The sequence below is a fragment of the Muntiacus reevesi genome, chromosome 7 (genome assembly GCF_963930625.1).
Source record: "Muntiacus reevesi chromosome 7, mMunRee1.1, whole genome shotgun sequence".
Classification (NCBI taxonomy): domain Eukaryota; kingdom Metazoa; phylum Chordata; class Mammalia; order Artiodactyla; family Cervidae; genus Muntiacus; species Muntiacus reevesi.
This window is the reverse complement of record NC_089255.1, coordinates 98334532-98893852: the sequence shown is the minus strand read 5'-3', so window position 1 is coordinate 98893852 and position 559321 is coordinate 98334532. Positions and strand designations below refer to the sequence as shown.

General features: G+C 41.7%; 8 protein-coding genes, 2 long non-coding RNA genes, 1 other non-coding gene and 1 pseudogene across 17 annotated transcripts; 6 read left to right on the top strand and 6 right to left on the bottom strand.

Moving 5' to 3' along the window:
- Positions 1–30731: 30731 nt before the first annotated feature.
- TERB2 (telomere repeat binding bouquet formation protein 2) lies at positions 30732–69030 on the bottom strand. Its single transcript, XM_065940180.1, has 7 exons — positions 68967–69030; positions 68771–68852; positions 67870–68009; positions 65823–65884; positions 63538–63623; positions 40618–40706; positions 30732–30874 (listed from the first exon to the last, which is right to left on the bottom strand). Exons 1-7 carry the CDS (start codon positions 69028–69030, stop codon positions 30732–30734), a joined length of 666 nt encoding a protein of 221 aa, XP_065796252.1.
- Positions 69031–75166: 6136 nt separating this feature from the next.
- On the bottom strand, positions 75167–117907 carry TRIM69 (tripartite motif containing 69). Its single transcript, XM_065942053.1, has 7 exons — positions 117896–117907; positions 89913–90389; positions 88994–89089; positions 86123–86356; positions 85328–85350; positions 85121–85245; positions 75167–75708 (listed from the first exon to the last, which is right to left on the bottom strand). Exons 1-7 carry the CDS (start codon positions 117905–117907, stop codon positions 75167–75169), a joined length of 1509 nt encoding a protein of 502 aa, XP_065798125.1.
- Positions 117908–131878: 13971 nt separating this feature from the next.
- Positions 131879–159959, bottom strand: B2M (beta-2-microglobulin). 3 transcript variants are annotated; one of them, XM_065941578.1, is made up of 4 exons: positions 159804–159959; positions 155712–155987; positions 155159–155186; positions 131879–132386 (listed from the first exon to the last, which is right to left on the bottom strand). In XM_065941578.1, exons 1-3 carry the CDS (start codon positions 159868–159870, stop codon positions 155173–155175), a joined length of 357 nt encoding a protein of 118 aa, XP_065797650.1. In that variant the 5' UTR covers positions 159871–159959; the 3' UTR covers positions 131879–132386; positions 155159–155172. The 3 variants fall into 3 exon arrangements, with proteins under 3 accessions (XP_065797650.1, XP_065797652.1, XP_065797649.1); XM_065941580.1 differs by lacking the exons at positions 155159–155186; positions 155712–155987; positions 159804–159959 and adding exons at positions 133400–133427; positions 133953–134228; positions 138045–138200; XM_065941577.1 differs by lacking the exon at positions 131879–132386 and adding an exon at positions 153662–154178.
- A 28444-nt stretch (positions 159960–188403) lies between these two features.
- Positions 188404–196461, top strand: PATL2 (PAT1 homolog 2). Its single transcript, XM_065941144.1, has 12 exons — positions 188404–188494; positions 189836–189978; positions 190471–190551; positions 190746–190884; positions 192334–192454; positions 192552–192649; positions 192860–192913; positions 193014–193147; positions 193270–193429; positions 193925–194065; positions 194738–194835; positions 195622–196461. The coding sequence occupies exons 4-12, from the start codon at positions 190795–190797 to the stop codon at positions 195797–195799; spliced, it is 1074 nt and encodes a 357-aa protein (XP_065797216.1). The 5' UTR covers positions 188404–188494; positions 189836–189978; positions 190471–190551; positions 190746–190794; the 3' UTR covers positions 195800–196461.
- A 5548-nt stretch (positions 196462–202009) lies between these two features.
- Positions 202010–274708, top strand: SPG11 (SPG11 vesicle trafficking associated, spatacsin). Its single transcript, XM_065940718.1, has 40 exons — positions 202010–202230; positions 204625–204809; positions 205669–205893; positions 207570–207771; positions 211430–211567; positions 211760–212208; positions 213347–213492; positions 220839–220971; positions 222688–222843; positions 223228–223403; positions 225258–225434; positions 226312–226383; positions 226669–226796; positions 227112–227287; positions 228008–228221; positions 229921–230124; positions 231410–231516; positions 232330–232475; positions 233615–233776; positions 236125–236191; positions 239654–239819; positions 240831–241036; positions 241442–241550; positions 242470–242653; positions 243022–243294; positions 243882–244082; positions 244826–244933; positions 256172–256334; positions 258788–259002; positions 259448–260201; positions 264923–265062; positions 265780–265978; positions 266626–266763; positions 269309–269442; positions 270163–270270; positions 271977–272145; positions 272599–272687; positions 272824–272979; positions 273640–273791; positions 274312–274708. Exons 1-40 carry the CDS (start codon positions 202028–202030, stop codon positions 274487–274489), a joined length of 7308 nt encoding a protein of 2435 aa, XP_065796790.1. The 5' UTR covers positions 202010–202027; the 3' UTR covers positions 274490–274708.
- LOC136172751 (U6 spliceosomal RNA) lies at positions 271271–271375 on the top strand. The gene has a single exon (XR_010664097.1). It is a non-coding gene; the product is annotated as a U6 spliceosomal RNA (small nuclear RNA).
- Positions 274709–274857: 149 nt separating the features above from the next.
- On the bottom strand, positions 274858–294415 carry EIF3J (eukaryotic translation initiation factor 3 subunit J). 2 transcript variants are annotated; one of them, XM_065940720.1, is made up of 9 exons: positions 294093–294415; positions 294028–294062; positions 293849–293952; positions 283541–283595; positions 283003–283094; positions 280196–280310; positions 278279–278440; positions 276972–277045; positions 274858–276645 (listed from the first exon to the last, which is right to left on the bottom strand). In XM_065940720.1, coding segments are annotated over exons 1-9 (771 nt in total). In that variant the 5' UTR covers positions 294095–294415; the 3' UTR covers positions 274858–276513. The 2 variants fall into 2 exon arrangements, with proteins under 2 accessions (XP_065796792.1, XP_065796791.1); XM_065940719.1 differs by having other exon boundaries at positions 294028–294415.
- Positions 282179–282258, top strand: LOC136172824 (U4 spliceosomal RNA; annotated as a pseudogene).
- Positions 294416–304565: 10150 nt separating the features above from the next.
- On the bottom strand, positions 304566–378573 carry CTDSPL2 (CTD small phosphatase like 2). 3 transcript variants are annotated; one of them, XM_065941551.1, is made up of 13 exons: positions 378408–378573; positions 353815–354024; positions 335279–335417; positions 333520–333666; positions 329283–329498; positions 326056–326134; positions 325543–325654; positions 323330–323416; positions 313323–313385; positions 313139–313218; positions 310094–310220; positions 308338–308433; positions 304566–307695 (listed from the first exon to the last, which is right to left on the bottom strand). In XM_065941551.1, exons 2-13 carry the CDS (start codon positions 353998–354000, stop codon positions 307630–307632), a joined length of 1398 nt encoding a protein of 465 aa, XP_065797623.1. In that variant the 5' UTR covers positions 354001–354024; positions 378408–378573; the 3' UTR covers positions 304566–307629. The 3 variants fall into 3 exon arrangements, with proteins under 3 accessions (XP_065797623.1, XP_065797622.1, XP_065797621.1); XM_065941550.1 differs by having other exon boundaries at positions 333520–333669; positions 378413–378566; XM_065941549.1 differs by having other exon boundaries at positions 333520–333669; positions 378408–378564.
- Positions 378574–379848: 1275 nt separating this feature from the next.
- On the top strand, positions 379849–388258 carry LOC136172291 (uncharacterized). Its single transcript, XR_010663995.1, has 3 exons — positions 379849–382641; positions 383598–383744; positions 388125–388258. It is a non-coding gene; the product is annotated as an uncharacterized lncRNA (long non-coding RNA).
- Positions 386724–471947, bottom strand: GOLM2 (golgi membrane protein 2). 2 transcript variants are annotated; one of them, XM_065941552.1, is made up of 10 exons: positions 471333–471947; positions 435765–435819; positions 430491–430593; positions 428866–428956; positions 424681–424825; positions 424306–424386; positions 407983–408081; positions 406979–407149; positions 395449–395616; positions 386724–388823 (listed from the first exon to the last, which is right to left on the bottom strand). In XM_065941552.1, exons 1-10 carry the CDS (start codon positions 471657–471659, stop codon positions 388753–388755), a joined length of 1311 nt encoding a protein of 436 aa, XP_065797624.1. In that variant the 5' UTR covers positions 471660–471947; the 3' UTR covers positions 386724–388752. The 2 variants fall into 2 exon arrangements, with proteins under 2 accessions (XP_065797624.1, XP_065797625.1); XM_065941553.1 differs by lacking the exon at positions 395449–395616 and having other exon boundaries at positions 471333–471944.
- A 50900-nt stretch (positions 471948–522847) lies between these two features.
- On the top strand, positions 522848–531303 carry LOC136171732 (uncharacterized). The gene is made up of 4 exons (XR_010663909.1): positions 522848–524242; positions 525096–525362; positions 528752–528963; positions 529730–531303. It is a non-coding gene; the product is annotated as an uncharacterized lncRNA (long non-coding RNA).
- The last annotated feature ends 28018 nt before the right edge of the window (positions 531304–559321 follow it).

The window sequence follows — 559321 nt, the reverse complement described above, 5'->3', positions numbered from 1 at the left end:
CCTAACCCTAACCCTAACCCTAACCCTAACCCTAACCCTAACCCTAACCCTAACCCTAACCCTAACCCTAACCCTAACCCTAACCCTAACCCTAACCCTAACCCTAACCCTAACCCTAACCCTAACCCTAACCCTAACCCTAACCCTAACCCTAACCCTAACCCTAACCCTAACCCTAACCCTAACCCTAACCCTAACCCTAACCCTAACCCTAACCCTAACCCTAACCCTAACCCTAACCCTAACCCTAACCCTAACCCTAACCCTAACCCTAACCCTAACCCCTAACCCTAACCCTAACCCTAACCCTAACCCTAACCCTAACCCTAACCCTAACCCTAACCCTAACCCTAACCCTAACCCTAAACCCTAACCCTAACCCTAACCCTAACCCTAACCCTAACCCTAACCCTAACCCTAACCCTAACCCTAACCCTAACCCTAACCCTAACCCTAACCCTAACCCTAACCCTAACCCCTAACCCTAACCTAACCCTAACCCTAACCCTAACCCTAACCCTAACCCTAACCCTAACCCTAACCCTAACCCTAACCCTAACCCTAACCCTAACCCTAACCCTAACCCTAACCCTAACCCTAACCCTAACCCTAACCCTAACCCCTAACCCTAACCCTAACCCTAACCCTAACCCTAACCCTAACCCTAACCCTAACCCTAACCCTAACCCTAACCCTAACCCTAACCCTAACCCTAACCCTAACCCTAACCCTAACCCTAACCCTAACCCTAACCCTAACCCTAACCCTAACCCTAACCCTAACCCTAACCCTAACCCTAACCCTAACCCTAACCCTAACCCTAACCCTAACCCTAACCCTAACCCTAACCCTAACCCTAACCCTAACCCTAACCCTAACCCTAACCCTAACCCTAACCCTAACCCTAACCCTAACCCTAACCCTAACCCTAACCCTAACCCTAACCCTAACCCTAACCCTAACCCTAACCCTAACCCTAACCCTAACCCTAACCCTAACCCTAACCCTAACCCTAACCCTAACCCTAACCCTAACCCTAACCCCTAACCCCTAACCCTAACCCTAACCCTAACCCTAACCCTAACCCTAACCCTAACCCTAACCCTAACCCTAACCCTAACCCTAACCCTAACCCTAACCCCTAACCCTAACCCTAACCCTAACCCTAACCCTAACCCTAACCCTAACCCTAACCCTAACCCTAACCCCTAACCCTAACCCTAACCCTAACCCTAACCCTAACCCTAACCCTAACCCCTAACCCCTTAACCCTAACCCTAACCCTAACCCTAACCCTAACCCTAACCCTAACCCTAACCCTAACCCTAACCCTAACCCTAACCCTAACACCTAACCCTAACCCTAACCCTAACCCTAACCCTAACCCTAACCCTAACCCTAACCCTAACCCTAACCCTAACCCTAACCCTAACCCTAACCCTAACCCTAACCCTAACCCTAACCCTAACCCTAACCCTAACCCTAACCCTAACCCTAACCCTAACCCTAACCCTAACCCTAACCCTAACCCTAACCCTAACCCTAACCCTAACCCTAACCCTAACCCTAACCCTAACCCTAACCCTAACCCTAACCCTAACCCTAACCCTAACCCTAACCCTAACCCTAACCCTAACCCTAACCCTAACCCTAACCCTAACCCTAACCCTAAACCCTAACCCTAACCCTAACCCTAACCCTAACCCTAACCCTAACCCTAACCCCTAACCCTAACCCTAACCCTAACCCTAACCCTAACCCTAACCCTAACCCTAACCCTAACCCTAACCCCTAACCCTAACCCTAACCCTAACCCGAACCCTAAACCCGAACCCTAACCCGAACCTGAACCCGAACCCGAACCCTAACCCGAACCCGAACCCTAAACCCGATCCTGAACCCGAACCCTCACGCCCTTTCTGGTGAGTTCCCACCACAGATTCCTGTCACAGTGGCCTTGGAGGGACTCTCCAGACGGTGTGGAGCTCCGGTTCAGTGTATTTAAACACTCCTTGAGACTTCCTTTTGGACCCATGGATTATTTAGAAGTGTGTTGTCTAGTTTTCAGTGTTTAGAGTTTTCTTTTTCCTTTATTTCTTTTTGTCATTGATTTTAAGTGTGATTCCACTGTGAACAGAGAACACACAGTATATGATCTAATTACTTTAAATCTGCTGAACCTTTTTATGACCTAGATAATTGTCTCTCTTTATCTATGTTCCATAGGTGCTTGAAAAAAAGGTGCATTCTATTACCGTTGGCTGGAATGTTGTATAAATGTCGATTAGATTTTCATGGTTGGTGGCAGTGTTGAGTTTTCCTATATCCTTGCTGTTTTCTGTTTAATTGTTTCATCAGTAGTTGAGAGAAATGTTGGAGTCTGCAACTGTATTTGTATTGCCAGTATTTTTGTTTGCCACTAACTTAATAGGTGAAATATCAGTTCAGTTCAGTTCAGTTCAGTCGCTCATTCATGTCTGACTCTGCGACCCCATGAATTGCAACACGCCAGGCCTCCCTGTCCATCACCAACTCCCAGAGTTTACTCAAACTCATGTCCATCGAGTCAGTGATGCCATCCAGCCATCTCATCCTCTGTCCGTCCCCTTCTTCTCCTGTCCCCAATACCTCCCAGCATCAGGGTCTTTTCCTCTTCACGTGAGGTGGCCAAAGTATCGGAGTTTCAGCTTTAGCATCAGTCCTTCCAATGAACACCCAGGACTGATCTCCTTCGATGGACTGATTGGATCTCCTTGCAGTCCAAGGGACTCTCAAGAGTCTTCTCCAACACCACAGTTCAAAAGCATCAATTCTTCTGCACTCAGCTTTCCTTATAGTCCAACTCTCACATCCATACATGACCACTGGAAAAACCATAGCCTTGACTAGATGGACCTTTGTTGGCAAAGCAATTTCTCTAAATTTAATATGCTATCTAGGTTGGTCATGTCCGATTCTTTGCGACCCCATGGGCTGTAGCCCACCAGACTCCTCCATCCATGGAATTTTCTAGGCAAGAATACTGGAGTGGGTTTCCATTTCCTTCTCCAGGGAATCTTCCCAACCCAGGGATTGAACCCGGGTCTCCCTCATTGCGGGTAGACACTTTACCGTCTGAGGCACCAGAGAATCCCATTTGAGACTTTCAGAAAGAGTAAAGCTGTTTATCAATTTTTAGCTCCTCTTTTGTGAATTAGCTGTCACATCTTTTACCCATTTATGTGTTGGCATCTTATGTGTTGTTATTTTTTTCTTTCAATTTCTACTTCACGTATTCTAGTTCTGTGTATAACAAATATATTAATTCATTAATTTTCAAGGGGTGAGATTATGAGTTGTTTTTATTTTCTTATTTATTCTGACAATAAGGCAACTGATTTTCTGAAAAATCAATAAAGTAACACACAAAAATTAACTAGGTCTTATTTTCTTGGAAGCAGTCTCGTCACTGGGGAAAACCCATATTTCCTTCTACTTTTTAGTAGGACTTTGTGTCTTTGAGACCTGGGCTTCTTTTTTCCTCCCAGAGAGTGAACAGGTCTTTGTTCATGAAATCTTGGCTTGTGGAAGAGATTAGGCTACGCTGCCAGAGAAGACAGGGTTGGGGATGTGTGACTTAGTGGAGTGAATGAAGATGTGAAGTGGTCCAGTTGTAAAGGAGCCTTCTTAAATACTAAGAAAGGGCTGCAGGTTTCTTGGCAGGGTAGAAATTAGGATTTCATTAAGCGTGTTCTCAGAAGTTGTAAAACCATGTTATGGTTACTTTTCTGTGTTTCTGTTTTTAGCACTGAATAGCAGCAAACAACCAAGCAACCAATAAGGGATTTAGAGACAGTTAAGAAGGTTGAATGCTTGACTGAAAGATGATTGATTATTCCTCTTGCTGAAGGCTTATAAAACCATGAGATGCAGACTCCTGCCTCTAAATTATATCTCCAGCTCCAACCCTATCTTCTTGGACAGTGCAGCCGAATGTCTTTCTCATTGTATTAGCTGGGCTGTGTTTCCAAAAATCAGTCAACCATATATGTGTGGGTCTATTTCCAGGCTCTATTATGTTCCACTGACATGTGTACCTATCCTTACATCATTTCCACACTGTTTCGTCATATAGCAAATTATAGTCTCTAAGTTTAATCCAGTCTATATTTTGTTTCGTACAGCCTATGGGCTAAAAATGGCTTTTATATCTTTAAAGAGTTGTATATGGTACACAAAGCCTTAAATATTTACTCTCTGGCCTTTTACAGAGAAAGTTGCTAATTTTGTGGCAAGTCTTGAAATTAGCTGTATAATGTTGTTCTGTGTCACATTTCCTCTGGATATTCTGGGTATATTGCATTCACATACATTTTAAAATCATATTAATTTCTTAAAAAAAATTGCTGAGATTTTGAATGGAATTACATTGACTTTCTGGTCAGTTTGGGGATAACTGACATTTTAAAAATATTGAATCTTCTTACTTAAAGGGCATTTTTTTGCACTTAAAGAAAGCTGAACCTCTAATACATAAAGTGCGTACCACTAGGGATGGTTAAAAATAAATAAATAAAATTAAAATATTGAATCTTCTAGTCTATAAACATGAATTATCTCTCTATTTACTTAGGAATTCTTTATTTACTCTCAAAAGTGTTTTATAGTTCTCTGTATCCTGGTCTTACACGTATTTTGTTAAATTTATCCCTAAGTATTTGTGTTGTTGATATTATCACATATAGCATTTTAAATTTTATTTATAAATTGTTTGTTATTATTAAATATAATTGCAATTGGGTTTTACTGATTACATTGTTTCCTAAATTTTCTAATTCTGGAAATTTTTTTGAGTATTTGTTATGATTTTCTATGTATGTAATAATATCATCTGATAATAAAAACAGTTTTACTTCTTCCTTTTCAGTCTGTATTTCTTTCATTTCTTTTTATTATCTTATTGTATTTACTAGACTCTTCAATAGATTGTTAAATAGAATTGATGAGATTATCCCAGTCTTGAGAAAAGCACTCAGTCTCATATCACTGAAGGGTTTTGTTTGTTCATTTAGTTGCAGATTACCCTGACATGTTAAAGATGTTTCCTTTCAATTCTAGTGTTCTGAGAGATAGATGTCATATTTTCTCAAATACTTTCTCTAGCTCAAAAAAATACTTGCATTGTTTTTTTTTTTTTTTCTGTCAATACTGTGAATTATATTGCCTGATCTTCTAGTGATAAACCAATCTTACATTCCTGAGATTAACCCTGTTTTTTTTTTAACTATATTTTCCAAAAGTCGATTCATTCAGATTTATTGCTTTTATTTAAAATTTCTATCTCATTGATTTCCACTTTCATTTTTATTATTTTCTTTCTACTCCTTACTTTGGGTTTAATTAGCTCTTTTTTTCCCTCATTGCTCTTAAGGTGAATTTTTAGATAATTGATTTTAGGCCTTTCTCTCTTTAAAAACTATAAGAATATATAGGCATACATTTCTAGGCATTGATTCAGCTGCATCCCACAGTTTTTCTTATGTTTTATTTCATTCCATTAAATTTTTCTAGTTTCTTTTATGATTTATTCTTTGCCTCTTGGAATATTTACATGTTTGTTGCTTAATCTACAAATATTAGGTTTTTCAGATATCTTTTTGTTACTGATTTATACTTTAGTTTCATTACGTCAGAGCATATATCCATGTGATTGCTGTCCTTTTAAATTTATTTAGTCTTGTTATAGCCCAGCATATCATCTAAGAGTGTTTCCATATGCACCTGACAAGAATATATATTCTGCAATTATTGGGTATTGTCTAGGGTCTACTGAAGGTCATCAGTTTTCAGTATGTTCTCTCCGCTCTGGCTCATAGAAACTCAAATGTCTCCCACCTATGTGTGAGCTATGGAAATTGTTCCATTTAGAGCTCTCCAGCAGCTGTTCTCTGCACAGTCCTGTAGAATTTAACTCTGTGCATACACAAATTAGCGTTCATCCAAAGACAGAAAAGGGAACCTTATACAGATTTGGGGAGGATTTTCTCTGCTTAGCACTCTCCTTTCTGTTATTCTTCCCCACAAATTCCAGTGAGCTCTGTCTTCTATTGTTCTTATCCTAGTCTCTTCAACTTAGCAAGATTTTAGTTTTAGTGTGGGCTTTTCCTGCCTCTTCCAAAGTTCCAGAAATTAACCCCAAACAACCAGTGCATTCATAAAGCCCATATAATTTTATTCAAACTCAGCAGAAAGCCAGTGCCTTCCTAAAACTCATCCTTACTATTTCCTACTCTCAGTAACTTTGCTGCTTATTGTCCAATGTCAAAAATAAGTTTGTCTTGCTTTTTAGGTGTTTATGATATAGACATGGGATAGTTCTTATATATGTGCTTTGGACAAAAACTTTAATGAAATGAACAAGCAAGCCATGTAGATACCTATCTACAGGAAAAAGCATTCTTGAAAGAAGCAAGAATGCGTTAAAATCTCTGAGGCTGGCCCGTGTGTGACTTAGGTTCTACTATTCCTGCTTCGTATTTAGGAGCCCAAGAATCAAAGAGGTTAGCCATCTATCCAATCCTTTTTACAGATAGAAAATGGCAATTTCAGCCCACATTTGAAAACAGTATCTGAACTCCTTCTCTTGGGTCTTATTACCTTCCCTGAAGGCTGTCCTGTTAGTGAAGGCGAGATTTATGGACTATGACTAACAGGTGAAACTTGTTATCCCAGTAACTTTTATGAGCTGAAAAATATAAATTGCTTAAAAACGTGCTTAGACGAACTCAAGGTTGGTAGATTTGTAATGGCTTATGGGCACCAAGGGACTTTCCAGTGAACGTTTGTTAGTTCTGGGAATGGCACCCTATCAATACATTTTTCCTCCACAGTGCTTTCAGCTTGCTTGCTGGGTGGAGGCAGAGCACCTCTCCGACTCAGTAGAGATGAACGAGGTCTGCGCATTAACAACAGCTCCAGAACTTCAAAGTCCAGCGTGCTCCAGGTGCTTTACATATATTATCTTGAGTCCGCCAACAACTCTGTGCAGTGGCATTGTTACACCAGTTTGCAGAGCAATAAAGGAGAGCTCTCAGAAATAACATGTCAAGTCCATTCAGTTTGCGAGTGGTAGAATCAAGGCTTAATTTTGCTTACCCTGTTTTTGCTACATTTCGTTCCAGTGTTTACTAAACACTAGACAGAAGGATGTTGGGACAGAAGAACACAGCGGGATTATATTTTGAGTCACTTTATCAGGTATGAGACTCTACTTTTTTTCTCTTATTTTTTCTGTAATTTCTGTGAGAAGGTTAATAATGAGAAAAATAAATGGCAAATTCAAGGAAAGTTGAAGATACGTGTTTCTCCCCTCTTCTAAGGCTGTGGATTTTTGCTGTTGTTGTTGTCTATTTTGTGGGGAGAGATTGCAGGTTTAGGATTATGGATCAGGAAGAGCACAGAGTCCAGGTTATATCATATGCGAGAAGAGTTATTGTAGATGCTCAGATGTGTGAGGTGGTGTAGGTGCCACAATCCCAGAAAAGAGAGAGAGGCCAGATCCCAGCCAGTCGTGTGTTTACCTACTGCAGAGAGCTTGGGAGAACAGAAAGAACCCGCTACTGGATTTCTTCTGCCCCCGGCAGAGAGGAGAAGGACTGTGTGGGTGACTCTCAGCATCCATAGATAATGTGATCACTGGGAACTTTTTCACTGTTTTTTTTGAAGCATAGTATTAGGACTGCTTTCAATGCTTGGGTACAGAGTGAATAAGGAAGAGGACACTGCTTGTTCAAGCTACGAGACATTTCTAGGTGTACCATATGTGCAAGCAATGTGAGAAATCTCTAGAAGTAATAATACTTTTACAGACCAAAGGAAGACATCAAGGTCACTTTTTTTTTTCTTTTCCCACTTATCATTTATGAGAGTAAGGAGCTTTCTCTCATTTATGGCCTTTCCTCCCTCCTTTTCTTCCTCCCTCTCTCCACCCCTCCCTTCCTTCCTACCTTTCTTCCTCCTCCTTCCCTCCTCCCTTCTGTAATATTTATTGAATTACCTGTTATGTACCAGGCCATGTCCAAAACATAACTACCTTTCAAGGTTCATAGATGTATATGGCAATTTTGACTACACTACCGTACCACCACTGAATTCAACATCGCTTTCATCATGATAACAATTCACAGGCTGTGCTAAGTACCTGGGAAGTAACTGAAAAAGGTGAGAAGCAGAAACTCACAAGACCAGTTGAAACAATTCTTCAGCTAGTCTATGGGCTATGAGCAGTGTGCAGATGGATCTGGGATCTTTGACATTATGGCAAAGGAGGGCTGCCATGGTCCTCCATCATTAAGAAATAAGATCAACATCAAAACAGCAAAAACCAGGGGAAAGGTGGGACAAGTTCATTGACAATGGGATACTGGTGCAGGCTTATTGCTCAATGCTTTTTTTTTTTTTCTATTGTAAGAAAATGCAAAAACTGAGAGGAGAGAATACACTGCTATCACCTGGTCAATTGACCAAAGATAATTTAACTCTAAAAAGATACAAAGTAATTTACAGTAAAATCAAATTAAAAATAAGGTAAAATACAGTAACAGGATAAAGAACCTAGTGAAAAGTACCCCAAAAAATATGAAAAAAGTGTCTCTATAAAGTCTGTAGCATTTGCACACAAAACTTAGTTTTGAGCTTCCTGACAACTTTGGAAAAGAAGGAAATGTTAAGGCTGACACAGCTCTGACAGTCTGGTGGAAGGATGGCTGCAAATTATTCAGAAACACAGCCCTGAGCTATGGGAGAATTTTTCACATGACCCCCTATACTGGGGCATCGAATTCTATAATCTTGTGGAAAGATTTATTTGCAAAGATACTCCACGCAACTAATGATCTCAATACTGGTATGCAATGAAAATACTAGTATTTCTGTATTCATTTCATTTAATACCAAGCTATATTTTTATTTTTATTTGAATTAGCTAATTACTTTAATTATTAATATAATGATTGAAATTCAATTGAAGTAAAAATGAATAAATGCAATACATAGACATTTACCATAATTCACATAAAATTTATTCACATTTCAAAGCATAAAGTCAAAACATCTATAAAAATGCTACATCTATTATGGGCTTCCCAGGTGGCACTAGTGATAAAGAACCTGCCTGCCAGTGCAGGAGATCTAAGAGATGTGGGTTTGATCTCTGGATTGGAAAGATCTCCTGGAGAAAGGAATGGCAACCCACTCCAGTATTCTTTCTTGGAGAATCCCATGAACAGAGGAGCCTGGCAGGCTACGGTCCTTAGTCACGAAGAGTCAGACACGACTGAAGCGACTTAGCATGCAGGCATGTAGTGAGTATCAAGCATAGGAGAAGGGATGAAGGAGAGAAGAATTATAGACAAAACAAATGGTGAACAGAATTAAAATATGTGGCCCAGAAATATTGCTTTGTCCATAAAAATGTCATTGTTTAGTAGAGTCAAAAATATTCAAATTTGCATTGCAATCACTAATTGCACCATTTTCTTTAAAGAGAAATAATTTATAATCTTGCTTAGATTAGTACGTGTCCAGATGATGAAATATTCAATGACCATTGGCATATAATGTCAAACAATTTTTTATGACTTGAAAAATGTTCACAATACAACTTTAAGTTAAAAAAAGTCAGAGTCAAAAATTCTATATTCATCATTATCTAACTAAGAGGATCCTGGGAAACGTAAAACAAATGTTACCATGGAAAGCAAAAAGGGGGAAATTGAGCTAAAGAATTTGAGCTAAAAAAAAATTGAGCCAAAAAACATTTAAACCCAAGAATTGCCATCAGGGGCTAGGCTAGGACCTTGCCCAAGACCCAGAACCAAACCTGAGACAAAACATGTTGGCCAAGTTTCTATGGCCTAGAGCAAGAAGCCAAGGCAGCACGAATTTCTGCTTCTCCATCCCTAAGAAGACAAAAAGAGGGCTACATCTCCATCATCTCGGCACCACTCTAATGGGTGTCGAGTACCATTTGTTCATGATCTCAGGGGTAATGCAACTTTTTCACTGTCATTTAAACCATGGATTTTGATTACATCTTCTCAACATTACCACTTATTAAAAAAACAGACATGAAGTAATTTACAGTAAAATCAAATTAAAAACAAGGTAAAATACAATAACAGGCTAAAGAACCTAGTGAAACTTGACTTGGGTGGGTTGAGTCTGAAGGTGAAAAACTTATAATACATTTCTGTCCCTGACTTTCTTTGTTCTAAGAATGCAGCATCCTAGACAAATGAAATCATCTTAACAAAAACATATTAAGTTCTGATCATTTAACATGACTATGTAGGCAGTGTCACATTCTTGACTCCTACTCAGACAAGCATTACATACACCTGGTCCCAAAAACACCCCCAAGATTTGTTTTATCTTTGAAGCTCTGGTCAAGACTTCTTTTTCTGACTTTGGCCACTAGAAAAATTCAATCCTGTGGGACATGGTTGAGGATTTAAAACAAGTTCTTGGCTTTTAGGATCACAAGGTCTACATTGTATTCTTCTCTTTTAGCCTAAGTTCCTCCCATGGTTCTTGGCACCTATCAGATGCTCAGTGGAGTCGGTTATTTCTGTAGTTACCATGAGGGCTCAACAGAGTTCATATGCCATTGCTTGCTCAATTGCTCAACCTAGCTTGTCCAAAACAGAACTCTAGACTTCCACCCCAATGACTTCTTCCTCAAGTTTTCCCTACCTCCACTCAACCAATGGCTCAAACCTGATCCTAAGAGTCACCCCTGACCTTGACTCTTCTCTCCTTCATGTCCAGTCTATCAGCAAATTTTGTTGGCTCTGCTTCCAATAGATCCTAAATCTTACCACTTCTCTTTGCAACACCATCATCATTCAAATAGACCATGAACTACTTGTGTTAGTTTGCTGGGCTGCCATAACAAAATACCAGAAATTGGGTGTCTGTAGCAATAGAAATTTATTTTCTCATAATTACGGAGGCAGGAAGTCCAAGATCAAATTTTCGATAAGGTTCATTTCTTCTGAATCCTCTCTCCTCAGCGTGTAGATAGCTATCTTCTTCAGGGTCTTCACATAATCGTCCCTGTGTGTCTGTGTCCTAATCTCTTTGTACTTAGTATTAGTCACTTAGTCCTGTCCAACTCTTTGTGATCCCGTGGACTGTAGTCCACCACACTCCTCTGTCCATGGAATTATCCAGGCAAGAATACTAGAGTGGGTAGGCTTTCCTTTCTCCATGGGAATCTCCCTGACCCTGGATTGAATCCCGGTCTTCTGCATTGCAAGCAAATTCTTTATCATCCAAGCCACCAGGGAAACCCAATCTTTTCATATATGGACACCAATCTCATGGAAATAGGGGCCATCCTAATGACCCCTTTTAACTTAATTACCTTTGTAAAGATCCAAATACATTCTGAGGTACTAGGGGTTAGGGTTTCAAGATGTAAATTTTGGGAGGACACAATTCTGCCCATTACACAGGTATCCTTACTTTGATTCTTGACTCCTAAAGTCTGGTTCCCATAGTGAATTAGAGTAATCTTTACGTATCTTGGCACTCCGCCATTCTGAAAATTCTCTGGCGGTTTCCTATTGCACCTGTATTTACACCAGAGATTCCCTGGTGGCTCAGATGGTAAGTGTCTGCCTGCAATGTGGGAGACCTGGGTTCGATCCCTGGATCAGGAAGATCCCCTGGAGAAGGAAATGGCAACCCACTCCAGTATTCTTGCCTGGAAAATCCCATGGATGGAGGAACCTGGCAGGCTACAGCCCATGGGCTCACAAAGAGTCGGACACGACTGAAGTGACTTGGCATGAGTGACTTCACTTTCTTCACATTTAAGGTTTCTTCCTCAGCCTGTGAGGCCAGCCGTACCCTCTGCAAGCTCATCTGTTCTGACCCTGGTCTGCTCAGCATGACCTAAATCTCTCCCCCACGCATGCCTAAATCATCCTCACCCCAGCGACTTTGCACCCGCTGTTCCTGTTGGGCAAGGCACGCTTCCTCCAGCTGTCCCTCAAGGCTGGCATCTGCTCACAATCTGGCTCACCCAGAGTTGCTATCACTTTCCTGGGTGCTCCCCTCTCCCTCCTGCCCAGCCAGTGTCAGCTTCAGCATGCAGACCCTACCGAGACCCGCATCCTGTTTGACTTCTTTCATAGAATAATCACTTTCTAAAGTTTTCCAATGTTTAAATTTGTTTCTTTAAATTGTCTACCTCCCCCATATTAATGTAAATTCTAATGTAAATTCATAGTTCAGCAAGTAATATTTATTTAATTATCAAAGGGAATCTTCAAAATGTGGACACAGCACTTTTCTTTTGCCAGTAAACCAGCATTTCTTTACTGATGCTCTTCACAAATGACATCATTCATTAAGTCATTCAACAAGTATTGATCAAATGCAGGATGGTAGAGCAGACAGATCAATGGATTCTGCAGTAAGCAGATGGGTAATTTAAATGCTATTTCTACCACTTTGCCATGTTGCCTTTTGCAAAATGTTTAACCTCTCTAAAACTTTGTGAATCTGTAAAATAAAGACTAAAAATATATTTGTCCTTACTTTAAGAGGCACCAAAAATAAGGTGGATTGATAAATATAGCAGGATGAACAGATGGAGAGTGTGTGATAAAGCAAGCATGCAACCCCATGAATAGTCCATGGAATTCTCCATGCCAGAATACTGGAGTGGGTTGCCATTACCTTCTCCAGGGGATCTTCCCAACCCAGGGATCAAACCCAGGTCTCTTCCATTGCAGGCAGATTCTTTACCAATTGAGCCACAAGGGAAGTCCATAAGTAAGTATGACAAAATGTTCATTGTAGAATCTGGGTGGTGAGTCTATGGGTAATCATGAAAAAATTCTTTCAACTTTTCTGCATGTTTAGAACTTTTCATAATAGTATATCAGGGTGGGGGGGAGCAAATCAAACAACAATCTTGCAGGTTTGTTTTCAGAATTAAAGGATATGGTGTTTATAAGGTACATAGGCGTGGTCAGAGTGCTATCAGTTCAGTTCAGTTCAGTCACTCAGTCGTGTCCGACTCTTTGCAACCACATGAATCGCGGCACGCCAGGCCTCCCTGTCCATCACCAACTCCCGGAGTCTACTCAAACTCGCCCATCGAGTCAGTGATGCCATCCAGCCATCTCATCCTCTGTTGTCCCCTTCTCCTCCTGTCCTCAATCTTTCCCAGCATCAGGGTCGCAGAGAGTCGGACACAACTGAGCGACTGAACTGAACTGAATGTGGCAAGCAATAGGGAGGGGAGTGGGGTGGGTAGATTTACTGTAGCCTTTGCCCTCTAAATAAGGAAGATCTGATCTGATCAAATCAACAGAACTGATCGTGGATGACTGTTTTCCTCCAAGGAACTTGCAAATAAATTGAATATATTCATTTCTTACAACTGATGTTATTTCTTCCTGGAAAACCCAGGCAAAAGAAATGTCTAAATGCAGCATAAAATTCAAGGCGGCCAACTGTCAGCCAGGGAAGACGTGAACAAAATCTTTCCAGGTCACATAGCTGTAGCTACGTTCTAGGCATTCCCTCATTCCCTCAGCAAACTTGCACAACCTTCTGTTCTGAGTCAGGCCTTGTGCCAGAACTTGAGAATGTGAAGGTGACTTTGTGGGGGTTCAGAACAGGCCTCCCCAAGATGTGCCACCTTGACATGTGGCCATTGAGACTCTCTGGACTCAAGAGAAGCTACTTCCCCTCCCTTAACTAACCTAGAAGAATTTAAACTGGAGATTTTTCCCAGGAAATGAGTTCTTTTCCGGGATAAATTTGATCTAAGTTACTGTCTGTAAGGCAGGGCAAACACTTAATTACCAAACATCTGCTCTTCTTCTTGCCGCCCTGTGACTGACCCTCCTGTCCTTGAGAGCCCCAAGTCCCTATCCCATTCCTTAGCTCAGGATGACATCTTTACCTGGTTTTACTTTTCTCTGAACCTCTCACACATGTGGGATTCTCGTACCCGAGAAATTAAATTCAATTTTCTCCTGTTAATCTGTCTCATGTCAATTTAATTCTTAGACCAGCCAGAAGACGCTACAAGGGTGAAAAACAGTTCTTTTCCATCCTAACAACTTGGACATGTGCCAGTTCCCCAGGAGCCCACAGGCTAATGGGGTGGACCAATGCATGTGGACAGATATTAACTATGTGAAGAGGGCCAACATACATACAAAACATACAAAGGGGTGGAACAGAATGAAATTGTGTTGGACATATATAAAAGCTATAAATTCATTCATATGAATCAAAACCAGAATATCTTTGTTCTTTTCCTTAGAAAATCATCAAAAGGAAAGGCTTTGTGCCTGTTTTCAAGCAGACCATGTCAAACATGCCCAAAAGAGCTTTAAGACCTAAGGGACTTGAAAAGAGATTTCACCAAGGTTGTGGTGATAAAAGAAGGGAAGGGAGACCCAATGAATACAGAGCATTCATCCTGGGCCAACTCTTAACAGAAAGCATTTCATATAATTCTCACAACAACAGTAGGACACAAGGAGAAAATGAGGTTCAGGGAGTTGGGTGCTTCTCTCAAGCACATGGACCAGAGCTGGGATGCTAACACTAATCTTCCAGTCCCCAAAGCCCATGCTCCTTCTGCCAGACCCTCACCTCCAATTTTAGAGAGAATTCTTTTTTTTTTTTTTTTTTTTTAAGGGAAAGAAGGGCATTATCATCTTTTCAGGGGCTAATCTATGTCTTGTGAAGTTGCTTCGGAGGTCAGGATAAAGGTCACTGCCCTTGACCATGAGCCACAGTAACCTCTGGAAACTGAGGGGAGGAGGTATAGGGAGAATTGAATGGTTGTATCTTTAGGCAAAGGCCCCTCCAAACTAGGGTTTCCCAGGGAGTGCTAGTGGTAAAGAACCCCCCTGTCAATGCAGGATACATAAGAGACATAGGTTTAATCCCTGGGTCAGGAAGATCCCCTAGTGGAGGGCGTGGCAACCCACTCCAGTATTCCTGCCTGGAGAATTCCATGGACAGAAAAGCCTAGTGGGCTACAGTTCATAGGGTTGTGAAGAGTCGGACATGACTCCGGTAACTTAGCATGCATGCCTCCAAACAAGGCTGGGATTTAGAGCTCTGTTGTATCATTTTAGAGTCTCTTCGGTATTTCTCTTTGGGTTTCCCTTGTGGCTCAGACGGTAAAGAATCTGCCTGCAACGTGGGAGACCTGGGTTCGATTCCTGGGTTGGGAAGATCCCTTGGAGAAGGGAATGGCTACCCACTCCAGTATTCTGGCCTGGAGAATCCCATGGACCACATAGTCTACGGGGTTGCAAAGAGTCAGACCCAACTGAGCGACTTTCACTTCACTTCATTTAGTATTTCTCTGAAGAGGTTCAGGGATGTAGACAACTAAAGAACCCCTGGGTCAACTGGGATGTAGTCATTGTTAATTGGGGTGCTTAGGCATGAAGGGAGGGTAATGTTGATATGGGAAGGTACTATGGACAAGGACCAAGGCAGTAGTGCTCAAATCCCGTTCTGTCAGTCACCCTCCACCCCTGGAAAAGTACCTAAGGCAGCTTTATACTGAGCATTAAGAGAAAAGCTAAAATTAAAACCACCACTTTGTCAATATCTGATTAAGTATGTGAAGAGTTTTCTGGGAAAGGTTTCTCCAAACCAGCTCCTCTTCTTCAGATCTAACTGAGGGACCAGAATGTCCATGTGGGCTTGCTAGGGAAGAGAGAGCTACCCAGACCCATGGGAGGTCCACTTCTCTGAGTTGTAGAGAAGAGACTGACCTTCCCTGAAGAACTAGACCCATTAGGAGATGTGAGAGCATGAAGACGAAACATTTAAGATATAGCTATGGTTTTTCCAGTGGTCATGTATGGATGTGAGAGTTGGACTATAAAGAGAGCTGAGTGCCAAAGAATTGATGCTTTTGAACTGTGGTGTTGGAGATGACTCTTGACAGTCCCCTATCCACGTGGAAGTAGCCAGCTCCACATAAATGTGAACAGAACTTACATATATTATTGTGGGTATAAACTTAAAAAGCAGGTTCAAGCTTCATCATATTTTTTAACGTTGAGTACTGGTGACAGGTCATATTTTTGCAATGAACTGTTGCCTGTCTATATGAGGGATTATTATATAAACATGGAATTTTGAAACCTATATAACTCTAGAAATAGAACACACAACTAATCATTGCAATTTTCCTTGTCCAAGTTTATTGTTTGTTGTTTTGATTACCTGAATAGCACAAACTTATTATAATAAACTGAATAATCTCAAAAAAAGGAAAAAATAGAACAACTTACTCTGTGGTTTCCATAATTAACAATGATGATCATTTTTATATTGATCATTTCTAATATGAGTATATATGTAAGGTTTGAGGTGTACAACACTTGTGCTTTTATAGCAGATACTTACTTTTACAAAAATTTAAATCCTTTCCCTTTCCCCCTAACTTTCCTATCCCCACTATCATCTCTAGGAAAATATATTAAAAAACCATGACTTGTGAATATCCCCATCAGTTTTTTCCAGTCTCATCTTATACATGTAAATATTTTAATGATATCTTTTGTTTTATAAATTCAACAAATCATATTATTATTTACTCTGATATGCACATAAATGATGCCTAATATTTATTAATATCATTGTGCAACATCATTTGTTAAACTACATTCCCAATGAAAGGTGCTTTTTACTCTAAGAAATAATTTCCCTGTAGAATAATTGCTAGGCCAAATTATATGTAATATTTTAATTGAGGTCCATTGCCGACTTAGTTTTAAAAATTTCTGCAACAACTCTATGGAAATGAATAATATACTTTTCAATAAGTGATATAACTGAGTCTGTATTACAACTGGGTCTGTTAGAGCAATTCTTGTCTGAAGTTCTTACTACAAGAGAACATTTCACAGTAAGGTTACAGAATTCCCAAACGAATGATTTGCTATTTGTTAACCTATATACAACTGTATAACTGCAGACAGAAATATCTTTTAGAGTTACAAGCAATTTTTATTTTGGTAATAACTACCACTTTATAGACAGATAAATTAGGTTTAAGATAAATATTTATTGAAAATTTATAACAAATATATAAGAAATCAACTTCTGAAATACAAGTCACTTTTTCAATGAACTAAGGTATTTGACAAAGCGTTTGACTGTATGGATCACAATAAACTGTGGAAAATTCTGAAAGAGATGGGCATACCAGATCACCTGATCTGCCTCTTGAGAAACCTATATGCAGGTCAGGAAGCAACAGCTAGAACTGGACATGGAACAACAGACTGGTTCCAAATAGGAAAAGGAGTACGTCAAGGCTGTATATTGTCACCCTGCTTATTTAACTTATATGCAGAGTACATCATGAGAAACCCTGGGCTGGAAGAAGCACAAGCTGGAATCAAGACTGCTGGGAGAAATATCAAGAATCTCAGATATGCAGATGACACCACCCTTATGGCAGAAAGTGAAGAGGAACTAAAAAGCCTCTTGATGAAAGCGAAGGAGGAGAGTGAAAAAGTTGGCTTAAAGCTCAACATTCAGAAAACTAAGATCATGGCATCTGGTCTCATCACTTCATAGGAAACAGATGGGGAAACAGTGGAAACAGTGTCAGACTTTATTTTGGGGGGGCTCCAAAATCACTGCAGATGATGATTGCAGCCATGAAATTAAAAGACGCTTACTCCTTGGAAGGAAAGTTATGACCAACCTAGATAGCATATTAAAAAGCACAGACATTACTTTGCCAACAAAGGTCCATCTAGTCAAGGCTATGGTTTTTCCAGTGGTCATGTATGGATGTGAGAGTTGGACTGTGAAAAAGGCTGAGTGCTGAAGAATTGATGCTTAGGAACTGTGGTGTTGGAGAAGACTCTTGAGAGTCCCTTGGACTGCAAGGAGATCCAACCTGTCCATCCTAAAGGAGATCAGGCCTCGGTGTTCATTGGAAGGACTGATGCTGAAGCTGAAACTCCAATACTTTGGCCACCTGATGTGAAGAGTTGACTCATTGGAAAAGACCCTGTTGCTGGGAGGGATTGGGGACAGGAGGAGAAAGGGATGACAGATGATGAGATGACTGGATGGCATCACTGACTTGATGGACATGAGTTTGAGTGGACTCCGGGAGGTGGTGATGGACAGGGAGGCCTGGCGTGCTGCGATTCATGGGGTTGCAAAGGGTCAGACACGGCTGAGCGACTGAACTGAACTGATACCATGTTCATATTTTTATACCTTATTTCACTTTAGTCAGATTTAAGATATCCATGTGTTCATGCTAAGTTGCTTCAGTCATGTCTGACTCTGTGCAACCCTATGGACCATGGCCCACCAGGCTCCTCTGTCCATGGGATTCTCCAGGCAAGAATACTGGAGTGGGTTGCCATGCCCTCCTACAGGGAATCTTCCCGACCCAGGGACTGAACCTGTATCTTTTGCATCTCCTGCATTGGCAGGTGGGTTCTTTACCATTCGCACTACCTGGGAAGCCCAAGACATCCATATGTATATATTAACACAAAAAGTAAGTTTAGACAATGTATTGACCTACAAGATATATGCCAGTTTTTCCTACACTCATGGATATTCCAGAAGAGATGCTTCCCCACAGCACCAGCCTTGTGGAGAACAAAAAAACAGGACTTCCTTAGTTTCTTCTGGATCATGATTTTCTGAACTTAGCATGAATTTTATGTAATGGAGGGCTATGGGAAAGTTTTATTTTTTAATATTTATTTTTATTTATCTATTTATTTGGCTGCTCCAGGTCCTAGTTGCAGCACACAGGATCTTTAGTTGTAGCACATGGAATCTAGTTCCCTGACCAGGGATCAAACCTGGGCCCCCTGCATTGGGAGCTCGGAGTCTTAACCACTGAACCACCAGGGAAGCCCCATGGAAAAGTTTTAACATGGATATGTTATTCTCAAATTCATTAAGCTCTAGGATTTTTTTTTTTTTTTTTTTTTTTAGTTTTTTCTTCTACTTTTGGCTGTGCTGGGTCTTCACTGCAGCACATGGTCTTCTCTAGCTGGGGCACACAGGCTCTAGAGTCCACAGGCTCAGTAGTTGCTGCTCTTGGCCTGCTCTGACCCACTGCATGTGAGATACTTAGTTCCCTGACCAGGAATCAAACCTCTCTGTCCCCTGAGTTGGAAGGCAGATTCTTAACCACTGGATCACCAGGGAAACCCCAAATTCTGGGATTTGTCTACCCTGCCTTTGCCACAGCTGATCCTGAGTTCTAATTGCTTCTCATGTCACCCAATCAGAACTGGCTACATCATTTGTAAGGACCAGTGCAAAATGAAAATATGGGGCCCTTTGTTTAAAACTTAAGAATTTTAAGACAGCAATATCAGAGCTTAGAATTAAATGTGGGACCCTTCTAAGCACACTGGCCCCATACAACCGCATAGCCTGTGTGTCTGTGAAATGGACCCTGGGCGTGTGTATCTGAAGTGATCATACCAATTACACATTTTGCAATGGCAAAAATATCATTAAATTGCTTACGTTGGTAAAAGTTTTAGTAGAGGGTACAGGGCACAGTAGACAGACCTCCCCAGTGATCTGTGAAACAAGGAGACTGTACTATTAATCAAGGTTCCATGAACACTTTGGTGAAGGGAGACAATATCCCAGAGGTTCACCTCAGGTCCATCTCTTGTTCATTTCACCACTGGAGGCAGGTCAGGCAATAGTCCCCTGATGATTTACTCTGAGCATCTCTGGAGCTTCCACCTTCCAACTCTACCATCTTGGAGTTCTTTGCTTCTAGTCACAAGGAGGGGAGAAAAAGTAAAGGAAGTCCTTTGCTCATGTTCTCATTGACCAGAATTCAATCCAATATTCCCAGCCTAACCTCATGGAACCTGAGAAACACCATTTTTTTGTATGCTCCCCAAAAAAGCAAAGAATTGTGAACATCTAGCTTGCCTGTGCCACAGAAATGGAAATACGGAAGTAAAATAAATTCATCAACTACATATTTATTAGTGTTGACTAAGTACGGCTTCCCTGGTGGCTGAGAGGTTAAAGCGTCTGCCTGCAATGCAGGAGACCTGGGTTCAATCCCTGGGTCGGGAACAGCCCCTGGAGAAAGAAATGGCAACCCACTCCAGTATTCTTGCCTGGAGAACCCCATGGACAGAGGAGCCTGGTGGGCTACAGTTCACGGAATCGCAGAGAATCAGACACGACTGAGCAACTTAACTGACTAAGTAGATAGGCTTGTGCTGCTCTTTGAGAAGACATTAGAGAAAATATCAGTGTACCTTCTGCCAAAAAGCCTAATGCTTCATTATGGACATAAGACACACAAACACCAAAAGGATTCACATCAAAGGCAACTACTATATTAGTGTAGTCTGAAGAGTTAGGCAACCTCCTTGCAGGAAATTACTTAAGAGCAAGGATAAATGAAGGCCATTCAAATGTGAACAAGCAAAGGCTTTTTTAAATTAATTTTTTATTGAAATATAGTTGATTTACAATGTTGTGCTAATTTCTTCTGTATAGCAAAGTGATTCAGTTATACATATATAAACATTCTTTTATATATATCTTTTGCATTATGGTTTATCACAAGATGTTTAATATATTGATGTTTTCCTGTGCTATTCAGTAGGACCTTGTTGTTCTCCATTCTGTATATACTAGTTTGCATCTGCTAGCACCAAACTCCCACTATATCCCTTGCCCACCCACTTTGGCAACCACAAGTCAGTTCTCTATGTCTGTGAGTCTGTTTGTGTTATATTTTAGATTCCACATATGAAGATATCATATGGTATTCGTCTTCCTCTTTCTGATTTACTTCACTTAGTATGATCATCTCTAGTTCCATTCATGTTGCAACAAGTGGCATTATTTCATTCTTTTTTAGGAATGAATAGTATCACATTATATATATGTACCACATATTCTCTATTCATTCATCTGTTGATGGACATCTTTTTTTATGAATTAAAACATTTTCATTTTTTTTAATTCAAAGCTAACTATAGCAAGAGAGTTAGCCACCATCACTTGCATTTGGCAGGGACTCAAAAGCAAGTGGAGGAGCAGGAAAGTTTCACTGTGGAAAAAAAGGCAGGCTTCATGTATGCCCTGGCTAGGCTGCCAACCTAGGACAGCTGTAGGTGAGAGAGGTGGACAAGGGACACTGGCTGGGTAGGGGTCTATATTTGACTGTCTCCAGTTGGCCCTAAGTTGGAAGTAAGGGGTGGGGATGAGGGAAGTGGTCAGTTATGAATCAAGTCTTGGCCGTTTGGGTCATTGGTCACAGGGGTTTTGGCTTCCTAGACTGGCTGCAGGAGACGGAGGGCTTACTTCCGACAAGTCTGAGTTGTGGATAGTAAGTTAGTTTCCTGGGTTGCTTTCTGCAGATTGTCAGTCGGAGTTCTATTTTCACACATGGTCTGGGTATTATCTGTTTGTGTATTCAGTCTCTCAAGGAAATCTCAACCACAGGACTGAGCTATGTGGATCTTGGAGCCCAGGCCCAGTTTCAGAAAGTTTCAAGTGGGTGTGTATCTGGTTCTAACTTAGCCTCAGCAGGAGGTGGCCATGTGTATCCCAGAAGAAAGTCAGCTTCAAGTTTGCAATCTAATTCTACCCCTGATGAGCTCTGTAACTTTCATAGCTGAGTCTACTGGTCTGGGTCTAGTTCCTTCATCAGTAGAAAGAGAGAAAACACACTTGATAAGGTTTTGAACAACTGAAAAGAAATTACTATTTTAAGTAACTGAGAGGGAGGACTTCCCTGGTGGTCCAGTGGTTAAGACTCTGCGCTCCCAATGCAGGGGGCCTGGGTTCCATCTCTGGTCAGAGAACTAGATCCCACATGCTGCAGTGAAGATTGAGGATCCCGCATACTAAGACTCTTCAGATCCAAACAAATAAATAGATATTTTTTTAAGAAATAATAAAGTAACTGAGAGGGTACTTGCGGAATCTCAAGAACCCTTGGTTCCTCTCCTTTTCCTGCCTCTTTGTTTATGTGCCACCATGAGGTGATTACAGTTCTGAGGACTTTCTAGGCAGGAAAGGTCTTAGCAGATCTAAGCCCATCTCGGGTCCAGCTCTGAGGAGTCTGTGACACAGTGACCTTGGACTATTGAACACAAACTGTTCCTTTCTCCTGGGCTGATCTTCTCTTAAATATGCAACCCTGGATAAAACTTGCCCTCTGCAGGCTAGGTAACATAGTAGATCCTGTGCCCAGTGTTTTAGAAACTTCTTTCCAGTCAGTCAGTTTCACTTGAGGAAAAAAGACTTCATTAAAGGAGGCAGCCAGAGAACAAAGGAGTCACTCACTCCCCCAGTGCAAATACCTTGGCCCAAAGGATTTAAAAGGGCCAAACTCCCAGGGCCCCCGCCAAGGTCCAAAGTCACACCATGCCCTTTTGTACACTCACCCTTGAGTTCTCAGATTCATAATGAGATTATTACACCATCAGCTCCCTGGCATCCACTGTTCTGATTCAGAAATCTAGTTCCCTAACTTCCTTTGGAGCAGGGAGTCATGGTCTCTCACAAGAGCCTCTCAGAGCACACAAACCCCTATGCTCCCGTGTTGCTCCACAGGTTCCTTATTCCCTGTATTTCTGAGGCAGGAGACACAGTGAAATGTTCCTCTTCTCTATAACACACTCCTTTCTCTCTTTCTCACCCACCAAACATGGCTGGCAGCTCTGAGGACCACAATGAGCACTGTGCAAAGAGAACCAAAGTGACTCGCTCCCCCGCAACTCAGCAGCCAACAGTCCCTGAGACCCACTTCAGCATGTGGCTGTGTTTTCTCAGTTGGGACTGGGATAAAGCCTCTTTATACAGTTGTGTGGATTGCACGTTGGCATGAGGCTATACCCACCAAGAAGACAGTAGATGTCTTTGCCTAATCTTCAGAGCTATGGCAATTCTGAATATCAAGTTATATGCATTCTACATTCTAAAGTATTAGAGCCAAAAGAAATCGACCTATTTGAAGGTGTTCCAGGATGGTAAGTTGCCATCTCCACCAGTCATGCCAACACACATCTGCATCAATCTGTATATCACTGCAGAATCCAGTGGCCTCATGTAATGTCAATAGAAGGCAGGACTTGAAGTCAGCTGGACTGGGTTTGGCCCTTAGATCTTTACCTTCATTCATTCATTCAACAACTATTTACTGAGGACCTCTTCCATGCCAAGAGTAGGGCAAAGCATTAGGGACACAACAGTTAATAAAAGACAAAAATCCCAGCCTTCATGGTGTTTACAAACTATCTGAAGTAGACAGACAATAAATAAAATTAACAAGTGAAATATGTTAGAGGGTAGAAATGGCTGTGGATAAAGTAAAAATGGGAAAGGGGATCAAGTGTCCTGGAGCAGAGGGCATTTGTATATATGTGGTAGATAAATGGGGGAAGAGCATTCCGGGCAGAAAGAATAGCAAAAACAAAGGCACTAAAGCAGGAGAACACTGGGCTTGTTTGGGAGACAGCCAGGAGGCCACTGTGGCTGGAGCAGCATGAGGAAGGGTTACCAAAAGTAGAAGATGCAGTTTACCTATGAGACTGTGAACTGTCTTGTAGCCCTTTTAAATCCTTAGTTTCCTCCTCTGTAAAAAGGGACCAGGGATATCATTTCACAGGGACTGATAAAGTACTGGAATACATGTGGGAGAGCTTTGCACACAGTAAGAAACTGTAAGGTATTTGTAAACAGACAGCCACTCTGTCCCCCCTCCCATCCTGCTGCCATTCTTATTCCTCCTTCTCCGTGTCCCTACCCAGCCACAGGTACCACACAGAATGGAAGTGTATCATCCCAAATTCTTCCAGAATGAGGTCTGGAATCACCATCCCCATCATATCCTGACTCTGTGGAACACACAACTCTCTCACACCCAGTGCTTGGCCAGCTTTAGAGAAGGAAGAAAGGAAATACTCACCAGACACACTTGGCCACCCACCAGCTACTACAAGACGTCACTCAGCCCCGCACAGTGCCTGGAACAGGGAAGAGACTCAAAAATGCCCAGTGAACTGGATCCAACTGAAGGAGTTTAAGGTGCAGATGAGAAGACAGAATGATAAGAATATTCACAAAACAGAGGCAAAGAACTAGGGAAGGTCTCTACAGACACTGATAATTAGGATGAAATCTGCAGCTAAAACTATAAAATCTGGGTCTATCACAGAAACCCTTGTTGCCCTGTCCAGCACATCAAGCTACACCTTCATGTCAGATGGCTCCTGTGTGCATCTGCTCCCACACAGGATATATCTCTGCTGAGGCTGAGTAGACTTATAAGGGAGTTGGAAAATCACTGTAATGGAGAAAATCCCAGAACATCAAGGCTTCCACTCACATCCTTCTACAGAGCCAGTCCATGTTTACTGTCTCACCCTACAGAAAGGCTGGTTCCAGCATCTGACCCTCAGAGGGGCCAGTTCCCCACTCATGGTGGGGCAGTGGCTGAACCAGACCAGTTGTCAGCTAAGAGGGCTATGGCAACAGCCAGGGGTGATCCACTCAACAAGAGAAAGGATGAGGCTATATCCACCAAGAAGACATTAGATTTCTTTGCCTAATCTGCAGAGTTATGACTTCTTTGAATGTCAAGTTATATGCATTCTACATTCTAAAGACTCTTCAGACCTCGGGGCGATCTAATTACAAACAGCAGATCCAGATGCAGAATCAGAAAGGGAGTGAGGAGCCAGGACTCACATCTGGCAAAAAGAAGACCAGAGCAAGAGAAGCTGACCCAGGAAAAAAGAAGCCCAAGTTACCTGGAGCATGAAATGAGTGTGGGTCAGTCGCCGTGGCTCAAAGGGCAAGAAGCAGATCCCACACCAATTTAGGAAACAGACATCCTTCTAGTCTTCCTCACTGTGAGTGCAATGATACCCTGTGAGTCCACTCGAGCTCTCTCCTTTCTCCTAGTTACATTTACCCATGCCTATATTTTCATTTTTATCAAATAATAGAGAACAGTATGAAGATTCCTTTAAAAAAAAAAAAAAAGAGAGAGAGAGAGAGAACTAGGAATAAAACTACCATATAACCCAGCAGTCCCACCACTGGGACCCAGCAGTCCCAGGCATATACCCTGAAAGTGAAAGTCTCTCAGTCATGTTCGACTCTTTGCAATCCCATGGACTAGAGAGTCCATGGAATTCTCCAGGCCAGAATACTGGAGTGGGTAGCCTTTCCCTTCTCCAGGGGATCTTCCCAACCCAGGAATCGAACCCAGATCTCCAGCATTGCAGGCAGATTCTTTACCAGCTGAGCCACCAGGGAGGGAAGCCACAAGGGAAGCCCATATAATTCTGGAGGAAACCAGAATTGAAAAAGATTTATTTTAAAATTTAAGATGCATCTATTGCCCTTGAGCACTTTTGCTTCAGAAAAAGAGAAACCAGGCCCTTTTACCTTTCAGAACAGGCACAGCAGGGTGCCCACAGGACACATTTTCGCATCTAGTGGTACACACACAGACCGTAACGGAGACTCAACGGCCAGCATACACTGAGCATGTGTCAACTACCAGACCATGTGCAAAGTATTTCTACCAGAATTTAATCCTCAAAGTGCTACCTATGACATGACGCTACCTTGTAAATTTAATTATCTAATTTTTGGCTGTGCTGGGTCTTCATTGCTGCGAGGGCTCTCCTCTAGGTGCAGCAAGCAGGAGCCGTTCTGCAGTTGCGGTGCTCAGGCTTCTCGCTGTGCTGGCTTCTCTCGTTGCGGAGCACAGGCTGCAGGCTCTAGCACGTGGGCGCAGTGGCTGTGCTTCCCAGGCTGTAGGGCGCAGGCCCCGTGGTCCTGGCACACGAGCTTCGCTGCTGCAAGGTGTGTGGGGCCTTCCTGAGTCAGAGGTGGAGTCTACGTCTTCTGCATTGACAGGTGGATTCTTTACCACTGAGCCACCAAGGAAGCCCTAACATCATGTTATTATCTTCATTTCTGAGATGGGGAAATAGGTACATAGCTTTCCAAGATCACAACACTAGTAACTCACGGGGTTATAGGAAGCTTTTTATCTTGTAAATTCATAATTTTTATAGTTATAGGACTAATGATATTTCCTATTTTTTGCATGTCAGATTTAGTAAAACAGATTTCCTAGGAATTTAGATAGCTCATTTAAATATTTGAACTTATTGGCATAAATGTGGTCAAATTTCTCTCATAATTTTTAAATTCAGCTTCATTTCTGATACTGGTTTTATGTGCTTTTTTCTCTTTTAACTAGTCTTGCTAGAAATGTATCAATTTAATTAGTCTTTTCAAAGAAAACATTTTCTTGATTTGTTGTCCCTTTCTATTATAGATTTGTTTCTTATTTCATTAATTTCCCCTTATCTATATTTTTTCTTCCTTCTATTTTCCTTAGGAGTTGCTGGTGAGTTTTCTTTTCTAGTTTCCTGATATGGATGTTTATTAGATCATTGATTTTTTAGCCCCTGTTCTTATCCAAAGTATGTATTTAAGACTATACAATTTCCTGAAGACACAGTTTTTTGAGGCAGAAGCCCAATGTGTCTCCCTTTGCCTGGCAAAGCAAAATAGCTATCTTTTTCTACTTAAATGTCCATACAATAGAATACTACTTTGTAATAAAAAATAAATAAATAAAGTACTGATACCTCAAGGTGTAACATGAATAAACTCCACATCATGCTAAGTGAAAGACATCTGTCACAGAAGAGCATGTGTTCCATGATTCCACTTACAAAAAATGTCCAGAATGGGCAAATCTATAAAGACGGAAGGTAGACCTAGTGGCTGCCTTCAGTCAGGGGTATGGGTGTGGAAGAGCAGCATGGCTGTTGACCTAATACGCAAGGGGTTTCTTTCTAGGGCGATGAAAAAGCTCTAAATCAGACTGTGGTAACGGTTGCACAGCTCGGTCACTATACTAAAGACCATTAAGTTGTACCCATTAAATGGGTGAATTGTGTGGTATGTGATTGTATCTTAATAAAGATGTTAAAGAGAAAAAATGGCTATTCCATTAAATCAATGAAATATGATTTTAAGGTACATTCTATTACTTAATTATTAAACACGGAGTTTATTTTCAGGTTTTCCACACTGCTGAGTAATAGTGTAACTAAACATTCCATTTGAAAGAACCTTTTTTTTTTTTTTAACTAAAGCTGCTATAAATGTAAAAGACATGCTATGTTACTTAGCTCACCTTTATAACTTCAAGATTAACACTTTACAGATGTAAAGAACTAGTTATCTTCCACACAATTATCTCCCATAAAACAAGGTCAGTAGCCTGTTCTTACGCCTCATTTATGGTTAGTCTGGCAGAAAGAGACACAAAAATAAAGTGCCTTAAACAAAGAAGACATTTTCTCGGTCACATGAAAGCCTAGAGGTAGGCAACCCAGGGCTGGGGTGGCAGATATCTCCACAGTGTCCTCAGGACCCCAGGCTCCTTTTAGTCTAATGCTTTGCCAGCCTGAGTATGCTTTTATGGTTCAAACAGTAGTTATCACATCCCCGTTCCAAGCAACAGGATGAAAGATGCAGGAAAAATGATTGGAAGGAATGGAAACAAAGGGAACATGCCAGGTATCTTAAAGCAAGGTTCCCACATGCCATTTCTACTATGCATCCACTGTTAACCTAGCTATACTTAATTTCAAGTGAAACTGAGAATATGGTCTTTATTGTAGGTAGCATGTGCCTGAATAGAAATTAGGAGTTCTGTCATCATGGAAGAAAGGGAAACAAAGAGACATTCAGAAGTAAATAGCAGATTCTGCCAATGACTCATAACTTATCTAATGACACAAAACCCTACCAAAAGCTAAAAAGAAAAATAATCTGATCATGAACGATGAAATAAAATGAACTAAGAACTATACATTAAATAAATGATGTGAGGAATGACTGTGCCTAATAGTGAAAAGCATCAGAGGAGACATGTTTGCAAAAGGGTCGAGGAATAACCAAAACTTCTAATGTGGGGGAGTGCTTTTAATAAAATGGGAACCAGAGGCAATCTATTAGATACATGAAGGCAAAAAAAAAAAAAAAAACAGTTTGAATGAGCAATAAAAAAATCATTCTGCCTTCACTTCCCATTAAGACAATAGATTTTTTAATTTATTTATTTTAATTGGAGGTTTATTACAATATTGTGGTGGTTTTTGTGATACATCAATGTGAATCAGCCATGGGTGTACATGTGTCCCCCCATCCTGAGTCCCCCATCCCACCTCCCTCCCCACCCCACCCCTCTGGGTTGTCCAGAGCACCGGCTTTGAGCGCCCTGCAGGCTTCATGCATCGAACTTGCGCTGGTCATCGATTTTACATATGGTAACATACATGTTTCAATGCTATTCTTTTAAATCATCCCACCCTCGCCTCCTCCCACATAGTCCAAAAGTGCGTTCTTTACATCTGTGTCTCTTTTGCTGTCTTGCATATAAGGTCGTTGTTACTGTCTTTCTAAATTCCATATATATGCGTTACTATACTGTATTGATGTTTCTCTTTCTGACTTACTTCACTCTATAGAATAGGCTCCAGTTTCAGCCACCTCATTAAAACTGACTCACATGCATTCTATTTTATAACTGAGTAATATATTCCTTTGTGTATATGTACCACAACTTCCTTATCCATTCATCTGCTGATGGACATCTAGGTGGCTTCCATGTCCTGGCTACTGTAAACAGTGCTGCTATGAACACTGGGGCACACGTGTCTCTTTCAATTCTGGTTTCCTCAGTGTTTGTGCCCAGCAGTGGGACTGCTGGGCCACATGGCAGTTCTATTTCCAGCTTTTTAAGGAATCTCCATACTGTTCTCCATAGTGGTCGTACTAGTTTGCAATCCCACCAACAGAAAACAACAGACTTTTAACAAAAGTTTATCTTTGCCTATTTTATTTGTTCACATGCTTCTAATTCCCAAAAGGCTTATATTATTAACTGATTTTATTGCTTCTGGTTCTATTTCAAGGATATATAGTTACATCTGACCTTTTCTATATATACTTAAAGATATGATCACTTTTGTCTAGGAATCACTTTTGTTGTAGTTTTTGATTTACCAGGTAAGTATGTGCATACTACATATATCAGAAAATACTCAAACAATTCCAAGAAGTCCCAATGCACATGACTTGGTGTAAAGTTACTTAACCCTTTTAATAATTAACTCCGTGTGCACAGATAGGCTCAGTGTTTATATAAGAAACACGATTGACTGAATGTGACTGAGTGTTCAGGAGAGATAATATTTAATACATTTCAGAAAAAGGATAATTAATATATTTTAGGTGTTCAGAAGAATTTACCCACAGGAAAGAACTTAACTACACATATGAAGACATAAGGAAAAATTATCATATGGGAAAAATAGAACTTTCTCAGCCAATGCTGAGATTAGTCTAAAAATTTCATATTATTGAGTTTTTCAAAAACTGGTGCCCATATATATACACAAATAACCCAAACACTAAAAAAAAGAAAAAAGTTCACTTTCTTTAGATAATCCTACAACTGGTATGCACTTCCTAGAAGAAAGTACTGGGGTTTTCTTACTGAAAGTAAATTTTTAAAATGTAACCAACCCACCAGATTCCACATAGCATGATCATATAAATAAATATAAGTTGCCTGGGATTTTCATGGTTGTCCAGTGATTAAAATTCAGCACTTACACTCCAGGGGACGCAGGTTTGATGCCTGGTGGGGGAACTAAGATCTTGCAAGCTGTGTAACATGGCCAAAAATTTTTTTAAAAAGGAAAGAAGTTGCCTTCTTAAAATCACTAAAGCACTAGAAACCATTAAATCTCAACACTATTTCAGCTTATTCAGAAGATAAGGCAAGCTTGCTTGACTTGTTTCTGAGTCCCCTTTGCAGATTTGCTATTATATCTGACATAGACTATATCACATACCATGAGGGAGAGCGGGGAAGGACTGGCCTGAAAAATCAAGAGGACCGTGTTCCAGTCCCGGTTTAGCCTCCAGTTAGTCACTCTAAGCAAGACACTTTGTCAAGGCCTTCATTTCCTCATTAAAAACAAACAAGTTGGACCCAATATTGTCTAAGGTCCTTTCTAGCACTGTGATTCTATGGTATCTTGTGGGTTCATTTCAGAAGACGTAACATTTGTTTACATTAAATCACTTCTGATACACTGATTATCAGAAACTGTCCATATAATGAAGTGTGAATTATTTACTTCTTAACATATTTTTTCAAGCCAGAAACAGTAATTCAACTATCACATTCTGAGATTTTAATCAAAATAAGATGACCAGAATCATAAAACTTAGCATTTACAGCATTAAACCTAGAAATATATATATATAGCTAATAGAACATGAAAGTCAAAAGAATATCTGACAGAGAGAGAGAGAGATTGAGAATTCAGGAAGTATGTTTCATTGACAATTACTCCATAACAACTGTGCACTCAGAATTGGTGGACATAACCTTACAAGCTGGGGGAAAAGACCATCCCAAATGTCAAAACAGAGAGCCAAAATGATTCTGAATTTCCTAAAGTACATTTTGAGGAAGAAAGAATTCTTCCCCATTCCCCCAACCTCCTGTCCCAAAGAGGAGAATTGAAAAATATGCACATCTTTGGTAATATTTTACAGAAAATAAATGCTCAGATAGAAGGACAATATTTAACTTAATACTTATTCTTTAGGGTGTTTTTTATAGCAGACATGTTAATTTCATTTTGAACATGGTATGCCAAATAACCTGAACTTCCAGGAATGAAGTCATGTAGCTCCCCAAGAAATTTCTTCATGGCATCAATTGATATATAACCTACAGAATAGAATATATATGTTGGAAATTCTATCATACTATCTCCTTTTCAAGGTCTTTGATTTATTAGAGCTAAGATTTCCAAAGAATGTTTTTAGAAAAGAAGTAAAAAGAAGAAATACCCATGAGAATATTCTCCATAAAACGTGGTAACTATCGGGGAACACCTTCCTCCCCTCTTCACCACTACCCTTAGCCTTATACTCTTTTTAAAACACCAGATACTTCATTAGCCACTTTGACTACACAGAGTGTGATGTACAGGTTAGGGCTGGAACTTAAAAGTACCTAGACCAAAATAACCTGGACGTGTGTCTGGCTTAGAGTGTAACTGCTTAGAATTCTCTATCCAACTAGCTACTAACAACACAAAAAGGTAGCTCATCTTCCCAAGTAGGGCAAGTGACACCTTCCTGCATTGCTAACACTGAGATAACAGTATTTAATAAAAAATTAAGAGGAAAGCTGATATCACAACTTAGTCAACAAAGGTTGCAGGTGTGAGTAATCCTGATGTCATTAATAATCTGAAATAGATATGAGAATCGAAAAGAAAACCTGAATGGAAAGAGCTTACAGACTCAATGATTTTGAGTAATATTACCTTGATAGCAGTTGCTTATCTGAGTGATAATGTTTTATGTGTAATGTAAATGTTTGTGGTTTATACTAATATTGAAACCTAATTTAAAAGTAAATACCATATGAAAAAAAATTCTGCTAGAGCTCAGAGATGACTGAATCTAGACCACCACCATCAATAGTATATCTATAAAGTTTGATTGTTTATAATAATAGATAATAAATTCAGTTAATAAATTAACTATGAGGCCAATAACATAAAATTCATTACAATCTTTAAAGATATTTTAAACATAACCATTTACTTGAGAAAATGTCTTAAAGCACTATTACTATACTGTATATTGTTCATGGTCCTTGCCTAATGGCTAGATTTCTGTGTAAAATAAACTAGTGCATTAAAATATTAACATTTAATTAACTGCACATACATACTATGTGATGTTTCTAAAGATATGTGGGAGGATAGAAATTTTTAAAATAATTACTATATTAATAAAACTATTCCTGCAAGTTAAAGAAGGATAGGACATTTATGATGTAAAACTGGATTATTGTGGCAGTTTTGAAGTAGTTAGGACTTTAGGCTGAAATTGACAGACACTCAATTTAAACTAGCTTAAATGGAAACTAATGAGAACCTACTGCATAGCACAGAAAACTCTACTCAATGTTCTGTGGTGACCAAAATGGAAGGAAACCCAGAGACGTGGGGCTACACGTCTACACGCAGCCGATTCACTCTGCTATATGTTCTGTGGTGACCAAAATGGAAGGAAACCCAGAGACATGGGGCTACACGTCTACACGCAGCCGATTCACTCTGCTGTATGTTCTGTGGTGACCAAAATGGAAGGAAACCCAGAGACGTGGGGCTACACATCTACACGTAGCCGATTTTCTCTGCTCTACAGCAAGAGACTAAAACAACACTGTGAAACGACTATACGCCAATAAAAGTCAATTTCAAAAATTAAAAAAAACAATAAACCAGCTGAAGGTGAGTTTACTGGAAAGACACTGCCGTATCAACCGAACTATGAGGAAGGCATACACGGTGCTAAGCCTCAGAAATAACTAGCTCTCACAGCCATCTCAATGATCTCCAGTTTTTTCCTATACATATTAATTTAATTTTCTTCTCAACACAAGCCGACTTTCTTTACAGGGTAGAAAACATGGCCACCAGTACCTCTCACGTTTTATATCTTAGAGCTATGGTCACTTGAATAAGAATGACATGACTTGCTGCACTCCATGTCTAGAAATCCAAAGAACTGTGATTGGTCCACCTCAAGGCAAGTATTCATTCCCAAAGCAACTGCTGGAGGTAGGAACTAGCTCGTGTTTTAGAAAATGTAACCCAAAATAATTGGGAAGAAGAAAAGAGAGTTCCTAGGAAAGGCATTCTTGTTGGACAATTCTATATGAGTCTGTGGTAGCCAGCCCCTCAGATGGGCCTGAATGATCCCTATCATCTGGTATTCATGAATTTGTGTAGACTCCTCCCACTTTGTCATTGGGTTGTTCTATGTGACTTGACAGCACTTGGCAGAAGTAATGATACGTCCCTTCTGAGAATAGGATATAGAAAAGACACTGGCTTCTGTCTTTGACACACTCTTTCTCACACTTGCATTTCTCATTCTGAGGAAAGCAAGCTACCATGTTGTGAACAGCCCTTATGGAAGCCCACTTGGTGAGATCTAAGCCTTTTGCCAAAATCCAACAAGAACCCAAAGCCTGCCAACAATCATGTGCATAAGCTTTGAAATGGATTTTCCTGTCCCTGAAATGACTGCAAACTGACAAACTGACTGCAACATTACTAGAGATTATTAGACATAAGTATCCAACTAAGGTTCCCCTCATAGTTCAGTCAGTAAAGAATCTGCCTGCAATGCAAGAGACCTGGGTTCTATTCCTGGGTCGGGAAGATACCCTAGAGAAGGAAACAGCAACCTACTCCAGTATGCCTGCCTGGGAAATCCCATGGACAGAGGAGCCTGGCGGGCTACAGTCCATGGGGTTGCAAGAGTTGGACACGACTTAGCAACTAACTACCACCATCCAACTAAGATGCTCCTGGATTCCTGGTCCTCAGAAACTATGAAGTAATAAGTGTTCACTGTCTTAAGCTGCTAAGTTTTGAAGCAATTTGTTACACAGCAATATATAAATGGAGAAAGGAATGGCAAACCACTTCAGTATTCCTGCCTTGAGAACCCCATGAACAGTATGAAAAGGTAAAAAGATTGGACACTGAAAGATGGACTCCCCAGGTTGGTAGGTGCCCAATATGCTACTGGAGATCAGTGGAGAAATAACTCCAGGAAGAATGAAGAGATGGAGCCAAAGCAAAAACAACACCCAGTTGTGGATGTGACTGGTGATGGAAGCAAAGTCCAATGCTGTAAAGAGCAATATTGCATAGGAACCCGGGACGTTAGGTCCATGAATCAAGGCAAATTGAAAGTGATCAAACAGGAGATGGCAACAGTGAATGTCGAACTTTAGGAATCAGTGAAATAAAATGGACTGGAATGGATGAAATTTAACTCAGATGACCATTATATTTACTACTGTGGGCAAGAATCCCTTAGAAGAAATGGAGTAGCCATCATAGTAAACAAGAGTGCAAAATGCAGTACTTGGATGCAATCTCAAAAAGGACAGAATGATCTCTGTTCATTTCCAAGGCAAACCTTGGAATATCACAGTAATCCCAGTCTATGCCCAGAGCAGTAATGCTGAAGAAGCTGAAGTTGAATGGTTCTATGGAGACCTACAAGACCTCGTAGAACAAACACCCAGAAAAGATGTTCTTTTCATCACAGGGTACTGGAATGCAAAAGTAGGAAGTCAAGAAATACTGGAGTAACAGGCAAATTTGGCCTTGAAGTACAGAATGAAGCAGGGGAAAGGCTAACAGAGTTTCACCAAGAGAATGCACTGGTCATTGCAAACACCCTCTTCAAACAACACAAGAGAAGACTCTACACATGGACATCACCAGATGGTCAACACTGAAATCAGACTGATTATATTCTTTGTAGCCAAAGATGGAGAAGCTCTATACAGCCAGCAAAAACAAGACCAGGAGCTGACTGTGGTTCAGATCATGAACTCTTTATTGCCAAATTCAGACTTAAATTGAAGAAAGTACGGAAAACCAATAGACCATTCAGGTATGAACTAAATCAAATCCCTAACAATTATACAGTGGAAGTGAGAAATAGATTGAAGGGACTAGATCTGATAGACAGAGTGCCTGATTAACTATGGATGGAGGTTCGTGACATTGTATAGGAGACAGGGAGCAAGACCATCACCGAGAAAAAGAAATGCAAAAAAGCAAAATGACTTTCTGAGGAGGCCTTACAAATAGCTGTGAAAAGAAGAGAAGTGAAAGGCAAAGGAGAAAAGGAAAGATATACCCATCTGAATGCAGAGTTCCAAAGAATAGCAAGGAGAGATAAGAAAGCCTTCCTCAGTGATCAGTGCAAAGAAATAGAGGAAAACAGTAGAATGGGAAAGACTAGAAATCTCTTCAAGAAAATTAAGAGATACCAAGGGAACATTTCATGAAAAGAAGGACTCAATAAAGGACAGAAATGGTATAGACCTAAGAGAAGCAGAAGATATTAAGAAGAGGTGGCAAGAATACACAGAAGAACTGAACAAAAAAGATTTTCATGACACAGATAATCACGATGGTGTGATCAGTCACCTAGAGCCAGACATCCTGGGATGTGAAGTCAAGTGGGCCATAGGAAGCATCACTATGAACAAAGCTAGTGGAGGTGATGGAATTCCAGTTGAATTATTTCAAATCCTAAAAGATGATGCTGTGAAAGTGCTGCACTCAATATGCCAGCAAATTTGGAAAATTCAGAAGTGGCCACAGGCCTGGAAAAGGTCAGTTTTCATTCCAATCACAAAGAAAGGCAATGCCAAAGAATGTTCAAACTACCTGACAATTGCACTCATCTCAGACGCTAGTGAAGTAATGCTCAAAATTCTCCAAGCCAGGCTTCAACAGTACGTGACCCGTAAACCTCCAGATGTTCAAGCTGGTTTTAGAAAAAGCAAAGGAACCAGAGATCAAATTGCCAACATCCACTGAATCATCGAAAAAGCAAGAGAGTTCCAGAAAAACATCTATTTCTGCTTTATTGACTATTGCCAAAGCCTTTGACTATGCGGACCATAACAAACTGCGGAAAATTCTGAAAGAGATGGGCATACCAGACCACCTGAGCTGCCTCTTGAGAAATCTGTATGCAGGTCAGGAAGCAACACTTAGAATTGGACATGGAACAACAGACTGGTTCCAAATAGGAAAAGGAGTACGTCAAGGCTGTATATTGGCACCGTGCTTATTTAACTTAAATGCAGAGTATATCATGAGAAACGCTGGGCTGGATAAAGCACAAGCTGGAATCAAGATTGCTGGAAGAAATATGAATCACCTCAGATATGCAGATGACACCACCCTTATGGCAGAAAGCAAAGAAGAACTAAAGATCCTCTTGATGAAAGTGAAGGAGGAGAGTGAAAAAAGTTGGCTTAAAGCTCAACATTCAGAAAATAAAGATCATGGCATTTAGTGCCATCACTTCATGGCCAACAGATGGAGAAACTGGAAACAGTGGCAGATTTTATTTCGGGGGGCTCCAAAATCACTTCAGACAGTGACTGCAGCCATGAAATAAAAAGATGATTACTCCTTGGAATAAAATTATGACCAACCTAGACAGCATATTCAAAATTAGACACATTACTTTGCCAACAAAGGTCTGTCTAGTCAAGGCTATGGTTTTTCCAGTAGTCATGTAAGGATGTGAGAGTTGGACTATAAAGAAAGCTGAGCACTGAAGAATTGATGCTTTTGAACTGTGGTGTTGGAGAAGACCCTTGAGAGTCCCTTGGACTGCAAGGAGATCCAACCAGTCCATCCTAAAGGAGATCAAGCCTGGGTGTTCATTGGAAGGACTGATGTTGAAGCTGAAACTCCAATATTCTGGCCACCTGATGAGAAGAGCTGACTCATTTGAAAAGACCCTGATACTGGGAAAGGTTGAAGGCGAGAGGAGAAGGGGATGACAGAGGATGAGGTGGTTGGATGGCATCACTGACTCAATGGACATGAGTTTGAGTAAACTCTGGGAGTTGGTGATAGACAGGCCTGGCATGCTGCAGTCCATGGGGTCACAAAGAGTTGAACACAACTGCACGACTGAACTGAATTGAACTAAATAGATAACTAATAATGTATCTCTTATAAGTTCCCAAACTTTTAATTATCAGAACTTTTTGGTTTGGGGACTTCCCTGGTGGTTCAGGAGTTAAGACTTCACACTTTAATGCAAGGGGGTCTGGGCTTGAAATTTTCTGCCTGCAAGATATTTATCACTATCAGTTATTCTTTTCCTTTTTAACTGTATGTGCTCAGTTGCTTCAGTCACGTCTGATTCTCCGACCCTGTGGGACCATAGCCCTCCAGGCTCCTCTGTCCATAGGCTTCTCCCACCATGAATACTGGAGTGGGTTGCCATGCCCTCCTCCAGGGGATCTTCCTCACCCAGACATTGAACCGGTGTCTCCTGCATCTCCTGCACTGCAGGCAGATTCTTTGCCACTGAGCCACTGGGAAGCTGAGCCACATATGGAGCTGTTAATCAGAATTTTTTATTATGGTGATAACCAGTGACAGCATACAGAGAGAACTTAACTCCAGTCAAAAGCAAAAAATAAAAAACAGACCCAAAAAACTTTGATATTTTATGGGACACTTGTAACACCTGGATATACTTCTGGTTGTCACAACATGGGAGTCATGTGGTGGGGAGGGGCAGGTTTCTGGCTGGGATGCTACTGGCATCTAATGGGCACTGGCCAGGGTTGCTCTCTACAACAGAGAATTATCTGGCCTAAAATGCCAACAAAGGTCCGTCAAAGTCAAAGCTATGGTTTTTCCAATAGTCATGTATGGTTGTGAGAGTTGGGCCATAAAGAAAGCTGAGTGCCAAAGAATTGATGCTTTTGAACTGTGGTGTTGTAGAAGACTCTTGAGAGTCCCTTGGACAGTAAGAAGATCCAACCAGTATATCCTAAAGGAAATCAGTCATGAATATTCACTGGAAGGACTGATGCTGAAGCTGAAACTCTAATACTTTGGCCACCTGATGAAAAGAACTGACTGATTTGAAAAGACCCTGATGCTGGGAAAGATTGAAGGTGGGAGGAGAAGGGGATGACAGAGGATGAGATGGTTGGATGGCATCACCGACTCAATGGACATGAGTTTGAGTAGGCTCCAGGAGTTGGTGATGGACAGCGAAGCCTGGCGTGCTACAGTCCATGGGGTTGCAAAGAGTCAGACACGACTGAGTGACTGAACTGAAATGAAAATGCCATATATGACAGTTCCAGGACTGAGAAACCCTGTTTTAGGGTATAGCTTCAACTTGTATTTTCTAAAACCAAACATCTAATTAGATTTAAGAGATTTAACATTCACTGAGTTGAACTCAACCCATTTTGAGGAAGAGACAGTAAAGTTATAGTCACAAATATTGATACTGCTGCCTAAATTAGAATACTGCTGCCCTACATTTTCAATTAGATTACCACTGCCCTACATTTTCAATTAACCCAAGCTGATTTTCTCAACAGGAAGTTATTTCTTCCTGTACAGGCAAATGGGCATGATAACAAAGGAAAGGCTGTCACTTTATGTCAAAATTAAAGACAATTAAATTATTTTTAAAATAAAGCTTTCTTACAAGAAAGTACTATTTTTAAATTTAATGCAGTATTAGAAAGAAAAAAATAATTATTCAACTTCACAAATTAAAAAATTAGAAGATTTTACTTTAGTTCTACCAGTAAAATCAATACCAGATTACCACAGGTTAAAATTATACTTTAAAGATAACTAATGATTACTTTTACAGTTTTTAATAACTTTATTTGGCTGCACTGGGTCTTAGTGGTGGCATGTGGGATCTAGTTCTCTGCCTGTGTGCTAAACTGCGTCTGACTCTTCGTGACCCTGTGGACTGTAACCCTCCAGGCTCCTCTGTCCACGGGATTCTCTAGGCAAGAGTGCTAGAGTGGGTTGCCATTTCCTCCTCCAGGAGATCTTCCTGACTGAGGGATCAAACCCATGTCTCTTACATCTCCTGCACTGGCAGGTGGGTTCTTTACCACTAGCGCTACCTGGTAAGCCAGGGATCAAACCCAGGCCCCTTGCATTGGAAGCACTGAGTCTTAACCACTGGTCCACCAGGGACATTCCTATAGTTCTTTTTCAGTTTGTTTTATATAACACTGCCATGTCTTTTTAAACAGTAAGATGGCAATGAGATATAGAACAACATTGTTACGTATCCAAATCTAAGCATTTGTCTTTATTGTATGGCTGATTTTAATATTTATTATTGGTCTTTATGTTATCAAACAGTCAGTAAATCCAAATGAGCAAAAGACATTTAGTATGTGGTGATGGAGCTGCCTGAAGCAAAATCAATACCAATACTATACCATAACCATCCATGGTTTAAGGTACCTACATCTTATCTGAATATTTAGATCTAGGGAAAAATCTAGGCAGCAATCAGCTACTCCCAATCATAGTACTTGAGTACAGCTGACCCTCCAAATAATGTGGGGGTTAAGGATGCCAACTCTTTCAGCAATCAAAAATCCACTTATAATGTATAGCTGGCCCTGGAGATTCAATGTTCACCTTTATCTGTGGTTCTTCATCTGCAAACTCAACCAACTACAGATTATGTAGAACTGTAGCATTTATTATTTAAAAAACCCTCATATAAGTGGACCCTGGAAGTTCAAACACTTGCTATCCAAAGGGAAACTGTACTTCTTCTTAGTTCACTGTCCTTTGCAGTCAACAACTGCTCCTAAGAGTTCCAGAACTGACTTTTTCTACTATCATAGTTGGAATTGAAGTTTTCTTTGGTATCTCCAACACTTAGCCCCAAACTACACATTCAATGTTCTTAATTGCTTTTCTGAAGGCCATTTATATTACTCAAATGAATAGAAGGAAAAAACTAATAAATGGATAGATAAACTTAGTTAGAGGAAGAGTAATATGATAGAAGACATTTAGGAATTTGTAAACTAGTTACAAGTGGTAATTATGACACTGCTAAAAAAGATAAAATGATAAATATACAAATGATTTTATAATGAAACATCCAAAAGTCTACACATTTTAATCGTAGTGTTTTAAAAACAAATTTTTTAAATCCTCTATTTTTAAAATTAACAATGACCCTACTAAATACTACCCACATCAAATTATTCAAATAATATTTCCTACTTCGCCTTACTTAGCACTATTCAAATTTCAATGGCCACTTTTCAACTAGTTCCTTTGTTTGCACCCTCTCAATGTCAGCCTCAATTAATTGTCTTCTTTTTATGCTGGGCACTAGAAAACCTAAATATGGAGTCTGTCAACATCTGGGTGACCCATGAAAGGGCTTCTGGGCACATGTGAGTCTCTTTAAATTATATGTAAAGTTTATGTGTTATGTTTGTATGCATGTATGCTTACGGGAAGGGACCTATATATTTCATCAGATTCTCAAAGAAAACTATATAATTAGGGTTGTTCAAGCAACTAATCCAGTTTCCCTGGTGGCTCAGATGGTAAGAATCTGCCTACTATGCAGGAGACCTGGTCCATGTGTCAGGAAGATCTCCTGGAGAAAGGAATGGCTGCCCACTCCAGTATTCTTGACTGGAGAATGCCACAGACAAAGGAAACTGGGGGCCTACAGTCCAGAGGGCTGCAAAGAGTTGAGCATGACTGAGCAACTAACACTAACATTTTACACAATTAATCTTCCAAATCGGGACACTTAAGAGCAAAAGCTGATGCCAGGACAACAGGCACAAGTCGGAACCGTCTTATGTAAACAAGGATGTGTTTCCACCTTGTCAACAGACCAGCATTTTAACACAGGAAATACAGGGCCTATTTTGGGTCAGTTCTGCAGATTAATTTATTTAAAGTGTGAATGAGGTCTCCTATTAGTGTATATGACAGGGGAGTTATACTTTGTACAAGGTATTCCCTTGTTTCTTCCCTACTTGAGTTGACTCTAAATTTTATTTTAAATTACCTGTTACCATGTTGTTCACTGGATAGTGCTGAAGAGGAAAGTACATCTGCTTTTCTACAACTGGAGTCCTTATAAAATGCTTTTCTGTGCTATAAAATGAAACATATAGAAAGTCATATTTATATTTGTTTTTTGGACTTGTTATACAAATTAGCCCATTATACAGAGTGAAGTAAACCAGAAAGATAAAGACCAATACAGTATACTAATGCATATATATGGAATTTAAAAAGATGGTAACGATAGCCTTATATGCAAAACAGAAAAAGAGACACAGATGTACAGAACAGACTTTTGGACTCTGTGGGAGAAGGCGAGGGTGGGATGTTCTGAGAGAATAGCATTGAAACAAGCATACTATGAAGTGTGAAACAGATCACAAGCCCAGGTTGGATGCATGAGACAAGTGCTCAGGGCTGGTGCACTGGGAAGACCCAGAGGGATGGGATGGGGAGAGAGGCAGGAGGGGTGATCGGGATGAGGAACACATGTAAATCCATGGCTGATTCATGTCAATGTATGGCAAAAACCACTACAATATTGTAAATTAATTAGCCTCCAACTAATAAAAATAAATTTAAAAAAGGAAATTATTCCAGGCAATATGTATAGCAATGTATTGCTCTGTGATAAGATTTCAGTCTTATTGGGTGAAAACATTAACCATGAACTTCTTCTGTGCTTCCAAACAGATGGGGAAACAGTGACAGACTTTATTTTGGGGGGCTCCAAAATCACTGCAGATGGTGACTGCAGCAATAAAATTTAAAAATGCTTGCTCCTTAGAAGAAAAGTTATGACCAACCTAGACAGCATATTCCAAAGCAGAGACATTACTTTGCCAACAAAGGTCCAGTTAGTCAAAGCTATGGTTTTTCCAGTAGTCAAGTATGGATATGAGAGTTGGACTGTAAAGAAAGCTGAGCACCAAAGAATTGATGCTTTTGAACTGTGGTGTTGGAGAACATTCTTTCGAGTCCCTTGGACAGCAAGGAGATCCAACCAGTCCATCCTAAAGGAAATCAATCCTGAATGTTCATTGGAAGGACTGATGCTGAAGCTGAAATTTCAAACTTTGGCCACCTGATGTGAAGAACTGACTGATTTGAAAAAACCCTGATGCAAGGAAAGACTGAAGGAGGGAGGAGAAAGGGACGACAGAGGATGAGATAGTTGGATGGCATCACTGACTCAATGGACAAGAGTTTGAGTAAACTCTGGGAGCTGGTGATGGACAGGGAGGCTTGGCATGCTACAGTCCATGGGGTCGCAGAGTCAGACATGACTGAGTGACTGAACTGAACTGAACAGATATTTTTGGTTTTCTTGACTGCTTCACAAAACAAGTATTTATTGAGTAATAGAGACCCGGTCTTTCCCCCAATATTCTTGAAATCAAAATCATTCAATAATACTTTATAATTAGATAAAATACATAAATACACATGTAATTTTAAATACTCTAAAAGAAAAGGCTCCATTTTAAATAACCGTTAACATTTACTGTTATTGTGTTCAAATAACTGGAACTCTATTAATTAGCACTTCCACATTTTAAGCAAAAAATGATGTCTGGGAAAAAACATGAGGTACACTAAGTGACTTCTGAGTTAAAAAGAGAAAAAGTTAAATTATTCTGAGTGTGGTTATATAGTATAATTAATTATATTCTAATTTTTACAGAGCTAAGCAGTTTTCAACTAAAATATCCTATTTTCTAACTGCCAAATAGCAATGTTTATTATATTCAGACTATATATAATCCATAGATAATACAACTATATAAGAATAAAAACTTCAATAATAAAAAATTGAGATCATCCTTAAATTTATTATACTGAGTGATAACAAAGACTTTACTTTCAATTTGTTTAAAAGTCCGTCTAAAAGAAACTATAGCTTGGAGACTTCCCTGGCAGTCCAATGGTTAGGACCCTGTGCTTCCAATGTAGGGGTCATGGGTTTGATTTCTGGTTGGGGAACTAAGATCCTGCATGCCATAAGGCATGGCCCAGAAATAAAAAGAAAAGAAATGAAAACAGAGAAACCATAGCTCATTTACGAAGAGTTCTACAAAAAAGGAAAACAATGTTCCCAGAAAAGTAGGGGACTAAACAAGGATACCCATTATCATTGCTATTATTTACCATGGCTCTAAAATTTCTGGCCAAACAGAAAGAGATGGAGGAGGGAAAAGCAAGAAACAGAAGAGATAGCTAGTAAAATAGAAGAGCTATATAGAGAAAAGGAAGAAAAAATACTTCCATTATTAACAAATGATATAAATGTGTACCCTGAAAAGCCAAGAGAAAAAACTGAAATATTTTTAGAATCTTAAAGTGAGTAAATGTAAGACAAATACTCAAAAATAAATAAATTTTCTATGTATCAGCAATGACTAATGAAAATAAAATGGAAAAAATGATCCAATCCACTATAGCAACAAAGTTCATAAAAATTCTAGGAATAAGATAAGAAGCAGTTTCTGATTCTATTTGTAGAAAAATTAGAAAACCTTACTGAGATATCAAAAAATAAAAACAAAAAAGGCATTGTCTTGGATAGGAATACTGAAAATTATCAATTATTCTCAAATTTAACACAATTCTCAAAGGGATTTTAGTGCTCAAGACGAAGTAATTCTAAAATTCACATGAACAATCATGTTAGAAGATCTAACAGGAGATAAGATTAAGTTTATAATAAAATGAAAAAATACCTAGGAATAGTCTTAAAAGAAATATAAGATTTATACGAAGAAAATATGGGAAAAATTTTTAATATTTATCTACTTATTTGGCTACACCAGATCTTAGTTGCAGCATGTAGGATCTGGTCCCCTGAACAGGAATCTAATTGGGGCCCCCTGCATTGAGGGCATGGATTCTTAGCCAATAGACCACCAGGGAAGTCACCTGAAAAAAAAATTTTTAAGGTCTATAAAAGAAAACTTGAACAAGTGAGGGAAAATATACCATTTCCTCAGATAGGAAGATTCAGCGTCAAAGTCTCCCTAAATTAACCTATAATTTTTGTAATGTCACTAAAAATAACAACAGGAATTTTTAATATGAACAGGCTGGTTCAAATTTCATCAAAATTCAGATGGAAAAATAAAGCAGGAAGAATAGTTAACTAAGAAAATTTGGGAAAGAGTAAGGAGGAGGAACTAGCTCTAGATATTAAATCATATTATAAATAATTAAAACAGTGATACTGTTGTATGACAAATGAATGTAATAGAATATATTAATAATGAAGTCCAGAAATAGACCCAAATACTTAAAGGGATTTAACCTAGGATAAAGGTGGCATTTCAATACAGTGGCAGGGGGGAGATAAATTATTCAACCAACAGACAAAAGTAGGTAATTAACTGAAGAAAAAAAAAGGTGAGATCCAAACCTCACATTTTACACCAAGATATATTCCAAATGTGTCAAAGATTTCAATTTAAGAATTTAAAAAAAATCATTAAGAAAAACCATAGCAAAATAATAACAACAATAATCTCATAGAATGATTTCTTAAAAAATGACACAAAACACAAGGAGCCGTTAAAGAAAGTATCAGTTAAGAATGAATACAGGACTTCGTTCAGTGGTTAGGAATCCACCTGCCAAAGCAGGGGACATGGGTTCAATCCCTGTTCTGAGAAGATTTCACATGTCATGGGGCAACTAAGCCCCTTGTGCTGAAACTACTGAGCCCTCATGCCAAGCCCATGCCCCATAACAAGAGAAGTCACCGCAATGAAAAGCCCACTCACTGCAACTAGAGAAAGCCCATGCACAGCAACAAAGACCCAGCACAGACAAAAATAAATAATTTCTTTTAAAAAAGAATGAATACATATAGTAAAAAATTTCTGCATGCAAAACCCGTTTTTATTTATAAAATTTATTTTTTTATATAAATCACATATTTCTTTGGCAAACAGTCTTCACACTATTTTACTTATAGCACATCTGGAATGCCACACTACAGGATAAGTCTTAACAAGGTCTGTATTTCCAAAGTAGCATGTGTCTACCAGGCACTGTAGAGGAAGATAAAGAAAAGCCAGGATATGCTGAGGTGAAGAAGAGGGAAGGGGTAACATATGTTAGCAAAAGGCTAATGTGAAGGTAGAAATATGTTATCACACTGTGTCTGAGAAAGTATAGAAGAATGGTGACTATCCCAGTTTACCTTGGATTGAGCGATTTCTCAGACATGGGCTTTTCAGTGCTAAAACCAAGACCATCCCAAGCAAATCTGGATGTCTGGTTACCCTAGTCATGTAAATACAAAGTCAATTGGAATGTAAGCTGGTTTAAACTCTTGGAGGGCAATTTGAAAAGGCCTATCAAGGATACCACAGGACTGGAAAAGGTCAGTTTTCATTCCAACCCCAAAGAAAGGCAATCCCAAAGAATGCTCAAACTACCATACAATTGCATTCATCTTACACGCTAGTGAAGCAATGCTCAAAATTCTCCAAGTCGGGCTTCAGCAATACGTGAACCGTGAACTTCCAGATGTTCAAGCTGGTTTTAGAAAAAGCAGAGGAACCAGAGATCAAATTGCCAACATCTGCTGGATCATCGAAAAAGCAAGAGAGGGTTAGGGTAGAAAAACATCTATTTCTGCTTTATTGACTACGCCAAAGCCTTTGACTATGTGGATCACAATAAACTGCAGAAAATTCTGAAAAAGATGGGCATACCAGACCACCTGACCTGCCTCTTGAGAAACCTACATGCAGGTCAGGAAGCAACATTTAGAACTGGACATGGAACAACAGACTGGTTCCAAATAGGAAAAGGAGTATGTCAAGGCTGTATATTGTCACCCTGCTTATTTAACTTATATGCAGAGTATATCATGAGAAACGCTGGGCTGGAAGAAGCGCAAGCTGGAATCAATATTTCTGGGAGAAATATCAAGAATCTCAGATATGCAGATGATACCACCCTTATGGCAGAAAGTGAAGAGGAACTACAGCCTCTTGAAAGTGAAAGAGGAGAGTGAAAAAGTTAGCTTAAAGCTCAACTTTCAGAAAACTAAGATCATGGCATCTGGTCCCATCACTTCGTGGCAAATAGACGGGGAAACAGTGTAAACAGTGTCAGACTTTATTTTTGGGGGGTTCTAAAATCACTGCAGATGGTGACTGCAGCCATGAAATTAAAAGACGCTTACTCCTTGGAAGGAAAGTTATGACCAACCTAGATAGCATACTAGAAAGCACAGACATTACTTTGCCAACAAAGGTCCGTCTGGTCAAGGCTATGGTTTTTCCAGTGATCATGTATGGATGTGAGTGTTGGACTGTGAAGAACTCTGAATGCCAAAAAATTGATGCTTTTGAACTGTGGTGTTGGAGAAGACTCTTGAGAGTCCCTTGGACTGCAAGGAGATTCAACCTGTCCATCCTAAAGGAGATCAGGCCTGGGTGTTCATTGGAAGGACTGATGCTGAAGCTGAAACTCCAGTACTTTGGCCACCTCATGCGAAGAGTTGACTCATTGGAAAAGACCCTGATGCTGGGAGGGATTGGGGGCAGGAGGAGAAGGGGACAGACAAAGGATGAGATGGCTGGATGGCATCACAGACTCAATGGACATGAGTTTGAGTAAACTCCAGAAGTTTGTTATGGACAGGGCCTGGCGTGCTGCTGAACTGAACTGAACTGAACTGATCAAGGATACAAAATGTATACACTCCTGATGCAGCAATCCCCCTTCAAAGAATTACTCCACAGACACTTGCACACATACAAAATGACATTACTTGATTAATCACTGAAGCACTGATTTTAACAGCAATGAAAAATTACCTCAAGTCCAGTAAAATAGGAAAACAGTTAAATAAATTATGGTAAATCCATATAATAAAACACTACATAGCACAAAAATGGAAACGGTCTTTATGTAGCTAACATGGAATGATCTGAAAAGTAAATTATTAAGAGCAAAGAGAAAAGGTGTTGAGCAACGTTTATAGAATATTACTATCTATGAAGAAAAGGAAGAATATTTACTTGAATTTGCCAGTATATGCATATACAAGAACCTGATAATACTGGTTGCCTCTGGGAGGGAAACAGGCTATCTAGAAGCCAGTATATTTCATCAGTTCAGTTCAGTTCAGTCACTCAGTCATGTCCAACTCTTTGTGACCCCATGAACCGCAGCACACCAGGCCTCCCTGTCCATCACCAACTCCCGGAGTCCACCCAAACCTACGTCCATCAAGTTGGTGATGCCATCCAACCATCTCATCCTCTCTCGTCCCCTTCTCCTTCTGCCCTCAATCTTTCCCATCATCAGGATCTTTTCCAATGAGTCATCTCTTCACATCAGGTGGCCAAAGTATTGTAGTTTCAGATTCAACACCATTCCTTCCAATAAACACCCAGGACTGATCTTTAGAATGGACTGGTTGGATCTCCCTGCAGTCCAAGGGACTCTCAAGAGTTTTCTCCAACACCACAGTTCAAAAGCATCAGTTCTTCAGTGCTCAGCTTTCTTTTTTTTTCAGCTTTCTTTATAGTCTAACTCTCACATCCATACATGACCACTGGAAAAACCATAGCCTTGACTAGACGGACCTTTGTTGGCAAAGTAATGTCTCTGCTTTCCAATATGCTATCTAGGTAGGCAGGAGCAGTGGCCAAGAGGAGCTACCCCGCATCAGAAGTAAGAGTATATTTCATAGTTTCCTCTTTTGTGTATCTTGAATTTTGAACCATATGAATATATTATCTATTAAAAATAAAATTTGACAATAGAAAATAATAAGTAGGCATGAAAATATTTTTAAAAGGAGAGCAATGAGTTTGGTATTTACAAGCCTTGTCGGGTATTAAAATACATACAGTTAAATAACTTAAAAGAAGATTGTATTTAAGTTATATAACTTAGAAGAATATCAAAACAAATCCACAGATTTATGGAATAAAACATAGCCTAAAAACAGATCTCCAGACATACTAAAAACAACATATGACAAAGGAAATCATACATCAGCTAGAGATAGATTTATTCTCTAAAAAACTGGCAGAAGTCTAAAAATGGGGAAAGAACAGTGAATTTTACATTTTCTGTGACGGTTATTTGAAGTATGGATAAAAACTGCTGGCACCATTGCTCACCAAGTTTGTGTTCAATAAACAGAGATATTTATGACTTTAAAAAAAAAACTGGTGGAAACTTATTTGTAAGACAAAAATAAATTTTTATCTTCAACTGTTAACATATACCACATACAAAATGAATATCTGCAGAATAAAAAACTTATTTGATATCTAAATGGGAAAGGACCTTCCTGAACATAAAAGCAGTAAAAGAAAAAGAAGTGATTCGTTTAACAACGTAAAAATTCAAAACTTATGTCTCCAAAAAATATAAGCCAGATAAACATCTGAGGAAACAATGTGACAAACTGGATATGTGACAATGTGACAAAAAGGATAATATAGCTATTATATAGAGATATCAGACAAGTTGATAAGAAAAATAGTAAGACTCCCAGTAGAAAATGGGGAAAGGGTAAAACTAAGTCATAGAAAAGGACATGTAAAATGCTAATAAATTTAAAAAGATTCAAACCTACTAGTAATCTAATAAAAATGCAAATTAAACCAAGATCCTATTTTTCATCTATTAAGTTAGCACAAGACTTCTTATTACTATACTGATGAGGATGCAGTGAGACAAACACCTGGTGGGATTTTTAAATTTGTACTTTTACGGGAAGCAACTAACAATAGGCATCATGGCCTTTGAAAACATTCATGTTTCATTAATATCATAAAATCCACATCTGAGAATTTACATTAAGAAAAATTATCTAGGGAATTCCATTGGCTGCCCAGTGGTTAGGACTCTGCACTTTCACGGTCGAGAAACAAAGACCCTGCAAGCAACATGGTGCAGCCAAAAAACGAAAGAAAATTATCTAAAAAGTGGAGAAAGATTTATTTTTAAAAAGATATTTATTAAGGTGCTACAAGAGTAGCAAACTATAAATTTTTTTAATTTAAAGGGAGATGGTTAAAGAGACAATAAGATTAAATGCCAATACAGCCATTACAGACATAATATCAAATAAGGTTTTTCAAAATGGAGAACTGCCCATACAATAATAAACAGGAAATCAAGAGACAGACTCTCTGCTGTCTGACCTCAACTCTATTTAATGTGTACATGGAAGTCACTTCAGTCATGTTCAACTCTTTGCAACCCTTTGGACTTCTGTGTCCATGTGTCCGGTTTCTCAACCACCAGGCTTCTCTGTCCATGGGATTCTCCAGGCAATACTGGAGTCGGTTGCCATGCCCTCCTCCAGGGGATCTTCCCAACCTATGGATGGAACCCACATCTCTTACATCTCCTGCGTTGGCAGATGGATTCTTTACCACTAGTGCCACCTGGGAAGCCCACTTAATGTGTGTATCTGTATAAAACTAGCAAGAAATGTACTAATGTTGATGGTGGTTATCTGAGTGGTGGGTTTGCTTACAATTTAAATTTTTTTATTCTTTTTGTTAGTATTTTCCATTTTGACAAACTAGATGCGTTACATTTACTATAAAATAAGAACAAGAAAAATAAGCAAAAATTCACGCCATTTTCAGAAGATTTGGGAACATACTGAGAAAGAAAAACAGCACAGTGATTAAGAGTTTGGACTCTCAGAATTGGTTTCAAATTACCTTCACTACTTAAACAATACAGGGTGAATTATTTAACTCTCTGAACCTGTTTCTTCAATTGTAAAATGAGGCTAATACTATTTTTCTATCTTACAGAGTTGTGAGAATCAAATGAAATACTGTGAATGGCTTAGCTCATCAATGTCTTTCATTTGGCACGTGTTCAATAACTAGTTCACCATTTAGTGTTCAATATTACATGCTCTGGTGGTTCCACAAAGACAGACATCTACCTTTATTTTTGTTGTTATTTTGTTGTTACTGGAAAATATTAGACATATTTCCCCCAGATTCGTAAGCTCTCTCTGTATATTAAGGAAAATAGCTTTTGTCAAAAGTTTTTTCAAGTATATATTTTTCTTTTAACTTGGTTATATTTCTATTTCCAGGCACATGTTTAAAATAGTTTTGGTAGTCATATTATCAATCTCTTCCTTATGCTTCTGCATTTTGCAGGACAATCATTTCTCGAAGAAAAAAAAAAAAAACACATCTGTTATCTTTTCTAGTCAAGTGAATCACTGGGAGTTACTTTTTAATTTCTATTTCCAGGAGGCGGTCCTAAGATGCAGGAGGAATACGATGGGGAGACCACTTTCTCCCCCACAAATTCATTGAAAGAACATTTGAACGCTGAGTAAATTCCACAAAACATCTTCCAAATGCTGGCAGAGGACATCAGGCACCCAGAAAGGCAGCCCACTGTCTTCGAAAGGAGGTAGGACAAAATATAAAAGATAAAAAGAGAGACAAAAGAGGTAGGGATGGAGATCCGTCCCCTGAAGGGAATCTTAAAAGAGAGAGGTTTCCAAACACCAGGAAACACTCTCTTCAGCGGGTCTGTGGCAAGCCTTGGAATCTCAGAGGGCAAAATAACCGGAAGGAAAAATAAATAAATAATTAAACCCCACAGATTACGTGCCTAACAGCAACTCCCAGTGGAACAGCAGCCCAGACACTTGCATCCCCCACTAGCAAGCAGGAGAGTGACAGGGAGGAGTGGACTGCATTGCTTAGGCTAAGGCCCAGGCCTGAAGGCCCTGAGGGCAATCTGAGAGAACTAGCTTGAGATAGTCAGAGAAGGCAATGGCACCCCACTCCAATACTCTTGCCTGGAAAATCCCATGGACGGAGGAGCCTGGTGGGCTGCAGTCCATGGGGTCGCTAAGAGTCAGACACGACTGAGCGACTTCACTTTCACTTCTCACTTTCATGCATTGGAGAAGGAAATGGCAACCCACTCCAGGGTTCTTACCTGGAGAATCCCAGGGACGGGGGAGCCTGGTGGGCTGCCGGTCTATGGGGTCGCACAGAGTTGGACACGACTGAAGCGACTTAGCAGCAGCTTGAGATAGTAACCCAGACTGTGGGACAGCTATCCCATGAAAAGCCTTAACCTAAGACACTGCTAGGCCCGCTCACAGAACAAAGGACTGAGCAGAGCTAGCCGGCTGCAGACTGGCCCATCACCCACCGGAGACAGACAGGCAAGGGCAGCCAGAGTCAGAAGGGGGCAATCGCGGCCCCAGAGAGGTATCCCATACCAAACTGCAAGCAGACTTCGTTGCTAACCAAGACTTATTGGGAATCTGGATGGTCGACATCCTCTGGGAGGGTCGCAGCCAGAGATCAGCTCCCCAGAAGAGACACACAGCACACCTGAGGAGGCATGCCCATTGTACACCCAGAAAACCGAGCCGGGGGAGGTGATAAGTTGCAGCCTTCAGCTGGGGGCGACTGTGCTCACCAGGCACCTGGTCACCTGAGCTGCTCAGACCTGGGATGGGCACAAAACGCAGGCCCAACCAACTCTGCGCCTTTGTGGAGTACCCGAGAACCTGAACCTGAGCGGCTTAGACCTGGGGAATGCATGCAACCCAGGGCCAGCATCAGACAGTTCCCGGCAGAGCAACCTAGAGCCTGAGCAGTGTAGACTGGGAAAGCACACACGGCGTGAGCGGGGGCAAACCCAGTGTGGCTGAGACACTAGGAGCACTCCCCACACACATCAGTGATATTTGTTTGCAGTGCTCCTCCCTCTCCACAACACGGCTGAACAAGCGAGCCTAAATAAGTGACCACCACCACCCCGCCTTGTGTCAGGGCGGAAATTAGACACTGAAGAGACCAGTAAACAGAAGAAGCTAAAACAAACAGAGGGAACCGCTTTGGAAGTGACAGGTGCAACAGATTGAAACCCTGTAGTTACCACCGACTATGTAGGAAGGGGCCTATAGACCTTGAGAAGTACAAGCCGGACCAAGGAACTACCCGAAAATGAATTGACCCCACACTGTGCACAACAGATCCAGAGAAAGTCCTAGATACTATTATCATTTTTTAAATTAAAAAAAAATTTTTTTACTTTTAAGTCCCCTATTACTCCTTTAATTTTCAATTTTATAACCTATTACCTTGGGGAATAAAAGACCCTATTTTTAAACCAAACGTCACGTATACATTTCAGAATTTTTGTGACTTTGTTTTTTTGTTGTTGTTTTGTTTTGCTTTGTTTTAATATTGTATTTTTGAGAATCTAACCTCAACTCTATATTTGTAATCTTTGCTTTTTAGTATTTGTTATCAACTTTCTACCTTTAAGAACCCAATCTTCAGTACCCATTTTTACATGGGAGCAAGATCACTGGCCTGATTGCTCTCTCCCCCTTTTGACTCTCCTTTTTCTCCACCAGGTCGCCTCTATCTCCCCCCTCCCCCTTCACTTCTCTACCCAACTCAGTGAATCTCTTTGTGTGTTCTGGGCTGTGGAGAACACTCAGGGAACTGATTACTGGCTGGATTTGTCTCTCTCCTGTTGATTCCCCCTTTTATCCTCCTGGCCATCTCTGTCTCCTTCCTCCCTCTTCTCTTCCCTGTGTAACTCTGTGAACATCTCTGAGGGATCCAGACTGTGGAGAAGACATAGGGAAGTGATTACTGTCTAGCTTGCTCTCTCCCCTTTTGATCCCCCCTCTTCCCCTCCTGGTCACCTCTATCTCCCTCCTGCCTCTTCTCTTCTCCATGTAACTCTGTGTACCTATCCAGTGTCCCTCACTGTGGAGAAACTTTTCATCATTAACCTAGATGTCTTATCATCGGTGCTGTATAAATGGAGAAGTCTTGAGGCTACTGTAAGAATAAGACTGGAAACCAGAGGCAAGAGGCTTAAGTCCAAATCCTGAGAACACCAGAGAACTCCTGAATCCAGGGAACATTAATCAATAGGAGCTCATCAAACAGCTCCATACCTACACTGAAACCAAGCACCACCTCAGGGCCAACAAGCTTCAGAGCAAGACATACCACATAAATTCTCCAGCAAAACAGGAACATAACCCTGAGCTTCAATATATACGCTGACCAAAGTCAAACACAAAACCCACCAACATTTCAAAACTCATTATTGGACACCTCATTGCACTCCAGAGAGACGAAATCCAGCTCCACCCACCAGAACACCGACACAAGCTTCCCTAACCAGGAAACCTTGACAAGCCACCCGTCCAACCCCACCCACAGTGAGGAACCTCCACACTAAAGAGGAACCACAGACTGCCAGACTACAGAAAGGCTGCCCCAAGCACAGCAACATAAGCAAGATGAAAAGGCAGAGAAATGCCCAGCAGGGAAAGGAACAGGACAGATGCCAGCAAACCAAAGAAGAGAGAAGGAGATAGGGAGTCTACCTGGTAAAGAGTTCAGAATAATGATGGCGAAAATGATCCAAAATCTTGAAAACAAATTGGAGTTACAGATAAATAGCCTGGAGACAAGGATAGAGAAGACGCAAGAAAGGTTTAACAAGGACCTAGAAGAAATAAAAAAGAGTCAATATATAATGAATAATGCAATAAATGAGATCAAAAACACTCTGGAGGGAACTGACAGTAGAATAACGGAGGCAGAATATAGGATAAGTAAGGTAGAAAACAGAATGGTAGAAATAAATGAAACAGAGAGGAAAAAAGAAAAAAGAATTAAAAGAAATGAGGACAACTTCAGAGATCTTTGGAACAATGTTAAACGCCCCAACGTTTGAATCATAGGAGTCCCAGAAGGAGAAGACAAAAAGAAAGACCATGAGAAAATACTTGAGGAGATAATAGTTGAAAACTTCCCTAAAATGGGGAAGGAAATAATCACGCAAGTCCAAGAAAACCAGACAGTCCCAAACACGATAAACTCAAGGTGAAACACCCCAAGAAACATATTAATCAAATTAACAAAGATCAAACACAAAGAACAAATACTAAAAGCAGCAAGGGAAAAACAACAAATAACACACAAGGGGATTCCCATAAGAATAACAGCTGATCTTTTAATAAAAACGCTTCAAGCCAGAAGGGAATGGCAAGACATACTTAAAGTGATGAAAGAAAATAAGTTACAGCCCAGATTACAGTACCCAGCAAGTATCTCATTCAAATATGAAGGAGAAATCAAAAGCTTTACAGACAAGCAAAAGCTGAGAGAATTCAGCACCACCAAACCAGCTCTCCAACAAATGCTAAAGGATCTCCTCTAGACAGGAAACACAGAAAGGGTGTATAAACTCAAACCCAAAACAATAAAGTAAATGGCAACGGGATCATACTTATCAATAATTACCCTAAATGTAAATGGGTGGAATGCCCCAACCAAAAGACAAAGACTGGCTGAATGGATACAAAAACAAGACCCCTATATATGTTGTCTACAAGAGATCCACCTCAAAACAAGGGACACATACAGATGGAAAGTGAAGGGTTGGAAAAAGATATCCCATGCAAATAGAGACCAAAAGAAAGCAGGAGTAGCAATACTCATATCAGATAAAATAGACTTTAAAACAAAGGCTGTGAAAAGAGACAAAGATGGACACTACATAATGATCAAAGGGTCAATCCAAGAAGAAGATATAACAATCATAAATCTATATGCACCCAACATAGGAGTACTGCAATATATAAGACAAATGCTAACAAGTATGAAAGGGGAAATTAACAATAATAATGGGAGACTTTAATACCCCACTCACACCTATGGATAGATCAACTACACAGAAAATTAACAAGGAAACCAAACTTTAAATGATACAATAGACCAATTAGACCTAATTGATATCTATAGGACATTTCACCCCAAAACAATGAATTTCACCTTTTTCTCAAATGCACACGGAACCTTCTCCAGGATAGATCACATCCTGGGTCATAAATCTAGCCCTGATAAATTCCAAAAAATTGAAATCATTCCAAGCATCTTTTCTGACCACAATGCAGTAAGATTAGATGTCAATTACAGGAGAAAAACTATTAAAAATTCCAACATATGGAGGCTGAACACCACACTGCTGAATAAACGACAAATCACAGAAGAAGTCAAAAAAGAAATCACAAATGAAAATGAAAACACAACAACCCAAAACCTATGGGACATTGTAAAAGAAATGCTAAGGGGAAGGTTCACAGCAATTCAGGCTTACCTCAAGAAACAAGAAAAAAGTCAAATAAATAACCTAACTCCACACATAAAGCAACTTGAAAAGGAAGAAATGAAGAACTCTAGGGTTAGCAGAAGGAAAGAAATCTTTAAAATTAGGGCAGAAATAAATGCAAAAGAAGCAAAAGAGATCATAGCAAAAATCAACAAAGCCAAAGCTGGTTCTTTGAGAAGATAAATAAAATTGACAAATCATTAGCCAGAGTCAACAAGAAACAAAGGGAGAAATATCAAATCAACAAAATTAGAAAGGAAATGGAGAGATCACAACAGACAACACAGAAATACAAGGGATCATAAGAGACTATTATCAGCAACTATATGCCAATAAAATGGAAAACTTGGAAAAAATGGACAAATTCTTAGAAAAGTACAACTTTCCAAAACTGAACCAGGAAGAAATAGAAAATCTTAACAGACCCATCACAAGCACGGAAATTGAAACTGTAATCAGAAATCTTCCAACAAACAAAAGCCCAGGACCAGATGGCTTCACAGCTGAATTCTACCAAAAATTTAGAGAAGAGCTAACATCTATCCTACTCAAACTCTTCCAGAAAATTTCAGAGGTAGGTAAACTTCCAAACTCATTCTATGAGGCCACCATCACCCTAATACCAAAACCTGACAAAGATGCCACAAAAAAAAGAAAACTACAGGCCAATATCACTGATTAACATAAGATGCAAAAATACTTAACAAAATTCTAGAAAACAGAATCCAACAACATTATTAAGAAGATCATACATCATGACCAAGTGGGCTTTATCCCAGGGATTGAAGGATTCTTCAATATCCACAAATCAATCAATGTAATACACCACATTAACAAATCAAAACATAAAAACCATATGATTATCTCAATAGATGCAGAGAAAGCCTTTGACAGAATTCAACATCCATTTATGATTAAAAAAAAAAAAAACCCTCCAGAAAGCAGGAATAGAAGGAACATACCTCAACATAATAAAAGCTATATATGACAAACCCACAGCAAACATCCTCAATGGTGAAAAATTGAAAGCATTTCCCCTAAAGTCAGGAACAAGACAAGGGTGCCCACCCTCACCACTACTATTCAACATAGTTTTGGAAGTTTTGGCCACAGCAATCAGAGCAGAAAAAGAAATAAAAGGAATGCAGATTGGAAAAGAAGCAGTAAAACTCTCACTGTTTGCAGATGACATGATCCTCTGCATAGAAAACACTAAAGACTCCACCAGAAAATTACTAAAGCTAATCAATGAATATAGTAAAGTTGCAGGATGTAAAATCAACACACAGAAACCCCTTGCATTCCTATACACTAACAATGAGAAAACAGAAAGAGAAATTAAGTAAACAATTCCATTCACCATTGCAATGAAAAGAAAAAAATACTTAGGAATATATCTACCTAAAGAAACAAAAGACCTATATATATGAAACTATAAAACACTGGTGAAAGAAATCAAAGAGGACTCAAATAGATGGAGAAATATACCGTGTTCATGGATCAGAAGAATCAATATAGTGAAAATGAGTATACTACCCCAAAGCAATCTATAGATTCAATGCAATCCCTATCAAGCTACCAATGGAATTCTTCAGAGAACTAGAACAAATAATTTCACAATTTCTATGGAAATACAAAAAACCTTGAATAGCCAAAGCAATCTTGAGAAAGAAGAATGGAATTGGAGGAATCAACCTGCCTGACTTCAGTCTCTACTACAAAACCACAGTCATCAAGACAGTATGGTACTGGAACAAAGACAGAAATATAGATCAATGGAACAAAATAGAGAGCCCAGAGATAAATCCATGCACCTATGGACACCGTATCTTCAACAAAGGAGGCAAGAGTATACAATTGGGGAAAAGACAATCTCTTTAACAAGTGGTACTGGGAAAACTGGTCAACCACCTGTAAAAGAATGAAAATAGAACACTTTCTAACACCATACACAAAAATAAACTCAAAATGGATTAAAGATCTAAATGTAAGACCAGAAACTATAAAACTCCTAGAGGAGAAAATAGGCAAAACACTCTCCAACATAAACCACAGCAGGATCCTCTATGACCCATCTCCCAGAGTAATTGAAATAAAAGCAAAAATAAACAAATGGATCCTAATTAAAATTAAAAGCTTCTGAAAAAAATAATTAAAAGCTTCTGCTCAACAAAGGAAACTATAAGCAAGGTGAAAAGACAGCCTTCAGAACAGGAGAAAATAATAGCAAATGAAGCAACAGACAAAGAATTAATCTCCAAAATATACAAGCAACTCCTGCAGCTCAATTCCAGAAAAATAAACGACCCAATCAAAAAGTGGGCCAAAGAACTACACAGACATTTCTCCAAAGAAGACATACAGATGGCTAACAAACACATGAAAAGATGCTCAACATCACTCATTATCAGAGAAATGCAAATCAAAACCACAATGAGGTACCATTTTACACCAGACAGAATGGCTGCTATCCAGGAGTCTACAAGCAATGAATGCTGGAGAGGGTGTGGAGAAAAGGGAACCCTCCTACACGTTGGTGGGAATGCAAACTAGTACAGCCACTATGGAGAACAGTGTGAAGATTCCTTAAAAAACTGGAAACAGAACTGCCATATGACCAAGCAATCCCATTGCTGGGCATATACACCAAGGAAACCAGATCTGAAAGAGACATGTGTACCCCAATGTTCATCACAGCACTGTTTATAATAGCCAGGACATGGAAACAACCTAGATGTCCAGCAGCAGACGAATGGATAAGAAAGCTGTGGTACATATACACAATGGAATATTACTCAACCATTAAAAAGAATACATTTGAATCAGATCTAATGAGGTGGATGAAACTGAATCCTATTATACAGAATGAAGTAAGGCAGAAAGAAAGACACCAATACAGTATACTAACGCATATATCGGAATTTAGAAACATGGTAACGATAACCCTGTATGCAAGACAGCAAAAGAGACACAGATGTATAGAACAGTCTTTTGGATTCTGTGGGAGAGGAGGAGGGCAGGATGATATGGAAGAATGGCACTGAAACACGTAAATTATCATATTTGAAACGAATCACCAGTCCAGGTTCGATGCATGATACAGGGTGCTCGGGGCTGGTGCACTGGGATGAACCAGAGGGATGGGATGGGGAGGAAGGTGGGAGGGGGCTTCAGGATGGGGAACACATGTACACCCATGGCACATTCATGTCAATGTATGGCAAAACCAATACAATATTGTAAAGAAAATAAATAAATAAATAAAACTGAAAAAAAAATAAAGAAAAATTTCTATTTCCCATTCTCTCTTACAAGGTCACTTAGGATAACTAATCTCTCCTTTACTAATTCCTTAATATCTTCATGGTCTCACCTTTTCAGTTTCATTTTTCTTCCTAACCTTACCAGTTTCTTATCTCAAAAAGCATAACAAGTTCAAAGGAGTTCTATGAATAGAGATTCAGTTCAGTTCAGTCACTCAGTTGTGTGCGACTCTTTGCAACCCCATGAACCTCAGCACACCAGGCCTCCCTGTCCATCACCAACTCCTAGAGTCTACCCAAACCCACGTCCATCAAGTCGGTGATGCCATCCAACCATCTCATCCTCTGTCATCCCCTTCTCCTCCTGCCCTCAACCTTTCCCAGCATCAGGGTCTTTTCAAATGAGTCAGCTCTTCGCATCAGGTGGCCAAAGTATTGGAGTTTCAGCTTCAACATCAGTCTCTCCAATGAACACCCAGGACTGATCTCCTTGAGGATGGACTGGTTGGATCTCCTTGCAGTCCAAGGGACTCTCAAGAGTCTTCTCCAACACCACCGTTCAAAAGCATCAATTCTTCGGCGCTCAGTTTTCTTTACTGTCCAACTCTCACATCCATACAGGACTACTAGAAAAACCATAGCCTTGACTAGATAGACCTCTGTTAGCAAAGTAATGTCTCTGCTTTTTAATACAAAGACCTAGAATATGGATATTCAAACTTAAGTGGTGGATTATCTATAAGTCACAGGACCATGAAGCAATAGTTCACTAAAATTAAATACACAACTTTGTGCTAAGGCAGGTAACAATGCATATCAAGTTAAGGAAAACCATATAGGAGGTACAAAAGGAACAAGAAAAAATTATGGGAAAAAAATTTGAAGGTAAATAACTACACTATATAAATTAAACTCATTAATTTTTATATTGAAGAAAGGTCATTTTATTTCAGCAGCTAAATCCCATACTTCCAATAGTTAATGCTCCCTGTGAACATGTGGAAGCCACTGAAGTGGAAAATATAGTATTGGGACTAGACAGTGAATAAGCCTGGAACAAGGGAGCCTCTCACGAATTAGCTCTAACACAACACCAAGTCCATGTATGTTTGTCTTTTAAAATATAACTTTAATTTCTTAAGCCAAAGTAGCCACATTATAAACAATTTGGAAAAGAAAGAGGGGAATCCTCTTTCTAATCCTCCAATCCTAATAAAATTACTAATAGTTTATTTCCTTATTATTATGTATTTTAAAAATAACATCACAGTAATTAAAAAAAAAATCCCATTTCTTCTCTGTAAGGATAGTCTAGCATAATATTGCTAAATGCATGGGTTCTGGAATTAGACTGACCCAGTTAAAATCCTGCTGCTCCCCACTTAATAAAAGTTTGTATGACTTTGGGGAAATTACTTCATCTACCTACCCTTGTGTTCCCTCCCTGTTGTTTGACCTGAGGCCAGTCTACGGTGGAGGTGATGAGGATAACGGCAACCTCCTTCAGAGGGGTTGTGCACACACTGCCGCACTCAGTGCCCCTGACCCTGCTGCAGGCCACCACTAACCCACACCTCCACCGGAGATGCCGTGACACTCACAGGCAAGTCTGGGTCAGTCCCTTGTGGGATCACTGCTCCTTTCTCCTGGGTCCTGGTGTGCTCAAGGTTTTGTTTGTACCCTCTAAGAGTCTGTTTCCCAGTCCTGTGTAAGTTATGGCCACTCTGTGGTGGGGTTAATTGTGACCCCCTCCAAGAGGTGCCCATCAAAACAGGACCCAGTTTCCCCCTCAGTCAGTCTCTCCCATCAGGAAGCTTCCATAAGCCCCTTATCCTTATCCATCAGAGGGCAGACAGAATGAAATCCACAATCACAGAAAACTAATCAAACTGATCACATGGACCAAAGCCCTGTCTAACTCAATGAAACTATGAGTCATGCCGTGTAGGGCCACCATATAGGAATGGGTCACGGTGGAGAGTTCTGACAAAATGTGGTACAATGGAGTAGGGAATGGCAAACCACTTCAGTACTCTTGCCTCATGAAGCCCAGGGACAGTATGAAAAGGCAAAAAGATAGGACACTGAAAGATGAACTCCCCAGGTCGGTAGGTGCCCAATATGCTACTGGAGAACAGTGGAGAAATAACTCCAGAAAGAATGAAGAGACAGAGCCAAAGCAAAAACAACACGCAGTTGTGAAGCAACTAGTGATGGAAGCAAAGTCCGATGCTGTAAAGAACAACATTGCATAGAAACCTGGAATGTTAGGTCCATGAATCAAGGTAAACTGGAAGTGGTCAAATAGGAGATGGCAAGAGTGAAAATTGACGTTTTAGGAATCAGTGAACTAAAATGGACTGGAATGGGTGAATTCAACTCAGATGACCATTATATCTACTACTGTGGACAAGAATCCCTTAGAAGATATGGAGTAGCCATCACAGTCAATAAAAGAGTCCAAAATGCAGTACTTGGATGCAATCTCAAAAACGACAGAATGATCTCTGTTCGTTTCCAAGGCAAACCATTCAATATCACAGTAATCCAAGTCTAAGCCCCAATCACTAATGCTGAAGAAGCTGAAGTTGAACAGTTCTATGAAGACCTACAAGACCTTCTAGAATGAACACCCAAAAAAGATGTCCTTTTCATTACAGGAATGCAGAAGTAGAAAATCAAGAGATACCTAGAGTAACAGGCAAGTTTGGTCTTGGAGTACAAAATGAAGAAGGGCAAAGGCTAAAAGAGTTGTGCCAAGACAACATACTTGTCATAGCAAACACCCTCTTCCAACAACACAAGAGAAGACTCTACACATGGACATCACCAGATGGTCAACAACAAAATCAGACTGATTACATTCTTTGCAGCTGAAGATGGAGAAGCTCTATACAGTCAGCAAAAACAAGACCAGGAGCTGAATGTGACTCAGATCATGAACTCCTTATTGCAAAATTCAAATCTAAATGGAAGAAAGCAGGGAAAATCACTAGACCATTCAAGTATGACCTAAATCTTATACAGTGGGAGTGACAAACAGATTCAAGGGACTAGATCTGATACAGTGCCTGAAGAACGATGAACAGAGGTTTATGACACTGTACAGGAGGCAGCAATTAAGACCATCCCCAAGAAAAAGAAATGCAAAAAGGCAAAATGGTTGTCTGAGGAAGTTAAAGGCAAAGGAGAAAAGGAAAGATATGCCCATTTGAATGCAGAGTTCCAAAGAATAGCAAGGAGAGATAAGAAAGCCTTCCTTAGTGATCAATGATAAGAACTAGAGGAAAACAATAGAATGGGAAAGACAGATTTCTTCAAGAAAATTAGAGATCCCAAGGCAACATTTCATGCAAAGAAGGGCACAATATAGGACAGAAATGGTATGGACCTAACAGAAGCAGAAGATATCAAGAAGAGGTGGTACCAATACACATAAGAAGTATATAAAAAAGATCTTAATGACCCAGATAACCATGATGGTGTGATCACTCACCTAGAGCCAGACATCCTGTAATGCGAAGTCAAGTGAACCTTAGCGAAGCATCACTACAAGCAAAGCTAGTGGAGGTGTTGGAATTCCAGTTGAGCTATTTCAAATCCTAAAAGATGATGCTGTGAAAGTGCTGCACTCAGTGAGTGAGTGAGTGAAAGTCACTCAGTCATGTCTGACTCTTTGAGACTCCATGGACTGTCCCTGGAATTCTCCAGATCAGAATACTGGAGTGGGTAGCCTTTCCCTTCTCCAGGGGATCTTCCCAACCAGGGATCAAACCCAGGTCTCCCACATTGCAGCAGGCAGATTCTTTACCAGCTGAGCTACAAGGGAAGCCCAACCACACTGGAATGGGTAGCCTTTCCCTTCTCAAGAGGACCTTCCAGACCCAGGAATTGAACTGGGGTCTCCTGCATTGCAGGCAGATTCTTTACCAACTGAGCTATCAGTGCTCAATATGCCAGCAAATCTGGAAAAATCAGCAATGGCTATAGGACTGGAAAAGGTCCGTTTTCATTCCAATCACAAAGAAAGGCAATGCCAAAGAATATTCAAACTATCCCACAACTGCTCTCATCTCACATGCTAGCAAAGTAACGCTCAAAATTCTCCAAGTCAGGCTTCAATAGTACATGAACCATGAACTTCCAGATGTTCAAGCTAGATTTAGAAAAGGCAGAGGAACCAGAGATCAAATTGCCAACATCCGCTGGATCATCAAAAAAGCAAGAGAGTTCCAGAAAAACATCTACTTCTGCTTCATTGACTACACCAAAGCCTTTGACTGTGTAGATCACAACGAACTGGAAAATTCTTCAAGAGATGGGAATACCAGACCACCTGACCTGCCTCCTGAAAAATGTTATCTGCAGGTCAAGAAGCAACAGCTAGAACCGGATATGAAACAACAGACTAGTTCATTAAGTACGTTAAGGCTGAATATTTTCACTCTGTTTATTTAACTTATATGCATCATGAGAAATGCCGGACTGGATGAAACACAAGCTGGAATCAAGACTGCTGGGAGAAACATCAATAACCTCAGATATGCAGACGACACCACCCTTATGGCAGAAAAGTAAAGAACTAAAGAGTCTCTTGATGAAAGTGAAAGAGGAGAGTGAAAATGTTGGCTTAAAACTCAACATTCAGAAAACTTAGATCATTACATCTGGTCCCATCACTTCATGGCAAACAGATGGGGAAACAATGGAAACAGTGACAGACTTTATTTTGAGGGGCTCCAAAATCACTGCAGATGGCGACTTCAGCCATGAAATTAAAAGACACTTACTCCTTGGAAGAAAAGCTATGACCAACCCAGGCAGCATATTAAAAAGCAGAGACATTACTTTGCCGACAAAGGTTCGTCTAGTCGAAGCTATCGTTTTCCAGTAGACATGTATGGATGTGAGAGCTGGACTATAAAGAAAGCTGAGCGCCGAAGAATTTATGCTTTTGAACTGTGGTACTGCAGAAGACTCTCAAGAGTCCTTTAGACTGCAGGAAGATCCAACCAGTCAATCCTAAAGGAAATCAGTCCCACATATTCATTGGAAGGACTGATGCTGACGCTGAAACTCCAATACTTTGGCCACCTGATGCGAAGAACTGACTCACTAGAAAAGAACCCTGATTCTTGGAAAGCTTGAAGGCAGGAGGAGAAAGGGACGACAGAGAATGAGATGGTTGGATGGCATCACCAATTCTAAGGACACGAGTTTGAGTAAACTCTGGGAGCTGGTGATAGACAGGGAAGCCTGGCGTGCTGCAGTCCATGGGGTCACAAAGAATTGGACACGACTGAGCGACTGAACTGAACTAACCTGACCTATACTTGATCTCTTTTTCTGTAAAATGGCAATGGTGATAATGATACCAATGTCATAAGAAGACTGAAGATTAAATGAGATTAAGACACAGTGTTCAAAGGTGTCTATATTGAATGAAGTATACAAATCAGTGAAGTATACAAATTCAGTACCTTTTGGATAATTCTTTCTTGTGATCTGCTGCTAGGACACTGCTTTCCCTAAAGGCCTTTAGTTCATTTGATGTTACTTCATCATGCTGTGGACAGCAAAAGAAATCACATTTTAAAAAGTCAGCCATATCAATCATGCAATCAATACATTTTTTTAAAAAGTAAATTGGCAATATATATAGCAACAGTCACAAAAGTATCTACAGACTCAGATCCATTCCGTTTCATAGGAAAAACTCACAAAATTTTGTATATACACACACACACAGAATTATCTATTTTTAAAGATACATACAGAAAGGAGACCTGGGTTTTTAAAATATAAGCTATGCTCGTAATAGATAGTAAAACTGACTGATTTTATTCTCTTATTGATTTTTGAAATTTTCCCTAATGTGGTCATACAATGCTTTGGTTTAAAAAAAAAAAGAAGCAGCAGCCAAGAAAAGTGTTATTGATCTAAACTTTCTTAAAATCCTTGACATGAAAACTCCTAGGCATCCTGCAAGCTACAAATCAAAAATATGAAGTAAGCTGAACAAACTGTTTCCCCTTTAAAATTAAAGTGAAACATTTAGCTACAGAGTTACAAAAGAACTAAACACATATAAAGCTTTTCCAAAAGATTATGTTAAAGTTGACAGGACTCAGATTCTGGTATCTATCACATAATATATTTACATAATATTCCATTAGGAAATTTCTATATATAGGTTGCAAGCCCACTCTAAACAATAATAATGTTTCCCAAATTACTTTCCAGATTTACCCTTGCTGTTGCCATTAAAAGAGGTAACTTCTACTTAAAATTCCATGGTTGTATTATTTCAACTAGTTAATACTCAATATCAATCAATATTTGAAAGAACAAAATCCTTTATCATATAATCATACAATTTCTAGAGTCAACAGTCAATACAGGCATATGCTACTAATACATTAGAAAAAACACTGGATTGGACTGGAGCTGAGAAAATTTGGTTCCACTTTGCTAATATCTGGCTATGTGAACTAAGTCAGAGGTCTTACCTTCTTACCTGTCTTCTCATTTCTAAAACAGAGTAATTAATGATCTTCAAGGGCCTTTTAGTATACTCAATAATTATTATCAAATAATAACCATTCTACCACCATCTATGTCCCTGGAACACTCTAACAAGTCAAGGATTAGTGTATTTGCTCATAATTAGATTCAGAACTTTGAACATGAACACAAGATAATACTGTGTTTTCTTGATGTTGTTTTGGCAGTTCCTGGGATCTTATTTCTCCAATCAAAGATTGAACCTGGGCCCTCAGCAATAAGAGTGCGGTGTCATACTGGACTTCCAGGGAATCCCCTATACTGTGTCCTTTTTATTATATGACATTGAGCTGAACATAACAAGAGGTTGTTTCAAATTGGTGATGCTAAATTTGATCAGCTGGTTAAGCTGGTGTCTGCCAGATCCCTCCATTGTAAACGTACAAGCAATGTTTGCCTTTGTAATTAATAAGTAATCTGTGAGATGATCATTTTAGATAATGATTTTAGCATCCATTTATGACCTTTGCCCAAATCAACTATTTTACTGGGAGTGGTAACATGCAAGTTTTCTACCCTATCATCCTTTCTACATTTATTACCTTTTATTCTGAAAGGAAATTTTCCCTACCCCATCTTTTACTTCCCTCCTTCCCTCTTTCCTTTCTGCCTTTTTTCTTCCTTTTGCTCCTCTGTTCTTTTTTTCTTTATGCTTTTGGAGTATCACTGTGGAATTATGGATTTTTTTTATTTAAAATATTATAATCCATCACCATCATTATTCTTTTTGGATAAATTCTTATCCCAATTTTGCCTTGCATAAAGATTCTGAAGTAAATAAAAAGCATGGCAAATGTGAGGCAGGATGACAAAAGCTAAAAAACTTACAGTATTGCATACATTTATTGAGATATCATTCATAACATTTAACAAATAGTACAACAAGAAATTAATCAAATAGTATCTACACTGGCAGCAAAGAACTGGTAAATACTATGTACGTATTATTCCCTTAATATTACTGAGGAAAATTTTCAAGCTTTTTATTTTATTCATACAAAAATCTCAATTTCACTAATGTTACTAGTGTAAAAACAATGCCAAATGAGATAATGTTCAAAAAAAAAATGCCCTCTGGATTCCTTACTCCGGGTCACTGGAACTAACACATCACTAGTACATATTTTAAAGATTACACGGCTTTCAAATTTTTTTGAAACTGTATATTCTGTATAAATTGTATACTTTAATTTATTCTTACCTTTTCTATCAGAAAATGTTGGTCTTGTTCCCAAATAAAACTACCAATTTTTCTCCTTATTTCTATAGTAAGAAAAATAAATCCAATATTATTTTTCAAAAAGTAACTGTAGAATTCACTGAATTTTGTTTAGGTTTCAAATTTCTAGGTCTGCATTATTGCACTTGTATCACAAGTATCTAAGACACTTGTTTAAAATGAGGACTCCTATTGAACCAGATTGTTGAGGAGAGGCTGGGAACTTGCATTTCTAACAAACTCCAGATGATTCCAATGCATTATGTGAATCATTGTTCTAAACTTTTTCGGCTATGATATTTTCATAAGGTGTCAGTGTGTTTAGGCCAAGCATTAATAAAGGTAATTGTCCAGTCAAAATAAAAGGCATAAAATTCCTGAATTTGTGAGTGCTTAAATAATTCAATAGTTTAGTTTGTTAAACGAAGGTAGGATGAGCAACATGTCTATTGGGCACGATAGTGTAGGAATTCTACAATGCTCAGCATGTCAAAGGACTGACATCATCTTAAATCAATGATCTCAGGTTTCCACAGTAGCCCACCACTCAAGGACAAAAAGTTAACATTCCTCTAGACTTAAACTGTCAAGATTCCTCTAAACCTAAGCTACCTAGATAAATGTGGGTACATATGTGAAATGTTTAGCTAGTCCAACTTGAGATGTGCTGTAAGTTTAAAATAAACACTGGATTTCAAATCCAGTAGCAAAAAATAGAATGCAAAACTTTATCAATAATTTTATACTGGGTATATATTGAAATAATATTCTAGTTATGATAAATAAAACATATTCTTAATATGAATTTCATATTTTTTTATTAACTTGTGGGTATTAGGAAACTTAAAATTAGTATGTTACTTACATTTGCCTTTCATGCTTCTATCCCAGTCTAGGTGAATAATAATGCATACTTTTAATTTTTAAAAAGGAGCATGTTTTCATTTAAAACGGATTTTTTTTAAGTCGAATACATTCTAATATACGTTGTTAAACTCAAAGATGTAATAGGAGTGGTAACTTAGATCAGATAGTCATTCCATAATATAAGCTCCCTGAAGGTTAAGTATTCACTGATTTTAAGTAAATCAGTTCTCCTATCCAGTCATTAATTTATTTGCATAACCACTTAGAACAATTTATTTTTTAAGTTATAACTAGGTTTTGCCAGGACATCAACTATGGAAGAAAGCCAATCCTCAAAGTTCCCAAAGCTTTTCTACAGAAATATTTTTCAAGTTTGTTTTTTTTTTTTTTTAATTTTTTTAAATTTGTACTATTTTCAGTCTGTCTTTCTAGGGATGGACACATACACATCAAGAAACACATCAAGAATTGGGTAATAACAAGATCTACAAAAATGGGATATTTAATGCTAGTTGATAAAATATAGGTAGGATTAGGACAGAACAGGCTAAGAATGTGTGTCCCTACCAGGGAAAACTGAAAGAACCAATCTCAGAAGCAATCTATTCATTTGCTCTTTACTTCATACAGTTGCTGAAGTAATTAATGTGTAAAAGTACTTTAAATAATATAAAAGCAATACAAATACATGGATTTATTATCACGATGAATCTTGAAATATCAGTGGGGGAAAAAAACAGAAAAAATAACGGTGAGAGTCAAAACTAGCTATGAGCATTTATTATAAACTCACAGGTCAGATTACTTAATATATTATCCTCAAAACAACTGGGGAGAAATTGCTGGAGGCCACAAAAATTAGTTAAGTGCTGGATTCTCGCCAGTGAACAATGTGAGGACACTATTTGCATCAGTCTTATTCACCACTGAATCCCCAGCGCCTTCGTTGAAACGTGGCACACAGCAGGAGCTCGGTGAATGTAAGACTGAATGATAAACAAATCAAGAATACACACCCAAAGCAATATGACCCAAAGTACATGCTTTTCTGTTTATATTAAATGACATAAAACAAAAAGTTCTGATGAATAACAAATATCAGTAAAGTTGGATGACAGAGCGGGATTTAGGGGTTTAACAGCGATGAAAGATCTTTGCTAACCTTTTTGCAGGCTTGCAGGAGGAAGAATGAAATGACCTAAAGCCACCGAGTTTTTTATTTCAGCATTGGCTACAGCAGAGAGATAGCAGGCGTGAAAAACTGTAGCATTATCTTCTATGTAATCAAGACTCTGATATATTCTAGGAGAAAGGAAATAATTTAGGTTATGAAATAAACAAAAACGTATTCAACATTTCAAAAGAACGAATAAATGAATGGAAACAGAATTATCTGTAGGTGATCTGGAGACTGGAGGGTGGGGAGTGAAGGGGTGAGAAACGGAGGGAGCCAGAACCGTGATCAGACCTCTGTTCTGTAAACATAATCCCACTGCAATGTTAAGAGGGCTCCCAGGTGGACAGATTGGAGTCGGAGCAACCTCTCAGAAAGTTCCTGTGATATCAGGGCAAGAGACAATTTACGGTGTGTACTGAGCAAGAACAAAGAACATTTACCCGAGCACGGTACATGGTGTTTGACCTTGGATTAATTGGATTAATTAATAGATTAATGTGAGTAGGCGTTATTACTCAAAAAATTACCAACATTTTCAGAACACAACGTTTAAGATAACAGGCAATCAGATTTGGTTTAAATATACTGAATAGGAGAGTTCTACAAGGCATCACACGGATGTGGGAGAGTCTGCTGGAAAAACACAACGTGAAGTCGGGAAAAGACTTGAGAAGCATGTAGGAGGCCAGGCCTTGGCCCAGTAAAAAGGGACCGTGAGCTATTCCCGCGCCTGCCCCTCCCCCTCCCCGCACATCCAGACAGCACTGAAAATTTGCTCTTTTCCAGTCTCTTCCTATTATCAATATTTATTAGTCAACGGCGACTTCCAGCGACAACTCCTGGTTCCTCATGACCCAAAAGGTACCCCCAGGTGACCTTCAGGTACCTCAGCGTGTCTGGGTGTGAGGCATCGCAGCTGAACAAGAAGTCGGCGACCCTCGGGTCACTGATAGTCCCCCCTTCAGCCACTGTGGAGGCAAGAGCACAGGGTGAGCCCAGCAAATGCCCTGGGGCCAAGGTACCAGAGGGAGGAGCGGTGCTCTCCTCACCACCTCGCCCACCCCTTCTGCCCAACCTCCTACCCCAATACTGCCTCAAGTCGTGGCTGACGCTGCCACAGAACCAGCCCCGCTGCCCTTGAAACATGGCGCTGCCTCACGCTCCTCACACGCGTGGACTTGCGGGGCGGGGGGGCGGGGGGCGGGGCGGAAGGTGAGGTCACTGATTGGTCCCGGGTTCGAAGCCAAGCTCCATGATTGGCTGTCAGAGTAATGCCTCGGAAAAGCCTGAGGCACAACGGAGAAGGTTCTGGTCTCTACCTGCTGTGCGGAGCTGCTAGTGGAATTGTAAAGAGTCGTCTAAGCTTTCCCTGACTGGCAGAGGAGGAAGGTATCCTACTTGTGAATTTTAAACCCTGAGTATTAACAAAGGTTTTATGCTGTGTCGTTATTTTGAAACAAAACCCATCTTATCTCTTTTAAATAAATGTTTCAATTGGAGTCTCTAAAAGAGAAGAATTCTTAAACAAACAAAAATATCATTAGCACATTTTAAAAGGGACTTCCCTGGTGGTCCAGAGGTTAGGATTCCACAGCTGCCATTGCAGGCCTAAAAAAAGCAAAAAACGAAAACCCAAAAACCTTTTTTTAAAAAGCTTGTTTAATATACTAATGTATCATCAGTGTTCGTTATGTTTTTCTTCAGAGTTCCCCCACATCAGTTTTGATAAGCTACACTGTTCCTGGATGGGGTCATTTTATTCTAAAATTTAAAAAATATTGGTATAAAGTTGAGCACTGCCTGGGAAATCCAATGAACAAAGGAGCCAGGCAGATTACAGTTCATAGGACCACAGAGAGTCACACACGACTGAGTGACTCAGCATGCAATAAAAACTTATATGATGTTTTGTAATGTCAGGCTCTGTAGCAGTGGTTCCATTTTCATTTGTGATACTAGTCACTTGTGCCTTCCTTTCATTTCTTAGTCTTACCAGAAGTTTGTAGTTCTTATTAACCTTTTCAAAGAACAAACTTGTGACATCTTTGATACTTTCATATGTTCCATTTGTATATTGTTAATTCCTGCCCTTATAATTTCCTTCTACTTTTCTTGGCTTTATTTTTTTTTTCCTTGGCTTTAAATTGCTATTCTTTTTCTAATTTCTTGAAAGAGATGAGTTTTTTTCACACTTTGTTTTGCTAGTATGCATATATAAGATTATCGATTTACTTTAAACTGTGTGCCAGTTTTTCAGATGTCGTTTTTTATTATCATTCAATTAAAAATATTTTCAGATTTTCAATAGGATTTTTTTGATCCATGGGTTATTTAAAATGCTAAAAATTTCCAAGTTCATGTGACTGTTTAGTTATCTTGTTATTGATACCTAGTTTAAATGAATTAAGATCAAAGAATATAACTGGTGTGATTATAATCCTTTTAAATTTGTTGAAACTTTCCTTCTGACTGACATATATGGTCATCGTCCTGTGTGTGTTTACAAAGAATGTCCTGCAGCTGTTGGATGTTCTCAGATGTTGGGTACAGTGTTCTATCTAACCTATGTTCATTGAGTCAAATTTGTTAATCATACTGTCTGATTCTTCTATCAATTACTGAGAGAGTCATGTTAAAACCTCCCAAGTTATTTGCAGATTTATTAATATATTGTTAATTTTTGCTTTATATGTTGAAATTGTGTTGTCAGATGCGTGCACATGTATACTTGTTACTTTCTAGCTGGTTGACTAATTAAGCACTTAAATATAAAAGGCAAAACTTTAAAATATGTAGAATAAAACACAGGAGACTGTCTCTGACCTGTGAGAAGATTTTTTTTTTAATGACACAAAAGTATTAAGCTGTCAGAGAAAGTATTTGCAGTGCAGACAACCAACAGGATTGGTATCCACAACATATAAGAAATCTTATGAATCAATGAGAGACAATCTTATGCAAAAATTGGGCAAACATTTGTATAGGCATTTCACAGAATAAGAAACTTAAATGGATAATAAACTTTTCAAAAGATGCTCAACCACAGTGGTAATTAGGGAAATGCAAGCTAAAACCATAAGATACCATTATGTATCCACCTTACATATGTACCCTCCTACTAATAAAAATGACAAGTGAAAGTGAAAGTTGCTCAGTCATGTCCAACTCTTTTCGACCCAGAGTTCCCCAGGCCAGAATACTGGAGTGGGTAGCCTTTCCCTTCTCCAGGGGATCTTCCCAACCAAGTGATGGAACCCAGGTCTCCCGCATTACAAGTGGATTCTTTACCAGCTGAGCCACAAGGGAAGCCCTAGATTAATGGGGACTCCTACTGATAGTGGCAGTGTAAATTGGCACAGTCAATTTGACCAACTATTGAGCGTTACTTACTTGAAGATGTGCATGCCCTATGTGCCGCTGCTTATTAGGTATGAAGTGAAGTGAAGTGAAGTCGCTCAGTCGTGTCCAACTCTTTGCGACCCCATGGACTGTAGCCTACCAGTCTCCTCCGTTCATGGGATTTTCCAGGCAAGGGTACTGGAGTGGGTTGCCATTTCCTTCTCCAGGGGATCATCCTGACCCAGGAATCAAACCCAGGTCTCCCGGGTTATTAGGTATAAACCTAGACAAATTCTTGCTCCCATTTACTGGTACACATATCCAATAATGTATATGGCAGCATTGTTGCTAATAAGGATAGCAACAGAGATAATTTTAAAAATAAATCAACTAAAAACAACTACTTACTTATTAACAGTAGTTTGGATATTTAAATTGTTTAATTTTCATACACTGGAATACAACAAAAGTTTGAATTTAAAAAAGCTAAGGAAGACATGCAGCATGATTCCATTTATTTAAAGTTCAAAGAACAGACATAATGAAACTATACTTTCTAGGAATACATACATGGGGAAACTAAACATACATGTAGAATGGGAAAACTAAACAATACGTTTGTTGGAAAAATGTATTTATGAATTATTTACAAACAGAAAAAACCAGACACTAAACGTAGAATAGTGATTAATTCAGGGCTGGGAGAGAAACACAGGGGCCTTCAAAGGTTTTCAGTACTGTTGTATTTCCAAAGCTAGATAGTGAATTAATGAGTGGAATTTTTTGTACTATTCTCCAAACTGTACATTGCATTAGATACACTCTTCAGAATGTATTTTACAAGGCATTTTCCTTTTGAGGTTCTCACCTCAGTGAATCCCAACACACTGACTGGAGCCTCTTTATCCTCTACTTCATTTTTTGGATATTATCAGCCTCATCTCCTGTGGCATGAGAGAAAACAGTATATAAGCTAGCCCCAGTCATGCTTCCTAGTGAAAGCTATTCTGAGTCTGGACTTCCCAGGTGGCACCAGTGGTAAAACCCACCTGCCAATGCAGGAGACATAAGATACACTGGTTTGATCCTTGGGTCAGGAAGAGCCCATGGAGGAGGAAATGGCAACCACTCCAGTATTCTTGCCTGGGTAATCCCTTGGACAGAGCAGCCTGGCAGGTTATAGTCCATGGGGGTCACAAAAGAGTTGGACACAACTGAAATGATTTAGCACGCATACATTCAGAGTCTGTTTCTAGCAGGGCAATCCTATATTGGTGTTTTATAACTCATACTCCTTAGAAAATTCCTACTTTTTAATTGTAACCTGAGTTCTCAGTAACTGGGTTCAAATTACTCAATATAGAATAACCAATTATCTGGGAAAACTGTGGGAAAATTTGTGTCATCTGTGTTAAGACAAATACTGTAAAGCTGAAGTAGCATATCTGAAAAAGTATTAAAGGTTGATTCCTACAGATAGTGGAAAATATGTATACACCTGTGGCCTGTTGTAATTCCCCTGGTGATCTGAATAAAACATTCACTGTTTTCTTTCCCTCTTTTAAAAACACTTTACTATGGTATAATATACTTCTCATAAAAATTGCCCATTATGTATACAGCTCACTTATTTATAGTATAGGCTTCCCTGATGGCTCAGCAGGTAAAGAATCTGCCTGCAATGCAGGAAATGTAGGTTTGCTCCCGGGGGTCAGGAAGATTCCCTGGAGAAGGAAATGGCTACCCACTTCAGTATTCTTGCCTGGAGAATTCAGAGGAGCCTGGCAGGGTACAGTCCATGGGGTTGTAAAGAGTCAGACAGGACTGAGCAACTAACACTGTTTATAGTACATTTGTGTGGCTATGCAACCATTACCACAAAACATTCATTTTTAAAAATACATTGTCCAAGTCTAGATTAGAATTTACATTCATTCCTACTTATCTTTCATTTTGTCCATCTTAATCACGTCTTTCTTTTCCTTTGAACTTTCTCCTCCTCTACTGGTGAATATTGACCTCCCCTTTCTCTGAACTCTGTAGCACTTGTCTGTCCCAAAGGACAGACTTTACATGTCAATTATCTAGAACTTTGCCTGTATCTGACTTAACTAGACCCTCATTTTTCCCCCAAATTCTTTGTCATATTACTTGAGAGTTTTTTTTTAACCATAGTGCCTAAAATCCCACCATTAGAAATATTTACTTATTTATATGGACTGTATATTAGCTAGTAAGTAGTATTGTGTTAATGTTAAGTTTTCTGAATTTGATAAATTAGTACTGTGATTATGTAAGAGAATATCTTGGTTCTTAGAAGATACTTGCAGATGTATTTAGGAATAAGAATCTTATTGCCTGCAACTTATTCTAGCAAAAATGACATTAGTAATAATTATAGACACACACAAAATTATATGGGGTGGATGTCAGGAAGAGAGACTAAGAAAATATGGCAAAATGTTAATGATTGGTAATGTAGGTGGAGAGTATATGGGAGTTTATCATACATATATGCAATTTTTCTCTATGTTTAAAGTTTTTTTAAAAGATTTTAAAGAGAGAAATCATGTTCCTTTAGTTCAGTGGTTCTCTGCCCTGGACACATTATTAAGCTTTTAGAAACTACAAATGCCTGGGCCCCAACTGCTAGAGATTCTTATTTAATTGGTCTTAAATGGGGTCCAGGCACCTGAATTTCTTTTAAATCCTCCTAGGTGAACCTTTTTTTTTTTTCTTTTTTATACTTTTATATCCTTCAAGACATCTAGCAAGGTTCCAGGTACAGAATAGATCTTTATTACATTCCAGTTTAAATGAATTCTTTTAAAAAAAAAAAACAAACATTTCTTAAATGTAGCCATAACATGTCATGGCTGTTTGCCCAAATCAGCAGTTACAAATGTATGTATATTGTGTATTCCAACACTACATAAATATTACCTGTAGTGTAGGTATCCTTCCACTATGACAGATAGGATAGGGGGCTTTTACCTTGCCAAAAGAGCTGTGCTGATTGTAATTTTAGAAGGCCATGCTGCAGATCCTAAACACTGCTCCCTTGCCCTCCATCCCTCCCCAGAAAAACTGTCAGATGTAGGGAATGAAGCCCAGTTAGATGGGACTTCTGTGGAAAGGAGACAGAGATGGTTCCTCAAGGGTACTGCTGAGGTTAGTAATGCTTAGAAAGAAGGAACAAGCTAGAGAATTATTATATTGGAGTGTACAAGATGAAATACACTGCTGTTTAAATTATAGGCAGGAAAAAAAAATTATAGGCAGGAATGTTTACAAGGACGTAGTCTAAAGTAAATGGATATACTTAAATATATTTGAATACAGAAAAACAAGTGCTCCACAGATAGGTAAACCAAGAAAAAGAAACTGAGAGTCAGAGATTTGTTGGATTAAAAAAGTATCTTGAGAGAATTCAAGACCAGATTATAAACTAGCCCAGTCCATCTTATTTTTTAAGTCTCAGGAACAGTTTTCCTTTAATTAAAGTAACAGTTTCCAGGAAATAAATGTTTTGTAAAGTTTACATAAGAGCATAATTAAATAGGAAGAAGAGTGCACATCTGAAAATAATCTGTTAAGAGTCATTATGTTGGAGAATAAGGACCTCATGATAGAATTTCTGATCATGTTTGAAAAGGGTTCCTGAACATCACAAATTCAAGTTGCATTTTGCTCTGGTAAAAAAGGATGATGAGCATGCTCATGAAAGTGGCTCCTGTGTCGTAGTAGACCCCAGAGAATTAGAATAATATCGCAAAAAGCTCCAATGAAATCCATTTAGAATACTGAGAATGGAATTCAATTTGTGAATCCTCTTTTCGTTTTCCAGAGTTCCCCATACATTGGGAAGAGAAACCAATGAGACTGGTAAACTATTTCAATACCTCTTTAATAATTCTCTGAATTTACACAATAGTATGACAGATTACTGTGGATGTAAGATATGCAGTGGTTCTTTATTCTCTCCACCATCATTAAGGCAAGGGCAGAAGTAGGGGTAAAGTTTCTCCGTGAACGTGCTACTGAAGGTGTAAATGTGGGTCATAGTTTTAGCATTGTAGAAGGACACTTGTCCTCCCTCATAATCTAGATATATACCCACCTTGTTGAGGTTGTTAGTCAGTTTCAGACTGCAAGAAGGAAAATCCAGAGCCTTTAGATCAGTTTGGTTCCTTAGTCTTAAAAGCCAGAATCCTTGCTCAGGAGTTAGAGGACAGCTGCCCTTCCGAAGGATGGATTCTCTGACAACTCCAACTGTCCATTTTGTCTTCTTTGCTACTTCTACTTCCCAGTACCACTTTCCAGATGTGAAGCCTTTTGAGCCCAGCACAGCCACACTTGAGTCAAACCTCTCTGGATCATCAGGTATTACCTGCTTAATGTCAGCATGCCACACACTGGTTCGGTTTTTGGAGAGCACTAGATTTGGGTGAGCAGTTTTAGGGTCCAGAGTTAATGGAGATAGGCCTAGTAAGAAAATAAGAGAAAGCAGGGCATGGGGAAAAAGGGATGAATGCAGGTTCCCATAGACAGTATTTATGTGCTTTATCTCCCCATGCCGTATATGCCCAGATGGGCAGATAATAACTTAAATACTATATATATATATATATATATATATATATATATATATATAGTTTTGATATCCATGTAGCTACATTCTAGACATTTTTTATATTTGTGGTAAAAAATCAGACTTTACTCTGAAGCAATTTATACTCTAATAAAAGTTACAGATAATATAAATCTGTACTAATACATATAAGAAAATAACAAATGCTGAAAGGATAAAGATTCGGTAAGTGTGCCCAAAAAAGATTTCTAAGGCAATAAGTATTTTAGTTTTATTTAATAAGTATTTAATATTTAATAAGTATTTAGTTATGCAACATGTATGAAATGTATCAGGATGCTTTGGGTAAACAATGGCAAAAACAGAATGAGTTAAAAACAGTAGCTTGCATGATAGAGAAGATAAGGGCTTGCCTGTTAGGAGCAGGTGAGACTGAACTAACTGATACAGAATTTAGAGGACAATGGTAGAAGTTTGCATTTGGTTTAATAGACACTGGAACTTTTGAGGTCTGGAATGGTTAATGCCACTGATGATCCAACTGTGATTCACAGACTGTATAATTGCCAGTCTGGGACAGGATGGTAGAGAAATTAAGAGTAAGCTCTTAGAAACTGTCATAGAAATCTGACAGAGTAATTTTATATCAATCAATTTAGTTAAAAAACTGAGCTTGCACTTTGTAATTTTTTTAACTCCATTTTTTCAAATAACATTTATATTCTACAAACATCAGTTTTTAAAATTGGTCCTTCATCACAGGTAATTTGACAAGTGGTTTAGACAGATCAATGGACAGCAGTATAAAAAAGGAATTTCTAAATGAAGAGAGGTTGGAAGTATATTAGCAAGAAGGTGACACAAATTCTAAGTGTGAGATAATTGAGCCTTGGCACAAAATTTGATAAAGGAAGCCCAAAAACTGCTCAAATCATAGACAAAGATACAAATATGCATTTGTATTTGTAACACATTTGTTGTTAATGGATTTATTTATCCTTGGAAGCAAGAACAATCCAACCTCTCTCTCTCTTCTCAGAAAAGCTTGAGTCTTTTCCATCATCCCAGAGACTTTTTCTTTCTAACAAAGACTTTGAAGAATCCTGAAGATTTTCCACATAGGCCAAATCTTCTCACTGTCACAGATCGATCCTCATTCATGTAGGGTTGTTATTTTTTCAGATGTGAGGACTGTAATTTCTTTGGAGGTACCATAAAGATTTCCTGCTAACCTTTTTAGAACCCCAGTCTGCTCTCATCACCAAGCCTCTGACATCTCCAGCTAGCTCAGCCTGCCCTCGCTTTGAGGATTCCTAGGAGTCAGCTTTGCATCCCAGCTTTTCTTCTTATGCCATATTCAATCCAACAGTAAGTTCTGTCAGCTCCACTTTCAGAATATATTCTGAGCCTACTCAGAATATATAGACATAACTTCCACAGATACCAGTGTCTTGGAACTACTGCAGAAGCTTTTTAACTGTTCTGTTTCCACTCTTGCCTGTCTGCAGCCTATTCTGCCAATAACAAGAATGAGATCATCTAGTTCTCCGACTCAAAATACTCTTATGCTTCCCATCATCCAAGGTAAAATCCAGAGTCATTATTGAAGAGACAAAACCTGCATGATTTACCCACTTCTCTGACCTCATCTCCCACCGCTTATCACCTCCCTCCCCCAATTCAGTTTGGTCCAACCACCCTTGCCTTTTGGCTGTTCTTTGAACATACTAAGTTCATTCCTACTACAGGGACTTTACACTTTTCTATTCCTGTCCCTGGACATTCTTTCCCCACATTGTTTACTCCTTCACATCATTCAGATCTTTATTCATGCAAGTTCAATAGAATGTTATTGATAGAATCTAGCTAGGTTGGAAGTATTTACTGTAAAATTCTTTAAACTTTTCAGTATGTTTAGAAATGTCTACAATAAAACACAGGGAGAACCTGCTCAAAGAGATTTTCTCTGGGCATTCTATCTAAAGTAGCATGTCCATCCATGTATCATGGTTTATATTCTCATCCTTTCTTTTCTCTCATAAATTATTATTTGTTGAGTGTGTTATGCTTTGTTTTCTTCACAATAGTTATCAGTATGTGAAATTACTTAATTGTCTCTTCCACTAGAGTGTAATCTCTGGAAAAGCAGGGACTTTGTTTTGTTTCCTCATCTATCTTCAAAATTTGAAACTGTTCCTAGGTATTCAAGTAACTATTTGTTAAACAATTAAATGAACTGCAATTATAGTTCCATATGAATCTTTGACACCAACTAATTTCACCATGCCTCGTATTCCTGTTATCCTTCACATAAATACCCAGATTGTAGCTCTCTAATGATTTAATGTCTACTGTAGTTTTATCCTCATTATTCTGTTCTTTACTTCCTCTGCCTTCACCCATCCTCCAGCTGTTCCCACCCAACCATTTCCACTCTGCCCTTTGGATCTACCTCCCCGTTTAACTCTCATACATCTTCAGTTTACAGAATTCTCTTATCACCTCCTTAATTTAATGTAATCCAGACTGATTCTTCCAAAAAAGAAAAAAAAAGCTAACTGAAAAACAGTTTCCAGAAGTTCAAGAGACTATTCATTTTCTAAATTCAGATGCTGGAAATCAGATAGCCACCACCATCACTTCCAGATCTGTGCTCTGTTCCTCAATCTCATGTTAAAAAATCATTCTTCATTTGAGGCTCTTGTCATTCCTTTTCACATTTCTCGCCTGTCTCTATTTAATGCTATCATCTACAAACTTTTCTTGGTTATACCCCCTGCATTTTGGGTTGGCCTTACTTTCCTACGTCAAATCTAGCCCATCATTTTGAGGGATTTTACTGTCTTTTGGATATAGCTGCCCTTCTCTTCTTGCATGTCTGTAACTTTATTGCTAATGACTTTTGACTCCTTTACATTTAAGCTGCCCATATCAATGACTATATTCTGGAACTTGTAAGTCATCAGGAACTGTTCGTTCTCTAAAATCTTCAATTCAGGTATGACATACTCTTTATTTTTTGAGCTTTCTCACTCCCATCTCTCCCTACAACCATTACTTGACTTCATAAATGTCTCTAGACTCCCCATATTTCTCTTTATTATCCTAATCTCTTTGCTTCCTGGCTTAAAATTCTTCCCTAAACAGTTTAGCATTGATAGCTTTGTTGCCAATAACCTCAACACTTTTGTCCTCTTATGTTTCTGTTTCTGTAGCATCTGCCATGCAGCTCTCCAACCTTGGATCTATTCAGCTATTCAAATTCACATCCCAGTTCCTCACCATTGCAGGATGAAAATCACAAAATTATGCATACAGATACTGCTACAAATTGATTATTTCTACTCTATGCTTGGCCATCAGCACTGCCCCAAACTCTTATATTTCCTAAATCAAAGTCTCTCCACTTCCTCACAACAGCAATTTGAAACCTTCAACTCCTCCTCAAATTACTGTTCCACCACTTTGCTCCTCAATTGCAGGCAGAAGGCTTCATCTCCTCTTTCACAAAGAAACTACAGTACGTTTTATAAATGAATAGATAAAGAGATGAATCCCTCAATTCTTCCTACTCATACTGCAAACCCTGTCTCACAAAATTGTTTGCTTCTATGGTCTTTATCTCCTCTCCAGTTTTGGAGAAAGCTATGTAAAGTCAGTACCTCTCTCTTCTGTAGCTCTCACTCTTCCCAACGTTCACCAATTATTCCCTTTTTTATACTATTGATTTTTGCCCTTCCACAGGCTGCTTCCAGTCAGTATGTTTTTAGAAGTCCTCTTTTGTCTTTGCTTCCACATATACACCTTCCCTTCTTATTGAAACTTCTCAAATGAGTGATCTATTCACTTAATTACTGCCTCATTCCAAATTGTTCCTGAACCCTATACAATATATAATAACTTATACTCATTCCACTCTTTTGAAATCACCCCTGTCAAAGCCACGAATTGTTAAAAGCATTTCTTTTTCAGTTATTTTCTAAATTGATCTTTGCATTTGGTATGAGTGATCTTTCCCTTCTCTTTGACACTCTCTTTGCTTTAGGTTCCATGGGGACTTTATTTCCTGTTTTTTTTCTTATTTCTCTTGCCAGGTAATTCCTCAGTCCCTTCTGAGGCTTAATTGACCTTTATCTGTTGTTATTCTCTATAACATGCTCTCTCCTTGACTGTATGCTCCCATTTTCCTTAGGTAATCTCATTTATCAATAGCTCAGCTACCCTCACTCAATACTATTTGTTCCAGCTCTGGCCTCTCTCCTAAGCTCTAGTTAGAATAATTATCCATTTGAATATATTCATTTAATTGTTCTATAGGTCAACACAATATGGCCAAAATTGAACTCATCAGCCCCCTCCAAAATCTACATTCGCTGTTTTCATCCTTGACATCACCTTTCTCTATCCCTTACCACTGATTACTGTCCTGTATATTTCAGCTCTCAGAATTCTGTCTCTGCAGTCTATTCTTTATGTTCCATTTCCGTGCCTCTGGCTTACATCTTAGTAATTTTTCGCCAGAAGGTTGCAGACTCTCGCTTGGTCTTCAAGACGCTCCTGGGGAGCGGAAGCTGCGTCTTTCATTTCTGTCTCCCTGGAGCCCAGCTTAGTGCTCAGCGTGCAGTAGGCCCTCTCTGAGTGTGTCACATTAAGGAATGGACTTTGGTGATACTTTATCGATACGCACAAAACTAAAGAAAGTATATTAAAATATTTTAAGGTAGAAGCAATTCCCTGCACTGAAATACGTGAATGGCCATATTGTCCATGGTTGCTTTCTCACTACAGTGGCATAGTTAAATAGTTTTGACAAGACCAAACAACCCCCAAAACCTAAAATATATACTATCTAACTCTTTATAGAAAAAGTATGAGCCCCTGTCTTGAAGCAACAGCCTCATTTACAAGGCCAGAAAGAAGAAAATAAGAATCTGCCGAATAAGAATAAGCAAAGGCCTAGAAATAAGAAGTATAAAGTATATGTTACCAGGGTTTGACCATAGTTACATTATTATTAAAATAGTCATATATTAAATAAGTCCCATTTGATTTTCTTAAATGTAAAATTATACCAAAAGTAAGGGGAAAGTCAGTTTGTGCTTTAAATGATGCTAGATGTGAAGTTTGGGGGCAAAGAGTACAAGAAGAAAAACACTGCGTTCTCAGAGCTAGAACTTTCAGGGCAGAGTAACAGAGGAGGGAGCTGCACAGAGACGTCAAAACGTCCACAGAGGGGTTCCCTCCAGGCTGGGACTGAGCATTGCCCCGTGACTGCAGGGAGACTCATTAAACCTAGAGAGCGAATCTCCAGAAAGCAGAGCTCACACAAGACTGGGAATAGTTCTCAATCCTGCCAGTCGGAATGGAAAAATGTTATAATGCGGAACATCAGGCAGAGTGCTCAGAAGGGTAATATCTTAGAAGATTGGCAGAGTTAGCCCCAGATTAAACGCTTCTCTTGAAACATACTAACAAAGCTTAAAGGCTCAACAAAGCTTTAAGTGTCAAAAGGAGCAAAGTTATTTCAAATAACTTCACTAAATGCCAAAGTTAAATCAATAGAGCGTAAAGGATTACAACAAAATTAGCAAATAGCAATGTAAAACTGATCATGTTTGACAGCCAGAAGAGACAAATTGCATAACTACCCATTCCTTAAGTGTGAGCTGCACATAGTAAGTTGCTTCCTAAGTATACAGTATGGAAAAGAGAGGGGAAATAACCTACACTACCTCAGCCAGGTGATTAAAGCCAGCATCAACAGTCATAGACTGTGCCGACAGAATGCATGCCTGATATGATGAAAATGACTCTTTAACTCCATGGTCTCCCTCGCAGTAACTCACAACCCTACCATTATTGTGAGAAAAACATCAGACAGATTGCACTAATGTGGCATCCTACAACATACAGAACCAGCAGTCCTCAAAACTGTCAAAATCATCAAAAAACAAGAAAAGCCTGAGAAATTGTCACAGCCAAGAAGAGCTTAAAGAAACATGACAACTCAATGTAATGTTGCACCTTCAATGGGATCATGGAATGGAAAAATGACATTAAGTAAAAAACTAAGGAAATTCAAATAAACTATTGATTTTAGCTACTAGTAATGTATTTGTAATGGTTCATTAATTGTAAATAATGTATCACACTAAATATAAGATAATATAAACTAGGGATGAGGTATATGAAAGCTATCTGCTGTATTTTCAATTATTCTGTAAATCTAAAAGTATTCTGAAAAATAAAGTTTATTAAGAAGAAAAAATATATATCAGCCATGCAAAGTGGCAGGAAAATATAATCCACAGTCAGGAGAAAACTCTCACAATAAAAACATGTTAGAAATTACAACAGTGGTGGTATTAGCAGACAAAGACATTAAAACAGATATTATAAATATCTCTCATTAGCCTGAGAATGTAGATGAAGAGTGAATGTGGTAAAGAGAGAAACTGATGATATAAAAAGATGCAACTTTTTGAAGAAATGTAACTGAAATGAAAAACATCCTAAACAGGATTAACAGAAAATTAGACAGTGCAGAGAAAAGATGAGAGACCTTGAATAGCAATAGCAACTATTCAAAATGAAACACAGAAAAAAGGCTTAAAAAATGCTGAGCATCAATGAGAAGTGAGACAATTTTAAGTGATCTAATGTGATTGAAGGCAGAAGGAGAAGAGGGTGACAGAATATGAGATGGTTGGATGGCATCACCGAGGCAGTGGTCTTGGGCAAACTCCAGGAGATGATGAGGGACAGGGAAGCCTGCTGTGCTGCAGCCCATGGGGTTGCGAAGAGTCGGACACAACTTGGTGACTGAACAACAAGAACATATGTAAAATTAGAGTTCGAGAAGTAGAGAAGAAAAGATGGAGAGGTACAAAACTGCTGAAAAAGTAATAGCATTTTTCCAAACTTGATGAAAATTATAAACCCATGGATCCAAGAAAACACACCAAGACCCAGCATAATCAACTTGGTGGAAAAGAAGAGACAAAAAACTAAATCTTACAAGTAACCCATGAGAAAAAAAGATAGTACATACAGACAAATGATATAAAAATGATAATAGACATCTCATCAGAAACTATACAAGTGAGAAAACAATGGAGTGACTTTTTTAAAGTAGTATATCAACCCACAATTCTATATGAGGAAAAATATTTTTTAAAAAGATAAAATAAAACTGTGGTGGTATCCAAACATTGTCACAGTAAAACTCAACTTGTAGTAAAAGATTAAAAAGATGACATAAAAATGGAGACTGATATTAAGAGAAACAAAAAGAGTCTTCTAGACCAGCATGGATAGTACTCCATGTGGATGAACCAGAGGCAGAAAAAAAAAAAAGAAGAAGCTGAAGGCAAAGTGCAAGAAAGGAAAGTGGGAAAGCAAAGCAAAAGCAGTAAAGGCAATGAAGGGTTTAGCCTGGTAGACCCTTAAAAAAACTCGAAAAATGCCACTGGATGGGTCCAACGTATACATTGGTTTCAGCGTCCACCAAATGAAAACTTTATTTCCATGTTTTAGCTTGGCTTTTTTTGATTTAAATCCAGCATAACTTCTCAAATTTGTTTTGGGAGCTTGAACAAAATATTTTCTTCGATGGATTTAAAACAATTGGAAAGATAGACATTATCAAACTTTGGCAAGGATTTGGAGAAACTGGGACTCTCATCCATTGGAGGTGGGAATTAAAATGATGCCACCATTTAAGGAAAAAAAATGTGATAGTTTCTTATAGTTAAGCATATACTTAACATACAACCCAGCAATCCCATCACTATGTATTTACCCTGAAGAAATTAAAGGGCAGACTTCCTCTGGTGGTCCAGTGGCTAAGAATCCACCTGCCAATTCAGGGGACACGGGTTCAATCCCTGGTCCAGGAAGATTCCACCCAACGCTGTGGACCAACTAAGCCTGTGCACCGCAATTGCTGAGCCCAGGTGCTGCAACTGCTGAAGCCCATGTGCCCTAGAGCCCGAGCTCTGCAGCGAGGGAAGCCCGAGCTCTGCAACGAAGAGTAGCCCCTGCTCACCAAAGCTGGAGGACGCCCGGGTGCAGCAACAAAGACCAGCGCAGCCAATAAATCAAATAAATAAAAATAAAAATTTTAATAAGAAATTAAAGCAAAAAGATTTATAAACAAATAGTCAAGTTTCTTCCTACTAGCCATAAACTAGAAACTATCCAAATGTCCATCAATTGGTGAATGAATAAGCAAATTGTGATGTATCCATAAAATACAGTGATTGATACATGCAACAACATAGGTGAATCTCAAAAAACATTTTGCTAAATGAAAAAAGCCAAACAGAAAAGACTACATAACATATGTATGAGATTTTAGAAAAGACAAGTAAAGTGAAATAAAGTAGATCAGTGTTTATTAGCAGCTGAGGATAAAAGAAAAAGATTGACCACAAAGGGTTATGCAGGAACTTTGGGGGATGACAGAAATTTTCTATATCTTGATTTTGGAGATCTTTACATAAGTGTGTACATTTGTCAGACTCATCAAATTGTACATTAAAATTAACGAATTTTTTTCTATGTTAATTATACCTCAGTAAAGCTGATTTTTTTCATTGTCAGCTACCTGGAAAAATTAGCAGGGGTAAATGTGTGATTTTCATTAAATCAGATTACAAACAATACAAACAATTGCAATTACAAACAATAATGAGTCTATAAAAAACTTTATTTAGAGCTCTACTTCTGTAACTATTTTTATTTAGAACTTTATGTTCTTTAAATGTTGTCTGTGTTCTTTTGTTGTGTTCAGTTGTGTTTTTTTTTTTTAGTATCTGCAGGATGACAAAAACTTAGTCACAGCTATTGAAATAATTGGTTTTCTTTTGAAGCACTTAAGATCTCTAAACAATCTCCTACGATGATGTACTCTATGTTATGAACAATAACCACAAGAGGAACTGTACTCATACATGTGATGAATATGTATAGTAACTTCCACCTTCAGGGCAGAGATGCCTCAGAGACTTATATAACTATTTTAGAAAAAGATTGAAATATTGGTTGTTACATTTGATAGAACAGTTAAGCAAAATAATAGGCTGAGAAGTTAGTTCTAACACCAGACTCTGTTCACAAGTATAAAATCCTGAATTCTTAGATAACAGTAAGAGAAGAAATTCTGTCGTACCAACTAGCCTTTTGGCTAAACTTCACTCCTCCCTCCGTCTAGACTCAAACGTACTATTAGGGCCACAAAAGAGGTCCTGAGAATGAAACATAAATTGGGAGCCCCAGGAACCAATGGCTCCTACCCTCTGATACCTGGGGAGAGGGCGGACTGCATGTCCCTCCACATCGTGTACTGGATGGGCCCTTTGAACACGCCTGGGCTCAGCTTTCTGGAGACAAGCTCCTTGGGCGTCAGCACTCTCATTCCTTGCTCCAAGCTGCAGGGGATGTAAATTGTTTATTCTTAGACATCCTCCAGGGACTGAAGGCAGGCTGTTAATACCACAAGGAAACACTTACCTGTCCAAGAGAGGTGTGATGTCCTAGAAGAGGGAAAGAGAAATGGAAAGGTTAAATGCATGTTCATCAGCTCCAGAAATTTGTTTGGTGTTACTGGCCACCACCAGAATTTGATGGCCAAAACTGCAGTCCTGTGCAGATGGCCCCCATCCCATTGCCACCAACTTCTCTCATCCTCCAAATGCCTTTTCTGATCTTCCTCCTTCATCTATCCCAGGATAAACTGGCTTACTTTCCTCTGATTTTCTAGAGTTTCTTTTTACAGGAAACAAGAAAAAAATTAAGGTTAAGCTGTTTTTACCTGTACTGCCACGTAGTCTCAGGAGAACAACACAATGGGTATTCCCACCCCAAGAACACTTTCCTTACTATGGCTAAATTAAGCTTCTGAGTCCTAAGGTGGTAACCAATGCCACTTTAGAGGTGAAGCGTCAGGTAGCAAAGATTGGCAAACAGCTTTTCAGACAGGTCAATTTATTATTGCTGAGTGCCAGTAAAAGATACAGTTTAGGTGGCAACATTCTTATTTTTGAGAAATAAAGCTTCAGAGTTCTTTATGGGGAAATATTAAAGCATATTGCTTTTAATGGCATCTTACTATCTTCTTTACTAGGTGTGTGAAAATGTTCAGTTGAGTATAAGGCAAAAGGAACCTTCTGCTTTTCTCCCAGGGAATCTTAAAATCACTACAGCAGATTTTTCCCCTCCTGGAAGGGCAAATCTGCTTGTACATTCTTTCCAACCCTCTCTTCCCCCCTCTATTTTACCCATAGTCATGTTGGTATGGAGTCTCACTTTGAGAAAGTCGAAGGGGTTCTGCTGCTCCATCCGTGCCTGGATGCTCATCAACATCTCCTTGGCTAGGAGACAGTGTTCTTGAATGTGGCTCAGATTCAACTCCATCTCCTCATTCAAGGCTTTCCCCTCTTCTCGGAGCTCACTTAAAAGGTCCTTTTCTTTGCTGTGCAGGAACTGATGCAGCTTTAGAAACTCCAGGGAGATGTGTTGCTGCAGATGTTGCTTGTTTTCCTGGAAACCTCCATGATCATCACCATGGTAATTACTGAGACTAGGATTTAGGGATGGGGGCCCACACCACCAGCACTCACACAACTTGGGAAATACCATAATAGGAAAATGCATACAAATACTGCATATCAACATTCAACTGTACTAAAAGGAGGCCTTTGGGAAACTTACTCTGTCTTTCCCAGCTAGTTTAATAGTTAGGGTTGAAATAATCAAAAGTCATCTCTAGGTTCCTATTGCAAAACTGAGGTGGTAACTAATGCCATGTTAAATAAGACTGTGGGGTTAATCAAACATTTTAAAATGAACAATAATACCCTTTTATCCAGAAGTACAAACCATTATCTACCAAGTGATGCTGTTAGACTGGGTCCATAGGAGGCTGGAAGAACTGTCCTTTTTTAAGAAATCAGAACTGGAGGAGGTACCATTCCTGCTGCCAGGACAATACAAAAGAAGCCAGAGATGGGCAATGTCTGAAGCACCTGAAATTGATAGCTGCTACACTGGCAGCTCTTTTCCTAGGTGACTTCAGCTTCCTCATGGGTAAGCCATCTGACATCCTGGCTTCTCAGTTCCTCATCATCATTTCTAGTGATTTTTACCTTTATCTACTCATTCTTTTAGTCACATTGAGGGTTTTATCTTCCCCAGTAATTGTACCATCTCCAGAATTACTTTTTATGTTTACCTACCCAGGTTCTACTGTTGCAACAGTTATTGGATTTCATAGAATCCTCCTATTCATTGACCCCTCCATTTCTGTTCAACTTCTCTGTCTTCATGTCCCCTCTTATCCAGCTTATATTCTATGGTCAACCACTGTAATTGTACTCTTTAAAATAGTCTTAACTCTCACTGTCTTCTAGGTCAGACATTTCCATTTTTCCTTTTCCCTATTTCACCACTATTTCTCAGTCTCATTTGTTAGTTGTGTCTCTAACCAAGCTTTGAATATTAGATGACTTGATATTCCGTCCTAGGCTCTTTACCTTTCCCATTCTACACTCTCGTTCTCGGTAAGAGCCTCTGCTCTCACAACTTTGAAGTGTAGTCTGTACACTGACTTCTTTTCAGCCTAGACCAACTTCTGAACTCCAGATTCATATATCCAACTGTCTATTTGATATCAGCACTCGCCTCTCATATCTAATCAGTCACCACATGCAGGGAGTTTTTATTTCCAAAGCATATGCTGAAGCTGTTTGTTTCTTTTGGTCTCTACTGCCTCTTTAGTCCAGACAAATCATCGTTCTCTGGGATCAGCGCAGTAGTCGTCTTCTGACCATTATCCTTGCCATTGCCTTCTCCAGGCCACACTCCCACGGCCACCAGACTGATGCTTTCAAAATGAGATGAGACCATGTCCTGTTTAAACCCTTTAATGACTTCTCAACTATGCACAGAATGAAATTCAAAATTCATAACTTTATCTACAAGGGCCTACATGATTAGGCCTTACCTGCCTTTTCAGTCTCATCTTGCCTACCAAGATCCATCTTAATTGGCCTTCTTTCTGTTTAACAAAGTAACTGGCTTCCTGTCTCAAGAACTTTTCTGTAATGCTCTTTCCTCTTCATAGAACATTCTCCAGGCCATTTCCTTCATATTCCCCTCACCCAGTTCACTTGGCTAAAGATAACACTTACCCTTTACGTTCTCAATTTTTAATAAGAAATTTTTGATTTCAATTTTTAGTGACTTCTTCAGTCTAGATTAGGTTCTCCATTTATATACTCTGATATACTGTATATTTATAGTAATTTATAGTAATTATCACAGTGATGTTTTATTATTGGGGGGATTATTTAATTAACATCTGTCTCCCACCATAGTTGGAATACAATATCTAGAATAATCCTACACCACTCAAATATTTGTTGAATGAATGAGTGTTGACTGTAATAGCTGAACTAAGAACTCTTAGAACAGGAACACGATTCTCTTGAGACATCATTATTTCCATCTATCCTTCTTGTTTCCCTCATTATATTTATTTCTTCTTCCAGATGCCAAATGCCAGAGAAGACTCTCCTCTATAGAATAATTAATGAAGAAACAGAACTCCCAAATTATTCCCCCAACCTAGGAACTGATTTGCCAAGTCCCTAACCATTAATGTTGTCCTAGAGCTCCTGTGAAGTTGAAAATATAAGCAGTAGTTTTATTTAGTTTGGGAAAAGCTAAAAACGATTAGATCAGAGAGAAAGCCAGCAATATAAGAGACCTTGGTTCAGAGATGCCTGGTTTTAAGCTCAAAGAAAAGAAAGGTATTTCTTTGAACATTGCACTCTTTAGTGGATTTTTTTTTTTTAAATAAATTCCTTATTTTGCCATCTGTCTGAAAGATCAGACAGATCACTGCCCCATCGCAATCACCTAGTGACTGCACAACGAAAAGGATCGGCTTATCTAGGGGAAAGGTCAGTCTGCTCTCTCTGTTGATCAGCTATTGAGAACCTAGTCCACTGCCATATTTCTTTCCACTCTTACAATGTCTGTTTTCTACTTGTATAGCCCAGGTGCCATTTAGCATTTTGTTATATATGTAAAGATACCTTTCCACCCACATAGCTGAGGTTACAAGGAGGGTACAATTCCAGTTCAGTCTCATGATCCGTCTACCCTGTTCCTCACCTTGTGAGCAGCAATAGCATCTTTCTGCATATTCTTCAGGGACTGAAGCTCCCTCAGGGTTGCCTCCAGTTGACCCTGATGGATGGTAAGCTCCTCCTAGGGATACCGTAAAGAGTTAACCCATGCTAATTGGGAGATAAAGGGCGATGAGGAACATCTACCCCAAAGCCCCAGGGTGACGGGGGAAAGCAAGCAAGCTCCTGCTACAGAAGTCTCCTTTTCCCTTGCATCATAATTCCTGCCTCTTCCAAAAATTGTGAAGAAAATTACAAACTGCAGAAAAACTAAGCTTTATCTTCTTATTAGCTAACTACAGGGCTTTGAGGAAGAACTCTGTACATTTTCTACTATATTTATACTGTTCTTACTATCTCTACTTTTGCTTACATTGTTCTGAGAGCACTTGTTTCTTCCTTCTGTCAATTCAAATAATTGCCCCCCGTTCAAGCTTTCTTTCACCATGCCTCCCCTGACCATTTCAGTTTTCTCTAATCTCTGAAATTCTAAACATTTGTGAATTACAAATGTGACAAAAATTTAGCTCTCAGCAGTAGACTGTCTTATATTCCTTCTGTTGTTTTGTTTACTTTAAACTTGTCTATATTTCAAGATTTTTATAACAAAAGCAATATTTTACATGTCCATGTTCTGTACAGTGTCTGGCAGAATGCTGTCAAGGCAAGGTTTAGGTAAATGTTTGATTGATTGAGGAAGTAGGCCAGAGCTCCTTTACTGCTTCCCTATAATTGACAACTACAGAGAAAGAACTTTGCAAGATACGTTGTATTTTTTTGAGCACTCTGAGCTTTCTAATAATCACTTGAATGAAAGGGTGGTATTGAAAGAAGTCCAACAAATGATTTTTCCCAGCCTTCCTAAGGAATTGCTCAAGACTGTTCAAGACCCAGGGCTCACCCACCGTGAAGAAACGGACAGCATCAGAGATCTGCAGGAATTCTTTAGACTGCCCCACAGACAATCGAGCATCTTTGCATTGAAAGCATATTAGTCTCCCATCTGGCTTACTGAACAGTTTCAGGTTCTCTCCATGCTCTGGGCACCGTGGATGGCCCTTGAGCAGGGGTAGCTTCTTAATCTTCTCTACTAGCTTCTCCAGTACAAGGTTAAATGTACAGTTGCTGTACTGACATAACATCTTACACTCAGGACAGAATGTTTCATTTGCTTGCTGCTTCCAAAAATTTTGGATACAAGATTGGCAGAAGTTGTGGCCACAGCTTAGCATTAGTGGATCACGAAACCAGTCATTACACAACGGGCAGTGTAATTCCATAGTAATATCTTGTATCTGCACTTTGGAGGATATTTGGGTGATCAAATCATTCACTTCAACGTAGCTGTCTGAGTCAGTGTTGGAGGAGAGGTTGGAAGACACCTTTGAAAAAGAACAGCTAAAATGAGTTTCTCTTTCTTGTTGCCCACTTCAGCATTTCAGGGTACTGGGCTCTGTTCCTAAAGGAGCTGAGAATTGGTGCAGCCAGAGTAAAAAGCACTATCATCTCTTCTTTGAAAGTGATCAGTAAATTCAGTGTTCTCTAACATCAGAGTTTATTCTACTCCCAACATTATTAATCTTTAATAGAGAACCAAGGCAGAAGAAGAAAGAGTACCCAGTCAAAGAAATGTGTTTCATTGTGTATCACTTCTTCCACTCACTTTCTCCTTGTATCAGTTGAAAGTTTTACTTTAAACATCTGGTCTATTAGTTATTACCTTTCATTTTGTTTTCTGGAAGCCATGTGCAAAGAATTGAAGGATCTTTCAGATTCCTCAGTTAATGGCATAATACCATCAACCATAATATCATCCAGGCCCTTCATCCTTCCTTTTTAAAAAAAACATGTTCCAGAAATAACATTTATACAGAAAATGTAGAATCATAAGGGTATACAGATCAATGACTTTTCACAAAATGAATATATCTGTGTGATCATAACCCTGATCAAGAAACCAAACCTTTTCAGGATAATCAGCAAGGTCCTACTGTGTAGCTCAGGGAGCTCTGCTCAGAGCTATGTGGCAGTCTGGGTGGGAGTGGGGAGATGGGGGAGGATGGATGCATGTGTGTGACTGAGAGTCCCTGCAGGGTCCACCTGAAGCTGTCACATTGCTAGTTGGCTATACTTCAATATAAAATAAAAAGTTAATTTGAAAAAAGAATAAAATTGAAAACAGCATTAAAAAAAGAAAACCATTTTCAGCATCCCAGAAGTCCCCCTGTATGCCTGCTTCAAGTCACTATCCCTCATTAAGACTGACCCCCATCCTGATTTCCAACACAATACACTAGTTTTATCTGTTTTTTAATTTTATATAAATCTTTTGTTGCTGACCTCTTTTGTCAACATTATATTTTTGGGATTTATTCATATTCTATATAATTGTGGTCCATTCATCCTCATTGCTGTATAATATCCAGTGTGTAAATATACCATAATTTATTTCTCTGTTCTATTGTTGATAAACTTTTTGAGTAGTTACCAGTGTGGAGCTATTATAAATAGTGTTGCTAGGAACATTCCTACTCATGTTCTTTTATATACAGACATATGTTTGAGATATTGTGAGTTGGGTTCCTGGTGACCACAATAAAATGAATATCAGAGTAAAGTGAATCACATGAAATTTTTGGTTTCCCAGTGCATATGAAAGTTATTACTGTAATCTATTACATGTACAATAGCATGATGACTAAAAAGTACGTATCTTAATTAAAAATACTTTTTTGTTAAAATATGCTAACCATCATTTGAGCCTTCAACAAGTGGAGTCTTTTTGCTAGTGGAGAGTCTTGCCTCTGTGTTGATGGCTGCTGACTGTTCAGGGTGATGGTTGCTGAAGGCTGGGGTGGCTGTGGAGGTTTCTTGGAATAAGTAGTGAAGTTTGTTGCATTGATTGACTCTTCCTTTCATGAATGATTTTTCTTTAGCATGTGGCACTGTTTGATAGCATTTTACCCACACTAGAACTTCTTTCAAAATTGCAGTCAGTCCTCTCAAACCTTGCCTCTGCTTTATCACTAATTTTATTTCATAGTCTAAATCCTTTGTTGTTATTTCAACACTCTTCATGGCATCTTCAACTGGAATAGATTTTACCTCAAGAAACCATGTTTTTCCCTCATCCATAACAAGCAACTTCTCTGTTAAAGTTGTTTTTTTTTTGTTTGTTTGTTTTTTAATGTGGACCATTTTTGAAGTCTTTGTTGAATTTGTTATAATATTGCTTCTGTTTTATGTTTTGGTTTTTTGGCCACCAGGCATGTGGGATCTCAGCTCCCTGACCAGGAATCAAACCCACATCCCCTGCATTGGAAGGTGACCGCCACTAGACCGCCAGTTGTTTTTGTTGTTCAGTGGATCAGTTGTGTCCCACTCTTTGCAACTCCATGGGCTGCAGCACACCAGGCTTCCCTGTCCTTCACTGTCTCCCAGCGTTTGCTCAAACTCTTGTCCATTGAGTCAGTGATGCCATTCAACCATCTCATCCTCTGTCATCCCCTTCTCCTCCTGCCCTCAGTCTTTCCCAGCATCAGGGTCTTTTCAAATGAGTTGACTTTTTGCACCAGGTGGCCAAAGTATTGAAGCTTCAGCTTCAGCATCAATCCTTCCAATGAATATTCAGGGTTGAGTTCCTTTAGGATTGACTGGTTTGATTTCCTTGCTGTCCAAGAGACTCTCAAGAGTCTTCTCCAGCACCACAGTTTGAAAGCATCAATTTTTCAGTGCTCAGCCTTCTTTATGGTCCAACTCTCACATCCATACACGACTACTGGAAAAACCATAGCTTTGACTATAATACAGACCTTTTTCGGCAAAGTAATGTCTCTGCTTTTTAATACGCTGTCTAGGTTTGTCATAGCTTTTCTTCCAAGGAGCAAATGTCTTTTAATTTCATCACTACAGTCACCATCCACAGTGATTTTGGAGCCCAAGAAAAGAAAGTCTGTCACTGTTTCCATTTTTTCCCCATCTATTTGCCATGAAGTGATGGGACTGGATGCATGATCTTAGTTTTCTGAATGTTGAGTTTTAAGCCACCTTTTTCTCTCTCCTCTTTCACCTTGATCAAGAAGCTCTTTAGTTCCATGAAACTGCAGTTAATTGAGTCATATCTTTAGGCTCCACTTCCAGTTCTAATTCTCTTGATATTCCACCACATGTGCAGGTACTTCCTCCACTGAAGTTTTGAACCCCTCAAAGTCTTCCTTGTGGGTTTTAGTCAACTTCTTCCAAATTCCTGTGTATGCTGATAGTTTGACCTCTCCCCACAAATCATCAATGTTCTTAATGGCATCTACAGTGGTGAATCCCTTCCAGAAGGCTATCAATCTACTTTGCCCAGATCTATCAGAGGAATCACTATCTAATGCAGTTATAGCCTTATGAAATGTATTTCTCAAATGGCAAAACTTATAAGTTGAAATTATCCTTGTTCCATGTCCTGTTGGCAGGCATGAAAACAACATGAATCTCATTGTACATCTCAATCAGAGTTCTTGAGTAATCAGACAAATTATCAATGATATTTTGAAAAGAATCTTTTTCTGAGCAGTAGATCTTAAGAGTGGGCTTAAAACATTCAGTAAACCATGTTGTCGGCAGATGTGTTGTCATCTAGGTTTTGCTTATAGAACACCGGCAGAGTGGATTTAATGTAAATCCTAAGGGCCCTAGGATTTTCAGAATGGTAAATGAGCACTGGCTTCAACTTAAAGTTACCAGCTGCATTCGCCCTTAGCAGGAGACACATCCTGGCCTTTGAAACTAGGGAGCCAGCCACTGACTACCCCTCTAGCTGGGACAGTCCTCAGTAGCATCTTCTTGCAATATAAGGCTGCTTCATCTACCCTGAGAATCTGTTGTTTAGTGTGACCACTCTCACTAATGATCTTAGTGAGAGCTTGTGAACAGTTTGCTGTAGCTTCTACCTCAGCACTGGCTGCCTCGCCTGGAACTTTCATGTCTTAGAGATGGTTCCTGGAGCCGTGTGTCCCCCTCGGCTAGGCTCAGACTCTTCTTCTGCAGCTCCCTCACCTCTCTCAGCCTTCCTGAAATCGAAGAGAGTTAGGGCCTTACTTGGATGAGGCTTTGACTTAGGGGTTGTTGTGGCTGGTTTGATCTCTTACCTAGACCCCCAAAGCTTCCTCCATTATCAGCAGTAAGACTGTCTTCGCTTTTTCACTTTTCACAGCTTATTAGACTTGCACTTTTAGTTTCCTTCAAGAAATTTTTCTTTGCATTCCCAAGTTGGCCATGTGGCACAGGAAGCCCAGCTTTCAGCCTGTCTTGGCTTTTGACATGCCTTCCTCACCAAGGCTTAATCTTTTGTAGCTTCTGATTTAAGGTGAGAGACATGTGACTCTTCCTTCCCTTTGAACACTTAGAGGTCATTGTAGGGTTATTAGTCAGCCAAATATCAATATTGCTATGTCTCAGGAAATAGGCAGGCCCAGGGAAAAGGAGAGAGACAAAGGAATGGCCCATCTGTAGCAGTCAGAACACACACAGCATTTATTTATTTTTTTATTTTTGTTAATACCTTTACTGTAACTTTCCCCCCCAGATCATTAATTTTTGTCTCTTATTCACCATTTTCTTTCTTCTGTGTTTTTGGAAGTTTATTCTACTCTTTTTAACTTCATAACTTGGATGCTAAGCTTAGTTTTTTGTTTTTTGGGTTTTTTTTGGGGGGGGGGTTGTCATACATTGATATGAATCAGTCATAGAGTTACACGTATTCCCCATCCCAATCCCCCCTCCCACCTCCTTCTCCACCCAATTCCTCTGGGTCTTCCCAGTGCACCAGGCCCAAGCACTTATCTCATGCATCCCACCTGGGCTGGTGATCTCTTTCACCATAGATAATATACATGCTGTTCTTTCAAAACATCCCACCCTCACCTTCTCCCACAGAGTTCAAAAGTCTGTTCTGTACTTCTGTGTCTCTTTTTCTGTTTTGCATACAGGGTTATCATTACCATCTTTCTAAATTCCATACATATGTGTTAGTATGCTGTAGTGTTCTTTATCTTTCTGGCTTACTTCACTCTGTATAATGGGCTCCAGTTTCATCCATCTCATTAGAACTGATTCAAATGAATTCTTTTTAATGGCTGAGTAATATTCCATAGTATATATGTACCACAGCTTCCTTATCCATTCATCTGCTGATGGGCATCTAGGTTACTTCCATGTCCTGGCTATTATAAACAGTGCTGCGATGAACATTGGGATGCACGTGTCTCTTTCAGATCTGGTTTCCTCAGTGTGTATGCCCAGGAGTGGGATTGCTGGGTCATATGGCAGTTCTATTTCCAGTTTTTTAAGGAGTCGCCACACTGTTTTCCGTAGCGGCTGTACTAGTTTGCATTCCCACCAACAGTGTAAGAGGGTTCCCTTTTCTCCACACCCTCTCCAGCATTCATTGCTTGTAGACTTTTGGATAGCAGCCATCTTAACTGGCGTGTAATGGTACCTCATTGACACACAGCATTTATTAAGTGTCCTTGTCTTATGCGACTGTGATCTGTGGGGCCTCAGAACAGTTACAACAATAACATCAAAGATCACTAATCACAAATAATATAATATCTGTGCTAGAAATTTAATAATACATATATATTATATAATAATATGTAATATCTCAGATATTAGTATACCAAATTAAAAGCTTGAAATATTACAAGAATAATCAAAATGTGGCACAGAGACACAAAGTAAGCAAATACTTTTGGGAAAATGGGACCAATATACTTGTACAGAGCAGGGTCACCTTCAATTTGTAAAAAAATGCACAATGCTATTAATAGCATTCTTACATGTGTTATAGTATGTCTTTTCTGTATTTTTTTGTGGACATGTGTAAACATTATACATGTGGAAATAGCATTGATAGATCATGAGGTATGAACATCTTTACCTTTACCACATAATACCAAACTGTTTGCCAAAACAATGGTAGCAATTTATACTCTACTAGCAGAACATGAACATTTTGGTTGCTCCACATCCTCACCAACATCTATTTTTGTCACATTTTCTGTCTTATAACAAACCAACTGATGTGTAATGGTACCTCAGTATAGCTTTAGTTTGCATTTTTGTGATTACCTAATGCAGTTTAACATTTTTCACATATTTGTGGATCATCTTTTGTTAAGAGAAGTGTCTTAAGTCTTTTGTTCATTTTTCTAACGAGTTGTTTGTCTTATTGATTCAGAGTAGTTCTCTATATATTCCAGGTACTAGTCCTATTTTGGTTGTTTTGTAAATATCTTCTCCCACCTCTGGTATATGGCTTGTCTTTTCATCCCTGTTATAGTGTCTTGCCATGAAAAGAAGTCCTTAATTTTAGTGTAATTCAGTGTAATTTCAGAGAAGGCAATGGCAACACACTCCAGTACTCTTGCCTGGAAAATCCTATGGACGGGGGAGCCTAGTGGGCTGCCGTCTATGGGGTCGCACAGAGTTGGACACGACTGAAGCGATTTAGCAGCAGCAGCAGTGTAATTTAATATAATTTAGTTTATAAACCTCTTCTGTTTTATATTTTGCCTAGATTAAAGGTAAGTCCCTACAGGGAATATCCGTGTTTATTTCTGCTTGGAGATCCAAATTACACCAACCCTCCGCCATTTTATGTTAATATTATTGGTTTCAAATCTGTAGCTCATAGCGTGCATGCTAAATAACTTGCTTCAGTAGTGTCTGACTCTTTGTGACCCTGTGGACTGTAGCCTGCCAGGCTCCTCTGTCCATGGGATTCTCCAGACAAGCATACTGAAGTGGGTTGCCATACCCTCCTCCAGGGGATCCTCCTGACCCAGGGATAGAACCTGCTTCTCTTACATCTCCTACATTGGCAGGAGGGTTCTTTACCACTAGCTAGCTCATAGAGGGGATTGTAAATTTTAAGTCTAACCCTGTAGGAGGGCAAACTTGTGGTTAAAAATTCTCTGCGGACACTCTTGTTTATCACTCAGACCCCAGATCAAGATAGTAATGTCCTTTATTATTTTTCTCTGTCACTCCTTCACTGAGGATGTAACCCTTCAAATGTGTTACCATTGTTTAAGGGTCTGAGGTCCAACTCCCTACTTTATGTGGGTCTAAAGATTGTTAAATCAATTTTCCACAAGTTAAAATAAATAAATAAAAATTTTTTTTAATTGTTAAATCTGGGTTTTCATGAGCTACACAAAAACTCTCAGTGCTGATACAGCTCTCAATGACTCCAGTCCATCTCACTGCTTTCCAGTCTGTATTCTTTGGAATTTCTCTTTACTTTCTTGTACCCTCAGGTATGCATTACAAAGGATGTTTGTTACATTTTAACTGGCATTTCAAGATGTTTTGTAGTGGCAGGTTTTCCAGGATAAATGGTTCACAGTATTGCCAGATGTTTCCCAGAATAAATGATTCACAGTATTATAGCTGCTATTATTAAATAGTAACTAGCAGAAGTGGATTTGATATCAGTACCTAAGAGTCTGATGAAGTAAACATTAAATAATTCCAGCTCTGTTCTAATGCCCAAACTCGTTAATAGAAGTGGGTAAGATAGAGGCTCTGCCCTTGAACTGCTCACATCTGGGTTTTCACTTGCATTTGTAGGTCATGGCAAAGTACTACTCGAAGTCCCTGGCCCATTCTTCTAAACCTCCCAACTCCCTTACCCTACCCCATACTTCATAAGCATGTATGTGGACAACCTAGTCCACACAACAAAGCTCCATACGTGCATACACACACACCCCTATACACAGCTGCCCTGTGGGCACGCAGTTGCCTATGGGAGCTATGGAGGTCCTAACAGTGGACACAGAATCTCTTGAATAGAGAATTTTAAGAGTCCTGGATGCATGGCACGTAATTTAAAATATTTATGGGAGAGAGCGTGTGCTCTGTGTCCAGACATGGACTCTTTATCTTATAAAGAGGAATATAGCTGGAGGAGGGTCAGAGTGGGAGCCTTGCCCGGGTCTAGCAGTGGCACTTCCCTGCCCTCCACTCACCTTTATTCATTCTTCCTCATCTGAGCACTCGCCTTGGGTTGAGCCTGTCTCTGTTCTGGAATCAGCAAGGAGAGGGTGGCCTGAAACCAAGTCTGGAGTTCCATCTCACAGGCCATATCTTTACCAGAACTGAACTTCTGGAGTCTCAGGGCCCTGTGGGATCTGTCTTACTTAGCTGTGTGACAGCCCAGGGCTCTCCTTCTTCCAGAGTTTTCTTCCAGGATTCCTGAAATGACTTTGCCCCTAGCTTAGACTTCCAAATGCCAAGATCTGCTGCTCCCAGCATATACCATTACCAACTCTGTGTATTCTTGCTAAGTTGCTTCAGTCGTGTCCAACTCTGTGTGACCCCATGGACAGCAGTCCACCAGGCTCCCCTGTCCACGGGATTCTCCAGGCAAGAATATTGGAGTGGGCTGTGTATTCTTACCCTTTCCTAAATGCTAAAGCTGAAAGGCTATGATTCAGGAGTATAGAAATGGAGACTGAGATGAAACCTCCTCAAAACAGGAGGATAATTTGTATAGTAGAGCTAAGTATGTTTTAGGAGAGCATGGTAGATGGGTCCTTGATGTATGACTAGGGGTGTGGTCAGTGGGAATATATAGGCTATATAAGACGGGACTCAAAAGATCAGATCTTAGGCAGACAGAAGTGAGGAACATTATTATGGGAGGAAAAAGAAATGTTAAATGTACATATACTATTTTTCAATTTGTGTATTGTGTCCTCCACAGGATGAAAAACTTATATATAAATGGAAAATTTATTCTGAGGCAGAATCCCTGACGATTAGTCCATAGGTTACTCTCATGCTCTTGAAATGAAAACTAGAACTCAGAATTTGCTCTGACTTGAGAGTCAGTCGTAGAATCAAAGGAGTCCAAAGGATTCTGACCCTAAGACCTCAGTTGTCTCTTATTTGCTGTACATCCCCTCAAGAATCTAAGTATCCAGAACTCTTTACTCTTCATTTCTAACCCTCCATTACCAGTCATAACTTTGTGCTTGCCTCTACTTGCAAACTTAATTTCACTCACATTCAGATCTGTTCTAGCCAAGAGAACATGGCTAAAAATGCTTTGCCTCACCATTCATCAGATTCCATACTCATCAATGACTCTTTTGCTCTCTTTCGACACTTATATTTTTACCTCTTTCTATCCAAATGCTTTGGCTTGAGCTCCTAGACCTTTGCTCCCTAGTTGCCCTGTGTGGCCTGTGTTCTTTACCCCTGACACTGGATCTCCTCAATCCTGGGTCTTGCCTGCCTGGACCTAATAGAGCCATCTCTCTTGGAATATTACCCCTCCACCATTCTCTTCAGTCTTTCTGCAACTTCTATCAGACAAATGTAAGAGCCTCTCCCTTTAGCCCACATTTCTCTTAATTTCCTTCTCATATTCTCTACTTCCAAAGTTCTCAGTGCTTTGCTCTGGACATTTTTCCCCACTCTTTTTTTATGGATGCTACTTACTTTTTGTTTTTTTAAACATTAAATGAGCTGAGTTCTTCCTCGGCTGTTTGCAAGAGACTTTCAAGAGGATGGAAGCAGGAGCATATTTAAGGTCATTTGCTGTATGAACCAGTATGTGCATGAGTTCTTACAGCCCTTGCTTTTCCCCATGATTAGCATTTCAGGGTTTCTTACAATGCAGAGTCTACGTCCTTCACTGTTCCTTACAAACAGACTGCTTTTTACAGGCATGACTGTTTGTCCTTGTTCAACTTCACCTTCCCTATACCTCAAATCTTCGTGACAAATGGAAAACTTTTTTTTAAAAAAAAAAGCTCCAACTTCGGTCTGCTTGCCTGTTCTTGTTGTTCAGTACAAGAGCTTTTTGGTCTTGGGTCACTTTCTTTGGAGAGCAGTAGTTCTCTCACAGTGTATAAAATCTGCATCCCTAGGCATCCGTTATCACATTCCTGTTTGACTTTCGCTATACTGGGCTGTAGTCCAGGCTTACAGACTATTTTTATCTGTTTTCATTTGTCTATTTTGTCTGTTTTTCATTCTCTTTATAGTTTTGAGTTGGATGAATTTCTGAAAGAAGAAAAAAAATCACTGTTTTTATTCTAACACTTGAAAACCAACGCTTAAATTGTTTTTGACCATTTATCCAGTCCTTTTATGTATGTAGAGAAGAGCTAGGGAGATGGTAGGGGGAGGATATTTCAATATGTCTTTCATACACTGTCTTAATCAGAGTAAGTAATGAACTTTCAGCAGTCATCAGTGTGGATGCCTCTCTTCAAAGATTACAAGTTAAATTTCCTTCCAGCAACAGGTATAGGGACTCAAAGTCAATATTAAGCAGTATTATAGAAAAGGCTATGCTCTATTCTTCCCACAGCTAGATTTTTAAACTAAGATTCACCCCCAGTACCTACTAGATATATTGATCACAGTTGCTGTCATTCCCATAGTCCATGCTAAAGGTCAAGTCTGCGTATAGCTTGTGACCTCCACTCCTTCTCCCAGGTGATTAAAATACAGGTGGGCTTCTGACCTATTCCATAGGCTGTTCAACAACCCAAGATGTGACTCAATGAAAAAAGATGGTATAGGAAAACAGAACCTCTTGCGAATTTAACTCTGGAAACAAGAGAGAGAATCAGGAAATTGACAACCGAAGCAGAAACTTAAAGGTTTCCATGAGGTAGAGTTTGGGACAAAAAGGTCATGCCATGGAGAATCATAAGAAAACAGAATCTAGAAGATGAATTTTAAACGTAAGGCCAAAAAAAAAAAAAAAATGCAGATATGTAGGGTGGAGAGAATCAGTTAGACGATCGAGACAAGAAGTACTCTATAGAAACAAACAGATGCGGGGAGTGACTGCGTTACATTAACCGCGGCACTGTCCCTTGGCTTTTCCTGGATTCCTGCACCTGACACAGTGCCTTGCCACAGTCGGGGCTCAGCACATGCGTTGGATGGATGGATGTTTATCCTCAGGATGCCTCTTTACTTAAGGTGGCCTTTCTGAATCTCTGCTCTTGAAACAGACCCTTTACCCCAGCACCCTGTAGAAAGTGTTTTCTTAAAGCTTGTTGTATCGTTTACTAAACACCCTTTTAATAATTTTCATTCTCCTTGATGTATTGAGTCTCTCTGACTCTTGTGGTCCAGTGCTGCCCTAGTTCTCCTGCCTCTGACCACTCCCCTGCATTAGCTGGTTTCTCTTCCTTATCTCTGAGTAATAATCACCAGAACTGTCTTCAACTCTTTTCTGGTTCTGTACTCTCATCTTGCCAAGTGAGCTGTTTGTTCCCATAACTTCAGATACAGCTTCTACAAATGTGACTCCCACATCTGAATATCTGAACCCACAACTGTGTCCTTTAAATTCAACATGACTTAAATAGAACTTGTCTCTCTTTCTCAATCAGTTCCTTCTTTTTTAATTTATTTATTTTTGAATTGAAGAATAATTGCTTTACAGAATTTTGTTGTTTTCGGTCAAACATGAATCGCCCATAGGTTTACATATGTCCCCTCCCTTTTGAACCTCCTTCCTTCCCATCTCCCTCCCCATCCCACCCCTCTAGGTTGGTGCAGAACCCCTGTTTGAGTTTCCTGAAACATACAGCAAATTCCCATTGATTATCTGTTTTACACATGGTCATGTACATTTCCATGTTAGTCTCTCCAACTTGACCTCTCTGTTTCTATTTATTGTACTACCAGCATCTCACTTTTGAAATCTGAATTACTTTTGGCTGTTTTCTTCTTCATTCTCCATCATCTAATCAGCTGCAAGATCTAGTTAATAATACTGATAGAAATGATAATTACTAACCCTCCTCTGGCTCAAAAATCTTTTTTTCCTCTCCATAGTCTACCAAAATAATTTTTGTGTTTTCTTAACGGCCCCAGAATTCAAAATTCTCTGCAACATGTTGCAAACTCTTTTTTTTTTTCATTTATTTTTATTAGTTGGAGGCTAATTACTTTACAATATTGTAGTGGTTTTTGCCATACATTGACCTGAATCAGCCATGTTGCAAATTCTTATTTCTAGTCTTATTTCCTACAGTTGTATAGAAAGAATTTTAAATTTATCATTCTTTTACATATTAATGAAAATAGGGGAAAACAATAGAATGGGAAAGACTAGAAATCTCTTCAAGAAAATTAAAGATACCAAGGGAACATTTCATGCAAGGATGAGCACAATAAAGGACAGAAATGGTATGGACCTAACAGGAGCAGAAGATATTAAGAATAGGTGGCAAGAATACACAGAAGAACTATACAAAAAAGGTCTTCACGACCCAGATAATCACGATGGTGTGATCACTCACCTAGAGCCAGACATCCTGAAATGTGAAGTCAAGTGGGCCTTAGGAAGCATCACTATGAACAAAGCTAGTGGAGGTGATGGAATTCCAGTTGAGCTATTTCAAATCCTAAAAGCTGATGCTGTGAAAGTGCTGCACTCAATATGCCAGCAAATTTGGAAAACTCAGCAGTGGCCACGGGACTGGAAAAGGTCAGTTTTCATTCCAATTCCAAAGAAAGGCAATCCCAAAGAATGCTCAAACTACCACACGATTGCACTTGTCTCACATGCTAGTGAAGTAATGCTCAAAATTCTCTAAGCCAGGCTTCAACAATGTGTGAACCGTGAACTTCCAGATATTCAAGCTGGTTTTAGAAAAGGCAGAGGAACCAGAGATCAAATTTCCAACATCCATTGGATCATCAAAAAATCAAAAGAGTTCCAGAAAAACATCTATTTCTGCCTTATTGACTATGCCAAAGCCTTTGACTGTGTGGATCACAACAAACTCTGGAAAGTTCTTAAAGAGATGGGACCACCTGACCTGCCTCTTGAGAAATCTGTATGCAGGTCAGGAAGCAACAGGTAGAACTGGACATGGAACAACCGACTGGTTCCAAATAGGAAAAGGAGTATGCCAAGGCTGTATATTGTCACCCTGCTTATTTAACGTATATGCAGAGTATCTTGAGAAACACTGGGCTAGAGGAAGCACAAGCTGGAAGCAAGATTGCCGGGAAAACTATCAATAACCTCAGATACACAGATGACACCACCCTTATGGCAGAAAGCGAAGACCTAAAGAGCCTCTTGATGAAAGTGAAAGAGGAGCGTGAAAATGTTGGCTTAAAACTCAACATTCAGAAAACTAAGATCATGGCATCTGGTCCTATCATTCATGGCAAATACATGGGGAAACAGTGGAAACAGTGACAGACTTCATTTGGGGGTGCTCCAAAATCACCACAGATGGTGCCTGCCGCCATGAAATTAAAAGATACTTACTCCTTGGAAGAAAAGCTATGACCAACCTAGACAGCATATTAGAAAGCAGAGACATTACTTTGCCAGCAAAAGTCCATCTAATCAAACCTGTGGTTTTTCCAGTACTCATGTATGGATGTGAAAGTCAGACTATAAGGTAAGCTGAGCACCAAAAAATTGATGCTTTTGAACTGTGGTGTTGGAGAAGACTCTTGAGAGTACCTTGGACTGCAAGGAGATCCAACCAGTCCCTCCTAAAAGAAATCAACACTGATTGTTATATCAACACTGACTGATACTGAAGCTGAAACTCCAATACTTTCGCCACCAGATGCGAAGAGCTGAATCATTTGAAAAGACCCTGATGCTGGGAAAGATTGAAGGTGGGAGGAGAAGGGGATCACAGAGGATGAGATGGTTGGATGGCATCACCGACTCAATGGACATGAGTTTGAATACACTGTGGGAGTTGGTGAGGGACAGGGAGGCCTGGAGTGCTGCAGTCCATGGGGTTGCAAAGAGTTGGACACGACTGAGCAACTGAACTAAACTGAACTGATAAATACAAACAATAAATGCTGAAGAGTGTGTGGAGAAAAGGTAAGCCTCCTACATTGTTGATGGGACTGTAACTTGGTATAACCACTATGGAGAACAGTATGGATGTTCCCTAAGAAACTAAAAGTAGATCTACCATGTGATCTAGCGGTCCCACTCCCAGACATACATCAGGAAAAAACCATAACCCAAAAAGATAACATGCACCCCCACTACTTACAATAGCCAAGACACAGCAGCAACCTAAATGTCCATCAACAGAGCAATGGATAAAGAAGATGTATATATATACAGTGGAATATTACCCAGCTATAAAAAGGAGGAAATGATGCCATTTGCAGCAACATGGATGAACCTAGAGATTATCACGCTAAATGAAGTAAGTCAGAGAAAGACAAATATCATAGAATATCACTCCTATGTGGAATCTAATAAATGATACAATGATACAAATGAACATATTTACAAAACAGAAACAAACTTTTGATTACCAAAGGGGAAATGTCAGGGGGAGGGCAAATCCAGAGCTTGGAATGAATATGCACACACTACTATATATATAAGATAGATAACCAACAATTGTATAACAGTAGTTGTATAACACAGGGAACTCTACTCAATATTCTGTGAGAACCTGTAAGAGAAAAGAATCTAAAAAAGAATGAATATATATGTATGTATAACTGAATCACTTCGCCATGCAACCGAAACTAACACCACATTGTAAACGACTGTTCACCAATAACACTGAACTTGAAAGACTGAGTAGACTAGCTGTTGCCGGGGCTGGAGCAGGGGGCTGAGGAGCGGTCGCGACGGCGTGGGGTTTCCTTTGGAGCGATAAATACGTCCTAAAGTTAGATAGTGGTGACGGCTGTACAGCTTTGTGAATATGAAAAAAAGCCACTGAATTGTGCACCATAGAACGGTGAATTTTGTGATATGAAATATATGTATTTCATGTGAATTCATCTTGCCAGTTGAGGTTTTGCCAGTTATCCTGACTTTCAAGAGTATAGCCGCTGCTATAAAACAAGGGATTCTCTTAATCTTATTAGCTAATATTTATTGATCTTTCATTGTGGAAAATAACTGTGTATAAATGAATCCTCATATAACTTTATATAGAGTCTGCAAAGAGTTGGACGTGACTTAGTGACTGCACAACAACAAGTTTATGAGATAGATATTTTTCCATTTTTAAGGAAATTGAAGATTGTATGTTAAGTTACTTCAGTCATATTTGACTCTTTGCAACCCTGTGGACTATATGGCCCACCAGGCTCCCCTGTCCATGGGATTCTCCAGGCAAGAATACTGGAGGTGATTGCCATGCCCTCCTCCAGGGGATCTTCCCAACTCAGGGAATGAACCCATGTCTTTTACGTCTCCTGCATTGGCAGGAGGGTTCTTTACTACTAGCGCCAACCGACATTGAAACTTAGAGAGGTTAAAGAACTCGCCAAGGTTACCTAGTAATTAAGTGGCGAAGCCTGGGTTTGAACTGTTTGTAGGACCAAGAGCCCATTATCCTAGTAATCATTTCATCACCAGAAAGCCAACCAGTGTTTTATGCAGTTGAATTTATCAAATGGGTCAAATTTGTGAGGCAAAAAACCTATAAAAACTTGCTACTGCTCTAGAGGGAGGAATGCAATTGGAAGTCAAAGAAGTTTCTGACATTGCTCTACCTCAAAATCTTAGGAAATCACACCCACTGACAGACCCTTATGGAAAGTCTAACCTTAAGGCAGAGGGATAAAATCCAAGTCAGGGATTGATTTCATCCTTCTAAGCCTGTCTAAGAAAGCCATCCTTCTCCACTCACCAAGCGCATTCCTCTAGAACAGAGAAAAGGCAAGGAGTAATGAAGTCCTTGGAAACTTGCAGAAGAAATACTTAGATTTTCCCTGAGATTTTTTTTTCCTGATTTTTGAATTGTGATTTTTGAAATCATGATTAATAAAATATTTAAGGGAATTTGTTGTTTAGTAAGGACATTTGTTGCATATTTAAGAGCATTTTTTTCTCAGTTTTTATTACTTCAAAGTAATTTTTTAAAACTTTGATGGGCAGATTTCCTGAAGAATTAACCAAAAGCACAGAGAAGTACGACTCATCTGTACAGGACAAACCACACGGCAGAGCTACCATGCTAGCAAGACGTGTGCTTCACAGGTCCTGCCACTGTCACATAAGAAGGGAGAATTATGAGCTTTTGACTTATCAGAGCTCAGAATTGAAAGAGATCTTAAGTCATTTAATTCACTGCTTTCCAGCTTCTGCTTGAAATTTTGAAATAAGGGGAGGTTCACAATTACACAATTTTTTTTATTATTAGAAAAAAGTATCTATTTTTACTGACCTCACTGTAAAGGAATAAGAATGCAGTAGAAATAGGCAATAATGGAAGCTTTTTTTCTCTAGAAATTATAAACAAAACACTTACACCTTTTTTGTTTCAACAGCTAAGGACAGAGAAGGGTTAAGAGCAAATCTAAGGTCCTGGGATAGAAGAAACTAGAACCTGATCTTAATGATTAATATACATATAATTTAAACTATATAAGAAGTGGTAACTAATGGAAATGATAATTCATGTCACAGTTTTCTGTTGATGAATCTGAGGTTTTTTTTTACTTTCCTGTAGTTGTAGTGAATAAACATCTTCTTTTATCTATATGACAATCAAGAAAACACTAACTTCAGAGTATACCTGCATTATTTTAGCTCTGAAGAGATCTTGAAGGAATTCAATTTAATATGTTTAATCAACTCAACTTTAAGTGTAAAATACCAAGTGTGATAGTATAATGAGCAAATTAAATTTTTTCAATATAAAATAATAACATGATTACATTAAGAAGGAAAGTATATTTTTGTTTAGTTAATGTTTCTCAAAAGTTTGTGTTGGATTTCAATACTTACTGCCATAATCTCTTCTCTAAATTCTCAATTATTCCAAGGCCTGGAAAGAAAATACAAGCTATAAACTGCCACAAGTTAACTTTTTCCTTGAATTTTCTTTCATGCTGTAAAATCCATGGCCTCTTCTGTGATCCAGTTTTCCACATTACATTCAGGAAACCAGCTAACTTAAAAAGTTGCTCACCTCCATGAAGCTCTATCATCAGGCCACCAGGGGGCAGAGATAGACACTTGGACCAGAGCTCAACAGGCCTCTAGGATGGTCGCAGATCAGGAGTTTGTGACTTCTTAGTTTGCTAAGAATGGGCCCAGAGATAACAGAAGGAGGGAAAGTTCAGGAACTGGAGATACAGGAAGGCCAGAGCGAGGTCTGGCTGATTCCGTGACAGTTTGTCAGTTGCTTTGGTCATCGTTAGGTTAAGAGAAAGAGAAACCCTGATTGAAAGCGCCTCCCTGCCCACCGTTTTTTGGCAGGGAGAGGAAAACAACTCATTTAGATTCAAGGTGGCAGTCTAATCTTAAGGGTCACATATCCCCATTTCTGGCCTTACATCGCTACCCGAAAGTGGAACGTCATCATCTGCCTGTAAGATTAATGCATGAGGAATAACCACTTCATCCCTGCTCCTGATTTCATCACAGCGTTGAGACCCAGCTGAGTGGTGTGAGTAGAGAGCTATTCCACCTGAGAGCTTACATTCCACTGAAACAACCTATGCACTGAAATGACTCTGTCTCTGAGAAAGTAAAACGCCTGGAGAATCCCAGACCATAAGGACGCGAGATGGTAGAAAGTCTCATTTTAAACACTTTGACACTTTTCGCTGGCAGTGGTTGGCACCCAGCCTGTGCTCCTGGGTGACCTGTGAAGCGCCAGAACAGGACCCATGGTTCTCACTCACGGGCTCCTCCCACTCAGCCTGCTTCCTCCTGTGTCAGCTCCTACCTAGCTGTCCAGCCTTACGCCCGTGACCCTCCCACCAGGGTATGCGATTGCCTACATGCCTGCTTCTGTGGCTGTGTGCATGCTGATTCTTCTTCTGGGGGCCCTCCCTCCCTCGCCCCAATCTTTATCTCTTCAGTAAACTCTCCCATAACCAGTCCCTTGTAGAAAATACTTTGCTGCCTGTATACCACCTCAGCCTCAGCCCTGTTGACATTTTGGGCTGCCTAAGTCTTTGTTGTTGGAGAGCTGACCTATGAATTTGAGGATGTTTAGCTGCATCTCTGGCCTCTGCTCACTAGATGCCAGTATCACCACCCCCTCCCCCAAGTTGTGAGAATCAAAATTATCTCCTGACATTTGTCAAATGTCTGCTGCGGATATGGGAGTGGGACCCATCCACCAGCTGAGAACCATTGCTTCACACATTTGTACCGCGCAATAGACCTTTGTCCATGTTTGTACGTAATTATTTTAACTGTTTGACTGCATGTCTGCCCCCTCCCTAAGTTATGAACAGCTGCTGCGTTATGCAGTGTCATGCTTACCTTGACGGTACACAGCATTCATTGGATCAAGTTCCTTGTCAAATAAATGGCTATGAAATGCCGATGATCACCTAGAAATCATGTCCCCAAGTTAAAAAAAAAAAAAAAAAAGTGTTTCATCTTGAATGTTTTGTTGTTGGTTAAAGTGTTTAACAATGCTTAGTAAAGATGATTGTACTAAACATTGAAGTCAGCACATTCTTGAGTCTTTGGCCCTGGGGCAAGAATAGTGGGTTAGGAGAGACAAGCCTTGTCTCCCTCCAGAACGATGGGTAACCTTGGCTAAGATGTCTAACTTCTCTGGGGTCAGTTCTTCCATCTGTAAAATATGAATTCCTGAGGCTTCCCTTCCACCTCCAAAGTTTGCAATTCCAAAACCTATTTAGCAAGAGGTCCAAAATCTCACAAAAAGGCATTTCAAGATTTTATTTCACTATTCAAAAATAAAGTTTTGGGCAAGGGGGCAGTATACAGTGATGTTTAATAAATTGCATACCAGCTCTGTGATGACCTAGAAGGGTGGGATGGGGGCAGTGGGGTGGGAGGGAGGCCCCAGAGGGAGGGAATATATGATTACATATGGCTGATTCATGTTGTCATACAGCAGGAACTAACACAACATTGTAAAGCAATTATACACTAATAAAAAAATTTTTAAACTACATACCAGGTTTTACCATGTAATTGGTAATCAGGGGGGAGTGGAAAATGAAAATATAGTCATAAGCCAAAGTTGCTTTTCTTTTCCAAGCCTCAATTTTATCATATGTTAAATGGAGATAATAGGGCGTTCCCCGGTGGTCCAGTGGTTAGGACTCTGCCCTTCTGCTGCAGAGGACACAAGTGCCATCCCTGGTTGAGGAACCAAGATCCCACAAGTCACGTGGCAAGGCCAAAAAATTTTTAAATAAATAAAAAAAATAGAGACAGTAATACATACCTCATAGGATTGTTTCGAGGATTAGATGAGATAATTTATGTAAAGTACTGAGCAGTATCTGGCATATAGTAAGCACCCAATAAAAAGTCATAGCTATTGTTATTGTTATTGCACTAACATTGATGCAGAAAATAGTTTATAATGCCCCTTCAAATTAACTTTGTCTTGAACTATAACAAGAGATATAAGTATCTATAAGAGGTATTAATCTTAACAAGAGGTATTAATCTTCAAGAACTCCAATGGAACTTAATATAAATTGAAAGTTCAATTTTCCATCTTCGAGACTCTAAGGAAGCTACTGAGAAGTCAGTTATTTCCTCTTTTACGCCCCAGCAGCACCTAGCAGAAATTTCCGTCATGGAGTTTATTTCACTGCATTATTATTTATTTTTTTAAAGATCTTTTTATTTACTGACTATGCTATGTCTTCATTGCTTCATGGTTTTCTCTAGTTGTAGCGAGCAGGGGCCACTCTTGGTTGTGATGCTCAGGCTTCTCATTATGGGGGCTTCTCTTGTTGCAGAGCAGGGGCTCTAGGCGTGCGGGCTTCAGTCATTGTGGCACATGGGCTCAGTAGTTGCGGTTCTTGGGCTCCAGGGCACAGCTTCAGCATTGTGGAGCACCGGCTTATTTGCCCCTTGGCACGTGGAATCTTCTCAGAGCAGGGATCTAATCAATGTCCCTTGCATTGCAGGACAGATTCTTAACTACTGGACCAGCAGGGCCCTTCACTACATTCTTTCTTTCTTTGTATTATAACTGTTTTCACATCTCTTCCCCCCTAGTTGTGAGCTTCTTACAAGTGAAAGTGAAAGTCACTTAGTCGTGTCCCACTCTTTGCGACCCAGAATTCTCCAGACCAAAATACTGGAGTGGGTTGCCTTTCCCTTTTCCAGGGGATCATCCCAACCCAGGGATCGAATCCAGGTCTCCTGCATTGCAGGTGGATTCTTTACCAGCTGAGCCACCAGAGAAGCCCACAAATACTGGAGTGGATAGCCTACCCCTTTCTCCAGCAGATCTTCTGACCCAGGAATCAAGCTGGGGTCTCCTGCATTGCAGGTGGATTCTTTACCATCTTGGATACGATCTTATTCATCTTTTTAACAACATGGGTCTATCATACTATCAAAAAATTTTTAATTTTATTTTTAATTGGAGGATAATTGCTTTACAATGTTGTGTTGGTTTCTACCACACAAGAACATCAATCAGCCGTAAGTATATATATGTCCCTTCCCTCTTGAACCTCCCTCCTACCCTCCACCCTGCTCCACCCCACTCCTCTAGGTTGTCACAGAGCACTGGGTTGAGCTTCCTGCGTTATACAGCAGCTTCCCACTAGTTAGCTGTTTCACATATGGCAGTGTATCTGTTCCAGTGCTACTCTGTCAGTTAGTTCCACCCTCTCCTTCCCTGGCTGTGTTCATAAGTCTGTTCTCTATGCATCTTTATTCCTGTCCTGCAGATAGGTTCATCAGTACCATTTTTCTAGATTCCATATATGTGCATTAATATACAGAATTTTTTTTTCTCTGACCTACTTCACTCTATAACAGGCTCTAGGTTCATCTACCTCCCTAGAATTGATTCAAATTTGTTCCTTTTTATGGCTGAATAATATTCCATTGTATATATGTACCACATCTGCTTTATCCATTCACCTGTCAATGGACATCCAGGTTGCTTCCATGTCCTAGCTATTGTAAATAGTGCTGCAGTGAACATTGGGGTACATGTGTCTTTTTGAGTTATGGTTTTCCCAGGGTATATGCCCAGTAGTGGGATTGCTGGGTCATATGGTAGTTCTATTCCTAGTTTTTAAAGAAATCTCCATACTATTCTCCATATGGTTGTATCAGTTAACATTCCCACTGACAGTGCAAGAGGGTTCCCTTTTCTCCATATCCTGTCCCCCATTTATTGTTAGTACAGTTTTTGATGGTGGTCATTCTGACTGTATGAGGTGATACCTCATTGTAGTTTTTAATTTGCAAAGAATCTGCCTGCAGTGCAGGAGACCTGGGTTCTCTGGGTTGGGAAGATCCCCTGGAGAAGGGAAAAGTTACCCACTCCAGCATTCTGGCCTGGAGAATTCCATGGACTGTTACAGTCCATGGGGTCACAAAGAATTGGACACAACTGAGCGACTTTCACTTTCACTTTTCATTGTATCTAACAATGAGCGATGTTGAGCATCTTTTCCATGTGTTTATTGGCCATCTGTATGTCTTCTTTGGAGAAATGTCTTTTTAGGTCTTCCACCCATTTTTTGGTTGGGTTGTTTGTTTATCTGATATTGAGCTGCATGAGCTGCTTGTATATTTTGAAGATTAATCCTTTGTCAGTTGCTTCATTTGCAATTATTTTCTCCCATTCTGAGGATTGTCTTTTCTTCTTGTTTATGGTTTCCTTTGCTGTACAAAAGCTTTTAAGTTTAATTTCCCTGGTGGCTCAGACAGTAAAGAACCTGCCTGCAATGGAGGAGACCAAGGTTCAATCTCTGGATCAGGAAGATCCCCTGGAGAAGGAAATGGCAACCCACTCCAGTATTCTTGCCTGGAGAATCCCATGGACAGAGGAGCATGGAAGGCTACGTGGGTCGCAAAGAGTTGGATGTGACTGAGCGACTAACACTTTCACTTTTCAGGGCTCATTTGTTTATTTTTGTTTTTATTCCCATTATTGTAGGAGGCGGGTCATAGAGTATCTTGCTTCAATTTATATCAAAGAGTCTTTGCCTATGTTTTCCTCTAAGAGTTTTATAGTTTCTGGTCTTACATTTAGGTCTTTAATCCATTTTGAGTTTATTTTTGTGTTTGGTGTTAGGAAGTATTCTGATTTCATTCTTTTACACTAGCTCTCCAGTTTTCCCAGCACCAATTATTGAAGAGGCTGTTTTTCCCCATTGTATATTCCTGTCTTCCAGCGGCTACTGGAGCAGGAGATATAACACTATTAGAATTCTTTTTTACCACTGGCAGCTGACACTCAGAAGGCCACCCTGCAGGCCCTCCCCTGCTGCTCAGCACAGGCGGCACTAACATAAAGAGAAGCACAAAATCATTAACCAACGAGAAAGGGTCACTGCTTCATCCAAGATCCATTATGAGGATCTCAAGAAAACACTTTTTTTTTTTTCTTTTCAGAGTAAAAATGGAGAGACTAAAAAGCTCTTTGTATATTTGAGTTTCTAATAGTAAATAAGAAATGAATGAACCAATTAGTCCATGCAGAGGTTCATCTTGACCAGGATTCCCTTTCCAACAGAGGCAGCTAGTGAAGTTTTATCCTAGATTCTGTTCTAGAAAAGAGGGTATGGAGCCCAAGCATTAACCATAGAGATATTTGGTTTGAGTCTAGTCTCTGTGATATTGGGACATGTGACCTAGATAGTTAAAGTTCTCAAAACCTCAGCATGAAAATACTTCTTTAAAGTTATTTTGTAATTTAAAAATAATGCATCATTAATCATCATAAGGCAAATGCAAATCAAAGTCATATTTAGATACCATTTCACACCGATTAGGATGACTATAATTAAAAAGATAGATATGGGGATTCTCCGGTGCTCCAGTGGTTACAACTCACTGCTTTCACTGCCATTGGCCCAGGGTTTGATCCGTAGTCAGGGAACGAATATCCCACAAGCCACATGGCGTGGCCAAAAATTTAAAAAAAAAAAAAATAGATAACAAGTGTCCACCCAACACAGAGCACCTAAATACATAATGCAAATATAAGCAGACATACAGGAAGAAGTCAACATTAACATAATAATAGTAGGGGACTTTAACACCCCATATACATCAGTAGATCATCTAGACAGAAAATAAATAAGGAAACACTGCCTTAAACACTATATTAAAACAGCTGAACAGATATATATAGAACATTCCATGCAAAAGCACTAGAATACACATTCCTTCAAGTGCACGTGGAACATTCTCCAGAATAGATAACGTACTAGGCCACAAAGGAAGTCTCAACAAACTTAAGAAAACTGAAGTCATATCAGGCATCTTTCCAACCACAATGCCATGAGACTAGAAATCAACTACAAGGGGAAAAACACACATGGAGGCTAAACAATATGCTACTAAACAATCAATGGATCACTGAAGAAATCAAAGAAGAAATTAAAAACATACCTGGAGACAAGACTTCTGGCAGTTCAATGGTTAAGACTCTGTGCTTCCAATGCAGAGGATGCAGGTTCAGTCCTTGTTCCGGAAACTAAGATCCCACATGCCTTGCAACATGGCCAAAAATAAATAAATAAAATTATCACATCTTAAAGGAAGTACCTGGAGACAAACAAAAATGAAAACGCAGTGATCCAAAAATCTATGGGACACAGTGAAAGCAGTTCTAAGGGGGAAGTTTATAGTGATACAAGCCTACCCCAGGAATAACAAAAATCTCAAATAAACAACCTAACTTTATAGGAACTAGAAAAAGAAGAATAAACAAAACTCGAAAGTTAGTATAAGGAAAGAAATCATAAAGGTATCAGAGTGGAAATAAATGAAATCGGGACTTGAAAAACAGAAAAGATCAATGAAACTTCAGAATTTTTTTTAAAGATAAACAAAATTGATCAACCATTAACCAGACCCATCAGGAAAAAGAGAGAGCCCAAATAAATGAAAACCAAAATGAAAAAGAGATTACTGGGTACAATTATATGCCAATAAAATGGACAACCTAGAGGAAATGGAAAAAATTCCTAGAAATGTACAGCCTCCCAAGACTGAATCAGGAAGAAAGAGAAAATATGAACTGACCAATTACTAGTATGAAATTAGTTGAATCAATAATTCCAAAGCTCCCAACCAAAAAAAAAGCCCATGACCAGATGACTTACCATTTAGAGAGCAGTTAACACCTATCCTTCTCAAACTGTTCGAAAAAAATTGCAGAAGAAGAAATGCTTCTGAACTCATTTTATAAGACCATTATCATCCTGGTGCCAAAACCAAATAAATATCACAAAAAAAGAAAATTTTAGGCCAAAATCCTTGACAAACATAGATGTAAAAATCCTTACAAAATACAATATTAGAGAATCAAATTCAACAATACCTTAAAAGGATCATATTATCATGATCAGGTAATCCCAGAGATGCACGGATGGGTCAGCATTCATAGGACATCACATTAACTGTATATTGTCACCATGCTTATTTAACTTATATGCAGAGTACATCATGAGAAACACTGGGCTGGATGAAGCACAAGCTGGAATCAAGATAGCCAGGAAAAATATCAGTAACCTCAGATATGCAGATGACACCACCCTTATGGCAGAAAGTGAAGAAGAACTAAAGAGCCTCTTGATGAAAGAGGAGAGTGAAAAAGTTGGCTTAAAGCTCAACATTCAGAAAACTAAGATCATGGCATCCGGTCCCATCACTTCATGGCAAATAGATGCGGAAACAGTGACAGACTTTACTTTTCTGGGCTCCAAAATCACTGCAGATGGTGATTGCAGCCATGAAATTAAAAGATGCTTACTCCTTGGAAGGAAAGTTATGACTAACCTGGACAGCATATTGAAAAGCAGAGACATTACTTTCTCAACAAAGGTCCATCTAGTCAAGGCTATGGTTTTTTCAGTGGTCATGTATGGATGTGAGAGTTGAACTATAAAGAAAGCTGAGCACCAAAGAATTGATGCTTTTGAGCTGTGGTGTTGGAGAAGACTCTTGAGAGTCCCTTGGACTGCAAGGAGACCCAACCAGTCCATCCTAAAGGAGATCAGGCCTGGGTGTTCATTGGTAGGACTGATGTTGAAGCTGAAACTCCAATACTTTGGCCACCTGATGCAAAGAGCTGACTCATCTGAAAAGACCCTGATGCTGGGAAAGATTGAGGGCAGGGGGAGAAGGGAATGACAGAGGATGAGATGGCTGGATGGCATCACCAATTCATGGACATGGGTTTGGGTGAACTCCAGGAGTTGGTGATAGACAGGGAGGCCTGGAATGCTGCGGTTCATGGGGTCTCAAGGAGTCGGACATAACTGAGCAACTGAACTGAACTGAACTGAATGAAAATTATATGATAATTTCAATTGATGCAGAAAAAGATTTTGACAAAATTCAACATTTACTTGTGATTAAAAACTCAATGAAGTGGGTATAGAGGGAATATATACCTCAACATAATAAAGGCCATACATGACAAGCCCACAACTAATGTTATACTCACTAATGAAAAGCTAAAAGATCAGGAATAGGACAAAGATGCCTACTCTCACCACTACTCTCACCACTTTTATTAAGTGTAGTATTGGAAGTCCTAACTATAGCAGTCAGACAAGAAAAAGAAAAAAAAGAAATCCAAGTTGAAAAGGAAGAAGTAAAACTTTCACTATTTGCAGATGACATTATATGTAGAAAATCCTAGATACCACCATAAATCTACTAGAACTCATCAATGAATTTGGTAAAGTAGCAGGATATGAAATTAATACACAGAAATCTGTTGCATTTGTATACATTAACAATGAACTGTCAGAAAAATTATGAAAACAGTCCCAAAGAAACATTAAACCCTGCTGTGATGCTGGAGAAAAAAAAAGAAAGAAAACAGCCCCATTTACAGTCCTATCAAAAAGAATAAAATACCTAAGAATAAATCTAAGGACATAAAAGACCTGTACTCAGAAAACTATAAACAGTGATAAAAGAAATCAAAGATGAAATAAGCAGATGGAAAGATACTCTGTGTCTGTGGATTTGAAGAGTTAATATTGCTAAAGTGACCATACTTCCCAAAGTAATATACAGATTCAGTCCAGTCCCTATCAAAATACCAGTGGCACTCTTCACATAAGTCTAAAATTTGTACAGAAGCATAATAGACCCTGACTAGCCAAAATAATCTTGAGAAAGAAGAACAAAGCTGACAGTCACATGCTCTGATTTCAAACTCTACTACAAAACTACAGTCATCAACACAGTATGCTGCTGTCATAGAAACAGACAAATAGACCAAGGAATAGAACACAGTGGCCAGAAAGGAACCCACATTTTATAGGCAATTAATCTAGGACAGAGGAAGCAAGAATAGTACAGTAGGGGAAAGATAGCCTCTTCAGTAAATGATGTTGGGGAAATTTGACAGCTACATGCAAAAAAAACAACTGGGTTACTTTCTCACAGTATACACAGAAATGAATTCAAAATGAGACTTATATATAAGACCTAAAACCAGAAACCTTCTAGAAGAAAATAAAGGCAGTAAGCTGTCTGACATCACTCTTAGTAATATTTCTTTGGATATGTCTCCTCAGGCAAAGGAAATAAAAGCAAAAATATCCAAATGGGACTTCATCTAAGCTTTTGCATAGCAAAGGAAACTATTAACAAAATGAAAAGGCAACCTACTGAATAGAAGGTATTTGCAAATTTATATCCAATAAGGGGTTAATAGCCATAGTATACAAAGGACTTACATAACAAAAGATAAAAAAGAAACAAACTGATTTTAAAATGATCAGAAAATCTGAATATACATTTTTCCAACAAAGACATACAGATGGCTACAGACTTAAGATGCTCAACATTAGTAATCATCAGGGAAATGCAAATCAAAACTGCAATGAGATATCACCTCACACGTTAGAATGGCCAGTATCAAAAAGATAACAAATAAGCCGTGTTGGCAAGGACGTAGAGAAAGGGGAACCCTTGTGAACTGGGAATGTAAATTGGTACAGCCACTGTGGAAAATAGTATAGAGATTACTCAAAAAATGAAAAATAGAACTAGAACTACCTCATAATCCAGGATTTCCTCTCCTGGGTATTTATCCAAAGAAAACAAACTTATCCAAAGAAAACTAATTAGAAAAGGTATATGTCCCTCTCTGTCATTGCAGCATTATTTACAGCAGCCAAGATAGGAAGCAACCTAAATGCCCATCAATAGATGAGTGGATAAAGAAGTTGTGGCATATATTTTTATATAATGGATATTACTCAGCCATAAATAAAGAATGAAATCTTGCTTTTTGTGACAGCATGGATGGACCTAGAGGGTGTTGTGCTAAATGAAATCAGTCAGAGACAGACAAATACTGTCTGATTTCACTTATATGCGGAATCTAAACTTCAGAACAAATGAACAGACATAACAAAATAGAAACAATTCTAATTACAGAGAAAAACTAGTGGTTGCCAGAAAGGAGGGAGTAAGGGAGGAAAGAAATCAGTGAGGGAGATTAAGAGGTACAAATTCCAGTTGCAAAATAAGTCATGGGTATGAAATGTATAGTATAGCTATGTGATATCTTTGTATGCTGACAGTATAATCACAGTGACTGTCTTGAAGTGAATAGAAACATCAAATCTCTATATTGTGTAACAGGAACTAATATAGCATTGTCAATTATACTTCAATAATAAATTGATAGAAAAAGAGATCATATGTGTGGTTACTCAGAAGCAGGGGGTTGTGGAAGAGAGAATTCAGTGAAGGTAGTCAAAAGGTACAGATTTCCAGTTATATGTATAGGGATTAAATGTACATGATAAATATAATAAACAGTAGGATGTTATATATAAAAGTTAAGAGAGAAAATCCTGAGTTCTCATCACAAGACAAACATTTTTTTCTATTTCTTTAATTTTGTATCTATATGAAATTATGAATGTTCACTAAACTTACTGTCATAATCATATTGCGATATAATACCTTAAACTTATGTGCTGTATGTCAATTATATCACAATAAAATGGGAAGAAAACAAGGTGTTGGCAAGGATGCAGGAAAATTGGAACTCTCATATACTTCTAGTGGGAAGGTAAAATGGTGTGGCACCTTTGGAAAACAGCCTGGCAGTTCCTCAAAATGGTAAAGATATAGTTACTATATGACCCAGCAATTCCACTCCTAGATGGAATTCCACTCCACCCAAGAGAAAACATGCATGTTGATGGGGCTTCCCAGGTGGTGCTAATGGTAAAGAAACTGCCTGCCAGTGCAAGAGACATAAGAGGTGCAGGTTCGATCCCTGGGTCAGGAAGATCCCCTGGGGGAGAGCATGGCAATTTTCCAGTATTCTAGCCTGGAGAATTCCATGGACAGAGAGGAGCCTGGCAGGCTACGGTCCACTGGGTCACACAGAGTCAGACATGACCAAAATGACTTAGCACACATCAGTTCAGTTCACGCATGCATATAAATGTTGATAATAGTATTACTTTTTAATAGCCAAAAAATCAAAACAACCAAAATGCTCATTAACTAATGAATGACTAAGCAATATGTAGTGCAATATACAGTGGAATATTATTCAGCAATAAAAAGAAATAAAGTGCCAATAGTTGCCAGAATGGATGATCTTTGAAAATACTGTATAACAAGTGACAGTAGCCAGTCACAGAAGACCACATACTGTATGATTCCATTTATATGATTTATCAAGAATAGGCAAATCCATGCAGACAGAAAGATTAGTGGTTCCTTAGGCTGGGAGTGGTTGGGGAGAAATGGGTAGTGATGGCTAATCGGTATTGTGTTTCTTTTTGGAGGTGATGAAAATGTTTTAATATTGAGAAGATAGTTTCACAATTCCATGAATATACTGTAACCCCCTGAAGTACATTGTAAATAGGTGAATTTTACAGTTTGTGAATTATTCCTCAATAAAGCTTTAACCAAAAAAAACACCTAAGATGGCACAAAAATGATACACACAACAGTGTGAGATATTTAGATTTAGATACAAGTCCTTGAAGCTAGTGAGGAAGTGTGGTGCCCAGAGGAAAATGGTGGGAGCCCAGGGGAGGGAGCAGTGCTCAGTGCTTAAGGCTCCACTTAAAGCGCTGACCTGCTGACTGGGGTGGTCCTTATCTTGGACCCACAAACGCCTTTCTCTCAACAGACCACTGACCTCGTGACTAGCCTCTCCCTCCTCCGCTCTGCCCAGGAAAAGAGAACCCTTGGGGCGACACCAGGCAGCCGTGCAAACAGCGCCCGGCGTCCTCGACCGCCACCCACGCACCCAGCAGCCTGTCAACGACCGTGATGTGGTCTCCGCTTCCGCCCTGTCCCTTCCGGGGAGCGGTCCTGTGAGAGCAGAAGAGAAAGCCGGCCTCCCCGCGGCTTGATGGTCCGCTCAAGACTGAGCTTGAACAAGCCGAGCCCGGGTGCCTGGCTACACGGGGCGGGGAAAGAGTACCACGGAGCCAGAGGTCGGGGCAGAAAGGGAGAAGCAGAGCGCGGGGCGGGCGGGCGTGGGGGCTCAGGGTGAGCGCGCCAGGCTGGCGGCAGCGCCCAGAGCAGAACAGAGCCAGGGTCACGGAGCCGGGGGCAGGGCCCCCATTCCCACCAACCGGTTGGCAGAAATCACAGGCTTGCTCTCCCTTTAACCCGCTATTTTAGTTTATCAACTGCCCAATCAAAATCCAAGCCCGTGGCAGCTTGTCACAAGTCTCTGGGCGGAAAGCGCTGTTTCAGGTTAGAAAGGGGACTTGGCAGTCAGGAGTCTTTCTCTGAAGTTTCCTTTTCTGAGAAAGGGGAGGGGCCAGGTTGGTTGCCTTGGTGGTTGTTTTTTTTTTTTTCCCCCACTAGTCATTAGATTAGCAACTCTCGTTTTCTGGAAAACTGATTCCTAATGGCAGTAAGTTTCTCTGGGAGAAGTTTTGAAAATTAACAGGGCTGCCTTTGCTTGTTCCGTTGATGGGGTCCCTCTAGACATTTAAGGACTGAGCCAAGGACCCCAGCCTATACACCCACTCTGTTTCTTTCTTCCTCTCTATCTTTGAAAACCCTGCTTGTAATCTGGACTTTACAATCACATGATGAGGTGAGTTTTGTTTTGCAATTATTTTAATTTTTTTCCTTGATTATTTACTGATCATTTACTATGCCAGACCCATATATGCTGAATTTTCCAAGAAGGCAACTACTAGGCAACTCAAAGAAGATATATATTTGAGGTTTTTGTTTGTTTGCTTTTGGTTTTTTACCTAGAGATTTTTCGCCATTTCAAAGAATCATACCACAGCAAGCAATACCATATCTGAACTGGAGCCATGCATATAAAGCAATTCTCAGTCGTCAGTGTCGTGGGTGACGGAGATCCTAGACCAGTTGGAGCATCTGACACTTCTTTACAGTAGCCAGCGCAGCCAGGCTAGAGCATTCACATACTAAGTTGCTTAGCTTTCATAATCAAATTAGTAAAAAGATTACCATTAAACAGTTGTTATAAACAGGAGGTGCTAGATATGACTGGAGTTGAAGCCTCTAATCTACACTGGAGTCCTAGGGACTGTGCCCACCTCTGTCTGCCAACCCTGAACTTGACCACTAACTCCCTCTCCTAGAACTCCTAACAGGTAATCACTGGTTAGTAGCTGAGAACTCTTCATTTTATAGATAAGGAAACCAATGATAAGAAATGTTAAGAGATTTGAAAAAGGATGAACTGTGACAGAGGCAGGTCTAGACACTCTGGAAACAACTCTATAGTTGTTGTTTATTTTTCCCCCACCAGCTCTGTATGAATAAGTTTTTCCTTGTATCTCCTGCTGTGGTTTTAGGCAATTTTATGTGTTCTAGTGAGCTGTGAAAATAAATAACCACTGGAAATAAAGCAGTTGCCTAGAGCTTTACATTTTACGGAGCTCTTCTTACCACTGTCCCCTTCTCAGAATAACCCTGGAACAGAACCTGACTCGGAGTAGACACTCCATATTCACTGAATGAATAATTGACCAAATAAATGAGTAAATGTTTGATGTAAAGATGATTCTCCCATTTATGGATATGGTGACAAAGAATCAAGACAGTAATAATGACTTTACCAATTTATTTTGTGGAGTTAGAATTAAAACTTAAACAAAACATGACTTTTCCCTTTCCATTTGTGAAATTAGGATTTAAACTCAAGTCTGAGTTCAGTGGCATTCACTCACACTTTAATGCTTTGTTTTTGGTGTTCAGTCACCAACTTGTGTCCAACTCTTTTCGACCCCATGGACTGCAGTACACCAGGCTTCCCTGTTCTTCACCATCTCCCGGAGTTTGCTCAAGTTCTTGTCCATTGAATTGGTGATGTCACCCAACCACCTCATCCTCTATCGTCCCCTTCTCCTTCTTCCTTCAATCTTTCCCAGCATCAGGGTCTTTTCCAGTGAGTCGGCTCTTCGCATCAAAGCAATAAAACTTCAGCTTCATCATCAGTCTTTCCAATGAGTATTCAGGGTTCATTTACTTTATGATTGACTGGTTTGATCTCCTTGCAGTCCAAGAGACTCTCAAGAGTCTTCTCCAGCACCACAATTTGGAAGCATCAATTCTTTGGCACTCTGCCTTCTTTATGGTCAGAAACTTATAACTTACAGTGAAAGTTTGTGATTACATGTGCTGTGCACCCAGCAGAGGAAGTTTACAGGAAACCCACAGTAGCAAACTGATGCCCCACCCATGGTCTATGAGTCCGTCCCCAGCTTTTTCACATTTTGCTGCTATCAGTTAGCACATGCGCATTATCCCTAGGGCTGCAAATTACCCTCAGGCACTGGAGTGAGCTGGCAGTACCTTGGCATTCTATGTTTCACCCTTCTTCACACTCCTGACATCGTCCAGGCTGTGTCCAAGCAAAGCCAGGCTGATATGGAATACCAAAGGCCAGCTTCTTTGCTACAAGGCAGGACAATGTCTGACATGCACTCCTGTGTTCTGAGCTCCCATGGGCATAGGTTGAGTGTAGGATTTTTGAAATCACACCCTCATTTGGCTTTTTCTCATTTCCTATCCTTCATCCCCACGCCCTTTTTGGTTTCTCCTGGAAGCCCTAAATCACAGATTAATACATCCAGATCCTTGACTCAGGGCCTGCTTCTGCAAGAACAAGTCATAAGACATTCACTGACTCTTCAGATGAGGAAAATGGTATGCACAGTTGCAGACAGCTTAATATACCTAGAAAACCACTTCAAGTAACAGTATGGCATTGTGTGGCATCAAGAGTCCTCTCTGTTTTCTAAGTGAAAAACAGTAGAAAGAGGAAGTGACCCATGGGGGAGGGGAAGATTGCACATCACTGCAGTCTTCAGCTGGGCCTGTGTGCTATAGAAATATTAACATCTCCTTCAGGTCAGTTCAGTCACTCAGTTGTGTGCGACTCTTTGCGATCCCATGAACCACAGCACACCAGGCCTCCCTGTCCATCACCAACTCCCAGAGTCCACCCAAACCCGTGTCCATTGAGTCGGTGGTGCCATCCAACCATCTCATCCTCTGTCGTCCCATTCTCCTGCCCTCAATCTTTCCCAGCATCAGGGTCTTTTCAAATGAGTCAGCTATTCACATCAGGTGGCCAAAGTATTGGAGTTTCAGCTTCAACACCAGTCCTTCCAATAAACACCCAGGCCTGATCTCCTTTAGGATGGACTGGTTGGATCTCCTTGCAGTCCAAGGGACTCTCAAGAGTCTTCTCCAACACCACAATTCAAAAGCATCAATTCTTCTGCACTCAGCTTTCTTTATGGTCCAACTCTCACATCCATACATGACCACTGAAAAAGCCATAGCCTTGACTAGACAGACCTTTGTAGGAAAAGTAATGTCTCTGCTTTTTAATATGCTGTAGTTTTGTAGAATTTGTGATCATCTGCGTTGTGGGGGACTAAGGAAGATGAATAACTCTGTATCCAACTAATGAGAGGAGATATATGGAATTTAGTGCATAGTAAGTACTTGGGCTGCCCTCATAACTCAGTTGGTAAAGAATCTGCCTGCAGTGTAGGAGACCCGGAATCGATTCCTGAGTTGGGAAGATCCAGTGAAGAAGGGATAGGCTACCCACTCCAGTGTTCTTGGGCTTCCCTTGTGGCTCATCTGGTAAAGAACCCGCCTGCAATGTGGGAGACCTGGGTTGTGAAAATCCCCTGGAGAAGGAAAAGGTTACCCACTCCAGTATTCTGGCCTAAAGAATTCCATGGGCTGTATAGTCCATGGAGTCCCAAAGAGTTGGACACGGCTGAGTGACTTTCACTTATGTAATTGATATGTGATCAAACTGTGATTTGTAATTACATTTACTACTTGGTCTTTTTTTCCTATTAAACCCTTCTTGTGCTCTCTGAAGTATCAATATTTTTTAATGCATAACGTTTCCAATTATGGTACTCACATATAACTTGATTTATTTTAAGATATCTGGGACCCCAATTTTAGTCTTTAGGTTTTTTTATTTTTGTAAAAGCCTAGACTTTAAGGAAAAAGTGAGGCAAAATCTTGATGGCTACATCACAGACAAAATGCTGATTTTATTAAAGCCTTTGAGTTTTACCTCAAGTTTAAAATACAGTAAATCTTAAGTAAAAGTGAAAGCCCAAACATACTGGGACAGTAGTTGTTGACAAAAACTAGATATGAACAGTTGCCTCCTCTGTATTGTTTCCTTTTATGCCATGTTTTCACTGGGGACAGTGAAAAAAAAAGTGAAATATAACAATTATTACAAAAAATTTAAAAATAATAACAATGACCAATTTTAAAAAGATAAAACAAAAGTTAAAATCTCCTGAAAAGCTAACCATACTAGGGACTTTCTGGTGGTCCAGTGGCTAGACTCCACACTCCCAGTGCAGGGGACCAAGGCTCAGTCCCTGGTTGGAGAACTACATCCCGCATGCCACAGTGAAGATCAAAGACCCTGTGTGCCCCAACCAAGACTTGGTGCAGCAAAACAAATAAGTGAAACTATTTTTTAAAACTGATCATACCAAAATGAACATCATCTCTGGATGGTGGAATTCACAAGTTGGTTTTGAGATTTTTTGCCTAAACAGACTTTCTGTTTTTCAAAAATTATGAACATACATTCAAATAATAAAAGAAGTATGTAGAATTATATTTTAAAACTCTATCTTCATGTTCTCCTGACATCTTGGCCCCTGTCCCTATGTAAATATTGTTAAGAGACTGTTGTATACATTTCTGGACCTTTTCTTGTTGGTGTTAATCTGCTTAGAGAGGTTGAGAAAAAAGTTAAAAGGTTAATATGGTTTGTTTTAAGCCTATGTAAAAATGGGATCAGAGGTAGCACCTCAGCGTGGAATACCTGAGATAGTAAATAATCATGCTCTGAAACGAATGAGCAGGATGACTACCACGTTGCCAAGATCTGAGCACCATTCTTGAGGAATATTATCCACAAACTGCTAAGTTACAGTCACAGCCTCATCTCTTGATGTTTCAAGCCCCATCTCTTATGGGTCCTTGGGTCAACAGAGCAGCTCTTGTTAAGATTGTTGAGTTCGGACCTGCATTTCTGTATTTCTTAGACTCTCTCTTCCAGGTGTTGTTTCTCCCTTTACTGTGGTTTACTGCCTTAAGTCCCAGCTCCCACCTTACAGCTCTTTCTCAGTATCACTTGCTTTGGTCAGTGACATTATGGGGTTCTCTCAGGCTGCCCTGCAGTTCTAAAACTTGCATCCAATCCTGTGCTGTCTTTCTCTAGTTTCTTGAATCTTTCTAAATTCTCCTTAGTGGGAAATTACAAGGAAGTGCAAGGAGAATCTATTTAACAAAGAGTTCTGTAACATAAAATGGAGAATGATGGGTTGAGAGAATCCAGTGGGATCCAAAAGGTGGTAATCCTGTTATGAGAGATTGCAAAAGTTTATAATATTTTTTCTCTATTTTCATTGCTTGATGATGTGTGTGTTATGTCTGTTGTCGCTTCAGTTGTGCTCGACTCTTTGCGACCCTGTGGACTATAGCCTGCCAGACTCCTCTGTCCATGGGATTCTCCAGGCAAGAATACTGGAGTGGGTTGCCATGCCCTCCTCCAGGGGATCTTCCTAACCCAGGGATCAAACTCAAGTCTCATGTCTCCTGCCTGCCAATGCAGGCAGGTTCTTTATGACTAGCACCACCTGATAAAGGTGGCAATTTTAGAACAATTATAAAATCAATTTCTTGAAAGAAAAAAATTCATTTATCAATTAGCAAAACAATTCTTCAAATAATCAGTTTGCTCCAAACTGAGCGACAGCTTCCTTGGGCCCTTTCACCAGCATAGCCTGGTGCCTGGAGCCATTGTGGGAGATCCCACCCATGACGAGGTCATGAGGAAAAAACCTGACACGCAAGGCCGTTCAGGATACAAGGGACCCTCCAGGTTGGCCTCGGCCTCTACCCCACGCTGTATCTTCCCCACTTTTTCTGCTGCTGTTCTTGTTTGCCCTGTTCTTGTGTTGCCTGCTGAGAGCTCTCCTGCTCCTCTTTCATTGAATAAAGACCAACTTAAAACCCTAATTAATGAATCTCCTAGACGCTGGTACCCTATGAAGGGGCCAGGGATGAAAGAAATGCTTCAATTCAAACCCTTTTGGCTGGCATTCTGGCTTGTTTGATAAATGTGTGCTCCCATTGCAAGAGATTAGCTGGTGACTTCTTGCAGGTAGTTAACTTTTAGACTAAGAACCTGTTTTGTGCTATATCTGCTGTTTTTGCAGTCCTTCACATTTCTGTTCTGTAGAACTGTAATCCTATCTAGTTCCCATGGAGATGACACCTAATAGAAAGAAAATAGATTAACCACAGAAAAGACAGGGTCGACTACTGAAGTTGCTTAAAGTTACACCAGGTGCAAGCCATAAATTGTCAACAGGCCTGAAAGCCAAAAGATATTATACATAGAGATTAACCTTAAAAAAGACCCTAATAGGCACAGAGCCCTTGGGGGCGGTGAGGAAGCCCTATTAGAGAACACAAAAAGTGTTATTTTAAAAGTGGGTATTGGATCAACGTTTGATTGATGTTAACGTGCTGAGGTTGTACAGTGAAAACTATTGTTAATATAGTTGGAGATCTAGAAAAATAAGAGTTTAGAAATATAATTGTTCATTTTAACCAGGAGTGCTAATAAACAGGGGCTGCCTCACCGGAGCCGCAGAGTCTTTGTGTGCTAAACTTTTTAGATAAATTTAGCTGAGAACTTCTGCAAAAAGACTGACTGTTGTGTTAACAGGATTGTATTTCTACTATGTTACAACCTGCTGTACCAAGAGACTGCCACTTTTCTGTTTTATGCTAAGCTCAAGGCTAGAGGTAATGTATAAAAAATCTATGGGAAAAGACTCTCATAAACAAAAAATATACAGAGAACACCTGGTTTCGTAAAGGACAAGCTGATGTAATGTTAAACTAAGTCTATATGCTTATCTCCCCCTTAGAAATGTACCAACTTAGGGTATAAAGGCTATGGTGAAAAATAGCAACTGCCAGACTCTGCTGCACATCCTGGTCTGGTGTCTCTCTCTCTCTCTCTCTCTCTCTCTCTCTCTCTCTCTCTCTCTCTCACTCGCCCACGCGGTTCATTCTGAGGGTACCCCTGGATCCTGCTGGGGCAAGGACCCCAACAGCCTGGGATGAGACCAGTTCTTTGCCTGGGAGAATGTGGGCAGTATTGATGGGTCCTACCCTCCTTCCATCTGGCCAGGCCATAGTAGGTGGTGACTGGCTCAGCTGCCACATCTCCCAGTGTTGAGAAGAGCAAGGCACAGGCCTCCCTGTTGGCCATGGTGAGCAGCAGGAGGGGAGCACCACTGCTCAGGGCCTGAGCCTCCGGTTTCCCCTTCCAATCCCCAACTCCCATGCCTCCCCCACATCCCTCCCCACTTCCCCTAGTACATATGGTTTCTGGAAAGCACCAACTGACACTAATGAAAATGACTTGCTTTCTCTTTATTTACCCTCATTCATGCCTTGAATAACACTTACCAGACCTGCTTTGGTGTATGATACAGATATAAAATGCATGTACTTATATATAACGGCTTATATATATTTTCTAGAAACTGCTTTTCTGCTTCAGCCATAGAACATGGGTATTCTTACAAGTTAGAATATAAGATCTAATTCTTTATTACTGAAATTGAGACTTTTTAATTTGCTACTGCAGTTATATTTAATAAATTTAATTAAGCTCCAGTATTTCTCCTCTTTGATCAATCTTGTCTTCTGAAATAAGAGACTAAAGCATGCTCCAAATTGTCATTACATTGAAACATCAGCCAGCAAAGCAGCTTTTCACAAAATAGTTGTTGAGTGACATGGAATGAAAAAGTCTTTTATGATGTAACTCAATGAGTCTCAACCTTGGCTGTACCTAAGAACTATGTAAAAATGTAAGTAAATACTGTGAAAACTTAAGTCCACAATAATCTGCACATGCTGTTTATAACAGCCTCATCCATAATTACCCAAATTTGGAACAAACCATAATGTACTTCAGTAGATGAATGGATAGACTGTGGTACATCCAGATAATGTAATATTACTCAAAGCTTAAAGATGAGTTATAAAGTCATTAAAAAAAAAAAAAAGACATGGAGGAACTTTAAATGCGTATGAGTACATGGAAAAAGTCAATATGAAAAAGCTGCATATTGCATGATTCTGGATATAACATTTTGGATAAGGAAAAACTATGGAGACAGTGAAAAAAAGATCAGTGATTTCCAGGGGTGGCAGAAATTAATAGATAGAACACATAGTTTAGGGCAGTATAATGATTGATACATGTTATGATATTGGGTTGGCCAAAAAGTTCATTTGGGTTATACCTATGGAACAAAACACCAAGAACAACCTTAAATTATGAACCTTGTTGATTATGATGTGCTACTGTGGGTTCATCAGTTTTAATAAATGTACCACTCTGGTGGGGGGTGTTGATAGTGGGGGAGGCTATGCATGTGTGGGTGCAAGAGGTATATGGGAAATATCTACACTTTCCCCTCAGTGTTGCTGAGATCCTAAAACTGCTCTAAAAAAAATAAGGCCTTCACTTAAAAAAAAAAAATAGTAATACTGATATGTGGGCTCCATACTTACAGATTGCGATTTAGTTTGGTCTGGATTGGTGCTTGGGAAGGTGGTGGATTTTTTTAATAGGCTTTAATTTTTAGAGCTGGTATTTTTTATTAAGTTCCATAAGTGATTCTTGAAGGAAAGTTACATGGCTTAACAGCCAGGAATTAAAACTCCCCTCTAGGTCCTCCCCACCATTCTATGCAAAACAAAGAACTCTCTCACCCAAAGAAAAAAATGGACATTAAGGCTGATTACACCCAGCTCCCAGCCAGTCCAGCCTCTGGCCGATTTCCAAATTCCTTGCCCCACCCACTCCGAACAACCTGGAGAACAGGCCCCCTTAAGACAGTAGCTTTCCATACAAATTGAGAAATTATTTGTTCTAGTTCTGTGAAAAATACCGTTGGTAGCTTAATAGGGATTGCACTGAATCTATAGATTGCTTTGGGTAGAATAGCCATTTTGACAATATTGATTCTTCCAATCCATGAACACGGTATATTTCTCCATCTGTTTGTGTCCTCTTTGACTTCTTTCATCAGTGTTTTGTAGTTTTCTATGTATAGGTCTTTTGTTTTTTAGGTAGATATACTCCTAAGTATTTTATTCTTTTTGTTGCAGTGGTGAATGGTATTGTTTCATTAATTTCTCTTTCTGTTTTCTCATTGTTAGTGTATAGGAATGCAAGGGATTTCTGTGTGTTAATTTTATATCCTGCAACTTTACTATATTCGTTGATTAGCTCTAGCAATTTTCTGGTAGAGTCTTTAGGGTTTTCTATGTAGAGGATCATGTCATCTGCAAACAGCGAGAGTTTCACTTCTTCTTTTCCTATCTGGATTCCTTTTACTTTTTTGCTCTGATTGCTGTGGCCAAAACTTCCAAAACTATGTTGAATAGTAGTGGTGAGAGTGGGCACCCTTGTCTTGTTCCTGATTTTAGGGGAAATGCTTTCAATTTTTCACCATTGAGGGTAATGCTTGCTGTGGGTTTGTCATATATAGCTTTTATTATGTTGAGGTATGTTCCTACTATTCCTGCTTTCTGGAGAGTTTTAATCAAAACCTCAAATAACCAAAGTAATCTTGACAAAGAAGAATGGAAATGGAGGAATCAACCTGCCTGACTTCAGACTATACTACAAAGCCACAGTCATCAAGACAGTATGGCACTGGCACAAAGACAGAAATATAGATCAATGGAACAGAATAGAAAGCCCAGAGATAAATCCACAATCCTATGGACACCTTATCTTAGACAAAGGAGGCAAGGATATACAATGGAAAAATGACAACCTCTTTAACAAGTGGTGCTGGGAAAACAGGTCAACCACTTGTAAAAGAAACTAACACACTTTCTAACACCATACACAAAAATAAACTCAAAATGGATTAAAGATCTAAATGTAAGACCAGAAACTATAAAACTCCTAGAGGAGAACATAGGCAAAACACTCTCTGACAAAAATCACAGCAGGATCCTCTATGACCCACCACCCAGAATATTGGAAATAAAAGCAAAAATAAACAAATGGGACCTAATGAAACTTAAAAGCTTTTGCACAACAAAAGAAACTAAAAGCAAGGTGAAAAGACAGCCCTCAGATTGGGAGAAAATAATAGCAAACGAAGCAACAGACAAAGGATTAATCTCAAAAATGTACAAGCAACACCTGAACCTCAATTCCAGAAAAATAAATGACCCGATCAAAAAATGGGCCAAAGAACTAAACAGACATTTCTCCAAAGAAGACATACAGATGGCTAACAAACACATGAAAAGATGCTCTACATCACTCATCATCAGAGAAATGCAAATCAAAACCACAATGAGGTACCATTACACGCCAGTCAGGATGGCTGCTATCCAAAAGTCTACAAGCAATGAATGCTGGAGAGGGTGTGGAGAAAAGGGAACCCTCTTACACTGTTGGTGGGAATGCAAACTAGTACAGCCGCTATGGAGAACAGTGTGGAGATTTCTTTAAAAAACTGGAAATAGAACTGCCATATGACCCAGCAATCCCACTTCTGGGCATACACACTGAGGAAACCAGATCTGAAAGAGACACGTGCACCCCAATGTTCATCGCAGCACTGTTTGTAATAGCCAGGACATGGAAGCAACCTAGATGCCCATCAGCAGATGAATGGATAAGGAAGTTGTGGTACATATACACCATGGAATATTACTCAGCCATTAAAAAGAATTCATTTGAATCAGTTCTAATGAGATGGATGAAACTGGAGCCCATTATACAGAGTGAAGTAAGCCAGAAAGATAAAGAACATTACAGCATACTAACACATATATATGGAATTTAGAAAGATGGTAACGATAACCCTATATGCAAAACAGAAAAAGAGACACAGAAGTACAGAACAGACTTTTGGACTCTGTGGGAGAAGGCGAGGGTGGGATGTTTCGAGAGAACAGCATCAAAACATGTATATTATCTAGGGTGAAAGAGATCAGCAGCCCAGGCTGGATGCATGAGAGAAGTGCTCAGGCCTGGTGCACTGGGAAGACCCAGAGGGATTGAGTAGAGAGGGAGGTGGGACGGGGGATAAGGATGGGGAACACATGTAAATCCATGGCTGATTCATGTCAATGTATGACAAAACCCACTACAATATTGTAACGTAATTAGCCTCCAACTAATAAAAATAAATGAAAAAAAAAAAAAAAGAAAAAACCTGGGGAAAAAAAAAGACAGTAGCTTTCCACATATATGCCTATATATACTTACTCTTTTCTTGGGTTAGGGCAGCAGCTTACTAATCTGACTGCTACCCCTTCACGCCTCATTAAAAGTGATCTGTTCCTATAAAGTGCCAGTCTCGTTCTTTTTCCAAACCCCGCCTTCTCTAACTCCCTTACCCTACAATTCTAATGTGCATCCAGGGTGCACATTTCATCTTTGCGCCACTGTTTGGAGTTATCCACACCTGTTATATCTCTATACATCTCACCATTTTACCTCCTTAACTCAGGCCCCATTTAACAACTGGAAGAACCATCTCCCAGTAACACTCAGCACAAGCAAATGGCTTCCCTGAGACTTACCTGAAGTCTGTGTTTTTGCATATTGAAAGTTAGTGAGATAGATAAGTATTAGAGAAAAGGGAACCCTAGTACATAGTTGATGAGAATGTAAGTTAGCAATCACTATGGAAAACAATATGGGAGTTCCTTAAGAAATAAAAGCAGAACTACTGTACGATCTACCTGAAAATTTTTATTCCCTGAACACATTCTCCTGTCACCTAGTTCTTTGGGCATAACTATGCTATACTGCTTATCAGGATGTATTTTAACTGTTTAAGTGCATGTTTCCACCTCCACTAAGGCAATTTGAGAGCAGTGTTGAGTTTTATTCACCTTGTCAGAACCTAGCACTAACTCGAATTCATGGTCAAGATTTTTAAAATGCACAAACCTGATCAAGTATAAACTATGCCTTGAGGTTTTTAAATCTAGTATTTTTCATTGGGATATATCACTTGCTAAAAAATCCTCCAGATACTTTGGCTCTCTCTGAGAGTCTGCACACTCATCATTCCTTAGCCCAGGGAACAGAATTCTGGTTAAAAGACACAAGCAAGATCTCTCAGCAGACCACAGACCCTTTACTTATTTAACTTCTTAGGGAGGCTGTTCCTCATTTGTAAAATGCAAATTGCTGATGCTCCTTCCACTGTGAGCAAAAGCCTACACATCAGGAGTTTACATTCTTCTCCAAATGATATCTGATGACCACTTCCCTGTTTGAACGAAGGAGTTAGGAGTTAAAAATAAGTACTGTACACATCAAGTTTTACCACATTTTAATTAGTAAAACAAAATAAAATGAAAACAGGCATAGCCATGTCTCAACAGAAGAAGTAAATATCATTTTATATGACAAAATGCCACCCACTATGACACATTTCCAATAATTCTGACAATTATCTTTCACATTTTGCAAAATTCTAAGGAAAATTACAAATTGGAGATTTACTCTAAATCTGCATACCTATCTCACTACAATTTGTGTGAAAAACACCCTGAAGGCTTTACTTGACCCAGATGTTGACGCTGAACATCAGAGTTCTTCCCTCCACACTTTTAAGATGCTAGCATAGCAACTCCACTGCAGCTCACTACCAACACAGACCAAATTACAGGGAAACACAGGCACAAAGAGGAATTAAAAGATGTTTGTGGTAACATCAATGCAATTTCTTATTTAGTGCACTAAGCATAAAAGTGTATCAGTACTCAAAAGCAAGAAAACAGAATTTGGAGTTAGTCAAACCCAAATGAGGCATCTTCAAACCTGAGGGGAAAAAAGAAAAACAGGGCTATTACCAAATACATTTATTTTATTTAGATTACAGATAGCACCACCAAACTTATCTAACTTGTGCTGTATATAAATAATTCTTGGTAACAGTAGTACCTGCAGGCCATTCTCCAGATTAATTAAAAGAGTATAACCTACTGGTTTATCCCACTGATTCACTAACAACATTACAGAAAAGAATACTGGTATTAGAGTTCAGATCCTAACCCCAAAACTTAGTAACTGTATGACGCTGGGCAGGTCAGCCAAACTCTCTGATGCTCTCGCATTTTAACTTCCCTGTCCTACAGTGCAACAGGAAATTTGAATAGGTTTTCCATGCCAGGATACACTGAGTAATAAAATTCCCCAGAAAAGCTGGATTATCTGCCTCTGGCCTCCACCTGAAGTGGCAGAGGAGTCCAATCCCTCCCTGTTTCACACTGCTAGAGGTAGGTGCTAGAGCTGCAATACATCTGTTACAGTGTCTTTACATTGAGTTACAACAGTCTTGTTTCCACTTCTCTCGTCTATTGGACTGGGAGCCTAGAGATCCAACTAGAGTGCCCAGACACTTAGGAATGGTGTCTCTCCAGAACCATGTCACTCTTCTCTTCAGGCTATTTAGCAAAGAGCTGCCACGCAAAGGAAGGGACAGTTCACCTTTGAAGGCCCAGAGATGCCCAACGTGCAAATGGCAGAAAAGCAAACACTTGCAGGTGCTGCGGGTAACAGCTGCCTCTGCCTGTAACCCCACACCTGCAGCTCCTCTGTCCTCCCTTTAGAGGGTTAGTGATGCTGGGAAAGTCACACCCAGGGCCACGACCTTCCTCATCTCCCCCTCTCTCAGGGGCAGGGAATGGGACCCCGTGGGATTCTTCTCTGCCTGCTGAATTGTTACCCTGATTAATGTCTTCCAGACTGTGAGGCTTATCACATTAGAGCTGTCTGTAATGGTCCCCAGGATACTGATATTACAATAGGGTTTCTTAAGGTTACAAACCCACCTTGATGGTGCTGCTTATAGGTCTCGATCTATGAAAAAGAAAACAGAGAAAGAAAACAGTTAAGTTTGACTTTTGAAATGCTGCGTACTACAAAACTCTAAAATTGTTATAAACAAAGATGGCAGAAGAGCCAGTGAAGAAAAACCTAGACGTTTCCTACCAGCCTGAGATCCCAAGCAATCCAGAGAACTAGAGGAGGCCAGGGTTGGAGGGCCCTACCGTAGCAGGGCTTGCACACAAAGGCCCCTGCCTTCCGGAGACCCTCCTTGGTCCTAGGTGTGCCCGAGGCGGTCAGGAGAGCCAAGGGGGCCACCAGGAGGAAGCCTTGGGAGCGCCCGTGCACGCGCTGATGCTCCCTGCTCTCCGTGCAGGGAAACCACTGTCTCAGCGACCACGCTGTGCCCAGCTCTCTCAGAGGGTGCTGCTACGCAGAGCTCTAATAACATTCCCTGATAATCCCAGCATGCAGATATTTTTATATCAAAGCAGATTTATGCCACGGCTGTGCTCACATACAACTGTCAGTGGTTAACCAAAGAACTTGAAAACTTACCCCACACAAATGTCTGGGGTCCTGGGTAAGTGATGTGACTCACTCGGCAGCTATACGTATCCTGGCTGTTGGGGGTGAACTCAGCGTGGGACAGCAGGTAGAAAGACCAGTCCTTGCTGAAAGACAGGTCTGACTGCTCTGATTTCATCTTCTCCCCATTCTTCAGCAATTCGATTTCAATCTGGGGTGGATGGAACCCAGACACATAGCAGTTCAGGTAATTTGGCTTTCCATCTTCTGGTGGGTGTCTTGAGTACACTTGAACCTTTGGGACGCCTGAGGAGCGGCAGGGAAAGACAGATGAAACTGCAGAGTATTCCACTTGGGGGGACCGTGGTCTGAAGCTAGATCAGGCACCAAATGTTTACATTGGATCCTCCATTTCTCCCAATTCCACTTTCCCTCGGGCCAAATGACCTTACATTTTTGCAAATGGCCACCTCCATTTATCCCATTTATCCCATTTATCCATGGGATAAACCATGACTTAGTATCTTTCCCACATAATTCCCCTACACATGCCTTTCAAGCTTTTTCTAGCAGGTTTCTAGTAACATCTTTTTCTGTCAGTGGACATTGTGCTGTATCTTTTAACAATTGTGTGTGCAGGCTCTCAAGAAGGCTTCATGGCTCCTCAGCACATAGAATCTATATCACTCAAGAGTCTACATGATTTGGCCCCAGTCTACTGATTGAGTTTCGTTTCTCACTTCACACACCCTCCAGAGTGGCCAAATCAAAACACTCCCTTATTACACCCTCTTTCAGCCCCGTCAGTCATTTCCCTTACATTTACTTCTTTCTTCCTGGTCCCTTGTCTAGATGCACATCCCCCAGACTTCTCAAAAGGTGTCTAGTACAGTGCCCTGCACACTGCAGTTGCTTGGTAAGTAAGTGGCAGGTGTAATTACTGTTACCTCCTTGCTCAGGTTCCTAACAGAATCAACCCAAAGTATATTTCTACAGAACACAACCTCTTCATCACGTCTAGAGTTTATATGACAAATCTCCATCTGATTGTGTACCTGATTTCATGAGCCAGACAACAAAGAAATAAAAGTGAAACACCTACAGGAGCTGGAAAACACCTTAGATGAGTGGGTTGGGCTGGGTGAGAACAACAGGGAAGCGTGAGGACTGTGGCAGATGGGAAAGATTATACTCTCTGTTAGGACCAAGTGGATTAATGCATGTGACAGTGGAATCTGCATTTTTAATGAGCATGGTTAAGTGACTTCCATAATCTGCCAGGTTGAGAATATTATATATTGCTACAGGACAGGTGGATTCCAAAATGAAATGCATGTTGAGACCCTCCATGAGAATGTGGAAGAAAATATTATAAGCTCTATATCTATATTTTTCTAAGTGAACTATTAATGCTACTAAATATACAGACTGATATAAATATATGTATATAAGCCACTTAAACACAAATACACTCAGGGGACATGATTACAAAGGTCAGTTCATCCTCTATGTCCAGGAGGTACAGAGAAGGAGGAGTCCAGGCCACTGTGACTGCATGTATCTTTGTAGAATCATCCGATCATCAAAGAAAAGATCCCTAGTCCCACTAAGCGGTAGGCTGGAAATACTATGAAGCCCTGGTATTTTCCCATCATTCAAAGTGAAGATAAATCAGAAACCTCTTTATTTGAGCTTCTAATAAGTGACAGTTAAGTCACTCAGTCATGTCTGACTCCTTGCAACCCCATGGACTATAGAGTCCATGGAATTCTCCAGGCCAGAATACTGCAGTGGGCAGCCTTTCTCTTCTCCAGGGGATCTTTCCAACCAGAGATCGAACCCAGGCCTCCCGCATTGCAGGCGGATCTAGTAACTAGACCATAATACATACTACAGTACTGAGAGCACAGGCTCATTCCACCTGGAATTCTCCCTTTGAGGGAGCTAGGCAGGTTTGTGCAGGTGCCGGGTTTGCAAGGGTATCACAAAAGTAGTTTCCAGAAGAAGGAGATGTATCCAACAGGCCTGGGTTTGAATCGGGCTTCAGCCACTTACTGCTTCTGCATTACGGGGAGAGTTATTTTAGCTTCTGTAGCTTAATTGAAAACTTAATTTACGCCCAGACTGAAATAAAACCTACACAGGGCAAGAGCAGAAGATAGGAACCCCCCGCCCCAGGAAAGTGAATCACAACTACATGTTTTTTGAATGTCTTCTAGAAATCCTCTGTGTATTTTCCAGGCATGTATTATCTTGGAAGTTTTCTAACTAACATGCTTTTTAATGTCTGCTTGTTACTTTTTGGAAAGAATTCTACAGCCACAACAAAATACCAATAATAGTGATAATTCAGACATCATGTGTTTTTTGGCAAATAAATTTTAAATTCCATTTTCAAACAAAAGACAAATCTGATCTTCAGTGTATTTAGAAGGCATCTAAACACAGTGTCCCTGACAACCTGGGTAAGTGTGTTGATTATTCATCCCTAGTTTTACAACCTTTCCAACTGATAAACCTTCACTTACTCAAAACTGAAAGTAGAGAGACACTTCATCTTGGAAAGAACCAGGCAAGGAGCCAAAGGAGGCAGCCCTTTGTGAAACAAAGGCCACAGAGGCCCATGGCTGCCCAGCCTGCTCCCTAGAATCTCACCCCAGATGATTATGAAAAATGCACAGGTGACGCCTAATGGGCGCACCACCTGGCCAAAGGCTCTGGCCAGGCTCTACTGTCTGCCACTGATCCCCTGCGGGATTAACTTACTTCACCTTGTCAGCCTCCCTTTTCTCATCTGGGACGTCCTGATGATAGGCTGTCTACGCTGGTCATAACTTCCCTTCCTTTATGACCAACGGAGACAGCATATTAAAAAGCAGAGACGTCACTTTGTCCACAAAGGTCCGTCTAGTCAAGGCTATGGTCTTTCCAGTAGTCATGTATGGATGTGAGAGTTGGACCATAAAGAAAGCTGAGTGCTGAAGAATTGATGCTTTTGAATTGTGGTGCTGGAAAAGACCCTTGAGAGTCCCTTGGACTGCAAGGGGATCCAACCAGTCCATCCTAAAGGAGATCAGGCCTGGGTGTTCATTGGAAGGACTGATGCTGAAGCTGAAACTCCAATACTTTGGCCACCTGATGCGAACAGCTGACTCATTTGAAAAGACCCTGATGCTGGGAGGGATTGAGGGCGGTAGAAGGGGTGGACGGAGGGTGAGATGGTTGGATGGCATCACCGACTCAATGGACCTGGGTTTGGGTTGACTGCGGGAGTTGGTGATGGACAGGGAGGCCTGGCCTGCTGCGGTTCATGGGGTCGCAAAGAGTAGGACACGACTGAGTGAACTGAACTGAACTGATGATAGGCACCGTATTTACATCGCTGACCCCTTTCACAATTAAATGACACAGCACACAGCGCAGGACAAACAGCTGTCACCGGGAACCTCTATGATTATTATTAAAGGCGAAGTGTAAGGAGAACAAGAGAATTAACGAGGCGAATCGGTTTACCTCAAGGCATTCCACTAAAGTCACCGGAAAATTCCTCATTCTGGTTTGGTCCCTTGTTTGGGGAAAAGTACAGAGGGGCAGGTGAACCTGCCCGGCGCCTGCAGGAAGCTCCACGCCCTCAGGATGCCAGCTGGCCGACATACCCCGGCGGCGACTCCCCCTAAGCCCACGGGTTGTTCTCCACCAGTTCGCAGACCCCAACCCTGCCCTCTGGCACCTGCCAGCCCACACCCCCCCCTCCCCCGCTCCAGAGATGCGCGGGGGGAGCCAGAGCCCCGCGAACCAGAGGAAGAGAATCCCTCCCCCACCGCGCCCGCCCTGAACCACATCCGCACCCGGGAACTACGTCCCGACCCACGCGGTACCGTCCGGGCGTGCCAGGGGCTCCCTCCCCACATCCCCGGGAAGTTGGCGACCTGGGATCGCACCCCCTTCCCACTCCCCGCGCACCCCGCCGCTTCCACCGCCCGAGAGGAAGCCGGGTGCTCCTCCACCGAGCTGGGAAGGAAAACTTGGGAGCGAGACCCGGGTGGACAGAGTTAGTGCCAAGTGGGTGTCACCGGGACAGGACGGGCTGGCGGAAGAGGAGAGAGAGGAGAGGACACTCACGCGGGACGGCGTCCAGGCCAGACAGCGACAGCAGCCCGAGAAGGACCAAGGCCGCGAGGCCAGCCATCCTTGCAGCAGTTGCGCCGGCGGCTGAGTGAGCGGCCGCGCTCCGCGCTCGCCTTTATAGTCCGCACGCGGGCAGCCAATCGGAAGCCTGCCCGCCGGGCCGTCACAAGTCTCCGAGCGAACTAAGCCGGGGCAGGTTAGAAACAGGCTTCCTGGTTTTCAGTTTCGTTTTCTAATAAGTCTCATGATGCTTAGGAAGGCAGGGTTGGGCTGGGCGCATTCGCTGCCTGTTCATCGACGCCCTCTTATCTGGGGTGCGCGCCCAAGCTTGGAGCGCGAACCGCTCGCCCTAGAACTTCAGTGTGGACGAACCCTCGCTTTTCGGAACAGCACCGAAAAGGCTAAAGGACTTGCTTACCGTGCATGCCACAGCCATTTAGGAGCCTAGCACCTGGTTTTCAGTTGGGACAACTGAAGCATAGAACAGTTAAGGGTAAGGACTGAACGGCACTGGGCAGAATCAGAACTCGGTTCGCAATTCCAGCCCAGAAATACATTGCAAGTCTTCTGGATTCTCTGGGCAAGAAAAGTTTCCAGGAACCGCGAGGCCTCATGGGGAACCGCGAGGCCTCAGAGAACCCTCTGGCATGAAGGAAGACCATGAATATTTTCCAAAAAGGAAAGGCGTTTCGAAACGTCTGTGCCAAGAAATTCTTGTCTGTATCTAGCCGTTGTAATTTAAGTAATTTTCTTTGCTTTGGTGACTTGTGGAGAAATGACCACTGATAGTAAAAAGCAGTAGCTGCTTAGAGCTTTAGAGTATCTGTCGCCTCGAGGGACAGTACCCCCTGCGACTGAGCACACTGGGGTGGTGACTGGCGCGGACTAGGTACTTGGTGAACTGAGTGAAGGAGTGTACAGACGGGTGGCTGGTTACACGCATGAAGGAAGGAACTACTGAACTTGTGAGGGAATACGTGAATAAACCCTAGGATGCAGGAATTACCCCGCTATATTTTTAGGGATAGGAAAACAGAAGGCTGAGGTTATAGACTGGCCTGATTCTAATGTCATTCGCACTTCAGACGCTTGGAAGATAGAGGACTGGACTATTTTGGTGAGAATTTGGGTTGCATCTTCTGTGGGCTCAAACAAAGAAGCTAGACCTATAGATTCTAAGAGGATGTCAGTGTTACAAAGACTCGTTAAGAAAACCCACTCTCCATAGATAACATAAAAAGGAGTTGACATTACCTGGTGGCTGTGTCCGAGGATCGTTTCTGGAGTGGAATGCCCAGAAGAGGAAGTGAACCTGGGGGCAGAGAGTGGCAGAGGTCTTGGAAATCACCCGGGTGTGCAGTTGAAGGGAGTTGGGTGGTGCTTCCCCAGAGAGCCCAAGAAATGTCAGCTGGATTCCTTTCCCCTATTTTTAGACCTTTCAGTAATCCCTGTTGTGGAGCTTGTGTCTACACTAAAGGAAGCAGGTTACTCTCCACAGACCTAATGAAGGGAAATGTGCACAGAGAGAGCACCAAGGAGCACCTAGTAAGTGTTCTGTAATGATTAAGAACTGTGATTATTGGTGCTGTTTACCTACTTCTTCTACCAGCTCTCTCTATAGCTCTCTTGAAATAAAAGAATAATTGTCAAACATAATGTCGTGAGGAAAGACACTCCTTCCCCTCCCTTTTGTTTGTTTGCTGTTAGCTCATTTAAGGCTCTTAAGGCCTGTAAAGTTATGACCATCCTAGACAGCATATTAAAAACCAGACATTACTTTGCCAACAAAGGTTGGCCTAGTCAAAGCTATTGTTTTTCCAATAGTCATGTATGGATGTGAAAGTTGGACTATCAAGAAAGCTCAGTGCCAAAGAACTGGTGCTTTTGAACTGTGGTGTTGAAGAAGACTCTTGAGAGTCCTTTGGACAGCAAGGAGATCCAACCAGTCCATCCTAAAGGAAATCAGTCCTGAATATTCATTGGAAGAACTGATGCTGAAGCTGAAACTCCAATACTTTGGCCACCTGATCCGAAGAGCTGACTCATTTGAAAAGACCCTGATGCTGGAAAAGATTGAAGGTGGGAGGAGAAGGTGACAACAAGAGGATGAGATGGTTGCATGGTATCACCAACTCAGTGGGCATGAGTTTGAGTAAACTCCGGGAGCTGGTGATGGGCAGGGAGGCCTGGTGTGCTGCCGTCCGTGGGGTCACAGAGAGCTGGGCACCGCCTAGCAACTGAGCTGGACTGAAGGCTGTGACGTTCATGTTGGGTTATTTCCTAATGCCCTCCGGGGACAGGAAGAAAGAGAGCTAGTGGAAACTCCTATAGTCCTTGTTTACCACATCACAGACAAATACCGTAATACTTAAAATTCTTACAAGATAGAATCTGATCTATTCACTAACAAAATCTATTTTAAAATCACTTTTTAAAAGAGCAGCGAAGACAGAGGTAAGTACATTTTTCAATTACTTTTTTATATTCTCTTACAAGAGCAAACTTCTGGAAATATAAAAACATGGCCTTTTGATAGTGTTATCTCCCATGAGTAGGATGAATGATAGAAATGGGGGTTTTGGCCCTAATGACTTTCCTAAAAAAATTTTTGCTGTGTTTATTCACAGTCGTAAATATTTTCTAGAATGTGGAAGAAATGGATCTTCATACTCTTCTGTTGGTAATGTAAAATGGTACATCTATTTTGGAAAATAGATTAAGTTTTTTAAACTTAATCATACCCTGGCCATATGACCCAACCACTCCACTCTAGGTGTTTACCGAAGAGAAAATGAAAGTGTATGTTGATACAAGGACTTGTACAAAACTGTTAAAAGCAACTATATTGGTAGCAATCAGAAATTGGAAAAAATTCAAAGTTCCATCAACAGGCAAATGGATAAACAAATTATGACAGCTATCCATACAATGAAACACTATCAGCAATAAACAACACATGAGTTACTGGTACACACAATAACATGGATGAAATAATTAGGCTGAAAGAAAAAAGTGAGACAATAAATGAGGCTTCCCAGGTTTCATTAGTGGTAAAGAACACGCCTGCCTGTGCAGGAGACATAAGAGATGTAGGATTTGATCACTGGGTTGGGAAGATCACCTGGAGGAGGGCATGGTAACCCACTCCAGAATTCTTGCCTGGAGAATCCCATGGACAGAGGAGCCTGGTGGGCTATGATCCATAGGGTTGAAATAATTAGGCTGAAAGAAAAAAGTGAGTAAAAGAAAAAAAGATAGTAAAAGAGTAAATGTGCATGATTCTTTGTTTTTAAAATTCTAGGAAAGGCAGACTAGTCTATGTAACAGAAGCAGATGGTTGGTATCCAGTGATTGGAGGGTGCATCCGGAGCTTAAGGACACTTTGGGCGGATGATGGATATGTCATTATCTTGAGTATGATGATGGTTTCTCAAGGGCATACATACTGTAGAACTTATTAAATCATATACTCTAAGTGCAATTTATCATATGTCAATTATACCTCAATAATCTTTAAAAAATAATCTGAACTTGCCTGGTGGTCCAGCGTTTTAAGAATCCACCTGCCAACACAGGGGACACAGGTTCAATCCCTGGCCAGGGAAGATTGCACAAGCTTCAGGTCACAACTACTGAAGCGGGCATGCCTTAGAGACCATGCTCCACAACAAGAGAAGCCACTGCAATGAGAAGCCCATGCCTCAGAACTGTAGAGTAACACTGCTCACAGCAACTAGAGAGAGCCTGCATGCAGCAGCTAAGACCCAGCAGAGCCAAAAATTAATTAATTAATTAAAAACTATAACCTAAAAGCATAGGTACCAGTAAATTTGTTAGGTCAAAGAAGAATGAAGTTCTTGAACAGAAAAAAAAATAATAATAACAATAAGGATATTGAAGTGGAGAGAATAGAAATAGGTTGAAACTCAGGTGAGTTGGGTTGCACCTTAAGAGATCTCAGTCAGCACTTCTCTCAGGCGGGCTCGTCAAGCAGCCAGAAAACCCAGGCCACCTGGAAGGAGAGGAACAAGCGCAGATAGGACATCCCTGCCCGGGCTCCTGCAGATGTTGTTTCCCTCATCAGAGTGTGAACATAGCTCCACTTCTAGGAGCTCTTAGAAATGCAGACCCTTGGGGCCATCCTAGACCTAAGTCAGAGCCTGCATTTTAACAACCTCCCTGGTGATTCATCAACACATTAAATTTGGGAGGCTGCTGATCCAACTACATGACAATCCAGAAGGTAGGTCATTCTTTCTTTTACAGATGAAGAGACAGTTTCAGAGAGTTAAGGTGCTTGTCCGTGTTCACTCTGAGCTATGAGTGCTAGCCCATGTGATTTGAAAGGCCTCATAATATCCACTTGAAAACCACTTCTGAGAAAGGGTTCACAGGAAATGGTTCACTGGGTGGCTTGGATCAGGGCAAGAATTAAAAGCATACGAGTGATGCAGAGAAGCAGGAACTAAGAACACAATGTGTAGTAGTTTGGGGTATTTTTTTAAATTCACATTTATTTTTTTTTGCCATAGAGAAAAAGTATTATACGCATATGATAGAAAATTGGAACAATCTAAAAACTGTAAAGAAAATTAAAACCATAGTGATCCTGCACGTCAGAGGACTATCGTTAACTGGCTTAATGAGCTTGAAGATGGCTGCCTGCTCAGAAGAATGTCTGTGTGTGTATGACTGAATCCCTTCGCCGTACAGCAGAGGTTGGCACAACATTGTAAATAAACTCTACTTCAATATAAAAAATAACAATCCATCCTCGTTAGATCTGTCTGGGGGCTGGAAATCCTCAGTCTTTTGTATTAAATTATCTTAGGTAGTTAGAATAGGAAACAGGAGTCCAAAATGGTGATGGCTAAAAGACAAGGAAGGGAGAAGCCCGCAAAAATAGAACAAAGGAAGGTCAGAGGAAGGTCCGAGGACCGGAGTGAGGACCTCAGGGAGAACCAACAGCAGTCCTGGCCAGCCCAGTTTACACAGGGCAGGCCCATGGCGGGAGGAAAAGACATATAAAAAGAGGAGCCATAGCGTGCGCTGGCACACTCCCCCACTCTCCTCTCTTCGCGTCTTTGGGTCGGCGTGCCCTCACGCCTCGAGGATGGATTCCCTTGCTATTTTCTAAATAAAATAGAGCTGTAACACTGATTTGTCTAAGAGCTCTAACATGGTCTGTCCAATACCCAAGAGCTGTGATGCGCCAAGGGCTTTAATGTCTGTCACTCCAAGTCTTTGTTGTGACGAGGCAGAACCGAGGAGTATACACTTGCCTGACAGTTCCATTGAACAAGTGAGGGTTGCTGTGTCCAACCCCATGGACTGTAACTCACCAAGGTCCTCTATTCATGGAATTCTCCAGGCAAGAATACTGGAATGCATTGCCATGCCCTCCTGCAGGGGATCTTCCCAACCCAGGGATCGACCTGGGTCTCCCACATTGCAGGTAGAATCTTTACTTGTCTGAGCCATTAAATACAGGCTATGTCAGTTGAGTGCAGGCTTGTGGCAAATGTAAATACTGTAAGGGTAAACCAGAAGAAGACTCTAGACTGCCAACCAGGAGACACCAACCTAGAGTTCAAATCAGCACAATAATTAACTTATTAGCAGCCACCTAAGGTGTTCATTCCGACTGAATTCTCAGGCTTGTGCTGTGACATACCAGGCAACAGATCCACAGGAAGTGGGACACAGAGGGGAGTTGTTTCCTGAGAGTTAGAAGCCATAACAAGGATTGGAAAAACCTGGCAAGATCCTGGGAAGCCTAGTACTGTTATCACTAATTGAGGGAGAGTTACCTGGGCAGACTGAAGTTGAGACAGATGAAGGATCTGGCTGCTGAGGAATCTCTGCCCGCAGGCTTATGTGTAACCACCACACTCTTCCAACTGCCAATGTGATCTCATTGGAAAATCATACCGAGTGGGTATTAAATAAATTAAGCAGTACAGAGCTAAATAGTAGTAACCACAGTGTTGCAAGTACTGAGTACTTCTTATTTTTAATTACAAGTCCAATACATGAGGGGTGTCTGCTGCCAAAATGCAATCACTCAGAGGTCTACTGAGTGAAAGTGAGAGTTGCCCTCCTGTGTCTGCTCCTCTCTCTCCCCTCCCCACAGGAAACAGTTAAGCTTTGGTGCCTATCCCTTCATTTGCATGCATGCTAAGTTGTGTGTGACTCTTTGTAACCCTATGGACTGTGGCCCACCAGGCTGCTCTGTGCATGGGATTCTCCAGGCAAGAATACTGGAGTGGGATGCCATTTCTCCTCCAGGGGATCTTCCTGACCCAGGGATCTAACCCATGTGTCTTACATCTCCTACCTTGGCAGGCAGGTTCTTTACCACTAGTGCCAACTAGGAAGTCCTTCCCTTCATAGATACATTGAAATATTGTATATAGTTTAGAAGGTGAGGAATTTTAAGTTATAACTACAGAGCCTGCTCTTATTAGGTATTCAGAACTCAGTGTCCACTAAAGGCATAGAGTTAGAGTTAGCCTCAGTCCTCAGCTTGGATGGAGAGTGAGGTTAGGTAAATGCTGAAGCCAAGACTCCCTGTCCCTGTGGGGGCACGGGACAACCCCAGGAGCCGAGGCTTAGGCGCCATCCTTGGGGACTACTGCACTGGTGACTGAGCTACTGGCACAGCCCCCTTTCTTGGGTGCTTTCCCTTCATAGGCCCTTGGGTCTGCATCTCAGAACCTACCCCAAACTGCAGAATCCCAACTTGGATTTTTTTTATTCTGCCTGGGATTACATGCAGCATTCTCAAAAATTTAAGACTCTTCTGCAAATGTTCTTTTTCCTTTTTGGCAAATTCCTCTAAGCCCCACCTTCCCACGTCCCAGCTTGCTTGACTGACACCTGCCTCTGACCAATCAGAGTGTGTGGTCCTTTCTGGCCACCCCCGCCTATGTTGAACCTGCATCAGATCCCTTCCTGTCTACTTTCTGGTTTCTTGGACTTTTCTAAACACTTCTCCTCAAACAGGACTGTGAAGAAACCAGAAAGAATTGTTTAGTAACCAATCAGAAACTTAAAACAAACAGGGGAAAAAATGCCAGAGATGTGTACACAAGAGCCATCAAACACACAGTAGGACCAGTGTAGGTACAAAGGAGGGGGCCAGTAATTAGAAGTTTGGTGAGTCTGTAATCATTTTCCTTATTTCATTATCATTGTTATCTATTATGGTTTTAACTGTAGATCAATTTGCCACTAATGGGTTTGCTAAAAGACAACTTTTCATTATCAAATTAGCCAAAAATCTATCTAATGACCAAAGACTAGAAAACTGAGGTGGGACTTCCCCCTCTGCTGTTCAATACCCTGAGAGTTGAGTGGATGAAGTAGCCTCCAACATTACCCCACAAAAGCCAGGATATTACAGGTGGGGGGTGGCTCAGAGAGAATTCATTCAGCATTTATTGGGAACAATGGAGATTCTACAAAATTAGGACATTCTATAAATATTTACTGAACTTGCTGATTTCTAGTTCATAATAGATATTTCCCAGATCTTTATATAGAGAACTGCCTACCTATCATGAACAATAATAGACATTTCTGTGGCTGGGAGAATAATGCCTCCCCCCATACTCCAAAAAAGATGTTTATAGCCTAATTCCTGGAACCTCTCAATACGTTACCTTACATAGCATAAGGGACTTTGCAGGTGTGATTAAGGTTAGGGACCTTGAGATGAGGAGATTATCAAAGATGATTTGGGTAGGCTCAGTATGACCACAGAGGTCGTTAGAGCAGAGAAATTTATTTCCCTGACTGTAGTCAGAGGGAGTTGTGACTACAGAAGCGTAATCAGAGAGCTGCAGCATGCTGGCTTTGCAGGTGAAGAAGGGGCCATGGATCAAGGAATGTGAGCAACTTCTAGAAGTGGGGAAAGGTAAGCACATGGAATATCCTGTACTCTCCACAAGAAAAGCAGCCCTGCTTAATTTTAAGCCCAGAAGGTTTGTGTTGGACTTCTGACAGGACTGTAGGATGATAGATTGTAATGTTTTAGCCATCAGGTTTGTGGTAGTTTGTAACAGCAACAAGGAAAAAAACAAAAACAAAGAAGCATTCATACTGCTCCAGAATCATACAGTTTTGGGCCTTTGTTGCCAGGAGCCTATCTCGGTGTAAACATTTGCCTTTTCCGCGTTGTCTTTACCTGTTAGTTAACCAGATCTAGCCACACGGCGCACTTGGGGTACTTTGCTTGTGAGGGAGGGCTCTCAGCAGCCCAGCAGCTAAGGGGAGGAGCTTTGCTAGGCCCCGGCTTGGTCAGAAGCGTTGGTCCTCCCGTCCTGCCATGGCCCGGCCGGGCTGAGGCAGCCCCGGGGACGTGGGCCCCGCTGGCACTGCCATTCCTGGACTGCCCAATGCCTCCAGCACACACCCACTGAGGCAAGCCCCTCCTGCTCCACCAGTGGTCGCCACGCTGAGCAGGAGGTGAGACTGGGAGCGGGACCCCTCCAGTCTCCCGGACAACGCTGCCCGAAGCTCTGGCTTCTTTCTTCTTGGTCTGGTCCCAGCCTGTCCATCAGGCCTCGGTGTTCATGGCAGTCAGTCAAGTGCTACCGGCCTTTACTGTCGCCTTGCTAGGTGCTAGGCACGGGGCTGGTCTGGGGAATTCTTTCCTCAAAGAGTTCATGCATTCTGGTTCATATACCTGTGATAGATTATGATTCCAGAAAAGCAACCTGTTTCACATAGAGGGTTCAAAGAGCCTGTGAAGGACTTTGGTGCCAACAAAAAGAATGTGAACTTAACCTTTGGACCATGATGCTGGTACCAGCAGAGCTGGGACTTTGTTTTTTCCCTGTGGTTTCTTTACCTCATTTTTTGTTTGGTATTTTAAGTAACTTTTCCACTTAGCTTATTTTTTCAAATTATAAAGTTCATATCCCTTATGAAAAGTTCACACAACATAGGTAAAAATAAAGATAAAAATTTAAATCACCTCTTAAAACTACCATCAAAAAATATCCACTTCTAATGAACTAATGTTTGTTCCCAGACTCTGTCTATTCATATACAGGTTCAATTCAGTTCAGTCACTCAGTCGTGTCCGACTCTTTGCGACCCCATGAACCGCAGCAGGCCAGTCTTCCCTGTCCATCACCAACTCCTGGAGTTTACCCAAACCCCTGTCCATCGAGTCAGTGATGCCATCCAGCCATCTCATCCTCTGTTGTCCCCTTCTCCTCCTGCCCCAATCCTTCCCAGCATTAATGTCTTTTCCAATGAGTCAACTCTTCACATGAAGTGGCCAAAGTATTGGAGTTTCAGCTTCAACATCAGTCCTTCCAATGAACACCCAGGACTGATCTCCTTTAGGATGGACTGGTTGGCTCTTTTTACAGTCCAAGGAACTCTCAAGAGTCTTCTCCAACACCACAGTTCAAAAGTATCGGTTCTTCGGTGCTCAGATTTCTTTATGGTCCAACTCTCACATCCATACATGACTACTGGAAAAACCATAGCTTGACTAGATGAACCTTTGTGGCAAAGTAATGTCTCTGCTTTTAAATATGTTTTCTAGATTGGTCATAACTTGCCTTCTAAGGAGTAAGCGTCTTTTAATTTCATGGCTGCAATCACCATCTGCAGTGATTTTAGAGCCCAGAAAGATAAAGTCAACCACTGTTTCCACTGTTTCCCCATCTATTTCCCATGAAGTGATGGGACCAGATGCCATGATCTTTGTTTTCTAAGATACACAAATACACAGAGTGTTGAGCTTTAAGCCAACTTTTTCACTCTCCTCTTTCACTTTCATCAAGAGTCTTTTTAGTTCCTCTTCACTTTCTGCCATAAGGGTAGTGTTGTCTGCATATCTGAGGTTATTGGTATTTCTCCCGGAAATCTTGATTCCAGCTTGTGCTTCTTCCAGCCCAGCGTTTCTCACGATGTACTCTGCATATAAATTAAATAAGTAGGGTGATGATATACAGCCTTGACATACTCCTTTTCCTATTTGGAACCAGTCTGTTGTTCCACGTCCAGTTCTAACTGTTGCTTCCTGACCTGCATATACAGGTTACAAAGATGAAATCATTCTGCCCATATTTCTTTGCAGTAGCTGTTTTATTTAATGATGTATCAGCTTCTCTGATGACTCAGTGGGTGAAGAATCTGCCTGAAGTACTGGAGACACAGAAGATGAGGGTTTGATCCTTGGGTTGTGAAGGAGGAAATGGCAACCCACTCCAGTGTTCTTGCTGGAAAAATCCCATGGACAGAGAAGCCTGGCAGGCTATAGTCCATGGGGTCACAAGGAGTTGAACATGACTGAGCACATACACATACATGCACAGCATGTCTGTTTCTTTAATAAAAGGTCTATGTAGTTTTTTCATATTTTCATAGCATTTTATTATATGCATATTCCATATTTTTATCAAATCCTGTATTGGAACATTGCCAATTTTCCCCTATTTTAACTCATCGTGCACAGTATGAAGTTGCCCTTTGGAGTCCGGGTTACACCACATTACTAAACTAAGAAAGGGTGTTCATCTCCCCACAGACTTCGACAAGCTGATTATTATCACTGAAAAATTTCATCTCCTTGTTTTAATTTTTATTTTTAAAAGGCAGTCATGTTGAACAGTTTTTCACATGTTTAGTTGTTATTTGCATTTCTTGTTCTGTAAATTTCCTGTTCATAGTCTCTATAGTCACTGGGGACAGATACCACCTAATGTAGCAGAGAAGGAGCTTATTTAAGGAATATTGCTAGGCAAAATGTTATCAACTTCTGGTGAAGGATACACAGAAGTTAATTTTATCATTCTCTCAGCCTTTTATATTGAAATTTTTCAAAATAAAATGTGAAGAGGAAGATGGTAGTGAGGTGGCAGAGGCCCACAAGGGTTCAGAAAGTGACTGTGACCCATCCTGGATCTCTCACTTCTCAGACCATCCTCCCAGCTCTGAGGACATCTGACACCACAATCTGGAAATTCCCAACCAACTTGGATGAGTTCCCCTTGTCCAGCTCAAGAGGATGGGTGAGCCAGGCTCAGCCCTCCTGTAGAGTAATTTTCACCTCAATAGAGGTCAACTACCACATTTCAGGTAAAGCAGGAAAGGATATTGACTTCCATCTTGCCTCACCAGGAAGAAAAACCTGTTTTTGAACAGAGAAAATCAGGTGGAGTACACAGAGTAAACACTAAGGTTGGTTAGGGTACCTATACATTCAGCACCATTTCTGAAAGGTGACTCTCTGGATTAATTTGGGTAATTAACCATAATAATTAACTCCAATGACAAACGTAGACAGTGTGTTGAAAAGCAGAGACATCATTCTGCCGACAATGGTCCATATAGTCAAGGCTATGGTCTTGCAGTGGTCATGGTGCAGTTGTGAGAACTGGACCACAAAGAAGGAGAGCACCAAAGAATTGATGCCTTTGAACTGTGGTGCTGGAGAAGACTCCTGAAAGCCCCTTGGACAGCAGCTCCTTGTCAAACCAGTCAATCTTAAGGGAGATCAGCCCTGAATGTTCACTGAAAGGACTCATGCTGAAGCTGAAGCTCCAGTATTTTGGTCATCTGATGCGAACAGATGACTCATTGGAAAAGTCTCTGATGCTGGGAAAGATCGAGGGCAGAAGGAGAAGAGGACATCAGAGGATGAGACGGCTGGACGGCATCACCAATGCAATGAACATGAACTTGGGCAAACTCTGGGAGATGGTGAAGGACAGGGAAGCCTGGCGTGCTGCAGTCCATGGGGTCGCAAAGAGTGGGACATGACTGGGCGACTGAACAGCAGCAACAACCACCCTAATAACATTGCAGGGAAAGTGCAAGGAGGGGATTTATTGCAAGCACAGATGAGTTGTACATGAAACCAAAAGACATTCTGGAACCATCACCAGCATCAAATTAGGGTTAAGTAAATATAGTCATATCCATATTCTGCTTACAGCATTTAAAGCTCGTGATAGAAATATATTGATGGTTTAGTTGTTAAGTCATATCCAACTCTTTGCAACCCCATGGATTATAGCCACCAGGCTCCTCTGTCCATGGAATTTCTCAGGCAGGAGTTCTGGAGTGGGTTGCCATTTCCTGCTATGCATCCCGTTCTTTTAATAGCTGAGTAGCATCCCATTGTGTGTGTGCTCTGTGCACCTAGTTGCTCAGTCGTGTTCAACTATGTGACCCCCATGGACTGCAGCCCGCCAGGCTCCATTGTCCACGGGGGCTCTCCAGGCAAGAATACTGGAGTGGGTTGCCATGCCCTCCTGCAGGGGATCGTCCCAACCCAGGGATCGAACCCAGGTCTCCCACATTGCAGGCGGATGGATTCTTTATCATCTGAGCCACCAGGGAAGCCCACATATGTACTATCTCTTCTTTATCCATTCATCTGTCGATGGACATTTAGGTTGCTTCTTTGTCTTAGCTATTGTAAATAACACTGCAGCAATTATTTATCTTACTTGCTCCATATAAACATATATACAAATAATGCTATTTACTTTGGGGCACTGCTGAATTTTGTATACAATGGAATCACTGTATATATTTGGGGGGAACTTGCTGGATTCTATTCACTAACACTTTTTTTGTGATTCATCCATGTTCATTTTTATAATGATATTTGGACAATTCTTTCATTTTCAACCTGTATAGCATTCCATTGTCCAAATATATCTTTTTTATCCAGCTTTCGGTTGCTTCCAGTTGTTTGCCGTTAGAAACAGCGTTGCAGTAAACAGTTTTTTACACCTATTGCAGTGTGTGTGCAAGAGTTTCTCCATGTTGGTAGTAGAAATGCTGGGTCATAGGGCATGTGCATATTTAATTTTACTACATAATACTCTAGTTTTCCAAAGCTGTTTTATCAGTTTATGCTTTCACCAGCAATGTAATGAGTTCTCTTTAGGGTATGTTTTTCCCAACACTCGACATATCCAGATTTTTAAAGCTTGTGTCAATCTGATGGTATGATGGGTTTTAATTTGCATTATGTATATACATACTCTATTAATTTATCATATATAATACTGCATTGGTTTATAGTGTGTGATATATTCTAGATACAAATCCTTTGTTTTAGGTATGGCAAATATATTCAAATCTGTGACTTGACTTCTTACTTTTTTATGGAGTCTAATTTTATTGTAGTTCTAAATAATGAGATTAATCAGTCTTTAGCTATATGCATGTAATTTGTGACTTCTATGTTGAGGTCATAAAAATGTTGTTTTTTTTTCCTGTGTTTAAAATTTTTGTTTGGCATTTATCTCTTTTTCTGATGGAACTCACAGTTGTGCATAGTGTGAGGTGGTGGTTGTTGTTGAGTCATTATGTCACGTGTGACTCTTCGACACCATGGACTGTAGCCCACCAGGCTCCTCTGTCCATGGAATTCTCCAGGTATGAATACTGGAGTGGGTTGCCATTTCCTTTTCCAGGGGATCTTCCCAACCCAGGAGTCCAACCCACATCTCCTGCATTGGCAGGCAGACTCTTTACCACTGAGCCATCAGAGAAGCCCATAGTGTGAGGTAGGGACTTATTTTTCCACCACATATTGATAGCCATTTGTCTCAGCACCGTATTTTTTCAAAAGCCCTTCTTTTTACCATTGATCTGAAATGCCTTGTGTATCAAGTTTCCGTGTATTCACAAGTTTGTTTCTGGGCTCTATTCTGTTGTTGGTCTTGATCCATCCCGGGTCATTTCCATTCTGTTTTAATTATAAATCTCTCACCTTATCATTCTTCAGGAGCATCTTTCTCTTTCTCCCTCCATTAACCCTCTTCCATATTTTAGGATCAACTTGTCAAGTGTCATGAAAACCTATTAAAATTTTTTAAAATAATTACAGTAAATCTATATATCAGGTTGGGGAAAAATTATGTCTTTAGGATATTTAATCTTCCTATCTATAACCTTACTCTCTCATTTTTTGTCATTAATTTATTTCAATAAAACATTATAATTTTTCCATTAAGAGATTGACATCTTTTGTTAGCTTTATATTGGCATGTGCATTTAAACACTATTTGAATATATATAGCATATCTACTTTTTATATATTTAAGTGCTATGTCTGTTGCTGTCATAAGTTGCTCTTCTGCCCATGGGCTTCTCCAGACAATACTGGAGGGGACTGCTGCGCCCTTCTCCAGGGGAGCTTCCTGACTCAGGGACAGAACCCACGTCTCTTAAGTCTCTTGCATTGGCAGGTAGGTTCTTTACCACTAGTGCCACCTGGGAAGCCCATTTATATATATATTTAAGTACTATGTCTATTACTATTATAAATTATATATTTTTAATTTACTTTGTAACCACTACAAAGAAATGCATTTTTATGGGGTTTTCTTGTTCAGCAAATTTATCATTAGGATTAATAAGAGAATTTATCTTTTATATCTTATTGACATTTCTATATAATCTATATATAGCATCAAAGTAATACAATTTTGTTTCTTCTCTTCAAATATTTATTCTTTTTACTTTTTTTCATTGTCTTGATTTGCTGCTGGGACCTCTAGTATAACATCACTCAAAAGGGCCAGTGGGCATCTTTTTAAATTTTTTTTAAGTATTTACTTATTTGGCTCCTCTGGTACTTAGTTGCAGCATATGAGACTTTAGCTGAGGCATACAAATTCTCACTTGTGGCATTGAGAGCACAGACTCTTAGCCACTGGACCACCAGGGAAGTTCCATGGTGGAACTTCAGGAAAGATCCCTATTTCTGATTTTACCTGTAAAATACCTATAATATCTTTCAACTAATAAGTGCATGTGTCTGCTTATGTATATTAAGAAAACCTTTCTAAGTAAATTTGCCTTTTTCCCCAGCTATGAGTTTTTTATGATAAATTCACTAAGTATTGAAAATTAATTGAATGCTTACTGTGAATCTTTTGAGATAATATAAATCTCCTTCAGTCTGTAATAAACCACATTAATAAATTTTATTTTTATTGTGAAATATAAGATTTCTTTAAAGTGAGCATAATATATGTGCATTTAACAAAAAATTACAAAGTAAAATCTGCTGTAACTATTATCCATGTCAAAAAATAAAACATTACTACCACTCCATAAGTGCCTATGCCATCTTCTAGTTGAATATTAAATATTCAGTCTATGTTCTTTCTGAGGACAGCCCAAAAATTATATTGTACATATTTAAATTACCAAAAAGTTTGTAACTTTACCCTTCAGGGTAGTCAAATACTTTCACATTGTTTACTCTTTCTACTCTTAGGTTACTGTTGTGTTTTATTTTTCTAACCACTTTAGCAACCATTACTATTTTATATTTAGGTTACAAAATTGATACATTTCCATTATTCTCCCTTTTCACTCACATTTTAGGCCTTTCCTCTGCCCCAAATGTATCACTTAGAATCTTAGTGAGGATCTGACAGGTGCTGCAATCTTAGTCATCTAATAATGTTTATCATGTGGTCATTTTTTTTAAAAGATTTTTATTGAATATAGAATTTTAGGTAGGAAGTTGTTTCATCACATTCATGATGACTTTCTGCTATGCTCTGGATCCCTCTGATATTGAGACGTCAGTTACTGGTCCTTTGAAAAGCTGAACACAATGTTTTACCATTGTTTTAATTAGTGAAATAAAAATATAGTAAAACCAGGCACAACCAAGTTTCTAACAGATATAGGAGATAACATAAATTTTATATGGCAAAATGCCTTATCCACATTTTCCATAATTCTAAAAATTAACAAATTTCCATTATTCTAAAAATTATATTTTCAAAATTTTCCCAAAATTGTAACCAAAGTTACAAAATCAGAGGCTTACTTTAACATGCATAAGTATCTTATTACCCAGTTTTGTATGCAGAAGACACCCAGATGTTGATGTTAAATCTGAAATTCTATCTGCCCCAACCTCTAAGATGCCAGCGCCTCCACTACAGGCACCTGCCTAGGCAGGTCAAACATGGACACGTAGCACCCAAGGTAAAATTATAAAGAAGGTATTTGTGGTAACATGAATATGATTTCTGATTATGTGCATAAAGCATAAAAGCATATTGGTATTAAAGAACAAGGAAACAGAATTTGGAATTAAGACCAAAAGAAGAATCTTCAAATCTGAAAAAAAAAAGAGAAAAGGAATAATAATAAATACATTTATTTTAGATCACAGACAGCATGAGCAAACTTATCTAAATTTCACTGTATAAATCTCTGTTAATAAAAGTGCACGTGATATTGCAAACCTTTCAGTTTATCCCATTGGTTCTCCTACAACCTTAGAGAAGAGAGTGCTGGTATTAGAGTTCAGATCCTGGCTCTAACGTTTAGTAACTGTGTGAGGTTGGGCAGGTCAGCCAAACTCTCTGATGCTCTCGCATTTTAACTTCCCTGTCCTACAGTGCAACAGGAAATTTGAATAGGTTTTCCATGCCAGGATACACTGAGTAATAAAATTCCCCAGAAAAGCTGGATTATCTGCCTCTGGCCTCCACCTGAAGTGGCAGAGGAGTCCAATCCCTCCCTGTTTCACACTGCTAGAGGTAGGTGCTAGAGCTGCAATACATCTGTTACAGTGTCTTTACATTGAGTTACAACAGTCTTGTTTCCACTTCTCTCCTCTATTGGACTGGGAGCCTAGAGACCCAACTAGAGTGCCCAGACACTTAGGAATGGTGTCTCTCCAGAACCATGTCACTCTTCTCTTCAGGCTATTTAGCAAAGAGCTGCCACGCAAAGGAAGGGACAGTTCACCTTTGAAGGCCCAGAGATGCCCAACGTGCAAATGGCAGAAAAGCAAACACTTGCAGGTGCTGCGGGTAACAGCTGCCTCTGCCTGTAACCCCACACCTGCAGCTCCTCTGTCCTCCCTTTAGAGGGTTAGTGATGCTGGGAAAGTCACACCCAGGGCCACGGCCTTCCTCATCTCCCCCTCTCTCAGGGGCAGGGAATGGGACCCCGTGGGATTCTTCTCTGCCTGCTGAATGGTCACCCTGATTAATGTCTTCCAGACTGTGAGGCTTATCACATTAGAGCTGTCTGTAATGGTCCCCAGGATACTGATATTACAATAGGGTTTCTTAAGGTTACAAACCCACCTTGATGGTGCTGCTTACAGGTCTCGATCTATGAAAAAGAAAACAGAGAAAGAAAACAGTTAAGTTTGACTTCTGAAATGCTGCGTACTACAAAACTCTAAAATTGTTATAAACAAAGATGGCAGAAGAGCCAGTGAAGAAAAACCTAGACGTTTCCTACCAGCCTGAGATCCCAAGCAATCCAGAGAACTAGAGGAGGCCAGGGTTGGAGGGCCCTACCGTAGCAGGGCTTGCACACAAAGGCCCCTGCCTTCCGAAGACCCTCCTTGGTCCTGGGTGTGCCCGAGGCGGTCAGGAGAGCCAAGGGGGCCACCAGGAGGAAGCCTTGGGAGCGCCCGTGCACGCGCTGATGCTCCCTGCTCTCCGTGCAGGGAAACCACTGTCTCAGCGACCACGCTGTGCCCAGCTCTCTCAGAGGGTGCTGCTACGCAGAGCTCTAATAACATTCCCTGATAATCCCAGCATGCAGATATTTTTATATCAAAGCAGATTTATGCCACGGCTGTGCTCACATACAACTGTCAGTGGTTAACCAAAGAACTTGAAAACTTACCCCACACAAATGTCTGGGGTCCTGGGTAAGTGATGTGACTCACTCGGCAGCTATACGTATCCTGGCTGTTGGGGGTGAACTCAGCGTGGGACAGCAGGTAGAAAGACCAGTCCTTGCTGAAAGACAGGTCTGACTGCTCTGATTTCATCTTCTCCCCATTCTTCAGCAATTCGATTTCAATCTGGGGTGGATGGAACCCAGACACATAGCAGTTCAGGTAATTTGGCTTTCCATCTTCTGGTGGGTGTCTTGAGTACACTTGAACCTTTGGGACGCCTGAGGAGCGGCAGGGAAAGACAGATGAAACTGCAGAGTATTCCACTTGGGGGGACCGTGGTCTGAAGCTAGATCAGGCACCAAATGTTTACATTGGATCCTCCATTTCTCCCAATTCCACTTTCCCTCGGGCCAAATGACCTTACATTTTTGCAAATGGCCACCTCCATTTATCCCATTTATCCCATTTATCCATGGGATAAACCATGACTTAGTATCTTTCCCACATAATTCCCCTACACATGCCTTTCAAGCTTTTTCTAGCAGGTTTCTAGTAACATCTTTTTCTGTCAGTGGACATTGTGCTGTATCTTTTAACAATTGTGTGTGCAGGCTCTCAAGAAGGCTTCATGGCTCCTCAGCACATAGAATCTATATCACTCAAGAGTCTACATGATTTGGCCCCAGTCTACTGATTGAGTTTCGTTTCTCACTTCACACACCCTCCAGAGTGGCCAAATCAAAACACTCCCTTATTACACCCTCTTTCAGCCCCGTCAGTCATTTCCCTTACATTTACTTCTTTCTTCCTGGTCCCTTGTCTAGATGCACACCCCCCAGACTTCTCAACAGGTGTCTAGTACAGTGCCCTGCACACTGCAGTTGCTTGGTAAGTAAGTGGCAGGTGTAATTACTGTTACCTCCTTGCTCAGGTTCCTAACAGAATCAACCCAAAGTATATTTCTACAGAACACAACCTCTTCATCACGTCTAGAGTTTATACGACAAATCTCCATCTGATTGTGTACCTGATTTCATGAGCCAGACAACAAAGAAATAAAAGTGAAACACCTACAGGAGCTGGAAAACACCTTAGATGAGTGGGTTGGGCTGGGTGAGAACAACAGGGAAGCGTGAGGACTGTGGCAGATGGGAAAGATTATACTCTCTGTTAGGACCAAGTGGATTAATGCATGTGACAGTGGAATCTGCATTTTTAATGAGCATGGTTAAGTGACTTCCATAATCTGCCAGCTTGAGAATATTATATATTGCTACAGGACAGGTGGATTCCAAAATGAAATGCATGTTGAGACCCTCCATGAGAATGTGGAAGAAAATATTATAAGCTCTATATCTATATTTTTCTAAGTGAACTGTTAATGCTACTAAATATACAGACTGATATAAATATATGTATATAAGCCACTTAAACACAAATACACTCAGGGGACATGATTACAAAGGTCAGTTCATCCTCTATGTCCAGGAGGTACAGAGAAGGAGGAGTCCAGGCCACTGTGACTGCATGTATCTTTGTAGAATCATCCGATCATCAAAGAAAAGATCCCTAGTCCCACTAAGCGGTAGGCTGGAAATACTATGAAGCCCTGGTATTTTCCCATCATTCAAAGTGAAGATAAATCAGAAACCTCTTTATTTGAGCTTCTAATAAGTGACAGTTAAGTCACTCAGTCATGTCTGACTCCTTGCAACCTCATGGACTATAGAGTCCATGGAATTCTCCAGGCCAGAATACTGCAGTGGGCAGCCTGTCTCTTCTCCAGGGGATCTTTCCAACCAGAGATCGAACCCAGGTCTCCCGCATTGCAGGCGGATCTAGTAACTAGACCATAATACATACTACAGTACTGAGAGCACAGGCTCATTCCACCTGGAATTCTCCCTTTGAGGGAGCTAGGCAGGTTTGTGCAGGTGCCAGGTTTGCAAGGGTATCACAAAAGTAGTTTCCAGAAGAAGGAGATGTATCCAACAGGCCTGGGTTTGAATCGGGCTTCAGCCACTTACTGCTTCTGCATTACGGGAAGAGTTATTTTAGCTTCTGTAGCTTAATTGAAAACTTAATTTACACCCAGACTGAAATAAAACCTACACAGGGCAAGAGCAGAAGATAGGAACCCCCCGCCCCAGGAAAGTGAATCACAACTACATGTTTTTTGAATGTCTTCTAGAAATCCCCTGTGTATTTTCCAGGCATGTATTATCTTGGAAGTTTTCTAACTAACATGCTTTTTAATGTCTGCTTGTTACTTTTTGGAAAGAATTCTACAGCCACAACAAAATACCAATAATAGTGATAATTCAGACATCATGTGTTTTTTGGCAAATAAATTTTAAATTCCATTTTCAAACAAAAGACAAATCTGATCTTCAGTGTATTTAGAAGGCATCTAAACACAGTGTCCCTGACAACCTGGGTAAGTGTGTTGATTATTCATCCCTAGTTTTACAACCTTTCCAACTGATAAACCTTCACTTACTCAAAACTGAAAGTAGAGAGACACTTCATCTTGGAAAGAACCAGGCAAGGAGCCAAAGGAGGCAGCCCTTTGTGAAACAAAGGCCACAGAGGCCCATGGCTGCCCAGCCTGCTCCCTAGAATCTCACCCCAGATGATTATGAAAAATGCACAGGTGACGCCTAATGGGCGCACCACCTGGCCAAAGGCTCTGGCCAGGCTCTACTGTCTGCCACTGATCCCCTGCGGGATTAACTTACTTCACCTTGTCAGCCTCCCTTTTCTCATCTGGGACGTCCTGATGATAGGCTGTCTACGCTGGTCATAACTTCCCTTCCTTTATGACCAACGGAGACAGCATATTAAAAAGCAGAGACGTCACTTTGTCCACAAAGGTCCGTCTAGTCAAGGCTATGGTCTTTCCAGTAGTCATGTATGGATGTGAGAGTTGGACCATAAAGAAAGCTGAGTGCTGAAGAATTGATGCTTTTGAATTGTGGTGCTGGAAAAGACCCTTGAGAGTCCCTTGGACTGCAAGGGGATCCAACCAGTCCATCCTAAAGGAGATCAGGCCTGGGTGTTCATTGGAAGGACTGATGCTGAAGCTGAAACTCCAATACTTTGGCCACCTGATGCGAACAGCTGACTCATTTGAAAAGACCCTGATGCTGGGAGGGATTGAGGGCGGTAGAAGGGGTGGACGGAGGGTGAGATGGTTGGATGGCATCACCGACTCAATGGACCTGGGTTTGGGTTGACTGCGGGAGTTGGTGATGGACAGGGAGGCCTGGCCTGCTGCGGTTCATGGGGTCGCAAAGAGTAGGACACGACTGAGTGAACTGAACTGAACTGATGATAGGCACCGTATTTACATCGCTGACCCCTTTCACAATTAAATGACACAGCACACAGCGCAGGACAAACAGCTGTCACCGGGAACCTCTATGATTATTATTAAAGGCGAAGTGTAAGGAGAACAAGAGAATTAACGAGGCGAATCGGTTTACCTCAAGGCATTCCACTAAAGTCACCGGAAAATTCCTCATTCTGGTTTGGTCCCTTGTTTGGGGAAAAGTACAGAGGGGCAGGTGAACCTGCCCGGCGCCTGCAGGAAGCTCCACGCCCTCAGGATGCCAGCTGGCCGACATACCCCGGCGGCGACTCCCCCTAAGCCCACGGGTTGTTCTCCACCAGTTCGCAGACCCCAACCCTGCCCTCTGGCACCTGCCAGCCCACACCCCCCCCTCCCCCGCTCCAGAGATGCGCGGGGGGAGCCAGAGCCCCGCGAACCAGAGGAAGAGAATCCCTCCCCCACCGCGCCCGCCCTGAACCACATCCGCACCCGGGAACTACGTCCCGACCCACGCGGTACCGTCCGGGCGTGCCAGGGGCTCCCTCCCCACATCCCCGGGAAGTTGGCGACCTGGGATCGCACCCCCTCCCCACTCCCCGCGCACCCCGCCGCTTCCACCGCCCGAGAGGAAGCCGGGTGCTCCTCCACCGAGCTGGGAAGGAAAACTTGGGAGCGGGACCCGGGTGGACAGAGTTAGTGCCAAGTGGGTGTCACCGGGACAGGACGGGCTGGCGGAAGAGGAGAGAGAGGAGAGGACACTCACGCGGGACGGCGTCCAGGCCAGACAGCGACAGCAGCCCGAGAAGGACCAAGGCCGCGAGGCCAGCCATCCTTGCAGCAGTTGCGCCGGCGGCTGAGTGAGCGGCCGCGCTCCGCGCTCGCCTTTATAGTCCGCACGCGGGCAGCCAATCGGAAGCCTGCCCGCCGGGCCGTCACAAGTCTCCGAGCGAACTAAGCCGGGGCAGGTTAGAAACAGGCTTCCTGGTTTTCAGTTTCGTTTTCTAATAAGTCTCATGATGCTTAGGAAGGCAGGGTTGGGCTGGGCGCATTCGCTGCCTGTTCATCGACGCCCTCTTATCTGGGGTGCGCGCCCAAGCTTGGAGCGCGAACCGCTCGCCCTAGAACTTCAGTGTGGACGAACCCTCGCTTTTCGGAACAGCACCGAAAAGGCTAAAGGACTTGCTTACCGTGCATGCCACAGCCATTTAGGAGCCTAGCACCTGGTTTTCAGTTGGGACAACTGAAGCATAGAACAGTTAAGGGTAAGGACTGAACGGCACATTGCAAGTCTTCTGGATTCTCTGGGCAAGAAAAGTTTCCAGGAACCGCGAGGCCTCATGGGGAACCGCGAGGCCTCAGAGAACCATCTGGCATGAAGGAAGACCATGAATATTTTCCAAAAAGGAAAGGCGTTTCGAAACGTCTGTGCCAAGAAATTCTTGTCTGTATCTAGCCGTTGTAATTTAAGTAATTTTCTTTGCTTTGGTGACTTGTGGAGAAATGACCACTGATAGTAAAAAGCAGTAGCTGCTTAGAGCTTTAGAGTATCTGTCGCCTCGAGGGACAGTACCCCCTGCGACTGAGCACACTGGGGTGGTGACTGGCGCGGACTAGGTACTTGGTGAACTGAGTGAAGGAGTGTACAGACGGGTGGCTGGTTACACGCATGAAGGAAGGAACTACTGAACTTGTGAGGGAATACGTGAATAAACCCTAGGATGCAGGAATTACCCCGCTATATTTTTAGGGATAGGAAAACAGAAGGCTGAGGTTATAGACTGGCCTGATTCTAATGTCATTCGCACTTCAGACGCTTGGAAGATAGAGGACTGGACTATTTTGGTGAGAATTTGGGTTGCATCTTCTGTGGGCTCAAACAAAGAAGCTAGACCTATAGATTCTAAGAGGATGTCAGTGTTACAAAGACTCGTTAAGAAAACCCACTCTCCATAGATAACATAAAAAGGAGTTGACATTACCTGGTGGCTGTGTCCGAGGATCGTTTCTGGAGTGGAATGCCCAGAAGAGGAAGTGAACCTGGGGGCAGAGAGTGGCAGAGGTCTTGGAAATCACCCGGGTGTGCAGTTGAAGGGAGTTGGGTGGTGCTTCCCCAGAGAGCCCAAGAAATGTCAGCTGGATTCCTTTCCCCTATTTTTAGACCTTTCAGTAATCCCTGTTGTGGAGCTTGTGTCTACACTAAAGGAAGCAGGTTACTCTCCACAGACCTAATGAAGGGAAATGTGCACAGAGAGAGCACCAAGGAGCACCTAGTAAGTGTTCTGTAATGATTAAGAACTGTGATTATTGGTGCTGTTTACCTACTTCTTCTACCAGCTCTCTCTATAGCTCTCTTGAAATAAAAGAATAATTGTCAAACATAATGTCGTGAGGAAAGACACTCCTTCCCCTCCCTTTTGTTTGTTTGCTGTTAGCTCATTAAGGCTCTTAATGCTCTATGTAATTTAGTGCTGAACTGTTTCAGTGTCCTGGGAGTATAGAAAGTGAGAGAGCTCGTTGTCACCGCTACAGTACTTGTGTACCATGTCATAGACAAATTGTAGTACTTAACAATTCTTATAAGGTAGAATCTAATCTATTCATTTAGAAAATTAATTTTAAAGGCTCTAAATAAGTGCAATGAAGACATAAAAAAAAATCTTCTTCTATTGTTTGTGTTTGGGGAATATCTGTATTTTTGTTAGATTTCCATCTATGACATGTTAGAATAGTGAGAGTAAAATAATACATAAAAGTGAAGTGAAAGTTGCTCAGTCGTGTCCGACTCTTTGTGACCCCCAAGGACTATCCAGTCCATGGAATTCTGCAGGCCAGAACACTGGAGTGGGTAGCCTTTCCCTTCTCCAGGGGATCGTCTCCCCCAGGGATCAAACCCAGGTCTCCTGCATTACAGGTGGTTTCTTTACCAGTTTCTTTACATATAAGAACTATGTTTTAAAAATGAAATTTCTGTTTGTGAGGTTGACAAACTTCTGGAAATCTACAAGCATAGCCTTTTAGTTATCTTTATCTCATCAGTGGTATGAATGATGGAATTTGTTTTTCACTAATGACTTCCCTAATTTTTTTTTACACTAAATTTTTATGTGTGTGTATGCTCTGTTGCTCAGTTGTGTCTGACTTTTTCTAGCCCCTTAGACTATAGCCTGCCAGGCTCCTCTATCCATAGAATTTTCCAAGCAAGAATACTGGAGCTGACTGCCATTTCCTTCTCCAGGGAATCTTCCCAAACCAGGGATGGAACCTACTTCTCTTCCATATTCTCCATTGGCAGGCTGATTCTTTGCCACCAGCACTATCTGGGAAGCCCATCAGTGTTTAGTCACAACAGTAAATATTTTCCAGAGTGTGGGAGAATAGGAGCTTCATACCCCCCTGTTAGGAATATAAAATGATACAACTACTTTGGAAAAGTTTCACAGTTGTTGTTTTTTTTTTAAGTTAAACATACACTGGCCAAATGACCCAACTATTCCACTCTAGGTATTTACCCAGGAGAAAATGAAAGTATATGTCTATACAAGGACCTGTAGAAACCTGTTCAAAGCAGTTTTATTGATAACAACAAGAAACTAGAAATAATCAAAACCTCCATCAACAGGTGAAAGGATAAACATTGTAGTAGCAATACATTCAATGCAATGCTGTCAACAATAAACAAGGCATGAACTATTGGTACACATAATAACGTGGATGAAATAATTAGGCTGAAAAAAAAGTGAGACAAAAAAGGATACAAGCTGTATGTGTGCTTTTTATTTAAAACTCTAGAAATGGCATATTAATCTATGTAACAGAAGCAGATGGTTGGTTTTCCAGGAGGTAGAAGGGGCATCGGGATCTAAGGACACATTCTAGGGGTATCGGAGATGTCATTATCCTGAGGATGATGACGGTTTCTCAAGTGCATACATACTGTAGAACTTATTAAATTGTTTAAGTGTAATTTATCATGTGTCTTTACCTCAATAAAGCTCCTTTAAAAAAAAAAAAAATAACCTAAAAGGACTGGTACCTGTATCTTTGTTAAGCCAGAGAAGAATGAAGTCCTTGAACAGAAAAAAAAAAAAAAAAAAAGATATTGAAGTGGAGAGAAAATAGGAATAGGTTGAAGCTTAGGTGAGTTGGGTTGCACCTTAAGAGATCTCCGTCAGCACTTCTCTCAGGCGGGCTCGTCAAGCAGCCAGAAAACCCAGGCCACCTGGAAGGAGAGGAACAAGCGCAGATAGGACATCCCTGCCCGGGCTCCTGCAGATGTTGTTTCCCTCATCAGAGTGTGAACATAGCTCCACTTCTAGGAGCTCTTAGAAATGCAGACCCTTGGGGCCATCCTAGACCTAAGTCAGAGCCTGCATTTTAACAACCTCCCTGGTGATTCATCAACACATTAAATTTGGGAGGCTGCTGATCCAACTACATGACAATCCAGAAGGTAGGTCATTCTTTCTTTTACAGATGAAGAGACAGTTTCAGAGAGTTAAGGTGCTTGTCCGTGTTCACTCTGAGTTATGATTCAAGTGCTAGCCCATGTGATTTGAAAGGCCTCGTAATATCCACGTGAAAACCACTTCTGAGAAAGTTCAGATCAGTTCAGTCGCTCAGTCGTGTCTGACTCTGCGACCCCATGAACCACAGCACACTAGGCTTCCCTGTCCATCACCAACTCCTGGAGTTCACCCAAACCCACGTCCATTGAGTCGGTGATGCCATCCAACCATCTCGTCCTCTGCCGTCCCCTTCTCCTCCTGTCCTCAGTCTTTCCCAGCATCAGGGTCTTTTCAAATGAGTCAGCTCTTCTCATCAGGTGGCCAGAATATTGGAGTTTCAGCTTCAACATCAGTCCTTCCAATGAACACCCAGGACTTATCTGCTTTAGGATGGACTGGTTGGATCTCCCTGCAGTCCAAAGGGACTCTCAAGAGTCTTCTCCAACACCACAGTTCAAAAGCATCAAATCTTCAGCGCTCAGCTTTCTTTATAGTCCAACTCTCACATCCATACTTGACTACTGGAAAAAACATAGCCTTGACTAGATGGACCTTTGTTGGCAAAGTAATGTCTCTGCTTTTTAATATGCTGTCTAGGTTGGTCATAACTTTCCTTCCAAGGAGTAAGTATCTTTTAATTTCATGGCTGCAGTCACCGTATGCAGTGATTTTGGAGCCCAAACAAATAAAGTCAGCCACTGTTTCCACTGTTTCCCCATCTGTTTGCCATGAAATGATGGGACCGGATGCCATGATCTTAGTTTTCTAAATATTGAGTTTTAAGCCAACTTTTTCACTCTTCTCTTTCATTTTCATCAAGAGGCTCTTTAGTTCACTTTCTGCCATAGGGCTGGTGTCATCCGCATATCTGAGGTTATTGATATTTCTTCAGGCAATCTTGACCCAGTTTGTGCTTCTTCCAGCCCAGTGTTTTTCATGGTGTACTATAGCCTTGATGGACTCCGTTTCCTGTTTGGAACCAGTCTGTTGTTCCATGTCCAGTTCTAACTGTTGCTTCCTGACCTGCATACAGATTTCTCAAGAGGCAGCTCAGGTGGTCTGGTATTCCCATCTCTTTCAGAATTTTTCACGGTTTGTTGTGATCCACATAGTCAAAGGCTTTCGCATAGTCAATAAAGCAGAAGTAGATGTTTTTCTGGAACTCTCTTGCTTTTTCGATGATCCAGCGAATGTCGGCAATTTGATCTCTGGTCCCTCTGCCTTTTCTAAAACCAGGTTGAACATCTGGAAGTTCACGGTTCACGTATTGCTGAAGCCTGGCCTGGAGAATTGTGAGCATTACTTCACTAGCGTCTGAGATGAGTGCAATTGTGCAGTACTTTGAGCATTCTTTGGCATTTCCTTTCTTTGGAATTGGAATGAAAACTGACCTTTTCCAGTCCTGTGGCCACTGCTGAGTTTTTCAGATTTGCTGGCATATTGAGTGCAGCACTTTCACAGCATCATCTTTTAGGATTTGAAATAGCTCAACTGGAATTCCATCACCTTCACTAACTTTGTTCATAGTGATGCTTTCTAAGGCCCACTTGACTTCACATTCCAGGATGTCTGGCTCTAGGTGAGTGATCACACCATCGTGATTATCTGGGTCATGAAGATTTTTTTTGTACAGTTCTGTGTATTCTTGCCACCTCTTCTTAATATCTTCTGCTTCTGTTAGGTCCAGACCGTTTCTTTCCTTTATTGACCCCTTCTTTGCATGAAATGTTCCCTTGGAATCTCTAATTTTCTTGAAGAGATCTCTAGTCTTTCCTATTCTATTGTTTTCCTCTGTTTCTTTGCATTGATTGCTAAGGAAGGCCTTCTTATCTCTCCTTGCTCTTCTTTGGAACTCTACATTCAGATGGGTATATCTTTCCTTTTCTCCTTTGCTTTTTGCTTCTCTTCTTTTCACAGCTATTTGTAGGGCCTCCTCAGACAGCCATTTTGCCTTTTTGCATTTCTTTTTCTTGGGGATGATCTTGATCCCTGTCTCCTGTACAGTGTCACGGACCTCTGGCCATAGTTCATCAGGCACTCTGTCTATCAGATCTAGTCCCTTTAATCTATTTCTCACTTCCACTGTATAATCATAAGGGATTTGATTTAGGTCATACCTGAATGGTCTAGTGGTTTTCCCCACTTTCTTCAATTTAAGTCTGAATGTGGCAATAAGGAGTTCATGATCTGAGCCACAGTCAGCTCCTGGTCTTGTTTTTGCTAGCTGTATAGAGCTTCTCCATCTTTGGCTACAAAGAATATAATCAATCTGATTTTGGTGTTGACCATCTGGTGATGTCCATGTGTAGAGTCTTCTCTTGTGTTGTTGGAAGAGGGTGTTTGCTATGACCAGTGCATTCTCTTGGCAACGCTCTGTTAGCCTTGGCCCTCCTTCATTCCATACTCCAAAGCCAAATTTGCCTGTTACTCCAGGTGTTTCTTGACTTCCTACTTTTGCATTCCAATCCTCTATAGTGAAAAGGGCTTCTTTTTGGGGTGTTAGTTCTAGAAGGTCTTGTAGGGCTTCATAGAAGTGTTCAACTTCAACTTCTTCAGCATTACTGGTCGGGGCATAGACTTGGATTACTGTGATATTGAATGGTTTGCCTTGGAAACGAACAGAGATCATTCTGTCCTTTTTGAGATTGCATCCAAGTACTGCTTTTCAGACTCTTCTGTTGACTATGATGGTTACTCCATTTCTTCTAAGGGATTCCTGCCCACAGTGGTAGATATAACGGTCATCTGAGTTAAATTCAGCCTTTCCAGTCCTTTTTAGTTCACTGATTCCTAGAATGTCAGCATTCACACTTGCCTGTTTGAACACTTCCAATTTGCCTTGATTAATGGACCTAACATTCCAGGTTCCTATGCAATATTCCTCTTTACAGCATCAGAGCTTGCTTCTATCCCCAGTCACATCCACAACTGGGTATTGTTTTTGCTTCGGCTCCATCCCTTCATTCTTTCTGGAGTTATTTCTCCATTGATCTCCAGTAGCATATTGGGCACCTACCGACCTGTGGAGTTCATCTTTCAGTGTCCTATCTTTTTGCCTTTTCATACTGTTCATGGGGTTCTCAAGGCAAGAATACTGAAGTGGTCTGCCATTCCCTTCTCCAGTGGACCACATTCTGTCAGACGTCTCCACCATGACCCGTCCATCTTGGGTGGGCCCCACATGGCATGGCTTAGTTTCATTGAGTTAGACAAGGTTGTGGCCCTGTGATATGATTGGTTAGTTTTCTGTGATTGTGGTTTCAGTCTATCTGCCCTCTGATGCCCTCTTTCAGTGCCTACCATCTTACTTGGGTTTCTCTTACCTTGGACGTTGGGTATCTATTCATGGCTGTTCCAGCAAAGCGCAGCCGCTTCTCTTTACCTTGGACGTCGGATGTCTCCTCACTGCCGCTGCTCCTGACCTTGGATGTGGGGTAACTCCTCCTGACCGCCGATTCTGCTATAAGTTAATTTATTAGCAGCCACCTAAGGTGTTCATTCTGACTGAATCCTCAGGTCTGTGCTGTGACATACCAGGCAACAGATCCACAGGAAGTGGGACACAGAGGGGAGTGTTGTTTCCTGAGAGTTAGAAGCCAAAACAAGGACTGGAAAAACCTGGCAAGATCCTGGGAAGCCAAGTCCTGTTATCGCTAATTGAGGGAGAGTTACCTGGGCAGACTGAAGTTGAGACAGATGAAGGATCTGGCTGCTGAGGAATCTCTGCCCGCAGGCTTCTGTGTAACCACCACACTCTTCAGCTGCCAATGTGATCTCATTGGAAAATCATACCGAGTGGGTGTTAAATAAATCAAGCAGTGCAGAACTATAAACAGGAGTAACCACAATGTTTCAAGCATTGACTGCTTTTTATTTTTAATTACATTTCCTGTATGTGAATGTGGGTCTGCTACCAAAATGCAGACAGAGGCCCATTGAGTGAAGGTGAGAGCGCCCTCCTCTTCCCGCTCACTCTCCTCCCCTCAGAAAGCAGTTAACCTCTGCTGCCCATACCTTCGTGGATGTATTGGAATATTGTATATAGTTTGGAAGGTGAGAAAATTTTAAATTATAAGTACAGAGCCTGCTCTTATTAGGTGTTCGGAACTCAGTGTCCACTAAAAGCATAAATAGAGTTAGAGCTAGCCTCAGTCCTCAACTTGGATGGAGAACAGGGCTGGGTAAACACTAAAGCCAAGACCCGCTAACAGTGTGGGGGCCCGGGACAACCCCAGGAGCCAAGGCTTAGGAGCCATGCCTGGGGCCCACTGCACCAGTGGCTAAGTTACAGGCACAGCCTCCTTTCTTGGGTCTCTTACCCTCATAGGCTGTTGGGTCTGCATCTCAGAACCTACCCCAAACTGCAGAATCCCAACTTGGATTTTCTATCTTGCCTGGGGTTCCATGCAGCACTCTCAAAAATTAAGACTCTCCTGCAAATGTCCTTTTTCCCTTTTGGCAAATTCCTCTAAACCCCACCTTCCCACGTCCCAGCTTGCTTGACTGACACCTGCCTCTGACCAATCAGAGTGTGTGGTCCTTTCTGGCCATCCCCTCCTATTTTGAACCTGCATCAGATCTCTTCCTGTCTACTTTCTGGTTTCTTGGACTTTTCTAAACACTTCTCCTTAAAAGGGACTGTAAAGAAAGAATTGTTCAGTGAAGAATCAGAAATTTAAAACAAAATGAACAGGACAAAAATGCGAGGGAGCCATCAAACACACAGTAGGAGCAGCCTAGGTGCAAAGGAGGGGGCCTGTAAATGGAAGGTTGGTGAATCTGTGATCATTTTTTATTTCATTATTTATTGTCACCGTTGTTACTATCACTGTTAGATCAATTTGCCACAAATGGGTTTGCTAAAAGACAACTTATCATTTGTCAAATTAGCCAAAAATCTAATGACCAATGACAGTAAAATGGAGGTGAGACCTCCCTGACTGCCACCCAATACCCTGAGAGCTGAGGGGTGAGGTAGGCTCCACCATCTGCCCCCAGAAGCCAGGCTTTGGCAGTGGGGGTGGCTTAGAATTCATTCAGCATCTATTGGGAACAATGGAGATTCTACAAAGTTAGGACATACTATAAATACTTACTGAACATGTTTATTTCTAGTTCACAATATATCATAGATATTTTCCATGTCATTATATACAGAACTGCCTACTTACCATTAACAATCTAGACTTTTCTCTATATCACACCTTGTGGTAGGGAGAATAATGTCTCCTTCATCCCCCCCGAAAAGATGTTTATAAGCTGATTCCTGGAACCTCTCAGTATGTTTCCTTACATAGCATAAGCGACTTTGCAGGTGTGATTAAGGTTAGGAACCCTGAGATGGGGAGATTATCAGAGATGATTGGGGTCAGCCTAGTGTAAAGGTAAAGAGTCTGCCTGCAGTGTGGGAGACCCAGGTTCAAACCATGTCTCGGGAAGATCCCCTGGAGAAGGAATTGGCAACCCACTTCAGTATTCTTGCCTGGAGAATCCCAAGGACAGAGCAGCCTAGCAGGCTACAGTCCATGGGGTCACAAAGAGTCGGACATGACTGAGCGACATCACTTTCACTTTCACTGTCTTTAGTGTAAACAGAGAGGTCATTAAAAGCAGAAAATTTTTCCCTGACTGTGGTCAGAGGGAGATGTGACTACAGAAGCTTAATCAGAGAGCTGCAGCATGTTGGCTTTGCAGGTGAAGAAGGGGCCGTGCATCAAAGAATGCATGGCAACTTCTAGAAGCTGGGAAAGGTAAGCTCATGGAATGTCCCATACTCCCCAGCAAGAAAAGCAACCCTGCTTAATTTTAAGCCCAGGAGATTTGTGTTTAACTTCTGACTTATAGAACTGTAGGATGATAAATTGTGTTGGTTTAAGGTATCAGGTTTGTTGTAATTTATAACAGCAGCAAGGAAAAAAAAGAAAATACGGCTCCAGAATCAGTTTGGGGCCTTTGTTGCCATGTATCTAGGTCAGCGTAAATATTTGCCTTTTCCATGTTGTCTTTTCCTGTTGGTTAACCAAATCTGGTCACACAGCACACTCGAGATACTCTTCTGTGTGAGGGAGAGCTCTCATCAGCTCAACAGATGAGCATGGAGGAGCTTTGCTGTAGCCTGGCTTGGTCAGGAGTCTTGGGCCCTGCCATTTCTGGACTATTTAACTCCTCCACCACGCACCCAGAGGGCCAAACCACTCCTGTTCTACCAGTGGTTGCCAGGTTGAACAGGGAGTGAGAGTAAGAGCAGGAGCACTCTAGATCCCAGGACAACGGTGCCCAAAGCTTTTGCGTCTTTCTTCTTGGCCCGGCCCCAGCCTGCCCAGGCCTCGGTGTTCAGAGCAGTCAGTCAGGTGCTACCCGCCTTAATGTCGCCTTGCTAGGTGTTGGGTGCTGGTCTGGTCTGGAGAGTTCATACTCTCAAGAGGAAATGTTTAACATGTTTCACGTGTTTACATATTATTTGTTTTCCTTCTGTGAATTTTCTGTTTATAGTCTCTTAGCCAATGTCCCTGATCACTGGAGACAGATACCACCTGAAGTTTATTTAAAGAATACTGATAGACAAAATGTTATCAACTACTAAGTGACGGATGCACAGAAGTTAATTTTTCATTCTTTCTACTTTTTGTAAGATTAAAATTTTTCCAAATGAAATGTGAGGAGGCAGAGGCTCACAAGGGTTCGGAAAGTGACCACAGCCTATCCTGGGTCTCTCCTGTCTCAGACCATCTTCCCAGCTCTGAAGATGACTGATACCACTATCTGAAGATTCTCAGCCAACTTGGTTGAGTCCACCTCTTCCAGTTCAATAGTATGGGTGACAAGAGTCAGCCTCAGCCCTAATTTAGAGTGACATTGACCTCAATGGATAGCAATTACCACATTTCAGGTAAAGCAGGAAAGGATATTGACTTTTATCTTGCCTCTCCAGGAAGGAAAACCTCAGTTTTTAAGCAGAGAAGATCAGGTGGGGCACACAGTGTAGACACTAAGTTGGTGACTATACTCTCAGCACCATTTCTGAAAGGTGGCTTTCTCTGAGTTAATCCTGGACGCTCTGGGGATTGACCCTGGTCTCCTGCACTGCAGGTGGGTTCACTGCCACCTGGGCCACCAGGAGGCCCAGTGTAGGGGAAAGTGGACCAAGCACAGGAGGCAGTGCATTCTAGGCACAGAAGCGCTGGATACGAAGCCAAAGGACATCCTGGAACCATCATCACCATCAAGTCAGGGCTAAGCAAATGTAGTCATATCCACATTATACTTAGAACACCTGAAGTTCATGATCAAACTGTACAAAGAAGCAACTTTTAATAGAGCTAAGTTCTGGTCTGTGAGCCATTTAATGGTCATGGTGTTGTGTCAGCCATTCAGTTTTATGTTAATTCATCTATATGAGAGTAAGCAGAAATGTTGAACTTAAAGCTCCAAGCTATTTAACAAAAAAAAAAAAAGAGGCTGAAAAATGCAATAAACTATCACTCTGCCTATCATTAACAGTCTCCTCCAACTTGTTTTCAAGCAGTCTGACAAAGAAAACAAATATAATTTCAGTGTGAAAGCCATCATTTTTGTCTGTTTATGTTATCTAATTTATTCAGTTGTAATTCATTCAATTGTGTATAACAAATATTTTGCAGAGTTTAGGTATAATTCAATGAAGCCCTATTAATAATTGCATTTTCCTAAGGTGAAAAAAATTTCTAAATGTCACAGATTATTTAAATATATGAACACTGAAGTGAAAAAAGTTAAAAAATTTGAAATGAAGTGTTAGTTGCTCAACATTTATTTATTGATGCAATCTCTGAGTTTCTCTTAACTAGGAGTTTTCTTTGTAAATGTGGCAATTACAGATTAATCACAGAAAGTTGAATTACCTGACCATAGATTGAATACAGATTTGGAAAACAAAGTTTCAACTTTTCTTTGTTTACATATGCACCTATCCTACAATGCAAATACAAGCATAGTTTTAGGGAACAGTATCATTTTTGAGATTTTCATAACCAAATATTACAATTTAACATAAAATAATCAGTTAAAAAATAGTAGTTTTTTTTTTTTTTTCCAAAAAAATAGTAGTTTTATACCATTAGCCTATATTGCTCAAAGGTCATGGCGCTGGAATAAATATCTGTGTTCTTCCAAAATTCATGTTGAAATCCTATCCTCCAAGGTGATATTCTTAGGAGGTGGGGGCAGTCCTAAGGTGGCAGAGGAATAGGACAGGGAGACCACTTTCTCCCCCACAAATTCATCGAAATATCATTTGAACGCTGGGCAAATTCCACAAAACAACTTCTGAATGCTGGTAGAGGACACCAGGCACCCAGAAAGGCAGCCCATTCTCTTCAAAAGGAGGTAGGGCAAAATATAAAAGATAAAAAGAGAGCCAAAAGAGTTAGGAAAGAGAGCCACCCCGGGGAGGGAGTCATGACAGAGGAGGAGTTTCCAAACACCAGGAAACCCCCTCACCAGCGGGTCTGGTGGGGAGACAGATTACACACCTAGCCGCGATTCCACTATCCCGGAAAAGCTTGAGTCCGCCAGCAGCGAGCGGGGGCTGAACAGGGAGGGCGTGCATGCACAGGGTGGGGACCGGGCCTGAATGCCCTGAGGACAATCTGAGGGAGCTGATGTGAGACAGTAACCGAAACTGTGGGATAACCAGAGAGAAAAAAGAGAGAGAGAGAAGCTTCCTGGGAAAGCTCTAAGGCACAGCCTGGCCCGCTCACAGAACAAAGGACTGAGCAATCACCAGAGGAGAGCTAGCGGGCTGCGGGCTGGCCCCTCCCCGCTGCCAGAGGCGGAGAGGCGGGCGGAGGACAGCCAGAGACGGAAGGCAAGGGGCAGTCTCGGCCCGGAGACGGCATCCTCCCCCAAACTGTGAGCAGGCTCCCAGTTGCTAACGAAGTCTTCCTAGGACCCTGGACGGTGGACATCTGCCAGGAGGGTCGCAGTCAAGAGATCAGCTCCCCAGAGTAGACACACGGCTCTTCCGCTGCGCACCCAGTTTCCTGGGACCGGGAGGCTGGGACCGGGAGGTGGTAAGACTCACCGCCCAGCTGGGAGAGTGTGCTTGCCAAACAGGATCGCCTGAGCTGCTCGGACCTGGGAAGGGCACAAAACGCAGGCCCGACCGAGTCTGCGCCTTTGTGGAGCACCCGAGAACCTGAACCTGAGCAGCTTAGACCTGGGGAGTGCACACAACCCAGGGCCTGCTTCAGACTTCCCCTGCAGAGCAACCTGGAGCCTGAGCAGTGTAGACCAGGAAAGCCCACACGCCGTGAGCGGGGGCAAACCCAGCGTGGCCCAGACACTGCGAGCACTCCCCACACACGCCAGCGATGGTTTTTGCAGTGCTCCTCCCTCCCCACAGCACGGCTGAACAAGCGAGCCTATATAAGTGGCCACCTTCACCCCCTTGTGTCAGGGCGGAAATTAGACACTGGAGAAACTTGCAAAGGAGGAAGCCAAAATAAACAAAGAACAGGGAACCGCTCTGGAAGTGACAGAGGCAACAGAGTAAACCCCTGGAGTTAGCACTGCCTACACTGGAAGGGGCCTATAGACCTGAGAAGAAGTATAAGCTGGAATAAGGAACTATCTGAAATTGAACTGACCTCACACTGCCCTCAACAGCTTCAGCGAAATTCCTAGATATATTTTACTATTATCATTTTTTAATTTTTAAGTTCTTTATTTGTCCTTTAGTTTTCATTTTTATAACCTACTATTATTACCTTGCAAAAAAAAGACCCTATTTTTAAAGCAAATTTCATATATTTTTTTTATAATTTTTGTGACTTTGTTTTTTTTTCAATATTGTATTTTTGAGAGTCTAACCTCTACTCTAGATTTTTAATCTTTGCTTTTTAGTTTTTGTTATCAATTTTGTACCTTTAAGAACCTTTTTTACTTAGGAGTGTGATTACTGGCTTGATTGCTCTCTCCCCCTTTTGACTCTCCTTTTTCTCCCCCAGGTCGCCTCTATCTCCCCCCTCCCCCTTCACTTCTCTACCCAACTCTGTGAATCTCTTTGTGTGTTCCGGGCTGTGGAGAACACTCAGGGAACTGATTACTAACTAGATCTGTCTCTCTCCTTTTGACTCCCCTTCTTCTCCTGGTCACCTCTATCTCCTTCCTCCCTCTTCTCTTCTCTGTGTAACTCCGTGAACTGCTCTGAGTGTTCAAGACTGTGGAGAGCACATAGGGGACTGATTACTGCCTAGAATGCTCTCTCCCCTTTTGATCCCCCCTCTTCTCCTCCTGGTCACCTCTATCTCCCTCCTGCCTCTTCTCTTCTCCATGTAACTCTGTGAACCTCTCTGGGTGTCCCTCATTGTGGAGAATCTTTTCACCATTCACCTAGATGTTTTATCATCAGTGCTGTATGGATGGAGAAGTCTCAATACTACTGTAAGAATAAGACTGAAAGCCAGAGGCAGGAGGCTTAAATCCAAAACTTAAGAACTCCAAAAAACTCCTGACTCCAGGGAACATCAATTGACAAGAGCTCATCCCAAAACCTCCATACCTACACTGAAACCAAGCTCCACCCAAGGGCCAACAAGCTCCAGAGCAAGACACACCACGCTAGTGCTCCAACAACGCAGGAACATTACCCCAAACACAAAAATACAGGCATCCAAAAGTCACACCAAACCCACAGACACCTCAAAACTCACTGCTGGACACTTAATTGCATTCCAGAGAGAGGAGACCCAGCTCCACCCACCAGAACACAGACGCAAGCTTCCCTAACCAGGAAACCTTGACAAGCCACTCATCCAACCCCACCCACAGGGAGGAACCTCCACAATAAAGAGGAACCACAAACTGCCAGAATACAGGAAGGCCATCCTAAACACAGCAATCTAAACAAAAGGAAAAGTCAGAGAAATATTCAGCAGGTAAAGGAACATGATAAATGCCCACCAAACCAAACTAAAGAGGAGGAAATGGATGGGGAGTCTACCTGAAAAATAATTCAGAATAATGATAGTAAAAATGATCCAAAATCTTGAAAACAAAATGGAGTTCCAGATAAATAGTCTGGAGACAAGGATTGAGAAGATGCAAGAAAAGTTTAACAAGGGCCTAGAAGAAATAAAAAAGAGTCAATCAATAATGAATAATGCAATAACTGAGATCAAAAACACTCTGGAGGGAACCAACAGTAGAACAACTGAGGCAGTTATGACTGAGGCAGAAGATAGGATAAGTGAGGTGGAAGATAGAATGGTGCAAATAAATGAAGCAAAGAGGGAAAAAAGAAATAAATGAGGACAACCTCAGAGACCTCTGGGACAATGTCAAATACCCCAACATTCAAATCATAGGAGTTCCAGAAGAAGACAAAAAAAAAAAAAAAAAAAAGCCATGAGAAAATAGTTGATGAGATAATAGTTGAAAACTTCCCTAAAATGGGGAAGGAAATAGCCACCCAAGTCCAAGAAACCCAGAGAGTCCCAAACAGGATAAACCCAAGGTGAAACACCCCAAGCTACATAGCAATCAAATTAACAAAGATCAAACACAAAGAACAAATACTAAAAGCAGCAAGGGAAAAACAACAAATAATATACAAGGGGATTCCCATAAGGATAACAGCTGATCTTTCAATAGAAACTCTTCAGGCCAGAAGGGAATGGCAGGACATACTTAAAGTGACAAAAGAGAAAAACCTACAACCCAGATTACTGTACCCAGCAAGGATTTCATTCAAATATGAAGGAGAAATCAAAAGTTTTTTAGACAAGCAAAAGCTGAGAGAATTCAGCACCACCAAACCAGCTCTTCAACAAATGCTAAAAGATTTTCTCTAGGCAGGAAACACAGAAAGGGTTTACAAACTTGAACCCAAAAACAACAAAATAAATGGCAATGGAATCATACTTATTAATAATTACCTTAAATGTAAATGGGTTGAATGCCCCAACCAAAAGAATGGCTGAATGGATACAAAAACAAGACCCCTGTATATGCTGTCTACAAGAGACCCACCTCAAAACAAGGGACACATACAGACTGAAAGTGAAGGGTTGGAAAAAGATATTTCACGCAAATGGAGACCAAAAGAAAGCAGGAGTAGCAATATTCATATCAGGTAAAATGAACTTTGAAATAAAGGCCATGAAAAGAGACAAAGAAGGACACTACATAGCGATCAAAGGATCAACCCAAAAAGAAGATATAACTATAAATATATATGCACCCAACATAGGAGCACTACAATATGTAAGGCAAATGCTAACAAGTATGAAAGGGGAAATTAACAGTAATACAATAATAATGGGAGACTTTAATACCCCACTCACACCTATGAATAGATCAACTAAACAGCAAATTAGCAAGGAAACACAAATTTTAAATGATACAGTAGATCAGTTAGACCTAATTGATATCTAAGGGCATTTCACCCCAAAACAAAGAAATTCACCTTTTTCTCAAGTGCACACGGAATCTTCTCCAGGATAGATCACATCCCGGGCCATAAATCTAGCCTTGGTAGATTCAAAAAAATTGAAATCATTCCAAGCATCTTTTCTGATCACAATGCAATAAGATTAGATGTCAACTACAGGAAAAAAAAAACAAAACTATTAAAAATACAAACATATGGAGGCTAAACAACACTCTTGAATAACCAACAGATCACAGAAGAAATCAAAAAAGAAACCAAAATTTGCATAGAAACGAATGAAAATGAAAACACAACAACCCAAAATGTATGGGATTCAGTAAAAGCAGTGCTAAGGGGAAGGTTCATAGCAATACAAGCTTACCTCAAGAAACAAGAGAAAAATCAAATAAATAACCTAACTCTACACCTAAAGCAACTAGAAAAAGAAGAAATGAAGAACCCCAGGGTTAGTAGAAGGAAAAAAATCATAAAAATTAGGGCATAAATAAATGAAAAAGAAACAAAGGAGACCATAGCAAAATTCAACAAAGCTAAAAGCTGGTTCTTTGAGAAGATAAATAAAATAGACAAACCATTAGCCAGACTCATCAAGAAAAAAGGGAGAAGAATCAAATCAACAAAATCAGAAATGAAAATGGAGAAATTACAACAGAAAACACAGAAATACAAAGGATCATAAGAGACTACTATCAGCAACTATATGCCAATAAAATGGACAACTTGGAAGAAATGGACAAATTCTTACAAAAGTATAACTTTCCAAAACTGAACCAGGAAGAAATAGAAAATCTTAACAGACCCATCACAAGCACAGAAATCAAAACTGTAATCAGAAATCTTCCAACAAACAAAAGTCCAGGACCAGATGGCTTCACAGCTGAATTCTACCAAAAATTTAGAGACGAGCTAACAACTATCCTACTCAAACTCTTCCAGAAAATTTCAGAGGTAGGTAAACTTCCAAACTCATTCTATGAGACCACCATCACCCTAATACCAAAACCAAACAAAGATGCCACAAAATAAAGAAAACTACAGGCCAATATCACTGATGAACATAAGATGCAAAAATACTTAACAAAATTCTAGAAAACAGATCAAACAACATATTAAAAAGATCATACATCACGACCAGGTGGGCTTTATCCCAGGGATGCAAGGATTCTTCAACATTCACAAATCAATCAATGTGATACACCACATTAACAAATTGAAAGATAAAAACCATATGATTATCTCAATAGATGCAGAGAAAGCCTTTGACAAAATTCAGCACCCATTTATGATAATAATAAAAAAAAAACCTCCAGAAAGCAGGCATAGAAGGAACATACCTCAACATAATAAAACCATATATGATAAACCCACAGCAAACATTATCCTCAATGGTGAAAAATTGAAAGCTTTTCCCCTAAAGTCAGGAACAAGACAAGGGTGCCCACTCTCACTACTACTATTCAACATAGTTTTGGAAGTTTTAGCCACAACAATCAGAGAAGAAAAAGAAACAAAGGGAATCCAAATTGGAAAAGAAGAAGTAGCTCTCACTGTTTGCAGATGACATGATCCTCTATATAGAAAACCCTAAAGACTAGACCAGGAAGTTACTAGAGCTAATCAATGAATACGGTAAAGTTGAAGGATACAAAATCAACACACAGAAATCCAAATTAAGGAAACAATTCCATTCACCGTTGCAATGAAAAGAATAAAATACTTAGGAATAAATCTACCTAAGGAAACAAAGGACCTATATATAGAAAACTATAAAACACTGATGAAAGAAATCAAAGAGAACACAAATAGATGGAGAAATATACCACCTTCATAGATCGGAAGAATCAATATAGTGAAAATGAGTATACTACCCAAAGCAATCTATAGATTCAATGCAATCCCTATCAAGCTACCAACAGTATTTTTCAGAGAACTAGAACAAATAATTTCACAATCTGTATGGAAACACAAAAAAACCTCGAATAGTCAAAGCAATCTTGAGAAAGAAGAATGGAATTGGAGGAATCCTCCAATTTCTCCAGTCCTCCAATTGGAGGAATCAATCTGTACTACAAAGCTACAGTCATCAAGACAGTATGGTACTGGCACAAAGACAGAAAAATAGATTAACAGAACAAAATAGAAAGCCCAGAGATTAATCCACATACCTATGGACATCTTATCTTTGACAAAGAAGGCAAGAATATACAATTGGGGAAAAGACAATCTCTTTAACAAATGGTGCTGGGGAAATTGATCAACCATTTGTAAAAGAATGAAACTAGAACGCTTTCTAACACCATACACAAAAATAAACTCAAAATGGATTAAAGATCTAAATGTAAGACCAGAAACTATAAAACTCCTAGAGGAAAACATAGGCAAAACACTCTCTGACATAAATCACAGCAAGATCCTCTATGACACACCTCCCAGAGTAATGGAAATAAAAGCAAAAATAAACAAATGGAACCTAATTAAACTTAAAGGCTTTTGCACAACAAAGGAAACTATAAGAAAGGTGAAAAGACAGCCTTCAGAACAGGAGAAAATAATAGCAAATGAAGCAACTGACAAAGAATTAATCTCAAAAATATACAAGCAGCTCCTGCAGCTCAATTCCAGAAAAATAAATGACCCAATCAGAAAATGGGCCAAAGAACTAAACAGATATTTCTCCAAAGACGACATACAGATGACTAACAAACACATGAAAAGATGCTCAACATCACTCATTATCAGAGAAATGCAAATCAAAAGCACAATGAGATACCATCTCACACTGGTCAGAATGGCTGCAATCAAAAAGTCTACAAACAATAAATGCTGGAGAGGGTGTAGAGAAAAGGGAACCCTCTTACACTATTGGTGGGAATGCAAGCTAGTATAGCCACTAGGGAGAACAGTGTGGAGATTCCTTAAAAAACTGAAAATAGAACTGCCATACGACCCAGCAATCCCACTGCTGGGCATACACATCAAGGAAACCAGAATTGAAAGAGACACGTGTATCCCAATGTTCATTGCAGCATTTTTTTGTTTACAATAGCCAGGACATAGAAGCAAACTAGATGTCCATCAGCAGACGAATGGATAAGAAAGCTGTGGTACATATACACCATGGAATATTACTCAGCTATTAAAAAGAATGCATTTGAATCAGTTCTAATGAGGTGGATGAAACTGGAACCTATTATACAGAGTGAAGTAAGTCAGAAAGAAAAACACCAATACAGTATATTAACACATATATATGGAATATAGAAAGATGGTAACGATGACCCTATATGCAAGATAGCAAAAGAGACACAGATGTAAAGAACAGACTTTTGGACTCTGTGGGAGAAGGCGAGGGTGGGATGGTTTGAGAGAATAGCATTGAAATATGTATACGCCAGTCCAGGTTTGATGCATGGGACAGGGTGCTCAGGGCTGGTGCACTGGGATGACCCTGAGGGATGGGATGGGAAGGGAGGTGGAAGAGGGGTTCATGATGGGGAACACGTGTACACCCATGGCACATTCATGTCAATGTATGGCAAAACCAATACAATATTGTAAAGCAATTAGCCTCCAATTAAAATAAATACATTTAAAATAAAATAATTAAAAAAAAATTTTTAACAGGAGGGGCCTCTGGGAGATAGCTATGTCCTGAGGGTAGAGCCCTCCTGAATTGGATTAGTACCTTTATGAAAGAAACCCCCGAGAGTTCCCTTATCCATCCCTTTTCATCTATGAACCAGAAAGTGGGCTCTCTCTAGACACCAAATGTGCTGGCACTTTGATCTTGACTTCTAGCCTCCCAGACTGTGAGAAATAAGTTTCTGTTGTTTATAAGCTACTCAGCCTCTGGTATTTGTTTACAGCAGCTCAAATGGACACACACATTAATTAAGAATATAAAGTCATACTTTTCTTATTTATATTGGATGAATTTTTCTTTTGAAGAAATAAAAAACATGATAAAGATTTTTCACTCTCCATAATAATGCAAGGGCTTGCCAGGTGGCACTAGGGATAAAGAACCTGTCTCCAATGCAGAAGACATAAGAGACTCAAATTCAATCCCCAGGACGGGAAGATCTTCTAGAGGAGGGCATGGCAACCCACTCTAGTGCTCTTGCCTGGAGAATCCCTATGGATAGAGGAGCCTGGCAGGCTACAGTACATAGGGTCACAAAGAGTTAGATATGACTGAAGTGACTTAGCATGCATGCAAGCAAGAATGCAAATGTTCTGTTTCAAGATAATATTCAAAACTTAATTAAGGATAGGATTTTAAAAGTAAATGTGAAAAAAATAGCAACCTTATTTTTATATTATCCATCAACAGTGTTATGTTAATTTTGATATGGGTGCTGATAGGGTAATACTGATTACTAGTAGTTGCGAAGGAAATATGAACGAAAGGACCTGGATTTCACATAAATATATCTTTTTCTGAGTCCCCAAAATTGAGAAACTTTACAGAGAGTCTTCACCTAAAAGTTCTTTTAAATATTTTTAAATGTAAATTTAAGATTATCACATCAAAATGAAGGTCTTTTGACTTTGTTTATGGCTTTATTTTTTGCCACTCAGAAGCTGGACATTTTTATGTAGGCAAATTTTATCAACCTTCATAGCTTATGGTTTGGGGTCTTGTTTAGAAGGGCCTTCTCTACTCAGTCAACATTTTTTAAATGTTTTACACTTACTTTCTTTGAATATTTTAAGGGTTTTTTTTTTTTAATATTTAAAACTTGGCCCCATAAGAATTTACTTTGGCATAAATATATCTTCAGTATGGAAGGTTTACAGTCAAGGCTGTATTTTGTTTATTTGTTTGTGTTTGTTTTTGTTTTGGTCATGCAGCATGTGGGATCTTAGTTCCCAAGCAGGGATCAAAACTGCACCCTCTATAGTGGAAGCAGGGAATCTCAACCACTGGTCCACCAGGGAAGTCCCCTGGGTGTATGGCTTTTCTTCTATGTTTTCTGGCTTAGGTGTCATGAGGTTTTGTTGTTGTAGAATGGCATTTCTTGGGAACAATGTGGATAGTGGACTGGAATAGGACACACCCAGGGGACAGGCAAGAAACCCCACTGAAGAAGTCTTGGCAGGGAAGGAACATGGCATGTGAAATCACTTTCCAATTAAAATAGCTCTTCCTTCACAAATTCTTTTTTTTTTTTTAATTATTTACTTTTGGCTGCTCTGGGTCTTCACTGATGCATGGGCTTTTGTCTAGTTGCGGTGAGCAGGAGCTCCTCTCTAGCTGTGGTGCACGGGTTTCTCATTGCAGTGGCTTCCGTTGTTGAGGAGCATAGACTGTAGTGTCCATGGGCTTCAGTAGTTACAGCATGTGGGCTCAGTAAATGTGGCTTCAATAGTTAACGGTGCACGGGTTTAGTTGTTCTGTGGCTTGTGTGATCTTCCTGGCCCAGGGGTCAAACCCAAGTCTCCTGCATTGGCAGGCGGATTCTTTTTCCACTGAGCCACCAGAGAAGCCCCACAAATTCATTTTGCTTATGTGACATGGTGAACAACATATTATCTACTAAGATATATAGGTAGCTGCTTTAATAGCAATTGAATATAACTCCCACACCAAGGGTGAGGGCTTCCCAGAATAGGGAAAAACATCCCTGGTGCAGAGTGATAATGAGAGAGTTCCATCAGACTCCTACTTTCCCCACATAGCTAAAAGCAGTTCACTATTTCTGAAACACAAACTAGAAATCAGAAAACTTGAGAACAGGAAGCTGGAGAAGCAGTCAGGGTATGACTTTAGAGAGATTTATGCTTTTAGTAGAGGACAGGAGAGAAAAATCACTGAAGTGCTCTTAGTTGAGAGTTGTCAGATCTGTCAAAAGGATTTGGAAATCATCAGTGGTGTGGGTGGAAACATGGGGAAACATGAGTGTTGTGGTTGCCCAGGGTTACCAAGTTGCAGAGGACTTGATGTTTAGAGGAATTCTTGATCTCTGTGAGAATGTGATGAAAGCTCTGGACTGTCTCTCCAGAAAAACGCACATGTTAAAAATCACACAAACTTCTATACAGTTTCAGGGAACCCTCTGATTAAGAGTATTTGACAGAGGAGAAAGGGAAGAGGCTTGAGGAAGAGGATATTTGAAACAAATGGAAAGACAACGAGCAGAGCAGGAAAGAGGCCAGAGAAAGACAGGCCAAGAAGTCAAGAAGAGCCAGGAGACTGAGGCTGCAGGAAGTTGTGGGAGAGCAGAGATGTAAAGAGGACCAAGTCACATGCTGTTGGGACTTCTGCTGAGGTAAGTCCAGAAGCACGTCTTTTGCACTTAGCTAAGAAATCACTGGTAGGAGATTTCCCTGGTGGTCCAGAAGCTGAGACTGTGTGCTCCCAGTGCAGGAGGCCCAGGTTCCATCCCTGGTCAGGGAACTAGGTCCCACATGCCACAACCAAAGACCCAGCATGCCACAGCTAAGACCTGGCACAGCCAAATAAGTAAATAAATAGATTTTTAAAAAGAAATCAGTGGTGATTCAGAACAGTTTCTGAGGAGTGATGGGTAATGATAGTTCCAGGTTGTTGTTGTTGTTTTTAATCCAAGAAGTGTTTAGGGGTGGCATATGGGTAGAAGAGAGGGTAGGGGATTTGTCTTGATGGTGTGTTTGCAGAGTACCAACATAAGGTTGAAAAAGGGTTGAGGGGCTTGTGGGATTAAGTCCATTCATCCCCTACGCACTCCATATGATGGAATCAGAAGCCAAAGAGCAATGGTTGAAGGATTGATGCGTGTTGAGGAGATTAAGAAGCTTGGTTTATTGGGTAGGAGGGAGATAAGGGGCAGTTAACATTAGGAAGGAAAACAAGAAAGTAACTTTGTTTCTAAGAATGGACATGCCCTGATATTTCTCTGCTTTCCTATAAGAAGAAAGAGGGGGAAATGGAGAGGATAAAGACATAAAGGAGAGAAGCAGGCCTGAAGTGCCAGAGGGCACAGGATCCCAGAAGAGAGGCTGGGCTTGGAAAGGAGGAGGGCCAGCACCCCCTGCCCCCCCACCAGGCAGAACAAGGTGAGGAGGTCTGTGGTATGTATACATTTACTCCAAGTATAACCGTAAGTGAAAGTCGCTCAGTTGTGTCCGACTCTTTGCAACCCCGTGGACTATACACTCCAAAGAATTCTCCAGGCCAGAATACTGGAGTGGGTAGCCTTTCCCTTCTCCAGAGGATCTTCCCAACCCATAGATGGAACCCAGGTCTTCCGCATTGCAGGCAGATTCTTTACCAGCTGAGCCACCAGGGAAGCCCATGTATGTAAGCAGATCAGCCCAAATGGCCCCTATGTGAGTGCTAAGTCACTTCAGTCGTGTCAGACTCTCTGCAACCTGTGGGCTGTAGCTGCCACGCTCCTCTGTCCATGGGATTCTCCAGGTAAGAATACTGAAGTGGGTTGCCATGCCCTTCTCCAGGGGACCTTCCCAATCCAGGGATCAAACCTGCATCTCTTGCATCTCCTGCATGGGCAGGCAGGTTCTCGACCACTAGCGCCACCTGAGAAGCTCAAAATGGCCTCTATTTTCTCATTAATGTAAGGGGTAAAGTTGACAGCTGAGAGTCAAGAGATGAGACTGTTCGGGGGCCCTGACCAATGGTTATGTTTTAGAGTCCTTGATGACTGACAGATGGGAGAGGAAGCTGAATGAGAAGAAGAATGATTCAGCAGGCTGGTGAGAGACAGGTCCTGACAGAAAGTAAACAGCACGTTCCAGTGGGGTAACTGAGGAGAGTTTGCGGAAAGGAGTATTTACCAAGCCGTGAACAGGGTTGGGGGGAGGCATAAAAAGTAGTGAACTCCACAGGGCCTCGCAAGAGAGGGAGCCTTGTGAGGTGAGAGGAGAGAGTGTTGCAGCAAAAACAGAAGTGAATGAATGATCTTGGGCACATATCAGACAAACAGGCCTACAAGAGTTGAGCAATCTTGGTTACTCTTTGCCTGTTACTACTAACAGTTGTCGCTAACCTTGTCCTTCATAGAGTTGTTGCTGTTGCTGTTGTTGTTGTTGTTTAGCCACTAAGTTGTGTCCGACTCTTTGCAAGTCCATGGACCTTAGCTTGCCAGGCTCCTCTGTCCATGGGATTTCCCAGGTAAGAATACTGGAGTGAGTTGCCGCTTCCTTCTCCAGGGGATCTTCCCGACCCAGGGATCAAACCCAAGGATCCTGTGATGGCAAGCAGATTCTTTACCGCTGAGCCACCAGGGAAGCCCTTCACAAAGCTAAACAAAGCCAATCCTTCTCTGACTTCATGTGAATGTGCATCTGGCACCCTTCTCCTCTGCATTCTCTTGTAACATTCTGCGTTTCAAAAAAGCTATCAATCCTGTAACTTCAGGGACTACAGACTCAGTTGCTGAGTTGCCTGATGCCAGCTGTGGCTTTTTTGAAAATTTTCCAAAGAAAAAATATATATAAGCAAGACCTTCAGGAGGATATAGAACCCCTCTCCCTGTTCCCAAGAGAGGGGGGACACAGTTCTTGAGGCACTGGTCTACTGGGTTCTCCTTTTGCCTGGTAAAAAGAATACAGCTATTCTTTTCTGTTTCCTCCAAACTTTGTCACCATATTTCTATCTGGCATCAGAGGACCGGGAGTCAAGATTTTAGCAACAAGAGCAGGTCCCAGATCTCAGAGAGAAGGGATGTTTGTTAGGAGAGGGCCATCCCAATGGAGCCCACTGGACACAGATGTTAAGGTACCTGCCAGACAGACAGCCTTCCTGTCTCTAGGTTCTGGTAACCTCTCTGTCCTCCTGCCTAAAGTAGTTACAACCAGCTGTACTAGTCCCAGGGGACTACACTATTCCTTATGATCATACTATATTCATTCTGCACATGTTTTAAAATTCTATCTTAATAATTTTATTATAATTATCCAATTTGAATGTACTATTTCCTGAAGAAACTCTCACCTATATATGGTGTTTTGAAAAGACAAACTCTGGAAAGAAGAAAAGATGCAGGGTGTAATATATAAATAATATTAGAAATTTAAAGGAGGACAAAGTATATATACTTTAAGTATATATACATATAAGAATACTGAAGCGGGTTGCCATGCCCTTCTCCAGGGGACCTTCCCAATCCAGGGATCAAACCTGCATCTCTTGCATCTCCTGCATTGGCAGGCAGGTTCTCGACCACTAGCGCCACCTGGGAAGCTCAAAATGGCCTCTATTTTCTCATTAATGTAAGGGGTAAGGTTGACAGCTGGGAGTCAAGAGATGAGACTGTACTATACTATGAAGAATTTTCCTATACTATGAAGAATTTTATGCCAATAAACCTGAAAACTTAAAAGAAATGGACAAATTCCTAGAAGATATATAATTGAACCAAAAATCTTCAACAAGAAATTGAAAACCAGTATAGACCAACAACCATTAAAGAAACTGAAATAATGGATTAAAAATCTCCCCATAAAAGTGGAACAGTCCTTAGGTGTTTTATTTAGCAAATGTAAACATTTCTAATGTATCTTTTTAAAAAGTTGAATTAACTGATTTACAATACTATGTTACTTTCTTTTGAATAGCAAAGTGATTGTTACCCATATATGTAAAAATACATATTCTTTTTTATATTACTCCATTGTGTTTTATCAGGAGACACTGAATACTGTGCTGGACAGTTATAGTGTATCTTTTATCTTATCCAACTTTTCAAAATTTATTTTATTTGGCTGCGCTGAGTCTTAGTTGCGGCACTCAGGGTATTTAGTTGCAGCTTGTGAACTCTTAGTTACAGCATGTGGGATCTAGTTCCCTGACCAGGGATCAAACCTAAGCCCCCTGTATTGGGAACTCAGAGTCTTAGCCACTGAATCACCAGGGAAGTCCCCTGTCTGTATTTCTTATTCTATTTTGGGAAGCTCTGAGAAGCTCTAAGAAATTGTTTTGTTCACTATTTATTCACATAATGCCACCATTGGTAGCATTGTTTCATTCACTGTTTAACCCAGGCTTGCCTTAAACTTAGCATAAACTATGGCAGAAGCTAGAAAAATCTAAAGGATCCGTAGACATGTAAGACTTCAGGCAAAGGGAGGAGACTTTCACAGAGCCTCTAGGTCCCAAGTGAAACTTCAAACAGCCAAGACAGGGATGTGATCCTGCAGACTGAGCCCAATTCCCCCTGTTCTGGTACTAGTGACATAAGAAGTCCCTTCAGAATGAAGATCTGCATGCAGCACGTGACTCTGCCCAACACCTGGTCACTATACCAGCCTAATCAGTCACTTCTGGAACAGTGAAAGTCACCATTTGGCCCTTTTGATGATAACACCAGGGTTAATTATTAGGAAGTTATTGGGAGAAACAGCTGAATAACATTACCAAAAAGGCCTGAACCCAACTAGATATTCAAAAAGAATTTCAGTAACTTTCAAGCTACTTAAATTTGTCCCCTCACTCATATGGTTCTAACCTACAGAGAAACTTTTGAAAAGAATATTTTTCTTTGGAGGCACCAGAATCATGGCTCTATAACAATGACAATAGGCCTCTCACTTGCATCTTTAATGAAGAGAATTATCTTCATTTTTTTAGTTTTATTCAGAGGTTGTGTAAAGCCTGTGTACTTCAGCTGAACACAGGATGTGGGCACAGACACCAGAATCGCTGAGGGGCTGGATGAGGCCCAGATAGGTCACACCGTTTGCTATCAGCACTCCTGAGGTGTTGATTTTTATTGTTATTTCCTTTTCTTTTTACTTCTGAGCATCAAAACCAGGTTTCCATTTACAGCAGCCAAGAAGATAGGGGATTATCTGTGTCAGTCATGCAGAAGTGTTTTCATCTGGAAGATCTGACTGTGCATTCACCAGGAGTGGGCAACAGACTCACGCTCAAGCAGACACAAGCTCACCGGGAGGGGCAGGTGTCTCCAGGCGGCCCTCCAGGGTCCACAAGCATCCTGCCCTAAAGCACTGAGAACCTGGCTACTCTGTAATAGCCTCACGATCCACCAGGGATTTCCCATCCAACTTAATGGAGCAAGTTCAGGGAATGAGGAGAACATAACCTGACAAAGTTCCTACTAGGAGTGTGGAAAACAGGGATCCTCTTCCTAAACACCTGCTTCCAAATAACCCATCCCAATAAACTGTACTCACAACCACAGACGGTTCAAGATGCACTCTAATTCTCTTTCCCTTTCAAGGGTTTTCTTTCTCATGAGTTTGTGTCCTGACATTTCTACTAAGATGCAGTGGTTGGAGACGCTGGCCCTTTAACGGGGGAGCAGGGCAGGGGCTGGGAATCTTAAAGCCCGGGCAGCGAGCCTGCCTGGCCCTAGCCGCCATGGCCACGCTGAGCAGAAAGGACAGCTACGGTGCTGGGGTGGGTGCTGTGAACCCCTCCCTGTGCACAGACTGGGGCTGGTGGTGACTGTGTGGGAGTGCTTCCCCTCCAACTCCTAGCACTGCCTCTCCTTTCTGTCCCTAGAGCTGAGGTCAGAGGGTGGGGGGTTTAGGGCCATCTGAGAGCCCGGGATTCTGCTCCTTGGAGATGTGGATCAAATTTTTTCTGACAGCTTTGCTGGGGGGAGACCTTGGCTGTTTCGATGCCAGACCATCCTTTACTAAGGACAGGGGTCTCTGGATCTCTTCCCTATCCCAGGTTTACCTTCCAGAGGCTAATAATGCTCTCTCGCCAGAGGAAACAGCCATGGAGCAAGTCTGCCAGCTGGAAAAGATAAAATGCCTCCAAGGTAATATCACCAAGTGGTCTGTGGTAGCTGATAAAAGTCCCAGGAGTGCAGCGGCTTGGGGATGTGGTTCAGTGGATAGGCATGGGTTTGAGTCAGAACTGCTGTGATTCCCAAGTTCTTTTACCTACTGCTACATCAAGAGGGTGACTGAAATCACATTTTAGGGGGTATTTTCCTCACCTTCACAGAAAAATGATCAACACCAGCCTTGTATTTTTGTTGTAACCAATACATGAACAATACACACGTCAAGTCTCCGGCACATGGGGGTTAAATTGCCATGCATCGCGGCAGCTGGAACTTGGTTGATTAAAGAGGCACAGGAAGGGCTGTCTGGGGATGAGCAGGTGCAGAAGCCTGTGGTGGGACTAATGAGCCCATGCAAGGGGGGCTGAGAAGGTGAAGGCGATTGGCACCTGCCGGGTTCTGTTTGCTCAAGTCGGGGGTGCCTAGGGGTGCCCTGGGGTAGTGAGGCTGAGTTGAATTCATTCAGCAATGTTTGAAGATGGTGCTGGAGACGGCTTGTGAACAGAAGTGCTAAGAGAAGCATCCTCTCTGAGCCAGGCCCTTCACAGCTGAGCCTGTTTCTACTTCCTCCGTAGGCTCCCACTTAAACCAAGGCTCAGGCAAGTCCCATGTCCCCTTGGCTCTTAAGGAAGAGCTGGTGTCTGCCTCTCAATTGGAAGCAGAGGAACTGGATCCAGATTTAGCACCAGACGTGGAGGAGGAGGAGGAAGAGAATGATCTGGGGGACCCAGCTGTCCTCAACGCTGTCCATAACAGCCAGGTGCTGTGGCAGGAGGGTGTGGGGTTGTCCCAAACAGTCTGCATCTCATAGGCTGTTGCTCCACCTCTCTCTTATCTTCACCCCTCTCTAGGTGGGTGAACACTTTCTATTTCAGGCTTGAACCCCAGGAGAGACCCTCACCTTCCTTCCCTCCTTCCGTCTGTCTTCTGCTTAGTTTCTGATTCTGCCCTCACCTTGAATGCAGGTCCAGCAGGGCTGCGTCACCCACCCAGGGATGCTGGCTCTGCTCCTGAAATGAGTCATTTTCATTTCAGCTGATGAACTGTCTCATCTTTGACCTTGGACCCCTGTGTCTTTACAGTCCTTTGGATTCCGTCAGCACAAGGGGAGGCACAAGGGGTTCCCATGCAGAAATGAAGTTACTCAGATCCTGCTTCAACTTAACTCCTCAGATGCCAGGCTGGCTTCCCTTTCATGGAAGGAGAGGGGGTCCTGATCCTACTGACTTTGAAATTGAGGGAGGGCCAAGCTGCCTGTATCCTGGGTGTTGGAAATGGTTGGTTCTGCTGCTCACCTCCCCATTAACACCGGTGAACGTAGATGCTATCACAGGGCTCATTCCTGCCTCATCCCTCCCTCGCATTCCAGAAGGGGCTTCTCAGCTCCCTTGGAATCACGGCCCCTGGTGTTCTAGGGACGTCCCCTGCCTCCTTGCACTTTCTGTGGCAGGTGAGTGTCTCCAGTCTTGCTGTGAGAAAGAAACGGGGTGTTGAGAAGCAGTGTTTGGAGGGTCCCCTTCTTAACATGACACTCTTCTGGGGATGTGGCAAAGCGAGGTTAGGGTATGGACGGGGGGACGCCTGTCATTCAGAGAAGCTTGGTTAAGGACAGAGCCAGTCCTGGGACAGCTGGTCTTCCTAGAAAAGGGACAAACAATTCCAGCTTACAGAACATAAATAGCACTGAGCCTTGTGCTAGAAAGAGCACATGACGTGGAGTGGAGGGGCTGCCAGAAATCCAGCAGGGAGAGGAGAAGGGGACTGTAGGCTGAGGAGGGCTTCGAGGAGTCTGAGAAGGGCTGAAGACAAGGTCTGACGACACTCAGAGGAGGAAAAGAAGGGGAGCTGACCCACACAGAAAGGAAAAAGCACAGGCTTCCACACTGTCAGGGGCCAAGCCCTACTCCCTAGGGGGTGACAAGCCTGCCGGAAACAAGAAGGGGGCCCACAGTCTGGGGCCCTCACGACAGGTGTGAGGGGCCCCAATGTGGCAGATGTTCGGTGAGGTTCTTCAAGGCAAAGGCAGAAAGGCAATCAGCAGCAAAGGCAGGATCTGTTGGGGGAGACGTGCTTCTCTCAGACCCTGAAATGCTTCTCGCAGACCCTGGACCACCTGGTTCCCCTTCCCTTCCGGCCCGCCCTTCTCAGCACCCGCTCTGCAGCCTGCCACTTTGGACCTCGACTGCCCGCACCAGACCCATCACTCCTCTGCAGTCCGCCCACCTCATGGCCTGTGAGGCTCAGGTGCTGGATTGGGGTGCCCCTCCCCTGGGATCCAGACAGGCTGGGTTATCTCCAGAAGATGGGAGGTAGTAGCTGAGGAGGCATGACTGCCCTTCTACCAGCTGCCACAGAAAAAATACTTAGAGAAACTCACTAAGGGAAGTGTGAGATGACGTGCAGCCCCTTCCCTCACAGGTGAGGAGATGGAAGCCCACCTCAGATATGAGGTCAGCTGGCCCAGGAGAACTGAGCTTAGGACCCAGAAGTCCTGATAGCCAGGCCAAATGTTCTTCTGTCGTGTTTGGATTCCCTGCAGCCCCATTTCAGGGATATGCATCCTGGAGGGAATGTGAACCCTGCTGAGCTAGGATAGTGATGCTTCTCGTGACTGATGTTGGGTAGGGTCCTGAGCAGGTCAGGTCCCATAGCTGTCCGGCTGAGGTGCCCAGAGACTAAAATAAGTGGGGAGGGTGCTAAGAGCTTGCTCCCACCCAGCCCATGTTTCTTTCTAAGTCTCCCCAGTCATCTGACCCAGCTCCACCCTCAGCACCAGCGGATCTTGAAGCAGCAGCAACAAGAAGGTCGACCACAAAGGTAAAGCCTAGAGGAGGAGCAGGGTTGAGCAGCACCCCCTGCATGCTGGGTTTTCCCTTGCGGCAAGGCACCTCCCCCAAGCCCCTCCCCCTTTCCCCTGATATCCAGCTCCAGGCTCTCTACTCCTTTGGGAGTTCTCGGGGCGGGGGGAGGAGGGAGGAGGGGGTCTAAAGAGCCCTCCTGCTGGCTTGAAGTCTCCCAGCCAAGAAGTGGCCTCAGCAGCCGGATTCCTATGCTAACCTCATGACGCAGAAAGAGAAGGACTGGGTGGTAAAAGTGCAGATGGTTCAGCTGCAGAGTGAGAACCCCCGCCTTGATGACTATTACTACCAGGTGAGCCCCAGGGCCTCTGACCTTGGGGTCAAATGGCCTGACTCCATAGCCCTGAGAGCCTTCCTTCAGCTCACAGTCTCCATGTCCCTCCTCGTGGGAGGGATGACTCTGAAAGGATGGGGTCGTGTTTCTATACTTGACATCCAAACTCCTTCCCTTCCTCCTAAACTTCAGCTGCAGGGGATTATTTGTGATTCCCTAAACACTCTGAGATTTTTGTCTCCATCCTTTGACAAGAATTTCTCCTACTCAGTCTGAAAATGAGGACATTCTCATCTTTTGTACACATTGATTTCTCTTAGAAATGACTTGTTATAAACATTCGTCTACTTACGTTTTACTTTCTTTTAAGATCTAAAACACAAGGAACTTTTATAGGTAATGGAATTCAATTTCTCGAACAAATGTGGCAGGTTTTTTGACTCCTTTCTGTCTTCTTCCTATCTGCCCTTTGTCCGTGAGTTCTGGGTTGTCTGGGCTTCCTTGTGGCTCAGACAGTAAAGAATCTGCCTGCAGTGCAGGACAGCCGGGTTTGATACCTGGGAGGGGAAGATCCCGTGGAGAAGTAAATGGCTACTCACTCCAGTATTCTTGCCTGGAGAATTTCATGGACAGAGGAGCCTGGTGGGTTATAGTCCATGGGGTCACAAAAAGTCGGACATGACTGAACAATTAGCACTTTCACTTTCTGGATTGTCTAAGTTTTATTTCACTTTCTCTTCAACCTACCTGAGCCGGCTAGCAAGGTTCCCAACTTTAACTGCTTCCTATTGACATTAGATTCTTTCTTCCCACCACACTTCAAAACACCTCTGCCTTCTGCCAGGATCACTTGAATGTGATCATCTTACACTCCTGAGTTTTAGACACTGCTTCTCAATGAAGAAGCTTTTTCAAGCCTTTGTTTCACTCAGTCAGTGGCTTTATTTTAGTTCTGGATTTCAGTCTTGAGATAGCAGAGCTGCTGTGCCAGCCCACATGCGAGTAGAACTGGCCGTGAGGCCAGTTGCCAGTAGCGTCCTCTCTGTCCTTCAGTGGACAGAGGTGGTCTGTCACGCCAGCAGAGAACGCTGATTTGGGACAGAACAGGTAGGACCATCAGATTAAAATGGGGAGAGGGGAGGATGCGGTGACCGCGTATAACTTAGAATAAGGAGTGAAGGAAGCCTGCAGACCCTGGGGCACATTTACTTCTGGGCTCTCTGCTTTGCTTCTCTGCCTCTCCATCCTAGCTCTTCACGTCCTTAGGATGGGGGCGGGGGCAGATCAGGTGGCATGGGGCTTAGGGTGCTGAAGATGTTTTATAGTGGCTCTAGAAGGGTCTTGCATCCCAGGAGCATTTCTGGAATGAATGCTGTAGACAAGGGTATACTAAGAGGTTGCACTGGAGAACCCTAACTCTTAAGTTCAGCCAACGAGTACATATATGACTAATCCGTGAACTCTCAGGAATATTATCAGAAACTAGAGAAGAAGCAGGCAGATGAAGAGCTGCTTGGGCGAAGAAGCAGGTTTGAGTCTCTCAAGCTGGTCACACCTTACGTTCAGAAGGCGGGGGTTTATGAATCAGGTAGGACTGGGACTGACCTGCTGGGTTGGGGCAGACATCTGGCTGGACCCAGGTGGAAAGCAGAGGGGCACATGCCTGTCTGACTCCTTCCACACAGTGGTTCGAATTGAGGGTTCCCTGGGCCAGGTAGCTGTGTCGACGTGTTTTACCCCTCGCCGAGCTATTGATGCTGTGCCCCACGGAACTCAAGAGCAGGTAGGAGTTTATCTTCCTACAGCCTTTTTCTCTCCCTGTGTTTTGGAGAAAGGTCTGGAGTGCTGTCATGCTTGAGCTCAGTTTGTGAGCTAAGAGAAAGAGGAGTGATCAGGCTTTGCGATTCAGTCTTTCCAGCTCACGTCCTGGCCTGCCTAGGCGTGGGCTGCTGCTGTTGGGGTTGTGGCTGACAGCCAGGGACTCTCTCTCTAGGAGACAGCAGCTGCAAGCAGTCAGAGGCTTTGGGTGCTGTACCGGATTGAGAAGGTGAGACCTCAGCCTTAGCAGTGAGTTCCTTGCCTCCCTTGAGAACAGGATATGCTCACGTTGACCCCTTCTTCCTCTCTCCCCACCCTCACGTTCCCAGATGTTCCTTCAGTTACTGGAGATAGAGGACGGCCAGCAGGATGGACCTGCACAGCCCCGTGACTCTGAACAGCAGAGCAGCCGGGTTGAGAAGCTCTTCCAGGCCTTAAAGGCCCAGGGGCAGAATAATCTGGAGTGAGTGTGGGACGGTCACACCCCATCCCAGGAGGAGACAGTGGCTTAGCTTCGGCCCATCCCTTCTGGCAGCAACCCTCTGCTCTAGCTGAGCCCTGCGATGTTCACCTGTGTCCCTGCAGGGCGGCGGATGACGGCTTCCTGCAGGCGCTGTCTGTGGGGAAGGGGAAAGCCCTGGTGGCCCGGCTCCTCCCCTTCCTGCGCCGGGAACAAGCTGTCAGTTTGCTGCTGGCCATCACCCGCCACCTGCCCTTCCTGGTCAAGAGGGACGTGGCCGATCAGGTAGTGTGGCACGGAGTGGAGGAGAGGATGGTTTTGTGGACGGGTTAGCAATGCTTATCCCTTCTCCTCCTTCCCCTCCCCACCCTCAGAGAAGCCAGAGAAGGTTTTGGGTAGTGAGGGGGACTGACCCTGCCACCCTCAGGGGAGGAGGTTATAGAAGACTGCCACAGGAACAGCTGATGATCTTTGATCTTCAGGCACAGTGAAGAAAGGAAAACCCGCAGGCATATGGTTACACAGGTGTGCATGTGCTCTGGCAGTTAGAGAAGATGAGGACCCCCTGATAAGCGCCGAGCTCCAGAGCTCCTTTGCTTAGGGAAGGCGTGCAGGACGAGTGGGTGCTGAAGGGCCACTGTTAGGGATGAAGACACCCGAGTGGTGATAGGCCTGGCAGGTCTTGAGCTGACCAGAAGAGGCTAGAAGCAGACTGTCAAGAAAGAGACTGGAGGTGAAGTTGTCAAGGAGTCAGAGAGGCCCTGACTGATCTTCCTGCAGGCCCTGCAAATGTTATTTCAACCTCTGAGCAAATGTATCAGGCACTTGACCTTCCATGAGCTCCTCCAAGGACTTCAGGGACTCATGCGGCTACCACCTGGCTCCTCTGAGCGGCCAATCACCGTGGTGCTTCAGAATCAGGTAACACATGTGGAAGTCTTTGGTCTCTCCACAGGAGCCTCCAGGTGCTACCGGGAGTGGACCCAGGGTGGGGTTGCTTTTTTAACAAGCTCCAGATGATAATGGTGCATCTAGATCAGAAGTAACCAAACATTTTTGATAGTGAATCCTTTTACTACAAAAAAAATATTCTGAACTATATCACCTGTGTGTTTATAAATCGTAAACATAGAACACTATACTTCTATTAGGTGCATAATAAATACAAGTGAGATCTATATGTGAAAGATCTCATATCTTCTAATATTCTAGTGGATATCCTGTGAACCCCTTCTGAAGACCTTTACCTCACGCAGTGCCTCTTAGAATGGGCTCCACATCCCACCCGCATCAGACTCCTGGTCCACTCCCCACCTACACTCTCTGACTCCTCAGGGTAGAGACTACAAGTGTGCATTTCATCACCAGCCCCCCAGAGGAATCTTTTGGACAATTCAGAGCAGTGATTTCCTTGGAAAGAGCTCAGAGTTGCTTGGCCAGCCAGGGTAAAACTTGATGGATTTATGGGTGTTGGACTCTGTCTGTACCTATGAACTTGCCCTTTTAGTTGGGAAACAACAGAGGCAAGGAAGCACTGGATGCCTATGGTAAACTCGTTTTACCCTGGACACTCTGACACTTTATCACTTGCAGTTTGGCATATCTTTGCTCTATGCCCTGCTAAGTCATGGGGAGCAGCTGGTATCACTGAATTCTTCCATCAAGGAGCCCAGCAGTGACCATTCGGCTTGGTAAGATCATAAAAACCTTGTAAATACTATTTCAGTACCACGGGGATGTGTGCTAAGCTGCTTCAGGCGTGTCCAACTCTTTGTGACCCTATGGACTGTATCCTGCCAGACTCCTCTATCCATGAGATTCTCTAGGCAAGACTGCTGGAGTGGGTTGCCGTGCCCTCCTCCAGGAGATCTTCCCAACCCAGGGATCGAACCTGCATCTCCTGCATTGGCAGGCAGGTTCTTTATTGCTAGTGCCACCTGGGCACTAGAATCCCCCTGGGATGTGCAGGCTAAGCCAGATTAGCTCTTTCCTGAGTGGTTTAATCAAGCACCGGGGAGGAGGCTGGACAGAGAAGAGGCGACTAGCAGAGTTGTAGCTGTTTCACCTTTTTTTTTTTTTCCTGTAGTGCTGTCCCCCATAGGAGGAAATATAAGGTAGTCATTAAAGAGACAAGCCTTAGAGTATAACAGACCTAGGTGTGAATTCTGCTCTGTCACTTACCAGCAGCATAACACTGGGGCATATTATTTCACTTTCTTTAGCCCGTTCCTCCTCTATAAACTAGGGATGTAAGGATGATGGTACCAACCAGTGAGAGACCTGAAGATTAAGCAAGATGGAAGATGTATAAAGCACTAAGCGTTGCCTGGCACATACCAAACAGGCAAATGTTCTATCTTAATTACTGTAGGTGCAGAGGGTGGTAGTGGTGGTAGAAGATAGCAAGAAACCTGGGGCCTTAGTCTATTTCCCGCATAAACACTAAGATGCCGATGTGTTTCTTCTCTGCCCTCCAGGACAGACGTGGTGATTCTCACTGCCTGGGAGATTGCTCAGATGCCTACAGCCTCTCTGGCAGAACCCCTGGCCTTCCCCAGCAACCTTCTTCCCCTGTTCTGTCACCACGTGGACAAAGAATTGGTACAGAAGCTGGAGGCTAGGATGGAGTATGTGACCATGGAAATAAGATCATAGCCCCAGGTTGAAGCCCAGACTAGGTTCTATCACTTCTCTATTATGTTTAAACCAAGAGTATGGAGGATAACTTGCTTTTTGAAGTATTTCTAGACATGGATACTTACTGAGTAACCAATGTGCTCAAAGTTAGAGTTGTATGACCTGTTTCTTCAGCCAAACTTTTCCATTTTCTTCCCTAGGAACTTTGATTATTTATCACATTAAGATATTTGAGAGTAAGAGTTAGTTTGAGAAGATGAACTGTTCATTCAAAAACTATTTGAGGGACAACTCAAATGTAAAGAAGATGTAAACGCACAAAGAACATGTAGGTCATCTTTCCTCAGAACTTTCAATCTGCTGGACAGAGATACTAATCACATGGCACAATACTTTAAAGGGAAGTTATTTGGAGTTGATCCCTCTTTTTGTAGGTTTGTTTTGATCTACTGATCAGCTTGTTCCAGAATGCCTATATACAGGGCAAGTTTAGTGATCAGACACTAGCTGTGTATAGGTTTTGCCTACAGGGATCCAGAGAGTCTGAAGACAGTGTATATATACACCTTGATATATCGGCAAACCTTGCCCAAAACCTTTTCTCATGCCTCAAAAAACTGAACTATGTGCCTAAAAAGGCAGAGCAAAATGAGGTATAATTAAAAAGATAACAGAATGAAGTGCTGCAGCTTGTTTGTAAATGAAGAGGTATAATCAAAGCCACTTTCTTTTGTGTGAAGCTTCACAAGTGTCCTTAATGTAAGGGACAAGTCCTTGTTGTGTTGAACAATAGACTGACTTTGAAAACTGTTCTGGTCTTGCCATTTTTTATAAGTAGCTCTAGCTGAGCTAAGAGGGTTGGATATAAATATCTTCCTTGAGATATGAGATGTTTGGTTTACTTTGACAAACAGGGTCATTCACTCCTCAACAAATACTAGAGCCTCCCCCCCTTTTTTTTTTAACCAGGTGCCATTTTAGGTGGTTGAGAAACAGTGATGAAAGAAAAGCCCTTTGTCTTCTGAAGCTTACATTTTGGTTGGACAGGGACTGACAGAAGATACCAAGTAGTAATAAATACTATGGAGGAAACACAATTGGAGGATGAGTGACTGGAGTGAAATGGAAGGCCTGTCAACTAGAGGTTAAAGTTAGACTGGAATCAAAAATGAGTATTCCATGCAGAGGTACTAGAGAGCACAAAGCCCCTAAAGTGAGAATGAACTTGGTGTGTTTGAAGAAAAGAAAGAAGAAAAATGTGGCTGAAATATACAGATAAGGGATGGGGGTGATGAGCTCTGAGAGCAGTAGGCAAGGTACACATCTGTAACCTTTTTTAAAAAATCTGGGTTTTCCACTGTGCTAGGAAGTCAGAATTTTGAACAGGGAAGTGACTTTGATTTTGTCACTTTTGTTTTGAGACAATCATTCTGGACTGCTAATTGCTAGGGGAACAGGATAGAAAGCAGAGGGAAAAAATGTTCAAAAGTTTTGTGTTTTTTTTTCCCCCTCAAAGTTGGAGCAAGAATTGAAGAGCTGTGGGGACAGAAAGAGAAGAGGTTTGAAAGAGGTTTTGGAAATAAAGAGTTGACAGACATTGCTGATGGGCTGGATAAGGGTGGTGGTGAAGAATCCAGGATGCCTCTCTGGCAGAGTGAATGGTGGGTGCTCTAGACTAATGTGGGGAAAACAGAAAAATGCATTTGGGGAGTAATCATCAATATTTTAGACATTTAATATGAGTCCTGTTAGAAATCCAAGTAGATATATCAAGTAGGCAAAGAGCAGTCTGGAGTTGAAGGAAAAGGTCAGGGATAAAGACACCGAAGTGGTAGCTATCATCACACAGAGGTATTACAAGTTAGGAGAGAGGGAACGATGATACAGGAAGAAAAGTCGCCCTAGGGGACTGAGGAGGCGTCATGTGTGGGAAAGGATGGGGAGAAAACTAGGGGTTACCAAAGTTGGGGGGGGAAACTATTCAAGGGGCGGGCAGTGTGGAATGGAGAGAGAGAAGTAATGGTTGGTTTTGGCATTTCTGCTCACTGACCTTAAGGGACAGCTGAGTTGGAGATGGTGGCCTGAGCAGAAAGGTTGAGGGAAGGAGAGAGGGGTTGACTACAGAAAGAGGCAATTTGGAATCTTCTGAAAAGGAAGCAGAGAAATTTTGACAGTAGGTAGTACTCAGTGTAGGTTTAAAGACTATTTTAAAAGTGATATATATACTATGTGTATATATATATACATATATATAATCATGAAAGCACATATATATTATCATGAAAGCACTCCTATAAAGGCATGGGGCAAGGGTAGGCACGGTGGAGAGAAAAAGTTTACAAATTCCTACAACAGGAGGAGGATGGGAAACAAAGCACAAACAGGAGTTGGCCTTTGATAGTTGTGTGACCCCATAGACTGTGGAAGAGAAGGTGTTATGAAAGGCACTGCTATCCTTAAGGAGACTTTCCCAAAATGCCTACTACCCACCTCTTCTTGCCCCCTCTGCTGTGATCTTGGGTCATATAGTTCTTAAAGGAAAGAGAAGTAGGAAACAGGAACTCTACCATTTCCACCCTTTCCCCAGCCTGTTATTAATATAATGGTATTATTTGACATCAGCATCAAGTCAGCTCTACCATGATGAATTGGTCTAGTCCCAAGGACACTGCACCACCCAGGGTCTGTAAGCAGAAACAGCAGCCCAATAAGCAGTGGAGAAGGGAATGGCAAACCACTTCAGTATTCCTGACTTGAGAACCCCCACGAACAGTAATGAAAAGGCAAAAAGATAGGACACTTAAAGATGAACTCCCCAGGTAGGTAGGTGCCCAATATGCTACTGGAGATCAGTGGGGGAAATAACTCCAGAAAGAAAGAAGAGACGGAGCCAAAGCAAAAACAACACCCAATTGTGGATGTGACTGGTGATGGAAGTAAAGTCCGCTGTTGTAAAGAGCAATATTGCATAGGAACATGGAATGTTAGGTCCATTAATCAAGGCAAATTGGAAGTGGTCAAACAGGAGATGGCAAGAGTGAACATCGACATTTTAGGAACCAGTGAACTAAAATGGACTGGAATGGTTGGATCTAAATCAGATGACCATTATATCTACTACTGTAGGCAAGAATCCCTCAGAAGAAATGGAGTAGCTATGATAGTCAACAAGAGAGTCCAAAATGCAGTATTTGGATGCAATCTCAAAAATTACAGAATGTTTGTTTCAGAGGCAAACCATTCACTATCACAGTAATCCAAGTCTATGCCCTGACCAATAATGCTGAAGAAGCTGAAGCTGAATGGTTCTATGAAGACCTACAAGACCTTCTAGAACTAACACCCAAAAAAGACGTCCTTTTCATTATAGGGGACTGGAATGCAAAAGTAGGAAGTCAAGAAATACCTGGAGTAACAGGTAAATTTGGCCTTGGAGTATAGAATGAGGCAGGGCAAAGGCTAATAGAGTGTTGCCAAGAGAATGCACTGGTCATAGCAAACACCCTCTTCCAACAACACAAGAGAAGACTCTACACATGGACATCACCAGATGGTCAATACCGAAATCAGACTGATTATATTCTTTGCAGCTAAAGATGGAGAGGTTCTATGCAGTCAGCAAAAATAAGACTGGAAGCTGGCTGTGGCACAGACTATGAACTCTTTATTGCCAAATTCAGACTTAAATTGAAGAAAGTAGGGAAAACCACTAGACCATTCAGGTATGCCCTAAATCAAATCCCTTATGATTATACAGTGGAAGTGACAAACAGATTCAAGGGATTAGATCTGGTAGAGTGCCTGATGAACTACGGAGGGAGGTTCGTGACATTGTACAGGAGGCAGTGACCAAGACCATCCGCAAAGAAAAGAAATGCAAAAAGGCAAAATGGTTTTCTGAGGAGACCTTACAAATAGCTGTGAACAGAAGAGAAGTGAAAAGCAAAGGAGAAAAGGAAAGATATACCCATTTGAATGCGGAGTTCCAAAGAAGAGCAAGGAGAGATAAGAGAGCCTTCCTCAGACAGCAACGCAAAGAAAAAGAGGGAAAACAATAGAATGGAAAACTCTAGAGATCTCTTCAAGAAAATCAGAAATACCAAGGGAACATTTCATGCAAGGATGGGCACAATAAAGGACAGAAATGGCATGGACCTAACAGAAGCAGAAGATATTAAGAAGAGGTGGCAAGAATACACAGAAGAACTATACAAAAAAAGATCTTCACGACCCAGATAATCACGATGGTGTGATCACCAACCTAAAGCCAGACATCCTGGAATTCGAAAGCAAGTGAGCCTTAGGAAGCATCATTACAAACAAAGCTAGTAGAGGCGATGGAATTCCAGTTGAGCTATTTTAAATCCTAAAAGATAATGCTGTGAAAGCGCTGCAATCAATATGCCAGCAAACTTGGAAAACTCAGCAGTGGCCACAGGACTGGAAAAGTTCAGTTTTCATTCCAATCCCAAAGAAGGGAAATGCCAAAGAATGCTCAAACTACCACACAATTGTACCCATTTCACATGCTAGTAAAGTAATACTCAAAATTCTCCAAGCCAGGCTTCAGCAATACATGACCCGTGAACTTCCAGATGTTCAAGCTGGTTTTAGACCAGGCAGAGGAACCAGAGATCAAATTGCCAACATCCGTTGAATCATAGAAAAAGCAAGAAGAGTTCCAGGAAAACATCTGCTTTATTGACTACACCAAAGCCTCTGACTGTGCGGATCATAACGAGCTGTGGAAAATTCTGAAAGAGATGGGAATACCAGACCACCTGACCTGCCTCTTGAGAAACCTGTATGCAGGTCAGGAAGCAACAGTTAGAACTTGACAAGGGAACAACAGAGTGGTTCCAAATAGGAAAAGGAGTATCTCAAGGCTGTACACTGTCACCCTGCTTATTTAACTTATATGCAGAGTACACCATGAGAAAAGCTAGGCTGAATGAAGCACAAGCTGGAATCAAGATTGCTGGGACAAATCTCAATAACCTCAGATGTACAGATGTCACCACCCTTATGGTAGAAAGTGAAGAACTAAAGAGCCTCTTGATGAAAGTGAAAGAGGAAAGAGAAAATGTTGACTTAAAACTCAACATAAAGAAAACTAAGATGGTACCTGGCCCCCATCACTTCATGGCAAACAGATGGGGAAACAGTGGAAACAGTGACAAGACTTTATTTTGGGGGGCTCCAAAATCACTGCAGATGGTGACTGCAGCCATGAAATTAAAAGACACTTGCTCCTTGGAAGAAAAGTTATGACCAACCTAGACAGCATATTAAAAAGCAGAGACATTACCTTGCTGACAAAGGTCCAACTAGTCAAAGCTATGGTTTTTCCAGTGGTCATGTGTGGATGTGAATGTTGAACCATAAAGACAGCTGAACGCGGAAGAACTGATGCTTTTGAACTGTGGTGTTGGAAAAGACTCTTCAGAGTGCCTTGAACTGCAAGGAGATCCAACCAGTCCAGCCTAAAGGAGATCAGTCCTGGGTGTTCACTGGAAGGACTGATGTTGAAGCTGAAACTCCAATACTTTGGCAACCTGATGGGAAGAACTGACTCATTGGAAAAGACCCTGATGCTGGGAAAGACTGAGGGCGGGAGGAGAAAGGGATGGCAGAGGATGAGACGGTTGGATGGCATCACTGGCTCGACCGACATGAGTTTGAGTAAATTCCGGGAGTTGGTGATGGACAGCGAGGCCTGCTGTGCCGGAGTCCATGGGGTCGCAAAGAGTCGGACACAACTGAGCGACTGAGCTGAACTGAAGAAGTGGATAGACAGGCAGGGGCTGGCCTCCGTAGATGGGCGGCAGCAAGGGTGAGAGGGCAGAGGATGACCTAACATTGGAAATAGTTGCCACGTCCCTCTTCGGCCCCTAACGAAGACCCCCGCCACCTTTCTCGCCGTGAAACAAAGGAAGACACGCTTTCGCTGGGGTGGGCGGCGGGGGGCGTCCCGAGGCGGGGACCAGGTCGGCGCACCGCGCAGGCGTGGGACGCGATGGGGGTTGGGGGGTCACGTGGTGGAGAGTGGGTCGGACGCACGGCGCAGGCGCACGACGCGGCGGGGGTGGGGGGTGGGGTCACGTGGTGGAGCGGGTCGGACGCACGGCGCAGGCGCATGACGCGGCGGGGGGGGGGTCACGTGCTGGAGAGGTGGGGGGGGGGGAGTCGGATGCACCGCGCAGGCGCACGACGAGCTGTGCTGGCCGGAAGGGGCCGCGGGCAAGGATGGCTGCGGAGGAGCGGGTGCTGCCTGTTTTGTTGGTGCCGGTCCCCGCCGAGGCCGTAGGGCGCCTGGGGTTCCGGGCGCAGCTGCACAGAGACCAGGCGGTCCTGGGGAGTCTGACGGCCGCAGGCAGCCTTCACGTGCTCCCCTTGGCGCCGGGCGGCCGAGGTGGGGGCGACTGCCGCTTGGAAGGCTGTTTTCGGCAGTAAGAGCTGCGGCCGGGCCGGGCGGTGAGGGAGCGCGCTTCTGCTGGCCTGAGGGCGGCGGGAGCGGAGTGACGGCGGGGCGCCCGCCCAAGGCGGGCCCGGCCCCCTCGTAGCCGCAAGACGGTCGTGTTCGCCTCTCCTGTTCCCGGTGGGCGGAGACCGCACCCAGACCCTCCGCACGCGGGGAGCTGTATGAGTCCCTGTTTGGGCGCTGAGCTTTTTATTCGTTCGACATAGTTCGATTTCTCGTCACCGTGCTGTACCCCACTTCCAATTTCTTCAGTTAAATCTGTTGAAGATGCCAGCTGGGGGGCATCATCTCATTTGCATTGTCCTGTTATTATTCTAATGCGCGATACATAGAGCTGTTTCCTTCACGCTTGGGTTTCCTCCCCCCGCTCCCCTTTGAAGAATAGATAGAGCCTGCTTTTTCTACTCATTAACGTATTTTCCTGACTAGTGCTTATTATGCGCGCTGCTCGTTACCTAGGAGTAGTGCCTGAAAGATGTAATGAGACAGTTCTTAATACACTTGAGGCTGTATGGTCGGTAAGACAAAGAAACAATTTCAGTCATTTGTAACTCTTATATTTTTTATCGTTAAGTTTAAGAGTGCCTTCCGAGGCTTTGGAGTCTTTAATAAAACGTTTTAGAAATGTTCTCTTTACGACTTTAGTAGCCAAAGAAGAGTCTTGGAATTTCCAGGTCTTGTAACAGTGCCTCACAGTAGAGATTCGTTTGCTAAATCCCTGAATGCTTCAGTGGGTTTCATGTTTTCTTTATTCCTGGTCTCTAGCTGCTAGGAAAAGGATTCTCCCTCATCCGTAAGTTAGTTGATTCAACGTTGTTAAGTACCGATAAACACAGTCCTGTAAAGAGAGGAATGAGTCAGAGATCCTAACAGAAAATAAGCAGAACTGACATGAAATAATCGGGGGCATATGTAAGCTATTGCATGAAATTAGTGGGAGGAAGAGCATGGAGGACAACGTTTTAGCTTTTTTTTTTAATTAAATTTTAATTCTAATAATTCATAGGGTAAAAATAAGGACAAATTTATAGGGTACAGAATTTGCTTCCTACTTTTCTACCAGTGGGGCTTCCCTGATACAAGAAGCCGCCTGCAATGCAAGAGAGTCGGACACGACTGAGCGACTTTTACTTTTCTGCCGATATCGCATGTCGGTAGACTATACCGATATACACGGTCTTTTGTATATTGTTGAATCACTGTGCATTCTGTAATCTGCTCACTGAAAAATCTGTCTTTCCACGTGTCAATATGGTCCCATGTGCTAATGATGTTACTCGTTTCACAGTATTTTGCTTTTAAACATATTTTAATTTGTTTAGCCATTTCCATATTTGACATTTTCAGATTTCAGTGTAAATAGTCAGGTACTGGCTGTTTATGAAACAACGTCATTCTAGGTATAAAGGCAAAAATACAAAATGTCAGTATTTTTTCCTCTGACATAGCACTGAGTTCACTGTTTTTAGATATAAAATTTATTACTTTTGTGGAAAAAAGCTTTTTTAAAAAAAAGATGAAATTTTATCAGCATGGTAACTTCACCTGCATAGTTTTCAGAATCTGGGCTCTTTTGTTTTTAAATGTAACGATTTTATTTAATTTGAAGCTGTAGCATTAATAGCCTCTTTTCCTCCTTGTTAGCCATGTTGGTGTGTTGACTTTGTACTGCGTTTTAGATTTTATAACTGCACTGCCCCGTATGGTAGCCATTAGCCACATATGACTTAAAATTGAAAATTTAGTTCCTCGGTTGCACTCGCTGAGCATGTTTCAAGTGCTCAGTAGCCCCATGTGGCAGTTGGCTGCTGTATTGGACTTTGCAGATTCGTAGAACACTTCCATCTCATGAAAAGTTCTGTTGGACAGAGCTAGTCTATGATATGCCTCTTTAAAGTCTTCTAAGTCTATAAATACAAATAATCACTTTTGAAAGCATTTATGCTAGCAGAACATATTTTTTGTTAATTGTGAAGACCATCTTTTATAAATAATAGACATTTGGTTATTGAAACTTATCCTTGAGCATGACAGTTTCTTTAAGCATATCATCAGTTCGGATTTAGGATGAAATGGAATAAGAGCAGCCACCATTTCTTGCTCTTTGCCCCCTCTTCACCACCCACTCCTGTATTCTTGTGTTGCCCTGAAGGATGTTGAGGGGAAAGAAGTGAGAAAGGGGAAGGAGAAAGGGAAAAGGGGCCGAAATCTAGAGCAGATTACATTCCGTTAAGTTGTATATAGAATGAAAGCTTAGGTGAACCAAAAAGTTCTCTACTCTTTCTTTCATTTTACCCTCACCATTGTGGGTAAGTATTATTGTGGATGTCGAATATAATAATAGTCTAAACTTTTTCCTTAGGTTTGTATGGGAGGATTCTCGTCACAGTGGGACACCAAACGGCAAGCCCAGACTGCTTGCTCTTAGTGAAAATTATGAACTTCTCATCTATGAATTTAATTTGGAAGATGGAAGATGTGATGCAACCGTTTTGTATAGCTATAGTGAGGAGACATTGCAGAAGCTTGTTGAAGATCAAAATATCAGTAAGTTTTTGCAGGTAGTCTTTCAGCATGTGTGAATCTGCATTACTATGTAATTTTATATATTTCAGGAACAGTTCTTATAGAGGTAAAATCAGGGAGGGATATTTGCCCTGTCTAGTATAGTAGGCTTTAGCTACATGAGGCTGTTAAGCTGTTAATGTAGTTAATGTGAATTAATATGTCTTTTAAATGTCAAGTACATTCCAGATTTGAAAACTTGGTACTAAAAAAGTAAAATATTCCATTAATAGTTTTTGTATTAGTTACATGTTGATGTTTTGAAGATGAGTTAAATAATATAATAAAATTCGTTTTACCTGTTTCTTTTCTCAGTGCAGTTACTGCAAAATTTAAAATTATACATGTGGCTCACTTTCGTGGCTGACCTTTATATTTCTCTTGGTTAATCTGCTGATCTAAGCTGGTCACAGAGCTGTTTGCTACATTCTATCCTGAGGGCTTCAGGGAGCAGAAATCAAAGCACTCTGGCATCTATTTTTAAGGCGGCAGCATTCTTACCACCATGCTTACGTTCTTCTTCTCTTAAAAAAAAAAAAGAGTCTGATCATTCTTATGGGGGTCTCGTGGGTAAGGAACCTTTTTTAATCATCTTGTGGGTTTTTTCATCACACTCTGGCCTTAAACAGAAGGCACAGAGAGATCGTAGGTCATCTTTATTCATTCTGTTACCAGTGACCACTTGCTTAACTGAGTTTGATCAGTAATTGTCTAGAGTTGGACTAAGATAAATCCTGATTCTTTTTTGTCTCATCTGTTTGTGTTATGTTAACAGCACCAAATTTACCAGTTGTAAAATTGTGACCCGTGAGTTTGATGTAATATTCCTTTTGTTTTATAGGTATTTTCTTATTATCTTTGAGAATTCTGTCATTTCACGACAACACATCATTATTGTTCATCAACAAATGTGTTGTCCTGCATGTTATGTTTCCTGAAAGAGATACTGCGATTAGGGTACTCAGCTGTTTCACATTACCCTTACCTGCGCAGGCAGTGGACAGGATTATTGACACGCAGCTCTGCAGAGGAATTCTCTTTGTTTTGAGTAGTTTAGGCTGGATCTGTATCCTGTTTGGTAAAGATGTTGATGTCGGGGGGAGGAGAATACCTAGGAAAATGAGCCTTTTTAAGGCTTTTAAGTTTAGGGTCTGGGCTATAGGTGGGGTGATTAATTTTTCAGTAAAACTTTCAGAGAAAAAGCTGTTCATGAGTTTCAGATACTCAACTGCATTGCTTTATATTCCATTCAGGTATTTTTCAGTTTATAAATATATGTTTTTTCATAGTCATAATCATCCAGTTTATGTTTTTAAATTGGGTATATTCTGCATTACCCATTTATTTAAAATATTATTTATTAAATATCCATTTTGTGCTTGTTCCAGGAGGGATTTAGATGACTGCTTATGATGTAATACACACATTTTTGTGTATGAGTATAATGTTTATCTCCTACTGCCTCTAATGCTTCTGTTATATTAGGAAATTGTATGGTTTGCATAACCATTTTAAGTTTGTTTTTGGAAACTGTCACAGAATTTTTTGTCCTTAGCAGATTCATAGGTCACCAGCAGGATTATATTAAAAATTATTTGAAGATTGTTTGAAGAATGACCCCTTATAGTAGTGTTTTTAGAACTTTTATTTCATTTTTTCCCTATTTTACATATATCATTTGTATGCATGCGTGCTCAGTTGTGTCCAACTTTTTGGGATGTAGCCTGTATGTTCCTCTGTCCATGGGATTCTCCAGTCAAGGATACTGGAGTGGGTTGCCATTTCCTCCTCCAGGGGATCTTCCCAACTCAGGGATCACACACGTGTCTCCTGCGTTGTAGGCAGATTCTTTACCACTGATCTACCATGGTAGTGACCAGGTAGTAGCATTTTATATATGTCATAGTCTGTATTAAAATCTCTTTTGTAAAAATACAGGCTGTTACAAAAAGTGTTACAGAATATTGGGTTAACCTCATTTTTATTGCCAGATTACAGAACTGCGCTATCCGACATTGTAGGCAGTAGGCATAGGTGACTATTGAACACTTGAAACTGGCTAGTGTGACTGAGAAACTGAATTCTTAGTTGTATTTAATTACTTTAATGTCTGATACTTGATTCAGTTATTGGAGAACCTTAGAGTATGTTTGGAACGATTTGACTGTTCCAAGTTCTTAAGTATAAATTTTTGCAGTCTAAATACTGCAAAAATACTGTATTGGAACGAAAATTGTCCCAATTGAGATGTGCTATAAGTATAAAATAACTCAATTTGAAGTTTTGAAAAAATATGTAAAATGTATCAATGTTAATATTAGTTACATGTGGAGATAGTATTTTGGATATACTGGGTTAAATAATGTATTAAAATTAGGTTCCCTGATTTCTTCTTACTTTTTTAATAAGGCTGCTAGAAAACTTACAATGACAAATGTGCCTCACACTGTTTGTTTTGAAGAGCACTGTTGTAGAACACTAGTGGAAACCGTTAGTGATGTCTCGGGGGCTGGCACCGAGTGGAGATTCAGCGAGCATTGTTGAATAAACTCTCTGTCAAGTTGTTCATTGGGTCACTAAAGTCATGGTCACCTGGTTAATGTGATGGGTTCTTTAATGTCCATTCTCCTGTTGTTATACCTACAAGGTTGGAACGATGAAGTCTACAGCTCTGTCCTGTTCTGTGTTTTAAGTGTTTGGGCATACTTAAGACTGACATTTTCCTTAACTCTTAACTCAAAGACATTTTTGACATTGTGGATGGTAGACAAATAGCTCATGTGGATTTAGCACTTCCTCAAGAAGATATGTGTAATGAGCAGCAACAGGAGCCAGCCAAGAGTTCTTCCTTTACTTCACTGAAAGTGTCTCAGGACCTGGATGTTGCAGTGGTTGTGGGCGTCTCCAACACTGCAGTTGCTCTTAACTTGAATTTGTACTTCAGGTATGTGGATTACTTCCTTCTCTAATTTGAGGTAAATAATTAGAGCCATAAGAGGTTAAAAAATGTACTTGTTAGCCTTTTTTTTCTTTCTTTTAACCAGTTTTCTTCCTCTGTCTAGTTGATAACATTCTAGGTACTACGTAGTGAGCTTGTTACTATATAAAAATATGTACAGATGACCACTGGCTACTTTTTGTTTCTGGATGCATAGCCAAGTTTTTATTTTGATTTATATTTATATTATAGATAGCTTATGTCATCATATGTAAAAAGTAACCAAGCACAATTTTAAAAACTCTTAGCTATTATACATAATCTTCTCACTTCTTTCCAACACCAGAGTCGAAGAGAAATGGGATTTACCCTGTTAGAATTGTATCTTATGTGGCTTATGGTCCTGGCCACCTATGGGATCCACCTTTTTCCATCTTAGGATTTTCTCAGGTGTCTCCCGTGGAGGGCCCGCACCTGCAACTTTCTGAACATATTGGTGAAAATTGAGTACTTCTGTGTGTAGCTTTTTGATTTAGAAATTCTAGTTGCTTCTCCTCTTATGTTGGAAAGGAACATGTTTGTATCTGATTGTGCATATCCATGTACACAGCACCTATTTATTGCAACTTGCAAGTAGGCTAATCAACATTTATGACTTTCAGAATTAAGGGACGTTTCAAGCCATTAGGATTTTTGGTCCTAGCTTAGTATGAATGAAATAAACATATCCTTGAGTAATTGAGAATGCATTTCAATGAGTTAATTTCATCGTCACATATCAGCCAGAACTTCTTAGTACTGTGATTTTTCACTTGTTTTCAATGGCTTTTTAACATTTTTGTTTTTTTTAGAATTTTTAAGCCGGGATGATTATCACATTTTCAGATTGTATGCTTGTGTTTCAGCAGGCCATTTTCACTGACTGAAATACATGTTGTATATGTAGAGTAGGAGGTACCTCCTAATCAGTTTCCTTGGAAAACAGGTGAAGAGGAAGGAAAACCCACTTACCTCCCCTGATCCTTGAGTGCAGGGTTCTGTTCCTCTGGATGTTTTGGCAGTACCCCAGGAGAACCCTGAAGGGGGCACCAGGCACATTCCTTGGGACAAATTCCTCTGAACTCAGCCACGGTAACATCAGCCAGTGAAGAACTTCTGCTCCCTTCCCTGTAGTCAATTTGGGGATCTTTGCTGTCCATCTAAATGAACAATCTAGCTCTATTTGTTATTTATCTACGTGAGTGCTCTTTAATTAGTATAACTTCTCGAGGAACTTGACTCTGTATATTTTCTAAGTATACTTTGAAATCTAAAAGTATTTTTTCCATTCCTGCCTCGAACCCTAGTTCTTCCTTCCCGCCATATGGAATATCAGCCACCCCTTTTCGTTTTATCAAGTCCTATTCCCACTCTGAGATCCACCTCTTCTATGAAGTCATTCCTTACTAAAATCCCTTCCACTTGTGAATTTCTGCTCATTTTTTAATTTTTCTTCTCTTTCAACTTCTTTGGCACTTTTTGCTTTGAACTACAGTTTGGCACTTAATTGTGTAGTCTTTCATTACTTCTCCAATTTTTTGTGTTTCCTATAGAGTTTGTAAGCTCATGTAAGCTCCACATGATTTGTTCATTCAATTTGCTGTCAGTAACTTTTTCTTACAGTTTACCTTAGCTGTCCATTCTCATAGTCATAACCTGGGCTTTGTCAGTATACGAAACTATTCCTCCCCTAAATCACTCTTCCACACATGCCGCTCTGACCGCAACTTCCTGAACTACATTTTGCTCACTCAGGTACCCCCACTTGTCTTGTCTGACTTCACTGGAATTCCCATACACTGACATCGCAGGTGACGACTGCATCTCCCTCTGTCTTCACTTCCCTCTTTTTATAGCATAGATTCTGTGACCTGTCATTGTATTCACTTTTTTGAATGCGCCCTAAACTCTTGCTCCTGCTGTGTGATGGCACTTGGTCCAACACATTTTTTAATTATGTCTTACTCCCTGCATCCACACAACTGAGCTCTTGTGAGAACACCACAGATAAAAGTTGGTGCCACTGAAAGTTCACACTAATGCTTTATGTGGTCTCTCTGGCTGCCTGGAAACTTGACAGGGATTTTTTTCATGAGTCCATTTTTTTTTTTTTTACAGCAATGTTTTAAACATTCGTTTTTCTCAAACCTTTATTCATCTCTTTACCCCCAACTGTTCTTGGATGACCTTACCTCCTACTTTATAAAGGAAGTAGACCCCATCCACAGGAGCTCCTTCAGTTTCTCACATTAAATTTCTCACTTTCCTGCACTCATTTTCTCCTTCTTCTGTCCTGTTACAGGGAAGGGATTCCCTGCTCCCATGCAGGCCCATCCCTCTGTGTGTGCTCTGAATCCCATTCCTTCCCTCCTTCTCAGGGACCATTTTCTGTTTCCTGTCTTTTCTAGATCTCCAGCCTCTTAAGTATTAGATCCATGTCCATCTAATCACCAGGTCCTAGTCATTCTAGCTCCTCAGGGCGTCTTGAATCTTTTCCACTTTTCTTAACTTTTTTGTCATCACTTTGATCCATGCTGCTGTCATCACTTATCTGAACTAGCTTACCAACCTCGTAATTGGTCTCACTGTATCTGTTCTTCCCCCCTCAAATCCACCCTCTATGGAGTAGCCAGAGTGATGTTGTTAAAGTGCACATCTTTTCAGAGTGTAGGCAGGTATGAACATGTGGGGACAGAGTATATCTCTTTTATTGGCGGGGGGACTGCTTTCTCCACAGATCATATTTCTTCATTTTCACCCTGCCTTCTCTAACGTCATCTCCTTGACAAATGCAAGTCACGCTGTTACCTTCAAATTGTTGAAACGGTTAATAATTTAACTCAGTGCTCGGGGGTTACGTACATCCCGGTCTCCCACAGCCACTCCCCTGTATCTGATCATACGGCTTCTCTGCTTAAAGCCGTCCTCTAGCTTCTTTTCCTCCTTCCCCAACATGAAAGCTAACAATCCTTAGTAGCCCATAAAGCCTGACCCCATTTGTCTTTTGCAGAGCTCTCCAGCCTCATCTTACATACACTGTGCGTCCACACCTGCACTCAAACCTTGCTTCCCTAGTTGTTACATGTTTCCCTGGTCTCAGCCTAAATCTCACTCTGTGGTGGTGGGCGATTAAACGCCTGGGCTTACGTCACATTTACTTGGTTCAGACCCAGCTGCACTGTTTCTTTGAGCCTAAGTTTCTGTAGCTACAAAACTGGCTTATATTTACCTTAGAGGGTTGTTGAAAAATTCAAATACATTAGTTCAGGTAAAAGTTTTTACCTTCACATCTACATTGTAGTAGATAATACATGCTCTTGTCTCTTCATAAAACAAACTTCCCCTAAGGGTAAAAATTTTTTTAATTGATGTAATTGCCATATAATGTTATATTATTAGCTTCATATACACAACATAGCTTTATCAGTGTGTCTGAAGCAATGGAGTTAAGGCGTCTAGGTCAGGGAAACTTACTGTCTGTACTGTTTCTGCTCTGTAACACCTCCACACCGTTTCCCCTTCCATTTTTAAGGGGCAATAACAGAGGCAACAACAGCAGAGGCAATAACAGGGATTTGGGTTTGACCATCATTTTTTTACCATGGCTATTGTTTTTAAAACATAGGCAATACCCAGGACACCTGTTATGTGAAAAAGCTCTACAAGACATCCCTATTGAAGGTCCTCAGGGGATAGATGAAGATGATCCTGTTAATTCTGACTACAACATGAAACTGACCAAGTTTTCCTTCCGAATTGATAGGTACAGAAAGCTCCTTTTTAGGTTTACTTTATTATTTTCATTTGTGTGTGTGTGTGAGGCTGACACCAAACCTTTTCACTTAAGCCTTTACAGAGTAGATACTTTTATTTCCCTGAGTGCATTTTTGCTTGGTTTAGTGCCTCACTTTCTGCCTTTCACTGTCACAGATGTGAGTTCTGTCCTGTCTCCCAGGTCTTGGAAAGCCCAGCTGTCATCACTGAATGAAACAACAAAGAGCTCTAAGCTGGAAGGTTCCTGCTGTGCTCCGTGGTACCAGGATGTTTCACATCCGGAGTCCCCCGAATCTGGTAACTGCGATACCAGTGTGTCAGAGTGGGCCTTCATTCCACAGGATGTGACGTGCAGCCCGTGTGATTTTCCACAGAAAGGCCCTGCCAGGACCAGTGATCCAGGAAGAGTGTGGAAAAGGATGCACATCAGGGGACAGGAGGAGTCCCTTGAGCTTGCCTGTGTGTCTGTGACAGGCTTCACTGCACTGTTCACTTGGGCAGGCGAAAGGACAGGCTGGACCATTGTCCTGTGGGACTTGGAGACCCAGAGCACGCAGTGTTTTTTGCTGGGCAAAAAATGTGTTCCTGTAGACAGTGGTGGAGACCGGCAGCTGTGCCTCGTCTTGACAGGTGAGGACATCTTTTAACAGGTTGAAATCCACGCTGAGGGCTGCCCTAATGCCAGTTTTACTTCTGCTGCCTGAGTGGTGCTGGTGCCTGCTCGCACCTCTGAGCCTAAGCTTTGATGGAGAAATATTCAGTGTTACTCTTAGTACTGTTGTCCATGTGTTTGATTTTTAGTTAAGATTAATTCTGCTCAGCTAAATGCTTAGGATACTAAGTCAGAGTTTAAGAAAGGTTGGTTTTTAGCCTAGCAAGTCTTTTACGGGACTTCAGTCTGTGTAGGCAGAGGTTGCAAGCATGCATGGACCATGTATGAACTCAGATTTATTTTGTTTGGTCTGCACTACCTAGACTTTTTAAAAAGATTTTATTATGAGCATGTAAAGTTAAGAGGATTTCACACAATCTGGCATTTCAGTCATTACTGAAAGATTAAGAGATTTGTCCCACTGGCCCTCATCCCTCCTCCAATTTATGCATTGAAGCCAAATTTCAGTGGTCTTAGATGGGCCAGTTCCTTTCAGGTTGTTTATTTTGTTTTGTTTTTGTTTTTTATTTTTTGGTTGTGTTTCCTTGTACTTCTCTCCCCGCCTGCTTGGCTCCCATAGGTATTTGGGTTTGGTGTGTCAGATACATGTTGATTCAGCATTTATGCCATAATTTCCTGTAAAGCTGCTGAGTGTTCTGATTGAACTATGTGTTTCTTCTTCAGTATCTCAATTTTGGTAATCATGTATTTCTGTGTATCAGAGCATGCTATTAATTGCTTTATTTTGGTAAAGTTTCCAGGTATTGATTGTGCAAGATACAATTTTGTACATTATACAAAATACAATTATACAAGATTATACAAGAGACAATTAAGGCAGTATTGATTATGCAAGACTCTACAAAGTAGAGAGGTTTAGTGCTATTTCATAGGATGCATTGTTATGAGAATTTGTCTTGTGTTTACTGTTTTGAAAAATGAAATTATTCTTTGAAAAATTATTATGAATTTATTAATTGAGGTCATTAGTTACCAGTACCCAATAAACATTAGTAATTACAATGCTGAAGTATTGACTAGTTAGAAATTAATTCCTGTCATAACACTAAAACCTAAGTCCTAATAATTTATTAAAGCTGACTTTTTGTCTTGTAGAAAGTGGACTGTCTCTGATTTTATTTGGTTTGACTCAAGAGGAATTTTTAAATAGGCTGATGATCCACGGAAGTGCCAGCACTGTGGACTCTCTCTGTCATCTTAATGGTTGGGGGCGGTGTTCCATCCCCATACATGCGCTAGAGGTAACAGAATTAAGTGTCTGTAGTATGATGATGTTGGATTATTTTCTGTTGTTTACTCTTATGTGGCTAAAGATTTGGGAGATACATGCAACCTAGCAACAAAAGATATGTAGCCTTTACCCATCCTTTTGCTTAGTTTTGGCTATTTCATTACCCTAATTCTGCTTAGTAACTTACCCTTTTTGGCTTTGAAGATAATATATTATAATGAACACTGTTTAAGAAAGAAATCTGACTGTGGCTCAGATCGTGAACTGCTTATTGCCAAATTCAGACTTAAATAGAATAAAGTAGGGAAAACCATTAGACCCTTCTAGGTATGACCTAAATCAAACCCCTTACAATTATATAATGGAAGTGACAGATAGATTCAAGGGAATAGATCTGATAGACAGAGTGCCTGATGAACTGTGGACGGAGGTTCATGACTTTGTACAGGAGTCAGGGATCAAGACCATCCCCAAGAAAAAGAAGTGCAAAAAAGCAAAATGGCTGTCTGGGGAGGCCTTACAAATAGCTGTGAAAAGAAGAGAAGTGAAAAACAAAGGAGAAAAGGAAAGATATACCCGTCTGAATGCAGAGTTCCAAAGAAGAGCAAGGAGAGATAAGAAAGCCTTACTTAGCGATCAGTGCAAAGAAAAAGAGGAAAACAACAGAATGGGAAGACTAGAAATCTCTTCAAGAAAATTAGAGATACCAAGGGAACATTTCATACAAAGATGGGCACGATAAAGAACAGAAACGGTATGGACCTGACAGAAGCAGAGGATATTAAGAAGAGGTGGCAAGCATACACAGAAGAACTGTACAAAAAAGCTCTTCATGACCTAGATGATCACGACGGTATGATCACTCACCTAGAGCCAGACATCCTGGAATGTGAAGTCAAGTGGGCGCTAGGAAGCGTCACTACAAACAAAGCTAGCAGAGGTGATGGAATTCCAGTTGAGCTATTTCAAATCCTAAAAGATGATGCTGTGAAAGTGCTGCACTCAATATGCCAGCAAACTTGGAAAACTCAGCAGTGGCCACAGGACTGGAAAAGGTCAGTTTTCATTCCAATCCCAAAGAAAGGCAATGCCAAAGAATGAATGATCAAAGTACCGCACAATTGCACTCATCTCACACGCTAGTAAAGTGACGCTCAGAAGTCTCCAAGCCCAGCTTCAATAATACGTGAACCATGAACTTCCAGATGTTCAAGCTGGTTTTAGAAAAGGCAGAGGAACCAGAGATCAAATTGCCAACATCCAGTGGACCAAGGAAAAACCAAGAGTTCCAGAAAAAACATCTATTTCTGCTTTATTGACTATGCCAAAGCCTTTGTGTGGATCACAATAAACTGTGGAAAATTCTGAAAGAGATGGGAATACCAGACCACCTGACCTGCCTCTTGAGAAACCTGAATGTACGTTAGGAAGCAACAGTTAGAACTGGACATGGAACAACAGACTGGTTCCAAATAGAGAAAGGAGTGTGGCAAGGCTGTATATTGTCACCCTGCTTATTTAACTTATATGCAGAGTACATCGTGAGAAATGCTGGGCTGGCTGACGCACAAGCTGGAATCAAGATTGCCAGAGAAGTATTGATAACCTCAGATGTGCAGGTGACACCACCCTTATGGCAGAAAGTGAAGAAGAACTAAAGAGCCTCTTGATGAAAGTGAAAGAGGGGAGTGGAAAAGTTGGCTTAAAACTCAACATGAAGTAAACAAAAATCATGGCCTCTGATCCCATCACTTCATGGGAAACAGTGGCAGACTTTTATTTTGGGGGGCTCCAAAATCACTGCAGATGGTGATTGCAGCCATGAAATTAAAAGACGCTTACTCCTTGGAAGGAAAGGTGTGACCAACCTAGGTGGTATATTAAAAAGCAGAGACATTACTTTGCCAACAAAGGACCATCTAGTCAAGGCTATGGTTTTTCCAGTGGTCATGTATGGATGTGAGAGTTGGACTAAAAAGAAAGCTGAGCGACGAAGAATTGATGCTTTTGAACTGTGGTGTTGGAGAAGACTCTTGAGAGTCCCTTGGACAGCAAGGAGATCCAACCAATCCATCCTAAAGGAGATCAGTCCTGAATATTTATTGGAAGAGCTGAGGCTCCAATACTTTGGCCACCTGATGCGAAAAACCTGACTCATTGGAAAAGACTCTGATGCTGGGAGAGATTGAAGGAGGGAGGAGAAGGGGACGACAGAGGATGAGATGGTTGGATGGCATCACCGACTCAGTGGACATGAGTTTGAGTAAACTCCAGGAGTTGGTGATGGACAGGGAGGCCTGGTGTGCTGCAGTCCATGGGGTTGCAAGGAGTTGGACACAACTGAGCAACTGAATTGAACTGAACTAAAGAAAGACACCACCCTTACGGCAGAAAGTGAAGAGGAACTAAAAAGCCTCTTGATGAAAGTGAAAGAGGAGAGTGAAGAAGTTGGCTTAAAGCTCAACATTCAGAAAACTAAGATCATGGCATCTGGTGCCATCACCTCATGGGAAATAGATGGGGAGACAGTGGAAACAGTGTCAGACTTTATTTTTTTGGGCTCCAGAATCACTGCAGATGGTGACTGCAGCCATGAAATTAAAAGACGCTTACTCCCTGGAAGGAAAGTTATGACCAACATAGATAGCATATTGAAAAGAAGAGACATTACTTTGCCAACAAAGGTCCATCTGGTCAAGGCTGTGGTTTTTCCAGTGGTCATGTATGGATGTGAGTGTTGGACTGTGAAGAAAGCTCAGCGCCGAAAAATTGATGCTTTTGAACGGTGGTGTTGGAGAAGACTCTTGAGAGTCCCTTGGACAGCAAGGAGATCCAACCAGTCCATCCTGAAGGAGATCAGTCCTGGGTGTTCATTGGGAAGACTGATGCTGAAGCTGAAACTCCAATACTTTGGTCATCTCATGTGAAGAGTTGACTCATTGGAAAAGACCCTGATGCTGGGAGGGATTGGGGGCAGGAGGAGAAGGGGACGACAGAGGATGAGATGGCTGGGTGGCATCACCGACTCGGTGGGCATGAGTTTGAGTAAACTCCGGGAGTTTGTGATGGACAGGGAGGCCTGGCGTGCTGTAGTCCATGGGGTCGCAAAGAGTCGGACAGGACTAAGTGACTGAACTGAACTAAACTGAAAGAAAGAAAAAGTTACAAAAGATGGAGGCAACAATAAGCTAATGAGAATAAATGAAGTGGAAACAAGCTATGGGAAGCTCAAGCAGGAGTGATCATTCATTCCTGGTTTATCTTCCCCACCACTCTCATCCTGCTGTAGTAGTGACATACCTGAATTTATACAGCATTTTTTAGTTCACCCACTCCAGTATTCTTGCCTGGGAGAGCCTATGGACAGTGGAGCCTAGTGGGCTACAGCCCATGGAGTTGCAAGAGTCAGACAGGACTTTAGGGACTAAGCAGCAAGAATGTAGTTCACAAACACTCTTTTCTGTGCATCCTCTAAATTGTGCTAAAATAACCACAGGTGACCAGTTGGGTAGTTTGTATTCATTTCATTTTACAGATGAAAAACCTAAGACTCAAAACGATTGAATGGCCCATAGCTGTACTAATAAGGCAGGAGCTAGAGTCAAACTCAGGGCACTTTCTACTGTACCACGTAGAAAGGTTGAAAACTAGAAGTTAATAAAGTTATATACCAAACTTGTCTTTTAGTGGCAGCTTTATTGAGATACAGTTCACGTACAGTAACTTTCACCTGTCTATGGGTAGCAGTATCATTCACCTACGAGTGATTTTGAGTATGTTCAGAGTTGTACAACCATCCTCACTGTCTAGTGTTTTCACTCTCACTTTTTTCACCCCATTAGCAGTCACTCCCAACTCTTCACTCACCCTCATTTCCACACACTGATCTGCTTTGTCTGTGTGGCCTTTTGTGACGACTTCTTTCACTTAGCTTGTCTTCAGAGTTCATCCATGTAGCGCCTGTCAGGACTTCACTCTTTTTTATGTCTGAGTAGCTTTCCATTATGTGGATACAGCACATATTTTTAATCCATTCATCATCAATAGACATTTAGGTGGTTTTTCCTTTTTTGCTATTACGAATTCTCCTACTGTGAAAAGTGGTGTACTAGTTTTTTTGTATCACCATATTTTTTTGTTTCTCCTGGGTATACACCTGGCAGTAGAATTAGCAAGTTATTTTAACTTTTTGAGGAACCACCAAACTCTTTTCCACAGTGGCTGCACTGTTGAACACTCCCAGAGCGAGGTAAAGGAGTTCCAATAGCTCCAAATCCACTTGTTTTGTCCAGTTTCGTTGTATCATAACCATCCTAGTGACTGTGAAGTCAACATGAAGTGGTATCTCATCGTGGTTTTTACTTGCAGTTTCCTAATGACTAATGTGTTTTCATGTGCTTTTTGGCCATTTGTATTGTGTATCTTTGGAGAAATGTCTATTTAAATCCTTTGTTCATTTTGTAATTGTAAATTGAGTGCTTTGTCTTTATTGTTGTGTTCTAAGGGTTCTTTACATATTCTAGATACTAGACCCTATCCTATTCCGTGGGTTTTATTTTCAGCGTCTTGATGGTGTCCTTTGAAACATAAGTTTTTAATTTTGATGAAGTTAGTTTACCTGTTTTAGGGAGTTTTGTGTTTGTGTTTTGGTTTTTTTTTTCAGTTACTTGTGCTTTTGGTGTCATATCTTAAGTAACCAGTGCCTGTTCTCTGAAGTCATGAAAATTTACTCTTATAAAGTTATGAGTTTTATTGTTTTAGTTTTTGCATCTAATTCTTTGATGCATTTTGATTAATTTTTATATATGGTAAGTGGAAAGGACCCAACCTCATTCTTTTGCATGTAGGTTTTCAGTTGCCAGTACCATTTATTGAAAGACTTACCTTTATGTACTACAAAACATGTATTATAGAGAATTTAAGAATGAGAAAAAAAGAAAATTGGTCTCTTATAAATCTGTTATCCCAAAGTAATCATGTTTATTCTTGGGTTATTTCCTGTAGTTATTTTTTCTAAATATTAATGTTAATAATCAGGTGCTAGCTCATTAATTTTCTTACCAATGGATAAAAACTATTATTATTTCCATTTTGCAGTTGAGGGAACATAGAGGTTAGGAATCCTAATTCAGATATACTTGGACAGTAACTGGTAGTCCGAGGGTTTGAACCCAGGCAGTGTGACTGCAGAGCCTCTGCCCTTATGCATTTTATGTCCGTGTAGTTAGTTTAATTAGGCTTAGGTGGCATTACAGCATTGCTTTGGCCTTAGTCTCAAACAGCGTACAAATGAGTTACTTTGTTGAGACTCAGGTATAGCCTAGTAAACACTCAGTTTTCACACATGTTCCATATGAAAGTTGAACATGCATTTTCCAGTTGTCACAGTGTTCTTTACTTTCATCAGAAGTAGTTAGAATTTTCATACTTTGCTCAGTTTATCTTAATCTCTTTGAGTCTTTGGGTAATGCAGCTCACTATTTCTCTTTTCAGGTAGGTCTAATCTGGTATTCAGTACATCCACTGAGTTTCAGTTTTTATTATTTCTGGAATTACTATTTAGTCATTATTTTTAAATGTGTTATTTTGAAACTTTTTTCAAATTTATAGAAAAATTGTAAAAGTTATAAAATGAAAATCCATTTACCTCTTTTCCATTTACCAACTGTTAACATTTTGCCACTGGAGCAGGAAATGGCAGTCCACTCTAGTATCCTTGCCTGGAGAATCCCATGGACGGAGGGGCCTGCCAAGCTACAGTCCATGGGGGTCACACAGAGTCGGGACACTGAGTGACTGACACAACAGTTTGCCGCATTTGTTTTCACTATATGTTACTTATTTTTGCTGAACTATTTGAAAGTTGCAAACTTAATAACTGTTTTGCAACCGTATTCTAACTTAAGCATACACAGTTTAGTTTTTCCTCTCACTGTGTAGTGGGAAGGCAGGGTCTGTTTCCTGTCTCCCTCAGGGAAGTCCCTTTCTTCTCTTCTTTTCCTCCACACATAACTTTCACCAGTATGTACCACCCAGCCTACCTGGCCTCACACCCAGAACTCAGCCCTTGGATTCTCAGTGTGGTCCCCAGACCAGCAGCATCACATCTTCTGGAGATGTATTACAGATGCAGATTTTCAGGCTCCACCCCAGACTTAGGAAATCAGAATATCTGGGGACTGGACTCAGCAGCCCACGTTTGAACAGGCTCTCCAGGTGATTCTTCGGTGCAATGCTTTAGCCCCGGAGTGGCAAACTTCTCTCCAGGGCCAGAGACCCCAGGCAGGTTTCTGTTAGGACTGCTCAGATGTGCCCTTGTAGCCACTGGCAATAGGGAAGTGGATGGATGTGGTTGTTTTCCTGTAAAACAAAGACAGGGAGCAGTTGAATTTGGTTGCTTTGCCCTGTTTTTCAACCCCTGCTTCAGGCCATCAGAAATCTGTTTTTAATTCTGAAGATTTTTGTCACTGTCTTTTCAGTTCACCTGAGCATTTAAAGGTATAAACACACACACACACGCGCATGCACATACACCATCATTGACCCTTAACAGCATGGATTTGAGCTGCGCAGGGCCACCTGTACCAGGATTTTTTCAGTAGTGAGTGCTACAGAACTGCGCACTCAAAGGCAGGTTGAGTTCATGGGTGTGAAACCTTGTTCGGGGGCATGGCTGTAGAGTTACGCATGGGTTTTCCACTGTGTAGGAGGGTCAGCGTCCCTGACCCCGAGTTGTTCAAAGGTCAACTGTGTATATAATTTTCAATCTATGATTTTTAAGTGTTCTTTATAGAACAGTTTCCTCAGATTCCTAATTAGAAACAGAAGTCTGTATTTAGCCTGCTTTTTCAGTTTAACTTTGTACTAATCTGCTGTAATATTTTAATTCAAATAGATTGTAACTTAACTGTGAGGGTGATCCCCAGGTACCTAACTTTGCATGGTTTTAGAATTACAAAATGGTTGGGAAGATACCCTGGAGGAGAGGCGGCGCGGGGGGCGATTTACTCCAGTGTTCTTTTCTGGAGAACCCCATGGATTCTCCTGGTAGGCTATAGCTCATTGGGTTGCAAAGTGTTGGACTGAAGCGGCTTAGCATTTGGCATGCACAGAGCTAGAAGTGTTTTCTTTTCAAACCTGTTTCTGCTGAAGCGGAGACTTCTGCTCCGAAAAGCTAGAGACTTGCCCTAGGTCACAGTCGTCAGAACCCGCAGGAGAACTCAGACGCTCCCGCAATGTAAAGGTAACCTTGTATCTCTGTTAGCACATTAAATTGTAAAGTTTTAAAAAGCAATTTGTATCCCGATTTTTTTTTTTTTACTATTGTAATTTTTTCCTGATCTCCTCCCATTGCAGGCAGGTATAGAAAACCGCCAGCTGGACACAGTAGATTTCTTTTTAAAGAGCAAAGAAAATCTTTTGACTCCATCCTCAAAATCTTCTGTATGTGACCAGTTTGATCACTTTGCCTCCCATTTATATTTAAAACGTGAGTGGAATGAAGACTTCTATATTTGTATTTATCGTTTTTCCTTTTTAATCACTTTCAAATTATTGTTATGTTTTCTGGTGACTTATTTACTAGCCATCATGTTACTAGTCATCATGTTTTGTCTACTTTCTGGACTCTTGAGAGAGTTGTGAGAATCTGTAAATGCTCTCTTTATACATTGAATGTTAATTATTCACATGCTGTACCGTGCTTTGTATTTTTAGTATGCAAGGAAGAGATGATCCTTGAAATTTAAGAGGATTTTATTTAAAAGAAAATAAAATTCATTTGTGAAACGCCCCACTCTTGCTGCTGTCTGAGGTATATAGTGACTGCAGCTGGCTTAGTTTTCATCCTGACTTTTCTTTTCTGCTACATTACCAACTCTTTAAGACTTTGGTTTTCATTTTTAATAAACAGGCGCTCTGCTTTTATTCTTGAGCCAGGTAGTCATTGCAAATCCTCTCTTTGGAGGGATAGGGTAAAAAAATGTCTTTTCCCATGTACATAAAGTTTTATAATTTGCTTTTTTTTTTTTTTCGCTTGATAATGTATTACAGACATCTTTCTTGATAACAGTAGGTATACCTATTTATGGTGGCACAGAATTTCATTATATGGGCTGTGCCATAGTTTCCCCAACCAAACTTATATTACACATTTAGGTTGATTCTGATTTTTGCTCTTGTTGGCAATGTGCTATAAATGCTGTGCGTTTGTATAACTTCACATATGTATCATTATTGGGATTAATTTCTACCAGCTCACACTCTTTAAGTGGAGAGAACAGCCGACCCTTTCAGTCAGTGTGATGTTGGTTCTCACTTGAGTGTGAGTTGACATCCTCTTGTTTTGAGTGCAGGGTTTGCCCTCCTCCCTCTTGAGCTGCTAACTTTTTTTATGCTCCACTTTTTTTTTTTTAAAGTCTGCTTACATTTATAGAGACAGGCCTGGTTTGTGGTGTTGAGGCGAACTCCAGCAGCAGCTGGGTGGTCATTACTCCCTTCTGCCGTTCGGTGGTCAGTGCTTACTCCTCCCTCCACTCACACCTGCACTGCTCTGCCCTAAAAGGTGGGGCTGGGTCTGGAAATAGGAAGCATAGGATTAGCTTTTCCTGCTCTCTTCATGGTAAAACCCATGTTTCCCATCATTCTCACACAGACACAGTTCTAGAGGCGGAGGCCAATGCTAGAATGAGCAGGCATCATTTTATTTGCAGCTGGCAAATAGAAGATTCAGGGGCCTCCATCCTTGCCTTCCCCTGTATATTTAAGAGAATGGTTTTGGAATCAGATTTACATTCAAATTTATTCTGTGCCACTCATGTTCAGATTAGCTTGGACAAGTTACTTATCCTCTTGAAATCTCAGTTTCTTCATCTGTGGAAAGCGGGATGTAACACCTACCTCTCTGGTCATTAAATGGAATAAGTGAGATAGCATTTATAAAACACCAGGTACAGTATTTAAAATAGAGTAGGTGGTCAGCAAAGTCCTAGTTACTAGTAATACCAGTAAATAACGACTAGTGATAAGTAGAGTCCCTGAGGTTTGCAGGTAATAAGACTTCATGAAAGTCTTGTGAGCTTTTTGAGAGTAAGACGTTGGTCTTTTTCTTATGTTTAAGGTATTGGAGCATCGTCTTTTTGGATAGGTTAATTTTATTGGGAGTGTCCTGGTGTTCTTCATAGTCCTTCCTTTGGTTTTTCCTCAGATGTGGAAGAGCTGACACCAGCGCTGGATTTACTTTGCTCAGCAATTAGAGAAAATGATTCTGAAACCCAAAGCAAGCACTTTTCAGAACAGTTACTTAACCTTACACTGTCTTTCCTTAACAAACAAATAAAGGAGCTTTTTATTCACATTGAAGGTAAGAAAAGCAGGAAATAAAGGGACAATTATCCTACCCTTAGGTCAGGACAGATATATAAGTGATCCTATTGCACGAGAGGGCATAAGCCAGTGGAGTGCCATTTGTAATGTGTAATTGAGTGAGTGAAGTGGGTTCTAATCCTGCGAATTTTGGCAGGAAGAACTAACCATTGTGAAGGGGGTTATATTAAAACATGGAGATACTTGTAAATAGGAAAAATGCTCAGATTTTTTTGTTTGATCTGAAAACACTGAGTTTGAATTTTGCCATTTTGTAAACCTCGTTATGGTTATATAGCTCATGGTGAATTATTTCTCTCTCTCTACTCTCTCACACACACACACTTTATGTATGAAATTGGCACACTGGTGTTTTCCATAGAGCTGGATGAACATCTACAGAAAGGAGTGGACATTTTGACCAGCTACATTGATGAACTTCGAACCTTCATGATTAAGTTTCCCTGGAAGCTAACAGAAGCTATAGATGAATATGATATAAATGAAAATGTCCCCAAAGTAAAGGAGAGCAATATATGGGAGAAACTCAGCGTTGAGGTAAATATGAGTAATGATCACTTCTTTTATTTTTCAGATTCAGAGAATCTGAGAAAATGATAGAAGAAATAGAATTTAAAATCTGTATACTTGTGGTTCATCCATATTGTAACATGTGATAGTATTAATTTTCCTTCTTTTTTTTTTTTTTTTTTGGCCCCACTTGTAGCATGCAGGGTCTTAGTTCCTCAGCCCAGGATCAGTCCCACCCCCTCCCCACCCCGCACAGTAAAAGCTCAGAGTCTTGACCACTGAACTGCCAGGAAAATCCCTAGAATCTGTACATTTGATTCAGAGTCTTTGGCAAGGCTTTTAGGTTTTATAGATTTTTGGATCTCTGAGTACAACTTCAAATATATGTTTACAAGTTTTTCATTTATTTAATTCAGAATACAGATAGGCACCTTCTTTATGCCGAATCTGCCCATTTGGATCCAGTGAGAAACACCCAGCCCCAAACCCATCATGAACTAGCACTCCTTCAGTATCCAGGACATGGTACTTTGAACTTGTCCTTTCTGCCTGACTTTTGAATGAATCACATTGCTGCTGGTGATTCGATCTTAGGAAAGTTATGACATTATATAGTTGGAAGTATATTCAGTTCAATTCCTATCTCAGATTCTAGTTAAGATATTTGGCCAGTTAGGTTTTCTATACTCCTCAGCTTGGCTTTCTTTTTATAGTAGAAGTAAATACAACCAAACTGTGATGCCCTCTTTCTGACTAGGGACTGGAGGAACTCTTATAATCTCTTGGAGGATGTTGGCATTGAAAAGACCAAGGCCAGAATAGCTTAGCCCAGGTGATCAGCATTGATAGGGTTTGAAAGTGCTATGGTTGAGGTGCTGCCAGGGTCACAGGACGGCTCCTCTTAGGGTAGAAGGACGTGGAAGTACCTGATGTGACTGTGTTTTCTGTCTCTTAATTATTCTCTAACCAAAAACTACTTGATTTTCCTTCCACTCTCTTAGGGTTCTCTCTTCCAGTCTCCTTCACTGGCTTCATTTCCTGTTTTCCCCATTTTTAATGTGTTCCAAGGTTTCATCTATGGCCCTCTGCTCTTTTTACTCATAATCATTGATTTTTAATTTGGGGGGAAGTTACAGTCCACTTCGATGAAAGCTGTGGAATCTGTCTCCCAAAACATGCATGCCAATGTGTGCGTGTCCTTTCTAAAATATATGTATCTTCGAAATATATCTGTATGATTTTATCATCCTAGCTTTTAAGATCCTTCAGTGGCTCTGCATAAGTTTCAGGATAAAACCCATGTCTCACACACCATGCCATTATGATGGAGATTCTACTTTTAAGTCGCATTTGCTACTCTTTTCAGCTTTTTCTCTAGTTATATTGAGTACTTTGGAGTTCTCTGAAGGCTTGATACTGTTTCTTGCCCTTATGCCTCTGCATATTAAATATTCTCTGTTTTTGGAAGTCATGTTCTTTTCTCATTAAACATACATCACGCTTACTTGTCTTTAAAACTGTTACTTCATCAGTCAGCTCTACTAGGAACCCTTCTCTTTTTTCTTCATTTCTCTTATTTAGATATTCCTCTTCTGATCCCTCCTCTCTGGAACCCTGGGAATGCCTGTATCATCACCTGTATCATGCAGTACTATAATCTCTGCTTTATTTGCATTTCTTCCACTCGTCTAAAAGCTTCTGGAGAGCAGAGTCTATATTTTGGTCAATTCATATCCCCTTCCAAGTCCCAAATCTAGTAGTAGATTTTCAGTAAAAGTCTCTTATTGAGGTACTCAGTAAATGTATAAGTCCCTTGCTGATAAACATACTAAGGTAATAAAAAGGGACTCAAACGGCAGATGTTTTTCTTCCTTTTCCTAGGAAGTTATTGCTGATGCCATTTTAAACAACAAAATACCAGAGGCACAAACTTTCTTCAGGATTAACAGTCATTCTGCTCAAAGACTTGAGGAACTGATTAGAATAGGCCTAGATTTGGTCTTTGACAATTTGAAAAAAAACAATATAGAGGAAGCCTCTGAGCTTTTGAAGAATATGGTAAGTGGCACAATTTGTTTGTCTGATCATAAAGTCGCTAATGAAAGAAGTTCTCTTGTCTGTTTAATACAGTTTCTGGCTGCTAGGAAAATTGATTTGTTTTCGTAGTCATGTCACAAACCTCAGAAATGTGTGTGGCTTTTACTGGGAAATTATGACAGTAATACTAAGAAACATTCTTTAGTACTAAAAACTTCCTTGGAAGAGATTCTTGGTTAGAATTTCCATCATTTGTTCTCTATTAGATTTGGTACTTTGGTTAGAAGGGGAAACGATGTTTCTCATAACTGGTTTTGCACATTTCAGAGTGTGCAGAGGACCTCGTTATTTGTTGGGGGACATTCTTTATTGTTTATGTTATCTCTTATATCACCATTTGAGCTTTCAAATGGCGTATACCTTTGCTTTGTGCTCCATGGTTTTACTTCATTTGAGAAAGGAATGTCCTAGAGATGGGGTTCCTGGACTGAGATATGGTCCTCATCTTCATGGTTGAGGTCTTGCCCATGGTAATTTTCCGGAAGTTCAGAGGGGTAAAAGTGTGTCAGATTTGTTACGTGCATTGACTGTTGTCTTCAAGAGAATCATCATAGCAGAGACCTGTAGTTTTGGTCCTGTGGTAGCCTGGCATTACCTTAAATTGTTCTGTGTGCTGCCTTTGCCATTCTGGCAAATCAAATCACCTTAAGGATTTAGAGATAGTCTGTAAATATTATGATACATGTAGAAAAATGAACGTTTACAAGAGCAGAAAAGCTGTGGAATTCTAACAAGGCACATTTCTGTAATAGAGTACTTCTGTATTGAACATATGTTTAGGTTCAAATAGCTCTATTACAAAATGTTAAGTTTTCTTGATTTTCTGTGTTTACTTCAGGGCTTTAATGTAAAAGACCAGTTGCTCAAGATATGCTTCTATACAACTGATAAAAGTATACGGGACTTTCTGGTAGGTAAAGGTGAGGCTGAATAGTTTACATTTTCTAGTAAATGTTGGTGAAACTTCAGATTCTTTTAACATTCAACTAATACCTCGTAAAGTAAAAGTATGACAACTCCTTGTCTTTATTTAAATGAACATTTTGCATTGTATTAAAGGAAAATTTGTGTGAATACATACATTGCCTCAGAAATTCAAAATGCAATTCTTAAGTGGTATTTAATCTCATGGCATTTGTTTTGCACATGTTCTTGATTCTTTGTGATTTTTTTCTTTAATTGCTTTTTGTTCAAGGTTGAAATTTTTAAAGAAAAAAATTATTTTTCTGAAAAAGAGAAAAGGACTGTAGACTTTGTGCATCAAGTTGAGAAGTTTTATTCAGGACATTTACAAGAAAATATGCAGATCCAGTCTTTACCCAGGTAGTTTCATTAGCCCTGTTTTTATAACATGGGAAGAATACTGTAGATAAAGCTTTAGTTTCTAATTGTTATCTTGGGCTTCTTACATGGAATTGAGCTCATATTCCCTATGAAAATTAAACTTGTATCCTCCAGAAGGGCCTGTGAAATTCCCTGTCACATCATTATGTACATATCAGATATATTTTAAGATAATAAATACAAAATTAAGAGTACTGAATTATGTGTTCTCCGAAAGAGTAGAACTTCTTGAGCAGAGAAAAAGGAATGATGCCTTTCCCTCCAAAATTTAAAAATTTCCTACCACTCTTTTAGATATTGGATAAAGGAACAAGATTTTTCCAAGCACAAGTCTGTTTTGGACCCGTTGCTGAAATATGATCATAGAGATAAACTTAACAAGCAAGATCATAGAATTGTGTTAAATTGGGCTCAGTGGTGGAATCAGCCAACACAAGAATCCATCCTTCTCCCCCGGATAAATCCAGAAGGCAAGTGTGAAAGACCCTAAAAGAATGAATGAAGATTAAATTAGACATTGGTATTTGAATATTTTGGTGTGTCTTCATTTTCGAATTCCTTTTGGGGAAAAATACTCAGTTGCTTTAAAATGCAAGTCTTTATATTGGGAGCTTTTTCTTGTCTTTACGTTTTTGTAAGGGATTTATAATGTGATTGTGAAAGAGAAAAATCATCTGGTTCAGTGAATATGAAATTTCAAGGCTCAGAGTTCTTTTCCTAGCTTCCATGGTGTTCTTTGTTTTTCAAAATAGTCTTTGGTTTCTCTTTGTGTAAACTGAGAATCTGTATCATACCAGGGCTCTGGGGAATAGCTTTACAACGGTAAACTGGTAATTCATAGGGTGTCAAATTCACGTTTATTATTACAGCTGAAACTTTTGTTTATACTAAGGAAAAGAAAAGGGAAAAAGAAGGCTGGCAAGATAAATGAAACACACAGGTAATTCCCAAGTTTCATGTAACCACTGTAGTAACGGGAGCCACCATTAGCTCTTCCTCCTGCTGATCTATCCATTAGGAAACGAGCAGCACAAAAGAGGTAAATAGTAAAGGAAGCAGAGGGCCTGAGTAATTCTTCTATGTTAAATATTTGCCCAGATCATCATGTTAATGACGCATAATTAGTATTGAGTTTTATGTCAGGAATCATCATCCATTGCTCTTCTAAAATGCATTTTGTTCTTATTTAGGATACAGCTCGTATTCTCCTGAAGCCCTCTGGAGATACCTCACAGCACGCCATGACTGGCCCAGCATTATCCTGTGGATTGGAGAATTTCAGACCCAGAGTAGTCATGCTGCACTTGAGCAGAGTAAATGGCCACCTTTGACTGTTGATGTTGTGGATCAGAATACTTGTTGCGACAACTACATGAGAAATGAAATTTTAGATAAGCTGGCCAGGTATTGTAACTGTTGTTGATGTTTAGTTGCTAAGTCGTAGCCAACTCTTTGCAACCCCGTGGACTGTAGCCCACCAGGCTCCTCTGTCTGTGGGATTTTCCAGGCAAGAATACTGGAGTGAGTTGCCACTTCCTTCTCCAGGCGATATTTCTGACCCAGGGATCGGACTCAGTGTTAAGTGGGAGAAACAAGACAGCGGTGTGTCCGGGACGTTCCCGCTGCCTGGCGGGACTTGTGTCCCTCGGCGGGCAGTGTCAGCCGGCCTGCTGCCACACAGCGCAGAGCGCACCAAGGCACCCCATCCTCCCTTTTTCCTGATTCTTGTCTCCTAACGGGGGTATTCATAGGTCAAGACAAAGCAAAGCAGAAGCCTGAGGGCACAGGACTCTTCTAGACCATCCCACACAGGTGAGCGAGCCTCTCGGGACACACGGCAGGAGAGTAGAGCTTGGATCTGGAGAGGAAAGGTACCAGCACACAGGTAGTTCACAAAAGAGGAACCACACGTGGCCAAAAAACATATGAGAAGATGCTCCGTATCTATAGTCACAGAAAGGGAAATTTATTTTACCAAAAATCCAGGAGCAATGGCTATCAAAGGTAGAATGGAAAAATAAAATGTGGGGTAATCATACAGTGGAACAATGAAAACAGGCTGCAGCTGTAGGCATCGACCTGGGTAAATCACACAGTGTTAAGAGGGAGAAGCAGGGCAGCAAGGCAGCAACGTGTCCAGGGTGTTCCGTTCATATATGTCAAGTTTGAAATAGCCAAAACCAAATATTGTAAATATTTCAGGCTACACACATGGGTAGTAAAACTATGTTGGTGAATGAAAGTAGGGGAACAGTTATCATGAAAATCAGGATAGTGGTTACCTCTGTGGGCAAAAAAGCTCATGTAAAAGGAGAGGAATACTCCAAGGACTTCTAGGTACATTGTCCTGTAATCTAGGTGGCGGCTATGTGGTGTTTCTCTAAACTCCACATACTTTTTTTCTGTACTCCTTTAATGCTATGTATGGACTTCCCTGGTGTCTCAGATGGTAAAGAATCTGCCTGAATGCAGAAGATCCAGATTCAATCCCTGGGTCAGGAAGATCCCCTGGAGAAGGGAATGACTACCCATTCCAGGATTCTTGCCTGGAGAATTCCATGGACAGAGGAGCCTGGGGCTACAGTCCATGGGGTCGCAAGAAGTCAGACATGACTGAGTGACTAAAACTTTGCCTTTCATGATGTATTAACAGTAAACTTATAAATTATTTAAATACAAATTTCTGTTCTTTAATAGTTGGTCTGTTTAAGTTACTCTTTATTACGCTTTAATCTCTTAATGATTTTGTTTGGATATTTTGGTGAATTCCTCAATGTGTAAAGCATCTTAACTTCAAGAGCCACAGTGGGTTGTCACAGTTCCAGTCAAAAACAAAGAAATGGAGGTAATTTAGTTTAGGTTTTTGAAATATTTAAGATAATTGGAGACTGTCATTACTGCCACTATAGTGGTGCAGAAACCTTTATTGGAAACTAGCAAAAGATGTGTTTCAGAACATATTTATGGGATAAGAATTGGCATTCTTAATTTGTAAATACTAGTTTTTAACTAGTTGAGATTACTTAACATTGGAAATGGTTTGATTTGCTCTGAATCTAGCAACTTTTTAACTTGCCATGTTTTATTTAAACCTTCCCAATAGGAGTGGAATTTTTCTTACGTCTGAGTTGGAAGACTTTGAGCTCTTCCTGGCCAGACTGAACCGTGTTGGGGGTGTGATGCAGGGTGTCCTCGCTGCTCAAAGCTACAGGTCCAAAGCAGGCTGGGACTTCCACTCTCACTTCATTCTCCATTGCTTGGAACACGGTCTGCAGTATCTTCTTTATGTCTATCTTGACCATTACAAGTGAGTACTAAGAAGGAAGACTTCATGTTCCTTCTTTGAGTATTACGTCTGAATATGACTTTTAGGAAAATATTAAGCATTCATGTGAGCAATACTGATCTTTTTGAAATAGTTCCCGCCGCTCTAACATTTGATAACATCTTTTAGTTTAATATTCCATTCAACTAAACGCTTATCATGTGTTGTTTGAATGTTAATTATGTAGCATTGATATTAGCCTTTTAAATAATTAGATATATCAATTTATTAATATTTATTCATTTATTATTTAATGCTTTAAAAGTTTAAAGGAGGGAAGATTCTAAAGGTTAACTTGGACTTTCATCACCAAACAAATGCTAAAAAGTTTGACTTTATAGCAACTGACTTGCTCTAAAGTTCATATTTAGATAGTCAGACATCAGTATATATACTTACCTAGATAAGACCAACCGGCGAATGGTATCTGTGGCCGGTGTCGGGTCAGTAATGGTAGCAACAGTAGCGGTCTCTAAGACGTGAGTACTTACCGTGTGTTTGGCACTGTTCTTGGTGCTTTATGTGCATTATCTCAGCTAATCTTCAGAAATCCTGTGAGGTGGTTATTCACACCTCCATTTCACAGATGAGGAAACTGAGGCTTTGAGAGGGACTCAGTGCCTTGTTTAAGGTGCACAGCTAGTAAGTGGTAAAGTTGCATTTAGTTAAATTTGATTCCAGAATCCACATTCATCTGCGAATGAGAACATTTTTACTTATTTTGTGTAGTATAGGCTAGGAACTCAAACAAAGGATGTATTTCATGTTCATATCATTGAGGCTTACTTGAACACAGAAATATTTCCCCTACAACTACTGGCAAGTGGGGGTTTAAAAGCCATATTTTCAGAGGACCTGTTATGACCCTTAACTGCTTGGTCTCATCTTGTAGTTATATAAAAGTTTTCAAAAAATCTCTTAAGCTTGAGAAAGCTAAAGAGTTTTTGTGTGTTTTTTTAAATAAAATATAAAGTATCTTAAAGCACAAAGGTATTCTGATAATCTTATACAGAGTTGGTAAAATTTCATCATGGTAGGAAACACTTTAAGTGATATTATCTCTGTCTCTAAAATTTTCTTTATTTCCAGATCATATGTAAGGCATATGAAAAACATAAGACTGGGAGTATATTGTATTCTATTTACTTTTTAAGTGCAGAGTTCTTTTTTTTTTTAATGCTAGTTATCATCTGAGCAAACATGGTTGTAATTGTCTGTCTTACCCTTTATGTTAATCAGATATTTTGTGTGTTTGTTTTATATACAGACTTAGTCCTCCAAATTGTCCTTTTTTGGGAAAAAAAGAATTACTTGAAGCTCACCCTTGGTTTGAATTTTTAGTTCAGTGTCGACAAGTTGCCAGTAATTTAACAGGTATGGGTGTCCTATGTTAAAACAGAAATTGCTTTGGATAAATAACCGGTCTTTTGAATGAAATTTAAGTTGTAAACTCTTTAAATAAGTCATGTAACTGTAGACAAATATTTGACCATAATCTAGGCTCAAGTTTTATTTAAGAAGCAGATAGGTGATATATGGTATCTAATTCCTGTTTTAATTTGCATTTTTATTGCTAATTATATATTTTTATGTGTCAGGCATTTATATTTTCTTCTTTGTAAAACAGTTATTCTGTCCATTTATCTGTTAGAGTCAATATTTTGGTTTTTGTATGAGCTCTTTGTTGAACACATTAATTGTTAGGTTGTTGTCTTGCGTTGATTTTTCCCCCTTGTTCATTACTGCCTTTTAATTTTCCTTGTTTCCATTCCTTGAATGGAAGTTTTTATTTTTATGTAGTCATCTAGTTTTCTTTCCCTTTGTAATCTGATTTCCTATTGTATTTGCATTTAGAAAGTCCTTACCATGGGTAGAGCTAAAAATTAATTTTTTTTCTTAGAATTACATAATTCTTGTATGTGTTTGAGTCACTGAGTCCCGTCTGACTCTCTGCTTCCCCGTGGACTGCAGCCCTCCAGGCTCCTCTGTCCATGGGACTCTCCAGGCAAGAGTACTGGAGTGGGCTACCATTTCCTTCTCCAGGGGATCTTCCTAACTCAGGGGTTGAACCCAGATCTCACACATTGCAGGCGGATTCTTTACCATCTGATCCACAAGGGAAGCACATATAATTCTTAGTTTAGTATTTCTCTCTCAAGGAGAAAAATGTACTTTCTTATTTTTCAGATCCCAAACTGATCTTCCAGGCTAGCCTTGCAAATGCTCAGATACTGATTCCCAGCAACCAGGCCAGTGTCAGCAGTATGCTTTTGGAAGGACATACCCTCCTGGCCCTTGCTACCACAGTGTACGCCCCTGGGGGCATCAGCCAAGTATGGACAGCACTTTCACGTGTTACAGCAATATGGGACTGATTATAAATTTAGCAGAAATACCTGTGGATCTTCTAGCTCTCAGTTGATTTAAAATGTAACCGTGTACCAATATATTATTCAAGAGTGTAAAACAACAGTGAATTTTTAAGCTTTATGTCATATCCTCTTGAGTTCGGAGGAGGCCGGTACAGTCAGCCCTCCGCATCCAGGGGCTCTGCATCCACAAGTGTGGAGGGGATGGCTGCACTGCAGCATTTTACTTGAAGGACTTAAGGTCCTCAGATTTTGGTTATCTGTAAGGGTCTTGAGACCGGTCCCCTGTGGATACAAGGGGCAACTGAATGTTGTGTAGAGATTTTTTCCCCCTTTATTTGCTCTCTGATACCCCAGGTTTGTTTTTAGGTTAGAATCAAGATCTGATTGCTCCTTGGAATAAGTATACTTGGAATCTGTGGCTTGGGAAATATTCTCTATTATTTGACCTCTTTGAGAGTTAAAAAAGAAATCATAATTTTTAGCTACCCTTAAAAACTCTTTCGAGGAACCCAATGAAAACTTGCCCATCTCTGCTTTTTTGAAAGTATAGCATGGCTGGTTAGAGGGAACTTAAGAATGCTGTTAAACATCTAATCTGTAAGTTCCTTACTGATGCTAGCTTAATTTAATTCCACCTGTTTTAGATGTTGCAGTATGTGTTAACTTCATGGTTACTTACTCCTCTGTTTTTAATCACCTGTTAGAAATTAGTCATAGAATAACTTGAGATCTGAGAGAAAGAACCTAAGAGTCATCTAGTCTGGTAGGTTTTTTTCTTTTAAAATGTTTACTATTTAATATCCAATTAAATATTTAATGTTTTAAAATTTTAAATATTGTTGTATCAGAGCCTGTTTTCAGACAGATTTTCCTTATGCAGTTTGAAAGCCACTGATGTAGCTGAACTTTCTAATTTTGTAGTTGAAGAAACTGAAACCTACCTGATATTAAATATCTAGCCCAGGATCATGCAGCTAGTTTGTCTTAAATCAGAACTAGAACTATTGGCCTGTTACTCCTTGTATCTTATGAAAAAGGGACTTAAATTTGGAAAAGAGAAAAACATTATTCTGTATCACATTATCTGTCTTTTCATTTAGGTTGTTCAGAATGGAGAAAATGAGAACTCTTTGAAGAAAGTAGATCCCCAGCTACTGAAGATGGCATTAACTTCTTACCCAAAGCTTAAAGCTGCTCTGTTCCCACAGTACACCGCCCCTAGTGTCCTGCCTCCCGATATTACACTCTACCACCTCATTCAGGTATAGTACTGAGACATAGCAGCCAGAGTGGAAAAGAGAGACCGTTCTGGGTCTTCCAAGTAAGCTAACATGTGTATGCTCAGTCATTTTCGACTGTGACCCCATGAACTATGTAGCCCACCAGGCTTCTTTGTTCATGGGATTTTCCGGGCAAGAATACTGGAGTGGATTGCCATTCCCTTCTCCAGGGGATCTTCCCAACCCAGGGATCAAACCTGTGTCTCCTGCATTGGCAGGCAGGTTCTTGACTACTGTACCTCCTGGGAAGCCAGTCTTCCGTGTGTAGGCCATTTAATGTAGGAAATGACTTATACAGAATGATAGCAAAAGAGAGGCCAAGTGTGTGATGAGGAGACAACCTCAAAATTGACAAAGATGGAAGTCATCAACACCCCTAAGGCTGCCAGAAAGTGGTGTTATCTGAACCCAGCAACGGGAGCCTCTCGGAGAGACACACTCAGAACCAGGCTGCCTACTGGGGGCTTGGAAGAGAGTGTAAGGCTGGAACCTTGTAGGGGATGCTCCAGAAAACACAGAAGGGGAAAGTACATCAGTTTCTCCCCTCTTCCCACCTTTAACCTCTCATGGCTAAATGTGTCTGGTAGCCAAAGCGCAGGTGAGTTTGGGAAATGCAGTTCTCTGCGATTCAGGGCAGAGCACAGGAAAGGTAGAAATGGGTGGGAGGGCAGACAGGCCGTTGGCCAGCGTGCTGGTCTGCTACTTTCATTGAAAGCTGCTTCGTGCTTCCACTGATAAACTTCTCTCTTCTCAGTGAATAGGGCTGTTCATTTAAGTCACCTTTTTCAGGACAAAGATTTCTTCAAGAATGTGAGAGAGCTACAAATCCTGTACCCAGAAAAATTGCATATAATTTTAGTTACATTTCAAAGGAATTCACAGGTTCCCTGAAACCTGTTGAGAGATCGTCAATTAAGAACACTTTCTTGACAGAAAACAACAAAATTCTGAAAAGCAATTATCCTTCAATTAAAAATTAAATACTTTTTTAAAAAAAAGAACACTTTCTTTTGCTCATTTCTCACTGTAGAAGGCTTTTGCTTTTTTTCCTGAGTACAGATATTCTCATAGTGTCTTCAGTTAAACAAAAACCCTATAAGCCTAAAACAAATAAAGCCTCTTACTCTAATGTGTAAATTGTACAGACCTGTGCTGGTTAAACTGTGGTCCCCAGGCACATGTGAGTCTGTGAACCACTTGTTGCTGATACGTGTCAGCAGCGTTTTTTGGTTTGTTTTTAATGTAGCAAAACTTTCTTGAAGAAGGAAGCAGATTTATATTTATCACAAGCTTCTTATCTCATTGCAGAAATGAGATAAATGGATTACATAGATGTAAGTGGTTACATAAAAGCATAAAAAATACATGTTTTACTACATAAAGTGGATCCCATCAGCCTAAAACAGAAGTGGTTTCCAGTTCTTTGTTCTGTTTTTAGGTTGAAGCAGTTTTTTAGTCCTGTTGTTTTAGGAAAAGTATTCCCTCTTCACTAGACCACAAGATTCTCCCTTCATTTAAAGTTAAAGCGGCTTTGGAATTCCTTGGTGGTCCAGTGGTTAAGACTTGGCACTTTGGCTGCCATGGCCCAGGTTTAATCCCTGGTCGGGGGCCTTAGAATAAATGAATGAATGAATTAAAGTAATTACATAAATAATCTAATACATACATATGTAAATAAAATTAAAGCTGCTCTTTTTCCTGCCATCCAAGTCTGGACCTCATGGTTCTGTTGTCTCCTGTATAGGTCTGTCTCCTTCCCACAGTCTGTTTACTGTCTGCTAACCCTTTGTCCTTACACATTTCACACAGCCCGTGCTCCCTGCTCTCAGATCTTTTCTGATTGACCTGGCCTTCCTCTGCTGTTTTTCTTTGGCATTGTTATTGCTGCTTTGGTCATCACATTCCTTTAGCCCGTGACCTAGCTGTCTCTTTCCTGACCTGCCACAGCACACCTTGTTGTATTTATGGTAGCATTTTCTAGCCTTTTAGTCCTCTTGCCTTTTGATTCCAAAGCATTTATAAAGCCCATTTTTACATTGTAATTGTTGCTGGTTCTACCAAAAGACAGTAAGCTTTGCAGACATAGTTTGAAATGAAGAGAATCTTTAAAAGAAACAGAGCCAGTTCTGTTTTTGTTAAAGTAGAAAAATGTCTCATACCCTCTTTTTTGTTCATAGCTTGTTTCAAAGAATTTATTACCTAGAAGGATGAGAAGTTTTAACTGCTGTGGGGAGGGAAGCAGGTGAAGGAGAAAGTGCAGCTCTCACGTGACTTAGCTCACCTCACAACCAGTAACTGTTAGCTCTGACTTGACCTCTCCCCTTTTCCAGTCGCTGTTGCCCTTTGACCCTAGCAGATTGTTTGGCTGGCAGTCTGCCAATACATTGGCTATAGGAGGTAAGTCACTATGGATTCTTCTTGCTTTAGAAGCATTTCAGCAGTGTTGACAGTAGAGGATCATTTATGTAAAGCCAGTCTAGTTTTCCCTCATGCTTTCTATCTTAAAAATAGAAACTTTAAAAAAAAATCTGGCATGCCTTTTTTTAATTGAAGTGTAGTTGATTTACAATATCATGTTAGTTTCAGGCTTGCAGCACTATGATTCAGTTATATATTCTTTTTCAGATTGTTCTCCCGTCTCGGTTATTACAAAATATTAAGTGTCGTGCCTTGTGCTACACAGTAGGCCATTGTTGGTTATCTGTTTTATTTGTAGTAGTGTGTATATGTTAATCCCAACCTAATTTATCCCTCCCTGCCCTTTTCCCCTTTGGTAACTAAGTTTGTTTTCTGTGTCTGTGAGTCTCTTTCTGTTTGGTAAATAAGGTCATTTGTATCATTTTTTTAGATTCCACATCTAAGCGATAGGATATCTGTTTTTGTCTGGCTCATATCACTTGGTATATCCTCCAGGTCCATTCATGTTTGCTGCTGCAGATGGCATTCTTTCATTCTTTTTTAGGCTGAGTAGTATTCCATTGTATGTGTGTGTGTGTGTGTGTGTGTATACGTATATATATCTCTCACATCTTCCATTATGTGTATGTATATGTATATACACGTGTATTTTCTGCTGTGTGTATATAAGTATATATCTGTGTGTGCATCACATCTCCCTTATCCAGCTGCCTGTTGATGGACGGGAAGGTTGCCTCCGTGTTGTGAACAGTGCTGCTGCAGTGAGTGTCAGGGTGCGTGATCGTTTTGCGTTAGTTTTCTCTAGATAAGTGCCCAGGAGTAGGGTTACTGAATCTCGTGGTTACTCTGTTTTTAGCTTTCTTAAGTAACCGCCATACCGTTCTGCATAGTGGCTGTTCCAGTGTACATTCTCACCAACTGTGGAGGAGGATTCCTCTTTCTCCACACCCTCTCTAGCATTTATTATTTGTAGACTTTTTGATGATGGCCTTTCTGACCAGAGTGAGTTGATACCTCATTATAGTTTTAATGGAAAACATTTTATAGGAAACTGAATTGAAAACATACTTTGAGTTAAAAGTCTTGAGGCCGCTAGCGCTGTACTTGCTGGAAAATGTAATATAGACCTTCTGCTTAAATTTCTCCCTTTCCAAAAATCCTTGTTCACTTGCCATATAGTATTAATACTATGAAGGTTAAAAGCACAGGTGTTTTTAACATGAGACAGATCTTGGCTATACCATGTAATAGCTGTATGACCTTGGGCGGCTGATCTGACCTCTCGTCAGTTTCCCATGAAATAGGGTAAGTGAAGGGCCTTCCTCACACGTCACACGCATTTAAAAGCTCTTACGTGGCAACCACCAGGTGTGCACACTGCCGTCCTCTCTAGACCATAAACATTTCCATGATTTTTTGTGTGTGCGTGTGTGCCGTTCTTAAACTCTGCTTTTTCTATTTCTTTTTTACTTATTCATTTTTAGTTAGCTTTTAATATCCTATTACCTGTGGTGCCTCTGCCTGTATTACTCTAAAGCAGGATTCAAATTCATACTTTTCACATCACACATACCCTATAAATATTTACTAATGTACATAAAAGTACGTTTTCTAACATGGCAGCTTTGTAAGTTCAGATTTCGACACATGAATTTGCCTTGTGCCTGGCACAGTGCAGGGCCTGTAGGGGAGACCCAGTTGGTATTTGTTCAGTGCATGATGAAGTAGTGCTTATTGCTTGTTCAAGTGAAAATACTCATTCTAATCTCAGTGAGGTCACTGGAGAGTAGGCAGAATCCCCTGTGCAGCTCTGATGCACAGGAGTCCTGAGTTAGCCGGAATGCTGAGGTCCTGGTGGATGTGGAGCACCCGACCAGCTACACCAGGGGCGCTGAAAGGAAGCGGAAGACCTGTTCCCTGCCTTGTTTCTAGAAGTTTAAAACGTGTTTAAAGAAATAAAGCACAAATTAAATGAAATAATTATTATGAAGACGTAATACAGATGCTTTAAATTGGAGGGTTGTATTTAACTAGAATGCTTGCTTCTTTTTTCATATGGTTTTACCATGGAAAATGACCATAAGGCAACTGCATGGTAATTTGGCTTTTGCAGCAGGTCAGAGAAAATTTTCCCTTATACAAAACCTCCATTCCAGCCCCCCAAACCACTAAAAAAATCAGGGTCTTATTTGAACCCAACTCAAGTTTGGGGACTTCCCTTGTGGTTCAGTGGTTAAGACTCCACACTTCCACTGCAAGAGGCACAGGTTCAATCCCTGGTCAGGGAACTAAGATCCCACATGCTGTGCTGTGCAACCAAGAAAAAAACCAAAGACTCGGATTTGTTCATTTGGCTTTATGTGAACTCTGTAAATATTTAATGAATGAATGGTTCTACATGCAAGTGTAAGTTATCAAAAATCCATCTGCTCTTACAAAGAATACAGATAAGACATGTGACAGTTTTTTAATCTGGAGGGAGGTGTCCTTTTAAGGAATAGCTTTGTAAGATGACGGGCTCCTCTAAAGTCTTCAGATCTTTTTTTAATTAAGAGCCTGGTCAGAATATAAAACTTCCTTTGGAATTGCATGGGAGGATACAATTTTTCTTCATCTTTGAACTATAAAAATAAGAGCAGGTGCACTGTTTTCCAGAAATGGTTCCTTACAGTTCAAAATGTTTTATCTCCTTTTTAAAGTAGGTCTTTAGTGGTTAAGAAGCAATTAAAGATTAGGGCTTGATAGGAATAGTTACTTCATATGAACTTTCCACATCCACATATCTTTTGACTTCATATTTCTGTAAAAAGAGAAAAAATGGTTTTTTTCTGCTTTTTTCATGGGCACAGAGGAACTTTGAAACACTCTGCTGGTCTTAGAAAGATGTAGATAATGTGCTCATGAATACAACATCAGAAACAAAAGTAGCTATAATAAAAGATTATTAGGGTATTAATGTGGAGAAAAGAATATTCTTCTCAGTATTTTGGAAAAGGTACAGTGCGTTGGTCTTGGTGAATAGAGGATTCGTATAAACACAATACAAAGGCGTTCACTGTGTAATGAGCTGTGTGAATGAGTTAAAAAGCTCTGTTTGCTGATCATTAACAGATTTTGTAGTTAAAGAGTTATTGCCAATGTGAACTTAAAGAATCATCAAATATAGAATTATAGCATCTAAAATAACAAGTTCAATAGGATTAAAACATAATTTATAGGTTTTTTGTGGCTTCTGAGGTACACATTGTTGTGTAAAATGAGGGCTACTGCTCCACATTAAAATAAAATTACTACATTTTGGTGGTTCAAAGTGATACACAGTGGTACAAAATGATAGCAACCAGTTTTCTTTCACCATTACCAAGTTAAGTTTTCCACATGCCAATCTGAAATTAATCATGGTGAGGTGCAGAGGGTTAATTTTGCTTCACTTTCCCCCAGATGCAGTGAGTCAGCTCCCACATTTCTCTAGCCCTGACCTGGTTAATAAATATGCTGTAGTAGAACGTCTGAATTTTGCTTATTATTTACATCATGGGCGGCCATCATTTGCATTTGGTACTTTTCTGGTTCAGGAATTAACCAAGAGCAAGACCCCCAAGCAGCTGTGAGTATTTAAAACATAATTTATACTCTTAATAAAAGGCATATTTGTGTATTTTTATACATGCATTTATAAAAACCTACTGGAAACATTCCACAGTTGGTCATTTTATTTGGCTGGTGAATTAGGTGTATATTTTTTTCATTTGTGCTTCTCTGTATACCCTAGGTTTCTGGCACTTAATCTTACTTTGTGAATAGGAAAAAGATTAAAATATATTTTAAAATATCATAAATATATCTTAAAATCATGTCTTTAAAAATTGAACCAGGAGCTTGCCAAATGTTAGCAGTTTCAAAGAGGGAATTCTATAATTAGATGTCAATTCTGTATTTAAGATCTTGGTCTTTTATAATTCACTGTATAGCACAGAGTTGGGAGTAGTATTGATATAATCAGCAGCTAAATACAGATCTAGTATGTTGGTTTATTTTATAGTTAACTAATGCATCTTTATGGTAAAATATTCAAGTAAATCAGAAGGGTGAAAAATGAAAAAAAAAAGTTTTGTCTCTCAGCTTCATTCTTTTGTACATAGTAAAAGTCAGCATGGTTAATTTCTTGTGTATCTTTCCTCTGAATTTTTCTATTCATATAAAAGAACATTATATGAGTCCTTTAAAATGCATGAGCTTTATGATGTCAAACTTCAGGTGCCATTAATTTTCTTGGTAGTTTGTGTACATACTCATAATTAATAAGATCACAAGTTGACAGTCATTCATAAATTCTATTCCATGTTCCCCTGAATGAAGTTGGAAGCAAAAATTACTTGGACTGTGAATAGGTGTTTTAGGAAAAGGTAAAATACAAAGGAATAGGGGGCTGTGGAGCCAGAAGACAACTAAAAGCTACCAAGAACCTAAATAGATGAGCACAAGGGGTGAAAAAAAGCGGGGGGACGGTGGAAGAAGTCACAAAGTCCAAGTATCAACTGATGTAATTCCGTCTGCTTTTCCTGGTGAGAAAAAAGTTTCACGTGCCGATGTGATTTTTGATGCTTTTCTTTCTCAGAATCCAGAAAGTAGGCAATGAAGCCTATGTTTTAGGGCTCTCCTGCTTCCACATACCTTCGATAGGAGCTGCCTGTGTGTGCTTCTTAGAATTGCTTGGTCTCGACAGCCTCAAGCTCAGAGTTGATATGAAAGTGGCCAATATAATTTTGAACTACAAGTGTGGAAATGAGGATGCTCAATACAACTCTATCAGAGAGTCTCTAGGTACAGCACCTTTCTGTTGTTTGTTTCATTTAAAGGACAAGGGACAAATAGGTCTAAAGCATTTGAATTGTGAGTGGTTGGGGAAGAAACAGTTATCTTCTCTTTCATCCTTTTTCTACAGAATGTTTGTACTTTATCTCATTTCTTTGGGCCCTTTAATGGGTTTCTGAAATGTCTCTGGGCCACACTCTTCAAGTAGAAATGCCCAGTTCCTGGGAATTCCCTGACAGTCCAGTGGCTGGGACACTGATTTTGTTGCAGTGGCCCAGGTTTGATCCCTATTTGAGGAACTAAGATCCTGCAAGCCATGCATTGTGGCCAAAAAAAAAACAAAAACAGAAATGCCCAGTTCCTGACCGTATTTTTCTCTTGACCATATTTTGTTGTTGTTTATATTTCTTATAGCTGAAAAACTGTCTAAACTTGCTGTGGGTGAAAGGGCAACCATAGAAGAGTTGCTTGTTCTCTTAGAAGAAGGCATATGGAACAACCTTCAGCAGCAGGAAATAGAGAGGTTTGTGAGTTGCAGCCCTCACCTCTTTTTCAGGAAGCTTGACCATTCCAGTCTGTGTTTGCCTAATGTTCCTTCCCTCGGATGTTTTTGCCAGTCCCCCTAGACCTTATCTTCTTCCTCATGGAGCACGTAGCGTATTTTAATGCATCTTCCCATCAGTAAAAGGGGGATGAAGATAATGATTCCTTCTTTAGAGAGGGCTCCCAAGAGGTGGAGAGGAGCTTTGCCTCCCCCACAGCCCTGCTGGTCTGAGACGTCTCTGCTGTTAACATGTCAGAATCGGGTGCAGGATGGGTCTCACAAAACTTGACTCTTTAAGTGATGTCCTTGATTTTATTTTTTTCTTGCTGATATATGTCAACTGATAACGGAAGGTGAGGTGACCATGTTTCCACAAAATTGCCTCTCCTTACACATCGATGTCATCTTTCCTCTCTGCTGTCCGCTGGGGCTGACCCTGCCACCCCAGCCCCGGCGGTGCACCATTCTCCTGTTCCCTCCCATCCCTGACTGTGTTCTCAGCAGTCTTCCTTCTCAGCACGCACCCTCCCCTTAGCAAGGAAGTCCAGGTACCTGTCAGGCCTCCCTCTGATACTCTAAAAGGGAATCATGCAAGAGAATTAGGCACTCAGTTCTCGAGTAGCTGTTTTCTCAGTCCCCCTAAAGATGGTGCGTTACACAGCTGGTTTGACAGGCACTTGGCTGGTACTGGGGTGGGGGGGAGGGGTGGGAAAGGAATTTTGCCAGTATGCTGAGAAAACTGTTGTGCATTATGGATGAAAGAGTTCTTTTTTCAAAGCCTTCTAATAAGTACTTGGTGTTTGTTGAAAGGCATTTTAGAGAATATGCTGTAGTTAAATTTATTTTTTGCTAAGTTTCCAGCTTAAAGCTGTATCTTAACAAGTTCTTTCCCTCTTAGCCCCACGCCCGCTCCCAATTACAGGTTATCCAGTGAATCCAGCAGCCAGTGGGCATTAGTGGTACAGTTCTGCAGGCTCCACAATATGAGACCCAGCACATCTTACCTTAGAGAATGTGCCAGAGCAAATGACTGGCTACAGTTCATTATTCACAGCCAGCTCCATAGTCATCACCCAGAGGAGGTGAGCCACCGATGGTTCCTGGTTATTAAAGAAGAGGAAATTGGAGCACTTCTCAGAAGACGGTGTTCTTTCTGTTGTGTATCAGAGGCTTTTGTTTGCTATGGTAACTATTTTTACTGAGATTTCTGTGGCTTGGCTTCAGACAAAGGACCAGTCATTACTACTAAAGAGCTGAAGGAAGAGTTTGTGTGACTCTAGATTGAATCTGGAAACTCACTCAAACATAACAAATGACTTTGTAAAATTGTGTGGTCACTTCTGACAGTTCAGGGTGAGAAAGAACAAGTTTGCCTCTTTCTCCAACATTTTTAGCTCTAGCTGAAATTGGAATTTGGTTGTCTTTTTTGATCGTCTAATATGTTTTTTAGGTGAAACATCTTCTCCAGTATTTCAGCCCTGTTCTTCAGGATCACTTAAGCCTGGCGTTTGAGAACTTGCCCTCAGTGTCCAGCTCCAGAATGGACAGTGATCAAGTCTGCAACATGTGCTCACGGGAACTCCAGAGACACAAAGAAGAGATGACAGATTTCTTTCAGATTCTGCTTCAGTGTTCAGAGGTGCCAAGCTCCTGGTGCTGGCTCCTGGGAGAAGCAGTGAAACGAAAGGCCCCAATCCTTAGTGTCCTGGCCTCATGTCTCCAGGTGAGAATCTCAAAAAGCCTAAATTAAGGACTCAGAGGGCTGTAGAAAAAGCTGAAAGAAGACAGAGAAGGTTGACCTCGGGGAGGCTCTAGCATGGGTTTGCAGGTCACTGACACCTCTGCTTCTCCCGCTTAGGCCCCGGGCCATCTCGTGCACTTCCTTGTGCCTTAATGTTCAGTAACTTAAGTGGTCAGATCCTCGGCTCTGGGCTGGCAGTCACAAAGAAGGGTGCTTTGGTGGGCCGACCTCCTCTGCGTCTTGAGCAGGACGGGGGATCCTCGGAACAGTCCTTGATCAGCAGTTCTGTGAGGACAGGCTTGCTTTCTTACACTTAGTACTTCCCTGACATCCACGTAGATCCCCGCAGGTTTTTGGCCTTTTGGCCTGTTGTACTCTGCGGGACAGCTTATGATAGTCCCTTGGTTGTTCACTAGAGTTTGTTTCGTGTCTGAAGGCTTTTCAAGTCATCTTAACCGATTTACCGAGGTGACTTGTTCTCAGCAGGAAATACCACTGCTGGCAGCTTCCTCAGTCAGGCAGTCCGTGCGTCATCGTTCCCTTTCTTTAAGAGTTTTCTCCACTGGCAGGACGCCAGCGCTGTCTCTTGCCTCTGTGCTTGGATCGTTGCCTCTGTGGAGCCCTTCGTTGCAGCGGAAGCAGTGGGACCCCTTCAGGACCCAGTGGAGGGCCACATCTGGGGCCTGGAGGACCTCTCTGTCATCTGGAGGACGTTGCTAATGAGGCAGAAGATCAAGACTCTCATCAGAGGTTTCCAGCTTTTCTTTAAGGTAGTCTTAGTTCATGTCTTTCCTCAGTTTAAAGGCTTTACTTCAGAATATCCAACATTGGCTTTTTCACTTATTCCTGCCCCTGGGATTTTTTTTTTTCAAGCCAACAACAGATAGTGATACTAGAACTATCACTTATTTAGCAAAGTGCTTTGTATATCATTTTAGTTGGTTCTTAAAATAATCCCCGTGTAAAGTAGTATTTTATGAGGATGTTACGAAGTGATATTATCCTCATTTTACAGAGTGATATACCAAGGCTCACAGAGCTTAAGAAACATGCCCGGGATCTCAAAGTGTTTTAGTAAGTTGTTTACTTACAGTTCAGATCCATACTGTCTAATTCAAAAACTCCTATCCTCTGACCTGAAAGCTCCCACCGAAGTGCTGGAAATGTGTTGACTGATGCCACAGACGAGCAGTGGTTTAGCAGGTCAGTGGAGCCCGTCACCCGGGAGGGCCTGCTGCCCACACTCTCAGTGTCCGCCGCTCGTGTGCAGTGGGCCAGGTACAGGACAGACAGAAAATGCGCTGTGGAGTAGGTGTGCCTGACCTGAGGTCTTTTTTCCAGAAGGAAATACAAATTTAATTTCTATTCTTTTTAACATAGATGATTTCACTTTACTATGAAGCTTTATTAATAGTTTTGTTTTACTGTAACCTCTCTTGTATTGGCATTATTCATTGAGAAAATAGTATTAAATTTCAGGAGTTTGTAACTTCATTCAAACTCTTCCTCAAAGGATTCCCCACTACTGTTGATGATGGAGATGTATGAACTCTGTATGTTCTTCAAGAATTATAAGGAGGCTGAAGCTAAACTTGTGGAGTTCCAGCAGAGCCTTGAAACTGTAAGTTGGAATTACAGTGATCTTTCTCGCTGATCTGAAATTGACTAAAGTGGCCTCTTGTCTGCTCAGAGTCGGGATGTGACAACAGTTGAATAGCTGTTAACATGGCATGATTCAAACAGAATCATTTGTACCGCTTCAGAGATGGAGAGGCAGGACAGGAGTTGCAGTGACCTTGCTTATAGCACATCAGTTGCCATGCATGACAGGGAGGTTTCATCCAGTGTGCTAATGACCTCTGATCAGTGTCCTGACGCTGTAGCCAGCCTCAGGGGAAGAGGAATTAATGGTGTCTGCTATGGATGCTGCAGAGGAGTGTGTTGGTTACATGGGCCGTGTTTTGCCAATCCAAAATAACTCCCAACAGCTTAGAGTGTGAAAGGGGTTTAATACTGCTTTTGTTCACTATGTCAGAAAATAATGGCTTTTTCCATCAATGCTCGTGGTTTCTGTCCAAATGATGCTGAACCTTGCGGTTAATTTCAGGCTTTACCTATTCAGGTGCCTGTTTAGCATGTAGAACTGAGTAATCCTATGGAAAAAAAGAAGAACGAAAAAAGGAAAAGAAATACGCCTTAGTCCTGCTTGCAGTTTCAGCACTTTTGCCCTCTGTCCTAAAAGAGTTCTGTAATAAATGAGACAAAACCATATCCTGATTTTACCCAACAAATATATCACAATGGAATCTCAGTATAAGATTTTCCTCTCAATCAGATTCATCTTAACTATAGTGAAACTTTTTTAAAAGTTTTATTATTTGAAAATATTGAATCAGTTATTTAAATACCTCTGAGGTTCCTAAATTATAGAAAATAGAGACTTTCATTTCCTTGGTCTGTCACTCTCCATGACAGGAGCCTTACCCAGGTAACTTTTTTTTTTTTAATTATTTTTTTTAAATTGTGATAAAATGCAGATAACATTTTTCATTTTAACTGATTTTAAGTGTATAGTTCAGTGGCATTAACTACATTCACATTATTGTACAACCATCACCACAACCATCCATCTCTCGTGAAAACTGAAATTTTATAGCCATTAAACAGGAATTCCTCAATCTCCCCTACCACTAGCCCCTGTCAGTCACCATTCTACTTTCTGTTTGTGTGATTTTGACCAAGTCTCTCATGGTGGTGGAAACATACAGTACTTTTCTTCTTGTGACTTGCTTATTTCACTAAACATAATATCCTCAAGATTCATCTATGTTGTAACATGTGTCAGAATGTCCTTCCTTTCCAGTGCTAAATAATATTCCATTGTATTTATATACCAATCTATTCATCTATCAGGAGACATTTGGGTAACTTCTATGTTTTAGCTATTGCAAATAATACTGCCATGAACGTGATATACAAATATCTTGAGACTTTGCTTTCAATTTGTTTGGGTATCTACCTAGAAGTGTAATTGCAGCATGATAATGGTAATTCTATTTTTTAATATTTTGAGAAACTGCCTTACTGTTTTCAGTAGGAGCTGTACTGTGGGCACCAACAGTACACAGGCTTCCAGTTTTGCACATCCTCTTAAACCCTTGTTGACTTATGTTTTTTCGAGAGTCGTCATCATAATTCGTGTGAGAATGGTATCTCGTTGTATTTTTGATTTGCGCTTCCCTAATGATTAATGATGCTGGGCATCTTTTCATGTGCTCATTGGCCACTTATGTGTCTTCTTGGGAGAAACGTCTGTTAAAGTCCTTTGCCCATTTTTTAATTCAGTTGTGTTTTGGTTGTTGAGTTGTAGGAATTCTCTATATATTCTGATATTAATCCCGTATCATACATATGATTTGCAAATATTTTCTCCCTTTCTTTGGGTAGACTTTTTACTCTGTTGACAGTGTCTTTTGATGCACAAAATTGCTTAAATTTTCATGAAGTCCAGTTTGCATGTTTTTTCTTTTGCTACCTGTGCATGTGGTATCCTAGCAAAGAAATTCTTGCCAAATCTAGTGTTGTGATGCTCTCATGTTTTCTTCTAAGAGTTACAATTTTTTAGATGTTACATATTTAGCTCTTTGGTCCATTTTGAGTTAATTTTTGTGTATGTTATTAGGTAAGGGTCCAACTTCATTGTTTCGCTTGTGGATATCCAGCTTTCCCAACACCTTTTGTTGAAAAGACTGTTCTTTCCTCATTAAATGGTCTTGGCACCCTTGTCAAATATAACTGGACTGTGTATGTGAGGGCTTATTTCTGGACTTTCTATTCTAAATCATTGGCCTATATGTCTTGTCTTTGGCTATTTTGATTAGTATAGTAGTTTTGTAGTACATTTTGAAATCGGGAAGAGTGCTCTAGTTTTTTTAAAGTTTTTTTCTCATGATTGTTTTTGACTATTCAGGGTCCCTTGAGATTCCGTATTATTTTAGAATTTTCTGTTAAAAAAATGTCATGGGGATCTTGATAGGAATTACATAGAATTTGTAGATTTGGGGGATAGTAATGATATTTTAACTACAGTAGACCTTGAATTCATAACCATAGAATGTATTTCCACTTATTTATGTCTTTAGTTACTTTCAGTGGTGTTTGTAGTTTTCATTGTACAGACCTTTTACCTCATTGGTTGAGTTTAATTCCTGAGAACTTCTTTCTTTTGTTTTTGCCTGTGCCATGTGGCATGTGGGATCTTCGTTCCCTGACACGGGATTGGACCCACACCCTCTACAGTGGAAACCTTAACCACTGGACCAGAAGGAAAGTCCTATTTTTGATGCTGTTGGACATGGAAACATTTTATAATTTCCTTTTCAGATTGCTCATTATTTCAGATTGCTCATATATATTACTGTATATAGAAACGCAGTTGATTTTTTTGTGTTGACTTTGTATCCTGCAACTTTGCTCATTTACTGTTAAGTTTTATGGTAGAATCTTTAGGATTTTCTATGTAAGATCATACCTGCAAACAGAGATAGTTTTATTTCTTCTTGTATGCCTTTTATTTCCTTTTCTTGTCTGAACACTGTGGCTAGAAGGTACTGAAACATGTTGAACAGAAGTGGTGAAAGCAGGCATCCTTGTCTTGTGCCTGATCTTGGAGAAACGCTTTCAGTCTTGCACCACTGAGTATGGTGTTTGTTGTGGGGTTTTCATATGAGGGTTTTTTTGTGTTTTTTTTTTAAGTTTTATTTATGTGTTTTTGGCTGTGCTAGGTCTTTGGTGCTACATGTGAGCTTTCTCTAGTTGCGGACAGCGGGGACTGCTGTCTGGCTGTGGTGTGTGAGCTTCGCATTGCAGGGGCTTCTCCTTGCAGAGGACAGGCTCTAGGGCGCACGGGCTTCAGTAGTTGCAGCGCGCGGGTTGGTAGTTGTGGCGCACAGGCTTGGTTGCTCCATGGCGTGTGGGGTCTCCCTGGACCGGGGATTGGACCTGTGTGTCTCTTGGCTTTGGCAAGCAGGTCCTCAACCACTGGGCCACCAGGTGAGCCCTCGCGTGAGGCTTTTATTGTGTGGAGGCGGTTTCCAGCTCTGCCTGGCTTGTTGAGTGTTTCCTTATCATGCAGTGGTGTTTAATTTTGTCAGATGCCTTTTCTGCGTCAATTGAGATGATCATGTGGTTTGTTTCCCTTTATTCTGTTGAAAACTGTAATGTGTACATTGAATTTTATATGTTGAACCATTCTTGCATTCCATAAATAAATTCCATTTGGCTATAAATATGCAGTCCTTTTAATATGCTGCTGAATTCATTTTGCCAGGCTTGTATTCAGGATTTTTGCATCAGTGTTTATAAGGGAAATTATAGTTTTCTTTTAGTGTCTTTATCTGTCTTTGGTATCAAGTTTATGCTGGTCTCATAGAATAAGTTGAGAAGTGTTTTCTCTAGTTTTTTGGAAAAGTTTGAGGAGGATTGGTATCAGTTCTTTAAATGTTTGGTAGAATTCACCAGTAAACCCATCACGTCCATGACTTTTCTTTGTTAGAAATTGGTTTTGATTGGGAGTTTTTTGACTACTGATTAAATCTCCTTACTAGGAGATTTGGTCAGATTATCTAATTCTAATTTGTGATTTAATGTTGGTAGGTTTTGTGTTTCTAGGAATTTGTCCATTTCATCTCGGTTATCCAGTTTTTTGCCGTACAATTGTTCATAGTACTCTCTTATAATTCTTTCTGTAGAATAGGTAGTAATGTCCCCACTTTCATTGCTGATTTGGTAATTTGAGCCTTCTTTCTTTAAAAGTTATTTAATTTCCATAATTTTGTGAGTGTCCCAGTTTTCCTTCTGTCACTGACTTATAACACCATCCCATTGTTGTCAGAGAAGATACTTCATATGATATCTGTTTTTTAAAATCTATTGAGACTTAATTACAGCTTAACATATGTTCTCTCCTGAAAAATAGACCCTGTGGACTTGAGAAGAATGTGTTTTTATTGTTGTTGGGTAGAGTATTCTGTGTGTGTCTGTTAGATCTAGTCGGTTTTATGTGAGGTCCTCTGTTTCCTTACTTGTCTCCTGCCAGGTTGTTCTATTCATTATTGTAAGCAGAGTACAAGCATGCCTTGGCGATATTGCAGGTTAAGTTCCAGACAACAGCAGTAAAGTGAATATAGGAAAGTGAGTCACACAGATATTTTTATTTTCTTGTGCATATAAAAGTTAAGTGTGCAGTGGTATTATGTCTGTATTGGGAAGATCCCTGGAGAAAGGGAATGGGAGCTAACCCACTCCAGCATTCCTTCCTGGAGAATCCCATGGACAGAGGAGCCTGGCGGGCTACAGTCCACGGGGTCACACAGAGTTGGACATGACTGAGCGACTAACACTTTCACTAGCGTTTCATATATATTTACAGGCCTTAATTTAAAAACTTTATTGCTAAAAAATTCTAACCATTATCTGAGCTTTCAGTGAGTGATAATCCTTTTGTAATAGTAATATCAAAGATCACAGATCACTATAACAAATATTATAATAATTAAAAAGTTTGAAATAGTGTGAGAATTACCAAAATGTTACTGAGATTTAAAAGTAAGCTAGTGCTTTTGGAAAAATGACACTGATAGACTTGCTCAGCTTGGAGTTGCCATAAACCTTCAATTTGTAAAAAATGCAGTATCTGCAAAGCCCTGTAAAGCAGGGCACAATAAATGAAGTATACCAATACTGAAGTCTCCCACTGTTATTGCAGAACCGTCTGTTTCTCCCTTCCGTTCAATCAGTTTTTGCTTCATGTATTTTGATGGTCTGTTATTGGATGTGTAAATGTTTATAATTGTTGTTTTCTTGCTGTACTGAGTGGCTTGTAAGTGTATATTGCCCTTTTTTGGTTCTTTTAACCTTTTTAACTTAAGGTCTGTTTTGTCTGAAACTAGTTCAGCCACCTCTGCTTTCTCCTGGTTGCTCACTATTTGCACAGAATGCCTTTTTCCATCTTTCCGCTTTCAGCCTGTGTCTCTAGATCTCAAATTAGTCTCTTGTAGACAACATAAGTTGGATTACGTGCTTTTATCCATTCTGCCAATCTCTGTCTTTTAATTGGAGAGTTTAATCTGTTTACATGTGAAGTAATTACTGATGACGAAGGACTTCTCTTTCTGCGCTGTTCGTTCTCTGCATACCTCACAGCTTCTGTGTCCCTCACCTCTTGCATTACTGTCCTTTTTTGTGTTTAGTTGATGTCTTTGTGTAGTAAAATGTGTAAATTTCTTTCTCATTTCAGTTTATGTCTGTTCTGTAGCTGTTTTCTTAGTTGTTTCCATGGGGGTCACACTTAACACCCCAAAGTTACACCACGTTAACCTGAATTTTACAGCAGACAGAAGCTGCTGCGTCTCAGCGGCTGACCCCACTCCTGTCGGTTGTTCGTGTCACGGAGCTCGTCTTATACACACGTGCCTGGATATAACCTAGTGTTTCTTTTCAACGCATTGGTCTCTTAAATTGTAAAGAAAACAAGATTTGGAGTTACAGGTCAAAGTTACAGCAATACTAGCTTAAACTAATAGCTGTTCTTTTTTCTTTAACTGTATTGGTCTCTCAAACTATATAGAAAACAGAAGGCTATTGCTGCAGTAATGCTGGCTTTTATAACCGGCCATCTGTTTACTTTCATTGACCCTGTATTTCTCCACGGGGCTTTGAGGTACTGTCTAGTGTCCTTGTATTTTACCGTGGAGGACTCCCTTGAGCACTTTCTGCAGTGCTGGCCTATTAGTCACAGATTTCCCAGCTTTTGTTTATCTGAGAATATCGTAATTTCTCCATCACTTCTGAAAGGGAGTTTTGCCAGATACCATATTCTTTTTTCTTTTTTTTCCTGTAAGTAAGACATGCAATGTATTTTTTTAATTGATTTATTAATTTATTGTGTGTTGGTTTCTGCCATACATCTACATCAAGCAGCCATAGGTTCAATTCCCCAACCAGGGGTTGAACCCATGTCCCCTGCAGTGGAAGTGTAAAATCTTAACCACTGAACTGTCTGTTTAATGTCCTAATCTTTAATATCTGGCTCCAAGGGAAAAAGCAAAAAAGAAGAAGGGGATGAAAAAGGCACCAACCTTTTATTTTTTTTTAATAGTGTAGCTATTTTATTTTTTCCCAATTATTTTTATTAGTTGGAGGCTAATTACTTTACAATATTTTAGTGGTTTTTGCCATACATTGACATCAATAAGCCATGGATTTACATGTATTCCCCATCCTGAACCCCCCTCCCACCTCCCTCTCCATCCCATCCCTCTGGGTCTTCCCAGTGCACCAGCCCTGAGCACTTGTCTCATGCATCCAACCTGGGCTGGCAATCTGTTTCACACTTGATAATATACATGTTTCGATGCTGTTCTCTCAGATCATCCCACCCTTGCCTTCTCCCACAGAGTTCAAAAGTCTGTTCTGTACTTCTGCGTCTCTTTTTCTGTTTTGCATACAGGGTTATCGTTACCATCTTTCTAAATTCCATATATATGTGTTAGTATGCTGTAATGTTCTTTATCTTTCTGGCTTACTTCACTCTGTATAATGGGCTCCAGTTTTATCCATCTCATTAGAACTGATTCAAATGAATTCTTTTTAACAGCTGAGTAATATTCCATGGTGTATATGTACCACAGCTTCCTTATCCATTCATCTGCTGATAGGCATCTAGGCTGCTTCCATGTCCTGGCTATTATAAACCGTGCTGCGATGAACATTGGGATGCACGTGTCTCTTTCAGATCTGGTTTCCTCAGTGTGTATGCCCAGGAGTGGGATTGCTGGGTCATATGGCAGTTCTATTTCCAGCTTTCTAAGGAATCTCCACACTGTTCTCCATAGCGGCTGTACTAGTTTGCATTCCCACCAACAGTGTAAGAGGGTTCCCTTTTCTCCACATCCTCTCCAGGATTTATTGCTTGTAGACTTTTGGATAGCAGCCATTCTGACTGGCGTGTAACGGTTCCTCATTGAGGTTTTGATTTGCATTTCTCTGATAATGAGTGATGTTGAGCATCTTTTCATGTGTTTGTTAGCCATCTGTATGTCTTTGGAGAAATGTCTGTTTAGATCTTTGGCCCATTTTTTTGATTGGGTCATTTATTTTTCTGGAATTGAGCTGCAGGAGTTGCTTGTATATTTTTGAGATTAATCCTTTGTCTGTTGCTTCATTTGCTATTATTTTCTCCCATTCGGAAGCCTGTCTTTTCACCTTGCTTATAGTTTACTTTGTTGAGGGCGCCAACCTTTTAAATCCCCTGGAAGTCACTCCGGTTGAAGGCAGGAGAGCTTGCAGCAATCAATTCAGTTCAGTTCAGTCGCTCAGTCGTGTCTGACTCTTTGCGACCCCATGAACCGAAGCACCCCAGGCCTCCCTGTCCATCACCAACTCCCGGAGTTTACCCAAACCCACGTCCATTGAGTCGGTGATGCCATCCAACCATCTCGTCCTCTAGCCGTCCCCTTCTCCTCCTGCCCTCAATCTTTCCCAGCATCAGGGTCTTTTCAAATGAGTCAGCACTTAGCATCAGGTGGCCAAAGTATTGAAGTTTCAGCTTCAGCGTCAGTCCTTCCAATGAACACCCAGGACTAATCTGTAGGATGGACTGGTTGAATTTCCCAGCAGTCCAGGGAACTCTCAAGAATCTTCTCCAACACCACAGTTCAAAAGCATCAATTCTATTAAATAAAAAAAAAAAAAAAGCATCAATTCTTCGGCGCTCAGCTTTCTTTATAGTCCAGCTCTCACATCCATACATGACTACTGGAAAAACCATAGCCTTGACTAGACAGACCTTTGTTGAGAAAGCAATGTCTCTGCTTTTCAATATGCTGTCTAGGTTGGTCATAACTTTCCTTCCAAGGAGTAGGTGTCTGTTAATTTCATGGCTGCAGTCACCATCTGCAGTGATTTTGGAGCCCAGAAAAATAAAGTCAGCCACTGTTTCCACTGTTTCCCCATCTATTTGCCATGAAGTGATGTGACCAGATGCCATGATCTTAGTTTTCTGAATGTTGAGCGTTAAGCCAACTTTTTCACTCTCCTCTTTCACTTTCATCAAGAGACTCTTTAGTTCTTCTTCACTTTCTGCCATAAGGGTGGTGTCATCTGCATATCTGAGGTTATTGATATTTCTCCCGGCAATCTTGATTCCAGCTTGTGCTTCCTTCAGCCCAGCGTTTCTCATAATGTACTCTGCATATAAGTTAAATAAGCAGGGTGACAATATACAACCTTGACATATGCCTTTTCCTATTTGGAACCACTCTGCTTGCAACAATAGGGGAGGTGAAATATCAATGTCTTCCTGCCTCTTTATTTGCACTGTGATCAGAAGCAGGAAACATAGCTCCGATGTTTGAAAGACCCAAGGCTCCTTATGCCACCCCTGCTGTCTCCTCGACACAAGGTGCGTGTAAGCTGTTCCAGGAATATGTGCAAGCTGCCTTCCGGGTGGCTAGGAGTGAGAAATAGATAGCTGCCACTGTGCTAAGGACTGAAATGGACCAAAATTATCCTCAGTTTATGTTGTAAGTTTTCCTCTGGAAGTTGTAAAGCTTTAGCAGACTCCAGAGTTTCAAAAGAGTTCCACGTTGCACAGATTCTGCCGGGTCACTGTCATCCTGGTGAAGAGACAGGATTCTGGTGTCTTAAATCTGCTGTTCTATACACACACACACATATAATTTTTTAAAAAGGAATTTATTTTTTAGAGCAGTTTTGGCTCACAACAAAATTGAAAGGAATGCACAGAGATTTCCCATGTCCCTCCTGCCCCCACACATGCGTGGCCTCCCCCGTTATCTGTACCACTCGCCAGAATGATTTGTGTAACTAGGGATAAACCTACATTGACACATCGTAGTCACCCCAGTCCATAGTTTACCTTAGGGTTCACTCTTGGTGTACATTCTTTGGGTATATATTTGGACGAATGTATAATGACTTAAATCCATTATTAGAATGTTGTACAGCGTGTTTTCACTGTCCTAAAAATCCTCTGTGCTACCTATTCATCCTTCCCTACCCCAGTCATTGGTAACCACTGTTGGCTTTTACTGTCTGCGTAGTTTTGCCTGTTCCAGAATACGGTAAACTGTAGTCATACAGAATGTAGACTTTTTAGATTGCCTTCTTTCATTTAGTACCATACATTTAAGTTTCTTTTGTGTATTTTTCATGGCTTGATAGATCATTTCTTTTTAGTGTAGAGTAATAACACGTTGTCTGGATATACCAGTCCGTTCACCCACTGCAGGACATCTTGGTTTCTTCCAAGTTTTAGCAATTATGAAGCCACAGAAGCTGCTCTAGACATCCAGGTTTGTGTGTGGATGTAAGTTTTCAGCTCCTTTGGGAGAATAGTAAGGAATACTCGGTCACGTGGTGAGAGTATGTTTAGTTTATGTTTAGTTTTGGGAGAGGCCACCAAACTCTTCCAAAACAGCTGTACTGTTTTGCATTCCCACCAGCCGTGAAAGTGAGCTCCCGATTCTCCATGTCCTTGCTAACCTCTGGTGTTGTCAGAGCGCCAGACCTTGGCCTTACTAACAGGTATGCTGTGGTATCTCATTGTTGTCTCAGTTTGCATTTCCCTGATGGTATATGGTATGGATCCTCTCATACACTTGCTTATTAGCCATTTGTGTATGTTTTTTGGCCAGGTGTCTATTGAGGTCTTGGGCCTATTTTTTTTTAATAGTGTTGTTTATTTTCTAACTGTTTAGTTTTAAGAGTTCTTTTGTATATTTTGGGTAACAGTACCTTAAAATCAATTGTGTATTTTGCAAATGTTTTTCCCAGGCTGTGGTTTGTCATCTGATTCTCTTGACACTGTCTTTTGTAAGGCAGAGGTTTGTAATTTTACTGAAGTCCAGCTGATCAGTTATTCCTTTCATGGATTCTTTCTTCGATATTTTGTCTTGAAAAGGCATCACCGCACGCAAAGTCATCTAAGCTTCCTCCCATGGTAACTCCTGGGAGTTTTCTCGTGTTGTGTTTTGCAGGCACACTCTTCCTCGTGCCTGTCTGCTGCTGCCTCGGCCCCTGCCAGGGCTGAGCGCCTCAGCTCTTTGCCTCCATATGTTTCACCCTTTAGCCAGTTCCATCATCTGTCTGCTGTAGACCCTCTTAGAGCAGTAGAGGCAGGGAATCAAGGAAGTAAAGACTAAGAACTAATACTCTGTTTCAGACCTAATGTAGCTGCTTCTTGGGGTCATCTTCCTATTAACATTTGTAGCATTTGATTGAAATGACAAAAATTCAGGCTTACTAACTGAGATTCTTCTGTAATGATAGGATAAACTATAAGCACACCAGTACAGCCAGCTCAGAAATGTTAAGCAAGTCTCTTTAAGAGGTCTTCACATGTGAATTTCAAATCTTCTGGACTCCAAGGCAGGCTTAGACCCTCTCTGAAGAAGCTGCCAAGTGAAGCATGTCTGGTGAATTTTACAGTCACTCGCAGGGCTGTAAGTTTGGCAGTCACTATCTTGGGGGTGTTTGCATTGCTTCACTCCATTCAACCTTTCGGTCTCTCTCCCTGTTTTAACTTTCACACACACAGCTCTCTATACCAGAATTTCCCACAAAAAAGACAAACTGCAAAGCTGGCAAAGAGGGCTTATATTTGCTTTTCCAATTACTGCTATCTGGAAAGGACCTGAAGGAAGCATCCTCCTTTGTGTTGGGCGATGCCTTTGATGGGACCTTGACTTTCTTCGACATTCCTGTTTTGGAGATTCTGATTTGCTGTTCCTGTCTAGAACAGGAACCACTTTCCCTACCCCTCTGTTCTTTCTCATAGCTTGAGACAGCAGCCACAAGCGTCCCCACTGCCATCCCTGCCCCGTGGCTGAAGGAGCGCGTGTGTTTCCTTTTGAAGCTCATGCTGCGGCAGTGTAGCACCCAGTATGAGCTGCGGAGGCTGTTACAGCTGTTTGTTGGAATAGAACATCTCTTCTCTGATGGTAAGACAGACCTTACATTTAAGTTGCTGCTAGGAAGTTAGCATAATCTTGAACATAGTTTAGAGGAGCATTCAGAAAATTAAAATCCATGTGGTATAAAACATTGCAGGTCAGAACGTGATGTGAAGAAGAGGTGACAGGAAACTTCAGCCAAGGTTAAAGCATTTAAAACGGCACAACAGGGTAGAACGCAACGAACACAACCATCTGCTAATTCTGAGCAAAGAGCCAGATTTCCCCTGGCCGACGTCTCTACTGCCCTGTCACTGTTACTCTTTTCTTTGACAAGTGACCCTAACATGTCATCATTGCTCAAGGTCACAAACTTGTTTCAGGAATGCCTTAACTCATTTTGAAGGTTTTAAGAGACATTGTGCTGATTTTTTGCAGGTTCCTCTAGACATTGGCAGTCTAAGCTTATTGCTGATTGAATGAAACTTGTGTTCCCTTATTTTCTTTTCTACTTTTTGAGAATTTCAAGTTTTTGTTGAGTGGTAATGTTACTGTTTTACACTAGATTGCTAGTATTTTTCACTCCCAGGGTTATTTTATCACATTTAAACTCACAGATGTTCAGCTGGGAGCTCACATTTGCACAGACCAGTGACAGAATACCTGAGCTTCATGCCAGTCTTGCAGGCTGTGCAAGCTTGAAGGACAGAGGGGGTGTTTCCAACATGTATTACATATGAGCTACTTGTCCGTCACTGTGCAGGCCAAGGGTATTGTCACTGGTCTGTATAGTAACTTTAATTTCCTGTTTTCTTGCCAAAGTGCCCTATCTTAAAAGATTACAAAGATTGTCTGCGTTGTTAACCATTACTATAATGTCTTATTCACATAATTACATTGTTTTTATATAATATTTCTATGTGTATACCATGTATGTGTTTTGAGAAAAGACATACGTTTTTCTTTAACTTAGATTTTATATTATGCCAGCATGCCCACGCTGGTGGTTAAAACACAAGGTGTCTCTGTCCCTGGAATTAACTACATCGGAGCACAGCCCAGCAGGCGGCAGGGGGAGCAGGCCCTGCGGAGCGGTGCGCATGCTGCTCCTTTATCACCGGGCGGACGGAGGCTCTGTGTGACTCTGTCTGAGAGTAGGCACAAACCGAACCGCATACATTACTAGCAGAGAATCCCTAGTGTTACTCAGGATAAGAATTTCTAGGGCGGATAAATATTGTACCATTTCACTTACATGTGGAATATAAAGAGTGAATGAACAAGCAGAACAAAACAGAAACAGACTCACGGGCACCAAGAACAGACTGGTAGTTGCCGGAGGGAGGAGGGTGAGGGGATGGGCCAGGTGAGAAGAGGATTGAGAGGCACACACTCCCAGTTACAAAGCAAATGAGCCATAGGAGGCACTGGACAGCCTGGGGAGTGTAGTCAGTAAAAGTGTAATACCTTTGTGTGGTGGCAGATAGTTACTGGAGGCATCGTGGTAATTATTCTGTAATGTTCAGAAATGTCAGGGGCTTCCCTGGTGACTCACTGCCAATGCAGGAGACATGCGTTCGCTCCCTGATCCAGGAAGACCCCAGAGCAGCTAAGCCTGTGCACCGCGACTATTGAGCCTGTGCTCCAGAGCCCGCGTGTCACAGCTTCTGAAGCCCGCACACCCTGAAGCGTCCACTCATGTAAGAGAGAAGCCACCTCAGGGGAAGCCTGCACCCCGCAGCCAAGGAAGACCCTGCTTCCACAACTAGAGAAGAGCCCATGTGGCAGCAGAGAGACAGTGTAGCCAAAAATAACTTTTAACTAAATAAATTTTAAAATTTAAATAATAAAAGCTCAAAAAAATATCAAATCACTATGTTGTACACCTGAAACTGATGTAATATTGTAAGTCAGTTATAGTTGGATTAAAATTTCCTGGGGACATCAGGGAGTGCCTAGCTGGGTCTCCTTGGGTTGCGTTAGAGAGATGTCTGGGAGAGCACGCAGTGCTCCGTTCTGAATGCAGGGGAACCACGTTAGAGTTCTGGCTGTTGACTAGCTGTCCTGCAGGTTCTGTATGTTGATCCACATGATACTTCGCATAAATGAATGAGTGAACAATCATAAAAAGAAATTTAAGGTAGGAAAATCTGGAAAAAGATGGAACTAACCTGAACGGCCAGATCTTCCCAAGGTTAGCTGAGTTGCTACTACATAGTAGGCCAGCCTCCGCCTGGTATGTAAAGCCAGATTTATAGACGGAGTCCATGTGCTAATCTCTAATAGTTCTTACTGTATAGGAGCTGCCTTTGGCTTCCTCTGCCAGCCAAGCAGACTAGAAAAAGAGACAGTTGTTTTCCCTTTAAACACATTACTAGGTTAAATATACACATTCTCACCTCATATTTAGTTGCTCTTGAAATGGCCATATCAGTATTTTGCTTCTATTTTTTAATATTTCATTTTATTTTAATGCTTATATCTGCTTCTGTTTGGCACAGGTCCAGATGTGAAGAAGCTGTGTGTCCTAAGTCAGATTTTGAAGGATACCTCCATAGCCATTAATCGTGCAATTATTACTAGCTACAGCCTTGAGAATTTTCAGCATGAATGTAGGTCAGTTTTGGGAAAACTGGAGACAGACGGACACTTTGCTTTGGCCAGGAGGGTGGCAGAACTAGCTGAGCTGCCTGTGGACGACTTGGTGATTGAAGAGGTATCGTTAAGTCTTTGCAGTTATTTAAAAGCTGAGCTTTTTGAACCAGCATTATTTGGAGAATTCAGTGAGATTATGTGACTTACCAGAGATGATACTTTTTCACTTTTGACACACAGATTACTTTCAGAAATGGATGAGCCTGCAATGCCCATTTTTGAGGAATGTTTGCTTTAAAATAAAGTTAGCTTACAGGACATGCGTCAACTATATTGAATTAAATATAGCATGGCTTCCTCTTGAACTTCATTCAGTTAGATAGATTTAGAATTGTTTTTCATACTTTTAACTTTCCAGATAAAATTTCCAGGATCATCTGTAGCCAAGTCCCATGTTCTCTAGTTTGATTTGGATTCTTACAAGTATGGTTTACTTAGGGAGCATTAACATTTGTGATACTTCTTTATCTAGGAAAAGCTAAGAATTGCTTTGCTCAATTTCACAGATTACACAGGAAATGCAGACCTTAAAGCACACTGACCAGTGGTCCCTGAAACAAGCACGAATTGACTTCTGGAAAAAATGTCATGAGAATTTTAAGAAAAATTCCATTTCTAGCAGAGCAGCAGCTTCTTTTTTCTCGGCCCAGGCCCTATGGGCAGGCGAGCGCCCCGCTGCAGGGGGCCCCAGCAGCGCCGAGGAGCACCACCTGCTGCTCTCGCTGGCAGGGCGCTGGCTCGCCCGGGAGGACCCGGTGCCTCTGGAGGAGCTGGAGGATCTGGAGAAGCAGATCTGGCTCTGTCGTGTTGCCCAGCACACCCTCGGGGGGAGCCAGGAGGAAGAAGAGCACAGAGGGTCTCAGCAACTCTCAGCTGGAGGTGAATTTTCCTTTGATGGCTTAGCCAGTGAGTTTTCATTCTCTAACTTGGCTGTTCTGAACACGTCAAAATACTTAGAACTTGATGGCCTTCCGTCCAGAGACATTTGTGACAATAAACTGAACTGGAAGGAGCAGGCGTCCCTCAACTGTTTGATCGGGCGCCTGCTGGATGACGGCTGTGTGCACGAAGCAAGCCGAGCGTGCCGGTATTTTCGTTTCTATAACCAAGATGTCACCTTGGTGTTGCACTGCAGAGCGCTGGCTTCAGGGGAGGCTAGTGTGGACGACCTGCACCCGGAGATCCTCGCGCTCTTACGAAGTGCTGAGCTTCCTGAGGAAGAAGAGGAGGCTGGCATCCCCCTAAGGAAAGTCCAGAGCAGTAAGTGAAGGTCACGCTGCTGACTCCTGTGAGGTGCCGTTTGGCATTCTCTCCAGGTAGAAAGAGTCTTTTGACATACCAGTTACACTAACTTAAGGGTAATCCATAAACTGGGTAATTAACTAGTCAATGAAGCAGAAACACCTATTAGAGGGAATCTATCTGACTTAAAATTAATTCACTGAAATTTACTCTATGTAAATAATCATGTTTCCAATTGTACATGATCACATTTAGAATTATGGTTGATTTTTTACATTAAGCTTAAATTCTGTGATCTTGCTAAACTCACTTATCCTAAGAGTTTTGTTGTAGATTCCTTGGGATTTTCTATGGAGACAGTCATATCAGCAAATAGAGGTGGTTCTGTTTCCTTCTTTCCAGTCTCTTTACCTTATTAATTCTTCTTGATTTATTGTACTAGCAAGGACTTCTATCACATCCTTGCCTTGTTACTGGTCTTAGGGAGGAGGCATTTAGCCTTTCATCATTAAGTATCAGATCAACTCTAGGATTTTTGAAGTTACCTTTGTCATGTTGAGGAAGTTCTATTCCTAATTTGCTGAGAGTTTTTATCATGAATCATTGTTGAATTTTGTCTTTTTTTCCCCTTCATCCATTGGTATGGTTGTGGTTTCTTCTTCTCTAGACTCGTAGTACAGTGCGTGTGTGTATGATAAGTCACTTTAGTTGTGTCTGACTCTTTGCAGCCCTAGGGACTGTAGCCCACCAGGCTCTTCTCTCCATGGGGATTCTTCAGGCAAGAGTACTGGAGTGGAGTGGGTTGCCGTGTCCTCCTCCAGGGGATCTTCCTGACTCAGGGATTGAAACCATGTCTCATGTCTCCTGCATTGGCAGACAGATTCTTTTATCACCGGCACCACCTGGGAAACCCCAGTAATACAATAGATTACATTACTTGATTTTTTAAAATACTGAACCAGCTTTTTGTATTTCTAGGAAAAACCTCACTTGGTTATAGTACATTATTCTTTTTGATATATTACTGGAATCAACTTGGTTTGTTGAGAATGTTTACATTTATATGCATGAAGAATATTGATCTGTACTCTTCTTTTTTATACTCTCTTTGGTTTTTGCATCAGAGTAATGCCAGTTTCATGAGTTGGAAAGTTTCCCTCCTCTTCTGTTTTCTGGAAAACGTTGTATGGAATTGGTGTTATTTCTTCAAATGTTCAATAGAATTTAGCAGTAAAACCATCTAAACCTGGAGATTTTTGTTTTGGAAGATTTTAAACTACAAATTTAATTTATTTCGTAGTTATATGACTAATCAGGTTATTGTTGTTGTTTTTCTTAATCTTGGGTGGGTTTTGGTAGTTTGTATTTTTTGAGGAAACCTCCTTTTCTTGGCTTTGGGTTATTTTAAGTTTTTAGTCTTCCATTTTAATTTGGGATTTTGACTATATAGCTTTGCATAGTTGTTGTTTTTTTTTTAATTGGTTGCTTTAAGTGTTGCATTAAACATTTGTCACTTTTCACAGTCTACTGAAAACCATGTTTTCTCACCTCAGCTGAAGGGTGGAAACCTTGTGGGTCCTCTCCCTTTATGTCCAAGTCGCCTTATTATTTAACGCCTACATACATTGAACATTTCATCAAACAGTGCTAAATTTTTTGTTTTCAACTGAAAAATATGTTTTAACAAACTTGAGAGTAGTTTATTATCAGTGTATTTACTCAGATATTTAGTCTTGTTTTAATCTTTTCGCCATGCCGTGTGGCGTATGGGAGCTTAGTTTCCTGACCAAGGTGAGCTCGTGCCCTTCTGCGTTGGAAGCAGAGTCTTAACTGCTGGACTGCCAGAGAAGCTCAGATATTTGCAGTTTCTGTTGCTCCTCCTTCATTCCTGATGTTCCAAGTTTCCTTCTAGTCCCTTTTCCATCTGTTCGAGGACTTCCTTTGGTGATCTGTTAGAGTTGTCTGTTAGAAGCAGATTGTTTCAGTTTTTTTACTGCATCAGTTTTTTGTTCATCTGAGAATGTCTCTATTACACCTTCAATTCCTGCAGGCTGATTTTTTGCTTATATAGATGATATAGAACATTTATTCCTTTCTTTCCACACTTAAAAATGTTCCGCCACTTCCTTTTGACCCGCATGGTATTTGATGAATAATCTGCAGTCATTTGAATTGTTGTTCCCCTGTAGATAATGCATTTTTCTCTTGTTGCTCTCAAGATTTTTTTTTTTTTTCCTGTCTTTTCAGCAGTTTGATTTTTGGCCAGGGGGTGGTGCGGGTTATGCTGTTTGAGCTTCCTTAAGCATGTGGGTTTATCCAATTTAGGTAGTTTTCAGACATCATTTTTTAAAAATATTTTTTCGGCACCATACTCATACTGCTCTCCTCCTGGGACTCCAGTGACACGAATCTTAGAATGTTTGTTCTTGTCTCAAAAGTCCCCGAGGCTTTGTTCAGATTTTTTCAATTCTTCTTTCTCTGTTCATCTACCTTCATTTACGCTGACTCTGGCATTTCTATTCTGTTAGTTTTCATTTCTGTGATTTTTAAATTTCAGTTGTAAAATTTCCTTTTTATTCCTTATACCTCTTGTTTCTTTGCTAAGACTTTGTTTTTCTGTTTATCTTGTGAGCATTCGTAACTGCTTGTTGGAATATTTGTAGTAGCTGTTTCAAAGTCTCTTTCAGATAATTTCAGCAGTTACGTCGTCTTAGTGCTGAGTTTCAGCATTTCTTTTCTTACATGAGTTGAGCTTGTCCTGTATTTTTGTATGCTGAGTAATTTTGCATTGTATCTTGGATATTTTGAGTAGTATGTTATGAGATGTTGGGTCTTGTTTAAATCCTATGAAGAATGTTGATACATGTTTAGCAGACAGTTGACCTGGTTAGGTTCAGACTACAAGTGCCAGCCCACTTTCTGTGGGCTGTGGTTCCAGCATCCACTTTCTGTTTCTCTGTGGTGCTATTCAGGCCCATCCTGTGCCCAGTGTAAGGCCTGGGTGGTGGTCTGTCTGTTGATTCATTCCTCAGAGTCTTTGATTGTTGGTCAGGACCAGATCCATAATGCAGAGCCCAGGAATGGATGAGCCCTAATGTTTATGAACAGCTTCATTGTGTTGAACGAATCTCTCTCCCGGGCACTTTCTGAAGGTTGCCTGAGGCTTCCCTTTTGCGTCTTCTGGCCAAAGCTGGAGTTACCAGTTACCCCACTCTGTTATACACTTTCCTGACTGCCTGCATCTTGGGCCAGCTGACAGGATAATGCAAAAAGGAGCAGGGATTCACTCTGCCTGCTTAGGACCAGAGCACCTCTGTTTTGAAAAGAAGGTCCCTCTCTGAATTTTGGCTCTTGCCAGCTGCCGCTGCAGCCTGGCCCACCACAGCTGAGGGATTGCTTAAGAGCAGAGACAGAGGTAATGGCTCCTGGGAGTTCCCTTTCCGCTCCTTGAGCCAGTTCTAGCGGGTGTCTCCTGAAGGGCTCCTTCTCTCTCTGAGTCGCAGTGATGGGTTCTGGGTTTCAGGCGGCACTGCATTCAGTCTGGAGGTTACTAGCAGGGAGACACTGGCAGTGCAGGTTATCTTCAACCCACCTGCTACTGTTTATTTTTCAGAGTCTTCATAGAGCGCTCCATGCCCTGGGTCTAGGTTTTATGTTGAGTTCAGTGGGGGAGACCTAGAAATGGAAACCCTAATGAAGGATTTTAAGCAGGGGAATAACATGGTCTGAGTTGCTTTTTATTTTTTTTGTGTTTAAAGTGTATTTTTAAAAAAGTAATATCTTAAATGCAAAAGTATTATGTTCTTAATGTAACAAATCACACAATACAGAAATGCATAAAGTAGAAAAGTAAAAGTTATTCACCTGTTCAACACCCCCACTAGCTTCCCCAGAGTAGCGCCTTGTACTTGCCTGGTGTGCGTTGTTTTCTGACTGTGGGCTTGCACGCGTGCGTGGACACGCGTGCTGTCAGTACAGAGGGATGAGCCTCGTTCTTCTAGCGGCTGCAGAGTCCTACATGCATGTATATGATTTTTTTAACAATGATTCACTGATCCACACTTAAAATTTTTCAGTTTTATTTTTGCTATTAGGAACAGTGTCATGTAAATATTCTTTCCTACTTTTTTCCCTTAATAGGAAACCCTTTATCAAATTGAAGTTTTATTGTAGGGTAAGAGCTTTTTTTTTTTTTTTAAAAGAGAAACCAGGAATGGCTTTTACTTTTACCATGCCTTTAAGATATCTCTCCAGATGATCCTTGATTTTTGTGACCTGTATTTTATGATGCAAAGGACACCAGGTTTGCGAGGCTGAGCTGGGGGAGCAGGGAAGGGGCAGCCGGAGACAGGAACAGCCTCTCAGATGCAGAGGGTGAAGGCTGAACCTCAGGCGGTGACTACAGAGATGTTCTGAGATACGGTCAGGTGGACCTGTGACTTGATATAAGGGGAAATTGGGAGGGAATGTGTGCAGGGGAGAGTTTGGCAGGTGTCTTTGATGGTCTCTAGTGTGTGTGTTAGGTGGCTTAGAGTCGTTTTCAGCCTATGAGACCTTCAAAGTATCCTGGGCTGGGATTTCCTGGAAGAAGGCAATGACAGAAGTGTAAGTGGGGTGTGAGCCCTGTTAGAAGCAGCCCCAGACCCAGGGCAGCGAAGGAAGCTGTGACCAGAGAGGCAGAGTCACAGGGGCCGAGGAGCAGCCTTGAAGGCCCCCCGCAGACCTGTGTTTGCTTCCAGTTTCCAGTCTGGACAGTCAGTCGTTTGTGATGCCGCCCCTCATGGATGAAATGGTGACGAACCTGGAAACTCTGACAAGCAGGTGCCTCCACGGGAAGAACTACTGCCGGCAGGTCCTCTGCCTCTACGAGCTCGCCAAGGTGCACGCCAGCGCGGCCTCCACGGGGAGCTGCTTTGGGGGCGGGCCGGGGCGGGGGGTTGGGACGTTGCCCAGTCAGCCCGTCAGTGATGACCGTTACCTGGGAGGAGAGCTCTTGTCGGTGTGCTGGCCCCTGTAAACCCACCCCCCTGAACCATAAAGGGGAGCTCGCCACGTGGAGCAGAGCCAAAAATTTCAAATTTTAAAATAAACTTGAATGTAAAGACAGGAGCCAAAGCAGCCAGCAATTGTTTTGGCTTTGTGCGGATTGAGGGAGAAAAAGATTTGATTCTAAATGTAGTGGAAGAGTGCGAGAGAAAGCTAGCCGAGCGCTGAAAGCCCTACCTTGGACAAAGCGCAGAGACGGCTTTGGAAATTAAGGGTTTCCTGCTGCCATGGGAACAATAAAGAAGGACTCTGCCTTTTATTTAGATTTCATGACATTTGAAAAGCTCAGTGTTGGGTGAGAGAGGGTAAGTCCCCTCTGATGATTTCTGAAGACAAACCTTTCTCTTGCTTGGATTCAGCTCATTGGCAAAGTGATAGAAGGGACTCGAAAAACGGGTTTGCTTCTCGTAAGCTCCCTGCTCAGGGTGAGGGATCTTGAAGCTCAGAAAACGATGGCGTTTGTCCACGTCAGATTTCGGGAAGGGTGGTGTTCTGCTGGCTTTTGCCTGGCTCCTAATGACAGCGTGGATTGGCTCTGCCTTCCTCTCAGGAGTTGGGCTGTTCCTACGCAGACGTCGCTGCCCAGGATGCTGAGGCCCTGCTCCGGGCTGTCTTGGCCTCTCAGCGGCCTGATCGATGCAGGCGAGCTCAAGCCTTCATCAGCACCCAGGGCCTCAGGCCAGACACAGTGGCTGAACTTGTGGCTGAAGAGGTGACCCGGGAGCTGCTGACGCCATCGGAGGGAACAGGTGCCCTGCTGTCAGGCCCCCCTGGCCTTTCAGACCACACTCTCCAGCTCCCCGCATTATGAATTGGATTTATGCTCATGTACATCTTGCATGCTGTCCTTGCGAGGTGCCAGGTTGCACCTGAAAGAGAACACACTGCATTTATTATTTCTTTTAAAAATATTTATTTACCTGTTTATTTTTGGCCGTGTTGGGTCTTCATTTCTAGTTGCGGAGCACGAGGTCTCCGCTCTAGCTGGGGAGCACGGGCTTGCCTTGGTGGTGGCTTTTCTCTCGTGGCGGCGCGTGGGCTCCGCGGGGGGAGCACGTGGACTCTCGCTGGGATGCCCACGCTGGCTTAGTCGCCCCTGGCGCGCGGGGTCTGCCAGGACCAGGGAGGCCCTGCATTAATTCTCCTGCTGTTGCTTTTAGTTTATTGCTTCGGGGCTATGTTTAGAGTGACAGTGCCTCTCCCTGAGCTGATGACCCCTGGTGTCCCGCGCGAGGGCATCTCACCCGCGGCACTGGAGGACAGCCGCCCGGGGAGCCCCCTCGGCATGACCTCCTGGGCCCAGGCCCGCACAGTGGCCTCCTGCCCTGGGGCTCCTGTCCTCCTCTGGCCTCTCTCACGGTAAAACGAGCACCTTTCTCCACATCTTTCTCTACAGGACACAAGCAGGTGCTTACCCCGGCAGAGGAAAGCCAGACATTTCTTCAGCTGACCGCTCTGTGTCAAGACCGCACCTTGGTGGGCATGAAGTTGTTGGAGAAGATTTCCTCTGTTCCCCACGGGGAGCTGTCTTGCAGTAAGTTGTCAGCCGTCTTCCTAACGTGTTTTGGGCCCGAGCAGGTCACTGAGAAGTCTTCTGTTTGGATCTTTGTTCCTCCTCTGGATCCCTCCTCCTCCACGATTGTTTATAAGTTCTTAGTAGAAAGCCATAAGTTCATTTAAGAAAAATTAGAAAATATATATGGAAATGCAGCCCAAAATTTAAAATCATACCAAAAAGTAACCTTTTCTCATTTGGTATATTTAGCTTATTTTATTCGTACATTACCCTGCAAAGTAGCTATCATTGTCCCCATTTTAGAAGAAGGAAACTGAAGCTTTAGATAAGTTGATTAATCTATAACTTATTATGTGACATAGCTGGCATTTGAACACTGTCTGTGTGATTTCAAAGCCTGCTCACTTTCACAGTGGTGTTGTGCTCCTTCAGTAGGGTATGTCCCTCCCATCTGTTTCCGTGCAAGTCCATAGATTGTAAAATGGCATTGTACTGTGGATACTACTTATAATTATGAATGTGCTGTCATTAATATCTTTCCATGACACTGACTGTTCTACATAATTTTTAACGGTTACACAGCATTTCTCTTACATGTAATTTTAAAAGGTATACCCTATTACAGGACCTGCAGATTGCTTATAGTAGCTTCTGGTACTTTAAACCCTGTGACAGACATGCTGACAGGCAGTCTGTGTGCACATCCATGATTACTTCTGTAAGAAAAATTCCTGATTCAGGAGTATGCCCGTTTTTAAAGCTTTCAGTTGAGTCGCTTAGTTGTGTCCGACTCTTTGTGACCCCATGGACTGCAACACACCAGGCCTCCCTGTCCATCACAAACTCCCGGAAGTTTACTCAAACTCATGCCCATCGAGTCGGTGATGCCATCCAACCATCTCATCCTCTGTCGTCCCCTTTTCCTCTTGCCCTCAATCTTACCCAGCATCAGGGTCTTTTCCAATGAGTCAACTCTTCGCCTGAGGTAGCCAAAGTACTGGAGTTTCAGCTTCAGCATCAGTCCTTCCAATGAACACCCAGGACTGATCTTCTTTAGGATGGATTGGTTGGATCTCCTTGCAGTCCAAGGGACTCTCAAGAGTCTTCTCCAACACCACAGTTCAAAAGCATCAATTCTTTGGCACTCAGCTTTCTTTATAGTCTAACTCTCAGATCCATACATGACCACTGGAAAAACCATAGCCTTGACCAGATGGACCTTTGTTGGCAAAGTAATGTCTATACACATACATATACATATATATATATATGTAAAATATATATATTGCCAAATTTACTTCAGAAAAGAAAAATGCACTGCTCCCTCATAAGCAGTGTGTGAGGATATCATTTCCTGGGACGCACTGAAAGGGAAAGTGGTCGTCACTCAGTCACGTTCGACAGTTGACCACCCCATGGACTGTGGTCCACCAGGCTCCTCTGTCCACAGGATTCTCCAGGCAAGAACACTGGAGTGGGTTGCCACTCCTCCAGGGGATCTTCCCAATCCGGGAATGGAACCTGTCTCTCCTGTATCTTAGGCAGATTCTTTACGTTTGAGCCACCAGGGAATGTTTATACTCTGCAAATCTGATAGATGCAAAAAAAGGCATCTTACTGATGTTTAGTGAGCAAGTGAGATTTTAAGAGGTTAAACAGTTTTATTTTTAAAATAACCTTCTGGGAATTCCCTGGCGGACCAGTGAATTTGCTTTCCCTGCTGTAGGCACAGCTTCAGTCAAGGAACGAAGATCCTACAAGCCGTACGGCATAGCCAAAACACAAGTACAAATTCTGCATCTCCTGTCAGTCCAGTTCAGGAATATCTGCTGAGCACTGACTGTGTGCCAGTTACTCTAAAAACCAGGACTGTGGTGGGCAAGTTAAACAGCGGTCCTGGAGCTCACAGACCAGGGGCGTCAGGAAGGGTTTGGAGAGGAAACGTGCACGCCAGGGCCTGGAGGACTGGAGTAAGCAGGTCTGGGGAGGCCCCGGCTACACGGGGCCCGTGCACACCTGGCAGAGTGTGCGTCAAGGCTGGGAACCCCTCTTCTGGCTTCCAGCACCACAGATTCTTTTCTCTTTCCCTTTTAATTGTGTTCGTAGTGACTGTGTGTAGTAGTTTTAAATTTGTGTCATCAAATTAAAAGTCCATAGAAGGACCAAGCATCAGATAGCACTTGATTAGGCCCTGACGCTCCACTGAGCTGCAGAGAATGCCCTCAGACTCACTTTGGCAGGAACTCCATCAGTCTGTGTGCAGGACGTTTCTCCATCTTTGGGAAGCTAGGGTTCTTTGTTCTCACTGTTCTCGCCTTTTAGAAGCACTGTCACTGTATGTGGACTGTCTTTGAGGAGAGTTAACCAACCCTGTGCTGTCACTGAGAGAAAAACTGACTTCGTCAAGGGGCTGTCCCAGAGCTAAACTGGTGCGGCCAGGGGTCTCAGGACTGGGGAGAGAGCCTTCTCCAGAAGGCCCCATCACCCTCCAGCCAAGCGCAGAGCGAGATACTGGGTAGCCAGAGTGGACAGTCTTGTCTTAACACGTGCCCACCCCACCCAGCCACAGAGCTGCTGATCCTGGCTCATCACTGCTTCACGCTGACATGCCACATGGAGGGCATCATCCGCGTCCTGCAGGCCGCCAGGCTGCTCACCGACAACCACTTGGCCCCCAGTGAGGAGTACGGGCTGGTGGTAAGTCACCCCTGACCCTTGCCCCCATCCTGAGACCACCTTTGACAGGCAGGTGGGCTGGAGGCTGTCTCAGAGCTGATGTCCCTTAGGGGGTCTGCCCGTCTCGATACTGCTACCTACTTGGTAGCTGGCTGGGCAGCTCAACCCTCTGCTCCAGGTTTTGGTTTCTGTCAGAATCCAAAACAGCACCAAAGGGACAGAAATCAGAGAGGATCCCTGCCATGCTCCAGGCGGTCACACCCATTCACCCAGGTGGTTAGCTTTTCCAGAGGGCTAAGACAGCAGTCATTTCCCCTGCAAAACAAGGTTCAGACCCGCCTCTTGTGTGTGAACTGAAAGGAGCTGACCACTCAAGCTTCCTGAACTGCTGCAAATTCTGTAGGCTTGAAACTGACCCACGTGGCTGAGCAAGCCGTTGGGTGCTGTAATCAGCAGTGTGGGGAGGATGGCCTTCAGCACGTGGTAGTCATGTTTAGACAGCAGAGGAGGGGACAGCCAGTGAGAAGCATTTCTGAATTCTCCAGGGAAGGCCCCTGTTGAGTGCATGGGATCAGGAGGGAGGAAGACAGGCAGAGGAGGAAAGGAGTGAAGCATGGCCGCCTGGCCATCAACCCTGCTTCCTGCTGGAGCCTGGTATTCGAAAGCAGCCAAACTCTTGAGGAGGTGGTCTGGCTCAGAGAACTCCAAGCAATGCTGATGCAAGCTGCCCTCTCTTTGCAGGTGCGTCTCCTCACTGGCATCGGAAGGTACAATGAGATGACGTACATATTTGATTTGCTGCATAAAAAGCACTACTTTGAAGTGCTCATGAGGAAGAAGCTGGACCCTGTAGGTGTACCCTGTTTTTGAGCTGCTGTTCTAGTGACACTCGGGAGTCTCAGGTTTTCTCAGGAATAATCCCAATCAGGATATGGAGGGCGGGAAACTAAGGACCTCCCTCAGACATACACCGAAACCAGGAGCTTAAGGTTCCAGAGCTGCAGCCAGGTCACAGGTGTGCTGATAGATGCTGAATAATGAACAAGTCTCCTCACTTACTGTCCCAAGGCCTGCTTTGGCAGGGGCAAGACCCCTCACCTCCCTGGATTGACCTGCTTGGGCCCTTAAGAGTGGAGAGTTTTCACGGGACCATGAAAAAGTGTTACTAAGCTGTTCAGATGTGGGTGCCAAGCTCTGGGCTAGAAAGCCGTGGAGCTGCTTACGATGACCAGAAAGGAGGCTGGGAAGCAAAGCCCTGACTCGCCAGCCTTTGGCCTCTGGGTTTCTTGTCTGTCCTTAGACAAGCTGTGTGTCTGAGGCATGTGTGTGACACCAGGCATGCACTCTGAGAGCCTGTTTCCAAGCCTTTCATTGGCTTCATTGTTTCTACCCGTTTCGCCTCCCTATGGGACCTTGCTGGGGGTGCAGTGGTTTAGGACAGTGCTTCCAATACAGGGGGCGCGGGTTTGATCCCTGATTAGGGAACTAAGATCCCGCATGCTATGTGGCAGGGCCAAAAACATTAATTAAAACTAATTAAAACCTAGGTGCACTTTTGTTATCTGAGAACTCGGGCTAGCCGAGCAGGATTAAGAGACATACTTTTCTATATGTTGTGCAGGTAGGAAGTACCCTGCTTTTCTCAGTTAACAGGAAGCATTAAGAGAAGCAGAAAAACTCTCCTCAGTGTTGGGCCGGTTTCAGGACAAACCAGTCCAGTTATAAGGAAAGGAGCAAGGGATACCTTCAGGACTTTTAAAATTGTTTTTGAGGCATTTTTGTTTCTGCATTGAAGCATTCTTTTAATAACTTTGTTTCCAATTACGAAAGTAATACATATTTAAGACATTTGCTTACTTCAGTAGCACATATACTAAAAACTAGAATGGTACAGAGATTAACATGGCCCCTGCACAAGGATGACACAGAAATTTGTGAAGTATTCCACATTAAAAACAAAAACAACACTTGGGAAACAACATGGAAAAAGCCTTTTGTGTCTAGCTGCTGTAGAGAGCTGCTAGCAGTTTGGTACAGGCCCTTTCTTTGCACATGTTCCCACAAGCATGTAAACATGAATGTCTACATACATGTATACATTTTTACATTTTTTACTAAACTTGTGTCATGCTGTGCAAATAGGAAATAGCCTGCATTTCTCACTTTTCAAGTCAACATTGGTTTTGATGGCTACATTAGCCTTTTTTCTGGCCATCTGGATTGTTTCTAATTGTTTGCTATCAGATAGCCTTGTTATATCCATCTTAGCACTTTCCTCTGCTTACTTCTTGAGGGACAGAATTTAGAGTGGAATTGTGAAGACTCATGCATTTATGCACATTGTTAAGGCTTTTCCTCTGACAGGTCTTACCATTCACACTCCCAGCCAGCGGAGAGGATGTGCCTGTATAGCATAAACATCTGTTTTCATTTGTGCCTCTCTTTTCCTTTCCCTTGGGAGTTTTTGAGGAACTTTCAGAATCAAAGGACTAGGTCAGTCCTGCCTGCTCTTTAGTGCCTGGTTGAGACCTTGGTATCCCTTTTTTTCTGGGCAGAGTGGCACCCTGAAGACAGCCCTGCTGGACTACATCAAGCGCTGCCGCCCTGGGGACAGCGAGAAGCACAACATGATCGCGCTGTGTTTCAGCATGTGCCGGGAGATCGGGGAAAACCACGAGGCAGCTGCCTGCATCCAGCTGAAACTGATCGAGTCTCAGCCCTGGGGTATGCAGAGGTCACGGCAGCACCGCCGGGGTAGTGCTGCTGGCCAGGGAAGGGTCTCAGGGCTAAGAACGGCAAGAAACCAGGAGATTAACACCCACCTCGGCTTCTTGACGTTCATCCAGTGGGTCCCAGAAGGGCGGAAACGGGGTTGGAACCCTCTACCCCTCTTGGAGCCTGTACGTCCAGAGGTGTCATCTGTCAGGAACCAGTGTGTGCTGAGGCTGTGGACGCCTGCCAGGATGTCTCAGAGGAGTGAACTAGATGGGGCAGTGAATCCCACTCTGGTGTGGAGAGGGAGTGAGCGAGCGTATCTCACTTCACCCGAGTGAGACACGCCCGCCTCCCTGTGGACGCGAGCTGGGCGGTGTCTCTAGCCCACCCTGCTGCTGAGTGGGGAGAGAGTAGCCCCCTCTGGGAGCCAGACGCACCCACATTTGCTCTATTCCCCTACAGAGGACAGCCTCAAGGACGGGCAGCAGCTGAAGCAGCTGCTGCTGAAGGCCCTGACTCTGATGCTGGACGCAGCAGAGAGTTACGCCAAGGTAACCGTGAGTCTTACTCCAGACTGGCCTTGCGGCTTGGTGTTGCAGGAGGAATAATTTTGTTCCGTTGCTGGAGGGGTCGTAGGGGAGATGTCCCAAGTCTTCATCGGTGCCTGCCTCCACCCTCACCCCTCAGGACTCTTGCGTGCGCCAGGCCCTGCACTGCCACCGGCTCACCAAGCTGATAACGCTGCAGATTCACTTTCTGAACACTGGCCAGAACACGATGCTCATCAACCTGAGCCGCCACAGGCTGCCGGACTGTATCGCGGCCCTGCCTCGGTTCTACCAGGTGAGCGTCAAGACCCACCAGCACCGCCAGCCTCGTCTCTCCTGGTGTCCCTGTCGTAGAGCCCAGAGGCTGAGCGGCTTCCCGAAAGGTCTCAGCTCAGCCAGCTCCCCTGACTCCGCTGTCTGATCCATCCAGCTGCCTTTCCACAGTGGTACTTCTCACCAGCATGTTGTCTGGGCAGAGGCTGGAGACCAGCGAGACAGCACACTGTTCCTTTCTCCATGCTGTTAAGCCTCTGCACTTCAGCAGCTGAGGTTCAGGGTAACATCCCTGCTCGTGGTCCCGTGAGCACCTCTGAGCCCAGCGTTTCCAGAATGTGTGCACTTCTGGGCGTGCATAGAAAGCCAGGGCTTCGGGGAGGTCGGTTCCAGCCCTTTAACACGGAGGGATAGTTATCAGGGAATCGGCCCTTTCACTGAACAGAGCTGAGTGAGAGAGAAAAATCTTCAGCAGTTCTTTTAATCCAGTGTTAAGATTAGAAACACTGAAGGAAGGTATTTGGGGTGTCAGGGGAAGGGTAATACTAAACTTTTCACCAACCCTGATAGACCGCCTTTAACATCATCGGTGACGGTCACACTCGGGGAGCGTGCACAGCGTCGAGCTGTTTTCTAGACTCATTGCCTCTAATGGTGTCCTTCTTCCCTCCATCCTTTTAAGGCTTCTATTGTGGCAGAGGCCTATGACTTTGTTCCTGACTGGGCTGAAATTCTGTATCAACAAGTGATTCTTAAAGGAGACTTTAATTACTTGGAAGAATTTAAGCAGCAAAGGTTATTAAGACCCAGTATATTTGAAGAGATTTCAATAAAGTAAGTATTAAAATGCCTCTGCTTTAGTATCAGGCATGAGTAAGAATTTTATAGCTAAGTATAGGTATAACATGTCTAACCCCTTGGCTTGAGATAGCAAAGAGATGTCAAGAATATCCAGAAGGATAAGATCTTTTAACAGATTTATGCATAAGAGCTTTTAACAGATTTATGCAGAGGAATGAGCATAGTTTGCTTACGATGCTCTGTACCTAAAATGGGAGGAGAGCTACTCAGCTGGCCTGAGGTGGCAAAAACACTAAACATCGGAATATCCCTTTGGGGCAGGAAGTTAAGGCCAGCATTAAGATACTCATTTTTAATGAAATTTCACTAATTTTTAATGAAATTTCATTGTTATCAAGCATTGATAGTGAGGGCTATACTAGTACCCTAACGCTAGTCTGATTTCCTAGACTCAAGCACCTTCTTCTCTTATAGACAGTAGTAAGTATCAGAGCTGATAGCCCTTGCCCAAGATACAGTATCTTAACCTGTGCATTCTTGCTTCTCTGATTAGATGTAAACATCATCAGCCTACAGACTTTGTTCTGAAAAACCTGAAGAAGTTACTCACTTATTGTGAAGACATCTACTTGTATTACAAGCTGGCATACGAACACAAGCTTGATGTTGTCAATGTGCTTCTGAAGGACCCTCAGACCGGCTGCTGTCTAAAGGACATGCTGGCAGGTTAGGATGGATTCAGATGACACGGGAGGATGGTTACTGCCAAGAATTCTTAAGTGCCTGTTTTCTTGTACTGAAATGAGGTACTTACAGATGTTTGTGGTCAGCCTAGAGAGAAATGCAGTGGGGATCTTTGATGTCTGATTGTAAAACACCAGGACTGACCATACCAGTCCTTTGTGAATAGTGGGTAAAAGGATGAGAAATTTTCACAAGGAAATTCCTTTTCGAAAATGATTATATGCATCTCTATCATTTTTTTCTATATACCAATATCTATATATTGGTATTAAGGTCAAAAGTTCCATCTTCCTCAGGATAGTTTTACTTTAGGAGATGATACAATAATTTAGTAAAGAATAGCTGTGCCTGCAGATTCCAGTTTCAAAGGAATTTAATATTATTTACACAGTTGAGGAACAGATGATACATTTCCATTTGTTAGAAACTGATCTCTATAATAAAATAGATTTTAAATTCAGTGTATGTCATTATTAATGCTAAGGAAATCTTAGCCCTTGGCTGCCTTAAAGGAAGCAATCTTTATTGGCTGTAATTATTGCTGTAGAGTCACTGCATTCTATAAATTCCTCAAATCATTTGATGGTCCTATCTCCACTAGGTGGTCTACAGAGCTCTGATTGAGGCTCCTACTCCTGTCTAAGAGAAGTTTAAAATACTTGCTCTGTCCCTATTTTTGATTCCGTGGCAATCTGCAACAAAGACTCTTAACCACAGATTTGGTTAAATTGATTACTGTGATATATATAATAGAGAAGATCAGCCAGTCTCTGCATACAGCCATCACCTGAGTTACATAAGCTCAGTTACTCCAAATAAATACTTCTAGGTATTTAATTAGGCCTTAGTATCTAAGCAACCAAATAATTTCTCCAAATAAATAAAGAGGAATGCAGCTCTATACCTTTGTTGCTCTAGAGAGACACTATTAAGGACTTTGCAAATCATTTTTCTTCTAAAACTACATCTACTCATCAAGCACTTATAAAGCTTTGTTAAGTATATAGAGAACTCTAGTCCCAAGAGCTTTGTTCTATACTCTCCAAAAATATCTCTTGGGAGGTAACACAAAATTTAAGTCCTCACAATAGTGACTTTATTAAATTAGTTGCTTTATAAAACATTGCAGATGTCATAATTGTTAACATAACAATTTACCAAACTGTGGGTAACTGGTGCAGTTTGCTGAGCATGTTTTATAAAGGAAAGGAAATGCCAAAACCCTGTTAAAGTTGTTCCACTGCAGCCCTGGAGAAAAAAGGAAGATCTGTTTCTCAGACAATTACAAATAAAATAGGTGAGGACTTTCCCTCCCCCATCTGAAGCACTCCGTCAGTACAATAGTCTGATAAATAGAAACTAGACAGTCTATGCAGTCAAGAGATTCCACAACGTGTAATGCAATAATGGAGAGGTTTGCCTTCTTCAGCTTCAAAGTTGGAGGGTTTTGGTCATTTAATTATCAAACTAGTGCTTTGCAGCCGCCGTATCTTCACTCTGAGATTATCAGTCTTCTTCACAATGTATTTTTAATATCCTCACGCTCAATTTTAAGACAAAGCAATTTTAATACTAGGTGCACACCACATGCCCTTGCAGCAGACCGCTTTTCTTGACAAGTTATGAAGTCATTCAAGGAGGTATGGTTAAGGCTGTATTACTGAACGTGCTGGTAAAAAGACACAATTTTTTTTGTCATGTTGCATCCTTTGTTTCCAATTCAGTGACTGCTGCTATGGAATCAGACAGCAACAATGACAACATCATTAGGTTTGTTTTTTAAAACTATGATTTAGTAGCAACAGAGGTTCCCAATTTTAACCCCTTGGCAACAAGATCCAAGTTCCCTCATTTGCACATTAGCACCTGAGTGTCAAGGGATTGAATAACCAGCACGAAAGATACTGCGCTTGTGACTGTAGCGTTTGGCAGAACTGAAAGGGAAGGAGTTGTGCTACACGCTGAAGGGACCGTGGGCGACAGAAGGGAGACCCCAGGGGAAGGGGAGGCGTCACATGAAGTCTTCATAGTCCTGCACGTATCCGCCATCATAGCCTCCGTAGTCTGCCAGATCATCTTTCATGGTGGCCTTTAATCCCCCTCCAGGAACCACGCCTTTCTTCTTCTTCTTGGCTTTGCTTTGCTGAAGATAAGAGAGTTAAGTCATAAGACTTTATATGGGCACCTTATTTGGTACAGCAACCCTCAGAGTCAAAAAAAGCCTCTGGTTCCAGAAAAACCTAGTTGTCTGAGATTCCAGAATTAAACCAGGGTAATTTCTATTATTAATTTAGAAAAACATGAACATATCTTATAAACAAAAGGATGATAATGGCACACCCCTGTTCTATTCCAATATAAATGGTGTTGGTGAACTCTTGACTTCTCCTCACTAACCTTGGTGAAAATACCATGTCTACACCCCAGTGTGTGTGTTATACACATTTCCCACACAACTAGCTCTTTTACCTTTTCTTGCTTCTGTTTCTCACTGCAGAGTACAGTCAATGAATTGGTAATCTTTTTCAAGTCATCAATTTCCACTAAAAAAAATAATAATTTTTAAGAATTTTAGAGCGTAACTAAAAAAGCAAAACACACATTCTTCACAGTGTCATGACGAATCTAATTTGTCCATCATTAACTTCGGTAACTTTGAAAAGGCTGTTAATTTCTCCTAACATGATAGAGAATCTTTTAAGTGTATGGCTAGGCTCACAAACCAGAAGTGCTTAAAATGGCAAGCCCAGCAACAAAACTTTATAATGCTCTATAATCGCCAAGACACCACTGCTTAACCAGAAACTGGAAACATCTACAGCTTACAGTGCCCCCTACCATTCTTCCTTATCCAGTCTAAACACACAAAATAACCATTCCTTACGGAAACAACACATCCTTGATTTCCAGTGAGGAGTATCTGAATCAGTATGGAAGGCCAATCCTTAAACCCATAGATGACAACTCCCCGGCCCTTGAGGTCTCCATTTTCTAGCACAAGAATGAAAATAGTAGGTATCTCAGAAGTCTTAAATGCCTGCCCTACCAGAAAATAAACTTGGCCAACACATCCTTCCACCCCATTAAAATATAAAGCTGGAAAGAGACATGAGTTTTTAGCTACCAAAAAAAGTGTTCAATTTTGGTTAGCACCTCTGAAACAGAAAAAGTGTGTACAAAATAAAACCACAACTACGGGCATATTGCTGACCAGATTTAGAACCTTCCACTTAGTAATCATTTCCCAAAGAAAATCCACTTTAAAATTCCTGTGAAGAATTCATCCTCAGTCTTAAAATCAGTAAAGAGTAGCAAAACTAGTCCCTTCCACCTTGGTGCTATACCACCACTGGTTGTCACTCCCATTCCCCACGCCCCTGAAATGTGCGACTCTTCTGGGAGCACGAAACGAAATCCATGGACCCAGAGAATGGGTGGCAGCTCTTGCAGCTGGCTTCCTCATTTATAAAGTGAAAAGACACTCATCTGTGGTCTCAGTTCTAAAATTCTGTATGATTTTCCCCAAAAGATACTTCCTTAGCTCCCTTCAACATAAAACAAGAAGCTAGTCTTTTATTCGCTGTTGTGCCAACAAGCACAGATGTCCCTCTGGGAAGCCATTGTAAAAACACTAAGAAAGCGTCCTCAAAAGACCACTTAATGTGTGTTTGCAGAGCAACATTCCTAAGTTACCTGCTAAAAAAGCAAATCTTCAGTGTATTATAACATCCCCTACTTAAATCCATCCGCAAGGGTCAGAGATGAGAATTACTTACATGAAATACAAACATCTCGAACTAAGGCTTCCAAAAAATTGGCATAATATAGTGACTTTTCATATTGTGTAATTTTATCTTTTAGTAACTTTCCGAACTCTGTGAAGTCATCTCTTGAGGACGGGTTCATAGCATCTATTCCATAAACTGTATTATTAACACCTGTAGGAGAAAGGGGACACACAAAATAAAATTTAGAAGCCTATCAGATATCTAAATAACCCTATTATTTCATTCTAAAACAGAGGTTCTCAACTTGAGTCGACTGAAATCTTCAGACAGAATTCAAGTGGTTTGTACATAATTACTGTATCACAGGGTATTTGAATATTTTGATACCCATTCCAAAATAACAGGTTTCCTTTGTAAGTAAAATCTTCTCTATTTCACGCATTTAGAAACGGTATGTTAAGAAGGGAACCATCGGCCTCCTGGCCCAAAGGAGTCCCTGGCACAAAAGGGATGCTCTAATCGCGTTCGTCCAAGAACAGCCCACAGCAAAGATGGAAGAGAAAGGAAAAAAGCAAACAAAGATGGTTCCTGTGAAAGTATCCAGCTAATTCCAGAAGCTAAGTAGGAGTAAACCATGCGTTAAATCCCAGCAGAAAAATTAGCTTAAAAGGACTCTAGGCTGTGAGACACGATGCTGCCTGTGTGTGCTGTGTGTGCTCAGTCGCGTCCAACTCCCTGCAACCTCATGGACACGGGATTTTCTAGGAAAGAAGACTGGAGTGGGTTGACATTTCCTACCCCAGGGGATCTTCCCCATCCAGGGATCAAACCTGCGTCTCTTGCGTCTGCTGCACTGGCAGATTCTTCCTCAATAATCAAGTAATCACTTGCTGACACTGATCCAATATTTTAGTACTAGAAACACCACACTAGAATCCTATTAACCGAATGATCACTGTATGAATACATGCTTCTGCTTTTAATCGACAACTGGTGTCCCATCTTAGAATTCATTACCACATAAACCCTTCTCTTTAATAAACACTATGGGTGGCTTTTACCATCCTATGAAGACAGGATGATGGGCACGTGCCCGCTGCAATGAGATGAGAGTGGTGGAGACATGTGAAGCACTCGCCAGTACACGGGAGCATCCATAGCAACTCTTGAGCTTGCTGAAGACTGAGAGGCCAGCTCACACTCACAGTGAAAAGCAGAGTGTTCACTACAGTCAGCCTGCTTGGTCCATTTTAAAGAAGGGATGGGGAGAGATCAAAATAACTAGATCCTTCTAGGTTTCATCTCAAGGTTATTTAACTGTGAAACAGGATATTCTACTCTGAAAAAAAATAAAATGAGAACTTTTTAACTATTTCTCTGACTTTGTATCTTTATCCTCTGTGCCATGTAACTCCCCCTGGAACTCTCTAAACTTACTACCTATTTACAGAATCCTGAACATACCTTTTATCTTCTACACTAACCACAGCTGCAGGCATGGGACAGGACATAGAAGTCCTCTGGAGGGAAGGGCATGGTGAAGGCCAAGAAGGGACAGCCTCAGCCTCAAGAGGCCAGCATGCTCTTGTCTAGATCCCACCAGACTTAAGACAGTGATACTTCTACAGTCAAACATTTAAACCTCAGAAACTTACAGGCTTCACACTTCACCCAAATTTCACCCAGCTGATAACATATACTTAAATCAGCAATATACTTTATTTGGGTTCAATAACTTAATCATCTTTTATGCAATACTCAAATTATTCAAAAGTCTGAGCATGTATCTCACTCTATGTTAAGTAATGAAACCTCAAATACAAACAAAAGAGGTTAAGAACTGCTTTCTAATACCTGTTATTATGTTTCTTCAAAAAATATGTTTTCTGAATTTTCAAACTAGTAAGACTTCCACAGTATTCTCTTACAACTTCAGTACTACACTGTTACCACACCCCCACTTACCAAAAGTTTCTTTTGCTAATTCGAGGTCAGACTCTTCCTGTAATTTCTTAAGCCGCAGTTTATCTGCTAATTGTTCTTCTGGTGTTAGCATTTTAGGTTCTTCAGGTTCTTCTAACTAAAATGAGACAACAATGAAGTTTGATAACAGCTGGTTATAATGAACACAGTACATATCTGTACTGTATAATTTTTTTTTCTAGACATACAAAAAACAGCAAACATTCATAGTGTTTATGGTATTTCTACAGTAAATTCTTTTAGATATCCTTTTCCTAATGTTACAGGAAAAAAACCTGAGTCACAGATTAAGCAGCCTGCCCATGGTAACAGAAGGTTAACACAAGTGGTAATGTCAAAGAATTGAGACTTGAACACTGGGTTTATTTCATGGTAATTTTTTTAAATTAAGGACTTGAGATTGCAGACAAGTTGAAATATCTCTCAAATTCTGGCTAAAACTGTATACTGAAAAATATTTTCTAGAGTAACTTTTGTAATATTTATCAAGTCTTTAAAATATACTATATGCTTTAATCAAATAATTCCACTTTGAGGTATTCCTCTTGAGAAACCAAAGATGCACACAAATATTTAACCAAAAGGAGGTCAAATGAATATTATGATAGTCATAATGTCAAATAAATGTAGAGATGATCTAAATATTCCACAACAGAATGGTTAAAGTATATGGCATATCCGTAATATTATGTAGACATACAAAAAAAATTTTTTTCAAAGAATTAGAAAAACTTTTCCCCCTTATTTATCTTTTTATTCCACTTCTTTGAGATGACAATAGTCTAATTTATATCCTTTCTATATACCATAAGTTTCTATAACAAATATGTTACTAAGAGGAGATACCTTTGATAATATTTATCAAAGTAGGAAAAAGGTGAAGGGAATTTGTGCTATTCACAATTATCCATGCCTGTGCAGTTTGAAGATTTTGATTGAGAAGACCACTTCTGAAACAGGTCACATTTTATTTCTCATGGAGAAGATTTTTCTAGAAAAAGGGAACTATCTCAACTATTGATAGACCTGAACACACTTATTTCCTGCATCAAAACTGAGTGTGTTTTAACTCAATACTTCACCTAAGATAAAATTAATTCACTGAGTGTAAGGTTTCTTTATTTTTGGAGACTAATATCAAGATACAATAAAGTAAGTATAATGCTAAACTTCAAGGACCAACTTCTTAGATTGACCTATAAGAATCCATTGCTTGTTCTGAACATATAAACATGCATGTAAGTGTACTTAGATATACAAATACAAGATTTAAAGTATCTAAAATGTTCCTGACTGGGGGGAAACAGACATTCTCACATATTGTTGGCCATGATAATTTGGTACTAAAAAGGAATGACAGTAGCTGATTCCAGGCCTAAAAGAGTTTACCAGATGAGCTTATTGTGCCAGAAAACAAGGAACCTTTCAAAGACTAGCAGGGTTCTGTGAAACAGAGGAAGATAGGAACAACTTAGAGTGACCCCTACTGTCCAACACTGGGACAATTTAAGCATCAAAAAAAAATAATCACTATATCTAAATGAAATTCATAAAGGACCATAAATTTACTCAAAAAGAAAAAACTGAAACCCACAAAATCCTTCATTTTTCACCTCTTAAAGTTACCACACTGGCTCCTTACTATGAAAATTAGTAATTAAAAGAATTAAGCTTTTATGCTTTCTAGTACAAAGGGAAAAAAAGCCAGCCAATAAGAAAACAGAAGTCATAGAATGAAATATCACCATTCTGCCACACCTAAAGAAATAATTAGGCAGTGATCAGCAATGACACTATTTAAAGGAAAAATGCATAATGTCTGTTATATATTGGATTATATTTTAGCAAAAAAAAAAAACAGATGAAGCAAGTTGGCAAAATATTAACAACTGGTAAATTTAGGTGATTTGTATATGACCCATTATGCTATTTTCTTGAAATTTCTCTTAATAAAAAGTCAAGGGAAGCTTTGCGCAGTGGCAGTATCGTAGCCAATGAGGTTTATCCGAGGCGCGATTATTGCTAATTGAAAAAAAAAGTCAAGGGAATTCCCTGGTGGCCCAGTGGTTAGGCGCTTTTACTGTGGAGTTGTTTCACCAGGTTAAAATAAGAAAGCTTGCTATGATCTATGGTAAGATTTCCATGATTATTAAATCAAGGCAAGGTGAAAACAGTAAAAAATGGGTGGCATATGACCATACAGTTGTATACAAATATATAAAGTCACCTTGGAGACATCATAAACCAGTATTTACTTATAGGATAAAGGGAAAGAAACAGAACAAATCTGTGAAGAGTTGGGTGCCCCTCTTAATATCATTTTGATTTCTGAATCATGTAAATGTGTTTTCTATTCAAAAAGTAAATGAACACAAAATTCCTGATCTTGTTCCAAATAATCAAAAACATCTCTATAGTACATGGCAGAGACATGGGTGCTTTTTGTATTTACTCAAAATGTACACTCCCCCCCCCCCAAAAGAGACTATGCTCACAGCTAGCAAGAACAGCAAGGCAGTGACAAAAATCCCTGACTATGGTCACAAGGCAGTCCTGAGTGCTTCCAAATGTCTGTGAAAATCTAAAAGGCATTCTAACACGTAAAGCTTCTGGGTTTGGTTTTTGCAAAAACCACAAATTCAGTTTGTCTGGGATCACTTTATCTGATGATGTCCATTTACAGCCTTTACAAAGCCCTTTAAACGGTCAGGTAACATTTGCTGCTTGTTACGATACTGCACCACTACTGAGGTGAGAATTCTGTATTATGGAAAATAAATAGGACTTACTCTCTTTTTAATTTCTTCTTGCCTTTTCTTCTGCTGCCGTTCTTTCTCTCTTATTTTCTCTGCTATTTTTTTCTTTTCTGAAATTTTTACTTCTGAAAGTAAAGAAATGTTTTAATCACAGTTAATCTTAAATATTTTCTAGTTTATGAATGAGACAGACATGATACTTATATACTTCAAGAGATCAAACCTCTCCCAGCTCCAATTTAGATGGTGATTTCCTGGCAAATAAGAAAAGTTCTTCCTTTCTCCTCTCTAATCTAACCCCTAAGATCCAAACGCCTCCTTTCATATTTCCCCACAGTCCTTTAGGTGGGACTTAGACCATTCAACTGTGATGCCTCATCCTCTAATCTGATTATATTTTAAAGAGAGAGAGAAAAAAGATGCAGGGAGAAGAGAATGAACTGGAAACAGAAGGATGCTTGCTTTCTAAAAATAACCAAAATTTCCAATTTTGCAGCATTTTGTTAGTTGTTTTAACATAAGCATCAGATTAAGATCTAAACCCCAAAATAGAGGAAACCCAATGGATCACCTGGTTTTACTTCTGCTGCTTCTTTTTTTTCATCATCATCATCATCCCAGTTATCCTAAACAAAAGAAAACTCCATTAATAATTCTTGCATTCTTACTTTTCCATGTGATCCTTATTATTCTAACACCACAGAAACAAGTTTGCTGGGGTTTTGGTTTTTTTTTTTTTTTTGGTGTTACATTAAATTTATAATTTTGGGAGAACTGACATAATGTTGAACTGCCCTAGCCTAGAAAAAGGGCTATCTTTTCATTTGTTCACGCCTACCTCTGTATCTTTCAAAGAATGTTTTAAAGTTTCTCTTAAAGGGTTTTGCGTATTTCTCATTAGGTTTATTCCTAAGTATTTCGTCTTCCCTGTTGCCATTGTAAATTTTTTTTTCCATTTTATGTCCTCTAACTGGTTATTATTTTATCATAGAAAAGCTACAGGTTTTTGTACATTAACTTTATATCCTACTACTATATGTATGTAAATACATATATGTTGTGCTCAGTCATATCCAACTCTTTGTGACCTCATGGACTACACCAGGCTCCTCTGTCCATGGAATTTTTCATCAAGAATACTGGAGTGGGTTGCCATTTCCTACTCCACGAGATTTTCCCGACTCAGGGATCAAACTCGCATCTCTTGTGTCTCCTGCATCAGCAGGCAGGTAAGATTCTTTACCACTGCACCACTCTGAAACCCACTTTGATTACATTTATCACTTAAGTTAGCTCCATCACTGAGTCTCTATGGTCTTCCAGGTATACTACCATATCATCATCTGCAAATGAGATAGCTTTATTCCTTCTTCACCAATTTGTGTGGCTCCACAATTGATTTCGCTTATCTAATCGCACTGGCAAAACCTCTAGTATAGTGTGAAAGAACAGTGGCAGAGAAAATGGGGATCAAGTCCTTGTTCTTCTCTTAATGGAAATGCCTACAGTGTCTCTCCACGAAGTGTTATGTACCCCACCACATTTATGGAGTAAAATTTAAAAACTTTTCTTTTAATGCTCTGAATTCCAAGTCAATTAGAAAGTCTTCTTAAAGCAAGGAATTTTCTTCTAGAAGATGTATGCTTCCATTGTTTTTTCATTTAGATCTCTGATCCTTTGCAATTTTTTCTTTTCTATGATGGATCTAAGTATGGATCTAATTTTATCTTTTCCCAAATAGTTACTCAGTTGTCAAAGCACCATCTATTGAAAAGTCCACCTTTCTAATATTTTATAATAACTATAAATGGAGTATCATCTTTAAAAACTGAACCACTATGTTGGTTCCAAATATGGAAAGGACTATGTCAAAGCTATATACTGTCACCCTGTTTATTTAATTTAAATGCAGAGTACATCACGAGAAATGCCGGACTTGATGAAGCACAAGCTGGAATCAAGATTGCTGAGAGGAATATCAATAACCTCAGATATGCAGATGACACCAGCCTTATGGCAGAAAGCCAAGAGGAACTAAAGAGCTTCTAGATGAAAGTCAAAGAGGAGAGTGAAAAAGCTGGCTTAGAACTCAACATTCAAAAAACTAACACCATGGCATCCAGTCCCATCACTTCATGGAAAACAGATGAGGAAACAGTGGAAACAATGACAGACTTGATTTCCTTGTGCTCCAAAATTACTGTAGATGGTGACTTCAGCCATGAAATTAAAAGACGCTTGCTCCTTGGAAGAAAAGCTATGACCAACCTAGACAGCATATTAAAAAGCAGAGATATTATTTTGCCAACAAAGGTCCGTCTCATCAAAGCTATGGTTTTTCCAGTAGTCGTGTATGGGTGAGAGTTTGACTATAAAGAAAGCTGAGCGCTGAAGAATTGATGCTTTTGAACTGTGATGTTGTAGAAGACTCTTGAGAGTCCCTTGGACTGCAAGGAGATCAAACCAGTCAATCTTAAAGGAAATCAGTCCTGAATAGTCACTGGAAGGATTGAATCTGAAGCTCCTCCAGTACTTTGGCCACCTGATGCGAAGAACTGACTCATTGGAAAAGACCGTGATGCTGGGAAAGATTGAAGGCGGGAGAAGGGGACAAGAGAGGATGAGATGGTTGGATGGTATCACTGACTAGATGGACATGAGTTTGAGCAATCTTCAGGAGTTGGTGATGGACAGGGAATCCTGGCGTGCTGCAGTCCCTGGGGTCGTAAAGAGCCGGACACGACAGAGCTGACACTGTACACCTGAAGCCTGTACAACCAACTACACTTCAGTTTGTAAAAAGCCCATCTCTGCCCTGTGATTCAACCACATACTGAGTTTTCTTAGACACTGGATCTATTTCTGCTTTCTATTCTATCCCACTGGTTTGTTGTCTCTTCATGTACCAGTACCTACTGTTTTAATTAGAGGCTTTATAGTATGTTTTTAATGTAAGCTGGGGCTAATCCCCCCTTTTCAGGTTTTTTAGTGTTTTCCTGGCCATTCTTGCACACTTATTTCTCCATATGAACGTTTATATCAAGCTGTATAACTCCACAAAAAAGCTTCTCCATTAACAGTTAAAACACAAGACCACCAAACCAAAATTAACAGTCTCTCTTAAATAATTCACAGTAGTTTTAAAAGAAAAATTGAGCTATCTTTATACTTCTTACTTTCCCAAATGTAAAAGCATCCAACATTCTGGCTAATCGTTTTAATTATTTCAATCAATATTCCATACAACGTAACCCTGGCTGATGAATTAAATCTTTATAAAAATTTAAGCCCAACATTGTAAATCAACTATATTTCAATTTTTAAAAATTAAATTTAAAAAAAAAAAGAGTTAAGCTCAGTACAGTAGAAGAATCAAGAGCTGATCAACAGCTTCATGGAACCAGCTCCCTACCTCGGGCGGGGCACTTTGAGGTGGCTCTGTAGTCTCTCTCCTACGCCTAGCAGGGTCACTGAGCTAAACATAAAACAACTGTCAATCTTCTAAAGGGTCCAGAGAATTTAGAAGGTTTAAGTTTAACAGAGAAAGACACAGTCCTGTGTTTAAATAGGGCTTTAACCTACAGGTAACCCGACCACTGTCTCAGCCACCATCAGGCACCCGAGGACACGCCAGTCTGAAGCTGAGCAGAAGGTGACGGGCAAGGCAGGAGGGGCAGGGCTGACTCATGTGCCACAGCTGCGACGCCAAGCTTCTGGCTTCATAACGCAAGAGGCCGTAAATCTGAATCAGGCTAGGTCTGTAAACTAAGCCTTCATTCTTAATAAAAATCTAAATCCAAAGAAATAAAAAAAATCCTGCAAGGCTGCCATGGAGTGGGAAGAACTTTGAATATTAGTATTTTTATAATCACTTTACCTTTGCAATTTAACCCACAGTTCATAGTTAACACACACACAGTGAAAGCAAACCAGCGAGTCACTGTCTGAACATCTACGAGTTAGAAATCAGACGGTACATGTCCATATCACCCTGCCAGTTTGCTTAAGTGCTCTATCAGTACACCATTGTACAAAAGGAACCAGAGAGCTAAAACTAAAAGTTGACTACTACTAGAAGTCTTTTGTCATTTTAATCTTCATAGAACATAAAAGCTGGGTTTGTGAGTGGTACGCTGCTTAGATGGTTCTTAGATAAAAGAACTATCTGCTTACTTCTAGGGAATGTTTATAACTCCCTACTAGTAACAATGATGATGATGATAATAGTAACAACAGTAGGTTGCATTTACCAAGTGCTTACTGTGCACTAAGCACTACGCAAAGGACTTTATGTTTAAATTTTTTAAATTCTTTGGCCATGCTGCAGAGTTTGTGGAATTTTAGTTCCCTGACCAGGGACTGAACTTGGGCCCGTGGAAGTGAGTCCCAACCACTGGACTGCCAGGCAAGTCCCCAAAGAACTTTACATATAGTAACAGTTAACCCTCACAAAAATCCTGCAAGTAAAGTAGTGTTATCCCCACTTTACATTAAGGACGATAAGGTCCAGAGATAACAACCACACAATCTGAATGGAAAAATAATGAAGGAACCTGTTTTGAACAGAACAAGATTTCTTTAAAGTGTCATATTAAACATCATTTCTTACCTGAATCCTGAAGTATAAATGTCTGGGAACTAGGTCCCTCCACACCAAAATTTGTTCTTTCAATTAGTCCTGGAATGGAGTCCCCTGGAATTGCAGGGAATCCCACATCAAAGAGAAGGGTTATGGTACATACTAAGATATGCCCAGCTACAACTATGTCAAATATTCATCTCAAATTGCCTGTGATGGATTTCTACTAATTTTAACAAATGAGTCTAGCAGCCTCTGGGAGCAGGTGCTCAAGAGGAGCGAGGCGTAGCTGAAAATCAGCAGCGCCATCCCAGTAACTCCCACACAGCGAAACAGCAGAGCGCAGTAGGATCTGTGTTCAGTGCTGATACTCCTCAGTTCCCTTGGCCAGTAAAACCTCACCCCACCCGGATCACTGCTTTCTCAGTGTCTCATTCACCCTGACTTTACGTCCCGCCTGTACCCCGCCCCTGGTTTTGCTACCGAAGAATAACCTTATTCTGGACAGTTCTCAAACTGCCCCGTCAGTGCAAGTGTAATGAGGCCACCTAGAATTTCAGCACAGAAGAGATTTCAGTAGCAAAAACACTGGCTCCTATCTCTAAGTCCTGGAAACAACTACGACATTTGCTCCTCAGTTCACAGACGGACCATGAAAGGCACCCTCACCCCAGAGTGCTGGAAAAAAGTCTGCTCTGAAGTTACTCCTATACTGAGGACAAGCTCCTCAAGAAGGGAGCACAGTGACATCAGAAAAAACAGACTGGTCACACTTCCAAACAAATGTAATCCCAAAAGCAGAAGGCCAGGTAGCTTTCCACATGAACTTAAGACAGTTTTTGCATCCTTAGTTATAAAAGTAAATGCATAAAAGTAGAATGTTTAAAACTGCCCAATTTTCCATAAACATCAAGACTTTGTAAATGCTGACAATAAATTCAGATAAAATACAAGAAGGGTTACTAGAGAAACAGCTAAAATTAATGGTTGTTTTTGGTTCAGGAGTTACCTATCAATATCCAATTAAATTCTTTAACCAATTATCACTGGTAGCCAATCGATCTTCCAACTAAAATATCCAAAAGTATTTCTTTTATCTCCAAAAGTATTTCCAAGTATTTAAAGTATTAATATCTCCAGTATCAACCAGGCTCTTCTAAAATGGGGTTAAAATGAGGCTCTTCCTCAGAAGAGAAGCTGTTTATAAACTATCTGCTTATGTATACTTATGTTCTACAGATACACACCCAGCATCGTTTGAGCCATTTCTCTAAAAAAAGACGGGTGTTTTTCAAGTTTAAAACCTGCTTCCCAACTAATGACAACTAAGAATTGAAAACATAACAGAAATAATTTAAACCCTGGTTTCTTTTTATTTCTAATAACGTAGCCAGTAGTTGGCTAGTCTGTCATTTTTATAATGTACAACTACAGAATGTCACATGCAATGAGAGAACACGTTTAAGGCTGAAAATGCTTTCCAACTTAAGCTAGATATATTTATAGATCATCAAACAGAAGTAGCTTCCTATGAGCAGGAAAACTCTTCTGCCCCACAGCAGAAGCCCATTAACCAATATATACACCTCCTCCTCCTCTTCTTAAGTACAATAGTTTGGTTTAGATGAAGCATGATCTCTTGAGGCAAGAGAGTCTCACTGGGTGTTCCATAAGCTGCACCAACTCTGTTCTGAGAAACATCGGAACTCTTGTCGTGTGCTCCTGCCATGGCCAGACCTGACAGCAAAGTTTCGTTTTTAAAATAAGCTCAAATGTTCTTCCATCACCTCAGTACTTTGCTTGTCTCTGGAAGCCAGGGTATCTGTCTCAATAAATTCTACTTCACTTAACTCATTAAGTTTTTAACACACTACCATGGCTCAGCACTCTGCTGAATTCCATCTCAATACCGACCTGTCTCATATTTGGAAGTGTTATCAATTCTACTTCAAATTCCCGGCTAAGCTAGATCAAGAACAAGACACTGAACACTAAACAAATGGCGTATTTGTTCTCAATGGTCCAGGATAGCAAATATATTAGGTAAATATTTTTCAGCAACAAACACACTTCCCAACTAAAAACTCACTAGTTTATAAAAAATTGTCAGGGTAGTACAATGATACAATTGATATTTTCTTCAAAATAATCTGGCTGGGTGAGGAGAACAGCAAGACAGAATATAGGAAATAGAAGGTTGGTCATGGGTTTGTTAAAGTTCTTTCCACTTCTGTAAATGTTTAGAATTTTTTATAAGATGCACACACACACACCTTCCACACACACTATCCATTTCCTAGCAAAATGCCTACCTTCTGAAAACTTCCCAACAGAAATATGATCATCTACTTCAGAAATGCTGTTTCCAATGCTTCAAAAATGTCCTTACTCTGGTATATTTAAACTATTAACTGGGATACGATCCTAACAGACAGCTGAATGGGCACAATAAGGCATGCAGTTTTCAACTAATCCAATTCTCTAGGGTCTTTTAAAGATATTTTGTAATAACATTATAGAAGCAAATGTGTGAGATGATTGATTACAGCCAGAAGTTTTCTCAAAACAAACTCTACACCCTTTGAATAAATCTAGCTTCTAATCTGTCTTAGTGAAATGATGGGAGACTAGTAAAATGGCGTAAAAGTTGTATTGTTCCTACTTGCAGTGGGTAGATACTCACAGTAAGCAGGAAAAATGATCAACACAGCCTACACATCATTCCAGAAATGGGGAAGGAGTCTAGAGATATATACCAAGCAAACAATTTCTCCCACTGCTTGTGCACTGATATCAGGATAGGGTAGAAAGGGGAAATAAAGCTAATGTGAGAGGAAACTATGCTCCCCAGTTCTCACCTTTTAAACTGGGAAGAAGCACAGCCTTCCCCTACCCCTCCCAAGTGAATATGAACAATTATGCTGCTGCTAAGTCACTTCAGTTGTGTCTGACTCTGTGATCCCATAGACGGCAGCCCACCAGGCTCCCCCGTCCGTCCCGGGGATTCTCCAGGCAAGACCACCAGAGTGGGCTGCCATTTCCTCCTCCAATGTGTGAAAGTGAAAAGTGAAAGTGAAGTCACTCAGTCATGTCCGACTCTCAGCAACCCCATGAACCGCAGCCTACCAGGCTTCTCCATCCACGGGATTTTCCAGGCAAGAGTACCAGAGTGGGGTGCCATTGCCTTCTCCGATGAGCAATTCTAGTTTCACCTAAATCCACTTCTGCCACTATCAGACAGCTATTTGAAAAGTCAAGGGCAGTAAAATGCTATGTCTATTGAAAGACATTAACCTACTGGAGCAAGTTACTGTAACAAAAGACCTTAGTTTTCCTTTCATTTCTCAGGACATTACAAAAATGACATTACACCTATACTCTTAAAGGTTAAACACTAGATGCTGACACAGATTGAAGAACTTACTGTTTCTACCTACCTTACTTTTGAAGGACTTTTCAAAAAGTCACCTACTGTATTCTTTAAGGACTGTGATTATTCAATCTCATGAAAACTAAACCTTGTTAACAACTGCTACCAAAGGATTAGCATTAGAACATCAGAATTCAGAAATTTGCTATTAAAGTATTCCTTACTTTTTGAAAGTTCACTTTATGACACTTCACTTTTTCTAACGTACCTTAGTACCTGTGTTCGCTAAGTGAAATACAAAGAGAATTTACAATTTTATGACAAGTGAAAATTGCATTTTTTAAAATTGTTTTTTGAAAAGTGCATCTGTTTTTGCACTGAGCTATTATAGTGGCAGTGAGCACCCTAAGTAGCAAGAGCGGCACCGTCAAGGCCAAGTTCATTCTCCACCAAGCGCCTCAGAATCTCAGCACCAAGCTGCCATAGCTTTGAATTATGTCTGTGAGCATCTGTGCTTTACCTTGACTTATCCTGTGCATTTGTTAGCAAGGTATGTCCTAAAGTAATTACTTCCTTCAGCTTTGGAAAGGTTTGATAGGAATGCTCTAGTTTCAGAAAGCAGGGAAAACCTTCTCATTACCATTCAAGGTGACAAATTTCAACTCTAGATTCTGAGCAAGCAAAAACTTGCCTGACAACCATGGTCATTCCATTCAAAACAAAAAATACACAGTAAACACCCATTATGGAGAGAACTTACTCCTACTGAGCTAAAGAACACAACGTGGCACAAAAATGACCCCAGATGCAAGATCTAAACAGCCTAAGCATATTTTCCATCAGCCAGAAAAATTAACACTACATCTAGAAGCAAGAGAGAATTAACGTTTACTCAGTGTCTACCAAGTGTCAGCCAACCCTGCTTAATGCTTCATATGTTATCTCCTTTAAAGTGCAAAATAATGCCTGAGATAGCTTCCGTAGTAATGCTAAGATTGGGATGGGGGGCAGGCGGGGCGAGGGTTAATTAAAAAACTGGTTTATGTTCACAAATAGAAACTGTCAAGGCAACAGTATAGATCCAGGTCTGTCTGATCCTAAACTCCTAGGAACCAAACTACTCCATTATCTTGGAAATCTTTGAGAAACTCAGCAGAAAGCAACATTTCAACATGGAAATAAAAAGGGCAAGTTCGGCTTTCTACTACTAAAAGATCAACTTCAAAGTTTAAGTAAAAGAAATAGGCTATTTGTATAAAACAAAATCTGCACTGAAAGGGTGTTAAGAGACAAGATAACCTTTATGTAACACTTACAACTCCTAAACCTCCAAAATTAGTTACAAGTGGTCAGAATTCTCTTTATCAGGACAGACACCATTTAGATACAATAATTTCAGTCAGGCTTCCTCCTATCAGTCTAGACTACTTCAGTCAAACTTCATTTTCTGGTAATTCCTGATTCTCTAGTCGCTTCTTCTCACTTATTCCCAATTTTCCTAACAAATGTCTTAACTCCTACATCTACTATGCATAGAAATGAATGGACAAATCTGAACTAAAGGCTCAAAACACAAAATCTGCTATAGGGTAGGGAGGTAACTAATATTTTGCAATTAGGCTGATAACACAATCCATTCCCATACAACATGTAAATGAAACAAAAATTTAAATATCTTCACAATACTGTTGCTTATTAATTAACCCCAAGGTTTGAAAAGCTCACATCATCCCTGAACCTCAGGCTGTTCAATGAATTGGGACATCCGCCTCATCAGACAAAAGTAAAATCTGAACAAAAGCAGTATGGACACAAAGTTCATAATGATTATCTAGCTTAAATTTTTTTTAACCCAGCGGAAAGATTTGTAGGGTTTGTTATCAAGGGCTTGGGGTAGAAGTCAGAAGAATAAACCATTCACTAAATGGATCAAAACCATAGAAAACCATTTTCCAACTCATATTAAATTTTATCTTCACGGAAATAAAGATTTTGAGAACTTCGTTAATAAGAGGCTTAACATTCTGCACTTAGATTTGTAGCTACTAGAAAAACAAAAACAAACGCAGCAGTCATAATGTCATCTGAAGCCATATGCTGAGTCCCCAGGAGGTCTCAAAAACAAACGAAATATACAAAGCATAGGACAAACACAACCAACACCGGCTCCTTTGCCTTCTCCAACCACGAAATCAGTATTTCCTTACGGGTTGCCACACAGATGAATAACCCACTCTATCAGAGCTCCATTTTTCAAGTCGCTGTGTGGACTAACCAGGTTTCTGACCACTAAGGTCAGTCCTCAATTCGTCCTTTTACTACAGGGAGGGAGAAGGGGGTCTAAGAAGTATTTCACTTGAGTAGGGGGGGTGGGCGGAAAGGTGGCTGAAACTACACCACAATATTTCACACATTTAACAGCTCTAACAAACTCTACCAGCGGGCCTTTGGGGCTGCAGACGAGCTACAAGCCCGAGGGCCGCCTGAGCTCGGAAAGGCAAGAGGGTTAGGAGACGCACATCTGGGATGAGCCAGGGGCCCCAACCTCACCCTCCCTTTGGGGCTGCAGACGAGCTACCAGCCCCAGGGACGCGTTACGAGACGCCCCATCTGGGAAGAGCCGGGGCCCCGCTCTCAACCCCGCGCAGTGCGCACGTGGGCCGGCCCAGCCGCGGCTGTCACCGCCTGTCGCCGGCTGGCGGGCGGTCCGGGCAGGAGCGGACCCTCTAAGAGGGGCTGGGGCCCGCCACTCGGCAGGCAGACTCTGCAGACCACGCCGCCCAACTCCGGCCCTCAGGCCGGCGGAACAGGGCACCGCCGGGCCCTGCGCTCGCGTCCCCACACGGCCCGCAGGCCCGGGCGGCGCCCCGGGCCCCGCGTCCGACCTCCAGCCCCCGGCGGGCACCCCGGCCCACCCCGCGCGGACCCACCTTGACGTCCTCGTCCTCGTCCTCGCCCTCCCAGCGGTCCCCGCCGGCCGTGCCGCCGCCCCCCACCTTCCGCACCGGGTCTTCCACAGAGAACGTGTCCGCGTCTGTGGGAAGAGAGCCGCGTTAATGACAGTCTGGGGCCAGCGCCGGCCCGGCCCGATCCCCGAGCTTCTCCTCACCCCAGGAGTCGGAGTCCCCGGCCGCCGCCGCCGCCGTCGCCGCCGCCGCCGCCGCCGCCGCCGCCATGTCGAGCCGGGCGTGAGCGTGTGTGAGGGAAGACGGGGGAGAGTTAGCGCGGCGGAGGTGAGTCACCGGATCCCCGCTCGCCGCCCGCGCGGGGAACGCTGGGACCGCGGCTGACTCAACGCCGGGGCCCCGCCCCCTCGGCGGCCGGAAGGGGCGCGGGCGAGGCGGGCGCGCGGGGCGTTCCGCGCTCCACTCGGCGCCTGAGGGGCCCGACGGGCCGGAGCGGCCGCAGGAGGGGCGGGGCGGGGCGGGCAGAGCCGGACCCCACTCTCGCGCACCCCAGGAAGGAACCGGGAGTACGGAGATCGTGGCAGCACCTTGGCTGCCGCTTGGCTGGCGCCTGCCCTCTCCCTTCCTCCCCGGCCACCCTGCGCCCGCCCCTAGCGGCGCGGCGCGCCCTCTGCTCGCGTGGACCCCGCCCCGGGGTGCCGGCGACCGCGGCAGATAGTCCGCGCGCCGCGCCCGGCTGTGGGCGGCGGACTGGCCTCCGCGTCCCAGGGGCGCGCGGTAGCGCGCTGGGCGAGGTGGGCCTCTGAACCCCGAAGGGCGCAGGGCGCCGGGAGAAGCGAGCGGAGAGCACCGAGTTCCTGGCCGCTTCCCAGCCAGGTAGCTCAGATTCAGCTCCCTGCACGTTTGCCTCCAGAGCATCACGAAGGGATCGAAGGGAACCCGGGGCCCCAGGACCTTCCCTTCTGTGAGCCCCCTGAACCCAGTACACGATTCATTCTTTCGCAGAATGATTTCGGAACTCAGTCTGAGTCTAGTCTTACCCTCACGGAGCGCACAATTAAGCAGCGAAAACAGACACGGAACAGATTTCGACACCGTGCAGTGACTGCAACAAAAAGAAGCGTCTTGAGGTTAAATTCAAAAGCGTAATGTTAACCGCGGAGGGGAGCGGTAGGGTATTTGAAAGGCTTCCAGAACGTGAGCGCTGCAGTAAGGAGTTTAAAAGACCAAGTGAAGTTTGCTCCAGTGCGTTTCCGGTAGAAGGTACGCAGGTGGTCCCTGATCTGACTGGCAACTGGAGATAAGCTGAGCAGGTAAACTGGTAATAAAAAGGGCTTAAGATGGGCTATCAGGGAAACTCAGTAACGCTGAAGAAGCTGAAGTTGAACGGTTCTGTAAAGACATACAAGACCTTCTAGAACTAACACCCAAAAAAGATGTGCTTTTCGTTACAGGGGACTGAAATGCAAAAGTAGGAAGTCAAGAAACACCTGAAGTAACAGGGAAATTTGGCCTTGGAGTACAGAAGGAAGCAGGGCAAAGGCTAACAGTTTTTCCAAGAGAATGCACTGGTCATAGCAAACACCCTCTTCCAACAATACAAGAGAAGACTCTACACGTGGAAATCACCAGATGGTCAACACCGAAATCAACTTGATTATATTCTTTGTAGCCAAAGATGGAGAAGCTCTATACAGTCAGCAAAAACAAGACCGGGAGCCAACTGTGGCTCAGATCATGAACTCCTTATTGCCAAATTCAGACTTAAATTGAAGAAAGTGGGGAAAACCACTAGACCATTCAGGTATGACCTAAATCAAATCCCTTACGATTAAACAGTGGAAGTGAGAAATAGATTTAAGCGGCTAGATTTGATAGACAGAGAGCCTGATGAACTACGGGCAGAGGTTCGTGACATTGTACGGGAGACAGGGATCAAGACCATCCCCAAGAAAAAGAAATGCAAAAAACCAAAATGGCTCAGTTGGCCTTACAAATAGCTGTGAAAAGAAGCGAAAAGCAAAGGAGAAAAGGAAAGATATACCCATTTGAATGCAGAGTTCCAAAGAATAGCAAGAAGAGATAAGAAAGCCTTCCTCAGTGATCAATGCAAAGAAATAGAGAAAAACAATAGAATGGGGAAGACTAGAGATCTCTTCAAGAAAATTAGAGATACCAAGGAACATTTCATGCAAAGATGGGCTCAATAAAGGACAGAAATGGTATGGACCTAACAGAAGCAGAATATATTAAGAAAAGGTGGGAAGAGTACACAGAAGAACTATACAAAAAAGATCATCACAACCCAGATAATCATGATGGTGTGATCACTCACCTAGAGCCAGATATCCTGGAATGTGAAGTCAAGTGAGCCTTAGGAAGCATCACTACTAACAAAGCTAGTGGAGGTGATGGAATTCCAGTTGAACTATTTCAGATCCTAAAAGATGATGCTGTGGAAGTGCTGCACTCAATATGCCAGCAAATTTGAAAAACCCAGCAGTGTCCACAGGACTGAAAAAGGTCAGTTTTCATTCCAATCCCAAAGAAAGGCAATGCCAAAGAATGCTCAAGCTACTGCACAATTGCACTCATCTCACATGCTAGTAAAGTAATCCTCAAAATTCTCCAAGCCAGGCTTCAGCAGTACATGAACCATGAACTTCCAGATGTTCAAGCTGGTTTTAGAAAACACAGAGGAACCAGAGATCAAATTGCCAACATCCACCATATCATCAAAAAAGCAAGAGTTCCAGAAAAACATATATTTCTGCTTTATTGACCTTGGCAAAGCCTTTGACAAGGCTTTGTTAAAGCCTTGTGTTGTGGATCAACACAAACAAAAATTCTGAAAGAGATGGGAATACCAGACCACTTGACCTGCCTCTTGAGAAATCTGCATGCAGATCAGGAAGCAACAGTGAGAACTGGACATGGAACAACAAACTGGTTCCAAATAGGAAAAGGAGTATATCAAGACTGTGCACATTTAACTTAATATATATAAATATATTAAATAAATATCTTCTTTATTTAAGTAAGTTATTTAACTTATGTGCAGAGTACATCATGAGAAACACTGGGCTGGATGAAGCACAAGCTGGAATCAAGATTGCCAGGAGAAATATCAGTAACATCAGATATACAGATGATACCACCCTTATGGCAGAAAGCAAAGAACTAGAGAGCCTTTTGATGAAAGTGAAAGAGGAGAGTGAAAAAGTTGGCTTAAAGCTCACTATTCAGAAAACTAAGATCATGGTATCTGGTCCCATCACTTCATGACAAATAGATGGGGAAACAGTGGAAACGGCAGCAGTGATTTTTTTGGCTCCAAAATCACTGCAGGTTGTGACTGCAGCCATGAAATTAAAAGACGCTTACTCCTTCAAGAAAAGTTATGACCAAGCTAGACAGCATATTAAAAAGCAGAGACATTACTTTGCCAACAAAGGCCCATCTGGTCAAGGCTATGGTTTTTCCAGTAGTCATGAATAGATGTGAGAGTTGGACTATAAATAAAGCTGAAGGTCAAAGAATTGATGCTTTTGAACTGTGGTGCTGGAGAAGACTCCTGAGAGTCTTTTGGACAGCAGGGAAATCCAACCAGTCCATCCTAAAGGAAATCAATTCTGAATATTCATTGAAGGACTGAAGCTGAAGCTCCTCCAATACTTTGACCACCTGATGCAAAGAACTGACTCATTGGAAAAGACCCTGATGCTGGGAAAGATTGAAGGCGGGAGAAGAGGACGACAGAGGATGAGATGGTTGGAGAGCATCACCGACTCAATGGGCGTGAGTTTAGCTCCTGGAGTTGGTGATGGACAGGGAGGCCTGGCGTGCTGCTGTCCATGGGGTTGCAAAGAGTCGGACACGACTGAGCGACTGAACTGAAGATGGGCCAAGTTGCATTCTGCCCTTTTGGCCTTTGGACTCCACTGCAGGATTTTCAGAGGTGTACCATTTCAGATATTTTTTGTTTTGTTTTTGCTGTTTCCTGGTTTGTTTTTGAATATGTAGCACCTCCTTGGTACAACATTCAGGTTGTAAAAAGGTGTATACAATCATCAGCCATTCTGGTTTTTTCTGGTAGCAACTATTGTTGCCCATTTCCAGTGTATCTTTTCGGAGTCTATAATAGTACACATTTTATAAAGATAGTCTTCCAAAAAATAGTCTACAGCCCACTTACTCAAAGTTTGTTCTTGATTAGCAACACCTGAGAGCTTGTAAAACATGAGACTCTTCAACCCAGTGCTAGATGACTGTGTTAAAGTGTGAGAGGCACTGTTATGCAGCCTTCCATTTATAAAGAGGGATTGGAAGGAGGCAAGACAGAAGGCAAAGACTAGAATGTAAGGTCCCTAAGACACAATCTTTCATTCACAGTTATATCTCCAGCATTTGGCAGAGTATCTAATATATAAGTAAATATTTTATGAATTGAGAATACAGCCCTAAAGTAAGACAATGGCAACTGAGAGGCAGGAACCAATCTGAAAGGTAGTTAATTGTCAGAATCAACAGGATTTAGTGGCTGTGATGATTAATTTTATGTGTCACTTTGGCTAGGTACTCAGTTTTTGGTCCAACACTAGTCTAATTGTTGCTGTGAATATATTTTTTGTTTGTAATTACCTTTAAATCAAGAGAATGAGATGGTTGGATGGCATCACTGACTTGATGCACATGGGTTTGAGTAAGCTCCAGGAGTTGGTGCTGGACAGGGAAGCCTCGTGCTGCAGTCCATGGGGTCACAAAGAGTCAGATACGACTGACAGACTGGGCTGACTGAACCTTTAATTCAACAAACTTTGAGTAAACCAGGTTACCCTCCATAAGGTGGATGGGTGTTATCCAACCAATTGAAGGCATTGAGGAAACACAGGAAAAAGGGATTCTGCCTGCAGACTGCCTTTGGACTCTGCAGCATCAGGTCTTCCTGGGGGCTCCAGCCTGTGGACCTGCTGTGTAGAATTGAGACTTGCCAGCTCCCACAATTACGTGAGCTAATTTCTGATTTTTTTTTTTTTTTTGGCCACACCCACCCCACAATTTCCACAATCTTAATTCCCCCGACCAGGGGTTGATCTGAGCACTGAACAGTGAAAGCTGGGCATGCTAACCACTGTACCACCAGGGAATTCCCTGTGAGCCAGTTTCTTAAAATGTTTTCTCCATAGAGACACATCCTGTTGGTTCTGTTTCTCTGAATCAACCGGATTAATACAGTGACAGACTGGATGTGGAGGAGGAGGGGAAGGGATCAGTAGAGTATGATGCCTTTGGAGACTGGAGGAGTGGAAGTGACACCCACCTATAAGTGCTCAAGTCAAAAACCTGGGCGCTATCCTTGCATTCCTCCTCCCACTTACCTCTTAAATTCAGTCCATCACCAAGGTCTGCGATTTGATTCCACTATTAATCTTGAACCTATTTAATTACCCCCATGTCTCTTGCTACCACCATAGTCCAAGCTTTCTCTAGACTCTTCTCCTATAATCTGCTTCCAGTGGGTTTTCCATCTTCTGCTCTTCCCTCTTCACAGTCCATTCACTACATACCAGGCAGTTTATTTAAAAAATCAAACATCGCACCCCTTCCTCCCCGTTGGAATCCCTTTAGTGGCTTCTTGGTGTTTGCTTGGGTTTAAATTCACAAGGCTCTGCATAGTCTGACTCCCGCCTCCCAACAAGCCCCTTATGATGCCATTCTCTCTCACTAACATCATTGCTACTGGCCCTTTGAGGCTACTAAGCCTTTTCCTGTTTTTGGTCTTTGTACTTGCTATATTCTGCCGACAGTGCTTTGTCCACACCTTTATACAGTTGACTTTCCTTCCTCCTTCGAAGTCCTGTTACCTTTGCAGAAAGCTCTTCCCTGACCTCTCTCCAGCAAGGGGCCTCCCCAGTTACTCATCTTGTCACTGTTTTTGTCGTAGCATGTATCAGAATTTCTAATGGTCTTGTTTCCCTATTTAGTATCTATTTGGAGCACAGGGATCTTGTCTGTGTTCTTTGCTACTGCATTCACAGTGCCTGGCATGTAGTAAATGCTTCATAATTATTTCTGAAAGTGCCTGAATGGTGGTTCTCACCATTAAGGAATGAGGATAAATTTGGGCCACACAGATCTTGACACTCCTTTGAGGTATCCGAGTAGAAATGTTTAGTGTACATTTGGAACTGGAGCGGTCTGAACCTGTTTTAAGGAGAAATACGCAGCCAGCGCCTAGCTGTTTCAGATTATCTCAGCAGAGGTGTCAAACACGGCAGCAGAGAAGCCATACTGGGCGTCCAGCCTAGTTGAGCTGTCAAATGATTCCACCCACAAGTACCATTGTTTTGGCCGTGCAGCTTGTTGGATGTTAGTTCCCTGATGAGAAATCGAACTTGAGCCCCCTCCAGTGGAAGCTCAGAGTCCTAACCACTGAATCACCAGGGAATCCCCAATCTACCACTATCATTTGAACGCAATCACAGAGGACCCCTGGGCCGGGAGGCTCAGTAGTAAAGAATCTGCCTGAGATGCAGGAGAGTTCGATCCCTGGGGCGGGCAGATCCCCTGGAGGAGGAAATGGCAACCTACTCCAGTATCCTTGCCTGGAGAATCCCATGGACAGAGGAGCCTGGCAAGCTACAGCCCATGGGGTCACAAAAGACACACGACCAGGCACAAGCTGCCACAGAAGACCCCGGGCAAGCCCTGTCCAGCTGAGCCCAGTGGGCCCACAGATCTGTGAGAGATACCTTAAGCTTCTCAGGTCTTGAGGTGAATATACTTTCCTAGAACTTTAGAATTTGGAACTCAAGACTCTCCGGCCTGGGAGTTCGTGGCAGATGACAATAGACACTTCACCTCCTGCTGAAGTGATTTCCCAAGCCACCTTACTTCCTCGCCTCCCCTTGAGGTCCAGTTGTCCAGCTCTTCCTTAAATGCCATGAGGTATCCCAGTATCTTTCCAGTCAATTCCATCATTGGCCTCAGCTAACATTTTTAACAAATACATCCTAGTAGTCTTATCTGCAGGTAAGAAATCTTGAGAAGCTAAGGTCTGCCACACGTAAGTCTGTTTGGCACATGGTGGGCACTTAATAACTGGAATGACAGCATGAATACATTTCTAGGGATTTTTCTCAAAAATCTACCCATCAGGTCATTGTTTTTCCTCATGACAGGTAGCCTCAAAAGAAAATTAAGAGAGCTGGGTCCCAGAGAAAGCTGTTTTTGTATTATATTACTAGTCAACCCACACACTGTAGCATGACCTGAACTAGGAAATAGTAAATAATTGGCTTAAAAAGGTGGCAGATTCAATCAAACACACAAAGGTGAAGACACAGGAAAGCAACACCATTTCTGAAGAGGTAAAGTAGTCATCTGCATTAACTTGCTTGAAGATGTTCTAAGACAATGTATCTTCAATGTTAACAGAAATAAGGTGAGATATAGGGGGTGAGAGACCAAAAACCAAGATTTCCACAGTCCCCCAAAATAAGGCTAAGCTGCCCTGCAGATTTCTGGCAGATACCCAGGAGAGATGAAGATGAGAGCGTCTGGTCGCCTTGATTTTAGCCGTTAGGATTCTCTCTAGTTCTACCCTTACCAAGCAGCCATCTGATTGTGATTTAGTTTCCTAAGAAGGTAAATGAGTGAAATTGAGCCTAGAAATTAGTGCACCAAGTTAAAACTCATTTATAGGGACTTCCCTGGCAGTCCCAGTGGTTAAGACTCTACACTCCTAATGCAGAAGGCTTGGGCTCAACCCCTGGTCAGGGAACTAAAATAACACATGCTGTGTGCCCCACCTTAAAAGCAATTTATAAAGTACCAAAATCACTGATTTGAGGTCCCTCCTCCCCTAAAGAGCCTTCCCATAACATTAAATCAATGACAGCACGTCTCCTTTCAACTCCTATACATTTTTTCTGTACTTTTTATACAGTGATATAAAATCTGAGTGCCTTTCTGTTCGTCATTAACCTGGACAAGCCACACTCCCCCTGGAACTTTACCAATCTCTCCAGGCTCAGACTTTCCATTTATAGTGCTAGCACCCAATACATCAACCATTTGTTGTTACTGAGAAAGGAAATTGGTTGCATGGAGAATTAGGTAAGCCTGTATTTCTTCCAACCGGTCACCCACTCAATCTATCCCCTATTTGATAGCCAATGATCTTTCTAAAACAAACCTGATAGACTCCCTTGCTTAACTTACCCCCACCCCAACCAAGCTTGGCTTAACATTCCATAAATGTTACACAGATACTTCAGCCAACCGAAGCCCGACTTCAGATTGTGCTGTTAGCGCTCTCCAAGTGAGTCTTTTCCTTCACATCCCTTTTCTCAACAAATGTCAGTCTCCACTGCTGGACTGTTACAACTTGAAAGCAGTTATCAGGGTTGCTTTCTTCCACCATCCAGAGCCTGGCATAGTAAGGCAGTGTTTTCACATTACTTTTACCATCATCGGGAAGTCTAGTCAAAGATACCTTCACGGGTTATCATACATCAAATATATTAAAGCTCATTACATGAGCTACTGAAAGCTCTAGTTCATTTGGTTCATTAAGAGAATGCTAAGTTTGCAAGCCATTTATATAAGCCTGCTACCCCAATTACTTACCAGATCTCTCAGATCGTTTAGTAATCATTCTTTAATTTCCTCAGCACCCATTTCTTCCTTCACACTCAGCGTTACTTTCATCAAACGTATTCCTAACACTCATGGGTGGCCTCCCATTAGCACTGCTCCATCTCTTTCCAGACTGCTTACTGCTCGTGCCGCCCCGCCCCCACAAGCTCTCACTTTTTACTTTGTATTGGGGTACAGCTGACTGACGGTGTTGTTGGGTCTCAGGTGAAGAGCAAAGGGACTGAGCCACATGTATACACGTATCCAACCTACTCTGCTCCTTAGAGATCACCGGGAGGGAGAGCAATGTGAAAAAACTGTGCACTTGAAAACAAAGCGCTATACAAATGTAAGTTGTTGGATATTCTAGTTTCTAATGGCTGATAAAATATCACCCAAAAAAAGTGCTTCCATAAAAGTTTTATTTATCCCCACAACAACCCTGTGAGGTAGGGTGATCAGGGCATTTGAAGATGAGAAAACTAAATCTACATTACTTGTTCACGGCTATACTGCATAGTAAATATGTAGAAATTAAATCGAGTATTTTAAACGTCCATGATTTATATTGATTCATGTGGAAAAAGGCAGAGAGAATATTAACTCCCCACTACCTCAATGCCAAAAGGACACTGCCTTGAAAAATCCCATTTCAAAAGATGAAAGTAGTATTTCATTGCTTATTTCTACAAAGATTTATAAAATAAAAAAATAGTGAAGTATTTTACAGTTAATATATATAATGGTCTCATTCAGGGATATGTCCTTCAGCTGTGTATATGATCAACTATTTCAAGTGCTAGAAACGCAAACTCTTAGAAAGTATGAAAGACAATGATAATGAGCAGTAGCCTCAATCTTCTTTATTCCTCCATGTATGAATAAGTTCTGTGAAATCTGGTAAACTGGTAAACTTTATTTTGTTGCCTACTCTCAAACCACTGTCACATTGGGCAGTGATTGCCCAAATCTATTAGAATCATTTGGAGAGCTTTTTAAAAACACAGAATTCTCAAGCCCCACTCTAGACTCAGACAATTTTGCAGAGGTTAAGGCCTCAGGAATCTGTATTTCAAAAGCTCCACAGAGTAACACAGATGAACAATCAGGTTTGGGAACCACTGATGTATTTTAAAATACTAATATCAAAACCATAAAGTAAGTATAAACCTCTTGCTCTCAACTCCTGTTTTTAAAAATTTCTCAAAATGCATTATAACCCTGGAATTCTGCCTCTGGGCAAGTGATTTTAATTCAAGATACAGAGAAACATTTTATAAAAATGTATCCTAGTGAGTTGAGACTTGGATTCCAATAATAATTTACATAGCATTTTGATATTAAGATACTGAGTTCTGTGGTTCTTATTCTGAAATTTTAAATTCTATTTTATACAGGTTCCTAGTAGGCTTTTAACTCAGGGGAAGACATGAAAAGTAATGACATAATCAAGCACATAAGCACTGAAAAAAATACTATACTCAAAAATAGCTTCATGAGAGGAATAAGAAAGTGGATGAATGACAACCTAAGGCCTTTTGGCCCATACATTTTTGTTCCCAGTCCACTCTTCCCCTATAAGGGGAAATAAAATAAACATTCTTTCCTAGTTGCTTGGCATAGTTATTCGGTGGGTGACTATTAACACTAAGTTAATTTAGATACATAAGATTAAAAGAGATAACAAATAAATACCTAGGAAGACAAAGAGAACTCAGGTCAGAAAACCTTAACTAGCTAACGATGTAGCATGTAACACCATCATGTGAGCACAGTTAAATGAAGGCGTCAAGTGTCCTTTACATTTCAGCTTTATGTGATTGACAGAAGGTGTGGAAAAGATCTGGTCCTTATGAAGAAGTCTGTGCTTGCTGTAAAGATTTGTAGGAATAATGAAATGCTTTCTTCATTGATGAGATGAAGTCTCTGTTTTTCAGGGAAGTTGACTGAACAAAACAATGAAAAACAAACTTCTTTAGATGGTTAAATGAAAGAAATATCTAATTGGAAAAGTCATTGGCCAAAGATAACTTGAAAAAAAAAATGATTCTACATTTAACCATCCCCCCCAAAAACAAACAAACCAGGAAAACGAGAGAAATATAAAAAAACAATATACACATCCATTTTCACTTGACAGTTACAAGAAAATAGCCATTTATAGAAGTTACAATGCTTTCAACAAATCCCCCTCCAAATTCTGGGAAATAAGATAAAGCCATTGGGTAAATAAATATACATACTAGCTAATATAAAACAATTTATGCTTTTAAACTGTTGTCAACTTTAAGACCCAAGGAGAAATATGCTGCTATAAATCTGATCAGGGCTACATATATTACATGGCATTAAAAAACACAACTGATTAAAACATCCTAACAATAATACAAATATTTAAAAGAATGTCTTTAAAAGTCAGACATTTACCACCGGAAATATCACAATTATAACATGTACTTCAGAGCTGTAATGTGTATATAGGTCACTTTTTCTGTGTCATATCAGGTATCCATCTCTCCTGCATTTACTGTGGTCAGTTTCTAGGAGTTCATGTTTCCTGTGCAAACTCAAGGGGCTGGGCACACTAATTCATAAACACCTCCATTTACTAAACGGAAATGTTTAAGATAACATCTACCAACAGATAAAGGAAAGACGGACTAATAAAACATATTAAGGACGAAGGAAGCTGGATAACGGTCTCTAACTTATTCTAAATTTTGTATTAATAACAAATTTAAAATAACTCAAATCAAGTAATGAAAAAATATATTAAATTGATATCAAGAAATTTTCTCAGGCCACAGAAAATTTTCCCTTAGCTTATTTCTTTACAGAATCTTGTTAGGCTTGATTCATTTGTCAGTTGACTTAAAGGAACTCTCCAGCAGGGGATCAAAAGCAGCTTTACCAATAAAAGGTGGCTAAAGTAGTTTTTAAAGTGCCTATCGGCACAACAGTTTATACAGGTGCTTACATTTCCCTTCTAGTTGTGGGAAAGCCCATAGAGTCTGTATGTACTTAATCAGTAAAGCTTTCAGCAATTATAATGTAAGTTGAAAGTTTAGATCTTATATAGGTTTTGCTGTTTGAACATAAAAAGGGAGCAAGGAGAAATGTTAACCAGGTTCACAATTTTGAGCAAGAGCATATGTAAAGGTAATGTATGTACATTTTATTTCAAGAAAGACAGAAGACAAACAGCATAAAGATGCCCAGATGCCCTAAAGATAAATACATTTCAAAGATTCTCATTAAAATGAATCTGTATTATTTTTTCCTGCAAGCAAAATACCTTTCTTTAAATTAAAAACAAACAAAAAAACCCCCAATATTCTGAATTGCAAATTTTTTTTTTGCAGAAAATCTGCCATGATTATTTTTTTTTAATGAATAAGGATTTTCCACAAAACAGGCTTGCTCTACATGCTAGATTTTTAAACAGTTCAGTGACACAATATGCTAACTACATACACAACAGATAATATAGTAAGAAAACACTCAACCTGATGAAAGGTTAAAATCTTCATTAATACACTGAAAATTGACATAACTCATGCCTTTAAAATCAAAAATACAAAAATTAAATGTTTTCCTAAAAAGATTTCCTTATTTTAAGGATTCATTTGAAAATGAAGCTGCATGTAATTTGTACAATAAGTTGTACAAGTAAACAGGTAATATACATAAAAAATTAAGTGACATACTCCTCAATTATCAGTTGTCCACCTTTAATTTCCAATACTGTACTTTCTTAACAAGCATACAAAATATCAAACTTCTCTTTAGAAAAAGTGCCGTTCTTTGACATCCTTTACACAAAAACAGTCTGAGCCTGTGGCATGTGAATGCAGTTGAGAGGCAAAGCATACTAACTTTTACAAATTCTACCTCCATAAAAAGCCTCCCGAAAAAGAGATTACACGCCACTATAAAAATATCAACCTCTTGTGGTAGCTGCATCAGAGAACCAAGGCTTGAAGACTATTTTCATATAGCATAGAAAACCACTATGAGAGCATGTTGACTGCACTGGTGGCCTGGGGTCTACTGTGCCACGGGGTTATGCATAGCTACTGCAAGGTACCAGGACTGTTACACAGAGTTTAAATTGATTGTAACCGAGAGCATAACAGAGGTACTACCAGCCCATGCAAAGTAACTAAAAATACTGAATCACTGTGCTGAATACTTCATTCCTGGAGAAAACCAAAGGCATCAGTAACCAAGTCAAGCCCAACAGGTGACCCAATCCATCCTCCTCAAAGACTGGTGAGCACAGTGAGGTCTGAGGTATACCTTTATCCATCAAGTCTGTGTGCCACTGCGAGATAGTACCACTTGGAACACATGCCATCACAATGGTCTACATCTTTTGAATATTAAGTCATTCATATATTCTTATCTACCCAGTCTCTTGATTTTTGAAAAGATTTCACCTACAGTAGAATATTACAGAAACAAAATATAAATGCATGTTCTCTCTAAATGAAACTTACATGGACTAAAAGTAGAGGATATTTTTAAACAAATATACAATATGCAGGCAGACAAAGCAGGAAAACGGCCATTCAAATGTATAATAAAAAACTAAAAATTTACTATTTCCAGAAAACTATGAAGCGCCTCAACTAAAAGGAATGCATAATGAAATTCTAATCTATTAATAATACAGGTCAAAAATGTAAAAAGGTTATAAACCTTAACAGGAAAAATAAAACAACTTTTACTGGCCATTCCTGTTGAAATGAGAATTTTAAAGTAACAGAAAAGTGGCTACAAACCCACTTAAGAGCACCAAACAGAGAGAAAATAAAAGTCCATTTTCATCTCTGTTATTATCATAAAATCCTGTGTGACTACAGGTCAAACTGCTGGTGGCAGAAACAGAATTCTTTATAAACTGCAGATGTCCTGTACATAAAAAAATTTCACTGGAGTTGCACTAGTTCTAAAGACTCTTCTGTTTTCGCCTACCTACTGTGTGTATTCAATCTGAGATAAAGTCTCTTTCTGTAACCCTTGATTATTATTGGGCACCAAGATAAGAAAAGCAAGACGGGGTACAAAAATGCAAAATTTCAACAGTAATGGCAATGTTTTTGTTTTAGTCCAAAAGGGTCCTGCATCCTCTCCCCCTTCAGTGATCTGACAAGTCTTTGTACTTAATCAGGGGGCAGCAAGTCATGCAAGCGAAACCGGTCTCTGATGTGCGGTCGAACGTCTTCATTCTGTTGGAGAAAGACATTTTAAAAGCCACGTAACTCAAAAGACATGATCCTTACAGCATTATGAACATCCTTAGGGAAACTATGGATATTTATTTTATAATTTACATTTTTATTATCATCTTTGCCAAATACAAAGACACTACACAGAAGAAAACTGAAATTTAGATTAAAAAGAAAAGCCTGTCATTAATGTATCAATTTTGTAAGAACAATTATACAGTAAGAGATCAAACCAAAAGACAGGTAAAGCATTAAGCCACTGAAGTCTACTTTACACGGTAGTTTTAAATTTTTTTTTTTTTGGTAGTTTTAAATTTAATCCACGGATATAGCAGAAAAAATTCCCAGAATGAAATTTCAGTACCATAAGCATCAATTCTAGACCTGAACTGCGAAACCCACTTAACACAACTAGTTAGTGACTTGCCATAGGAAGTTTAGCGAAATAAAACAATGTATAGAATTTTAAATACTGATAAACATAATATAATTTATAAGGTGTAATCTTTATCAACCTCTGCCCTAGTCTCTCACCATGTTTACTTGAAACATCAGTACACATAAAGCAACTGAAAAGATTTATTTCAACAGAGTTAAAGCAACAAAAACCTAACAGAAAGATAAATGAAAAGATATACCTACCAGTTCTACTAGCTTCTCCAGAAATGGAATCAATTTTAGCAGTTCATTGTCATTTTTATCCATAAACCAGCTTTCTATAGGGATTCCATTAGATAGCTAAAATGATAAATAAGGAATGAACTTTATTTTTCATTTACAGTTTGCCTAAGTTGGAAAAGCTTTAAAAAGAAATAACAGATTTTAGTAAATATTAATCCATTAAGTTCCGTTAAAAAAGGAATGCCATCAGAGTTTATGCCTGTCACATTCTTTGACATCTTCATAGTGCCAGACACAGATGCTAAGGAATAAACTGAAACCTAACTGGCTTTTCAGAGTAATTCTTAGTGTACATAAAACTTAACAAGAAATATTCATTAAAATAAGTTTTGCATTAACATAACTAAAAACATTACTCATTAGAGAAATATTAGTCAACTCTAGGCATTCTGAATAAAGGAATACTGCCATTTTTAAACAGAGAGGAAGCATATAAACAAGGATTGTGTTCCATTCATTGTTTTACTCCCAACAAATTTTACTCCGTGATAAGATAACCTGAAACATAGTAGGAACACAACAAATTGACTCAATGGTATTTCGTTGAAATCTAAAAGCAAAACTACAAACCATATTTGTTTTATAGTAAATATTCTCTAGGATACTATATCTTTTAATATTTACACAGAACACTGTGTTTAAGATGGAGGGTAACTGAAATTATTTTATTTACAAACCAATTCTTAAAAACATTTCAAAATGCAAGGAAATGAAAGCAGTGACCTAAAATGAACATACTTCAATACCATATGCCATCTTTCCCCCTTGTCTTTATCCTTTTTTATGTTTTATTATGGACATTTTGAAACACAGAAGTTGAGGGCAGTCTTGTATCATCTACACCCAAACTCCTTTCCAACATCCCAATTCTGCACTGATTTATTCTGACGAAAATCTCAGTCGTATCTCGTGAACATGCTCAATGTAAAATCCACCTTGCAAAGACGGCCCATCTCTGTCTATCTATGTGTGCATCTGTCTGTCTGTCTATGCCATGCTGCATGGCCTGTGAGAGCCTAGTTCTCTGACCAGGGGTGGAACCTAGGCCCTCAGCAGTGAAAGTGCTGAGTCCTCAACACTGGACTGCCACCGAACTCAACCAGAGTTGAATTTATATGTCTAAGAGACACTGACAAAGGGTACAAATATGTTGATAAAATACTCTAATATTTCAAAATGTCGAATTAAACAGACCAGAAGAACACGGTATAATTCTCAAACTTGTTTACAATTAAAATTACTGATTTAACAACTGATAAGAATGCTATTGGGGCTTCCCGAGTGGCCCAGTGGTAAAGAATCCACCTGCAATGCAAGAGACATGGGTTCAATCCCTGGGTCGGGAACATCCCCTGGAGGAAGAAATGGCAACCCACTCCAGTATTCCTGCCTGGAAAATCCCACGGACAGAGGCGCCTGGTGGGCTACGGTCCATGGGGTTGCAAAAGAGACACGATTTAGCAACTGATAAACAACAAGAAGAATGCCATCAAATGGTATGTATCCTACAGTCCCTTCTCAGGGTTTTACTATTTCAAATTTACATGTATGCTGTACTTCATTTAAAAGAAAAATTTCCACAAGGAATATACTAATTTGGCGCTTCTAATTCTAAAAGATGACACTAAACAAGGAAATTCCACCAGTGAAAATCCTGCTGTCCCATCACACTGTTTGGCAGCGTTCGTCTGAGTTTGTTTAACAGCCTTCTTCCTACCTGATATGCAAAGGCTTGCGGTGAGTTGTCAATTATTATAGTTTTTGAAAGATCTCTTCCAAGGATATTTAAGTCCTTTATATAGTTTCCTTGTACACAAACACAATGTTCACGGAAAAGCCGGTGCCTAAACATAAAAGTAAAAACAAATTAACTAAAAAATAATACATCTGTAAAAAGCACAACATATACTGAAACATATACACAATACACCGTACCACAGGCTTTACAATTTAAGCCTTATCATTTTCTCTCACAAAGGAAATTCAATTACAAGTGTGGGCCTATGCTTCGGGCTATGGCCTTATTATAAAAATTCTTAGCAATTATTGAAACCTTACAACCAAATATTACCATGCCTTAAAGAACTTTGGTTTATCCCAAAATGTTATATTAAATGATAAAGAGGGATGAAAAACTCTGTAAATTGTTTTTGTAATTTATTTACCCAGGAGAGCTCAGTTCAGATGCAGCATCTGGTTGTCATCGAGGTCCTGCTTTTTAACCAATTTTCCAGATGGTTGACTGAGGCACCAGGAGGTCAAGTGACCTGCCCAAGGTCACACAGTAAGCCAGCGGTTAGCCCCGCAGTGGGACCCAGGGTCCTCCTGGCTCCCAGGCCTTTGCTCTAACCCGAAGACCACACAGCCTCCCTATCCCTGCACATGCCAGAATAGAAAAGGTAAGAAGGAATGTTTCCATGTTGGCATTAAAAAAAAGTCTTTAGTTTCTCTTACAGGTTCTGAGGAAAGGTGCAGAGGCCAAAACATTCCATCATTTCAACTTTTCCCAAACACCCGTGCTTTAACTGTCTGTGTGATCATTTGAAAAAACGAGGACTGAATGAAAGGATGAATTCAGACTCAAGTGTTACAAAATTGATCTTTCAACTGTGAAAACTGAAAAATGCTATATCATTTTAAAAAGAAAGCTATTAAGTTTTGTAATATTTATATAATCTCTATTTAGCACTCAAAATATATTAGTTTCTGAATATTACTAATAACTGGTACAGATCATCTTGAAACACTACTTACATACATTAATAATTTGGTAGTTTGGCTTCCTTGTGTCTTAATCCTACTATACAATTTTTCAGGAGCTAGGATTTACACATTCATAATATTTTTAATTCTCCAATTTTAAGAAAGGGCATTTTCTACCAACAAAATCTGTCATAGGTCTAAGAACAACCAGTAACTGGTATTGTAATCAGTGCCAATGGTAATGGAAAAGAGGAAGAATCTTAAAACCAGACAAAACGTAATAGTACAAACAGTTTTTTCTAATGATCATCTACGTCTGAAAGGTTTAAAGACCGTCTTACTTTGAAAATATAAGGCTAGACAGAAGAATTTAAGTCCTGGTTGGGCCTAAATAAGATCCTACATTTTATCTGTATAAACATCCAGGCAAGAGGACACGGGAGGCAGGCACGGTGGGTGCCTGAGAGTCACAGTGACAGCTTCTGCAACGGCAGCAACTCACCAGACATGAGTGCACATGGAGACTAATAATTATTGTAATTTAATTATAAACTCCTTCCAGTTATCAGGAATCTGAGGGTTGGTTAGTAGCATGTACTTGCAATTTGAAAAATAAACTACTTTTGCTAGTCATCGAATTAGCAATTCAGACTCATGGGATTTTCTGAATCGACCTTGTCAGCAACACAGATGATGCCCTATAGCACTCTTAGTGCATTCAATACACAGTTCAAGAAGTTTTCCCTGTTTTAAGGTTTTCAAAATACAACTTGATGAAACAAATTTAAACTCCCAAAGGCATAGGTTTTATAAAACTAGTTTAAAAGAGGGCTTTTAACTTGTCACATTACAACTGGATGACTATGACTTGTTCCCTAGTAAAATGAAAGCTCCAGAGGGAAGGGCTTATGCTGCTCACCACTGTTCCCTGGAACACTGGAGGTGCTAAATAGAAATCTTCAGAATGAGTGAAGTCATCAGAGCAAAATCACTCGTATGCTTTTATTATCAGGTAAAATGAGCATAAATTATAATATACTTTTATGAAAATAAAATACCATTTTCATTTGTGTGTCTGAAGCTTGCTTATATGGAAGATAAAATGGAAACTGACTAAACGACAAATTTTGATCCTTGAACTTAAAAAAAAAAAAAAAGAGGGAAAAATCTCCTAAATGTGGACTAATATTAGGAATAGCCTTTCACTATAGTTGAAACCACTCAATAATAAAGGCACTATTAACAGCAGAAATTAAGTTTAGGATTTTCCACTAAGACAATATGGGAGGAAATATTCCAGAAAATGACCACTCAGCTACCAAAGCTTTCAGGAGCCTTTTCCTGTATCCCAGCTCTTGATCAAAACCCAAAGATTAACTCCTATACTCCAGAGGATACAGCAAGACTGCTGAATCTTGGTATCTCACCTCAGTTGACAGAAGTAATGAAACTAATCTTCAAATTGTCTTAAATTACTGAGAACACTCCCACCTAACCAGTAAATACAATGCATCTGCTGGCTTAGGACACACATGCAAGGAACTGAGTCCAGATCAGAATAACCTGAGTGACTAAACCAACGGCAATTTCCAATTAGACTCGTGTAATATTTTCTTTCCATGGAAGATAAATTTGCTCTTTAAAATAACCAAGAGTTTAATTTGATCTTTTTTTGTTAAAATTAACTTTCATTTCTATGTCATTAAAAAGATGACATAACATGCATTACCTAAGAGGCATTAAGTGAAAACATCATGCACAGTGAAAAGTTCCACATACCCCCCAATTTCCCCCCAATCCCGAAGTGAGGATACAGATGTACAAGTGAAATAAACACATTTGATCTTTGTATCCATTAAAGAACGTCTGTCTGGAGTTTAATTAGGAACTCTTAAAGAGTTTGGGGGCTTAAAAAGAAAAATCACTTATTTTCACCATTTAACACAACAAATCGCTATAAATGCAGCCAACTAAAAATGGCCATCAAAATTAAATAGAATCATAGTAATTTCATAGTTCAGTGTGACAGACATTTCCACTATTTCTTAATTAAATTTACCTGACCAGTTGCTTTTTAGGGTCTAGTATGTTCAGTAACTTGTCTGCATACACCTTCTTAGAAGCAGTAAAAAGAATGATCTATAAATTCAGGGGAAAAGAAGTAATCATTATACATGATCTAAATATGGGTACTATATTGAATAAAATAAAAATACTGTAATAATTAACTTAAGTATGTTTACCTCATACATCTGAGACATTCGTTCCAGGAACTCCCTGAAGAATGGTCTTAATCTCACGTAAACCTGAAAAAAACACAAAGATAGGCATCAGCAAATAAAAATATGAAACAGAAACAACTTATTTATAAGAAATGTTCTAACTTTGAATATAATTTAAAAGTTCATATGAATAAAAAAGTTTACTAAGTACCACTTGACCAAATATATTTCACACAACAAAAAATCACTTAAAACAACCTTTTGGTAGGGTAATAATAATTGCTGGTGATCATTTCACTTTTTAATAGTTAAATAGCAGCATATAATAGACCTTCATGGAATGTAATTTCAATAAACAGTTAAACTAGGAATGGCAGGTCTCCCTCTGAGATTCTGATCCACAGATCAGCTCCATCTTCCAGCCAGGCAGCATCCATCCAATTATTAGGAAGGCTGTGTGTCCACCTCTAGCTGACCTGTCTCAATGACCTTCCTCAATGATCACTCAGAATTTCTCCTCACTTGCTTAAGAATACCTTTATTTTCAATTTCTATTAAGGTAAATAATGTTTAAGAAGGAGATGTCTGGATTGGTGGGTTTAACTAAGAATTTTTCAGAAATCAAGCTTGTTCTACACTTACTGATTCAGATGTGGTATCTAAATTAGCACTACTGGGCTACCTGAGATTGAAAATATAAGAATCAAACACACCAGTTATCAAAACCAACTGACAATATCAGGAAAGACTGCAGGAACCAGAGAACTTACTCTAAATATATCATTTTCTTACTTGTCTGCCTTTCTGCCTATATTTAACACAGCTCTTGTAATATACAGAAGAAGCACAGAAATGTAAGTCATGAACAACCACTAAAAATTGATTTACAAAAGACTTTAACTCCTTTAAATTATATTTATTTTGTTACAAAAAAATTTTAAAAAGAAAAGTTTGTACTTCACTCAGAGGTGATTATTAAAGTCAAAAAGCATGAAAAACAAATACTCATTATAGAACATCTATGCACCAGATTCACTTGATTCAGATTTTTTTTTTAAAGTTGTGGTTGCAACAAATTAAAAATTTAGGCTTCATTGTATTTAATTATGTCATCAGTACACATCTAAACAAAAATGACCTTATGATAAAAATCTAGTTTTGGGAATGTTTCAGAGCAGAACAGGGAAATTAGGCACAGGATTTTAGAAAGGTCTATGTACTAACAGTCTTTGTAATTTCTAAAGCTCAAACAGTGTAAGAGAAAGCCAAATATATAGTAAGTATATGATAACAATCTGTTAGATAAATTGAATTTAATAATAAACAGATTTAGGCAAATAAACAAAACTGCCTTAAGTTAAGCAACATAAACAAACTGAGCAGGAAAGGCAAGACTGCATGCTACAGGACAACTACACACTGGCAGGACAACCGCTGAGTCTCCTTGAGACCTGATCACTGTGGAAGACAAATTTCAAACAAGTATGAACATCTTAATAATATCACCCTATTCCCACCTACAGGCTAGAGTAATAAGTCAAAGTGTGTGCTAGTCGCTCAGTCGTGTCTGACCCTTGTGACCCTGTGGACTGTAGCCCACCAGCCTCCTCTGTCCGTGGAATTCTCCAGGCAAGAGTACTGGAGTGGGTTGCCGTTCCCTTATCCAGGGGATCTTCCCGATCCAGGGATTGAACTCATGTCTACTGCACTGCAGGCAGATTCTTTATAGTCTGAGTTACCAGGGAAGCCCAGCATAATCAAGATTTACTCATTTCTAAGCCTATTATAAGGCAGTTGATCTCAGTAGCTTTGACTAATCAAAAATGAAGTAAGTCACACACTCCCACCACGAGCAAATAACAAAATCCTTAGTATCCAATCCCTATCCTTTAGGATGAGATACAAAATTTTTAACCAGATTTGTGCTTGTAATTAATTTTAACATTTGCATCCTAAAATATTTGGTATAGTTTGGAAGTTTTCAACATACCTTATTTGATAATCTAAGTAACTGACAGATTTAGATATATTACTACTTTAACTGACAAAATCAACTTTTATTCATTATGGAACACTTCAAAATATATTTGTAATGGTTAAGGAAAAACTATCAATTCGGTCAACACTTTTTTCAGTCAACCTTATCTCATGGAAGATGATAAACCATGAACCATCAGAGCCCTCTGTTTGCTAAGAAGCAGTTAAATACATTTAACAACCAAAACTACTTCATTTCTGCATGTGTATAAATGCTTCCATTTGCTTTCAATATCCTTATCACTTGTTCATACTGTAAATTAAAATAAGCAGGGCCTCTACAATTTGGAGTCTGTCTCCTCTGAAAACTAAAATTACCTCCACTGTAGAGGAATACTTCTATTTAAACAGCATTATCTAAGCATAGTAAGTGGAACACTGTACAAAGGGGACCCTTTCCAACTTCTTACACTTCTCCATTAGGTCAAAACTGTGACTTCACTATGATTCTCCTACTTTGACTATACTTAAAAATGTAAAACACATCTTAAAATTTGACATCACTTTCACAATGTACCTGTTTACTGGGGATGAAAGGCAGCACTGAGATAGGGGAATATAATGCTAGAGTGTTTTCTTACCATGAGAATAGAAACTGGTCCCTCTAAGTGTTGCTACTCTCAGAACAGATTCACTATTTGAAACACAGGAAGGTGTTTCAGGATTAAAAGACATAAGCAGAAACTGAGATGGCTGGGGGAGAAAGTGCTGAAAGGTACACGGCCACAGCGGGCAGGGACGGGACTGGGACCACCTGAGGCTCTGTCACGTGCTGAGAAGGCGAAGTCTCAGAACGAGAAACAGAAACAGTGATGAGGACAGCAGGGTCCAGGTCACTGGGGTGGATGCATCGCAGCAGAAATACACAGGAGTCAAGAAGCACTAAGTGCCGTCCAGCAGGAAATAACAACAACTGTGAGGGACGCACGATACGACGAGACTACAGTCACATACTGTGTTAGGTCAGAGAGACGCAACCACACAGATACACACAGAGACGTGCCTCTGAACGCTTCAAGATCGATTCCACAGATGCCCTTTCCTTCTCCTAACTGTCTCATAACAAAGATTCCCGTCTCAAGTTACTTACTTCCTATTTTCTACATTCTTCCACTACTATTTCAGAAATCATCCTCCTTTACACTCGCAACTCTTTAAAATCATTTAGTCACCCAAATGTAAGACTAGGCCGTAAGTTTCATTTCAGGCTGGTGTATATATGCTCCTTTAGCTATACAGCACTTATTCTAGGTACAGAACAAATAGTTTTAATCACTAAACCAAATATATTTTGAAAAAGTCAAAGTCTTAATGCATAATGCTATAATAATGAACAATTTCTATATAAGACACCATACGCAAACACATATCTTAAATAAGACTGCCTACTACCCAAAGACGTTCATGCTATGAAATGTTTATTATGTAAAACTTTTGTACATTTCATACTCATGACTCAATTTATTTTGGAACTGGAAGTTTGTACCTCTTAATTCCCCTCACCTGTTTCATTATATGTTCATGCTATAAACGTTTAAAACAAAATCTACTAGAATAATATCTGCAAAAATAGTGATAACTAATCTTGTGTAATATATTGTGAACTGATTTTACCAAAACTTATATGATATCTGACAGTCAGCCTGTACTTTCTGTGGTACTAAGACAAGAGAATGTTCTGTAACTGTGCATATATGATGATGCTAATAGGTTATAAATGGTTAACAGAACTAGATTTAATAAAAAGTCATTAAAATAGCTATCCAGTCACAAATTGACTATATTTTGTGAAAGTCTATCTAAATTCAAATTCATGTCTAAGTATGCAATGTCAGTTAAATATACTGATTTCTGTAACTAAACCATTATCTTAGTTATCCAGGTGACTTTATGAGCATGACCAAAAAAAGCGAGGGGACACCCAACAATCTCAATTTGCGGGCAAAACTGGAAAAAAAATTCTTACATGTAGTTTTTTTTAGGAAAAATACTTCTAGTTTTAAGCACAGATAATATGACCCTAACATATTTTTTAAAAAGCATCTTTTAATATTTTTTCCATGAAATCCTTTGAACTTATTGCAGGAAGGAAAAGAAAAGATCAAATTCGGTGGTATTCACCCACTTAAGAGTATGGCACCTTTAAATAAAAAGATGATAGGTGGATGCTACATATTTAATCAGCAGTAAGAATTTAAAACAACAGAAAACCAAGAACACTGGAGAATGTTAAGAGTATCAGTACACATACACCAGTATATACCACAGGTATAAAGAGGCTCTGCCAATGTTTTTAACCCTTCTGTACACCTCAGTTTCTTCATCTATAAAATGGGTATAATAACAGTCCCTACATAAGGTCACTGGAGTAAATAAGTTAACACATATAAAGCACCCAGAACACTACCAGCACACCAAGACCCTCCATAGCAATTATTACTATTCACGTGATTATTTAAAAGTAATCAGCCATAAGGAAAACAGCTGGAAAGAGTAGGATTTTATGGGGGTAGGACTGGGCAGCCACAACTCAAAGAGAAAGCTCTATCTTTACTTGTAGAAGAGGTAAAGTAAGTCAACAGATTACTTAATTATTTAACTTAGTTAACACTGTCTTTGCGTCAATATCGATCATAGAGACAAAACCCAAATCTTTTCCACAGAAAGAGGGTTGCTCAGATACGCCCTGTGGAGGCCTCAACTTCATAATCCATGGGTGATTTTACAAGTCACTTTTGCTTCATACAGTTTCAATAAAAGGTGGATTGCTGCTGGGGATAGTATCTGTAGGTGGATCAATCTGAGAATGAATAGGTAAATACTGAAACATCATAACCAATAAAAATGAAACTCAAACTAAAACCTTCTGTAAAACCTTACACTATATTAAATAGAAATAAATTTGAAAAGATACTTTCTTATGGAGTCCAAATGGGATAAGATGTTTCATGTATTCATACAGAAGGTATATTAAAAATTAGCAATGAAGCATACTTTTTTCAAGTCATGGCCATTTACATATACACACACACACATAAACAATTTTTCAATTTAAGTATGTATGTGCACATATTTGTGTATGTATATATATAAGGTTTAATGTGTTTCTTAAAATCAAGTTTACTGACTTTAAATGCAAAAAAAAAAAAAAACCCCAGAAGCCCACAAAGCCTTCAAAACCAAATTCAAAACCTAAATTCTTTAAGTCTCCAATTTAATATGTTTAATAGTCAACTGTCACCTCTCCTAAAGCTGCAAAATATTTTCAGCTACTGAACAAGAATTTTGTGTATTTTTAAATGAACTACTGCTAATTTTAAGATACATTTATAAGGAATACAAAAGCCATGATGAAAAAATTAGTACCAATGACTGACTATTCTTACTAATAAGGATGGAAAAATTATTTTAAATGCTGACTTACAACTAATTATCAAAAATATTATTCCCTATCAGATATAAAATATTACTTTCATCCTCAATACTGTGTCCATGGCCCCAGATATCTTAAGGAACAAATATACATACTACTTTTATATAATAAAATTATGCTTTATGAATGTCAAAACAAAATGCCTCCTGTTTAGTATCAATTTAAGTCAGAGCATGAGGGGAGTAAAAGCTTGATTAAGTGTTTACTAACAGAACTCTTCATTTAAACAATTGCTCTTTTTCTTCATCAAGCAAAAATGCTGACTTTTCTAGAAAAGACTTCAGAAAAGAGATAGATGCCACTGACCTCCTACTTCTATTTTTCTGTAGTATAAAATATTTGAAATCCTTACAAAAATTATCCTAGGCTGTAAGCCTCCCAGAAAACAAACTATAATAATGAGGAAGAGGCTGAGCTTTGCTAAACATGGGGTTTCCCACCCACCTTTCCCCCCAACTCTTCCCATAAAAGCAACCTGTACTATTAAAACAAGGCATACTTTAGCAAGTAGCTCCCTATAGGATCCTCTCTCTCCTTGAGTGCTTACCACAATCTGATTTCTGGACAGCTGACCCAAAGTTTGTTGCTTTTACTGATCTTCAGAAAGCCACTGACTGGCTAAAGTCTTACTGGTGAACAGAGCAAAACTCAGATGCCCCTGCCATGCTTTACAGAGTGAGGAGCTGCACAACACAGCTACGCTTGGTGGCACTGTGGTGAGACACATGAGGCATCTTCTTTTTGTCTTCAATTAGCCACGTTTGGGCTGGGTGGCTCTATTACATCTTCAAAAAACTGAGCTCCAGTTCTTGATGGAGACAGAGGAAGGTCATTGAGGAGGTGGTTCAGCTCAAGAGCTAAGTGAAAAATCTGTCTTTTGATTCAGTCCTGCTTGTGGATAGAAGTCATCTTCTGGATGGAAGAGGGAGTGAGATGACCTAGAGTCTTGAATTGGTGGATCTGCAGGAACAGAAACTAAATACAGTGGAGACCTCTTAACTGAGTAACACCACGAGATGGATTTCCTGACAATGTGTCAATATAAGCTAAATATAAAAATGAAAACATGTGCATTGGAACTGATCATGCACTTGTTTTTCCAGATATCAAATGCATTTGTACCATTCTACAATAATAAATAAATAAATTTGTTTTCCAGTATCTAACTGTAAAACAATTCATGGAAAAACTACAAATTAAGGGAAAAGAAAAAAACATTCAAACAAAAAATCTATCTACTTTGCCTTAGCGAATGCCACACCCTCACTTTAAACACTCAGTTACTCTTTCAAATGACTTTTTCACAAGCTATAATCTGTCTAATCTATATAGTGTCAGTGGTAACATATATCAAAATTTTCATTTGAGTTGGATCTTTTAGGTTTATCCCCTAGAGAATGGAAATTCAAATATACTCAAGGTATTAAATTGAGGCTTGAATAATCTATCTCTTCAGTATTCTAAGTCTTGCATTAACTAAGCTGATCCCTACTTATCAATCAAAAGAAGAATGTATATCATGAAGTAAGGCAATCCTTAAACGCTGAGTAGTGACCACCTTAAAATTTCCCTCAAACTTTCATCTGCAAAAACCTTAGAAAGTCCATAATCAGGGTATACTGGATCTAATTCTAAATCTCTCTATATGTTAACAAGAATTTTGATGAACATTTGATTACTTACTTCCATTTAGAATTTGAACATGTAAATTTACTGCATATACTCTCATAATTATTAAACCAAGGGTCAGCAAACTATGGCCTTTGAGCCAAATCCAGATCATCACTTATTTTTATTAAGTAAAGTTTTAATGGGATGCAGTCAGGCTTATTCATTATGTGCTGTCTATGACTACTTTCATGCTACATGGCAGAAAAAGTAGTTGTAACACAGACTGCAAAACCTAAAATATTAACAACTGGCCCCTTATAGCAAAAAGTTTGCCAACTCCTAATACAGACAACTATTAAAACATACAGAAAGAAAATTGCATTTTAAATTGTTTTGAAAAAGAACAGCAAACAGAATTAAAATTAGGTATAGTTCTACCTCAACAAACTTACCATAAAAAGAAAGGAAAAGTAATGGAAGTCCCAAGAGGACACTTTATCTGGCTTTGATTCAAATGAAGAATTTTGATCTTATCTTAACATTACCATTTTAAAGCATTTAAAGCATTTAAAGTAAATGTTATGGAACTGACATATCCAAGAGTATACTGATAAATGCCATGAAACTGTTCCCTTAAAAATGGTTAATTTTATGTTGTGAATTTAAATCTCAACCAATTATTTTTTAAGAGTATATACAGTCTTTTACAGATGTCTACCTTTAAGTGGGCCACATTACACTGTAGTTGTTAAACATGTAAGTTACATCTTACCTAATAATGTGGTTTCTCCAAAATCTCTTAGATCATCCCAGACCCTTGTGTATATTTCTTCTTTGCCAGTAGATGGAGACAACACCACTGAAAGTTTAAAAGACATCATTCCCTGTTTAAAGGGAGCTTGCTGGTCTGAAAACTGGGGGAACCCTAACCCAAGATTTCTGCAAAGTTATTTTTAAAAAGTAGACAGAATGGCTATGCCAACACCAGAAATCTAATATTAACTATGGACATCCTCAACAACTTACTGAAAGGGAACTAAATTCTGTACATGATGTATTAACTAAATCATATTAAAATGCAGTCATCTCTGTAACTTAGATTCAAACCTTCTGCTCATTTTTCCTGACATAGGCTAGATCATTTAATTTTTCTGTTTCAGAAAGTGGAACTCAGATATATAAAAAAAGAGTTCTTTGAATTCCACAGAGGTAGATGCAATACATATGAAGACTATTTTTAAAGTATTATATGTACTGCTAAGAGCCTTTTATTCAAAACAAGACAACTATCCGGATCCACATGAAATAATAAGGATTTTACATAGAAGAGAACTAAAGAAGAAATGGTGAAAGCAGTAAGAAAAAAATTCAACTTTATGGTCACACTGAAAAGAAATCCTCATGAAAGGAAAATCAAACTTATCCACTCTCCAAGTTTCTTATTTCACTACTAAAAGTTATGAAAACAGACAAATCAACTTTAAGAAATAAATTTCAAATCTGGAAAGCTTAAGAAATCACATCAAAGTAATTATTTGTGTTTTTCAGTAATAGCTTTCTTTTCCAAACTCAAAGCTTGAAAGCCATTGTTTTTAAGGGCAATTTTGAGCATAAAAACAAGGTTATCAAGCTAAAAAGAGAGAACATACTGCTATACTATTTATATTTGCCACAAGATTCCTGTCTCTGAAGTACACTGAACAAGAACCACCTATTTGGCAGAAAATGTCTTAAGAAAAAGGTTTACCTTAAATAACAACCAGTTATTAAAAATCTTAAAATTCCTTATTTCTATGTATATTTTGTTCATCCTCTGATCATGTATCAGAACTAAAATCAGTTTACATAAAAGGGAAATAAATACAGTATCCAGGTATTACCATACCTACAATTTCTTTCTAGGCTAAACTAGAACTGACAATAACTGCTTAAATAAATCCTCTTATGACTAATTACAAGATCAGGTAGGTAAAGTAGATCCTGAACCACAAACTAACTCTAAAATCTTATGATTCCTAAGATCTAAGAACTATCACATGCCAAGAATTCTACCCCAATATTCTGCCTGTGAAGAGCAGACAAACCACCATAAACACCTGTTCGTCACTCCATGGTAAGTGTGCTGCGACTCCACTCAGTTAGCCCTCGGGTTGCCTTCCATCTGACAAACAACAAAGTTCTGGACCCTTTTGCCAATCTTTCAAAAACTGGGATACAAGGCAATGCTAGTAACAACGTCCATGACAGAAAGGCACTTTGTCATTTTCAAAATGTATTCACACATATTAATTCAAATTTTATGATAGGAAAATCTCAAACAAAGTAAGAATTATGGTCAACAGGCAATTCACAGTGATATGTGTAACTGATATTTGTATTTTGCACTATTCCCTGTCCATCAACACAAATGAGGGAGATACACTCTAATTTTTTAAAGTAAAAGCAGAGTAACTAGAAGAGTGTTAAAGTAACTAGAAGAGTGTCCTGGAATTCCGAATTAAAGTAAACTATATTTACTACACTGCAACCTACAGACCATATTACTACAAAAGGCAATAAGAATGACCAAAAAGGAAGCTTTCTTTGTAGGAACTGTGTTTTGCAAAAGCAACAACAACGCCAGATGTCAGCCTGGTAACGCCCCTGGGGACCTGCGGTGTCAGTGCTCGTGCCTCCACCTGCTGGCAAACAGGTCAGGGAACAGCGGAGATCCGTGGGGGGAAGCCCAGGCTGCACTGGCGAATGTGAGTGCAGTCCTTCAGCGTGACGCTGCCTTGCGTTACTAAATCATTAAATAGAGGTGAATCCACTGGGAATGAATGCCTTAAACTTTAGCCAATATATATATATATATATATATGTATATGTATATATATATATATTTACAAAGGATTCTCGGTTCAGCATATCTAACAGGCCGAAACCCCGGTCAGAAAGCCGTAGTTACCTGGTAAATGACGTCCTGGAAAAGGACTGGAAACGTAAGCGCCGCGTCTTCCAGCTCGTTTAAGCTACAGTGTACTAGTGTTTCGTCCTTAAAATAAAAAGCACATAGTGAATGAATTAAGATACTGAGATATTTCAAGTGATAATTATATGTACTCATGATCACCAAAAACATTTATTAAAGCACCCTTTAATACATGAATTTTATATTTATAGTTCATTACTGCGCATGCATGGCACAGTAATCAGGGACAGAATCTTCTAAGTCATTGAGTCTCAGGTGGGGGCCACTAGGACAGCATGTAGCATGGGCATTATTTGGGAACCACCAGTGAGAAATGAAAAATCTCCAGCTCTTCTGATAACTCAAATTCAGCAAGGAGCAGAGAGTGGAGCTCAGCAATCTATGCTCCAGTAAGTCTTTCAGGGGTTAGGATGATCGGGCGAGTCTGAGAATCACTGTTCTGAGTCCTGCGGTTGCCCACTTTCTGTTAAACCACATATATATTTTCTTATTATTATTTTTACAATTCGGCAATAGAAGTTTAGCATCTAATTATTTTAAAATATGTATCTTTTACTCATATAGAGCTCCTTATCTGTAAACTGAATCAGCAGTTAATCAAGACTTCTCTTCTTTGATTACCAAGCCCTCTTTCTCATTGTGAGGAAAGGAATGTGAGGATCATTCATCTAAGGTATGTGCAAATATCTGTATTTCTCAAATCCTGAAGGAAAAACAAGAAGGCTTCCATTTGCAGAAAGTGACAACACTTTATGCTTAAAATGAAATACAAATGCTCACACCTTATGATTCCACATTTTATTAGCTGTGGTGTTTCTTTTAACCTAAAGTTAAACTCGGTGGAGGCAAAGAGCAAAACATATTCTAGATATGCCTCATTTTCTTTTAATAGCATATCAGAGTACACAAATTAAGATTTTCTCTTAGTATCTTTTAAAAAGGTATTCTCTTTCCTATAATTGAATCATAACGAATTCTACTACTTCTTCATCTATAGCCTATCTAAATTTTGATCATTCTTCTTTATATACTTCTGTAAAATTACTCATTTATGCTCACCAATTCTTGTCTTTCCTTCTCTTTTTACCCTTCATATTGGTTTAAAAATTTTATGGCCAGAAAAAAATTTTATGGCCAAGCTTGCTATCATGATATCAACTACCAACATAAAAATCTAGCAAAATCTTTTTCAGTTTCTCCACTAACTTGCATATCAAACCTTAATTACTCATAATCAGTTTCAATATTTGTCTTTCTTTTTTCCTACTTAATCCTCTAATACACATTAAATACTTAGGACTTCTGGATACCTAGCTTCTATCTCTTTGGCTAGGCAAAGGCTAAGGTGCTGAACTCTCAGAACTATCCATGCTAGTTAAGATTTAAAAGAATAACCTTTTCCTAAGATGAGAAAAAAATTCATGAAAACTAAACTACATCTCCAATTATAGATTACAAGTAACAAAAGCTAAATAATAAAATATTTTCCAATATTACATAATAAATTATATTTTTGCTAATATCAAGAAATTGCTGGCGGATGTAAATAATGGTGACTATATATTAAATTTGGCTAGGAAAAGGTAAGAGATACTTGGTTTTCAAAGCTCTCTTGGTACCCTAAAATATAAATTTAAAATCACACCAAGAAAGCATACTAAAGGTCTTATTAGTCAACATTAAGAAGTCATGCTTTTGACAGTCTATTAATAAAGTTATTGATATTAAATAATATGCAAAAAAAAAAAAAAACAGGAAAAGGAGTATGGTCTTGCATAAGGTTAACTCATCAAGACCCAGGTCCTCAGGGGAACATGACTGTGGATTCCCTAGACTGAAATCTAGGCGTGAAATTATAATTAACTGGGAGATTAAAAAACAAAATAAAAGGTATAGGAGTCTTGGAAACATAATTGGATTTAAATAGCAAAGTAGCAATGGGGTGGGGAGAGAAAAAAAAGAAGCCTAATTTATTTTTAAAAGGTACTGGATACCAAGGTAATGGGAGGCCCTGGCATTAGACGGTGCTTAAAATAAAAACATTTCAGAACACCTAAGACATGTTATTACAGTAAATGTATGTGTAAGGCTATTCACTCTCCTGTATTCTTTTAGGTATTTCGGGCTAGTATTTTTTAAAAAGAATTTAACTCCTTTATTTTTCCTAACTCTAGAAACAATATACTTACCAAGTCTAAAACTAGGGAGAATTCTGGTGTGCTTCTTGTCTTCAATGGAAGAGCGGGTTTCCTATTTAGTTGTTCTTCTGTCAGTGGCGGAACATGTTTGATGAAATAATAGCTATAAATCAAATTTTAAGAAAATATCAACATTTGTATTTTTTCTAAATATAAAACATCTTACTAAACTTGGCCCGTCTTTAAGTTTTTAATTCAATAATGCATATTTAACCTCGTAAACCAAAATTATAACACATGTAAGTAAAACTGAAAATTAGTATTTCAGTAACTCAGTAGAAGTATTAACACCTACAGGTAAGGTGCTTCCTGCATGATACCGTTCAGCCACCCCTGTGCATATGCTTCTTGCATGGTACCATTCGGCCACCCTGTACATATGCTTCTTGCATGGTACCACTCAGCCACCCCGTGCACATGCTTCTTGCATGGTACCACTCAGCCACCCTGTGCACATGCACTTTCTCTCTGTCCCAAGAGGGAGAGGGAAGAAATAAAACTCACGGGTCAAACACTTCCCAGTCTTCCTCATAGGTGGCCTCTGCGTGGGCGGATGAATATCCACTATCTGGTGTTACTGGTGCTATTTAATAAAGTGAAAAACAAAATGTTGCTTTTATTCAACACTTCCATGGAGCATACATATTTACTGCTTTTATTAAGATTGTCCTGAAGCCCTGTGCATTTTGGGTTAAAGACAAGACAGAAATAATTTGTAAACAGTATTTAAAAGTAACTTTATTAACACACAGATCTAACTCTGGATCCAAAGGAAAAAAATACCATTACAGAGAAAGTGGCAAGCTATATCACTGCTAACAAAATTTAAATCCCTAACAACTAAGAGAAAATTTACTACTTATTATTAGGAAAATACACTTCACAAAATTTCCATTTCTAACTGAATGATGTTTTTATGTATAAGAAAAAACTTCATGGTGCTCTTATAGCAGTTATACTTCACAAAGTATGCTGTACATACAGGCATTCAATATATGCTGGGACTCTCCTGGTGGTGCAGGGGTTAAGAATCTGCTTTTCAATGCAGGAAATGCAAGTTCAATCCCTGGTCGGGGAACTAACATCTTGCAACTATTAAGCCCGTGCGCCACAACTAAGAACTGGCATAGCCAAAAATTAAACATCAATATGTGTATGTGTGCGCTGAAAAAAGACTCGAAGTTAAGATCCATGATCTTAAGATTCATGAACAATCTTTAAAGAGGTCCAGAAACCCCTAAAGACTTACACAGAATCTCAAGGTTGTCTATGATCTTGAAAGTTAAGAAATGATTTTCTACATAGAAATCAGTGCTTTAGATGACTCATTATTTTACTTCTCACTTACAAGTAATTTAAAAATAATCAAGAAAAAATTCTATATTCCACAACACACAGTCCCTTTTAAATCTGAGCTAAAATTCAATCAATTGATAGAGCTTCAGAAATTATGTTGAGAATTTTCTAATATTTACAACTTAAATCCATCGAGAAGACAAAGATAACCTACAGGCTAAACAGGTAATGTCTGAGATGAAAGTTTAAGGTGGGATAGAGACTGAATGTTTGTGTTTCCCCAAAATTCACGTACTGAAATCTAATCCTCAAATGATGGTGTCTGGAGATGGAGCCTTTGGGAAGTCATTAGGTCATGAGAGAGGAGCCCTCATGGATGAGATCAATGGCCTTAAAGAGAGACACCCCAAAGAGCTCACATAGCTTCTGGCATATGAGGACACTCCAAGAAGACAGCTGTCTATGAACCAGAAAGCAGAATCTTCACCAGACACTGAACCTGTTGGGGTTTTGGTCTTAGATTTCCTAAACTCCTGATCTATGAGATGTATTTGTTGTTTATATGTCGCCTAGTCTAATGGTAGTCTTTTATTACAATAGCCTGAAAGAACTAAGACAATGGGCTGCAAGAGAAATTGCTGTGAGTATCTACAGGAATGGAATGGCGGTGGTTTAGTCACTAAGTCGTGTCTGACTCTTGCGACGCCATCAACTGTAGCCTGCTAGGCTCCTCTGTCCATGGGATTCTCCAGGCAAGACTACTGGAATGGGTTGTCATTTCCTTCTCTAGGGGATCTTCCCGATCTGGGTCTCCTGCATGACAGGCAGATTCTTAACCGACTGAGCTATGAGGGAAGCCCCAGGAATGGAATACTGGTGGATAATAGTCTTTCAGGACAAAACTCGCCTTTTTTACTATTTTCACATATTAATACCTTCTCAGAGTCAATACAGTGAGTATGCTCAATAAATGACAACAGATGCAAGGCAGAATTTTGTTCATCTCCAACAACTTTATGCCAGTTACTGGTTCGTAAGCACAAAGGGACAAAAAGAAACACCTATCTCCTACCACTGTACTGGTTCAAGGCCTCATCACCCAGAAAAGGGGTGACAGGAAGTGTTCACAGTGTTTGAACACCTCATGCTAAAGCATTTTTCACATTTCATCTCAGTGTCCAAAGCTCTAAATTATTATTGCCATTCTAAAAATAAGAAAATCATCTCAGAGTGCTTAGGTTATCTGAAGTCACACAGCTAAGTAAATGGCAGAGCCAGCCTCCTTCCGTCTTGTTCTCTTGATGACCTTCCTGAAGCTGAGGAAAAGCAACGCTTTAGTCACTCATACTCATCTTTCACGACAAGCAGAACTTTCACTTGTTCTCCTCTCCTGATCCTCCCAGAGTAACTGCAATGCGCCACCTCCACATTTTGCTCATTTATTTGTAACAGCACTCATCACACTGTATAGTAATTTCTGTGTATACCTGTTCATCTATTAAATCATATACTCTTCAGAGTCAATGAGCATATCTTAATTCATCTTTATAAACAGTGTCCATCACAAAAAGCAGGTGTTCAATTGTACAAGTGTTAGAGGAACAAATAATGAATGAGACACTAGACACTAAAGTTTTGGAAATCCCTTCTCCATCGCCATAGTTGTCAGAAAAAATAAGTACAAAGCTTTATAAAGAACCACAAAAACAGAAAAACATCAAACACAAAGTCAAGAGCCTTGGCTTCAGTCTGTACCTTATCATTCACAAGGGCGTAACACGGGGGAAAGCAATCAGCATTAAATGACAGGTCAAAAGTAAGTTTATTTACACACCTTATTCACCCAGGAATAAATTATGTGCATAATTCATGCTGATCTGCTTGTTAAGTTCAGTATTATTCTTAAGTTAGGTAATAAATGCTGACCCCACATGTTTCTATATTTCCAACTGGCTCAGACCTACCAATTATGGTAGGCCTTTCAAAGGATCTGGATTAGGCTGCAAAGTCTGTGTATACAGAGACCCGAGAAGAGAAGTTTCTCCTTTGGGAATGTCATCCATACATGAAACAAATCTGAAGGTACAAGAATACCTCTACTCAGGGACTTCAGATCTTAAGAATGTAAGACTCATGCATTTATAATAAATATGCTCATAAATGTAAGCATATTGTTAGCTGTGTTAAACTTCTCCATGTAGTTAGACTGGTACAAATAATTAAACTGTAAGTGACTAAAATGGTAAAATAACCTTTAAAAAATTCAATTTCAAAATGAGTAGATTTGAGAGGAAACGCTTTCATTCCAATTTTAATTTTATTAATTTCAAGGAAGAAAAATTTATGCATTTAATCTGCCTATTTAAGAAAAAATATGAAGTACTGCATTTTTACAAGCTATTGAAAACGTCTAAGAAAAAAAAAAAGTTTTTCACCTGTAAGGGGTGGTATGTCACGATTAACTGTTTCCTCTGCTTCTTCTAAACCATTATTTATTGATGGCCTCACTTGAACTGCTTGATTTGAGTAAGCGGCTCCATTAGCTGATGTAGTAGTACTGGTAGTGATCTCATCCACCTGTTCCATATCAAGCTGCTTTACTATCTCCTCAGCTTCCACAGCCTGTCCTGGGGAATCGGATCCCGATGTTCCTGAAATTATGATTCAGTGTACATCAATCATTACTTAACAGCTCACCGTGGGAGAGGAAAGACAGAGACAAATTTAAAACAAGTAATAAAGAAGCCTTAGAGACATAATGCAGAGTGTAGTAAACACAGATGACACTCCTGAAACCACCAGACCCGCCGAGAGGGAAGCCGACGGACCCGACCACCGAAGCATCCACCGCACAGCGGAGCAGCGGCGTCGGCACCACCGCACCGGGCGTGGCCCGGCCCAGCCCAGCGGCTCAGCCCTGTCTGGCTCTGCGACTCCAGGCCTCCCTGCCCATCACCAACTCCCGGAGCTCGCTCAGACTCGGTGATGCCATCCAGCCGTCTCATCCTCTGTCGTCCCCTTCTCCTCCCGCCTTCAGTCTTTCCCAGCATCACAGTCTTTCCTAAGGAGTCAGCTGTTCGCATCAGGTGGCCAAAGTGTTGGCGCTTCAGCTTCAGCATCAGTCCTTCCAATGAAGATTCAGGACTGATTACCTTTAGGATGGACTGGTTGGATCTCCTTGCAGTTCAACGGACTCTCAAAGAGTCTTCTCCAACACCACAGTTCAAAAGCATCAATTCTTTGGCACTCAGCTTTATGGTCCAACTCTCACATCCATATATGACCACTGGGAAAACCACAGCCTTGACCAGATGGACCTTTGTCAGCAAAGTGATGTCTCTGCTTTTTAATATGTTGTCTAAGGTGAGTCACAGCTTTTCTTCCAAGGAGCAAGTGTCTTTTGATTTCATGGCTGCAGTCACCATCTGCAGTGATTTGGGAGCCCCCCAAAATAAAGTCTCTCACTGTTTGCATTGTTTCCCCATCTATTTGCCATGAAGTGAGGAGACTGGATGCTATGATCTTAGTTTTTCGAATGTTGAGTTTTAAGCTAGGTGATTGTGTAATCAGCTGATGATCATAGTACAATATATAAATTATCAGATCAACATGGTGCACAACTTGAATTTTCACAATGTTATATGTCACATATATTTAATAAAAATAAAAATTCATCAATATTTAGAAAAACTAACTGGAACAGAAACAAAGCTGAGGACACCATTATTCAGTGAGTCCTCACTAGACATTTCAAACAGTAAGGAGTAAAGACTATTATAAGCTAGAGTCCTATTTGTGAACAGAGTTCTTCTTAAAGTGTTCAAATAGCTTAGAAATACCCATTTATAGTTAAATGAGTCAATTCAGAACTTAAAATATTTTTTATTGAGATATAATTAACTGATTTAATACTTTATATAATGAAATACAATTACCAACTGAGCATTAGCTTAAACCTCTATCCTGACACATAATTATTTCTTTTTTGTGGTGAGAACATTTAAGATCTAGTCTCTTAGCAACTTTGAAGTATCAATATATACTATTGACTTCTGAACAACATAGGGGCTGGAGGCACTGAACCCCATGCAATCATAATAATTAGAATAATTTTATAATTTAACAATTTTAAATTTTAAATATAAAATTTAATATAAAAATATAATTTTAAATATAAAATTTTATAATTTTAATAATCATAATAATCAGAATAATTTTACAGTGAGCCCTCCGGATCCACAGTTCCAAATCCTCAGATTCAACCAACCAGACTGTGTACCACTGTAGTATTTATATTGGAAAAAATCCTTGTATAAGTGGACCCATACAGTTCAAAACCATGTTGTTCAAGGGTCAAGTGTAATACAGTATTGCTGACCACAGAACTTCTTTTCATTAAAGTATTATTTATTAAGTGCATACTACATGTTGGGCAATACACATATACACACTTTTCCATTATCCTCAAACAGCTTCTGATTTTTTAAACTAGAGATAGTTCTCTAAAAATGAGTCAACTGTTCCCGTAACCATAAGAACCTTTTTATTCCAAGATACAGGAACATTCTCGACAAGATTCCACCTCATTAACAAAGAAGTCAATTTCCTCATTACATTCAACCATCACCGAGATGAACCTGCTGCCCAACTTCCTCCCACATGGACTGACTGCAACTCTCCATTTCTTTCTGGAATCCTCCAAATCATCTCTCCATTTTCTTTATGGAATCCTCCAAATATCATTTTCAACAACAAAACCAACCTCCAGTAACTCTCAACTTTCTCACAGAATATTCTTTCTCCCTCCACTGCCTTAACTTTAAGCTCTTTCAAAAATTTTCTCTCTTCCTACTACCCTTCCCTCAAAGCTGTTTATTGTCTCATAACTTGTTACTCAATCAGAATTCATTTACCTCCATTGCTGCTGCCAGATCACTGGTTTTTCCCAATGTGTAAAAATGTTTGCTCCTCTGAGACTGATGTCACCTAACTACACAATTCTTCTCTTATCCCCTCTGCTGTCACCTACCACCTACTGCCAGCATCCTCTTAATCACAGAGCAATTTAACACCGAGCTACAAGTTTACTGTCTATTAAATGCCTATATAGTTGTTATTACAGGAGATGTCAATGACTCACCCAATAACCAACCTCAAAGGCCTTGCCCTCTTCAGCTCTATCTACACTCGTTATGCTCTTTAGCAGTTAATACCATGGCCACAGCCTGGACAGTTTCATTGAGAAACTATTCTCCCCTGAAACCTAAAATTCAAATAATTAATCTCCTACCACAACCTCCTAATCTTCTAATTAGCATCTCTCTCATATATTTCTATTACATGTGATCTTCATGTCTGATAAAAGCCAGTCTCCTTTATCCAAACACACCTCTCAGTGGCTTCTTCCCCACCCACCTCATCTAGTTAAGACTTTATGGTGTTATCATTTAAACCACTCTCAAGCCAGCAGCCTCAGTGTCCTTGCTTCCTTGTCTTTCCTCTGTCATTCACCATAGAAATCCCTCTTGAATCAATCTAACAGATTTCTCAGGCACTAGACCCAGGCTGGGATAGGCAACAATACAAACGTAAATAAATTTTAAAAAGAAATGTCTAGGGTACACTGGGTTAAAGTTAAAAGTAGGTTTTTTTGGGGGGTGAGTTTTTTTTTTTTGGGCCGCACTGTGAGGTATGTGGAATTTTAGTTTCCCAACCAGAGATCAAACCCATGTCCTCCGCTCTGGAAGCACGGAGTCGTGCCCCTGGACTGCCAGGGACGCCCCTAAATGTGGTTTTGCTGTTTTGTTTCTAGTCTTAAGACTTCACAGTACTTTATGTGCTAATACACTTTTCTGCCCATACAGTATCTTGATTTTATGGTGTACCATTGTGCCTTTTAAAAATTGCTTTACCATCCAGAAACATAATTCAAATTAGAATTAAAATAATCAGGCAACAACTATTTAATGGCTATTTCCCATGAGCCGAATAATACATCAAACATGGTAGATGCAAAAATAAAGACACTACCTCTTACCCTCAAATAATTTCATGTATGAAATTAGATACTAATTATCAGAAAAGACAGGACATCAGAAAATATTTGAAAAATATGGTGAGATGGCCATTTGTTTGCAAAGGCATTATACAATGGAAATCTTAAATTCATTTGAATAAGGGTAGTTTTACTGTTTGTCTAAACTGAGGATTCTAAGAGATGGGGGAAAAAAAACCAAGCAAATGATAATAAAAATAAATCGTATTACAAAAAATAACCTGGTCTCAACTCACTTAAAATATTCAACAAATTTTACTTTACTGATTTCTAGAATACAGAAAATGCTTCTCAGTTCTCTCCTGTACACACTCTAAAGATGCAAAAGTCATTCTAACACAAAAAATAATACTTTCCCTCCAGCCCTAAGTTTATCATCTAGCTTTTCAGATAGCTAAAGCAGAGTTCATTAACTTACACAAAATTAAACATAACCTACATTTATTTCAGTCACTACAAAAAAAAAACACAGTACATTTTAGAAACTGTATATTTTTAACGAAGCTGAAAACAAACATAAAATGCTAACAAAAATATGCCCCCCCGGAAAATAGACCTTTTAAAAAGCCAGGAAAACAATTTTTAAACCCAAATTATGGTTAATGATTTATATTTACCATTTTTATTTGCTGGTGAAAAAAAGTTGAAGACAGGAGAAAATATGGTCCCCAACAATGTAGTCCTGGGAGGACTGCCAGAGGAAGGGTTATCTTCTAATTTTCCATTTTGTTTTACATGTTGATTTGTCATTTCATAACTACCAGCTTCTAAGAAAGAAACAAAAGAAAACAGTTGCAATCTAGAAAACATAACTTTCACAAATGTGTTCTAAACCATTAAGAAGAACTTAATTAAGTTCTTAAGAAACTTTTTCCCTCAAAATAATGAAAATTGATTAACATTAATTTTTAAAACCTTATTGTTTAAAGAAATCTTGAGGTAAGTCACTTGCAAATCAAATGATCTTTATAATGAATTTATTTATAATGTTTTATAAATGCTAAAGTTACTGAGTTTTTACAAAGCAGATTTATATCTGGAATTATATAGTCTGGAAGTCTTAAATTCAACATTGTTTAAAAGAAAATGAAATAAACTCTTTGTAAGTAAAGCAAGCAAGTTACCATATGAAAAACACGAATTTAAGATTCTGCCTTGGTTTATTTACATTTTGGGATGCTATCTACTTCACAAAATTTACCCTCTATTTCTATGTCTAACAAATAACAGCTAAAAAACAGAGGCAAACCGTTTTACTGAAGACTATATATACAGAAAAAGACTACACATATAGCAGTGTCAAATGTTACTTATGGATACTGCGGCACCATCTCAGAGTACTTAGGAAGAATAATCAGTTTTCCTCCTAAGTTTCTTATAAATAAAAAATTTAATGGGTTTTGGGAAAACATAAACTAGAAATGTTTAAATAAATCATCCTTGACCCTCCACAACTTGATCACATTTCTTTTCTTCTTTCTTTGCTAGAGATCTGTTAACTTGTTTATCCCTTTTCTCCCTGATGGTCAATTCTAGAGATAAATCAGTGCATTAAGAGGAAAGAAGTTGAGGGGGAAAAAAATCATATAAAAAAAGAGGAAAGAGATTGAGGAATTATTATTACTGCTGTGTTTAAAACCACACTCATTACAAGGCAGCACTCCAGGCTCCAAAGTGCTCGTCAAGCTTTCTCTGCTTGTCCATCTTGTTCTGCTCCTTTTAGATGCTGCGGAGCGTGTCAGCCCCTCAGAGGCAGTGACCTAGCAGGGGGTTATAAACAGCAACACTCCTGGCTTTGGGCTGGAGAACTCTTTGTTATGGGATGTCCTGCCCACTGCATGACGCTTAGGCAGCATCCTGACCTCTACCTGCTAGGTGCAAGAAGCAACCCCTCCACTGGCTGCGGCAAACCAAAAGGTCTCCAGACACTGAAAAACGTCCACTGGCGGACAGACACCCTCCTTGAGAAACACTGGCCTGAGAGCTCCAAGCTGCCTCTGGGCTTTGAAATTTCATAATCCAGAAACAAATTCTTTATACACATTTCAAAAAATTAGTTTATTATGTTATTCATATTATATAAAATAACATATATTATTCATAATAAAAATTATTACTGCTTTAAGAAATTTCATATATATTTTCCTGCCAAACAGTATAAAGCTAGTTGCTCTGCCTTTAACTGTCACTTTAACTCATCAAAGTAGATGTATATTAGGAAGGTAAATTTCTATTTACTTCATGCTATTCATACTTAATACAAAGATTATAAAAAGGCAGAAACTGCTCAAAGTAGATTTTTTAAAACAGAGAAAAAAAACATATCAAGTGACCTCTGCTTACACCTAATAAAGCAACAGGTAAACATTAACAAACCTCCATTTACTTGACTTTTCCGTCTTACTCGAGATATCTGTTTGTTAGGCTTTTCTCCTGCTCTTGGTGTTGATGTGATCAAATTATTATCTATATCACGTTCAATTCTACTCCGTTTTGAAGGATTTTCTCTCTCTTCCTTAAGATATAAGAGGAAAAAACATGCATTGAACAGTCATTCTGCTGGATAGGTTACATCTTTTTTTGCTGCTCTATGCAACTTAGTGGATCTTAGTTCCCCAATCAGGGACTGAACCTAGGCCACAGCTATGCAAGTGCCAAGTCCTAACCACTGGGCCACCAGGGAATTCCCTACATGCTACACACTTTAAAAATGATAAAATATGTTCACTGCACTATTTACAACAGCCAATTTTATCTATTATCAATTGATGGACACTTAGGTTGTTTCCATATCTTGCCTATTATAAATAATGCAGTGAATATATATGCATGTGCATAAATAATGGAATATTATTCAGCCATAAAAAATGAACTCCTGTCACCAGTGACAGCATGGATGAACCTAGAGGGCGTCTCATTAAGTGAAGAGTCAGACAGAGAAAGACTTACACCACACGGTCTCACTTACACGTGGGATTAAAAACCAGAAACAAAGACAAGCTCACCGAGGACAGCCTGGTGGTCGCCAGCGGCAGGGAGACGGGGAGGAATGAAATGGATGGTAAGTGTTACAAAAGGTACAAAGGGTTATAAAATACTGCAAGTCATGGTGACATAATGTACAGCATGGTGACCATCCTTATAACACTGTATTGCATACATGAAAATTGCAATAAGAGTGAATCTTAAAAGTTCTCATCACAAGAAAAAATTCTGTAACCAAGAATGGTGACAGATATTAATTTGACTTATTGTGGTGATCATTTTGCAATATATAAAAATACTGAGTCAGGCTATATGCCTGAAACCAATATATGTCACTTCTCTCAGATTTTTAATAAGATAAAATATGTTGTAAAATGCTTTATTCTCTTTTTTTCATATCAAGGAGAAACAAACAGAAATAATATCTAACAACAGAAGAAAACACAGAAAAAAACCTGACAAGAGTCATGAAGGTATTCATTAATGTCATTATATTACACAAACACCTCACAATCACTCAAAAGAACAGGGGTCATTTCCATGAGTGAACCCCACTGGAATCTGCTGGCATCACGTATAACCAAAAATGACATAAAAATAATAGAGCCTGTCCCCCGCCATCCATCAATGTCAACCTCAATCCTCAAAAGGTCCAAATCAACACTAAGGAGTCTATTCTTTAACACAGTTCTCTATTAGCTTCCTTATGTGGGGGGCAAATCCACATTATCAGTTTACACTATTTTGCAATACAGAGTTATGATAGTTTGACTTAAACATATTTTGACTTTCACAAGTCAAAGTGTGAAAGCAATACATGATACTCAGTAGAAACTGTGCTTTGAAGTTCGGTTTTTCCCCAGGCCAGCAACACAGCAACATGCAGGCACTCTACTCTCGTGAGATGCCGGGCTACAGTCAGCCACTTGATCATGATCACTCACAACCATTCTGTATCCATACAGCTATTTTCACTTTCAGTACAGTATTCAATAAGTTAAATAAGATATTCAACACTTAAAAAGTGTTCCAAGCATGTTAAGGTAGGCCAGGATAAGCTATGATGTCAGGGAGGGTAAGTGTATTAAGTGCATTTTCAGCTTACAACATTTTCAATTTACAATGGGTTATCAGGACATAACCCTACCATAAATTAAGGAAGATCTGTATTACTGACTAAAATAGTATACTCCATGCAATAACCTGAATTTTTTCCATTTGTACCTCCATTTTTGTCATTAGTACAATTCTTGCGGTTATCTCCTACATGAGAAATTTTCTTACATTACTGTAATACTGGCCTATAATTTCTTGTTGTTTCAATGAAAGTACCTGAAATCTTCTGATAAGGATTAGAGTTTTCCACAGCAAATAATAATATACTATTGTGCATTTTCTAAAAGTTGAATATCATTTTACTGTCTCTGAAACGAACTTTGGTATTGCAAATAGCCAAAATTACAATTCCACAATTCCCTATCTGGATCAAAACAAAAAAAGATAATATTGCAAATATCATTCAATACTGAATTTTACTTTTCTCACCAGTTTCTCTTATTTTAGGTAGGTTCACCAAGACAATCTCCTTAGCACAAAATAATGTGTCAGTGATCCACAATGTAATTCCTCAACTGTTTACTACTCCCCTGCACTTAAAAATGATGAACAGGAAGCCTCAAATCTGAAACATTGGATCTTCATTACAAGAAAATTATAGGGGCTCTTTTCATAAAGTCCTGAAGAACAGAAATAATGCTGCAAAGCGTTATTACACTTACTACTCTAAGCGCCAGCATTTTCTTGAAGAAGTCTCTTAGTACATCTGCTATAATGTAAATACATACATGCATTCCTGGAAAATTTTCACTCTGCAACCCTAAAAATAACAAGGTTTATGGGGACGAATGGGTCCAAGAGGGTAGAGAAGGGTACACGGGAGGCAAATCAGCCAAAGCTCCTGTGAATCTGTGACCACAGCACTAAGAAAACCAATGATGGGGACTCCAGAAATGACCTAGACACCCCAGGTAAGCAGCTAAGAGCAGCCAAAATGCTACCTCAGAGTTTAATAAAAGGTATTAAAAACAGAAGTAGAAACAAAGGTTTACGGGAGCCGAAAAGTGGCGCTTTAAGGCAGGAAGACTGCAAAAATGGACATGAAAGGCAATGCAAACTGCCAAGGAGAAGAGGAGTCCACAGCAGACCAGGGTGTCCCCTCCCCAGGGGGAATCCCTGATACAGGTCACTACTTTTAATTAAAAACTGTGTGGAGTATGAAATTCTACCACCATTATTCAGGATTCCCTTGTCCAGTTTAGAAAAAAATCATATATAAATCAAAACCCACTCATGTTATATTGAAACTATTTCCCTATTTATCTCTACATATCAATACCAACGTATAAAAGCTAACCGGCACCCCTGGCAGCTGATGGTAAAGAATCCACCTGCAAGGAAGGAGATGAGAGTTCAGTCCCTGGTCAGGAAGGTCCCCTGGAGGAGGAAACGGCAACTCACTCCAGGATTCTTGGTGGGGAATCCCATGGACAGAGGAGCCTGGGGGGCTGCAGTCCATGGGGTCACAAAAGAGCCGGACACAACTGAGTGACTAAACAGCAGCTATAAGCTGACTCTTGGTGGGGAGGCACCACACACGTGGCAGAGACAGCTATACTGTGTCAGCTGAGAATACATTCAGATGCTTTAGCTTACGTCTCTACAGAGAAATAGAAAACTATTCATCAGGGTTAAACTTCTGCAGTCACTGACAATAATATTCTATTCTTCAGAATAATGCATTTAAATAGTCTGATGAAGCTCCAATTCTGAAATTTGTCACCACATCCTCATCTTTCTTAAACAGTCATGTATATAATTTGGGGACATTTCTGGATACAGTATGAGTTTTAGAAGAGGAACTAGGAAAAATAAGATTTCTACATTGCTGCACAAGTTATTTAAAAAATTTTTAATAACCCTACAAATGTCATCTCTGAAATCTGCATTTTTCAAAGTTGCCTCTTAGACATGCTTTTACGGGGAAAGTCTTGGGAAGGCAGCATTCTTAAATCTCTGAATCCCAAAGGAAATACAGAGAACTAAAGAAGCAATGAAAACCCAACAGCATATTTATAACATAACCAGGAAACAAGGTTTCTCCCCCCAAGCTCCAAACAGATGAGGACAAACCAGCAGCTATAATACTGAAGTAATCATCTTTATCAGTGTTGAAGAAAGCAAAGCAAAGCAACACAGAATGGGACCCATCTGAGACCAGGAAAAGCCACCCCAAACTGCTAACAGGGCAGGTATTCAATGGAGAGCGTGGCAGGCCAATCTGATGACAGCAGATGAAGCAGGACAGAGGACGCTGCCGCTCAATCCAACAGCAAAGGAGCCCACAACTGAAATGGGAGCAGTCTAGCTCCTATGAACTCTTGACACTGACCAGCTACAGCTCCCTTACAGAACAGAGCTGCATATGAGTGGAAACTGCTAGGAATGGAATCAAAATTTCATTGTAGAAAAAGGCACAACAGAAAAGCAAAGAAAAGTTCCAGATAAACAATGAATAGGGATAAAGAACCCTTCCTAGATGGCTCAGTGGTAAAGAATCCATCTGCTAAGCAAGAGACTCAGGTTCAATCCCTGGGTCAGGAAGATCCCCTGGAAAAGGAAATGGCAACCCACTCCAGTATTTTTGCCTGGAGAATTCCATGGACAGAGGAGCCTGGTGGGCTACAGTCCATGGGGTTGCAAAAGAGTCAGACACAACTTATCAACTAAACAAAAAAAAAACCAGATAAACATATAGCAAAACTGAAAAAGCAATCACTTTATTTTTAACACTATTCAAAAACAACAAAATTGATTACAAAAGATACCCTGAACCATACAATCTTCTAAAAATTTAGAAAAACTCAATATAAGAATGAGAGAAAAGAAAGCAAAGATCTCAAATTCCACACAAAATCATTGTAATAAAATGTTGCTTAGTAGCTAAGTCCATCCTTCTCTTTTGCAACTCCGTGGACTGTAGCCGCCAGACTCCTCTGTCCATGGGATTTCCCAGGCAAGAATACTGGAGTGGGTTGCCATTTCCTTCTCCAGGGACGTTCCCAACCCAGGGATCCAACCTGTGTCTCCTGCATTTGCAGGCACATTCTTTACCACCTAGCCACCTGGGAAGCCCATAATAAAACACGTGAGGAGTAAAAGAAAGCATCTCAGAAAAATATGCGTAAGAGAGCCTTCCCTGGCTGTCCAGTGGTTAAGACTGCATGTTTCCACTGCAAGGGGTGGGGGGCCGATCCCTGGTCAAGAAACTAAGAGCCTTGTGGTGCAAACTCCCCCAAAAATACATTAAGAGAATAGATTAAAATTATACCTTTATTTCAAAAAAGACAAAAACATTAAGAAAGTGATATGACACATACATCAGAGTTAGAAAAAACTCACAAATGCAGAGACAGAACAAAATAGAAATAAAAGATAAGAACATTTTAGAAATAAAGGCTAGGATAGACATAAAAGTTAGTAAATAGGATAGACATGTGCCTTTATGAGAATTAGAAGGTAAAATTGGGGGGGGGGGGTGTGGTTTAAGACATCAAAATGTAACAAATACTAAGGAAGATCCAACAGACAGAAAACAGTAGTCCCTGAGCAGGAAACCAAAGCCAGGAACATGGTGAAAGAAGGAGTATCATAAAGTTTTCCTCAAATGAAATATCTGAAATTATATACTCAAAGAGTACACAGGCCGTCTCGGTTTTTTTTTTGTTTTTTTTTTGGTCTGTGCGATTCAGCTTCACAGTCTTTAAAAAGTTCCCCCCACCAGGGACTGAATCCAGGGCCTTCGACAGGAAAAGCTCAGAGTCCTAACCTAACTACTGGACTGCCAGGGAACTCTGAGAGTATACTGTTGAACTACAACTATCAACCTAGAAAAATAACAAGATAGACCCTAAACTTACCCGAATTTAAAGAAGAAAAGCCCTTTGGAGAACAAGGAAAAATGTTTGTTTAAAAAGAGAAAATTAGACTATCATCAAACTTTTAAAGCAATGCATTTAAGGCTGGAAGAAAATGGAATAACACTTCTAAAAACCAAGAAGAGAAACTGTAAGACAAGGATATCATATGCAGTAAAACTGGTTTTAAAGCACAGAACTCAGAATATTGTTTCTGTGTCTGCTTCATGTGGCATCTATCAAAAAATGACTACAGACAACAACCAGAGGACTGGGGAAAGCACTAAACACACCGAACACACACAGAACCATAGCAAGATGAACGAGGGTTAGAGATCATGAGTAATGGCTACAGGCTCAGAGCATATACATTACAGTAAAAACTGTTAAGAGATATTTTTTAAATTGTTCACTTTAAAGACATTCTGAGAAAAGCTCACAGAATTCATTTTTAACTGGTGAGAAACAACAAAAGAAGTTATCTAGGCATAAAAGAAATAAAATCAGATGGGATTCTAAATCTGCAATAAGGAATGATAATCACTAAGGCAAACATGAGTAAATTCAAAAGATCTTTGCGTTCAAAAGTTGTAATATGTTCTTTATATATAGCTGTCTTCAACACTGATACCTGCTACAATCTCTGCAGCCTCATTATAATCCAATACAGTATTCTGAAGTCTCAGAGTTTCTTCTCTCTCTCTCTATACATATACATGGAAACACAATAAAGGTACGCTCGTTGTTTTGCTTTGCAATATTATTAAATTTGGTCTTTAAAATTTACTCTAAAGTTATTTTAGAATTTAGTAATTCTTCAAATAAAATTTATAATTTATTATTAAAAACAGATTATTGGATTGAAAAAGGGAGCTGGGTGATCTGTGATTTCATGCTCCTAGTGATGAAACTGACAGAATTCTATAACTCATGAAAGGGGGAAATGTACTCCAAGGAAACTAAACGCAACTGTAAATTACAAATGAAAATAAGATAAAGTTAGTGACCCTTTGGCTGCAAAATTGTCTTATGCAACAAAACATATTCAAATAGAATTATAGTGCCAATTCAGTTGCACTGTCATTTGACACAACAATCATTCAGTTTTTAAAAAAAGAAACAGTATTTTAAACGTACACGATGAGATCTTTAAAAGCCAAAATAGTTATATCTTTTCAAACTTAAATTACAAAACCCAATGAGGTGTCTCAGAAAGTAAGTCTGTTATATTGCTTTGGTTGAAAAAAGGTACATATTTATGAGAGACATAAAGTCTTACCCAGTAGCTAGTGCTGAAAACCTACTCAATAAAAGTCAGTAAAAGAAACAAGCAGAGACTTTCCTGGCGGTCCAGTGATTAAGAGTCCACCTGCCAATGCAGGAAACTGGTTCGATACTGATCCGGGAAGATCCCACGTGCCGTGGACCGACTTAGCTCCTCTGCCACAAGGACTAAGCTCCGGAGCCTGTGCTCCACAACAGGAGAAGCTGCCGCGACGAGAAGCCCAAGAGCCACAAGAGAGACAAGCCCCTCCTGCCACAACCAGAGAACGCCTGTGCGCAGCAACGAAGACCCAGTGCAGCCAAAGACAGACAGACTAGCAGGCAATTAAGAAAGAAACAGACATTTCCACTTTCTAGTGAAAAAGTAACTCACTGAAAGACTTAACTGTAAAAACAGAAAATGAGTTAACACTGGTATGTGACTTGTACTTATCTGATACTAGTATCAACTAATCATCAAAGATCTTCTTTACCATGAATGCATGGTAACAAACACAAGTGAATTAATTTTTTGCATCACAGTTTATCCTGGAATAACTTGTATCAATGTTTGTGATGACTATGCAAAAAAAAAAAAAAAAAAAAGGTTTATGATTACTGCTACCTTAGCACAAATCAAACCCTGAACCTCCGAAGTTATTTTATTTTTCACAGCCATGGGGGAAAAAAGTCAGCTATACTTAAGAAGAAGAATGTCCTTGACGAAGCTGTAAAATTAATTAAATCTCAACCCTTAAATTTGTGTTAAACTCTGTATGACAAGATGGGAAGTATACACAAAATGCTTCTGCTGCATACTGTGCTTCCACAACTGTCTTCAGGAAAAGTATCTGACTGACTGTTGAGTTGTAAGCTGAATTAGATCACTTTTTTGATCGCCTCTCAGCCTTTTGGCTAAGATTAGGTGTAGATCACTTTTTCTGATAGAAAACTATCTTTACTTGAAGTAGGTTATTTTCTGAAAAATGAACAAAGCAACTCAAGAAAAACTAATACATTTTGTTGCCAACAATAAAGTTTGAGCATTCGGGTAAAAACTGGGACTTTGGGAGACCTGGAGAAGGCCTGTAAGACTGGAGTTTCCCAGCACTGTTCTGCTGAGATCAGTGGGGCTGTTCAGAAATGTGATTTCTAAGCATTAAATAAATAATGAAATGTTAGTGTGGATACATATGTAGAAGATTTACATAATAAAGTGAACCATTACTTTCCCAACCAAAAAACAGTGCATGATGTTACAAAATCATATGTAGGTAAAAAGATTCATTCCAAGTGCAAGACAGACCCACAAAAAGATCACTGTAGAGCTTTCAAAGTCAATATTGCAACAAGAACTTAAGATATCACACCATTTGTCAAGTTTCGGTATAAAATCTGCAATTATCTAAAAAGCATATTAAAAGACACTTCCGTTTTCTAAATACATGTATAATTTTCTTGTGTGTCAATGATAACCACAAACTACGTTCTGTGAAGCAACCGTTAAAGAGGTCTATAGGGCTTCCTTGGTGGCCCAGCGGTTTAAGAAGCCTGCCGTGCAAAACAAGGGACACCAGTTCGATCCCTGGCTGCAAAGCGCCACAGGCGATGAGCCCGAGCCCGAGCCCTAGAGCCCACAAGCTGCAACTCCAGAAGCCGCCGAGCCTAGAGCTTGTGCCCCTCACCGAGAGGCCACTGCGCTGAGAGCCCCGCGCACAGCTAGAGGGCGCCCCCGCCTGTCGCTCCAGAGAGCGCCTCTGCACAGCAGTGAAGAGCCAGTACAGCCAAAAATAAACTTACAGAGAAAATATTAAAAGAAAAAGAGGGTTATAAAACTGTAAATAATGTCCTGTTTCCCACTAATTTCCTTTTTGTCTGTAGAAAATGGTTAAATATTAATTGTACCAACATGTAATAAGTTTAGAATTAGAATTTTGATATTTTCAAAATTCCTGTTAGTATGTAATGAGATATATTGATAGATATTACCCCCATAAACAAACAGTTCTTTAGGGTTTCCAGTAATTTATAAGATGGTAGAGGATCCTAAGTTCAAAAAGTTTAAGAACCACTTGACTACTAATGAATTCACGCGACAAACTGTAAAAAATCACTCCCAACAAATGCGGAGAAAATTTGACCTGGAAGGGAGAGCTGACAAGTGGCAAAGGGTGCAGAGTTTCTTTAGGGGAGGATATAAATGGTTTAAAATTAACTGTGGTAATGGCTGCATAACTCTGCATATATTAAAGGCTACTGAATCTATACCTTAAAAGGGTGAGTTTTAGGCCATGTGAATCATATCTCAATAACGTTACATTATATATATCTATCATATAATCCAACAATATCAATCTTATTCACCCAGGTTTAACTTAAACAAATGTCCACACAGGGACTCAAAACAGAAATAGTCATAGCAACTTCATTCACAAAACCCAGTGGATAACTGAAGTGCATAACCCAGTGGGTAACCCAGAGGATAACCCAGTGCGTAACCCAGTGCGTAACCCAGTGCGTAACCCAGAGGATAACCAGGTGGATAACCCAGTGCGTAACCCAGTGCGTAACCCAGTGCGTAACCCAGAGGATAACCAGGTGGATAACCCAGTGCGTAACCCAGAGGATAACCCGGTGGATAACCCGGTGCGTAACCCAGTGGGTAACCCAGTGCATAACCCAGAGGATAACCCGGTGGGTAACCCAGAGGATAACCCGGTGCGTAACCAAGAGGATAACCCAGAGGATAACCCGGTGGGTAACCCAGTGGGTAACCCAGAGGATAACCCGGTGGGTAACCCGGTGGATAACCCGGTGGGTAACCCGGAGGGTAACCCGGTGCATAACCCAGTGGGTAACCCAGAGGATAACCCAGTGGGTAACCCAGTGGATAACAAATTATGGTATGTGGTGCATGCGTGCCAAGTCACTTCAGTCGTGTCCGACTTTGCAATGCTATGGATGGCAGCCGGCCAGGCTCCTCTGTCTATGGGATTCTCTAGGCAAGAACGCTGGGGCAGGTTGCCACGCCCTCCTCCGGGGATCTTCCCAACCCACGAACTGAACTCACGTCTCTGACAGCAGGCAGGTTGTTCACCACTAGCACCTCCTGGGAAGTCCTGTGGTATGTGGTATACTCACACAACAGAAAACTATTTGGGGCACAGAAGCGGGAGGGGATAAATTACAGATACATGCAGTAACACAAATGAATCCAAAAACTTTATGTTGAGTGAAGGAAGCAAGACATGTTATATGCATAGGTAACTTTAAAGAAGATTTATATAATCTATAATGATAGAAAATCAATGGTTGTCTAGGATGATGCTGTGAGATGGTCTGCAATACTCCAAGGATACTTTTTGGTCATGGGTGTATAATTCTGTTAAAATTCATGAAAACGTATAATTTAAATCAGTGTGTCTTACTGTGCTTCATTATACCCCATAAAATTAACTTGTTAAAAAGTCAACGTAGGAGATAAAGTGGAATTCTAAAGATAACTAGGGTCATCAAAAAGAAAGCAAGACGAAACAGAGTAAAAAATAACAAATGGGATAAATACAGAATAAATTACAAGATGGGAAACTTTAAACTGAACCATATTAATAACTACATTAAACGTAAATAGACTAAACAAGCCAATTTAAATACAAATACAGAGGGTGGAAAAAGGTGTATCAAGCAAATGGTAAGAAAAAAAGCTGTGTGGTGTTATCAATATCAGGCCAAGTAAATCTCAAGGCAAATAGTACTACCAGAGATGAGAGACATTTCAGAGTGGTAATAACTTACACCCAACAATCACAAACGTGTACGCCCCTAACAAGAGAGCTTCAAAACACATGCAGCAAACACTGACACAACCGAAAGTAGACGAGTGCATAACTAGGAGACGGAGACTTAAAAGAAGACACAGAGTATGTGAATATTATCAAACTATCTGATTAACTGATATTTATAGAACTGCACTAATCAATTCCAGAATGTGCATATTTTTTTCAAACACATGGGACATTTAGCAAAATAGTCTGTATGTTAAAAAAATATCAAAAGACACCAAAGAAGTGAAGTCATATAAAGCATATGTTCTTGGATCACAATAATATTAAGTTAGAAATAAACAATTAAAAGATATCTAATAAATGCCCAAATATCTGATCTGGCAATTTTTTTGTCTTTTTTTTTTTCATTTCTTTATATTAGTTGGAGGCTAATTACTTTACAATATTGTAGTGGTTTTTACCATACATTGACATGAATCAACCATGGAGTTACATGTGTTCCCCATCCTGATCCCCCTTCCCGCCTCCCTCCCCACCCCATCCCTCTGGGTCTTCCTGGTGCACCAGCCCTGAGCACTTGTCTCATGCATTCAACCTGGGCTGGCAATCTGTTTCACACTTGATAATATACATGTTTCGATGCTGTTCTCTCAGATCATCCCACCCTCACCTTCTCCTGTAGAGTCCAAAAGTCTGTTCTATACATCTGTGTCTCTTTTTCTGTCTTGTATATAGGGTTATTATTACCATCTTTCTAAATTCCATATATATGCGTTAGTATACTGTATTGGTGTTTATCTTTCTCGCTTACTTCACTCTGTATAATGGGCTCCAGTTTCATCCGTCTCATTAGAACTGATTCAAATGTATTCTTTTTAATGGCTGAGTAATATTCCACTATGTATATTTTGATCTGGCAATTAAATAACGTATTTCTAAATAATCTATGGGCCAGAAGGTAATAAAAATACAGTCAGAATGTACGGGAAAGCGGTACTTTGAAATGCACAGTTTCAAATATTTGAATTAGGAAAAAACTGAAGTGCAGTATTACTGATCTAAGCAAGGGTCTGGGAAACCACAGTACAAATGCCAAGTCTGACACATTGCTTTTGTATGACCAGCAAACCAAAAGCAGTTTTTATATTTCAATATGGTGGTAGGGGGAGGTGGAAATCAAACGGATGGTCCTGTTCTATGACTCATGGGAATCACACAAAGACCAAACATCAGCGCCCAGAGCCACGCACACTCACTCACTCACACGTCACCCACGACGGGGGCCGAGGGGCGACTGCACGCTCACTCACTCAGTCACGTGTCACCCGCGACGGGAGGGCCGAGGGGCGACTGCACGCTCAGTCACTCACTCACCGTCACCCACGACGGGAGGGCCGAGGGGCGACTCCACGCTCAGTCACTCACTCACGTGTCACCCACGACGGGGGGCCGAGGGGCGAATGCACGCTCAGTCACTCACTCACGTGTCACCCACGACGGGGGCCGAGGAGTGACTGCACGCTCAGTCACTCACTCATCGTCACCCACGACGGGGGGCCGAGGGGCGACTGCACGCTCAGACACGGCCGTCTGCAAAGACTTAACTATTACTTACCTGAAACAGTTACAGAAAAAGCTCACTAATGCCTAATCTAAGTTCCCACTTGTATAAGCTGGAAAAGTAAGAGTAAACCAAACAGACAGTAGAAGAAAATATTAAAATTAACAAGTAGAAATCAAATAGACAGTGGAAAGAAAAGAGAAAATGTACAGAGGTTCTTTGAAAAAGTAATAAAACTGATAAAGTTCCAGCTGCAAAGGGATGAAAACAAAAATAAACTGTTCACATCAGGAGTGAAAAGAACATCATTAGAGATCCTACAGAGATTATTAGGTTAATAGCGAAATACTGCAAAGACTTTATATCTAATAACTTGACAACCTCAATGAACAGACAAATTCCTTAGAAAACACGTATGACCAAAACTGAAACAGAAATAGAAAAGCTAAAGAAGTTCATATGTATTAAAGAAATCAAACTTATAGTAAAAAGTTATCCCACAAAGAAATCCCAGTCACATTCCAAAAATCCCTCTCCAGAATTCACCACTGAATTCTACTAATAAGTTAAGGTTGAGATAATACTTCATCAACACAAGCTCTTTCAGAAACAGAAAAGCAGAGGAACAATTCTTGCTTCATGATACCAGCATAACTCTGATCCCAAAAATCTCAAAAGTATTACAAATCAGAACTACAGACCAAACCCTCACGAACACAGATAACAAAAAATCTTTAAGAACAACAACAAAATCATATCCAGCCATACACATTTAATTTTCAGTTCAAAAAACTTTATGTTCTACTCCACATTAAAAGAGGAAAATCTCAAGAACATCTCATTAGATGCAGAAAAGTCTTTGACAAAATCCAACATAATAAAATCTTACAGCAAACTAGGAACAGAAGGGAACTTCCTCAAACTGACAAAAGATAACTATGGCAGACATTTAGCTAACATCATACCTAATGTAAACAAGCTCTCTTCCCCTAAGATCAGTAACGAGACAAATGTTTGTTTTTACCACTTCGACTAAATGTCCTAGAGGTCCTAACCAAGGCAATAATGAAGAAAAAGAAATAAAAGGTCTAGAAATCAGAAAAGGAAATCATATCTGGTATATGACATGATTATATATGTATAAAACCCTATGAAAGCTTAAAGACTAGAATGATTAAGTAAACCTAGCAATTTCACACAGTACCCCAGTCAACACGGAAAAATTAATTATATTTATATATATTAGCAACAAACAGAAAGTAAAAACTTTAAATGTATTATATCATTTAAAACAGCACCATTAAACATCAAATACCTAAGAACAGAACTAATGTAGTATGTTTAACACCTTCACATTCGCCCAAAAAAATTAAAAACACTTATATTAACAGAGATGTATCATGATCATGAACTGGCAGACTCAATTCAGTTAAGATGTCCAGTCTCACCAAATGATACATACATGTGATACAGTATTATAATCCCAGTAGGTTTTCTTTGGAGAAATAGACAAGCTAATTCTAAAATTGACATGTAAGTATAAGGGATCTAATAGTATTTAAAATGGCTACCTTTTATTTCAGTGTCTTAAATACAGTGGTGTCTTTTTCAAAATTTGGATAGGGGCTGGCAGCTACTGTTTATTGAGTATCTGGTACTTTATAACCATCATTTGGTATTTTATAGATTAAAAAAAAGGCAGGCTCAGTGAATTTAGATAATTTACAATGGTACTAGCAGCTCTATCTTACAGGTGAGGAAACTGAGGCACAGGAAAGTGAAATAACTTGTGCAGGGTCACATAGCCTTAAGCAGCCACACTGGAGCTCCAACTGATAGACCTGGCCTCAGAGCCGACATCCCTGACTGCTATGCACTGCTGCCTTTCCCACAGGTGACGATGCTGGGATTTAACCCGGGTACACTTTGACTCTGTCTCAAAGTAGCTGGCTGGTATCTTTATAGCATCGCCCACCTTGTGTAAGGACTGAAAATTTTCTTAATGAAAATAAGAAAGAATTGAGTCTCTCTATGCTACTGACTTGGTCATTTATTTATATTCTATCATCAGCTCAAAGCTTGAAGCTTATTCTGTCCAGGAAAAACCTTTACCCTAGTATTTTTTCATGAAGCACCAACCTCTGTCTTCAGTTTTTCTGACTGGCTGATAGACTACTTCTCTTGTTTCTACAAGGGTTCTTTTAAAATCCAAGTTAGAAAATTTCTTAATGCAGCCACTGATTTCTTTGGTTCCTTTTCTTTCTCTTCTTTTGAACTTTTAAAATTTTATGGTTAACACTGAACTTTATAAACAGGTCTTGCTTTCTCTTTGGAGCTGTCTTCCCTGCTCTCAGGCCTGTCTTATGACTTTGGCTTTTTGAAACCTGGTCTCTGCATATCAACCAGGTTTTCTGCTCTTCTTTACTGTTATGATTCCTAGTTTGAAGCAACAGTTAAACCTGGACATGGAACAACAAACTGGTTCCAAATAGGAAAAGAAGTACATCAAGGCTGTATATCGTCACCCTGCTTATTTAACTTATGTGCAGAGTACATCATGAGAAACGCTGGGCTGGATGAAGCACAAGCTGGAATCAAGACTGCCGGGAGAAGTATCAATAACCTCAGAAATGCAGATGACACCACCCTTATGGCAGAAAGCAAAGAAGAACTAAAGAGCCTCTTTAGACACATGTACCCCAAAGTTCATCGCAGCACTGTTTATAATAGCCAGGACATGGAACCAACCTAGATGCCCATCAGCAGACGAATGGATAAGGAAGCTGTAGTCCATATACACCATGGAATATTACTCAGCCATTACAAAGAATTCATTGGAATCAGTTCTAATGAGATGGATGAAACTGGAGCCCATTACACAGAGTGACGTAAGCCAGAAAGATAAAGACCAATACAGTATACTAACGCATATATATGGAATTTAAAAAGATGGTAACAATAACCTTATATGCAAAACAGAAAAAGAGACACAGATGTACAGAACAGACTTTTAGACTCTGTGGGAGAAGGTGAGGGTGGGATGTTCAGAGAGAACAGCATTGGAACAAATATACTATCAAGGGTGAAACAGATCACCAGCCCAGGTTGGATGCATGAGACGGGTGCTCAGGGCTGGTGCACTGGGAAGACCCAGAGGGATGGGATGGAGAGGGAGGCGGGAGGAGGGATCGGGATGGGCAACACATGTAAATCCACGGCTGATTCATGTCAATGTATGGCAAAAACCACTACAATACTGTAAAGTAATTAGCCTCCAACTAATAAAAATAAATGGAAAAATAAATAAAAATAAAAGGAGTTAAAAAAAAAAAAAAAGAAAGAAAAAGAGCCTCTTTAGAGTGAAAAGGTTGGCTTAAAGCTCAGCATTCAGAAAACTAAGATCATGGCATCCAGTCCTATCACTTCATGGCAAACAGATGGGCAAACAGTGGAAACAGTGGCTGACTTTATTTTTCTGGGCTCCAAAGTCACTGCAGATGGTGACTGCAGCCATGAAATTAAAAGATGCTTACTCCTTGGAAGGAAAATTATGACCAACCTAGACAGCATATTAAAGGCAGAGACATTACTTTGCCAACAAAGGTCCATCTAGTCAAGGCTATGGTTTTTCCAGTGGTCATGTATGGATGTGAGAGTTGGACTATAAAGAAAGCTGAGTGCCAAAGAATTGATGCTTTTGAACTGTGGTGTTGGAGAAGACTCTTCAGAGTCCTTGAACTGAAAGGCAATCCATCCAGTCCATCCTAAAGGAGATCAGTCCTGGGTGTTCATTGGAAGGACTGACGCTGAAGCTGAAACTCCAATACTATGGCCACCTGATACGAAGAGCTGACTCATCTGAAAAGACCCTGATGTTGGGAAAGATTGAGGGCAGGAAGAGAAGGGCACAGCAGAGGATGACATGGTTGGATGGCGTCACTGGCTCAATGGACATGAGTTTGAGTAAACTCCGGGAATTGGTGATGGACAGGGAGGCCTGGCATGCTGCGGTCCATGGGGTCGTAGAGAATCGGACGTGACTGAGCGACTGAACTGAACTGAACTTCTAATTTGAATGGCTGCTGGTATTCTTGCCAGTTTAGTATCACTGATTCATTTTTATTAACATTTTGCTAATAAGTTTTAATTTGTATTCTAGCCCTAACTTGATATAAAAGTCATTAGAATACTTAAGATTAACATATATTGTCCATTTAAGAGGTGTGTATTAGTTTACTATTAACATAAATACATAGTAAAACATATTATTAAGAAGAATAATGTATTATTAAGAAGATGGTTTAATAACAATTTAGATAAGAAAGAATTAGCAATTAGAAGCCAGTATAACCTTCCCAGGTGGCTCACCAGTAAAAAATCTGCCTGCCAATGCAAGAGATGAGGGTTCAAACCCTAGGTTGGGATGATCCCATGGAAAAGGAGATGGCAACCCACTCCAGTATTCTTGCCTGGGAGATCCCACGGAGAGAGTAGTCTGGAGGGCTACAGTCCATGGGGTTGCAAAGAGTCAACACCACTTAGCAACTAAACAACACAACAGCATAACCTCATTAGGAGTAATAAGTGACAAAATAATCTTTTAATTTACTTCTAACAAAAGAATAGTAGATGGGAAAAGAAACAGTATACTCTGATTTCAGTAAGGCATTCAAATATTAACTATCACAATAATCTTACTGAATATAATAATGAAATCTGAGATGAATTACATGAATTTGTAGCTGTGGTGAAAACCTTGCTCAAAAATATTAATTAATGAATAAGATATTATCTTGCAAACAGGTTTTTATTGGCCCCATCCACTAATGGATAGGCATTAATAACAAAATTTTAGTTTTTGGCTTAAAAATAACTGACAGCCTGAGTGTTTTAACTGACATGAGCAAAAATCTGCTGACCAACAAAGAAGAACTAAAACTACTAAATGAAAAAAAAAAAAGAAAGCATGAAAAATATGAACAGAAGTCAGAAGATACAGGGAAAAAAAAAAAAAAAACCTATTTTCATTTCTGATTGTTACCTTTCAGGAACAAGACAACCAAGAAAAAGCTGACCAAGATGCTAACCTATTACCATATGATGCCATAATATAAAATCTAGAACTATTCAGCCAGGACAGTGATTGAGTGCTTGCACTTGCACAAGGAGGAAAAGAACATGTGGGAAAAGTAAAGGGTAGGTATATTTTCTTCAAGATGAGGAAGAACTTCACAATATTTAGAGTTGTTCAGAGAATGAACTTGACACAGTGATGTTCTCATCAATAGGGCTAATGACAACCCAACAGAAATTTAAAGATTCAGGAATTCTTGTTTCTGGAAGGAATTTTATCTTTTTTATACAATAATATTAGAGCACATATAGCCCTATGTAAATTAACTCAAAGAAACTTTTTAAAAATTATACTTAAGATTAGCAAAAGAAATCTATCATGAAAAAATAACATTTTATTTTTCTACTTACCAAAGTGACAAATTTACACCATAAGAAACATCAAATATAATAATCTTAAGTAAGAACACAACAGTAGTCAACAGTGATAATAAAACCAACATACAATGAATAATAACGCTATTTTTTACAGAATGCATTAAAACTTCTCAAACTGCTTTTCCACCTGTTTGCCATCTAATCTGAGGCAGACAAGGTAGCTAGTATTAGTCCCATTTTACTGTCTTCTTGAGGCTAAGAGGGAAAAATGACTTTCCTCAGAATTCAAGTTGGTCCAGAGTATGAAGTATGAATCTAGAGCTTATGCCTCCTGCTTAGTGTCCTTTCTTTCTTTCTTTGGCCACATGGCCAGTGGGATCTTAGTTCCCGAACCAGAAACTGAATCCAGGCCCATGGCAGTGGAAGCGCCAAGTCTTAACCATGGACCTCCAGGGAATTCCCCATTCTTTCTTTAATAACTTTGTTCTCCCTTCAATGAACAAAACATTTTCATTGTACAAGTGTTAGAATTCAGACAGATAAATCATCTTCCTAATTAGACAATGTATCAATATAAACAAGAAACTAACTTATGTTTGAAATTAAAAAAAAAAAAGAATAAAATAAAAGAAATAACTCAAGTAAAGGACTAAGAAAAAATTTATTTTACTTCCCATAATATGAAGCTGAAAAAACAGAAGGCTAACTGGATCAGTTAAGTAGAATACTGTTTTCTTGACCGACCATTACTTATACGTAAATACTCAACACCAAAATGTAGACACACTTCGTTAAATTGGGCTCTAGCAATATTAGATTTCTCATCTTTATATGCTTAAAGAAAACAATCTAAGTTTCACTTTTAATGATAATATTAACAGGTAAAACCATTACTTTGGGTGTGCTTCCTTTAATGAATTTCTTAATTGAAGACAACAAGCCGGTTTCATTCTTCGGTGTTTTTTCTCCTCCTGAAGGCAGGCTATCATCAATTTCTGAGTATTTCCTCTTTGCTCTGGCAGTGCGTTGTGTTTGGATTTGATTTGATTGCTGAGAAGCTTTCCGTGTTCTCAGTCTCATCTTTTATGGGTGCCACATGTAAAACTATAAAAGAAAAATAATACAGGTTATTAAAATTAAACCTAGCGTACCCATATGTGTCCAGTTTACATAGGTTTGTGGAATCTTAGTTTCCCTGACAGGGATCAAAACCAGGCCCTCAGCAGTGACAGCGCAGCATCCTAACCTCTAGACCACCAGAGAATTCCCAAGAAACTAACTTTTTAATTGAAAGGCACGGTGCTTTGCATTTTATTACATTCTTCCAAATAACATTCCCACAACTTCTGAAATATTATACCCTGTGATCTAATAGTGTGTGCACATTCCTTTCAGAATATTATACTGCCTCCAACCTTGCTGACATTACCATTTATTTAATCACTCATTCATTCAACAAGTATTTATTGGGTAAGTAAGTCCCTGGTAAAACAAGAGAGAGAAGGTTTTTACCCTCTGGAGATCACAATGTAGCAGAAAAAAATCCTTAAGTCATTGAATGAATTAGCTCCAAGAACACAATTCTAACAATCAACAAGTACACAAGTGTGACAAGAATGACTCGATCATTTCACAGGATTTGATCTTACCACATGTAACGATCCTTTAAAAACCAAACTCATCTGTCTCAAGTTGCTGGAGTAGAAGGATGGTGCTCTTCTGCGAGAGCTAACTCCAACTAGCCGCTAAACAACCATCAACAGGAGGATGCTGGAACCCACCAGAAAAGAAGACACCCCACGTCCAAAGACAAAGAAGAAGCCACACTGAGACAGTGGGAGGGGCACAATCACAATAAGATCAAATCCCATGCCCACTGGCCGGGTGACCCACAAACTGGAGAACAATAATATCAGAGACATTCTCCCGCTGTTGTAAAGGTTCTGAATCCCACATCAGGCTTCCCAGCCTGGGGATCCAACAAAGGGACTAGGAATCCCCAGGGAATCTGACCTTGAAGGCCAGAGGGATTTGTTTATAGGACTAGGGGAAACAGAAACTGCAGTCTTGGAGGGTACAAAAAATCTTGCACACACCAAGACCCAGAAGAAAGCAGCAGTGAGCCCACAGGAGACTGAACAGAAACACCGAATGGTACTGCAGTCTCCTGTGGGGCTGGGGGTCAGCAGGGGCTCAGCACAGAGATGGGGAGCTGGCGGCAGCAGACGGGGCGGGCCCCCTGAGCACAAACCCTCCTGAAAGTCACCATTAACCCTACCACAGAGCCTGCAGAACCCAGGGCCAAACAACTACCAGGGAGGGAGGGAAACCCCACGCGTCAGCAGAAACTGGGTTAAAGGTTTACTGAGCGAGGCCCTGCCCACCAGAGCAAGACCCAGTTTTTCCCACCACCAGTTCCTGCCATCAGGAAGCTTACACAAGCCTCTTAGCCTCCTCCATTAGAAGAAGCAAGAACCACAGTTTCACACCGGCTCAAACAGAAACCACATTATCAAAAATTAATTAGGATGAAAAAGCAGAAAGTTATGTCCTCGATTAAGGGACAAGATAAAACCTCAGAAAAACAACTAAATGAAGTGGAGATATGCAACTTTCCAGAAAAAGAATTCAGAATAATGATAGTGAAGATGATCCAGGATCTTGGGAATACAATGGAGAAGATGCAAGAAATATTTACTAAAGACCTGCAAGAACTAAAGAACAGAGATGAACAGTACACTAGAAGGAACAAAATAACTGAGGCAGAACAACAGATAAATGACCTGCAGGACAGAATAGTGGAAATCACTGTCACAAAACATAATATAGAAAAAAGAATGGAAAGAAATGAAGACAGTCTAACAGACCTCCAGAATGTTAAACACAACAACATTCCCATTACAGGGGTCCCAGAAGGAGAAGAGAGAGAGAGAGAAAGGACGTGAGAAAACATCTGAAGAGATAATAGCTAAAAAACTTCCCTAACACGGGAAAGGAAAGTCAACCAAGTTCAGGAAGCACAGAGTCCCAGGCAGGATAAACCCAAGAAGAAACACACCAAGACACATAGCAACCAAACTGACAAAAGTTAAAGACAGAGATAAAATACTAAAAGTAACAAGGGAAAAAAGGACAAATAACATACAAGGGAACTCCCATCAAGCTATCAGCTGATTTCTCAACAGAAACTCTACAAGCCAGAAGGGAATGGCATGATATATTTCAAGTGATGAAAGGGAAGAACCTACAGCCAAGAATACTCTACCCAACAAGACTCAGATTTGATGGAGAAATCAAAAGCTTTCCAGTCAAGCAAAAGTTAAGAGAATTCAGCACCACCAAACCACCTTTATAGTAAATGCTAAAGGAACTTCTCTAGACAGGAAATGAGAAGGAAAAGACCTACCTACAGAAAATAAACCCAAAACAATTAAGAAAATGGTAATAGGATCAAATGAACCAACCAAAAGACAAGAGAGGCTGGCTGGGCAGATGAAACATGTGCATACATGTACTTCCACTTATCACGTCACTCTGCTTGACCACCCCCCACCATTGTTTGTAATTATTTTATATTGTTAATCATGTTCCCATTAAGGCTTGCAATTGTAATTATCTTCTATTTTTTGTCAGGCTGTTGACTGTGAAAACTGACAGGTATCTTTTACAATTGTGATTATGTAACTATTACTCACTTAATACTACTGCATCATGACTGGTCAATAGACAAATGATAGAACTCTATATCATCCAGAACTACTATTTAATAGAAACACATGTAATCACTTTTAAAAATCTAGGTGCATATCAGAATTATTTTGACATTTTTTTAAAAATACAAATGTCCAAGTATCAATCTTTTTTCTCCAGAGCTCCAGATATGTTTCTAATGAGCAGTCATTTTTTAAAAACAACTGGATTATATGATGATCTTTTATCTAGGTTGTTTCACTTTCTCTGTTTCATATTCAGTGTTCCCATTTCACTTAGTTTATGTTTTCCAATTTTTCCATCTCTTTTTGATGTTCTTTCTACTATCAAGCGTAGTAGAAAAGCTTTGTATAGATATATATAAATAATATATACAACATGTGTATTTTAGAAACTTACGAATTTTTGCCTAACTAAAAACTTTATGACATTTTGATTCCACTTGTTTGACTTGGTGTGAATAGAATGCTAAATTTCTAATTAAAAAAAACAGACATGCAACAAGCAACAAAAGTTTATTGTACAGCATAGGGAACGACAGTCAGTATCTTGGGAAGTGAAGTGAAAGTCGCTCAGTCATGTCTGACTCTTTGTGACCCAATGGACTATACAGTCCATGGAATTCTCCAGGCCAGGATACTGGAGTGGGTAGCCTTTCCCTTCTCCAGGGGATCTTCCCAACCCAGGGATCAAACCCAGGTCTCCTGCATTACAGGTGGATTCTTTACCAGCTGATCCACAAGGGAAGCCCAAGAATACTGGAGTGGGTAGCCTACCCCTTCTCCAGCAGATCTTCCTGACCCAGGAATTGAACCAGGGTCTCCAGCATTGCAGGCGGATTCTTTATCAACTGAGCCATCAGGGAAGCCAAGCTTTCAAAATCTCAGGTTATCTCCATTTGCACTTGCAATTTCTAGCCCCTTTCAGTGTTTTTCAGATGGCTACCACTGTCTCAGCATCAAATCCAAACTGAAAATATCCAGGCACGGCATTATCCAATAGAACTTTCCGCAACGATGGAAAATACTGTGTCTGCACTGTCCCATATGGCAGCCACTAGACCCAGTTGAAAACGAAGCACTTAACACGTAGCTACTGGACCGAGGAACTGAATTTTTAATTTCACTTCATTTTTATTAATTTAATTTTAAATAGCCACCTGTGCCGAGTGGCTATCATATTAGAGAGTGCATGTCTAGAGGATGAATCTTACAATAACTTATAATGGAAAATACTTTCAAAATTAATATACATGCAGATGCATAGCTGAGTCACCTATCTGTGCATGTGAGACGCAGTTCCACTGCGTCTCAGGGAGACACATGCATTGGGGGGACTCATGTATCAGAAAGAAAGCATGAGGGCATCAGCCTCAACCCTCTCATTTTATCGATGAGAAAATCAGTGACTGGCCACCGTCCCAAGACTCAGTAGCTGAGAATATTCCCTGAATTAGGATCTGGTGAAGAGACGACTAAGAATAGAGTGACAACCACTCTACTAAGAATTAAGAGCTGCGACTTCTAATCCTACTTCAATCATCACTAAACTGTCGCCACTTAACCGCTTTTCCCCTATATAATGAACACATTCATCTTGATGCTCAAAATGAAAATGGATTTAGAAAAGGCTATAAAGTGCAGAGGACATACAACTACTCACAGCAGTGAATGCAGTCCCAGAAAGGTCTGACCTGTTAGGCACGCTAAACTCCTAAAGGTACAGAAATTCTTGGCAAAGAGTAGGGTCTTACAGACAAATTAAGAAGCTGAAGAAGTGATGTCTTTAATAACCCAACACAATGTCCACAGAAAAAGAGTTAGGATGCCTCCCTTTTTTAAAACGCACACACAAAATCTTTTTCAACCAAAAAACCAAACTCAAACGCTTCACCAGAAGAGTACTAAAATATTTTTCAAAATAACCGTTTGTTTTTCATCGCCAAATGGTGCTCAGTTTTTAAGTTGTCATCCCCAAATAAAATACTGACTTATTTCCTAAAGAGTCAATGTGAACTTCCAAAGGGATTTACTTAAGACATGTATTACTTAAAAAGTCTATTTACAGTGTATAAATTTTGTTTTAATTTCCTTGTTCTTCAGCACAGCACTCCTTAGAAAAGGAAAATTCCCATAAAGCAAATGCAAAGGGGAATAAGTTGTTTGTATTTGATTTTAAACTTTTTTTTAATATTTTCAAAAACATCTATGAATGAACCTGTCTTAAATCCAGAATCATTCAGTGAAAATGAAATTCAGACATCAACATCCACCAGCATGCTCACTGGCTTCTGTCTCGTCTACAGCACTGCGCAGCAAAAGCAGCCTAAGACAACACGCAAACGCGTGGACACAGCTGTGCGCAAAGCAAACAAACAAGCGTCTAGAAGCACAGTCGCCCAACCACGGGCAGCAGGCTGCAGACAGGCACTAAGCGACTTTATGACAGAAAATCAGACTATTCTAAACTTTTCAATAGCAATGCTTCATGCCAGATGAAAAATGGAATAATATACTTAAGATAAAATAATCAAGGGAAGAACACACAAACCAAAGATTTTACATCCAATAAAAATAACCTGCAAAAATAATGGCTATGGACAAACTATTACCAATATGTAAGAATCTGCAGAATACTGTGCTCAGGGAATCCTTCCTGAAAAATTTAATGAGCACTTCAGAAAACCAGAGTGACTACAGGTATTCCTTTAGAACCACTGGAGATTGTCAAACATACAGCTACCCACAGTTACGGCGCATGTGATAGCTATATTCTGTGACAACATAAATGTAGATTTACTCAGCCATTTAAAAGTGAGGGAGAGACTTTCCTGGTGGCTAGGACTCCAAACTTCCCCTGCAAGGGGCACCTATTTGATTCCTGGTAGGGAAACCAAGATCCCACATGCCACCCAGCACGGCCAAAAGAGAAGGGAAGTGAAGGCAGAGTGGGGAGAGCACTGCAAAAAAAAAAAGGGAGTGTGTGGTGCCTCGGTAATCAATACATCATCTCCACACCTTCCAGTACTGGCACTGCTACTCTGAGACCGCTGTGAGATTAGTTTAGTTAATATTTTGATTTCTAAGTCCAAGTCTGTCATCTACTAGGTTCTTGAGAACCAAGACACAGTATGGAACAAAACAACAGGGATGCAAGACAGAGAAAGTTAAAATAAAGTTCCTCAAATTCTGACTAGGGCCAAGTTAAGATGTCAACAAATCCTGTCCTCAAAAAGCAACAATACAATTGGACAAACGACAAAAACTACTGTATCAGTTCAGTTCAGTTGCTCAGTCGTGTCCGACTCTTTGCAACCCTGTGGACTGCAGCATACCAGGCCTCCCTGTCCGTAACCAACTCCAGGAGCTTGATCAAACCCATGTCCATTGAGTCAGTGATGCCATCCAACCATCTCATCCTCTGTTGTCTCCTTCTCCTCCTGCCTTCAATCTTTCCCAGCATCAGGGTCTTTTCAGATGACTCAGTTCTTCCAATCAGGTGGACAAAGTATTGGAGTTTCAGTTTCAACATTAGTCCTTCCAATGAACACTCAATGATCTTCCAGATCATTGGACTGGACTCAACCAGTCCTTCCAATGATTTCCTTTAGGATGGACTGGTTGGATCTCCTTACAGTCCAAGGGACTCTCAAGAGTCTTCTCCAACACCACAGTTCAAAAGCATCAATTCTTTGGTGCTCAGCTTTCTTTACAGTCCAACTCTCACATTCATGCATGACTACTTGGAAAAACCATAGCCTTGACTAGATGGACCTTTGTTGGCAAAGTAATGTCTCTGTTTTTTAATATGCTGTGTAAGTTGGTCATAACTTTCCTTTCAAGGAGCAAGAATCTTTTAATTTCATGGCTGCAATCTGCAGGGAATCTGGAGCCAAAAAAAAATAAAGTCTGTCGCTGTTTCCACTGTTTCCTTATCTATTCGCCATGATGTTACAGGACCAGATGTCATAATCTTGGTTTTCTGAATGCTGAGCTTTAAGACAACTTTTTCACTCTCCTCTTTGACTTTCATCAAGAGGCTCTTTAGTTCTTCTTCACTTTCTGTCATAAGGGCGGTATCATCTGCATATCTGAGGTTATTGATATTTCTCCTGGCAATCTTGATTCCAGCTTGTGCTTCATCCAGCCCAGCGTTTCTCATGATGTACTACTCTGCACATAAGTTAAATAAGCAGGGTGACAATACACAGCCTTGACGTACTCCTTTTCCTATTTGGAACCAGTCTGTTGTTCCATGTCCAATTCTAACTGTCGCTTCCTGACCTGCATACAGGTTTACAGGAGGCAGGTCAGGTAGTCTGGTATCTCTTCAGAATTTTCCAGTTTATTGTGACCCACACAGTCAAAGGCTTTGGCATAGTCAATAAAGCAGAAATAGATATTTTTCTGGAACTCTCTTGCTTTTTCGATGATCCAGCAGATATTGGCTGGATCATCAGATTTGATCTCTGGTTCCTCTGCCTTTTCTAAAACCAGCTTGAACATCTGGAAGTTCACAGTTCACATGTTGCTGAAACCTGGCTTGGAGAATTTTGAGCATTACTAGCATGTGAGATGAGTGCAAGTGTGCGGTAGTTTGAGCATTCTTTGACATTGCCTTTCTTAGGGATGGGAATGAAAACCAACCTTTTCCAGTCCTGTGGCCACTGCTGAGTTTTCCAAATTTGCTGACGTATTGAGTGAAGCACTTTCACAGCATCATTTTTTAGGATATGAAACAGCTCAACTGGAATTCCATCATCTCCACTAGCTTTGTTTGTAGTGATGCTTCCTAAGGCCCACTTGACTTCACATTCCAGGATGTCTAGCTCTAGGTGAGTGATCACATCATTGTGATTATCTGGGTCGTGAAGACCTTTTTTGTATAGTTCTTCTGTGTATTCTTGCCACCTCTTCTTAGTATCTCCTGCTTCTGTTAGGTCCATACAATTTCTGTCCTTTATTGAGCCCAGCTTTGCATGAAATGTTCCCTTGTTATCTCTAAATATCTTGAAGAGGTCTCTAGTCTTTCCCATTCTATTGTTTTTCTCTATTTCTTTGCACTGATCACTGAGGAAGGCTTTCTTATCACTCCCTGCTGTTCTTTGGAACTCTGCATTCAGATGAGTATATCCTTCCTTTTCTCTTTTGCTTTTCATGTCTCTTCTTTTCACAGCTATTTGTAAGGCCTCTGCAGACAGCCATTTGGGTTTTTTGCATTTCTTTTTCTTGGGGATGGCCTTGATCCCTGTCTCCTGTACAATGTCACAAACCTCTGTCCATAGTTCATCGGGTACTGTTTATCAGATCTAGTCCCTTAAATCTATTTCTCACTTCTACTATATAATCGTTAAGGGATTTGATTCAGGTCATACCTGAATGATCTAGTGGTTTTCCCTACTTTCTTCAATTAAAGTCTGAATTTGGCAATAAGGAGCTCATGATCTGAGCCACAGTCAGCTCCTGGTCTTGTTTCTGCTGACTGTATAGAGCTTCTCCACCTTAGGCTGCAAAGAACATAATCAATCTGATTTCGGTGTTGACCATCTGGTGATGTCCATGTGTAGAGTCTTCTCTTGTGTTGCTGGATGAGGGTGTTTGCTATGACCAGTGCATTCTCTTGGCAAAACTCTGTTAGCCTTTGCCCTGCTTCATTCTGTACTCCGAGGCCAAATTTGCCTGTTACACCAGATGTTTCTTGATTTCCTAACTTTGCATTCCAGTCCCCTATAATGAAATGGACATCTTTTTTTGGGTGTTAGTTCTAGAAGGTCTTGTAGGGTCTTCATAAAACCATTCAGCTTCAGCTTCTTCAGCATTACTGTCTGGGCACAGACTTGGACTACCATGATATTGAATGGTTTGCCTTGGAAATGAACAGAGATCATTCTGTCATTTTTGAGATTGCATCCAAGTACTGCATTTCGGACTCTTTTGTTGACTATGATGGCTACTCCATTTCTTCTAAGGGATTCTTGCCCACAGTAGTAGACCTGGGGAGTTCATCTTTCAGTGTCCTATCTTTCTGTCTTTTCATACTGTTCATATCATATCATACTGTTCATACCATATCAGCACCATGGAAATCAACCAAAGGCATACAACAATTTGAGAGTACTTTAAAAAACACTCAACTATCAGTAAAAACACTGAAGTGTCTGAAAACAAAACATTGAGAGCCTCTGTCATTCTCGTTCGGGGCTGCTCCATTCTACACCCATCTGCAAGCACCCAAAGTCTGGCAGGCTGAGAGGGCTGGTAGCTTTGAGGTTACCATAAAAAAAAGCTCACACGATTGAGTGCAGTTGGACAATGACCACATTCTGGTGGTATCATCAGTGTAAGTGACAACTCTGGTGTAAGTGATCATTTCTGTGGCAGAACTAGGAGGACCAAGACTTCCCCACCCTTGAGCTCTGGGGCTGCTGGGTCAATATTCCTGGCAGAGGAACACATGCACAGCAGCAACTGCAGAGGCACAAGCTACCATGCACTCCTGGCCAACTCTGCAGCTGTATGTAAGAACACAGGGGATACAAGTGAACCAGTGTAAAATAGGAGCTGGAAAAGACCTGCAAAGGGCCTGAACTTTGAAAGTGCACTCCACACAAATCCACAGGTAGAGACAGAAGCATTATTGCACAAGATGTTTAGGCATATTTGTTCAATCATTAGCTTACCAGAAGGCAATGCAGACACCAGGGTGTGCTCTAGTAATCAAAGCTTCAAAATTAAAACAAAAATTAAAAAACAAAACAAAAAATAACACCAACAGCAAACTAACCAAAGTCATCAGTAGCTATATCCTGTAGGAAGGCATATTCCACAGATTTTGCCTATGGCAATTATGAAACAACCAACCTTCAGGGAAAATTCTGAATCTAGAGTGGCTACATGTTATCTAAGGGGCTGGTTTTCAACAAAAAATTATGAGACATGCAAAGAAACAGGAAAAAATGACCCAAACTTGGTGGGGGGAGGGGGAAGCTGTGAATATGTATTATATACCAGGCTTACAACAATCCAAGGAGAGGAATGTATAACTATTTAGTGTATGAAAGACAAAATTCACTCTTGATCCCTTGCGAATTTAAAAAATTCTCTATTTCAAGTGGACATATTTTTTATCTAAAACATATGTTGTTAGAAGTCTTTAAAAGCACAAAAATTCGATAAGAACTCACATGATTCCTCAGTCCAGAGATGACTGAAATGTGGATGTGTATTACTGACTGTCTAACATATGGACATCTTACTCAGTAGTTAGAGTTACCCACAGTTACGATCTGACTTGTTTCTCCCCTTTTACACTACTGCTCAGTCACTCAGTGTATGACTCTGTGCAACCACATGGACTGCAGCCCACCAGGCTCCTTTGCACATGGAATTTTCCAGGCAAGAATGCTGGAGTGGGTTGCCATTTCCTACTTCATTTTATTCTGTTAACTCCCTACTAATGTTCTCTGAAAAATATGAGAATGTAATTTTTAATGGCCACATAATATTCCAACATTCAGATAAATGTTCGACAATTTATATGGCCACTGACCTGTCAGAAAATTAAACTCTTCATAATTACTCACTAACATCACTTCAAATGTAATAACCTTATATACAAATTTCAGTCCAAATATCTAATTCTTAATTTCTTAGAAGGGAATTTATTAGGTCAAAAATGGTTAACACTTGTTAGTACCTCTAGAAATACTAACAAAGTATTTTTTGGAAAGATGGTTTCAACCAGCAGGATACAAAGAATCTGACTAAATAAACATCAGAATTTATTTTTAATTTTCAAAATGTTTGCTAATTAAAAGTAAAAATTATTTTAAATTATAATCATAACTAATAAAACTAAACATTTTAAATCTATTTATAGGTGACCTACATTTCACAATTTTTTTAATGTCTATGGATGCCCTTTTCTCATTTTTTCCCTAAGAATCTAAAATACTAAGGCTGAGAAAAACTTTGGTTCAACCTTCCCAACCAAACCAGAAACCTCTAAGGTAGCATTCCTGTCTAAAGGTAATCTAGAATTTGCTAGAATGCTTAAAGAGACAGAGTTTACTGCATAATAATGCAAACGTTAAGAAATATTAAATGAACTCTAAACAAAAAATCATTTTTAAACTGAGTAAATCCTGCAAATATATAGTCACTCTCCTCACTTAATAAATGTCTAAGAATTTAACTCTAGCAACTTGGTTAGCCATAATTTTCCCTGTTTTAAACACAAAGTTTAAAAATTATATAATCTTTTATAGTTTGCCAATTAAGGCCTAATTTTGAGGAGTTTAGGTATTTGCAATATTTTTCCCCAACTCCCCAAAATAACAGAACTATATTTAATACTTTAAAATAAAGGTTTAAGTGTCAATGCTTATCTGAATACAGAAACATAATCCAACCAAATATTACACACAATCAAAGCACTGTGTAAAAAGTACTATGTTGGTTTTCCGGTAGGTTGACCTTCCGAAGACCCAACTGTCAACTCATTCATTCCAAACATAAAGTAACTGTTTCAGCTACAGAAAAGGTTAAAGTATATCACTTAATGAATAGCTGTCCTTTAAAAAGTAGTACTCATTATTACCATTTCACTTTTTTCATTATTTCCACTTTATGACAGAAAGAAAATAAGATGGAGACAATGGCAAAAGTGTGTTACCCTCCAGATAATTTCAATAAAAATAACCAGCAATGTAAAAATAGTCTCATTAACAAAAATTTTAATTAATTAAAAAAATTATCAAAATTTTCAATTTTCTATACCCTGCTTTGTTTTTTACTTCTGATCTTTTTCTAACAGCTATTCACAACGGGTGATTTTACTGCAAACAAAGGGCTAAGCAGGTTAAGAGAAAGAGCGGTTCTGGGAAAAGATAAGGGAAACTATAGAGGAGCTGCTGACCACAAGACAGTTTTGGGGGAATCAGTGTTTAGGAAAAAAAAGTAATCTAGGGCCAGTTAAGAAATTATTCTCTTTCTTTAGTGCCAGTTTAGCCAATTTGAACACTTTTCTTTGGTTCAAACCAAAGAGGAAGTAAGGGAGTTATCTCCCAAGCAACTTGAGACCAAAGTAGTCACGGAATTACAAACTACAGCTTCCAAAAAGAGAGCTCCCCTGACTAGTAACTGGAGTTTCGCCTAAAGATTTCTATACATTAATAGGGCTCTGCCTATGGGAAGGAAAAGCTGGGGAAAAAGCCACTACCAGCGTAACAAAAACTACAGAATTAAACTTTTCCTGAAAAAAGAGAGAGCTGAGGACCCAGGCCAACCAAACAAAGATACAAGATAAGACAAGCCTTTCTAGGAGACAGGATGTAAGCACTGGCTTACCTGTGGCAGAGCAAGCAGAGACAGTAGTGCCATAAAAGCAGGTAAAAAGAATCCATCTCAATTGCTAATATAAACTCCTAAAGGCAAAGTGCAGGCGAGCAAAGGCCTGTACCACTCCTGGGAGCAGCAGACACAACTGGAACCCAGACCTATTTATAGGCCCTCGGCCACAGACCCTACCAGGTGCTCACCACGTGGGGACACGAGTGACACAGAGCTGAAGACTGGAGCAGCCGGGGGCTCCCTACCAGATCCTTCTTCTCTGAGGAACAAACACTGGAAGGCAGGGGGAAGGGGAGCGAGGGCAGTGCCCCGGAGCCTGGGTCAAGACGTCACCAGGATGGGGCAGAGTGCGAGCAAAGCCCTCTACTGATCCCTCTCCACGACTGCAGGGACAGGTCTCGGGCCCGGGTCTCAGACCACCTACGGCAGGGTCTTCTGAACAAGATGTGTAAAGATACAAGGCCCAGTTTGGCATCCCGCGGCAGTATCACTGAAAGCCCACACCCGCTCTGACGCCCAGAGCCTATCCAAGACTGAGACTGGATGAGGACTAAGGACTTCCAGACTCCATCACCAGGTTAACAAGCACCAACTGCACTCACCTCTGGGAAAGGGTTAGGGGCACCTCGACTCCACACAGAGCCACAGGCACGCAGGGAAAGGCAAAATCTGGGAGTCGATTGGGAAAACCGAGGAACACTTTCTCAAACCTCCACTTCTAGCCTAAGCACAAAGTAACACTAGAGAAATCTGAAGCCAATGGTGCACTTGAGGTATCCTGTGAAACAACAACACCAAGACTCAGCCTGACGGAACCCTCTAGACTACGACACAGGACATGCAATTTTCCAGGTATCAACACTGTTCAGTCTTTCCTGCCCTATTCACGATACTCAGAATTCAATAAAATACTGCAAAACACACTCTCAAAAAGAAGAAAATACCACCCACCATCAAAAAGCAACAGAAAATCAATGAAGTTAAAAACAGAAAACTTAGTAAAACCAAAAGTTGGTTGTTCTTTTTTTTTAATCAACAAACTGATAAACCCCTAGATGGAATGGGGGAAAAAAGAGAGAATACACAAATTATCAATATTGAGAATAGTTCAGTGAACACTACTATACATCCTGCAGCCATTAAAAGAAAAATAATAGACTACTACAATTTTATGCCCACACATTCAACAATTTAGATGAAATGGTCAAACCTCTTAAAAAAAGTACCACCAAAGCTCACAGGTAACCTGATCATATTTTAAAAAACTGAAATTGCAGAGAAAGTCTCCAACATAAAAACTCCAGACCCAGACGGCTCTGACAGGCTGGAACCTGGGACCCTTTTGCTGTGGTACTCCAAAGCTTGCCCCTGGACAAACCTCTCTTCCAGCAACAAAATTACAAAGAAACTGGTATGGGACTAAAAATAACTGCCTGCATGAGCAGTTGGGGCAAATTCTGGACAAAAGATACAAACAGACCAAAAAAACCCCAACAGCCACTTTTGAAGAGCCTGGAACAAAAGCAGGGAGTCCCAGGCAAAAGCAAGACACTAAACATGCCCTCTGCACTCAACACCACCTAAGGGGTAGACAAACCTCCTCAGCCACCCCTCTGGCCCTGGACACACCCCTGCACTCACCCCACACAAGGAACAAGCCCGCTTCCCCACAGGGAGCAAGGGAATCTGTTCCTTGGTCTCACTTCCATCTGCTGCAGCAGGGCCCCGATAAAGCCTTGCCTGAGTTTCTTCTTTGGCTTCTGGCCAATTTCTATTAATCGGGGAAGGTTAAGAACTCTGGTTGACTTCAACTTCACTGAAGAATTCTACCAACAATTAAAAAAAAACCCAAACAAACCAATCCCCCCCCCACAACCTCGGCAAAACCCAAATCTAAATAAAACTCCTCCAGAAAAGAGAAGGGAACACTTTCCAATTTATTTTAAGAGGCCAACATTTCCTCACCAAAACCAAAGACAATAGGTATTAGTTGGGCCACGTACCGCCAGAAATTACCTACATAATATCTGCAATAGTCTAATTTCATTACCTACACTTAAAAAAGTTTTACACATATATATACAATCTCATTTTGGTAATTCTATCACTTACATTACAAATTAACCATTCCCTAAGTTCTTTAGAGTTCCATTACTAGATAAGTTCTCTCTTATCAGCAATAATAAAATAATACAAGTAAAGACTGGAAAATAAGCTGTTGTTCAGGGGCTAAGTTGCAGCCCAACTCTGGACTGCAACACACCAGACTTCCCTGTCCTTCACCACATCCCGGAGTTTGCTCAAAGTCATGTCCGTTGTGTCGATGATGCCATCCAACCATCTCATCCTCTGTCGTCCCCTTCTCCTCCTGCCCTCAACCTTTCTCAGCATCAGGGTCTTTTCCAACGAGCCAGCTCTTAGCATCAGCTAGCCAAAGTATTGCAGTTTCAGCATCAGTCCTTTAATGAATATTTCAGGTTGAGCTCCTTTAGGATTGACTGGGTTGATCTCGTTGCTGTCCAAGGGACTCTCAAGAGTCTTCTCCAGACCACAATTCGAAAGCATCAGCTCTTCGGTGCTCAGTCTTCTTTACAGTCCAGCTCTCACATCCGTACATGACCACTGGAAAAGCCATAGCTTTGACTAGATGGACCTTTTTTTGGCAAAATGATATGCTGTCTAGGTTTGTCATAGCTTTCCTTCCAAAGAGCAAGTGCCTTTTAATTTCATGGCTGCAGTCACCACCCACAGGGATTCCGGAGCCCAAGAAAATCAAGTCTGTCACTGTTTCCATTTTTTCTCCATCTATCTGCCATGAAGTGATGGGACCAGATACCATGATCTTATTTTTTTGAATTTTGAGTTTCAAGTCAGCTTTTTCACTCTCCTCTTTCAGCCTCATCAAGAGGCTCTTTAGTTCTATTTCACTTTCTGCCATTAGAGTGGTATCATCTGCATATCTGAGGTTTTAGATACCTCTCCCAGTAATCTTGATTCCAGCTTGTGCTTCATCTAGCCCAGAATTTCGTATGATGTACTCTGCATATAAGTTAAATAAACAGGGTGACAATATATAGTCTTGTCATGCTCCTTTCCCAATTTTGAACTTGTCTGTTGTTCTATGGCTGATTCTATGTGCTACTTCTTGACCTGCATACAGGTTTCTCAGAAGACAGACAAGGTGGTCTGGTATTCCCATCTCTTTTAAGAGTATTTCAGTCTGTTGTGATCCATGCAGTCAAAAGTTTTAGTATAGTCAATGAAGCAGATGTTTTTCTAGAATTCTCTTGCTTTCTCTATGATCCAACAAATGTTGGCAATTTGATTTCTGGTTCCTCTGCCTTTTCTAAATCCAGCTTGTACATCTGGAAGTTCTTGGTTCACATGGTGCTAAAGCCTAGCTTGAAGGATTTTGAGCACTACCTCACTAGTATGTGAAATGAATGCAATTATACAGTAATTTGAACATCTTTGGCATTGCCTTTCTTTGGGACTGAAATGAAAACTAACCTTTTCCAATCCCGTGGTCACTGCTGAGTTTTCCAAATTTGCTTACATACTGAATGCAGCACTTTAACAGCATTATCTTTAAGGATTTTTAAATGAGTAGGTCAGGGAAATAAATCTACCACTGAAATAGATACAATTTAAGTAGATTATATCACAAAACAAACATAGCAAGCAATAGAAGACATTTCAAGCTTAAGAATTCATGACACTAGAGGGAAAAGTATATAATAGAAAACATTTCCACTTTTCAACATTTGAACCAGATCTCACTTCAGGAATAGAAAAGCTGATTGTTCAGCAGTCTAATATGAGGCAATTAAGTCTGCTTTCTAAGTATCTGCAGTCTTTGGGGGTGGGGGCTCTTCCAAATTGCATCATTAATTCTTCTTCTTCTAGCTTCTCTATCATCTTTAAAATTTCAGATTCTCATCTAACAGCTTTCTCAACACTTCTACTCTGCACCTCAAATTCAACTTAGCCAAAGCTGAATTCACCTTTCCTATCTCACCCCATTCCTTTTATATTTTTGCTACTCTATTCTTTTTGTTTTTTCTGCCGCATGGTGTGACATGTGGGATCAAACCCACACCCTCTGCATTGGAAACACAGTCTTTACCACTGGACCACCAGGGAAGTTCCCCTACTCTATTCTTGATCACAAGTTATCTGCCTAATCAATTAAGCCAGAAGTCATCCTAAACACCTAATCATTCTTCTCTCCCTTGTCCCCTAAAGTCAGTCACCAAATCCTGACGATTCTACCTCTAAAATATTTCTCAGTCTGTCCGCCTTAAATTCATCCTCTGCACTCCACAAATCTGCCTGTTCCTGCCCACAACTCCCTTCAAAATAAGGACTAAACCCTAGCAATATATATAAAACCCTCCAAGATCTACCTCTCCAAATCTTTCTTCATTGCTATTTGCTGCCTCCCTTTTTGCAATCCAGTAACAACAGCTTCCTGCCCACTCGGCTATATCATGCTTCTCCTTCTCTCCTTACTTCATACTCCTTCCTTTCAACTGATTCTTATCCTCATCATTTACAGCTCAGCCCAAGTATCATACACCCCAATAAGTAACCACCCCCACACGCCCATGCCTGTATAAACCTGCGACTATCTCTCTGTAGCTCTTAAAAAATCATATTAAAATAATCTATTTATACATATTTAACTGCACTAGATTGTAAGAGTGCTGAAGGCAGAGCTCTTATAACTCCAACAACATGGCAAACATAATAGCTCAATCTTTGTTGAACTGAATTGTAATTTTTTTTCATTTCCCTCAAAGAGACTACAGAATGGAGAAAAAAACTGTATCACTGAAACACAAAATCCTCACTGCAGTAATCAATTCTTGCTCACAAAAAGAGGTCTACAAATAAAACTAAAAATATTCCTTCCTCATAAGATTTCCTTCCTCTTCACAAAATCCCTGACCCCAAGCAATACTGGATGCCAACAATTACGGTTGCAAATAGTCTTGTGTGAACAAGATTACAATAATGATATGAGCATAATCTCAGCTGATAATTTGCTACAGAGGTCTTAACTACAAATTTCTATCAACAACAAAATGGTATATTGTATTTGAAGGATTCTTAACAAATTATCTAAAGCTAACCTAATGTGCATTCTTTCAAACAAATTTTTGCTAAATAAAAGAAAAGGGAAACAAAAGTGGGCCAAAAAATACAAAAAATAAAACTATTAAAAAGATCACAAATCAAATTTTAAAGGCAACAGTTTGGGTTTCCCCATAAAATATAGGTATATGTAAGTTATAAACTGGTTATATAAAGAAACTATAATTGCAAAGTTCTGGAGTAGGCTCCTGAGTGAGTTACTAGAGGAACAGCCCCTGGACTGGGAGGCATCAGTCCTGAATCTACCATGTTAGCTGTAACACTGATTAGACATTAAGATATGCAATCATTCTAGCAATCATTTCATTTCCTCAACAGCAAAAGAAGTCATTGGGCATCGTATCTATGCACTTTACTACATGTAAATTTTACCTTAAAAAAGATCTGTCAAAACAGGAGATGAGCCATTAATTAATCTGAGCTGTTTTTATTCTTCTATCACATACAACTCATCTAGAAGGACCCTAATTAAGACAAACATTTACTACGTGTTAAAAAGTCTTCAGATGGTTCATCATTAAGCAAACAAAGACCAGATGACCCCTTTGGTCTCCTCTAGCTCTAAATTTCTACAAGTCTATTAATGTATACTCTATTACAAACAGTAGCACTATTCAATTTACACTTAAGAAAATGCTAAAAAATCACTGCCTTAATTACACCCCATGACAAAAATATCAGCATCTGTTTTCACTGTCTCTTCCAGTTGCATAATCTGAAATTAACAGGTTCAGATACTACAACTGTCCATTTTTACTCTCCACTACCTTCGCAAACCCTTCATTAAAAGACTTTACAAAAAAAAAAAAAGACTTTACAGAAGGAAGAGATTTCTTGGTCTCTCCTACTTATCATCCAACGAAAGTCAAAAGTCAACCAGAGCAGGAAGATTAAGCAGAGGAGTATTATATGAATCATCAACTTCAAGACAGGGAGATTCTTTTCATTGAGCCCTTCCCAACAAAGTGTGTGATAAAGTGGTCTTTTTAGGCTATTATTACTTGATATGTAATTTTCTCTCTTTTAAAACTATATAACGTTATAGAATTCTTCAAAAACTACTAAATATAAACATAATAAAAAGTTGAAAAACACAGGGAAATGTACAACAAATAAAAGAGCTACGGAGTTAGGTTGATGAAATTAAGACTCTTTAAAGTTTTCTTCAATGAACAACCGAAATTTTTAAAAAACGCTTTTTCTAAAACCATGATTAATTTTCCTACAGAAACAAAACATATGGGTTGTTAGATTACTGATGAGTAAATGCTCAATGAAAATATAAACTGATTTTTTTTTTAACATTTATTTATTTTTGGCCGTGTTGGGTGTTCATTGTGGCACATGGGACCTTCTGCCGCTGGATGCAGGCTTAGTTATTGGTGGCGAGTGGGATCTTAGTTGCCCGACCAAGAATGGAGCCCGGGCCCCCTGCACTGGAAGGCAGATGCTTAACCACTAGACCACCATGAAAGTCCCTGACCTGATTTTTTAAAGATGGCATTATTCAGTTTGTTGATCACTAAGGCACAGCCACCAACATATGTGTTTTAAAATACTACCGGGGCTTCCCTGGTGGTACAGTGGATAAGAATCTGCCTGCCAACTCAGGGGACACAGGTTCGATCCCTGGTCCGGGAAGATTCCACACGCCACAGAGCAACTAAGCCCATGGGCCACAACTACGGAACCCGTGTGTTGCAACTACTAAAGCCTGTGGGGTCTAGAGCCATGTTCTGCAACCAGAGAAGCCATGGCAGTAAGAAGCCCAGGCACCTCAACAGCAACTGCAGAAAGCCCCAGCACAGCCACGAAGACCCAGTGTAACCGAAATAAATAACTTTTTACAAAGCTGGGGAAAGAGGACAAGGTGATGAAAAGGGAAAATGATTTTTTAAAAAATACTATATCAGGACGCCAACTTAAAACTTTGTATATACTCCGCAGAAATACCATTAGGGCAAAAATCAGTATTTGTTATGTACAGAATGAGACAGCATGTACTTCTGCTGAAGACAGACTTGTATTTCTTTCACCTAAGCTTTAAAGGAATAGCAATTTGAAGACTGTTGTAATTTTAACTACCTGCAACATAACTTACACATGTTGTAAAAAGAGCATTCTATTACACAGCATGAAAAGAATTCATACCAATAAAACTTTATAACAAGATGTGATAATCTAGAAAAAATATAAAATTATGAATTCCTAAGAACTGAGTACTACAATACTCATGAGAAAAGCACATGGGAAATCTGTCACTCCAGTCTATTACTTTTCATCATATGTCTATCCTTTCTATGGAATATACATATATTCCAACATATATAATGTTTTAAATTTACTAGAGTTACCTGTATACATGCAAGTTACAATGCACTTACTGGATACATTAACAAAGAAAAAGTTGAAGAATAAAAAAGTAAAGTCAATTTTGGCAAAATTTTCCTAAAAGTACTTTTTAAGTAGTTCTCACCAAAATTGTGCAAGGGGACGGATACAACTATTTATACTTTTTTAATAAAAACTTCTATTTAAAGAAAGTTAATTTTATATTCAACTTACTCTCTGGTCAGTAGAAATATGAAACTCTCAGACCACATTAATTTGATAGTAAGAAAAGAATCAATGAGACGTTGGCAAAAATGAGAATTAGTTTTTAACTAAAAATCTTTGAGTACCTGAAATAATTTCCTACTACTCATATTACTACCTACCAAGGAAAAACTTATCCTTATGATTGAGATAAACTGAAGACAAAAAGTTAAAACTTCCCTGGTGGCTCAGTAAGGAATCCACCTGCCAATGCAGGAGATCCAGGTTCAATTCCTGGTCTGGGAAGATCCCACATGCTGTGGGCAACTAAGCCCGTGGGCCCCAACTACTGAGCCCATCACCCAAGAGCCCAGGCTCCACAACGAGAGAAGCCACCACAATGAGAAGCCCATGGGCCGCAACTAGAGAGCAGCCCCCGCTCACCCCAAATAGAAAAAGCCTTCATTTTGCAACAAGGGCCCAGCACAGTCAAAAATAATATAAATAATTTTAAAGTTTTAAGAAGAGTGAATTTTTATCAAAATTACTAGTCAAAGATGAGGTATGATCATAATTCTCTAAGAGAAATATCCTCTTGTTTGCTACTACTAAAATATAGGATAAAATAAAATGGGAAAGATTGAAGGCAGAAGGATAAGACGGTGGCAGAGGATGAAATGGTTAGATAGCATCACTGACTTAATGAACATGAATTTGAGCAAATTCCAGGAAATAGTAAAGGACAGGTGAACATGGCATGCTGTAATCCATGGGGTCGCAAAGAGTGGGACACGACTTAGCAACTGAACAACAACAACAAATATTACAAATGAGAGGGAGAAGCACGATAGCTTGAAATGTGATTATAGTTTTCAAACAATTTTTATCAGAAAACTGAAGGATTATATTTTACAATTACCTTATTTGACAAAATACACTAAAGCAGGTACTTATAAGGTCAGTAAGAAGTTAATCATCTTCAACTCAACAGGATAATCATACATATTTGGGGAACATCAGGAAGAAAGCAATTACTGAAACACATAATCATAGTTTTTCTCAACTGAAAAGATACTTAATGGTTCTGTATGTTTTTCTTTAACAAATATTACACTCTTTTAACAAAATGTATTTTAAATTTCTACTTAAACATTAACTGGTCAACACGAGAAACTTAAAATATCATGTTATGATGCTAACAGGTTCTTTATCTCCCTTTCTTATTTATTTTTAGCAATGGCTCTGCTTTTTCAGTTTTCAATTTCTCCATATAGAAGTATTTAGTCCAAAGAAAGAAGATATTCTTCCTAAACTATATATAAGCCACTATCACTAAATATAATCCCAATTGTTTCTGAACTATTCAAATGCCTTCTACTACTACAATTTTATGTTTCTTTAAACAAAGTAATAAACACATTTCCTTGTTCTAAAATTATTATGCTATTATGAAAACCTGACTGCTAGAACCTCAAGTCAAAGCATAGTTGATGATTCATGTTTTATCTAGATAAACTTCCTTTTCTATAATTTCTCTAAATGAATACAGGAGAGCCTACAATTACCATAAAACATGGGGTCACTAAGAGTTAAATGGTCTACTGTGACCTTACAGAGAAGACTTTTATGTAAATATTTAAAACACTAATTTTTTTCCAATGGTATTTTAGTGTTTTCCTCCATTCTTTTCTAAAAATACCATAATAAATAGGGCACCTGCAGATGAGGTAAATAAAAGGGCCAGCCAAATCTACAATCCATGTTTGTTCTTAAAGTCTCACAATTCTTCTTGGGACCACACTTAAATTTCACTCATCACTGTCAGATTCATAAGATTTTCAAGACCCCAAGAAGCCCAAGTTTCTCAGTATAACCCTACTCCCACCACGCCCTTCTTCCTTAATGTTCCTACACACCACACCTTTCCTGATCATAGCTCACTTCTATGTTCCATTGCCTCTGAATCCTCAACTGTTTGTGGTATCAGCAAATTTCTTTGATAAACTAATCTGTGCTAATACTGTCAATAAAAGGCAAGAGTTTATAAACCATCTCTTCCAGAGAATTTGTAATTTTAAACAAAACATTGTAGAGAGAATTCCATAACACAAAGGAGAGACACAAAGTTTGGCATTGGCTATTCTCAAGTTAAACCACACAGTCAACCGCGGAGTCTAGCTTTGTAAGTAAAAATTAATGTGGGCATAAATCAGTAGTGAATGTATGTCTGGCATAGATATACGTGTCATAGCAAATGTGAAGCGGAAACTAAAAGTCGAATGGATTCATCTTTAAGTCCCACATCTGTTAAATCTTGTCATCTTAAAGAAGAGCAAATGACCCCTGTAGTCAATCCAATTAAAATGGTCAGGTAAGCACCCAAAAGAACTACTTAGAGCATATCATACACGAGGTCTTCCCAGCACACTTGGTATTTATGACTAAAGTGTCTTTTCTAGTTTATACATCCACAACAATTTGGTAAATTACAAATTTGGTTAGATACGGTTTATTCCCAATTCTGACAAACCACTTTGTTCTTTATCACATTAATCCAAAACTCTATGAATGAAGTAATCTTATGCCAGTTCATTCAATCTGCAATTAATCCTATAGTTAAAAGTCTATAGAGTCTAGAACATCCTTTCTGAATAGATTGAAGGTTTTTTTAAAAACCCGCATTGGATGGATTCTGCTGTATAATAATCCCATGAAGAATCCTCTTGACCTAAAACCTCTAACATGGGATCAGCTAGATGAACTGAGGAAAGATAAAACACCCCTAATTCTGAATTTCTTAAGCACGGAAAAAAGAATAGCATTACTAGCTCAAATGCAATGTCCAAGAGACACTATATAGAATATTATAAGACATACCAATTCTATTTGGTTTGCTATGCAATCCTATTCAGAATTTCTGTACAGTTACAAGTCCATAAAGGTTAAGGACTACACCACTTATGAGCTTTCACAGCCTATCAACCTATACTGAAAAGATTACTAAAAGAACTGAATGAATGAAGAGCTAGAACAATTTGGAAGAGCTCTTAAAGACAAAGTCTACACACAATGTACACTCACCTATCTGTAAAACAAATTTTATTTAAAACATTAATGTTTTATAAACTACAAAAAAAAAGTCACTAAAGTGACTGGATAAAATCTACACTAGACCAATAACTTATTTTATATCCTTTTAAGTCACATATCTGGCCCTACTGTTTAAACAAACCGACTAAGCAAGTATCCAATTGCCCTTACCTCCACTTCCCACCCCCTATTCTTTTTGCTTTGAAGATAAGTATGAAGTTCAACTAAATCCTAAGACTGCTTCATCTAGGAGCTACATTTTACCTTGACTTTCTTTGTGACCTTGGGGGGAAATCTACCAAATGACAATTATAATACTGTTTGTGCGTTCCTGCTTATTAATGAAATTCAATTCTAATATGCAAACAATAGTGAAATCTTTTAAACTGAACCTAGCGAGTTGAAAGCCTTTGAGTTACAAACATCAAATGATGTGTAAGGTAAACCACATTTTTAAAACTTAATTTGACTAGTTAAAAAAATTACAAAGGCCCCAAATTAAACAAGATTGAAAAACAATTTTGAGAAACACCAACAGCCTCCTATTACTTCTCTTTATGGACAACTGATCTGCAAAGTGGAAAATAACAAGAATGAATAAAAGTAACTAGCCATTTTCTTGCTTTGTAAGGATAACAGCTGGACAACAAACGAAAACTTGGCCAAGAACGGGAAGATGGTATATAAAGAAACCTAGAATCTGAAAATTAAGAAGATAACCTAACTTTGAAGTCACTAATTGTACACATGTTGGGCAGTAATCTTGGTATTGTCTTATTAGCATTGGAAAGGTAAAGCCCTGCCTTGGAGGAACATCTACTAAGTACATCTCAAGATCTTAGTGCAATTTACCAGCAGTATCTTGGTAGGTATTCCCTAAGGTACTTTAAAGTACTTAACATCCTTCACACAGCCAGCCACCACGAGAGAGAGAGAAGTAAATAAACACGACTGGCTTATGCAATTATTCATCACGGAATTGTAGTCAAGAATGCAAAGTAAGTATCTATATAGGCATTTACTACCCAAAGAAAGCGTAGAATGCTACGTACAGTAAGATTCACCCTTAACTGACCACTATAGAAACCAGAGGCCTTCACTCTGGATTTGAAAAAGTAACAATGTCAACTCCACATTTTAACAGCAGACAAACAGTACTTCGTGAAATCTCTTCTTCCAGGTCCTCACAAGGTGAATCTAAAAACTGAGACAGAGCAACGCCCCCTCTAAAAGCACCCTACCGTAAAGAATAAAATAACGAGAACATCAGACGGGTCCAGGTTAGATAAGCAGATCCAAGCCGATAGCCGGGAGGGACCACAGGTCTGGGGACTAGAGACGTGGGATCGGGGTGTGTGTGGGGTGGGGGGGAGCAAAGTGACATCCAACCCCAGAAATCACAACACAGGCCGCAGCCTGAGAGCTGAAGCTGGCGGGAAGTGAGCTCCGCTCCGTTCCCGGGGGAGAGTGCAGAGGTGAGCCGCTCCACACCGCGAACGGACGCGCGCCCACAGGGCATGCCTACCCAGGCGCCGGAGCCGCTGGCGAGCCGGGCGCGAAGGGGAGGAGAGCCCGGCAGACGGCCCCGAAGAGGCGGCGGACTACGGCAGGGCGCAGCGGCAGCGTCTGGGCGAGGGGGATTACCTAACTGTGACGACAGAGAAGTGTCCCCGGGCTCCGGCGCCGGCCCCGGCTGCGCAGCGTGTGGTGTCTTTCCCGCTTCGCCCGCAGCAGCAACAGAACCAGCTCCTTCAGCCAGTCGCCATTTCCCGCCTACCGACCTGCGGCACCGCACGGACTGGGACCCGGATGGAACGCGGCCGCCCCGCGCAGGCGCCCTGCCTCCCCGCTCCCCCTCCCGCCGCGACCCCGCGCGGAGGGAGGGAAGGAATGCGGGCGGCTCCGGCGGCCAAAAAAAAACAGCCAAAAAAAGAAAGAAAGAAAAACTACCCCAAGAAACAACTTTACTTCCGTAAAGAGCGCTAGAGTTCCTGCGACCGGAAGAAACTCAGCAGCCCGAGTTCCTGACGAAAACAGACGGCAGGGCCTCGGGGCCGGATGCAGCCACAAGGACAAAATCCGCCGGGCTCCGCCGGGGCGCGGGATGTTTGAGCGTGAGGGGCCTCCGTAGCGGCGGTCGCAGGGGGAGTAGGGAGTGGAGAGGCGGGGACCCGAAGACGGTTTTCCCCCCGCGGCTAACGGAACTGCCTCAGCGCAGCGCGGGGGGGCGCCCTCGGCCGGGGGCGGGGCTTGGGGCTGCGCCCCCTGGCGGCTGAGGCGCAGTCCCGGGCCGCGGCGGGCGGGGCCGGCCCGGCGCGCGGGGAGGGAGGGCGCGGACCGCTGCGGGGCCGCGTCCGGCCGGTCCCGGAAGGTCCTCTTTTCCCGCGCGCCGCCTCGAGGGCGCAGCCGTCGCTCGGGGTCACGTGAACCCACGCCTCGCGTGTCGGGCCGTTCAGATAAAGGGGCTCCTCCTACCGCGGGCCCGGGTCAGAGGGCTGACAGACTCACGGCTGAGCATGGACCCGTCTGGGGCGTCCGGTTCCAGTGGAGAAGCAGGAAACCAAGCGTCCTGACGGGAGGCGCATGGTCTGTGCGTAAAACTCCGGGCCGCTCTCGTTATTACGTCAAGAAATAGATCCTGTAAACCCTTCATTTTTTAGGACCGTACCAGACGCAACGGATGCGACTGGGAACAAGGCAGGCACTTCGAGAGTTCACAGTCTGTAGAAGAAGACCGACAAGGAAACAGAATTGAGATGTGTTGTGGAAAAATGACTACAAGAATGAGTTCTTGACGGGCGTCGTAAGAGCTCCGGGGACACACGGGGGAGGAGGTCTAGAAAGGCTTTAAGACGACGTCTGAGTGACACGTAAAGAGACGATGTAACGAAGGAAGAGTACCTAAGTAAAGGAAACGAGATGGAAAAGTCCAAAGACGCGGTCGCGTTGAGCATTGGGGAGGTTGTTCTATGCCGCAGGGATACAGGAGTTGCCAGGAAGATGGTGAAGAGAGTTGAGGTGAGAGGTAGGCAGAGAACCTTGTGAATCTGGTTGGTGCTGTTTCAAAGTGTGGAGCAGGTGGGTTGTTGTCTTCTGAAAGCCTTATATTCTACAGATCATGTCTGTCAGAACTCAGGATTCATTTGGATCCTAAATCTTCCCGGTACCAGAATGCTCTGAGTGCGACATTTATTGAGAGCGGTGGTATAAGGCGTGCAGAACTGATAATACTCCACAATATAACAAATTCCTGAAAAACGAATTGAAAATCAACAAATAGTTGTTGATTATCTAGTGTGTACATGGAAAGCAATAGAATATAAGCAGTTACCCCAATTGATTAATAAAATAACTATTACACCAAGTTAAAATTGGAAATATTTCTGAAACAATTTCAAGTAGTAATTCTTCATTCTTAAAACTTATATATTGATACAATATGCTATTTACAAAGCCTCGTATATGCATTTTGATTCTCCCAGCAGAGATAGGCAGGTGATAATAGTACCTCCATTCTTTAGTTGAAGACACTGAAATTTTTTTAAAAGCAAGGAAGAGAAAGGGAAAAAAAGACACCACATCCAAATACGATTATAGTCAGCTAATAAGAAATACCGTGAGGATTCAAGTCCTCTTCCTACTCTTTATACCACATCTTACTGTGTTCTATGGCAGTATTACTATTGTTTAGATGTTAAGGTTAGAAAGGTTGATGGTAGTAAACCTAAATGCATTTGCAATTTATTTAACAAGTTTTATAATTTATTTGTTAACTTATGTTAACATTTCAACATCATTTACATACAGTGGTCTCTTTTCTACTAGCCCTTTTTCTGGAATATCTAAAGATCAAATGAGATTATTTATGGTGTTTTCCTTTCTCCTTAATTGGTACTTGTCAGTGTCATTAAGCTTCAATACCAATACTGTTGAAGATTTTAAGATAAAAGTTTAAAACTTTGGACTTTTAAAAAATGTGAAGTATATTTAGATGCGAAGCATTAGCCACAAGGAAAAAAATGCAGAAAGCCAGTGGCGTGTGTACTGTTTAAACTCTTTAAATTCTTCAAAACTATGTTATATGAAAACATTAATAAACTGGCATGTTCACTAAGTAATGTAATACAAGTGTCTTGAATCTTCAACAGAGTCAGTAGATCCCTTATTCCAGAGTATATGGAATATATATTTACCTTTTTAAAATGTATTTATTTGTTTGACTCCACTGCATATTAGTTGCAGCACATGGAATCTTTGTTGCATCATGCACGATCTTTCATTGATGTGCCAGACTCTGTAGCCTGCGTTGTGGCACATAGGCTCAGTAGTTGAGGCGCTTGGGCTTAGTTGATCTGCGATGTGCATGCAGGATCTTTGTTCCCTGACCAGGGATTGAACCCATATCCCCAGCATCGCTAACCGGATTCTTAACCACCAAGGTTAAGACTTCTTGGACCACCAAGGAAGTCTTGAATTATACATTTTAAACCCCCTTAAGTGTGAGTGTATAACAGTAAATTTTATGATTTTTCCTACAAGGAGCTAAAAGTTTATGTCCACACAAACACCTGCTCACAAATGTTTATAGTAGCTTTATTCATAATTGCCAAGACTTGGGGCAACCAAGATGTCCTTCAGTAGGTAAATGTATAAAAAAACTGTGGTACATCCATAAAATGGAATGTTATTCAGCTAAAAACAAATGAGCTATCAAGCCATGAAAAGATATATGCTTAGTTGCTCAGTCTTGTCTGACTCTTTGTGACACCATGCACTGTAGCCACCCAGGCCATGAGGATTCTCCAGGCTAAACACTGGAGTGGTTTGCTGTGCCCTCCTCCAGGGGATCTTCCCAACCCAGTGATCAAACTCAGGTCTACTGCATTGCAGGTGAATTCTTACCATCTGAGCCACAGGGAATCCCTGAAAAGGTATCAGTTCAGTTCAGTCACTCAGTTGTGTCCGACTCTTTGAAACTCCATGACCTGCAGCACGCCAGGCCTCCCTGTCCATCGCCAACTCCTGGAGTTTACTCAAACTCATGTACATTGAGTCAGTGATGCCATCCAACCGTCTCATCATCTGTCGTCCCCTTTTACTCCTGCCTTCAGTCTTTCCCAGCATCAGGGTCTTTTCAAATGAGTCAGACCTTCACATCAGGTGGCCAAGTATTGGAGTTTCAGCTTCAACATCAGTCCTTCCAAGGAACGTTCAGGACTGATCTCCTTTAGGATGAACTCGTTGGGATCTCCTTGCAGTCCAAGGGACTCTCAAGAGTCTTCTCCAACACCACAGTTCAAAAGCATCAATTCTTCGGCACTCAGCTTTCTTTATGGTCCAACTCTCACATCGATACACGACTACTGGAAAAGCCATAGCCTTGACTAGATGGACCTTTGTTGGCAAAGTAATGTCTCTGCTTTTTAATTTGTTATCTAGGTTGGTCATAACTTTCCTTCCAAGGAGCAAGCGTCTCTTAATTTCATGGCTGCAGTCACCATCTGCAATGATTTTGGAGCCTAAGAAAATAAAGTCAGCCCCTGTTTCCCCATCTATTTACCATGACGTTATGGTACCAGATGCCATGATCTTAGATTTCTGAATGTTGAGCTTTAAGCCAACTTTTTCACTCTCCTCTTTCACTTTCATCAAGAGGCTCTTCAGTTCTTCTTCACTTTCTGCCACAAGGGTGGTGTCATCTGCATATCTGAGGTTATTGATATTTCTCCTGGCAATCTTGATTCCAGCTTGTGCTTCTTCCAGCCCAGCGTTTCTCATGATGTACTCTGCATATAAGTTAAACAAGCACGGTGACAATATACAGCTTTGAAGTACTCCTTTTCCTATTTGGAACCAGTCTGTTGTTCCATGTCCAGTTGTAAGTATTGCTTCCTGACCTGCATACAGGTTTCTCAAGAGGCAGGTCAGGTGGTCTGGTATTCCCATCTCTTTCAGAATTTTCCACAGTTTATTGTGATCCACACAGTCAAAGGCTTTGGCGTAGTCAATAAAGCAGAAATAGATGTTTTTCTGGAACTGTTGCTTTTTCAATGATCCAGTGGATGTACATGAAAAGGTTTGGGGGAATCTTAATGCCTATTACTAAGTTAAAGAAACCAATCTGAAAAGGCTATATACTGTATGATTCCAATTATATGACATTATGGAAAACTCAAAACTTTGGAGACAATAAAAAAGATATGTGATTTCCAGGAGTTTAGGGGTAAGGGAGGAGGAATAAGTGCAACGTAGGGATTTTTAGAGCTGTGAATTTATTCTGTATGGTAGTATAGTTGTGATTACATATCATTATATGTTTGTCCAAACTCAGAATTTACAATACAAAGTGCAGATCCTAACATAAACTAAGGACTTTAGTTAATAATTATGTGTCAGTGTTGGTTTATCAATTGCAACAATTCTACACTGGTGCAGGATGTTGATGGTGAGGAAAGCTGTGTGTGTGTGTCTGTGTCTGTGTGTGTAGGAATTGGGTATATTGGGTCTCTGCTATGTTCTATTCAATTTTGCTATTGCCCTGAAACTTCCCTAAAAAGTAAAGTCTATTGTAAGTATGCTTGGGCATGAATACATAGATACACTCATTCAACTATAAGTTTTATAAACTCTAAATACCAATCAAATATTTCCAGTGACAATTTACTGTCCAAAATGAAATGTACTGTAAGTATAAAATATATACTAGATTTCAGATTTAGTACAAAAGAATATAAAATATCTCATTACTATTCTCTATTGATTACATGTTGAAATGGTAATATTTTTGACATATTGGTTAAATATCAGAATTTCACTTTTTTTCTTTTTTGACAGCACCATGCTGCTTGTGGGATCTTAGTTTCCTGACCAGGGATCGAACCCGGGACCTTAGCGGTGAAGGAATGGAGTCCTAACCACTGCCAGGGAATTCCCTCACCTATTTTTTAAAGGAGGCTGCTAGAAAATTTTTGAGTTACACAGGTAGCTTGCATTATATTATTAAATAGTGTGGCACAGGATATTCACATGGCTTGTTCTCACACCACAGCTTCAGAAAGGCCCTCCCTGGTTATCCTATTTGAAATAGCACTCTTCCATCAACATTTATTTATTCAGATCTAATTTTTCTCATAGGATTTATCACTGAGTATAGAAAGTAATTATCGCTCCCTTTGGCATATAAGTTCCATGAAGGCAGCAACTGTCACTGTTGTATCCCTTGTACTCAAAACAGTTCTCTACTCAGCAAGTAATTGAAGAATGATCCGTGTTCTTTCATGATGGATTCTTTAGGCTTATGTGTTAGGGAGTGGGGTGGACAGCATCTTGAGGACTTAATAAATATTTGAAGAATGAATTCCAAATTCACATTTCAGGATCTCTCAGCATTTCAGTCCTCCATTTCCAAATACAGAAAACTACATTTGTATGTCTTCAAGTTCATTCTGCTGCCACCTCCAATCTGCTATTCAACCCATACTCCAGTGGATTTTTCATTTCAGTTATTGTACTTTGCAATTCTAGAATTCTCACTAGGTGTTTATTTAAACTTATTTTTAATTGGAGGATAATTGTGCTTTACATTATTATGTTGGTTTCTGCCAACATGAATCAGCCATAGGTATAATACGTATGTTGCCTCCTTCTTGAACTTCCCTCCCACCTCCCAGCCCATCCCACCCTTCTAGGTTGTCACGGAGTACTGGGTTGAACCCCCTGTGTCATAGAGCAAATTTCCACTGGCTCTCTAATGTTACATGTGGTAATGTATATGTTCCCATGTTACTCACTGCGCTCATCCCACCCTCTCCTCCCTGCCCTGTGCCCACAAGTCTGGTCTCTGTGTCTGCCGTCTTCATCACTGCCCTGCAGATACATTCATCAGTACCATCTTTCTAGATTCCATATATATGCATTAATATACAATAGTTTTTCCCTTCCTGACTTCACTCTGTGTAATAGGCTCTATCATTAGGTTTCTATAACTTTTGTTTCTGTGCTAAGATTCGCTGTTCACTCATATTTTCATTTAATCTTTGAACATGTTTTTAACACTTACATTAGCAAATAACAATATAACAACAGTAAAAGAGGCCATCTCAATTTTTCTAGCTATGGATTACAGTTTCTTTTGTCTTTGTATATCCAGTAATTTTTTAAATTCAATACTGAGTACTGTGTATCTCTTGTAGAGATTCAGAATTCTGTTATCTCCTGAAAATTGATGATTCTTCTAGCCAGTACTTCAGATCCTAGGTGGTCACCTTAAACTAGTGTAGGCTTGGTTTTATGCTTCATTAGTTCGTATCTGTGGAAAGCAGAGAGTTCCGTAAGTTCTAACTTGGCAAGACTCAGATCTCCATCCTCTGACCCCCTGCCAGTCGTGTCAGAGCACGCTGGGGCAGTCTACAGTAGGTCTTACTCTGGGGTATGGTCTTTACTCCTAAAGTGCAGTCTCTCTAGGGTTTTAGCTGGAGACACTGTTGTTAAGGAGAGTTACAACCTAGGGGGCCCAGACACTGTGTTCCTCAGCACTGTTTTTATGCCAGCCACTGCTTGACCTCGGGTATCTCTGTTCCATTCTCATCTTTGTCGCAACTGCTATTCAGTTAGGTATCAGGTGGTCTTGCCATGCTGTCCTCAGGCATGGACTTGTGGGGACCCCTTTATGGATTTCTGAGGCCACCTCTAAATAGCTTCCTTCTCTGACACCCCACCCCACAGATTCCAGCGTCTCAGCTTCTCCCCACGTGATCTCCATCTTGGCTTACACTCCAGCCTCTTTACACCCCAGGGAGCAGGGTGACTGTGGGGCTCAACTGCTCAAGTTTCTCCTCTCTTGACAAATTTCAGTTTTGTGCTACCTGAAAACAGTTGCTTAATATATCAATATCTTGTCCAGTTTTATAGTTGGTACTAATCCAGGAGGGCTAGATAAGTTACTAAATCATAGCCAGAAGCAGAAGTTGGCATTCCCTCAGATGTTTTGATGTGGATCTAAGGAAGGAGGAGCAGCATCTCTCAGGGGGTAAAACTAAGAAAACCTGACCTGCTAGAAATCTTGGTTAGAGCTTTGAGGTGGGGAGCTGGTCTGAGAGAATGAAGAACAAGTAGAGAGAAGCAGAAATGAGAGAGGTGAAGCAAAGCTGTCCGCGTTCGAGTCCCTGTTTCTGTTATCCTCAAGTTCAGGAGAAATTTACCCTGTATGCATTTGCTTACATGGGCCATTAAATTTCCCCCCTCCCGCCCCGTCTTTTTGTCTGGGGTAGTTGGTTTAATTTTCATCTAGAACCCTTAGTGAGGGGTATCTTTTAAAAGGAATTAAATTAGATGTAGTCCAATTAGAATTGAATGGTAATGCCCCACATGTGATGTTAAGACTCAATAACCTAAACTTTGAAAATGAATTCATGTCACATTGTCTTGTTGGAGCTGTATGGTAAAACATGTGAAAGAACAGAAGTTTCCAAGGTCAGCCATTATGGGAAGTGACTACCCGCCTCAGAAGTATGTTGGGTTGTTGTTGTTGTTGTTGTTGTTTTAATTCTCTACCCTCATAGTCTAGCAAATTTTGTTATAGGATGATACAAATGAGAAGTCAAAAAAAGCATATAATCTTAAGACTTTTAAATAAAGGGATGTGTTTGAGAAATGACTTTGCAGTCATATTCATATTTTCTCTGGAACCATTTTTTCATGTATATTTTATATCTGCATTTTCTCTTTATTGGGTCAGCAGCAAATGACCCGAACTTATGCGGTTCTCCCTATCTTACCCCTTCCATACTACTTTTAGCCTCATTTCTATTCTCCTTGCTCATGAGACTCTAGCCTCACAACTGCACTGTTTCAGTTATGTGAAAGTCTGATTATCTGGAACTTTACAGGCCTTGGAACCTTGCAACTTTGTTTAATTTATAATGGAATAAATGTTTTATACATGAATAACAATTAGAAAAATAGGAAAACAAGTTTAATTTTTAATTTATTAGAACCCAGTAAGTGATGATTTTAAAAGCAGAGTTTCCATCAAATTAACACTGAATTCAGGGCAAAAATACATTTAAAAAACAAACTGTAAGGCAGAAGTAAAACATTATAAAACGAGGATGTCTAACACAGACTGTAGAATGTCAGGATTTTAAGAGATTCACATAGCATCGCACTAAAATGTTAATACAGTCAGAAATATTATCACTTGATCCAAGATTGCTCAGTTTATAAAATGTCTCGACACCGCTAACTGAAGAGACTGCTGTGTAAGTAGTCGCTACCACATAACCAAGTGATTGCTTTCATGACAAAGGAACTAAGGCAGGAAGTTCATGGTTTTCATTTGTGGAGACTTTACAGTATTTAAATATAAAGTATTACTAGCAATGTTTTAGATTCATCTTCCCACCCTAACTTCCAAAAGGTATACATCACTTCCCTTTAATTCCATTTTAAAAAATGCTGTAAACTATCATTATAGGCCTGACTCTACTCACAGCAAAAGCATGAATTACTTACTTTGATGTGGTAGAAAAAACAATTTTAGTAAATCACTACATCTTTTTTTGATTGCTAAATATTTTAAACAGAGATCTAAGAATTTTTGCACCTCCAATAAGTAATCAACCTTTTCTTTTAAGCTCTGTAAGTTTGAATTTTGACTAGAACCTGAGTTATAGGGGGGTAAAAGAAAAGCATCTCATGTTCATGTGCAATTAACAGTAGCCCTTCTGAAAAACATAGTTAACAAGTTTAAATTTCTCATGATCAAAACCTTTTATTTAGGGGGAGGGGGATAAGATTTAAAAGTGCTTTCAATCAGAAAATACAGATTAGCTAGCTTGCATATTCTACTGAAGGGTGTCAAAAAAGACAAATGGATTTAAAATAATTTTTAAGTCTAATAAATATGAGGTTTATGGGCTCTTAACTAACATATTAAGTAGATACAAAGATTCTTCATCTTCATTACAAACTTTTAAGCTATTTTAATAAAATGGCTGTAGACCTCGCTGTACTTCTGTTTATCTGTGCATTAATAAAAACCTGTTAAAACTGCTTATTTAATACTTCTGAAAAAGTCTAGTCAAATAAGATCGCTAAAACTACCAGAGAAGCTTTGAAATACTGACTGAAAATTCATTTTAAAGTTGATTTAGCCTCTTTCGGAATCTGGCATTTAAATCATTAATATCTTCACCAACTTTAACTCTGAAAATATAAAAATTTTAGCCAATAATGGTTATAGTTAAACAGTATTGATATTATGTGAAAAAATAAAAATAGAAAATAGATCATCAATCATGCATTTCACAATTTCATGAAGTAAGGTAAGTATAACTCATAAATATTGTTATGTCTTTGCAGGTTTTCTCAGCTTAACACCAGGCCTCAGCTGAAAGCTTATCTACCAAACACATCGGCACTCATGTAAAGTGAGGACAGGAGGGGGTGACTTTGCACGTTGCTGCCCAGTGTCTGGCTTCAGGTGCCTCTCTCTCATGAAACTGTTCTAGGTATAACTCCTTGAACAGCATGAGAAAAGAGTGGATAGAACAGAACACCTGTTGGGCTAACAAGAAGATGTTAGTGTATAAAAAGTTTTTCAGCTGAATAATTGTTCTCACTGTGGTTCTGCTATGCGCAACATATAAACTGTACAACCATTTCTCCTGTTTGTCTATTTGTGGAAAGAGTTAGGCTCAATAAATGTCAAGTACACATGAGTTTGCTTTAAATGCGAAGATTAAAGTTCTTCTTACCTCATTTTTGGCTCGACTGTAACATAACCCCAGAAGTCTCTCTTTAATAATACAAAATGAAAAGTTCACGTATGTACATGGGTACATTCTTTCATTAAAATTTTTCATTAAATCTATCTCAATGTATCTTTACAACTGATACAACTGATCTTTACAACAAAAGTCAAAATCGACAAAGTAGAAATGATTCCATTTTACAGCACTTTAGGTTATCTGGAGTTTTCCTTCACGGTTTAAAGGGCATCATTGAAACGTTGCTTCCCATAGTCTGCAGGATCCATCTGAAGTTCTCGTTCTTCATCATCTATAAGGAAAATAATCAGGTATCAAGAATATTATTTTTAAAATCACTTGCAGAAATCCAATCAAATAATACCGTTTTTTTCCCCTTCAGCCTAAATGTAGTTTTCTACTCATCTTACACCTTCTGTAAATAGTGTTCTGTTTCTTATGATGCTTTGGTTAATGAGTAAAAAGTCTGTAACTGTTTTGGAAGATCACTTAATTTTAACAAATCTTTTGATGATAGAGAAGAAAAAAGCAAAGGAAGGGAAAAAAGGAAGGAAAAGAGGAGGGGAGGGGGAGAGAAAGGAAGAAAGAAAGATGGGTAAAGAAGAAAGAGGATGAAAGAAAGAAGTAGCGCTAGACACTCAGTAGAGCTTTAGAATCCCATAAGCACTGAGGAGTCGGTCCTTTTATATATATGTATTATTTCTGTATAGATGAATCCCATAAGCACTGAGGAGTCGGTCCTTTTATATATATGTATTATTTCTGTATAAATGAATCCCATAAGCACTGAGGAGTCGGTCCTTTTATATATATGTATTATTTCTATATAGATGAAAGTTAGCCCTTTAATGCTTTGATATAAATTGTTCTTTATACATTTTCATGCCTTTAAAAAACAAACATTTTTTTCTAATAATACAATTAATCCATAACCATCATGTAAAAATTAGAAAATAAAAGGAAAATAAAAGTTACTCATAACCCCCGTATTTAATATTTTAGTGAATTTCTTTGCTCTTCTGCAAATAGCTTACCAGAAACTTCCAAACCGGAGTACATTAACTAAAAAAAAGCTTTTCTTGACCAAAAAAAAAGAAAAAAAAACTACTATACAATATCAATGGACACTAACATCCTCAAAATCACTTTTAGTAGCTATATTACACAACTTCACATGGTGCTTCAGAGTGCAACTCATTTGGCTGCTGACAGGCTGTTCTGGGTCCTTGGCTATCACCTGTCACTTCACTACCCTCAGCTTAACTACCAATAACAATTCTTCCTTCTAGTTTTATAGTTATTTCCATCTTCAGGTTTTGAAGTAAGACTGCTCAGAGTATTAAAATTAGTATTTTAATTAGAGCTTAAGAGGCTCTATATTTTTTTAGCACATGGTTTTTAATGATCTCTCTTGGCTCCTCCACAGCCTTAAAAATAACTTTAAAAATTGGGTAACTTAGAAATTACCCAATGGGTTAGTTTCTGACAGACTGAAAGAAGTATTACTATCATAACTGGGAAATAAAAATTTAAAGAGGGTTATATGTTGAATTCCAAATTCATATGTATACTATAGCTATCTTCAATCTATTCTTTGAAGTTTGATAGGTTTTCTACTCTCTAGTATAGCCTATGGTAACATTTTGTTCAAAGAAAGATGCCATGTGGTATATGTACTATGTATGTAATGTACCAAGTAGAGTATGTGTTAGTCATTCAGTCATGTTCGACTCTTTGTGACCCCGTGGACTGCAGCCCACCAGGCTCCTCTGTCCATGGGATTCTCCAGGCAAGAATACTGGAGTGGGTTGCCATTTCCTTCTCCCCAAGTAGTGTATTGACTATGTATTAACTTTCCATAATGACATGTTATTTCTTCTTTACAGTTAATTATTAACAATGCCAAACAAACCAACTTTCTCTCACCCTTCAATAACTTTCCTGTTAAATTTATAGAAACTCTCTTTTAGAATTGCAGGGGACCATTCTTCATACTCTAGCAGCAAATTGATCTCATATTTTTAATACTGTAAATCAATAGGAATGATAACCCCAAATCTGTTATTTGCAAAGGCTGAAATTATATCCATAATCACATTTGTATTTTGAAAATGTACTAATCATTCTCTTATTAAAGAACTCTTTGTACTTTAAGAAATTATCTTGGTTTTGAAAGGGAAATAATCATAGGCACCTCTATGAAACGCTCTCCTTAGGACCCATGTTATGGGAGCTCACTATGTGGCTATAAACACATCTTTCAGGACTTTAGTAACTAGGTGAAGACAATCACCACAGAGCAGTGGGGAAAGCTACTATATAAAGGAGGATTTCTAGAAAATTAACAGGAAAATTGTGAAAAGGAAAAATGAGATTACTTTTGAGACTTTAAATAATTATAAAGAGAAAACAAGAGCAAAGTTATGGGAACAGAAAAACTGAATTCTAGTCGTGGCTGAGGCACTTAACAAACTTGACCTCGTTCCTAAACCTCTTTAGACTTCTAATTACCTTCTTGGTAGAATAGGGATAACAACTATTTTTCCTACTTCAAAGTATATTAATGCATAGGAAGGCAGTCTTTTCTTCTGAAAGTCCTCTGCAAACGGAAGGAGGAATCTGTTGGTTTTACTAATTTATGTCTTACAGCAAATTTTAACATGGTGTCTTCACACTGCTTTTCACAATCTCATAGTACTTCTGGTTGCCTTTTTCTTACATTGAGCCATCATCTGCATGAACTAGAGTTCACTCCCAGTGTAGCTGTCCTAACCAGAATTCAAATTCTACCAACAACTTCTTCACATTTATCTATAAATACAACGAAATTACCTAACTAAATCTGATATAGGATAACAGCCACTAAATATAATTATATGGACTAATATTTTATTTCATTTTACAAAGCAGCAAAATCTGTAAATAACTCAGCAACATGAAATGACTATTAAATATAAAGATATTTATAATTTATCAAATAATTTCTACACTCTCTCTTGAGTCAAGAAAGGACCACCTCCAAAAAGCAAGCTCTACCAAGCAAGAATGCCTTGGGGAAATAGGCAGTGAGGGTCCATTAAAATGTACAGGTTAATACACAGGCCAAAGTACAATTATCCTGTAAAGCATGCAAACCAGGGGGGAAAATTCTGTAATTGTTCTACTTTTTTAAAAAGTACTTTATTCAATAAACACTTAATATAGTGCTTACAATGTGAAAGATCCAATTATAAGTGCTGAATAAATATTTAAATCATATAATCCACATAACAATTGTTGAGTTAGGTAACTATATTTATCCCTGTTTTACAGTTGAGGATTCTGAGGCACAGAGGTATAGGTAATTCACAAGGTCACAGAGCTAGTAAGTGGTGGAGCTTCGATTTAGAAGCAGCCTGGCTCCAGAATCCAGGGACTTGGGCGCTACACTAAACTTCCCTCCATAGATATATTATACTCAGTAATGTACACTTCATATTCTAGTTGACAGACTTGACACTTCTATAGGATTAAAGATAAGAGTAAAGGGAATTTGTAAACATCCATATCCTTATTATAACAAAAAATGACTTAAAAGATACATCCATCAGATGTGTAGTGTTTCCAGATTTCATCTTTTAGTTAACTTTTTCATTGGGAAGTCAGGGAAAAAATGTTTATAGCAATGTAAATAAATATTTCTTTCAGTCAGGATGCTTCAGGAAACCGGGAATTTAAAAATCAAACCAGGACTGTAAATTCAGGAAAAACAGGCTTCACTTAATTCTGCAGAAAACACTCTGCAGGCAGTACTGACCCAAATGATCAGTATGCATAAACAGGCATCAGAGATACATCTATACAGGCCATAGAATTCTCCAGGCCAGAACACTGGAGTGGGTAGCTGTTCCCTTCCCAACCCAGGGATCACACCCAGGTCTCCCGCATCGCAGGCGGATTCTTTACCAGCCGAGCCACAAGGGAAGCCCAAGAGTACTGGAGTGGGTAGCCTATCCCTTCTCCAGGGGATCTTCCTGACCCAGGAATTAAACCAGGGTCTCCTGCACTGCAGGAGGATTCTTCACCAGCTGAGCTAGAGATGCTGTCAAAGCCTGCATTTCATAATTCAGAATTTCAGAGACCAAAGTTGGTGTCCTTAGCTGAAACTAGAACCTCAGTCCCACAGGTAGAATCTCTAATACAAGGGACCCAACAGCTTGAGGAAAAACAAAACAAAAACAAACAAAAAAAACTGCTCCTAAACCTATAGAGAGTAGAGCAGAGCCCCTAATGGTAGAACCGTTCAAGTGCTTCTAAAGTGCAAGCTTCCATTTTTGAAATCTCTGCCTGTGGTGGCATAGAGTTTCCACTTTCTTTCTTTCAGGGTTTGGGGAAAGATGTTGTTTTAGGCATGCTGAAATATGAAACACATTTGCCCCTAACACTTGTATATAGTGATTCCACCATGAATGTGACCACAACATTTTAGATCTGAGAAGGACCACCTGTTTATTTTAGTTCAACACACTTACATTGCGGATGAAGAAATGGTGGCCGAGAAAGTACAAAAGACCCGAAAAGTAACACACAGCTGGTCTCCTCATTCTGAGGCAAATGATTTTTTCCCATTCTACGGCCTGCTTTGGCTTCACGGGCAACCTGACCTGGGAACCCAAATATTATTTCTACATAGACTCTATGAATAAATTCTTTTAACTACTGTAATAATCATTTGAAGTACACATTGTTGATAAGCCAGAGAGGAACCATAATTTTCCCTCCCCACGATTTAGACAGTTAATACCATAAAGAATCTCTGAAACATATTTACAATTATTCAGGTTTCCAGTATATCCCTTTTCAGTCGGTCACACAAACCTCCCCCGTGTTTGCTGGCGCGGATGCTCCTGCCCCTTTCTGCCCCTGTGGTGAAGGGGTCCCGTGGAAGCTGCCCTGTCCTGCTGCTGCCTATCATCTAGTGAACCTCAAAATGGGATTTTAAAAATGTCAAATTACAACCCCTGCTCAAGTAAGATTCACGTGCAGATGAGGAAACCCCTGAAATTTAACCATCCCCTCCCTACTTAACTGAGAATATCACCTTATGTCATTTCCTTATATGCATTAGAATCAACGGATTTATTTTCTTGTGGAAGGAAAGGCAGGGGTAGCATGAGGGTACCGGGGACCTAAAGTAGAAGGTGGCCATGAGAACCAGGAGTAGGAGAGGGAGAAGAGAAAGAAGGCACTGAAGATAAATGTATTGTGGATAAAAGGCACAAAAATATCAAATGAGAATTTTGTAGCCATCAACGTTAAGAAGTCATCAACATTAAGGCAACCAAAATATAAGAAATGATTTTCAATTATCATTTAAATAAATTGTGCTAAAAAAAACCTCAGAATTACCCAGTGAGATGACAGAAGCGTCTATGAAAGAAAAATAGAGAATGTTTAAAGCTTAAACCAAGCAAGACTGTAAGACCAGAAGTTAATGGGTTATTAACCTAGTCACAGTTATAAGAATAAAAGCTCAATGGGACAGGCACAAAATGATCAGTTAACAATATTTACCAAGGGTCCTATGGATGCTAAGGGCTAATTTGAGAGGGTGTGAAAATGAAGGCAGAAAATGATGCAAACAAAATAGAAGGAAAAATAAATGAAAATTCCTGCCTTCCAAGAGCTTACAGTCTAATTGGTGATATGATGTACATGCATGAGAAAGTCTTAAAACAACATTATAATAATTGCAAATAAATATAATCCAAACAAATTACAAAAGCAACGAGAAAGAAATGGTAAGATTTATGAAAAATGGATGAGACTAGAAAAATGGATGAGTACAATTTTCTCAATGATACCAAAAAGTGTTTGAGAAGTTCTCATTAATATATCCTATGTAACTATAAATCTCTTTCTATTCCCAATAACCATTCTTCCAACACTAGAATGTACTATCAAAATAATGCCTAGGTGGAAGTCAGAGTCACCAGTGCCCCTTTTTCTATTAAATATGGAACATTCTAGGACAACTATATTTTCTTGAGTTTTACAGAGATAATTCTTGTCAGGAACCTAAATAAAACTGAATTACTTTAAAAAGTTAAGAAAGAAATCAAGACAGGTTACATTGGAAAATACTTCATGCAATGTATTATAAAATTGAATACATCACACATTAAGTTCATAATCAATTTTTATAAAGAGAAAAAGCTCCAGAAATACTACTAAATGATATAAGCAGGCAGAAAACAGGCCTAAGAACTTGCAGTAAAGCAACGTACTCGGATGCATGCATGGGTAGGGAGCGTGCACACAGGTGGATTCTGAACTTTCACTAAGTTCAAAGTTCAGAGGAACAGTGAACAGGGAAAATATGTTGAATCTGTGTATTAAACATAAAACAGACAAATCTTCACAAACTGTTAAGGATAAACTTTAAACCTCTCAGAAAAATTTTAAAAACAGACTTCCTCTGCTGAATCATTAGTGAAATAGTCTTATCTTCAGTGTGGAAGAGACCATTCCCTTTGTGGCTGTCTGGTCAAAATCTGTATCTAGAATGATTACATGTTTTCAGATGAGAAATTGGAAAAGAATTATCTTCTGGGAGTATTTGCCTTAGAGAAAGTCTAGAGGCAGTTTAAACAATTTAGTGCTAACATTTCTGAAGTGTCTCAGTTTCAAATTAACTACAGGCACTGAAACATGTAACGTAATGACTAAAAATGAAAACAGTTAAAACGATCTATTTAAAGATCTGTAAATGCCCCATCACAAAGTGGTTTTCAAAATAAAATTGAAAAGCTGCACAGAATACCTCTCTGTATGAAGATCATACTGCTAATAAGTGGGGAAAATTCTACACAAATTCAACCAAAAAACTTAGGAGGTGGGTTTCACGGTCACGGCATGGAGGCCAGGCCCAAGCTCACCTTGGACGTCTTCCTCTCCACCATCACCATCTTCTTCCTCATTGTAAGCCAGCTCAGCCTGCTTGTCTGCCTCATACTCACCTACGTTACCATCATCCCCATTATAATCCGCCAGTTTAGAGCCATGCTGCGGATCAACAGGGGATTCATTCTCATCAAAGAATCGGCCTGTGAAGTAGGCAGAGGATTAAATCAAGAGTGAAGAGAGAAGAAAAGAAGGGACCTATATTGGAGGGAGATCAGAAGGCAGACAAGGGAAACCCGGCGACTTTCAGGGTACTGGTAATAAAAAAAAAGATACATTTTCTGAAGGTTATTTAAGATAAAAGGAAATAAGAATGAAGACCGAAAATAATTTTCAGAATTTCTCCTGTGTATTAATTTCAGTACTTGCTACTTAAGGTTTGAATGTTTTCTTAAAGAAAAGGGCACAGTTTTCAAAACTGTTTTCCTAATAACCAATAACTTTTCGATTGAGGTATTTGTCTAACTTAACACTTAAGGAGAAGAATCAAAAATTTTATGAGTAGATACAATACATGTATGAAACCTGTAGTCATTTATTGCTTTATAAATATTACTTTCCAGGGATAATTTTGATAACTTTTCTTATCAGAATAAATGAGTACCATGTAGGCTTGTAGAAACCATGTAGTTTCTGGAAAATAAGACAGACTAACATACTGGTGGGCTATCGTAAGTTTCTTCAGTTACTAGTGCTTCACCATAGCCGTGGGTTTCGAAGGAGGTACGGCAAAGAGTAAATTATCAGAATCCCTAGTAGCGTGTGTTTTGAAAAACATCCCAAGTAATTCTGATTTATTCTTTCTCATTTCCCAAACCAGACTTCTAAAAGTCAATGATAGAGGAAGCTTAAGAAAGTTGACCTACATTAGGCTATTATATTGCACACATTCATTGTAACTAGAAATCAAGAAGAGCAATAGATAGAGCATGTACTGTAAAAAGCTATTCAACAAATGGACATCAAAAATAAAAATGATAGGCAAACTAAGATCTGACTCCCAAACACAAGCTAAACTCTATTTGACATTAAATTTAAGTAGCATAAAAGTAAACTTTATTCCAATCCCTAAAATATGAATATCATTAACTTACTGGTGATATAAGAATTTGAGACTTTTAGAAATTATAAAAACTCTGTGATAGGTTTAAAATGTGGGGAATTATATTTTTAAAATTCACATTGCAATGAGACAAACTTCCTCTGCTTGGAAAGAAAGGTTAAGTTCAAAGAGAAAGAATTATGGAGGTATTGGTCAATTCCACAGATGGCTCGCCACGTCATCAGGCCAATATATTTCTAACTGCTAAATAGACAGTCAATCAGAAAATATCCAAAATACATAAACAGCTTATATAACTCAATATCAAAAACACAACCTGATTAAAAAATGGACTGAATAAACATTTTCCCAAAGACATACAGATGGCTAACAGGCACAAAGAGGCTCAACAACACTAATCATTAGAGAAGTGCAAATCAAAACCACAATGAGGTATCATGTCACACTGATCAGAATGGCTATCATAAAAAAGCCTATAAATAATAAATGCTGGAAAGGGTGTGGAGAGTAGGGGATCCTTGTACACTGCTGATGGGAATGTAAATTGGTGCAGCCACTATGGAAGTTCCATAAACAACTAAAAATAGAACTACCATATGATCCAGCAATTTCACTCTTGGGTATATATCTGAGGAAAATGCAAACACTGAATCAAAAAGATATATGGGCCCTAATTTTCATAGCAGTATTATTTACAATAGTCATGATATGGAAGCAACCTAAGTGTCCATCAAAGGATAAATGGATAAAGAAGATGTGGTGTATATATATCAGATATATACTTAACTATAAAAAGGAAGGGAATTTTGCCATTTGCAACAACATGGATGGACCTGGAGGGCATTATGCTTAGTGAAATAAGTCAGAGAAAGATACATACTCTATGTTATCACTTATATGTGGAATCTAAAAATCAAGACAAACTGAAAAATACAAGAAAACAGAAACAGACTCATAGAGAACAAATTAGTGGTTACCAGTGGGGAGAGAGGAGGGAAGTACAAGATAGGGGGTTAAGAAGTACAAACTGTTATGTATAAAGTAAATAAGCTATGAGGATATATTGTCCAACACAGGGAATATAGCCAACATTTTATAATAACTTTCAATGGAGTATAAACTACAAAAATTTTGAATCACCATGTTGTACACGTGAAAATAATATAATACTGTAACAGCTATACAGCAAATAAAAAAATCGTCAATCAATTTTTCTTTAACTAAAAATAGTTAAAGAACAAATCATACTCACATAGGTTTTTTGAGGGGAGCAGTTTACAACAGAAAACTGTAGTAAATGGGACTAACAAAAAAGTACATACAATCATCTTAAATCTATTCTAGAATAGGGTTGGGTATATACAATAAATAAGTAAGTTGATAAAACAGAGGTAGAGAAAATAAATGGATGCACAAGAGTTAAGGAAAAAAGAGTAACATGAGAAAAGAGGTTGGTTGTGAGGAAGACAACCTGTCTTCTAATGGCAGTGATACAAAAAAGAAAAATTTTTTGGTGTCTATTATTATCTCTTTCTCTAATGATAAAAGATGCCAACGTAAGAAGGAAAAAAGATTTACAGAAAAGTATATTTTGCTTTTCTTAATATGCAATATTATGGACAAAATGCCTGGAGCAGTTAAATCTTTATGCAATGTGAAACTGTTGTTTTAAATACATAAACATTTTAACCTGGTAGTTACCAAGTGAGTTTATCCAGGTATACAATTTCCTCCAAGAAAATATTTTCATTTTTTTATCAGAATTATGAAACAGAGACCAAAAATTAGTCTAAAAAGGTTATTGCAAAATACAATTAATTTAACTAATATTATCAAACAGGGCAAATTAATCAAAGAATTGGTTGATGTGTCCCTATTATTCCAACAGAACAATTCACAAAGTTTCTTCTTTCTTTTTATTTTAAAGGTGTTTGATGTTCTGACTAGCTTGAATTCAGTCATAAAATTTTCATACTACAACTACAGTGACACTCAAGAGATAATAAGAAAATCAATAACAAGAATGTGTGACCACAATAGTAATTCATGTTATCATATATACAGTACAATAGACAACAAGAGAGAAAAAAAACACAGAGTTAACTACATAAACTTGCTATTTGCCAGCCAAGTAGGGGATATCAGACTTCACAGTGAATAAATATGACTATGTAAATAAAATGAATAATGCCAATCAATGTAAAAATTACATATTTTATATATTATAAATGTATAAATTTGTATAAATGTATAAATTATATAATTATCAGGCAATATACTTAGAAAAGGTTATACAAGGAAGAAATCAGTGTGAGTTAAGAGCTAGAAAGGAAGGTTTCAAAAAAAGAGGCCGTCAGGTTTCTGTCGTGTGACGGTTATCATGTTCACCTCGAAAGAGGCAAATATATTGTACTGTGACAGAGAGAAAGAAAAGAGCATTCAAATTAAGAAGAATGAAGACAGAGCATTCAAGAGGCAGTAAAGAGACTAATTTGACTGGATTTAAATTAGAAAGTAGACAGAGGAAGTTTGGATAAACAGTTGGAAATAATTACGAAAGACCTTTAAAGCCAGAGATTCTAAGAGGCTGCCTATGCCTATCTCATGGTACACTCCAAAGGAAGTCTTGTCTTCAGGACCGGTTCCTGCCTTGATTCTGGGAGATAACTTCTGAGACCTTGAGCCACGCTATACCAGTTTGATTGGACAAATTTATCCTAACAAAGTGATTTATGGTGAATGTTTGTTTTTGCTAGGTGCAAATTTTTTTAAAAAATAACTTACAAAAATCTTTAAAAGTTTCTTTTTAAAGTTTTCATTTTATATGTTTACTGCTGACATGTAGAAATGCAATTAACTTTCAATCCCATATCTAATAACTTTGCTAAATATATTTATTTAATAATTTATATACTGCTTTTGAATTTTCTACATATAAAATCATCCTAATATTGGCTTATCAGTTTTATTTCTTCCTTTCTAATCTCTATACTGTTTATTTTCCTTTCTTGTACTTTGTTTTGCTGAGTAGGACCTACTGTGAAAAGCTGGACAGAAGTGATCATAGTGGTTATCCTAGTGGATTTCAGAGGAAAGTTTCTGATAATTTACCATTAAGTATGATGTTTGTAACAGAATCTTGGCAAGATACTCTATCAGATTAAGGAAATTACCTTTTAATCCTAGTTTGCTTAGAGTTTGCTGTTTTTAATAAATACAAGCTGGATTTCCTTAATACTCTGGCCACCTGATGCGAAGAGCTGACTCATTTGAAAAGACCCCGATGCTGGGAAAGATTGAAGGCAGGAAGAGAAGGGGACAACAGAGGATGAGAGGGTTGGATGGTGTCACCAACTCAATGAACATGAGTTTGAGGAAGTTCCGGGAGTTGGTGATGGAAAGGGAGGCCTGGCGTGCTGCAGTCCATGGGGTCGCACAGAGTCAGACATGACTGAGCGACGGAACTGAACTGAACTGAACTGAATTTCCTCAAATGTTTTCTTTGCATGTATTGAGATAATCATTTGATTTTTCTTATATATTTGGTGAATGTGGTGAATTATAATACATAGACTGCTTTTCAAATGTTAAATATCCTTGCATTTTGAAAATAAATTCAACATGGGCATTATGTATATAATTTTTATCTATCTCTGGACTTGATTTACTAACATTTTTTTCAAGATTTTTTATATCTCCGCTAATAAGAGGGACTGTCCTATAACTTTCTTTTTTCATAGAATCCTTAGTTTTGCTAACCAACATATGCTAGCTTCATAAAATGAGTTGGGAAGTATGTCTACCTTTTCAATTCTCCAAAAGATTTCATGTTAGACTGGTTGGATTTCTTCCTTAAATGGAAGAATTCACCAGCAAAACCATTTGGGCATGAAAATTTCATTAAGGGAAAGTTTTAAATTACAGATTCAATATTTCACAGGGAATGAGACTATTCAGATTTTCCTCATCTTCTTGAGCCAGTTTTGTATACAGGTGTTCCTCTAGGCTATCATCCATTTCTTCTAAATTTTCAAGCAGTGTTTCAAATATTAATTTATAATCACTAAATATCCTCTAATATTATTATCTGTAGGATCTATGCTAATACATTCTTTTTCATTCCTCATATTATTAATTTGTGCCATCTCTTTCTGTCTTGATCTGTGCCAGGGGTCTTATTTTCACTAGTCCTTTCATTTTGTGATTTAATTATCAATTTCACATAATGATCCTGAATTTAGTAATCTAGTTAAACTCTATTACTTAAAGCAGCATCTCTTTTGGGATGTGTTAAGACTTTTGATTACCTATTCAACTTATTTAATGTTATTGGTTTTTGTTCAGGCTCTTAAATCTTAAGTTAATATTTGTAATCAATTTTCCAGGAAACTATTAATTTGATCTAAGTTTTCAAATTTATTGTCAAAGTTTTAGAATATTATTTATCTTCTAAATAGAAGAAAATAAAGATATTTTCTTCATTAAATATCACTAGGGGTATGTTAAAATTTTTTTCTTTCCTAATTCTTCTTTATTTTCCATTGCCTTTATGACTGCTCTTGTCTTTATTGTTTTCTTCCTTCTACAGTCTTTAAGCTGCTCAAGGGTCAACCACAGTGTGAGAAGGGAGTGGCTGGCTTGACCAAGCGAGTAGGGACATGAAGAAGGGCTCATCAAAGAGGCGCCAGCAGAGCATGGCTTTCAGTACAATCAGGGGTTTGCCAGAACGAGAACAAGAAGAGGAAATAGTAAAGAATTCTTCCAAAACTTCAAAAGTATTGAGGAGGTGGTGAAAAAAATATAGTGGAAAAACAGTGAACCTGAAGATAAGGGACCTAAATAATAGTCCTGGTACTTCTACTATTTGCCTCAAGTAAATTAAACTCTGGATCTAGTTTTTGTTGTGTACAAAATGAAGAACCCACATAACAGTGGAGTCTCAAACTTTAATGTAAATATAAACAAGGTCTAGGGTGGAGTTTGAAATCTTCTCAGCAGTCACGGGAGGTGTGGGTGCTGCTAGTCTAGACTAACAGGGACTATACTACCTCTAATGGTCTGTTAGGGAGCCGCTCACCAAAACCACCCACCACGGCCAGGCATGGTAATAAGAGCTGGCACAAGCAGTCTCACCACCAGAAGCTCCAGTGAGGAACATGATGCTATCACCGAAGACTAACTGGAAGATTTTGGGAGTGGCCAAAACGAGGGAGGTGACGCCAGTTCGTAATACGTCCTGCCAGCCTTCCAGAAACCCTCCTGTTAGAAACCAGCCTGACTGAGAGATGCGCGCACCATCAGGAAAGGCCCTGGATCAGACTGAATGTGGGCATAGGCAAGATCATTAGCCAGAAACAACCAGAAAGCTAACGGTACCACCTAAAACCTGAGACTATGAACCACGTGGCAGAGCACTTCTCCTGGGGTCCCTTACCCTGATGCTCTCTGCTTGAGCTCCCCTTTCCAATAAAGTCTTCTGCTTTGTCAGTACCTGCATCTTCTCGGACCGTTTATTTCTGAGTGCCAGACACAAGTTCGGGCTTCCCAGGCGGCGCCAGTGGTAGAGAACCTCCCTGCCAAAGCGGGAGGCGTTAGAGACGTGGGTTTGATCTCTGGGTGGGGAAGATCCCCTGGAGGGGGGCATGGCAACCCACTCCAGTACTCTTGCCTGGACAGAAGGGCCTGGTGGGTCATGGCGGCACAAAGAGTCAAGACACAGCGGAAGCGACTTAGCAGAGCACAGCGTATTCCAAAGAGACAAAATAATCCACTGGTGGTTAAAAAAAAGTGAAAATTTAGTAGTATATATATGACCAAATAAGATAGATGATTTTCTACAAAAGAAATGAAGAGTCTCATAAGTCAAGGTGGATATGCTTGAATATACACAAATAAAAACCTACTGTGTTAAATTCAGCTAAGTTGTAGGATATAAGCTCAACAAACAAAAATCAGTCATAACTGGAGAAATGTGGAGGAAAGGGAACCCTTATGCACTCCTGGTAGGAAAGTAAATTAGTGCTACCACTATGGTTTCATATAGAAAACATTATGGAGGTTCCTCAAAAAATTAAAAAATATCCTATGATCCAGCAATTCCATTTTGGGTATTTATCTGAAGAAAATGAAAACACTAACTTGAAAAGATACATGCACCTCCATGCTACATTAGCATTACTTACAACAGCCAAGATGTGAGAACAACCTAAGTGTCCACTGGTGAATGAATGGATAAAGACATGGTGGTATATATGTGTCATGAAATATTATTTAGCCATAAAAAAAGAATGAAATCTTGTCATCTGAAACAACATGATTGAACCTTGATGGCATTATGCCAAGTGAAACAGTAAGTACCATGTGATCTCTCTTCTATGTAGAATCTAAAAAAAAAGTAAAACAAACAAACAAAAATAAAACTCATAATACAAAGAATAGATTGATGATTGGCAGAGGCTGGGGTGGGGGCATATGAGAAATGGGTGAAGTCGGGACAAAAGCAAAAAAGAAAAAATGTATTTGATGTAAAATACTCATAAAAATTTTGAATCATATTCAAAATATTAACTTAAATATGTTTATATAGGCTAATAGATATGACATAAGTATATTTTATAGTATATTTAAAAACAGTGATTCATATCTATTATTCTAAAAGAGTGAAAATAAAATACATTCTAAATCTTTACAATGAACCCAAATATTAGCATATTCTTAGAAATTTGCATTAAAAATTTTAAAACCAAAAGTCAAGGGAAAAAAAAAATCAGTCATATTTCTATGCATTAGCAATAAACAATCTGAAAAGGAAATTAAGAGAACAATTTGAATTACAGTAACATAAAAAAGAATACAATGCTTAGGAATAAATTTAACCAAGGGGGCACAAGACTGGTCCATTGAAAACTACAAAAAATTGCTGAAAAAAATTAAGATACCCTAAAGTAATGGAAAGACATCCTATCTTCATGGATTAATAGACCTAATATTGTTCAGATGACAATCCTCCCCAAAGCAATCTACAGATTTGATGCAATTCCTATTAAAATCCCAACTGTCTCTTTAGTAGAAATAAAACAGCAGATCCTAAAATTCAGATGGAATTGTCAGAGATTCCAAAAGTCAGAATAATCTTATAATGAAGGGCAAAGTTGGAAAACTCACACTTCCCAATTTCAAAACTTACTATAAAGTGACAGTAATCAAAACTGTGCTGCTGGCGTCTGGCATCAGTGGGACAGAACTCAAAGTCCAAAATGAACCCATACATGTGTCATCAACTGATTTTTGACAAGAATGCCAAGACTGCTCAATGCAGAAAGAGGGTCTCTTCAATGAACAATGCTGGGACAAGTGAACACCTGTATACAGAGTATAACTGAATCCTTACCTCACACCATATACAAATATTAACTTAAAATACATCAAAAACCTACATATGAAAGCTAAAACTATTACTGTGGTGACCATTTTGCAATGTATACAAATGTTGAATCATTATGTTGTACACCTGAAACTAATAGAATATTGTAAGTCAATTATACCTCAAGTTAAAAAAAAAAAAAAAAAGACCAGAAGCTATAAAGCCCTTAGAGGAAAACATGACCTTTAATTTGGCAAAGATTCTTAGACGTGACACCAAAGCACGAACCACAAAGGAAAAATAGATGCATTGGACCTCATCAAAATTAAAACTTCACGCATTGTAGGACTATCAAAGTGTGAAAAGACAAACGCTAGAACAGGCAAAAACATTTGCAAATCATATATCTGACAAGGGTCTAGTATCCAGAATATATAAATAATGCTTAAAACTCAACAGCAAAGAAAGCAACCCGATTTGAAAATAGGCAAAGGACTTGAATAGACATTTCTCCAAAGAGGATATACAAATGGCCAACAAATATATGAAAAGATGATCAATGTCATCAGTCATTAGGGAAACGCAAATGAAAGTCACAATGAGATGCCACTTCACACAGGACAGGATGGCACCAGTGAAAACAACAGCAATGGAGAATGTTAAGCGCTGACAAGGATGCTGAGAAACTGGACCTCTCATGCACTGCTGGTGGAACTGTAAAATGGTGCAGCTGCCGTGGAAAATAGTTTGGCAGTTCCTTATAAAGCAAAACATAGAATTACTGATAACCCAGCAATTCTACACCTACGTACATAACAACACTTAAAGAAATGGGAAAAAAAAAAAAAAAAAGAAATGGGAAACGAGTGATCAACAAAAACTTGTAAATAAATGTTCAGAGCAACACTAGTCACAACAGCCAAAAAGTGGGAACAATCCAAATGCCCATCTATGAGTGAATGGATAAACAAAATGTATTCATATAATTGAATGATATCCAGCCATAAGAGGAATAAAAGGTTCACATGACTGAACCTTGAAAACATTATGCTAAGAGAAAGAAGCCAGACAAAAAAGGCTACACACTGCATGATTCCATTTACATGAAATATCCAGAATAGGTGAATCCATAGTCAGAAATGAGGTCAGTGTTGCCAAGGACTGTGGGCGTCAGCAAACGAGCAGGGGCTGCGTAATGGGCACAGGTTCTCATCCGTATCAATGAGCACTTTCTGGAACCACAAATTTAAACATTCTCTAGTGACACTGTGAAACTGTTCTAGAGAACAATCTGACAATTTGTAACAGGGGTTATAAAGTTAGTCAAGTACTTTGCAAATTCAGTCAAGAGATCATACTTATAAAAGAACATTCAAAGTAGAAGCAGGAAATAATTTGAAATAAAAGGTAATCCTAGTCATGACTGCTAACATAAGACACTATGAAATAATTTAAACAATCAATTAAAGAGCAGAGCTAGGCAAACTATTATTATTGCCTAAATACAATGGCATGTGAATATATCTTCATGTGTGTATGTGTATATATATATATTTAATGATAACTATATAACCATCTGATAAGTTAAAACACATGTAAGAAATAATGTCAAAGTAAATCACAAAACAGTGCTCACACTGATTTCAACTCTCTCTGTATATGTTGAAAAGAATTCAGAATAAGATTTTAAAACTCTTTTACAAAGAAATTGTAGGGAATTCCCTGGCAGTCCAGAGATTGGGACTCCGTGCTTCCACTGGAGGGGGGATGGGTTTCATCCCTGGTCGGCGAACTAGGAACCCGCATGCCACATATCATGGCCAAGGAAAAAACTTGTAGAAAGTAATAATTTTCCAGCCACTCTACCCAAAGACTGGTTGGGAGGTAAGAGAGTGATAACAATTTTTACAGAATAAACTATAAGTAGAAGAAAATCTTAAGTGATCAAATTAAGATATTTTATCTTAGTAAGAGTCTGACCTTACCATAATTCTTTTTGTTGAGCTAAAAAGTTTTGAAGCCAATCCTCCAACAAGATTTGGAGGAAATATTTTTTCAACTGTATTTAAAAATGTTAGCCATATTCTTGTAATCAAAAACATTTTTTACATAATATTTCAGTCAAGATACATGGATAGGCTTTAAAACATCAAGGAAGGAAAATCAGTTAAATGTAAATAAACTATATGTTCATATAGATGCAGAAATAACTGTCATAAGACCAATTTAAAAATGTAACACTGTGCAGTTCTCACCATACAAACAACCTGTGTACAAGTAAACGCCTAAACACTGCTCTGAAGAGTTGTTGCCATGGAAGCCACCCTTAAAAGTAAAGAAAAGCAAACTGGAGCTTTCAAACATTCTGTCTATTTAGAAGCTGAAGGGAGGAAGGTTTAAATAGCAGAAGCAGTGAAAAGTACAATTTGAGAGAGCTGGCCTGTTCCTAATTCTGTCAACTACCCAAATTTTTTCTTCTATATCTTGAAAACCTACCAATTAGAGAATTATGCAAACAAACAGGTATTTTCCACTTATCATAATCAATATCTCTGAAACAATTAAGCAGTCAAATCTTATTACCCAGTACTATGAATCTGTTCCATTTTTTTCAATTCTCTCCTAAAACCTAAATGAAGCAAATCGCAACTGGAAGGAATGGAAAAGCAAACAGCATTGAGTCTTCTACCATGCAGTCTTTATCGCTTCCAGAACCCATTTTTCAAAACTCTATCTTCTCTCTCTTCTAATCAAAGTTTCATTTAGCTTAACAAAATATTATCTTTTCTCACTTCTCAAAAAATTTTCACATTCATAAGAACTGATAGCATTTTAAAAAATCAACTCACCTGAATTTTTTTTTAATACTGGAGAACAAAAGAAGTTTTTGAATGTGTTCTTTAGAATATGTAAAACCTACTTTTCTTTAACATTTTACTACCATCATACTTTATATGTGTAAAACTTTACTATACATTCATTTCTTAGAGATTATAATAATGAAGACGCTAATTGAGCCTTGCAAATAAATATATTTAAAGAAATCTTTTCAGCATAATACTCATCAACTGATTCTTACTTTGCTTCAATTTATGGAAATCACCAGCTCGATCCTTGGTAGCCTGCTTTAGAACTTCTGCTTGAATTCTGGGTTCACTCTCCAAGTTAGGGCCTGGAATTAAACGCTGAAGAGGATTGGAAGGGTTCTGTTTTGAAGTTCTAGAGTTTCCATTGTGGTTTATATGAGAATCTATGGCAAAAATCATCAAATTAAGGTCATAGTTTGCAGAAAATTTTCATAAGACCTACTTGAGAAAAGTAAGACACACTGTTATCTGATACTGGGTTAGCAAGTAGGTTTTTTTTTTCCCAAGCTTTATTTTATTTCTTTAATCAAAGCTTATAACCAATATGGTTTTAGTTGTGTGACGTTTACTGACCATTCCCAGGCAGATATCTTTAGTGCTGATTATAAATGTATACACCAACAGGATATATTGTTTTTCAGTCGCTCACTCTCTGAGACCTCATGGACTAATGTAAAGGCAGTGATATCCATATCTTCCCTACAAATTCTAAATTGCTGTCAGAAATCTCCAAAATCCATAAGGCTTTTAGAATTTCTAGTCTCAGTTTTATAGGAATCTACCCTTAAAATAAGAATTGATATGAATAAAATTCATTGTAATAAACTGAGTACGTATTCAGTAGAAAACAAACAGAAAAGTATAGAGTAGGTAGCTTAATACAGATGGATCTCTTAACGTTTAGCAGGCCTCTGGGAGATACACTTGAACGCATTCTGAAGAAGGTAAATGCATAGACGCCAGCAGCACCGAAAGGGAAGGCAGTCCAGAGCGGCAGAACAGATGATTCTTCTGCTCTTAGAAGTCCATTAGACAAAGTTAACTTTATAATGATTTCTCCCTGAGTTTTTATCAGTCATTTGACAATACATAACGTTAACTACAAGAATGAATCATACTTCACTGTGCTGCTAAATGACATGTTTTATTCCCTATATAAGACCACATAACTAGTATTTTGATTTTCAAATGGAATTTTAAGAATAAGACTTCATACCTGGAACCATATTTGGGGAGAGAGGTTTTCCAGTTGGAAGATGGGAGATTACTTGATGACTTTCATATTGAGAAAAGGAAACAGGGGGTTTCTTTAAAGCTAAAAGAAAAAAAAAAGATCCATATTATTCCCAGTGATACTATGGTTTATAAAAACCAACCACCATGAATCTATTTACACTGCATTAATCCTATGATGCTTATTCTAATTTTGTAATCCTTATAGTTGGTATATTAATAATTTATGGTTACTAATTGAAATATTGTACCATCCATCACAGATTTTGGTGATCAATAAATCTGACCAGCATACAAAACATGAATTCTGTCTTGTTCGCCACTACATTCCCAACACCTAGAGTAGTGCCTGCCATATAAGAGGAGCTCAATTAAAATCTGATGAATGAATAAATAAATGAATCTCTTCAGATACGGTGAGAACTTTTTATATAGATAGTATAAATAAAAACTGACATTTATAGATTACACAAAGCTATGAGAATATGCTATTCTAAGTTGCTCAGATTTAAATACAAACTAAGTATGACTGATGCAACAAGTTGAGATTTTATTTTTGAAGAGGGAATTTTTAAGTTTTGTACAAAAAGTTTTACTAGCAAAGATGTACATACTTAGAGTTGGGATTCTCTTCTGCCATAAGAAATGAAGGCAAGGCAAACAGGTTAATTTTCACTCATTCCACCACAACCTTGGGCAGCTTAATGTGACAGAAAGGCAGAGAACAAGACAAAAACTACAGAGAAGGGAAACAGATAAAGAGGGTAAAAACTGAAAGTCATCTATGAACTTCCAGATGTTCAAGTTGGATTTAGAAAAGGCAGAGGAACCAGAGATCAAATTGCCAAAATCTGTTGGATCATTGAGAAAGCAAAAGAGTTCCAAAAAACCATCTACTTCTGCTTCATTGACTACACCAAAGCCTTTGACTGTGTGGATCACAATAAACTGTGGAAAATTCTGAAAGAGATGGGAACACCAGACCACCTGACCTGCCTCCTGAGAAAGCTGTATGCAGGTCAAGAAGCAACAGTTAGAACTGGACATGGAACAGACTGGTTCCAAATCGGGCAAAGAGTACGTCAAGACTATATATTGTCACCCTGCTTATTTAACATATATGGAGAGTACATCATGAGAAACGCTGGACTGGATGAAGCACAGCTGGCATCAAGATTGCCGGGAGAAATATCAATAACCTCAGATACGCAGATGACACCACCCTTATAGCAGAAAGCGAAGAACTAAAAAAGCCTCTTGATGAAAGTCAAAGAGGAGAGTGAAAAAGTTGGATTAAAACTCAACATTCAGAAAACAAAGATCACGGCATCTGGTCCCATCACTTCACGGAAAATAGATGGGTAAACAGTGGAAACAGTGAGAGACTTTATTTTGGAGGGTTCCAAAATCACTGCAGATGGTGACTGCAGCCATGAAATTAAAAGACGCTTGCTCCTTGGAAGAAAAGCTATCACCAACCTAGACAGCATATTAAAAAGCAGAGACATTACTTTGCCAACAAAGGTCTGTCTAGTCAAAGCTATGGTTTTTCCAGTAGTCATGTATGGATGTGAGAGTTGGACTATAAAGATAGCTGAGTGCCGAAGAATTGATGCTTTTGAACTGTGATGTTGGAGAAGACTCTTGAGAGTCCCTTGGACTGCAGGGAGATCCAACCAGTCCATCCTAAAGGAAATCAGTCCTGAATATTTATTGGAAGGACTGATGTTGAAGCTGAAACTCCAATACTTTGGCCACCTGACAAGAACTGACTCACTGGAAAAGACACTCATGCTGGGAAAGACCGAAGGCAGGAGTAGAAGGGGACGACAGAGGATGAGATAGTTGGATGGCATCACAGATTCAATAGACATGAGTTTGAGTAAACTCCGGGAGCTGGTAATGGACAGGGAGTCCTGGTGTGCTGCAGTCCATGGGGTTGCAAAGAGTAAGACACGACTGAGCGACTGAACTGAACTGATCTACAAGATACAGTTAGTGTCCCATTTTATTCTTCTAAAACTTTGGTGTGGCAGATATGATGCTTTGTGACCCTATTTCATTTTATTTTTCCTAGGTATAGAGGAAGATCAGCCTTCCTTATGGTTATGGGCCATGAAACTGGGTTCCAGCTATGAAAATGTAAGTGAAATTGAATGTGCCATTTCAAAACGTGCCAATAAAATCTCCTGCACAAATCAACTACAATCTCTTTTCCCTTCTGCCACGAATTCAGAGGCTACCTATGAAGATGGTGGCATCAAATAATGTAAGAAGACATAGCTTGGAGGAGAGCTGCCAAGAGAGTCATCCAACCTGCATCACACTGCAAAGTGAACATTTACATAAACAAAACTGTACTGCTTTAAGGAACTGCAATTTGGAGATTATTTGTTAATACACCACTGCCTAGTCAATCCCATCTAATATACTTGGGTTATTTTTATAATCCTCAAAGTCTGTTTCAATGACTGTATTTCATCATTTATTTTTTTTTCATTATTTATTATGTATTTATTATTACACAGATTTACCCAAATTTAAGGGCCCAAGAAGCTTAAAATTCACTCTAATATAGCAACCCATTCAAAGTTACAGAAAGTTGAGGTTTTTAATATCTCACTGGGTGCCCATTTCCTTGTTCATATTCCCAGCTGCAATGCTCAACACCCACATCTGTACATAAGACAACTAAATAGCAACAACCAGCCAACATCTTTAGAGAGCAGTACTTTGAAAGCCTAACAACACAATCTTGATTTGCTAACTGGCTCTGAGGACACTAAGCATCTAGTAGATACATTGGGAAGAGGAAGTCAGTCACAACCTACAAATCTGTTGATCACTGTTGGACCCTAGCTAGCCTCACTACTATAAAACCAGAAGACAAGACAGGGTACTTTCAAGATTAAATAAGAAGTGATCATATATGTTACATGTTCTTAGTTTATTTAACAATCCCTCCTGCTCAAGAACAAGCTGACTATTTAGAGGAGAAACTATGCAAATTTAGATAAGTAGAAAAAGCTGGATTAAAAAGAGCCTTTATTTACGGATTTGATACCTGCTTGGGCAACTATGCGATGCAGTGCAGCCAAAAAACAAAAACCAGGCTTTATACAACATCTGGAAGAGTTTAGAACTGATAGACAGGCGTATCTGCTAATATTGTCGGCTCACTTCCACACTACTGCAACAACGTGATTACAGCAATAAAGCGAGTCACATACATTTTTTGGGCTTCCTAGGACGTATAAGGAGAAGGCAATGGCACCCCACTCCAATACTCTTGCCTGGAAAATCCCATGGATGGAGGAGCCTGGTAGGCTGTGGTTCATGGGGTCACTAAGAGTCGGACACAACTGAGCAACTTCACTTTCACTTTTCCCTTTCACACATTGGAGAAGGAAATGGCAACCGACTCCAGTGTTCTTGCCTGGAGAATCCCAAGGACGGGGGAGCCTGGTGGGCTGCCGTCTATGGGTCACACAGAGTCGGACACGACTAAAGTGACTTAGCAGCAGCAGCAGCAGCAGCAGGACATATAAAAGCTATGTTTACATGAGACAGCAGCCTATCAAGTGGACAGTTGTGTTATGTCTAAAAAATCAATGTACACACCTTAATTTTAAAACACTTCATTGCTGAAAAACACTAACCGTTACCTGAGCCTTTAGCAAGTTGTAATCTTTTTGCTGGTGCAGGGCTTGAAATATTGCAAGAGGTACCAAAATGCGACACACAGACATGAAGTAAGCAAAGGCTGCTGGGAAAATGGCACTCGTAGATTTGCTTGACACCGGGTTGCCACAAACATTCAATTTGTAAAAAACACAATCTGTGAAGGGCAGTAAAGCTAAGCACAGTGAAACAGGGCTTGTCTTTGCTGGAAGCCACACAGTCATCCCTCGGTATCGGGGGCCTAGCTCAGGACACCCCAACCCCGTGCTAAGCCTCTTAGTTCCCTTCATCCACGGTCCTGTATCGGAGGGTTCACACGGCCAGAGTGCAAACAGCACACAGTCCGGGGCAGGGGGAATCCATCGACGAATCTGAGGACACCACTGTGGCAATACGGAGCCTCGAGAGTATGGCACGAATTACTACACTCTTAAAAGTTCAGAAAAGCAGAGAAGCAGGAAGAAGTGCAAAATGAGCTGTAATTCCACCACTTAAAGATAAGCACTGCTACCTTTTCAAGATTATGTTTTGTTTTTTTCTGTACATTACATAATATACCTTAAAATTAGGATACCATCATATACACTATTTTATAATCTGATTAATATTTTATACATATTTTTCTGTGCCATCTCAATTTCTTCTATAACATTCCTAAAAGGTATAATAGTATTGAATCAAAACTTCCAATTTAATAGGTTTGACTTGAAAGATCTGGGTTAAAGGATTGCCACAAGGACTTCAGAGTACGATCTGCAGCAGCTAAGCTAATTGGTGGACAGATTTTTTACTACTGAGGAAAAAGTAATGTGTGTTCTGTAAACACTTTGGGTTTTATGCTTTTACTTTGACTTTTTTGTTTATTTTCCTAGAAAAGTTCCTTTAAAAAAAACTCCAGTCTTATTTTTTTTTTAGGGGAAAGGTGATTTATTTACACCCAAGAAGAGATAGAGGCTTTCCCAGAAGGCAGAATTATTAGCTACAGTTAGTGGTACAAAAAATAGTGAAGATCCAGAAAATTACTAATGGACCTGGACACTTAAACTAAGACTGCTAATCTTGCTCTCTAATTCTGTATAGAGTCCTTCAGACTTTTTTTCTGTACATCTACAAATATCTAGTTTTTCCTCCACAAAAATGAGATTCTATTGTACTTGCTCCCTTCTAACCTGCTTTTTTTCATGAAAAAATCATAGATATATTGGGAATTCCCTGGCAGCCCAGTAGCCAGGACTCCACACTTTCACTGCCAAGGGCCCAGGTTCAATCCCTGGTTGGGGAACTAAGATCACACAAGCTACACAGTATGGCCAAAAACAATCATAGCTATATACTCATCTGTTAATAAAAATTAGTCAACATCATTTTTTTTAAGGACTGCATACCAAATTTTATGGATAGAACACATTTAATGACCTAATAAGCTTATCTGTTATATTTATATGGTTTTAAATTTATCATTATAAATAATTTTATGGTGAGCATTCTTTTCTTTTTTTTTTTTTTTATGGTGAGCATTCTTGTAACTAGAGTAAATTCTTAGCTTCCCCAGTGGCTCAGAGGGTAAAGTGTCTGCCTGCAATGCGGGAGACTTGGGTTCAATTCCTGGGTTGGGAAGATCTCCTGGAGAAGGAAATGGCAACCCACTCTGGTATTCTTGCCTGGAAAATCCCATGGATGGAGAAGCCTGGTAGGCTACGGTCCATGGGGTCGCAAAGAGTTGGACACGACTGAGCAACTGAACAACAACAAAAATGATAAAACTTGTTTAACCATAAAGACAGTATACAAAGCCCCTAGAGCAGATGCTTTTATCGTACCACTATGATATTGGGCTTTGCATTTTTTTTTTTTAAATAAAGGAGCGGAATCAATTTGGAAATTCAATCATTCAACAATAGTTATTTATTAAGTGTCTACTATATGCTAGGGCTTCCCTGGTGGCTCAGTGGTAAAGAATCCCCCTACCAATGCAGAAGATACAGGTTCAATCCCTGGGTTAGGAAGATCCCCTGGAGAAGGGAATGGCTACCCACTTCAGTATTCTTGCCTGGGAAATCCCATGGACAGAGGACCCTGGTGGGCTACAGTCCATGGGGTTGCAGAAGAGTTGGAATGACTTAGCAGTGGACAAAACAGACCAACTTATAAAACAACAAATGAATTAATAAGTATCTATAGCATAGAATGCAAATGTCATAGTAAAAATGTTATGCATTAAGTAAAATACGGAAGTGTGATAAAGGGACGTGCAATGACGACCCTACATGCAAGGCAGCAAAAGACATACAGACGTAGAGAACAGGCGTTCGGGCCATGTGGGAGGAGGCGAGGGTGGGATGACTTGAGAGAAAGCACTGAAGCATGTCTGTCACCATACATAAAATCGATGACCAGCAAGTTCATGTGTGAAGCCTGCAGGGTGCTCCAAGCCGGTGCTCTGGGAGAACCCGGAGGGGTGGGGTGGGGGATTCAGGACCAGGGGACACATGCACCCGTGGCTGATTCACGTCAGCGTGTGGCCAAAACCAGCACAGCACTGCAAAGTAATTAGCCTCCAATTAAAGTAAATTAATTTAAAAAAAAGAGTAGTGGATGTTCTATTTTAGATGGTTTGGTCAGGGAAGGCACTTCTGAAGACCTCTCTGGGCAGAAGTGGGAGTGAAATGTGAAGAGTACCTCAAGCAGAGACCAGCAAGAACAAAGAAAGGCCCCGAGACAGAAGCGTGCGCAGAGGCTCTGAGTAAACGAAGGAAAGGCCTGAGACGAAAGCAGAGAAATGAAGTCAGAGAGGAGAGCAAGGCCCGAGTTAGAGATGAGGAACACTAAACAAACGTCAGACAGGAGAGCAGCGGGCTGAGGGCTGGGATGAAGCTGGCAATTTCAAAGGAAGCAACAACAGTACCACTTATAGCAAGAGTAGCCCCCATTTTCTGAATGCTGAGTGTGACCAGGCTCTATCTCATGCAACTCTCAGAGCCAAGGGAGGGAGGTAGTGCCTTTCACAGAAAAGGGACGGAAACTCACAACAGCAGAGATGAGGCATATCTACTACTTGACTTAAAAATTCAAAGCAGTTATTTCTGAAGAACCTGGCTGATAAGCTTACAAAAGGTAAGAGAGAAAAAAAGAGTAACAGGAAGTTTAGGGTTAATCCTCCTCAACCTCTCTGCTAGCTCTCAGCTGCAGCCTCTACTGGGAAAGTCAACAAGAAACTGGCCTTGCCTTTCACTCTCATTTTCTTATTTCAGTGGCAGAGCAACAACCTTTAAAATGTTCACACTCCTAGACTGCCGACTGACAGGGCTTCATAGTCCAGTGCCTGTGCAGAAGGAATGGCACTCGGAAGCAGTGGTGCTCAGCTCTGGCAACAAACAGTTTTACAGCCACCACCCTGACACGAGCGTGCCAGCTGGCTCAGGGGTAAAGAATCTGCCTACCAACGTAGAAGACGCGAGGCGGATCCCTGGGCTGGGAAGATCCCCTGGAGAAAGAAATGGCAACCCACTCCAGGATTCTTGCCTGGGAAATCCCATGGACAGAGGAGCCTGGTGGGCTGCAGTCCATGGGGTTGCAAAAGAGTTGGACACAATTTAGCAACTAATACAGCAACCCTGAATACACTGAATACAGGGATGGTACCCAGGAAGCTGTGCCTATTAATAGTTCCAAAGGTGGTTCTGTTGCACAACTAAGAGAATAAAAGACAGAATAAAAAGTATGGGCTTTGGCGTTAGACCAGGGTTCAAATCATGGATCTATGATTTACTAACTGTAAGACTCAAGTGCCTAGTTTCTTAAAGCCTGAGGTTTCATCTGAAAAAAAGGAATAATGCTATTTTCCCTACATGATTTAAGTGAGAATATTTGCTAATAGATTATGACAGATGCCTGGAAAATAGTAGGTGTTCAACATATACTAAGTTTTTAGAGTTGTCAAAGTTAAGCATTTATCATTAAAATGAAAAAAGAATCCGAGATTCAGGGTGAAGGAAACAAAAACATTTAAATGTAAAACTACCAGCCCTAACCAAATTATTGAGCCTCCTGATTACAGAGTTTGCTCACACTCAGGAATCCTGACGAATGTTTACTTAGAGTAATGTTTTTGGAATTTCATGAAATTCTGATCAATAATTACCCATTAAAATAGTAATTCTGAAGCACGAACATTAAATTCAAAACAATGACGCAACATTCTTATTTTGTTCTGTGTACATGAACAGATACAGGATGCTTGTAACTGCTCAAATATTGGCCAGTGAGACCATCTCAGCCCTCTAAGAAACATACATACATGTCTACAGAGACTAATAAAATGTTCTCATATGGCTCTGTAGACCTGGTCTATGAATTGAAATTCTTTCACACTGAAAAATCCATTTATATAATTTGAAAAAGTAATATGAATTTCTACTGCTACCCATGACATAATAACTAGTATTGGGCTTATCTTCTCTCACATCCTGAACAATTCTTAATAAAGACAAAATAGATACGCCTACTGTTTTCAGGCACTGGACAACCAGCAGTACAAAACCAATCCTTGAAAGAAGGGATACAGATGAGGTGAATAGTCTCAGTAAGTAGAGGAGGCAGACTGGGTTGCTGAGGTGGCTGGAATTCGTAGGACAAAACACTACAGAAAAAGGAGCTGTGTGCGGTGAAATGGGGGACAGAAATCCGCATGGATATTCCCCTTGGGCCTCTGACCCAGGCCTGGGCTGTGACTACACAGTGTGAGACTCTATCGGACCTAACACAGTGCCTGCTGCAGTGCTGAGAGTTGAACAAAAAATAACAGAGGTCACAGAGTGCTTGGAGCCAACTGGATGTCTGAGCCAGCCACAGTGCAGGGCCTTCACTAGGCATCTTACACATTCAAATGAGATGCTACAAGTCCTACTTTAAAAGCAGAGGTCACAGCTCTGAGTGAAAGGCCACGTCCTCAAATAACAAAATCAACACTGACCTGCCCTTTTTCTCCTCTCAAATATCACTGTAATGATCTCTCTTTTTTTTTCATGCTCTCTTTTTAATATTCTAAAAATATTTATGTTTTAAATAGGTATCTTATAAAATTACCTTATGAAAATTTGAAACCAACATTCAAAAGGTTTTCAAAAGTTATGTAATGAAAAGACACCTTTCTATCACTGCCCTCAGTCTTCCGCAGAAACAGGCCCAACGGCCAGCTTCGAGCAGCACTAACCAACAGGACTTTCTGCAGTGGTGGAGAAGTCCCACACCCGCGCTGACACAAGAGCCAGGAGCCACGCGACTGTTAGCTGCTTGACACGTGGCCAGTGTGACCGAGGAAGTGAAAGTGTCGTTTCACTCACTTTAAGTAAGTAAAGTAAGTGAAGTCTCTCAGTCGTGTCCGACTCTTTGCGACCCCACGGACTGTTGCCCACCAGGCTGCTCTGTCCATGGGATTCTCCAGGCAAGAATACTGGAGTGGGTTGCCATTCCCTTCTCCAGATCCAGGTCTCCCGAGTTGCAGGCAGACGCTTTAACCTCTGAGCCACCAGGCAAGCCCATTACTCAGTTTACTGAGTTTAAACAGCTACGTGTGATCAGCGGCCAATGTACTGGGCAAGGCAGACCTAGAGAATCCTCTGAGGGCAGTAGTTTTCTAGGTTGGCTACATAATACAATCACTTATGAAGCATTTAAACATTCAGAGACCTAGCTGCCTCTCACATTAAAGACACAATAAACTTCTCTGGAGTGGGACCCAAACATTGGTCATTATTTTTTTTAACTTACCATGATTCCAATATATAGCCAAGGTAGAAGTCTTCTGTTCTAGAAAATCACTTATTTTATAAATAGGGTAGCTCTACCTAACATTAGAAAACCAAAAGGAGTTACTTTTCTGTGTAAGTTATTAAATTAGAAAAGAACTTCCAATTGCTTACGTACCTAAAAAAATCTTTGTATCTTTAAGGAGTTTTCCCCCATAGTAAATCATTAGAGGCAATTTTTACTGAGTTTGAGTAAATTTCCAAGTAAGATGTAAGGTTTTCCTTTCTATTGATATGCATAACATGGAAAAATATTTGCATTGCATACTGTTAAGGAACTCTTAAAAATCAGTAAGGAAAATACCAATAATCCAATAGAAAAATAGGCCAAAATGATTACCAGGCAAATTACAGAAGGCAACAAAAATGGCCAACAAAAACATGAAGAGATGTTTAATGAAATTAATACCAAGGCAAATTTAAGATATCATTTCAGATTGGCAAAAAGTTTAAAGTAGAGCAAACCCAAATATTAGCAAGGATGTGGATGAACAAGACTCACGTATCACTAGCAGAAATGTAAACTGATATAAGAATGGTAAAGGTGAAGATACCCTTAAAGCAAGAATTTTACTTCTAGGGTCACACCCTTGTGCTGGGCTCTGCGGCCACTGTGCTAGGGGCTGATTACAGATTAACAGGCTGCTGGGCTGCCGCTCTCAGCCCTCAGAGGCTGGGCAGGGCGCAGGAGAGCCAGGTCCACAGCAGCCTCACCTTTTTATATCAGTGTACTAATCAAACACTAGAAGTACCCAGAGACTCTCATGTGCACAAGAAAACATGTGTCTAGGAACGTCCACTGTACTACCTATTTCAAATAACAAAAAACTGGAAACGGCCTGTTTATCACATATGAATAGATAAGTGATGGTATATTCATATAGTAAAAGAAATATTATAACTGTTAAAAAGTCATAGGTATAATACAGGCAAGTCTCAAAAGCAAAATACTGAGGGGAAAAAACAAGCTGGAGAATATAATACACAATAAGACATCATTTACTTATTTATTTATCTCTTGGCTGCACCACATGGCATGTGGGATCTTAGTTCGTGGACTGGAGGTCGAATCCACACCCCTTGCACTGGGAGCACGGAGCTCTAACCACGGGACCACCAGGTAAGTCCCAAGACATCATTTACTTAAATTTTAAGGAGCTAACAAAACAATACTTTGTAGCTTTATAGATGTTTACAAATGCATTAAAGTCTAAAAAGAAAAAATGTATGTAAATTGATATACACCAATCTCAGCATAGCGTATCTTCTATATATATATGGAGAATAGATATCTGGGAAACAGACATCATAGTGTATCTGGGGAAAAGAGGCAGGATTGGGACCTGAACGGGACACAGGGAGGCTTCAATTTATCGGCTGTCTTTTTTCTTTAACAATAATATCAATAACAGAAATATCTGAAACAAATGTGGCAAGATGTTACATTATTTTTGTGTTTTTTAATGTTTAGAGGGCAGTGGATACTTGACTATTCATTATATTGTTCTCTATGTTTTTCTATATGTTTGGAATGTTTCTAAATCTAAAACTGCAAGACTCCTGTAAAACCTTGTCCAAACCAACATTAAAAACAAACCAAACCCATTAGGATTTGGCTCTCTGTCTCTGGAAGCTGAGAAGCTGAAGCACCAAGAATCACGCTGACCACAGACACGTGCTATATCCCCCTTGGCCATTTCAGAGTGACGGTTCAGCAGTGCTCCGCTACAGTTTCTAGTACAGTCCTGGCTATCGTAAACAAAATTGCCATTAACAAAGAGTCGGTTTTTAAGTTACAAGGATGTGTTCTTTTCTCTATTTCCTCTGTGGGATTATTGCTCTGTAGGCATTAGGGACTCCACATACACACCAGAACGTGTACTGGTATAAAGAATTATTACATAGATTACTTCAGGGAGGAAAGACAGTACTCAATAAAAGGAGTGACTAGGAGATAAAAATATGTTTCTAATGACATAAACTAATCATGGTAATCACAATGGCAGCTAGGCTTGGTCATATATACGGCCCAGGCTGTACACCAGGCACTGCTCCTGGTGGTGGTGGTTTAGCTGCTAAGCCGTGTCTGACTCTCTGCAACCCCATGGACTGTAGCCCACCAGGCTCCTCTGTCTATGGGATTTCCCAGGCAAAAATACTGGAGTGGATTGTCATTTCCTTATCCAGGGGATCTTCCCAATCAAGGGATCGAACCCGTGTTTCCTGCTCGGCAGGGGGATTCTTTACCACCAAGCCTCTCGGTGCTTTACATTTAAACCTCGCATCCACCCTATGAGGTTGACACTGTTACAATCCTATTTCATTGATAAGGATAAGGGCAAATAAATGGTCACATGCCTGTGAAAAGACAGAGCCAAGGGTTTGAATCCAGCAGTTTGACTCTAGAGACCACCGCCCCACTGCTGAGGGTACTCTGGAAAGGCAACCGCACACATGTACTGGTGCCGGGGGTGTGCAAGGCGCGCACGCTGCGAGCTGAAGGCGCAAAGACGCAGCAGGGCTTCCCTCTGTGTGCTCTGCCGGGCTGCACAGCTCAGAGCTTCTTTTCACCAGTGGCTGTATTAAAAAAATACTTCTCTAAATAATTAACAGTAACTGTTACAAACAATGATTTTCAAAGCTAAGCACCAACAGTCCAGAGGTTCAAAATTAATCCAGAATACTTCTGGTTCCTGGGTCTGCATATAAGGAGCTTAAAAGTTGCCACTCTATCCTAGCAACAAGGAAACAGCTAAAACAGGCTGAAAAATCAACAGCTCTTCTGGGTCCATAAGAAAGAGAAAGACACAGGGCAAATTGCTACCATCATATTAGAGAGACAGGCAAATACAGGGAGTCTTGGCTTACAGGAAAGACTAATGGACAGAAACTCCCACAGAAGCCAGAGCCACGTAGGGAAACCTGAACTGTGTCTGGTTAAATGTCAGAGGCTGAGTATGGACAGCTCAGAGTTAAAACTCTAAGGGGCTCAGTCACAGAGGGGCTCCCACAAAGCTAGGGAATTTACCTCCAGGAGCTCAAGTAGATTCCCTGGTAAATACTGGAGAAAACCCCCTGAGGGTTGTGGGAGGGCAAAAGGAGAGAAAGCACTCCGCTCTTAATAAGGTCTGCCCTTTGCAGAAACTAGTTAAACAGCACCTAACGTGCTAGGGCATTATCAGAGTCTAAGTGACCTACGGAAGGAAAATACCCAACTCTAGCTCACTTGAGCCACCATGTCCCATCTAAGAGGGGAAGGAAAAAACAGAGAAACACTTGTGAAGTTCAGAATCCAGAGGCACAGGCTCACTGAAAGCCTGAGAGCCAGTCGCAGAACTAGAGAGCGCGTCCCCTCCCCACACCTCACTGCCGCCTTACAATACAGCAGGACCGCTTCCCTGGTGCATGTATCCTGGTGTGTGTATCTTGCTGAAAGTGAAAGTGAAATCGCTCAGTCACGTCCAACTCTTTGCGACCCGGTGGACTGTAGCCTACCACACTCCTCCGTCCATGGGATTCTCCAGCAAGAATACTGGAGTGGGTTGCCATTTCCTTCTCCAGGGGATCTTCCCGACCCAGGGATCGAACCCAGGTCTCCCGCATTGCAGGCAGATGCTTTAACCTCTGAGCCACCAGGGAAGCCCCGTATCATGCGAGGCGCACTGAAAGGCACGAAGCACAATCTGAAAAGGGAGTGAGCTTCCGAACAGACACGGCAGGGACGCTGGAATTGTCACACCAGGAACTTAAAAGAACTGTAACTGAGATGTTAAGAACTCTACTGGTTTTAAAGCACAGCATGCAAGAATAGAAGGGCAATGAAAGTACAGAGATAGAAATCCTAGAAAGAATAAAAAAGAAATACTAGAGATCAAAAATACTGTAACAGAGATGAAGAATGCCTTTGATGGGATCAGTAGTAGACTAGACAAAACTGAGGAAAGAAGCTCTGAGTTAAAGGACTTATCGATAGCATCCTCCAAAACAGAAAAGCAAAGAGGACAGAGCCTGGAAGAAAACAGAACCAAATACCTAAGACAACTATAAAAAGTGTAACATGTGTAATGAGAATACCAGATGGAGAAGAGAGAAAAGAACAGAAGAAATATTTGACATATAATGACTGACAATTTCTGCCAAATTAATGTCACACACCAAACTACAGATCCAGGAAGCTCAGAGAACACAGAGCAAGATAAACGCCCAAACAAGCAAACAAAAAGACTACTTCACAGCATATCATTTTCAGATTACAGAAAATCAAAAGTAAAGAAAAATTAATCCACTGGTGCACTGTTGGTGGGAATGTGAACTGGTGCAGCCACTGTGGAAAACAGTATGGCGGTTTCTCAAACACTAAAAACAGAGCTACCATATGACCCAGTAGTTCTCTGCAGGGTAAATATCCGAACAGCAAAAACACTAATTTGAAAAGATACATGTACCCTAATGTTCATAGCAGCATTATTTACAAGTGGCCAAGATATGGATGCAACCTGAATGTCCCAAACCAGATGAACAGATACAGAAGAGTGGTGTGCGTGCACACACACACACACACACACACAGATGCACACACGCACACACACACGTGCACACACACACAGACATGCACGCACACACACACACACACACAGATGCACACACGCACACACACACAGACATGCACGCACACACACACACACACATGCACGCACGTGCGCACACACACACACACACACACACACACATGCACACACACACGCATGCCCACACACACGCAAACACACACACATAAACGCCCACACACACACGCATGCACAGACACACACACCCCACACACATGCGCACATGCACACACACGCACAGACATGCATGAGTGCGCACACATGCATGCACACGCGCGCACGCACGCACACCCACACACGCATGCACATGCACGCTCACACACATGTGCACACACACAAACATACGCATGTGCGTGCGCGCACACACACACACACACACACACACACACACACAGGAATACTACTCAGCCGTGAAAAGGAAGGAACCTTTGTCATTTGCAGCAACATGTATGGACTTGGAGGGCATTATGCTAAATGAAGTAAGTCAGACAGAGACAGATAAATACTGGATGATATACTTACATGTGGAATATAAAAATTACAACAAACTAGTGACTAAAACAAAAAAGCCGCCGAGAAGCAGAGTCAGAAACAGAGAGCACACTGGTGGCCACCAGTGGGGAGAGGGGAAAAAGGGGGCCATATGAGGGCAGGTGGAAAAAGACAGCTATTTCATGGGATTATATGAAATCATGTGTGAGACTTTTGAAAACTGTAAAGCACTATAGAATTTAAAGAACCTTTCATTTAATTTTTAAAAAGTAAGCACAATATAAAGAGATTCATCAACCTAAAACTCAGTGAGTCTAGGACTAGGGTAAGTACTGAAAAAATTCAGAAGAATACATGGTCCTTGCCCTCAATATTTCCTTAACATCTAAGCCAGTGGTCCTAAAACATTAGCAAAGACCAAAGTCACCTGGAGAGCTTGTTAAAACGCAGACTGTTTGGCTACATTCCAAGAATTTCTTATGCTGTCTGTCTGGAATGGGACCTAAGAATTTGTGTTTCTATTAAATAACAAGTTCCTGGGTAAGGCTGACACTGCTGGTTCAAGGACCACACTTTAAGAATCACTGGATAACTTCATGGCCTTACAAAAAAACCATGCTCATCCTACTCCTTATTTATAAACTCATGCTCTTGCTCTCGCCCTGAACTTCTCTTTGTGGGAATACACTGTGAACTGGCAACTCAAAAGAAAATAATATGAAAGACTTTGAGAAGATAGCAAAACTATGCAAAGGAAAGGACTAATTGTTTTTGTCTTAAGAGTCAAACATGTTTGAACTTTTTCTTGATGACTCAGAGTTATTGCTGAAGACAGTTATGCTATGTTTGAGCCACTTATGTTTACTAAAAGTACGTGTGGTTTATTTCTTTCAGGCTAAATGTTCCTAGGTTGCAGTGCTGTTGATATTCATTCATTCATTTGGACCTCAGACACTCAGCAATTTCAGCCTCAAACAATGACCTATAACCATAGAAATAATCACAGAGATTGAAAAGGAATGAAAACAGTGAAGAAGAACCAAAGATATGCTGTTACTTCCTATTTTTCACCATAATAAACTGGAGTCAGCATGGAAGGGTATCTATGATAGCTAAGAAACACAGAAATGATAAGAAAAACAGAGACATGAAAAAAACTGATGCGATTAGGACAGCAGCAGTGATACAGACCAAATGGAAAGAAAGAAGCAGACATATTAATGAAGAGACATACACTGAACAGAAGTGGCCATAAAAGTAGGAAAAAAAAAAGTGAATAGGCTGTTTAAATTATAGGGTGATTAACTGACACGCCAAGTCCTAAAAACCTATATAAGGGTATTACTCTGCCGTATTAAACACCACCGCAATCTAGGAACATTTAGCCTGAAAGAAATAAACCACACATACTTTTAGTAAACATAAGTAGCTTGAACATATAGCATAATTGTCATGAGCAATAACTCTGAGTCATCAAGGAAAAGTTCAAATATGTTTGACTCTTCAGGCAAAAACAAGTATTTTATACACTTTAGCAAAATTTTCCTTAAAAGTTATATCCAAAACAATTATATTCTGGGAATTAATGGGTAGTTAGTTAGCTGGAAATATTGGTCCCCAAGATATATATGACTTTTCTCAGGTATTACTCACAAAAACAACAGAGTCTCATGAAAATAAGATGACTGCTTCAGTTAACATCTAGTAACTTTTACTTACCAACAGGAACATCTTCAGCTTTTGCAAGGTCATTCTCTTCTATTCCAGGCATGCCTGCATCACCACCTCTTTTGATTTGTTCTGCTCAAGTAACAAAAATATAATTCTGTAATTTTCCTTACATACATTGAAGGAATGTAACAATCAGTTTGTAAAGCAGTGGGCTCCATGCAATGAGTATCTATAAATCCTGCTTTCAACATAGCTATAACTCTATAGACTTATTATCTTTTCTTCTCTGTTAAAGGATCCAAATTTGAAACAGATACCTAAACATAATGGAAGTAAAATCAAACAATATTCTTTATGACTGAAAATGTTCACTTCAGAGTGAGAAGAAGTCAATGCCCTCTTAACACAAAATACTAGTAATACCTTTCCCGCGTGGAATATGATGGCTTGAGGGCTCTTCACTCTTGCCTGCACCGTTCTCAGCAACTTCTGGAATGTTTTTAGGCACTGCATGATTGTCCGCATCCAATTCATTTCCACCTTTTGATTCAGACTTGTGGGCCTCTTGCTGTGAGATTAAGATTTGCTAACAGTAAGTATTTTTCAGCTCCAAATGCTAAGCTATTGACACAACTGAACATTAGTTGTGTTAACTAAATATTCTGAAACAGTTCATTTTTTTGAATTCCATACCATGGGTCCAAATTCCAAACACTTAGAGACTGGAGCAGGCACTGGCGCCCCCCTCCAATGCTCTTGCCTGGGAGATCCCATGGACGGAGGAGCCCGGTGGGCTGCAGTCCATGGGGTCGCTAGGAATCGGACACGACTGAGCGACTTCATTTTCACTTTTCACTTTCATGCACCGGAGAAGGAAATGGCAACCCACTCCGGTATTCTTGCCTGGAGAATCCCAGGGATGGGAGCCTGTTAGGCTGCCATCTATGGGGTCACACAGAGTTGGACATGACTGACATGACTTAGCAGCAGCAGCAGAGATGTGGGATATGATGTTATTTTTTTGTTCAGTTTTTATACCTGATATGAAGTCAAAGAATAAGTTTTTTTAAGTCTCTAAATTACAACAAATGGCCTAAAATGTCAGGCAGAGATAATGCCCTTTGGCTATGCTGAGAGAGTGGCCCTGTCAGAAGACAGTCTTGCTGAGTGCCGGAGGTGGCTGCAGAGGCCTGGGGGCAGCGTGGGTTCTGCACGGCATGTCTTAACCAAGCAGGAGAGCAGACAGCAGGAGGCCGGCACACAGCTGCCCCCTCAAGTGGGATCGATGGCTACGGCACTGTCGGGCTCTTCTCCAGGCAGAAACAGCAAGGGTGGGGAAGAGGCAAACTCCTTCCCCGGTGACCGGCCACAGAAGCACTGCAAGGATGGCAGGACGGTACGCAAGCCGGGGCCCCCTGAGAGCTACCTCACCTGACCACACCGCCTCCTGGGAAGCTTGACTCTGCAGGTTATGATCAAGCCTGATTCAGTTCTTTGGGGACCCAGTTTTCCCTTATCCTGGTTGAGCTGTCTCACAGAAAACTGGAAGAGGGATGGAATCAAGTACACATGCTTGGGTTGCCATATTAGTATTTAATGCATAATAATATTAACATTAAATGCTTTGTCAACTCTAAAGCACTGTGCAATGCAATCACTGGTAACATTATAAAAAAACAACAGTACTAAAAATCTACAGGAACTCTAGAAAGACAAGGGCCAAATGGTAAGAATTTGTCACAATAAAGAACTGGCGCTTTGACCATCAAGTATTCCAGTGTACCAGGCAGATGATGTCAATACTTCTACCATGTCTCATAGTTTGCAACTTGTTTTGAAGCCTATCCTAATAGAGATAAATGAACAGTTTTAAGGAAAACAAAATAAAACTGAGGTTTAAAGAAGTTACATAGCTTGTTCAAATTACAAAGCTGGAGAAGTGTGGAAAGGGATTCAAACCATCCTTCTTACTCCCACAGTGTCTGGGAACTTGGTAAGCTACAGCCAATTCTCAGAGCTTAACTGCTGATGCGTGAAATGATAAACTGAAATTTCTGCACATATCGGTATAAAGGCCAAAGGTCAGAAACCCATGAGGTACACAACCTAAGCCATCCTGCATCTCTGCATTTTCGCTATAATGCCACAGTGTAAGGCAACTTCCATAGTAAGTACTCCACTGCTTTACTATACAAATAAAATAAACAAACAAAACTTAAAAGTCAACAAACTACTGGTCCAAAATACTTCTCCATTTAAAGCAGTTAACAAAGATATTGTCCTCTGATTCATTATTAATGCAACAGTTTTCTGTGAATGGACAATAATAAATACAATGAATAAAATAGGATGGCTTTCTAAACACAATATTGTTGATTTGGTAAGGAGGCCACTTAGTTCTTTTTTAAGCATACTTTTTACTCTGAAATAATTTAAATTTACAGAAAAGCAATTACCAATCACTCAATTTCCCTTAGTGTTAACATCACATTAGCACGATACATTTGCAAAACTAAGAAAACAACATTAGCACATTATTAACTAAACTCCAGCCTTTATTTAAATTTCACTACTTTTTCCATTAAGGCCTTTTTCTGTTCCAGGATCCAAACCAGGATATTATGTTGCATTTATTTAATTTATTTATTTACTTACATTTTTACTACATTGCATTTAAGTACTCAGGTCTTCTTAAGTCTCCTCTGTGCTCAGTCATGCCCAATTCTTTGCAACCCCAGGGACTGTAACCTGCCAGGTTCCTCTGTCCAGGGGATTTTCCAAGCAAGTATACTGGAGTGGACTGCCATTTCCTTTTCCAGGGGATCTTCCCAACCCAGGGACAGAACCTGTGTCTTCCACGTGCCCTGAGTTGGCAGGTGGATTTTTTGCCACTGAGCCACCTGGGAAACCCAAGTCTCCTCTGGTCTGTAACAATTTATCTTCCTTTGTAATAGCATGAAAGCAGTAAACCAATGAGTGTGGTTGTGTTCTAATAAATTATATTTCTAGACATTAAGATTTGAGTTCCTTACAGCTTTCCCACATCACAAAATAGTCTTTTGATTTTTTAACCATTTTTTAAATGCAATAACCACTTTTGGGAGGCTGATGAGCAATATGAAAAAAAGGCAGGAGGTTGCACTTAGTTTGCTGACCACTTCCTTAGAGTAATTTCTAAGACAGGCACGTACTTGGTTAAAAAAAAATCCCTGAACACACATTATGCTTGTTTCTTATAGCTTATAATGGATTTGTTCCTATGAAAAACAACTCGGATTTCACAGAATCAAGTCATGGTAGCTGAAGAACAGGAACTGAGGAAGAGGAGTAGAATGAGGCGCTGGTGTGTCATCCTAGAAAGCCGTCCTCCTAAGAGAACTAAAGGTTAAGTACCTCCATTTCTCCATCTTGCTCCATTTAGGGCAGGATAAAAAGAACGGGCAGGATATTAGTCAATTAACAATATAAAAATAGGCTAAAATAGAAGAGCAGAAAGAGAGAAATACACTTGTCAGGAGAAAGGAAAAAGCTGACATACGTGCTTTTGGGGGAAGAGAACAAACTTATCCCATTATTTATATACTGGGCTCGTAATACCACAATTGCAACAGCAAGCCTCTGGTCCTGCTGAGTTGGTCAAAAAGCTCATTCAGGTTTTTCCATTAAGATCTTAAAGAAGACACGAACAAACTTTTGGCCAAACCACTGCTATGGCCCTCTCTGCACGCAGGGTCTCAACAGTATCTGCTGGCTGCCCCCAGGCCTCACTCCACTAAGGCAGCTCACGCGTGCCTGCCATCTCCCCGCAACCGACCCCACGTCTCTGCAAGGAAGGCTGCAGACAGACAGGAGCTGTTTCACTTTATGGGTTTAAAAAAAAGATGCCCTCAATATCATGTTGCGAAATGGTGAAAAAACAGAGAGCAAAAACCTGGTTTCCTTGGCTTCTAGTCCTTTAGGTGAGAGACTACCAAGGACCAAGAAAAACACTTTTCACCATTCAGTCTCTCTTTACTCTAAACCACAAGGCTGCACAGATTACAGCTAGTCAGACTGGACCACAGGGTGTGCAAGGGGAATGTCCTGATGACTTGTAAGTCTCAGACAAATCCCCTCTATTTCTAGCAAGACTTCCATAATATTTATCTACTGGAACTGTATGACTTAATAAAAGACTCTGCCACCCCCAAAATATGAAAATAGTGGCTAGCATTTATTTTTGTATTTTAAGAAAGGAATTCAAAACAACAAAGATTGATTGACAAGTTAAAGTTTCTCAATTTTTTTTCCTATTTCTCAAAAGCATAAAATATGAAGTAACTGATTTTTCAGTAACATGATTATCCACTCACAAACTGAGAAATAAATAGCAAAAATTACTTTTAAAAGTCAGGTAAAAGTTATTTAGCTCAAAATTAGTTTTAAGAGCTGAGGTTATATTTTTGCAAATGTTTAATTTACTCAGTACTAAAGCCACTAAAGTCATCCTTAGAATTACATAGGCTAAAATACTTAAAAATATAACATTTTATGACAAAAATACAAATTTTATCTTCTAATTTATAAGATTTATAACAAGAACATATTTTAAGTATTTTTAAAATTTACCTTTTGTTCCTGTAAAAATTGGTCTGCTAACTTTTTAATATTTTCTTCATGCTGAGCTCTTAACTCCTTGATCTGTTGTCCACACTGAAAACTAAATTAGAAAGTCATTCTTTTAGACTATATCATCTTGGGTTAATTCGCAAAGATGTTTAGAAGTTGAAAATATACGTCTATATGGATAAAGCATTCAGTTAGCAGGAGAGTGGATACGAAAGGACAAAGAGCAGATATGAAAATAGCTCACAGTCAAAATTCTTAAAATACCTGAATCTTTAATAGAGGATAAAAATATTGATAAAGCTAATTTAAAAACAGAAATTAGAAAGATGAATCTTTAGAAAGAAATTTTAAGCAGTTACAACAGGTGAGTCATCAAATAATATTGAATTATCCGAAAAGTTCATTTGGGTTTTTCTGTAAGATGTTATGAAAAACTCAAACTAACTTCTTGGCCAACCCAATACTTTCAACACAATAATAAAAGCCTAAAACATAAAAAGAGCAAGAACGGAAGAAACTAATAAAAAAGACAGAATGCAACCAGCAAGAGAAAACAAAATGTAAAGGCACAAAACAGATAAAATTATGAATTTCAACTGGACAAGCAAGCAAAGAATACAAAAAGATTATTCATATAAAATATACGTATTTTTTATAATAAATACATAGAAAATAATGTATTTTCTATGTATACATAGAATAAATGTATATATTAAATAAATACATAGAAAATAATAATAAATAGAAATAATAAATACATAGAAAAATGTTACCTCCCACCATTTAAAATGCAAATTAAGCTTCCTATATGTATATATAGTACTATCCTTATTCCTATACTAGTGAAATTAAGTTAGAATTATAAAAGTCAATGTTGGTGGGGCTACAGGGAAACATTTACAGTATAAATTAGTATAGTCATTTTACAAAGCAATCTTTCATATATGTGACGAGATTAATAAAACATTCTATCTCAGAAGTTCTGTATTTGAGAATATAATCAGTGAAATAACATAAGAGGGAAAAAATCCTTTTTGCACAAAGATTTTTGTAGCTGATAGAGCAGTGAGAAAAGGAAAACTCCTACAGTGGTCCAGCAACTGGGAGAGATTAAACAAGCTCCAGCACACCAATACACTGGGATAATTCATTACCTGTAAGTATGTCAATCTTTAATCCTAAAGATACATGGAAAATTACTGAACACTACTAGATTGAAAAATACATATGTAGTAGATGCATATTGACAACCTACAAGAGTAAGATGTCAGAAATGGATAAATAGTTTAAAATATGGTGAATCTTTCTAATTTTTGGTGTGCAGACCTAAAAAATACCTTTTACTGTAAAAGTGATTTCTTACAAGATTTTCTGTCTTACAATGAACTCTACTACAAGGGTACATTCAACATGCCTTGTAAGAGATATTTTCATGTTCTTCAAGCTATCAAAATAAAAGAAAATAGATTTCACAGACACGTACAAAGACAATAAAAAGGAATTTAAAAGACTTAGTAAAATGAAAGAAGAGAAGAAAAAGAGACTCCAGAAAGGAAGAAATGAATTGTCTGAATGTTGGACAAATACTCAAAATCGATAAATATGTACCACATGCAGACTCTTACCTCTCATATTCTAACCTCTTCACAAGGTAAGTGCTGTTCTTCCTATAGTCTTGCAGTTGGTCTTCCTGTCGAAGAAACTCCTGACGGAGCTCAGCAAGTTGCTCTATCCACAAAACGTAAAAAAACAAAAACAAAGGAATGAAGTTTACTTACTCTACTACTTCCTGTGAGAAGGAATGGGATTTTTAAAAATTATATACAGTTCTCAATTTATTTATTCATACTCTCAAGAAGCTAAATTATACAACTAGTACCATATTTAATTGCCTTCCATACACATGTATGGGCAATAAAATTTATTTCTAAAACAAGACAGCCTCAGTGGCTTTCACATCAATCAGAAATATTAAAAAATTATACACCTTTACACATTATGTAGACCATATGCTAAGTTGTAGAAACAGAACATGAAGAACTGCCTACCTCTCTAAACCTAACTGCTTTACAAAAAGTAGGGGGAAAATCATATTTTTTAGATGTGTTAGCTATGGATGCAGAATTCACTTTAAAATCACATTTGATTCCCATCTTAGGTACCAATCACTTTAGATCTGATTCCTAGTTCTGCTACTGAATTACATCCACATATACCAAAATTCCATTTCCAAAGCTTATAATCTCTGGACCAGAGCTAAAAGTTTTAGTTGTAATGAATAATACAAAATTTCAAACTGGATAGTAGATTAAAAGCTGAGCCAGATGCTCTTTTGTAAACACTTAATCTCTAATCACTGGCCCCACATTTTCTAGAGTCGCTCCATCTAATTCTACCAAAAAAAAATTCAGCCAAGGAAGAGAAATGTCAGTTTCTTGGACAGAGGATAAAAAAATTTGCCAACAGCCTTATCAGTTAAGCAAAAGCAGTAATTAAGAAACTCTTCATTTTTATAAATGGGAACAGAGGTCTATTCTATATAAGAAACATCTACTTATTAAGACTAAAATATAATTTCTAACTATAATATGCCAATATTATAACATCTGCTTTTCAGGAAACCCTTAACAAATTAGTCTTGTTACTTTAAAGGCACCCAGAAATCCTTGTGATGTAAGTTTTTTAAAAACAGATATAAACACAAATTTGTAAGTATATCCATGTAAAAACATAGAGAATAAAATTACATGAAAGTGCTATCAGTGATTAAGTTCAGTGGTGGGATTCTGAGTGCATTTTTTTCTCTACAACTTTATTGTGGAATCATAACTACAGTAACAACAGCAAATAAAAGTGTTCAAGTCACATGAACGCTTGATGAGGTAAAGTTTAACAATATGCATGTAGTAGCTACTGTATAGGATTAAAAATCAAATATGAAATGTAAATGATTTACATAAAACGCTTGTAGTTCATAATTATGCTTGCCTATTCAAGCCACATTTTTTATTATTTTTAAAATTTTAATTGAGATATAACACTATGTGAGTTCAAGACATACATGTTGATTTGATTCACTAACATATTGTAAAATGATTACCATCATATTAGCCAACACCTCCACTATTTCACATAATTACCACTTTTTTGTGTGTGGTGAGATCTACTCTTTCAGCAACTTCCAAGTATATAATACAGTATTGTTATAACACAATATTGTTAACTATAATCATCATGCTATACATAGATCCGGAGATCCATGGTCCATGGGGTTGCTAAGAGTCAGACACAACTGAGTAACTTCGCTTTCACTGTTCACTTTCATGCATTGGACAAGGAAATGGCAGCCCACTCCAGTGCTCTTGCCTGGAGAATCCCAGGGACGGGGGAGCCTGGTGGGCTGCTGTCTATGGGGTCGCACAGAGTCGGACATGACAAAGCGACTTCACTTTCACCTTTCACTTTCATGCATTGGAGAAGGCAATGGCAGCCCACTCCAGTGTTCTTGCCTGGAGAATCCCAGGGACGGAGGAGCCTGGTGGGCTGCTGTCTATGGGGTCGCACAGAGTCGGACACGACTGAAGCGACTTAGCACCAGCAGCAGCATACATAGATCACCAAACCTTACTCATCTTGTAACTAACAGTTTGTACCCTTTGGCCAACATCTCATTTTCCCCACATACCTCCCACACCCTGGTAACCACCATTCTACTCCCTGTTTCTATGAGTTTAATCAAGTCACATTTTAAATTTCTCTACTTGCTCAATTAACTCTACAATATGCAAACATGGTTGATTTCTGTAGTTTTTCCGTCATTTCCCCTACCTCAGATAAAAGTAACAAATCTGAGCCCAGGTATCCATGAATCACACATTCAGCTTGTTACCCGATCCCTGGTCCCACCTACTAAGCAGCAGAAGGCAAGAGGCAGCAGAACTCTGGCCTCAGCTATGGGTGTTGATTCTAAAGAACAATGAGATCCTGGCAGAAAACAGTGACAAAAAGTCTCGTAGGTTATAGACAGAGTTAGCCAGCAAAGATTCCAGAACTGAAAAGTTACTATAATTAAAAAAAAAATCAAACCAGCATAACCTCGCAGTTACTAGGGTAATGGGTCTCAACTGGTGATCTATAGGGCTCCTTCAGGCTTCTTTTTCCTACATAGCAAACCTAAGTTTACCTTCAGAATGAACGTGAGGCATGTATGATTTCAAGATTTGAAATTGCTTCTCTGCTTCCCCAAAATACTTCTAACAGTATTTGAAATATCTTTATCAGGAAATAAAGTCTTCCATTTGTAAATGGAGATAAAAGGCTTAAAACTCAATTGACAAAAAAAAAAAAACAGTATGAATTTCAGTGCATGTAAAATATCAGGTTCTAACCTATTTGAATACAGGGAAAGAAATATAAAGCATGGAGCTGGCAGGTGCTTTGAGTAGTTTAAAATAAAGACTTCAAAGGGGTAAAAGCAGAGCTGCCGGGGGTCTAGTGGTCAGGATTCTACAGTCTCAGTGCCACGGCCTGGGTTCAGGCCCCAGTCAGGAAACTGATAGCCCACAAGCCACGTGACGAGGCCAAGAAGAGCGGGGGTGGGGCGGGGTACAAACAGAGCAAAAATCAAAACTAAAGATAAAAGTTTTCTACATCACAGTTTTCCTTTCAGCTGATTGCCATGTGTTTTATTTTGAACCCAAAGATACTCTGTCTAGTGTGGCTGCTCAAGGTCACCACAGCACAGTGCTCCGCCTAACTTAATAGGATCTCAGATCCAACGCCGACGGTCCAATCGAGCCATAACAGTAACAGCAGGGTATGCTACAGAAGGGTATGGCCATATTCCCTCAATTTAACTTCAAAAGATTAGGAATATGGTTAAGAAAGGGGTTGCCTAGGATAAGCGTTTAAAGCCAAAAAAAAAGAAAAATCCTTACTTTTCAAACATTTTTATTTCAAATTTTCTTTCAGTGATAGGCATAAAAAAAGGTAAGTTATTCTAAATAAATCAATGTATACTAGATTGTTAGTTTACTTTCTCAGGCACTAAAAACAACTCCAACCTTTTTATTTCCAAGAAAATATTAATTAACATAAGGGTTGTTTTTTTTTTAAGAATCGGATGTGTATTAACTTCAATGTATCTGACATTAATCTCAATGAAAACAGGCAAATGTGGATTGTACTGTCAACTTGTCAAGGGTTAGTTTCAGTAGAAATAGTTCCTAAGGTGCAAAAGTCACATTAATGAAACTCAATCTCACGAGTCCAAGCTTCAGTAACTGCACTAAAGCCAAAAGTTGCACAGTTATAAGCTTAAATCAAATCTTTTTTCTTTGCCAAAGTCTATCACCTAAATTTCAAAGCATCTCAAGATTTACTTCAACTGTGGATATACACAGTACAATAAAGATTTTTAGTCAGTAACAGGGGCTGTCATTTCCTCTGACATATACAAGGAAAAGCCACAGTCTATTACTATTTACTAAGAAGTACACTTTGCTGACAGGCAGAACCAGCTGTAAACTACCAGCTGTAAGCTGCACTGACAGTGCGCCAGCTTCGGTGTCGTCCTGTGCACTTCTGCACGTCAAAAGGACAGAACATGGACACAAATGCAACAGAAACAAATTCGGCCACCCAGAAAGTGAACTTCTAACGGAAAACCAAAGCTGTTCAAAATCATAGATAGCGAAAAGTGAATAATCCCTGTGTTTGGGTTATAATACACCAATGCTACTTCCTAATGGTTTTGCTTGGGGAGGAACAAAGCTTGCATAAATTAGTCAACTCAGGTTGGCTTCTTCAAGAGGATGTTAAAAATATATTACCTAATTCTAAAGAGGTTCAAAATGGCTATAAAGAAAAATTTATGAAATTAGAGAGCAAGTACTACCCACATAGATATATTTAGAGAAACTGCATGCAAAGTTTTAAAATATATATTGCTGTAATCAAAGGGTGTGAGGGAAAAGAGGGGTAGTCCTTACACCCCAAATTCCAAAGGCCAGGGATAGCGTGAAGTAACGCAAGTAGAGTATAGAGTTTGTTCTCTTTAACTATTATTTTGATTCATAAAAGCTTTAGACATCTCCTATCACTTCATCAACCCCAAATATTCACTGGAAGGACTGATGCTGAAGCTGAAGCTCCAATACTTTGGCCACCTGATGCGAAGAGCTGACTCAGTGGGAAAAGACCCTGATGCTGAGAAATACTGAAGGCAAAAGGAGAAGAGGGTGGCAGAGGTTAGACAGCATCACCAACTCAATGGATGTGAATTTGAGCAAACTCCGGGAGGCAGTGGAGGACAGCGGAGCCTGGTGTGCCACAGTCCATGGGGTCGTAATGGGTCATACATGACTTAGCAACTGAACAACAACAATCACTTCATCAAAACAAAACAAAAAAAAAACTATTCATCTATCTGATCTACCTCCAAGCTCCCTGGTTTCTGTTCCAGGCTTCTTTGTACCCAGGGTAGGGTATCTAAAATATTGAGCTTGGGGGACCTGCCCAAAGCATTCCCAGACCGAATGGATTATTTCAGCAGGCTGGACACAGTACAGAAGGATCATTCCTAACCCTTTCGCTAGTAATCTGACAGTCTCCGAAGCTACACCTCAATTTTCTTTAAAGATTCTTATAACAGTTCATTGCATGAAATCTGTCCACAGCACAAGAACAAAATGCAGATCTCAAATTTTAACTTGTACTTATTATATATAAAACAACATTAAAAATTTTTTATTATCGCCTAAGACAAAAGGAAACATGTTTTGCCATCAGAGAAGTTTTGTTCAGAAACTCTACTTCATTTAGCTGTCTGACCTGAGGACTTCTGGATTCTTCAGGATGTTAGACATTTAGCGACCTTAATTTGTAAGTAAGTCTCTTACCCTTTAAATGATGTATGTCTGCCATCTGATATGATATGTTGTTCTGCAGTTTAACCTGAAAAAAAATTGTTTTACTTTTACTAAAGAATATGTAGTTTTGCTCATATTTACCTTTTCCCCTTCATATTCACTTTGAGCTTGATAATAAGTACAAAAGAAAAATATTTAAGTTACGTGCACCACAAATTTTCCAAAGAGAATTATAAGTTCTGATTTTGTAATATTCATTTTAAATTTGCATAAGAATATTCATTTTACTTAATACATAGTACAACATTGTTCAAAAGTTTGAAAGTTTGAGGTGAATATTGCTTTTCTGAAAAAAAAATCAGATTTTTTCCAAAGTCTTACCAGAAGATTTTCAACTCTATATTAAGAAAAAAATCAACGCCAAGTCGGAAGTCCTTATTGTTCATCAAGCTCCCCTAGGAGCTTGATACTACACAGGACTCGCCGCTGCAGCCGCTGGCCTCTAGAAGCCAGTACACGGGAGCACCGGGAACTGAAAGCGTACCCAAACGCGACTCAAGTTAAGCCTTACCACTTAATTTAAAAATGAAGACCAGGAATATCTTAGATAGTCAGGACATCAAGCAAAGAACCACAGTGCCTCAGTTCTTGCTTAAACAGGTTTCAGCTAATTGTAAATCCAACCAAAGTGTCGCTGCATTCTCCTGTCAGTCTCAACAGCAACATTATTTTGAAAGGCATAGATTGATTTACGCTGATCAAAAGCAGTACCATGAGTGGCAAATGATTATGCTAAACACCACTTAAATCTCTAAAGAAAAAAATTTTTAATTTTTCATCTTGAAATAAGTTTAGGTTCATAGGAAATTGCAAAGATAGCACAGAGAAGCCCCATATGCCCTTCACACAGCTTCTCCCCGCGCGTGCACCTTGTGTAACCACACCACTTCAAAACCAGGAGACCAACACTGATGCGACATGCACAGTTCTGTGCTGTTTTATCACACGTATGGAAGCAAAAGTGAAAGAGAAGTCGCTCAGTCGTGTCCGACTCTTTGCGACCCCATGGACTGTAGCCCCCCCAGGCTCCTCGGTCCATGGGATTTTCCAGGCATGAATACTGGAGTGGGTTGCCATTTCCTTCTCCATGGGATCTTCCCGACCCAGGGATCGAACCCGGGTCTCCCGCATTATAGGCAGACACTTTACCATCTGAGCTACCAGGGAAGCCCCAATACATACAGATTCATGTAAACACCATCAAAATCAAGATACAGAACTATACTATCATCACAAACATCTCTCTCATGCTATCCTTTACAGTCAAACCTATCCTCCTTCCCTACTATTCCTGATCCCAGGTAACCACTAACTTGTTCTCCACCTCTGTAATTTCATCATTTCAAGAATGCTATATAAATATAATCATACAGTATGTGAGCTTTTGAGATTCTTTTCAATCAGCATAATGTACCTGGGCTTCCCAGGTGTCAGTAGTGGTAAAGGACCCACTTGCCAATGCATGAGACATAAGAGACTGGGGTTGATCCCTGGGTGGGGAAGATCTCCTGGAGGAGGAAATGGCAACCCACTCCAATATTCTTGCCTGGAGAATCCCATGGACAGAGAAGCCTGGTGGGCTACAGTCTGTGGGGTTGCAAAGAGCCACACACAACTGAGCAACTTAGCACACACCACTAGCTCACTCCTCTTTATTGCTGAGTAACGGTGCATGCTTAGTCGCTCAGTCAAGTCCCACTCCCTGCAAACCCACGGACTATACCATCCACAGAATTCTCCAGGCCAGAATACTGGAGGAGGCAGCCGTTCCCTTCTCCATGGCATCTTCCCAACCCAGGGATTGAACCCAGGTCTCCCGCATTGCAGGCGGGTACTTTACCGGCTGAGCCACCAGGGAAGCCCTAATATTCCATGGTACGAACGCACAGCAGCTCGCTTAAGCATCCACCGCTACACATCATTTTAGTGGTTTCTAGTTTTTGCCTCTCACAAATACATGTAGAGCTTTAGAGGGCACTATGAGGGCGCCATAGAGGAAACTAGGGACACAACAATGGGTAAACACTCGGCACCCAAGTCTACTATTTAGAAGAGGTGGTCAAGTAAATAACTGCAATGTTGTAAAAATGTTCTTTTAAGCCGGGGTGGACAGACTACGGCCTGTGAGCCAAATCTGGCCTGCTGCCGGATTCTGTATGGATGGCAAACAAAGGATGGCTTTTACTTTTTTAAATGGTTGGAAATAAAAGTGAAAAGAATACTTCATGAATCATATGAAATTCAAATTTCAGTGTCTATAAATAAAGTTTTATGGGAAATAGCCACACCCATTCATTACCATATTGTCCATCGCTGCTTTGGAGCTGCAGTGATTGTGAAAAAAAGATCATATGGATTGCAAACCCTCAAGCATTTGCTGTGTTAACTCACTTCAGTATGTCCGACTCTTTGCAACCCTATGGACTGTAGCCCACCAGGCTCCTGTCCATGGGATCTCCAGGCAAGAACACTGGAGCGGGTTGCCATGCCCTCCTCCAGGGGATCTTCCCAACCCAGGGATCACACCCACGTTTCCCGAGGCTCCTACATTGCAGGTGGATTCCTTACTACTGAGTCACCTGGGAGGTCCAAGGATTCACCAGCTGGCCCTTAGAGAAAAAGTCTGCCAATTCCTGGTCCAAACTAACAGAGTGAGAACAAGAGATAAATGTATGTGAGGGAGATTAAAGGGGAACAGTGAATAGTCTGACTGACTGATTAGACAGAGGAGTAAAAGAAGAAACCTTAAGGATGATGTTTTGATTTCTAGAGTGAGGGGACTAAGGTGAGCGAGACTGCAGTACTCCCCAACAGGAAAATACGGGAGAAACAGACTTGGGATGGGAGGGAGAAGCGGGGAGATGACGTTTTTTTCAGATTTGAACCCACTGAATGTGAGGCACTTAGGACACATCCAAGAAGAGATCTTTAATAGGAAGCTGGATATATGAGTTTGGAGTTGATCTGAGAGCTATGACCAACCTAGACAGCATATTAAAAAGCAGAGACATTACTTTGCCAACAAAGGTCCGAGTAGTCAAGGCTATGGTTTTTCCAGTGGTCATGTGTGGATGTGAGAGTTGGACTATAAAGAAAGCTGAGGGCAGAAGAACTGATGCTTTTGAACTGTGGTGTTGGAGAAGACTCTTGAGAGTCCCTTGGACTGCAAGGAGATCCAACCAGTCCATCCTAAAGGAAATCAGCCCTGAATATTCATTGGAAGGACTGATGCTGAAGCTGAAACTCCAACACTTGGGCCACCTGATTCGAAGAACTGTCTCATCTGAAAAGACCCTAATGTTGGGAAAGATTGAGGGCAGGAGGGGAAGGAGACGACAGAGAATGAGGTGGTTGGATGGCATCACCAACTCGATGGATATGAGTTTGAGTAAACTCTGGGAGTTGGTGATGGACAGGGAGGCCCGGCGTGTGGCCGTCCACAGGGTCACAAAGAGTTGGACACGACTGAGTAACTGAACTGATCTCAAGAGTTACTAGCATACAAATGGCAAGTAAAACCACAGGAATGAGATCACTGATGAAAAGCTGCAAGAGGCAGCAGGAAAACTTGACACCAACAGCTGTGTGGTCTGTGATCAAAGAACTGCTCTCTAATAACTTCTAATTAGCCTCCGTCTATTTTCTTTCCCATTTCTTTTACAGTAGCCCCCCTCCAATCTGTGATTTTGCTTTCTGTGGTTTTAGTTACCAGCAGTCAACTGTGGTCTGAAAATTCCAGAAAGAAACAATTCTTAAGTTTTCAATTGCGTGCTGTCACGAGTAACGTGGTAGAATCTGGGCTGGCTCCCTCTGCTCTGCCTGGGATCCCTAATCATCGTCATCACCTGCCGCTAACATCCAACCACTCGGAGCACCACGGTTTAATGACCCAAGATCACCCAAAGCAAGTGCTTCTCCTCCTAACCTGTCACCAGAAGGTAAAGAGCAGCCTAATGCTACATCGTTCATCTCATCTCAGCTGACCAGGCAGGGATTTCATCATCTTATATCATCACAAGAAGGTGAGTCAAGGACGAGACATTCTGGGAGGGAGAGAACACATTCATATAGCTCTGATTACAGGATATTGTTATAATTGTTCTATTTTATTATTACTGTTGCTAATTTCTTACTGTGCCTAATTTAGAAATTAAACTTTATCATAGGTATGTATGTATGTAAAAAACCTAGGTAAATCTAGGGTTTAGTGCTATCTGTGGTTTCTGGTATACATTGGGGGTTCTAGGTATACATCCCCTGTGGATAAGGGGGGACTATTGTATTTTTATGATGCAACTTCTTTTTGCATTCTTTACCCCTCCAAAGAACATAACTATCCTTTATTTTTGTTTACAAGTTTTCATTACTTCGCTTTTTTATTCATTTTTATGATGCTATTCTAGCTTCTCTGTTTTAAATTCTACTCTTGAAACAACTAGAGAGATGCTATTTTTGAATACTAGGCTATGAGCGGCCTCAGCTTCCTGGACTGTCTCTTTTATATCCTTAAACTCATAAAAAAATTTTAATAGAGAAGAGGAAATTGAATCTATAGACTACGAAAAGTACTAAAGGATATTATAAGCAGTGCTACTTTATTCTTATCAGTTTAATTTTCTCTTCAATCTTTTTAATTGAGGATGGAGACGCTGATCCCAACAGCTCATATATACAGTCCTCATATTTCAAAAGCTGCTCTGGAACAATTAAAGGGAAAACCACAACTTGTCCAAATAAAAGCCTTTCTTAGTCCAAATAGAATGAACTTGATTTCCCACCTCATTCTTTTGCCAGGTAAAGATTTTCCAGTTAGCTTCTCAGACCCCCTTTATGGCACATCTCAAGTTCTCTATTATTCCTCTCAGTCTTTCCAGCAGGATTCTCAAAAAAATCTTACATTCAGTATTTAGTATTAGCAGCAGGTACCAGTTCCCAATTTATCTCACTTCCTATTAAGACGAGTTCCATAGCACTGCTTATCTCGCCTTCCATGTTCCTTTGAACAGAGCTGCCAAAGATCTACTCAAAGGTCTCTGGTAGATCATTAAACCCAGAAGTTCTCTTCCTTCTACAGTATTTTTATTATGTTGTTTAGTTTCAGAATCTAGATGTCTGCTACTAAATTATCTGTTCATCTTTTTGACACTGCACTATCACTGGCATCTGATACCTCTTCTCTCCACATATACAACCCAATCCCCCAAATCCTTACGTAGCTCCTAAAACAGCTAGACAAAGAATTCTTCTAACTTTCAATCTTATCCTTTTAAGGCAATCTGAACGTGTTTTTTATCTACTATGCACTCCTTTGTGTTTTTGCAAAATCTGAGCATGTAAAGCAATGACTTAATTTTAGCTTCAATCTTACGTTTTCTACTATCCTGAGTCTGCACAAAGTTATCCCACTTGGTTTCTGATTTTTAATCTTTCCTTCGGTGTCTTCAATCTGTTTTTCTTTACTTTTATGCTTTTCATTAATCATTTCTGCACACAGACAGGTCTCTTTAGTTTCTTCTTTGGTTTTTTTTTTTTTATTTTTTTTTTTTTTTTTTTATTTTTTTTTTTTTAATTTTTTTTTTTTAATATTATTTTATTAGTTGGAGGCCAATCACTTTACAACATTTCAGTGGGTTTTGTCATACATTGACATGAATCAGCCATATAGTTACATGTATTCCCCATCCCGATCCCCCCTCCCACCTCCCTCCCCACCCGACTCCTCAGGGTCCTCCCAGTGCACCAGGCCCGAGCACCTGACTCATGTATCCCACCTGGGCTGGTGGTCCGTTTCACCATAGATAATATACATGCTGTTCTTTCAAAACATCCCACCCTCACGTTCTCCCCCAGAGTTCAAAAGTCTGTTCTGTATTTCTGTGTCTCTTTTTCTGTTTTGCATATAGGGTTATCGCCACCATCTATCTAAATTCCGTATATATGTGTTAGTATACTGTAATGTTCTTTATCTTTCTGACTTACTTCACTCTGTATAATGGGCTCCAGTTTCATCCATCTCATTAGAACTGATTCAAATGAATTCTTTTTAACGGCTGAGTAATATTCCATGGTGTATATGTACCACAGCTTCCTTATCCATTCATCTGCTGATGGGCATCTAGGTTGCTTCCATGTCCTGGCTATTATAAACAGTGCTGCGATGAACATTGGGGTGCACGTGTCTCTTTCAGATCTGGATTCCTCAGTGTGTATGCCCAGAAGTGGTATTGCTGGGTCATATGGCAGTTCTATTTCCAGTTTTTTAAGAAATCTCCACACTGTTTTCCATAGTGGCTGTACTAGTTTGCATTCCCACCAACAGTGTAAGAGGGTTCCCTTTTCTCCACACCCTCTCCAGCATTTATTGCTTGTAGACTTTTGGATAGCAGCCATCCTGACTGGCGTGTAATGGTACCTCATTGTGGTTTTGATTTGCATTTCTCTGATGATGAGTGATGTTGAGCATCTTTTCATGTGTTTGTTAGCCATCTGTATGTCTTCTTTGGAGAAATGTCTGTTTAGTTCTTTGGCCCATTTTTTGATTGGGTCGTTTATTTTTCTGGAATTGAGCTTCAGGAGTTGCTTGTATATTTTTGAGATTAATCCTTTGTCTGTTTCCTCATTTGTTATTATTTTCTCCCAATCTGAGGGCTGTCTTTTCACCTTACTTATAGTTTCCTTTGTTGTGCAAAAGCTTTTAATTTTCATTAAGTCCCATTTGTTTATTTTTTTCACAGAATTAGAACAAATAATTTCACAATTTGTATGGAAATACAAAAAACCTCGAATAGCCAAAGTAATCTTGAGAAAGAAGAATGGAACTGGAGGAATCAACCTGCCTGACTTCAGACTCTACTACAAAGCCACAGTCATCAAGACAGTATGGTACTGGCACAAAGACAGAAATATAGATCAATGGAACAGAATAGAAAGCCCAGAGATAAATCCACGAACCTATGGACAGCTTATCTTTGACAAAGGAGGCAAGGATATACAATGGAAAAAAGACAATCTCTTTAACAAGTGGTGCTGGGAAAACTGGTTAACCACTTGTAAAAGAATGAAACTAGAACACTTCCTAACACCATACACAAAAATAAACTCAAAATGGATTAAAGATCTAAATGTAAGACCAGAAACTATAAAACTCCTAGAGGAGAACATAGGCAAAACACTCTCCGACATAAATCACAGCAAGATCTTCTATGACCCACCTCTTCTTTGGTTTTAACCCTCTGGGAGCCTTCCCTTTTAACACTTCCACCACCTACTCACCTTCAATAGGAAGTTGATTATTTCTCCTCATAGTTTTAATTTCCTTGTGTTCCAATTGGAATTTGTTTATCTTTGAAATGACTCTATCAAAACCTCTCAGCTGTTGGGAAATTAATTTGAGTTCTCACTACTGCATGATTGGAAAAAAGGTATTTCATTTTGTTATATATTCTGTTGACCTGGCGATGCTATAAAATACAGATGGTCCTCTGCACCCACCATTTTATATAAAGAATTTGAGCATCCATCTCTGCACAGGGGCTTCTGGAACCAATCCCTTCGGTACTGGGGGATGACTTTTCTTTCTAAATATATTCCAGACCAGTAACAGTGTATAAACCTTAAGAAGTATTATTTAATTTATAAATGGATTCTCATTGTCTGGCTTCTTAGGTTCTTTCTGGTTACTTTCAGACTTTTCCCACAACATCGTTATTTACAATATGAAAGACAGACACCAAATAATCATTTTCTTTTTTCAAATTTCTTTGGGGATGAGAGACAGATGTGTGTAGACAGACACACACGCATACATACATTCACAAACACAGCCCCATCTCTTTGTCTAATTTACACCTATGGTCAGCTAGACCTCAACCCAGATTTGAACACACCCTCCAAACTCCCACAATGCTCAGAATGCCTTGTCCGGCTTCAGGGTCTACTGGGGAAAGCCTCACATTCAGTCTTTTAAAAAACAAAGCATTCCCTCATCACAGGCAGTCCTATCTCTAACCAGAGTGTCACTTTGTCTCTTCTCTACCCTCAAGGTTACCAGAAATGAAAATTCCACGAGAACAGAAGCTCGGTTCATCCCTTGCCCAGGGCTGGCACGCTGCCCGAACCCGGTAAACACGGTAAGTGTCCGTTGAATGCCGCCTTAGACTTCAGAGTTCCGTATTCTTTGTACTACGTGCTTTCCTACCTTGAATTGTACTCTATCCCCACTTGTAGAATTCTAGTTATCCTTTAATACTTCTGAACTCCCTCATTTATTTCCCTTTGTTATCGACTTCACTGCCTTGGTGAGGCTTCATGGCGCCTCTCTTCTATATAGTACTGGTGTGTCTGCCATTTGAAGTGCATTTATAATAGGTCGCTTATCCATGCTCCCCTTGGCCTTTTCCATGTTGATCTCTCAAAATGTGTTTACAATTCTTTCTGAGACATTTTTCCCCGTTCTTCTTCTGAGGCATGTGCTCTTTATCTCTTTTTTCAGTAAGAATTATCTTCTCCTGATATTTTCTTATAGCATTTCTTGCTCATCCCCAGCTACTTCATCTGTTTCCCTCTAATCTTTCTTCCTCTAATACCCAAAACCTAATCTTTATATTTCTACCGCTCCTTCTGAAGCTCTCTTAATGCCTCCCCATCCCCCATGGCTACTCTGAATTAATTCTGGCAGCTGTTAACAGCTCACTTGCTCTGCTTTTCTTTTCATTCTGGGATCTTGAAAATGGCTCAGCTGTGCCTGCTTCACTTTCATTATGACCTGTTCTCAGGCAAGTCAGCACAACTATGACCACTGATCCCAAAGGCTACAGACAATTGGCTTTTTAGAGATGTCATTTCTGGCTCCTTTTCCTCCACACTAGAAACATTTTTCCTGATTTCTAGAAATAATTCTATCTTTAGTATTATAACTGCCAAACCTGACTGATGCTCACAATCACCTGGGGAGCTTTAAGAAATTACACACCTTGCCTCCCCTCCCCTACTCCAGTTTCCCCTCCCCAACTCCAGTCTGACTCAGCAGCCTGGGGAAGGGCCCCAGAATCTTTTTTTTTTTTAAAGCTAAAGTGATTCTGATAAATAACCACATTCAGCAATTACTCATCTACAGTATGTCTTTGACTGGCACCTATATGAACTGGATCAAAATGGAAAATTATTAATAATAAGTACTAAATACTTATTCTGTGCCAGGCCTTGTGCTAAGCTAAACACAATAACACAAATATTACTGCGGTTAGTCCCACAACCACCCTCTGCGGTGGGTTCCTGGTTTCACAGACGCATCACACGACCACAGTAGGTTCTGAGCATTCTTCCTAGTGGTCCCAAACCAAAGTCTGTGTTCGTGACCACCATATATACACTAGATCAACAGTTAGTAGGTATCTATAACCTTTTTATTTCTTATTCCTCATACATTGCACACATAGAATTCAGTCAACATTCCAAACACACCTGCAACTTTTATCGATACTTGATCTGTTAAAGAATTAATCTCTCATGAAGCAAGTTTTAGTTTAAGCTATACTTAGTTACATTTTTTTTTTCATTTATTTTTATTAGTTGGAGGCTAATTACTTCACAACATTGTAGTGGGTTTTGTAATACATTGACATGAATCAGCCACGGAGGTACATGTATTCCCCATCCCGATCCCCCCTCCCACCTCCCTCTCCACCTGATTCCTCTGGGTCTTCTCAGTGCACCAGGCCAAGCACTTATCTCATGCATCCCACTTGGGCTGGTGATCTGTTTCACTATAGATAATATACATGCTGTTCTCTTGAAACATCCCACCCTCGCCTTCTCCCACAGAGTCCAAAAGTCTGTTCTGTACATCTGTGTCTCTTTTTCTGCCCTGCATATAGGGCTATCGTTACCATCTTTCTAAATTCCATATATATGTGTTAGTATGCTGTAATGTTCTTTATCTTTCTGGCTTACTTCACTCTGTATAATGGGCTCCAGTTTCATCCATCTCATTAGAACTGATTCAAATGAATTCTTTTTAACGGCTGAGTAATATTCCATGGTGTATATGTACCACAGCTTCCTTATCCATTCATCTGCTGATGGGCATCTAGGTCGCTTCCATGTCCTGGCTATTATAAACAGTGCTGCGATGAACATTGGGGTGCATGTGTCTCTTTCAGATCTGGTTTCCTGGGTGTGTATTCCCAGAAGTGGGATTGCTGGGTCATATGGCAGTTCTATTTCCAGTTTTTTAAGAAATCTCCACACTGTTCTCCATAGCGGCTGTACTAGTTTGCATTCCCACCAACAGTGTAAGAGGGTTCCCTTTTCTCCACACCCTCTCCAGCATTTATTGCTTGTAGACTTTCGGATAGCAGCCATCCTGACTGGCATGTAATGGTACCTCATTGTGGTTTTGATTTGCATTTCTCTGATGATGAGTGATGTTGAGCATCTTTTCATGTGTTTGTTAGCCATCTGTATGTCTTCTTTGGAGAAATGTCTGTTTAGTTCTTTGGCCCATTTTTTGATTGAGTCATTTATTTTTCCAGAATTGAGCTGCAGGAGTTGCTTGTATATTTTTGAGATTAGTCCTTTGTCTATTGCTTCATTTGCTATTATTTTCTCCCAATCTGAGGGCTGTCTTTTCTCGCTGTTTGCAGATGACATGATCCTCTACATAGAAAACCCTAAAGACTACCAGAAAATTACTAGAGCTAATCAACGAATATAGTAAAGTTGCAAGATATAAAATTAACACACAGAAATCCCTTGCATTCCTATACACTAACAATGAGAAAACAGAAAGAGAAATTAAGGAAACAATACCATTCACCATTGCAACAAAAAGAATAAAATACTTATGAGTATATCTACCTAAAGAAACAAAAGACCTATACATAGAAAACTATAAAACACTGATGAAAGAAATCAAAGAGGACACAAACAGATGGAGAAACATACTGTGTTCATGGATTGGAAGAATCAATATTGTCAAAATGGCTATACTACCCAAAGCAATCTATAGATTCAATGCAATCCCTATCAAGCTACCAATGGTATTTTTCACAGAACTAGAACGAATAATTTCACAATTTGTATGGAAATACAAAAAACCTCGAATAGCCAAAGTAATCCTGAGAAAGAAGAATGGAACTGGAGGAATCAACCTGCCTGACTTCAGACTCTACTACAAAGCCATAGTCATCAAGACAGTATGGTACTGGCACAAAGACAGAAATATAGATCAATGGAACAGAATAGAAAGCCCAGAGGTAAATCCACACACCTATGGACACCTTATCTTTGACAAAGGAGGCAAGGATATACAATGGACAAAAGACAACCCCTTTAACAAGTGGTGCTGGGAAAACTGGTCAACCACTTGTAAAAGAATGAAACTAGAACACTGTCTAACACCACACACAAAAATAAACTCAAAATGGATTAAAGATCGAAATGTAAGACCAGAAACTATAAAACTCCTAGAGGAGAACATAGGCAAAACCCTCTCCAACATAAATCACAACAGGATCCTCTATGACCCACCTCCCAGAATATTGGAAATAAAAGCAAAAATAAACAGATGGGACCTAATGAAACTTAAAAGCTTTTGCACATCAGTTACATTTTTAAAGAGAATAAGATAAGCAAGGTCTCTGGTCTTGGTTGGCTACAATGAATCATTACAAAGGTTTCTATTCACTCATTCATTTTTTTTTTTTTTTTTGATAAGTCATTTATAAAGCATTTACTGAGCATCCACTATGTGCTAGGCCTGAGGATATGAAGGATTTGGTTTTGGTCACAAAGAATCATTAAAGTTTGTTTATTCATTCATTCTGTCAGGCAGTCTTAAGGAAAGCATTAACTGAATACCTAATAAGTGAAGGACACCACAGAAGGCCTAGAAATACAGCAATATACAAGAAACAGGAGGGAGGTCTGGATAAAAGATGAACATTTTGGAGTCATCAGCATAACTGAAGTTTTCTGCATAGATATGATTACTTCAGAAAAGAACAGAATAAGAGAAGAGGATCTCAAATAGAAAACTATGAACTTTAATACTTAATAGGAGAGAAGCCAGCAAAGGAGACGAAGAGCTGAGAAGAGCAGGCGTCTGCGCCATGCAGGACAAGAGCTCAGCGCTGGGCAAAGACACCGAGGTATTAGGAACAGGAGGAGAAAACCGCAGATGTGAACAGAGACAACTTTCTGTTAAAGAAATGTGACTGGGAAGGGGAAAAAAGGCTCAAGTATATTTTAAGTACTGAGGAGCAAGTATAGATAAAGGGATTGAATGTAACAGGGAGACTGGATTAGTAATAGAAAAAGGTTTTTGAAAATGTAAAGGAGATTGGATCCACAGAACAGGTGGAGAGGCTGGTCCTGGAGAAAGAATGAACCCTTTTTTATTCTAACAAGGAGGAGAGACATGTGGGTGGAGATGTAGGTATGCCTGCAGATTTGTTAGTATGGTAGCTCCTGTTCAATTCTTGGTCAAGCAGGAAACAAGATTATCTGTTCAGGTCAAGGAGAAAAGGAAGTTAAAGGGACTCAGGGTCTGAGGAGGGCAGAAGTTTGAAAGTTGTTGGAATGAGTGTGTTGACTAGAGATATGTAATTTGTAAGGTGCTGCTGAAAACCCACCTGAGGTAGCTGATCATACATTTCTATAAGTACCAGGCTGGTTATAAGAATTTCTCCAGCTGCACTTGAAATAGACATGTGAGAGAAAAATGGCAAGAAACTAAATAATAGACCATGGAATCTTAGCTGCACAGTGAAGTCACTCAGTCGAGTCTGACTCTTTGCGACCCCATAGACTGTAGCCTAATAGGCTCCTCCATCCATGGGATTTTCCAGGCAAGAATACTGGAGTGGGTTGCCATTTCCTTCTCCAGGAGATCTTCCCAACCCAGGGACCGAACCCAGGTCTCCCAAATTGTAGGCAAACGCTTTACCATCTGAGCCACCAGGGAAGTCCAGCTGCATAGAAAGGAAAGGAAAGAATAAACAAGGATCCTGGAAAGGAAGAAAAAAGGATCAGCACTCTAGGTGAAATTGAGAAACAAGTAGAGTTTGTTTGGCAGTTCTAATCTTTTTTAAAAATATATTCTCCCAAGAATACACATGTTTGAAGCTTATAAACTTTCAAGGATTTGAAATCTTATGTCAGGTTCATGTCAGAATGAAATAATAATCAGGCTGTTTGTACTCATTAATGTAGGGTAATATTTATAACTCTCATCCCAGATACTTTGTAGGATTGCTCCTCCCTGATTCTTTCCAAACTGGGTTGGCCGGGGCGGGGGTGGGGGGGTGGGGGGCGTGGACAGTGAGGGCTTTCCTGGAGGCTCAGACAGTAAAGAACCTTCCACAAGGCAGAGACCCGGGTTTGATCCCTGGGTTGGGAAGATCCCCTGAAGAAGTGAATGTCAATCCACTCTAGTACTCTTGACTAGAGAATTCCACGGACAGAGGAGCCTGGCAGGCTACAGTCCACAGGGTCACAAAGAGTCGTACATGACTGAGCCTGCAAGCATATAATGAAATGTGAGTAAAACGACAGGAATCGCTTCCAGGCATAAGCAATTAATTACAGGGAGCACAATTCACCACTCTCTCATTTTACCAAAGCCACCAGTGTTTCAGATGGTGGCTGCTCAATCCTCTAGGGTCCTAAAATGACAAAGACACAGAGCAATGCCTCCAGTCGACCCACAAAGGGCACGTTGAATATCAATTTTAATCCACATCAGAGGGTGCCGAGGGTTTCCCAGGGAGTGCCAGTGGTAAAGAACCTGCCTGTGAAAGCAGGAGACCTAAGAGACACTAGTTCAATCCCTGGGTCGGGAAAATCCCCTGGAGGAGGACATGGCAACCCACTCCAGTGTTCTCGCCTGGAGAATCCCGTGGACAGAGAAACCTTGGAGGCTGCAGCTCACAGTATTGCAAAGAGTCAGACACGACTGAGCACACGAGGGTGCAGATGAAGGACCAAGACAGGGAAGGAGAGAGTGAGGGGGGTGATTATAGCACGGCCGATTTGGAAGGGAAAGCAGGGCAGACCACCCTGGAAAGGGTGAGAGCAAGTCTCCTCCGTAGCTGTCGCACGAAGCCCATAAGGCACCTCCATTGGCACATTTCACTAATTCCTGAAACTTGAAATGTGAAAAAAAAAAAAAAAAAAAAAAATCAGAAGTTCTCCACAAGTTAGCACCCTTTCTCCACTTTCCCATTACTTTCAGGGGCTTCTTCACCCTTTGGTTCTCCTGCCTCTTATCTCTTTTCATCCTGTTCACCAGTCCGTCAGTGCCTGTAACTACATGGTACAAGCTACCACCAAGTGCGGGGAATTCCCTGCTGGTCCACTAGTTAAGATTCAGTGCTTTCACTGCCATGGGCCCAAGTTCGATCCCTGGTTGGGGAACTAAGATTCCATAAGCTGTGTGGCATGGCCAAACATAATAAAGTAAATAAATAAATATTATCACCAAGTCCTGCCAGTTCTTCTGCACTGTTTCTCAGGTCTGACCCTTAACTTATTCTATGTTCATTCCAACCACCTACAGGGACCATTTTCATATATCTGCACTGGAACACAAGCTCAACATTATTACCACATAAATAAATGAAGATATCTAATCTAGCATTTGTCTCTTCCCAATTTTATTTATTTCCTAACAGTAGCGAGAAACATCTTTGGAAAAACTTTGTTTTCCATCAAGTTTTCCACTAGTCAAGTTCCAACAACAGAATACTATTGTTCCTAGTGTATAGAATATAAAATTCTGCTACTGAAAATTTAATGCCTTCTACAAAGTAGGTACCACTTTCTCTATCCAGTTATCAGAAATGGTCTCTCTGACATAGTCAAGTTAGTTTTAACCATCTATAATGATTAGATTCCTCTTTCCTATGTTCATTTATATCAGCAGATGGTAGTAATGGGGGTCAGGAGAACTGTTTGGGTTCTGGATAAATGGATTGTGAAACTAAGCCAACAGAATTTGCTGATAAGTTGGAAGTAGGGGTGAGAAAGGAGGAGTCAAGAACAACTCCAAAGTTTCTGGTCTGATAAAGGAAGGAGTCACCATTAACTTTTTTGGGAATGACTGTGAGTAGACGTTCTAGGATTGGGGAAATACCAGGGGGTTGGCTTTGGACAGGTTAAGTCCAAAACCACAGTTGCCATTCAAGAGAAAATGACTAGGGAGTTCAAGATGATATCAAGGGATATCTGGAAAGATCAAGCCTAGATTCAAGAGAACAGTTTGTTGTTGTTTAGTTGCCAAGTCATGTTCAACTCCTTGCAACCCCAGGAACTGCAGTGCACCAGGCTTCCCTGTCCTTCACCATCTCCTGGAGTTTGCTCAAACTTATGTCTATGAGTTTGCTCAAATTCATGACTCATTTGGTGATGTCATTCAACCATCTCATTCTCTGTCACCCCCGTCTCTTCCTGCCTGCAATCTTTTCCAGCATCAGGGTCTTTTCCAATCAATCAGTTCATTCCATCAGGGGGCCAAACTATTGGAGCTTCAGCATCAGTCCTTCCAATGAATATTCAGGGTTGATTTCCTTTAGGAGTGACTATTTTGATCTCCTTGCTGTCCAAGGGACTCTCCAGAGTCTTCTCCAACACCAGAGTTCAAAAGCATCAATTCTTCGGCGCTCAGCCTTCTTTAAATCGATAGTATATAGATAGTATTTAAGTAAGTGTCAATAGGAGCTCTCCAAGAAACTTAGTATAGATAAGAAAGACGTCCCAGGACTAAGTCTTGGGGCATTTCCTTTGAGGAGAAAAAGGAAAAAAAAAAAAAAGAATGAGAAGGAATGGATAAAATGCAGAAGAAAAGCTTGATTTCCTGAAAGCCTAATTCAAGGAAGAAGAGGAGGGAATAACCAACTTACCAAATGCTGTTTATAGGTAAGCAAGGTGATGACTATGAATTAACAAGTGGATTTAACAACACTGAAATCACTGGTACCTTGAAAAGGACACGGGTGCTACAGCAGGGGCAAAAACCTGATAGGAAAGGATTTAAGGGGAAAACATCTAAGCTGTCTCCAGCACAGGCTGCCAGAGGAATTCACTCTTAACAGTAATCCTTCCACTTAGCAGGAGGCCAATAGGGTTTCAACTCACTCTGTGAAAGTTACCTCAGTTACACTCATTATTTTCAAGTAAAAACTTGATCACAGAGTTAGTCCTTGGTCCTCTGACATGGATTTTTCCAGAAATAACTGTATTGGAAAGCTCACTTTAGTTCTCAACACCTAGAGTGAGTACATCCTCAACTTTCTAAGGTTTCCATTTAATAGAATTTTGTTCTGTTAAAGGGAATTCTTTCTATGTGCAATTAAATATGATTTAATTTTATGCCACTACAAGAGTTTTTATATTAAACTTTTTTCTCAAATTAAAAAAAAAAAAAAAACCAAACCTCAGTTTCAGTCATGGGCTGGGAAGAAGGGAAATGGAGAATGTTGTTCAGTAGGTACAGCACTTCAGGTCTACGAGATGAAAAAGCGCTAGGGATCTGTTGCACAACATGTAGCTAACATTGGAAGTGAAAGTCGCTCAGTTGTGTCCAACTCCAAGGACTGTAACCTGCCAGGCTTCTTTGTTCATAGGATTTCCCAGGCAAGAATACTGGGTAGCCATTCCCTTCTCCAGGGGATCTTCCCAACCCAGGGGTTGAGCCCAGGTCTCCTGCATTGCTGAGGGATTCTTTACCATCTAAGCCACCAGCTAACATTACTGTTTAAAATGATTAAGATGTAAATTTGATTAAATTTGATAAAAAATTATTAGATATAAATTTTACATTATGTGGGGTTTTAAAATCACAGGTAAAAAAATTCTTTTACAGACATACATTCTGCTGGCAAATAAATCTATAATAATAAGTAACTGGAGGCACAGCAGATACCATAACAATATTTGAGGAGTAAAATGTGTTTTGTTTGTGGGAGGGGCACCATTTAAGGAAGTAAAACCTGCTAAGAAACTTTTCTCACTAAACTGTAAAATAGTTTCCTACTTTCCCTCCAGTTAAGGCAAGAGATACTGTACAGTATTAGTGCAGCATAAGCTACAGGAAGGGGTCATTTATAAGCAGAATATGCACAAGCACAAAACTACCTTGCAGAACATGGTATGAAAGTGGTATATGTATTTATATTCTTTAGTCATAGTCTCTCAGGGTATTCCCAGGTCTTTTTACCTGGTTCTCTAGTAACTCTCTTTCATCCCTTGATTTTAGCTGCTCTTCTCTGGATCGATCTTAAAACTTAAACAGCAGCAAGAATAGAGAATAATACATCTGAAAGGCTGATTAATTTGATATTTATCATGAAACTGTAAGGCAGATAGGGCTTGCACTTCCCATTTAATAGAGAAAGCTAAACATTGTAAAAGTGATTTTCCTCTGATCTCATATCAAATGTTAAAACTAAAACCTAGGTCTTCTGATTTCTAAACCAGTAGTATTCCCACTATACCATAGTTACTTTCTCGGGTGGAGGGTAATAAACAGCAGGGAATAAGAGACTAGTTTTGCAACTGATCATATTTAGCCTTTTTAATGAACGATCTAGAAAACATTCACAGAGCCAAAGAATGACGTTGGACCCTTACCCTGCACGATACAGGAAGATTAACTCAAATGGATCAAAAACCTAAATTTAAGGGCTAAAACTATAAAACTCTTAGAAGAAAACATAGGGGAAAATCTTTATGACCTTTGATTTGGTAACGGTTTTTTAAATATGACACAGAAGCACAGGCAACAAAAGAAAAAATAAATAAAATTACACTTTATTAAAGTTTAAAACTTCTGTATATCAAAGGACACTATCAAAAAAAAAAAAAGGACACTATCAACAGAGTGAGGAAATATTTTCAAATCATATATCTGACAAGGATTTACTATCTAGACTACATAAAGAGCTCCTACAACTCAACAGAAAACGCTTCAAACATGAACAAAGGACTTAGAGATTTCTCGAAAGGTAAAAATGGTCAAGAAACACATGAAAAGAGATTAAACATCATTAGTTGTTAGAGAAAAGCAAATCAAAACCACAAATGGGACACCATGAGGATGGGCTATCATTTCAAAAAACAGGGCGATGAACAACATGTGTTTACAAGGGTACAGAGAAACTGGAACCCTTGTACATTGCTGGTAGGAGTCTAAAATGGCACAGCCACTGTGGAACACAGTTTGGCGCTTTCTCAAAAAATTAAAACATAAAATTACCATGGAGCCAGCAATTCCACTTCTAGGTACATACCCCAAAGAACAGAAAATAGAGATTCAAACATAGACTTATATACCAGTGTTCAAAGGAGTATTATTCACAATAGTTAAAAGGTGGAAACAACTCAAGCCAGAAGAATGGATAAGGAGAATGTGGTATACACATACAATGGAATAGCATTAAGTCCTGAAGAGGAATGAAGTTCAGATACATGCTACAACACAGGTAAACCTTGAAAGCACATGTAAGTGAAATAAGCCATACACAAAGGACAGATGCAGTATTATTCCACTCATATGAAGAATCTAGAATAGACAAATTCATAGAGACAAAAAAGGAGAATAGAGGTTACTAGGGTCTGGGAGAGGTGGGCAGTTACTGTTTAATGAGTAAGGAGTTTTTCCTTAGGATGGTGAAAAAGTTCTGGAAATAGTGGTGATGGTCATGCAACACTGTGAATGTACTCAATGCCAAAAAATTGTAAACTGAAACATGGTTAAAACAGTAAATTTTATGTTATGTAAATTTTACCACAATAAAAAAAACTAATAATGAAGAGTCTGGTCCTAAATAGCTTTATCTGCAGGCACAAATTCCCTTCCTTCCCCACAGTGCCCTGCATTCCACTCTCCTATGGAACTGCCTGACCTTAGGGGGTCAACTTACTTTCAAGCTTTCCTGGCTTCATGCGTGTTCCCTCTGTCCTCACTGCTTTCTAAGTTTGGTTGGTGAACTACTCTTCATCTATTAGGATTCATCTTCAGCAAGTCCTTTCTTTCCTGACTTCCTGAAGCAGTTAAATCAATTGTTCCTCTATACTCTCAAATCTCTTTGTAGACAGTTCTAATGTGGCATTTAATCATGCATTATGGATCATTTCTCTGTGTGTCTCCGCCATTAGATCAAGTTCCTTGAGGACTAGCATTGAATCTTACCTTTCTATTCCTAGCACCTAGTACATGGTAAACACTCCACTTTACCAAATGAGTGACTTATGTATACAATGTACTTTGATAAATCATAAAGCACTGTATCAGGAAGAGAACTTACTGAGTTTTACCCTTTGTGAATTTAAGTTACTTATAGTTTTCAGTTTATGAAACAAGTCCCTGAGGATATGCAGTACATAAGACAAATGAATTTTTTTCATTATGTCCCCATTAACTAATTTTAAGGTTTTCTTCTCTTCATATGAGAATGCTATTGAACCAGGAAAATATTTTTGAATTTCTAACTAAACAAAATACTAATCTAGACGTACTATTACATGTTTCAAGGAAAAGATACATTCAATAAAGCCAAAAAGATAATAAGTTGATAATGACTGCCTTTACATGAGAATATTTCGATTATGTCTTCCAGAAAAGTAGTGTAATCAGATATGTGGCTAATACCCCTGGCAGCCCAGCACATACATACGCATGCTTTAAGAGCCAGTGCAAACTGCTGAATCAATCACCAAATATTCACAGTGTCCACACGTAGGGCATAGTACCAAATATGTTAGGTGTTTACAAAATTTAGACTAGATGATTTTCAGAGTCAAGAAATTCACAATATAAAATTGGAAGACATGAAAAAATAGATCCAGCATAAATGTACAGATATAGTTATTCACTCAACACTCATTAACTAGGTATAAACCAGGTACTTAAAGCATATGCAGATTAAGAAATATGGACTCTGCTCAGGAATTAAGTAATGTCATGCCAGGAACTGTGGGAATACAAAGATGAACAGAACATATAGCCCTATCTGGCCCACAATCAGGTTATGGAGAGATAATCCTAAGTAGGTAGTTACAGCAATTAACACTGATGACTCTTCCTCAAAACTCTCCCCCTGGCTGGCACGCCAGCACGGCAGGCAGCTTTTTCTTTCCCTCTCTGCCACGTCAGTCACTTAGGCCTGCTCCTCCTCTACTCTACCCTGAAATGGGGCAAAGCTCCATCTTACACGTTCATCGTCTCACTCTATAACCTAGACCATTCCTATGACTTCAACAACCAAAATCTTTTCCTAGGCTGTCCTTTCTACTCAATTCCAAGAGGGCATTTTCAACTACCTACTAAATCTTTCACAGATTCCTCAAACTGGACTTATTTATTAAACTTGCACTCTTCTCAAACTAACTTCTAATCTAAGGTTCCTACCTCAGGTCATAGCACTATCACCAGTATCATGGGATTCATCTTTGCCTACCCAATCACACACCAAATGCATTACAAAATCTTGTTAATTCTATTTCTCTCTACTTCTCTATCTTAATGACTCAGTGCTTCTCCATCCAGGTGCCACTAGTATTTGAAGTAGAACAGTCCTTCATTGTTGGGACTCTCTTCTGCAGTACAGAACACCTACCATTCCTGGCTCCACACCTAAACCCATTACCACTCCCCAGGCATCAATACTAATGAAAATGCCTCCTGAGGCTGGTAAGCACAGAATTATACAACGTGTTTAGTTAAAGACTCCATTATCCTCCAACTGTACTACTGAAAAAAAAAATTTTTTTAATAAAAACCTATATTTATTTTTCCTATATCTACTTTTTTACCTCTGTAATCAATTCTCTATTCTGCAGCCAGAGGTTTTAAGCTCAATTTGCTAAAGTAACTCCTCTATTTAAAGTCCTTCCATGTTTTCCATTGTGGGAGAAAGCATTTAGTCTTTTGCCACTAAATATAAGGTTAGCTGTGGGGTTTTGACAGAGACCTCTGATGAATATGAGGAAGTTTCCTTCTATTGCTATTTTGCTGAGAGTTTTTACCATGAATGCGTGTTCAACTTTGTTAAATACTCTCTCTGCAAGGATATTCAATCTCACTACTTCTACTTGACATTTTACTGGAGGTCCTAGCCAGTACAGTATGGGGAAGAAAAATAAAAAGCATCCAACTGGAAAGGGGGGAAAACTGTCTTTATTTGCAGATGACATGACCTTGTCCAGAAATAATTTTAAAGAATCTACCGGAAAAACTACTGAGTTCTAATGACTTTTTGTAGAATCCTTAGAATTCTTTAGGGTCCTGGTGGCTCAGAGGTTAAAGTATCTGCCTGCAATGCGGGAGACCTGGGTTCGATCCCTGGGTTGGGAAGATCCCCTGGAGAAGGAAATGGCAACCCACTCCAGGATTCTTGCCTGGAAAATCCCATGGACGAAGGAGCCTGGTGGGCTATAGTCCACGGCATCGCAAACAGTCGGACACAACTGAGCAACTTCACTTTCACTTTAGAATTCTTAGATGCCATTAGTGCTAGAACTAATAAGTCCTACAGCAGGGAAACAATCAATATACAAAAATTAATAGCACTATTTATACACCCGCAAAGAAGTGGAAAATGGAATAAGCCCAATTCCATTTTTTATAGCATCAAATACATGAAATACTTGGGGATAAAAACATGTGAGTCTTGAACATTTGAAAATGTAAAATGTGCTGCAAGAATATAGAGAAGATCTAAAACACAGAGACACTGCGTGTTCATGGATTGCAATAATCAATATGGTGAAGATTCAGTTCACTCCAAATTGATTTACAGAGACCGATTATGGGTTGAGCTGTATTCCCTAAAAGGTCATGTTTAAGTCCTAACCGCCGCCACCCCCAGTACTGTGACTGTGACCTTACTTGCAAATCGTGTCAATGCAGCTGTAATCAAATTAAGATGAAGTCATACTGAATTAGGGTAGGCCTTAATCCAATATGGGCTTCCCAGGTGGTGCTAATGATAAAGAACCTGCCTGCTAACGAGGGAGACATAAGAAACATGGGTGCATTTCCTGGGTCATGAAGATCCCCGGAGGAGGGCAGACAACCCACTCCAGCACTCTTGCCTGGAGAATCCCATGGACAGAGGGGCCTGGGGGCCTATAGTCCATGGGGTCACAGAGTCAAACACAAACAACCAAAGTGACTCAGCACAGAGCACCCACATGCAATCCTCGATTAATGCAAAAGAACTAGTCCTTGTAAGAAAATAAAACAGAATTAGGGAAGAGAACTCCACATGAAAAGACAGAGATACACAAACATGTTGGGAAGACAGCCATGGAAGATGGTTACAGAGACTGAAGTTATTCTGCCTTAAGCCAAAGAACACCTGAGGTAATCAGAAGCTAGAAGAAACTTCCCCTAGAGGCTCCAGTGGAAGCACAGTCTTGCCAAAACCTTAATTTTGGACATCTACTCTCCAAAACCACGAGACAATCAAGTTCGGTTATTTTAAGTTATCCAGTTTGTGGTTCTTTGTTACAGCAGCCCTAAGAAACCAATACACAGAGTGAACACTCAAAAGTTATTTGCTCTGTTGGCAAGATAACTGTTCTTATATAATTACATAAATTTTGTTCTCTATATATAATTTTATATATTTTAAAACTATACAGATATAGGTACCTAATGTGTGGCAATGCACTTTCGTGGAAAGGATTTATGGAATCAAGCAGATCAGAGTTTAGGATTCTGCCATTTTCTCACCTAAGCCTGTTTCTTCAACCATAAAATGAGAAGAATTAATGGAAATACATAAAAGCCTGTCCACTACAGACTGACATTTAGTAATGCTAGTTCCTTTACTTCCCAGGTGTACTGGAAGAGTTAACCTTGAAGAGTTTTTTTCTTTTGCCGTGCCACGTGGCTTGTGGGGTCTTAGCTCCCCATCCAGGGATGGGACCTGTGTTCCCTTCAGCAGAAGCAAGGAGCCCTAACAACAGGGAAGTCCCTGATCTTACATTAAAACTCTAATATTTTAATTGACAAACATATACCGATTGCACAATGTACTCTGTGCTACAAAGATCTTAGACACATGTCCCCGCGTTTCTTTCATCTTCCTTTCTTATTTCCTTATTTTTCTGCTTCTTCTTGCTCCCACGATAAGGGTCAGAGTAATCTCAGGAGGTTCCATGAAGATCATAAAACTGATTCTTGAAAAATGTTGGCTACAACTTTAACAGAGAAAAACCTAAAAGAATATTCAAGGAGATTCCTTCTACCCACTCCAGAGAGGAAAGAAACAATTCATATAATGTGGTGATGTGGTATATGTACCCTGATACAACAGGGAATACTTGAACTGTAACTTCATTAAGCAAGGAACTATGTTTTGTGTTTTGTGAATAAAGACCAGAGGTTTCCGCATTTTGGCTTCCTTGTAAGTTGGCTTCCTTGTAAGAGAATTAACATTCCATTTGACTGAACTTTGCGTTCCTCTTGGCACAGGCAAGGCATGCAGTAATTTTAGTTTCTCATGATGCTTTAAGTTTCTCTTAAAGTGTTTTCCTTTTTCTGTTAAACGTCAGTGATTTCCACTACTCTGCCTTCCCACTCACCAATCCATTCCTTTCTATCCTCTAATCTACTGTTGATTCCTTCTAGTGTGTTTTTCATTTCAGTTATTTTATTCTTCATCTGTTTGGTTCTTTTTTTATATTTTCTCACTCTTTGTTAAAAACTTCTAACTTCTCACTCTGCTCATTCAATCTTCTCCCGAGTTCTCTGAATGTCTTTACACTCATTACCTTGAACCCTCTATTGGGCAGGTTGCCCATCTCCACTTCACTGAGCTCTTCTGGGATTTTATCTCGCTCCTTCATTTGGAAGATACTCGCCTGTTGCCTCATTTTGCCTAATTTACTGTTTTTATTTCTAAGTATCTGGTAGGTTGGTTTCATTTCCCCACCTTGGAACAGCAGGCTTTTGGAGACGTCCTCTGCATCCCAGCAGCACACTGCCCTCCAGTCTTCAGAGACACGTGCTTGAGGGCAGCCCCCCCGTCCAGGCCGCGCGGGTCATGGTGGTGGTCTACTGGGGGCCGTTCCTTGTGTGGAGGCTACTGGCCCCTAGTTGGTGAGGCTGAGGGCCCTGGGACCCTAGGGCTAGCGCTGGCCCACTACAGGGTGGGGCTGGACAACGGGGTAGCTAGCCAAGGGGCTGAAGGTGGTGTTGGCCTGCTGGGAGGTGAGTCTGGGGCCCAAGAGGTCTGCGGCGCTAGTGATAACCTGCTGATAGGCTGAGCAGGGTTCCCAGAGCTCTGATTGTAGGCCCTGGGGGTCGCAGAGCTGGTGGTGGCCTGATGCTCGGCAGGGCTGGGGCTCCAGGGGTATCGGGGCTGGTGGTGGCCTGATGCTCGGCAGGGCTGGGGCCCCGGGGGTATCAGGGCTGGTGGTGGCCTGCTGGTAGGTGGACTGGGTCCTGGTACAGGGGGCTGCACTGATTCAATTCTCTATCTGATACATCTATTCTAAATATGTCTTCCAACCCATGACTTGCTTTTTCTTTCATTTTTTAAAAAAATAGTGCCTTTTGAAGAACAAAGCTTTTAATTTCGATAGTCAAATTTATCTCTTTTTCTTTTAATGGTTCACGCTTTTTGTGTCCTCAAAAACCCACACAAATCTAAAGTCACAAATTTTTTCTCCTGTGTTGTTGTCTAGAAGATTTATAGCTTTACTTTTTACATTGAGGTCCATGATCCATGTTAATTTTATTTGTTTATGTTGTGAAGTAGCACAAGTTATATACCACCACCACCCACCTCATCACCATAAAGTTGCTTTAATATCTTTTGTTGAAAAGACTTCCCTTTCCTCATTAAACTGCCTTGGCACTTTTGCCAAAAATTAATTGACCATATATCTGTGGGTATATTTGTGCGCTCTATTCCATTCCAGTAATTTATATGCCCATTCTTTTCAATAACTCCACAGTCTTGATTACTGAATCTATATAGTATTACATTACTATATAACAAGCCTTGAAATCAGGGAGTATAAGTTCTCCTACTTTGTTCTTTTAAAAATTGTTTTGGCTATTCTAGGTAATTTGCATTTCCATACATTTCGGTATCAGCTTGTCAGTTTCTACAAAAAAAATAAAACAACCTTCAGAAGTCTGCCAGAGTTTTTAGTGAATCCTGTGTTAGTTTCTGAGAGCCATTATAGCAAAGTACCAGTATTCCCGCCTGGGAAAACAGAAGGTCAGAGGAGCCTGGGGGACTAGAGTCCTACAGTCCACAGTCCTGGGGTCGGAAAAAAAAAAGCTGGACACGCCTTCGCAACTAAACACCAACGAAACAAACCACAAGCCCAATGACTAAAACAACCAGAAATATTCTCTCACGGTTCTGCAGTCCAAAAGTCCAAAACTGAGTTGTCTATGGTACCGTGCTATCTATTTGAAGGCCCTAAAGAAGGATTCTTCCTTGCCCTTTTCTTAGCTTCTTGTGGCTGCTGACGATACTTGGCATTCCTTGGCTTATAAATGCATCACTCCAGTCAAGGCCTCCATCTCCATGTGGCCTTCTTCCCTGTGTCTCTTTATGTATCCAAATTTCCTCTTCTTATAAGGACACAAGAAACTGGATTAGAGTCCACTTTAATCCTATAACTGGTAATACTTTGTATCGGCACTAATGACTATCAAGAACTCATTAGAAAAAATTTTAAATATGGTCCTTCCTAAAGTAACTTAAAAATTTTGTTGAGAAGACAAAGTTAACATTTAGGAAGCTATCAGTGAAAAATGAAAAACAAAATAATTTAGAGTGGTTCAAACAATAAATGTTAACTGTGTATAAAAACAGCACACGCCAGGTCAGAAGTCAGAGGGCTTCATGGCCAACGTACCAAAAGGCTGGAGTCACAGAAAAGAGGCAAGAGACTGACAGCCAAATAACAGGAGCAGAAGCGCAGACGCAGGAACTGACGTGACACGGGAGGCAGGCGAGGAGACACAGGTCGGCACAGCAACACGTCGGGAGCAGCCTGGGCCAGGAGACAGCGGGACAGAAGTCGACGGAGGCCCTCCTCGGAAGGCCTGGGAGGCTGGACAGCAGAGTTCTGATCTGACACAGGGAGTCACGCAACTACTCCAGAAGTAAGGCAGGAGGGAGAGTTGGTTTGCTCGAGGGTGTGGGACTAACCGAAATAAAACAGAGTTCGGGGCAAGGAGACTAGTTAGGGAGCTCCTGCTTCCTTTCCAATCAATTCTCTATTCTGCAACCAGAGTACTTTTTTTAAAAATTCAATTTGACCAAGTAACTCCTCTGCATGGTGACCACTGAGTCTGAGATGCTCAAGGAATCAAAGATGATACCAAAATTTCTAACCTCAGTCTCAATAATGGCTGCATGAGCATTACAGGGACCAGGAAGGCAGGAAAGGGATGCAGTCTAGAAAGGAGGCATGAGCTCTGTATGGTTTATGAATAATTTGAGGTGGCAATTAAATGACAGCTAGAATTTGGCCAGATTATGATGGGGAAGGCAAAGGCAGGAATATTCATGTGTAGAGTGTTAGAAAAACTGCAGAAGGCTGCTCTTCAAATTACAGAGGCAGGCATCAGTGGAGGAGGAAATGGCAACCCACTCCAGTATTCTTCTTTGGGAAATCCTATAGACGGAGGAGCCTGGTGGATCACAGTCCATGGGGTTGCAAAGAGTTGGACACTTTGAGACTAAACAAAAAAAAAATGCCAGGTGTTGGGGAGTCAGCTTAGACGGGCATAAGAGGAGTCAACTACGCCTATTTAGAAAAGGACCAGGAAAGGTGGCAAGGGTGGAGTCAGACAGCCAGGCCAAAGGGCAAGGCAGGCCAGCTAGAGCTTGGACCGGATCTTAGGCAGGAACACGGGCGGAATCCCATCCTGGAAAGAAGGCTGGTGAGAAATAAGGAAGTAGTTGTGGAATAATAGCTAACATAACACTTACTAAACATTTCTTTTTTTTTTTTTTAAACAATATGGTATGTTCAAACCATATAAATGAATTTATTCATTTAAACTTCACAAGAATGAGAGAGGTAACTATTATTGTCCTCATTTTACAGATGTGGAACGAAGGCATAGAGAAGTTAAGTGACTTGCCCAAGGTTCTGCACATATTAAATGGCTGAGTCAGGACTCGAGATCATGGTGAGTGAAAGGCGCTCAGTCGTGTCCAACTCTTTGCCACCCCAGGGACTCAGCCTATGGAATTCTCCAGGCCAGGATACTGGAGTGGGTAGCCTTTCCCTTCTCCAGGGGATCTTCCCAACCCAGGGATGGAACCCAGGTCTCCTGCATTGCAGGCGGATTCTTTACCAGCCGAGTCACAAGGGAAGCCCAAGAATACTGGAGTGGGCAGCCTATCCCTTCTCCAGCAGATCTTTCCCAGCCAGGAATCAAACCAGGGTATCTGGGCATTGCAGGCGGATTCTTTACCAACTGAGCTATCAGGGAAGCTCTGAGATCATGGTAATGAACACTTATTCCGTGCCATGGTTTTTACATATATGCATTTGGTATGTATATGAGCATTGTGTACATACACACACAATGAGGCTATTTTTTTGGAAAAAAAAAAAAAAAGGAATTATGTTTCCCACCCTCCTTTCTGGCACATGACCTTTCCTTGTTCAAGCAAATGTATGCACTGCCTCAGGGAGGATTACGGTTGGTAAAGGGAAAAGAGGTCGGTCATTTACTGTTCGGCTTCAAACCTCAAAACTGATTCTTTTTTTTTATCCATTTGTAACAAAACAACAGTTTTGGGAAGGACATTTTCTATATTCAAACAGCTCTGATTTATCAAGAGCTTGCCTTGGCCCACCATAACTGGTACAAGATACAGGCAGGAAGAATTCAAATAAGGATAGGAGAAATAACCCCACCCAGGAAATAGGAGAAAGGGTCTTTCTCACAGAAAGAGGAAAGAAAAGGCAGCGTGTGTGTCACAGATTCCCTCTTGGCATGGGCTGAACTGTGTTCCCACAAACCCACACACTGAAGTCTCAACACCCAGTACCTCAGAATGTGACCTATTTGGAAACAAGGTCTTTAAAGAGGTGAGTGAGTTACAATGAGGCCACTGGGGTGGGACCCTAATCCAAGATGACTGGCGCCCTTCTAAGAAGAGGAAGAACCCCAGAGACGCAGGGACACAAAGGAAGCCGTGAGACGACGGGCAGCGAGGAGGAGGCCTCTGCCAGCCAAGGGGGGAGGCTCCAGCAGAGACCAAGCTGCCGGCACGCCAGCCCTGGACTGCTAGACTGCAGGCCGTCAGGACGCAAACTTCTGCTGTTTTTAGCCAGCCAGTCTGTGGGATTTTGTATGGAAGTTGTAGATAGCTAACACACCCCTCTAGACGAAAACCCGTTAGGGAGGAAGGTTTAAAAAAAACAAACAAGCACAAGGTAAATATGCAGGGAATCCCAGAGAAGTGGCGCTCGTTTCTCACTTCCAAGGACAATTTCAGGCGCCCTTAAAGAATTTCTGTGTTCTTATGATTGCTGGAGGGAAGGGACAGTTGGGAGTGTGGGAAGGACATGTACTCACTGCTGTGTTTAAATGGACAGCCAGCAGGACCCACTGTAGCACAGGGGACTCTGCTCAGTGCTCTGTGGCGGCCTGGATGGGAGGGCGGCACGAGGAGGAATGGACACACGCACACGTATGGCTGAGTCCCTTCACTGTTTACCTGAAACCATCACAGCATTGTTAAACAGCTATACCTCAACACAGAATAAAAAGTTCAAAAGTTCAAAGTTCTAACAGCCCAGGTAACTGAAAATGGGAGGACAGAATAATAAATTGGAAGATATCCAATGTCACCTTGCTGATATCTGTGGAGCAGGGATTTCAAGATTTCCAAAGATAGTCTGACAGTAGCAATGAGTATACCTCACACCTAGACTTTGGTCTCTAATACCATTTCCTAATAAAAGGACCTAGGGCTCTGTGGAGAAGGATTCTAGGACTGGGGCAGGAAGTACACAAGAAAAGTCAGAGCATCTTGTGGTGACAGAAACTAAGGAAGGGGTTTGTGACAATGATGGGGTATTATGCCCAGAAGCAACTGAAAGAGGTCCCAATGGCCAAAGCTGGAACAATCTGAGCAACAACATAAATAGAGTAGCAGTGGATTATAAATTAAAGTATAAAATAAATATCCATGAGTTCATACTGATATAAATAAATAACTGAATAGTAAATAAGGGAGAAGAGACTAAGGTCCATGCAGAAAAATTGCAAGTAATTTATGTAGACACTCTGCCCTGAAGGAGACAGAACATAACTCCCAAGTCATTAAGCGCTGGCTGTACATAGCAACCTCCTTTCAAAGAGTACAGCATGGAAAAGGAAGGAAACAATGCATTCTTCTCCTTTACGGCAACTTTACAGTGAAGAAACCTACAAACACTACACAAGCCAGGTGATCAAGGTCAGCACCGAGTGGTCAGTCACCTTGAGAGACGTTCTGATGCGAGCAGAAGGGCGCTTTCCTTAGCGGTCTTCCTCCCCCAAACCATAACCTGAGTCTAATCCTGAGAAAAGCATCAAACAAATGCCAACAGAGTGGCATTCTACAGAACATCTGACCGGTAATCCTCAAAACTGCCAAGGTCAGGGCTTCCCCTACTGGCTCAGTGGTAAAGAATCCGCCTCCCAATGCAGGAGACATACGTCTGATCCCTGATCCGGGAAGATCCCACATGCCACGGAGCAACTAAGCCTGAGCTCCAGAGCCTGCGACCATACCTGCTGAGCCCACGCGCTGCAGCTACTGAAGCCCACACACCCTAAAGCCTGGGCTCCACAATAAGAGAAGCCACTGCAATGAGAAGTCTGAGCCCTGCAGTGAGAGAGAAGCCCCCACTCACTGCAACTGGAGAAAAGGTCATGTAGCAACGAAGACCCAGCACAGCCAAAAATAACTAAATAAATAAAAATTATGGAAAAAAACAAAAACTGTCAAGATCATAAACAAAGCCTGAAAAAACTGTCACGACTACAAGAAGCCTATAGAGACATGACAACTAAATGTAATGTGGAACCTTAGATGGGATCCTGGAACAGAAAAAGGGCATTAGGGAAAAACTGAGAAAATACAAAGTATGGACTTCAGTTATTATTAATGCATCAATTGTGGTTGTTCAGTCACTTGGTCATGTCCAACTCTTTGCGGCCCCATGGCCTGCAGCACACCAGGCCCCCCTGTCCTTCAGAATCTCCTGGAGTTTACTCAAACTCGTGTCCATTGAATAGGTAATGCCATCCAACCATCTCATCCTCTGTCATCTCCTTCTCCTCCTGCCTTCAATCTTTCCCAGCATCAGGGTCTTTTCCAGTGAGTCAGCTCCTTGCATTAGGTGGTCAAAGTATTAGAGCTTCTGCCTCAGCATCAGTACCTTCAATAAATATTCAGGATTGATTTCCTTTAGGATGGACTAGTTTGATCTCCTTGCAGTCCAAGGGACTCTCAAGAGTCTTCTCTAGCACCACAGTTCAAAAGCATCAATTCTTTGGTGCTCAGCCTTCTTTATGGTCCAACTCTCATATCCATACATGACTACTGGAAAAACCATAGCTTTGACTAGATGGACCTTCGTCAGCAAAGTAATGCCTCTGCCTTTTAATATGCTATTTAAGTTTCTCATAGCTTTTCTTCCAAGGAGCAAGCATCTTTTAATTTCATGGCTGCAGTCTCTGTCTGCAGTGATTTTGGAGCCCAAGAAAATAAAGTTTGTCACTGTTTCAACTGTTTCCCTATCTATTTGCCATGAAGTGATGGGACCCAAACCCATGATTTTTTAATGCATCAGTAGAGGTTGATTAATTATGACAAATATGCCATTTAATAACAGGAAAAACTAGGTATGGGGTATAACTTTTTTTTTAAAAAAAGGGTAACTTGAACAATCAATAACCTCAGATACACAGATGATACCATCCTTATGGTAGAAAACAAAGAAGAACTAAAGAGCTTCTTGATGAAAGAGAAAAAGGAGAGTGAAAAAGTTGGCTTAAAACTCAACATTCACAAAACTAAGATCAAGGCGTCTGGTCCCATCACTTCATGGCAAATAGATGGGGAAATAATGGAAACAGTGAGAAACTTTATTTTTTTTGAGCTCCAAAATCACTGCAGATGGTGACTGTAGCCATGAAATTAAAAGACGCTTGCTCCTTGGAAGAAAAGCTATGACCAACCTAGATAGCATATTAAAAAGCAGAGACATTACTTTGCCAACAAAGGTCCATCTAGTCAAAGCTATGGTTTTTCCAGTAGTCATGTATGGATGTGAGAGCTGGACTATAAAGAAAGCTGAGCACCAAAGAATTGGTGCTTTTGAATTGCGGTGTTGGCAAAGACTCCTGAGAGTCCCCTGGACTGCAAAGAGATCAAACCAGTCAATCCTAAAGGAGATCAGTCCTGAATATTCATTGGAAGGACTCGTGTTGAAGCTGAAACTCCAATACTTTGGCCACCTGATTCAAAGAACCGACTCACTGGAAAAGACCTTAATGCTGGGAAAGATTGAAGGCAGGAGAAGGGGACGACAGAGGGTGAGATGGTTGGATGGCATCACTGATTCAATGGACATGAGTTTCAGTAGGCTCTGGGAGTTGGTGATGCACAGGGAAGCCTGGCGTGCTGCAGTGCATGGGGTTGTAGGAAGTCGAACATGACTGAACAACGGAACTGAACTGAACTTAAAAAAGGGCTGCCTTACCAAAACTCCCTACTCACACATCATACCTAAGGCAGCTATCTCATCAGGGCAAAGGGAGTTTTGGCTTGGAACATCCATGGAGTGGGCAAGGGTATACAGGGAGGTGATGCCACCTAAGGATCCTGATCTCCAAAAGACTGTGAAGCAAGTACCGACTGAGTCAGGCATCGAACCACCACTATTGATCTTAAGGTAAAGTCCCTTGAGGAACCCTCAAACCACATGCAGATTTGAGGCCACTGCCCACATTGCCCTGGGGATAGAGAAGATTTAACCTACATCTCAGACACGACTGTGACAGTGAGAATCTTAATAGTCAGGATACCTTAGTTAGGCTGTAACTAAGGAACTCTCAACGTGACTGGCTTACACAATAGGAATTTTTGAAACTTCGTTTATTTATTTATTTTTGGCTGTGCTGGGTCTTCAATGGCCAGCGGGGCTACTTTCCCGTTGCGGCGCTTGAGCTGCTCACTGTGGCAGCTTCTCCTGCTGCGGAGGACAGGCTCTGGGGGCACCCTGAGGTTCCAGCAGCTGCAGCACATGGTCTCAGCAGCTGCAACTCCTGGGCTCTAGAAGACAGGCTCAGTAGTTGTGGTTGCACGGGCTCAGTTTTTCTGAAGCATGTGGGATGTTCCCGGGTCATGAACTGAACCCATGCCTCCCGCATTGGCAGGCAGACTGTCTACCACTGAGGCACCAGAGCAGCAGGGAAGCCCCAGGAATGTTCCTTTATTTCACATGACAAGCGCCAATATACTATTGTAACACTCCACTCTGCCAACATCAGTGCCTCAGCCATTCCTTAGCTAGCTTTTCTGGCACTCTGGTTACCCTAATTTCAGGCATCATGTGGTGAAGCAACAACATCTGGCAAAAGAGACTGACCGCCTCTTCAAATGTGACTCTTTGAAGAGTACTGCTCAGGTACTTTGTAGAATGTCCCTGAATGTGAGTTTGTCTGATGCTTTCTTATGATTATTAGACTGGAGATTTTTGATTTGGGGGAAGAATTTCACTGAGGTGCAAGTATGACTCTTTTAAGGAGCAAGGAAGCTTCCCCTAGCAACTCATTAGCCAGCCCCTTCCTAAACTAAGCACCGGGAATAATGAAATTACTGTAATCAGTTCAGACCAATCAGGACACAACCCTGAGTCATCAGGAAGGATATATACCAAACCAAGGGTGTACAAATGACTACTGAAGGGGTCAGCACCAGTGTGTGCTTTAGGTAAAAACCCTGAAAGGCAGAGCCTTTACTTTAAAGAGACTACACTAACATGAATAAACATTAAAACAAGTCTAGTTTAAAAAGGAAGATACTTTTAATTGTCAATTTACTTGTTTCTCCAACATTATCACCATCCAGAAGGATTTTAGATCATTTACACACGATAAATCTATCTTCTCAGCTCCTGAGGGAGTAGCAGGAATAAAGGAAACACCTCTAAAAGACAAATTTCATCTATAGCTCATCTAGATACCTAGGGCAACATTTCCCAAACTAGTGTGCTTTGCTACATTCTTCTGTACCATGGTAACAAGTTGGCCATGAAAATAGTAATCAGTGATCAAGTTAACTGAAAGAGACTAAGTTAAACAAAACTAAACAGGCTTCTTTACTAACACATCTCTCAGAGCCTTTATATGCTAGCAGGATTATAAATCTGAAGAGGAGAATATACTACTTACACTGTTTAACATTTTCCTCCAAAAAGAAGGTTTTCCTTTTTTGTCCTGACCATCTATGAACAATTTCTAGGAGAGTATTCTGTTTAACACGACCTTGAGAAATAACTGCTGTAAGGGGAAAACAAAGACTCAAGAATATAGTTTATTATTATTAGACAGTTGGGGGGGGGGATCAGCAAAAAATAAGTATACTGAAGAAGGTAGGAAGCAAATCCACAGAATTCAATGATAAAGAAGCAAGAAAGGAGATAGTTCCCAAAATGTTAGGGACAATCAATTATTGAGAAATTGAACAGAATAAGAATAAAAATGCTTTTTGATTTGACCAGGAAGACTGCCATTTGTGACCTTGAAGAAAATAGGTCACATTGCATAGGTCATAAGTTAATAATATAGCACTTACCTCAAGTGCTTCAGAAAAGAGGAGAAAAGAAGGATGGTATACAGAATGAAAAAAATTAGGATGGGGATGAAAAAAGAAATGCATGAAACATTTATAGACCACCAACAACTAGAGTTTATCAGTGAAAGTAAAAACAAAGACATTGGTTGATTGGGAGAATGGAGTATATGGAAGAATACAAAAAATTTTAGAACAGCGAACACCTGTATGCGGTTGAAGGTAAAAATGAAAACCTACTGAAAGAAACTGATAATCACAGTCCAGTAGATGGAAGAAATGGAATCCAGAATATAAATCACTAGAAAAGATTTATCTTTCTTTCCAGGTTGTAGAGAATTTGAATAGTAATACCTAACCATTCAAGTCTGAAGATCTCCTTTAATACTCCAAAATTTCATGGATATCTGTTTATTCCACCCCAGAGAACTTTTCAGTCTACAAAGTTCAGTATGTAGTATAAGTTTGCTGATCTGTTGCTCCTCTCAGAAGCTATGTTATGGTGAAAGTGCAGGCTACTGAAAAGCACCTACCTCAAGTGCTCCTGTGGGCCTCAACCTTCATGAAATAAGAAACAAAGCAGAGGCTGGTGACAGTAAGGAAACTGGGAGCTCAGGAGATTTTATTTATAATGATTAACTATAAATAACTGGCATACAAAATAAAAACTCATAATGGGAACTCAGACACACACAAAAACACTGTGATGATTACCAAAAGAGGGTCCAGAAAGAAAGGTATCTATTATACTTATTCCATCCAGAAATTTTCACAGGTCTGGTATATCAACAAAAATTGCATAGGTCATAAGTTAATAACATAGTTCCCAATATGCTGGTGAGAACAAAGACTCCTCAGCATCGGTCTAGTTACAGTCCAGCTTTAAACTTTCACAATTTAAACTTAGTATGGCTTTCCAACACTAACCCTAAAAGTTAACCATACAAAATTGTATTTTTATTTCCTTCCAAGATCAATTAGGACAATGACATGAGATTCTGTTGCTTAGAATGTTATTTTTAGAGTCTATCTTTTGGGTTAATTTCACTAACAATTCAAACTGAGTACATAATTTTGGATTATCTATGTCCAAGTCACAAGTGTGGCTCATACATATATGTCTCCACAGCCCACCTATAAAACTATTTTTATCACAAAAAAGGCAGTAATTCTTACTCTTTAACTGCTTAATACATAGCCCTGTAGAGATTTACAAGAAGTTAGACTGCTTAAAAAATATATGGTGATCGCCATAAGTAGAAGGGTTAGAGGAAGCCACATTCTTTAAATAAAGAAAGTAATAATGATCAATGCGCATGAAATAAAGGACAGGGCAACAGTACCCACACCAAATCCGGCAGTCTCTAACCCTGTGTATCTGTAGACGTAAGGCGGCCGGCCACATAGACGGGCCAGATCATCACGACTGCCAGCTCAGCAGCCCGGCTTGGGGAAAACGCGGCATCCACGGAGAGGCCACCCTTGAGAACCAAACACTTACAGTTTCGTCTGGAAGGGACCGCAAAACGTGGCCGTGGCGAACCAGTTAAAGTCTGACAGAAACATGGCTGTGAGCGGCAAGGGGAGCCTCCAAGGCAGCGACTCTGGAAGGCAGAGGCGGCCACGGCCGCGCGAACACCCCCGCCACCGAGCTGAAGGCAACTATGGGGGCTGGCGGAGGCGGCTTCGTGCTTACCTTGTCATCTTCGCATCTCTTCCCCAGGCCCTCCCGGGCCTGCAGCCGGCTGCTAAGGCGGCCGTAATCGGCCTCCTTCTGGTCAATCTGTTTCTTGTGCGAGTCCACCAAGAGCAGGAGGTCCGAATTGCGCTTCTCCAGGCGCCCGCGGGCCACCTCGGTGCGCTGGACCTGGCCCTGCAGCTCCGCCACCTCCTCCTGCAGCAGGACGTGGCGTGAGGAGATGCTCCAGTAATTGAAGGCGAGCACCGCGATCACCACCAGCAGGACCGCCAGAACCAGGGAGGGCAGGCGGCCGGCCCGCCGGTTCGCCCCGAAGCCCACCATGGGGCCGAAGCAGGCCGCGCCCCGAGCCTCAGCGCCGACACCTGCGGGCAGACGCTCAGGTCGCGGCTGAGGAGTTGCCCGGGGGACGCGGCCCCAGGGCCGGCCGACGCGGGAGGCCGGCGGACGCGCCCGCCCGCGAGCCGGAGAAGGGGGCGGGGCCGCCAGCTGCAGGCCCCTCCCCGCCCCCCCCTTCAAAGCCGGCCGAGGCGCGTTCCCTAGGCTTTCCTTCAGACCCTGCACCAGCGGGGCGGAACCCGGAGAACCCGGCGCCCGCACCGCAGGCCCGACACCGCAGGGTTAGGAGGCGGGGAAAGAAGCCGGAAAGGGGTGGGCTTAATTCTGGCCCCGCCCATCGGCTGGCCCGGGTCACCAAGGGAGCCATTTCCTAGTTTCCGTCGACGCCTCCTCTTCTCGCGAGAAACTGGACTTCTCTCGCTGCTCGCTCTGTTGTCTCGCGAGGGTTCAATCTGGGTGGAAGTGTGTGGTCGTTTTGGCTGTCTGTACGAGCTTTTGTACCTGAACCGGAATCCCTTCGGCTTTTACCTGGTCAGTACCCTTGACCCACGGTCTAGGCCCTCTGAGTTTTCGGTTTTGAGGACGTCTGAGGCTGCGACCGCTATGTAGGGAAAACTTAGGTGAGCTGCGGGCAGAAGGGGAGACAAGAAGGATCTTGTACTTCCTTCAGTAGATTTTCTTGCTTGTGCCGTCATTGTGAAGAGAAAACCACCACCAAAATAAAACGACCGTGAAATAGCAGTGTCCCAAATATTACGGAGATAAGCAAGAACTAGAACTAAGCTTCATAACTGAAAGGGGTGGTGCCAGCCTGGTTTCCAAGGTTACTGCTTTCACACTGAGGGAAAGAGCTTCAGAAAGGGTGAGCTTTTAGAAACTGTTCCTAAACTCGCTGCTACATTTGCCTCGAGCTAGGCTTCCAAGTAGAAAGTCCAGAAGCTGCCCGCAATGAATAATAACACAGTCTGTTACTGATGGCAAACACATTCTAGGAGAGAAATAATAGCTCTTTTACAGATTGCTTCTGCATGCTTTGTTGTTGTTTAGTCGCCACTTCGTGTCCCATTCTTTGGGACCCCATGGACTGTAGCGCTCCAGGCTCTTCTGTCCATGGAATTTTCCAGGCAAGAGTATTAGGAGTGGGTTGCCATCTCCTGCAGGGAACCTTCCTGACCCAGGGATTGAACCAGTGTCCCCTGCTTTGGCAGACAGGTGGTGTACCATTTGAGTCACAAGGGAAACCGTTTTCCTTGTTATACTCTCAGCAGCACAGTTTTAGGGATGAGGAATCGGAAACACAGAGATGTCCCAGAAACTTTCTCAAAGTCCCATATCTTGAGCCAGAATTAGGCTTGAATTCGGGTCATTGGTGTCTAACATCATTGCTCTTTGCGTTATAATAGGCTTCCAGGCTAACTGTTGCTATATGTTCAGCTTTAATTAAAGTGATGCAGAAAAATCCCCTACTTCTTTTTGTTTTTTCTGCATATTTACTTTCCCCTTGCATGAAAGTTTTAAAGGTTATTGACTCTATCCTGTTTAAGGAGAATGTGGTGCTGATTTATTTTTTTCAGACCTCAGGTTCAAGATCATACATGCACATAAAACCCTCCAAATGCAAAAACTTTGGTATTTTCATTGAGATCAGAGTGATATGATTCCGAGGCAGGAAGACTTGTCATAGAATAATTATTCTGTGCTTCTTATCCATTTAAAACATAAAGTTACCTGCCTAATAATCCTAGAGTAGCCTGGAAATATTATCGAAACCTTTAAGAGTGATGATTTCTCTCCCACAGATACAAAAAATAAAAACACCAAAATTATTAATATTTACTTCACATCAAGCTTGAGTCATTTGCTCTGGTTTCGTAAGATCCAAGAAAGGACAACCTCGAAGGACAACCAGACTTTGGCAAAAAAAAAAAAAAGCAAGACAAAAATGGGAAATCCTTGATTATAATGGATTCACCTATCCTTTCCTCGATTTCATATTGGCCTTGCTTTGCTTAGCCTACCAATTGAAAATTAATCTGTAAAGTGATGTTAGCTGCTTAACATGTTACTCTTTCTTTATAGAAACTTTTCATTTTTGTATGAGATTCTGGCATGTAAAAGTATGTTATTACTTTCACATTCACATACATTTTTTCATCAGGTGCTTAACTCTTTGCTAGATATGGAAGTAACTTACCCAGAGTCATACATCTAGTAAGTGGCAGGACTGAAGCTGGAAAACCAATCCTCTTTCCACCCTTCCCCCAGGGAAAAAAACTTTTTTTTAATCTGCTTTGATGGTTACCTCTTCAAGCTCTTCTCCCTATTTAGTTCAGTTCAGTTCAGTTCAGTTGCTCAGTTGTGTCTGACTCTTTGCGACCCCATGAATCGCAGCACGCCAGGCCTCCCTGTCCATCACTAACTCCCGGAGTTTACTCAAACTCATGTCCATCGAGTTGGTGATGCCATCCAGCCATCTCATCCTCTGTTGTCCCCTTCTCCTCCTGCCCTCAATCCCTCCCAGCATCAGGGTCTTTTCCAATGAGTCAGCTCTTCGCATGAGGTGGCCAAAGTATTGAAGTTTCAGCTTCAGCATCAGTCCTTCCAATGAACCCCAGGACTGATCTGCTTTAGGATGGACTGGTTGGATCTCCTTGCAGTCCAAGGGACTCTCAAGAGTCTTCTCCAACTCCAACACAGTTCAAAAGCATCAATTCTTTGGTGCTCAGGTTTCTTCACAGTCCAACTCTCACATCCATACGTGACTACTGGAAAAACCATAGCCTTGACTAGATGGACCTTTGTTGGCAAAGTAATGTCTCTGCTTTTTAATATGCTATCTAGTTTGGTCATAACTTTTCTTCCAAGTAGTAAGCGTCTTTTAATTTCATGGCTGCAATCACCATCTGCAGTGATTTTGGAGCCCAAAAAAGTAAAGTCAGCCACTGTTTCCACTGTTTCCCCATCTATTTGCCATGAAGTGATGGGAACAGATGCCATGATCTTAGTTTTCTGAATGTTGAACTTTAAGCCAGCCTTTTCATTCTCTTTCACTTTCATCAAGAGGCTTTTTAGTTCCTCTTCACTTTCTGCCAGAAGGGTGGTGTCATCTGCATATCTGAGGTTTTTGATATTTCTCCTGGCAGTCTTGATTCCAGCTGTGCATCATCCAGCCCAGCATTTCTCATGATGTACTCTGCATATAAGTTAAATAAGCACAGTGACAATATACAGCCTCGACATACTCCTTTTCCTATTTGGAACCAGTCTGTCGTTCCCTGTCCAGTTCTAACTATTGCTTCCTGACCTGCATATAGGTTTCTCAAAGAGGCAGGTCAGGTGGTCTGGTATCCCCATCTCTTTCAGAATTTTCCGCAATTTATTGTGATCCACACAGTCAAAGGCTTTGGCATAGTCAATAAAGCAGAAATAGATGTTTTTCTGGAACTCTCTTGCTTTTTCGATGATCCAGTGGATATTGGCAATTTGATCTCTGCTTCTTCTGCCTTTTCTAAAACCAGCTTGAACATCTGGAAGTTCACGGTTCATGTATTGCTGAAGCCTGGCTTGGAGAATTTTGAGCATTACTTTACTAGCGTGTGAGATGAGTGCAATTGTGCAGTAGTTTGAACATTCGTTGACATTGCCTTTCTCAGGGATGGGAATGAAAACCGACCTTTTCCAGTCCTGTGGCCACTGCTGAGTTTTCCAAATTTGCTGGCATATTGAGTGCAGCACTTTCACAGCATCATCTTTCAGGATATGAAATAACTCAACTGGAATTCCATCACCTCCACTAGCTTTGTTTGTAGTGATGCTTCCTAAGGCCCACTTGACTTCATATTCCAGGATGTCTGGCTCTGGGTGAGTGGTCACACTGTTGTGATTATCTGGGTAAGGAGCCCAAACCAGATGTCATCAAGACAGTGTATAAGTGCTGTATTGAGGGGTTTCCAGGTGGCTCCATGATAGAAATCCTTGTGCAATGCAGGAGATGTAGGTTGAATCCCTGGGCCAGGCAGATGCCCTGAAGAAGAAAATGGCAACCCAGTCCAATATTCTTGCCTGGAGAATTCCATGGACAGAGGAGCCTGGCAGGCTACAGTCCATGGGGGTTACAAAAGAATACATCTGACAAAGTGGCTTTGTTACGGGAACCACTTGGCTCCCAGAAGGAAGGAAGGCTGTTTCATGTTCTCTCTTTTCCCTTGTCTCACGGTCAAGCCATTCAGCTTCAAAAGTAGGAGCTTCCCTAAAACTAGAGCTTTCGAGTCAGGAGTCATTACATTTCTTGAAATAAGCTCATAAAGTTAGTCTTGTAAAGGCTTCTATGTACTTTTTGGATCCTGTAGATAATCTCGACCACAACTGGGACTGTTTGAAATTCTGCCGAGACTGAGGCAGCTGCTCCTAGAAGGATGCCCTGATTTTCAGCCTGTTCAGATGGGAGCCCCAGATACAGGGGCAAAGTAAGAGGACAGGAGGCAGCTGAAGTTTTTACACCCAAGTCTGCAGCCTCAGGACACAAGTCTGGCATGTCTCACAGAGTACCACATAGGGCACTTCTGCCCGTTTCGCCTGTTTTCTGCAGAACTGGTCTAGTTGTAAAACAGTGTCATAATTAAGACCCTTGAACCGGCCAGTGTCCCCCATCTGCCAAAGGATACTGTGGCCATTCAGTATCACAGAAGAAGATCAGGCATGTGTTTTTCAATTCTGGGGATCAAACTTTTCCCCCTTTTTTTTTTAAATACATTTTGAAGGAGTGGTTCTAGAACTGTTAGCTCCCGTCTGTAAGAGAGAAAAAAGCGGCATCCACAGGCATGGTTCTGTCCACGTAGGCGTCCCTCCCTGCTCTAGGTGGGGGTGTAGACGACTCTCCACCGAAGCTTTCTTTCCCTGGTCGGACTTAGTCTGTCCCTTGTGGACGCAGGTGCTGTACTCATCCCTCCCAGTTCTGCCACCAAGGCGAGGTGGAGATGCACCGGGGTAGACCTAACGGCATCCCAGATTAATTTCTAGTTCCTTACCACACAGACCTTTGTTTGATTCGTCCTTTTCTCTGATGCCACCCGAGGTGAAGCAGCGTAGCTTTCCGGTCCCAAGCTAGGACTTCTAGGGGAGGCATCCGCCTTACGTGTGCCTGTGCACATTGCTCAGTGCAGTCCTGACCGCAGGAGAAATGGTGAGTCATAAAGGGATGAGCAGCAACCACGATGTCCCTTCTGAGCGTCACTACGCCAGTATAAGCGATAGCAAAAGAGATGGTGAGGGGCTGGCGTGAGGAAAAAAGTGATTTTGTCGAGTTACTAGGGCCATTCCTTCCAGTTCACTCCCACAGATTCCACAGAAGGAATATCTGAGGAGTTGGGACAAAAGGCACTGGAGAGCCTCCTCTGGTCCACTAAGAGCTACTGTTACCAAAGGAAGAAGCCCGCCGTACTTCCTAAGCGTTAACCTGAGAGATTCTCTTGGAGCTAGAGCTCCATCTAGCTTCTGACTCCTAGCGAGGCTTGGCACTTCCTGACTACCAATCCAAGTTTGGGATCTAAGTAACAGTACACAGTAACAGCACAGATCACAAGTCCCTTGAAAGTCTGTGATCCGACAGATTAGGTTAGCAGTTCTGAGTCTTTTAGTAAAGGAAAAAAGAAGAAAAAGTGTAAGGAAGCAGAAACAAATTTTTATAAATAGTGTCCTCATAATGTTTATCTCATACGGTCATTGTGTGAATTAAATGAGTTAATACAGCAGTGCTTAGAACAGGCACTTAGCAAACATTCAATAAATGTAGCTACTCCTGTGCTCACTTTGGCAACACACATACTAAAATTGGAGCAATGCAGAGCTTAGCCTGGCTCGTGCAAGGATGGCGTGCAAACTCGTGAACCACTCCGTAATGTTTGTAGAGACGTGGGTGGACCTGGAGACAGAATGAAGTAGGAGAAACACAAGCACTGTATGTTAACGCCCATGTGAGGGGTCTAGGAAAATGGTGCAGATGAGCTTGTTTGCAAGGCAGAAGTAGAGACACAGATGTAGAGCACAAATGTATGGATATCACAAGGGAAAGGAGGGGTGGGAGCCATCAGGAGGTTGGGGTTGACGTACATTATTGGCAGCAGGTATAAGATAGATAGCTAATGAGAACGTACGTTAGAGCACAGTGGACTCTGCTGGGTGCTCTGTGGCGACTTAAATGCAAGGGAAGTCAAACGAGGGGATATATGCATGTGTACAGCTCATTAACTTTGCTGTACAGTGGAAACTAACACCCTCTTGTAAAGCAACTGTAACCCAACAGAAATTAATAAAAATAATGTTGCTACTACTGTTGCTATTACTGTAGCAGTGGTTTTCAGTTTGTGGTGGGGGCAGGAATGAATCTATTTGTTCCCCAACCTTTGTCTATATATTGAATAAATAATTTCTGCATAATCTCACCACTTTTTTTAAAAAAGTCTGAGGTGCTATGGTTATGAATAAAATAAAAACTTATTTAAAATTACTAGTGATTTATAACCTTTTCTATTATATGTTTTCTTAATCAGTGAACACTAAACATACAATTACTATCACATGAGTATAAACTATCTGTAGTTTCTGACATCATAAAAGACGTTCTTAGAGTCAAAATATTGGTAAACTCAAAGGGCTGTAGTTTTAGTAAGACTGCACCCAGCATCTGTCAGCCTCTCCAGCCTTATTTTTTCCCTATATCCTGTTCCCTACCTCTAACGATATCCTGTTTTTCAGGCTATATGATGTCTCTGACCCTTTGTTTGACTATTTCATATTGGAACGTTTCCCCAACTTATTTTCTTTCTTCACTAACCTTTATTGATAAATTTCTCCATTATTAATAATAGTAATACAAATCTCTCAGATACCCATATGATCACAATTATATCATTACTATAATTGTTGATTGAGAAAATATTCACTTGAAAATTTTATTATGAAGTGAGTAATCTTCCAAATGAAAATAATTTTTTAATTGAAGTATAGTTGATTCACAACATTGCATTAGTTTAAGGTATACAGCAACGTGATTCAGTTATATTTTTCAGATTATATTGTGTTACAGATTATTACAAGATATTGAATGTAATTCCCTGTTACACAGTAAATCCTTGTTGCTTATCTATTTGATGTATAGAAGTTTGTATCTATTAATCCCATGCTTCTAGTTTGTTTCTCCTTCCCTGTCCCTTTGTTACCCATAAATTTGCTTTCTGTGTCTATGAGTCTGTCTGTTTCGTGTGTAGATTCATTTGTACTACTTTTTGGATTCCATGTGTAAATGGCATCACATAGCGTTTGCCTCTGTCTGACTCACTGTAATGTTCCCTCGGTCCATCCGTGTTGCTGCAAGTGGCAGTGCTTCATGTTTATGCTGAGTAACATTCCATTGTGCATATGCAAATATACACAGACCACGGGCTTCTCGGGCGGTGCTGATGGTAAAGAACTCGCTTGCCAGTGCAGGAGACAGAAGAGACACGGGTTTAATCCCCAGATTTGGAAGATCCCCTGGAGGAGGGCGTGGCAACCCATTCCAGTATTCTCACCTGGAGAATGTCATGGGCAGAGGAGCCTGGCGGGCTCCAGTCCATGGGGTTGCAAAGAATCGGACATGATTTACCTTGTGTCTGGAATAGTGACCAGGGTGGACAATGTCCACTTGTCTGGCTTGCTTCGGCCCAGCAGCGGTAGAGGGCCACTGTTGGCCTGGCATGTGTGCTAAGTCACATCTGACTCTTTGTGACCCCATGAACTGTAGCGCTCTAGGCTCCTCTGTCCGTGGGATTCTCCAGGCAAGAATACTGGAGTGGGTTGCCACGCTGTCTTCTGGGGAATCTTCCTGACCCAAGGATCGAACCCATGTCTCTTGTATCTTCTGCAACGGCAGGCGAGCTCTTTACCACTAGCGCCACCTGGGAGGCCCAGCAGAACTTGTCAAAGCCCGGAGCAAGGGGCCTGGGTAGAAGCACCGCACTGGCTGGCTGGGTCCTTGGGTTTGCTGAGAAAAGGGAAGAATGCAGTCTGTTCCTTCTTGTAGAGCCTTTATAATTCAACTTTTAATTGAAGCATAACACACACAGAAAAATGCACCTACGTGTACAGCTTAATGAACTTTCATGAGATGAACAGGCCCGTGGAACCACCGTCCTGGTCAAGACACAGAGTGTTACCAGCATCCCAGAACCTCCCCCGCCATGCCCCTTCCAGTCTTCCACCTCCACACCCCCCATGAGAGTAACCACTACCCTGACTTCTAAAACCACAGGTTACATCTGCCTGTTCTTCATACGTGTTCATCCTGCGAATCATACAGTATATGTCTTTTAAGGCTGTGTTTCTTTTTTCACCAGTAGTGGGTTCAATCTCGCTGATGTGTGGTACACTCCTTGTTCAGTTGCTCAGTCATGTCCGACTCTTTGTGACCCCCATGGACCACAGCAGACCAGGCTTCCCTGTCCTTCACTGTCTCCCGGAGTTTACTCAAACTCATGTCCATCGAGTTGGTGATGCCATCCAACCGTCTCATCCTCTGTTGTCCCCTTCTCTTGTTACCTTCAGTCATTGCCAGCATCAGGGTCTTTTCAAATGAGTCAGCTCTTCGCATCAGGTGGCCAGAGTGTTGGAGCTTCAACTTCAGCATCAGTCCTTCCAGTGAATATTCAGAGTTGATTTCCTTTAGATACACTCATCACCACACCGCTTTTACCCCAAACTATTGCTGACGGATGTCAGAATTCTTTGCGGCATAGGGTTTTTATAGATGGTGCCATGGAGAACACTTTAGTGTGTGCGTTTCCGGCACACACCTCCTCGTGCTGTTTGGCACACACCTCCAATTGTAGAGAATATACTTGCTCAGCTTTAGTAGATACTGCTAAGCAGCTTCCAAAGTGGCTGTGATACTGCGGGTTCCTGGCCTTCCCCAGTCAACAGAAATTGATGAGGCCATGCCAAGACATTCAGGCGACGGTTTACTGGGGTTCCTGTGGTTGCAGGAGGGAGCGAAGACAAGTGACAGGTCCCGTTGCTTGCCCCCTGAGGCCGGGTGAGCTGGTGCCGCGAGGGGGGTGAGGGTGAGGGTGGGCCCAGTGTCTTCCCCACCTCTTCATGGTGTCTAGTGCGGGGGGCACGTGAAGTGCCCTGCTTTTGCTCCCGACACACAATTTTTGCTCCCAGCTCTTTAGAAGTGGCAGTTGGGTTTTTGGTCTTTTTTCGATGTTTTGCCCAGAATTTACCCCAGCTGTGCATGCACGCAGTTGTTTTTAGTCCCACGTAGTTTCTTTGCTTGATGATTGAGGACACATTTGTCTGGGCACAAGCACTCCAGCGCTCCAGCTCAGGGCCCCGGGCCCCTGCCTGTCTCGGTTTTACCAACCGACATTCCCGCCAGGGGCGTGTGAGTTCCTGGTTGCTCCGTATCCTCTTCAACACTTGGTGTTGCCTGCCTTTTTCAGTCCAGCCTTTCCATTGGCATCAAACGGTGACGTTAATTTGCATTGCCCTGATGAGTAATGCAAATGAGTGCCTTTTTGTATGTTTTATTGCCCATTTGGGTATCCTTTCTGGGAAAGAGATGGTTCACATTTTTTGTCTGGGCAGGTTCTTAACTGAGCAGGCTCATAGAAGCCTTGACTCCCTCCAAAGAGACAGTCTACCACGTGCATGCCACATTCTCCTCTGGGGACAACCAGCCCCTCTCTGGAATGGGAGGTCCTTTGGTCTGGAGGCTAACAAGCCGGGTTTGAATCCCAGTTCTGCCTCTGACAGGTGCAATGACCCTGGGCTTGGTCTTGCCATGGATTAGATGGCAGTAATCACATCTACCTCACAGAGAACTCCGTGAGTCCTGCAAATTACCCAACACGTGGGGGTTCAGAAAGTAGGGGTTGGAGTTACATTCATTTAGCAAATCTTTTGAGGACATTTAAAATTATTGTATAGGGATTTCCCTCGGGGTCCAGTGGTTCCAGTGAAGGGGGTGCAGGTTCAATCCCCACTCAAGGAATTAAGATCCCACATGCCACATGGCATGGCCAATAAAATAAAATAAGATTATGATACAGAAGAAACTTCCCTGGTGGCTCAGATGGTAAAGAACCCACCTGCAATGCAGGAGACCTGGGTTGGGCAGATCCCCTGGAGAAGAGAATGTCTATCCACTCCAGTATTCTTGCCTGGAGAATTCCCTGGACAGAGGAGCCTGGCAGGCTACGGCCCACAGGGTCGCACAGAGTCGGACACGACTGAGCGACTAACACATTTCAAGGTACAAAAGAAATATTTAATGATATTAAAAGAAGTTTGGGATGTATCATTAAAGGAACATTACTAGGTAAGAAAATAGTAGTCTCAGCATATTCTCCTTTTTAAAGACGGTAAGAGAAAGAACTAGAAGGAAACACATCTTCATATTCATCATGGTTATCTCCACTGACAAGATTGTGGGTGATTTTAATTTTCTTTTTTATGCTTTCCTTAATATGCTAAAAATTATGCAATAAACAGGTGTCAATCTGTAACTGGAGGAAAAACAAATAAGAAAAGTTATATTTCCCAAAAAAGGCTATTTCCTTTAAAAAGAAGATCATCCCAAAGTAAAACAGAGTTGTACTCTTGGAGAAATAATCTTGGTGACAAATCTCCTGAATGCCAGACTTGCTCTATCAACACGTGGACATTTCTTTTTGCAGTAGAATTTATCAGTTAATATTTTCTGAATGCTTATTATATGCCAGATTCTCTGTGCTAAGAAATTTATGTGTGGAATCATCTGTACTTTATACAAGAAGCGAGTAAGGCTCAGAGAGAGGGAGGGACTTTCCCAGGGTCACACAGCTGGTGTGTGGAGGGGTCAAGCCTCAGACAGGTGACTCCTGAGTCCCTCTCAGGTCACTGCTGGGCTGTGGGCACTCTCCCTGCCCCGCCGCCCCCACGGGTCCACCACCACCTCGGGCACCTTCTTTCCCGGGGATGGAGTCGTGAAGCAGATGCAGTCCTCTGCAGGGAGAGTTTGGGACTGGCTCCCACTCTGATTGCCTGGAACTCATTACTTCAAAGCCTGCAGTGCCTGCCAATGCTACAGACTTTCCAAAGGAGGACAAGGACACCCCCTGCTGCCGAAAGCCCAAGGAAGCTGGCTGCATGGCTCAAGCAAGCCCAGCCGTTCCAAAAATAATCTAGAGTGAGTGGAAGGGAATTCAGCCAACCGGGAGGCCTCCCAGCCCCTCGCCACCCCTCTCTTACCTCTGAAGCCTGTTTCCAGAGCAGACTGGATGGCTACCATAAATCACGAGGTAAATAAATGCGCACAAAGCTTCTCTGTTCCCTTTTTAATTAAGAGTGTTTCTGAAGGCTTGGTGTTTTGGTTCTGTTCACCTCGACTGTGAGTCATGGAGTCCCTGCGTCATGCCTGTCAGTAACAGGACGTGGAACGGAGGTCTCCGTGGTGCCCTTTTGGAGGGGGCTGGGGTGAGGCAGGGGTACTCTATGGTCTGCCCTCTCCGGCTCCATCTAAGGTCATGACAGCCTTTTCTTTGCAGAGAGGAATGAAATGAGTTCTCTGGGTCCTTTTACCCAAAGAGCACAGACAGAGGAACAGATGAGAGCCCACCGCTCCCCAGAAGGGGCAGAGTCAGCATCAGGACCACCGCCCAACTGCCCAGGGCTGCTCCTGGCGCTGCTCTGGGATGACTGCTGTTTGCAGCATGTTTCCCCCCGACGCTATCCCCTCATGTCTCAGTTTCTAAAGAGAAATTCCTGACACTTCAAGAGCTTTGCTTGTGCCCTTGCCCTGGCCCGGAATGTCCTCTCTGCCTCCCTCTGGAAGGCCTTTCCGGTCCTCAGAACGGGTTCAGGGTCTCCTGCCCCCACGAAGCATCAACAGGCTCATGCTGCCTGGTGCCGGGCTGCCTGCCACCAAAGCGTTCTGTGAGCCTCTGGTCTCGGTCTGCAGGTGCAAGTGGCTGGATGTTCTACTTGCCTCTGAATCCTGCTTTTCTCTCCCAGGGAGACCCCCGAGTGCCTAGAGGGCAAGATTACACTTTAGAACTCTTCCACCGGCCTGAAGTGCTTATCACAGCCCGAGCACACAGCACACACCAAAAGTACTCATGAGAAAGTGAAGAAATGCGTCAATGCCACGTGCAATCACAAAGGAATCAACAGACTGGATTTTCTGTCTACACATGACTTCCGTTATTTAGATCTGGGTCCTAGAGAGTAGAGACTTCATGTTTTCCTCTCCATATCCCCTTCTCCCCACTGCTATCGACACAGTGTCTTACACAGGTTTTTGGTGAATGAATACATACTGTAAATTTAGACATAGTCTCAAAGCTCCAGAAAATTATGCTCCAAAAGTAATTCTATACATTGACTTCTTATACTCTGGAAAGAGGTGTCAATGTGTCAGCAAAATTTAGGGCTAGATAGCTACACTGTGTTGGCCTCCAAGGCACAGCCCATGTCTTCCTAATATAATTATACCGTATGCCTAGCATAGCGTCTGGCACAAAAGTGAGAGTTGATAGGTGTTTGTTGAACGACTGACTGCGGAACAGATGAAAGTAGAATTCAAGAGCAGTGTCCGTAGTGAAGGTTCTTGATTTCCCACAGTTCTTTTTATCTACAGAGTAGAACCCAATGGAATTCCAAATCACCAATGTGTTGTTTCCAACTCTAACCTCCCAGATAGAAGATCATGTACACCCCATTGCCATTTTCATGAATTCAAGATTTTATAAAATCTCTAACAAAACATAAAAAATACTGCCTTGGAAGGTGTTGCTGCTGTTCAGTCACATGGTCGTATCCAACTCTTTGTGACCCCCTGGACCGCAGCACGCCAGGCCTCCCTGTTCATTACCAACTCCCGGAGTTTACGCAAACTCATGTCCATCAAGTCAGTGATGCCATCCAACCATCTCATCCTCTGTCGTCCCCTTCTCCTCCCACCCTCAATCTTTCCTAGCATCAGGGTCTTTTCAGAGTTGGCTCTTTGCATCAGGTGGCCAAAATATTGGAGCTTCAGCTTCAGCACCAGTCTTTCCAAAGAATATTCAGGGTTGATTTCCTTTAGAATTGATTGGTTTGATCTCCTTGCAGTCCAAGGGACTCTCAAGAGTCTCCAGCCAGTTCAAAAGCATCAGTTCTTCTCAGCGCTCAGCCTTCTTTATGGTCCACCTCTCGCATCCACTACTCAAAAACCCTAGCTTTGACTAGATGGACCTCTGTCAGCAACGTGATGCAGAGACGTATTGAAGCTTACAGTAGGCGCTTTAACAGCTGCAGGAACAGCAGACTGTGAGGGCACAGAGGAGACAAGAGTCGGGCCGTGGGCTGAGTCGGGGCGCGGGGAGGCTCAGGCGAGGTTGGTCTCCACACCCTGGTTGAAGACACAGGGGCTTAACGCAGCTGCTTAGGCAGGTCAAGCCTGTGTCTGCCTGCTAGACTGAGAGAGCCCGCCTGGGCCTGGCAGGCCTGGGCGGCCTGGCCTCTCAGCCAAACAGCCAATGCACCAGCTAAGGCCCTGACGTCTGTGGTTCCCTGAGGTCCCTGTGTGGGGGGGGCGGGGGAGGGGTTAGCACCTCAGCCAGTCAGCAAAGTGACCTCTTACAAGAGAGAGCCATTTGGAATCATGTGGGAACAGTGGCCGGACACCTGTGATAACCAACCTCAGTTCACATCTGGAGGGTGAATGGAGTTTATCCAAACCCAAGGGAATGAGACACCTCACAAGTGTCTGTTAGCCTTCACCCCATCATCGCTCTATAGGCGGCAGGTGCAAGCTCAATATTGTTTTGCAAATAAATTGTAGCCAGGAGACCCAAATCTGAGGGTCCCTGCCTTTATTTATTTATGGTTTTAATATAGATTTCAGTGGATCTGGGTAATTCCTATAATAATGTTACTTTCCTAGCCTGGATACAGATGAGTGCAGTTAGAATCCTGCCCTGTACAATGCATGCGGGGAGCGTGCCGAGCACTCGAGTGCCACGGGCCAAGCACGCTGGGAGGGAGAGAAGGCCAAGAACCACACCCTGCAGGTTCATTCCTTCAGAGGCAGGGGCCAAACAGAATGTGCAGTACATGCCTATCGACTGCTGCCAAAGAGATGCCCTCAATATACCATCCAGGGACCATCCAGTCATGGAATCAGTGATGGCAGCTACAGTCGCACAGAGGAGACCACCGTGGGCCAGGCTCTGTGCCAGGCCACTTACCCTCATTGGTTTATGGCCACCGGTGCTGCTTCACAGAGAAGACAATCCCATTATAAACAAGGAAACGGGGGCTCCGAGCGATCGAAGAAGTTACCTAAAGTCCCATAAATAGGAAGCGGCAGTGCACAATTTCAAAAGCAAGTCTAAGTTCATGCCTACCTGATCGATATCTGCTTATCTATATCTACACATCATGGGTCCATCCCACCTCCCATCCATCCATTCATCTACCTGTCCATCATCTATCCCGTGGTGTTAATAGGACTCACATCCTCAGAGTCTCAGAAGCAGCAATGACCTTCTCCCTCTTCCCCACAAAGTGACTCTGGGGTCAGAGCTCAAACATGTTTCTCTGTGGACGGATCCCTGAACTCAGGCTTCTCAGGACCTCCGGTTGACTCACCGCTGAGTGGTCTAGGTGCTCTGTTGCCTAGCGAGGTCTTACTCCAGAAGTGAGGTAGATGGGCCCCAACCAGTTAGCCACCCTCCTGTGACTTTCTGTGAGAGCTCTCTCTTCCCTTTAATGAATAACAGACCATCAAACCCACAAATATCATTCCCCAGCATGGAATATATGGGGGCGGGGGGGTGGACAATCAGTTCTTAGCAGAATCTGACATACTCAAAGCCCCAACACAAATAAGTCTCATCCATGCCTGTCACAGATGACTGAAATTCTACTGTTAGAAAGTCGTTCCTCTGCTTTACCCAAGCAATCCAATTCTGCAAATATAAACTTCAGATATGTTTAAAAAGTGGATGGCATAATAACGGCATGTGGCAGCACTATTTATAATATAAACAATTTAAAAACAAGAGAGGATGATTAAACACAAGGAAGACTGGTTAAACAGAGGAATAGCTAAACTGTGTTAAATCCACACCATCCATCCATGCCATCCATAGATAACATGTAACAATTAAAAGAATGAGCCTACTCTATTCACAATGAAACAATCTCCCAAAGGTGTAAAATGAACAAGGCAAGATGAAGAATTCCATGTTGAATAACACCCATACAACTGGTCAGTCCAAATGCGAGGAGACCAGCTCTGGACGGATGGAGGCGTTTGGTATCAGCGGTGGCTGCAGAGAGGGAAATCGGGTGCATGGGGGCCTGAACAGGAACAGTGGCTGTCACACTGCTTTTTGTGAATGCCGCCCATGAGGTGGTCCTGATGGAATAAGGGCTCTGCAACCTTGACTAACACAACACGTGTTATATAATAGAAAATGAAATTTAAATTTAAACATATGTTAGGAAGGTAGAATGAGGTCATTATGATAAAATAAGTTATTCCTTGTACTTCTGAGAATTTGGGTCTTTTTTTTTTTTTTCATTCATTCAGGAAATACTGATTTAGTCCCAACCATGTGGGGTATGCTGAGTACACAGAGGTGAGTAGAAGAGATCTTGCTCCTATGTGGGAGGCATGTATGCCTGGGAGTGTGCATATCATCAGCTAACACTCGCTGAGCGCCTGCTGGGAGCCCAGGGTCCAAGCAACAGGCATTGTGGCCCAGAGCACAGTTTCGGGGCTGACCGACCGTCTGGATGCTAAGCCTACCTCTACACTTAAGAGGGCATCATTAACCCTCTGCCTATTTTCTCATCTGTAAACAGGGACTAATAACAGTTTGTTCCTCACTGAGTTGTGGTGAGGATGAAATTAGCTGACACTTGTGAGGTTCTTAGAACAATTCCTGGCTGGGCTCACCGTGCCAGCGTCCTGTGTGTTTATTACTCCCCGCCCAGCATGCTACAGATACAGTGGAATGAGACAGCCCCAGCCCACACGCAGAGGGTTTACCATCCCTGGAGGTAGACATTAAACACTTAATTACCATTGTGTCTGTCTCCCAGGGAGAGACAGAAAAATAAATAGGTTAACTATCACTCCACATGCTGAGCACTCCTGGGCCATAGGACTGCAGGTGGAGGAGGAAAAACGCTGAGCCTAAAGGCAGAGTTGGAGAAGCAGAAGCTGGGAAGGGTGCTCCAGGCCAGGGCACAGCTGAGCAAAGGCAGGCAGGCCGGCGGAGGGAAAGGAGTGTGTGATGCAAGGGAGGGGGAGCTGGGAGCAGGGAGGGCAAGCAGAGGCCGGCTCGGGAAGGGATCCAGGTTCACCCCCAGAGCAACGGGAACCCACAAAGGCTTTCGGCAACTCGGTAAGACTTGCCCTTTATGAAGCCAGCACTGACTGCAGGCAGCAGATGGCCCGCAGGGCAGGCAAAGTTGGAAGCAGGCAGATGAGAGAGGCCGCCAGGTCAGAAGAGGAGCATCTAGAAAGTCTCCCTCCCAGAAGAGAAGCTTGCAGGGGAGAGGTTGCTTAACCCATCGTGTGCCTGCCAGCCAGCCCGCGCTCCACGGAGGTTACTCCTGTGAAGAGGGGGCGAGGGATCGCGCACAAAAGGGAGAGGCTCTGTGTCCCTTCAGTTCTGCCAGGACAGGCCTCCGGGTCTCCTTCTCTCCCTGCTGAATGTCCAGCGCCGAGAGCAGGGCCTGGCACACGGACGCACCCAGCACGGGCTCGCTGTCGGGGGGCGGGGGGGGGGGGGGCCTGCAGAGCGCACAGGACGTTCGAGGGCCACCAAGACGACGCAGCCGGGGAGGCAGGAGACAAGCCACGCAGCTCAGCAGCCAGACACGCAGTACTTCAAGGAGCGATCTGTGGCCACGGAGTTCAAGGAGCGTAAAACCTTAAGAATTTGGCTTCCAATGCAGGGGATGCCGGTTCGATCCCTGGTCAGGGAACTAAGATCCCACAAGCTGCGGGGCAAATAAGCCCAAACGCTGCAGTTACTGAGCCTGCGCTCTAGAGCCCGTGCACCCCAGCTGGAGGAGGCTCTCGCTGAAACTAGAGGCCTGCTTGCCATAACAGAGTCCCAGCACAGCCAGAAAGAAAACAGGGAGGATATAGTCCAGTAGGCATCCATCAGATTTTGTAACCACTACCATGACGATGCTGTCACAGCTCTGTCAGCCTACAAGCTCAGGGAGCATCACCTACATGCGTATACAGATTATATTTAGGACCCGACCTTGAGGGGTACATACAGAGTAGAAGACACAGCCCATTTCCTTGATGTTCACAGGCTAGTGAGGAAGATCTTGTTATTCACAGCAAAGGCAGTTCACAGTATTACAAAACTCCATTTCTGGTTTCGGTAGCTCTCCCCTGGATCACTTCCCTAGAGTCCTATAACTTGATAATGAAAGCAAGGAATAAATAGGTTTACAGACCTTGTCTTCACTCATTAATTCTTGAGGTGGGAGTTGCTCAGTGTTTGCCAAGAGAGTTGCTTAAATACAACTGCAAATTTGCAAAATAGATGTTGTCATAAGGAAGAAGGCATCCTAGCTGTATAAATATTTCATAAAAATTTTTCATTACAATAGCAGAGGCAAAAGATTGGGGAAATGCTGGCAGTTATGATTAGTATTGTCTAACAGGTCAGACACGAGTACACTCAATATGCAAAGGAGTGTTAATAACAAGAAGTATCAATACTTTGAACCAAAGTCTGTGGTGGTCCCTTTTACTTCTTCCTCCTAAACGATTCAGTGCCAAAGGCATCAGGTGGAGCAGAGAGGTGGGCGTTCACGGTGGGGCCAGAGGGCAGGGAGGGAGGCCCACAGCAGGGGGCAGAGCCCCAGGGAGAAGCAGGACTCGTTCAGGGAGGGAGGCCGGCCCATGCTGTCACCAGCTGACCAGATAAGGGGCGGATTCCTCAGAGGACTGAGGAATGGCAGCCTGGCATGTGGCATCAGAGGGTAAGGAGTGTCTCTGCATATATGTGTGTGCACAGGCTAACGTATATTCCTTAGCTTTGCCTGGGAGCAGCAACATCTCAATAGGAATGAGCACATCTACTGTCCAGATCTTGGATTCTAAATACCGTTTTCCATTAAAATGTGAGACTTCCCTTGTGGCTCAGTAGCTAAGAATTTGCCTGCCAATCCTGGGGACACAGGTTTGATCCCCCGTCTGGGAAGATTCCACATGCTATGGAGCAACTAAGCCCCTGCACACCACTGCTGAAACCCAAGCACGCTGCAGCCAGCAAGTCGCAGTCACTGAAGCCCATGTGCCTGCAGCCTGCGCTCTCCAACCAGAAAGGCCACTGCAGAGAAGCCGGCGCGCGGCAGCCAGAGAGGACCCCTGCTCTCCGCAACCAGAGAAGGGCCACACGCCACGGCCAGAAATAAACAAACAGCAATGTGCACAGGTCAGAATGGGACTTTTGGAAGGAGGTCACCATCATCCTCATTACCTCCACCATAGTTTCAGTTCAGTCACTCAGTCGTGTCCAACTCTTTGCGACCCCATGGACTACAGCATGCCAGGCCTCCCTGTCCATCACCAGCTCCTGGAGTCTACTCAAACTCATGTCCATCGAGTCAGTGATACCATCCAACCATCTCATCCTCTGTCGTCCCCTTCTCCTCCCACCTTCAATCTTTCCCAGCATCAGGGTCTTTTCAAATCAGTCAGTTCTTTGCATCCGGTGGCCAAAGTACTGAAGTTTCAGCTTCAGCATCAGTCCTTCCAATGAACACTTATGTCTGATTTCCTTTAGGATGGACTGGTTAGATCTCCTTGCAGTTCAAGGAACTCTCAAGAGTCTTCTCCAACACCACAGTTCAAAAGCATCAGTTCTTCTGCACTCAGCTTTCTTTATAGTCCAACTCTCACATTCATACGTGACCACTGGAAAAACCATAGCTTTGACTATACAGACCTTTGTTGGTAAAGTGATATCTCTGCTTTTTAATATGCTGTCTAGATTTATCGTAGCTTTTCTTCCAAGAAGCAAGCGTCTTTTAATTTCATGACTTTCAGTCACCATCAGCAGTGATTCTGCAGCCCTAGAATATAAAATCTGCTATTGTTTCCACTTTTTCCCCATGGTCAATTTCTATTGCCTGAGGAAGGCCAAGAACTCTAGTTGGTAACATAGACATGGGGGTATGGGGGAATGGGGATTTAGTGCTTAATGGGAATGGATTTTAAGACAGGGATGAAGAAAAAGATCTGGAAGAGGATGGTGGGGATGGTTGTACAATGTGTGTGTGTGTGTACTCAATGTCACTGAACTGCACCCTTAAAACTGGTTAAGATGGTGTGTTTCGTGTTATACATGTATTTTCCCACAATAAAAATTTTAAATTAAAAAAGGAAACCAATTGTTAAGTTACATTCACTTTAGATGTTTAGTTTCAAACTGTTGGTGGGAAAAGTGACAGCAGCATTTATGCATGTCTTGATTTAAATATCAAATAGTCTCTAACTCAGGCTTCCTGTTCCAACACCATAGAAAGAATCTTATCTTGGAAAGGAAGGTTTCTGTGTTTGTTTCACATGGCCAAACATTAACTTTATGACTCTGTGAAAATTTGGGAAAACTCTTTCTGCCAAACCTGACTGTGAATGTCCATTCTTAGAGAGTTTTAGAAGATTTGAGAACCTTGTTCTTCAAAGCAAATCTGCTTGTAGTTACTAAGCCAAATAAAGCAATCCAACCCAGTGGCAGAACTCCAAGGTGTGACGGTGCTGTGGGCAAGAAAGGCAAGCCCGTCTGTTTCAGAGTTTGCTTGGCCTGAAAAACTAGAGCACGCATGTTTGCTTATTTAGTTCAGAGCTTCTGCAGTGCTCAGTCACACCAAATTCCTGTAGCCATGAAACAGGACACAGGGGACCCACAGGCAGCTTAGACACACGATGCTACCAACAGCGAGTGTGGAGTCACATGGTTTCACGGAGGAGTCCTAGGGATAACCCAGGAAGGGACTTTAATGTCTGGCTGCACTCCACCACACAGCTCCACCAATGGCATGACTACAAGCCTGCTTCAAGGTCACCAGTCGCTAGCTTTAGGAGCAGAGGGCTCCATGCATGTCCCCTGCTTGGGAAAGGACTGGCTGAGTGATAATGACCTGACACTGCCCGCACCCATGGAAGATATGCTGAGCTAAACAGCCAAGCTCTTCGAATCACTGGGGCTCAGCCTCTTCATGTCAAGCCCCAGATATGCCAGGACAGACACTGCTTTAGAGCCTTCCAATGCTATGATTTTCTCCTTGTTTTGTCTGGCCACCCCACATGGCGTGTGGGATCTTAGTTCCCTGACCAGGGATCGAGCCTGTGCTCCCAGCTTTGTGCGCACAGTCTCAGTCGCAGGACCACCAGGAAGGCCCCCAGTGCTTTGATTTTCATAATCTGTAACTACCTAGGCAGTGATTCGTGAGTTGATAGTGGTATGACTATCAGGTTTTTTTTTTTAATTCATTTGTTAAGAGTATGTGTGTGTTTCTTTAATTGAGAGTAAAATTAACTTGAATTGGTCATTACATAGAATGACTCGTCTCAGAAGTATACTTTAGTCCAGAATTATACTCATGCTGCCCTGAAGGAGGTATGCCATCTGACAGTGTAAATGCATGGAGACAAACGTATAACAGAGCCCTACTGCAGAAGTAAACACGATGGGACAAATATAACATATGTCCTTTAAACTTAATCCTTCTTTTTTAAACTTAATCCTCTTATGCCAGGTCTAATGTAAGACAGTTTGGTTTAAAGGACATGTGTACATATCGGTTATATTTCAGAAGATGCGTAATTGATCTAAATCAAAACAAAAACAAGCTGGGTTCCAACAGGATCATTTACACACATCTGTAGATGTGTGAGAAATGGGCTCCCCCACGGCTCAGTGGTGAAGAAGGCCTGCAGTGCAGGAGCCATAGGGGCCTGGGGTTAGATCCTTGGGTCGGGAGGATCCCCTGGAGAAGGGGATGGCAACCTTCTCCAGTGTGCTCGGCTGCAGAATCCCACAGACAGAGGAACCTGGTGGGCTACAGTCCACGGGGTCGCAAAGAGTTGGACACGACAGAAGCAAATTGGCAAGTACTTTTGGCAAGACAGCAAATTGGCAAGACAGCTATGCCGAGGTGGTTCGATGCATGCTATGGGATGGCTCAACCGGATGTTTCAGAGGGTGTCTCAGCGCATCCAGAAACAGCCGAGACTGGGCCTGTGTCTGCACTGCCTGAGGGCGGGCTCACAGGCTGAAAGCACGACCTGCGACACTCCCTCCCCGCTCTGCTTTCTGGTTGAGATCCTCTGAGATTTCATTTTCTGAGTATTCGTGGCCACCAAATGTCTGGGATTCGATCCCAGTTGTAAAACTCTCTATTACCACTGCATAAAACCAGGCACTATTCCCCGGCCATCAGTGGGCACGGGAGCCTTGGCAGTGCTAGTTTAGAGGTCACTATTGGCCCAGAGTATGGTTTAGAAGCCACGACTGGCTCCAGGAGTTGGTGATGGCCAGGGAAGCCTGGTGTGCTGAGTCCATGGGGTCACAAAGAGTCCCACACGACTGAGGGACTGGACTGAACTGATTGGACCGGAGTGCTTCGCAGGCGGCAGAGTTGGTAAAGAACCTGCCTGTCAATGCAGGACGCATGGCTTCAATCCCTGTGTTGGGAAGATCTCCTGGACCAGGAAGTGGCAACCCACTCCAGTATTCTTGCCCAGAGAATCCCATCAACAGAGGAGCCTAGTGGGCTACAATCCACGGGTTCGCGAAGAGTCGGACACAACTGAGCGAGTGAGCAGGCACAGCTGGCCCAGATGAAAGCCAGAGCTCCATTAGCAGTCTCTGGGTCGCCGCGGAGGGAGGCCCCTGGGGAGGGAAGCGCGCAGTCAGAGCCCAGACGATCTCGGGGAGAAAGCTGCAAGCCTCCGGGGGCCACCCTAAGGCAGCGGCTGCCCTGCCCTCGGCCACAAGGGTGGCGGCTGGAGCCGGTCCTTCGCGCTGCCACCGGACACAGCAGGCCTTCGGCGGTGTTTCCATGGGAACGCTGTGGGGTGTGCTGTCTATTTCCATGGAATCTGTCACCATGGCACCTACCCGATCTGAAAAACACGGGCTAAAAGCAGAACACACAGGAAGGCGGGGAGTCACCTCCCCGCAGTCCCCTTCTCCCGCAGCCGCTGTGGTCGCTTAAGACTGCTCAGTGGACTTTTCGCTTCCCCGTTTCCCCGCTGGAGGTGGCCTTTAAAAGATAAAAGGCTTGGGGGTAATGTGTCCCGAGGCTCCAAGAAGTCTGCTCTCTGCTCGCTGCAGACGTGAAATCCCGGGGGAGGAGGGAGCCCACCCAGGAAGTCCTCTGGGGCTTGTTCAGGTCTGGGGGATGGGGAGGGCGGTAGGTGCCGCCAGTTCACACGGCTGCGCCAGGAAGGAGTGTGTTCACTCCCACCAAGGGGCCAGGCACTCTCCTGACAGTCTCTGGGGAGCGACCCACAAGGCCACAGAGCTCCGCGGAAGGGCTTCCCTAATTCAGGGTCACCGCTTGTCTAAGTCGCTTCAGTCGTGTCCAGCTCTGTGCGACCCCACGGGCTGCAGCCCGCCAGGCTCCTCTGTCCATGGGATTCTCCAGGCAGGGACACTGGAGCGGGCTGCCGGGCCCTCCTCCGGGGGATCTCCCCCGCCCAGGAATCGAACCCGTGGCTATTACGTCTATGGCCGGCCAGCTCTTCTCCACTAGCGCCACCTGAGAAGCCCCCTCACAGCCGAGCGTTCATTCCAGGCTCTGGATTCAGACAGAACCTGAGTTCAGATTCCAACTCGGTCACCCGCCAGCCACGTGAGATCCGTGGGCACCCTCCCAGAGGCCAGCGTCCTCGCCCGCAGAGTGGGGTGAGAAGGCCCGGGGACGAGCGGCTCGCTCCGGCGAGACCCGCCGAGGAACTGCTGATGGCAGAGGCGCCGGGGGGCCGGGTGTAGCGGGGAGGACCGCGCCGGCCTCGGCGGGGATGCTCAGCCCCGCGCCGCTTCGCGCTCTCGGTCCCGGGGCCGCCGGCGGAGCCCGGGTCCCGAGCCGCCCGCTCCAGACCCGCGTGCAGCCGAGAACGGGCTCCTGCTCCGAAGCCGGCGGAAGGCCGTCACGCTGCGGACTGCTGACCCCGCACAGCGGGCTTCTCCGCGCGGGGGAATCCCAGCGCGGGGCCCTCGGGGCTCCAGCGCCGCCGCGGAGAGACGCAGGCGCGGCCGCCGCCCCCTCCGCCCCGCCTGCCGGTGGCGCGGTGGCTCTCCGCCCGGACTCACGGCGGCCCCGTCCTGTCTAATCTCCACGCCGAGCGTTTTCGGGGGTCGGTAGGGGCTAGCGAGAAAGGGGCCAGCCGTTACCGCAGAAGGAAGGGCCCACTGCCCGGCTCGCCGCGCGCGCCGCGGTTGGGCCCCGGCTCGCGGAGGCCGGCCCGTCGGGCTGGCGCCGCCCCCCGCAAGGGCTGCAGGCCTCGCAGCTCCCCTGAGAACACTGTTCTCCCCCGACGGGCCTGGGGCCTCGCTCTCATCCGCAGCTTCCTCCACCCAAAAGCAATTTCCCAGAACCATGGCGCCTCCCTGCCAAATTCCACGTGTCGAGAGCACCCGAGAGCTCCCACTGGGGAGGCCTGTGCGTCCACGGAAGCGGCGGTCCTCCGGGGCCCTGGGGCGGGAGCATGTGACCGAAGCGAAGCCAGCCTCAGAATCCCAGGTCTCGGGCGCATGTGACCCGGCTTGGTCCAATCAGAATGGCCCCCGGGGCGCCTGCTGAGGAAGAGAAGGGGGTAGGGTATGGATGCGGCGCGCGGACCGCGCCTCCGGTCGCCGGCCTGTCTTAAGCAAAGCCGGCCTGAGCGTACAGCCTGGGTGCTTAGCGCTCAGTCTGTCAGACTCTGCGACCCCGTGGACTGTAGCCCGCAAGGCTCTTCTGTCCATGGGATTCTCCAGGCAAGAGGCCGGGAGCGGGTAGCCATGCCCTCCTCCAGGGGATCTCCCCCACCCAGGGACCAAAACCAGGTTCCTCTACTCTGAGCCACTAGGGAAGCCCATAGATACAACCTACAGATGAGCAATTTCTATTTGTCAGCCATACCTGAATAAAGATGGAAACGTAAAATGGATCAAATATTCACTTGCACATTTTAAATAAGTGTGGGGGAGCCAGCCTGTAGGTGAAACTGGCGCAGTAACCAAGGAAAAGCTCTGTGGCCGCCGCCACGGTCGCCAGCACCCGGGGCGTCCCACCTGGCCCTGCCTCTGAGTGTCTTAGTTTTCCGAGTCAATCCATTTCATTTGTGTTTAAACCAATTTCAGTTGGATTTTCTATAACATGAGGAGTAAAAAAAAAAATTCCTGGAACATTACTTTCTCCCTGTTAGTTTCAGACCCTTCGCCTCATTCAGAGCTCAATTCCAAAGTTAGGTCTTGAAGGAAGTTCACCTAATTCTATTTCATCCTTTCTCTCCAGCCCCTGTGCACTGTTTATGAAGTATTGACCATATATATGCTCCTAACTATAAGATCCTTTGAGATTGGTAGCGTCTCCACTTTTCCAAAGAGGACACTGAGGTCCAAAAAGGTGTGAAATCATTTTCTCCGAGGCAACACGTTCAATAATGAATAATAAGAGCAGGACCAGAAATGGTATCAACTCTGTATGGTCTATAAACTATTAATAAGTTCTGGTTTCTTTTTCTAAACAGTCAATTCTTCAACACCCCAGTTGGATTATAAAGTTCTTAAGTCCCAAACTATTTCCCTTCCGTTGCAGTCACTTGCAATGTGTTTGTTACCAAACGGTCAAGGAGCCTCCTCCTGCAGCCTGGAACACACTTGGCTCAGGGCCTGACAACACCCGGAGGTCTGCTGAGTACTTCAAAAAGCACCGGGCGCTGAGCTAAGGGCTTGACATATGTAATCTCATTTTTAAAAAATGGTTCATTGTATTTACGTTATTCTTGGACCCACGGGCAAGTGGCCTTTGGCCAAGGCCTGTGAGTGGAACCTGTTTGGATTGGAATAGAGTCTCCATTCCGAGGGACACACACAGAGGCCGAGGCAGAAAGGCCAAGGACTCTGGCGTCGACTTCTGGTTCTACTTCTTGTGATCTGAGTGGTGTTAGGCAAGTTACTTTGAGTTTTGGGCTTCTGTTTTCTCACTTGTCAAATGAAGATATAACCCCGACACCTTTCTGGGTTGTTGGAATGCTAAACCATGTCGAACACCCAGCAGAACTGTTGGCACAGTTTTGCTTTTTCCCTGGTTACGCTGCTTCTCGCTGAGCAGTAACAGCCACGTGCCCCATCCCACACCCCACCCCAGCTCTTTGGACAGCGCCAACCCCACCCAGGAGCCAAAGAGATAAAGAAACTCAAGAGAACACTGGCCTCCGGGGTGTGGGGGGGAAGTTTCCATCCCATTCTTTGCCAAACATAGATTTGCTGCTAGAAAGCCAGGGCACGCCCAGGAATGGCTATAGCCCAGGCTGCTTCGTTTCATTGCGAATTCATTGTGGTTAGATTATAACGAAGGCTTTTTCCTTTGTCTCTGCCTAGTGAGCCACAAACAGTTCCAGTTCTGCCTTATTAAAGAAAGGAAAGGGAGTTTGCTGGGAGGCTCCGTGCACATTTCAGTGAAGACGTGCGATCGTTCTTCGGAGCAGCCAAGCTCCCCGTCGATGTGGAGTGTCATCACACAGCCAGTGTCCACTCGCTCAGGGCTGCTTGTCAGCCAAGGCAGCTGTTACACCTCCCTAGGTTAACTCGGTGGAGCAGTGCCCCTCTGGGGTTCAGCTGAGGGCCAGGAAGAGATTCCTTTACATTTTATCCCCTCTTCTCATCTCCTCTTTTACCCAAAGAATATGGGTAGGCCAGCATTTTTTATTCACCCAAGAATGCCTCTTCTCATGTTGAACAGTTAGTTCCTTCCACTGGAAGCAGTGCTCTCAAAGTGCAGATCTGTGCGACACCTGTATCGGTACCCTGGCGTGCACGCAGAGGGCTGGCTCCATAGCTTTCCTCTGAATGAGGCTCAGTGTGAAAGCCTGAGAAACTTTGCTGTTGTTCAGTCACTAGGTCGTGTCTGATTCTTTGTGACTGCATGGACTGCAGCACGCCAGGCCTCCCTGTCCTTCACCAGCACCCAGAGATTGACCAAATTCATGTCCATCGAATCGGTGATGCCATCCAACCATCTCATCCTCTGTTGCTCCCTTCTCCCGCCTTCAATCTTTCCCAGCATCAGGGTCTTTTCTACTGAGTCAGTTCCTTGCATCAGGTGGCCAGAGTACAGGAGCTTTAGTGTCAGTCAGCTCTTCCAAAGAATATTCAGGGTTGCTTTCCTTTAGGATGGACTGGCTTAAGCTCCTTGCTGCCCAAGGGACTCTCAAGAATCTTCCCCAGCACCCCAGTTTAAAAACAATTCCTCAGCACTCAGCCTTCTTTATAGTCCAGCTCTCACATCTATATGTGACTGCTGAGAACCTTAGGTAGCAATTAAGAACGTGGGTTTTAGACTCAGGTATCTGGACTAACTCTGAGCTCCAACTCTACCGCCTACTAACTGTGCGCCTCGGGCAGAGTGTTCAGCCTCTCTGGGTCTCAATATCATCACCTGTACAAAGGGAGTGTGAAACAGTCAAAGGACTTGGAGCTCATGTGGTTGTTTTAAGGGTGAAATGAAATAACACACATTTAGCAATAATTGGCATATCGGATAGGAAATATTCACTACATGGTAACTCTTCAAAAAGCCTTAGGACCCTGCGAAAAATGACAGACTTACATCACAGCAGTGTTAGGGTCCCTGCTTGTGTTTCCTATTGCTGCGGGTTTTGAAAAGTCTGCAGATCAGCAACCAGACCTGACGGTATGGTGAGCCGTGTGATTGCCGCCAGGACTCTCCTCTGAACCCTGACAGCGGGACCGCCAGGAGAGGGCAGCAAAAGAGAGCCAGAGACGAACTCTGCAGCTCTTAGAATCACGATGCTTACAGGTCAGGGGCATTTACTTGGCATGTCCAGGCCGGTACTAATTTCAAAAGGTACTGAGTCTGGTAGATGCAGTCTGGCAATATTGATCACATGCTGAGTGAGTGTATATTAGTCCTGCGGGTGGTGGCTGTCTATCTGACTCCTGGTTTTCATAGATGATTTACTTTAGGCAATCACACAAGCATGGCTCTATTGTAGAAAACAGCAAAACTTCATTGCAGTGGAGATATTAGGAGATAGTATAAACCAAGGGTTGGCAAATTTTTTGGTATAAACTGTGAGTTAAGAATGATTTTTGTATTTTTCAGTTCAGTTCAGTCTCTCAGTCATGTTCGACTCTTTGCAACCCCATGCACTGCAGCACGCCAGGCCTCCCTGTCCATCACCAGCTCCCGGACCTTGCTCAAACTCCTGTCCTTTGAGTCGGTGATGACATGCAACCATCTCATCTTCTGTCACCCCCTTCTCCTCCTACCTTCGATCTTTCTCAACATCTCCCAACGTTTATATTTTCAAAGGTTGTTAAAAAGAAAGAGGGGGGAGGGGAAATAATAACAAAGTGATAGTTAATTTTATGCGTCAACTTGGGCAGTCACAGGGTACCCAGGTATTGGGTTAAACATTATTTCTGGGTGTGCCTGTGAGGGCGTTTCCAGATGAGATTAGTGTTTGAACTGACAGACTGAGTGAAGCAGACTGCCTTCCCCAGTGTGAAAGAGCATCACCCAATCCACTGAAGGCCTGAAAAGAGCGAAAAGGCAGAGGAAGGCAGACTCTGCTCCCTGCCCAACTGTCTGCACTGGGACTGTGGTCTTCTCTTGACCTCTGAGGAGCACTTACACCATCAGTGTTCCTGGTTCTCAAGCCTTCAGACTTGGGCTGGAACCACACCACGGCTTTCCTGGGCCTCCAGCTAACTGATAGCAGACTGGTGATGCTCAGCCTCCATAACCCCACGAGTCAATTCCACGTGTCTATACGTGTGTATATCCCCTAGAGAAGGAAATGGCAACCCACTCCAGTGTTCTTGCCTGGAGTATTCCATGGACAGAGAAGCCCAGCAGGCTACAGTCCATGGGGTCACAAGACTCAGACACTACTGAGCAACTAAACCACCACATACATGTGTATAGATATCCTGTTGGTTTTGTTTCTCTGCAGAATCATGACTAATACAGAAAAGTATATGTTGCTCAAAACCTACAATATTTACTATCATCCTGTACATAAAAGTTTGTTGAGCCCTCATCAAGCCTACTCAGGAGCTTGCTACTCAGCGCATGGTCTGAATGTAATTCAAAATCATGGTCCATCAAAACACAAATCCTCATATATTGCTGACGTGTTAACAAAAGTCACCAATCTACTATTCTTACTTAGGAAACAAAGTTTATCTGGGTCAAAGAAACCCTCAGGACCAAAACGAAAGGAGGACAAAACAGGATAGGAACGTGACAGGCTAATCTAACTTATGAATATAGATGCCAAAACCCCAAACAGAATATTAGCAACTAAATCCAGCAGTGTACCAAAATAGTCAATATGTCACGACCAAGTTAGGGTGATGCCAGAAGCGTAAGTTTGGTCTAGTATTAGAAACGGGTTAATAGAATTCATCACATTACCAGACTGAAGACAAAACACTTGCCACCTCAATAAAATTAGAGAAAAGAAATAGTATTTATCATCCATTAAAAATGCTTAGAACTGAGTTACTTTGAACTAGAACTTGATAAAGACCATTTAGCAAGAAAAGACAAGAAGGACAAAACACTTACATCGTACTTAATGGTGAAATATTGAAAGCACTCCCTTTAAGAACTGAGACAAGGCCCAAGAGGTCCCATTAACACCACATTATACCAGCCTGTGTAGCAAAACAAGAAAAAGAGAGCAAATGGAAATTGTAAGGATTGGACTGGAAGGGAAAAAACTTGCTGGTCTTGTGATTATCAGCATGGAAAACCCAACATTATTTGGAAATAAATTATTAAAATTAGAGAGTTCAAGAAGGTTTCTAGGTATTAATACAAAATCACCATGGAAAGTAAATTGTGTTTCTATTTACCAGTAACTGTAAAAACGTAATTTTAAAAGATAACCCCTGTAACAGCGTGCTGTGCGCTGGGCTCAGTCGCCCACTCACGTCTGACTCTGTGCAACCCCATGGACTAGCCCTCCAGGCTCCGCTGTCCACGGGATTCTCCAGGCAGGAATACTGGAGTGGGTTGCCACGCACTTCTCCAGGGGATCTTCCTGACGAACTTATGTCTCCTGAATCGCAGGCGGATTCTTCCTGACCCAGGAATTGAACCCAGCTCTCCCACATTGCAGACGGATTCTTTACCATCTGAGCTACCAGGGAAGCCCAAGAATACTGGAGTGGGTAGCCCACACCGTCTCCAGGGGAACACTCTGACCCAGGAATCAAACTGGGGTCCCCTGCACTGCAGACGGATTCTTTACCAGCTGAGCTACCAGGGAAGCCCAAGAATACTCGAGTGGGTAGCCCACACCGTCTCCAGGGGAACACTCTGACCCAGGAATCAAACTGGGGTCCCCTGCACTGCAGACGGATTCTTTACCAGCTGAGCTACCAGGGAAGCCCAAGAATACTCGAGTGGGTAGCCCACACCGTCTCCAGGGGAACACTCTGACCCAGGAATCAAACTGGGGTCCCCTGCACTGCAGACGCATTCTTTACCAGCTGAGCCACCGGGGAAGCCCACAATAGCATGAATAAATATCAGATATCCAGGAGTAATCCAACAAAACATGTGAAAGTCTTTTCCAGGGAAAAGCTTTACTGCAAGTTTTTAAAAAAAGACAAACAAATGTTCATGAAAGGAAGATTTGATCCTGAATACATTATCTCTCTCCAAACTGATGTACATATTCTAGGCAATTCCAATCAGAATCCTAACAAGATTTTTTTAAAAGAAACTCAACAAGCTGATTATTTGGAAGAGCAAAGATCCAAGAAATGCCAAGTCACATTTAAAGAAGAACAACAGACAAGTGTGTGTGTGTGTGTGTGCGCGCGCGCGCATTTCCTTTCCCAGATAGAAAAACATATTCTACTGCCATAGTAACTAAGATTGGGCAAACTCCCAAAACCCAACAACAACAACAACCAGAAAGTCCAATTAAAAAATGGGCAAATGACTTGAATAGACACTTCCCCAAAGAAGATACACAAATGGTAGTAAGTACATGAAAAGATACTCAATATCACTGATCATTACAACAATGCAAATAAAACCACAGTGAGACAACACTTCATACCTAGTAGGATGGCTATTATTTTTTAAAAAAGAAAAAGAAAACACCAGAAAATAACAAGCATTGACAAAGACATGACAAACTGGAACCCATGTTCCTTGCTGGTGGGAATGTAAAATGGTGTAACTTCTGTGAAAAGAGTATAATAGTTTCTCAAAAAATTAGACATTGAACTACTGACTATATTTCCCAAGAAAATGAAAAGCAGAAACTCAAACAGATATTTGTGGACCCATGTTTATAGCAACTTTACTCACAAGAGCCAACAGGTGGAAGGAAACCAAACGTCCATCAACTGATGTTGTTGCTGTTCAGTCACTAAGCGGCGTCTGACTCTTTGCGACCCCTGGGACTGTCACACCCCAGACTTCCCTGTCCTTCACCATCTCCCACAGCTCACTCAGACTCATGTCCATTGAGTCAGTGATGCCATCCAGCCGTCTCATCCTCTATCACCCTCTGCTCCTCCTGCCTTCAATCTTTCCCAGCATCAGGGGTTTTTTCCATGAGTTGGCTCTTCCCATCAGGAGGCCAAAATATTGGAGCTTCAGCTTCAGCATCAGTCCTTCCAAAGACTATTAAGGGTTGATTTATTTTAGGATTGACTGACTTGATCTTGCTGACCAAGGGACTCCCAAGAGTCTTCTCCAGCACCACAATTCAAAAGCATCAATTCTTCAGAGATCTGCCTTCTTTATGATTCAACTCTCACATCCATACATGACTACTGGAAAAATCATAGCTTTGACTATAAGGACCTTAGCTGGCAAAGTGATATCTCTACTTTTTAATATGCTGTCTAGGTTTGTCATAGCTTTTCTTCCAAAGAGTAATTTTGTGACTGCAGTCACCATCCACAATGATTTTGGAACACAAAAAAATAACATCTGCTGCTGTTTCCACTTTTTTTCCATCTGTTTGCCATAAGGTGATGGGACTGGATGCCATGATCTTAGTTTTTTGAATACTGAGTGTTAAGCCAGCCTTTTCACTCTCCTCTTTCACCTTCATCAAGAGGCTGTTTAGTTGCTCTTCACTTTCTGAGTAAGAAATATGTGGTGCAAACATGATGCTTCCCCAAGGGCTCAGCAGGTGAAGAATCTGCCTGCAGTGTAAGACGCAGGAGACGTGAGTTTGATCCCCGGGTCAGGAAGATCCCTTGGCAGAGGAAAATGGCAATCCACTCCAATATCCCCGCCTGGAAAATCCCATGGACAGAGGAGTCTGGTGGACTCCAGTCCAAAGGATAACAAAGAGTTGGAGATGACTGAGTGACTACTCATGCATATAGTGTAACATTATTGAGCTTTAAAAAGAAATTCTCATAGGTGCTGCAATATAAGTGAACCTTGAAGATATTATGCCAAGTGCATTAAGCCAGACACAAAAGGACAAATACGATGTGATGATACCACTTATATGAAGTACCTGGAATAGTCAAATCTGTAAAGGCAGAAGTAGAATGGTGCGCGGATTTCCCTGATGGTCGGGTGGCTAAGAATCTGTGTTCCCAATGAAGAGGGCCCAGGTTGAACCCCTGGGTCAGGGAACTAGATACCACATGCTGCAACTACAGATTCTGCATGCTGCAACTAAAAAGAACCCAGACGCCGCAACTAAAAAGAAACCTGTGTGCTGCAATGGAGATGAAAGACCCCGAATGTCACAACTAAGACCCGACGTAGCTAAATAAATAATAAATACTTAAAATTTTATTTAAAGTAGAATGGTGGTTAGTAGGGTCTAGAGGGAGGGAAGAATGAGGTGTTATTATTTAAAAGGACAGGGTTTCACTTGGGATGATGAAAAAGTTCTGAAGATGGATGGTGGCGATGGTTATGCAACAATGTGAATGTACTTAATGCCACTGAAGTGTACTCTTTTTTTTTTTTTTGCTTTATTTTTATTAATTTTTTTTTAATTTTCAGTGGGTTTTGTCATACGTTGATATGAATCAGCCATAGAGTTACACGCATTCTCCATCCCGATCCCACCTCCCACCTCCCTCCCCACCCGATTCCCCTGGGTCCTCCCAGTCCACCAGGCCCGAGCACTTGACTCATGCATCCCACCTGGGCTGGTGATCTGTTTCACCATAGATAATATACATGCTGTTCTTTCGAAAATCCCACCCTCACCTTCTCCCACAGAGTTCAAAAGCCTGTTCTGTACTTCTGTGTCTCTTTTTCTGTTTTGCATATAGGGTTATCGTTACCATCTTTCTAAATTCCATATATATGTGTTAGTATGCTGTAATGATCTTTATCTTTCTGGCTTACTTCACTCTGTATAATGGGCTCCAGTTTCATCCATCTCATTAGAACTGATTCAAGTGAATTCTTTTTAACAGCTGAGTAATATTCCATGGTGTATATGTACCACAGCTTCCTTATCCATTCATCTGCTGATGGGCATCTAGGTGACTTCCATGTCCTGGCTATTATAAACAGTGCTGTGATGAACATTGGGGTGCACGTGTCTCTTTCAGATCTGGATTCCTCAGTGTGTATGCCCAGGAGTGGGATTGCTGGGTCATATGGCAGTTCTATTTCCAGTTTTTTAAGAAATCTCCACACTGTTTTCCATAGTGGCTGTACTAGTTTGCATTCCCACCAACAGTGTAAGAGGGTTCCCTTTTCTCCACACCCTCTCCAGCATTTATTGCTTGTAGACTTTTGGATGGCAGCCATCCTGACTGGCGTGTAATGGTACCTCATTGTGGTTTTGATTTGCATTTCTCTGATAATGAGTGATGTTGAGCATCTTTTCATGTGTTTGTTAGCCAACTGTATGTCTTCTTTGGAGAAATGTGAAGTGTACTCTTAAACATAGTTGAGATGGTAAATTTTATGTTATGTGTATTTGACCACAATAAAAAAGACTGAGTGATGGTAGAGCAGGAATAAACAAACTTATCAGTAGGGTAGTAGGGACTGTGTGTGTGTATGCTCAGTCGCGTCTGGCTCTTTGTGACCCCGTGGACTGCAGCCCGCCAGGCTCCTCTGTCCGTGGGACTCTCCAGGCAGGAACACTGGGGCGGGCTGCCATTTCCCTCCCCAGGGGTCTTCCTGACGAACCTGGGTCTCCCATGTCTCCTGAGCCGCAGGCGGACTCTTCGCCGCCGGGCCGTGGGCGCGACCCTCTGACAGCTCGCTCAGGCGTGGTCTGCACGCTGGGTTCCCTCTCTGAACTCCTTGTCACGGGCCCACGGTCAGCACAGAGATGGATAGCAAGCATTCAGAAGCTTTCATAGCAATCTTACAGAGTGAGTTCATGCCTATTGAATGTAGTAATAGATAACTGAGGCCTTTATTTTATGCATATTTTAAATTTTATCTTTTAGTAATTTTTATTATATCTACAAAAATACTGATCTGCAATGGATTAAAGGAAACAGGAGTTCAGTTCAGCAGGGGGAAACACTCGTATTAGAGCTTGCTATCTGACAGAAGATGCTGCAGGCAAATGAGGGGAGAAATAAAAATGCAAGTCAATCATCCTACAACAGTCACAGGAATCAAATCCAGGTAGACTAAATGCTTAAACATGAAAAATTAAATATAAATTAAATATAAAGGACAAAATGAGGAAATTTTTAGAACACATAAAAAAGAATTATTTTTATGACCTCAAGTTGGGAAAATTTTCTTTGACAAGGTACATTTGACAAGAAAATTAAAAACTTCCATTGAAAAGTTGCCATAAATGCAGAGACAATCCCAAATTGCAAGTAAACATCTGAGCATCTGAAAACCACGTTGTGGGACTTCCCTGGTACAGTGAGTAGGAATCCCACAGTCAGTGCCGGGGACATGGGTCTGATCCCTGGTGTGGGAAGATCACTCCTGCTGAGAAGCAAGGAAGCCCATGGGCCACACCTACTGAGCCTGTGAGACGCAGCTTCTGAAGCTCGCATGCCTGGAGCCCGTTCTCCACGACGAGAGAAGCTCCCGCAGTGAGAAGCCTGCTCACCGCAGCTAGAGAAAGGCTGGGTGCACCAACGAAGGCCCAGCACAGATAAAAATAAATCAATTTTTGAAAAAGCAGATGATCCTTATTTAAAAAAACGAATACAGGGTTGCAATCCAGACTATATAAGTAGTTCTTATATATCAACAGAAAAATACCAACAGCTCATTAGAAAATAGAGGGAAAGACGTAAACAGACATTTCACAGTAGAGGTAAAAAAAACAGGTCAGTAAACAGGAGAAGGTTCTTCAATAGTTATCAAATAAATGCAAATTATAACTGTAATGAGATGCAGACCACACCTATTGGAATGACAAAAATTAAAGCTGACAAGAACGAGATCAACCAAAACACTATCATCAATTGCTAGTGGAAATGTAGATGGTTATAATGACTTTGGGAAGATAATTAGCAATATCCAGTAGAGCTGGAGTAGAGCAGAGGATGTGAGCACGTTTCAACATAGATTCCACTCAGGTATGTACTCTGAAGAGTAGAATAGATGCATGCAACACGGGCTAATAATATACTGGATGGTTACATAGCAGTGAAGAGTGAACTGCAGCTCCTTGATCAACAGAACTGAATCTCAAAACTATAATGTTGAATAAAAGAAGTCACAGAAGAATATATATTATATTCTTAAATATAGCATTAAAATAGGTATCTGTATTCTGCCAAATCAAACACTACACTGCCTAGAGATTTGATTGTGTGTGTGTGTGCATGTGAGTGTGTGTGTGTTTGCAGAAAAACTCTAAAGAAAAGCCTGGGATGATGAACACAGAACTCTGTAGCTCCCCTCTGACAGAAGGACACGTGACGGGGGGGCGTTCAGAGGTTTCTAGAAAACCGGCGGGGTTCTGCGTCTTACCTTCCGTGGTGAGGATGCAGGTGCGCCTGTTTCTCGTCTTAAGCTGACGAGATTATGTGATTTACTTCGCTATTTTTAAAAAATCAAAAGAAAGGATAAACACTTCTCTGTGATGGCTAAGAATGGGTCAAAATGAGAACAAGGGTTGAATCCCCTGAGGCTGAAGGCAAAGGCGAAGCAGGCTGCGAGGTCCTGACTAACAGGAAAATGCAAATCAAGAGCCTGTGCAGAGACCTGCCCCTCAACACTGATTTTTGTCTCCCCAGAACTTTCTGCCTTTCAGAAACTACCTTTCCCCCATCTTGGAGGGCTGTCATTCCTGTGACATCACCAGTCACATCAACCGTGGGCCTCAGGCACACACAATTAACTGGGACTCAGGCCAGCTAATTAGAGTATTTCTACTTGTCTGGCCTCAGCAGCTAATTACAGGGATTGGCAGAGGTCACAAGCCAGCCCCAATCAGAGCCATTCCTGCCCTTCTGCTGGCACAACCAAGAAAGAAGTGGTTCTACTACATGTGAATGAACGCATGGTCAGCCTAGGCCCCTGTGAAAATCAGCTTGAAAATAGAGCTCTGCAGAGAGCAAAGCAGAAAGGAGGACAGTGCTCAGTTGCTCTGTAGCGTCCGACTCTGTGACCCCTTGGTCTGTAGCCCACCAGGCTCCTCAGTCCGTGAGATTCTCCAGACAAGAATACTGGACTGGGTTGCCATTCCCTTCTCCAGGGGATCTTCCGGTCCCAGGAATCGAACTGGGGTCTCCTGCCTTGCAGGCAGATTCTTCACCATCTGAGATACCAGGGAAGCCCAAAAGGGGAACTAGAGAATCACAGAAGGGCAAAGAGAGGGGAGGAAGAGAGAGACAAAGGCCTCACTGAGAGTCTGGATCTCGCTGTTCCTGATTCCCACTAAGCAGACAGTTGCAGATCCAAGCACAATCAAACGGGTCCTAAGTAGCATAGAATTTTGTACCAGGAGCAGGATTTTGGAAATTGGCTGTATTGGGGTGGAGAGCAGGGCAGTGTGAAGCCTCCCCCTGACCAGGACGTCAGCTGCATCTGTAAAGTGGAGCAAAATCGACAAACTCTCTCCAGGAGAATCTGGTGAGGTTGGAAGTTTAAAGGGCCTGTTTTCTTTCTTTTCTTAAAGTCAGGTTACAGGAGTGTGTTGGCCATTTCTTCAGCCTTCAGTGAGGTTCTGTAAGAAAAGATATGCTGAGCCTCAGCTGGGCCTTTCTGAAAGTGGGGAAAGGGAAACCAAGGCCTCTTTCTGCTTGGGGCCAGTAATTCAACTGAGCTGAGGGTCAGAAAACAATTTCTTTTAGGATTGCAACAGTCAGGTTCCTGCCCTAGGCTGAGGCTGGTGCAAGCACAGGCTGGAGAAGGAAAACGCAGAGGGGGATGGGAGAGGAGCCCTGGGGGGCTTCTCCCTCCAGCAGCCCTGCGGGCACTCCCTGCCCGTGGGAAGCGCCCTGGGCCCCAGCGGCCCAGCATGAGGGCTTGGGGCCTCCCCAGCCCAGCCCAGTGTGTCCAGGGCAAAGGCCGAGCGGACGAAGTTGGAAGGAAAGCTGGGAGGGGGCAGGGCACAGAGACGGCTGTCAGGAGACCGACCTGGTGAGGTCAGGGTCCCGATTCCAGAGCGCGGCCCATCTGGGTTCTGGCTCTGGGTGCAGCTCGTGAAATCATTAGGACACTAACTTCCCAGCGATTATCTAAGAGCTTAGACAGTCATACTGCCAGAGACATCCCAGTCTCGCAAACTGTGGCCCGGGATTGCTCAACTGCCGGGGCCAGGCCCAGACTTCTGGACTGACGTCCTCAGACAGTGAGTGGCCTGCTAGAGTCTACAGTTTCCAGAAAGGACGTTCTCTCTGATGCACCAAGGAGGGTCACGGACGCGGGGGAGTCTCCCGGCGACGGAGCCCCAGGCGGCCCCGGGGGACGGAGGAGCTCATCCTTCAGGAGATACGCTGTGGCTCCCCGCCGGTTCTCTTCTGCAGGGCGTCAGGGGACTGACTGCAGGGTGCCGGGTCCCCTTCTCCCCTTTACTAAAAGCAGGGGGGTTTTATTCCAGGTATCTTACTCTCCTCTGCTATTAAATGCCGGGGGTGTTTAAAGTGACCCTTTAGCTGTCAGTTAACAGCCTGTGAAGAGCAGCACTCAGACCTGATCCAGGAGATTGTTTACCCGCTGGCTTGGCTCCACGACGGGCACGGGGGTGGGCTGCATTTCTGAAATTGCTTGCATGGGAAGAGGGTGAGGATGGATGCTGGCAAGTCAAGGAGCGGAGCCGAGTGGACATCTGTTACTCCTTCTGCCCTGTAACGGGCTGGATGATGCCTCTGCGTGTGTGTGCCCACTCACTGAGGCACGCCCGACTCTCTGAGTCCTCTGTGAGGACTGTGGCCCGCCAGGCTCCTCTGTCCATGGAATCCTCCAGGCAAGAATGCCAGAGTGGACTGCACGCCCTCCTCCAGGGAATCATGCCTCTACTCCTCTCCAAAGATTGTTCAAGTCCTAACAACCAGTACTTGCAAATGTGATCCTATTTGGAAAAAGGATCTTTACAGATGTAATTAAGCAAAGGATCTCAAGATGAGATCATTATGGATTAATCCACTGGGTCCTGAATCCAATGACAGGTGTCCTTATAAGAGGAGACAAAAGAGACAGAACAGGAGGATCACAGAAGGGATGTTCATGTGGAGATGGAGGCAGGGGCTGGAGGGACGCAGCTGGAAGCCAAGGATGGCCTGGAGCCGAAGGGGAGGGCCCCCCAGGCGGCTCAGTGGTGAAGAATCCCCCGCCAGGGCAGGAGATGCCAGTCTGCCCCTGGGTCGGGAGGTCCCCTGGAGGACGGAAGGGCAACCCGCTCCAGGATTCTTTCCTGGAGAATCCCGTGGACAGAGGAGCCTGGAGGGCTGCAGTCCATGGGTCACAAGAGAGTCAGACACGACCCAGGGAGTAAAGAACAACAAAGGAGCTGGAAGAGGAGGGGAGGAAGCTTCAAGGGAAGCCCTGAAGCTTCAGGAGGAGTGTGGCCCTGCTGGTGCCTTGATTTGGAACTTCTGCCCTTCAGGACTGTGAGAGGACACATTTCTGTTGCTTTCAGCCACCCCGTGTTGTGGGGAATTGTCGCAGCAGCTGGAAGAGGCTAACAGGAGCCCAGACACGTCTGAGACTGTCTCTGACCTGGTGGGGCTGTCAATCACCATCTCAGACCTGGTGACCAACCAAAACGCCCCAACGCCATGGTCAGAGTGCTTGGTTTGAGGACGGTCACTGCAGTGGACTGAATGTTTCTGTGCCCCCCAAATTCATATATTGAAATCCTAGCCCTAATATGTTGCTCTGAGAAGGCAGGGCCTCAGGGAGGTGATTCGGGCATGAGAGTGGAGGCCTCATGAATCAGTCAGCGCTCTGATAAGACCCTAGAGAACTCTCCTTCCCCTTCCATCATGTGAGGACATAGCGATAAGACAGCCATTTGCAAACTGAGACCCATCAGACACCAAATCTGCCAGCGCCTTGATCGTGGACTTCCCCGTCTCCAGAACTGTGAGAAGTAAATGTTTACTGTTTAAGCCACCTCGTCTGTGCTATTTTTGTTTTAGTGGATCCAACAGACTAAGACAGTCCCAGGAGAGAGCTGGCTCGTAAAAGAGCCAACAGAGAAGGAAGCAGACGTAGGGATACAAGGGAGAGACGGGCCTCGAGGATGTCTGCTCTGAACCTACAAAGAGCCATGTCTAAACACAGATCCAAATAAATAAATACATAAATACAGATCTCCCTCCAGACTCCTGAGTTAGTACATTCATCTCTTTTTTGCAGAAGTCAATCTGAGTTGGAGTTGTCACTTGCAAACCTCCCGGGTCCCAACACGCACACTCTGTCAGGTATCGGGTCCCAACAGAGGTTCTGAGCCACAGAGGAGCCCAGGCTCGGAGCAGAAGCGGGAGAGGTCCTGGGGGTGACAGCGTAAGGCTTCTCCGGGTCTGGGCCACTGGACCTGCCTTGGCCCACAGAGTTGGACAGCCAGCCAGTCGCCTCACTGGACACGCTCAGTGGATGACCAGAGACCACAGAGAGGCTCAGCGTTGCAGAGAGTGTATTTGGAAGCAAGCACATTTCAAGTACAGTAAGTAACACTCCATTGTATTCGTAACAAACAAGGCCGTCTCCTGCAAAACATGAAGCTTTGCTTCTGCCCGACCGCAGCATCAGGGAGTTACAACCAGCCCTCTGGGACACGGCAGGTTCCCTGGCCAACCTCCCTCGCTTCCGGCAGCACTTTGTCCAGCCTCAGGTGCTCCCGGCTGAGGAAAGCAGGGCTGTTGGCAGAAACTCGAATCCACCTCAAATCAATACGCAACTACCCGCACCGGGACCCCAGTCCCTACCCTGGACCTTGAGTCCCGCTGTATGTGAACCCAGAGCCAAATGCAATCACACGCGAGTGCGGGACCCTGGAGTCAAGAGGAAGCAGCTGGGAGAAGGGCCCGTGGCGCGTCCCTCTGCTTGACCCCGGAGTGTGTCAGCCAGGGATACTGCTGTGTCCTGCATCAGCTGGATGTGCGGCTTCTGAACGTCTGATGATTAGAGCCAAACGATGCTTCTATTTAAAAATCAGACACACCTGGAAGAGTTGTTACAAGGCACCTTCACTTAAAGCATTGGGCTTTGCGAGTAAGAGTTAAAAGTTTCTGACAAAATGGTGGGTTGGGACTTCCCCGATGGTCCAGCAGCTGGGAAGCTGCTGCCAGTGCAGGGGGTGTGGGTTTGCTCCCTGAATGGGGAAGTGAGAGTCCCATGCCTCGGGGTAACCAGTCACAGCGGCTGAGTCCAAGGGCCTCACCGAGAAAGAAGCCTGCTCGCCGCCACAGAAGATCCGGAGAGCCACAGCTACGACGGGATGCAGCCATAAATGAATTCATTAATTAACAGCAACAACAGAAAAGATGGGTTTCTTTGGCCATTTATAGAGCACCTTCTGTGTGCTGGCAACACGCTTAAGCCCTGGAACCGCTAGTGTGGAGAGAGGTCCGTGACACTGTGATGACAGGACCAGGCAGTTATGGTCTGGAGCTGCCGCCGGACCTGAGATTTGACAGCTGGGGATTAGCCCCAGGCGGGAGGGAGCAGGAGGCACTGCAGCCACTCTCGGTCCGAGTGTTTAGGGAGCGCTGAGGAGCAGGAGGAGGCTCTGAGCAGACGGCCCTGGCAGGATGACCCAGGGGGCCCTGCTCAGAGCCTCCCCCCTAAACTCTTGGATGAAGTTCACACTCCTTCAGTTCATCACAGCACCCTTCCCGATCCACGTCTTGTCCACCTTCCCAGCTCCTCTTCACGTTCACTCCCCATGTGCCAGCCACTTGGGGTGCTGCAGTCCCGCCTCGGACACACCTCTGCTCCCAAAAAGAGGGCGTCAGAGCAGGGAGGAAAAGCGCCGTCTGGGCCTGGAGTTCGGCTGTCTCTAGTGACTTCCGTCTGGGCACCGATCCTGAGAAGAGAAGGCAGATTGCAACGGGTGATGGAGGGCTGACTAGCCAGGCAGGCAGCACAGATGATTCTTTCAAGAAGGCTGGCCACGACGGGAGAGAGAAGGGAGACTGAAGAGGGAGGTTAGAAATCTGGCATCAAGAACGGGGTATTTTTCAGGTTGGAGGGACTGAACACGTACCAAAGAGAAGTCTGGGTGGAGAAGAGGCTGAGGATGGGAGAGAAACGACTGGAGGCTCCAGGGCACAAGGGAAGCGGCCGTGGGCCGGGGCACAGCCTTCACTTGGTGCCGGGGGAGGAGAGGAAGCGTAGGAGATGCATTGGTGGTTGAGCAGGAGGACTTGGAGAGAGTTTCTTGGGACCTTAATTCTGTTCAGTTTTATCAATGGACAAGATGGGTTCTCCGTCAATGCCAATGACAGAGAGAGGGAAGTTCAGAAGGGCTGGGGGGCTGCCCTGGTGACTCAGGGTGACGAATCTGCCTACCAGTGCAGCAGACTCGGGATCGACCCCTGGGCTGGGAGGCGGCCGCGTGCTCGCGGCAGCCGAGTCCATCCATGGGTCATGACTACCGAGCCTGTGATCTGGGGCCCGGGAGCCATGACTATCAGGCCGCGTGCTGTGGCTACTGAAGCCTGAGCGCCCCAGAGCCTGTGCTCCACAATCAGAGAAGCCGCCTCAGTGAAAAGCCCTCACACCACAGCTGGAGAGTAGCCCCCCTTGCCGAAACTAGAGAAAAGCCTGAGCGGCAACAAAGACCCAGGACAACCAAAAAATGAATAAATAAATAAATGCAAAAGATTATTTTAAAAAAGAAGAAGCATTGATGGGGGGCTTCCCTGGTGGTCCAGGGGCTAAGGATCAAAGCTGCCAGTGCAGGGGGCTGGGTTTGATCCCTGGCCAGGGAACTAGAGCCCACGTGCTGCAGCTGAGCCACCACACTGCAACGACCCAAGAGCCCAAGGATCCCGAGCACTGTGCCTAAGACCTGCCTGGCACCAGCCAAATAAATACACAATAAACAAATCCTAAAAAGGAGAAGGGCTAATGAAAGAGGAACAGTCAGGAGGAGATGCCAGTGGCAACGGACAGGGAAGGACCTAGGGATATTTAGAAGGGTTTCCTTGAGCCCCAGGGAGGCGATGGCCCAGAAAGTCATGATTGAGCAATCCCACCGGCAGCAGTCAGCACCCCGGGAAGGAGCACAGCAGAAACGTCCTAGGAGTGGGGTTCGACTGGGTGGAGGGATAAGGGGACGAGTGGTTAGAGAGTGATGCAGGTACAGACAGACGATAACCACCATAGTCAAACAAGCTGATCCCTGAAGTAACACCAGTCATCGGTCCAGGTGTTTAGCAGGGGGATCAAGGTCTCTTTCGTGTAAACCAGATGCTCTTCAACAAGAAAGGGCCTGGCGGCAAACAGAGTAATGATGGAAAAGCAGGATTTTTAGACTCAGACAGATGTGGGTCTTTACTATTTCCCTCTCTGAGTCCAACATTTTTGTCTATGAAGTATAAATCCTTTATGTTAATCCTTTGCAGAGCTTGCAAGGATTAAACACAATGTTTAGTGAAAGTCGCTCAGCTGTGTCCATCTGTTTGTGACCCCATGGACTATACAGGCCATGGAATTCTCCAGGCCAGAATACTGGAGTGGAATCTTCCCAACCCAGGGATCGAACCCAGGTCTCCCGCATCGTGGGTGGATTCTTTACCAGCTGAGCCACCGGGGAAGCCCTGAATAAGTCTGTTAGGTTGTAAACTCCAGTAGCTGCCTTACTGTTTACTGTTCCAACTTCTGCTTCTCGTAGGTGCCTGGAACATAGTAGGCCCTTAACAGATGCAAATTTCCTTCTCCATCCCTTAGGCAAAACTCATCATAGCACCTTCTCTGGCCCTGGAGTAAGCTCCCCTGAGACAACCGGCCTTTGCTTCCTTGACCTGTCCAATCTCAATTACTTGCAGTAATGAGAATGGAATGTTGATTCACACTTCCTTTTATCAAGCCAAGTTGTTCCTTAACTTTGACTTCAGGGACGTATACATCATGACAGTTGAACTCTAAGACCACAGAGGTTCAGGACCTGTACCCCAAATATGGAGCATTTCCCAAAGGAACAGATAGGGATCATTTTGTACTGATAGTAATACTTATTGGGGGCTTCCCCGATGGTTTACCAGGTAAAGAATCTGCCTGCAATACAGGAGCCTTAGGAGATTCAGGTTCGATCCCTGGGCCTGGGAGATCCCCTGGAGAAGGGGATACAGCCCCCTCCAGTGTTCTTGCCTGGAGAATCCCATGGACAGAGGAGCCACAGTTCATGGGGTCACAAAGAGTGAGACATGCTTGAGCACATACACACACGCAATACTTACTGAAAGCTTACTGTGTGCCAGCATTGTTCTAAATACTTCACATGTATTACCACATTTAATCCACGCAACACTCCTGGATAAGGGTTATTACCATCGTACAGAAAAGAAAGCACAGGTAGATTGAGCACTTTGTCCAAAGACTCATGGCTATAGAGTGGCCAAAACAGCAGTCAGACGCGTACTCGATGGAGATCAGAGCCTAACGGCTATGCTTTTCATGAGTCCACTCAGGGTACTCAGCTTAGGGTTCCAGAGAACTGTGCCCAAATTTCTCCAAAATCACCGCAGGACCAAGGGAAGTCATTTAGCTTCTTGGCTAGTTGTTTCTCCAAGGGAGCGCAGGAAGGAGACCCCAGCTACCTGACTTCACGCAGCTGCTGGAAGAATAAAATGAATTCACGTGGGTTCAAGAAACGCTGTGCAAGCTATAAACTGTGGCATGAAGGAAATATCGCCTTAAGGCAGGCTGGGAAATCCTTAAAACCAAAATAAGAAAATGCACTGAAAAAAAATTTTTAATGCAAATACCATCTAGCAATTTGGCAGATCTCCTGGAAAGGCTGCAAAATCTGTTCAGGAGAAAGGTACGTTTGGTTTTGTTCAGCTGTCATCCTCAGATGAAAGAGGAGGAGATTAACTGAAATTAAGAGAAAGCTGGCATACCTGTGTGCCTGGCATGTGCGTGCATGAACACACACACGTACACACACTCACAGGCTCTCAATAGAAGAGAACCACCGTTATCAAGAGCAGGAGCAGCAGCGATCTGCAGTGTCTATGGGGAGTGGGCACAGAAGCCGGGGCGTGGGGTGGGGAAGGCAGAAGCTGGCAGTGTGAGCGGGGACCGTGGTGAGCAGGCAGCTCCGACTCCAGCGGCCCTGCTGCAGCAGAGCCGGCGTCTCAGAACTCTCAGGGTCACGTGTGACATTCTTCCATTTTCTAAAGATGCTCGGATTTACAAATAAAACACGCCGCGGGCCTGCAGCTGATGTCCTGGGATCAAGCCCTGCAGCTAGAGGTCACATCTGACAGGTTGAGATGTTTCACTCTGTACAAGCCTCAGTCTGGCCTTCAGCCAACACCCCCCCACTCCCCGGGGCCCCTGCCTCTTCCTTCTGCCCCCGTTCACCCCACCCTCGGGGAAGCCTGCCTTCCCTCTGCTCTCTGCTCTTGGAGTGCACCTTCCCTTCCTTTTCACTTGTACCCAGTTATCTTGAAAATAGCTTCCCTCCTCTGCCTGCCAATCAATGCCAACGTTCTTCTTTCTGCCAGCATTATCTCAACCTCCTACCTGCCCCCAACACGTGACCGTTCTTGCCGGCCGAGTAAGGTGGGCTACAGCAGGATCTCGATTGTCCAGAGGAGGGGGTACAGCTGATGCTACAGGGGACAGTCAACAGTCACAGGCTCTGTCTTTGGTGTTTGGTACGAAGCCCAGCACAGGGCCACCTGCGCCATGTGGTCCTGGCCCCCGAGGAGACCCCGCCAAGGGGCGCGGCTGGGATAAGGCTCTGGCTCCAGCCGGGCAGAGGGGACAGCCCGGCTCCCGCCTGGCTGCTTGCTTTCCCAAAGGGCCCCGCCCGCCTCCCGCAGGTGCCCAGGAAACCGGCCTGCTGACTGCCGTCTGCTGTGCCCCCGGCCAGCAGCGACCTCTGCAGGTTTCTGTTTCACTCTGCGCTCTCACATGACAGTGGGTCCTCCCGGCCCTGACGTGGCTCAGGGGGTGAGCCAGGCTCACCCCCAGGTCCGTCAGGCTTCAGGAGCAGCCTGCCGGGAGCGGCGGAGCCCAGCTTTTCAGAGAACAGATTGGGGTCCCCCTGGGGGACTTTCAGGGAACTCTCTGCCCTGCTAACTGGCTTTGCCCGGGGCAGGCCCCGCAGACTCGGCTCCCAGTGGCGGGCGGTGGGCGTGTGGACGTCGCCTGGGGCAGCGGGACTGTGCTGTGTCCCGCGCCCTCCTGACCTCCTGTTTGCTTGGCGCAGTCGGACGAGGGCTCCCAACAGTTCCTCTCTTTGTTTCCACCGACTTGCAAACTGTATGCTTCCCTCAGAAAAGGCACAAAGGCCCCCTTTCTTCGGCTTGTCCGTTCTACTGGGCTGCTCTGCAGGGCTGGGGTCGGAAGCCCAGTCCAGCCCCAGCACAGACCGCCGATGAGCAGCCTCGGCTCGGGGCTGGGCGCCCCCGATGGCCCCCCAGGTCGGCAGCCAGCCCCGGTTCTTAAAGTCTCAGAACCTGCAGTTGGTGGGTGGGTGCCGCAGGCTTGGGTCCAGTTCCCCTGCAGGAGTTAGCCTGCCCTTCCTGGAAACAGGAGCTCCAAGGAGCTTTGAAAAATTCTGATGCCCCAGAAATCCTTGTTTCTTTAAATGAAATATAATTGATATACCATATTGTGTTAGCTTTAGGTATACTGCAGAGTGATTCGGTTATTTTTTTTTCAGATGATTTTCCATCACAGTTACTACAAGATATTGACTATGGTTCCCTGCGCTCTACCGTAAACCCATATTGCTCACCTATTTTATGTATGGGAGTCTGTATCTGTTAACTCCATACTCCTAATTCACTGTCTCCTCCTTTCCCCTTTGGTAACCAAAATTTTGTTTTCTGTGTCTGTGAGTCTGTTTCTGTTTTGTATATAGAGTCATTTGTATTATTTTTTTGAACTCCACATACAAGTTATATTGTAGTATTTGTCTTCCTCACTTACTTCATGGTCTTATTTACTTCACTGTCTGACTTACTTCACTTAGTATGATAATCTATACGTCCATCCACATTGCTGAAAAAAGGTAATATTTCAGTCCTTTTATGGCTGAGTGATATTCCATTGTATATATGTGCCCTATCTTCTTAAACAAATTGTCTGTTGATGGCCCCAGAAATTCTGATGTAATTGATCTGGGAGTGCAAGATGGGCACCAAGGATTTTCAAAACCACCAGGTCTAACGTGCGGCCGGCTTGGGGAATCACCATCCATGCTTTCCAGACGTCAGTGAGCTCAAGAATCACCAGGGACCCTGTGAAAAGGCAGGCTCTGATCCAGAGTCTGGATCGGGGCTGAGGGTCCGAATTTCTATCAAGCTCCCAGGAGATGCGGTTGCTTCCGGTCCATGGACCTCATGGAATATCCTGGACCACAAGGAATAGCCCGGACCTCGCAGAATAGCCCGGACCTCGCGGAATAGCCCGGACTTCGTGGAATAGCCTGGACTGCGGGGAATAGCCTAGGCGGCGGTTGGGTCTGCATCCTGCCACCCCCACTTGGAGGCCTTGGTGAGTTTCTCTCCAGGCCTCTGTTTCGCTATCACTCATCTTGGTCAGCTGCTGTGAGGACCAATGAGAGAGTAAGCCTGAAGCACAGAACCGCACTTTGCACTCAGAAAGCGTGCTGCAGATGTTGGCTCCTGTGGTTTTCCATTAGAGGCCTTCTGCAAGGGAAGGACTGGATCTCTTTCTTCCGATCTGCCCCTCTCCTACTTCAAAGCCATCAGGACTTCTCTTTTGCCCCAGGATGAAGCCCAAACACCATACAAGGTCCCTCCCCAAGTGGCCCTGGCCCACACCCGTGGCTTCACTTTCCCTGCCTTTCAGGACTCTCAGCACCCCGACCTCCAGCCACAGGTCACACAGCTAAGCCCACTGCAGCATTTCTCTTCCAGATGCAGGCCTGGCCCCTCTGCCGCTCTCTCCTAGGCACAGGTGTGACGCCCTCCACAGACCTTCCCAGCTCCCGAGTACAGGTGGGGGGCCCCCCTCTGTGTCCCCCAGACCACCATGCTTTTCCTCACCAAACCCTCACCCTTAGGTGCTGTCAGTAACAAAAAGTTTTTAAAATATCATTTTTTTTAAGTGGGCCATTTTCAAAGTCTTTTCTGAATTTGTTACAATGCTGTTTCTGTTTTATGTTTTGGTTTTTTGGCCATGAGGCATGTGGGTACTTAGTTCCTGGATCAGGAATCAAACCCACATCTCCTGCACTGGAAGTTGAAGTCTTAACTGCTGGGCCACCAGAGAAGTCCCAGTGGTGATTTAAATACTTGTCTCTTGCTTCTAGTGGCTGAAAGTTCAGGGAGGGCTGAGCTCACTGCTGTGTTCAATAATATTGGAATGAGTAGGAATGAGTGAATGAAGAGTTTAAAGGAAAGGTCTCTTTTACTGTAGAGTCTGAAACCCTGCATCGTGCAGCCCCGTCCATCCAGGGTGTGATCTCTAACCAGCTCTGCAGCTGATCTTTGCACACATAACCAAGCTATCCACGCTTCCCCTAATCCAGCCCCAACTTACCTACCTCAGCCCAGGTCCAGGTTGCCCTGTTTGATATCCTAGTTCCAGAGAATGCAATAAAGGAAATCAAAGGTGTTGTTCAATCAGCCGTAGGTCACAGTTAAGATCCCGTCTATGATGTTAAAGGTTATCAGACAAAAGGCAATGGAAACAACCTGTGTCCACAACAGACGAACGGGGAAGAACAAGAGGCATCAACGTACAACAGAATTCTACTCCGACACAAAAAGAAATGAAATTCTGACACGGGCCACAGTGTGGACGAAGCTTGAATGCATTGTGCTACATGAAATAAGCCAATCGCAAAAGGACTGCTCTTGTCTAATTCTGCTTATATGAGACACCTAGAGTTGGCGAATTCATAGAGACAGTAGAATAGTAGATACCCGGGGCTGGGGCAGAGAAGAACAGGGAGACACTGTCCAGTGGATACAGAGCTTGTATTCAGGATGATGAGCACATCTGGGGAGACGTCCCTGATGGTCCAGTGGTTAAGGCTTTGCTTTTGAAGCAGAGGGTGCAGGTATGATCCCTGGCTGGGGAGCCAAGATCCCACATGCCTCATGGTGAAAAATCAAAAAATAAAACAAGCAGTATTGAAACAAATTCAACACAGACTTTAAAAATGATCCACAACAACAAAAAAGAAAACATTCTGGGGACTTTCTTGGTGGTCCAATGGCTAAGACTCTGCATTTCCAATGCAGGACGCCTGGGTTCAATTCCCGGTCAGGAAACCAGATGCCACATGCTACAACTAAGACCCTGCACAGACAAATAAAATCAACACTTAACAAAAATAAAAATGCTCTGGAAAGGGATAGTGGTGAAGAAGGGACAAAGTTCCGTAATAGTTTTTCCAGTAGTCGTGTTTGGATGTGAGAGTTGGACTAAAAAGGAAGCTGAGTGCCAAAGAATTGATGCTTTTCAACTACGGTGTTGGAGAAGACTCTTGAGAGTCTCTTGGACTGCAAGGCGATCCAACCAGTCCATCCTAAAGGAGATCAGTCCTGGGTGTTCATTGGAAGGACTGATGCTGAAGCTGAAACTCCAATACTTTGGTCACCTGATGCGAAGAACTGACTCCTTGGAAAAGACCCTGATGCTGGGAGGGATTGGGGGCAGGAGGAGAAGGGGACGACGGAGGATGAGATGGTTAGACAGCATCACTGACTCAATGGACATGAATCTGGACAAATTCTGGGAGATAGGGAAGGACAGGGAAGCCTGGCATGCTGAGGTTCATAGGGTCACAGAGAATCAGACACAACTTAGCAACTGGACAACAGCAAAAGAGGTGAATGTTGAACAACATTATGAATAAGGTTAATACCAATGCATTTTACACTGAAAAACCGCTGACAAGGTAAACTTTAGATTAGGTCTTTTTTACCATAGGCACACACAAACTCCTGGAGACGTTATCTGTGGCAACACCCTAGCCTGCACCCCAAAGGGGATGATGTTCACAGAGAAGCAGAGACTCAGGGTCAGAAGCACGTCCTGGCCTTTCCACTTTCCTGGAGGCTTCAGGCTGACATACAGCGCCCCAGAAGGTTAAACTGTGTGGACGACCAGAGGGGCGAGGAATGCCAGATATTTGCAGCTGGCTTTTCAGTGGGTGAGATCCAGGCAAAACTGCTAAAGGAGAGAAATATTATAGTATTCAGAGTATGCTTTGGAAAAGAAGCAATTGCTTGTGTCAAAAGAATTTAGAAGTATAATCAGCTATTGTTTGCAACTGCTTAGCTAAAATGAGGCCCTCTCAAAAAAAAAAAAAAAAAAAAAGATTTAAACCTAGGTGACTATTGTATGCCAGGTAATTGTAGCTATTTAAAAGTTAATGGCAAAAAAAAAAGTTAAGAAAAGGGAAGGCAACTGAAGGGATTCAGTGGGTGATCAAAATTGGAATTTAAGATGCTTTTCCTAAAGAGACATTTCAACCTGTATGAGATGTGAAGCTTCCAGAAACGGTTGCCTCTGAGAGAGGCAAGGCTGAGGGATTAGGCCTCTGGTTGGAAGCAAGATTTCTGCAAATCATTGAAGAGAGATCAAAGCCATTTTCTTCTTTAGTTCCATCAAGCTGGAGTCTCCAGGCCCTGTCTGGAAGGAGAAATTAGCAGCCAGTATCTTCAGCTCCGGGGGCTTCCCTGGTGACTCAGCTGGTAAAGAATCTGCCCGCAATGCAAGAGACCTGGGTTCGATCCCTGGGTTGGGAAGATCCCCTGGAGAAGAAATAGGGTACCCACTTCAGTATTCTGGCCTGGAGAATTCCATGGACTAGTCCATGGGATCACAAAGAGCAGAACACTACCGAGCAACTTTCAATTTCACTTTCATCCTCAGCATCATTTTGCTTGTTTTCACATCAACACAAGAAAGTTTAAGTCAGGGCAGGAAAAATGCAGGGGTTTGTGTGCTGGGTCCATAAAGGTAGCTGGGAAAGACCTGGATTCTGGTTTCCTGTTCAGACGGGGTGTCCATCCAGGCCTCCGCCTTTCCAGGGGTCACACACCTTCCCCGTTCGGCAAAGTGCGCTTGCACCGCTGACCTTTTCCAGTCTGCTCCCGTCTCTCCAAGGGAAATGAGGGAGGCAGATTATTGAACATTACAACCTGACCCGACACGGAGGGGAGAAGCGTCCACAGCGCGGCAGCCGCATGAAGGCAGCCAGGCCTTAGAGCCCCCGGGGGTCCCGGGAGGCACTGAGCTACAGCCTTCATCTCCCCCCATCTTCAGACCTCAAACCAAGCTTCGTTTGCTCCAGAAGTCACCCTGAGCCCCCCAGACCAAGCCAGCACCCCCTGTTGTAAATTCTCAAAGCTGCCAAGCTTTTCCTTCAAAGCACACATTATTTTAGTGAATTCTAAATCCACAAAATTATTTGATCGACTAACTCTTCCACCAGACATCAGGCTGCATGAGAGCAATAAATGTGCCCATTTTGCTTACCCGTGCCCCCCGTACCTAACAAAGCGACTGGCACATCTCATAGCAGATGCTCAGGAAATACTTGTTGAATGAATGAATCGAGGGAACCAGAGGAGATGGGAAGGGACTTCTGAAATATTTCATTGAGGTCCTGAGAATTAAACTTGCTCAGTGTTTGCTCCATGTCATCCCACAGTTAAGTTAATAATAGATACCATTTCCAACCATACTAGTAATTATAGTAACCATTTACTGAGATCCTGCTGCATGCCATGTACACGGCTTATGTAATTCAGGGGTCTGTCTCATTTGACGCAGACAGCTGTGCCTGAAGTGGGCACTATTATTATTCCCAGACCAAGGAGGAGAAAACGGAAGCTCTGAGTTGGCCCAGTGACTTGCCTGTGGCCATACAGACAGCAAGTGCTAGGGCAGGGATTTGACTGTTGCTGGGTCCTTTTATGTATAAAACTGCATTTCAGCCTCACGGAAGCTCCCGGGGGGGGGACTGAGGCTCAGAGAGGTTAAGAAACCCGCATGAATTTTCACAGCAAGGAAGTCACAGTCAGGCTCCAAATCAGGCTCTGATTCCAAAAGACCGCTCTCTTCAAGGCTCAATGGCAATTTGATTTTGGGAAAGTGATTAAATGAAGTTCAGGTGACTGAGCCAGCAGGGTGAATCAAAAGGAGAAATCCGATTCCACCGAACAGAAGCTGGGACTTCCTGCTGAGAGGCGGGCGCCCCACTCCAGCTGGGCGCACTCTCCCGCCTGCCTCCGTCTCAGGAAATGACCTCTCCTCGGGGTTCCCCGTCCCGCAGCGCCACCTCCGACGGAGCCGTGTGTGCGGGCCGAAGCCTGGGGCGGGGCGGGCTTCCCGCCCCGGGCCTCCCGCCAGCCTCGCCCTCCGCCGGGCCGGGCCCGCGCCGCTGAGGCTCCTGGAAGCCTCGGGCAGCAACCTTGCCCCCGGCTCGGGAGCAGAGCGGCCCTCGGGGCCTCCCTGCCGCAGAGCCGCGGGCGTCGCGGCGCTGCGGGGACCGGCCGGCCGGCCTCCGCCGGCTGCGCTGAGCCGCAGCGCGAGGCGCCAGGGGCTTTCCGCGCGTTCAGACGCACATTTCTCAGCCACAGGTAACGCCATTGTCACGGGAGCGCTTCCTGTTTTGCACAAATCACCCGTATTAAAACCAGAAAGAGGCAAGAGGCGGGCACCCGTGGTGCCTGCAGCTGTTTGGGAAACGCCGGCCCCGCGGCGGTCTCAGGCCGGCAGAGGCCATGGGGGGCGCCGGGCCCCCTTCTCCCCGCGGCCCTCCACCCCGGCCCCGAGCCTCACTGCGCGCCCCCGGCGGGTCCTGGCCCCGCTCTCTCCCCGCGCTCTGCGCAGCGTCCCGCCCACCGTCCCCAGGTGGTCGTGCGGTCACACCCCCTGTTGGCTCCCGACCCTTCGGTGGCCGCTCCGCAGACCGCGGGGACCTTCTGAAGCCCTGGCCCGCGGCCAGAGGCCTGCTCAGTGACCGTGACCCCGTTCACACAGACCGCTTCTGGGGCTGAAACCAGGCTGGAACCAACGCAAGCTGTAAAAGGGCACCAGATGACTCAGAAACTAAGTACTGATTTTTTCAAAAATAAAAAAATGATGCAAAAAATCCACGATGAGCAAAATACGAAAACTTCACATGAAGATGCAAATGTTGAAATTTCACCTGCACTTCCCCGCTCGCCTCACTGCCAGCTCCTGGTCTCCGACAGCTCTGCTCCTCCAGCTCCTCTCAGTCTGCTTGGCTTTTTCACAGCAGGTGGTTCAGATGATAAAGAGTCTGCCTGCAATGCAGGACACCCGGGTTTGATCCCTGGGTCAGGAAGATCCCCTGAAGGAGAAAACCCACTCCAGTATTCTTGCCTGGAGAATCCCACGGACAGAGGAACCTGGCGGCTACAGTCCACGGGGTCACAAAGAGCCGGACGGGACTCAGCACCCCTGCCGGGCCAGCAGTGGCCCTCTGCTGCCGCTGGGCCCAAGCAAGCCGGACAAGTGGACATTGCCCACCCTGGCCGCTATTCCAGGCACCAGGAACGCGTTCACTTTCATCACCGTCTGATGTTCCACTCAGTTTATTTCTCTCCAGTTATTGCACCAGAATCTAAGTTTCCTAAGAGCAGGGCCTGATATGTTTGTTCCTGTCTTGAGTATGCCTGGTATGTGGCACAGACTAAACTCACATTGCTACAATTGAATCACTTCAGTCTAACTCTTATGTACATCCTCACTATATAAAGCACGTAAATGAAGTTTTTTATTTAGGATGAAACAATGATATACATTCAAATTTATATAATTACTGAGAAGGGCAGTCAGAGGAAATATTTAGTTTGCTTGAACATAAAAATTTGAAAACTGATATTATGGATACTTGTGGGCATCAGATGGCACCTTGCAGTATCTTTATTTCACTTTATATTTGCATTTTTTGTGATTACACAAACTCAGGAGAATCTAGATTCATTAAGATGAGCAGTAGCTATCTGTAACTATTTAAAAAAGACACCCAACCACTAAATGAGTGAATTATATGTCCAATAAGCTGTTAAACAAACTGAAACAAAATAGTTCTTCTTGCAAGTCTTATTTGGATAAATGGAGCTTTGTTAAAAGAAATAGAAGGAGACGCTTCATCACAACCTGGACAAAAAATCTATCAATCTGAATGAAAGCTTTACATATTGGTATTACCATTTAAAAATTTTAATTATAATTTAAAATACACTTCAAAATAGAAATTTGAATATTGAAACATTATACTGTACACTCAAAACTAACATAATATTATATGTCAGTTATATCTAAATTAAAAAAAAAAGAATCCTGTCTTGCACCATAAATTCCCAGTCTTAGTATGGTGCCTGGCACACAATTCATCCTCAGGCCATGTTTTTTTGTTTGTTTTGCTTTAATTTGGCTGACTGAACACTGGTCTCAATTTGATCTGGTAAGTCTTCAGTATCCGTTTTTAAGCTCTCTGATAAAAAGTTTTAAAAAACGCAATTTTTATGACTTAGAGTCATAAGTAAATATAATAATAGCTAACATGAATTAAACTCTCTGTTGTGCATGTATTTGGATTTCCTCATTCAGCTATTACAACTGTGAGCAGGAAAGTGCTATTTTTATCAGCCCCACTTGACGGAAGAAGAAACTGAGGCTGCCAAGGAACAGAAAAGAATTGTCACTGTGTGCGCTGAGAGCTGGCACTCCCGTTAGACAGACTCCAGAGCCAGCCTGGCCGTGGTCTGAGCCGCTGGGTGAAGGTCGGCCAGGCCTGAGTCGGGGAGCACGCGCAGGGCAGGTGCAGAGCAAGCGCGAGAGCAGTCAGGGAGCCCAGAGGACCCGCGCGGCCCGCCGGTAAGACCCTCTCACACGGGGCGTCCCGGGAGCGCCTGGTGACTTTGACAAGAGGCCCTCAGGCAGGTTTCTCAGCTGCTGCACCACTGGCAGCGTGGCTACACAATTCTGTGTCGCAGGGGGCTGTCCCGGGCCCGGCAGAACCTTCTGTGGCAGCCATGGCCCCCGCGCGCTAGACTCCCCCCACCCCAGGTAGTGACAACAAAAATGATTCCGGACATTCACACGTGTCCCCTGGGGAAACAAGGGCTCCTGGCTGAGAACGCCTGCTCTGAGGGTGGTGGGGCAGAAGGCATTGGAGTAAGTAGAGGAGAGGATGGGAGGGGAGGCGGGCAAGAGCCGGAGTGGGGTGGGGGCTGCAGGTGGTGGGCAGGGCCAGGGAGACGCTTGCTGCTTTAAAACTCGTATCTATATACATGTATGGGGTATAGCTGTGTCTATATCAGCGTATGCATTCGTGAACGCTAAGTCACTTCTGTCATGTCCGACTCTGTGTGACCCCCCTATGAACCATAGACCGCCAGGCTCCTCTGTCCATGGGATTCTCCAGGCAAGAATACTAGAGTGGGCTGCCATGCCCTCCTCCAGGGATCTTCCCAACCCAGAGATCGAACTCGCATCTCTTAAGTCTCCTGCATGGGCAGGTCCTTACCACTAGCGCCACCTGGGATGTCCCATACTAATGGGTGTATAAATATACGTTCATACACACACACACACATATATACATATATAAGAAAGTTTGAACTCACCATGTGTGTATGTATGTATATATATTTCTGTATATACATATGCATATATATATATATAGGCTGATGGCATGGATCCAGGAGAGTAAAAATTCTTGTGGATGAAGGAGAGACACAGAGAGAAATAGTAGATGTGATTTTCTGGGACAAGCATAAAAGGAATAGGATCCACATCACAAGTTGCAGGGTTTGCTTGGAGAGGAGTAGAGGCGCTCCAGCGTTCAGAGCAGACAGGGGCCTGCTGCCCAAGCAGCGTAGGAAGGTGTGTGCATTTGGGGGGGCAGGAGGAGGGGCCCCATCCGCTGGGGAGGACAGGGGATGAGGGGAAGCAGCTACAGGAAGGCGGGGAGCATGCTGGGCACAGTGTGAGTCTGTCTGCAGTCTGAGGCCAGGAATCTGAGATGAAGCCAGGCTGCGTGGTGTCAGGATTATCTGCAGAAGTCGTCCGTGGGGGACAGCACAGAGCGGGCGGGCGCGGGAGTGGGGTTGTTCTCCCTCCACCGCAGGGAAGGCTGCGGGCGTCTGTGCACCTTCAGACCAAGAGTGGGGGCACGCAGCGGCTTCTCTGCCCAGCTGCAGAGAAGTGGTTTATTTTGACTTGAATGCGTCAATGAGTCAACTTTACAATTCACGTGGCATTTGGAACCTCCCTAAGGTGTTAGGATGTTACTGCCTTGCCAGAGGGTGGGTGGTTTTCAACATCGTGGTGGAAATGTCGTATCATTGTGACATGTGATATGAACATCAGAAATATTGACTTTCAGGGGATCCCAGGGTGACAGCTGACCAAGCTACTGCCAAGAGGCAACCTAACCTCTAACGAGGTTCTCAAATGTGCATGTGCGTTGGAATCTCTGCGAGGGCTTTAAGTTAGACGGCTGGGGACTTCCCTGGTGGTCCAGAGGTTAAGACTCCACGTTCCCTGTGCAGGGGACCCGGGTTCGATCCCTGGTCAGGGAACCAGATCCCACATGCTGCAATCGAAGATCCTGTGTCCCACAACTAAGACTGGGGCAGCCAAATAAACAGTTACATAGATATTTAAAAACCCACAGATTCCTGGGCCCACCTCCAGAGTTCCTGATTCCGTAGGCCCAGGGAGCATGCATTTCTGAGCTTCCAGTGCATACGGATGTTGCTGGTGCTAGCACCACAGTTTGTACCCACTGGACTTCCCCGTGGCTTAGTGGCCAGGAAGCCACCTGCCAAGGCAGGAGATGCGGGCTCAACCCCTGTGTTGTAAAGATTCCCCGGAGAAGGAAATGGCAGTCCACTGCAGTATTCTTGCCTGGAGAATCCCAAGGAGCCTACAGTCCCTAGGGTTGCAAAGAGTCAGACACTACTGAGCATGCACACACACATACTAGTGGAAGAAGACAGGCATTGGTGTTAAATCTTTGCGTTTGAATCCTGGCCCCATCCAGCTATGGAAGCCTGGGCAGGTTACATCACTGCTCACTTATCAAATGGGAACCCTGCTGCATACACTGAGAGCTTGTTCTGAAAACCAGAGAGAAGTCATGTCAAGGCCAAGGCTCCAAGGCGGCCCTTGGGAAAGGCAAGCGACAGCTTTTTTTTTAATCAGCATTCTGACACACCTCCACAACACATCAGACACCCAAGACAAGCAGCGATGGCCTCAGGAGTCGTGAGAAGGTGACTGAATCTGTAATCTCTCCACCCTCTCTTCCTCCTCTTCTGAACATCCAGGCACCAAAATAACCCCAAACACCCACCAATGCACTCCCAGGCATGACATATCCAAGTGGAGGAGATAACTGATCACTTTCACATTCTGTAATATTTTAAGTACATTATCTTTAAAATCTAGGTCAGGTGGGAAATGAACTCAGGCTGATAGAATGCTAGGGCTGAAAAGAGACTTCTAGGCCGTCTCCTTTCCAGGTGAAGGTGAGGAACCCGAGCCCCTTCAAGAGGAGTGCAACTCTGCGGGTGCGGACGGGGGCCGGTGGCCTGGGCTCGTCTCCGCAGCCTGAACCCCCACCCCACCCCACCGCCCAAACGCCCTGCTTTCATGAACAAAACTGCAAGTCCCTCGGGGTGGGGGTGGGGGGTGACCCAGACCTTCTGTGTCTGGATGATGCTCGTCCTACGGCAGTGGTTATACCAGCCACGGGGGACAGATCAGAATCTCTAAGGAAGAAGGGAGAGTCTTACGCTTGTCAGGGAAGGATGTGTGTTAAAGTAAATTTGGAAACGCTGACGCCACACCCCACCACCTCCCTTCTCAGTTCATTTTTTCTCTTCTGTAGGTCAGAAGGTAGATCAGTTCCTTTGCCCTAATTCCATGCTTGGGGCTGTGTTGATCTTTGTTGCTGTGCAGGCTCTCTAGATGTGGTTCTCTGTGGCATGTGAGCTGTTAGTTCCCCAACCAGGGATCGAACCCATGTCCCCTGCATCGGAAGGTGGATTCTTAGCCACTGGACCTCCAGGGAAGCCCCCAACTCCCCATTTGCTTTCATTCTCCTCTCACATTACACCCCACATGAAGAAGGCACTTGTGTTGGGCCCACGACAGAACAGACGGCTTTTACTTTTATTAAACTTATAAAGATGAATAAGCCAAAAACCTGTTTGCATTAAATCTTGTCTTATTCCATTTTCTCTGATCCCAAACAGCCAGTCTTTTCAGAAAACTGTTATTTGCCAAGCATTCTTGAATGGCCGCTGTGGTTATGGAGACGGCTCTGTGCCGGCCGTCAGGGAGCTCGTGCTGAGGACACCTGGTACCCGGGGCCGCCGAGAGCTGGGAGCGCTCCCTGCCCCATAGAGTGTCCATGCTGCCCTCTGAGTAATTACGTCTTTTCAGCAAGAGGACAGGCAGAGTCAGGGTAAGACAGGCTGGAGTTGGCTCGTTCAAGCTTACAGGAACTGACTGATCAGTTTTCAGGGATCTTGTGTGCCAGTGGTTAAACACAGCCATTATTAAAATTAAATTATATATATCTACCACTATTTCTGTATCCCCCTGGAGAAGGAAATGGCAACCCACTCCAGTATTCTTGCCTGGAAAATCCCATGGACTGAGGATCCTGGTGGGCTACAGTCCATGGGGTCGCAAAGAGTCAGACACGACTGAGTGACTTCAGTTTTCAGTTTCATTTCTGCATCCATTCATCCTTCGGTGGACATCTAGGTTGCTTCCGTGTCCTAGCTATTGTAAAGACTGCTGCAGTGAACACTGGGAGGGGGTCCAGGAGGGAGGGGACGTGTATTCCTGTGGCTGGTTTGTGTTGATATGCAGCAGAGGCTGACACCCTAGTAGAGCAGTTGTCCTGCAGTAATTGTATTTTGTTCTGTACGTCTCAATATCGTAGTTATAATCTTTAAAAGATAAACTACATAAACTTACAATTAAACAAATTATATCAAAGACAAAGGTGATACACAGTCAAAATTCATCACTTCCTAATCGTTTTATTGAAAACATCTACAGGTGTAAGGCTGTTTTTTTTAGGTTAACACATGAAACCAGAAATTGTGTCAGTTAACCTTGGAGAGTGTTTCATGGGTAGCATGCTCTGTGCCAGTCCAGAAATGTATCCAGATTTTGGAGGATGAGCTCAATAAAGCAGTCACTTGACCTTCCCTTCCCAGTGGGCCAGCTGGTTTCCCGGAAGGAGCAAGGAGGGAGTCTACCGGGTAAGCAGAGCTGTCCTCAGACCCGGCCCCAGGCTGAAGCTGAAAGCTGTGATCCTGGTGGCTGAAGAATTCAGACATGAGCCAGAGGGAGCGCCCACCCCGGCAGAGCCCTCAGGCTGGAGACCCAGAGCAGACAAGGATCTCAGGGGAGCTGTGATCTGTCTCCAGACACTTCTAAGCCCAGAGCCCTGATGCAGCACAGCCTGTGCTGCTGACTGGCGGTCCCAGGAGGGATGGAGCGAGGGGCTCACTCCTCAGTTTCCAACAATGCGCTGGCCACTGCTTCAGCGGGCTCCTCGTGCAGTTTAACTAGAAGGCATGATGAAGACCTCACTATCTCAAAATGTGCTCACCACCCGGCTGCCATCAACCTGTAATGGACTGTATTCACAGGTGCGGAGAAAGAACACAGGCCTCCCAGGCAGCACTAGTGGTGATGAACCCACCTCCTTCCCTGGGGGCTCAGACGGGAAAGCGTCTGCCTGCGGTGTGGGAGACCCGGGCTCGACCCACGGGAAGATCCTCTGGAGAAGGAGATGGCAACCCACTCCAGTACTCTTGCCTGGAAAATCCCATGGATGGAGGAGCGTGGTAGGCTACGGTCCGCTGGATCGCAAAGAGTTGGACGTGACTGAGCGACTGAGCGAGCGAGCGAGCCAACGCAGGAGACGTAAGAGATGTAGGTTCGATCCCTGGATCAGGAAGATGCCCTGGAGGAGAGTGTGGCAGCCCACTCCAGTGTTCTTCCCTGGAGAATCCCATGGACAGAGGAGCCTGGCGGGCTGCAGTCCATGGGGTCGCAAAGAGCTGGACACGACTGAATGAACGTAGCACGCACCAGCTTACCAAGCATCTGAAATCCCCGTCATTTCTCTGAGTTAAGACATTCTCTCCGGGTGGTACCGGTGAGACTCTTGTGGGGACGGCCTGAGTGGAGCGGAAGGACAGCCGTGCCTGTGGATACAGTGGCTCAGGTCAGGGTGTCAGGCCAGCAAGCTTTTAGTTTGGGAGGCAGAGCTGGATCCCGCGTCTGTGGGCCACTGGGACGTGAGGCTTGGGTTGCAGAGGCAGTGACAGTTGTAGGTTGTGAAGATAAGAGGGCGTGGGACTTGCCTGGTGGGCGAGTGGCTAAGAGTCCGCGCTCCCAGCGCCAGGGCCCAGGTTCAACCCCGGTCAGGGGACTGGATCCTGCAGGACGGACTGAAGGACTAGTGCAGCCACATGGAAAGTGAATAGGTAAATATTAAGAAAAAAGAGAAGGCCATGTGCCTGGGGGAAACGCGGGTCCAAATGAGAAGCTGGGGAGGGCAGTGTGAATCAGTGGGGGGTCCCACTGATGAGATCCAGAAAGGAAATGGCCCGGCACGTGAGGAAGTATCGGGGCGCATTTGCTCCCCTCCCCACCGGCCCGTCCCTTCGGCCCTCACTTTCTCCCACTCCCGCACCCGCCCTCCCCACTCTACAAACAATTGCCAGGCTTTGTTCTTCGCCCTTGTTCTCCAGCTGTTGCCATATTTCTGAACTGAATAAAGCCTCCTTTTGAAATCCACGAAAGAAACCGATTGAACCGCGTGTATTTTTGATGAGAGGCTTGATTTCATTAGGAACCAAAAAGGTACTCCCTGGAGAAAGAGCCTGGAGCGCGTCTAACAGTCCCTTTCCTTCATGCGGAGAGAGGAGCCACGGGCCTGGCCTGGTCCCGGGGAGGGGAGGTGAGGTGTGCTCTGCTGAGCTCAGCCCCCCTCCTCCTCTCCCCGCCCCTGCAGGGAGCAGCATTTCCCACCACGGTTTCTTCGAGGCTCCTCAGGCATGGATTGCTTAGGAAGGCAGGACCACCAAGGAATGACATCTGCTGCGGCGGCCGAGAAGAGTGAGCACATGTACTGCGGGCTTTCAGGGCCAAGGCCACCCAGACAGGACTGGGGGGTCTCGTGGGGCCATGGGGGAGGGGATGGGGAGGGGGGAGGGGAGGGGAGAGGGCAGGGGAGAGGGGATGGGGAGGGGGGAAGAGGGGATGGGGAGGGGGGGAGGGGAGGGGAGGAGGGAGGGGAGGGGGGGAGGGGGGGAGAGGGGAGGGGAGGGGGGATGGGGAGGGGGGGAGAGGGGAGGGGAGGGGGGATGGGGAGGGGGGAGGGGAGGGGAGAGGGGAGGGGAGGGGGGAGGGGGGGAGAGGGGAGGGGAGGGGGGAGGGGAGAGGGGAGGGGAGGGGGGAGGGGAGAGGGCAGGGCGGGGGGGGGGAAGGTGGCTTGAGTTTCGTGGGAGGAGAGGTGACCAGAGACGGACGCTCAGAGTGAGTGGGTTTCATTCACTGCAGCTTGTGGGGGACGCTTTTACACCATTAAGCATCCTTTATGTCATACCCTGATGACAGCCCAGTCTCGTGAGACCACGGCTTGAGCTCTCACTACCAGCCTGAAGAAATGCCAAAGCACTCTCAACTGTGTCTGTAAGCTTCCAAATGGCTCTTTCCAAATGGTAGCCCCCATCTTTGGGATCCTGGTCATGGGCTGTTTTTGCTATTTTTTTTAAATTGTAGTAAAGGGGGCTCAGCAGTAAAGAACCCACCTGCCTGTGCAGGAGGCCTGGGTTCAATCCCTGGGTCGGGAAGATCCTTTGGAGAAGGAAACGGCAGCCCAGTCCAGTACTCAGGCCTGGGAAATTCCATGACGGAGGAGCCTGGCTACAGTCCCTAGGGTCGCAAAAGAGCCAGTGACTAAACAACAACAACAAAACATTCAGAACATAAACCTTCCCATCCTTAAAGTTTATAATTTCAGTGGCATTAAGTACGTGCACAGTGTTGTCCAGCCACCAGCCCTGTCTAGTTCCAGAACTCGTCATCACTCCAGATGAAAACTTTGTAGTTATCTAGAAGCACTCCACATACAGACTACCAAGTATAAAAAAGTAAACAACAAGGACCTAATGTATAGTGTAGGGAACTCTGCTCAACGTCTTGTAATAATCTATCCTGGAAAAGAACCTGAGAAAGAATAGATATGTATGTATAACCAAATCACTTTGCTCTACACTTGAAACTAACACAGCGGTGTAAATCAGCTACACGTCACTAGCAACAGCAAAAGCACTTCCATTCCCCTCCTCATGGCACCTGGCAAACACTAATCTGCCTTCTGTCTCTACTGATGAGCCTCTTCTGGCTACTTCGCAGAAATGGAAACACACACTGCGGCCTTGCGTGTCTGGCTTCCCTCACTCGGCATCCTATGGCAAGGCTGCTCCTCTTGCAGCCTGTCCTTCCTTCCTTTTTGTGGCTGAGTAATAGTCCACTGCACAGAGAGAGCACATTTTGTTTACGGGCAGTTGCTGCTTTAAATTTCATCTACCCAAATGCAAAGCTTGGCCTCTTTCCGCATTTCCAAACAACCCCACTCACAGTCTCCTCGTGGGACTATTGCCGGTTCACAGCATTCTGTGAGGGTTAAGTCATGCACAGTACATAAAGTGACCAAAGGCACCCAGGAATTAGGGCTCAATAACATGTTATTAATATGATCACCATGACTGTGTGAATTCCTCTAACTTCTTTTCTGTTGTATCCATCCATTTGTTTTACAAAATACCTTAAATGCAATCAGGGCTTCACAGCATCACAGCGAAGATGCCTGGGTTAGGTACTTGCAAGGACTGCGTAGAATGCATACCCTAGTGGTGCCCAACCTGAGTGCCATGAAGCCAGGGGGTCTCTGCTGTAGAGTTTCAGCCAGGAGTTCCTGAGCTGTACCTGCTGCAAGCATTCTCCAGCAGTCAGTGACCACTCACTCTCCCGAACATGTAGGCGTGGCTGTTTCTCAAATGTGTGTAGTTGTTGGAATGAACAAAAGGTTCAGTTCAGTTCAGTCACTCAGTTGTGTCTGACTCTTTGTGACCCCATGGACTGCAGCACGCCGGGCCTCCCTGTCCATCACCAACTTCCAGAGTTTACTCAAACTCATGTCCATTGAGTTGGTGATGCCACCAACCATCTCATACTCTGTCGTCCCCTTCCCCTCCTGCCTTCAATCTTTCCCAGCATCAGAGTCTTTTCAAATGAGTCAGTTCTTTGCATCAGGTGGCCAAAATATTGGAGTTTCAGCTTCAGCATCAGTCTTTCCAATGAATATTCAGGACTGATTTCCTTTAGGATGGGCTGGTTGGATCTTGTTGCAGTCCAGGGGATTCTCAAGGGTCTTCTCCAACACCACAGCTCAAAGACATCAATTCTTTGGCGCTCAGTTTTCTTTATAGTCCAACTCTCACATCCATACATGACCACTGGAAAAACCATATCCTTAACTAGACAGACATTTGTTGGGAAAGTAATGTCTCTGCTTTTTAATACACTGTCTAGGTTGGTCATAACTTTTCTTCCAAGGAGCAAGCGTCTTTTAATTTCATGGCTGCAATCACCATCTCCAGTGATTTTGGAGCCCCCCAAAATAAAGTCTGACACTGTTTCCATTGTTTCCCCATCTATTTTCCATGAAGTGATGGGACTAGATGCCTTGATCTTAGTTTTCTGAATGTTGAGTTTTAAGCCAGCTTTTTCACTCTCCTCTTTCACTTTCATCAAGAGGCTGAACAAAAGGTAAGTCATGCAAAAGCCTTTTCTCATCCTGTGTTCTGACCTAGCAATATTCAGCACACCACTCACTTCATGTGGCAGTGTTCGTAGTGGAGAAGATTAGAAACCACTAACAGACAGCAAAACTAAAAAAGAAGCCAAGCTGTTTCATCTCAGTATGGAAACCGAACCATTAGAAGAGTTTATTGAACACGTGCAGTGAGTATGGTACTATCCTAAGCACCACAATGGGGGAGTAGGGATGTGAATTCACAGAAGGCGGTTTCTGTAGCTGAGAAATTACTGGATCCGGGGAGATTAGACCCATGGGCCAGCGTAATCATAGAGTGTGTCTACACCAGGACTTCCCTAGTGGTCCAGTGGTTGAGCCTGCTTCGCAATGTAGGGGACATTGGTTCCATCCCTGGTGCTGGAAGACTCTACACGCAATGGAGCAACTAAGCACGTGTGCCAGAACTCCTGAGCCTGGCTGCTGCAGCAAGAGGGGCCGCCGCAGTGAGAAGACCCCGAGCTGCACCTGGAGTAGCTCCCACTGGCCACAGCTAGACAAAGTCCTCGGGCAGCAGCAAGACCCCACTGCAGCCAAAATTAGCTAAATAATTAAATAAAATTATTTTTTAAAATGTGTCCAACATGAAAGTGATCATTAAATTAGTCATATGGATAATAAATGAAATCAATGGACAGAAGTCCTCAGGAAAGCTTCAAGGAAGAGTCTATCTTGAAGGATAGCAAGTTAGAAAAGGGCAGGGAACTTGAGGCAGGGGACTCCAGGCAGGTAGAGGCAGGAATGAATGAGGGCCGCAGGATGATGGCTATCAGCCTGCCTGGAGGCCAGAGTGTAGGTCTCCCGCATTGCAGGCAGATTCCTTACCAGCTGAGCCACAAGGGAAGCCCTTACTTTGGGAGACATGGTAGTCGGTCAGAGGACAGAGCACTGGCGTTGCGAGGGTGCCTGAGGGGGCCAGAGCCACTCGAGCTTCAGAGCAGAAGAGGGTTGAATGAAAGCTGCGTCCAAGGAAACTCAGCCTGGCTCAGGCCAGAGAGCCTGGAGTCCGGGGACCCGAGGGCATTTATTCCATACTGCAGCCACTATAGGGACCCCACCAAGGACGGAACAGAGGCCTAAACTGAGAATGGTCTCTCATGACAGAAGCTGGGTGTCTTTATCTGCTGCCCTGGACATGCAAATCTGAATTGTCCAGGCAGGCTGTGGACCTTTGCCAAGTTGACAGAACTTTTTTTACAATTTCCAGGTTCAGGAAAAGGCCTCTGCCCTCTGGAAATGGACAAGTGGACTGGAAATTTACCAAGCCGGTTTAACAGATGTCTTCCCACGCTCAGTACTCCTTAAAGCAAAAGTCCAACATTCAGAAAACTAAGATCAAGGCATCTGGCCCCATCACTTCACGGCAAATAGATGGGGAAACAGTGGGTGACTTTATTTTCCTGGGCTTCAGAATCACTGTGGATGGTGATTGCAGCCATGAGATTAAAAGACGCTTGCTCCTTGGAAGGAAAGTTATCACCAACCTAGACAGCATACTAAAAAGTAGAGACATTACTTTGCCAACAAAGGTCCATCTAGTCAAGGCTATGGTTTTTCCAGTGGTCATGTATTGATGTGAGAGTTGGACTATAAGGAAAGCTGAGTGCCAAAGAATTGATGCTTTTGAACTCTGGTGTTGGAGAAGACTCTTGAGAGTCCCTTGGACTGCAAGAAGATCCAACCAGTCCATCCTAAAGGAGATCAGCCCTGGGTGTTCATCGGAAGGACTGATGTTGAGGGTGAAACTCCAATACTTTGGCCACCTGATGTGAAGAGTTGACTCATTTGAAAAGACCCTGATGCTGGGAGGGATTGGGGGCAGGAGGGGAAGGGGACGACAGAGGATGAGATGGTTGGATGGCATCACCGACTCGATGGACATGGGTTTGGATAAACTCCGGGAGTTGGGGATGGACAGGGGGGCTGGTGTGCTGTGGTTCATGGGGTCGCAAAGAGTTGGACACGAGTGAGCGACTGAGCTGAACTTTGTGTCATAAAGTCCACACTGGCCCCACCTTCCTCCCAGGCTTGTTGAGGGCAAAGGGTAGAAGACCAAGATGCTGGGCTGCTTAGCGAAGCCGAAGTCGCTGTGGAATCACACCAGAGGATGGAGCCAGCAGCGCTCGCGCGGACCAGTCCCTGCCAGCTTGCCCCCGTGACCCCTGAGGATGGGTGCACAGCCCAGCGCGAGCACTTCCTGGGATTCTGTGAGGCCAGCCTGGCTCCGGCAGGAGGGCACGGGCACCTCTCCCAGGATCTCCCTCGTGCCTGCTGTCCCCGAGGGCTGACCCGGGCGATTCCCCAGCGACAGCAGACGTGGTCTCGGGGCTGACTCCCGCACCCCACCACCCGCGACTCTGCCACCAACAGCCCTGCCAGTAGCTCCCTGTCTCCTAGTTAAGACAGACCTCCCCCGGCCCAGGCAGGAGCCACCGCCCGGCCTTCAGGACCTCGTCACCCTCGGGTCAGATGAGAAGAGCTGATGGTCCAAGGAACCTGGGAGGCAAGGTTTCAGAAAGTCAAGGCAGGCGGTGGCTCAGGAGACAGGCAGCATCTGAGCGGAGGGCCGAGGCTTGGGTTAGGACGGCTCCCGCCCCTCGGCATCCGCAGCCACGGGAACCGGGGTCCAGAGAGAGGGAGAGGTCCTTCCCGGGACCCACGGCTCCGACGACACCAGTCCCGATCTGCGAGGTCCCCTTCCCCGAGTGAGCTCAGAAGGCGCTGGACTTAGCGCTTCCCTCTCCACGCAGCGAGTGCGGTCCGCGACGGGGAGGGAAGAAGGGCCCTGGGCGCGTCTCCACGGCCCCTGCACCCCCACGGGGACCTCCGGCATCACCGATCAGTGGGCATGAGCAGGGCGAGCGGAGTCCCCGGGTTGCGCCTGTCGCCCCGCGATGGGGCGTCGTTCACCCGGGACGGGGGCGGCCCTGGAGAGGTGGGGTTCGGAGGGCGGGGGTCCCGGAGTGCACCTGGCCTTGGATGAGGAGCCCCGCCCGGGTGTGCGCCCGCATGTGCGTGTCTGTATTCACAGGGCTGGGCTCTGGGGCCTGTGACCAGGCGTCCCCGCTGGGGGTGACCCTGCCGAGCAGGCCTCTCGGCCTCCCCCACCCCGCGGCCCTCTCCTGCGCGCTGGAGGCGCGGTCTGCCTGGAGGGGCCCTGCCCCAGGCCCCCACGTGCCTGAGGCGCTGCCCGCGGTCACAGCGGGGACACAAGGCCCTGGGGCTCCAGCCCCCCTGGTTTCCTCTGCGAGCAGCACGGTCACCGCGGCTCCTAGGGACCCGCAAGGATGCTGGGGCTGTGGGCTTGTTGTGGGCTTGTTGTGAAAGGAGACGCCCCCAAAAGCAGTGGGCTGGGGCTCAGAAGGAGACCAGACTGTCATTTTATGGAGTGCCTGCCCACCCCACGGGGTTGCCAAGAGTCGGACACGACTGAGCGACTGAACCGAACCGAACCCCGCCCAAGTCAGTCGGAACACAACGCCCAGATTGCGTTCCTGCACTTTCCCCGGATCCTTCACTCTGAATTCCTCGTGGGCAGGGTCCCTGTTTTCCGCTTTGCTGGAGCCCTGGCGCTGGGAGGCACACATGCACAGCTCCCAGTTGTTACTAGCAGCTCCCGGCGGGCCCGGCCTCCCAGGCCCCTCGTTTGCCCAGCTCCTCCTCATCCTTGGAAGCCACTCGGCGGTCCCTTCTCCCCAGGTCGCCCCTCAGACCACTGGGCTGGGTCAGAGCTGTCGGGAGGCATGGCCCTCAATGACCCGCCGTGACTGACGGTACATGCCTCCCCACACTGGGCAGGGGGCGTCTGCAGGCCAGCACAGATCAGTGAACACTTTCTGAATGGACGAAGATGATTTTGTAAGCAATGTTCTAGGCACAGATCAGATGGATGAGACACTGACCAAGTCCCTTGAACTTCTTTGGGGCTTAACCTTCTTGACCTGTGAAAGGGAATCAGGTAACAAGACTGGCTTGCATTAACACTGTCGCAAATTGCTAGAGCCCCTCAGCGCCTCTGACTTTCAAAGGTGGGTCCCAGGAACGGCAGCCCCCTCTTGGTACAGCCAACCCTGCCCTGGTCATGGGGAATTGAAGGAAGCCTGGGTTTTGGACTTGTTTACAAAATGTCTACTGGGGGGACTTCCCTGGTGATCCAGTGGTTAAAAGACGACTTTGCAACGCAGGGGACGTGGGTTCAATCCCTGGCTGGGGAACTAAGCTCTCGCAGGCCACGGAGAACTAAGCCCGAGTGCTGCAGCTCCTGAGTCTGCACTGCACATCTGGGGGGTCCCCACGGCACCGGGAGCGGTCCCACGGCGCCCTGCAGACCCCGCGCGGCAGCTGACGCCCAGCGCTGCCAAGCAGGTGCTTAAAAACGTTTACTGAGTTTTATGAACTGAATGTTTGTGCCCTACCTCACCTCCGGATTTTTAAGTTGGAGACGGTGCTGCGGGGAAATAATCAAGAGGGTGGGCCCCCGGTCTGATGGGATTAGTGTCCTCACAAGAAGAGAGCTTTCCCTCTCTCCAGCGCGTGGGACACAGCAGAAAGCGGCCACTACAAGCCGGGAGGAGAGCCCTCATCCAAACCCAGACCTGCTGGCACCCTGGTCTCAGACTTCCAGCTTCAGGACGGCGAGAAAACAAATGCCTGGGTGCTTTTGGCTGTACCGCATGGCAGCTGGCTCTCACTTCCCCAACCAAGGACTGAGCCACTGGCCCCTGCGCTGGTAGGAAGCATGGGCTGAGCCACCCCCTGGACCGCCAGGGGAGCCCCAGAAGAGAAGTGCCTATTGTTTAAGCCATCTAGTGCGGTGCTCCGCTACGACAGCCTGGGCTGACCAAGATTCTGAGTGCCTCGCCCTCATGGGCCCCACAGTCTGATGGGAATCTGAACCAGTACAAAGTAATGACCCATCAGAGCTGTGGACACGCTCCATGGGGCTTCAGGGGTAGGCAGTTCGCTCTGTGGGGAAGAGGAGAAAGGTGGGCAGGCGTCACAGGAGCGGCCTTTGAGCTGGCCCGAGGAGAGGACGGGGAGGTCGAGAAGGCACGTCCGCGTGGGGAGACACAGAGGAGGGAGACCTTGTGACCTGTCCAGGAGAAAGATCAACTCACACCTCTCTCAACTTTTAAAAACCACGCCCTCACCTCCCCAATAGACACAGAATCTCAGGCCCTCCCTACATAATACTTGATAGAAAAAATGAAATATTTTGAGTTCAGAACAGAGCAAAGCTGGTTGGAAAGCATTGCTTTGCTTTCAATCTGAGCTTCCCCACTCTCACCCCCAATTCCAAGGTAACTCCAGCAATGCCCTTCTCTTCCACCACACTGGAAATCGGCCCGTGGATTTGCAGGGAAGGGGAAGAAGGTGGGTTTAAACGGGGGAGCAGCAGGGTGTGGTGCAGGAGGAGCCCTTGGCAGCAGGTAGGACAGACTGGAGCAGACAGCAGCGGGGATCCTGCAGTTGTCTCAGGAGCTGAAGGTTGGGGCCACGGTGAGGGACGAAGGGAGGGCGCTGGGCTCGGCCCTGAGGGGTGAGGAGCGCAGGGGTCGGTGCGCTCACCCAGCACGTGTCATCAGCTCACTGTGCGCCCGCAGCCCGCGCTGAGCCGCGGGGACACACACAGAAACCAGAGGGGAGCTCCCGGCCTCTGTGGAGCGTGCACTCCAGGGGGGAGATGGGCCGCAAACAAGCAAGCAAGTGTATGAACACGATCACGTTAGACAGAGGCTCACGTGAGGGAGACCACCGAGAGGGTGAGGAGGTGCAGAGTGAGGCGGTGGGGTGGGGTGGAGGAAGGTGTGGGGGTCGTGGAAGTGATTTAAGAAGTGACAGCTGAGCTGCACCCTGAATGGGAGCAAGTCAGGGGAAGACCTGGAGACAGGTAGGAACACATATTTCTCACATATTCAAACGGAACACACACACAGACAAACACGGCTGGCATCCCCATTCTTAAGACGACATAAAAGCAAGGAGGCATTTCCGTTCCTCGGGAAGGAACGTCCAGGAACGTGTGGTGTGTAGTACCGCTCCTTCCGCTCTTGCTTGCCCACAGTAGGGTATCTGGGTGGGGCCTGGACGCTCAGTTTCCCGGTCTTTCTCACCTTGCTCTGTACGTGTGAGGCAGACCACAAGCCTGCGTGTGGTGAAGGTGTGAATGTGCTCAGAGTGGCCCACGAAGAAGGCTCTCTCCCCTGTTCTGCTCCTAACATGGAGGTTTGGTGGAAAGAGGGGATGGGCATGCAAGGCCTGCAGCTCTTTTCCAATAAGCACAACCCGTCCCTCTAACTGACTCACTGAAGGCCTGTACTGGGGACAGAGACGCCTCTACTGAACACGGACTTCCCTGGGTTCCCCCAAGTATGTTAGAAATAAAAAACATAGGCGAAAAACACTAGGAGAAGACGTTCCAAAATAGTAGCGGAGGCTGCCCTTGGATGGCTGGATACAAGGTTATTTCCCCCCATTTCTTTATCACTTCTCTCTACTCGCCAGTGTTCTTCAGAGAACATGCTTTTCTTTGAAGACCAAACACCAAAACCCCCAAATGTCGAAACCCCAGAACTTCAGCGTGGCCCAGTTCTCGCTTATTTGGGGCTGTCACACCCTCCAGGGTGTAGGCGACCTCCTTTCCAACTGCTACTCGAATCCTAGCTGTTGAGGTCAATCTAGTGTTTTCAAAAAGAGACATCTGTTTGTTGGCAGAAAGGCAGGCTGACCAGTTCAGGGAATGAATGGATGAAAAGGATTGTCAGAGAAAAGGACTCAGGGGAAGAGACCCACGGGGCTGGCCGGGGAGGGCTGGGTGGGAGGTGGGAGACAGGGCAAGCTGTTTCATTCTCCCTACTGCGGCCTCACCATAAAAAATTAGGTTCTAAAACACTTGTTTTAATGTTCAGGATAAAAGCAGACAACCAAGTCCCTTGAAAGTAAATGTAGGTCAACGTTATTAAATTCAGTTTTCAAGGGGAACTGAATTTAATTGCTCATTAGCATATCCTTCAAAGTAGCTTTTATTGACATTGATATTACCTTTAAAATTAATTAAAACAAAATAGCTTAGTGTTTCAAGGCTTGCCAATGTTTACTGTAACCAGAAAGACACTAGAAACAGGCTCCGTTTGGCAGGATGTTATGAAAAAGAAATTTATTTTACTCTGCCATCCGTGATTTCCCAGCTCCTGGGGGGGCGCCCTGGTCCCTCACCTAGCACGTGACTTCCTCCCTGCCTGCAGCCTTGGCTCCGGGCATTTGCAAAAGCCTCAGGCTGCTTTGTTGTCTCTCTTTGTTTTTGCCCTCAATGTTGCCTTTCCCTGGAATGCCTCCTCCATCCCTTGCCTCCTCATCTCTCAGTGTTAACCCAAGTGTCAGACCTCCTACCCCTCCTCGTGGGTTTGAACAACTGCCTGGTTTCGCCTCCATCAGGTTCTAAACTTAAAAAGGCTGACTGCTAAAGAACTGATGCTTTCAAACTGTATGCTGGAGAAGACTCTTGAGACTGCCTTGGACAGCCAGGAGATCCAACCAATCCATCCAAACCAACCTCGGGAGGACTGATGCTGAAGCTCCAGTACTTTGGCACCGGAAGAGCTGACTCATTGGAGGAGACTCTGATGCTGGGAAATACTGAAGGCAGGGCGAAAAGGGGACGACAGAGGATGAAATGGTTGGGTGGCATCACCGACTCAATGGACGTGACTTTGGGTGGACTCTGGGAGTTGGTGATGGACAGGGAGGCCTGGCGTGCTGCGGTCCTGCGGTCGCAGAGAGTCGGACACGACCAAGCGACAAAGCACAGCACGGCAGTCACGTTTATTTTCTTCCGACTGGATTACCAGTATTCCTTGGACATTTTCTGGTTTCTCCTGAAAGGTCTTATGAAAAGTAGAACAAGCAGGAATCAAGAAGACCTGGGTTCAAATGTGGATTCCTTCACCTTACAGTTGTATGCTTTTGGGCAACTGATTTAATCTCTCTGCCTCTATTTCCCCAGCTGGCTGTAAACTGGTTTTCAAGTTTCAACGTGCTATGGGCAGAGACAGAGTCACCAGTTTCCCTAGGGTTCGTCGCACCTTCTCAAACAGGGCCCTTGCTGTTGCTGCTGTTCAGTCGCTCAGTCGTGTCCGACTCTTTGCGATCCCGCGGACTGCAGCAGCTAGGCTCCCCTGTCCATCACTATCTCCCAGCGCTTACTCAAACTCACGTCCATTGAGTCGGTGATGCCATCCAACCATCTCATCGTCTGTCGTCCCCTTCTCCTCCCGCCCTCAATCTTTCCCAGCATCAGGGTCTTTTCCAGTGAGTTGGCTCTTTGCATCAGGGGGCCAACGTATTTCCTATCAAAACCTCCCTCAGCGGCTTCTGGGGTCATGCTGGGCACCCCCATCATCTAGCCAGGCACCATGGCCTCTCGCTGATGCCCTGGGTCCGGATCCCACCTGTGGCCAGAGCGGTTTGGTCAGTCGTCTGGATGACTTGGAAGGGAGATCGCCTTGTCCCGTCCACAGTTCACCATTAGAGGAGCGCCAAAGTCGTCCACTTCTGGCCCAAAATGGGAAAGTGTTTCTGGTAAAATGAATCCTCTTGCGTCAGCCTCCACCCTGTAGGGTTCAAGGAGGACATCACTGGGGGCTGAGCCAGAAAACGCCTCAAGGCTCCAGCCAGACCAGTGTCAGAACTGCTCAGCTTCTCAGATGACCCTGATGTTCTTGTCAGGGAAATCTCTTTGTGCCTGGCTGGGCTGCTGCTTCTCCTGGGATCTGCACTCCCAAAGGCTCTTTAGCTGGCGCTGAAAACAGTCCTCTGATGAGACGATCCAGATCATTAACTTGGATTTGGGGTAAGACTGTCCCCCCTCCCCTGGCCCCATGACAAGTCCCAGGGTCAAGAATAAAAGCAATGACTCAACTCAACTTTCTTTTGCACTGAAGAACATGTTCAGCTCATAGAACTCAGCTTCCACTGACACATAGAGCTGACTTCCTCCTGGATTTCATTCCACGTTGACCTGGTTCTTCTCACTCGAGACAACAATCACGAACGGGGGCAATATCCCCACATGTAGCCTTCTCAGAAAATATGCACCAGTGGCTTCTGGGATTTTCCCAAGTGCAGGTGTGTGAGGGTTAGGCAGTGTCTGTGGCATCCACTTCCCCTCGAAGGCGGCAGCTGTGTTGGCCGCTGTGAATAGCGCAGGGCTCGCCCGCCCACAGGTTGCGGCCGTTCGCCAGCCCCGCACAGCTGGGCCGCAGGACTCAAAGTCGTGCTCCCGTCTGGTTTCACCTGGCTTGTCCTGGGAGAAGAGGGTACACCCTTGGTCCAGCTTAGTACTACCACATCTGTGCTGTTACCATTCCCCAGCGTGAATCACTATGCAAATACACTCATAATAGCTGCACAATCCTACATCGTAAAAATATGATTTATTTAACTATTCTATTGTTAAGCAAATACGTCATTTCCAAAGGGCTTGCTCTTATAAAAATTGCATCTATCATATTTGCACGGGAATCTCTGAACCATTCAGTATGAAATGTACACAGGAATCAGGAAACAGTGACAAGGCTGACCCTGCCTGGGCAGGAGGCCATAATCCCTCAGCCGGAGGAAACTTAGAGGCTCCTGCTCTTCTGACAGCTGAGTTGGATTAGAACTCGGTGTAACCTCGATGCCACAGCTCGCCTTCAGTTTCCCAAAAGATTGTATGGCCTAAAGGGAATTTTTCTGACCCCACAAATGGAGTTCCTGAAAACCAAGGAGGATCCATGTCTTCTGGAATTGATTCCTCAGGTCATCCTGGGAGGATGACGGAGTCAGGATAGAGGAGTCATCACATACCCAGGCTCACCTCCTTTCTTAATATTCCTTGATATTTTAGGTATCTTGTTATTTAAATATGTTTAATGAAACAAAATAAACTGCAATCCATTGCATCAGACGGAATGACATCAACCCCAAAACGACTGGCAGGCAATTTCATCACAGAGTAACCTTGGGATATTTCTAAGGCTTATTTCTGGTCCCCACCTTGTACCATTCAGATGCATCCTTAACTTCTCCAGAGGAGATAGTTTATTTGCAATCACAATGCCACCCCCTTGCACATTACTTCACTTGGTTCTTGGAACAATACTATGAAGTACAAACAACTATTTTTATTATCTCAGTTTACAGAGGCAGAAGCTCTGGCTCAAGGATGTTAAATGGTTTCTGGGCCATGTCCCAGGCTCCAGGAAGGCCTCTGGCTAACTCTGCCCCTTGTCACTAGTCCTCGGGGTCTGGGATCTCAGCCTCCCTCCCTGCTCTCACCAATGCCCATGTTGAGTGTTCAGGAATCTTTTTCCTGTGCTGTGGGCTCTGTCATCCAAAAGGAGGAAGATTCCTTTGAGCAAAATGACTGGAGAGAAGAAAAGGAGACAAACTAGCTGGCTTGGGACCTAAGAGAGGCCGTGGGGCTGTGAGCGTTAAGAGGAGTGGAAACTGCGCCTGGGTCAGCCTCCCGGAGCCCCCGGAGCTCAGAGAAGGCCCACCGCCCGGCGTGGTCTGAAGCAGGCCTCTGTGACTGCTGGGGTCCTGCGCTGGGTTTTGCTTTCTGCTCCTTCCACGACGCTGTTTCAGGCTTTCTCTCCAAGTGCAACGTCAGTCACTGCAGCTGGTCTACAGTCACAGCTGAGTTATTTGCCAACATTTTACCTCATTACCCAATAATACCTATTACTCAATAACCTGAATTTTGGTGTTTCTTGGAAAATTGGAAGGTGAAGCTGAGGCTGGCGAGCATGCTTGTGTGGCAGCAACTGGCCGCGGCTGAGGAGTGACCGTCACCTTGAACGAGGTGTGGGTCCCCCCTCCGGAGCCCCCCCCCCCACTTTATCTCTCTAGCTTATGCTAAGCATTTGTGTTGGGAACCTTTGAAGAAACGAATATGATCCTCAGATACCATAAGCACTTAAAAGCGAACAAATCTATCATGTCTGTTGAAAAACAGGCCCAGGTTTCTCATCCTCTTTCTTTCCTTTAAATATTTATCTATTTATCTAACTGCACAGGATCTAGTTCCCTGACCAGGGATGGAACCTGGTCCCCCACGTGGGGAGCTTGGAGTCTTAGCCACTGGACCGCCAGGGAAGCTCCTCTCTTCCCTCCCGATCAGACCCTAACCACGCAGTTGCTAGGATGCTGTCGTGAGGGCAGGGACATCAGCTTTGGGATTCAAGAGAGGGTTTGAGTCCAGGCTCTGCATTCATTGGCTCTGTGACACCAGGGAAGAAAAAGTCAGGGTCTAGATGTGTGCAACAAACCACAGAACCACAGGAGGCTCGGCCCGCCATCTGGAGTGCACACAGGGGAGGTTGAATCTCAGAGAAGCTCGGATGCGACCCCACAGCGGCAGAGGGTCTGAGAACAGGGCGGTTAACTGAGAGTCTGCATACGGAACACCAGGTCCTGCCCATCTCACCCCATCCCTCAGGCGGGGTCTCTAGCACCCAGGAAAGGAGTCAGACTCCACTGTCAAAAAAACGGACCTCCCTGGTGGTTCAGCGGTTGGGAATCTGCCTGCTCACGCAGGAGACACAGGTTCGATCCCCGGTCCGGGAAGATCCCGCAGGCCTGAGGGCAACAAACTGCAGTACAGCCCCCGAGCCTACGCCCTGGATCCAGTGCTCAGCCCGCGACCACGGCAACTGGAGGAGGTCCACACAGCAACAGAGGCCAGCGCAGCCGTAAGTCAGTACGTGACAGACACTGACAGAAAGAGTGTCTACAGAGTGGGAGTCAGCACGACCTAGTTCTCAGGACTCCCGGGCACTGAGCCTTCCCTCCAGTCACTCCTGGTCACGTTCCTGGGCTTCATTTCTAATTTTAATTAAAGATGGACAATGAAGAGTCTCTGGGCATTTCAAGAGAAGACTTACAATGAAAGAGAGAGACTAAAGTAAACAGGGGAAGAAACCCCAGGCCTGGAGGAAATAGTCATTTTGAGGAAGAGAACCCAAAGTAAAAGCAAGCTAAATGAAAACGGTCCAATTAATATATTCAGAAAGACTCAAGAAGCGATTTCGTCCATAAAAGAAGAATAGGATGCTCTAACAAAGGACACAAGATAAGCTCTTCTAAGTTAAAAACACGACAGAGTTATAAAAGGATCAACAAAAAATTTGGAAGATAAAAAAATTATAGCACTCTGTCTGAAAGTAGAACCAAAAAGCAAAGAAATTTTTAAAAAGTAGAAAATAAGGTGTAGAAAATAGAGAAGTATAGCATCCAATTAATAGTAGACATAGAGAGAGAGGGCAAAGAGAACAAAGGAAGAGGACAGTATCAGAAATGCCATGAGAGTTTTGCAGCGTTGAAGGTCACACAGCTCCAGACAGAGCGTCCATTGAGGGGTAAATGCAGAGTTTGACAAAAAGACCCACCCAGTCACATAATCTGATTTTAAATACCAAAAATAAAGAGAGCAATTTAAAAAACTTGCAGTTAAAAAAAAGGTCATTATAGACGAGTGAAAATAATAATGAAAATAAAATTCTCATCAGCAGCACTGAATGTTAGAAGGCAAGAGTATGGGGGATTCCCTGGTAGTGCAGTGGTGTGACTCCACGCTTCCATAGTTGAGGGTCTGGGTTCAGTCCCTGGTTGGGGAACTAGGGTTCCATAAGCCACACAGTTGGGGACAAAAAGGAAAGAGAGGCAAGAGTGTGATGCCTTCAGTAACTTGGAAGAAAGTGATTTTCAACCCACAGTGTTGTCCTCAGCCAAACTGGCATCCAAGTGTGAGTGTAGAATAAAGATCTTTTGGGACAAACAGGGCCCAGAAAATTGACCCCTCGTACACCATTTCTTAGGAAGTTACAGGAAAATGTGCTGCAGGAAAAGAAAGGTATCATTTAAGAAAAGGGGGAACATGGATCTTGGAAAGCCTGGAAACCCATGGAGGCAAGCATGGAGGAAAATCCCATCCCATCAGCCATGCTGTCTGCTGCAGGAGGAGACCTGGCCTCAGAGGGGAGGGCTTAATAGCTCAACAGGATACCTGCTTGGATGAAATCACTGGGGGAAAATGAACCATGGTAAAGACAAATGTTAACGAGATAAAAGAGAGGCAAATAGAAAAATCAAGGGAAAAAACTGCATCATAAAAGCAAGAGCAAGCTTCATAAACATTTTGCTTCTCAGAGAACAATATGTACTGAGTCACAATGTAAATGCTATTAAGTGATTTTAATTTTTTAGGATCAGTTTGTGGGAGAGTTAGTTATAATTAAGAGTAGAACGTATGTGTTCTTATCCTTAAAATTGCAAATGGTAGAAAGTTGGGAGGCGAATGTAGAAGCGAAGTGTAGAGATGCTGCAACCTTCATCTTAGAAAGTGAGCAGTCAGGAGACAACCCTTGTTAATGGACCAGGAAGTGAAGTGAAGTGACGTGAGGTTGCTCAGTCGTGTCCGACTCTTTGAGACCCCACGAACTGTAGCCTACCAGGCTCCTCAGTCCATGGGATTTTCCAGGCAAGAGTTGTCTTCTCTAGGGAATCTTCCCGACCCAGGGATCGAAGCCAGGTCTCCCGCATTGTAGGCAGACGCTTTACTCTTTACAGTAACACAGGTAACCTATAAAAAAACAAAGGCGTCACACAATTGTATAAAGAGAAGGGGGGTCCTGCTGAAAATTACCTAAATATCTATTTATCGTAAGGAAAAAAATAGCATATGAAACCAATCATAGAGACACAAGCATAGCATTTACAGATACAGAGATAACTCCAGAAGAGATATCTAAAGAGCTAAGGTGGTTGTTTCCAAGGGATGGAACTGGGAGAAAGAGATTGGGTGGGGCAGGGTCTTTTCTTGTTCTTGTCTACCTGGCCTCCCTCCACGTTGCTTTCCTACTCACCACGCTGCGTGTTCCCAACCCCTCCCTTTCCCCTCCAGCTTCCTGACTCAGACTCGTCTAGTTATCCACGTAAAACCAAATTTTTGTTTGTTGTTTTACAAGTCAACTGGTGCAAAAGGCCTAATCTGATCCAATGCCGCCACAAACAGCTAATCCCAAACTGGAGTCTTCTGGCCATCGCACCAAACGGTCCATTTTTCACAGCTCACGTGGGGCTTCCAGAGATCTTCTGAGCTCGGCAGAAGGAAAGGAAGGCCGTGCAACAGGGTGAGGATGGCATGGGGACAGGTGGGGCTGAGGACGGGGACTCCGACTCTGGACGTCTGGCATGGAGGAACACGTGCACTACCTTTATTCGCTTTGCTTTCTTTTTTTAATAGGAAGTATATCTGCTTTGGGTTCCCCAGGTGGCTCAGTGGTAAGGACTCCCTCTGCCAGTGCAGGACATGCAGTTCGATCCCTGCATCGGGAACATCCCCTGGAGGAGGAAGCAGCAACCCGCTCCAGTATTCTTGTGTGGAAAATTCCACGGACAGAGGAGCCTGGCGGGCTGCAGTCCACGTGGTCAGAGTCGGATGTGCCTGAGCGTGCACACACACGCACAGTTGCTTAACAATGCTGTGCTGTTTCGGCCGTACAGTGAACCGAGCCAGCTGTTAAGTATATACACGTGTATCCCCTTCCTCTTGGCCCTCCCTCCCACCCCCACCCCCAATTCCACCCGTCCAGGTCACCGCTGAGCGCCAGGCTGAGCGCCCTGTAGCTCCCACGGGCGACGTTTCACATAAGGCAGCGCACACTAGTTTCTTTATTACCGTGTAACAGAGGACCACAGAGCAGAAGCAGCTATTCTCTCACTGTTCTGCAGGTCAGCACTTGCCAGGTCCCATGGCTCAGGGTCTCACAAGGCTGAAATCACGGTGCAGGCCAAGCTGGGCTTCTGCCCGGGGGCTCCAGCAAAACCCTCCTTCAGAGTTCATTCACGCCATGGGCAGAGCTCAGGTCCTTGCCGTCCTAGGGCCGAGGGCCTGCTTTTCCTGGTCGTGTTGGCGAGGGTTGCTATCAGCTCTGGGAGGCTGGCTCAAGGCAGGGCCTTTTCGGTGCCCGCCTCCATCTTGAAGCCAGCATCGGGGTATCTATTGGCACTGACGCCTTCCCATGCTTTGAATCTTGTCTCTTCTGCTACCAGCCAGAGAACACTCCCAGCACTTCCGTGCTCACACGACTAGGCTAGGCCCACCCTGCCCCCCTCCCAAGTTAAAGCCAACTGATTAGTAACCGTAACTGCATCTGTGAGACCCTTTCTTGCCACGTAACATACCAGAACCACAGGAGTCACACCTGAGGACAGGGGCCGTTTCTCCTCACTACTCAGAGAGTGGCTGCTACTTCTTATGTCATGTGTTCTCTGATAAAAATAACACAAAACTACAAAGAGGAAGTTTTTTTAAAAAAACATGCCCCAAATCTCACTTCCTAGAAACAGCCATCAACATTTGGAATAAATTACCTCAACGGGACAGTGTGCTCCAAAGTGGAGGAGAAAGAACAACAGACAACAGCAGGATTTTATTCTGCAAATTACTTTTAAGTAAAATGATGAAAGTTAATTTTCTAGAAAAAGAAACTGAAATAAAATTGAAAGAATTGCTGAACTTCAGCTAAATTGTGGTACAGTTTCTGTACCACAAACATTCTTGAAGTATCCCCTTGAAAGATAAGAAACCTAACATAAAAATCACCAAGAAGTTGGAATCATGCTTGCTTAAAAGGCTGCAGTTCATGCATTCCATTTTTTAGAGTGACTATTTCCTTGCCATTACAGATGAGTGAACTTACATACTTATAAGTTCTCCTACTGCCTTTTGTCCCAACATCCACATTTTTGTTAGATATATAGTTATTTTTACACTGTAAGAGTTTGGAAAATTTACATTTTTCTCTTAACCTTCAACCCCATAGCTGTTGAAACAACTCCACATTTAAAACCATTCAAAACTCATCTTGAGCAGTTTTTCTCTATCCTCACTTCTTGATTTGTTTTGATTCATGTTTCAGTTAACTGGGTTTAAGTATAAAGAACTTTCAAGAATGTGCAAACCCTGAGTTTTACATGTGCAAGAATGACTGCCAATAGCCTTCCTTTATACTTAAAGGACGACTTGGCAGAATATAAAATTCATGAGTCACATCTTTACGCTCTTGACTTTTGCAGACTTGCTTTGTTGTCATTTAATAGGTGTTGCTTTTGATTTTTTATCTGATATGTGCAATCACTGATCACTTGGTGACACAATGTGAGCTGTCTACATGCTGATTCAATTCTTCCTTCCAGTTAGGTTTCTTCTATTGCTCCATTTATTCTGAGTGCTTCTCCAGGCATGCCAATTAGTCATAGATTGGGTCTCCATTGTTTATTTTCTGTAACTATCAAGTTTCTGATGTAAAACACTTCTCTGTCCTTTTTCATATTGTTCTACTGTGCTTTTACTTGTTCATTTTATTTTTGGTTGATTCTAAAGTAGCTCTCCACTCTTTTCTGTCTTGAGTCCTGACACTTGGTTTTATCCTCTTTTGTTGCTATATAATTTCTTATTTGTACCTCAGAACCTCCTCTTTGGGACTTCTAAAAAATTCTATAATTTCTCCAATGAGATGGAGAATTACTTGTTAAAGAATAGCATGGGATGGTAAAGAATCTGCCTGCAATGTGGGAGATGCAGGTTCAATCCCTGTGTTGGGAAGATTCCCAGAGAAGGAAATGGTTACCCATTCCATTCTTGCCTGGGAAATTCTGTGGACAGAGTAGCCTGGTGGGCTACAGTCCATGGGGTCACAAAGAGTTGGACGTGACCGAGTGACTGGTTTAGTTGCTAAGTCGTGTCCGACTCTTGCAATCCCATGGACTGTAGACTGTCAGGCTCCTCTGTCCATGGGATTCTCCAGGCAAGAATACTGGAGTGGGTTGCCATTTCCTTCTCCAGGGGACCTTCCCGACCCAGGAATCGAACCCGGGTCTCCTGCATTGCAGGCAGATGATTTACCAACTGAGCTGTGAGGGCAGCCCGACTGAGTGACTAACACTTCTCAATAGCGTGGGAAGAGGTGGAAGAAGGCCACAGAGACACTTGGTAGCTTTACTTTGGTGTGATTCCAAGTCTGCTCATTTCCTGTCCGTGAAGAACGTCTCTTTGGTTCTCAGATTTGGGTGCTGTAGAGGTTCCTGAGACCCTCAGCAGGGCCCCCCCATCTAGACTCTCGGCAACGATCTAGCAAGTCCCTCTCCATCGCCTCCACCTTCTGGCCTCCAGGAGATTTCTTTGGCTTGAGGGCCAGGTCACATATAATAGAAATAAGCAAATGTCACCCTGGTTTCTCCTTAATGTTGACCTTCTAGGCTATCATCCTGTTTTTGTTTCTATAAGAACACTACGTGTTTATTCTGGGGCCCGTGGATCTTGTTGAAAGAAAAGAAAGAAAGTGAAGTTGCTCAGTTGTGTCTGACTCTTTGCGACCCCATGGACTATAGCCTACCAAGTTCCTCCGTCCATTGGATCTTGTTACTCAAATCTAAATTTCAGTCATTTGGGTACCACTTCTCAATTTTTGCCTCATCTGCATATCACCTCTGTTACAATAAACGTTCTTCTTTGAACCAATTCCCAATTCTTACTTATTTAAAATGGAAACATATCATTATCATTAATGAAAAGCCAGTATCACTGGCTGTAAATAGGAAGTAACTATTATAAGGCAATGAAAACACAACAAAGACAGTAAGTTCTAGCTAGATACACTTGTCTGAGGTCTGTATTTTTCAGTTAGGAAGAGAGATTAATATAAATGAGAAATAAGTTAAAGGCCATTGGGCACCAAACCAAGACTGTCTTCTTGATGTAATCACAAATGAAACCTAAATGAATCACTTTTTCATTACGCTATTTGATATAATTAAATGACTCTCATGTATCACCTAAACTTACCTCCTGTTCCCCCAGTAACAGAAGATCCCCCTTGCCTTCAGGAAATTCCACTCCAATTCAAAGATCAATGATTTGGTCCCTTGGGAGTATGACACCAACATCTAAGAAAATGTGTTTCCGGCTCAAGGCTGGAGGCAGGGTACGTTGGTGCTCCACATTTCACCAATTTCAGTGCAGAATTTTACAGTGTTTGGCAGGCACACTTCACGGTTTGTGGTTTGAGGTTTTGAGAGTTTCCTCGTTTCATTAAAAGTGGGGCTTTTTCTGTGTTTTTGCTTTGCTTTGCTGTTCGTTGCTTCCGGATTTTGGGGGGGTGGGTGAGCAGGAAGGGAGTGAAATGCCTTGGCTAACTTCAACTGGATCTGTTTGTGACGTGCATGTCTCTACGGCCTCTCCCAGCTGTGCACGGGTTGGCACAGGTCCACACAGTCAGATCTCAGACCCGATCCTCAGATTCAGTCAAGGGCTCCATAGTGGCCTCATTTGGAGGGTTCCTAAACCTTGTAGGTTCAGTATGGGACACCCGGAAGTAGAACAAGAAACTGTCTAAACGCCTTCCCTCATCACAGGATTTCCTTCCTAGCTGTGAACTCCAGGTGTGTGTGGCTTCCCAACCTCCTTGCTGAGAACAGTGGCAACACATCCATTCCAGCGGTGGGCTGCTGACTTCTGAGAGTATGCACGTCACACCGCCCGACTCTGTCTGCCTCTGCGCCTACAGAGAGCCCCTTAACTGTCCTGACTCCACACCACACAGGGAGGTTCTGACGGAGCCAAAACAGAATCAAGATGATGACAACGTCAGTTTTTGTTTTTGTAAAGAGGTTTTTCCAGGTGGTGCAGTGGCCCATGCAGGAGGTCCAAGAGATGTGGGCTTGATCCCTGGGTTGGGAAGATTCCCTGGAGAAGGAAATTGCAACCCACTCTAGTGTTCTTGCCTGGAAACGTCCATGGACAGAGGAGCCTGGCAGGCTACAGCCCATGGGGTCACAAAGGGTGTGAGGTGGTGAGACTGGAGATTCCCAATCTTACAAAGTCAAAGATGACGAGCTTGCAGCTCATTCTGTGTGAACAACGGGCTCACTAGGTCTTGAGGGCTGACACAAGCCAGGCCCTTCGCTGCCGCTGCGCTTCAGCCTTCCCCAGAGCCCCGTCTAAGGGTAAGAGGACCACACGGCAGGATGCCATGGACACAGGCCCACGAGACAATGGGCTGAGCGGGGAGCCCCATTCCAGCACCGAGCACCAGCCAGCCTGGTGAAGGCCATTCCTAGGGGGAACAATCCTATTTTCAAGCTTATTCCTCTATCACTCTTCCCAGCCTTGGCAGAAACTTGACTTTCTCCTTCCCCGCCCTGTCATGGACAGACCTGCTTTCCCTATTTGTCCATCTCTCAGGGCAGGAGGGATAGCTAAATCCAGCTACATCCACTCTCTCACACCTCTTCAACATGCTTCCTCCTCTGACTTCAACCATTCGCTCACGTATGTGTGTATGCTTACTTGCTCAGTTGTGTCCAACTCTTTGCAACCCTATGGATTGTAGCCCACCAGGCTCCTCTGTCTATGGGGTATTTCCAGGCAAGAATACTGGAGTGGGCTGCTATTTCCTCTCCAGGGCATCTTCCCGACCCAGGGACTGAACCCAAGTCTCCTGTGTGTCCTGCTCTGGCAGTTGGAGGAGTCCTTCCCACTGAGCCACCTGTGAAGCCTCTCTCATCGCCGCCTCATCCGTTAAGCCCTGCCCACCCACTTTATTTGGCATTTTCAACCACTGATTTTTAATTTTCCCTCTTACTCTATCTAGCATCATCGCCACCTCTGAAAACTTGCCATTGTTTCCAAACTTCAACTTGTTCTTACTTACCATCCTCTACTCTAATGGTTGCACGTTAGAGTTGCACATTGCAAAATTGGTTCTACGTTATAATCACTTGGGAGCTTATAAAAAAATAATAGTAAAGTTCAGGCTCTGCTTCAGACCAACGAATTCACACTTTTCAGGGATGGAAATACACATATATGTTTTAAGTATCCCAGCTGACTCCAGCGTGCAGCCAAGGTTGGCAAGTGCTGTCTCACTCATCTCCGCTCCAGCTCCTGGACTCCACGCCATGCTCCCAGGTGAGCAGTTCAGGGCTGGCTTCACCGCCCTCTCACCAGCTTGGGCCCCAGGGTCACTCTTCTCAACCAGGTCATTGCCCTGCTGCTCATCTCTGAACCCTGCCTGGCCCCTGGGCTAGTCAGCAATCACCCAAGCGGTCCCACAGTATCTATTTTCTACAGAGACTGTTCCAAACTGTTTCCACGACCCTTAAATCCCCAATCCATCTCATCCAATCTCCCCTACCCCTCAGCACAGCACTGGACTGTCTGAATTGTCTGTCTGAAATTGTTGCTACATGTGTGCACATTTGTATAGTTTTTAGCTGTTTACAGGTGGGATCAGCTCATAGAGCCTCTTCCTGCTTTACTGCGACTATATCCACAATTAGCTAGCCTTTTATATCTACTTTTTATTTTTAAAAATTTATTTATTTTTAATTGAAAGATAACTGCTTTATAGAATTTTGCTGTTTTCTGCCAAACATCAACACGAATCAGCCACAGTGTACCTACTCTTTGGAGGCGGGTTTCCTGCTTTCTCTCATTCACTCACTTAGCAAACATTCACAGAAATCCTCTGTTGGGCCTCAGCCAATGTGAGATGCCAGGGACACTGAGATGAGAGCACCGAGGCGCCCTCAAGTCCACAAGCTGGTCCAGGCCTGCCTCCAGCCCCGCTTCCCTCTGCCTGCCACAGTGAAAGACGTGACACCGCCTCCCATCAAAGGAGAGCCTCAGAGAGCTCAGGCTCCAAACCCCATCCACTTCCAGAGAGTTTTTCTTTATTGGTTCTCCAGCCTCTCCTCCATGACCATCCCACCACCATCCAAACATGTTCCAGTACTTGTCATCTTACAATACAACTGAATAGAAAATTACCTATAGAATATCATAGTCATAACTGCTGTAAGCAGCATCTATCAAAAGATGCTAAAATCAGTGGGCAGAGGTTTAAAGAGAAATTGGATATTTGCATAGTCTAAAAGTATCTCACTCACCCTCCCAATATTTATTAATTACAATGGGAAAAGAATAACTTTAGAGAAATCTTGCAAACACCACCCTTAACCAAGAGTTCAAGGGTGAAATCCCAAGTAATAAGAATATAAAGTTCTTGTACCCCTGATTGGGCTTCCTTGGTGTTTCAGATGGTAAAGAATCTGTCAGCAATGCAGGAAACTCAAGTTTGATCCCTGGGTACCCCTGATATGATGAATTGACACAGCATGTCTACCTCTGTGTTATTCTTGCCAAAAATGTGCAACCTCAATTCAACTATAAACAAAATATCAGATAAACCCAAATGGAAGGACATACTACAAAAATATGTAACCAGTACTTTTCAAAAGAGTCACCGTCATGAAAGGCAAGAAAAGACTAGAGAGTCCCTTGAACAGCAAGGAGATCCAACCAGTCCATCCTAAAGGAAATCAGTCCTGAATGTTCATTGCAAGGGCTGATGCTGAAGCTGAAACTCCGATACTTTTGTCACCTGATGGGAAGAACTGACTCATTTGAAAAGACCCTGATGCTGGGAAAGATTGAAGGCGGGAGGAGAAGGGGACAACAGAGGATGAAATGGTTGGATGACTCAGTGGATATGAGTCTGAGTAAGCTCCGTGTGTTGGTGATGGACAGGGAGGCCTGGTGTGCTGCAGTCCATGGGGTCGCTAAGAGTTGGACACGACTGAGCGACTGAACTGAACTGAACAGATTGGAGAAGACTGAAGAGCCAGGACCACTAATGTAATGGGTTGGATTCTGGCACATTGAAATTTAAATATCACATAATCTTCCTTTGTCACGGCAGTCCCTTCTTATTTTAATTCTTTTTCAATCATTAAAAAATATGGAAACAATTTTTATGAAAAAAGTGAAATCTGTAGAGGCTATAGTGTATTTAACAATATTGTACCAATGTTAATTTCTCAGTTTTGATGACTGAATTATAGTACGTAATGTATTAACCTCAGGGAAAGCTAGGTGGAGGGTATGTGGGAACTTTGTCATATATATATATATATATATATATATATATATATATTTTTTTTTTTTTTTTTTTTTTGCAAAGAAGTGAAAGTGAAAATCGCTCCATGGAATTCTTTAGGCCAGAATACTGGAGTGCTGTTCCCTTTTCCAGGGGATCTTCCAAACCCAGGGATCAAACCCAGGTCTCCTGCACTGCATGCCTCCAAGAATAACTGGAGTGGGTTGCCAATCTCTTCTCCAGCGGATCTTCGCAACAAGTGACTTGCAATTTAAAAATTATTTAAAAATAAAATGTTTAAAAAAACATATAAACTCCCTGGATCCCCCCAGCTAGGGTCTTCCTTCTTTATTTCCCTTCAGAAGCAAATTCCTTGAAAAACATGTTCATGCATAGTTTCCACTCCTTCACCTCCCATTTGCTTTACCAAAACTGCTTAGGAAATTGTCACCAGTGGTACTCAAGCTGGCAAATTTATGAAATCTTTCCCAGATTTCATCTTGTGTGATCGCTCAGGGCATGGAACCCACCTGACCACTCCTTCCTTCTTGAAACACCTTGGCTTCCAAGACAGAAAACTTTTTGGGTTTTCCTTCTGCACTTCCAACTCATGCTTTTCAATGTCAGTGTTGACATTCCTAGACTTCAGTCCTGGGCTCCTCTTCTCTTCCCTTCACATTCTCTCCCCACTTAATCTTACTGACGCCTCTGGGCTCAAATACCATCTACAGGCCAGTGATTCCTAAATTTCTACCTCTACCCTAGACCTCTCTGCAGAGATCCAGACTCATACAGCCACATAACAACGTACTACAGGCACTGAATGTCTCAAAATTAAACTTTTTAAAATTAGAATTCTTTATTTTTTAAATTGTGGTAAAATACACCTAACATAAAATTTACCATGATAACTATTTTAGGTGTACAGTTCAGTTGCATTAAATACATTCACATTGTTGTGTAACCATCCCCACCACCCATCTCCAGAACTCTTTTCATCTTACAAAACTGAAGCTCTGTACCCATTCAAGAATAACTTCCTATTCCTCTCACCCCAGCCTGGTAACCACTAGTCTACTTTCTGTCTCAGTACCTCAGATAAGTGGAATCATACAGTATTTGTTCTTTTGTGACTGACTTATTTCACATAGCACAGTGTCTTCAGGGTTCATACATGTCGTAGCGTCTGTCAGTATTTCCCTTTTCTTTACTAACTCACTTTTATTTTCAGGATGGTTGCTTTCAAAATTAAACTCAATATTCTCTCTGATATGTGCCCTTCCTTTAATTCACCCCCTCATTACACAGTACCACCTTCCTCTCCCATCCATGAAGCTGTACCTGCTAGAAACTTTGATGTCATTTCAGACAACCTTTCTATCTTTGTCCATGAAATCAATCTGTCATGAGGTCTAAGATATGTATCTGTACACCTTCCCTTTCTTTTCCCTACCTGCTATCATCTTTTACCCCAACTACTGTGATAACTTCCTAACTGGTCTCCCTGTACCCCTCCTGCTCCCTCCAGCCCACTCTCTAAATACTAACTGCTCAATACCTTGTAGAAATACTTCCCCAACTCTATCACTCCCCCTTTTGACTTCACATAGGAAAAACTCCCAAATTATTAATAGGTTTGCCACAAACTTTACCATCAAGTCTCTTTCTGCCTCCCTCACTTCATCTCTTGCTTACTGTTTTAAGTAAGCCCCATTTGCTTTCTCTCAAGATCTAGAATACAACTGGCTCTTTGTCAGTCTCAGGACTTTGCCTTTGCATCTTCCTAGAATTCTCTCCCCGCAGCAATTCCCTTGTGAAATTGTCAGGGTAGGCTGGCTTCTGCTTTGGTAGCAAACAACCCCAACATCTCAATAGGTGATGCCTAAAAAGATTTCCTTATTGCTCACAGCTCAGTCTGATGGAGGTCAGGATGGCTCTTCTTCAAGTGGAGACTCAGGGAGTCTGCTGCTGCTGCTGCTAAGTCACTTCAGTTGTGTCCAACTCTATGTAACCCCATAGATGTTAGCCAACCAGGCTCCCCAGTCCCTGGGATTCTCCAGGCAAGAATACTGGAGTGGGTTGCCATTTCCTTCTTCAATGCATGAAAGTTAAAAGTGAAAGTGAAATCGCTCAGTCGTGTCCAACTCCTAGCGATCCCATGGACTGGAGCCTACCGGGCTCCTCCGTCCATGGGATTTTCCAGGCAAGGGTACTGGAGTGGGTTGCCACTGCCTTCTCCCCAGGGGTTCAGGGCTGGTCTAAACTGTGGAATGCCCACAATTTAGTAGCTGAGGAGAATGGATGTCTATATATGGGGCCAACACTGGAATGGCACACATCATATCTGCTCACATCCCATTGGCCAGATCATAGTCACATGACCCTAGCCTAACTGCAAAGGGAAAAAATATACTTTCCCTGTGTGTCCAGGAAGAGGAAACGAGGTTGGTGAGTATCAGGCCAGTTTCTGCCACATCCTGGTTAAAATCTACTCATCTTTAAAGAATCAGTTTAAAAGATACTTCCTTATACAGGCCTCCAAGCTCCTCTAACCTAAATAGGTCCCCCCCCCCATATACTCTATTGTAGCACTCTATAATTATCCTTCATAGCATGAGAGAATTGGAAAGTTTACATTCCTTTATGTGATTATTTAATACTCCTTTCCATTTTGAGACTATATGCTCTATAAGAGCAAAGACTGCATCTGTTTGGCTCCCCCTGTGTCTCTAGCATTCATAACAGAACCTGGTTCATAACTGGCATGAAAGTTGCTGAGTGAACAAATGAACAATTGCACATAGTCATTTCCTGGCTCCAAACAGCATACTATTTGTGGAAGCGAAAGACAAGTTAAGTAGACAGTCCTGGTTTAGTGGGAGGAATGCTCCATGTAGGTAAGCCCAGGAACTGAGGCAACCACCCAAACGAGC

What these genes read in the sequence shown, in the direction of transcription:
- CTDSPL2 (XM_065941550.1), bottom strand. Translation starts at nt 354,000, where the DNA reads ATGAGACTGAGAACACGGAAAGCTTCTCAGCAATCAAATCAAATCCAA. An exon ending in TGACATACCACCCCTTACAG is followed by an intron (nt 326,135 to 329,282) that starts GTGAAAAACTTT and finishes TTTATTAAATAG; the next exon opens with CACCAGTAACACCAGATAGT. An exon ending in CCTAAAAAGCAACTGGTCAG is followed by an intron (nt 310,221 to 313,138) that starts GTAAATTTAATT and finishes TTTTATGTTTAG; the next exon opens with GCACCGGCTTTTCCGTGAAC.
- TERB2 (XM_065940180.1), bottom strand. Translation starts at nt 69,030, where the DNA reads ATGTTTCAAGGGCAGCGGGGCTGGTTCTGTGGCAGCGTCAGCCACGAC. An exon ending in CGACTTGAGGCAGTATTGGG is followed by an intron (nt 68,853 to 68,966) that starts GTAGGAGGTTGG and finishes TTGCCTCCACAG; the next exon opens with TGGCTGAAGGGGGGACTATC. An exon ending in AAGAAAGAATTATCCAAAAG is followed by an intron (nt 40,707 to 63,537) that starts GTACTGAATTTG and finishes TTCATTTTATAG; the next exon opens with CACAGAAAAGCATTTTATAA.
- EIF3J (XM_065940719.1), bottom strand. Translation starts at nt 294,094, where the DNA reads ATGGCGGCGGCGGCGGCGGCGGCGGCGGCGACGGCGGCGGCGGCGGCC. An exon ending in CGGGGACTCCGACTCCTGGG is followed by an intron (nt 293,953 to 294,027) that starts GTGAGGAGAAGC and finishes CTCTTCCCACAG; the next exon opens with ACGCGGACACGTTCTCTGTG. An exon ending in ATTAGCAAAAGAAACTTTTG is followed by an intron (nt 278,441 to 280,195) that starts GTAAGTGGGGGT and finishes TTTCTCCTACAG; the next exon opens with GTGTTAATAATACAGTTTAT.
- PATL2 (XM_065941144.1), top strand. Translation starts at nt 190,795, where the DNA reads ATGACGCAGAAAGAGAAGGACTGGGTGGTAAAAGTGCAGATGGTTCAG. An exon ending in AGAGGGACGTGGCCGATCAG is followed by an intron (nt 193,430 to 193,924) that starts GTAGTGTGGCAC and finishes ATCTTCCTGCAG; the next exon opens with GCCCTGCAAATGTTATTTCA. An exon ending in AGCAGTGACCATTCGGCTTG is followed by an intron (nt 194,836 to 195,621) that starts GTAAGATCATAA and finishes TCTGCCCTCCAG; the next exon opens with GACAGACGTGGTGATTCTCA.
- TRIM69 (XM_065942053.1), bottom strand. An exon ending in ATGCTGTCCGTTTCTTCACG is followed by an intron (nt 89,090 to 89,912) that starts GTGGGTGAGCCC and finishes CGGTATCCCTAG; the next exon opens with GAGGAGCTTACCATCCATCA. An exon ending in ATGCTATTGCTGCTCACAAG is followed by an intron (nt 86,357 to 88,993) that starts GTGAGGAACAGG and finishes GGAGGTTTCCAG; the next exon opens with GAAAACAAGCAACATCTGCA.
- B2M (XM_065941578.1), bottom strand. Translation starts at nt 159,870, where the DNA reads ATGGCTGGCCTCGCGGCCTTGGTCCTTCTCGGGCTGCTGTCGCTGTCT. An exon ending in TGGCCTGGACGCCGTCCCGC is followed by an intron (nt 155,988 to 159,803) that starts GTGAGTGTCCTC and finishes GCCGCTCCTCAG; the next exon opens with GCGTCCCAAAGGTTCAAGTG.
- SPG11 (XM_065940718.1), top strand. Translation starts at nt 202,028, where the DNA reads ATGGCTGCGGAGGAGCGGGTGCTGCCTGTTTTGTTGGTGCCGGTCCCC. An exon ending in AGCAAGACCCCCAAGCAGCT is followed by an intron (nt 239,820 to 240,830) that starts GTGAGTATTTAA and finishes TTTCTTTCTCAG; the next exon opens with AATCCAGAAAGTAGGCAATG. An exon ending in GCCTCTACGAGCTCGCCAAG is followed by an intron (nt 265,063 to 265,779) that starts GTGCACGCCAGC and finishes CCTTCCTCTCAG; the next exon opens with GAGTTGGGCTGTTCCTACGC.
- GOLM2 (XM_065941552.1), bottom strand. Translation starts at nt 471,659, where the DNA reads ATGGTGGGCTTCGGGGCGAACCGGCGGGCCGGCCGCCTGCCCTCCCTG. An exon ending in CTCCCCAAATATGGTTCCAG is followed by an intron (nt 407,150 to 407,982) that starts GTATGAAGTCTT and finishes TTTTTGCCATAG; the next exon opens with ATTCTCATATAAACCACAAT. An exon ending in TGGAGAGGAAGACGTCCAAG is followed by an intron (nt 388,824 to 395,448) that starts GTGAGCTTGGGC and finishes TTTTCCTTATAG; the next exon opens with ATGATGAAGAACGAGAACTT.